General features: G+C 46.1%; 1 protein-coding gene across 2 annotated transcripts; it reads right to left on the bottom strand.

Moving 5' to 3' along the window:
* Window positions 1–206,789: 206,789 nt before the first annotated feature.
* MRPS5 (mitochondrial ribosomal protein S5) lies at window positions 206,790–472,496 on the bottom strand. Of its 2 annotated transcripts, none has more exons than XM_063918077.1 (11): window positions 472,394–472,496; window positions 417,001–417,138; window positions 374,291–374,416; window positions 373,939–374,172; window positions 346,991–347,025; window positions 240,212–240,302; window positions 235,838–235,884; window positions 225,389–225,446; window positions 223,587–223,649; window positions 209,358–209,494; window positions 206,790–207,200 (listed from the first exon to the last, which is right to left on the bottom strand). In XM_063918077.1, the coding sequence occupies exons 1-11, from the start codon at window positions 472,440–472,442 to the stop codon at window positions 206,976–206,978; spliced, it is 1,203 nt and encodes a 400-aa protein (XP_063774147.1). In that variant the 5' UTR covers window positions 472,443–472,496; the 3' UTR covers window positions 206,790–206,975. The 2 variants fall into 2 exon arrangements, with proteins under 2 accessions (XP_063774147.1, XP_063774146.1); XM_063918076.1 differs by lacking the exon at window positions 472,394–472,496 and adding an exon at window positions 421,576–421,678.
* Between the last annotated feature and the right edge of the window lie 104,220 nt (window positions 472,497–576,716).

Below are 576,716 nucleotides of genomic sequence, written 5' to 3'. Positions count from 1 at the left end.
TCGACTACAGAGGTCTGAACGACATTACAGTCAAGAACCGGTATCCTTTACCCTTGATTACAGAGCTCTTCGATAGAGTCAGCGGAGCAACCATCTTTACAAAGTTGGATTTGAGGGGTGCCTACAATCTCATCCGGATCCGTGAGGGTGACGAGTGGAAGACCGCCTTTAACACCCGTGATGGACATTATGAGTACCTCGTCATGCCCTTCGGATTGAGCAATGCTCCAGCTGTCTTCCAGCATTTCGTCAATGAGATCTTCAGAGACATCTTATACCGTCATGTCGTGGTATATCTAGATGATATCCTCATCTTTGCCAATAATCTAGAGCACAGGTTCTCAAACTCGGTCCTCAGGACCCCACACAGTGCATGTTTTGCAGGTCTCCTCACAGAATCACAAGTGAAATAATTAGCTCCACCTGTGGACCTTTTAAAATGTGTCAGTGAGTAATTAATACACATGTGCACTTGCAGGGTTACCTGCAAAACGTGCACTGTGTGGGGTCCTGAGGACCGAGTTTGAGAACCACTGATCTAGAGGAACATCGTTTTTGGGTAAAGGAGGTTCTGTCCCGTCTCCGTGTCAATCATCTCTATTGCAAATTGGAGAAATGTGTTTTTGAAGTTAAATCCATTCCGTTTCTAGGTTACATTGTGTCCGGTTCCGGACTAGAGATGGATCCTGAGAAACTACAAGCAATCCAGAATTGGCCGATACTCTTAACCCTCAAAGGGGTCCAGAGGTTCTTAGGGTTCGCCAATTATTACAGAAAGTTTATACGAGACTTTTCCACCATTGTGGCGCCTATCACTGCATTAACCAAGAAGGGTGCTAACCCGTCCAAGTGGTCTGAAGAAGCTACGCAAGCTTTTCATCTCCTAAAGCAACGTTTCATCTCTGCACCAGTTCTGAAACAGCCCGACATCGACTTTCCTTTCATCTTAGAGGTGGATGCCTCCTCCGTTGGAGTAGGAGCGGTGTTATCCCAGAGAGCTAAAGATGGCCATCTACATCCTTGCAGTTTCTTCTCCCGGAAGTTCTCCCCAGCTGAGCGCAACTATGCCATTGGCGACCAGGAGTTGCTAGCCATCAAGCTCGCTCTAGAGGAGTGGAGATATCTGTTGGAGGGAGCTTCTCATTCAATTACTATACTTACCGACCACAAGAATCTTTTATATCTGAAAAGCGCACAATGTCTTAACCCTCGTCAGGCCAGATGGGCACTTTTCTTTTCCAGGTTCGACTTTAAACTCCAGTTCTGTCCGGGTTCTCAGAATCGCAAGGCCGATGCCCTTTCCCGCTCATGGGAGCAAGAAAATGAGTCGGAGTCTGCGGACAAGCATCCTATTATTAATCCGTTGGCATTCTCCACGGTAGGGATGGACTCTACGCATCCACCAGGGAAAAGTTTTGTGAAGCCGGTGTTAAGGAAGAAGCTCATGCATTGGGCCCATGCTTCCCGTTTTGCCGGACATACAGGCATTCAGAAAACCCTTGAATTTATTTCTAGGTCCTACTGGTGGCCAACTCTGAAGAAGGGCGTCATGGAGTTTATTGCTTCTTGCCCGAAGTGTGCCCAACACAAAGTCTCCCGCCAGTCGCCTGCAGGGCAACTGGTTCCATTATCTGTTCCCCGTCGACCGTGGACCCATTTGTCGATGGACTTTGTTACAGACCTGCCTATGTGCAACAAGTTTAATACCATCTGGGTGGTAGTTGACCGGTTCACCAAGATGGTACATTTCATACCCCTCACCGGTCTTCCGTCAGCTTCCAAGTTGGCTCAAGTGTTTATCCAAGAGATCTTCCGACTTCACGGTCTTCCTGAAGAGATCATCTCTGATCGTGGAGTACAATTCATAGCCAAATTTTGGCGAAGTTTGTGTCAAGCCCTCCAACTCAAGTTAAAGTTTTCTACAGCTTACCATCCTCAGACCAATGGTCAGACCGAGAGGGTGAATCAGGACTTGGAGGCCTTCCTCCGCATTTATGTGTCTTCCTCCCAAGATGACTGGGTTCAACTCCTTCCTTGGGCCGAGTTTAGCCACAACAATCAATACCATTCCTCATCTTCTTCAACACCATTCTTCATCAACTATGGATTCCACCCTAAAGTTCCAGAATTCCAACCGCTTCCAGCAACTTCTGTTCCAGCAGTGGATGTCCCCTTGCGTCAGTTTTCAAATAACTGGAAGAATGTCCGCGCGGCCCTGCTTAAAGCCTCATTCAGGTACAAGAAGTTTGCCGATAGGAAGCGTAGAGCGGTTCCTGCTCTCAAGGTGGGTGATCGTGTATGGTTGTCCACGAAGAATTTGAGGTTGAGAGTTCCCAGCATGAAATTTGCACCTCGTTTCATCGGTCCTTTTAAAATTGAACAAGTCATCAATCCCGTTGCTTACAGACTCCAGTTACCTCCCTTCTTGAAAATACCCAGGACATTCCATGTTTCCCTGTTGAAACCGCTGATACTGAATCGGTTTCATTCTGCACTTCCTCCAGCTCCTAAAGTTCAGACTCAACGGGTAGTTGAGTATGAGGTGGCCAAGATTCTGGACTCACGTTTCCGTTACGGTCAGTTGCAGTATCTTATTGACTGGAAGGGCTATGGTCCTGAAGAACGCTCTTGGACCAATGCCTCAGATGTCCATGCTCCTGTCTTGGTCCGGAATTTCCACTCGAAGTTTCCTCTAAAGCCTAAGAAGTGTCCTGGGGCCACTCCTAAAGGGGGGGGGTGCTGTCACGATCCGGGTATCTGGACGCCACTACTTGCCTTTCAGATGTCTCCTGAGGCTGGCTCAGCGTTCCAAGGCCGGATCTCAACTGTGTCCACATTCTGCATATCCCTCCTGTCACGCTGAGACGCTGTCACAGTGGCGCCATGTTTGAATCCTGCATGGCGTCTCCTGTCCTCTGCGGCCGGCGCCACCATTACTGTTATGTTCCACATGGTTTCCAAACCAGCTTACCCTCCAAGTTCTAACATGGGCGCAGTCATGTTGGATCCAATCACATGTCTCAGTTCCACCAATCCACTGCCTCTGGAAATCTGCATAATTGCCCAGCCAATGCCTGCATTGCTGCAGGCATAAGTATCCTGTGCCTGGGCCAGGAAATCGTCAGTGCTTTGTTTGTCATACCTTGTTCCAGTCTCTCTCTCCTGTGGTTGTTTTTCCAGGTTCCAGCTTTTGTCTCCAGCATCCACTAAGAGACCCGCACCTGCCTACCATCCTGCGGTGCAGCCTGACTCTGCAGTCCTCCGTGGCTGATCCAGCTTCCAGCTATTAACCCATCTGCTTCCAGCAGCCTGCTTCCAGCAGATTCCAGTATCCTTAAAGTGCCGGTGTTGTTCCAGCGGATTCCTACTTATCAGCAGTATCCACTACCACCGGTAACCATCCTTCAACTCCTCTGTTTCCACGCTCCCTAGCATCTTACAGTTTCCACTCCGTGTATCATCACCTGGCTGGTTCCATCCAGCATTTACTCAGTGACTTTATCACCTGGCTGATCCCACTCAGCATCCACTCCGTGACTTACCACCTGGCTGGTTCTATCCAGCAAACACAACAGCTGATTCAAGTTACCAGCTTCATCTATTCCATCTACTGGCATGTTCCTTGGTTATCTGCACTACTACAGCCAGGCCTGGTAAGGTTTTTCCATCAAGGACTTTAACAGCTGTTCTTAACCTACCAGTGCTCTGTTACACCTTCCATGGTTAAAGTGTTCCAGGAATATTATTTATTGCCACTGTCATCATTTGCTGTCTGTTGTTACACGGAGTTTGTCAATAAACTTTTAATTTACTTTTACCTGGTTGTCATGGTCACACCTTCGGGTTTCCTTTTAACACTTACATGTCCAGGGGTCTGATTAAACCTCCCCGGTTTAAGTTCCTCTCAGCCCCTACAACTGAGGCTTCCTCCTGTCAGCTAAAACCCTCAGTTGTGACAGTAAGCACTGACCATATGAATCCAGCCAGAGACCAGGATCAAGCGGTTAGGCCGATGCAAGAACTGGCAGCCCGACTTGAACATCAGGAGGCTGCACAAGGCCATATCATCTGCTGTCTCCAGGATCTCTCTACGCGGCTGGATGGGATTCAAACGACCCTCCGTGAACCTGACACGTCCGGTGCGTCCACCACAGTGACACCAGCTGTAACCCCACCCACCTTGCCCATTTCCATTCCACGTCTTCATCTTCCAACGCCAGCAAAATTTGACGGATCTCCAAGGTTCTGCAGGGGATTTCTCAACCAATGTGAAATCCATTTTGAGCTTCAACCTGGCAATTTCCCCAGTGACCGTATTAAAATTGCCTATATTATCTCCCTTCTCAGTGGCTCAGCCCTTGACTGGGCATCACCTTTATGGGAGAAGTCTGATCCCCTGCTGTCCTCCTATACTGACTTTGTGGCAACATTCAGGCGCATCTTCGACGAGCCAGGCCGGGTAACCTCTGCTTCATCTGAGATTCTCCGTTTACGCCAGGGAACACGTACTGTGGGACAGTATCTAATACAGTTCCAAATCCTGGCATCCGAACTGGCATGGAACGACGATGCCCTGTATGCTGCATTCTGGCATGGCTTATCTGAGCGTATCAAGGATGAGTTAGCTACCAGAGACTTGCCCTCTAAGTTGGATGAGCTAATTTCATTATGCACGAAGGTTGATCTACGGTTCAGCGAAAGAGCAATTGAGCGGGGAAGGTCATCCACTCCAAAATCCTCTGCTCCTCCTCCTCGTCAACCGTCTCCGTCCGAAGATAAGCCTATGCAAATTGGTCGTTCCTGTCTATCCCCTGCTGAGCGCCGAAGACGTCTTTCCGAGTTCCTCTGTCTCTACTGTGCAGCTCCATCTCACGCAATCAATGCCTGTCCCAAACGTCCGGGACTTCAAGTCCTAGCTCGCCAAGGAGAGGGCCGGCTAGGAGTAATGCTCTCCTCTCCATCTCCTCGTGATTGTAATCTCCCAGTCTCGCTTCAAATTGCTCAACATTACAGGAACGTCATTGCCCTCCTTGATTCCGGAGCAGCTGGGAATTTCATAACCGAAGCTTATGTTAAACGGTGGTCCCTACCCACCGAGAGACTTTCCTCGTCCATCTCCTTGACTGCCGTGGATGGCAGCAAGATATTTGACGCAGTTATTTCTCTAAGGACTCTACCAGTTCGTCTGAGAGTGGGAGTTCTTCATGCAGAATTTATTTCCTTCCTAGTGATTCCAAGAGCCACACATCCAGTGGTTTTGGGCCTTCCATGGCTCCGCCTCCACAATCCATCGATTGACTGGACGACTACGCAGATACTAGCATGGGGTCCCTCCTGTGCTGAGACCTGTTTGTCCAAAGTGCTTCCTGTTTGTTCTTCTTTCCCCAGGTCGTCTGATCTTCCACCTCCTCCATATCAAGACTACACGGACGTGTTCAGTAAAGCTTCTGCTGATATCCTTCCTCCTCATAGAGAATGGGACTGCCCAATTGATCTCATTCCAGGGAAGGTTCCACCTCGAGGCCGAACTTATCCGTTGTCTCTGCCTGAGACGCACTCCATGGAGGAGTACATCAAAGAGAACCTGGCGAAGGGTTTTATCCGACCTTCTTCTTCTCCAGCTGGCGCAGGCTTCTTCTTCGTTAAGAAGAAAGACGGTGGTCTGCGGCCGTGCATCGACTACAGAGGTCTGAACGACATTACAGTCAAGAACCGGTATCCTTTACCCTTGATTACAGAGCTCTTCGATAGAGTCAGCGGAGCAACCATCTTTACAAAGTTGGATTTGAGGGGTGCCTACAATCTCATCCGGATCCGTGAGGGTGACGAGTGGAAGACCGCCTTTAACACCCGTGATGGACATTATGAGTACCTCGTCATGCCCTTCGGATTGAGCAATGCTCCAGCTGTCTTCCAGCATTTCGTCAATGAGATCTTCAGAGACATCTTATACCGCCATGTCGTGGTATATCTAGATGATATCCTCATCTTTGCCAATAATCTAGAGCACAGGTTCTCAAACTCGGTCCTCAGGACCCCACACAGTGCATGTTTTGCAGGTCTCCTCACAGAATCACAAGTGAAATAATTAGCTCCACCTGTGGACCTTTTAAAATGTGTCAGTGAGTAATTAATACACATGTGCACTTGCAGGGTTACCTGCAAAACGTGCACTGTGTGGGGTCCTGAGGACCGAGTTTGAGAACCACTGATCTAGAGGAACATCGTTTTTGGGTAAAGGAGGTTCTGTCCCGTCTCCGTGTCAATCATCTCTATTGCAAATTGGAGAAATGTGTTTTTGAAGTTAAATCCATTCCGTTTCTAGGTTACATTGTGTCCGGTTCCGGACTAGAGATGGATCCTGAGAAACTACAAGCAATCCAGAATTGGCCGATACTCTTAACCCTCAAAGGGGTCCAGAGGTTCTTAGGGTTCGCCAATTATTACAGAAAGTTTATACGAGACTTTTCCACCATTGTGGCGCCTATCACTGCATTAACCAAGAAGGGTGCTAACCCGTCCAAGTGGTCTGAAGAAGCTACGCAAGCTTTTCATCTCCTAAAGCAACGTTTCATCTCTGCACCAGTTCTGAAACAGCCCGACATCGACTTTCCTTTCATCTTAGAGGTGGATGCCTCCTCCGTTGGAGTAGGAGCGGTGTTATCCCAGAGAGCTAAAGATGGCCATCTACATCCTTGCAGTTTCTTCTCCCGGAAGTTCTCCCCAGCTGAGCGCAACTATGCCATTGGCGACCAGGAGTTGCTAGCCATCAAGCTCGCTCTAGAGGAGTGGAGATATCTGTTGGAGGGAGCTTCTCATTCAATTACTATACTTACCGACCACAAGAATCTTTTATATCTGAAAAGCGCACAATGTCTTAACCCTCGTCAGGCCAGATGGGCACTTTTCTTTTCCAGGTTCGACTTTAAACTCCAGTTCTGTCCGGGTTCTCAGAATCGCAAGGCCGATGCCCTTTCCCGCTCATGGGAGCAAGAAAATGAGTCGGAGTCTGCGGACAAGCATCCTATTATTAATCCGTTGGCATTCTCCACGGTAGGGATGGACTCTACGCATCCACCAGGGAAAAGTTTTGTGAAGCCGGTGTTAAGGAAGAAGCTCATGCATTGGGCCCATGCTTCCCGTTTTGCCGGACATACAGGCATTCAGAAAACCCTTGAATTTATTTCTAGGTCCTACTGGTGGCCAACTCTGAAGAAGGACGTCATGGAGTTTATTGCTTCTTGCCCGAAGTGTGCCCAACACAAAGTCTCCCGCCAGTCGCCTGCAGGGCAACTGGTTCCATTATCTGTTCCCCGTCGACCGTGGACCCATTTGTCGATGGACTTTGTTACAGACCTGCCTATGTGCAACAAGTTTAATACCATCTGGGTGGTAGTTGACCGGTTCACCAAGATGGTACATTTCATACCCCTCACCGGTCTTCCGTCAGCTTCCAAGTTGGCTCAAGTGTTTATCCAAGAGATCTTCCGACTTCACGGTCTTCCTGAAGAGATCATCTCTGATCGTGGAGTACAATTCGTAGCCAAATTTTGGCGAAGTTTGTGTCAAGCCCTCCAACTCAAGTTAAAGTTTTCTACAGCTTACCATCCTCAGACCAATGGTCAGACCGAGAGGGTGAATCAGGACTTGGAGGCCTTCCTCCGCATTTATGTGTCTTCCTCCCAAGATGACTGGGTTCAACTCCTTCCTTGGGCCGAGTTTAGCCACAACAATCAATACCATTCCTCATCTTCTTCAACACCATTCTTCATCAACTATGGATTCCACCCTAAAGTTCCAGAATTCCAACCGCTTCCAGCAACTTCTGTTCCAGCAGTGGATGTCACCTTGCGTCAGTTTTCAAATAACTGGAAGAATGTCCGTGCGGCCCTGCTTAAAGCCTCATTCAGGTACAAGAAGTTTGCCGATAGGAAGCGTAGAGCGGTTCCTGCTCTCAAGGTGGGTGATCGTGTATGGTTGTCCACGAAGAATTTGAGGTTGAGAGTTCCCAGCATGAAATTTGCACCTCGTTTCATCGGTCCTTTTAAAATTGAACAAGTCATCAATCCCGTTGCTTACAGACTCCAGTTACCTCCCTTCTTGAAAATACCCAGGACATTTCATGTTTCCCTGTTGAAACCGCTGATACTGAATCGGTTTCATTCTGCACTTCCTCCAGCTCCTAAAGTTCAGACTCAACGGGTAGTTGAGTATGAGGTGGCCAAGATTCTGGACTCACGTTTCCGTTACGGTCAGTTGCAGTATCTTATTGACTGGAAGGGCTATGGTCCTGAAGAACGCTCTTGGACCAATGCCTCAGATGTCCATGCTCCTGTCTTGGTCCGGAATTTCCACTCGAAGTTTCCCCTAAAGCCTAAGAAGTGTCCTGGGGCCACTCCTAAAGGGGGGGGGTGCTGTCACGATCCGGGTATCTGGACGCCACTACTTGCCTTTCAGATGTCTCCTGAGGCTGGCTCAGCGTTCCAAGGCCGGATCTCATCTGTGTCCACATTCTGCATATCCCTCCTGTCACGCTGAGACGCTGTCACAGCGGCGCCATGTTTGAATCCTGCATGGCGTCTCCTGTCCTCTGCGGCCGGCGCCGCCATTACTGTTATGTTCCACATGGTTTCCAAACCAGCTTACCCTCCAAGTTATAACATGGGCGCAGCCATGTTGGATCCAATCACATGTCTCAGTTCCACCAATCCACTGCCTCTGGAAATCTGCATAATTGCCCAGCCAATGCCTGCATTGCTGCAGGCATAAGTATCCTGTGCCTGGGCCAGGAAATCGTCAGTGCTTTGTTTGTCATACCTTGTTCCAGTCTCTCTCTCCTGTGGTTGTTTTTCCAGGTTCCAGCTTTTGTCTCCAGCATCCACTAAGAGACCCGCACCTGCCTACCATCCTGCGGTGCAGCCTGACTCTGCAGTCCTCCGTGGCTGATCCAGCTTCCAGCTATTAACCCATCTGCTTCCAGCAGCCTGCTTCCAGCAGATTCCAGTATCCTTAAAGTGCCGGTGTTGTTCCAGCGGATTCCTACTTATCAGCAGTATCCACTACCACCGGTAACCATCCTTCAACTCCTCTGTTTCCACGCTCCCTAGCATCTTACAGTTTCCACTCCGTGTATCATCACCTGGCTGGTTCCATCCAGCATTTACTCAGTGACTTTATCACCTGGCTGATCTCACTCAGCATCCACTCCGTGACTTACCACCTGGCTGGTTCTATCCAGCAAACACAACAGCTGATTCAAGTTACCAGCTTCATCTATTCCATCTACTGGCATGTTCCTTGGTTATCTGCACTACTACAGCCAGGCCTGGTAAGGTTTTTCCATCAAGGACTTTAACAGCTGTTCTTAACCTACCAGTGCTCTGTTACACCTTCCATGGTTAAAGTGTTCCAGGAATATTATTTATTGCCACTGTCATCATTTGCTGTCTGTTGTTACACGGAGTTTGTCAATAAACTTTTAATTTACTTTTACCTGGTTGTCATGGTCACACCTTCGGGTTTCCTTTTAACACTTACATGTCCAGGGGTCTGATTAAACCTCCCCGGTTTAAGTTCCTCTCAGCCCCTACAACTGAGGCTTCCTCCTGTCAGCTAAAACCCTCAGTTGTGACAGTAAGCACTGACCATATGAATCCAGCCGGAGACCAGGATCAAGCGGTTAGGCCGATGCAAGAACTGGCAGCCCGACTTGAACATCAGGAGGCTGCACAAGGCCATATCATCTGCTGTCTCCAGGATCTCTCTACGCGGCTGGATGGGATTCAAACGACCCTCCGTGAACCTGACACGTCCGGTGCGTCCACCACAGTGACACCAGCTGTAACCCCACCCACCTTGCCCATTTCCATTCCACGTCTTCATCTTCCAACGCCAGCAAAATTTGACGGATCTCCAAGGTTCTGCAGGGGATTTCTCAACCAATGTGAAATCCATTTTGAGCTTCAACCTGGCAATTTCCCCAGTGACCGTATTAAAATTGCCTATATTATCTCCCTTCTCAGCGGCTCAGCCCTTGACTGGGCATCACCTTTATGGGAGAAGTCTGATCCCCTGCTGTCCTCCTATACTGACTTTGTGGCAACATTCAGGCGCATCTTCGACGAGCCAGGCCGGGTAACCTCTGCTTCATCTGAGATTCTCCGTTTACGCCAGGGAACACGTACTGTGGGACAGTATCTAATACAGTTCCAAATCCTGGCATCCGAACTGGCATGGAACGACGATGCCCTGTATGCTGCATTCTGGCATGGCTTATCTGAGCGTATCAAGGATGAGTTAGCTACCAGAGACTTGCCCTTTAAGTTGGATGAGCTAATTTCATTATGCACGAAGGTTGATCTACGGTTCAGCGAAAGAGCAATTGAGCGGGGAAGGTCATCCACTCCAAAATCCTCTGCTCCTCCTCCTCGTCAACCGTCTCCGTCCGAAGATAAGCCTATGCAAATTGGTCGTTCCTGTCTATCCCCTGCTGAGCGCCGAAGACGTCTTTCCGAGTTCCTCTGTCTCTACTGTGCAGCTCCGTCTCACGCAATCAATGCCTGTCCCAAACGTCCGGGACTTCAAGTCCTAGCTCGCCAAGGAGAGGGCCGGCTAGGAGTAATGCTCTCCTCTCCATCTCCTCGTGATTGTAATCTCCCGGTCTCGCTTCAAATTGCTCAACATTACAGGAACGTCATTGCCCTCCTTGATTCCGGAGCAGCTGGGAATTTCATAACCGAAGCTTATGTTAAACGGTGGTCCCTACCCACCGAGAGACTTTCCTCGTCCATCTCCTTGACTGCCGTGGATGGCAGCAAGATATTTGACGCAGTTATTTCTCTAAGGACTCTACCAGTTTGTCTGAGAGTGGGAGTTCTTCATGCAGAATTTATTTCCTTCCTAGTGATTCCAAGAGCCACACATCCAGTGGTTTTGGGCCTTCCATGGCTCCGCCTCCACAATCCATCGATTGACTGGACGACTACGCAGATACTAGCATGGGGTCCCTCCTGTGCTGAGACCTGTTTGTCCAAAGTGCTTCCTGTTTGTTCTTCTTTCCCCAGGTCGTCTGATCTTCCACCTCCTCCATATCAAGACTACACGGACGTGTTCAGTAAAGCTTCTGCTGATATCCTTCCTCCTCATAGAGAATGGGACTGCCCAATTGATCTCATTCCAGGGAAGGTTCCACCTCGAGGCCGAACTTATCCGTTGTCTCTGCCTGAGACGCACTCCATGGAGGAGTACATCAAAGAGAACCTGGCGAAGGGTTTTATCCGACCTTCTTCTCCAGCTGGCGCAGGCTTCTTCTTCGTTAAGAAGAAAGACGGTGGTCTGCGGCCGTGCATCGACTACAGAGGTCTGAACGACATTACAGTCAAGAACCGGTATCCTTTACCCTTGATTACAGAGCTCTTCGATAGAGTCAGCGGAGCAACCATCTTTACAAAGTTGGATTTGAGGGGTGCCTACAATCTCATCCGGATCCGTGAGGGTGACGAGTGGAAGACCGCCTTTAACACCCGTGATGGACATTATGAGTACCTCGTCATGCCCTTCGGATTGAGCAATGCTCCAGCTGTCTTCCAGCATTTCGTCAATGAGATCTTCAGAGACATCTTATACCGTCATGTCATGGTATATCTAGATGATATCCTCATCTTTGCCAATAATCTAGAGCACAGGTTCTCAAACTCGGTCCTCAGGACCCCACACAGTGCATGTTTTGCAGGTCTCCTCACAGAATCACAAGTGAAATAATTAGCTCCACCTGTGGACCTTTTAAAATGTGTCAGTGAGTAATTAATACACATGTGCACTTGCAGGGTTACCTGCAAAACGTGCACTGTGTGGGGTCCTGAGGACCGAGTTTGAGAACCACTGATCTAGAGGAACATCGTTTTTGGGTAAAGGAGGTTCTGTCCCGTCTCCGTGTCAATCATCTCTATTGCAAATTGGAGAAATGTGTTTTTGAAGTTAAATCCATTCCGTTTCTAGGTTACATTGTGTCCGGTTCCGGACTAGAGATGGATCCTGAGAAACTACAAGCAATCCAGAATTGGCCGATACTCTTAACCCTCAAAGGGGTCCAGAGGTTCTTAGGGTTCGCCAATTATTACAGAAAGTTTATACGAGACTTTTCCACCATTGTGGCGCCTATCACTGCATTAACCAAGAAGGGTGCTAACCCGTCCAAGTGGTCTGAAGAAGCTACGCAAGCTTTTCATCTCCTAAAGCAACGTTTCATCTCTGCACCAGTTCTGAAACAGCCCGACATCGACTTTCCTTTCATCTTAGAGGTGGATGCCTCCTCCGTTGGAGTAGGAGCGGTGTTATCCCAGAGAGCTAAAGATGGCCATCTACATCCTTGCAGTTTCTTCTCCCGGAAGTTCTCCCCAGCTGAGCGCAACTATGCCATTGGCGACCAGGAGTTGCTAGCCATCAAGCTCGCTCTAGAGGAGTGGAGATATCTGTTGGAGGGAGCTTCTCATTCAATTACTATACTTACCGACCACAAGAATCTTTTATATCTGAAAAGCGCACAATGTCTTAACCCTCGTCAGGCCAGATGGGCACTTTTCTTTTCCAGGTTCGACTTTAAACTCCAGTTCTGTCCGGGTTCTCAGAATCGCAAGGCCGATGCCCTTTCCCGCTCATGGGAGCAAGAAAATGAGTCGGAGTCTGCGGACAAGCATCCTATTATTAATCCGTTGGCATTCTCCACGGTAGGGATGGACTCTACGCATCCACCAGGGAAAAGTTTTGTGAAGCCGGTGTTAAGGAAGAAGCTCATGCATTGGGCCCATGCTTCCCGTTTTGCCGGACATACAGGCATTCAGAAAACCCTTGAATTTATTTCTAGGTCCTACTGGTGGCCAACTCTGAAGAAGGACGTCATGGAGTTTATTGCTTCTTGCCCGAAGTGTGCCCAACACAAAGTCTCCCGCCAGTCGCCTGCAGGGCAACTGGTTCCATTATCTGTTCCCCGTCGACCGTGGACCCATTTGTCGATGGACTTTGTTACAGACCTGCCTATGTGCAACAAGTTTAATACCATCTGGGTGGTAGTTGACCGGTTCACCAAGATGGTACATTTCATACCCCTCACCGGTCTTCCGTCAGCTTCCAAGTTGGCTCAAGTGTTTATCCAAGAGATCTTCCGACTTCACGGTCTTCCTGAAGAGATCATCTCTGATCGTGGAGTACAATTCGTAGCCAAATTTTGGCGAAGTTTGTGTCAAGCCCTCCAACTCAAGTTAAAGTTTTCTACAGCTTACCATCCTCAGACCAATGGTCAGACCGAGAGGGTGAATCAGGACTTGGAGGCCTTCCTTCGCATTTATGTGTCTTCCTCCCAAGATGACTGGGTTCAACTCCTTCCTTGGGCCGAGTTTAGCCACAACAATCAATACCATTCCTCATCTTCTTCAACACCATTCTTCATCAACTATGGATTCCACCCTAAAGTTCCAGAATTCCAACCGCTTCCAGCAACTTCTGTTCCAGCAGTGGATGTCACCTTGCGTCAGTTTTCAAATAACTGGAAGAATGTCCGCGCGGCCCTGCTTAAAGCTTCATTCAGGTACAAGAAGTTTGCCGATAGGAAGCATAGAGCGGTTCCTGCTCTCAAGGTGGGTGATCGTGTATGGTTGTCCACGAAGAATTTGAGGTTGAGAGTTCCCAGCATGAAATTTGCACCTCGTTTCATCGGTCCTTTTAAAATAGAACAAGTCATCAATCCCGTTGCTTACAGACTCCAGTTACCTCCCTTCTTGAAAATACCCAGGACATTCCATGTTTCCCTGTTGAAACCGCTGATACTGAATCGGTTTCATTCTGCACTTCCTCCAGCTCCTAAAGTTCAGACTCAACGGGTAGTTGAGTATGAGGTGGCCAAGATTCTGGACTCACGTTTCCGTTACGGTCAGTTGCAGTATCTTATTGACTGGAAGGGCTATGGTCCTGAAGAACGCTCTTGGACCAATGCCTCAGATGTCCATGCTCCTGTCTTGGTCCGGAATTTCCACTCGAAGTTTACTCTAAAGCCTAAGAAGTGTCCTGGGGCCACTCCTAAAGGGGGGGGGGGTGCTGTCACGATCCGGGTATCTGGACGCCACTACTTGCCTTTCAGATGTCTCCTGAGGCTGGCTCAGCGTTCCAAGGCCGGATCTCATCTGTGTCCACATTCTGCATATCCCTCCTGTCACGCTGAGACGCTGTCACAGCGGCGCCATGTTTGAATCCTGCATGGCGTCTCCTGTCCTCTGCGGCCGGCGCCGCCATTACTGTTATGTTCCACATGGTTTCCAAACCAGCTTTCCCTCCAAGTTCTAACATGGGCGCAGCCATGTTGGATCCAATCACATGTCTCAGTTCCACCAATCCACTGCCTCTGGAAATCTGCATAATTGCCCAGCCAATGCCTGCATTGCTGCAGGCATAAGTATCCTGTGCCTGGGCCAGGAAATCGTCAGTGCTTTGTTTGTCATACCTTGTTCCAGTCTCTCTCTCCTGTGGTTGTTTTTCCAGGTTCCAGCTTTTGTCTCCAGCATCCACTAAGAGACCCGCACCTGCCTACCATCCTGCGGTGCAGCCTGACTCTGCAGTCCTCCGTGGCTGATCCAGCTTCCAGCTATTAACCCATCTGCTTCCAGCAGCCTGCTTCCAGCAGATTCCAGTATCCTTAAAGTGCCGGTGTTGTTCCAGCGGATTCCTACTTATCAGCAGTATCCACTACCACCGGTAACCATCCTTCAACTCCTCTGTTTCCACGCTCCCTAGCATCTTACAGTTTCCACTCCGTGTATCATCACCTGGCTGGTTCCATCCAGCATTTACTCAGTGACTTTATCACCTGGCTGATCCCACTCAGCATCCACTCCGTGACTTACCACCTGGCTGGTTCTATCCAGCAAACACAACAGCTGATTCAAGTTACCAGCTTCATCTATTCCATCTACTGGCATGTTCCTTGGTTATCTGCACTACTACAGCCAGGCCTGGTAAGGTTTTTCCATCAAGGACTTTAACAGTTGTTCTTAACCTACCAGTGCTCTGTTACACCTTCCATGGTTAAAGTGTTCCAGGAATATTATTTATTGCCACTGTCATCATTTGCTGTCTGTTGTTACACGGAGTTTGTCAATAAACTTTTAATTTACTTTTACCTGGTTGTAATGGTCACACCTTCGGGTTTCCTTTTAACACTTACATGTCCAGGGGTCTGATTAAACCTCCCCGGTTTAAGTTCCTCTCAGCCCCTACAACTGAGGCTTCCTCCTGTCAGCTAAAACCCTCAGTTGTGACAGTAAGCACTGACCATATGAATCCAGCCGGAGACCAGGATCAAGCGGTTAGGCCGATGCAAGAACTGGCAGCCCGACTTGAACATCAGGAGGCTGCACAAGGCCATATCATCTGCTGTCTCCAGGATCTCTCTACGCGGCTGGATGGGATTCAAACGACCCTCCGTGAACCTGACACGTCCGGTGCGTCCACCACAGTGACACCAGCTGTAACCCCACCCACCTTGCCCATTTCCATTCCACGTCTTCATCTTCCAACGCCAGCAAAATTTGACGGATCTCCAAGGTTCTGCAGGGGATTTCTCAACCAATGTGAAATCCATTTTGAGCTTCAACCTGGCAATTTCCCCAGTGACCGTATTAAAATTGCCTATATTATCTCCCTTCTCAGCGACTCAGCCCTTGACTGGGCATCACCTTTATGGGAGAAGTCTGATCCCCTGCTGTCCTCCTATACTGATTTTGTGGCAACATTCAGGCGCATCTTCGACGAGCCAGGCCGGGTAACCTCTGCTTCATCTGAGATTCTCCGTTTACGCCAGGGAACACGTACTGTGGGACAGTATCTAATACAGTTCCAAATCCTGGCATCCGAACTGGCATGGAACGACGATGCCCTGTATGCTGCATTCTGGCATGGCTTATCTGAGCGTATCAAGGATGAGTTAGCTACCAGAGACTTGCCCTCTAAGTTGGATGAGCTAATTTCATTATGCACGAAGGTTGATCTACGGTTCAGCGAAAGAGCAATTGAGCGGGGAAGGTCATCCACTCCAAAATCCTCTGCTCCTCCTCCTCGTCAACCGTCTCCGTCCGAAGATAAGCCTATGCAAATTGGTCGTTCCTGTCTATCCCCTGCTGAGCGCCGAAGACGTCTTTCCAAGTTCCTCTGTCTCTACTGTGCAGCTCCGTCTCACGCAATCAATGCCTGTCCCAAACGTCCGGGACTTCATGTCCTAGCTCGCCAAGGAGAGGGCCGGCTAGGAGTAATGCTCTCCTCTCCATCTCCTCGTGATTGTAATCTCCCAGTCTCGCTTCAAATTGCTCAACATTACAGGAACGTCATTGCCCTCCTTGATTCCGGAGCAGCTGGGAATTTCATAACCGAAGCTTATGTTAAACGGTGGTCCCTACCCACCGAGAGACTTTCCTCGTCCATCTCCTTGACTGCCGTGGATGGCAGCAAGATATTTGACGCAGTTATTTCTCTAAGGACTCTACCAGTTCGTCTGAGAGTGGGAGTTCTTCATGCAGAATTTATTTCCTTCCTAGTGATTCCAAGAGCCACACATCCAGTGGTTTTGGGCCTTCCATGGCTCCGCCTCCACAATCCATCGATTGACTGGACGACTACGCAGATACTAGCATGGGGTCCCTCCTGTGCTGAGACCTGTTTGTCCAAAGTGCTTCCTGTTTGTTCTTCTTTCCCCAGGTCGTCTGATCTTCCACCTCCTCCATATCAAGACTACACGGACGTGTTCAGTAAAGCTTCTGCTGATATCCTTCCTCCTCATAGAGAATGGGACTGCCCAATTGATCTCATTCCAGGGAAGGTTCCACCTCGAGGCCGAACTTATCCGTTGTCTCTGCCTGAGACGCACTCCATGGAGGAGTACATCAAAGAGAACCTGGCGAAGGGTTTTATCCGACCTTCTTCTCCAGCTGGCGCAGGCTTCTTCTTCGTTAAGAAGAAAGACGGTGGTCTGCGGCCGTGCATCGACTACAGAGGTCTGAACGACATTACAGTCAAGAACCGGTATCCTTTACCCTTGATTACAGAGCTCTTCGATAGAGTCAGCGGAGCAACCATCTTTACAAAGTTGGATTTGAGGGGTGCCTACAATCTCATCCGGATCCGTGAGGGTGACGAGTGGAAGACCGCCTTTAACACCCGTGATGGACATTATGAGTACCTCGTCATGCCCTTCGGATTGAGCAATGCTCCAGCTGTCTTCCAGCATTTCGTCAATGAGATCTTCAGAGACATCTTATACCGTCATGTCATGGTATATCTAGATGATATCCTCATCTTTGCCAATAATCTAGAGCACAGGTTCTCAAACTCGGTCCTCAGGACCCCACACAGTGCATGTTTTGCAGGTCTCCTCACAGAATCACAAGTGAAATAATTAGCTCCACCTGTGGACCTTTTAAAATGTGTCAGTGAGTAATTAATACACATGTGCACTTGCAGGGTTACCTGCAAAACGTGCACTGTGTGGGGTCCTGAGGACCGAGTTTGAGAACCACTGATCTAGAGGAACATCGTTTTTGGGTAAAGGAGGTTCTGTCCCGTCTCCGTGTCAATCATCTCTATTGCAAATTGGAGAAATGTGTTTTTGAAGTTAAATCCATTCCGTTTCTAGGTTACATTGTGTCCGGTTCCGGACTAGAGATGGATCCTGAGAAACTACAAGCAATCCAGAATTGGCCGATACTCTTAACCCTCAAAGGGGTCCAGAGGTTCTTAGGGTTCGCCAATTATTACAGAAAGTTTATACGAGACTTTTCCACCATTGTGGCGCCTATCACTGCATTAACCAAGAAGGGTGCTAACCCGTCCAAGTGGTCTGAAGAAGCTACGCAAGCTTTTCATCTCCTAAAGCAACGTTTCATCTCTGCACCAGTTCTGAAACAGCCCGACATCGACTTTCCTTTCATCTTAGAGGTGGATGCCTCCTCCGTTGGAGTAGGAGCGGTGTTATCCCAGAGAGCTAAAGATGGCCATCTACATCCTTGCAGTTTCTTCTCCCGGAAGTTCTCCCCAGCTGAGCGCAACTATGCCATTGGCGACCAGGAGTTGCTAGCTATCAAGCTCGCTCTAGAGGAGTGGAGATATCTGTTGGAGGGAGCTTCTCATTCAATTACTATACTTACCGACCACAAGAATCTTTTATATCTGAAAAGCGCACAATGTCTTAACCCTCGTCAGGCCAGATGGGCACTTTTCTTTTCCAGGTTCGACTTTAAACTCCAGTTCTGTCCGGGTTCTCAGAATCGCAAGGCCGATGCCCTTTCCCGCTCATGGGAGCAAGAAAATGAGTCGGAGTCTGCGGACAAGCATCCTATTATTAATCCGTTGGCATTCTCCACGGTAGGGATGGACTCTACGCATCCACCAGGGAAAAGTTTTGTGAAGCCGGTGTTAAGGAAGAAGCTCATGCATTGGGCCCATGCTTCCCGTTTTGCCGGACATACAGGCATTCAGAAAACCCTTGAATTTATTTCTAGGTCCTACTGGTGGCCAACTCTGAAGAAGGACGTCATGGAGTTTATTGCTTCTTGCCCGAAGTGTGCCCAACACAAAGTCTCCCGCCAGTCGCCTGCAGGGCAACTGGTTCCATTATCTGTTCCCCGTCGACCGTGGACCCATTTGTCGATGGACTTTGTTACAGACCTGCCTATGTGCAACAAGTTTAATACCATCTGGGTGGTAGTTGACCGGTTCACCAAGATGGTACATTTCATACCCCTCACCGGTCTTCCGTCAGCTTCCAAGTTGGCTCAAGTGTTTATCCAAGAGATCTTCCGACTTCACGGTCTTCCTGAAGAGATCATCTCTGATCGTGGAGTACAATTCGTAGCCAAATTTTGGCGAAGTTTGTGTCAAGCCCTCCAACTCAAGTTAAAGTTTTCTACAGCTTACCATCCTCAGACCAATGGTCAGACCGAGAGGGTGAATCAGGACTTGGAGGCCTTCCTCCGCATTTATGTGTCTTCCTCCCAAGATGACTGGGTTCAACTCCTTCCTTGGGCCGAGTTTAGCCACAACAATCAATACCATTCCTCATCTTCTTCAACACCATTCTTCATCAACTATGGATTCCACCCTAAAGTTCCAGAATTCCAACCGCTTCCAGCAACTTCTGTTCCAGCAGTGGATGTCACCTTGCGTCAGTTTTCAAATAACTGGAAGAATGTCCGCGCGGCCCTGCTTAAAGCTTCATTCAGGTACAAGAAGTTTGCCGATAGGAAGCGTAGAGCGGTTCCTGCTCTCAAGGTGGGTGATCGTGTATGGTTGTCCACAAAGAATTTGAGGTTGAGAGTTCCCAGCATGAAATTTGCACCTCGTTTCATCGGTCCTTTTAAAATAGAACAAGTCATCAATCCCGTTGCTTACAGACTCCAGTTACCTCCCTTCTTGAAAATACCCAGGACATTCCATGTTTCCCTGTTGAAACCGCTGATACTGAATCGGTTTCATTCTGCACTTCCTCCAGCTCCTAAAGTTCAGACTCAACAGGTAGTTGAGTATGAGGTGGCCAAGATTCTGGACTCACGTTTCCGTTACGGTCAGTTGCAGTATCTTATTGACTGGAAGGGCTATGGTCCTGAAGAACGCTCTTGGACCAATGCCTCAGATGTCCATGCTCCTGTCTTGGTCCGGAATTTCCACTCGAAGTTTCCTCTAAAGCCTAAGAAGTGTCCTGGGGCCACTCCTAAAGGGGGGGGGGTGCTGTCACGATCCGGGTATCTGGACGCCACTACTTGCCTTTCAGATGTCTCCTGAGGCTGGCTCAGCGTTCCAAGGCCGGATCTCATCTGTGTCCACATTCTGCATATCCCTCCTGTCACGCTGAGACGCTGTCACAGCGGCGCCATGTTTGAATCCTGCATGGCGTCTCCTGTCCTCTGCGGCCGGCGCCGCCATTACTGTTATGTTCCACATGGTTTCCAAACCAGCTTTCCCTCCAAGTTCTAACATGGGCGCAGCCATGTTGGATCCAATCACATGTCTCAGTTCCACCAATCCACTGCCTCTGGAAATCTGCATAATTGCCCAGCCAATGCCTGCATTGCTGCAGGCATAAGTATCCTGTGCCTGGGCCAGGAAATCGTCAGTGCTTTGTTTGTCATACCTTGTTCCAGTCTCTCTCTCCTGTGGTTGTTTTTCCAGGTTCCAGCTTTTGTCTCCAGCATCCACTAAGAGACCCGCACCTGCCTACCATCCTGCGGTGCAGCCTGACTCTGCAGTCCTCCGTGGCTGATCCAGCTTCCAGCTATTAACCCATCTGCTTCCAGCAGCCTGCTTCCAGCAGATTCCAGTATCCTTAAAGTGCCGGTGTTGTTCCAGCGGATTCCTACTTATCAGCAGTATCCACTACCACCGGTAACCATCCTTCAACTCCTCTGTTTCCACGCTCCCTTGCATCTTACAGTTTCCACTCCGTGTATCATCACCTGGCTGGTTCCATCCAGCATTTACTCAGTGACTTTATCACCTGGCTGATCCCACTCAGCATCCACTCCGTGACTTACCACCTGACTGGTTCTATCCAGCAAACACAACAGCTGATTCAAGTTACCAGCTTCATCTATTCCATCTACTGGCATGTTCCTTGGTTATCTGCACTACTACAGCCAGGCCTGGTAAGGTTTTTCCATCAAGGACTTTAACAGTTGTTCTTAACCTACCAGTGCTCTGTTACACCTTCCATGGTTAAAGTGTTCCAGGAATATTATTTATTGCCACTGTCATCATTTGCTGTCTGTTGTTACACGGAGTTTGTCAATAAACTTTTAATTTACTTTTACCTGGTTGTAATGGTCACACCTTCGGGTTTCCTTTTAACACTTACATGTCCAGGGGTCTGATTAAACCTCCCCGGTTTAAGTTCCTCTCAGCCCCTACAACTGAGGCTTCCTCCTGTCAGCTAAAACCCTCAGTTGTGACAGTAAGCACTGACCATATGAATCCAGCCGGAGACCAGGATCAAGCGGTTAGGCCGATGCAAGAACTGGCAGCCCGACTTGAACATCAGGAGGCTGCACAAGGCCATATCATCTGCTGTCTCCAGGATCTCTCTACGCGGCTGGATGGGATTCAAACGACCCTCCGTGAACCTGACACGTCCGGTGCGTCCACCACAGTGACACCAGCTGTAACCCCACCCACCTTGCCCATTTCCATTCCACGTCTTCATCTTCCAACGCCAGCAAAATTTGACGGATCTCCAAGGTTCTGCAGGGGATTTCTCAACCAATGTGAAATCCATTTTGAGCTTCAACCTGGCAATTTCCCCAGTGACCGTATTAAAATTGCCTATATTATCTCCCTTCTCAGTGACTCAGCCCTTGACTGGGCATCACCTTTATGGGAGAAGTCTGATCCCCTGCTGTCCTCCTATACTGACTTTGTGGCAACATTCAGGCGCATCTTCGACGAGCCAGGCCGGGTAACCTCTGCTTCATCTGAGATTCTCCGTTTACGCCAGGGAACACGTACTGTGGGACAGTATCTAATACAGTTCCAAATCCTGGCATCCGAACTGGCATGGAACGACGATGCCCTGTATGCTGCATTCTGGCATGGCTTATCTGAGCGTATCAAGGATGAGTTAGCTACCAGAGACTTGCCCTCTAAGTTGGATGAGCTAATTTCATTATGCACGAAGGTTGATCTACGGTTCAGCGAAAGAGCAATTGAGCGGGGAAGGTCATCCACTCCAAAATCCTCTGCTCCTCCTCCTCGTCAACCGTCTCCGTCCGAAGATAAGCCTATGCAAATTGGTCGTTCCTGTCTATCCCCTGCTGAGCGCCGAAGACGTCTTTCCAAGTTCCTCTGTCTCTACTGTGCAGCTCCGTCTCACGCAATCAATGCCTGTCCCAAACGTCCGGGACTTCAAGTCCTAGCTCGCCAAGGAGAGGGCCGGCTAGGAGTAATGCTCTCCTCTCCATCTCCTCGTGATTGTAATCTCCCAGTCTCGCTTCAAATTGCTCAACATTACAGGAACGTCATTGCCCTCCTTGATTCCGGAGCAGCTGGGAATTTCATAACCGAAGCTTATGTTAAACGGTGGTCCCTACCCACCGAGAGACTTTCCTCGTCCATCTCCTTGACTGCCGTGGATGACAGCAAGATATTTGACGCAGTTATTTCTCTAAGGACTCTACCAGTTCGTCTGAGAGTGGGAGTTCTTCATGCAGAATTTATTTCCTTCCTAGTGATTCCAAGAGCCACACATCCAGTGGTTTTGGGCCTTCCATGGCTCCGCCTCCACAATCCATCGATTGACTGGACGACTACACAGATACTAGCATGGGGTCCCTCCTGTGCTGAGACCTGTTTGTCCAAAGTGCTTCCTGTTTGTTCTTCTTTCCCCAGGTCGTCTGATGTTCCACCTCCTCCATATCAAGACTACACGGACGTGTTCAGTAAAGCTTCTGCTGATATCCTTCCTCCTCATAGAGAATGGGACTGCCCAATTGATCTCATTCCAGGGAAGGTTCCACCTCGAGGCCGAACTTATCCATTGTCTCTGCCTGAGACGCACTCCATGGAGGAGTACATCAAAGAGAACCTGGCGAAGGGTTTTATCCGACCTTCTTCTTCTCCAGCTGGCGCAGGCTTCTTCTTCGTTAAGAAGAAAGACGGTGGTCTGCGGCCGTGCATCGACTACAGAGGTCTGAACGACATTACAGTCAAGAACCGGTATCCTTTACCCTTGATTACAGAGCTCTTCGATAGAGTCAGCGGAGCAACCATCTTTACAAAGTTGGATTTGAGGGGTGCCTACAATCTCATCCGGATCCGTGAGGGTGACGAGTGGAAGACCGCCTTTAACACCCGTGATGGACATTATGAGTACCTCGTCATGCCCTTCGGATTGAGCAATGCTCCAGCTGTCTTCCAGCATTTCGTCAATGAGATCTTCAGAGACATCTTATACCGCCATGTCGTGGTATATCTAGATGATATCCTCATCTTTGCCAATAATCTAGAGGAACATCGTTTTTGGGTAAAGGAGGTTCTGTCCCGTCTCCGTGTCAATCATCTCTATTGCAAATTGGAGAAATGTGTTTTTGAAGTTAAATCCATTCCGTTTCTAGGTTACATTGTGTCCGGTTCCGGACTAGAGATGGATCCTGAGAAACTACAAGCAATCCAGAATTGGCCGATACTCTTAACCCTCAAAGGGGTCCAGAGGTTCTTAGGGTTCGCCAATTATTACAGAAAGTTTATACGAGACTTTTCCACCATTGTGGCACCTATCACTGCATTAACCAAGAAGGGTGCTAACCCGTCCAAGTGGTCTGAAGAAGCTACGCAAGCTTTTCATCTCCTAAAGCAACGTTTCATCTCTGCACCAGTTCTGAAACAGCCCGACATCGACTTTCCTTTCATCTTAGAGGTGGATGCCTCCTCCGTTGGAGTAGGAGCGGTGTTATCCCAGAGAGCTAAAGATGGCCATCTACATCCTTGCAGTTTCTTCTCCCGGAAGTTCTCCCCAGCTGAGCGCAACTATGCCATTGGCGACCAGGAGTTGCTAGCCATCAAGCTCGCTCTAGAGGAGTGGAGATATCTGTTGGAGGGAGCTTCTCATTCAATTACTATACTTACCGACCACAAGAATCTTTTATATCTGAAAAGCGCACAATGTCTTAACCCTCGTCAGGCCAGATGGGCACTTTTCTTTTCCAGGTTCGACTTTAAACTCCAGTTCTGTCCGGGTTCTCAGAATCGCAAGGCCGATGCCCTTTCCCGCTCATGGGAGCAAGAAAATGAGTCGGAGTCTGCGGACAAGCATCCTATTATTAATCCATTGGCATTCTCCACGGTAGGGATGGACTCTACGCATCCACCAGGGAAAAGTTTTGTGAAGCCGGTGTTAAGGAAGAAGCTCATGCATTGGGCCCATGCTTCCCGTTTTGCCGGACATACAGGCATTCATAAAACCCTTGAATTTATTTCTAGGTCCTACTGGTGGCCAACTCTGAAGAAGGACGTCATGGAGTTTATTGCTTCTTGCCCGAAGTGTGCCCAACACAAAGTCTCCCGCCAGTCGCCTGCAGGGCAACTGGTTCCATTATCTGTTCCCCGTCGACCGTGGACCCATTTGTCGATGGACTTTGTTACAGACCTGCCTATGTGCAACAAGTTTAATACCATCCGGTTCACCAAGATGGTACATTTCATACCCCTCACCGGTCTTCCGTCAGCTTCCAAGTTGGCTCAAGTGTTTATCCAAGAGATCTTCCGACTTCACGACTTCAGTTTTGTGGGGCACCTGATGCTGTGCAGGTTCCGTACTGCCTCTGTTATCTCCAGCCCCGGCAACCCCACCGCTAGCTGCTGCGCTGCCACCCGCAGTGAGGTGCACCCAACTTCTTCACACACTTTAGCTGGCGGTTAGCGCTGCAGAAGTCAGCGCTGCTTGCAGGCTCCGACCCCCTCCACCCTCCAGCCACAGCGTCTCCTGGGTGCTAACCAGTCACTCCCAGTCTCCCCTTACCACAGTGCCCGGCAGCCGCGCAAGGTCCGCGGTATGTGACTGAGGATTGGGGGGGGGATGCGGATGGGCAGAGGAAGCAGGACTCCAGCCTGAGAGAGTCAGCCATGCCAAGTCTCCACCAGCAGCAGATCCCAACAGGCTGGAGTGGAACAGCAGCAGCCAGCAGCAGTGACTCCAGTAAGACACATCTGCCTGTCACCACTGTTCTGTCCCTAATACCAATCTCTCCCGTGCCCTGTGTTCTGTCATGTCCCTGTCACCCCTGGCCTTGCCCTGTCACCCTTATCCTGGCCCTGTCACCCTTATCCTGGCCCTGTTACCCCTATACTGGCCCTGTCACCCCTGGCCTTGCCCTGTCACCCCTGGCCTTGCCCTGTCACCCTTATCCTGGCCCTGTCACCCCTATCCTGGCCCTGTCACCCCTGTGCTTGCCCTGTCAACCCTATCCTGGCCCTGTCACCTCTGTCCTGGTCCTGCCGCCCCTAACCTGGCCCTGTCACCCCTATCCTATCCCTGTCATATCTGTCCTGGCCCTGTCGCCCCTGTCCTGGCCCACCCCTCCACCCGCAGCATCTACAGACACCCTCCCCCATCCGCAGTCCCCCCTGTACCCGCTACATTTTGTACATCATGCCCTGCAGGTGCTGTTCACGCCGTCGCAAGGGGCTGCGCCTCCTTCACCATCGCACGCCCTTTCATTGTGCAATATTTAACCACTAACAAAGGAATGCAGGTAATACTCCATATAATACAAATATTGAACCCCAGATAGGCATTTAAGGGTTAAGGGGGCGTGATGAAGCACCTAGTTAGTAAATATTCATCTGTTAAGATTAATTAATATTTTTACCTTCATACTAGCAATTTTAAGATGCTTCTTAAGAATCTATTTACCACCATTGCAGTTGGTGCAATATCTGCTGCAAAAAAATAATAATCACATGATGAATATACATCTTTATCCCGAGGCATCAATGCATTGAATCAGAAAGAGTATACAGGATCACTTTGTAATGTGATTGTGCACATAGGAGGATAAAATACTTGCTGTTTAAATACTCAAAGCGTTTATATCTCTAAACGTTTCGAAAATGAACAGGTAAAAAAACAGTTGAACAAACATTGAACAACATCAACAAAAGCACAGGATCATTACACTTTATGGCCTCTGCCATGAGAACACTAGGACCAGGCCTACTACCCCTCCGGCTGAGAACATCAGGACTTCTCTGGGCCTAGTCCTCAAGCTGAGCAGGGAGCAGTCGGGGGAGAACACCAGGACCAGGCCCAGCAGGAACTTTTCCATCGGACATTAGTGTGCTTCCCACATTCTTGTACCCACCCATACTGCTTCCATGAGAACAGGACATTTATGTTTTAGCAAAATAATGTTATCCCAATTTATATCCTTCTTTTGCTTACCTGCAAATGTTTTCTTACCATGTGCTATTCCTGTAATGTGTACCTCCACTGAATGCATACTCCGCCAGCGATGACCTACGCAGTGCGCCCCAGATGGTTGCTTCGGATGATTTCTCACCTCTCACAGTTTATCCTTTGTAGTATGCCCAACATGGCTGCCTCATCTGGTACACTTGTGGATTGGAGGAAAAATACATGGACCTGACTGTTTCGTTGGGACCCTACTCTAAGCATTAGGAAGCTGCCATCACCCCATTTTGTGTCATTTCTCATTTCTACTAGGGATAGAATATTCCGCCCAGGGTAATCCAACACAGTGCGCCCAAGATAGCTGCCTCACCTGGTACCTTGTGAGGGTGGAATATAAAACCTGTGGAAGTTATTACACAAAATGTCTACGCTAATCCTACATTATGCTTACTGTGCACTTGAGGTTTTCGTTTTTATGTATGTGTGGCTTGTCTATCGCTGTATTACTTAATTCTTCTGTATTATGTGCATTGTTTTTGATGTCTGTAAATTCTTTATGTCCTGTTTGAGAAAGACCGCTATATAATAATAATTATTATATACTGCTGCTGTGAGATTTAGCTTCTCATTAGCACTGCTGTCCCTAGTGGCGGAGCTACAGGAGACAATGAAGGGAACACCATGGCCTTCTCCTTTGTCCCTGGTTCTGCTAGAAGGAAGCGTCTTGCTGCTACTGCTCATATAAAGTATAGATTTGCGCCGGCCTAAATCTTGGATTTTGGTTGTGGATCTGTATCTCCTTCATGTCTTGGATCTGTATTGGTTTTGCGTTTTGCCCCAACCGCCCTTGTGGGTTTTGGTTTTAGATCTGCATTTTTTTGAAAAAAAATCATAAAAAAACAGTTTAAATTACAGAATTTTGGCTTGTTTTTTTCTTTTCTACAGTATTCGTAACCTCAATGACATTCAATGCAACTGATTTCCAGTCAATTTTGACCACCTCACAGCTCACAATATTATTTTTATCTATTTTAGGTCAAAGGCTGCAGCGTGCTGGCTGGTTACTAACTGACAGAGCAGTAGCACAAACATATGGCAGTTTATAACACATCTATGAAACATTGCCACACAGCAGTGCAGAAATGAAGGCCCTCATTCCGAGTTGTTCGCTCGCAAGCTGCTTTTAGCAGCATTGCACACGCTAAGCCGCCGCCTACTGGGAGTGAATCTTAGCTTAGCAGAATTGCGAACGAAAGATTCTCAAAATTGCGAATAGACAGTTCTTAGCAGTTTCTGAGTAGCTCGAGACTTACTCTGCCACTGCGATCAGTTCAGTCAGTTTCGTTCCTGGTTTGACGTCACAAACACAAACACACCCAGCGTTCACCCAGACACTCCCCCGTTTCTTCAGACACTCCCGCGTTTTTCCCAGAAACGGCAGCGTTTTTTCGCACACACCCATAAAACGGCCAGTTTCCGCCCAGAAACACCCACTTCCTGTCAATCACAGTACGATCACCAGAACAAAGAAAAAACCTCGTAATGCCGTGAGTAAAATACCTAACTTAATAGCAAATTTACTTGGCGCAGTCGCACTGCGGACATTGCGCATGCGCATTAGCGACTAATCGCTCCATTGCGGAAAAAAAATAACGAGCGATCAACTCGGAATGACCCCCGAAAAGTGGTGCAAGATGAATTTGTCTTTGGCCCTCCCTCAAACCCTTATGTTGGATGTTAAAAAGTTCATGCACAGTGTAACAAACCAAGCACTTCAGTGACAGGGACTGACACTTTTGTGGCTGAAGTTCTTGCTTCATTTGGGCCCCCACAAAACAATTTTTTGGAAGGACTACCGCCAATCACAAATGAGGATGTTCATGATGAGAGTGTTAATTACATTCTAATCTTGTAAAATACATTTTATGAACTCACTGCAAATGGCGAAATATGAAGGAGGTGCCTAGATGTCTTACACCCCTACCTCTACTAACTTTTGCCTCACAAATTGAGCATATGCTTTCACAATCATTGTCAGGATTTGTGGGAAAAAAAAATTAAATTCCAATTGCATCACAAATTCACAATGGCTTTCTTTTTATCACGGGCAAGAACTGCAGCCACTGGTGGCTGACTTACACACAGACACACACACACACACACACACACACACACACACACACACACCATCTACATCCTCAGTTTCAGATAGTAGTAGTAATGTACACATATTCCCCTCATCCTGTTCCACTTACACACATGAATCCTCAATTTCTATTATGTCCTCATCACCATCTTTACATGTACTGCTCCCCACATGTGCAGATGGTGCAGAAATGGTGAAAGGAGGTGAAAGGGGCTTCTCTATGAGGACAGTGTGAGAAATATAAGACTCACATATAGCTAACGTGGACACCCCTAAACGTTCTTTAGGAATGTGTGATGGTTCTGAATGCACAGTTTGTTGCTTTAGTTGTTTACATTTTTATTTTACACCTCTTCTAGACTCTGAGTGAAAAGTTCTTGTATCGTCATGAGAAGCAGAAGAAGATGCCTCACTGAAAGTTGTAGAACCACCACTTATAAATAAAGGCCAATGCCTGAGTCTTTCCTTGCCACTTTGTGTGGTGAATGGCATATTGCCAATTTTATATTTCTCTGCAGGTAACTTTCCTTTTGATGTTTTTCTTTTCTTTTCCACTGTAAAATTATATTGCTTCATTGATTTTACATCGACTGACTTATGCCCTTGGGCATCAGCCTTAGTAGATGACATTGACGGACTTGTATTGTCATGACTGGTGACAGCAGCTTCAGCACAAGTATGTGCTTCCTGCTCTCGTCTCAATTGTTCGTCCTCCATATCTATCCACAAACACAAACGATGTGGGGTACAGCACACACCACAATTTGTACAAAAAATGCACCACAGTGTCGCAATATGTGTATGAGTCCGAAATAGTAATCAAACACTATGGTTTAATTTCACTAACAGTGTTGCACAATACGTGTATGAGTATGAAAATATATTAGTGTGGTACCACCTTCACCCACAGTGTCGCACAATATGTGTATGAGTCAGAAATAGTAACCAAACACTGCGGTTTAATTTCACCAAGAGTGTGGCACAATACGTGTATAAGTACGAAAATATATTACTGTGGTACCATCTTCACCCACAGTGTCGCACAATACGTGTATGAGTATGAAAATATATGACTGTGGTACTACCTTCACCCACAGTGTCGCACAATACGTGTATGAGTATGAAAATATATTACTGTGGTACCACCTTCACCCACAATGTCGCACAATACGTGTAGGAGTACAAAATAATATACTACGGTCTGACAGTGTCACAATATTTATGAAAATAAAATAAAATTGTATATCACAGCACAAACAAAAAAAATATATATTTTTTTAGAATTATATTTTATGCTTTTTAGATTTTATTATTTTAATTTTACACTGGGGCGGAGCCCCTGGATGGATGGAAAGATCACCCCTAGATGGACAGAGTACCCTTAGTCACATACACCAAGCGACAGACAGAGCACCCCTGGACTGATACTGACAGAAGTCGGACACACCAGCCCCTGGATGTACACACAGTATACTGGGTTTTAACTTTTAACACTGGGGCAAAGCCTCTGGATGTATATGGACAGATCACCCATTGTCAGATATACCACCATACGACTGACAAAGCACCCCTGGACTGATACTGATAGGACACACTAGGACACACTAGCCCCTTGATGTACACACAGTATACTGGGTTTTAACACTGGGTCAGAGCACCCTGGATGTATATAGATTATAGACAGATCACCCCTTGTTAGATAAACCACCAGATGACAGACAGAGCACCCCTGGACTGATACACCAGCCCTACAGCAGCCACCTGCCCCACACCACACAACACAGCACTGAGTGCACTCTCCACAGCCGGAGTGAAAATAGTGCAGATCACCTATATAGAATCCAAACCCCACGAGAATCCGACAGCGGGATGATGACGTTTTGCCTCATTTTTGGATCAAAGCCTGGAGTAAAACCTCGAGCCAGACTTGGATCCGGATTTGGATTGGGAAGTTCGGGTGGGTCCGGTTCTCGGAAAATCGGACCCGCTCATCTCTAATATAAAGAGCAGCTGCACAACTGTATTGCACCTCTGGCCCCGACCTCTTTTGCAAGACCCTCCTCATCACACGCACAGCAGGAGTCAGGTTATGGAACCTGCTCCGTTTTGATGTTACTGTATCTTCGTTGGCTAGTTTTGGTTGGTAACAACAGCAGGTCACCTGTTATTGGTGCAAATCTTGGTTTAGTTTAAATTGGTCGGTAATTTTTAGTTGCCTTGGTTGATTTTTTACTTGGTTAGAGTGGTTATAGAGTTTTGGCTTTGGGCTGATTCTAGACGTTTTTTCTTCACCACCATACTATCTCATAACTTCTTACAGCAATTAAATGTTTATAGTTCATTTAAATAAAATAGTTAACATCTTTCTGCCCAATCCATGTGTATGTACATAGCTATTATTACTAATGCATACGCAGGGCAATCTTCAGCTGTTAGAAGCTTTACAGAACGTGCTGGTCCCTAAATTCCTGCACCTGGGACTTGTCCTTACTGATCTCTGTTTTTGGGAAATGAGGCAAAGCCAGAAATAAAGCAGAGAGCTCATTATTTCATCGGGTTGCAGTTAAGATGCCGGCTGTCGAGATCCCGGGGTTCAGGATAAGGACACCAAAATCCTGACAGCCGACAATACCGACAGCCAGAATCCCAGTGCAACAGAGCCACCGAGCAAGGGGACTGCCAGCGCTCGCTATTGACAGCCGGCATCCCATCCGCTGGTAAAGTGTAAGTATTCCATTTCACCACATACTGTATCAAGAAGCTGATAACCATGTGCTTGTCATTGTCTGTTATCTCAATCCAAAGAAACCACTCTGAAATGAAGTACTATTTCTTTTATATTTCTGTAACTCTCTTAGGGGGACATTTACTAAGCAGTGATAATAGTGGAGAAGTGAGCCAGTGGAGAAGTTACCCCATCAACCAATCAGCAGCTCTGTATAATTTTATAGTATGCAAATTATAGATGTTACTTCAGTACTGATTGGTTGCCATGGGCACTTCTCCACTGGCTCACTTCTCCGCTCTTATCACTGCTTAGTAAATGTCCCCCTTAGTCCTGGTCAGTCTGTCTATAAAATTCAAATTGTAATAACTTTTAAGCTTATTGATTCCTCTTCAGAACAGCTCCACACCTGTACCACATTACATTTTACTAAGCCCTGTTCCTCAGCTGTATTACAGTATCATACCAATTATTTTTTCTGCCATAAACTTCACACGTCCAGATGCATCCGCACATCATTCAAGCCCACTTATCTAAATAAATAATGACACTGACAACCAAATGTGGCGTGAAAGGGGTCGGCTTTTATTGACTGAGAGGAAGGCCTATTAAAGCTAAACTTGGATGAAAACTCCCTCTCTAATCACACATAGTATAAAGCAGACAGCACATGAAAATAAAATATCTCAAAATTACAATTTGAAATAATATCCTAAATGTTGGAGGGCCTTCTGCCCAGATGTTCCAGGATCGGCCTTCTGCCACCATCCCTGAGGGCCTTCTGCCCAGATGTTCAGGGATCGGCCTTCTGCCACCATCCCTGACCATCCCCGAATCCAACCTAACCATGGGCCATCTGCCTTTTCCTCCATGGCCAGGGGTCGACCTGCTGCCACTACCCCTGACCACAACACAACTCGTAAGGACAGAGCTAAACTCCACCCCTACGGAATAAAAAATTGGGCCACCAGCCCCAAGATCCACGTATGCTGCTCATCACCTGGTACAGTGATGCCCATGGTAAAATTATAAAAGTACCCAAAACTCAATTCCAATAACTTAAGAAAATTAAACCTAATAAATCAAAATTAAATAACCGTTCGGAACCGGCCAACTGCCAGGTTCCTCCAAACCTGCCACCGCCACCAAAACCCTAAACTCAACAAACTAACAGATCTCGAGACCCCGATGATGTCTCATCAAAATCATCCTACCTGAGGCCCCAGCGCCCCCCAATCGGCACATGAGCTGCAGCTCCGGGAAACCCACATCATCACTGGCCACATATGAAATGGATAGCCAGGAAATATGAGAATGGCCAAGCAACCACACAATTAGCGGATACCACAGCCGCCCAGTAAAAGAATGGAGTAGAAAGGCAGGAATAAGTGTAAACTCCTACATAACATGAGGGGAAAATCCTAACCGTGACAGGATGATGGGGAGGGAGGGGAAGTTGTGGGTCGCCCCAATTTGACTGGAGGCAAAAAACAAAACATCTGTCAGCCGGCAAAAGCCGTAATTAAAACCGACGGTAAAACAAAAATTCCTCAAGGCCCCCACAATCGCAAAGGCGATTGCGACGAGCGGCTAATCCTCAAAGGGGCGCACTGCAGGGGAAGGCCTGATATAGCACATAACTGCACCAAACCTCCCCCTACCCAGTGCCCGGATCTCGACTTCGGACCCACCCGCCACAGCGGCAGCGGAAACCGCGCCGATGTGGAAAGAGCGAGTCCCATAATCGACCGGTGACAGACCCAGGGCCAAGAAACAGCGTTCCAACAAACCGACAGGAAATGGTACCAAGTCAGCGGGGTACCGTCACTATGAACGAGCCACCCACCAGGCGAAAGAGGCAGACAGCCCAAATAAGCCCCGGCCGAGACCACCGGGCAAAAGCGGCGTAAACTGGCCTGACCCATTCGGACCCACTGCCCCCCTGGCCACTACGCCGGCCTTGTAACACTGATTCTTGCACCACAAACCGACGGGTATACGACGCCCTGGCATCAGGATGGGTGAAGCTGCTACACGGGAGCGTGCCACCAGCCCGCCCACCCTGAACGCACCATGATAAGCCAAACAAAAGCCATCCTGAAAAGGCGAACTCCGCAGTCCAAGGAGCCGAGGCTCCTCAGTGACCCCAAAATTCGACTCAACAGGGAACCCGCGCCAGGAAAAGGATGTAGGAAAGTACCTCTCTCTGCAATGATGCAAAACCATGATATGCCCGCAAGAACCCATACGACCATACGCACGCGGCGTGAGTTGACATAAAATCGGCAAACAAGGGCAAAAAATGAATTCAGGAATGGTCTTACCCCTATGGCCCCCTTTCCGCAGGCAAACGGCTCCAGCACTCCTAAGAAGCCAAAGAAGGCGCACATGTTGTCAGAGAACCTGACACACCTAGTCAGGACCTTCATCACCCCAATAAAGTGCCAAGGGAGCCAACCGTCCAACCCAAAAACCGCTCAAACGGGATAGGGGGGAGGGCATAAGCAATGCCGCTATAGACATCCGGCACACGCTTGGCTTGCAACGTGATGTTGTACACCAAGCATATAGAAACTATTTGGGCAAGTACCCTAACTACCGGCAAGGAAGGAGACCTCAGTCTAATCATGGCAGAGCAACTCCCATGTTGTCACACTCAAATAGAAATCCCTCAGTACGCAGGCAGTGGTCCCATACTTCCAACGCCAACCTAACAGGAAAATGTAGAGCAACCACATGTAGAGCAACCACAAGTGTGTTAAGCTATTGACAAACCAGGCCAACTCACCAAAGGTCCCTGCTGAGTCTGTCAAAATTCCAAGACCATGCTGGGAACCGCCATCAGTAGCTACAAAATAAACGGAATAGAAAGGCGTCCCAAACGCACAAATCCCTCGGAATCTCACTCGACGAACCCTAAATTACGTATACTTCTAATTCGTGCTGTCTCATTCCCAATTCCCTTCAAAAAACACCCGGCCGGTGAAGACAAGCGAACCCACCATAAATGCAGCCTTCTGAAGTGCGAGTGTGTCTGCCACTAGTGCTCACAATATCCCGTCTATCATCCGTAAGCCTGCACAGGCCCGCCTGAGTATTCGTTTAGGATACCCAAATGCGCCAAAGGATCCGTAGGACCCTCTGACTTGCAGTCAGTAGTGTATCAGAGGCAGGTTAAAAGAAAAATCCTACAGGTAGTGCTGAATGTGGATACCCCAATACCCTAAAGAGTCCGGAGGACCCTCTGACTTGTTACCCGCAATTGGCACCCGAAAAACCTCAAACAAATAAAGCGAGTAGTTTAGCAGAACCATCTCTATCCGATTGCGGGGTGCAGGCTAAAAGAAATTCCTCCAGGTAGCGCATAAGACCCGGCTACCCCGAGGCCAACTGTAAACACCAGTGTAAGAATTAGCTAAACCATGCGAAATACGCGCAAGAAGGTGAATAACCCATAGGCAAGAATCTGGTAGCAGAAAAAACTCCATCCGTCAACCGAAACCCCCAAAGCGAAACGCCGACGGGTGTGAAGGAAGGAGGAGGAAATCCGACTCGACATACAATGAGCCCATGAGCGTACCACTGCCAAACAATCTGACCATCTCCAATGCCGAGTCAAGGACATGAAATCCCCTTGTAATGCACCCCCCGGGATTGCGGGAGTAACTGATGCCCCGTAAATGATAGGAAGGATCCCGTATAAGTCCAAAGGCCAACCCGACATGTAACGGGACTACCCCTCATGGTGACAGCACAAAATACCGAATGGAACCGTGAGATAGGCCGTCGCCCTCAACAAGTCCGGGAAATCCACGCGGAGAGAAGTCCCACACAAAAACAGCCCGGAATAGACTAAGAATTAGGTAAGGGGAAGCCAACAGGGAAACCTGATCGCAGAAGCCCTGAGGTTTAATAGGAGAGGGAGCCTTACCCAACGACCAAGCCCGCTGGACGGCGGTATTGCCGAGTCGCCGCGTGGCAGCCACCCTTGTCGCTGGATTGCTGCAGCCTGTATAGCGTGGCTACCACCGAACATAATGCCTGAGTGCCGGAAAGACACCCCCTTACCAACTCACACTGGCCAATGTGACCTGCAAAGCAGTGAACGTGTACCGCACGCGACAGGCCTGCCCTAACGTCATAGAACCCCGAGCCAGATAGCGACCCAGCACTATAAAGCCGTTACCGGCAGTCGCGACTTCTGCGACATGGATAACGTAAAAATGCGGCGCGCTTGCTGCTTCCCTATAAAAAAATTCTAATCGAATAGTCCCCACGCCTATGAATGATACGTAGTGAGGCTAATATGAATCAGAGATAGGTAGGGCAAAACTGTCCTGTACTCCTCGGGCTGAAACTCCAAGAACAAGCCGAAAATAGCTGCACACAGCTAGCCCCCTTCTGGCTGAATAGCTGCTAGCAAAGCTCCTATCATAACCTGGAAGCGCGAATATAGAAATCTAACGACCTCAACCCCAGCTTACCGCTGTGTGCGCACAGGGGACCGTATACGAGTCTACGACACCTGGAAAGAATTAGAACTGTAATGCCAGTGCAAAAAGTCGTAGTCTAGTACTAACCCTGCGAAAAAACCCTGCCGTAAGACGAGGACCTTTGACGACTGGTAAACCAGGAAGGGTAAGTAACCCTCTGTATGCGCCTCGTCCTACTGCGCTTAGTGGAGCCCATACCCGTATACCTGCATGCGCCCGAGGAGGAGGACCGGGTACAAGAGTCCGCTCCAATACCAGGGCTACCCACACTCACCCCGGACCAGGACAGATCCTCAGAAGACTCACCCGCCTGCGCAGCCACGCCCACTGACGCTGGTCCGCCGTGCCCCCATCCAGACGCTTCCTGTCCTTCCATGGCGATTGAGTACCATGGCACTGTGGAAACAAGAGAGACATAGTTGCCGGTCGCAGGCGCAGGCACCCTGATCAGGCCGGAAACCAGGCCCAGGGAACCAAGAAACTTATTGAAGCCAAAAGTGGGTTAACCCCGCCAGCATAAAGGACCTCCCTGAGCACTCACAGTCACCTGCCTAAGAGCCCTCTGCCAGGTTATACTGGCCTGTGTGCGCCTACACATGCGCCGAAGTAAAGAATTAACGCACGCGCCGAAGCCCTGCGCGCTCCCATCCCCATAAGCAGTCTGGGATAACTCCTAATAGCACCATCCGTGGGATACCCGCACTGATTGACGGTGCAGAGCTGCTTCCCCGCGGTGACCTCTTGTAAGCACTACGCTGTGAACACCCGAGAGGAGTGAGGCCTGACCCGACAGACAGCCAGGCCCTACGCACCCGTCCTAACACTGGTCTGTGTAAACCAGGCCGTGAACACAACCTGGGCTGCCCAGGCCCGTCGCGCCCGTCCACCTCGTGGCGTAGCGCCGGATTTGTATGTAACCTAGGGCCTGAACATTCTCAGTGGGCACGCTGCCCAGCTCGTCTAGGCCCCGTGCAGCCACCCGCAGCGCGGGCCGTTGTCACCCGGCCCCATTAATGCAGGCCGGAAAGTCCGGCACGGTCACTGCTAGGCAGGCGCACTGACCGGCCTGTCCGGGCCTAGCCCGCCTGCCCCACGCTGGATGTAGCGGCCGCACGGGCGCAGACACACCCACCCGAGCCCGGCGGCCGGCCGCTGCCGCAGAGTTCCATCGGCTAAACATCGTGGTCTAGCGCTGGATCTTTATTTAATCTGGGGCCTAAGCATTCTCAGTGGGCACACTGCCCGGAAGTCTAGGCCCCGAGCAGCTCACCCCAGGGCGGGCCGTTGTCGACCCGGCCCTCTTTAATTGATGCCGGAACGTTTGGCCCGGTAACGGCTGGGTAGTCGCACAGACTGGCCTCTCCAGGCCAAGCCCGCCTGCCCCCCCGCTGGATGTAGTGGCCGCTCAGGCGCGGACACACCCGCCCGAGCCCGCCGGCCGGATCGCTGCCGCAGAGCTCCCGCGGCTAAACACAGCAAGCACCGGATTTTTATGTAGTCTGGGGCCCAAACATTCTCAGTGGGCACACTGCCCGGCAAGTTTTGGCCCAGTGCAGCCCCCCCCCCAGCGCGGGCCGTTATAAACCCGGCCCCCCTTAATGCAGGCCGGAACGTCCGGCCCGGTAACGACTGGGCAGGCGCGCTTACCGGCCTGTCCAGGCCAAGGCCGCCTGCCCACCGCTGGATGTAGCGGCCGCTGTGCGCGGACATGCCAACCCGAGCCCGCCGGCCGGATCGCAGCCGCCGAGCTCCCACGGTTATAATCACCTGACGTCCCCCGCCTCCGCCGCGATTCACGGCGGAGACGGAGAAGGCACCCCCTGCACAGCTGTGCTGGTGGGAGAGGCCGCCCGCGAACGGCAGAGGGTCCCCTTTCAGCGGGTGCCTCAGGCCAGGCCAGACTCGCCCGGCCGACAGAGGAGTCAGCCAAGCAAGAAGGCAGGCCCGCGCTGTCCCCGGCGGACAGGAACACGAGGATGACTTAAACTGTACTGCACTGAAAATGAAGGTAGGATAGGAAGGATAAAGATATAGATAGAAAGGAAAGGTATGGGAGAAAGAAAAGAGAAGACAAAGTTATATACAGTGAGAGAGGAAGTGAAAAGAATGAACAGCTATAGAGCAGAATGAAACACAGGTACAATATAATTCACAATGTACTCATCAGTCCAACGATAAAACTGCAAAGAGGCAGAAACTTCTAGGCTAAGTTCCTATATCCCTAGCAACACCACCCCTGACTTTATCACAACCAATCAAATCACAACAGCACCTACACAATGTTCCACCCCCAAAAGCCTTAACCCCTGACAGGCCACAGTGATGCTTTGCATGACATGCTAAGGTGCCCAGTCCGGTGAGTTTATGCTGTTCTGGCACACAAGGTGCCCTACACAGTCTTTCTATCCCCTACTTCAGAATTTCAAATCTCCTCTTACCTCTAACCATCTTTCATTCTCAGTGAGATGCAGCCCATCCTTACTGTAGAGCATGAGGAGTGACCCAGGTGTTACTAAGAGGAGAAGTTAGTTACCGTTGGGTGTCTTCTACAGCCTTGATATTGCCAACTTTAGCTGCATACTGGAATAGTAGGAAGCGAGCCCTCTGTCACTTGGCCAGTTGTCAATGAAGTTTTAACACAAGAAAAGTCTTACTGCTGCAGATGGATGGGAGCGAGATAAGTAATTCCACAGTCTCTGCAATGCTCCATGGCACCACCAAGGGGGTTACTTATAACCCTTTCACACCTCCGCTTTGACCTATAGTAAGTTATTGCTGGCTCGACCCGGGTTGCGGCTCGGTGTGAAAGGGTCCTTGAAAAACAACCCGGGTCTAGTGCCCCGGCATTTCAACCTGGGTATTGACTAGGGTTGAACCTAGGAAGGACCTGGATTATGGAGTAGTGGGAAGGGGTCATCCAACCTGGCTCCTGTTCCCTACGGAGAACCGTCTCACCAGCGCTTGGAGATGGTGTCATCTTCAAGTGACGGCAGAGAAGAAACCCCAGGAATAACCCGATTACCCTGCAGTGTGAACAAGTTTCAAGCCGCTGTGACAAAGCATGTTCAGTGTCTCGGTGTGGACCTTGGAATTTGGTATGAAAGGGGTATTAGCGTTCAATCGGCGGGTCTATTAATACAAATTGTAGTAGCTGCCTCATGCTTCGCAGCAGTAGCTTTTTCCCCTTTATAAGTGGAGTCATATTACATAGATCTTACAAAGAAAAATGGAGTGACTCCTTGTGCTTCAAATAGTAGATGCAGCTAAGTTTCTTGTAGTGAACCTAAGTACTACAAGCATATGAATGAATAAAGTTTTTTTTAAACCAAAATTGGGGTTTCAACCATGTGAACTATAATAACTATCAGTCATTCAATTTGAAATAAACCTTCCACAGTCGTAGTCCAATATACTGAGAATCTGTTATCACCAAACTCTAGTTCTTCACTTCCAGATGCAAAGCGTTTCGACTTTATAAAGAAAACAAACCCTGAGGTAGACTTTATAAAGTTGAAACGCGTTGGTGGTGGATGAATACTGTCTACTGGAGTGGCCTGAAGTGGAGAAACGGTAGTGTAATAAGAAAGGTTAAAAACCCGGGACTAAGCAACTACTGACAACGTTTGTCTTAACCGAAAGGCCATATACGGTTGTATCTGGAACAGTCTGACTAAACAGTTGTGGAGTAAATCCATATTAACCTTCTACGCTATTATATTGGCCTATTTGGAGGCCTCAAAAGGGTACGCAATAGGGGACATGGTATGACTGGCAACTGGTGAAGACGTGCCTTTCTAGATCTCCTGGCCGACGCCTATATTAATCTATTCTTTTGCACTGGATACAGGCTGCTGCGGACCCAGGTCCACTTGTATATTTCTGTCCGCATTAGGTGCTTCAGCTCTTGGAGGCAGGGGATGTCTCATGCATCTCTGCGGGTTGAGGCCTGCGCACCCTATTGAAGCCGGGGGCTGGATTTTTGTGTGTATCCGGCAAGTGGTTCCTGTGTCCCTTACCCCGAGAGTCTGGCCTTCCCCCTGCCCCGAGGACCTGCCGCTGCCTTTTTTTACCCATAACCTGCTGCCTCGGCTACTGAACGGCGGGACCGGCTGTCTGCTGCCTTGGAGGTGCGGTGTTGATCCCCGGAGCCGCGACCGGAAGTGCCGCGCCAGGAGATCACTGTCTCCTCTCTCCTACTGTGGGTTTCTGTCCGCAGCGGTTCCTGCCTCCCAGCCCTGGCCGGCTCCTGAGACGCAGCGTGCAGGTTGGTCCCCGTGCTGTGCCCTCTGACCGGGCACACTCTGCATGTCTGCTGGGCGGTGGTGAGTCTCCCCTGAGAGCTCCGCTGTGATCACCCTCTCCCTGCTTATTTCTACCCACACTATATAGCTGACAGGGTGCCCCCCTGTTAGAGTTCTCTGGCACTGTAAGTAACGTGGGATTTGCTTGCTATTTACAGTATTTATACCAGCAGTCCATCCCCCTTGTTTTAGAGAGTGGAGCTCCTCCTTGTGGCCAGCTCCTGTATCTTCGCCACTACTTCACAATTGTTATAAGCAGCATATTCTGAGCTGCCACATTTGGGGTGTCCGCAATTTTGGATTGTCCTGCAACACAGGGCCAAAGTTTAACTCAGCTATCTTAGCTCTGGCAGCTTCCTCCCTAGTGTGTTCTGTGTGGCAGCTGGAGACACATCTGTGAAGAGGACCCTTTCCATTGAGCACGCAATGTAATATCATGCTTCTAGATACCCCACCCATGTAACATATAACTGCATGCGCCTTTTTCATAGTTGCCTGTTCTTCCATTCTACACACTACAGCGGTGGAGTTTGTTTGGAACTTCTCTGTTGCTACCAAGCCTCCTAAGAAAGCCACACGGGTGCTTCCCCCCCAACCAACACCTCCCCCCCCCCCTTTGTGTCTTTTCCTACTCAGAAGATGAAACGTTCGTCCTCTTCTCCATCTGGTGCGTCCACCTCCTCCTCACCTGCAGGAGCATCGTTGAGTGGTTCTAAAAGTCCTCTTTCTGTTGGGAGTTGATTGTGACTCAGACACTCCTCTCACAGTTAAATCGCTCTCCCAAATTCTCTCGTTAAAGAGGACCTACTGTATCTAAAGGTCTGCTATTCGGCAAGTTAAGACTGAATTGGTGGCTCTTGGGGACCGTACAGATCATTTGGAAAGGAAAATGGAGGAGTTAGTGTCCTCACATAATGACCTCATATGTTCTCATGATCTCAACAAACTGAGCTTGATACACTTAAAAACAAGGTTGTGAATTTGGAGGACAGGTCCAGGTGGAACAATATTAAAATTCAAGGTATACCGGATTCAGTCTCCAGTTCTGAATTAGAGAACTATGTCTTGATTCTGTTCCATAAGCTTCTGCTGAGGAGTGGGACCTGTTGATAGATCGGATTCACCATCTTCCTCGTCCTCGTACTGTTTCATCTTCCTTGCCGAAAGGCACACTTCTTCGAGTGCACTTCTTCACCACGAAAGAACGTATTCTCAGAGCGGCGAGGTCGGCTAGTGATTCAGATGCCCTGGGTGGTCTACAGATTTTTCTGGACTTCTCCGCACTAACCCTTGCCAAGAGACATTCATTTGCTCCGATTGCTACTGCTCTTCGTGCCCACAACATTACCTATTGTTTGGGGTTTCTGGTGAAGCTCATCGTCTCCTACGATGACTCCTCATACACAATTTCATCGCTGGATGCCGGAGTCAAATTACCGATGGACTGGGACATTTCCGTTAACTTACCGGCGGGAGTTAAGAAGGCTTCTGCTCCCAACAGAGAATGGCTACCACCTGAGACTCTTTACGTCTTTTGTGCTAATTCATTGTGTTCCTTCCCCTCCGCGACATTATGTTCCAGCTCCCGTGTGCTGGACCGACAGGCTAAGTATACTGGGTTATTTTTTACATGGTGTTACTTTCTTTTTTGTATCCTGTATACTGATATTGCTCTACTTTAATGTCCTTGGAATGTGGGTATGGCCTGTTCTCTATGTTTATGTTAGAATGGTTACATTTGTACTTTTCCCTAGTTTGTGTTAGGGCTATGCGATTTGGTAGACTATGTTTATTGTTGTATCGTGCTTGGTTTACATGAGTGGTGGCATTAGGCCACGATACCTCCTTTTTTCGATACTACTGCATATTAGTTCCTACTTCTGCAGTAGTTATGCAGGCCCGATATACTGGGCTGTTTTGTTTTTTTCTCCCTTTTTTTTCTCTTCTATTTCCCTCCCTTGTTTTCCTCTTTTTTTTTGTTTCCTTTTTTTCTTTTATGATTTCAAATTGTACTTATAATAGTCATTTATAATAAGTCATTTAATGTGGGCAATCCTTGTTATTGAATGTATCGCTGACAATGTGCATTCTTTTCTTTTGACACACTATGCCTAGGGTTCTTTCGTTAAATGTTAAGGGATTAAATTTCCCTAACAAGCACAGACTGGCTCTCTCTTTTTTTAATAAGCAAGGGGCGGATGTTGTGGCACTACAGGAAACTAACACTCTTCCATTAATCCCCCCTGCTCAAGGATCATGGCCATTATCTCATTTTAACTGGTCTGTTAGATGATAAATTAGTCACTTTAGTTTCTGTATATGCCCCAAACTCTAATCAAATATCCTTTCTTCGCAAACTTTTTCTCTTAATTAGGAAATCCTCTAAAGGCTCATTAGTTGTAATGGGGGGACTTTAACTTAGCTCTGAATCCTAAATTGGATAAATCCCTTAAATCAACAAAGGCTGCAGGGACATTTGGCCCCTCCACTGCATTTTGCAGTTTACTAACTGAATTCGATTTATATGATATGTGGCGAATCCAAAACCCGTCTGGGCGGGACTATACGTATTATTCTCCAGTTCAATTCTATTCTAGAATTGATTTGCTCCTTAGTGATAAGTGCACCCTGCAGCACACTAAATCGATAGACATCCTGCCTATTACTTGGTCGAATCATGCCCCCATACTTTGGTGTTGGAAGTTAGATCACCGTAATATACCTCCTAGACCATGGCGTTTATCTCCTCTTCTTTTTTTCGGATTCACTAAGAAAATTATTTCTGATAGCATCACTTCCTATATGGACACGAATATCCCTCGGGATACGTCCACCTTCAATTATTGGTGCGCATTTAAGGCAGTTACTCGTGGTTCTGCTATTCAAGCAGGCGTGGCCCTTAAGAAGTTACTAAACTTAAGGTCCTTGAGGATAAGAACAAAAACTCACCATCTAAAGTTCTCCACAAAGAATTATCAGAAATTCATAGTCAATTACAAAAAATGCTGATGGGTCAGACTCAATCGGCATTGAATAGACTTCGTCAGAAATTGTACTAATTTGGTAACAGGTCGGGTAAGCTTTTAGCTCAGAAATTACGACTGCAGCATGCTAGAAACAGAATAAAGCTTCTTTTCTCTTCCTCCAAAACTAAACTATTGAATCCGAGGGATATTTCTAATAGATTTGCTGAGTATTATGCCCAACTTTATAATCTTTCCCCCAACCTTCCTCAGCCTCTATATTCTCTTTTTTAGATGCGATTGAGTTACCGTCTCTTATGGCTTCACAATTAGAGATGTTAAATGCTCCTTGGTTTGTTCTTGAAGTTGATGAAGCCATACAATCCTTGGGTGGTATTCATGTGACCGCCGGTCAGCTGACCGACAGTCACATGACCTCCTCCGTGAGCCCGACGGCTCACTATCCCGATGGTCGGCATGCCGACCAACAGGGACTATTTCCACTCGTGGGTGTCCACGACACCCATAGAGTGGGAATAGAACCCATGGCGACCGCAGGTCGCCACCGAGCCCGCAGCGTGGCGAGTGCAGCGTGGCGAGCGCAGCGTGGCGAGCGCAGCGAGCCCGCAAGGGGCTTGCTGCACTCGCCCCTCCCCACTGGGATTCCGGCGTCGGTATGCTGCCGGGATCCCGGCGTCGGTAAGGTGACCGGCGGTCAGGAGACCGCCGGTCACCAGTACTACACCCCAATCCTTACCCAGAGACAAAGCCCGGGGACCTGATGGTTTTATTAATGATTTCTACATCTCTTTCCGGGAGCTTTTGACGCATCATTTGACTGGGCTTTTTAATGAAATTACTGTTCTTGGTGCACTCCCCAAAGAGTTGTTGGAAGCTCAGATAGTGACGATACGTAAACCGGGGAAAGACCCAGATTACTGCCAAAACTATCGACCTATAGCTCTACTAAATGGCGATATTAAGCTTTATGCAAAACTTATTGCCACTCGCATCAACTCTTTCCTACCATTGCTGATCAACCCGGACCAAGCTGGGTTCGCACCTGTCTGACAAGCATCTGAGAATACCCGTAGGATGTTTAATTTGATTGATACTGTTTCAGATGATCAAGGCCTTCTTTTGCTGTCTCTTGACACAGAGAAGGCATTTGATCGCCTAAATTGGAATTATATGCGGGAAGTTCTTCTTAAATTTGGATTCCATGATCAGATATTAGCATCCATTTTTGCATTGTACAGTGCTCCCTCAGCTCGGGTGTTCAGCAATGGTTTCCTCTCCGATGTATTTTCAATTTTCAATGGTACAAGACAGGGATGTCCTCTTTCTCCTCTTGCGATTAGGCTTCACTCTGATGATGATTTTCCGGGGGTAGTTGTGGGTTCTTCTCGACATAAATTATGTCTATTTGCGGATGACGTCCTGTTATTTGTTTTGGATCCTGTATCCACCCTTCCTCATCTCCATTCGATTTTAGATTATTATAGTAATGCTTCTTTTATAAATTAAATACAACAAAGACTGATGCCCTTCCTATACACCTTTCTGTCTTTCTCCCTTTTCTGCGTTCCCGGTATCAATATAATTGGCAAAACGAGTTCATTCGTTTCCTAGGCATTCATATTCCTGCTGACACCTCCAAAGTTTTCGAGGTGAATCTTCCCCCTCTTGTTCAATCCCTTTAGTTTCTTTCTAAATCTTGGCTTGCTTGTGATATTTCCTGGTTAGGTCGTATGGCAGCATTTAAGATGTCCCTCCTTCCTAAATTGATGTATCTGTTTCATACAATCCCTTATATTTTCCCTAAGAAGTACTTGGTCGACTGTAACCTTATTTTGTCTAAATCTATTTGGCCATCGGGTCCCCCTAAATTGGCAAAGTCTAGGATGATACTCTCTAGAGCTAACGGTGGGCTTAACCTCCCTGATCTAGTGTCATATCATGAAGCATGTCTTTTAGCGAAGCTCAAAGTCTATCCGGATATAAATTCAGAGGTGGGGTGGGTTGGCTTAGAGAGAACGGTATGTCCATCTTACCCATTAGACGCAGTGGTTTCCAAACTTTTTTGAATCATGGCGCCCTAGAATATCAGAATTTTTTTCACGGCACCCCTAGGCCAAAAATTTCTTATTGAGAAATTTAGAAAGAAATATTACATTAAGTAGATCGTGTTTATATGTCATCCTTAGGGTTAGTTGTGTGGTAAGGGACAAGATTTACTTCTGTTTGGCCACATATTTTATGATTGACAGCCACCAGCACTGGTTTTGCCTATTTAATTGACCATGAATAATTTGAATTGGTCCTGGACCACCAACCCAGAGCACCCCTGCAAGTGTCCCGAGGCACCCCAGGGAGCCACGGCACACAGTTTGGGAACCTCTGCTTTAGAGGATATTTTGAACATTCCTACATTTTTCCGGCCGACCCCAGCTATACTATTGCCCTCCACTCGTGCTTCCCTATTGGTATGGGATAATTTGGCTGCAAAACTGTCCTTCTCTCTGTCCTACCTTCCACATATCTCCCTGAGATCGCTAACTAAATTAATACCTAATTTGAATCTGTCAATGTGGGTTTCCTGTGGTGCTACACATTTTAGGGATTTATTGAATGGACCCATTTTAGTATCCTTTGCTGATTTACAGCGAAGATTCTCGCTCCCTGATTCGGAATTACTGTATTATTTTCAAATCCTTCATTGGTGGAAGAGTTTAACAAAACATTCTAGTCCTGCAAACTCCCTGGTATCCAAAGTTTTTGCACGTTTGGCACACATCAAATCGCGGGGAGACATTTCATTTTAGTATAATATTATCATTGACTTAATCCCTGTCTCCAAGTCTAATGCCCAAACGAAGTGGGAGGATGACGTAAGTATCTCATTGACTTAGGCTCAATGGAATAAAATCTTCCTTTCTTCCTATAAGATGTCTCCGTGTTTGAACCATACTAAAATGTATATAAAGTTGCTCAACAGACTGTACCTAACGCCAGATAAGCTGCACACATTTTGGCCTTCGTGCTCGAAATTTTGTTGGCGTCAGTGCGGTGCATCAGGTAATATTTTTCATGTATTTTGGTCATGTTCTATTCTTGGTCAATTCTGGTCGGAGGTTTTCGATTTAATTAACATTTAATTTATCACTTTCCCCATCTCCTTCTGTTGCTTTACTATATCTTTTCCCTGATAATATTTTGATGCATAAGCAGTATGTTCTTGGCCATATTCTTATTGCTGCTCGAGCCGCTTTGGCGCAAGTATGGAAGCAACCTACACCTCCTACTTTATTGAAGGTCATTCATAAGATTAATTTCCATTTTACCATGGAAACAGAATATATGCCATATGTATTCTCAGCCTCCTCCCCTCTGGTGCTTTGGTCATCCTGGCGCAAATTTGTTACGGAAGGAGATGGAGCTCGGTATTTCCCCAATTCATCCCAATCTGCCCCCCGTCAATTCAGTCTTTGTGAGAAAGAGCCAGACTGCGCCACTGAGGACTAACTGCTACTAGGTCCCTCATATTATTGTGTTAGTTGACTTGTATGCTTTGATGTATGTTTGTGAATTGTGATCCACAATGCTGATTCTCACCATCGCCTATTAGCTTGGTACTTTGTGCCCACTGTTTTACTGTGATTGCATTTTTTTAAATCTTGTCTTGTTTTCTTTTGGTCCCTTTTGATTCTCCCTTTTTCTTTTCTATATCCCCAAAAAATAAATATTCTTTACTAAAAAATTTTGAAGTTAAAAAAAAAAGGGTACGCAGTAAGAAATACTTGTACAGTTGTGCAATGTACGGTGCCTATTGATCTACATTATGAGAAGTGTTTTTGCTATTTTTTTGTGTCTTTGAGGCTCTGAGAAGAGGACTGGAAGTGAAGAACTAGAGTTCGGTGATAACGGATACTCAGTATAATTGACTACGACAGTGAAAGGATTATTTAAAATGAAGAACTAATAGTTATTATAGTTCGCATGGTTGAAACCCCAATTTAGAAGCGCCGATTTAAAAAAATCTTTATTCATATTACATAGACCGCTTAATCTCTGTAAACTCCCAATGTTTATTCTGTGTAACCCATGGTCTAATCTATTTCCATGAGAACACTTTATAAGACTAACCACCTTCTTTTTTTGTCACTGGTACTGATGTATCCCCATCCACTCTAATAATCAATTAACCCTATCCATAAGGTGCCAAAATTAAGAGCAAGGGACATGGCTGGTCCAGATCCCCTGGGCACAGTTCTGGGACAGCCGTCGAGGAGGAAAACCCTAATCCTTAGTGTATGCTGCAACTTCTCCTCCTTGGGGACCATAGTATATTTAGTCAAAGTTTAAATAAGTTGGTGTAGCAACCGGCCCACCATATGTCTCAGTCGCCTTGACCAGAGATAAAGATAACTGTTCAGTATCCATAATACTGTTGAAATATAAATACAATATTTTTCCTCCTAATAATTGAGTATGAGAGGTATCACACCTTCATAAGAGGACAGATGGAGAAATTGCCCAAAGCAACCAATAAGGTTCTAGCCAACATTTTATAGAATGTAATGGATAAATGATAGCTAAAAGATGATTGGTAGATATTGGCAACGCCTCCACTTCTCCTCTTAAGAAAATTTCATACATATCCTCCTGAGTACACTATTACCAAAACCTGCCAGGACATTACTATACTCACTTTACACTGTCACATATCGAGCTAGGTAAATTTGGCAACACAGCAGTGGCTATAGGTGTCTGTTATCTCCAATGTCTGCTGCAGTCCCCCATAGATACATTCAGGGGATACTTAATATTTGAGCGTACCCAGAGCCGGCCCTAGGCATAGGCAAACTAGGCAAATGCCTAGGGCATTTGGCATGCCTAGGGGCACAATCAGCTTCTGCTGATTAAAATGATATGCAGCATGCCTATATTCTGTGTGTGACTTGTGGTTGTATCTGCATATGAAATGCTACGTTACAGTGTATTCCTGGAAATCACTGTAATGTAACATTCCATATGCAGATACAGCCACAGTCACACACAGAATATAGGCATGCCACATATCATTTTAATCAGCAGAAGCTGCTTGTGCATCCTAGTCACAAAGTAATGCAATTAAGACACATTTTCTGCATAAAAAGGTGCCCGACGTTAGCATAGCTGGCCGGGAGCTGCCAGCTGACTAATGCAGGCATCTCCTGCATTATGGTGTATTGAGGCAAAATGTATGAAGACACATCTGTATCCATTCAGAGGCAGAGGTCACAGTGTTAGCAGCCGTGTGAGTGCATCGTGTGGGTGGGTTGGTTGTGAAATATTGTGTGGCACATGTATAAGGGGGATTTTATGTGTTGTGTATAAATGCATTATTAATGTGTGGCATATGTGTAAGGGACATTATGTGTGTAAGGGCATTAATAAAGGTTGGCATAATGTGTAAGGCGCATTATGTTTATAAGGACATTAATAATGTGTGTCATATGTGTAAGGGACATTACTATGTGGTATTATGTGTATAAAGTAGTGATGTGCACCGGAAATTTTTCGGGTTTTGTGTTTTGGTTTTGGATTCGGTTCCGCGGCCATGCTTTGGATTCGGACGCGTTTTGGCAAAACCTCCCTGAAAATTTTTTGTCGGATTCGGGTGTGTTTTGGATTCGGGTGTTTTTTTACAAAAAACCCTCAAAAACAGCTTAAATCATATAATTTTGGGGTCATTTTGATCCCATAGTATTATTAACCTCAATAACCATAATTTCCACTCATTTACAGTCTATTCTGAACACCTCACACATCACAATATTATTTTTAGTCCTAAAATTTGCACCGAGGTCGCTGGATGACTAAGCTAAGCGACCCAAGTGGCCGACACAAACACCTGGCCCATCTAGGAGTGGCACTGCAGTGTCAGACAGGATGGCTGATTTAAAAAATAGTCCCCAAACAGCACATGATGCAAAGAATAATAGAGGTGCACCAAGGTCGCTGGATGGCTAAGCTAAGCGACCCAAGTGGCCGACACAAACATCTGGCCCATCTAGGAGTGGCACTGCAGTGTCAGACAGGATGGCAGATTTAAAAAATAGTCCCCAAACAGCACATGATGCAAAGAAAAAAAGAGGTGCAATGAGGTAGCTGTGTGACTAAGCTAAGCGACCCAAGTGGCCGACACAAACACCTGGCCCATCTAGGAGTGGCACTGCAGTGTCAGACAGGATGGCACTTCAAAAAATAGTCCCCAAACAGCACATGATGCAAAGAAAAAAAGAGGTGCACCAAGGTTGCTGGATGGCTAAGCTAAGCGACCCAAGTGGCCGACACAAACATCTGGCTCATCTAGGAGTGGCACTGCAGTGTCAGACAGGATGGCAGATTTAAAAAATAGTCCCCAAACAGCACATGATGCAAAGAAAAAAAGAGGTGCACCAAGGTCGCTGGATGGCTAAGCTAAGCGACCCAAGTGGCCGACACAAACACCTGGCCCATCTAGGAGTGGCACTGCAGTTTTCTAGTGAGAGGATGAGTGCTTCCATCCTCATGTGAATCTGAACCACTAGCCATGAACATAGGCCAGGGCCTCAGCCGTTCCTTGCCACTCCGTGTCGTAAATGGCATATTGGCAAGTTTACGCTTCTCATCAGACGCTTTTAATTTTGATTTTTGGGTCATTTTACTCAACTTTTGTAGTATACTTGACGACACAGAGGTAGAGCAATGGACTACTGTACTGTACTGCTATATATATACTGGTGGTCAGCAAAATTCTGCACTGTCCTCCTACTATATACTGCGCACAACTAAAATGCAGCACAGGTATGGATGCATAGTATACTTGACAACACAGTGGTAGAGCAGTGACTACTGTACCGTACTGCTATATATATACTGGTGGTCACAGCAAAATTCTGCACTGTCCTCCTACTATATACTGCGCACAACTAAAATGCAGCACAGGTATGGATGCATAGTATACTTGACGACACAGAGGTAGAGCAGTGGACTACTGTACCGTACTGCTATATATATATACTGGTGGTCACAGCAAAATTCTGCACTGTCCTCCTACTATATACTGCGCACAACTAAAATGCAGCACAGGTATGGATGCATAGTATACTTGACGACACAGAGGTAGAGCAGTGGACTACTGTACCGTATTGCTATATATATACTGGTGGTCAGTAAAATTCTACACTGTCCTCCTAATATATACTGCGCACAACTAAAATGCAGCACAGGTATGGATGCATAGTATACTTGACGACACAGAGGTAGAGCAGTGGACTACTGTACCGTACTGCTATATATATACTGGTGGTCACAGCAAAATTCTGCACTGTCCTCCTACTATATACTGTGCACAACTAAAATGCAGCACAGGTATGGATGCATAGTATACTTGACGACACAGAGGTAGAGCAGTGGACTACTGTACCGTACTGCTATATATATACTGGTGGTCAGCAAACTTCTGCACTGTCCTCCTACTATATACTGCGCACAACTAAAATGCAGCACAGGTATGGATGCATAGTATACTTGACGGCTATATATATACTGGTGGTCAGCAAAATTCTGCACTGTCCTCCTACCAGTGGCGGAACTACCGCCAGTGCAGGCAGTGCCTTGCACTGGGGCCCGCCATTGCCAAGGGGCCCAAAGCCAGCGCGGCATGTAATGAGTCAAACTGATACATTACATGCCGCTGTCCGGCCAAAGGCACCCCCCCTCCTTGCTTACCCCGTCACTAGGTGTTGGTCTGAACTGGTCCCGTGCTGCCAGCGTTGCGGCGTCACTCACATGACCCCACGCCAAACCGTCCCTGCTGCTGCCGCTGACTCCGAGGAGCTGAGCTGCTGGGCGGAAGTCAAGTCCGGGAGGCAACGGAGTCTGTTGCCTCCAGGCTCCAGCCCTGAAGAGGGCAAATGGCTCCTCCACTGTCTCCCGACCATCAGCAGTGTCTGGGTAGGGGGCAGGGTGACATATTCCCCCCGGCTGGTACACTTTAGATGCAATCCGGCAGCCAGGCTGACTGGGCTCCGCAGCCCCTCTCAGAGATGCGGGCAAGCAGATGTGATCGCTGCCCCCAGCCCGCTGCATCAAGTCATATTGCTAAGCTGCCGACCACTGCCATGAAATGCTGCCATAGCAGCTCACCAGCCCGTGCTGTCCCTGGCTCCGTTGCACGTGCTTGACGCTGGCTAGTTCTTCCGATTCCTGCTCCAAAAAGACAGAATCTAAGCATGCACAGAGGAGAGCAGAGATGCTGCCTGCCGTGGAACCTCTCATCCTGGGAGGAACAGCCACAATCATTTAAACAGGTAAAAAGTGCATGTCATGGTGATCTTTAGGTATTCAGTATGTGGAGGGGGGGTTGATAGGCATAAAGTATAGGTGATATGTATTATGTAAATAAGGGGAGTAATAGGTACAGTATATAAGGGGTGTGGGGGGAGGGATGATAGGCATTATGTATACAAGGGGTGTGTGAATGCTTGGGATGATAGGCGTATATTTGGGGTGTGGGAGTCATAGGCATAAAGGCATAGAGGGAGTCTAGGGGTGATAGGTATAAAATGCATAAGGGGTGTTGGTTTGTGTGATGTGCACAAAAAACAGGACGCTATCTGCCGTAATGTGTAATAAGGGGGGCGCTGTCTGCCGTAATGTGTAATAAGGGGATGCTGTCTGCCGTAATGTGTAAAAAGGGGGATGCTGTCTGCCGTAATGTGTAAAAAGGGGGACGCTGTCTGCCGTAATGTGTAAAAAGGGGGACGCTCTCTGCCGTAATGTGTAAAAAGGGGACGCTGTCCGCCGTAATGTGTAAGAAGGGGGACACTCTCTACCGTAATGTGTACAAAGTGGACGCTATCCGCCGTAATGTGTAAAAAGGGGACGCTGTCCGCCGTAATGTGTAAAAAGGGGGACGCTGTCTGCCGTAATGTGTAAAAAGGGGGATGCTGTCTGCCGTTATGTTTAAAAAGGGGGACGCTGTCTGCCGTAATGTGTAAAAAGGGGACGCTATCCGCCGTAATGTGTAAAAGGGGCTCTACCTGGTGTAGTGGTGCTACTGTGCGGCGTAATTTGAATAATGGAGACTACTGTGCACTGTTATATGAATTTGTATTATTTTGTGGCCCACCCCTTCCCCATGAAGCCACGCCCCTATATTTTTTGTGCGCGCCTACGGCGCGCACTGACCCTATTTTGCATAGGGGGGGCTCCGATGCCGTTTCCTGCACACAGCGCTAAAATGTCTAGTTACGCCACTGTTGCTAGGTATCCATTTCCCTGGCCCTGAGCAGGTCCCCCTCACCAGATCCTCTCCAGGGGTAAGGGGGTGGACTTGGACGGGATGGGGAGGGGGGGGGCCCAAAGCATTTTGTCGCACCTGGGCCCACCGCTCACTAGTTCCGCCACTGCCTCCTACTATATACTGCGCACAACTAAAATGCAGCACAGGTATGGATGCATAGTATACTTGATGACACAGAGGTAGAGCAGTGGACTACTGTACCGTACTGCTATATATATACTGGTGGTCACAGCAAAATTCTGGACTGTCCTCCTACTATATACTCCGCACAACTAAAATGCAGCACAGGTATGGATGCATAGTATACTTGACGACACAGAGGTAGAGCAGTGGACTACTGTACCGTACTGCTATATATATACTGGTGGTCACAGCAAAATTCTGCACTGTCCTCCTACTATATACTACAATGCAGCACAGATATGGAGCGTTTTTCAGGCAGAGAACGTAGATATTTTCAGCACACTGAACACAGATATTTGCAAGCACACTGAGCACAGATATTTGCAGCACACTGAGCACAGATATTTGCAGCACACTGAACAGAAACTGAGAGAACGCAGCCACGTCCTCTCGCTATCATCTCCAAAGCACGAGTGAAAATGGCGGCGACGCACGGTTCCTAATATAGAATACGAATCTCGCGAGAATCCGACAGTGGGATGATGACGTTCGGGCGCGCTCGGGTTAACCGAGCAAGGCGGGAAGATTTGAGTCTGCCTCGGAACGTGTAAAATGGGTGAAGTTCGGGGGGGTTCGGATCCAGAGGATCCGAACCCGCTCATCACTAGTATAAAGCATTACTAATGTGTGGCATTATGTGTATAAGGTGCACTACTGTGTGGTGTAACATATAAATAGGGCACTTCTGTATGGGCTAATGTGAATAAAGAGCAATATGGTGTGATGTAATGTGAATAAGGGACACTATTGCATGATGTAATGTGAATAAAGTTGCACTACTGTGTGGCGTACTTTGAATTGGGGGTACTATATTGTGGTCATACCCCTTACTAGCAAAAACACGCCCCTTTTTAGGCTGCACAGCGAATGTTCGCACTGTTCCTATTTAAAATATACGGGGTAGGAGCACCAAAATGAGAACTGCTATGGATGAGGGGTGATGGTGCTGGGAAAGGGGTGCAGGGTCAGAGGCAGAACTAGTGGCGATGCTAGGAGGCACCAGCCAAAATCTTACCTAGGGCATCATATCGGTTAGGGCCGGCTCTGAGCGTACCCCCCAAATATATATTTTTTTAGGGAATATGCTGCAAATATTAATTGATAAATGGGCACAATAGTCTTTAATCTAAGAACACATTGCAATATAAGTTACCTGTTCACAAAGTTATTATATTGCAGCACAAATCACTTGCTCACGTGAGCACATTGCAGCATAAATAATATTAATCAAGTTTATCAGGAGAGAATACATTCACTTGGCTCAAGAGCTAACACTCATATATTGTGGAACTGTCACTCTCCACTTGGTATTTCTTCCACTGCATTGTACAGTAGCTTTAAAGTATTTGTTGTTTTCCCTAAACTGCACTTGCAGAATTACACGTGGTTGATCCTGTTGACTAAGGGAGATTGGATTCATTGCAATCCAAGAAAAACATCCTTTTATGGCACTTAATTAAATACATCAGCAGACTTACAGCAGCTGCCAAAGTGCATCACAGATTGAGCTGTTTAGGGTTCTTCGCTTTTTAAACATGGTGCTGGTTTTGATTATCTGATTATATACACCACACTGACAAAATAGTGCTGGCTTTTTTGTGTTAGAGTCACAGCTTGTTGACACATTAAAACCTTTGCAAAGTTAGTTGCAAAATGGGTATAAAAAAAAGCACACACAAAAATACATAGCAGATTTACATTCAAATAGTCAGAATGTGGTCTGGTCGGGTAGTTATGTCACCAGCGGTCACTATATTGGCACCTACATCCCGCACCCTCACTATCCAATACCTCCCAACATTACCCTCTCCAGGAGGGATAGAATGCTCCGCTTCTGGACTTTTCTCTTAATGTATGATTGCCGGCACCTGTTCTGAGCAGGTTAATGGATAAGAAAGGTGTTTCAGCACAGGTGACGGCAATCATAAATTAAGAGGGAAGTCCAAGAGCAGAGCATTCTGTCCCTCCGGGAGAGGGTCATGTTGGGAGGTATGCTATCTGTCCTGTTATCAGCAACATAAATGGATGTTTTTCTTGTATTGTGATGAATCCAATCTGCCTTAGTCAACATGAATGTCTCTTGCTGTAACAGGTTAACATATACCCCTTTTCCACTGTAGCACGGGTCGCAGCTGTGTCGCCTGACACGGCTGCGACCCGTGCTACAGGCCACTTTCACACAGTGCTCACCAACCCGGCATATTGCCGGGTTGGTGACGCTGCTAGTGACGCGGCAGGGGCGGTGCTGGGAGATCACATGATCTCCCAGCGCCGCCCTCCCATACACTGTGAACGGGAGCCGTGTCGCCTCGACACGGCTCCCGTTCACACTACACAGCTTACCAAGTTGAACACGTGTTCAACCCGGCAAGCTACCAGGGTAGGATTCCCAGATCGAAATTTTCAGGGGGACCCTTTTCCACTAGGGAGAAACACGGTTAATGCGCGCCCCTGCGCATTTACCCGTGTTTTAAAAGCTAGTGGAAAAAGGGGTATTAAGATGAATGCTGGGGCACTCAGTCTCTGCCCATGCTCTCAAAGTTAACATTACTGCCTCACAGCACTGAGATCATGGGCTTGATTCTCACCACGGCCATGTGTGGAGTTTATATATTCTCCCCATGCTTGCGTTTGGGGCGTTTGTGCTCTCTAAAACCCCTTTCAGATTGCACTGCCGGCTCCCACCCGGAAATTGGAAACGGGCCCTTCCCGGGTGGGACCCTGCATTGGACCCTACACATCGCCAACCTGACCCATCCGGGGGCGGGTGCAGAGGCGGCGCTGGGAGATGAGATCATCTCCGCGTTGCCTCTCCCTATGCAGTAAACGGGTACCAGGTCGCATCGACCCGGGTAACCCGTTCACACTGCGCCTGACCCGGGAATAACCTTTCTTATAACCCGGGTTGAATTACCGGGTCAGGCAACCCGGGATTTCTGTAGTGACCCTTTCGCACTACACAGTGACCTGTGACGACCTGGCAATATACCGGGTCGATATCGGGTTATTTGTGCGGTGTGATAGGGGTATAACCAGGACTTTGCTTGGGTTTAGCCACTTTACATAGCTAAACCCAGGTTATTTGGGAGCGACAAGCACGATAAGTAATGCAGTCGCGCACGATCTGGAAAACAATTAAATTGCTCCGTCGGATGACCCTGACTTATCACTGCCCAAAGACACAACAGAATTCCTCCCTCAGCTGCCAACAACCAGCTCTGTCATCTTACTCCAATCATCACACATTCTGACACCATCAGTGGACATTTCACAATGCTGCTAACTGCCAGGTCTGTTGCCTGCTAAATGTTACCATAATTTACATTTAATAGCCACAAAAAATAAAAATTATTTGGAGCTATTTATAATTGTTATCATGAAAACTTCTGCAAATATATCAGTGAACATATGTCAGTGGTAGCCGGAACATCTTTCCCTACCTGTCAATACTGTGAAAGAATGGGAAAGAGACATCGGGAAACATTTTATGGGATATTCTGTGAAGAAGAACTAATAGCATCTTGCTACATTTAGAAAATAATCATTCTACTTGCATTTCAGCAGGATGTTTTGCAGAAAGGAAAATGTGTGCCATCTGGCCACTGATTTACGTTACCGTGCCATAAATTAAATAATTATAAAATAAAAATAATTTATATGAACCAGATCAATTAGACGGTGATGATCACGCTTCTTATATAACACAATTTTGTTTTTCCTTAGGATGTTGTTTATCATTGTGCAGCTGCTATATTCTTCTTAAGTGCATCTGTTTTACCAGCAAATGGGAATAAAATTGCACTTCAATCACTTCAGTCGATAAACAATAAAATCTATGAAGAAAACACTTCAGCAGAATTAGATATATCCCTAAAAGTTCCAGAGTTCATTTAACTAAGAAAATACATGCATTAATTGTCTCATTCGTGTTATTGTCTGAAGTATAAATATAGTTGCACTTGCATCGCCTCCATTACAACTTTGAGACTTGTATTGCTGGTATGTATCACAGTCTTTTTTTCGTTATAGTTTAATAAATTCTACATGCCATTCATTTAAAGTACTTGTTAATATGCCACATGAATAGTATCAGTAAACATCTATGTACTGATTCTGAGTCGGATGTACTGTAGTGGTGATTTCAGGCTCAGCGGAGTGATGTTTTTTATTGTGCGCATCTGAGTCACACTGAGCATTTTTGTACATAGAGAGACGCAGAACAGATTTGGACACAGGGTAGCTGAAGTGTATTGGAAATGTATGGGAATTCCTAATCAGTAACAGGGATTGGCTCGGAGCACAAAAACAATAAGTCAGAAAATGTTAAGGCCACCTGCAAGTTGGAGGACTTGGGAAATTTCACCCTAACTTCCCCCTCCCCTTCTGGTAGGGCCTGGGTGTGTCGTGAACATGTCGATGATAGTGGTTGCATATCTAGACATGGAATTGTTCACAAAGGAGGCCCTATTTACATATATTATCTGCACCTGCCAAATGGCTTGTGCCAGTTTCAATGGGGCACCTAAAAACGCACCAAGCATGATGGCCATGTCTGAAGATGCTCAAAGTGGCGTCTCATTCCTCACAAATTCCGCACTTTTCCTGGATTATCCAAGACCCTAATCCTATGGTCCCCAAACTTTCTTGGTTCATGGATCCCTTAATTCATCAACAATATTTTCACGCCACCCCCAGGCCAAAACAAATACCTAATATTCCCATTTATTAACTACAGTAGTTATGTATAAACAACAAATACCTCAGTAACATGGGAAATAAAAAATGTACATGCATTCGGCAAACTGAGCATTAAAACAATAAGGGCCTACTTCAGAGCCAGACAAAGGCGCTGTTGCAATCGAGACAGTCACAGACAGAATCAGAAATGTCCTGGAAAAGTGATTAGCTTTCCTGGGTGGATCCTGGGTGGTGGCTTAGCGCATGCATGGAGATGGTTTGTGTTATGGGCATGTTATGGAAGTGCTCATCCGCTTACATAGGAGGCTATACTTGGAGGGAGAACTACAGACGCTGACAGTAGGGGTCTCCATTCTTGCACATTCATATGCACAGATGTACCCCAAAGGAAAGGCTATGTAACGGCATTTGCATAACGTTACAGATGGGTAACCACCAATAGAGGCAGCTGCAGCCGCATCTTCATCCACCTTTTAATCAGCCCCTAAAAGAGAAGAAATATAATTTGTTCCCCACCAGATCCTAATTCACAGCATTTTATCATTTGTGGACCAGTTCTGCAATTCCATTTCCTGTGTCATTGATCAATGGCTTTACACAGATGAAGCCTCTGGAGTGATAGCAGGGATGACAGGACTAGGGGGTTATTTTCAGTTGCCTGAACTATGTAGCTTTATAGCCAGCCTACAAGTGGAAAATATACATTATGTGAGAAAGAAAGAAATTGTATATGATTCCTTACTTTTTTTCAGATGCTTTAAGGGTCCATAAAGAAGTTTTGGGCTGTTTCCTGAAACCTTTGTAAAGATGGACAGAACTTTTCATTCATCTATTCAGGCAAGTTCGGGAATGCCATTGCCCATAGCTGCACGGAAATGCCTATCCAAGAACTCAATAACCAGAAACAGGCTGCAAACGGGACAATGAAATAAAAAGCCTTCGCTTTATCTAACCCAAGTAATGCATGTGATGAGGAAGTGGCCAACAAGGAGACTGCTACTTCTGCTACTGCAGTATGTATTCCCTTACCAATGCAGTATGTATTCCCTTACCTGGCGTGCCAACAAGGAGACTGCTACTTCTGCTACTGCAGTATGAATTCCCTTACCTGGCTGGCCAACAAGGAAACTGCTACATCTGCTACTGGAGTATGAATTCCCTTACTTGGCTGGCCAGCAAGGAGACTACTTCTTCTACTGCAGTATGTATTCCCTTACTTGGCTGGCCAACAAGGAGACTGCTTCTTCTGCTACTGCAGTATGTAGTCACTTACCTGGCTGGCCAACAGGGAAACTGCTGCTTCTGCTACTGCAGTATGAATTCCCTTACCTGGCTTGTCAACAAGGAGACTGCTACTTCTGGTACTGCAGTATGTAGTCACTTACCTAGCTGGCCAACAGGAAAACTACTACTTCTGCTACTGCAGTATGAATTCCCTTACCTGGCTTGTCAACAAGGAGACTGCTACTTCTGGTACTGCAGTATGTATTCCCTTACCTGGCTGGTAAACAGGAAAACTACTACTTCTGCTACTGCAGTATGTATTCCCTTACGTGGCTGGTCAACAGGGAGACTGCTACTTCTGCTACTGCAGTATGGATTCCCTTACCTGGTTGGCCAATGAGGAGACTGCTACTTCTACTACTGTAGAATGAATTCCCTTACCTGACTGGCCAACAAGTAAACTGCTACTACTGCTACTGCAGTATGAATTCCCTTACCTGGCTGGCCAATGAGGATACTGTTACTTTTGCTACTGCAGTATGCATTAACTTACCTGGATGGACAACGAGGAGACTGCTACTTCTGCTACTGCAGTATGTATTCCCTTACCTGACTGGCGAACAAGTAAACTGCTACTTATGCTACTGCAGTATGAATTCCCTTACCTGTGTTAGGCGCCGAGGGTCCGCCCGTCAGTGCGGCCCGGCGCCTAGCAACTAGGGACGCCGCAGGCAGACAGCCGCCGGCTCCCTAGCAACGCTAGACGCCGGGCGCACGGAGCCGCTCAGACCCTAGCAACGGGGACGCCACGGTCGTACCGCGTTCCCCGTTGCTGGGTCTTAATTAATCAGTTCAATTGTATCCTGGCCGTGCAGCATGCAGCTGCACGGCATGATTATGTGATTACCCTGTCTAGATCTTGATTGGAGGGCTCCCAAATTTAAGCACTCTCAGGACTTCTCACAGACGCCGGTGATAGCTTCCTGTTTGCTGTGTCAGTTACAGAGAGTTTCCAGTCCTGCTCAATCCGGTTGTTCCTGTCCTTAGTGGTCCTGTACTCGGAAGTTGTCATCTATTCCTGGAGTCCAACCGAGCACCTTTAACATCCTGTGGTGTTCGTGAGTCGCGGCGTAGCCGTGTGTTGCGGCTTGACCGCTTACTGTTTATTATTTAGTTTCATTGTGTTCCGGAGCTTTTGCGGAGGATTCCGCTCCCACAAATCCACTCTGGTATCCAGCGGTGCTGGATAGGAGTAACGGATCAGTGGATCTTTGGTTGTCCTTTTCCCTGGCGGTTTGTCCGCACATACTTTTGGTTTAAGTTAGTTAGCTTGTAGCCCCTGGCCTGGTTGCTTAGTCAGAGGGCCCCTTGTTATCACCCTGTCTCGGATTTCCCTTTGTCTCCCATTAAGACCTGAGGGGGCATCGAAGTTGGGCAGACATAATCCGCCCTTCAAACGCGGCTGCCATGGGCTCAAGCAACCATAGTCTCGCAGGGGATTTCTGATAACACGGGCGAGACAACGTAGTTAGGGCGCCAGGGGTTACTAGGCTTTCCTGCTCCCGTAACCAGCATATCTTTCCAGTACTCAGACCTCTGCCATAAGATCTCCTCTGGTCTGGAGTACGGGAATCATAACATTATCACCGGCCAGACTAAAATTTAAAATTAAACAGGATTTAATTTTTTCCCTTATTCAGTTGGAAGATTTGTCGGCCTCATGAATCCCACCGGTGTTGGGCCAAATCCTGGCCAGCTTCTAGTTAGCCAGATTCAAGAACTTACTCAGATGGTTCAGGATCTGTCCCTTCGGGTGAGGTCACAGGAAGATCTGTTACGGACTTCCCCGAGGGTCATTCCTGAACCAAAAATGCATTTGCCTGACCGTTTTTCTGGGGATAGAAAGCAGTTTTTTAATTTTAAAGAGTCTTGTAAACTTTATTTTCGTTTAAGACCTGTCTCCTCAGGTACGGAATCTCAGCGGGTTGGAATTATTATTTCTTTACTTCAGGGGGATCCTCAGACCTGGGCTTTTGGTTTAAGAACAGACGATCCGGCTTTATTGTCTGTAGACGCCTTTCTGGGGTCTTTAGGGCTATTGTATGACGACCCTGATAGAGAGGCATCCGCCGAGAGTCAGTTGCGTGCTCTCAGACAGGGTAGGAATCCCGCAGAGATTTATTGTACGGAGTTTCGCCGTTGGTCGAACGACTGTGGATGGAATGACCCAGCCCTGCGCAGTCAGTTTCGCCTCGGCTTATCCGAGTCTATAAAAGACAGTCTCCTTCAGTATCCCGCTCCTGAGACTCTCGATAAACTCATGGAGCTCTCTATTAAGATTGATCGTCGTCTCAGAGAGCGGAGGGCTGAAAAAGGAGCATCTGTCGGGTCTACTCCTTGTGTTTTTTCCATTCCTGTGGACATAGAGGAGCCCATGCAGATAGGCCTCTCCAAACTGTCTCCTGAAGAAAGAACCAGAAGGCAAAATTCTGGTCTTTGTTTATACTGTGGAGGTAAGGGACATTTTGCCCGTAGTTGTCCGAACAAGTCGGGAAACGCCTCGACCAAGTGATTTGTGAGGGGGTTCACTTTGGTCTGCAGCTTATCTCCTCAAATAATTCACTGTTAGTCCCAGCTAAAGTTTCCTTTGGCAGCCTCTGTTCCTCGGTCTCGGCTTTTGTGGACAGTGGAGCTGCAGGGAACTTTATGGATTTAACATGGGCCAAGGCCTTAGGTATTCCTCAGTTAGCCTTGGGTAGGTGTATCACCATGCATGGTTTAGATGGGAGTCCCTTGTCCAATGGGGTTATTTCTCTCTGTACACCTCCTGTTCTACTTTCGGTAGGAGCTCTGCATTCTGAAAAAATTGAGTTTTTCCTTACCCATTGCCCAGCAGTTCCAGTGGTTCTGGGTCACCCTTGGCTGGCCTTTCATAATCCCATCATTGATTGGCAGTCGGGGGAGATCTCACAATGGGGTACCATCTGTAATAAGGAATGTATTACGTTTCCCATCAGAATAGCTGCTGTCATTCCCGCACCCATTCCTGTGGAATACCAGGATTTTGTTGATGTATTTTCCAAGGGCAATGCGGACATTCTGCCTCCCCATAGGCCTTATGATTGTGCTATTGAGCTAATTCCTGGTGCCACTTTGCCTAAGGGAAGGTTATATGCATTGTCCGGACCTGAAACTGTGGCCATGAATGAGTATGTTAAAGAAAGCCTAGGGAAAGGATTTATCAGGCCATCTAAATCCCCTTTAAGTGCAGGCTTCTTCTTCGTGGAGAAGAAGGATGGATCACTCAGACCTTGCATTGACTTTAGAGCCTTGAATAAGATCTCAGTAAAAAATACTTACCCTTTGCCGCTGATTTCTGTCCTCTTTGATCAGCTACGTTCGGCTGTGATTTTTTCTAAGATTGACCTGAGAGGAGCATATAACCTCATCCGGATCAAGTCAGGGGATGAGTGGAAAACGGCATTCAGTACTCAGTCGGGTCACTATGAGTATCTGGTTATGCCATTCGGCCTGTCTAACGCTCCGGCAGTTTTCCAGGATCTCATTAACGATGTGCTCCGTGAATTTCTTGGAAGATTCGTTGTAGTCTACTTAGACGATATTTTGATATATTCTGACTCTATAGAACAACATGTTACCCAGGTGCGTCAGGTTCTAAAAAAATTACGTGAAAATCACCTATATGCCAAGCTGGAGAAGTGTGAATTTCATGTCACGGAGGTATCCTTTTTAGGGTACATCATTTCCCCTCGGGGATTCTGTATGGAACCAAAGAAGCTCCAAGCCATCCTTATTTGGGCGCAACCCACCAACTTAAAAGCAATTCAGCGCTTTTTAGGGTTTGCGAATTACTATAGAAGATTTATTCACTCTTTCTCCGACCTAGTTGCTCCCATTGTGGCACTGACTAAGAAGGGAGCAGATCCTACCAACTGGTCACGTGAAGCTGAGTTATCTTTTCAGGCCTTGAAACAAGCCTTTGTCTCAGCCCCAGTCCTCAGACATCCCAACCCAGAATTGCCTTTCATTGTTGAGGTTGATGCCTCGGAGGTTGGAGTAGGGGCTATCCTATCTCAGAAGGATCCGGATTCTCTAGAATTACATCCTTGTGCCTTTATGTCCAGGAAATTCTCATCTGCTGAATCCAACTACGATGTTGGTAACCGGGAATTACTGGCTATTAAATGGGCTTTCGAGGAGTGGAGGCATTGGCTTGAAGGAGCCACTCATACCATTTCAGTTTTGACTGATCACAAAAATCTTCAATACATTGAATCAGCTAAACGGCTGAATGCCCGGCAAGCTCGTTGGGCTTTATTTTTTACTCGTTTCAAGTTCATTATCACCTTCAGGCCAGGTTCCAAGAATACCAAGGCAGATGCCCTGTCACGCAGTTTTCTTCCAGTTCAAGACAACAGTCCTGTTACTCCCATACTTCCGTCTTCAGTCATTCGGGCAGGCCTCACACAAGATTTATTTACCCAGTTAAAGCAGCTTCAACATCAAGCTCCTGGAAATACTCCTGCTGGTCGTCTTTATGTCCCCGAGTTTTTGAGAGCAACTGTTTTGACGGAGTTTCATGATAGCAAAGTTGCCGGGCATCCGGGGATCGCCAAAACTTTTGAATTAGTTTCCCGCTCGGTATGGTGGCCTGGTCTTTCCAAAGACATTAAGGAGTTTGTTTTTTCTTGTCAGGTCTGTGCACAGCATAAGGTTCCCCGTTCCTTGCCTATCGGTCAACTTATGCCCTTGAATGTTCCTCTTAGGCCATGGTCTCATATTTCCATGGATTTTGTGGTGGACCTCCCTCTGTCAGCCGGATGCCGAGTCATATGGGTGGTAGTGGACCGTTTTAGCAAAATGGCCCATTTCATTGCTCTTCCCCGATTGCCATCTGCCCAGGGATTGGCAGTCTTGTTCCTCCGCCATGTTTTCAGACTCCATGGGTTACCCACTGATATTGTTTCTGATCGGGGTCCACAATTCATTGCACAATTTTGGAAGTCTTTTTGTGCCTCATTAAAGATGAAATTATTTTTAACGTCTGGCTACCATCCCCAATCCAACGGGCAGACTGAGCGAGTTAATCAATCATTAAAACAATATTTGCGTTTGTACTCGGCCAAACTCCAAAATGACTGGTCTGAGTTTCTTCCGTTGGCGGAGTTTGCTTACAACAATGCCTGTCATTCCTCCACCAATGTGTCTCCATTTTTTACAGTTTTTGGTTTTCACCCCAGAGCTAATTCCTTTTTTCAACATTCCTCTGTCTCCTCACTGACCTTGACCTCTCATCTCAAACTCATTTGGAGAAAAGTGCACCTGGCTCTCAGAAAAGCGGCATTTCGGGAGAAAAAATTTTCTGACAGGCTCCGGCGGCCGTGCACTTTTAAAGTAGGAGATAGGGTATGGTTGTCGACTCGCAACATTAAACTTCGACAAACCTCAGCCAGATTGGGTCCTAAATTTATTGGACCATTTCATATTATCAAAAAAGTCAATCCAGTTGCTTTCCGGTTACGTTTACCAAAAACTTTACGGATCGGAAATACCTTCCATTGCTCCTTGTTAAAACCATATGTTTCGTCCAGTAGATTTCCTCGCAAGATCTCTCAGGGGAAATCACCAATAGATATACAGGGTCAGCAGGAGTTCTTGGTGGAGAAGGTTCTCGATTCCAAGTTGTCCCGGGGTCGGCTTTATTTTTTGGTACATTGGAGAGGTTATGGTCCAGAAGAAAGGTCTTGGGTCCTGGATGAGGATCTCCATGCCCCGAGGCTCAAAAGGGCATTTTTTCGAGAATTTCCTCAGAAACCTGGCCTTAGGGGTTCCTTGACCCCTCCTCAAGGGGGGGTACTGTTAGGCGCCGAGGGTCCGCCCGTCAGTGCGGCCCGGCGCCTAGCAACTAGGGACGCCGCAGGCAGACAGCCGCCGGCTCCCTAGCAACGCTAGACGCCGGGCGCACGGAGCCGCTCAGACCCTAGCAACGGGGACGCCACGGTCGGACCGCGTTCCCCGTTGCTGGGTCTTAATTAATCAGTTCAATTGTATCCTGGCCGTGCAGCATGCAGCTGCACGGCATGATTATGTGATTACCCTGTCTGGATCTTGATTGGAGGGCTCCCAAATTTAAGCACTCTCAGGACTTCTCACAGACGCCGGTGATAGCTTCCTGTTTGCTGTGTCAGTTACAGAGAGTTTCCAGTCCTGCTCAATCCGGTTGTTCCTGTCCTCAGTGGTCCTGTACTCGGAAGTTGTCATCTATTCCTGGAGTCCGACCGAGCACCTTTAACATCCTGTGGTGTTCGTGAGTCGCGGCGTAGCCGTGTGTTGCGGCTTGACCGCTTACTGTTTATTATTTAGTTTCATTGTGTTCCGGAGCTTTTGCGGAGGATTCCGCTCCCACAAATCCACTCTGGTATCCAGCGGTGCTGGATAGGAGTAACGGATCAGTGGATCTTTGGTTGTCCTTTTCCCTGGCGGTTTGTCCGCACATACTTTTGGTTTAAGTTAGTTAGCTTGTAGCCCCTGGCCTGGTTGCTTAGTCAGAGGGCCCCTTGTTATCACCCTGTCTCGGATTTCCCTTTGTCTCCCATTAAGACCTGAGGGGGCATCGAAGTTGGGCAGACATAATCCGCCCTTCAAACGCGGCTGCCATGGGCTCAAGCAACCATAGTCTCGCAGGGGATTTCTGATAACACGGGCGAGACAACGGAGTTAGGGCGCCAGGGGTTACTAGGCTTTCCTGCTCCCGTAACCAGCATATCTTTCCAGTACTCAGACCTCTGCCATAAGATCTCCTCTGGTCTGGAGTACGGGAATCATAACAACCTGGCTGGCCAATGAGGAGACTGCTACTTCTGCTACTGCAATATGAATTCCCTTACCTGGTTGGCCAACACATATAAATCCTAATTGGTGGATAGAATCTGTTGAATCCTAGAAGTTATTTTTATTTTGACATAGACGATAATTGCTTGAATGCATTGGAATATATTAGCTACTTATGAGGTATTAGCTGATTGCATTATTTTAGAATAATTTGTCACTTTGTATACTGTATAAGCCAATGCTGCTTAAATTAATAGAAAAGATTGCATGGATATATCTAATTGGAAATCTTTGCATAAAATAGAATAAAATAACATGCCCCAATTTAAACTGAACTACAGTAGTATAACAATTAGTGAGCTGTGTGTGTGTGTGTGTATACACACACACACACACACACATTAATGGCCTTTAATAGGAATAAAATGTTGAGGTTTCTATCGGTTTTAATCCATAAATGCCAAAATATGACTGGATTTGTAACCCATCTACAAATCCACCTTTTTCCTGATATTCAACTTCCCAATAAATTAAGATTATGTTAGATGGCATTTGCAATACCTAAGAATAATACATTACTTCACAAAGGGCTTCGTATGAGGGGTGTGCAATAAGTTTATGTATGCACAAAAAGTATTGTATTTACTAACAAAGTGAACTGCTTCAAACCACATGGTGAAACAGCTGGACCAATCCAAAACAGGTTTGTCAGCTACATGCTGGATGAAGGTCTCCACTGCAGCTTCCGGTGACTCAAAACAAATCCTGAGTATCTTGCGCTTGATTTGTGGGAACATAAAGAAGTTGCAGAGGGCAGGTATGGACTGTATGGTGGATGATCAAGCTACTAGATGCGTTCAAGGGCCAGAAAATCCACTACTTTCAAGGATTCTTGGGCAGGCGCATTGCCATGATGGAGAAGGCCACCACAAGCGCAAGTTCTTGGACGGTTCTTGCACTTGCGGAAAGGCAGTGGTTGACATACCAGTCCTCAGTGATGGTGCACTGCTGCACAAGTGGTACGATAGCTATATGACCAGTCTTGGCCATAAAAACAGCCTCCATCTGCTTGGCCACTCTGCGCTCACGTTGGAACTTCTGTGGGTGTACATCCAGCTGGGGTCCACTGAACCGACTGTTGTTTGGTCTCGGGGTCGAAACTGTAGATCCAGGATTCATCACCACTGATCACTAAATCACCCCAGACAGAGATTTAGTGGTCGCCATCAAACCTAGCCAGCATACAGTAATGTGGCACAAAGTCACCGAGCCTGCTTCTATTCTTGAGTCAGCTGATGGGGCACCCAGCATGCAGAAACCTTGCTCAGGCCAAGTTTTTCAAGAGTATCAACTTGATTGAGATGCCTTTCTCTGTCTCTTACTGGGCCACGGTCATCCTGGTCTCCACCTCAACTATGGCCCGCACGGGCCGGCAGGAACGTTATCGTCGGTGATGGTGAACACAGGTCGGCCGCAGCACTCCTCATCTTCAAGTGACCGTCTCCTACGCCTAAATTCTGCAAACCACTCAAACACAGTGGTTCAGGACGGTACTTCCTCCCAAAGCAGCTCACAAACAGTCAAAACTCTCCTGTTGCAGACCACTCTTGTAGTTGAAACAGATCATGCCTCTGAGCTCCATAATGAGTTAGTGAAGGTAGTGAACATGCTGACTTCTGTAATGTGCTGCTTATATATGGTTCTGTGCACTGACATTTCACAAGAAATTTAGTGAGACTTTACAGATCACAGACAGACAGTCAGATTGTGTCTACTCTACCTATGCACTGCGCATCCGGAAACTTTTTGCACACCCCTCATATTTGTCTAAATATTCTATTTCTTTTAATAGCTTGGTAGAATAAGATGATACATTACCAAAATTATAAAAGAGAATAAAATAATGCAATCAATAATTAAAGTTATATGCAGTTAGAAATTAATTCAGTCACCTGTCTAATTGGGCATGATATTTATACACACACTGGGCCCAATCCATATTTGTATGCAATGGGCAATGTTCATGCAACGGCGTGATTATATACTGAAGCCCATGAAGGTGCCGCTGCAATCTCGCTCACAATGAGGAATTCACGGGAAAGTGTTTTACAGGAATGACCGTTTGGAGGTGTTAGCAGGGAGTGGTTGGAAAAACACAGATGTGTCATGGCTGTTTTTGGGGTGTATATTTGCTGTCGGCTGTGAGCTCGTACATGCAAAAACATGGCACCTGCATCGCTATTATTGTGTCCAGTCTGCGTTGCTATAGGGCTACCCTAGTAGTCAATGTTCTGCGTTACGGCGTATACTCTGCATATGTGTATGCAGCTTCATTGTTAACATTAGTTGTTCTGCAGCCTAGAAAATTGCAATTGCATACAAACTTGAATTAAGCCCACTATGTCTAAATCAGTTCATTATTCAGTCAAAATCAACAGGGAAAGGGAAAGAAAAGCCGTTACAATCAAAAACAAATACTGTGAGGGTCAGCACGTGCACTGATGCACAGATATTGTATTAATGGCTGTGGTTTGTCTGCAGCTACAGAAGGCTGTTAAAGGTTAGTACCAGCCTGGGGGCTACCTAACTAGTTACAAGCATAACAATTAACAAATCCCATTAACCTTCTTTTGGCCTCTTGACTACTTAGTTAATATGCAAACTCCCTATGAGATTTAGCAGTAGTGTTATACAGTAGTTTTGTATACAGTGTAAAATACTGTAGATTTTATACTCATGTTAGGTGATCGTCATATTGGTTAGGTATTATCCTTTTCTATGTAGCAGCAATATACAGTATTAGGCAGCATTTTACATAGAATGTTAATTCACCCATATCAGCCCCTTAACAATTAGAGTTTACAATCTAAAATCCCTACCCCATAAACACAGACAATAAATCATTTTTATCCAAAGCCAGTTAGCCTACCAGTATGTTTATGTAATGTGCCAAGTTATGCCTGCTGAAGATATGAAACCTATCACATCCCCCCCCCATGTCTCCAGTCATCTAGCTACTGTAAACATGCCACTTACAGTGTGTCACTAACTTGATGTGCAGACAAGTCAATCCTTGCTAGATCGGTGTACTATCTAGTTCATCTCACATGTCAATGACATCTCACATAAGCCAAAATCTCACACAAGCCAAAATCGTAAGCACACATAGGGGTATATGCAATTGCGGTCGAATTCCCGAAAATGTCGAAAAACGGGACATTTTCGCCCAAAAAAAATATTCGACAATGCAATTCAGGACTTTTCGTCAAAAAAACGGACTTTCCAAATTCGACTTTTTGAAATTCAACATTTGTCAAATTCGACATTTCTGCAATGGTACAAATGCGGCAATTCGACAAAAGTATATTCAATTGAAGATTGTAAATTCGACAACAGTGCTTTTAGACAGTAAATTCGTCATTTTCAATCCGCCACACTTTGCTGGCGGAATCTAATAATTTTTTTTTAAAACATGTTTTTTTGGTGTGTTTTTTTTATTATATTATATTGTATGAAATAAACTTTTACTTTCACGGTGTGTGTCTCCTGTTTTTATTTGGGTATTTTTTTCCAGTAGAACTACAGGTACCAGCGGGCCCGTTTTTCCACCCGCATGCTGGTACTTGTGGTTCTCCAAGTACCAGCTTGCGGGAGGCTTGCTGGGACTTGTAGTTCTTCTGGAAAAAACAATATTCTTTCATTTTACTCAAGGCTATCAGCCCCCCATCCGCAGCCCTTGGATGGGGGGCACAGCCTCGGGCTTCACCCCTGGCCCTTGGGTGGCTGGGGGGGGACCCCTTGATTGAAGGGGTCCCCACTCCTCCAGGGTACCCCGGCCAGGGGTGACTAGTTGGGTATTTAATGCCACGGCCGCAGGGCGCTGTATAAAAGTGACCCCCGGCTGTGGCATTATCTGTCCAGCTAGTGGAGCCCGGTGCTGGTCCAAAAAATACGGGGGACCCGTGCTCTTTTTGTCCCCCGTATTTTTGCACCAGCACCAGGCGCAGAGCCCGGTGCTGGTTGTTAAAATACGGGGGAACCCCTGTCATTTTTCCCCCCGTATTTTGGCAACCAGGACCGGCTCAAAGAGCCCGAGGCTGGTTATGCTTAGGAGGGGGGACCCCACGCAATTTTTTTTCGGGTTTTTCCCCGTTTTTCCCCGTTTTTTTTACATTTTTACAAATCTACTCAAAATCCGTCAAATCTGCCGTTTTTCGACAGCGGGACTGTCGAATCCGTTTTTTATTGAATATGTAGAATTCCGGCACCCACCTGCCGGAATTCGACGGTCGAATTGTGTCGAATTAAAAAACATTCGAAAAATTGCCGCGATTCACCAGCAATTGCATATACCCCATAGTCCATATCTCAAGAAAAGTTAGTCAAAATCGGTGGTGCTGGGCTCCGGGGAGTTCAAGGGAAATCGCAAGGGAAAATCGGGCATAGCAAGGATCTCACCGTGTGTACACACCATTAGCTCTTTACATAGATGTGATGACAAAATACATAGTAGCTGGCTTTAATGCAAGTTACTGTTAAAGCACATCTCTGTTTAGGAGAGGGATTTCCTCCAATGGGCATCCAGGACAGTGGAATGGGATGGCACCTAGGCCCTGGACACCTCTGGATGACCTCTTAGTAAGATATGCGCTACCAAGTTTTGTATGTGTAACAATTTCACAACATAAAAATTAGTCATATGCTGTGGGTGGATTTAAGTCTATTTATACTGGTATCTTATATAACGCCACTCACGTACTGTAACAGGGAACAAGTACAGTACACTACAAAATGGTGCCTGCACTAACAGGCTTGGATAGCACAAATAATAGTAGTAAATAGGTGGATAAAACGTGGAAACATGATGCTTATACATACTTTCCTACGGAAGTTATGGGAGACTCCCCATTTTTTGGGGTAGTCCCCTGCAACCCCTAGAAGAGTAGGTGGCTCTTCTACATCCCACCTGCTACATAGTGAAGTGGGCAGTATGGCGAGATAATCATGGAATTGCCTTGTGGAGGGGCTTAATGGTGCAAATTTCATCATTTTAGCCCCTCTCCAAGGTCCCATGGAACTGCGAACCCTGGCATGTTGCAAAGGTGGAGAGGGGCCTAACAGGCCTTACAGCCCTGACCTCCGAAGTCGCCAGCAGCGTCTCCTTTCCAGGTTTCTCCAGGAGAGGAAACATAAAATTAGGTATGTGCTCATATAAGCACACGCTGGTATGCTCTAAACACACGTGCCATAGTACACATTACTCAATATAGTATGCACAATTTGACGTGCTGATACGGCATATTGTGACAATATCGGCCTAATGTGTACCCACGCTTACAGTAGGACTGACTCTAGGGAATTATATTTTATTTGTCTGCATAACTGCAGCTGTATGCTGTATGTGGATGGTGGAAGCTGCATCATTGTAATCCACTTTGTCACACAAGAAGTGTCTTTGCAGCCATTATTCAGCATGAATGCACGCAGTGAAGACACACTTCTACAGCTCTCCAGAGACCTGTGGTGATTTGCACACAGACTACTTCTTAACTATTATAACAATTATCTTTTCTATTCAAGGGAAGTTGTAATGGCTGTTACATCCTTTCCTACAGTATATGCATGCACATTGTATTATCACATAGACATGTCTGAAACTGGAAAAGAAGAATTAATGGGTGGTATGCTGAGGAAATATCTTTTTTTTGTTTTGTTTCCACAATATGGTGTAGCCAAGACCATACAATCTACAGATGTGTCCACTTAAAACATTGCCGCAATGCGTATGTATGGGCACAAGCATTGCAAGAATGCTATGTGGTGAAATGCTGCATACGCTCGCATATATATATACATATATTGTGCAAAAAGATAGTATAGCGCCACTTGTGAGGTGAAAATCTCAGTAAAACTGTATAAACAGATTGTAAAATTTCAATAAAAAAGCAATAACAAAAGGTAAAAGCCCACATAACCTTGTAAAAATGGTGTCAGCCCAACCCTGAAAATACAACACTGATACTGTATTGTTAAAAGGTATAAGAAATGGGGGGATAGGGGTACCAGCGACAAGTGTGGCTAAAAACAATGTTTTTATATGCTTTAAGAAAGGCCAAAAAAATGTTGTAAAATTCATAAAAGTTTTTAATGTATACGAGAGTAAAAACAGTTTCAAAAAAATATAATATAATAATAATGAATTTTTAAAAATACAAGGAACAATTTTCTCATATAAAATGAACGTGAGAAAAAAGGATAAGAATTCAGACTTAACTTTAAGAACAGTGGGTGGTCAGTACAGGCCAACGCGTTTCGTCTCAACAGACTTCTTCAAGGGGTCAAAGAAGTCTGTTGAGACGAAACGCGTTGGGCCTGTACTATTCCTCTTCTATTGCTCCCCGAAACGCTCCGTCTTGTATTGTGTGAATGTTGTACTTTTCCGTTTCTATGAACCATTGAAGCGATGAGGTCGAGCCATTTTGACACGGCCCCGGTAGTACCGAATATCATAGGATAGATCATACACATGAGCCGTTTCTGGTCTCCTAAGTATCTGCCCACTGTTTAGCTCAGGTTCTCTATATGCGTAAGCTCTCTACATTTTCCCTGGAATATTGATGGCCAGCATCACCCTTATTTTATGTTTCTTTCTTCTTTTATCTTCTCTCTTCCTCCTTTCCTCTATTTTCCTTGTGTTCCTGTTTTTTATACTTTCTAGTATTGTTACCCTGTATCACAGTTTACAGACGTACTACTACCATGATATTGACTATGTTTGTCTTTAATCTGATGTGTATGCTCTGTATTGAAAAATGTCTCTAATAAAATTTCTTCAGATAAAAAAAAGAAATTTTACAATCTGTTTTTTATAAACTGTTTTTACTCTCGTATACATTAAAAACTTACTTTTATGAATTTTACAACATTTTTTTGGCCTTTCTTAAAGCATATAAAAACATTGTTTTTAGCCACACTTGTCGCCGGTACCCCTATCCCCCCATTTCTTATATATACATATATAAATATATATATATATATATATATATATATATATATAGTGCAGTGTTTACCACAACCGTGGAAATGATAGCAATTCTCCGGACTTGTATAACAATAATACACAAAAACAATTTATTTGAAAAGAAAAAAAAAATCTCACAGTTCCAAGTGGTTACAGAGTTCACCAACGTTTCGGTCCAAACAAGGACCTTTTTCAAGGTGCAGCAACGTAGTCATAAGTGTACATACTGGCAGTAGTCAGCAGTGGGGAACTGGGTTCCAGTGTGGGTTGGACTCTGATTTGGCACCTCAGTGATTGTCTAGGTTGGGTGAGAGTGTGGGATTCATTATTGTGTATATATATGTATATATATATATATAGTCAGGTCTGTAGGTCGGCACTCAAGGAGACTGTTATTGGTAAATAATGCAATACGCACTCGCAAAGCTTTTTGAAAAAGCTTTGCGAGTGCGTATTGCATTATTTACCAATAACAGTCTCCTTGAGTGCCGACCTACAGACCTGACTATATCCTCTATCTAAGAAAGGATGTGCACCGGAGCATGCTGCTTACACTACAGGTGAGTGCTTGGCATTTTTGGAACATATATATATATATTTATATATATATATATATATATATATATTGACACTCACTTCCCAAGCCGTTTCAACCACACTCTGATAGTTTTCCTCAGCCCCTGAGGAAAACTACCAGAGTGTGGTTGAAACGGCTGTGGAAAGGCATGATGTAAAGCTGCTTCGTATAAAATCGTCATGACAAGGAGATAAAAGAAATTGCACTATGTAAATGAGCATAGAGGAGAGTGAAACAAAACATGATAATAATGAAGAATATGCGTTCTCATTAACTAGGGAGCGCATTTTACATAGTAGATTATAATAGTTGCTTTATGAGAACATGAAGAAATCGAAAAAGAAAAGAGTCAGGCATAAACCTTCATATCGAACTTCATGAGTGCAGCATATCAGATCAACCAACAATAGGAAATTATATAGAGGAGACCTGTCCTTCAATATTACATTTTCTATTTTTGTAAAGGAGTTATAATAGACAAAATATGTAACAGTAAAATTGAAAAATAGAGAAAAAGAGGGGAAGAAATAGAGATAGAGAAGGAAGAGGAGGGAAGAGGAGGGGGGGGGGGGGGGGGGTATATACATAACCAAGACAAAGACAGTATGATTCACAAGTCCAGAGAGGAGTAGGGATCTCACACAAGTGGTGGGAAGCACTTACATTCTGTGAATGGGGTCACACATTCAAAACATGTAAGGTCACATTGTATATACACCATTGGGGTCAAAGGAGCAGGTAATCTGTCTAAGCAGGAACCAAGTAGTGGACTCAAAGATCTTTTGGATCCTGAGTTGAGTGGTGTTATAAGACAGTATCCCATTTCCTATAAAATCTAGGAGCCCCTGACTCTATGTCAAGCACTATAGCTTGTCTTTCATAAAAGATATTATTTAGTAGAGATGTTTTCAATTCAACAATAGATGGAGAGTCCCTATGCAACCAGTGAGTAAGAATTAACTTCTTGGCAATGGTAAGTATAACAGTTAGAGCAGGAACAATCTTCATTTTTTGAGGGCCTAAATCCCAGTCTGAGAAGCAATAAAGTAGACAGGCGGCCGGGAGTTTGCGAAGGTGGAGTGAGAAAACAACATTAACATAGTTTATTAACCTGTCCCAAAAAGTCCTTATTTTTCTATAGCCCCAAAAATTATAAAAGTATGTGGCGTCAGCCATCCCGCATTTAAAACAACGACCTGATGAGGCAAGGGTAAAATAGGAATGTTGTTTCGGGGAGATGCAGGCTCTATTCAGCAACTTAAGGTGTGTTTCCTGTAAGGCCGCTGATTTTAAATGCTTAAGTGTGGAAGGTAATGTGGACATAAGGTCCGATATAGGCCCTCATTCCGAGTTGATCGCTCGCTAGCTGCTTTTAGCAGCAGTGCAAACGCTAAGCCGCCGCCCTCTGGGAGTGTATCTTAGCTTAGCACAAGTGCAAACGAAAGGTTAGTAGATTAGTCCTGAAATTTTTCCAAGCATTTTCTGAGTAGCTTGAGACCTACTCCTACCTTGCCATCACTGCAGACAGTTTAGTTCCTGCTTTGACGTCACATACACGCCCTGTGTTCGGCCAGCCACTCCCTCGTTTCTCCAGGCACACCTGCGTTTTTACCTGACACGCCTGCGTTTTTTAGCACACTTCCGGAAAACGGCTAGTTACCACCCAGAAACACCCACTTCCTGTCAATCACTCTACGATCAGCAGAGCGACTGAAAAGCGTCGCTCGACCTTGTGTAAAACTCCAGTTTTGTGTGAAAGTACTTTGCGCGTGCGTACTGCGGCCCGTATGCATGCGCAGAAATGCAGATTTTTAGCCTGATCGCCGCACTGCGACCGAAAGCAGCTAGCGATCTACTCGGAATCAGGCATATCTTGTAACCAGCGAGTACAAAGTTTATGTTGTAAAGTTCGCCTCCCAGAGCCCACAAGAATAGAGTACAAGTTATGTATCCTATAGCCAAGGGTTAATTTTGAATGCAAAAGGGAGTAAGGGGGTCAATATCAGTATCAAGAGACATCACAGGTGGTAATGAGTCTGCAAAATGGCGAGATTGTAGGTACATAAAGAAATGACAATTTGGTACTTTATATTTATTAATCAGGGTACAAAACGGGTATATTACACTGCCAGGGTCAAAGATATTTCGAATAGATGAAATGCCCTTTTCCTTACATTTAAGGTAAGTATAGTTTTCGAGGCCAGGAGTAAATTGGGGGTTACCCCAAAAGGTAGTGTAGGTGGAGTTAGCAAAATTCCTGTGTAGGCACTTATTAATAGATTTCCATGCTCTGTAAGTGTCACAGAAGAGTACATTAGACTTTAAATGTGGAGGAATCAATGAGGTAGGTGTATGGAGTAAGGCAGCTGGAGAAAAGGGGTAAAAAAGGTGTTCTTCTATATGAGGGAGGGTATATACCGAGCCACAAGAAACCCAGTCTGCAATGTAGCGAAACATAGCAGCATTCGAAAAAGCAGAGATGTCTGGCATCCCAAAGCCACCCTCCACTCTTGGTAATCGCAACATGTGGCGGGAGACTCTAGATTTCTTCCCCGACCAAATAAATCTTGTAAAAAGAGAATCAAACTGTTGTATATCAGACATAGACAGCTGTAGTGGGAGCATTTGGAGAACGTAAGACAATTTGGGAAAAACAAAGTTCTTGATAACCACTACTCTACCTGATAATGATAAAGGTAAATCTATCCAACCCTTCAATATTTTCTCAGAAGAGGAGTAGATGTGATGTAAATTTGCAGAATAAAGGGTGTCTAAGGTAGGTGGGATCATAATGCCTAGATACTTAAGTGGGGAGCGACAAATTGTAAATTGTGTCATTGCAGAGGATAGGGGGGTTGAGGAATGGCCAGAGCCCAAGGGGAGGAGACGGGATTTATCATAGTTCACTCTAAAGCCTGAGAAGGAACCAAAGTGTTTTATAATACGTTTAATGGCAGGGATGGAGGATAGGGGTTTCGAGATAAACAGTAGCATGTCATCAGCAAACAAAACAAACTTGAGTTTTATTTCAGTTGTTCTAATGATAATACCAGTATACAAGGGAGTTGTACGCAAGGCAATGGCTAGCGGCTCAATGCCTATAGCAAATAAAAGAGGCGAGAGGATACATCCCTGCCTGGTTCCCCTATGAAGAGGAATCTGGGAAGAAAGATAATTATTAGAAAGAATTTAGGATGAGGAATTAGAATATAGAAGCTGGACTGCACGGATGAAGGCATCCGGGAATTCAAACCTGTGCATGGTATCAAACAGGTGGTCCCAGGTGACTAGGTCGAAAGCCTTTTCAGCATCCAGAGATAAAAGGGCATAAGGCTCTCGGTTCCCCGAAGCTTCCAACCACTGCATGACAGCCAATACCTTGCGCACATTTACCGTAGAATGGTGGCCCCATATAAAACCTGTTTGGTCCTCCTGGATAAGGGAAGGCAAAAAGGCATTAACCCGATCCGCCATAATTTTAGTGTAAAGTTTGTAATCCGTATTTAATAGGGAAATGGGTCTATACGAGGTGGGAAGCAGGGGGTCTCTAAATGGTCTGTGCAGAATTTTCAAAATCGCAGAATTAAAATAGAGCGGGGGAGGGGTCCCTGTTAAGAGCAAGTTGAAAAAGGTGCAGAGGGGTTTGACCAAATGGGGGGCTAAAATTTTGTAGTAATCACTAGTCATGCTATTGGGACCAGGGGCCTTGCCCGTTTTCAGGCATTTGATTGAGTGCAACACTTCCTCTTCGGTAATGGAGGCCAGTAAAGACTGGCAGGAGACAGAAGACAGGGAGGGGAGTATGAGGGAGGACCAGAAAGAGTGTTGTTGTTGTTGTTGATCAATGGTGGGTTCGGAATACAAAGAGGAATAAAAATAATGGAGTACCTCAGACACCTGCCTACAATTATGGACCTCCGTACCATCGGCTTTCTTCAGAGCACGGATAAGCGTCGGGGCGTGTTGGCCTTTCAAAAGATTAGAAAGCAATCTACTAGATCGATTGCCAAATTTATGGAATCTACTTTGAGACATAAATGTTAATCTAGATTCAATTTGGGCTAGAAGCTTGTCAAACAAAGACTTTTGCTCATAATATAGTTTTTTATTAGTCGGAGAAGGATTTTGCGTGAATGCCTGGTAAGCATTAGTAAGTTTCGATTGAGAATCAAGCCCTTGGGTGTCCCTCTTGTGTTTAGAAGTGAACGAGATAATAGAACCCCTGAGTACAGGTTTGGACGCCTGCCAGTATAAAAGAGGTAAATCCTCCTTCGACATAGCATTACTATGTTTAAAGTCTGCCCATGAAGCCTCTAGCATATTATGAAATTGAATGGAACTGGCAAGGTGAGATGAAAACGCCACTGCCTGACAGGGCCTCTGTCAGGGAAGGTGGTGAGTGTCATCCCGCAGACCGCATGATCAGATAAAGATATAGGTTCAATCCCGGAGTCCTGAACCTTATTAAACATAGAAGTAGATAAAAATATATAATCAATTCTCGACAATGTTCCATGAGATGCCGATAAACAGGTGTAATCACGGTCTACCGGATGACACGCCCTCCAAACATCAACTAGATGCAGTTGCGATATTAAATAGGGTAAACCATATTTAGGGATTGAGCGTCTAGATCTAGGATTAGTGTTCCTATCAAGCGTATTGGAGACAGATGAATTAAAATCACCTGCGAGTACCAGCTGTTTGTGAGAGTGCGGATGTAATTTTGTGGCAATGGGTAGAAAGAAGGATTGGGGATCAACATTGGGGGCATATACATTACATAGAAGGAAACGAGTGCCTTCAAGAGTGGCATCAACAATGAGAAACCTGCCGTTGGGGTCTGATTGAGAGGAATGAAGTTCAATTTGTACAGTGTGTCTAACTAAAATAAGTACCCCACGAGCTTTCGCAGTGAATGGGGCTGACACCAACACCCTCCAGCCTAAGGCATTGAGTTTTAATATCTCCGGTGGAAGAAGATGAGACTCTTGGAGGAAAGCCACCTCTACTTGTAATTTGGACAGATAAAGCAAAATTTTCTTCCGCTTCACAGGGGAATGAAATCCTCCAACATTATACGTGTAAAACTTTAAATTAGCCATTCAAAGACATAGGAAGGGCTTGACTCACGGTATCGTGCAGTAATCACAGAAGACCTCACAGTACATAGTCCCAGGACCAGAAATACATCATCTACAGAATATGGTGCTAAAATGGAGAGAAGAAACATACAAGACAAGACAAGACACAAAAGGGAAAAAACATTGGGGGAAAAAGAAGGGGAGAACAGCACAGCAGATCCAGAAAGAAGAGGATCTGTGAATAAACAGTAATAATACACTTCAGGTATAAAAAAAGACATTGATTGGCATATAGTTCACCAGAGTGGGAACTAGGTGAAAACTCCAGGCTTGCCCCAGCCCGATAACTTTTAAAACAATAAGCATAGCTTATACACAGAGAAATATTTTGAAAATAGCAAGGCCATTTTAAGGGAGCACCTTAAAAATATAGTGATTAAGAAATCACAGGTAATATGATACCCATAGGGCACATACGCTGACGTGGAATGGTGCATTGACCCAGATGCGACTCCAGAGACCCCTAACAATAAAGGCCTTATTGGCAAAAAATATAACAGAACATAAAATATAATCAGGGGAGTAAATAGAGACAAAACTATGATATGTCGCAGTAATGTCTAGCACCCAGGGGTAGAGTCAGGAGGGTGCAGATGCGGTAAAGAGCGGTCACACTCCTCCTCTTTCAAATAGGATTCGGCATTGACCACAGTGGAAAAGTCTGTAAATGAAGATCCTTTGAATAAGCGCAGATGAGCAGGATATATAAGAGCGAATTTCCTGTTTAATTCGGCAAGACCAGAGCAAAGTGGGGTGAACTCACGTCTCGCCCTAGCCACCTCCGCAGAATAATCTTGGAAAATATAGATTCGTATATCATTCCATTGTAGATCCCGTTTGCGTCTAGAGGCGGACCAAATAGTGTCTTTGTGGAAATAGTTAAGACAGCGGAAGATAACGTCTCTAGGTCTGTTATCCTGTGTAGGTCTCAGAGGACCTATGCGATGAGCCCTCTCAATGATCATTCCAGTGCAGGAATCTCGGATATCTAACAAATCAGGTGTCATGAATAAACGTAAAGAGTGCTGGTCCTTTAAGAGACACCGGCAGTCCAACAATGCTTAAGTTATTTTGACGGGATCTATTTTCAAGATCGTTGATTTTATTAATGAGTTGGTAATGAGATTTCTGTAAAAAGGTACACTGCGCCTTTAAATCTGCTACATCCTGAAACGTCTCCCCAAGGCGCTGTTCATTAGCCTGCACTCTCTTAGAAAGCTGCTTGAATTGTGACATAATGTCATGTACAGCTTCTGTAACTCTGGCAGCGTGTGTCTCCATGATAGGATTAATGGAATCCTGGATAGCTTTCACCATGTCAGAATATGTAATCGGACCCTCAGCCTGTGGTGCATGCTTATGAGCCTTCTGTGCAGGCGGAGCAGTATGCAGAGTGAGGGCTATGTCTGCAGGGGAGACAGTAGAGGAAGACAACTCACGGTCTGCAGGCATAAGGTGCTGCTGCAGCGGCGGCTGTGTCTGTGTCTGCTGCCCGGCGGCCATTTTGGAGTCCCCCTTCATTTTGGCAGGGCGCTGTTTCAGCGGCTTTGCCATGTCAGGTGTCGCCAGAAAGTGCTCCATCGGGAGCCAGGAGAGTCACCACAGGTATCTGGGCGGTCTGGGATGGTCTCTGTGTGCTATGCACGGCGTGCGGGCTGGCAGGGGCTGGAGCAGCCATGGAGCTCACACGGCTGCTGCAGCTCACATCAGCGCTGGAACCGTAAGAACGGGGGAGCAGTTTTTAATCAGTCTTTCCTCTCTGTGTATGTATGTGTCTAAGTATGAGAGCATGCATACGAGAGAGAGAGAGTGAGAGAGAGGTGTAATTTACGAAGGGTCTAGTTTAAAATCCACCAAAATCCCCACAAAATCTAGCATTGTATTTCTATTCAAAGTAGTTTGTTTTTCTAAAAGTCAATTTTTGGTTCCATTCTGATTTCGATGGTGCTTTGTTTTCTATATGAAGTTGTAAATGTGTTCTATTCACCCTCAAAAGAACATAAAAAAACAACCAAAAGGGGGCGTGGCCTAGCTGCTGAGGAGGACAGACATGCCTGAGGAGAGCTCCTGCAGCTTAGGCTTTTAAAGTGGCTTTTTACTGTATTCCGCATACTCTGGTTGCTGCTTGGAGTTTCCCTATCCCCCCCTGAGGTGGCCGGGTGTGTGCTGCGGAGTCGGGGTGCAGAATCGGAGCTCCTGCGGACTGCGGCCTACCTGAGCTCTCCAGTCCGGGGCCTCAATTTTTGTCCCGACCCGCCGCTGACTTCCGGGGACACGGACCCGTCCGGCGGATGCTCGTTCCCCCTGCTGAAACTCCTACCGCCGCTGAGCACTGCCTGAGGGCCCCTTCAATCTCCCCGGCCTGCTTCCCTTCCTAGAAGGTGACGGACTGCGGCCAGCCTGCCTGCTGAGTGAGACGCGTGGCGGCCATCTTAGCGGAACCTCCTGCGGGCTCTCTCCAGCCCTTCCGCCTCCCGTCTGCTGGACCAGGCACTGGACTCCTTCCTGCCTTGCTGGTGAGACCCGGAGCGGCCCACTGCCTACCGCAGGACCCGCGGACTGCATACCCTGCCCCGTGAGCTGCGGCCTAGTGGAGCCGGCGATCCGGGACCCCCGAGTTTGGTGTGATCCCACCTCCTGAGCTCCGTGACAGGGGGAACCTGCGCTCCCACGGCTCGGGGCCGCGGGCCTCCCTCTGACTTACCCTGCCAAGCTCTTGCTTCCACAGAAGCTCCACTACACTGCACACAGACGTGGGTTGACCCCAGCATTACTCTGAGCAGGACCAGCGGAGGGGGGCCATTTCTGTTGGGCCACGGTGACCATCTTTCCCCTCTCTTTCCCGGCCTGGTGTGGAGGTGTCTGCCTGTCGTCCACAAACAGCGTCCATCACTTTGGATCTCCTGCCTGGACTCCCGCGGGCTCCTGAGACGAGGTGAGCGCCCGACCTCCCTTACATGCCCCTGGCTGCCCTCTCAACCTGTTGTAGCACCCGCTTCTCAGGAATTTACACTCACTCCTTGGCTGGCCCAGGATTGGTGGACAATTGCCGGGATAACTGTGGGCTACGTTGCTGGCGTATGGGCCGCTACAGTCTCCTACTCCTCCTGCTGAGGTGATCCACACGCTGTTTCTAAACTTCTCTAAACGCTCGGTGAGCCACATGGGGCTCATGTCTCCCTAATCATATCGACCACTTAGTGACGGGGGCTCTGTCGCATATATTGCATCACTCTACTATATTGATCCGGGACTCTGTGTTCATTATGTCTCAAAAAAATCGCAAGAATTCCCAGACACCTAAACCTAGTATCCTGCGTGCCTGGGAGAAAGCCGGCTCTTCCGCCCCGGAGTTCGCCGTGAATTGAACAGTCCTCTGATTCTGCTGACACCGCCACCTCCATTGCCCCACTTACTGCTCAGGATGTTGTGGCTATTGTTACGAAAACGATTCAGTCTGAGATGAGGGCGGTCTTAACTGAGTTCAGATCTGAGCTGGCTGACCTGGGCTCCCGCACGGAAGCCTTGGAGCGCAAGGTTGATGACGTTTGCCACTTTCAAACGGTAGTTGAACAAGAACTCTCGGACATCCGGGCTGATATGGAAGCGTACAGGGACCACCTAGAGGATAGTTACAATCGCAATCGCCGGAACAATGGGGGTAATTCCAAGTTGATCGGAGCGGGAATTTGGTTAGCAGTTGGGCAAAACCATGTGCACTGCAGGGGAGGCAGATATAACATGTGCAGAGAGAGTTAGATTTGGGTGTGGTGTGTTCAATCTGCAATCTAAATTGCAGTGTAAATATAAAGCAGCCAGTATTTACCCTGCACAGAAACAAAATAACCCTCCCAAATATAACTCTCTCTGCACATGTTATATCTGCCTCTCCTGCAGTGCACATGGTTTTGCCCAATTGCTAACAAAGATCCTGCTGCGATCAACTCAGAGTTACCCCCAATATCTGAGTTCGCAACATCCCTGAAAGTGTGTCCTCTGACTCTCTCCCCGAGTACCCAGAGAACCTTTTTCTGCAACTAGTTCCAGATGTCCCTGAGGCCCTTCTCCATCTGGACCGTGCCCATAGGGCCCTCCGACCTAAACCACAGCCGAACCAGCCACCGCGTGATGTTATTATACGTTTCCTTTACTACGCTACCAAAGAGCGAGTCATGCTGGCGGCTAGGGGGACACCGCTGGTTTCTTATGCCGGCTCCCAGTTGCAGCTTTTCCAGGATCTTGCTCCCTCTACCCTCAAAAAGCGCAGAGACCTCGTCCATATAACCAAGGCACTTCGTGCCCATTCCATCAAATATAAGTGGGGCTTCCCTTTTCAACTACAGGTCACACAGAATGGGACTATGTTTGCAGTCAAGACCCCGACGCAGGGAGTTGATTTGCTTAAGACTCTTGGCATCTTTGAGGATCTACCCGAGTCGATCCGGGACCAGCTGTCGTCCTCTATCTCGGGCCCAAGGGCTCCAGCTCCGGAATGGTCCTCCACTTGAACATTCTCTGGTATTTCGTGACACAGTCTTCGTTAATGTGATTTCTACTGTTTTGATTTCTCTCATGTTTCAGTTTGTCTCGTATTAACATTGGTCTCCCATGTTCTCCATATGGCCTGGTGGTTGTGATGCATCGGGCGGACCTCCCCACTCGGCGACATGCTGTGGTCATTTATCTTTTTATCTATAAGTCTCGTTTTCACATTTGTCTCTCATGTTTTCTATATAGCCTGGTGGTTGGGTCGCACCGGGTGGGCCTCCTCATCCGGCAACACGCTGTGGTTATCTACTTGGCTGCTCTGTGTCGGCCGCTTGTGGACACCTGTTCGGAACATTAGTAATGTTTATTTTTCTTGCCTCCATTGCTTATTAACTGTTCCGCCACCCGCTCACTGATGACTACCACTCCACCAGGTCCAGTTTTTTATTTTTCTATTATTGTTATCTTTTTCTTAATACGAACTATGGGGTTCCCTGTTAATGGACTGTTAGTTTAGGTAATTCTCTCCTTTACTTAACCCCTGATACTGTTGTGATGTACGCACCCTACTTTACTACTAGGAGTTCCCCACTATGGGGCTGTTCCAGCCTTACTGTTTTGATAACTCATTGCATAGATACTGGTGGATTAGTTCTGTGTTTTTCTGTTCCTGTTCATATTATTCCAGTAATGTTTATATCTGATTAATCTCTGATATTATTGAATGCTTTATCCCGCCCTCTTCCTATGCTCATGCTGCTCGCAATGTCCACATTTGTTTTTATAATGCAATTCTGTTAGCCTCTTCTATCCTCCTGTCATATGGTCGCTTCCCCTATACCCTTTTTCTCTATGTTTCTCCTCACTTTATTTGCTCTTTTGCTATGAGCCCAAACCCCCCACCGAAGGATGCGCCTGGACGGCGCTTACCCTTTCTTTGTTAAACCCGGCCCTTCTATAGGAAAGGGTTTCTCCCTTCTGTATTCTTATACGGATTCTTCTCCCTTTTCTCTCTTTCCTTTCTCTTCTCCTCATTTTCATCCCCATAGCCGGACCGGTCCCTCCCTGCCCTCCACTCTGCATCACCCGCACCCTTTCCCACCATGACTTTGAACGTTATATCAGTTAATGCTAACGGCCTTAATTCTCCCACTAAACGAGCCATGGCCATCCAATTATTTAATAGACGGAAATCCGATATTGTTTTGATCCAGGAGACCCATTTTAAATCCCCTCATCCCGCCATGTCCTGTAAACAATTTCCACACGTCTATTACTCAAATATGCCTGCCAAACGTAGAGGCACTGCTATCATGATTTGTCGTGGCCTCCCCATAGTTGTTCACGATACTATATCGGATCCCCAGGGCCGCTACATTATCCTCTCATGTTCCTATAACCAGGTTCCTCTTGTTCTGGCTTCCATGTATGCTCCTAATGCACAGCAGGGTTCTCTTTTTACGGCCTTTTTTGACAGCCTCTCCCGGCTCCCAATGGGCATGACTATAATTGGTGGAGACTGTAATGTTACTATGGACCCCCTTCTGGATAGGTCCCATCCCGGTGCTACTGCTGTTTCTCCCACCAAACTGGCTAAACGTCTACAATCACATTTGTCACTTTATAATCTGTATGACGGTTGGGGAACTTTGTATCCCTCAGCGAAGGGATTTACTCATTACTCCCCACCTCATGATCTCTATACTCGTATTGACTATGTGTTTGTCGACCGAGACAAGACCCGTAAACTCCTCAGTGCTCAGACGTTCCCCATCTCCTGGTCAGACCACTCAGCTGTCCTGTTTGAGATTTCGATTCCCTCTTCACTCCCCCCTATCCGATCCTGGCGCTTAAATTAATCTCTTCTCCTCAAGAAATGCACTGCTGCTGATATTACCACCGCACTGACAAATTACACAGATAATGCGACCCCAGACATCACTCCCTCCTTGCTATGGGAGGCACACAAGGCCACCATTCGAGGCTACCTTATAAGCCTATCGGCTGCCCAAAGAGGCGCAACGAATCCGAGACCTAGAATCGGAACTTGTTGCCCTGACCCTTTTGCATCAACGCCGCCCCAGAAAGAAAACGTATTCCAAACTTCTAGCAGTCAAGGGCCAATTGTCTCAAATTCTGACTAAAAAAGCAGTCAAGGCACTCTTGTGGGCACGTCAGAGGTTCTATGAGAAGTCTGATAAGGCTGATAGCTTGCTAGCCCAGAAACTCAGAGCGAAACGCACCCAAAACCGCATTGTCTCTCTACGATGCGCTGATGGTTCCACTACGTTCGACCCGACGCATATGGCCTCTCAATTTTGGGACTATTACACATCTTTGTACAATCTTCCACCCACCATGGACTCTGACCCCCACCATGTCATTGAACTTCAAGACTACCTATCCTCTTGTAATCTCTCTAAGCTCTCCGAATCGGACGTGCCGAAGCTTAACTCCCCCATCTCTATAGAAGAAATCTCGGCAGCCATTAAACAGATACACCGTACCGCAGCCCCTGGCCCTGATGGCTTTACTGCCCTGCACTATAAAAAATTTACAACCCCTTTGCTCCCCATGATTCAATCTCTATTTAATTCAGTCCTAGATGGGGATCATTTGATGCGGCCACCACCAGGGCCAACCTTATCCTCATTCCTAAGCCTAATAGGGATCCTTTAGAGATGAAGAACTATCGACCTATCTCACTTCTGAATGTCGACCTGAAGCTTTTTGATAAAATCCTGGCTAACAGACTTGCCCCATTTACAGATACGCCACTTTTTTACCTCTACCCCCAGACCATCATCCATGGGAGGTAAATCGAAATCGAGCTTTGAATCTTTGTGCTATACTTGCTGATCAACCAAGGGTTTGCTTTTGGCTATATATCAAATTTTGCTAGCTCATAATTTACCCCAAAAGGAACCACATGAGATAGCTTGGGAACGGGAGGTGGGTGAGACTCTGACGCCTGAGGACTGGTCTGTTGTCAAACAGGAAATCTCCACGAGCTCCATATCAGTTCGAATTAAAGAAAACTCTTACAAATTATACTACCACTGGTACCTGGTACCTACGCGTCTCCATTCAATCTACCCCTCCTGCTCGGATAGTTGGCGACTATGTGGTCAACGCGGAACCCTGCTGCACATTTGGTGGAATTGCCTGCGGATTAAGGGATATTGGACTAAGATTCATAAACTAATTTTTAACATTCTTGGCCTATCGGTACCGATATCACCTTTCTACAATCTGCTTTCTCGTCCAGTTCCTCACACTCCCCGCCAACAACAAAAATTAGTTAAGCATATTCTGAATATGGCCAAATTGCAGCTAACTGGAAATTTATATCACTGTTCCTGCTACCATAACTGCTATATGGCAAACCTATAGACTAGAACGTATTACTGCGGTACTTCATGACACCCCAGACCACTTTTTTGCAATGTGGTCTCCCTGGACGACATATTTTGGTGCTGAACCTCCGTTAGCTACCATATAATATAATATTTTTCGACCTCTGCTTATGTTTAAGGGTTTTCATGCTCTATACTTATGTCCATTTTGTATTACCCTGATGCATAGCTCCGGCGCTTGGGACCGTCCGGCTATTCCCCCCCCCCCTCTATCTCTCCCCTCCTCTTTCTCTCTTTTTCCCATTGCTAACTTAACTATCGTTCCTATCTTGTAGTTTATATCGTTTCGATGAGAGGTACTCCTTTGGTTCTGTACGCTCAGGCATACCTACTTGCTTGATCTGTTTCATCTCCTCATCCATTTTCATGCAGATATACTGTTACTGTTACTTAGTTACTGAGCGCGATGTGTGCTATTATTTGATGTATGTATCTCCTGCTTCACGAACATATTGTTAAACGCTAAAAATCAATAAAAAAAATCTCTAAAAAAAAAACCCAACCAAAAATAGACACAAAACTGACCAAAATGTGCAAAATTATACAAAAGCATTCCTATTGGCCAAAACATGTCACATGTACTGTATTACCCACAAACACCTCCATTCCAGTGCTAATTTGCATGTCCACGATTTTTTTAAAATCATTGCTGTGCCTTTAAATGCCCCGATTTATGCAGCCAGAGTGCCCTACATGCTTCTCTTCCATGTTTTTTCCATCATATTGAGGTTCCAGACATTTTCACATGATTTAAAACTCATATAGAGCTATTTCTGATGGTTCTATCAGATGCAGATTTTTTTATAGATTTTAAAATCGCCTGTTAGTAAATGGGCGTTTTCTATTGATATATATGGGGAAGTATCAACGGTCTGTTTGAGTGTGATGTCTAATTTCTGGGGATTTTGAGTCAGTTTTGCCTTTAGTAAATATCTGACTTTCAAAATCACCACCAAATCACCTCAAAATCAACAGGAACAGAAAATTAACCTTTAGTAAATTTGCCTCAGAGAGAGACAGAGACAGAGGTAAATTTACTAAAGATCAATTTTAGATTGATTAAAAAAGAGATCTAAAATCGATCAACATCAACACGACATCGACCAGTGTTTGTATTCTAAATAGATAATTTAGTAACAGTTTATTTTTTAGTTCCATTATGAATTTGATGGTTCATTGATTTTTATTTGAAATTTTACATTTGTTCTATTCATACTCAATAGAAGCAAAAATCTACCAAAAACCAACCAAATATCAATCAAAATATACAATAGCATCCCCACTGGCAATAACATGTCACATGCATTGTATTACCCACAAACACGTGCATTCCAGAGCTAATTTGCATATTGACAATATTTTTAAAATCATGGCTGTGTCTTTAAATTCCTGATTTATGCAGCAATATTGACGTTTCAGACAATTCAACATGGTTTAAAATCAAATAGAACTGTTTCTGATTATTCCATTTAAATTTTAAAGTGGCGATTTTTGGCAGATTTTTTGTTTGATTTTCTACTCGAGTTTACAAAATTAACTGTTAGTAAATCTCTGATTTAACCACATAGGGTTCTTTAAATCTTTGATTTGCATAGTGAACACCCAATCGATCAAAATCTTGTTGATTTTGATCGATTTTGGGCTCATTTTGGTCAATTTTTCCTAATATTACTTAAGTAAATCTCCAAAATGCAAAATTGACCAAATATTTAACAAAATCAGTGAAAAACACAAAACTGACCTTTATTAAATATATCCCAGAGCGTATTGATGTTGGCATGAGAAGGAGTGCATGTGAGAGCCAACATGGCCGATGAAAGATGGCTGACAATGGAAAAAAGCACGGAGGAATGAAGACCAAACATGTAGGACAAATAAACATACAGTAAAACGCTGGTCAGAAATCTCAGAGGAAGGAAAATAAGAGCATGTGTGTATGGAGGATAAAGAGCGAGAGCTTGCAAGAGCAGAGCCTTCTCCCCTTATGTGCCTTTCCTTCTCTGACACTATCTTATACCCAGTACTCCCTTTGATGGCAACTAACCCCTGGTTTTCTGTGTATACCTTGTACATGTCCTTTATTGTCTCAAACCGTAAGTGATTTATTTCTTTATTTGCTGATTTGTTTATGTGCTCTGTAATTGGATACTGCGGATCCCTTGTGGCTCCGTATAAATAAAAGTTAACATTTATTAATAATAATAATAAAAAAGAGAAATATGTAGGGTGAAAGACTCTTGCAAGATTAGACTAGGTTAGGTAGTGTATTGCAGACTGCAGACTGCATAGATGTATCCATTATATGGACAGCATCCATTTCAAGTCAGGCTTACTGGTATGGACAGCATTACAAGCTATTGCACATAAAACCATATTTGTAGGTTTAAGAAACACAGTATTGCAGAGTTCGTTAACTGGAATCTTACAGCAAGTAACATATATATTTAACTAAAACAACAGGCTAGTTATTCCATTAAGTAATTGTTGGATTTAGCCTTATTAACAGTAGGGTTAATGCAGACCTTAGAAATAGTTTTATATATATATATATATATATATATACTACTCCAAAATCAGCCGGCACTCCGTGCTTATGAACAGCTGGTCCCGGTGCCCAGTGCAATAACATACACTCCTCCAAACATAGCACGGTACTCGCAGGGACTCCTCAAAAGGTGTTTTAATAAAGGTGTACAAGCGACATGTTTCGAGGCTACTGTCTCTTCATCAGGATACACCAGCAATCTAAACAGACAAACACAGAAATTACATTTAAATACCTGCTCCCAGGACCATCTTGCCGCCGCCTCCGTCTTCCCCTGACGTCGCTGCCGGATGTCCGCGGTACCTCACTTCTGGGTCAGCGCAGTCGGGTGTTGCTAGGCAACCTCTCAGCCTGCGTTCCAGTCCATAGAGACCCGCTACCATCTCTCACAGCGGCACTGCCAGCGGGCGGAGTTACAAGAACAGCAGCAAGACATTATTACATATACAAATACATATGCATACATGATCATAGATGATCATAGACCATCACCTACATACATGAACACCACAATTACAAACAACATAGATTAAGGTTCATTGCTCAACCTGAGTGTACCTACTACATCTCCCAATATCTATTTGCCATAATGGTCAGCATGACCACTCCCACATTCTCCCCAACCAGACACCATGTCCATACAATTATAGGATTAAACGGGGGCCTAACTTTAGTGATGAGCGGGTTCGGTTCCTCGGAATCCGAACCCCCCCAAACTTCAGCCTTTTTACACGGATCCGAGGCAGACTCGGATCTTCCCACCTTGCTCGGCTAACCCGAGCGCGCCCGAACGTCATCATCCCGCTGTCGGATTCTCGCGAGGCTCGGATTCTATCGCGAGACTCGGATTCTATATAAGGAGCCGCGCGTCGCCGCCATTTTCACACGTGCATTGAGATTGATAGGGAGAGGACGTGGCTGGCGTCCTCTCCATTTAGATTAGAAGAGAGAGAGTGAGAGTGAGACACTTGATTTACTGGAGCTTAGGAGTACTCAGAGAGTGCAGAGTTTACTAGTGACTGACCAGTGACCACCAGTGCAGTTTTTTTATTATATTATTATTTAATATAATCCGTTCTCTGCCTGAAAAAAAACGATACACAGTGACACAGTAACAGTATACCATATCTGTGCTCAGCCTCAGTGTGCTGCATCATCTATGTATATCTGACTGTGCTGAGTGCTCAGTGCTCACACAGCTTAATTGTGGGGGAGACTGGGGAGCAGTAGCAGGAGTACATATTATTTAACAGTGCACACTTTTGCTGCCAGAGTGCCACTGCCAGTGTGACTGACCAGTGACCACTGTCTGACCACCAGTATATTGTGATTGTCTTCCTGAAAAAGTTAAACACTCGTCGTGTGGTGTTTTTATTCTATAAACGCATTCTGCTGACAGTGTCCAGCAGGTCCGTCATTAATTATATAATATATACCTGTCCGGCTGCAGTAGTGATATATATATTTTTTTTATATCATTATCATCCAGTCTATATTAGCAGCAGACGCAGTACGGTAGTCCACGGCTGTAGCTACCTCTGTGTCGGCAGTCGCTCGTCCATCAATAATTGTATACCACCTACCTGTGGTGTTTTTTTTTTTTTCTATCTTCTTGATACTACTAGTAGCTTACTTTAGGAGTCTGCAGTGCTGCTGACAGTGTACAGCAGGTCCGTCATTATATAATATATACCTGTCCGGCTGCAGTAGTGATATATATATATTTTTTATATCATTATCATCCAGTCTATATTAGCAGCAGACGCAGTACGGTAGTCCACGGCTGTAGCTACCTCTGTGTCGGCAGTCGCTCGTCCATCCATAATTGTATACCACCTACCTGTGGTGTTTTTTTTTTTTCTATCTTCTTGATACTACTAGTAGCTTACTTTAGGAGTCTGCAGTGCTGCTGACAGTGTCCAGCAGGTCCGTCATTATATAATATATACCTGTCCGGCTGCAGTAGTGATATATATATATTTTTTATATCATTATCATCCAGTCTATATTAGCAGCAGATGCAGTACGGTAGTCCACGGCTGTAGCTACCTCTGTGTCGGCAGTCGCTCGTCCATCCATAATTGTATACCACCTACCTGTGGTGTTTTTTTTTCTCTATCTTCTTGATACTACTAGTAGCTTACTTTAGGAGTCTGCAGTGCTGCTGACAGTGTCCAGCAGGTCCGTCATTATATAATATATACCTGTCCGGCTGCAGTAGTGATATATATATATTTTTTATATCATTATCATCCAGTCTATATTAGCAGCAGACGCAGTACGGTAGTCCACGGCTGTAGCTACCTCTGTGTCGGCAGTCGCTCGTCCATCCATAATTGTATACCACCTACCTGTGGTGGTTTTTTTTTTCTATCTTCTTGATACTACTAGCAGCTTACTTTAGGAGTCTGCAGTGCTGCTGACAGTGTCCAGCAGGTCCGTCATTATATAATATATACCTGTCCGGCTGCAGTAGTGATATATATATATTTTTTATATCATTATCATCCAGTCTACATTAGCAGCAGACGCAGTACGGTAGTCCACGGCTGTAGCTACCTCTGTGTCGGCAGTCGCTCGTCCATCCATAATTGTATACCACCTACCTGTGGTGGTTTTTTTTTTTCTATCTTCTTGATACTACTAGTAGCTTACTTTAGGAGTCTGCAGTGCTGCTGACAGTGTCCAGCAGGTCCGTCATTATATAATATATACCTGTCCGGCTGCAGTAGTGATATATATATATTTTTTATATCATTATCATCCAGTCTATATTAGCAGCAGACGCAGTACGGTAGTCCACGGCTGTAGCTACCTCTGTGTCGGCAGTCGCTCGTCCATCCATAATTGTATACCACCTACCTGTGGTGTTTTTTTTTTTTTCTATCTTCTTGATACTACTAGTAGCTTACTTTAGGAGTCTGCAGTGCTGCTGACAGTGTCCAGCAGGTCCGTCATTATATAATATATACCTGTCCGGCTGCAGTAGTGATATATATATATATATTTTTTATATCATTATCATCCAGTCTATATTAGCAGCAGACGCAGTACGGTAGTCCACGGCTGTAGCTACCTCTGTGTCGGCAGTCGCTCGTCCATCCATAATTGTATACCACCTACCTGTGGTGTGTTTTTTTTTCTATCTTCTTGATACCACTAGTAGCTTACTTTAGGAGTCTGCAGTGCTGCTGACAGTGTCCAGCAGGTCCGTCATTATATAATATATACCTGTCCGGCTGCAGTAGTGATATATATATATATTTTTTATATCATTATCATCCAGTCTATATTAGCAGCAGACGCAGTACGGTAGTCCACGGCTGTAGCTACCTCTGTGTCGGCAGTCGCTCGTCCATCCATAATTGTATACCACCTACCTGTGGTGTTTTTTTTTTCTATCTTCTTGATACTACTAGTAGCTTACTTTAGGAGTCTGCAGTGCTGCTGACAGTGTCCAGCAGGTCCGTCATTATATAATATATACCTGTCCGGCTGCAGTAGTGATATATATATATATTTTTTATATCATTATCATCCAGTCTATATTAGCAGCAGACGCAGTACGGTAGTCCACGGCTGTAGCTACCTCTGTGTCGGCAGTCGCTCGTCCATCCATAATTGTATACCACCTACCTGTGGTGTTTTTTTTTTTCTATCTTCTTGATACTACTAGTAGCTTACTTTAGGAGTCTGCAGTGCTGCTGACAGTGTCCAGCAGGTCCGTCATTATATAATATATACCTGTCCGGCTGCAGTAGTGATATATATATATTTTTTATATCATTATCATCCAGTCTATATTAGCAGCAGACGCAGTACGGTAGTCCACGGCTGTAGCTACCTCTGTGTCGGCAGTCGCTCGTCCATCCATAATTGTATACCACCTACCTGTGGTGTTTTTTTTTTTCTATCTTCTTGATACTACTAGTAGCTTACTTTAGGAGTCTGCAGTGCTGCTGACAGTGTCCAGCAGGTCCGTCATTATATAATATATACCTGTCCGGCTGCAGTAGTGATATATATATATATATATTTTATATCATTATCATCCAGTCTATATTAGCAGCAGACGTAGTACGGTAGTCCACGGCTGTAGCTACCTCTGTGTCGGCAGTCGCTCGTCCATCCATAATTGTATACCACCTACCTGTGGTGTTTTTTTTTTCTATCTTCTTGATACTACTAGTAGCTTACTTTAGGAGTCTGCAGTGCTGCTGACAGTGTCCAGCAGGTCCGTCATTATATAATATATACCTGTCCGGCTGCAGTAGTGATATATATATATATATTTTTTATATCATTATCATCCAGTCTATATTAGCAGCAGACGCAGTACGGTAGTCCACGGCTGTAGCTACCTCTGTGTCGGCAGTCGCTCGTCCATCCATAATTGTATACCACCTACCTGTGGTGTTTTTTTTTTTTTCTATCTTCTTGATACTACTAGTAGCTTACTTTAGGAGTCTGCAGTGCTGCTGACAGTGTCCAGCAGGTCCGTCATTATATAATATATACTTGTCCGGCTGCAGTAGTGATATATATATTTTTTTTTTTATATAATTATCATCCAGTCTATATTAGCAGCAGACGCAGTACGGTAGTCCACGGCTGTAGCTACCTCTGTGTCGGCAGTCGCTCGTCCATCCATAAGTATACTAGTATCCATCCATCTCCATTGTTTACCTGAGGTGCCTTTTAGTTGTGCCTATTAAAATATGGAGAACAAAAATGTTGAGGTTCCAAAAATAGGGAAAGATCAAGATCGACTTCCACCTCGTGCTGAAGCTGCTGCCACTAGTCATGGCCGAGACGATGAAATGCCAGCAACATCGTCTGCCAAGGCCGATGCCCAATGTCATAGTACAGAGCATGTCAAATCCAAAACACCAAATATCAGTAAAAAAAGGACTCAAAAATCTAAAATAAAATTGTCAGAGGAGAAGCGTAAACTTGCCAATATGCCATTTACCACACGGAGTGGCAAGGAACGGCTGAGGCCCTGGCCTATGTTCATGGCTAGTGGTTCAGCTTCACATGAGGATGGAAGCACTCAGCCTCTCGCTAGAAAAATGAAAAGACTCAAGCTGGCAAAAGCACAGCAAAGAACTGTGCGTTCTTCGAATTCTCAAATCCACAAGGAGAGTCCAATTGTGTCGTTTGCGATGCCTGACCTTCCCAACACTGGACGTGAAGAGCATGCACCTTCCACCATTTGCACGCCCCCTGCAAGTGCTGGAAGGAGCACCAGCAGTCCAGTTCCTGATAGTCAGATTGAAGATGTCAGTGTTGAAGTACACCAGGATGAGGAGGATATGGATGTTGCTGGCGCTGGGGAGGAAATTGACCAGGAGGATTCTGATGGTGAGGTGGTTTGTTTAAGTCAGGCACCCGGGGAGACACCTGTTGTCAGTGGAAGGAATAGGGCCATTGACATGCCTGGTGAAAATACCAAAAAAATCAGCTCTTCGGTGTGGAAGTATTTCAACAGAAATGCGGACAACATTTGTCAAGCCGTGTGTTGCCTTTGTCAAGCTGTAATAAGTAGGGGTAAGGACGTTAACCACCTCGGAACATCCTCCCTTATACGTCACCTGCAGCGCATTCATCATAAGTCAGTGACAAGTTCAAAAACTTTGGGCGACAGCGGAAGCAGTCCACTGACCAGTAAATCCCTTCCTCTTGTAACCAAGCTCACGCAAACCACCCCACCAACTCCCTCAGTGTCAATTTCCTCCTTCCCCAGGAATGCCAATAGTCCTGCAGGCCATGTCACTGGCAATTCTGACGAGTCCTCTCCTGCCTGGGATTCCTCCGATGCATCCTTGCGTGTAACGCCTACTGCTGCTGGCGCTGCTGTTGTTGCTGCTGGGAGTCGATGGTCATCCCAGAGGGGAAGTCGTACTCGTAAGACCACTTTTACTACTTCCACCAAGCAATTGACTGTCCAACAGTCCTTTGCGAGGAAGATGAAATATCACAGCAGTCATCCTGCTGCAAAGCGGATAACTGAGGCCTTGGCATCCTGGGCGGTGAGAAACGTGGTTCCGGTATCCATCATTACTGCAGAGGCAACTAGAGACTTGTTGGAGGTACTGTGTCCCCGGTACCAAATACCATCTAGGTTCCATTTCTCTAGGCAGGCGATACCGAAAATGTACACAGACCTCAGAAAAAGACTCACCAGTGTCCTAAAAAATGCAGTTGTACCCAATGTCCACTTAACCACGGACATGTGGACAAGTGGAGCAGGGCAGGCTCAGGACTATATGACTGTGACAGCCCACTAGGTAGATGTATGGACTCCCGCAGCAAGAACAGCAGCGGCGGCACCAGTAGCAGCATCTCGCAAACGCCAACTATTTCCTAGGCAGGCTACGCTTTGTATCACCGCTTTCCAGAATACGCACACAGCTAAAAACCTCTTACGGCAACTGAGGAAGATCATCGCAGAATGGCTTACCCCAATTGGACTCTCCTGTGGATTTGTGGCATCGGACAACGCCAGCAATATTGTGTGTGCATTAAATATGGGCAAATTCCAGCACGTCCCATGTTTTGCACATACCTTGAATTTGGTGGTGCAGAATTATTTAAAAAACGAGAGGGGCGTGCAAGAGATGCTGTCGGTGGCCAGAAGAATTGCGGGACACTTTCGGCGTACAGGCACCACGTACAGAAGACTGGAGCACCACCAAAAACGCCTGAACCTGCCCTGCCATCATCTGAAGCAAGAAGTGGTAACGAGGTGGAATTCAACCCTCTATATGCTTCAGAGGTAGGAGGAGCAGCAAAAGGCCATTCAAGCCTATACAACTGAGCACGATATAGGAGGTGGAATGCACCTGTCTCAAGCGCAGTGGAGAATGATTTCAACGTTGTGCAAGGTTCTGCAACCTTTTGAACTTGCCACACGTGAAGTCAGTTCAGACACTGCCAGCCTGAGTCAGGTCATTCCCCTCATCAGGCTTTTGCAGAAGAAGCTGGAGACATTGAAGGAGGAGCTAACACAGAGCGATTCCGCTAGGCATGTGGGACTTGTGAATGGAGCCCTTAATTCGCTTAACAATGATTCACGGGTGGTCAATCTGTTGAAATCAGAGCACTACATTTTGGCCACCGTGCTCGATCCTAGATTTAAAACCTACCTTGGATCTCTCTTTCCGGCAGACACAAGTCTGCTGGGGTTCAAAGAACTGCTGGTGACAAAATTGTCAAGTCAAGCGGAACGCGACCTGTCAACATCTCCTCCTTCACATTCTCCCGCAACTGTGGGTGCGAGGAAAAGGCTCAGAATTCCGAGCCCACCCGCTGGCGGTGATGCAGGGCAGTCTGGAGCGACTGCTGATGCTGACATCTGGTCCGGACTGAAGGACCTGACAACGATTACGGACATGTCGTCTACTGTCACTGCATATGATTCTCTCCCCATTGAAAGAATGGTGGAGGATTATATGAGTGACCGCATCCAAGTAGGCACGTCAGACAGTACGTACTTATACTGGCAGGAAAAAGAGGCAATTTGGAGGCCCTTGCACAAACTGGCTTTATTCTACCTAAGTTGCCCTCCCACAAGTGTGTACTCCGAAAGAGTGTTTAGTGCCGCCGCTCACCTTGTCAGCAATCGGCGTACGAGGTTACATCCAGAAAATGTGGAGAAGATGATGTTCATTAAAATGAATTATAATCAATTCCTCCGTGGAGACATTGACCAGCAGCAATTGCCTCCACAAAGTACACAGGGAGCTGAGATGGTGGATTCCAGTGGGGACGAATTGATAATCTGTGAGGAGGGGGATGTACACGGTGATATATCGGAGGATGATGATGAGGTGGACATCTTGCCTCTGTAGAGCCAGTTTGTGCAAGGAGAGATTAATTGCTTCTTTTTTGGTGGGGGTCCAAACCAACCCGTCATTTCAGTCACAGTCGTGTGGCAGACCCTGTCACTGAAATGATGGGTTGGTTAAAGTGTGCATGTCCTGTTTATACAACATAAGGGTGGGTGGGAGGGCCCAAGGACAATTCCATCTTGCACCTCTTTTTTCTTTCATTTTTCTTTGCGTCATGTGCTGTTTGGGGGGTGTTTTTTGGAAGGGCCATCCTGCGTGACACTGCAGTGCCACTCCTAGATGGGCCAGGTGTTTGTGTCGGCCACTAGGGTCGCTTAGCTTACTCACACAGCTACCTCATTGCGCCTCTTTTTTTTCTTCTTTGCGTCATGTGCTGCTGTTTGGGGAGTGTTTTTTGGAAGGGCCATCCTGCGTGACACTGCAGTGCCACTCCTAGATGGGCCAGGTGTTTGTGTCGGCCACTAGGGTCGCTTAGCGTACTCACACAGCTACCTCATTGCGCCTCTTTTTTTCTTTGCGTCATGTGCTGTTTGGGGAGTGTTTTTTGGAAGGGCCATCCTGCGTGACACTGCAGTGCCACTCCTAGATGGGCCAGGTGTTTGTGTCGGCCACTAGGGTCGCTTAGCTTACTCACACAGCTACCTCATTGCGCCTCTTTTTTTTCTTCTTTGCGTCATGTGCTGCTGTTTGGGGAGTGTTTTTTGGAAGGGCCATCCTGCGTGACACTGCAGTGCCACTCCTAGATGGGCCAGGTGTTTGTGTCGGCCACTAGGGTCGCTTAGCTTACTCACACAGCTACCTCATTGCGCCTCTTTTTTTCTTTGCATCATGTGCTGTTTGGGGAGTGTTTTTTGGAAGGGCCATCCTGCGTGACACTGCAGTGCCACTCCTAGATGGGCCAGGTGTTTGTGTCGGCCACTAGGGTCGCTTAGCTTACTCACACAGCTACCTCATTGCGCCTCTTTTTTTCTTTGCGTCATGTGCTGTTTGGGGAGTGTTTTTTGGAAGGGCCATCCTGCGTGACACTGCAGTGCCACTCCTAGATGGGCCAGGTGTTTGTGTCGGCCACTAGGGTCGCTTAGCTTACTCACACAGCTACCTCATTGCGCCTCTTTTTTTCTTTGCGTCATGTGCTGTTTGGGGAGTGTTTTTTGGAAGGGCCATCTTGCGTGACACTGCAGTGCCACTCCTAGATGGGCCAGGTGTTTGTGTCGGCCACTTGGGTCGCTTAGCTTAGCCATCCAGCGACCTCGGTGCAAATTTTAGGACTAAAAATAATATTGTGAGGTGTTCAGAATAGACTGAAAATGAGTGGAAATTATGGTTATTGAGGTTAATAATACTTTGGGATCAAAATGAACCCCAAATTCTATGATTTAAGCTGTTTTTTTAGGGTTTTTTGAAAAAAACACCCGAATCCAAAACACACCCGAATCCGACAAAAAAAATTCGGTGAGGTTTTGCCAAAACGCGTTCGAACTTAAAACACGGCCGCGGAACCGAACACAAAACCAAAACACAAAACCCGAAAAATTTCCGGTGCTCATCACTACTAACTATATCAGGTCCATGAAAGCCTATTATCTATCTGTACCTACATCAGGCTATTCCAATTGATTTTATTATTTAACCCGTTAGGGCAAATGGTATTTAAACGGAATATCCACCTGGATTCCGTCAACAACAGAGCCTTCACTCTGTCACCACCACGAGGGGAATCAGGTACATGATCTATCATAAAGTGTTTTAGATCTGACAACGTGTGACCTGCCATCCTAAAGTGGCGGGCCACAGGTTGATCACAAGACCTACCCTCAGATGACAACTGAATTGCCGACCTATGGAGGGCCATCCTCTCGCGAAATTCCTGAGAGGTCTGGCCGATGTAATATAGGCCGCAAGGACATGTTATCACATACACCACAAAAGCTGTGGTACACGTGAACACATGTCGAATGTCATACATTTTTTGGCCATGGGGATGCTGAAAGGTTTTGCAGGTCACCATAAACCTGCAAGTGGTGCAGTTGTAACAACTATAGCAACCTGGTGGTTTGACATATACATTAGGTAATCTAGGAATACCTCTACCCGTAATATCCGTCACCATGAGTCTGTCTTTCAAATTACGCCCTCTCTTAAACGCTGCAATTGGGCGTACATTCCTGAGAGAAGACAAATCCTGATCTGAGGCTACAATTGGCCACAGTGCCTTAGTTGCACGTTTAATAACTGGGCTAACAGAAGTAAAACTGCTTGCCCATGGCAAAACTTTTTCTGGCCTTTGGTTACGAGTAGAGATGTGCACTTGAAATTTTTCGGGTTTTGTGTTTTGGTTTTGGGTTCGGTTCCGCGGCCGTGTTTTGGGTTCGACCGCGTTTTGGCAAAACCTCACCGAATTTTTTTTGTCGGATTCGGGTGTGTTTTGGATTCGGGTGTTTTTTCAAAAAACCCTAAAAAACAGCTTAAATCATAGAATTTGGGGGTCATTTTGATACCAAAGTATTATTAACCTAAAAAACCATAATTTCCACTCATTTTCAGTCTATTCTGAATACCTCACACCTCACAATATTATTTTTAGTCCTAAAATTTGCACCGAGGTAGCTGTGTGAGTAAGATAAGCGACCCTAGTGGCCGACACAAACACCGGGCCCATCTAGGAGTGGAACTGCAGTGTCACGCAGGATGGCCCTTCCAAAAAACACTCCCCAAACAGCACATGACGCAAAGAAAAAAAGAGGCGCAATGAGGTAGCTGTGTGAGTAAGATAAGCGACCCTAGTGGCCGACACAAACACCTGGCCCATCTAGGAGTGGCACTGCAGTGTCACGCAGGATGGCCCTTCCAAAAAACACTCCCCAAACAGCACATGACGCAAAGAAAAAAAGAGGCGCAATGAGGTAGCTGTGTGAGTAAGATAAGCGACCCTAGTGGCCGACACAAACACCGGGCCCATCTAGGAGTGGCACTGCAGTGTCACGCAGGATGGCCCTTCCAAAAAACACTCCCCAAACAGCACATGACGCAAAGAAAAAAAGAGGCGCAATGAGGTAGCTGTGTGAGTAAGCTAAGCGACCCTAGTGGCCGACACAAACACCTGGCCCATCTAGGAGTGGCACTGCAGTGTCACGCAGGATGGCCCTTCCAAAAAACACTCCCCAAACAGCACATGACGCAAAGAAAAAAAGAGGCGCAATGAGGTAGCTGTGTGAGTAAGATAAGCGACCCTAGTGGCCGACACAAACACCGGGCCCATCTAGGAGTGGCACTGCAGTGTCACGCAGGATGGCCCTTCCAAAAAACACTCCCCAAACAGCACATGACGCAAAGAAAAAAAGAGGCGCAATGAGGTAGCTGTGTGAGTAAGATAAGCGACCCTAGTGGCCGACACAAACACCGGGCCCATCTAGGAGTGGCACTGCAGTGTCACGCAGGATGGCCCTTCCAAAAAACACTCCCCAAACAGCACATGACGCAAAGAAAAATTAAAGAAAAAAGAGGTGCAAGATGGAATTGTCCTTGGGCCCTCCCACCCACCCTTATGTTGTATAAACAGGACATGCACACTTTAACCAACCCATCATTTCAGTGACAGGGTCTGCCACACGACTGTGACTGAAATGACGGGTTGGTTTGGACCCCCACCGAAAAAGAAGCAATTAATCTCTCCTTGCACAAACTGGCTCTACAGAGGCAAGATGTCCACCTCATCATCATCCTCCGATATATCACCGTGTACATCCCGCTCCTCACAGATTATCAATTCGTCCCCACTGGAATCCACCATCTCAGCTCCCTGTGTACTTTGTGGAGGCAATTGCTGCTGGTCAATGTCTCCACGGAGGAATTGATTATAATTCATTTTAATGAACATCATCTTCTCCACATTTTCTGGAAGTAACCTCGTACGCCGATTGCTGACAAGGTGAGCGGCGGCACTAAACACTCTTTCGGAGTACACACTTGTGGGAGGGCAACTTAGGTAGAATAAAGCCAGTTTGTGCAAGGGCCTCCAAATTGCCTCTTTTTCCTGCCAGTATAAGTACGGACTGTCTGACGTGCCTACTTGGATGCGGTCACTCATATAATCCTCCACCATTCTTTCAATGGTGAGAGAATCATATGCAGTGACAGTAGACGACATGTCCGTAATCGTTGTCAGGTCCTTCAGTCCGTACCAGATGTCAGCATCAGCAGTCGCTCCAGACTGCCCTGCATCACCGCCAGCGGGTGGGCTCGGAATTCTGAGCCTTTTCCTCGCACCCCCAGTTGCGGGAGAATGTGAAGGAGGAGATGTTGACAGGTCGCGTTCCGCTTGACTTGACAATTTTGTCACCAGCAGGTCTTTGAACCCCAGCAGACTTGTGTCTGCCGGAAAGAGAGATCCAAGGTAGGTTTTAAATCTAGGATCGAGCACGGTGGCCAAAATGTAGTGCTCTGATTTCAACAGATTGACCACCCGTGAATCCTTGTTAAGCGAATTAAGGGCTCCATCCACAAGTCCCACATGCCTAGCGGAATCGCTCCCTTTTAGCTCCTCCTTCAATGCCTCCAGCTTCTTCTGCAAAAGCCTGATGAGGGGAATGACCTGACTCAGGCTGGCAGTGTCTGAACTGACTTCACGTGTGGCAAGTTCAAAAGGTTGCAGAACCTTGCACAACGTTGAAATCATTCTCCACTGCGCTTGAGACAGGTACATTCCACCTCCTATATCGTGCTCAATTGTATAGGCTTGAATGGCCTTTTGCTGCTCCTCCAACCTCTGAAGAATATATAGGGTTGAATTCCACCTCGTTACCACTTCTTGCTTCAGATGATGGCAGGGCAGATTCAGGCGTTTTTGGTGGTGCTCCAGTCTTCTGTACGTGGTGCCTGTCCTCCGAAAGTGTCCCGCAATTCTTCTGGCCACCGACAGCATCTCTTGCACGCCCCTGTCGTTTTTTAAAAAATTCTGCACCACCAAATTCAAGGTATGTGCAAAACATGGGACGTGCTGGAATTTGCCCATATTTAATGCACACACAATATTGCTGGCGTTGTCCGATGCCACAAATCCACAGGAGAGTCCAATTGGGGTAAGCCATTCCGCGATGATCTTCCTCAGTTGCCGTAAGAGGTTTTCAGCTGTGTGCGTATTCTGGAAACCGGTGATACAAAGCGTAGCCTGCCTAGGAAAGAGTTGGCGTTTGCGAGATGCTGCTACTGGTGCCGCCGCTGCTGTTCTTGCGGCGGGCGTCCATACATCTACCCAGTGGGCTGTCACAGTCATATAGTCCTGACCCTGCCCTGCTCCACTTGTCCACATGTCCGTGGTTAAGTGGACATTGGGTACAACTGCATTTTTTAGGACACTGGTGAGTCTTTTTCTGACGTCCGTGTACATTCTCGGTATCGCCTGCCTAGAGAAGTGGAACCTAGATGGTATTTGGTAACGGGGGCACACTACCTCAACAAATTGTCTAGTTCCCTGTGAACTAACGGAGGATACCGGACGCACGTCTAACACCAACATAGTTGTCAAGGCCTCAGTTATCCGCTTTGCAACAGGATGACTGCTGTGATATTTCATCTTCCTCGCAAAGGACTGTTGGACAGTCAATTGCTTGGTGGAAGTAGTAAAAGTGGGCTTACGACTTCCCCTCTGGGATGACCATCGACTCCCAGCAGCAACAACAGCAGCGCCAGCAGCAGTAGGCGTTACACGCAAGGATGCATCGGAGGAATCCCAGGCAGGAGAGGACTCGTCAGAATTGCCAGTGACATGGCCTGCAGGACTATTGGCATTCCTGGGGAAGGAGGAAATTGACACTGAGGGAGTTGGTGGGGTGGTTTGCGTGAGCTTGGTTACAAGAGGAAGGGATTTACTGGTCAGTGGACTGCTTCCGCTGTCGCCCAAAGTTTTTGAACTTGTCACTGACTTATTATGAATGCGCTGCAGGTGACGTATAAGGGAGGATGTTCCGAGGTGGTTAACGTCCTTACCCCTACTTATTACAGCTTGACAAAGGCAACACATGGCTTGACAAATGTTGTCCGCATTTCTGGTGAAATACTTCCACACCGAAGAGCTGATTTTTTTGGTATTTTCACCAGGCATGTCAACGGCCCTATTCCTCCCACGGACAACAGGTGTCTCCCCGGGTGCCTGACTTAAACAAACCACCTCACCATCAGAATCCTCCTTGTCAATTTCCTCCCCAGCGCCAGCAACACCCATATCCTCCTCATCCTGGTGTACTTCAACACTGACATCTTCAATCTGACTATCAGGAACTGGAGGCTGAGTGCTTCCATCCTCATGTGAAGCTGAACCACTAGCCATGATCATAGGCCAGGGCCTCAGCCGTTCCTTGCCACTCCGTGTGGTAAATGGCATATTGGCAAGTTTACGCTTCTCCTCCGACAATTTTATTTTAGATTTTGGAGTCCTTTTTTTACTGATATTTGGTGTTTTGGATTTTACATGCCCTGTACTATGACATTGGGCATCGGCCTTGGCAGACGACGTTGCTGGCATTTCATCGTCTCGGCCATGACTAGTGGCAGCAGCTTCAGCACGAGGTGGAAGTGGATCTTGATCTTTCCCTAATTTTGGAACCTCAACATTTTTGTTCTCCATATTTTAATAGGCACAACTAAAAGGCACCTCAGGTAAACAATGGAGATGGATGGATACTAGTATACTTATGGATGGACGAGCGACTGCCGACACAGAGGTAGCTACAGCCGTGGACTACCGTACTGTGTCTGCTGCTAATATAGACTGGATGATAATGAGATGAAATCAATATATATATATATATAATATCACTAGTACTGCAGCCGGACAGGTATATATATTTATTATGTAATGACTGATGACGGACCTGCTGGACACTGTCAGCTCAGCAGCACCGCAGACTGCTACAGTAAGCTACTATAGTAGTATGTATAAAGAAGAAAGAAAAAAAAAACCACGGGTAGGTGGTATACAATTATGGATGGACCAGCGACTGCCGACACAGAGGTAGCTACAGCCGTGGACTACCGTACTGTGTCTGCTGCTAATATAGACTGGATGATAATGAGATGAAATCAATATATATATATATATAATATCACTAGTACTGCAGCCGGACAGGTATATATATTTATTATGTAATGACTGATGACGGACCTGCTGGACACTGTCAGCTCAGCAGCACCGCAGACTGCTACAGTAAGCTACTATAGTAGTATGTATAAAGAAGAAAGAAAGAAAAAAAAACCACGGGTAGGTGGTATACAATTATGGATGGACCAGCGACTGCCGACACAGAGGTAGCTACAGCCGTGGACTACCGTACTGTGTCTGCTGCTAATGTAGACTGGATGATAATGAGATGAAATCAATATATATATATATATATATATATATATAATATCACTAGTACTGCAGCCGGACAGGTATATATATTTATTATGTAATGACTGATGACGGACCTGCTGGACACTGTCAGCTCAGCAGCACCGCAGACTGCTACAGTAAGCTACTATAGTAGTATGTATAAAGAAGAAAGAAAAAGAAAAAAACCACGGGTAGGTGGTATACAATATTATATATATATTATATACAATTATATATATATATTAAACTGGTTGTGACTGGTGGTCAGGTCACTGGTCACACTATCAGCAACTTGCAAGTAGTACTCCTAAGGGGTGGTCTTCTGTTTGCCGGCAGTCGGGCTCCCGGCGCTCAGTATACCGGCGCTGGGAGCCCGACAGCCGGCATACCGACACTTATTTTCCCTCGTGGGGGTCCACGACCCCCATAGAGGGAGAATAAAATAGTGTGGCGCGCCACCGTGCCCGTAGCGTGGCGAGCGCAGCGAGCCCGCAAGGGGCTCATTTGCGCTCGCCAAGCTGTCGGTAAGCCGGCGGTCGGGCTCCCGGCGCCGGGATGCTGGTCGCCGGGAGCCCTGCCCGCCGGCCAGCCGTAGTGAACCCCTCCTAAGCAGACAATCACAATATATATTATACTGGTGGTCAGTGTGGTCACAATGGCAGTGTGGCACTCTGGCAGCAAAAGTGTGCACTGTACGTTATATGTACTCCTGAGTCCTGCTCTCAGACTCTAACTGCTCCCCACTGTCAGTGTCTCCCCCACAAGTCAGATAATATACAGTCACACTATCTATCACTTCAGCAAGTAACTAGTACTCCTCCTAATGCTCCCCAAAATTACTACTGTGTCTCTCTCTACTGTCTCACTCTCTTCTCTATAAACGGAGAGGATGCCAGCCACGTCCTCTCCCTATGAATCTCAATGCACGTGTGAAAATGGCGGCGACGCGCGGCTCCTTATATAGAATCCGAGTCTCGCGATAGAATCCGAGCCTCGCGAGAATCCGACAGCGGGATGATGACGTTCGGGCGCGCTCGGGTTAACCGAACAAGGCGGGAAGATCCGAGTCGCTCGGACCCGTGTAAAAAAACATGAAGTTCGGGCGGGTTCGGTTTCCGAGGAACCGAACCCGCTCATCTCTAGTTATGAGGCTGTAATAATTGAGAGCGCGGCATTTTTAATACTAGTTCTTTGTTCTCCTATAGCATCGGTAAATTATAACCTCTAGCTGAAAATTTAGCTATTAGACCAGCCATAGCCATAGCCACAGCCTCAGGGGAAGACGGAGGCGGCGGCAAGATGGTCCTGGGAGCAGGTAGTTAAATGTAATTTCTGTGTTTGTCTGTTTAGATTGCTGGTGTATCCTGATGAAGAGGCAGTAGCCTCGAAACGTCTCGCTTGTACACCTTTATTAAAACACCTTTTGAGGAGTCCCTGCGAGTGCCGTGCTATGTTTGGAGGAGTATATATTATATATATATATATATATATATATATATATATGCACACTGCAGGGGGGCAGATATAACATGTGCAGAAAGAGTTAGATTTGGGTTGGTTATATTGTTTCTGTGCAGGGTAAATACTGGCTGCTTTATTTTTCCACTGCAATTTAGATTTCAGTTTGAACACACCCCACCCAAATCTAACTCTCTCTCTCTGCACATGTTAAATCTGTCCCCCCTGCAGTGCACATGGTTTTGGCCAACTGCTAACAAAATTCCTGCTGCGATCAACTCAGAATTAGGCCCATAGAGAGATAATGTTCGAGAGGGCACTAATGGGAATGGAGTTAGCCAATTCCCTTTTTAATATATTATATACCAATTTTTTAGTATCCACCCAGTAGATCATCCAATTAGAATGTCAGAAACATACAGAATTTTCTCTCTCTCTCTCTCTCTCTCTCTCTATATATATATATATATATATATATATGTTATATCTGTAGTAAATAAGCATAGATGCAGAGTGCATAGTGACCCGTGCTGAAGAGTCCCAGGAAGCAGGTAGGTTCCTGAAGTGTAGTAACATTGTTAACCTGTGCAGGATCATGGCTTATAACGACTTTCACCTGCATTCCCAGCTCTCTTTGCAATCACGTGTGGACAGCGACATAGTTGCCCCCACCATTGGAACACCTGTAGCCCCTCACTGCTGGAGTACATCTCTGATTAGTGCGTCGCTATTAGTTATGGGTGGCAGGAAGCTGGTCCATACCTTTTCTCTGCACATGCTGATCTGGCACTGTATCATCCACCTGGAGCAAGCCAACGGCAATTAAAAATACACATCAAAGCCCCATCTTAACAAAGCCATTTTTAATTAGCCTAACTCCATAGGGATCCTAATGGTGCATACACATTGACCGATATATCGGCCGTTCTATTGAACGGACGATATATCGGGAGTCCATCGGCCAGTATGTACGAACAATACGTCTGTAAATGCCGTCGTTCACAGACATACCGCGTCGGCCCTACAGCACAGCCGATGACCAATATATCTACCAATATATTGGTGCATCGCTGTGTGTGTATGGGCGGTCAGCCAAATGCCTGTACACTTGCTGCAGAAGCTGGCGGTGATTAAGAGCTGAACTGGACGGGTGCATGTAAATGCCTGCCCAGTTTGTAACAGATCGGGCAGTGTATAGGGATGCGGTCAACATCCCGCTGGACGGTATCCCGGCGGTCAAAATACCAATACCGGAATCCCGACCGGCACAATTCCGACATACTCTCCCTCCGTGGATGTCCATGACACCCATAGAGGGAGAATAAATTAGTATGCCCGCAGCGTTCCGCTCGCCACCCCTGTCGGGATTGTGCTGCTCGGAATTCCGGTGTCAGTATTTCGACTGCTGGGATCCCGTCCAGTGGGATTTCGCACTGATCCCAGTGTATATGCTCAACGCGCTGCACGGTCCGTCCATAGATATATCTGCCGATCAATTGATCTGCAGATATATCTACTAATGTGTACCCAGCATAAATATTATGAATCCAAAGACAAGACTCTAAATAATCCCAAATATAATCAGACATTTATGCTTCATCACTTGGAATGAGGTTTATGTTTTATACAGTGTACAGAATGTGTGATTTAACAATTAATGCTTTTTTTTATTAAATTGTCACCTGCTATATATGGTCCACATATGTAATTATTTTATACTAACAGTCCATTTTGGATGTTATACTTACAGACAGGAACTAGAGGTATGGGGCAGTAGTGCCGCCCATAGCGTATATTAGAAATGTATAATTTACTGGCTGCAAATAGTACTGTACAGTATTAAGCATTATTATACTATGTTAGGTGTGCATTGTCATTGCTTAATAACAGGGGCGGATTGGAGTGGAAAACCAGCCCGGGAAATGTATGGAAGCAGCCCTCATGGGGGTGCGGTCTGATGAGGGTGTGGGGTCTGTTATGGTGGGCTGGATACCTTTTCATAGGTCCTGATTGTATGATTTTTTCCTACAGATAATGCATGCAAATAGCAATCAATGATTTATATTTTTGAAACAGGAGGGATACCATGATAAGCTATGTCAATAAGGAAAGAAGAGTACTATTTAATAGATTGAGAAATACTTTTATTACATTTTTACAGCTGAAAAGTTAGTTGCAGTTGAAAAGTTCTCAAAGATATCATTCTGTAAACGTGCTCATGAATCTATAAAAACATACATAATGAATTGAAAGTAATAGCCTGGAGTGACATCGTGTTAGGAGCCGCAGCAGCTTGCATTCTTCGCCAGGTCTCAGCCGTTGCTAGGCGACTGGGGTATTGTGTCATGTCTACCACGGCGGTTGATGGTCCTGGCGGTCACCATGGCAGCCGGGTCCGGAGCTGTGACCTGGCTGTTGGTCCCAGCTGTTGCCAAACAGCTGGAATGGCTCCCTACTGGGACATGCAGCCACGCAGCTGCAGGTTATTTTTAAGGGGGGCTTGTCTCTAATGAGATATTTGATTGGTTCTGCTTGTTGGTGTAGGGCAGGGAGGACTTAGCCTCCCTGCTGGTTATACCTTCAAGCTCTGTATAAAGTGTCCTGCTCTCCTACTATTGCATTAGTGAAACTCTGCCAGTTTCCGTCACTCAGTGTCTGCCTTTGGATTTTTCCTGCCTGCACTAGTCTTGGCCAGACCTGCACCTTGTGTTCCTCCTTGTTAGCACCTGATTAGTTTATTTCCTTGTCTCCTAATCTTGCTCCCAGTCTAGAATTATCTTATTTTTGTATCACTATTAGCGTCTGTTTCTTTCCCCCCCTTTTGCCACTACAGCTCATTCCTTGTGCACACCTAGACTCCCCACATTGACTCCTTGTTACCTTTAATAAGTCCTGGCGGCATCCTAGTATTGGGGAACTTATATCTCCTGGGAACAGCGGCTGATATAGGTGAAGCTCGTAATAGTGTGTTCAGGAGTCACCTGACTCCCCAGTTGTGCGTAACACATCTCACATATATATTGTTTACTGACTTTGTTTTCACCATGCATAACCGTCAAAACAATAATGAGTGGTTAATGAAGGTAAGCTTTATGGCAGCTATGGACAAAACCTTTTTCCAAGATCATAACAGATTAACTGGTGCAAAATATGAGAGGCTTCTGTCCATCTGGCTGCAGGTTATTTCAGTATAACAACGCCAAACACTCTACATCTGCTAAATTTAGTTAGGAGCAAGGTATCAATTGGCAATGCATGCTACCATAGTGCTACGATATTCATTTGATGTCGGAACCTTTCCGACGGAATGAGGTTTATGTTTTATACAATGTACAGAATGTGTGATTTAACAATGAATGTTTTTGTAATTAAATGATCACCTGCTATATACGGTCCACATGTGTAATTATTTTATACTAACAGTCCATTTTTGATGTTATACTTACAGACAGGAACTAGGGGTATGGGGCAGCAGTGCCGCCCATAGCGTATATTAGAATTGTATAATTTACTGGCTGCAAAAAGTACTGTATAGTACTGTACAGTATTAAGCATTATTATACTATGTTAGGTGTGCATTGTCATTGCTTAATAACAGGGGCGGATTGGAGTGGAAAACCAGCCAGGGAAATGTATGGAAGCAGCCCTCATGGGGGTGCGGTCTGATGAGGGTGTGGGGTCTGTTATGGTGGGCTGGATACCATTTCATAGGTCCTGATTGTATGATTTTTTCCTACAGATAATGCATGCAAATAGCAATCAATGATTTATATTTTTGAAACAGGAGGCATGCCATGATAAGCTATGTCAATAAGGAAAGAAGAGTACTATTTAATAGATTGAGAAATACTTTTATTATATTTGTACAGCTGAAAAGTTAGTTGCAGTTGAAAAGTTCTCAAAGATATCATTCTGTAAACGTGCTCATGAATCTATAAAAACATACATAATGAATTGAAAGTAAAAGCCTGGAGTGACATCGTGTTAGGAGCCGCAGCAGCTTGCATTCTTCGCCAGGTCTCAGCCGTTGCTAGGCGACTGGGGTGTTGTGTCATGTCTACCACGGCGGTTGATGGTCCAGGCGATCACCATGGCAGCTGGGTCCGGAGCTGTGCGCTGGCTGTTGGTCCCAGCTGTTGCCAAACATCTGGAATGGCTCCCTACTGGGACATTGGATTTTTCCTGCCTGCACTAGTCTTGGCCAGACCTGTACCTTGTGTTCCTCCTTGTTAGCACCTGATTAGTTTTTTCCTTGTCTCCTAATCTAACTCCCAGTCTAGAATTATTAGAGATGAGCGGGTTCGGTTCGCCGAGAACCGAACCCTACCGAACTCCACGTGTCAAACGCGGTTCCGAGCCCGGCTCGGTTATTCCCGCCTAACTCCGAAAACCCAAACGAGGCAAAACTTCATCATCCCGCTGTCGGATTCTCGCGGGATTTGGATTCCATATAAAGAGCCGCGCATCGCTGCCATTTTCACTCGGGTATTGTAGAGAGTACAGAGAGGATGTGGCTACGTTCTCTCAGTGTCAGTTCTCAGTATCAGTGCTCATTGTCTTGTGCTGCATCGTGCTGCTCAGTAATACTAGTACAGTGTCTTGTGCTGCATCTTGCTGCTGTAGGGTGGTGTGGTAGTAGTGTCCTGTGACTGTGCATCGGTCATCATCATTCCAGTCACAGTGGTATCTGGGGGGTGACAATTCCACAGTGCTTTTGTGCTGCTCACTAATACTAATACTAGTACAGTGTCTTGTGCTGCACCGTGCTGCTCAGTGTCAGTTCTCAGTAGTATCATCATTGCTCAGTACCACTGCTCAGTAGTATCATCAGTGCTCAGTGTCTTGTGCTGCATCGTGCTGCTCAGTGTCAGTTCTCAGTAGTATCATCAGTGCTCAGTATCACTGCTCAGTAGTATCATCAGTGCTCAGTGTCTTGTGCTGCATCGTGCTGCTCAGTGTCAGTTCTCAGTAGTATCATCAGTGCTCAGTATCACTGCTCAGTAGGATCATCAGTGCTCAGTATCACTGTCAGTGCTCAGTGTCTTGTGCTGCATCGTGCTGCTCAGTGTCAGTTCTTGATATCACTGCTCAGTAGTATCATCAGTGCTCAGTATCACTGCTCAGTAGTATCATCAGTGCTCAGTATCACTGGTCAGTGCTCAGTGTCTTGTGCTGCTCAGTGTCAGTTCTCAGTATCACTGCTCAGTAGTATCATCAGTGCTCAGTGTCTTGTGCTGCATCGTGCTGCTCAGTGTCAGTTCTCAGTATCACTGCTCAGTAGTATCATCAGTGCTCAGTATCACTGCTCAGTAGTATCATCAGTGCTCAGAATCACTCAGTGTCAGTGCACCTCTTTTTCTCTTTTCTTTGCATCATGTGCTGTTTGGGGACTATTTTTTTAAAAGTGCCATCCTGTCTGACACTTCCGTATATGTCCAGTGGTATTGCCATTAGATATAATTCCCGACATTACTGCCATTTAATTCCAGTGATTTTGTCATTTTCTTCCAGTGATTTAGACCAATAATATCATTGATTAGAACAAATAATTCCTGTGATACTGGATTTTAATTCAATTTTTTTTTTCATTTTCTTCCAGTGATTTGGACCAATAATACCATTGATTAGAACGAATAATTCCTGTGATACTGGCTTCTAATTCTAGTGATTTTGTCATTTTCTTCCAGTATTTTGTACCAATAATTCCATTGATTATAACGAATAATTCCAGTGATATTGCCTTATAATTCACATGATACTGGAGTCTAATTCTAGATGGGCCAGGTGTTTGTGTCGCTTAGCTTAGCTATCCAGTGACCGCCATCCAGCGACCTTGGTGCACCTCTTTTTTCTTTGCATCATGTGATGTTTGGAGACTATTTTTTGAAGTGCCATCCTGTCTGACACTGCAGTGCCACTCCTAGATGGGCCAGGTGTTTGTGCCGTCCACTTGGGTCGCTTAGCTTAGTCATCCAGCGACCTCGGTGCAAATTTTAGGACTAAAAATAATATTGTGAGGTGTGGGGTGTTCAGACTAGACTGGAAATGAGAGGAAATTATTGTTATTGAGGTTAATAATAATATAAGATCAAAATTACCCCCAAATTCTATGATTTTAGTTGTTTTTTAGTTTTTTTTAAAAATCACCCGAATCCAAAACACATCCGAATCCAAAACCCGAAAGGGTGGTTTTGCCAAAACGCGTCCGAATCCAAAACACGACCGCGGACCCGAATCCAAAACCAAAACACAAAACACGAAAAATGCCCGCTGCACATCTCTAATAATTATCTTATTTTTGTATCACTATTAGCGTCTGTTTCTTTCCCCCCCTTTTCCCACTACAGCTCATTCTTTGTGCACACCTGGGCCAGTATTTACTAAAAATCCGAGTTTTGACGATTTGTGTTTTTTTTTCTAAGTCCCAATCCGGGAATTCACTAAGCAGAAAACTCGGCAGTGACTGGTCTATTTGTAATGGTTTCATTGGCAAAGTTCAGAAATACGAATGAATAGACCATCGGTCAAATGCGGCTGTTATTTCATACAATACGGGCATTCACTATTCATTCGTATTTGGGTGTTAGTCTCTGAGTGCTCAAGTGCAGGTCTGTTTTTTTTCGATTCGTTAAAAAAGCAGCAAAAAAAATAGACCTGCTTTTTCCAGTCGAGTTTGGATAACCATGCACAGATCAGTGAGATCTGTGCATGGTTATCTATGGAAAAGGGTCTGTTTAGTGTAAAAACAGGAAAAAAAATTGCGTGGGGTCCCCCCTCCTAAGCACAACCAGCCTCGGGCTCTTTGAGCCGGTCCTGGTTGACAAAATATGGGCAAAAAAATGACAGGGGTTCCCCCATATTTCATCAACCAGCACCGGGCTCTGCGCCTGGTCCTGGTTCCAAAACTACGGGGGACAAAAAGCGTAGGGGTCCCCCGTATTTTTGAAACCAGCACCGGGCTCCACTAGCCAGGTACATAATGCCACAGCCGGGGGACACTTTTATACTGGTCCCCGCGGCCCTGGCATTACATACCCAACTAGTCATCCCTGGCCGGGGTACCCTGGAGGAGTGGGAACCCCTTAAATCAAGGGGTCTCCCCCTCCAGCCACCCAAGGGCCAGGGGTGAAGCCCGAGGCTGTCCCCCCCATCCAAGGGCGGTGGATGGGGGGCTGATAGCCATGTGTAAAAAATGTGAATATTGTTTTTAGTAACAGTACTACAAGTCCCAGCAAGCCTCCCCCGCAAGCTGGTACTTGGAGAACCACAAGTACCAGCATGCAGTGGAAAACCTGCCCCGCTGGTACCTGTAGTACTACTACTAAAAAAATACCCCCAAAAAAACAGGACACACACACCGTGAAAGTATAAGTTTATTACATACATGCACACCTCCATACATACATACTTACCTATGTTCCCACGAGGCTCGGTCCTCTTCTCCATGTAGAATCCTTGGGGGACCTGTGAAAAAAATTATACTCACATAATCCAGTGTAGATTGTGTCCAAAGTATAGTCCACGTACTTGGCAAAACAAAAAAACGGAAACCCGACCACGCACTGAAAGGGGTCCCATGTTTACACATGGGACCCCTTTCCCCGACTGCCAGGACCCACCCTGGCTCCTGTCAAAGAGGGTCCCTTCAGCCAATCAGGGAGCGCCACGTCGTGGCACTCTCCTGATTGGCTGTGTGCTCCTGTAGTGTCTGTGAGGCAGCACACGGCAGAGATACAATGCAGCGCCTATGCGCTCCATTGTAGCCAATGGTGGGAACTTTGCAGTCACCGGTTGACCGAAAGTAACCTCACCGCTGACCGCACAGTTCCCACCATTGGCTACAATGGAGCGCATAGGCGCTACATTGTATCTCTGCCGCGTGCTGCCTCACAGACACTACAGGAGCACACAGCCAATCAGGAGAGTGCCACGACGTGGCGCTCCCTGATTGGCTGAAGGGACCCTCTTTGACAGGAGTCAGGGGGGGTCCTGGCAGTCGGGGAAAGGGGTCCCATGTGTAAACATGGGACCCCTTTCAGTGCGTGGTCGGGTTTCCGTTTTTTTGTTTTGCCAAGTACGTGGATTATACTTTGGACACAATCTACACTGGATTATGTGAGTATAATTTTTTTCACAGGTCCCCCAAGGATTCTACATGGAGAAGAGGACCGAGCCTCGTGGGAACATAGGTAAGTATGTATGTATGGAGGTGTGCATGTATGTAGTAAACTTATGCTTTCACGGTGTGTGTGTGTCCTGTTTTTTTGGGGGTATTTTTTTTGTAGTAGTACTACAGGTACCAGCGGGCCAGGTTTTCCACCGCATGCTGGTACTTGTGGTTCTCCAAGTACCAGCTTGCGGGGAGGCTTGCTGGGACTTGTAGTACTGCTACTAAAAACAATATTCACATTTTTTACACATGGCTATCAGCCCCCCATCCGCCGCCCTTGGATGGGGGGGACAGCCTCGGGCTTCACCCCTGGCCCTTGGGTGGCTGGAGGGGGGGGACCCCTTGATTTAAGGGGTTCCCACTCCTCCAGGGTACCCCGGCCAGGGGTGACTAGTTGGGTATGTAATGCCAGGGCCGCAGGGACCAGTATAAAAGTGTCCCCCGGCTGTGGCATTATGTACCTGGCTAGTGGAGCCCGGTGCTGGTTTCAAAAATACGGGGGACCCCTACGCTTTTTGTCCCCCGTATTTTTGGAACCAGGACCAGGCGCAGAGCCCGGTGCTGGTTGATGAAATATGGGGGAACCCCTGTCATTTTTTTGCCCATATTTTGTCAACCAGGACCGGCTCAAAGAGCCCGAGGCTGGTTGTGCTTAGGAGGGGGGACCCCACGCAATTTTTATCTGATTTTTAACGACTTTAAAAACCTTTTTAAGGTACACAATGAAGCCCTGCACGGATCTCACAGATCCGGCCGGGATTACTTGTGTTTTGTCAGGCAGTGTTTTACTCATCACTCCCGTAAAACACTGCCTAACATTACGAATCACATCGACATCGGAAAATACGAATTGGGAAAAGCCGGCAGCTTAGTGAATGATCGTATCAGGATTCAAAAAGTTGCAGTAAAATGCACCCGATACCATTCGAGTTCAAACACCCTTCAAAACGGCAAAAACACGAATCTTTGTAAATATACCCCCTAGTCCCCACATTGACTCCTTGTTACCTTTAATAAGTCCTGGCAGCATCTTAGTATCAGGGAACTTATTTCTCCTGGGAACAGCGGCTGATATAGGTGAAGCTCGTAATAGTGTGTTCAGAAATCACCTGACTCCCCAGTTGTGCGTAACACATCTCACATATATATTGTTTACTGACTTTGTTTTCACCATGCATAACTGTCAAAACTATAATGAGTGGTTAATGAAGGCAAGCTTTATGGCAGCTATGGACAAAACCTTTTTCCAAGATCATAACAGATTAACTGGTGCAAAATATGAGAGGCTTCTGTCCATCTGGCTGCAGGTTATTTCAGTATAACAACGCCAAACACTCTACATCTGCTAAATTTAGTTAGGACAAGGTATCAATTGGCAATGCATGCTACCATAGTGCTACGATATTCATTTGATGTCGGAACCTTTCCGACATTTGAGTATTCAATTAGTGGCCACTCCAGACAATGCCAAATACAACTTTTTTTAAAGTCGGATTGACATTGTCAGAAACGGGGCTAAAACCTGTCGGATTTGGCCGCGATTCTGACAAAATATTCCGCTGATTGTTTTCCGACAAGTCGGAATTGCTGACCTGTCGGAAAAACGGCAGCCCAATTGAATAATTCGGAACAGTTTCCGACCAAAAACGTTGGAAACTGCTGTCTTTCCGACAGGACGGCAGTTCTGACTACAATTGAATACTGCCCTATGCTTGTATTGCTTCATACAGTATGCAGTACTTGCTGTAGTGCTAGTCACATAAAACAATGAATGTTACCATACATGGCCTAATTTAGACCTGATTGCTCCTCTGCAAATTTGCAGTAGTTTGTGATCAGATAGTTGCCGCCCAGACAAAGTGAAAATCCGTCCCGTTCAAGTCTGCGTACGCCGTGCAAAAAGCTTTGCATACGCTGGTCAGCTGCAAATCCATTTGCAACTCACCATCAAATGTTTTTTTCCAGTCTGTGCGTAGCCCAGGACCTACTACTGTCACGATCCGGGTATCTGGACGCCATTTCTTACCCATCAGATGCCTCCTAAGGCTGGCTCAGCGCTCCAGGACCGGATCCCATCTGTTATCCTAATGTTCACATTCCTGCATCCTCTCCTGTCTCTCTGAGACGCTGTCACAGTAACGCCTTATTACATCTGGCATGGCGTCTCCCGCGGCCTCCGCCGCCGTCCCTGAACTTCTGCATGCAGAGTGTCTGAGTGGCGATTACGTCAGACGCGGCCTCCGCTGTGTCCGCGTGGTTGGATGTGCATCTGTCAGCCTGGCGCCTCCTGTCTCCGGTGGCCGGCGCCGCCATTACTGTTTTCATTACCACATGGATTACAAACCAAACTTCCCTCCAAGTGTCTGCATGGGCGCAGCCATCTTGGATTCTGTCAGCTGATCATTTCCACCAATCTGTTCTCAGTATTGATAATCTGCATAATTGCCTAGCCAATCCCTTCCTTGCTGCAGGTATAAATACACTGTGCCTGAGCAAGGAAGGCGTCAGTGCTTTGGTTGTCAAACCTAGTTCCTGTTTGTCTCTCTCCTGTGATTGTCTTCCAGGTTCCAGCTCCTGTCTCAAGACTTCCACCATAGAGACCCGCACCAGCATTCCACCTGCGGTGTAGCCTGACTCTCCAATCCATTGTGGATTCATCTGTTTCCAGCTACAACATTACCTGCTTCCAGCTCAGCTTCCAGCAGAGTACAGCTTCCCTTAAAGGGCCGGTGTCCTTTCTACACTTTACCACTCTCCACCGGTATTATTATTTCTCCGCTCTCAAGTTCTACATTTCAGTTCATATTTCATCGCTCCCAAGTTCATTTATTATTTAACTGGTTCCAGCCAGTATCCACTCCGTGCTAACAACAGTCTGGTTCCAGCCATATCCACAGCAGCTGTTTTACCTTCAGCAACCCAGCTTTTCCTGGAACACCAGCTGGCACAATCCTGGGTTATCTCCATTGCTACAGTCGGGCCTGGTAAGGACTTTCCATCTAGAAGATCATAAGAACTATCTCACACTACCAGTGCCCTGTGGCTCCTGCCATCCTGTAGTACCCAGGAACTGTATTTATTATTTGCTGACTTTTACGTTTTCTTTTACTGCTGCTGTGTTGCGGAGTTGTCATAATAAACATCATTGACTTTTATCTAAGTTGTCGTGGTCACGCCTTCGGGCAGTTATTATTCATGTTACTTACATGTCCAGGGGTCTGATACAACCTCCCAGGTTCCGGTACATCTCAGCCCCTACAACTGAGGCTGCCTCCCGTCAGCTCAGGCCCTCAGTTGTGACAGTAAGCACTGACCTAATGAATCCAGCCGGAGACCAGGATCAAGCGGCCAGGCCGATGCAAGAACTGGCAGCCCGACTAGAACATCAGGAGGCTGCACAGGGCCACATCATCCGCTGTCTCCAGGATCTCTCTACTCGGCTGGGTGGGATTCAGACAACTCTCCGTGGATCAGGCGCATCTGGTGCGTCAACCACAGTGACTCCAGCTATAACCCCACCCACCTTACCCATTTCTGCTCCACGTCTTCATCTTCCAACGCCAGCAAAATTTGACGGATCTCCAAGATTCTGCAGGGGATTTCTCAACCAGTGTGAGATTCAGTTTGAGCTACAACCTGGCAATTTTCCCAGTGACCGTACAAAAATTGCCTACATCATCTCTCTTCTCAGTGGCTCCGCCCTTGACTGGGCATCACCGTTATGGGAGAGGTCCGACACCCTGCTATCTTCTTACACTGCATTCGTGTCAACATTCAGGCGCATCTTCGACGAGCCAGGCCGGGTAACCTCAGCTTCATCCGAGATTCTCCGTTTACGCCAGGGGTCACGTACTGTAGGACAATATCTGATACAGTTCCAGATCCTGGCATCCGAACTGGCATGGAACGACGAGGCCCTGTATGCTGCATTCTGGCATGGCTTATCTGAGCTTATTAAAGATGAGTTAGCTACCAGAGACTTACCTTCTAAGTTAGATGAGCTAATCTCACTCTGCACGAAAGTTGATTTACGTTTCAGAGAGAGAGCAACTGAGCGTGGAAGATCATCTGCTCCAAAATCTTCTGCTCCTCCTCCTCATCAACTGTCACCATCTAAAGATGAGCCCATGCAAATTGGCCGTTCCCGTTTAACTCCTGCTGAGCGCCGAAGACGTCTCTCTGAGTCTCTTTGTCTTTACTGTGCAGCTCCGTCTCACACCATCAATGCCTGTCCCGAACGTCCGGGAAAACTCCAAACCCTAGCTCGCCCAGGAGAGGGCCGGCTAGGAGTAATGATCTCCTCTCCACCTCCTCATGATTGTAATCTCCCAGTCTCGCTTCAAGTTGCTCAACGTTATCGGAACGTCATTGCTCTCCTTGATTCCGGAGCAGCTGGGAACTTTATTACTGAAGCCTATGTTAAACGGTGGTCCCTACCCACCGAGAGACTTCCTTCCTCCTTTTCCTTAACTGCCGTGGATGGCAGTAAAATTTTTTGATACTGTTATTGCTCTAAGGACTCTACCAGTTCGTCTGAGAGTGGGAGTTCTTCATTCCGAACTTATTTCACTTTTAGTGATTCCAAGAGCCACACATCCTGTGGTCCTGGGCCTTCCATGGCTCCGTCTTCACAATCCTACAATTGATTGGACGACTACGCAAATCCTGGCATGGGGTTCCTCCTGTGCAGAGACATGTTTGTTTAAAGTATTGCCTGTCTGTTCTTCCTCCCCCAGGTCGTCTGATGTTCCACCTCCTCCATATCAAGATTTCACGGATGTGTTCAGTAAAGCTTCTGCTGATATCCTTCCTCCTCATAGAGAATGGGACTGCCCGATTGATCTCGTTCCAGGGAAGGTTCCACCTCGAGGCCGAACTTATCCGTTGTCTCTGCCTGAGACGCATTCTATGGAGGAATACATTAAAGAGAACCTAGCAAAGGGGTTCATTCGACCTTCTTCTTCTCCAGCCGGCGCAGGCTTCTTTTTTGTAAAAAAAAAAGATGGTGGTCTGCGGCCGTGCATCGACTACAGAGGTTTGAACGACATTACCATCAAGAACCGTTATCCTTTACCCCTGATTACTGAGCTCTTTGACAGAGTTAGCGGAGCTACCATCTTTACAAAGCTGGACTTGCGAGGTGCATACAATCTCATCCGGATCCGTGAGGGTGACGAGTGGAAGACCGCCTTTAACACCCGTGACGGACATTATGAGTACCTCGTCATGCCTTTCGGATTGAGCAATGCTCCAGCTGTCTTCCAGCATTTTGTCAATGAGATTTTCAGAGACATTCTATACCGTCATGTCGTGGTCTATCTAGACGATATCCTCATTTTTGCCAACGATTTAGAGGAACATCGTTTTTGGGTTAAAGAGGTTCTGTCCCGTCTCCGTGTCAATCATCTCTATTGCAAATTAGAAAAATGCGTCTTTGAAGTCAAGTCCATTCCGTTTCTAGGGTACATTGTGTCCGGTTCCGGACTAGAGATGGATCCTGAGAAACTACAAGCAATTCAGAATTGGCCGGTACCCTTAACCCTCAAAGGGGTCCAGAGGTTCTTAGGGTTCGCCAATTATTACCGAAAGTTTATACGAGACTTTTCCACCATTGTGGCGCCTATTACTGCTTTCACCAAGAAGGGTGCTAACCCGTCCAAGTGGTCTGAAGAAGCCATGCAAGCTTTTCATCTTTTAAAACAGAGGTTCATCTCTGCGCCTGTCCTGAAACAGCCTGACATCGACTCTCCTTTCATCCTAGAGGTGGATGCCTCCTCCGTTGGAGTAGGAGCGGTGTTATCTCAGAGGGCTAAAGATGGCCATTTACATCCTTGCAGTTTCTTCTCCCGGAAGTTCTCCCCAGCTGAGCGCAACTATGCCATTGGCGACCAGGAGTTGCTAGCCATCAAGCTCGCTCTAGAAGAGTGGAGGTATCTGTTGGAGGGAGCTTCTCATTTAATCACCATACTTACAGACCACAAGAACCTTTTATACCTGAAGGGCGCACAATGTCTCAACCCTCGTCAGGCCAGATGGGCACTTTTCTTTTCCAGGTTCGACTTTAAAATCCAGTTCTGTCCGGGCTCTCAGAATCGCAAGGCTGATGCCCTTTCCCGCTCATGGGAGCAAGAAAATGAGTCAGAGTCTTCAGACAAGCATCCTATTATAAATCCGTTGGCATTCTCCACGGTAGGGATGGACTCTACGCCCCCATCAGGGAAAAGTTTTGTGAAGCCGATGCTAAGGAAGAAGCTCATGCATTGGGCCTATGCTTCCCGTTTTGCCAGACATACAGGTATCCAAAAAACCCTGGAGTTTATCTCTAGGTCCTATTGGTGGCCAACTCTGAAAAAGGACGTCTTGGAGTTTATTGCATCTTGCCCAAAGTGTGCCCAACATAAAGTATCCCGCCAGTCGCCTGCGGGGCAACTGGTTCCACTATCCGTTCCCCGTCGACCATGGACCCACTTGTCGATGGATTTCATTACAGACTTACCCATGTGCAACAAGTTCAATACCATCTGGGTGGTAGTTGACCGGTTCACCAAGATGGCACACTTCATTCCTCTCACCGGTCTTCCGTCAGCTTCCAAGTTGGCTCAAGTATTCATACAAGAGATCTTCCGACTCCACGGTCTTCCTGAAGAAATTATCTCAGATCGAGGAGTTCAATTCACAGCCAAATTCTGGCGAAGTTTATGTCAAGTCCTCCAAGTCAAGCTAAAGTTTTCCACGGCTTACCATCCTCAGACCAATGGTCAAACCGAGAGGGTGAATCAGGACTTGGAGGCCTTCCTCCGCATCTATGTGTCCTCCTCTCAAGATGACTGGGTTCAATTACTTCCCTGGGCCGAGTTCTGTCATAACAACCAGTATCATTCTTCATCTGCTTCAACACCATTCTTCACTAACTTTGGATTCCACCCTAAAGTTCCTGAGTTCCAACCGCTTCCTGCAACTTCTGTTCCCGCAGTGGATATCACCTTGCATCAGTTTGCCAATATCTGGAAGAGTGTACGATCAGCTCTGCTCAAGGCATCGTTCAGGTACAAGAAGTTTGCGGATAAGAAGCGTCGAGCAGTTCCTGCTCTCAAGGTGGGTGATCGGGTATGGTTATCCACGAAGAATTTGAGGTTAAGAGTTCCCAGTATGAAGTTTGCACCTCGCTATATCGGTCCTTTCAAGATTGAACAAGTCATCAATCCTGTTGCTTACAGACTCCAGTTGCCTCCCTTCTTAAAAATACCCAGGACATTCCATGTTTCCCTGTTGAAACCGCTGATCTTGAATCGGTTTCATTCCTCACTTCCTCCAACTCCGAAAGTCCAAACTCAACGAGGCGTTGAGTATGAAGTGGCCAAGATCCTGGACTCACGTCACCGTTACGGTCAACTACAATATCTTATTGACTGGAAGGGTTATGGTCCTGAGGAACGTTCATGGACCAATGCTTCTGATGTCCATGCTCCTGCCTTGGTCCGGAGATTCCATTCCAAGTTTCCTCAAAAGCCAAAGAAGTGTCCTGGGGCCACTCCTAAAGGGGGGGGTGCTGTCACGATCCGGGTATCTGGACGCCATTTCTTACCCATCAGATGCCTCCTAAGGCTGGCTCAGCGCTCCAGGACCGGATCCCATCTGTTATCCTAATGTTCACATTCCTGCATCCTCTCCTGTCTCTCTGAGACGCTGTCACAGTAACGCCTTATTACATCTGGCATGGCGTCTCCCGCGGCCTCCGCCGCCGTCCCTGAACTTCTGCATGCAGAGTGTCTGAGTGGCGATTACGTCAGACGCGGCCTCCGCTGTGTCCGCGTGGTTGGATGTGCATCTGTCAGCCTGGCGCCTCCTGTCTCCGGTGGCCGGCGCCGCCATTACTGTTTTCATTACCACATGGATTACAAACCAAACTTCCCTCCAAGTGTCTGCATGGGCGCAGCCATCTTGGATTCTGTCAGCTGATCATTTCCACCAATCTGTTCTCAGTATTGATAATCTGCATAATTGCCTAGCCAATCCCTTCCTTGCTGCAGGTATAAATACACTGTGCCTGAGCAAGGAAGGCGTCAGTGCTTTGGTTGTCAAACCTAGTTCCTGTTTGTCTCTCTCCTGTGATTGTCTTCCAGGTTCCAGCTCCTGTCTCAAGACTTCCACCATAGAGACCCGCACCAGCATTCCACCTGCGGTGTAGCCTGACTCTCCAATCCATTGTGGATTCATCTGTTTCCAGCTACAACATTACCTGCTTCCAGCTCAGCTTCCAGCAGAGTACAGCTTCCCTTAAAGGGCCGGTGTCCTTTCTACACTTTACCACTCTCCACCGGTATTATTATTTCTCCGCTCTCAAGTTCTACATTTCAGTTCATATTTCATCGCTCCCAAGTTCATTTATTATTTAACTGGTTCCAGCCAGTATCCACTCCGTGCTAACAACAGTCTGGTTCCAGCCATATCCACAGCAGCTGTTTTACCTTCAGCAACCCAGCTTTTCCTGGAACACCAGCTGGCACAATCCTGGGTTATCTCCATTGCTACAGTCGGGCCTGGTAAGGACTTTCCATCTAGAAGATCATAAGAACTATCTCACACTACCAGTGCCCTGTGGCTCCTGCCATCCTGTAGTACCCAGGAACTGTATTTATTATTTGCTGACTTTTACGTTTTCTTTTACTGCTGCTGTGTTGCGGAGTTGTCATAATAAACATCATTGACTTTTATCTAAGTTGTCGTGGTCACGCCTTCGGGCAGTTATTATTCATGTTACTTACATGTCCAGGGGTCTGATACAACCTCCCAGGTTCCGGTACATCTCAGCCCCTACAACTGAGGCTGCCTCCCGTCAGCTCAGGCCCTCAGTTGTGACAACTACTACAGTGCGATAGAAACAGGCTGATCGGGCCGGAGCTAACGTCACACACCCTCCCTGTAAAAAATGTGCCCGGAGGAGCCGGTCACGTTTCTGGAAGCTCCTGAAGAGTTTTCTGCGTTTATTTTTAATGTTTGTTATTTTCAGGCAGGACTGGATGGCACTAGCCTGCCTGCTTCGTGGGACTAAGGAGGGGGGGGGGGGCAACCTCCCAGAGGGTTAATGGTCCCGTTCCCCGCTGACACGACACAGCTCCTGAGGGAACTATTCACAAGCCCCACCGCGCGAACATACATTCCCACAGCACACCACCACCCCTAACAGAGCCTGAAGAATGAAGAGTGGTGAGTACTAAGCCGGCGTCCCGGTTAGCGGGTCGCCGGCCATTATGGCGGCATTAGGGTACGGAGATGCACAGCTTCTACTTGGGGTGGCTGGGTTTATCCAGACTCAGTACACAGTGCAGACACACAGCTTCTGAGGGGGCGAACTGAGTCTCAGTACACTATGGGGGTAATTCCAAGTTGATCGCAGCAGGATTTTTTTTAGCAGTTGGGCAAAACCATGTGCACTGCAGGGGAGGCAGATATAACATGTGCAGAAAGAGTTAGATTTGGGTGGGTTATTTTATTTCTATGCAGGGTAAATACTGGCTGCTTATTTTTACACTGCAAATTAGATTGCAGATTGAACACACCACACCAAAATCTAACTCTCTCTGCACATGTTATATCTGCCTCCCCTGCAGTACACATGGTTTTGCCCAACTGCTAACACAAATCCTGCTGTGATCAACTTGGAATTACCCCCTATATGGGTACACAGTACCCAGACTGGCATTACAGACTTAAAAGGAGGGCTGACTCCATTTTAGGCACAAAATTATCTCAGCCATTATAAATAAGAACGGGAAGACCGCGCGCCATTGCAGGGGGCGGTGCTTCACTATGAGCAGATCCAGCATCTCACAGGCGCCATCTTATACACTGCATCAACACATACACTGACTGCAGGGACACGCGGCTCCTCCAGACAGCCTCCAGTTTACCTCAGCGGTACCAGGGGGTAATAACAGGAGGGAGCGATATATAGTGTACTAAGGGGGATATTCCGACCCGATCGCTCGCTGCAGTTTATTGCAGCGCAGTGATCGGGTCGGAACTGCGCATGCACCGGCGCCGCAGTGCGCAGGCGCATGCCGAATGGCCGAAGGCCGTCATTCCCTAGCGATCGCCTCTGCCTGATTAACAGGAAGAGGTGGTCGCTGGGCGGGAGGGGGCTGGACGGCGGCGTTAAGCCGCCGTTTATGGGGCGCGGTCCGGCCAACGCAGGCATGGCCGGACCGTTGGAGGGGCAGGTCGCGGAGGCTGCGTGACATCACACGCAGCCGCTGCGACCCGGGTCAGCGAAGAGGTTCTCCCGGCCAGCCGCAGGAGCTGCGTTGGCTGGGAGTAACTCCTGAAATGCAAAAGCATTGCCGCTGTATTGGACAAATGGTCAGGATCGCATCTTCACATGCACCAGAGGATTTGTCTGTCCCCAAAAGCCAGGATCTCTCTCCTGTGGTGGCTACAGACTTCTCACCTTGTCGAGGGCCACAGGTTTGGGATTCAGAATTGGATTCTACTGGCCACAGATGCATACCTCAGATGTTGGGGCGCAGTCACCCAGGGGGTACAGTTTCAGGGAAGATGGTGAAGTCAGGAATTCATCCTTCCAATAAACATCCTGGATCTCAGGGCTGTATACTACGCCCTTCAGCAAGCTGCATTTCTTCTTCAGAATCTCCTCTGGGCGGTAAGAAACGCAGTGGCGTTTTGTCGGCAGTCTTCATCCCGAGAGTAGACAACTGGGAAGAAGAAGGGAATGGGGCCTTCACCCGGAGGTGTCCTAGTGGTTGACACATCGGTGGAGACATCCACAAATCGACATGATGGCCTCTCGACTCAAGCGGTATTGTTCTAGGTCGAGAGACCAACAAGCAGTGGTGGTAGACACTCTGACAACTCCATGGGTCTACCAGCTGGTGTACGTGTTTCCTCCACTTCCTCTGATCCCAAGAATTCTAAAAAGAATACAAAGGGAAAAGGTTCAACAATCCTCATTGCTCTGGACTGGCCATGAAGGGCCTGGTTTGTGGATTTTCTCGAGAGGCTCCTCGAAGATCACTGGCATTTACCTCTTCATGAGGATCTTCTTCACCAGGGCCCGTTCGTCTATCAAGACTTACCGCAGCTACGTTTAACGGCGTGGAAGTTGAACAGCTGATTCCAGCCAGGAGAGGGATTCTTGACAAGGTCATTCCGACTATGATCCAAGCTAGAAATGGGGTAACGTCCAGACATTACCATCGTATCGGGAGAAAATATGTCTCTTGGTGTGAAAGCAGACAATATTCTGCAGTGGAATTTCATCTGGAATGTTTCCTGCTTTTTCTGCAGTTGGGAGTGGATGCGGGCCTACGTCTAGGCTCCATAAATGTCCAGATTTCAGCCTTGTCTATTTTCTTTCAGAAATAATTGGCTTCTCTCCCTGAGGTCCAGACATTCTTGAAAGGTGTTCTGCATATCCAACCTCCCTTTGTGCCTCCCACGGCACTTTGGGATCTAAACTTGGTGCTGCAGTTTCACAAATCGGACTGGTTTGAACCGTTCCAGGAGGTTGATATAAAGTACCTTACATGGAAGACCGTCACACTGTTGGCATTGGCTTCAGCAAGAAGTGTTTCGGAGCTAGGGGCCGTGTATCACAACAGCCCCTACCTGATTTTCCATGAGGACAGAGCTGAACTCAGGACTTGTCAACAATTTCTTCCTAAGGTGGTGTCTGCGTTTCATATCAACCAACCTATTGTGGTTCTGGTTGTTACAGACACTTCTGCTACTTCAAAGTCTTTGGATGTTGTGAGGGCTTTGAAGGTGTATGTGAAGAGAACAGCTTGTCACAGGAAATTGGACCCGCTGTTAATTCTCTCTGATCCCAATAAAATTGGGTGTCCTGCTTCAAAGCAGTCAATTGCACTCTGGATCAGGCTCACTATCCAGCATACTTATTCCACGGCAGGCTTGCCGATTCCAAAATCTGTACAGGCCCACTCTACTAGGTCGGTGGGATCTTCTTGGGTGGCTGCCCGGAGTGTCTCGGCTTTACAGCTCTGCCGAGCAGCTACTTGGTCAGGTTTGAGCACGTTTGCAAAGTTTTATATGTTTGATACTTTGGCCTCTGAGGATCTTCAGTTTGGTCAATCAGTTTTGCAGGATCCTCAGCACTCTCCCACCCTGTTTGGGAGCTTTGGTACTTCCCCATGGTACTAAATGGATTCCCAGTATCCCCTAGGACGTAAGAGAAATAGGATTTTAATTACCTACCGGTAAATCCTTTTCTTTGTTCTTCCTGCTAAGTTACTTGTTAACTGTTGTTTGGTTCAGCTGTTGCTGTTCTTGTTTCCATGTTCTGGTTAGCTTGGCTATCCTCTTGTTATGGGAGTGCTGGTTCGAAATCTCACCACTGTTTCAAGCTAGTTAGCTTGTTTTGCCTTGTATGTGTGAGCTGGTGTGAATCTCGCCACTATCTGCATAAAATCCTTCTCTCGAAGTTGTCCGTCTCCTCAGGTACAGTTTCTAAACTGAGTCAGGTGGGAGGGGCATAGAGGGAGGAGCCAGCACACCCTATAAATTTCTTAAAGTGCCCATGGCTCCTAGTGGACCCATCTATACCCCATGGTACTAAATGGATTCCCAGTATCCCCTACGGACTACGAGAAAAGGATTTACCAGTAGGTAATTAAAATCCTATTTTCTTCCATGTGTTCCATCATAGAGTACAGTAGGTCACCAGACGTGAATCCAACTGTATTAGTCTGGATCCACTTGAAAAGGTTTATAAGATCTGAGGCCTAAACAGCAACTTATACATGGCATACTGACAGTTTTGGACAATGGGCTAAATACTCAGCAATGTAATAATTAAAATGTTGATTTACTCCGGATCATGGTGTATTTGTGAAATTTGAGTATTGCGCAAGCTACTGTATGACTTTAGATAAAATGTAAAATTATTCTTTGCCATGCAGGACAGTAACCTCCATCTGCAGTACATAGATAAGATTTTTATAGTAGTGTTTATTTCAGGTAATTAATTAAATAAAAATACTGTATGAATGTAATGTACTACAGTATACTGTGTGACAACGGTATTACAGAGAAAGGTCCATATTAACAATAAGAACCTAAGGGGTTTATTTACTAAGCCTTAGATGGAGATAAAGGTGGTGGAGATAAAGGGGGTCATTCCGAGTTGATCGCTCGCTAGCAGTTTTTAGCAGACATGCAAACGCTATGCTGCCGCCCACTGGGAGTGTATTTTAGCTTAGCAGAAGTGGGAACAAAAGGATCGCAGAGCGGCTATAAAAAATAATTGTGCAGTTTCAGAGTAGCTCCAGACCTACTCAGCGCTTGCGATCACTTCAGACTGTTCAGTTCCGGATTTGACGTCACAAACACGCCTGCGTTTTTCCGAACACTCCCTGAAAACGGTCAGTTGACACCCAGAAATGCCCACTTCATGTCAATCACTCTGCGGCGGACATTGCGAAGAAAAGCCTCGCTAGATCTTGTGTAAAACTACATTGGCTGTTGTGAAAGTACGTCGCGCATGCGCATTGTGCCGCATACGCAAGCGCAGAAGTGGTGCTTTTTCACTTAATCGCTGCACTGCGAACATTTTTATCTTGCGATCAAATCGGAATGACCCCCAAAGTACCAGCCAATCGGCTCCTAACTGTCATTTTTCAAACACAGCTTGTGGCATAGCAGTTTGTAGCCGATTGGTTGGTACTTTATCTCCAGTGACTTTATCTCCATACAAGGCTTAGTAAATAGACCCCTAAGTCACACTGAATGTTCGTCATTTGCCCTGCTACCTGACTCATGCCTTTCTCCTTAGCTACTGTATTTACTAAACTACTGACTGCTCAATGTACCCATCTAAATTCTAATATCTGTATCAGAGACTTAGGGGTATATTCTATACCTGTCGGATCTTTTCAGATGGAAAGGATCCAACAGTTTTGTCCCATTCCCGACACTACCAATCCGACTTTTTTTAAGTTGGATTGACATTGTCGGAAACGGGGCTAAAACCTGTCAGGTTTGGCCGCGCTTACGACAATACACGAGGCTCGGCGGCTGAAGCCGCCGAACCGCGTGTATTCCAACAAGTCGGATTACCCGACTTGCCGGAAAAAATGGGGCCCTAATGAATAGGTCGGAACCTCATCGACCTAAATCTGTCGGAAGCTGCCGTCTTTCAGACAAGACGGCAGCTTCTGACACTTATTGAATACAGCCCTTAGGGGTAAATTTACTAAGATGGGAGTTTTTTTTTAACTGGTGATGTTGCCCATAGCAACCAATCAGATTCTATCTATTATCTTCTAGAAGCAGCTAGATAAATGTTAAGTAGGATCTGATCACCAGTTTAAAAAAAACTCCCACCTTAGTAAATGTACCCTTTAGGTAGCTTTATCAGCTTATATCAATGTTGAATGCCAACCTTAAAATTAAGGTCCGACTGTCGGATTTGGCCGCTCCCGGTGTCCTGTCCTGCTGCTGTCAGCAGCGGGGGGAACTGTCAGCGGCGCCGGGGGAAGGGAGCTGTCAGTGGCTCCGGGAGGAGGTGATGTCTGCGGCGCCGGGATGGAATCAGCGGAGAAGACGGAGCGTCAACCAGGCTCCGGCAAGCGGGACCTCGCTGGAGACGTGCATTCCGACAGAATTCCATGCATTCCGACAGAATTCCGACAAGTCGGTATTCCCAACTTGTCGGAATAAATGGGGCCGTAATGAATAGGTCAGAACCCCTTCCGACCTAAAACTGTTGAAAACTGCCGTCTTTCCGACAAGACGGCAGATTCCGACAGTTATTGAATATACCCCTAAGTCTATACTGTAGTTGAACTTGTGCATTCTATTCATTAGTGACACTGCCCTTCTCTGGTAATGTAACTTGACACTGATAATTTTGACCACATCTTGTGGTTTTTTTTATATCTAAATGCTTTGATGAATGAGTTTCCATGGAAAATTCCTTATTGCTATACGAGCGCTGTATCATTCTCCCACTGCTATGGTCTCGGCTAAAGGCCTCACTTCCTTCCCATTACAAATTGAAAATGGCACTCATCAGGGTTGTCCTCTTTCACTGATATTCGCTCTCTTGATTGAGTCACTAGTGGCTAGAATCCTTTGCAATCTTAATATCTCTAGAATTTTATTCAGGAAGTCAGACCATAAAATCGCTCTCTACTTAGATGATGTCCTTTTTCTGATCATCCCTCTTTCTTTTCTGTCCTTCTTCAGGAAAGAGGGCGGAAGAGAAAGCTTAACTGATAAAATTGAAGTTCTTAATTTGTACAGTATCTCTCTGAATCTTACAAGTCAACGCTAGCCCAATATTTTCCTTTCTGTTGGCATCTCAAGAAAATTAAATACAGATGTAGACATGCTTATATTTGCTGCGATGCAGCACGCGGCAATATGGCTTGCTATTTGGCATGCCGGGATGTGACTATTCGCAGGCGATGATCGCTCCATTAATTCCTAATTCCTAATGGGTTTAATGGAGCGATAGGCCGGCTGCAATTAATCACAAACCTGTCCACCATGCAGCATGCCGCATCACAGCAAAATGAGCATGGTTACATCTGTTTCTGGGTGTTTAGATTATTCGTTAGTACCATCAATTATTTTCAGGCTAATGGATCTTGATAATTGGAATCACCTATTCATTTCATGGCTGGGACGGATCACAGCAGTCAAGATGAACATTTTGCTGCGATTATTATATTTATTTCAGATCCATCCTATTTCTGTCCCATAATATAAGTTCTCATTCTTACAGTTGGTCACTACATGTTACCTTTCATTAGCAAATGAAATGCCTTACGATCAGGCTTTGTATTTTACAAAATGGACTCAAGGAGGTAGCCTGCGTATCCCCATTATTAGTATTACTATCTGGCTAAGCAGCTGTGTACTCTAGAGCTGTCCTGTTTCTTCCATTAAATAAGGCCTTTTACCACTTTTCAGTTCCTTTGCTGCAACAGACAGTCCACTAAAGGACTTGTCCCTGCATTATATGCTAAACTGCAATCCACAGACCCTACCCTACTGGATCCTCATGAACGGGCTTAGGATGGGAAATTGGGAGAGCGTGGACATGAATAATGGGAAATAATTTGTCAATACACAATGGGGGTCATTCCGAGTTGAGCGCTCACTGCCATTTTTTGCAGCGCAGCGAACAGGTTACTACTGCGCATGCGTATGCACCGCAATGCACAGGCACGTCGTATGAGTACAAAGTAGATCGTTGCTGGGCGATGGATTTAACGAAGAATCCATTTGCACAGCCGATCGCAAGGAGATTGACAGGAAAAGGGTGTTTGTGGGTGGCAACTGACCGCTTTCAGGGAGTGTTTGGAAACACGCAGGCGTGTCCAGGCGTTTGCAGGGCGGGTATGTGCCGTCAATTCCGGGACCAAAAAGACTGAAGTGATCGCAAGGGCTGAATAAGTCCAGAGCTACTCAGAAACTGCAAAAAACGTTTTCGTCCCGCTCGGCTGCACACGCGTTCGCACACTTGCAAAGTGAATATACACTCCCCCGTGGGCGGCGACTATGCGTTTGCACGGCTGCTAAAAGTAGCTAGCGAGCGATCAACTCAGAATGACCCCCTATATACTGTAGCCTCTACCTCTGTGAAAAAACTAAAGCAAACTCTTATAGGGGCATATTCATCATGTTAATTATCGGGGGCCGCTCATTAACATTCTAACTCGCGGCGAACGCCGGACCAATTCATCATTGCTCCAGTGCGGAGACAGCTGATCCACAACTTATTTCACTGCTACATTCGTAGCGGTGAAAAAAATCATCAGGACCTGTACTAGTGCGCCCACGTGAAGCAGGGTTCACGCAGGCACACAAAGCCCCCAGGGACCGGTGGAAGAAGTCCGCCCCGCCCGTCACAAGCCCGGACTGCTTTCAATAGATAAGCGGTGGGTGTGAGGGAGATGGCGAATGTTCCAGCAGTCAAGCTCCAAAAATATAGTATTTTCGGAGCTTGATGAATGAGGTCCCCATATTGGTGTATGGGGACCTCGGGCCAACTCGAGAATGAAAGGTAAGCAGGAGGTATCTGTGATATTTCCTGTGTTACCCTCATGATGAATGGCCCCAAAACTTAATTTAATTCAAATGATGGCTGTTTTAATCATATGTGGTGGAATTACCCTAAACTTTCTATTGTGGACATACAGCGACGTAGCTGCCGTACGAGCTGCATCCGTCTCCGAATCAGGCACATTATACTGTATAAGTACAAGGCTTTGTTTATGCTCTAGTCAAAACAGAAACTGTTACAGATGTCTAAAACCAAAACCCAAGTTTGTCTGAGATAATCAATAAAATTAATAAATTATTTTAATCTTCCTTTAAAAATAGATATTTTACAGGAGTGTCAAAAAGCTTAAATACTATCATAGGGGTATTCCATGAGAAAGTGAACCTGACCATTGTTTTTTCAGAATCATTATCAAGGTTCCGTTTTTAAGTATTTTGTAAGTAAATACCTCAAATTTCACATTCCATGACAGAAAGATAATTTTGCAGCACCATTTATTGTCTTAAATCATGGTAGAAATTCATATGTTTGTCGTTGCTTACTGAAGACGTTTTGTTTCCACCATTACATATGCATCAGCTGTTCATGTTCTGCAAGTTCTTAGTCAGTCTGGATGCTATTTAAAGTGTTTATTTCAAGATTCATCTAAGAATTTGTTTGAATAGGTACATTTATGTATAGTACTTCAGCTTTAGTTGTCACGCCCGTGACAAAAAACATACAAAAGTTTTTGTAGTGAGATAATGGTTCTGAGGTTAGGGGTGCAGCTGGTTAGAAGTAAGCATTTGCTTAAGCTCATTACCACTAATAATCATTTACTGAATTATACAGTTGCATTATCAGGATTTTAACCTTTTTTTAAACTGTCCACCTGTGACAAATGGAACACCAAGATTGAAACCGACAGTTTTAGAACCTCCAAAGGCTAAATTTATTGTCATGAAAGGAGTTTGCCTTTTTATTTATTGTTTTCTGCAAGTTAAAACTAAAATAAAGCCATAGTTAATTAAACATCAGTATTAGCGAACTTAAAACTTAATTGTCGATTGCGCTACATAGTTAGACTGTCAAGATCGGTGTTTGAATGAATGTAATGTAATATGAATGTGTTGTGTGTACCGGGGGTAATATGGGGAGGAGGCTGTTTCTATTTGAATGTAATATGGGGGTACTGTGTGTACTGAGGGGTAGTGCGGGGGAGAGGAGTCTGTGTAGAGAGGGGTATTGTGCAGGGAGGGTACTGTGTATAATGAAAGTATTATGGGGGGTTCTGTGTACACTGAGTATTATTATGGGGGTTCTGTGTATACTGAGTGGTATTATGGGGGGGTTGTGTATGCTGAGTGGTATTATGGCGGGTGTTTTGTATACTGATTAGTATTATAAATGGTGCTGTGTGTACTTAGGGGTGATCAGGGATATAACTACTGTATAGTGGGGCCTGGGAGCTTCTGGACTTGCTACGGACCATTCCACTTGGTCACTAGGTGCCTCCTTAGTGGCTGAGCGAGATCTCTCTGCAGAACATGTCTGACAAATCACTATGAGGTCATTCATTCATTCCTTTCTCCTTCTCTGCTAATTGGACTTATTTGCCTCTAGCGATACTTGTTTCGACAAGGGGTGCAATACAGAGCCGGATTAAGCCTTGGGGGGCCTGGGGCACATAAGTCAGGGGGGGCTGCAGGAAGGGTGGAGTGTATATTAGGGTGTATATTAGATTGTGCATACCTCCCAAGTCCCAACATGACCCATTCCAGGAGGGACAAAATGTTCTCTACCTAGACTTCGCTCTTAATATATGATTGGAGTCACCTGTGTTGAACTATTTAATTGATAAGAAAGGTTTTTCAAAAGACGGGATTGCAGTCATAAATTACAGTAAAGTTGGGTACACACTGGCAGATATATCTGCTGTTTAATCGATCTGCAGCTATATATGCAGATGGGGGTTGTTCATACACACAGAAAGATGCACCAATATATCTGCAGATATATTGGCCATCTGCTGTGTTGCACAGCAGATGCAATATATCTGTGAAAGACGTCTTTCACAGACATATTGCTTGCACACACCTGCAGATCAGCAAAAGATTTATTGGCCGATCAATTGATTGGCCAATATATCTGCCAGTGTGTAACCAACATTAGAGGGAAGTCCAGGTAGAGAGCATTTTGTCCCTCCTGGAATAAGTTGGGAGGTATGTATTGTGTATAGTAAATTTAAACCAATGGTGTTTATTAGATATGAACGAATAGTTTAATATTGCCTAACTTAAACAATCTTAAAATACACATAGAAAAATAAAATCTATACTTTATCTTACAAAAATGCAATAGCAGCAGCCTCTGTACTACTTACACACTGGGACAGGACTCAGGAGGACTTCCTGTGTGTGTCTCTCTCTAGACCCAAATGCTTTCATTAGATATCACGTTACACAGGTCCCAGATGCCCAGGCAGAGAGAAGGAGAAGCTGGGATCCCTGTGTCACTTACAGCTCACTCCCCACTCCTACCTATCCTCTGGTCAGGAAGCTCTTTTGGCAGCTCATGATAGAAACATAGAATTTGACGGCAGATAAGAACCACTTGGCCCATCTAGTCTGCGACTTTTTTATCCTTTAGGAAATCACAACCCTTTTTGAACCTTAATTCTTTGTAAGGATATTCATATGCCTATCCCAAGCATGTTTAAATTGCTCTACAGTCTTAGCCTCTACCACCTCTGATGGGAGGCTATTCCACTTGTCCACTACACTTTCTGTGAAGTAAGTTTTCCTTAAATTTCCCCTGATCCTGCCTTCCTCCCGTTTTAGTGTATGTCCTCGAGTTCTAATACTCCTCTTCCTTTGAAGAATGTTTCCCTCCTGAACTTTGTTAAAACCCTTGGTATATTTGAAAGTTTTTATCATGTCCCCCCTTTCCCTTCTCTCCTCCAAACTATACATGTTAAGATCTTTTAGCCTTTCCGGGTAAGTTTTGTGATGTAGGCCATGCACCATTTTAGTTGCGCTTCTTTGTACACTCTCTAATGTATTTATATACTTCTGGAAATCTGGTCTCCAGAACTGGACACAGTATTCCAGATGGGGCCGTACCAATGACCTATACAGTGGCATTATTATTTCTCTTTTCCTGCTACTGATTCCTCTGGCTATGCAACCAAGCATCTGACTTGCCTTTCTCATTGCTTTGTTGCATTGCTTTCCTGCCTTTAAGTCACTTGAAATAGTGACTCCTAAATCCCTTTCCTCTTCAGTAGTTTCCATTATAGTACCCTTGATACTATATTTAGCCTTTGGGTTTTTGAGACCCAAGTGCATGATTTTGCATTTTTTAGCATTAAACTGTAGTTGAAAACACACAAAAGCAAGAATAGCAGCGCTAGTAGAAATGTTTGTAAACGATAAAAAATTAACAAGAAGGATTGAGTGATAATTAATATGACAATTTGATATATAATTAATGAATAAAAATGTCGGCCTTTTAGAATAAAAGTGGATAGGAATCCACACGCTTTTACAAACAGTTAAGATCAATACATATGGGTCAAAACATAATGACTGTCTATCACATTAGCATCCGTTCCTAATTTGTAACCTGGACATTTTTAGCAGATGGAGACAGACTGACGGCGCAGTCACACCAATGCACTTTACCCGAGTACCGTTAGAGGTGCAGTCCCTTTGAGAGTGTCTCTGATGTTTTTTGCTCAGAAATCAACCAGATTGGGGATCCTCATTTAGCACGGTGTCCTCTTTGTCAGGATAGGGTAGATGGTGCTCCTTAGTAGTGGAAAGATTGCCTCAATCGAACTGCAGGTGGCAAAGTCCAGTGTTTGGTCCGGATGTGATGCGGCAGTCAAACTGGCGTGATGAATGACCCAAGTAGCCTCCTCCTTACGCGTTTCACTGCTAGGCACTGCAGCTTTATCAAAGGTGACTTAGGTAGGCCACTGGCAGGATATTTATACCATGGGTAATTGGCAAACAATGAACAGCTGTTTCACTCAATCCTTCTAATAAATCAAATTATACAAAAAAACGTTTATACTAACCCTTCTATGGGTTTCTTGTGTAATCTAAGGACAGACTCAATTATAAAAACTTTGTTTTTTGGAAGGGATTTGATCAAAAAACGAATCTTAATAATGAACCCCTGTGGTAATACTTCCGGGTCACGGAGGTTTATCATCTGGGTACGGATAATTATTTCCCCCTTATATTTTATCAAATTGATATCAGTGGTTACTCTTGGTGCATAAGCAAAACACCTTTGTTCACAGCTAATACAGAAAGTCTCTTTTGACGTGTTTCTGCTCAATGGAGCGCATTTGCGTTCCATTAGACGGAGCTTATCTCCGTGTCATCCGGTCACGTGATCTCCGCCGCCGCCGCTGCCTCTGGGAATCGTAGTAAACTGTTGTGTGGCGGGGTCCACGTGACCGGGCAGCGTAATCGTTGGCATGGTAGCTCCCAAACACTGAGCTCTCCTTCTAAATACACCGTTTAGAAACACTTGAGACTTCAAAACATCTCTTCCTCACAATCCAGTGGTGAATATCGAAAGTTAAGACTATACAGGGAAACAAAATAAAACTTTTAATTAACCTACATAACGGGACCTTCTCATCCGTTACCCTGGTTATAGGTATATAATTCTAACATGAATTGGCTTGATTCAGGAGAGTAGATACTGTAAAAACATATAGGGAAGTTCTGACAGTGTCATTTAATCTTTACTCATTCAAAAGTGTAATCCTTCAGTTGTTGTTTAGAAGGATTTTGGATAAGGATTTTGGACAGATTCTCTGATCGTCTCCCGCACTAATATGTCCATTGGTATTGTATCTGTAACCAATTTGCACATTAAGCATAGACAATCAAGGAGACCAGAGGGTTTATACTTTTTTAGAGACTATTTTATTATTCTAAAAACTTTTATCAACTTTAACATATATTTTCAGGGAATTACATTATTCCTATTAGATACATATTCCTAATGTTTCCTAATATCTTATCAATGTTACTTAGCAGGGAATGTCAGATACCTCCCACCTCACCAATGAGAGGTAGTGGGGAGAAGGAAAAAGAAGAGGGGAGGGAGGGAGGGGAAAAGGGGAGACAAACTCATACATGTTGACTACATATAGCCCCCCAAAAAAATGATAATGGTAAAAAAAAAAATTTTTCATTTTTAAATTTTTAAGTTTTTTACAGGGGGGGGGGGGGTTTAGAAAGAACTTACTGTCTTTATTTTGTGTAATTAGCCCTCACACATCTAGGAGGAGTATATATAGCTTATAGTTTCTCAATATTGAGATATTATGTGTAACAATACACTCCTATAATGACTTATTGTTACGATATATATACAGCACCGGTCAAATCACAGTGTTTAATTCCACTGCCTCATTGAGGCCCTCTGGGAATATGCTATTCATCTGGTACATCCAGAAGACCTCCTGTACGCAAAGTCTTTTATACCTATCACCCCCCCGTGTGCTGTGGGGTATGTGTTCTAGACCCATAAGTCTTAAACATTTCGGATCTCCACCATGTACATCGCAATAATGTTTGGGAACACTGTGTGTCTGAATCTTGTTTACGATGTTCCTCCTATGTTCTAAAAACCGGGTTTTGAGTGACCTGGTTGTTCGTCCTATATATTTTTTACCGCATCCGCATGTCAGCAGATAAATGACATAAGGGGTGTCGCAGTTAATAAAACTGCCAATTTCAAATGGTTTCTCTGATGTTTCAACCTTAATTACTTTTGTACGGTTAGAAATATAATTACATGTTATGCATTTGTTTTTTCCACACTTGTAGCAGCCTTTTATTTTCTCCTGATGGTTCTTCAACCAATTACTACTTCCACTTGTACTCTCATTGCTTTCTTTGATAACTTTCAAATAGCTAGGAGCTAATAGGTTTTTGAGTGACCTGTTCTTCCTGAAAATGAACTTGGGTTTTGGATGCAGTATTGAGGACAGCTGTGGATCCTGTCTCAAAATCCCATAATTCTTTGAGATGATGTTCCTAATCTCTAAATGACAGTTATTGAATGTTGAGATGAATGCTAACTCATCCATGTTGATGGTTTTCTCTGTCCTTTTATTTTTATTTTTGGGTGTTAGTAAGTCTTCCCTTTTCCGTTGCCTGACTTCCTCTAGTGCTGATTCAATGAGTAATTTTGGGTAACCTCTGCTGAGGAACGCCTCCATCATTGATTTGGCTTGTGTATTAAAGGTGGTCAAATCAGAGCAATTCCTTCGAAGACGAAGGAATTGACTTTTGGGGATGCTCTTTTTCCAGGGCATGTAATGTCCACTTTTGAAGTGTAGATAAGCGTCTGTTCCCACCTCTTTCATATAGTTGGTGGTAAAGATTTTGTTTCCTCTGATCTCCAAGGAGATATCCAAAAAATTAATACTGTGAGGGTGATAAGTGTGAGTGAAAATTAGATTGAAAGAGTTGGAATTATTTGTAGAATTGAATCGGTTTGTCCGTACTTTATGTCGGAAGAAATATTTTGCTAAGCAGGCCCTGTTAAAAAATAGGGATACAGCATCACCTATAGTTCTGGATGGGGAAGATGAAGGGGCCCTAGAGATACTCACCGCTCTTTTGGGTGAGAACTCTGAGGATACTCCCCCGAAACCCCAAAAATTGTTTGACATCAACAAGCTGAAAAACAAGTCAGAGTTTTATCCCATCAAAACAAAGGGTTCAAGCATAGAGAGTTTTTATAAAACAACACTAGAAGAATTTAAAAACCTGTGCTCAAAAACACAAAAGACACAGAAGACCGAAAATCTCAACAAGTGGGAGAAACAAGCAATCTACAGGCTAACAAAAGATAGCACAATAGTAATTAAACAAGCTGATAAAGGGGGGGGGGCTCATCATACAGGACAGGTCTGATTATATCCGTGAAGCCAACAGGCAATTAAATAACCATGACTTTTATCAAATTTTATCAAGAGACCCGACTCCAGTTTTCTTGAGAGAACTTCATGACTTATTAGGTCAAGCTATGAGTAACAATCTGATCTCCAAGGAGGAATTCAATTTTTTGTTCTGTCCACACCCCACAGTTCCCATATACTATCACCTCCCCAAAATTCACAAGTCGTGCACTGCACCCCCAGGTCGTCCCATCATTTCCGGTGTAGGTTCCCTCACTTCCAATCTTTCACATTATGTTGATATTTTTTTACAGCCACGGGTCACTTTGTTGAAATCCCATATTAAAGACACAACTCATTTTTTGAATATGATCAAAGACATCGAGTGGAGGAATTCCTATGGATTTCTCACACTCGATGTCCAAAGTTTATACACCAATATTCCACATGACTTAGGCATAAAAGCAATAGCTAGAAGACTCACAGAGGATGGGGATCTCACTGACCTACACCAACAATTCATCCTGGACTCCATATCATTTATACTAAGACACAATTATTTCACTTTTTTGGACACTTTTTATTTACAGGTGATGGGGACGGCCATGGGAACCAGGTTCGCGCCGAGTTACGCCAACCTCTACATGGGCGAGGTCGAGGACCAGCTCGTGTGGGGTGGCGACCTCGGCGCGGACCTGGTTCTCTATGGCCGTTACATAGATGATCTTTTTATAATTTGGAACGGGGATGCTGAATCTGCCTCAGCCTTTGTTTCCCATCTCAATTCCAACTCTTTCAATCTAATTTTCACTCACACTTATCACCCTCACAGTATTAATTTTTTGGATATCTCCTTGGAGATCAGAGGAAACAAAATCTTTACCACCAACTATATGAAAGAGGTGGGAACAGACGCTTATCTACACTTCAAAAGTGGACATTACATGCCCTGGAAAAAGAGCATCCCCAAAAGTCAATTCCTTCGTCTTCTAAGGAATTGCTCTGATTTGACCACCTTTAATACACAAGCCAAATCAATGATGGAGGCGTTCCTCAGCAGAGGTTACCCAAAATTACTCATTGAATCAGCACTAGAGGAAGTCAGGCAACGGAAAAGGGAAGACTTACTAACACCCAAAAATAAAAATAAAAGGACAGAGAAAACCATCAACATGGATGAGTTAGCATTCATCTCAACATTCAATAACTGTCATTTAGAGATTAGGAACATCATCTCAAAGAATTATGGGATTTTGAGACAGGATCCACAGCTGTCCTCAATACTGCATCCAAAACCCAAGTTCATTTTCAGGAAGAACAGGTCACTCAAAAACCTATTAGCTCCTAGCTATTTGAAAGTTATCAAAGAAAGCAATGAGAGTACAAGTGGAAGTAGTAATTGGTTGAAGAACCATCAGGAGAAAATAAAAGGCTGCTACAAGTGTGGAAAAAACAAATGCATAACATGTAATTATATTTCTAACCGTACAAAAGTAATTAAGGTTGAAACATCAGAGAAACCATTTGAAATTGGCAGTTTTATTAACTGCGACACCCCTTATGTCATTTATCTGCTGACATGCGGATGCGGTAAAAAATATATAGGACGAACAAACAACCAGGTCACTCAAAACCCGGTTTTTAGAACATAGGAGGAACATCTTAAACAAGATTCAGACACACAGTGTTCCCAAACATTATTGCGATGTACATGGTGGAGATCCGAAATGTTTAAGACTTATGGGTCTAGAACACATACCCCACAGCACACGGGGGGGTGATAGGTATAAAAGACTTTGCAGACAGGAGGTCTTCTGGATGTACCAGATGAATAGCATATTCCCAGAGGGCCTCAATGAGGCAGTGGAATTAAACACTGTGATTTGACCGGTGCTGTATATATATCGTAATAATAAGTCATTATAGGAGTGTATTGTTACACATAATATCTCAATATTGAGAAACTATAAGCTATATATACTCCTCCTAGATGTGTGAGGGCTAATTACACAAAATAAAGACAGTAAGTTCTTTCTAAACCCCCCCCCCCCTGTAAAAAACTTACAAATTTAAAAATGAAAAAATTTTTTTTACCATTATCATTTTTTGGGGGGGCTATATGTAGTCAACATGTATGAGTTTGTCTCCCCTTTTCCCCTCCCTCCCTCCCCTCTTCTTTTTCCTTCTCCCCACTACCTCTCATTGGTGAGGTGGGAGGTATCTGACATTCCCTGCTAAGTAACATTGATAAGATATTAGGAAACATTAGGAATATGTATCTAATAGGAATAATGTAATTCCCTGAAAATATATGTTAAAGTTGATAAAAGTTTTTAGAATAATAAAATAGTCTCTAAAAAAGTATAAACCCTCTGGTCTCCTTGATTGTCTATGCTTAATGTGCAAATTGGTTACAGATACAATACCAATGGACATATTAGTGCGGGAGACGATCAGAGAATCTGTCCAAAATCGTTATCCAAAATCCTTCTAAACAACAACTGAAGGATTACACTTTTGAATGAGTAAAGATTAAATGACACTGTCAGAACTTCCCTATATGTTTTTACAGTATCTACTCTCCTGAATCAAGCCAATTCATGTTAGAATTATATACCTATAACCAGGGTAACGGATGAGAAGGTCCCGTTATGTAGGTTAATTAAAAGTTTTATTTTGTTTCCCTGTATAGTCTTAACTTTCGATATTCACCACTGGATTGTGAGGAAGAGATGTTTTGAAGTCTCAAGTGTTTCTAAACGGTGTATTTAGAAGGAGAGCTCAGTGTTTGGGAGCTACCATGCCAACGATTACGCTGCCCGGTCACGTGGACCCCGCCACACAACAGTTTACTACGATTCCCAGAGGCAGCGGCGGCGGCGGAGATCACGTGACCGGATGACACGGAGATAAGCTCCGTCTAATGGAACGCAAATGCGCTCCATTGAGCAGAAACACGTCAAAAGAGACTTTCTGTATTAGCTGTGAACAAAGGTGTTTTGCTTATGCACCAAGAGTAACCACTGATATCAATTTGATAAAATATAAGGGGGAAATAATTATCCGTACCCAGATGATAAACCTCCGTGACCCGGAAGTATTACCACAGGGGTTCATTATTAAGATTCGTTTTTTGATCAAATCCCTTCCAAAAAACAAAGTTTTTATAATTGAGTCTGTCCTTAGATTACACAAGAAACCCATAGAAGGGTTAGTATAAACGTTTTTTTGTATAATTTGATTTATTAGAAGGATTGAGTGAAACAGCTGTTCATTGTTTGCCAATTACCCATGGTATAAATATCCTGCCAGTGGCCTACCTAAGTCACCTTTGATAAAGCTGCAGTGCCTAGCAGTGAAACGCGTAAGGAGGAGGCTACTTGGGTCATTCATCACGCCAGTTTGACTGCCGCATCACATCCGGACCAAACACTGGACTTTGCCACCTGCAGTTCGATTGAGGCAATCTTTCCACTACTAAGGAGCACCATCTACCCTATCCTGACAAAGAGGACACCGTGCTAAATGAGGATCCCCAATCTGGTTGATTTCTGAGCAAAAAACATCAGAGACACTCTCAAAGGGACTGCACCTCTAACGGTACTCGGGTAAAGTGCATTGGTGTGACTGCGCCGTCAGTCTGTCTCCATCTGCTAAAAATGTCCAGGTTACAAATTAGGAACGGATGCTAATGTGATAGACAGTCATTATGTTTTGACCCATATGTATTGATCTTAACTGTTTGTAAAAGCGTGTGGATTCCTATCCACTTTTATTCTAAAAGGCCGACATTTTTATTCATTAATTATATATCAAATTGTCATATTAATTATCACTCAATCCTTCTTGTTAATTTTTTATCGTTTACAAACATTTCTACTAGCGCTGCTATTCTTGCTTTTGTGTGTTTTCAACTTTATGGTTGGGGTGTAACTTCCCCCATACGTTATAGCAGCAGCATTAGAAACACAGCACCTGGAAGCGCCCGATCCTCCATTTATTTGGTACACAATTTTTTTTGCATCTTAAACTGTAGTTGCCATGTTCTTGACCATTTCTCAAGCCTAGCTAGGTCATCAATCATTTGTTTTACCCCTCCCGATGTGTCTACCCTGTTGCAAATCTTTGTATCAACTGCAAAAAGGCATACTTTCTCTTTAATACCATTTGCAATGTCACCAACAAAGTTATTAAAGAGAACTGGTCCAAGTACAGATCCCTGTGGTACTCCACTGGAAACATTTCTTTCCAAAGATTGCACTCCATTTACTACAACTGTCTTTTTCCTATCCTGCAACCAGGTTTTTATCCATTTAACTGTTTTATAATTCACCCCAATACTTTCAAGTTTATTTAGCATTCTGCGATGTGGGACAGTGTCAAATGCCTTACTAAAGTCTAGATATACTACATCTACAGCTCCCCCTTGATCTATTATTTTCATCACAGAGTCAAAAAAGTCAATAAGATTTGTTTGGCATGATCTCCCACCAGTAAATCCATGCTGTTTTGGATCTTGTAAGTTGTTTAATTTAAGATATTCCACAACTCTTTCTTTTAATAGTTTTTCCATTACTTTCCCTACTACTGATGTAAGGCTTACTGGTCTGTAGTTACTTGCTTCTTCCTTGCTTCCACTTTTGTACAGTGGAACTACATTCACTCTTTTCCAGTCCTCTGGAATGGCACCTGTATTAAGTGACTGGTTAAATAATTCTCTTAATGGTGCCACCAGCACATCTTTTAGCTCTTTTAGTATCCTTGGGTGTATCCCATCTGGCCCCATTGATTTTTACACTTTTAGTTTTGAAAGTTCTGTTAGGACCTTCTCTTCTGTAAATGTAGTTTAATCTACCTTATTTTTATGAATGTCCTTGCAGCTGAACTGTGGCCCTTTCCCTTCTCCTTCTGTAGTAAATACTGAGCAAAAATAATTATTTAGGTGATCTGCTATTGCCTTGTCTCCCTCCACCAAATTCTCACTCTCTGTCTTAAATCTTATTATTCCTCCATTTGATTTTCTCCTTTCATTTATATACTTAAACAAAGTTTTGCCCCCTTTATCTACTGACTGTGACATTTTCTCCTCAGCTTCTGCCTTAGCACTATAAAACTCACACTAATTTTACTTAGAAAGAGGCAATCAGGCGCACTTATTACCAACTTTAAATAACCTGGATAAGGAAGATCTACAATGCTGCTCCCAATGAATAATCTGCAATTATTGAAACCGAACAAGAAATTACAATAATGTATACATACATGTGCACACAGGGAGCGCTAAATAATCATAATTATCTAATTTATTTAGACAATAAAAAATAAAATGACAATGCACAATTTAATAATAATAAGATATATCAATTAAAAAATTAAAAACCATATCAAATGGACATCTCTCGTGGAAATAAACAACTCAGTTGCTGGTGTTAAGGGGTCCAGATTAGGCTATTTAGCCAATAATTACTGAGCAAGTCCAGAATCCTAGTGTATCGTTAATGTCACCAGCAAGTAACTTTTAACTGTTAAAAGATGTACTGTAGCAGTCCAATGCCACTTAAATTTAAGCTCACCGCTGTTGGAAGTGTTTCCAAACTCCCATCTATTGCTGTTCAGCGGTGTCCCCGTCTCCCCTGCAGGCTTACCAGTGTGTGCTAATGAACCGTGGCTGCACAGCCGGACGTCTCCGGCAATTATTTTTTATTGTCTAAATAAATTAGATAATTATGATTATTTAGCGCTCCCTTTGTGCACATGTATGTATACATTATTGTCATTTCTGCCTTAACACATCTGATCACTTACTTAGCATCCTGCCATCTATCAAGATGTTTGTCGTTATTATTTTGAGTCTGTTTGTATTTCCTAAAAGCCATCTTTTTTGCTTTCACACTACAGTAGTTGATACTTCTTTTGTGAACCACACTGGCTTCCTTTTCCTGGTGCTTTTCCTAACCCTTTTGATACAAAGGTCTGTTGCCCTTAGTACGGCTCTTTTCAGGTTTTCCCACCTCTCCTGCACTCCTTCCAAGTACCTCCAGTCCGCCAATGAATCACTTAAACATCTCCCCATTTTTGCAAAGTCGGCATTCCTAAAATCCTACACCTTTGTTTTTGTGTGACAGGAGTTGGATCTTGTCTTTATACTAAACCATACTACTTGATGATCACTGGATCCCAGGTGCTCACCCACATATATGTCTGATATCCTGTCATCATTTGTGAGAATTAAATCTAATATTGAGTCTTTGCGAGTGGGCTCCCTCACCAATTGCTTGAGAGCTGCTCCCTGTAAGGAATTTAGAAATTTGACACTTGTAGCTAAACTTGCAAAAGACCCCTCCCACTTTACATCAGGTAAATTAAAGTCTCCCATGATTATGACTTCTCCCTTTAAAGCCATTTTAGTGATGTCCAACAATAGGTTCCTGTCCAAATCCTGCCCCTGGCCTGGTGGTCTATAGATCACCCCAATGCGAATAATATCCTTCTCCCCAGTTTCTATGGTGACCCAAAGGGCCTCAGTTTTCTCTTCAATATTTTGTATTAAAGTAGCATTTATGCTTTTTTCCACATACATTGCTACCCCTTCTCCGATTCTTCCCATTCTATCCTTCCTAAATAAATTGTATCCTGGTATAGCCACTGGATACTCCTGTGTCTCTGCCTGCACTGCATACTGTCCTCACATTCTGGCTGCTCAGTTCTGCTACTGCACAAGAAGGAGAACTAGTGATGTAGGTGTGCTCTTGCTGGGTGTCCCCTGACAGAGAGGGGCCCAGGGTACAGTAAACCCTGCGCCCCCCCCCCCCCCCCCCTTAATCTGGCTATGGTCCAATGCACAGCACAGAAGCATTCCCTCCCTTAAGGGACAGCTTTGGGACATCCTATGGTTTCCAGTGTCCTCCATGGAAGAAAGAAAAAATGGGATTTTGTTCTTACCTGTAAAATTCTTTTCTCTGGGCCCATGGGTGACACTGGATGACTTTCCTTACGACCCTGGCTGGATTGGGGGTTATATAGAAATCCAGGTCTGCCAACTACTCTTCAGTGGCTGGTTTCTTTGCACCTGGTCTTCTCCTCCTCTCCTCCTATTCCCTGTCCTTGGGCTTTGGTAGTATTAAATGGCAGTTCCAGAAACATCTTCCAGAAATACTGCTCACTGCAGATATAATGGCATTGCATACAACTCTGTGAAGAGGACGGTTCAGTGAATGTAATGCTTTTGAAGGTTGTTGGGGAAAATGGAAGCTGTTCAAAACATATGAAAATTTATATTAATTTTGTAAATGTGGATCAGATTCTTGCAGTGTCACCTACACCTGCTCTGGTAGACTATGGTACATGTGCTTGAACAGGGTTAAAAGAAGAATGTAAAAACAAAACAATCTGTACTCAAAACAATATATATAATAAGATTAACATGTTAAATTACACAAAATTATTATAAAGCAATAGAAGTGCACTGTTTTTGTTTTATATACATAAAATGGGTGTTACTGAGAATTATTTTGCACTGTGTCCCATCTGTGACAAAATAAAACATCATTATTTTGCATAAAACGAATACTTTTCTTCTTGTTTTTTGTAACATATTCTACACCAAGTTCTTACTTCACAATGGGTAAATTATACATTTTATCCCACCTGTACATTCATAGAGATTGTGTAAAATTGCTCGATATGTGAGAAGGGATTGGGTACGGGATCCCGGTGGTCAGAATACTGACGCCAGGATCCCAACCGCCAGAATGGCAGTATTCTAACTACCGGGATACCAACCACCGGGATCCTGACTACATCCCGTGAGAAGGTATGTCTCCTTTCTGTCCCACCCATGACACAAGTTTGAAAATCAATAACGCCATACAGTACCTAACAATGCAAATAAGGAGTTACAATACACATTTTATAATACTATGCTCACTGTATGTACGCTACCATAATAATGTAGGTATACTTCATAATATGAGAGAGAAAACCTCTTTTGATAAGAACCCCTCAGTGCAAATGTCCCACCTGCGACAACAGAATGCCCCATAACAATACAACCATCACAAACTATGAAACCAGGTGTGTGTGTGTGTGTGTGTGTATATATATATATATATATATATATATATCATGTGGATGGCGGCACTCAATAAAAAACAGTCTTAGACAGCAAAGAGATGATCATCTCTTTGCTGTCTAAGAGTGGTTTTTATTGAGTGCCGCCATACGCATGCTACAATGGGTTCCAGCAATTGAGACACCTAGGAGGGCACCAGACCTGAGGACATATGTATATGGTGTCCTGCCCAGACGCCGTATATATATATGTGTACATGTGTGTACATATATATATATATATAGTCCACACGGACCGGCACTCCCTCCTCCCCCTGGGTAATGGCTCCGGTGCCCTCCGGGAACAGTTCAAACAGCAGCAAAAAAAAGGTGGCACTCGGAGACTTAAAAAGTGCAAAAAGTTGTATTACACAGATAGACTGACGTTTCGGGGTCACTATACCCCTTTGTCAAAGTGAACAAAGTGTACAATGTGTGAGCGACATACCTTAAATAACACAGAATCCCGCTCTATGCTCAGACGCCGTCCCGGCCGCACTGCAAGCCGCTTCACTTCCGGTCTCCCACTGATGTCGTCATTGGAATCGCGTCTGGTTGCCACGGTAACCATAGACGCCTAGCGGCCGGGCTACGGCGCTGTGTGAGTGAAAACAAGAGGTGCATGACTGTTAGTACAGTACCCTACTACCATATTGAAGAAATAAATTGAAAAGAAAGGCAACCATTGAGACATCAGGCAAGAATTAAATAACACAAATCAGTTGGGAAGCCACATAGAATATTTACACATTAACTCAGGGTTTAGGCTTAAAGGGGTACGGAGGGCAATCACGAACCACAAACTGATCGTGAAAGAAAACTATAGAGATAGAACCAAAAACCAGTAAATAAATAAACCAACAGATGAACCATAAGGGCTGTATATGGGTCCTGACTAATGTCTCAGTAGTTTGTATAGAGATACATATCCCCAAGACATAAGAGGCTTTAGGTAGAAAAAGAGAAAGCTACTTGAAGATGTTCAGGCTCAATTTCTCATTAAGGCCTTTTGGACTAGTAGTTCCAAGTTCATAAATCCACCTGGCCTCCAGCTGTAACAGTCTGCCATCCCTGTCGCCTCCTCTGACATGCTTAGGGACATGGTAAATGATTAGATGGCGTAAGTCCTTCATAGTATGACCTACCGCTGCAAAGTGTCTCGCCACTGGTTGCTCAGAGTCCTTACCCTGCAGTGCTTGTTTAATAGCCGAGCGATGGAGGGCCATCCTTTCTCTGCAGATTCTAATGGACTTCCCCACATAGTGAAGGTCACACGGGCATTTGATAATATAGATGATGTGAGTGGTAGTGCATGTAAGGACATGCTTAATACTGTAGACTTTATCACGGTGAGAGTGCTTGAAGCTTGAGCCGGTGATCATATGTTCACATGTCGTGCATTTAATGCACTTGTAACAACCCGGTTTCTTTTCCAAAAACACAGAATGGGGCCGTCCTTGTCTATCCAGTTCGGCTTGAAAGCCTGTGACATCAGAATGGACTACTCTGTCCTTAATATTCCTACCTCTCTGGTAGCACATCATTGGTCTTTTACTATTGAGAGAGGGGAGTGACTGATCAGTGGCCACGATAGGCCACAGGGCTCTAGTGGCTCTTTGCACCACTGGACTGGAGGTGTTATATCTTGTAGAGAATGGGATGACAGATTTTTGTTGTTGAGGTTTTGAAGTTAAAAGCAACTCTCTAGGAATCCGCATCACTTCCTCCTTATGCTTAAGGAGGAGCCGACGGTTATAGCCTCTGTCCATGAATTTAGACACCATGCGATCCAATTCGTAGTCCAGGGTAAGGCGGTCACTAATAATTCGGGATACCCTGATCATTTGAGACCGAGGGAGGCCTTCCTTAAGGGCCTTAGGATGATGGCTACTGGCCTTGAGAAGAGTATTCCTGTCCTTGGGCTTGCAATAAAGACTGGTATGCAATGCCCCATCTTGGATAGTAACCTGGACATCCAGGTAATTTAAAGTGCTGGTGCTCGTTTGAAACGTATATTTGATGCTGGAAACCCTGGAATTGATGGAGAGCATAAGTAAATTAAACTGGTCCACACCTCCTTTCCACAAGATGAACAAATCATCTATAAACCGTGTGAACAGAAGGATGTGGGCCGCTGTGGATTCATCTCTGAAAAACGCTTCAAATTCCTCTTTAAACATAAAAATATTTGCGAACGCAGGAGGGTCATGAAGAGTGAAAGATCAAGCGACTCCATTTTTTCGCCTTTCAGAAATTCCTCCATAGCTGACAGACCTTCCTCATGGGGGATACTGGTGTATAGGCTGACCACGTCTATTACACAAATCAGGGTGCCAGTTGGAACTTGTTTAATCTCCCTTAAGCGGTTAATAAAGCAGGTGGTATCTTTAATGAAATTCTTATGCTTAAGAATCAATGGCTGCAGGATACTGTCCAAAAATATAGACACTGGCTGGAAAACTGAGTCACGTGCCGCTATTATAGGCCTACCTGGAGGTGCCTGGAGGTTTTTATGAACTTTAGGGACAGTAAAAAAGATAGGGACCAAAGGATGTTCTTGTTTTAATGCTTTATGTAACTTCTGTGTGATAGTGCCTTCCCGTATGGCGTTGTACAAAATAAGGTTTAATGCCTTCTGGTATTCAGTGGTAGGGTCTTGTTGTAGTTCCTCATATGTATCTGTGTTGGTCAGTTGACTATAGATTTCCGTAATATAGTAATTCAAATCGAATACCACCACTCCTCCCCCTTTGTCCACCGGACGGATCACAATGTCCCTATAGTCCCCCCAATTGCTTGAGCGCAACCCATTCTGCCCGTGACAGGTTGCAGTGCGCTTTTGGTGAGTCTGGGGCCGCATTGTATTTTTTAACAGAGTCTCCCAGCAGTCTTGAAAAAGATTTTATGGATGCGTTCATGGAGGAGGGGTCAAAGGAGGAGTGAGAACGTTGGTTCAGAAAATTCTGATGTTGCCTATCCAGCAAGGAGGGTACAGAGGTATCTCCAGCATTGGATTGGAAGAATTCCTGGCGTCTCAATTTACACACATACATATATATATATATATATATATATATATATATATATATCTATATCATACTTGCCTACCTGACCTTCTCCATGAGGGAGAAAATGCTCTGTTCCTGGACTTTCCTGGTAATGTATGATTGCCATCACCTGTGGTGAAACACCTTTCTTATCAATTAACTAGCTCACCACAGGTGATGGGAATCATACATTACCATATATATGTATATATAATACTTGCCTACCTGACCCTCTCCATGAGGGCATGAGGGAGAAAATGCTCTGTTCCTGGACATTCCTGGTAATGTATGATTGTCATCACCTGTGGTGAGCTAGCTAATTGATGAGAAAGGTGTTTCACCATAGGTGATGGCAATCATACATTACCAGGAAAGTCCAGGTACAGAGCATTTTCGCCCTCATGGAGAGGGTCAGGTAGGCAAGTATGATATATATATATATATATATATATATATATATTAGGTGATTCATCACACCCTAAGGGCGCTCTTCACACTGTCGTTAGGGGCTACGCCCCGTTAACCCATGCACGCCTTTGAACATACGCAGGCCGGTAGATAACAGAATCAGAAACGCAGGGCAGTATAGAGGGCATACAGAAATAGTGTCCAGTTGAGAAAAGATAGAGAGGCGTGGGGGGGGGGGGGGGGGGGGAATGTACAGAAATGCTGTGCGATTGGTAAAGGATAGGGAGAGTCAGGGTGGTAGGGAGAGGATAAAGAGAGGCAAGGTGTTAGACAGAAAATACCGTTGCAAGAGGCTATGACCCCGTTAACCCCTGCACGGGCTTCAGCTGTGCTATAATTGTTATAATATGGAGTATTACCTTCAAAAAAGTTTATGCTATTGGGTAAATATTGCAAGGGGGATGGGCGTGTAATTGTCAAGGGGGCGTAGCCCTTTGTGAGGGCGTGAAGAGTGGCCGCAGGGCACAATGAGTAACATAGTGTAGTATATACTGCTAGTGTATGCAGCACAGCTTATACACACAGTGGCCACAGGTATCAGAGCCGTGTATACACACAATGGACACAGGTAGCTGAGCCGCTTATACACACAATGGCCACAGGTAACGGAGCCGCGTATCCACACAGTGGCCAGAGGTAGCAGGGCAGCTTATACACACAATACCCACAGGTAGCAGAGCCGCTTATACACACAATACCCACAGGTAGCAGAGCCGCTTATACACACAATACCCACAGGTAGCAGAGCCGCTCATACACACAGCGCCCACAGGTAGCAGAGCCGCTTATACACACAGCACCCACAGGTAGCAGCGCAGCTTATACACACAGTGGCCACAAGTATCAGAGCCACGTATCCACACAGTGGCCATAGGTAGCAGGGCAGCTTATACACACAATACCCAACGGTAGCAGAGCTGCTTATACACACAGCGCCCACAGGTAGCAGAGCCGCTTATACACACAGTGCCCACAGGTAGCAGAGCCGCTTATACACACAGTGCCCACAGGTAGCAGAGCCGCTTATACACACAGTGCCCACAGGTAGCAGAGCCGCTTATACACACAGTGCCCACAGGTAGCAGAGACGTTTATACACAACGTGCCCACAGGTAGCAAAGCAGTTTATACACACAATGACCACAGGTAGCAGTGGTGCTTATACACACAATGGCCCCCGGTAGCAGTGCCACTTCTACACACAATTCCCATAGGTAACAGAGGCGCTTATACACACAGTGGCCACAGGTAGCTGAGCCGCTTATACACACAATGGCCACAGGTAGCAGCACCACTTATACACACAATGGGCACTTTTAGCAGCACCGCTTATACACACAATGGCCACTGGTAGCAGTGTCACTTATACACACAATGGCCACAGGTAGCAGCACCACTTAAACACACAATGGCCACAGGCAGAAGTGGCGCTTATACACACAATGGCCACAGGTAGCAGTGTCACTTATACACACAATGGCCACTGGTAGCAGAGCCGCGTATACACACAGTGCCCACAGGTAGCAGCGCCCCTTATACACAATGGCCACAGGTAGCAGTGTCGCTTAGACACATAATGGCCACAGTATTACTTTTTTTTATTAATCCAATGTCCACTGGTATCAACTATACTCACAGAAGTTCAGTGTGTGTGTGGGGGGTGTTTGGAAAGGGGGTGGGTTCAATGAGGTGGAGGTGCCTATCCATGCCGTTGATCACCCCGATTCAGGGAATCACTTGTAGCGGCTGCGGATGGTGTCTGAGGTGCTACGTGTGGTGGAGGGGTGGGTGCGGGAGGGGGTCCAGAGGTGTTGTGGGTGGTGGAGGGGTGGGTGCAGTGGCACAGATGGCGGAAAGGGTGCAGAGGTGCTGTGGGTGGGGGAGGGGTAGGTGTGGAGGGTGCGCGGATGGGGGAGGGGGTGAGGGTGGGGGAGGTGCGGGTGTGGAAGGGGAGTGTAGATGCTGTTGGTGGGGGAGGGGTGGGTGCAGGGGGCTGTGGATGAAGGAGGGGGTCTGGAGGTGGTTTGCGTGGGTGTAGCGGGGGGGAGAGTTGGGTATGGGGGTGGGGTGGGGGAGGTGCGGGGGTGGTGCCGGTGGGGGAAGAGGTGCTACGGGTGGGGGAGGGAGTGCAGCGGGCGGGGGAGGGGCGTGTGCAGCGAGTGGGGGGGGCAGATGTGATGGATGCTGTGGGTGTCGGAGGTGCGGGTGGGGTGGGGGAGGTGCAGGGGTGCCGTGGGCGGGGGAGGGGTGGGTGGGGTGGAGGGTGCAGGGGTGTAGTGGGGGGAGAGATGGGTATGGGGGTGGGGGAGGTGCGGGGGTGCTGCGGGTGGGGGAGGGGTTTTTGCGGGTTGTGGGTGATACGGGTGGGGGCGGGGGCGGCAGTCAGAGGTCGTCCACAGCATTCTTGTCTGGACTGTGCGGCAGCCGCAAGACTCACCAGCTGCAGTGTCACCAGGGTGCAGGGAGTGTACGGGGAGGAGGGAAAGAGGGGACTGGGCAGAGATGGGGAGGGCACTGGGTGGGGATGGGCGGACCGAGGGAGGGGACTGCATCCAGCCACCCAGATCTGTGACTGTGACTCCGCCCAGCGTTAGAAATGCAGGCACAGAGTCACAAGGCTATTATATAGGAGATATATATAAAATCTAGGTGTGTCCTTATTTACATCTCATGTGTGCACTGTTTTACTCTAGCAGCATATGCACCAGACCCCCTCCCTCCGTGATCACTACAAGTACACAAGATGCCTACACTAGCTTTCATAATATAATAAAAGTCAATAGGATTCACAGTAAACAAAACGGAGCATATTAATTCTAAAATACAATTCATTGTAAAACAGTGATCACGTATGCAATGGTCATATACATATACATATGCTGATAAGGTAAATAGCATTAGAGGTCAGTGCATCATTACTGATTAACCATAATGTGACTTCTGTATTTGTATTTTAGATTGCTGAAACAATCACAGCCTGGTCATTCTTATAGTAGAACTGTTTTATAACAGCCAATGCTGCCATCTAGAGGCCAATATATATATAACAGTGTCCAAGATATGTCTTTTCCATATTATGAAAACAGAAAACCTATAGGTTAAATTATGGTTTCTGTAACAGAAATTGTACTACGGCCACATTAAAAAGCAATAAATTAAATTGTCTTAGCAAAAACTACAGACAGATGCAAGCAAACGCGTAAGTAACATATGTGAAGGCCATTGTAGCAGCATACTGTGTAAGGCTGGGGCCACACATAGTGGTACAGCTGAACGCGACCTGCTTGGCCAGAAGGAGTCTGCACAAGGACTCCTATGCGGTCGTCTACACATATGCGGCGGTGCCGCAGTTTCCTGGATCCAGGTTGGATCCAGATAACAGGACGATGGGATTTCAAGTTGAACACATACAGTTGAATGCAGCATCTGTCAGAACAGGATCCGTGTGAACACAAAACCCTCCTTCTGGCCAAGCGGGTCCCGCTGAATGGGACCCGCTGTACCACTTAGTATGGCCCCAGTCTAATTGTCATATGTAGTACTGTATGTGACCTGCAAAGCTAATTATTGTTATCCTTTATTTATATGGTGCCACATGGGTTCCACAGCGCCTAACAAAGGGCCTAATACAGTATGAGTTGTAGATCTAAGAAAATCGCAGTCGGGTGTGTTTGCGCAGAGTCTGCAGCATGCAATTGCATCCAAGAAAGATGCGATTGCAATGTGAGTGACAGGCTTTATGGGGCAGCGAAGCGGCATTGTGGGGGGTGGCAGCAGGAAGTCATGCGTCATGCATTAGGCCGACATGATCAGTAGGTCAACATGGCAAAGGTCAACACATGAGTTTTAAAAAAATAATTTTTTTTTTTTCACTTTTTCTTACTTTACAATCCACGTGAAAAAAAAAGACACAGGAAACAAACCAATCCTGGGAATCCCGGGATTGACCATTTTTCTATCCCGATACCCGGTATTAAAAAAATGGCTCGGGATTGGCTTCCTTGATACAAATATCCAGTTTAAGAGAAAATAAGCATATACTTGTTAGGGTCTCCTGCTCTGTGCTGCCACGTCGTCATGGCAACCGGGAGACAAGTGCTAGCGGAGTAACCTGAGCGCAGCTGATACTCCGGTTCGGGTCTTTTGCTGTGCAGTGGTTACAGGCAGGGGATCCGGTGCTGGTTTTTGTGCTCACAGTCTGTGAGGTCTGAGGGGGGCGTGGACAGCACCTGCTTTATAAGGCCTCTTCTCAGGTTAGGCAGATGCTGCTGAATCTTTGTTGGTTAGTCAGTTCCTGAAAGTTAGCCAGTACTGTGTAGCTTTGTATTTGTTGTTGCTTTCTGCAAATAGGCCTGGGAATTTGGTACTACACTCTGCCAATCCAGACCTAGCAGTAAGACTGGAGTCAGTCGTTTAGCCTGCTGAGGTTCTTTTGCTATTCTGTGAACCCAGCAGGTTTGTGGCTGTACTTTCAGACCTGCCTGCTTAATCCTCTCTCACTGTGCAGGGCGTCCATGTGTCAGTTTAGTGGCAGTAAGCTGAACCTGGGCCCTGCAAGTGAGAATAAGGATTGTGGAGACTCTCCTTGTGTCTATTATTCCATCTCTGACCAAGGAGTTTACTGCCACACCCGTTGGTAACCCTTTAGGGTTTTGCGGTTGCCCTTAGCAACAGCATTTCGGGTTCTCTACGTATTAAAACACAACATCTTGCTTTTTCCATCTGAGCATTTCTAATACTAGGGAGACACCCAGTTTCTTAGCCTCTGGGCTTCTCTGTTCACTCTGTGTTGGTTTTGTTACCCTATCACCTTCTGTGTACGTTATGTCATATTTCCCAGTCTGTCTGTGATTTCATTTGTTTTACATCCCTCTCTGTTCAGACACCAGTACATTCCTGCAGGCACCGGTGTGCATAACAGTTGAAACACCAGTACATTCCTGCAGGCACTGGTGTGCATAACATATTCAGCAGCCCAATACTCCTGTTGAAATTTTGTGGGAATATGGAACATACCCCTCAAAATACGTTGCAACAGGTGGTCGATCAGGTGCAGGTCCTGACTCGTCAATTTAATGATTTGTCCATTAAAATGCACACCTCCCAGGCCGCTGGCGGAGCTCCCGCAGCAGCAGCACCTTCAGGGGTTAAGGAGCCGAAAGTAAATCTTCCGGATCGTTTTTCTGGAGATCGCTCGCAGTTCTTTTGTTTCAAGGAGAGCTGCAAGTTATATTTCCAGCTTAGGCCTCAGTCTTCTGGGTCAGAGATTCAGCGGGTGGGCATAGTGATTTCCTTGCTACAAGGAGACCCACAGGTCTGGGCATATGGGTTGCAGCCTGACTGTCCGTCGCTTAAAAGTGTTGATGTTTTTTTTACGGCACTGGGCATGTTGTATGATGACCCTGACAAGACGGCCTCAGCCGAGGCTCAGATTTCGATCCTTAAGCAAGGGCGAAGGCCAGTTGAGGTTTACTGTACGGAGTTTCGGAGGTTGGCCCATGATACCCAGTGGAATGACCCAGCCCTGAGACACCAGTACCGAAGAGGTCTTTCTAACCAGATAAAAGACCAACTGGTACAATATCCCTTGCCTGATAGCTTGGATCAGCTCATGCAGTTATCCATCCGGGTGGATAGACGGCTGAGAGAGCGTAGGCTTGAAAGGGAGACCGAGGTTTCCTTCTTTCCCAAGGGAACCTCAGACTCTGAGGAATTTTCCGAGGAGCCTATGCAGATTGGGGCTACCCGCCTCTCCTCGCGTGAGAAGACGCGGAGGAGACAGCAGGGGTTGTGTTTGTACTGTGGGAATAAGGGTCATGTGGTAGTATCATGCCCAGAAAAGCCGGAAAACTTCAGGGCCTGAGGGTGATGGGAAATATCCTGTCAGGCCAGAAGTCAGAATTTCCCAAGAAGACTTTTATCATTCCGGTGACCTTGAAGATCCTCGGTCAAACTGTCAAGACTGAGGCCTTTGTGGACAGTGGGGCCGACGGGGTTTTTATGGACCGCCAATTCGCCCTGAAACACTCTGTTTCCTTAGTACCCTTGGCGTCGGAAATTGAGATTTGTGGGTTAAACGGGGAACCATTATCCCAGGGTAAAATTACCTCTTGCACTAGCCAGATTTCTTTGTTTATTGGAGCCACACACTCTGAAAAATTGTCCTTTTATGTGACTGTCTGTAATTTTGCCCCATTGGTGTTGGGGTTACCCTGGTTAAGGGCCCACAATCCTCAATTTGACTGGGTCTCTGGGGAGATTCTTAGTTGGGGTACTGATTGTTTCAAGAGTTGCTTGAGCCTTCCAGTCAGGCTCTCGCAGCTAAGTTTGCCAGGATTGCCAGGGTGTTATGCAGATTTTGCGGACGTGTTCTCCAAAAAAGTTGCAGAGGTACTACCTCCCCATCGCCCCTATGACTGTGCCATTGATTTGTTGCCAAATGCTAAGCTTCCCAAGAGCAGGTTGTACTCCCTGTCACGTCCTGAGACTCAGGCTATGGCAGAGTACATTCAGGAGAACTTGGCTAAGGGATTTATCAGACCTTCACAGTCTCCAGTTGGGTCGGGGTTCTTCTTCGTGGGTAAAAAGGACGGTTCATTGCGACCCTGCATCGACTTCAGGGAATTGAACCGTATCACGATTAAAAACTCATACCCACTGCCTCTCATTTCGGTCTTGTTTAACCAGCTTCGTACTGCCACCATTTTTTCTAAGATTGACCTACGCGGTGCGTACAATCTAATCCGAATAAGAGAGGGGGATGAATGGAAGACTGCCTTTAATACCAACTCAGGTCATTATGAATACTTGGTGATGCCTTTTGGGCTCTGTAATGCCCCGGCAGTCTTCCAGGATTTCATGAACGATGTGCTCAGGGAATATTTGGATAGATTCTTAGTTGTATACTTAGATGACATCCTAATCTTCTCCCATTCCCTGGAGGAACATCGGAAGCATGTACGCTTAGTCCTCCAGAAACTCAGAGACCACCGGCTTGGGGCGAAGCTGGAGAAGTGCGAATTTGAAGTTCAGCAAATCGCATTTCTAGGATATATTATCTCCCCAGAAGGTTTCCAAATGGAGGGTTCCAAGGTACAGGCAGTCCTGGATTGGGTGCAGCCCACTAGTTTGAAGGCGCTTCAGCGTTTCCTGGGCTTTGCAAATTTTTATAGACGATTTATCGCTGGATTTTCGTCTATAGTGGCGCCCTTGGTGGCACTCACTAAGAAAGGGGCGGATGTTGCTCACTGGTCTCGTGAGGCCAAAGCGGCTTTTGCCCGTCTCAAAAGGGCATTTGTCTCGGCCAAGGTGCTGCGACACCCAGATCCAGAGCGTCCTTTTGTGGTGGAGGTGGATGCCTCTGAGATGGGTATTGGGGCAGTGCTCTCTCAGATGGGAGTGTCTGATAATCGCCTTCATCCCTGTGCTTACTTTTCCCGTAAATTTTCGCCTGCCGAGATGAATTATGACGTGGGTAACCGGGAATTGTTGGCTATTAAGGATGCACTCGAGGAGTGGAGACACTGGCTTGAGGGGGCGAAGTTTGTGGTCTCAATTCTCACCGACCATAAGAATTTGGCATATTTAGAGTCAGCGAAGCGTCTCAATGCCAGGCAGGCACGATGGGCTTTGTTTTTTGCTCGCTTTAATTTTTTGATAACATATCGCCCTGGGTCAAAAAACATCAAGGCTGATGCGCTCTCGCGGAGTTTTGCTCCAATCCAGGAGACCACCGAGGAGCCGTTGCCCATTGTGTCCCCATCATGTATTAAAGTGGGCATTACCCAGGACCTCTTGTCATTAGTTCTTAGAGCACAGGAGCAGGCTCCTCCAGACCTTCCGGTAGGTCTTTTGTTTGTGCCTCCTAGGTTAAGACAGCGAGTGTTCCTGGAATTCCATGCCAAGAAGTCGGCAGGTCACCCGGGTATTGCCAGAACTCGGGAGTTGCTATCTAGGGCGGTGTGGTGGCCCTCGGTGGCTAAGGATGTGGATCAGTGGGTTCGGGCATATGACATCTGTGCCCGAAATAAGACTCCTAGAGGGGTTCCTGTTGGCCCATTACATCCACTCTCTATTCCATCTAAGCCATGGACCCACATTTCAATGGATTTTGTTGTGGACTGGCCCAAATCCTCGGGGATGACAGCCATCTGGGTTGTCGTTGACAGGTTTTCGAAGAAGGCGCACTTCGTTCCACTGGTTGGGCTGCCATCGGCCAGACGCCTGTCTGAATTATTTATGCTGCATGTTGTGCGTCTCCACGGGTTGCCACTTGATGTGGTCTCTGACCGCGGATCCCAGTTTGTGGCCAAATTCTGGAGGGCATTTTGTTCCGATCTCCAGATTTCTGTCAGCTTGTCGTCAGGCTACCATCCGCAGTCTAATGGGCAGACTGAAAGGGTGAACCAGTCCTTGGAGCAGTTCCTCAGGTGTTATGTCTCCAAGTATCAGACTGACTGGGTGGCTCATCTGTCAATGGCGGAGTTTGCCTATAACAATGCGGCTCACTCTGCTACAGGGATCTCTCCCTTCCTTTGTGTGTATGGGCATCATCCTAAGGCAAATTCTTTTGACCCCCTGGACTCCACGCCTGGTGGTTCCTCTGTCGTTTCGGTCCTTAGAGGTATTTGGAGGAAAGTGAAGAAAGCCCTTGTGTCTGTGTCATTAGTGACCAAAAGGGTTTTTGATAAGCGGAAAAGACCCTGCAGCTTCAAATTAGGAGACTTCGTCTGGTTGTCTACCAAGAATTTGAAGTTGAGACAGCCATCTCATAAGTTAGGCCCCCGGTTCATCGGCCCTTATAAGATCACCAGGGTTATCAATCCGGTGGCATTTCAGTTAGATCTGCCCCGTTCTTTGGGTATCAATAAAACATTTCATTGTTCCCTTTTAAAACGGGCAATTAGTAATCCTTCTTCCAGAGGAAGACCTTCCCCTCTTCTGATACGTGGCCAGAGGGAGTTTGTTGTTGAAAGGATTCTTGACTCCAAGATGGTTCGGGGTCGGCTGTCATTTTTGGTGCACTGGAAGGGGTATGGCCCGGAGGAGCGGTCGTGGGTGCGCAGTTGTGATCTTCATGCCCCCAGACTGATACGCTCTTTCTTCTCGCAGTTCCCCGATAAACCCGGTGGTAGGGGTTCTTTGACCCCTCGTCAGAGGGGGGGTACTGTTAGGGTCTCCTGCCCTGTGCTGCCACGTCGTCATGGCAACCGGGAGACAAGTGCTAGCGGAGTAACCTGAGCGCAGCTGATACTCCGGTTCGGGTCTTTTGCTGTGCAGTGGTTACAGGCAGGGGATCCGGTGCTGGTTTTTGTGCTCACAGTCTGTGAGGTCTGAGGGGGGCGTGGACAGCACCTGCTTTATAAGGCCTCTTCTCAGGTTAGGCAGATGCTGCTGAATCTTTGTTGGTTAGTTAGTTCCTGAAAGTTAGCCAGTACTGTGTAGCTTTGTATTTGTTGTTGCTTTCTGCAAATAGGCCTGGGAATTTGGTACTACACTCTGCCAATCCAGACCTAGCAGTAAGACTGGAGTCAGTCGTTTAGCCTGCTGAGGTTCTTTTGCTATTCTGTGAACCCAGCAGGTTTGTGGCTGTACTTTCAGACCTGCCTGCTTAATCCTCTCTCACTGTGCAGGGCGTCCATGTGTCAGTTTAGTGGCAGTAAGCTGAACCTGGGCCCTGCAAGTGAGAATAAGGATTGTGGAGACTCTCCTTGTGTCTATTATTCCATCTCTGACCAAGGAGTTTACTGCCACACCCGTTGGTAACCCTTTAGGGTTTTGCGGTTGCCCTTAGCAACAGCATTTCGGGTTCTCTACGTATTAAAACACAACATCTTGCTTTTTCCATCTGAGCATTTCTAATACTAGGGAGACACCCAGTTTCTTAGCCTCTGGGCTTCTCTGTTCACTCTGTGTTGGTTTTGTTACCCTATCACCTTCTGTGTACGTTATGTCATATTTCCCAGTCTGTCTGTGATTTCATTTGTTTTGCATCCCTCTCTGTTCAGACACCAGTACATTCCTGCAGGCACCGGTGTGCATAACAGTTGAAACACCAGTACATTCCTGCAGGCACTGGTGTGCATAACAATACTGTAGAATCAATTGACACATTCAGGTACAGTGGTTTAAGAATGTATCATTTGCACAATATTATTTATAATTTCTTAAATATGAAATGAGAAACTGGTAAGTTCTTGACTTCTTTGATTTTTCAATTTTTCTTCAACGTAAATATATCTAAATAAACATTTTAAACTATTAATAGATTTATATGAAAGTGTCCTGGTGACAGACAGAGAAGAAAGGAAGTTAAACCCTCATTACCTGTCCTGCGTGTCATAAACGTATACAACTCACAGAAATCTCAATGAATACATATGTTCCATTTGTCTAACAATAAAGTGCTATCAAGACAAATTACGTATCATGTACCCAGTGGTGCAGAAGTAGGCTAGAAATATATAGTAATAACCCCAGTATAAAAGAAATATATTATAATGCCCCCAATGTAATCAAAATACATAGTAATGCCTCCATTATAACAGGATTATATACTGTAGTAGTGCCTCCGGCATAATAGAAATATATATTAGTGTCCCACATTTCAATAGAAATATATAGCAATACCCAGCGGCATTCTAGAGAGGAGGGGACCTGTGTGCGGACTCCGTATGTGAGCCCACTCCTTTACTGTAGCCGTCACCACCGCTGCTAGCGATCTCAGCGCTGAGACTCTGGCACAGTGCAGAGTCTACAGCGCATGCGCAGAACTCTGCAAAATGGCTGCCGCACCATTTTTTCATAGTCCTACGCATGCGCTGTAGACTCTGGCACTATGCCAAAGTCTCTAGCGCTCAGTGCGCTAGCAGCGGCGGTGACGGCTACGGGAGAGGTGGGGGCCCACACACAGTCGCCGATGGACACCAGAAAGGTAAGTATAGAAGAAATGGGTGCAGTGTGTGCGGTGTGGACCGCCTCTGGACCCAGGGGCCCGTGTGCACCGCACACACTGCACCCATTATAGATATGCCAGTGGCAATACTGCCATAATAATAGACATACAGTATATAGCATTGTCCACATTACAATAGAAATATATAGTAATGCCCCATAATAATAGACATATATAGTAGTGTCCCACATTACAATAGAAATATACAGGGGCAGATGGTCCGGCAGGATGCCGGGACAGATTGCTGGTGGGGAAGAGAGAGAGAGAGGGGAGGTGGTTGGCGGCGACTGTGGAGAGAACCGCTGCATGCGGTGAGCGGGGGGAGGTTGCTGGCCTATGCTGCAGACAGTGTGGGCTGCTGCGTGGAGGTGAGAGGGGGGTTGCTAGCCACTGCGGTGGGAGAGAGATGCTGCGGTGAAGGGGGGGGGAGGAGAGAGGGCTGCGGCCAGGTGCTGTGGGGAGGTAGCTTTGCTGGAGATTGCTGGGAGTAGAGAAGGAGGTTGGCAGGTGGTGAGAGGGGGGAGGGTTGCCAGCCACTGCTGGGAAAGAGAGCTGCTGCTGGGGGATAGGGGTGTTGCCAGGTGCTGCGGGGTGACAGAGATGGCAGGTTTGTCGGAGGCTGCTGAGGGAATTGACTCTGAGGGAGGTTGCCAGCGTTTGCCGCATACTGTACTGGGGGAGAGAGAGCGTGGGGTTGCCGACCACTGCGGGGGAGAGAGGGGGGCTGCTGGTGGCTGTATACTGCGGGGGTATTTGCCGGCTGTATGTCGGCTACTTATGTACATTGAATCTGACAGCATCTAATCCCACCCGGCGGCTTCATGCATGGAGGCAAGGGACACACGTCATGGGAAAGTGAAATGGCCAGGATAGCACTCGCCAGGGGCGTCAGGCAAGGAGGAGCTCCAATCAAGCACTTTGTTTTACCACAATAATTATAATGCGGTATCAATGTAAGTAGATCACCAGTGTGGAGTTAGGTTATATAGAGTATATCTACTAACTCAAAGTTCCACAGTGTGTAACATGTTCATGAAATTATGCATGGTCCAATATTATATATGGTTCCCATAAGAAGTCACAAAAATAATGCAAGTTGAGGAATAGTACATACAGTATAGGCACACCAATGTGAAACTAATTTGTTTAGGGAAAACCACAACAAGTTGGGTGTAAGTAGGTGGAAAAATAGCTAATTTGGCCAACTATAAATATATCAACCCAGTATGGAATAGGGTTTGATTGAAATACATTGCACCTCTAGATTAGAAGGTATGTAGGGTATTCACATATTTGTGTAATTATTCTGTATAGAGTACAATATTCAGGTTCCCATAAATAATCACAAGTATAATACATGATAAAAGTAGTACAGGCGATCACTGCGGTGTCAAACAAGTTTATTTAGGGAAACCATTTCTACTTGTATGTAAATAGATGAAAGAAATAGTAGAGAAAAACTACAATTCTCATTAATAATCACATTTATAATGCAGGATGCAAGAACAGACACCCCAATGTGAAACAAAACTGTAAAGTGAATTAGTCAAGATATACAATAAAAAGCAATTTAATGATGATGGAGAGTAAGCTAAGTATAAGAGCCTTCAAATTAGATTGTAGCTATTACATATTGCACAAAAATCGCGGGTGACGATATAGATAATGCACAGGGATCACCATAATGTGGAATCAGCTACTCATACAGAAAAATAGTGTTTTAACACAACCTATATTAGTATATTGCCAGGTGAATAGGCAATACCAACTAATACCTCAGAATAGCACTCAAAATTACCCCCAAAGAGTCCAGTTCCAAGTACTGTACAAATGAGATTTTGATGGTCCCTAAATTGACATAAATCAAATGTCCTTTCACAGGGTATCCTATACACGTTTCTGTTATGTGAATAGCCCTTCAATAAATGTCTCAAAAATCCTCAAACTGAGAATTCTGTATGTACTTCACTTCCTCCACTCCTCATTTGTGGGATAGAAGGAACTGAGTTTTCCATTCCGTATCCTCCACATCAGTATTCTTATATTGATTCTCTTTCACAGATTTCCACGTGCACATGATTCATTTCTGCATTTCTGGTTTTCTTTACTCTCCCAGTGAATGGAGTTCATCTGATAACATACTGTATAAGGGAGACAAAAAATAATTCCAAATAGTGAAACACCTTTTCTTTCTGGTGGTTTTTATTGTGTATATTGGTGATGATTGTTTTATCAACTTTTTAAGAAATAAACAGTATTTCAATATTTGGAATTCTTTTTTCTTCATTCTCTCTCCTAACCCTAATCGCCCACGCAGCTCAACCCCTGACCATTCCCCTAGTGCCTAACCCTTACCACAGGACTTACCTTCTGGTTCCATTAGGATTCTTACCGTCGGGATCTCAACTGCAGGGATATTAACTATATTCCCTTGGCATAACAGCTGTGTTGGGTTAAGGCTGCAAACATACTGTAAGCACCTGTTTCATATCTTCACTCTGCATGAGGCTGCCAGATTTACTTACAGTGCATTATGCCTTCTGGTTTTTCTTTTGTCTTTGTATATAAATCTTTAATTTAAATAGTATGTCTCTTTATAGGTTCTGCACTGACAGTACTGCTAAGAATCTTTATTAAATCTTACAGTATGTCCTCATTAAGACTGTAAGCTCCAATGAGGAAAGAAATAATGTTAACGATAGTGATGTGCACCGGAAATTTTTCGTGTTTTGTGTTTTGGATTCAGTTCCACGGCCATGTTTTGGATTCGGACGCGTTTTGGCAAAACCTCCCTGAAATTTTTTTGTCGGATTCGGGTGTGTTTTGGATTCGGGTGTTTTTTACAAACCCCCCTCAAAAACAGCTTAAATCATAGAATTTGGGGGTCATTTTGATCCCATAGTATTATTAACCTCAATAACCACAATTTCCACTCATTTCCAGTCTATTCTGAACACCTCACACCTCACAATATTATTTTAGTCCTAAAATTTGCACCGAGGTCGCTGGATGGCTAAGCTAAGCGACCCAAGTGGCCGACACAAACACCTGGCTCATCTAGGAGTGGCACTGCAGTGTCAGACAGGATGGCAGATTTAAAAAATAGTCCCCAAAAAGCACATGACGCAAAGAAAAAAAGAGGTGCAATGAGGTAGCTGTGTGACTAAGCTAAGCGACCCAAGCGGCCGACACAAACACCTGGCCCATCTAGGAGTGGCACTGCAGTGTCAGACAGGATGGCAGATTTAAAAAAAATAGTCCCCAAACAGCACATGATGCAAAGAAAAAAAGAGGTGCAATGAGGTAGCTGTGTGGCTAAGCTAAGCGACCCAAGTGGCCGACACAAACACCTGGCCCATATAGGAGTGGCACTGCAGTTTTCTAGCGAGAGGATGAGTGCTTCCATCCTCATGTGAATCTGAACCACTAGCCATGAACATAGGCGAGGGACTCAGCCGTTCCTTGCCACTCCGTGTCGTAAATGGCATATTGGCAAGTTTACGGTTCTCATCAGACGCTTTTAATTTTGATTTTTGGGTCATTTTACTGAACCTTTGTAGTATACTAGACGACACAGAGGTAGAGCAATGGACTACTGTACCGTACTGCTATATATATACTGGTGGTCACAGCAACATTCTGCACTGTCCCCTCCTACTATATACTGCGCACAACTAAAATGCAGCACAGGTATGGATGCATAGTATACTTGACGACACAGAGGTAGAGCAGTGGACTACTGTACCATACTGCTATATATATATATATATATATATACTGGTGGTCACAGCAACATTCTGCACTGTCCCCTCCTACTATATACTGCGTACAACTAAAATGCAGCACAGGTATGGATGCATAGTATACTTGACAACACAGAGGTAGAGCAGTGGACTACTGTACCGTACTGCTATATATATATACTGGTGGTCACAGCTACATTCTGCACTGTCCCCTCCTACTATATACTGCGCACAACTAAAATGCAGCACAGGTATGGATGCATAGTATACTTGACGACACAGAGGTAGAGCAGTGGACTACTGTACCGTACTGCTATATATATACTGGTGATCACAGCAACATTCTACACTGTCCTCCTACTATATACTACAATGCAGCACAGATATGGAGCGTTTTTCAGGCAGAGAACGTAGATATTTTCAGCACACTGAGCACAGATATGTGCAGCACACTGAGCAGATATTTGCAGCACACTGAACACAGAAACTGAGAGAACGCAGCCACGTCCTCTCGCTATCATCTCCAAAGCACGAGTGAAAATGGCGGCGACGAATCTCGCGAGAATCCGACAGCGGGATGATGACATTCTGGTGCGCTCGGGTAAACCGAGCAAGGCGGGAAGATTCGAGTCTGCCTCGGAACCGTGTAAAATGGGTGAAGTTCGGGGGTGTTCGGATCCTGAGGAACCGAACCCGCTCATCACTAGTTAACGATATACTATTTCTGTAGATTGATGCACAATATGGTCACACTATGGCCCTCATTCCGAGTTGATCGCTTGCTAGCTGCTTTTAGCAGCATTGCAAATGCTAGGCCGCCGCCCTCTGGGAGTGTATCTTAGCTTAGCAGAATAGCGAATGAAAGATTAGCAGAACTGCTACTAAATAATTCCTTGCAGTTTCTGAGTAGCTCCAAACCTACTCCTAGATTGCGATCACCTCAGTCGGTTTAGTTCCTGGTTTGACATCACAAACACGCCCTGCGTTCGGCCAGCCACTCCCCCCTTTTCTCCAGCCACTCCTGCGTTTTTCCCTGGCACGCCTGCATTTTTTAGCACACTCCCGGAAAACGCTCAGTTACCTCCCAGAAACGCCCCTTTCCTGTCAATCACTCACGATCTGCAGTGCGACTGAAGAGCGCCGCACGAACACCAGTAAATCTATTAAGTTTTGTGTTAAATAACTAAGCGCATGCGCGCTGCGTACCATGCGCATTTTCCACCTAATCGCTGCGTTGCGAAAAACGGCAACGAGCGAACAACTCGGAATGACCACCTATATACGTTAACAATAACATGAAAGCAAAATATGCTTTCTAATGTGGATATGTAAATCTGTAAAAGTAGGCAAATCCCCCTTTACAGGAATATCATAAAAGAGGGTGTGATTATTACTAGGGCTTACTGTATGTACTACCATAGTAAGGGGATGCTGAAAACCAGAAAGGGAAAACAGGAAATTATTGTTATCATTTGATGATTTTGTCATACACTCCAACATGATGAAGTTATACATCCAGCAGTCACTGTGTGGAGCACTGATATACAATATGCAGTAATGAAGAGGTGAATGTAGATGGAAGACTGGCGAAGAAGTTGTTATATTTAAAGTTAACCCTACTCTGGTACCATGAAAAAAGTTACATTGACCCCATGGTAAACTAAAATGTACTAAGGACTCTATTCAGTAAGGATTGTAAATTCTGCTAAACAGCAGAACTTACAATCCTTTTGCTCGCATGCTGGGGGCCGCCCATCGCAGGGCAAGGCCGCTCAGCATGCAGCCCACCGCCCACCCACTACGATCACAATTAAATTGTGATCGCACTGCAATTTCAGCGTGATCGCTGAAACTGTAGATGGCTCATTACGGCGCTGCCTGGTTGCAACGGCAGGAGTCCCGCCGTCATCTTTTTAACCGGAATGCCGCACAGATAATGCCACCGACATGCCTCCATTCTGAAGCTGCCACTCCCGTTTCCCTGCCACCGCCCCCGCAACGCTCCGTCTGGGAAACGGAGCGTTGCCGTCACCCTCCCCGGGAACGCCTCTACCTGTCAATCAGGCAGAGGCATTCGCATTTACTGCGGGTCAACAGCAGTAAATACGTGCGCATGTGCAGGATGGGCCCTATGCATGTGCTCGCATCCTCACTGTATTATTTGCGCTCCGACCTGAATGAGGACCTATATCACCAGAATATAAATACTGTTTATTACAATATTTTGTTTTTCTCCAAATAATATTATACAACAAATGTTTGTACTGAAATCTCAAGAGAGGTGCTTTTGTCTTTGGAACTTTCAAATAGCCTATATAAAAGCAGATATAGAAAATGTATTATGTAATCCAAATAATATTGCACAACAACTTCTGTGAGTTTCTGAATATTTGACATCACTGTAGGCCTAACTTTTACTGCTGGCATTGGTTGCAAAACCATTTGCTGTGCTCTTCCCACATAAACTTATTGCACTCATTACAGATTACTTTGGTTTGTCCTTTGATCTGGGACAAACGTAGCATCTCTTGCACTGTCCTGAATGGCGTTGGTGGTGCTTGGAGCTGATGCCGGTGCCACTGGTAAAATGTTGGACATATTTTCAGTCCAAAAAAATTTAAATATACATTTATATTACATGGAAAGTACTATGGGGTCCATTTGACCCCGAACGCAAATAAACATAAAAGAATCCCCCCCAAAAAAACGAAACAGAAAACTAGCAAATGTGTGCCACATGGTTAGGAAGACCTTACGAAAAAATACGAGAAAGGCGAGGTCACTAATTGTTACAGTTAATAAAAAAAAAACATGGGTCAAAGAGGAGTGGGGTTACATAGAACCTATGGTACCAGTTAAGGGCTACATGTAGTATATTTTAGGCAGTGTTTTAAATCATGGGAGGAAAAGCAAGTAAACCCTAAGTTCCAAACATATCAGAGTCCAGTAATCTCACGTTTTTCATGAAACACCTTATTACTGTATTTCCTTTTCTGTTAATGTTACTTTGTAATTTTTTGAGTAGCTGTTTAGCTTATGAACACATTCAACAGTCAATAGGTCAAACACTAATGGTAGACATGCATAAGGTCGACATGTAAAAGGTAGAGAGTTCATGACAATGGTCAACACAAGTTTTTTGTGATTTTTTTTTTAAACTTTATCATACTTTACCATCCACGTGGACTACAATTGGGAAGGGAAACATGGGACATGGTACATTAACGGGGACATGGAGCCTAATTCAGACCTGATCGTAGACCTGCAAAATTCTGCAGGGCTACGATCAGGCCCACTGAGATGCGGTGAGACGCCCAGCACAGGGCTAGTCCGCCCCACATGTCAGGCCTGCTCCCCCCCCCCCCCCCCCCCGCAGAAGTACAAAAGCATCACACAGCAGCAATGCTTTTGCACTTCAGGAGTAGCTCCCGACCAGAGCAGCTTTTGCGTGATAACCGGGAGCTACTCGTCGATGCCCGGGTCGCAGCGGCTGCATGTGACATCACGCAGCCGCTGCAGCCCGCCCCCCACACGGTCTGGCCACGCCTGCGTTGGCCGGACCGCACCCACAAAACGGCGGCCAAACCTTACTGTGCTGCACCCTCCCACCCAGCAACCGCCTCTGCCTGTCAATCAGGCAGAGGCAATCGCTAGGCAATGACAGCCGTCGGCTGTCAGCCATGCGCCGGTGCCACAGTGCCATGCGCACTTCTGACCTGATCACTGTGATGAACGGTAGCATGCGATCAGGTCAGAATGACCCCCATGGTACACTAATGGGGCTTGTTTGTGGCAGCAAAATGAAGAAGAAAAAAAGTGTCTACCTTTTCTGTGTTGACCATTTCCATGTTGACCTTCTGACCCTGTCGACTTTTTCTACCGTCTACCTATTCTATATCGACATTTTGACCCTGTCGACCTAATGCATGTCTACCATTAGTGGTAGACCTATTGACTGTAGACTTTTTTTAGTGTAAATCTAATAATTCTATCAAATTGCATCCACTCTGCACAGTCCACACATATCCTCACATGTCTTCTCATCCTTCCTCTCGACCCCGGTTCATCATTGTTGTATGACCATATCATACAGCCCACCAAGAACCTTTGCAATCTGGTGGACTACTATGCAATAGGTAGCACCTATCCTTGTGCATCCATGCCTATTTCCCTATAGATTGTAAGCTTGCGAGCAGGGCCTTCCTACCTCTATGACTGTTTGTTATTACCCAGTTTTGTTATATCATTGTTATTTCCAATTGTAAAGCGCAACGGAATTTGCTGCACTATATAGGAAACTGTTAATAAATAAATAAATAAATAAAGGGTGGCAAAGACCTCAACGATTTTAGGTTGGTCTTTAGCAATATGTTCTGGGGAAGAAGACATAACTTCATCACATAATAATAAATAATACAGTGCATACGGAAAGTATTCACAGCGCTTCACTTGTTCCACATTTTGTTATGTTACAGTCTTATTCCATAATAGAATAAATTAATTTTTTTCCTTAAAATTCTACGCACAATGGCCCTCATTCCGAGTTGATCGCTCGCTAGCTGCTTTTAGCAGTAGTGCAAACGCTAAGCCGCCGCCCTCTGGGAGTGTATCTAAGCTTAGCAGAAATGCGAACGAAAGGTTAGCAGAACAGTGCTGAAATTTTTTCCTGCAGTTTCAGAGTGACTGCAGACCTACTCCTTCCTTGTGATCACTTCAGTCTGCTTAGTTCCTGCTTTGACGTCACAAACACGCCCTGCGTTCGGCCAGCCACTCCCCCGTTTCCCCAGGCACTCCTGCGTTTTATCCTGACACACCTGCGTTTTTTAGCACACTCCCTGAAAACGGTCCGTTACCACCCAAAAACACCCACTTCCTGTCAATCACTCACTGATCAACAGAGCGACGGAAAAGAGTCGCTAGACCTTGTGTAAAACGACATACTTTTGTGTGAAAGTACGTTGCGCATGCGCATTGCGGCCCGTACGCATGCGCAGTTTTGCCGTTTTTTTACCTGATCGCTGCACTGCAAAAATCGGCAGCGAGCGATCAACTCGGAATGACCCCCAATACCCCATAATGACAACGTGACAAAAGTTTATTTTAGATTTTTGCAAATTTATAAAAAATAAAAACTAAGAAATCACATGTAAGCTATCGTGGCACATGGGCAGTGCAACTCCAATACATTAAAAAAATTGGCCAACTGCACAAATATCTTCATTGTAACCACAACTGTCTGAATCAGACCCTAAGTGTCAACTTGGCATGGTTTCCTACAGGTATGTGAGTTGGTATTTACTATGGTTAGTTTTCGCCAATAAAAATATTTATTTTGAAAAGATGCCACCATGCTTACATGTATCACTAGAGTCATTGTATAATAATCACATTGTTTTGTATAGAGCATATTTTTTAGTCACGAAATAACTTTTCAATTTACTATCCATATCTAGTTCAATGATGCAACATGCTCTGCGTTGCTGTATAAAAAAAGAGTTATTTTGTTTGAAAACATTATGCACAGTCAGAGGCGTATCTAAAGAGGAGGAGCCCTGTGTGCAGGCTCTGTCTGGGCCCACTCCTCTCTAGCCGGCAGCGCTGTAGAGCTCTGGGCACTAGGGTCGCAGAGCCTAGAGCACATGCGCAGATCGATGGGTAAATGGGGCAGTGTCCATTTTCTCAGTGATTTTCCTATTGCGCATGTGCAAAACACTGGGAAAATGGTGCTGCGCCATTTTTTTTGTGATTCCTGCAGTGCTGCTGCTGAGCCGTGGGACTCTGTAGCAGAGGCGGAACTACCGCCAGTGCAACTAGTGCGCTGCACTAGGGCCCGCCACTGTCCAGGGGCCCAAAGCATGTAATGAGTCAAACTGACTCATTACATGCCGCTGTGTGCTGCGGGCAACCGTCGCCCGCAGCTCACAGCCGCCCGGAGAGAGAGGAGAGGAGCACAGCGGTACGGGGGAAGGGGGAGCAGGCAGGTGGAGGAGGGAGCCGCAGCAGCGCTTTGTTACTGGTTGAGGCGCTGCTGCTGCTGTCCCTCTGCTTCACTATAGGCTGTCTTCCGCCGCTGTGAAGCGCATCCCAGCATTCACAGCGGCGGAGAACAGCCTATGGTGAAGCAGAGGGACAGCAGCAGCAGCACCTCCACCAATAACACAGCTCTGCTGCGGCTCCCTCCTCCACCTCCCTCCTCCTCCTTCTCTCCTGCCCGGGATCTCTGCCAGAAGCTGCACCGAGGAGCCTGAGCCAGCGGAGATGGTAAGTTTCTTTCTTTCTTTCTTTCTTTCTTTCTTTCTTGGGGGACTGTCTGCCGTAATGTGTAAAAAAAGGGGGAATCTGCCTGACGTAATGTGTTAAAAGGGGGAATCTGCCTGCCGTGATGTGTAAAAAGGGGACGCTGTCTGCCGCAATGTGTAAAAAGGGGGAATCTGCCTGCCGTAATGTGTAAAAAGGGGACGCTGTCTGCCGCAATGTGTAAAAAGGGGGAATCTGCCTGACGTATTGTGTAAAAAGGGGGAATCTGCCTGCCGTGATGTGTAAAAAGGGGACGCTGTCTGCCGCGATGTGTAAAAAGGGTGAATCTGCCTGCCGTACTGTGAAAAAAGGGGGAATCTGCCTGCCGTGATGTGTAAAAAGGGGACGCTGTCTGCCGTAATGTGTAACAAGGGCACGCTGTCTGCCATTATGTGTAAAAAGGGGGAATCTGCCTGCCGTGATGTGTAAAAAGGGGACGCTGTCTGCCGCAATGTGTAAAAAGGGGGAATCTGCCTGACGTAATGTGTAAAAAGGGGGTATCTGCCTGCCGTGATGTGTAAAAAGGGTATGCTGTCTGCCGCAATGTGTAAAAAGGGGGAATCTGCCTGCCGTAATGTGTAAAAAGCGGGGCGCTGTCTGCCGTAATGTGTAACAAGGGCACGGTGTCTGCCGTAATGTGTAAAAAGGGGACGCTGTCTGACGTAATGTATAAAAAGGGGGACGCTGTCTGCCGTAATATGTAACAAGGGCACGCTGTCTGCCGTAATGTGTAAAAAGGGGACGCTGTCTGCCGTAATGTGTAAAAAGGGGACGCTGTCTGCCGTTATGTGTAAAAAGGGCACGCTGTCTGCCGTTATGTGTAACAAGGGCACGCTGTCTGCCGTTATGTGTAACAAGGGCACGCTGTCTGCCGTTATGTGTAAAAAGGGGACGCTGTCTGCCGTTATGTGTAAAAAGGGCACGCTGTCTACCATTATGTGTAAAAAGTGTACGCTGTCTGCCGCTATGTGTAACAAGGGCACGCTGTCTGCCATTATGTGTAAAAAGTGTACGCTGTCTGCCGCTATGTGTAACAAGGGCACACTGTCTGCCGTTATGTGTAACAAGGGGATGCTGTCTGCCGTTATGTGTAAAAAAGGGACGCTGTCTGCCGCTATGTGTAAAAAGGGCACGCTGTCTGCCGCTATGTGTAAAAAGTGTACGCTGTCTGCCGCTATGTGTAACAAGGGCACGCTGTCTGCCATTATGTGTAAAAAGGGGATGCTGTCTGCCGTTATGTGTAAATAGGGGACGCTGTCTGCCGCTATATGTAACAAGGGCACACTGTCTGCCGTTAGGTGTAAAAAGGGGGACGATGTCTGCCGTAATGTGTAACAAGGGGACGCTGTCTGCCGCTATGTGTAAAAAGGGCACGCTGTCTGCCGTTATGTGTAAAAAGGGGGACGATGTCTGCCGTAATGTGTAACAAGGGGACGCTGTCTGCCGTAATGTGTAAAAAGGGGAATCTGTCCGCCGTAAGGTGTAAAAGGGTCTCTACCTGGTGTAGTGGTGCTACTGTGCGGCGTAATTTGAATAATGGAGACTACTGTGCACCGTTTTATGAATTGGTATTATTTTGTGGCCACACCCCTTCCCCACGAAGCCACGCCCCTATGTATTTTTGTGCACTGCCCCTGTTTTGCATGCAGGGGTGGGGCTCCGATTCTGTTTCTTGCACACAGTGCTAAAATGTCTAGTTACGGCACTGTTGCTAGGTATCCATTTCTCTGGCCCTGAGCAGGTCCCCCTCACCAGATCCTCTCCAGGGGTGAGGGGGTGGACTTGGATGGGATGGGGGGGGGGCGCAAAGCATTTTGCCGCACCTAGGCCCCCTGCTCGCTAGTTCCGCCACTGCTCTGTAGGGTGAGTATTAAAAGTAATGGGTGTAGGGTGTGCGGTGTGAGCCCACCTGGACCTTATGGGCCCATTATAAATATGCCAGTGTGCACAGTGATTTTAAAATGTTATAATATTACTTATTTTTTTACTTAAATAATAATTTAACAAAAACATTTAATGTTGTGCCTATATTGTAACTGAAAGCAGAAAACAGAGCACATTTGACTATTCTTCTACTCTCTGTGACTATGGCCCTCATTCCGAGTCGTTCGCTCGGTATTTTTCATCGCATCGCAGTGAAATTCCACTTAGTACGCATGCGCAATATTCGCACTGCGACTGCGCCAAGTAATTTTACAATGGAGATAGTATTTTTACTCACGGCTTTTTCATCGCTCCGGCGATCGTAGTGTGATTGACAGGAAATGGGTGTTACTGGGCGGAAAAAGGCCGTTTTATGGGCGTGCGGGAAAAAACGCTACCGTTTCCGGAAAAAACGCAGGAGTGGCCGGGGAAACGGGGGAGTGTCTGGGCGAACGCTGGGTGTGTTTGTGACGTCAAACCAGGAACGACAAGCACTGAACTGATCGCAGATGCCGAGTAAGTGTGGAGCTACTCTGAAACTGCTAAGTAGTTTGTAATCGCAATATTGCGAATACATCGTTCGCAATTTTAAGATGCTAAGATACACTCCCAGTAGGCGGCGGCTTAGCGTGAGCAACTCTGCTAAAATCGCCTTGCGAGCGATCAACTCGGAATGAGGGCCCATGTTTTATCTATTAGCTGCCAGAGTTCTGTAACAGAATTGCACTGCCGGAGGTCCATCATTTTCTTTTTTTTTCACATTTTGTTGGTTATGCTGTAATAACATTTTATGTCAACCTCTGCTCAAGCAAATTTTTGATTATTTTGTGTGGGACTTTTGTCCCATCGTTTTTTAAATATATTTTCAGTTTAAGGAATTATTATATGGGTAAAGGTTGAAGAATCTTTAAAAAGAAAAAAAAAAACCACCAACAATTACAAATATGCTATGGAGAAGACATGAAATATATTTTAATGAGAAACCAAAATCTGAAAGTTTTGCCTTAGTATGTTCAGTCACACTTATTTCAATATTTTAACACAGCCTTGCAACATCAGAAGAAATATAAAGTGTTTTAAATTGTAAAAGAGTTGGGAACCACTAAAATAAATACATGTTGAGTATCCCTTATCCAACATGCTTGGGTCCAGACGTATTTTGGATATCGGATTTTTCGGTATTTTGGAATAATTGCATACCATAATGAGATATCATGGTGATGGGACCTAAATCTAAGCACATAATGCATTTATGTTACATATACACCTTATACACACAGCCTGAAGGCAATTTTAGCCAATATTTTTTATAACTTTGTGTATTAAACAAAGTGTGTCTACATTCACACAATTCATTTATGTATCATATGCACCTTATACACACAGCCTGAAGGTCATGTAATACAATATTTTGAATAACTTTGTGTATTAAGCAAAGTTTGTGTACATTGAGTCATCAAAAAACAAAGGTTTCACTATATCACTCTCATTCAAAAATGTCCGTATTTCGGAATATTCCGTATTTCGGAATATTTGGATATTGGATACTCAACCTGTATAAGGAAACGTATTGCTTTGTGAAAAAGCATTGTGTACTACTAAAACATTCAAATTTTTGTCACGGAAACTCCATTCATTTATCTGATCATTATTAAACTGTATTACATTGTAGTCTTAGAAATCAATTTTCTAATCTGTCTTTCAAATCCCTTGCAAGTCTAGGACAGTGGAGCAGGTACTTCTGCATAAAAATATGCTGGAAAAAGACATTTTTATTTATTTCCTGTACTGTGTAGCTCAACAGCAAAGACAGAGAGAAATATAAATAATTCATTACTTATACGATCTGTCACTACTTCAACAGTAGTTTTTTCCACTTTACTTTTGCAGCCATCATTCTGCCAGAACACCCTACACCAGTGGTTCCCAAACTTTTATGAATCACGGCGCCCTAGAGTATCAGAATTCTTTTCACGGCATCCCTAGGCCAAAAGTTTCTTATTGAGAAATTTAGAAAGAAATATTAAATGAAGTAAATTGCGTTTATATGTCATCCTTAGGTTCAACTGTGTTGTGAGGGCCAAGATTTGCTTCTGTTTGTCCCATGTTTTATGATTGGCAGCCACCAGCACTGGTTTTGTCTATTACATTGACCATAAATAGTTTTAATGTATCCTGGACCCTTAATGTATCCTGGATCCTGGACCACCAACCCGAGGCACCCCAGGGTGCCACGGTACACAGTTTGAGAACCACTGCCCTACACAGTTTCTGCAATTCTAAATCTTAAAAATAAAGAAAATACAAAAAAATTATAAAAAAGAAGTACAAGGATTGAGAACATACTACATTGTCTGTGTAAAAACTACATCCCCCGATTTTAAATTACTCAGTGTATGGAAATCAGTAATGAAAGTAAAGTAGAACGGCGTACCATCGAGAAATTGCTAGCCAGTGTGTTGTACCTGTCACAGTACTCAGCTGTGAGACAGATTCTGGTGCTTGTGAGTGACTGGCAGTAACCCAACTGTACCAGAGCGCTGGCATGCCCCCAGAGTGCAGGGAAATTGGTGCTTGTTGCACAGACACACCTCGGTGATAGGTGACCAAACCTATTTTTGCACAGAAGGGGTTATTCAGGTTTGTTAGCAAACCAAAAATCAGGCAAATAGACAAAACCATGTTGCACTGCAGGTGGGGCAGATGTAACATGTGCAGAGAGATTTATATTTGGGTGGGTTATATTGTTTCTTTGCATGATAAATACTGATTGCTTTACTTTAAAGGGGGGTACTCACGGAGCGATCGCTGCTTAAAATCTAAGCAATCTGACTAGATTGCTTAGATTTTAAGCACGATCGCTCCGTGTGTAGCCCCCTCAGCGATAGCGATGCGCAGCCCCGCGCATCGCTATCGCTGCTGCTAGATTGGCCTGCATGCAGGCCATTACACTGCAATTTAGATTACAGTTTGAACACACCCCACCCAAATCTAACTCTCTCTGCACAAGTTACATCTACCCCACCTGCAGTGCAACATGGCTTTGTCTGGTTGCTTGCTTTTTTTTGGTTTGCTAACAAACCTGAATAAGGCCCAGAGTACCTAAAAGAAAAAAGATCCACTTGCACTGCTGAGAAAATGGAAATCTCAGTAGAGCATCAGGTGATCTGCATGTCTACAAGCTATCTTAAATTATCAAAAAACAAGGTATAATTTGTAGGTAAAACTGCAAATATTGATTAAATAAAAATGATTCTATATCAAAATGCAGCCAACAAACCATAAAATAAACAAGATGAACAAAAAGTACTTAAAAAAATATTAAATTACACATCACTCAGCTGGACTATTATTTAAGACGTCATTGGTGATGAGCAGCATACACAAACATTGTACAAATAAAAATAAAGACTGCGAATAGTGATACCTTGGATGATAGATATTTCCGCATACTGTAGAACTATGTTCCCAAAAACAAGAATAAGGTAGAAAGTAAACGTAGCAGTATTAAAGGAAGAACAATTATACACTTGCTGATTTAATGAAAATGCCTTCCAGCTAAAACGTGGAGGAACGCTATTAATCATAGTTACTAGCGGAGCTCAATGCCTCCCTCTGAGTTTTGCTGTTAGTACTGTAAAGCAGATGTCATAATAGCCAATAAGCAATAATTTTTCATCTGCACAATGCAGTCAGCACATCGCATCCAGAAAGTTTAATTTATGGCTGTGGAAACATTTTTTCCAGACTCATTAACTTTTATAATGCAACAATATTCATTCTGATATTGAAATAGCAGCAGAAGCAATTTAGAAGCCTCAATTGTTCATCAGTAGTTTATAATTTAAAAGATGGTTTTTTTTTTAATTTACAACTTTGGATTCGGTTCAGGGAGGAAGCGTGCCGTCTGCAGTCTTCTGTTACCAACTCACATGCTAACCTTGGGTTTCCTTTCGGAAACAAAATGATAGAAAGAGATATATAACAATACAATTTAGATTGCAGCTTGTTTATGGAGAAGATTGCACATTTATTTTGTTTGTTGTTTGAGATGAAAATACTAAGCAATGTAGGATGATGAAAAAAGGTCACAAATCTATTCCATTTTAGTGGCATCTAGAATGATTGGATTGGATATATGCATCTACCATGCCGATCCTATACGTGCACCTCACAATGGGTTTTACCATAATGTTTAAAGTGATAATACTGACACAGGGGGTAATTCCAAGTTGATCGCAGCAGGAATTTTGTTAGCAGTTGGGCAAAACCATGTGCACTGCAGGGGGGACAGATATAACATGTGCAAAGAGAGTTAGATTTGGGTGGGGTGTGTTCAATCTGCAATCTAAATTGCAGTGTAAAAATAAAGCAGCCAGTATTTACCCTGCACAGAAACAAAATAACCCACCCAAATCTATCTCTCTCTGCAAATGTTATATCTGCCCCCCCTGCAGTGCACATGGTTTTGCCCAATTGCTAAAAAACTTGCTGCAGCGATCAACTCAGAATTACCCCCACAGTTCACATCCTTTAAACTACATTGTACGGTCGACATTACATTGTCAACAGTTTAAACAAGACCTGGGAGGAACATGTGCAATCTCTCATTGCTACAATATAAGGACGGGAATGAAGGAACACTCTTCAAACATTAATCACAATAATTAAAATTTGTGTATTCATTTAATATGCTGATGTATTGTGACAAGGTGACCGTGTTCTGATGAATACACTAATAATTTCTATAGGAGTACACAGCTCTCTCTCTCTGTTGCCTGTGCCTGCCAGTTCTAGCTAATACTAGACGGACCCAGCTAAAAGCAATCCTTGTTCCTTATCTGCACCCTGTCTGTTCCTGTCCGCCCTCCGCCTCACCCCCTTTCTACTTGGACCATCTTGGTGGTCTTAGCAATGTTCATTGTAAATTGATGGGGGCAGCAGAAGCACTAGTCACAAGTTATTTTATTGTACTCTGTTATTTTGTTTCTTTAGGTTTTATTTTCATTTCTATTATCCTTTATTTGATCTCTGGAATCCCCAGAAATATCATCTCTTGTTTGGGCCTCCTCTCTTGATAGGAGCTAGTTTGTCCAAACACCAGTTGACAGATGCAAGGAAGATGATTGGATGTGCATTAGAAATCATAACTAATCACAAGTAATACAGTGCATAACATTACCCACTCCATTAAATCTTACACTTGTATAACTCAAACGTACAGTAATTGCATGAACACGCTAACAATACAACTAAATAAAAAGACAAGTGACCACAACAGAATGGTACATGTGGGTAAATAAGACTGCACCCTTAGGGGAGTAAAGGAGCTCCCAAAATAACTCCTTACGGAATATTCAAATAACAAATTATACCTAGCGCTGTCTAAAAACCCTTATAAATGGCAAATATCAAACCAACATCATTTTATTCACATATCAACATGAGTTATAGCAAAAATGAAATGTTCCCTATTGCGAATAATGGTCAAAATGTTCTTTATTGAATGATTTGTTATTCGGAATTTTGAAATTATTTGTAAATTAAGAGATACAAATTAACAGATGGTAAAAAAAGAAGGTATGAGATGTTACTCTGTACAGCTGGGCAGCCAGACTTTTGGACTTGGGGATCCACTCTTAAGGACAAACATCTTTTATGATCTACTGTAGTACATAATACAATGCAGGTTTAGGGTGGTATTCAATTCTTTTCACAACCTTCCACACCCATTCTGTTTCTGTTGACGGGCGTGGTATAATCATTTCAGCCAACCCTTGACGCAGCTAAACCTGATTACTATGGGCACGATATGCGCGATAACAGGGATCACTTTAGAAAGGAGATTGGGCGTGACATATCATTTGAATACCACCCTTTGTCTCTCATATATGAAAATTAAATATCCAAAATCTACATTGTTTTTAGCACAACTGAGATGACACATTTGCTTTCTGATGTTTCATTGTACACAAACTTTGGACCTTATTCAGTAAGGATTGCAGTTTCTGCTAAAAAGCAGTTGCTGCGATCAAATAGTTGCCGCCCCGAAATAGAGAAAAAACGCCCATTGCAGAAATTGCGAATGCATCACAATATGCAGGCTGATCACAAGACCATACGCAATTACCGGAACATCGAAGATTTTTCCTATCTGCGCCAGGCAAGGTCTTCCACAATTCTTGCGACACAAGAGGCTGAAAGTGGTTATCGCTGACGTCAGAGACCCTCCTTAAAAATGCCTGGTCATGCCTGCGTTTTTTCAGACACACCCAGAAAACAGCAGGTTTCCGCCAAGAAACGCCGGCTTCCTGTCAGTCAAACAGCGTCTGCATCGCGATCACGATGTGTACGCATTTTCTGTTGCTATTATTACTCGCGCATGCAAATTTTGCAATCCTTACTGAATAAGGTCCTTTGTTCAATGCACATAATTATTAAACATATTATATAAAATTGCCTTCAGGCTATGAGGTATATTCAATTAGTGTCTGATCCTCTCCGACTGCGCATAGGGGGGTGTATGTGCCGTGCAGTGACTGTGAGCATGGAGGGGTGTATGTGCCGAGCAGAGACTGTGGGCATGGGGGCGGGGTGAATGTGCTGGGCACGAGTCTGAATCATGTGCAATGCTGGGCAGTGACCGTGGGTATGGGGGGTGTATGTGCTGGACAGGGACTCACTGTGGGCATGGGGGATGTATGTGCTGAGCAGTGACTGTGGGAAGGAGGGATGTATGTGATGGGCATGAGTCTGTACCATGTATAATGCTGGGCAGTGATTGTGGGCATAGGAGGTGTATGTGATGGCATGAGGCCCTCATTTCCCCACAATCAAGACTGTCTAATCATTCCCCCCACTCCACGCACAGCACCACTGTGCTCAGCGGGGGGAGTTTCAGAAATGTGCGATGTGATGTCATGACACAGCCGCATATTCTATGAAATGCTAGCTCGCAAGGGAGCGCTGATGTGGTTTGTGATGAGGAGTTGGGACCCTGGACGGATGCCAGCTGCAGTGGTGGTGCGGAATCCCTGGATGAACGCCAGCTTCAGACTCCCTGGACATGGATAGGTTGGTGTTGTCTGAGAATTACTGTGTGGGGCATAATGTGGTACAATGGGCATTACTGTGTGGGGCATAAGGAGGATTACTGTGTGTGGCTTAATGGTGTGATCGGCCCTACAACTGCGTGTCATTACATGGTGTAAGGGGCCTCTAATGTGGCATAACATGAATAAGGGGCACTACTGTCACCGCAAAACCACCATCCCACTCCCTATCGCTTTTGAGGAACACAGGGGGGCCCTTTCAAAATCTTGCTATGGGGCCCACAAATTTCTAGCTACGCCCCTGGGGTGTATACAAGGTCGACCGTTATTAGGTCGACTCCAAAAGGTGGATATTGACAAAAGGTTGACACATGAAAAGGTCGACTTGAGTTTTTTTTAGTTAATTTTGGGGTTATTTTCTCCATTTTAGCACGTGGAACCACATTAAATGTACTGCTTCACTCCTCATGCTTCGGGCAAGGTGCCTCACTCAGCTCCACTCAGCACAGGTTACCAGTCGCAATTGAGTCCATGTGGACGGTAAAGTATAAAAAAGTTTAAACCTCCCCCCAAAAGTAAAAAACTCATGTTGACATTTTGTCAATGTCGACATATGAACCGGATATAAAATGCATTAACATGACTGATCATCAAAACGTGGAATGATGGTCGTCTTATATCATATAGGCAAATTATGAAAGCTCACTGCAGTAGCGGCAATGAGATGTGCACATATTACAAATGCAGGTGGTTTTATGAAGCAGCGCATGGAGTTGCAGGCCAAGACGGTGCCATCTGTGGAGGTGCAAAATATTGCAGCTTCTACCTGGGGAATGCTGGATGGCCGTGTTCCTTGCAGAGTGCAGTCTAGAGTAGCACACTTATGTACCCAAATGCAAAACTAGGTATCGGATTGCTAGATGAGATTATTTGAAAGATATCCAATATGCATTTAGGGGTGTTCCTTGCTGTGCTGGTAAGAAGGGGAAGCAATGGGGTTTATTCTGCACCTTGTAAGTGCATATGTACTAATGTCATTCAGAAGGTCCCTAGAGCTCCTTCTTGTTTATTGTAAGGGCTTGTGCACCGGTTCTTAAAAATAATGCTAGTGAGAGCAAGGATAAAACCTTATATACTCTGACCTTACTTTTACTGCAATTGAGCATTTGTATTGTGTTCATTACCCTACAATAACACTCACAGCCCTATACTCATACAGTAACTAGTGGGCGTTCCTATAGGCTCCATTGTATATTACAGAACAATTATTTTATGATTACCGATGTTCCTCGTTATTGCGACTGGGCTGTGTATGTGTACACAGTTGCTATGGCTCCGGTGGGCATCTAAAATCTTTTAGAAGATTAACAGCTACATAGCCTAAAAACACTGCAATTGAGAATGCAGTTCTGTACAAACATGAATTAGGCCCAATGTGCATATTCCGGATGGATCTGTATACCCCTATTAGTAGGAACTGCCTTTACATGGGGAGTTTCAAAGACAGGAAGTGATCAGCTTCAAATGTGCTTAGTGGACAAATAGGCACTTAGGGGCATATTCAATTGAAGACAGAATGGATCCGACCTGGGCTATTCAATGACATCTCAATTCGACTTTTTTTAAAAGTCAAATTGAGATGCGGGGGGGGGGGGGGGGGGGGCTGCGGGGGGGGGGGGGGGGGGGGAGCTCTCTGCCTCTCCTGTCCCTCCTCTCCCAGTCCCTGCATCACAGTCGCCGCTGACGGCAGTCTCGCTTGCTGGAGCCGGGTGGACGCTGCTGTGAGCGCCGGCTGTGATATCCTCCAGCGCTGCTCACCCCGTCCCCGCCTCAGCTCTCCAGTCCCCGGCGCTGCTCTCCTCATCTCAGTTCAACTTTTTTTAAAGTCGAATTGAGATGGTCGAAAAGGGGGCCAAAAATGCACGTGCTTTTCGACAAGTCAAATTCCTCGACTTTTCAAAAAATTTGGGGTTTGATTGAATAGGTCGGAACCCCTTCCAACCTAAAAAAGTCGACAGACGGCAGCTTTCAATTGAATATACCCCTTAGAGTGCTTAGTGGGAGATGCATCAAGCAGTCTAAAGAGTGGAGAGGTGGCCCATAGCAACCAATCAGCTGCTACTTACCTTTTATTAGGATCTACTTAATAAATGCTACCTCAGAGCTTTTGTTTCTACAGATAAATCAAACAGGCAAAGAGTAGAGAAGTTATCTGCCCCTCAGTCATTTATTATGATAAGCTGTGGCGTAGCATTTTCATTGTTCTCAAGCTGGCAAGGTGAAAGTGCTTATTCTGGGGGCAGCTTAAAGCATATGGATGTACAATACGAGGGCTTTAGGGCCAATGTGGGAGATGTATGAAGCTGTGATAAGAGTGAAGTTGCCCATGGCAACCAATCAGCAAATACCTATCAATTTATAGACTGCACTTGATTAATGCTACCTCAAAGCGGATTGGTTGTTATAGGCAACTTCTCCACTTTTACCCCTGCTTCATACATCTCCCCCAATAAGCTGTATTTGTAGAAATACTAAAACTCTCAGCTATTACACTATGCTCAATGACCTTTAGTTTGGCTACGTCTTCTCTATGATAGACTCGTGATAGGAAGACAGCACTTCCTCTAGAAAAGGAGATTCCTCTTCTCCCATATAAAATAATAAATCCCACAGATATGAGATTGTGGTTAGTGCCTAGTTTTCATATTGACAAATGTATTTAGGTTTAAACTTCTCCCTTTTCTATAGTAGTACAATACACTCTGCATTGCCTCATCTAGGGTACAGGGAACCCTACTACTGACAACCCGCACACATACTGTACAATAAAGCTCATGGTATAGCAGGCTGAAGGAGCTCTCCCTTTTCAGCAAGTATCAGATGTACAGTACGTGGACAGCATGTACAAGTACATGGATCATATGTACATGTACATACAGTATAAAAGGTTCTTACTCATGGCTGATTTATATTTGGGAAGCAGGTGTACATGCAGAGCAGTAAAAATATACCGTTATGGTAAGAACTTACCGTTGATAACGGGATTTCTCCTATGTCCACAGGTATTCACAGGATAACATTGGGATATGCCGGAGCGACAGCGGAAATGGCACCAAATGGTCACAAGCTTTCTGGCCTCCCAGGATGCATCGGGGCTTCTCCATATAATCCCGCACACTGACTCGGTCAAATCAGTTATTTCCACAGCAATTTAGGCAGGAGCATCAGGTAGAAACCTATGCAGGCGATAAGAACACACATGCACACCCTTCCATTTAAGAGGGAAGAGGTTTAGTGATTGTAAAGATCCTCAAATCAGGTGCGTCAGGGTGGGACCCCTGTGGATACCTGTGGACATAGGAGAAATCACGTTATCAACGTAAGTTCTTACCATAACGGTATATTTCTCCGGCTGGGTCCACAGGTTATCCACAGGATAACATTGGGATTCCCAAAGCCAGTTTTAGTGTTGGGGACGCTCCTGATTACACAGGAGGACCTTTCGCCCGAATTCTGCATCATGAGAGGCAAAAGTATACAAAGCATAATGTCTAATGAATGTGTTAATGGAAGACCATGTGGCTGCCTTACAAATCTGTTCTGCTGAAGCACCATGTTGTGCTGCCCATGAAGGACCTACCTTACGTTTAGAGTGAGCAGAGACATTAGCCGGAGTAGGGATATCAGCACGAGAATAAGCTTCTGAAATTGTAATTCGGAGCCATTTTGCCAGTGTCTGTTTACTAGCAGGCCATCCTCTTCTATGAAATCCATAGAGGATGAAGATAGAATCTGTTTTTCTGATGGCACTAGCACGATCTATGTAGATTCTTAATGCTAGGACCACGTCCAGCGACGCTTCTCCCGCAGAAAGTCCCGATACTTGAAAAGCTGGGACTACAATCTCTTCGTTAAGGTGAAACTTTGAAACCACCTTCGGAAGATAACCAGATCTAGTTCTGAGATCTGCCTTATCTGGAAAAAAAAACTTAGGAAAGGAGACTTACACGACAGTGCTCCTAAATCTGACACTCTTCTAGCTGACGCTATTGCCAGTAGAAAGAGTACTTTAGCCGTTAACCATTTAAGATCTGCTCTCTTAAGTGGTTCAAACGGAGGTCCCTGAAGGATTTTAAGAACCAGATTCAGATCCCAGGGAGCTGCAGGAGGAACAAATGGAGGCTGAATATGTAAAACTCCCTGAAAGAAAGTACGCACATCCTGTAAGTCAGCAATCTTTCTCTGAAACCATACAGTTAATGCTGATGCTTGAACTCTCAAGGAAGCTACTTTCAATCCCTTATCCAATCCTGCTTGAAGAAAATCCAAAATCCTGGATACTTTAAAATATCTTGGATTCAAACTTTTTTCACTACACCAATGAATATAGGCTTGCCATAATCGATGATAAATACGAGCTGAAGAAGGTATTCTTGCTCTAAGCATAGTTTGAATTACTTGTTTTGAAAATCCTCTAGCTTCTAGGATAGAGGTTTCAACAGCCACGCCATCAAAGACAGACGATCCAGATGGCTGTGATAACAAGGACCTTGCATTAGCAGATCTGGACATTGAGGGAGCAGTATTGGTGCTTCCATGGACATTCTTAGTAGATCTGTGTACGAATGCCTTCTGGGCCAAGCTGGAGCTATTAGAATTATGACTCCCTTTGCTTGCTTTATTTTCCTCACTACTCTGGGTAACAGAGATATTGGAGGGAATAGATATGCCAGATGAAATTTCCATTTTACTGACAGTGCGTCTACAAGGATCGCTCCGGGATCCTTTGTTCTTAATCTGTACCTCGGAACTTTGTTGTTTAGACGAGACGCCATGAGATCTATCTCTGGCAGATCCCATCTGTTCATTATAGTCTGAAACACTTCTGGGTGTAATGCCCATTCGGTTTCCTGAATGGTGTGTCGACTGAGAAAATCCGCTTCGCAGTTCAGTACACCTGGAACAAACACTGCTGACAATGCTGGAAGATGGAGCTCTGCCCACCTTAGTATGGGAGTTACTTCCTCCATCAATCTTTTGCTGTGAGTTCCTATCTGATGATTGAGGTAAGCTACCGCTCTTGCATTGTCTGAGCGGATCTGGACTGGTCTTCCTTGCAGACTGTCCTTTGCCTGAACTAGAGCCATATAAATGGCCCTTATTTCCAACAGATTTATTGGCAGGCGACTTTCCCTTATGGTCCATTTTCCCTGGAACCAAAGGCTTTCGAGCACCGCTCCCCAGCCCTGAAGACTGGCATCTGTTGTCAGGACTTGCCACTCCTTTAACCAAAAGGGTCTCCCCTTGTTTAAATGGTCCCTCTGTAGCCACCAAGGTAGAGACCTTCTTACATTTACCGGAAACTTTATCATCTTTTTATTGTCTGATGATTTCCGTTCCATTTGGTCAGAATAAGGTGCTGTAGTGGTCTGTAGTAGAATTGTGCATATTCCACCATGTCGAAGGTTGACACCATCAGACCCAACAGTCGCATTGGTGCATGGACTGACATTGTCTGAGTGTGCAATGCCTCCTGAGTCATGACCTGCACCTTGGCTATCTTTTTCTCTGGTAAGAAAATTCTCTGTAGACCTGAATCCAATATGGCCCCCAAATGAACCATCCGCTGTGACGGATCCAGAGACGACTTTTCCCAGTTTATGAGCCACCCATGTCTTTGTAGAAGACTGTCTGTTGAAGATGGCTCAAAAGTCATTCCTGCGAATGTGCTAGGATTAAAAGGCCGTCGAGGTATGGAAATATTCTTATCCCCCTGCTTGCGGAGATAAGCTGCCATAACCCCATCATTTTGGTAAACACCCTGGGTGCTGTTGCTAGCCTGAAGGGCAAGGCTTGGAATTGAAAATGTTGCTGGAGGATGGCAAACCGGAGGTAACATTGATGAGACCGTGCTATGGGCATGTGTAGGTAAGCATCCTGTATATCCAGAGATACCATGTAATCTCCCGGTTCCATAGCCAACACTATGGAGCGTAATGTCTCCATGTGGAACCTTGGAATCCAAATGTATTTGTTTAACATTTTGAGATTGAGAATTGGTCGGAATGACCCATTTGGCTTCTGAATCAAAAATAGATTGGAGTAAAATCCCTGTCCCTGTTGTGATGGGGGTACCGGGATAATCACACCAGACTTCAGCAATTTCTGAACTGCTTCTTGCAGGGCGTTGGCCTTCGACTCTATACGAGATGGGCTGGTGCAAAAAAACCTTTGAGGAGGCTGCCTCCTGAACGGGAAACCATAACCGAGAGATACCACCTTCTGCACCCAAGCATCTGTCGTCGACTGTTGCCATATGTGTGCAAAATGAAGGAGTCGGCCCCCAACCCTGGAATCCTCCAGGCGGAGGCCCGTCTCCTCAGGCTGATGGCTTCTGTTCAGGCTTGGAAGCTGGCTTTCTACTAGCCCATTGCTTCCTACCCCTGGCTGCTCTATTGAACTGGGGTTGCTTAGACTCCTCTTTAGCTTTCGCTTTGCCATCGAAATGGCCGAAATTTTGAACCCCTAGTCTTAGGGTTATAAGTAGCCGGAAATCTGACTTTTTTGGATTCAGCTTCCGATTCTAGAATATCTGACAATTGTTTCCCAAACAATATATTACCAATGAAAAGCAATGCTTCCAGAGCTTTCTTGGATTCTGCATCTGCTTTCCAAGTGCGTAGCCAAACTGCTCTACGAGCAGCTACTGTCAAGGCTGATGCTTTAGAAGCAATCGTACCCATATCAATTGTGCTTCTTCCAAATATTGGGCAGCTTGTCTTAAACGGCCTAGATGATACTCCTGCACCCTATTAGGAGGGGAGAGGCCATTCTCTAGTTCCTCTACCCATTCTCCCATTGCCTTTGCCATCCAGGCTGAAGCCATAGCAGGCCTTACTACTGCTCCTGAGAGAGAAAATATATTTTTCAAGAAGCTATCTACCCTTCTGTCTGTGACATCCTTTAGTGACGTAGATGACAATGGCAAAGCAGATTTATGCACAAGTCGCAGTACATTTGCAACTACTTTAGGAGGAACTTCTTTTTTTGAACAATCCGCAACTGGAAATGGATAATAAGAATCCCATTTTTTCGGAATCTTATATTTTTTACTGGGCGTCGCCCAGGGTTCTTCCATCATTTCCGTCAGATCCTCTGACGCTGGGAATTCAGTTTTAACTGTTTTTGTTAGTTTAAACACAGGTGCTTTAGATTTTGACACTGTTTTGGCTGATTCCTCCAAAGAGAGAATAGCCTTCATTGCATTAATAAGTTCAGCTACATCCTCTGAGCTGAAACTCTGCGACTGATCATCATACGGAGTATTTGAATATACTGTATCATTATCTGTTGTATCATCTTGTGTAGTCTGCAACATAGACGTATCTACTTTAGTCTTACCTGTACCCTGGTTAATAGCCTGGTTACTTGAAGAGGCTACTGGAACCAAACCATAGGGAGGGAGCTGCATGTATGGGTTAATAGTGTAACCTATTCCCTGGGGTGGAACTGCAGGAGTTAATCTGTCCGCTATTGAAGACAAAGTCTGTGCGAACATACTCCATGGTGGCTCTGCTGATTGTTGAACCAATTCCTGCTTTTTACTTTGCTGAAAAGCAAAACAGTTTGCACATAACCCCTCATAAGTGACCAACTGGCCTATTCCAATTAACCCTGTTTTACAAGATAAACATGTTAAGGATGTAGGATTGCCTGATAAATTCTCATCGTCACTTTTGCCGCTCACAGACATGGTAATAATCTGTTTTTAGGACTACACAATTTGTGACTGAAAATCACCTATATATAAATATATAGAAGTGAGATCAATCTGACCACAACCGTGCACCTGAATTGAGGTTCAGAAAAGAACTGACAACATATAAAAGTCAGCACACATACTAGCTGTCAGTCACATGTTAAAATATTAGACATTGTCATATGAGAATACAATCAACCATAAAAATTACTTACAAGTAAAATGGGACAATTGTATTTCTGTTTTTAACCATTTTTTTCAGACATATCATGCAGAAAACAACAGTAATATACAGGCCTCATATGCAATATGTACCAAAAATTAACAATTCATACTAACAAGTAGAATTTTTAATACTGTATAACCCATTTCTCCATAGAGTGGGATACAGGGAGACTCACCACACTTCCATTTCCATCAATACGCTCTCAAGACGCTGAGTGGATTCAGACGCTACTAGTGTACACTGCCGCTCTTGATGACTGATGAGAGACACAGACGCTCTTTATGGACACAGATGCTCATTGAACGATAAGTGTATGCAGACGCTCCTGTCTGCGACCGGGTATAGGCGGAAAGTCTAGTGTAGACCATCGCGTCTAAGCTGCGACCAAGTACCCTCATGGTAGCGTCTGAGCCGGAAGTGAAGTCATTAGTTCATGGACTGGAGATGCACGGAAACAGGTCAAGAACTTGGGGGAGGGGCGGCCAGGAGAGCGTCTAACTCCCCCTGTTGACTTAAACTCTAAGGATCACGGCCTCACCTAGTCCTGGCGCCTTTGATCCCTAAAGCATAGCGCTGTTGCACTTAAGAGTGGCGGCGCATCAACCACTGTTTGTAGTCTCTGATTGACTTACCTTCTCCCCATGCTCCGACCACAGCCTGGTTCCGTCTGCTGGACCTGCTAGAATCATCCGACACAGACGCCCGTCGAGACAGCACTATACTGCGAAGGTAAGCGTTGTTGCCACCCGGTGGAGAGTTGTTGGAGCGACTCTTTCTAGCATGCGTTTAAGACGCTGTTAAGAAAAGTCACACAGGAAAAAAAAAAACATAGTAAGACTATAAAAATAAAATAATAAAAGCTTCTGGCTGCTATTTAAACGCAGCCCTGTGACCATGGTCCGGCTCCTGCCGCACCAAACAAAAAACTGATTTGACTGAGTCAGTGGGCGGGATTATATGGAGAAGCACCAATGCATCCTGGGAGGCCAGAAAGCTCGTGACCGTTTGGTGCCATTTCCGCTGTCGCTCCGGCATATCCCAATGTTATCCTGTGGATAACCTGTGGACCCAGCCGAAGAATTTTTTTTTTTTATCCTTTAGGTAATCTCAACCCTTTTTGAATTAAGGTTCAAAAAGGGTTGAGATTACCTAAAGGATAAAAAAAGGGGCAGACTAGATGGGCCAAGTGGTTCTTATCTGTCGTCAAATTCTATGTTTCTATGACAGGGTGGATGATGTCACGAGAGATATATTACCAATGTTTTGTATAGAACCACCGCTGTATCACCCAGTAGCTCCCTGTATCATGGGGTTTATGACATGTGATGGCACAGAGACTAACTGGAGCCAAATCCTTCCAAAGCAGTTATGTGAACTGTAATTGACGGACACATTTAAAGTACCAAATCTAAATGAAAAAGATCTTTATTTCTTACAATTGATACAGCATATCACGTTCAAATAAAATGTATATTTAAATGACAAGTTTGAGGATACAACACGCATAGTATGTGGTGCAAATGATGGTAATGGGAGAGATGCTGAATTAAACTGGAGAGGGAAAGTGTGTTGGAAAAACAACATTTACAAGGAGATTTGCTGGCAATTAGCTCTTTCTCCAAGGCTTGATACATCTCTCCCTACTGTCAAAGTCAGAAAAATATCTCTATACACACTGCCATATTTGCACCTCATTCTGGTCCGCGCTGCGCATGCGTGCGCTCTCCCGTGCGTGCGCATACTCACAGTCGCGGGCACCCGCAGGCGCACGGTATGCGTATTTACGGTAGAGTTTATGTGATCGTAGCGTGCGACTCAATCGTTACATATTTTCAGTAATAATGTATTTTGTAGATCATGGTCCCTTTGATAGATTCTGAAAGTTTAGTTAACATAGCATGTTCCTGAACAGAGAGATCCCTCTTTGTATTGTACGAAGGGTCTAACAGGGGTCATACAGTGGTGTTTGGTACCCATCGGAAGAGTATTTAAATAGCAATATTCCGGTGTTGGTTTGGAGCGGATTAATCGCTCATGCGAATAGTTATGGACATAAGAAGTTTATGTCCATTTACTATTATTTGTTCTTATTTAGTCATGCGGCAGGAAACTCAGTATCCCACCCACCTGAACAGTTGGAAGCAGTCACAACCCACCTGTATGAATCAACCTATGACCTTTTGTTATAATGCGAAGCCGAATTCCTGTGTCCAATGAACAATGAGATTGTAGGGACCATTGAATTGTATTGTGTGTGGGGCATAAATAGGCAGGCCGACCATATCCAGTTCACTCTCTTCAACGGTTCTCATTGCTGATAATCGGGAGCTGGATATCGAGGCGCATGCGATCGTTTCCCCTTGTGCGTAAGTGTTTCTCCGCAATCATATTGATCTTCTTGTTATTCCGAGCCAATCTCTCTCTCTCCTTCTCTTTCTCTCTCATTTTCCCTTAAATTGTATTGTATTGTATTTTTTGTGTAGTTATCTGGTTAGGTAGTCTATGTTATATTGTAGTGTATGACTTATATTGTGTTTAACTCTTTTGCAAGTATAGCATTCATAATATATATTTTAGGCGTTGGACCCTGAGCACGGTATCTGTGTGTTTCTTATAGTATTAAGTATTCTCAGAGCGTCGGTGACGCTCAAACAGCTTTTAAGGTAATAAGGTTATACTGTGTTGCATTTACACTCTAACATTACACTAAGGTTTTACTGCACAATACACTGTTTATGGTTTAGATACAAAGGTTTAATATAGTGAGCGTCAGCGCCGCTGGTGATCTCCTCGTGGTCCCGAGCGTCCGCTACGCTATAGCGAATCATTACGTTAGTTAACAGCCAATAACGTGCCTGCCTGTGATCTCTTGGCCGTGAGTGAACGTGACGCTTGAGCGTCTCGATCACGGCAAAGCGATTGTTACGCAACTAGCGTACCCTTACGGTACTTCATACGTAGATAGCGTACAGTGGCCCTCATTCCGAGTTGTTCGCTCGGTATTTTTCATCGCATCGCAGTGAAAATCCGCTTAGTACGCATGCGCAATGTTCGCACTGCGACTGCGCCAAGTAACTTTACTATGAAGAAAGTATTTTTACTCACGGCTTTTTCTTCGCTCCGGCGATCGTAATGTGATTGACAGGAAATGGGTGTTACTGGGCGGAAACACGGCGTTTCAGGGGCGTGTGGCTGAAAACGCTACCGTTTCCGGAAAAAACGCAGGAGTGGCCGGGGAAACGGTGGGAGTGCCTGGGCGAACGCTGGGTGTGTTTGTGACGTCAACCAGGAACGACAAGCACTGAACTGATCGCACAGGCAGAGTAAGTTTGGAGCTACTCAGAAACTGCGAAGTAGTTAGTAATCGCAATATTGCGAATACATCGGTCGCAATTTTAAGAAGCTAAGATTCACTCCCAGTAGGCGGCGGCTTAGCGTGTGTAACTCTGCTAAATTCGCCTTGCGACCGATAAACTCGGAATGAGGGCCAGTGTTCTTAGACCTCATAAAGGGTATTATATACGATAAATATTTAGCTTTATCAATTGGCTGCTCGTCCTGTCCTTCACATATCTCTGCTAGGTAATTTCAGCAGACATTATCCATCAGCAAAGGGCGGGAGGTTGTATTCCTCGTGGTGCTGTCGGGATAAGCGTCTGCTTCTCTTAGTAAAGGGTGCTGAAGGAATCCGGGAACCGGAGGTAAGAACAAAACAATAGTGTCTTTTTAAAACTGTTTATTTTTCTGTCTTGCGTATACACGCACGCACACATATATATATATGCATTTCCTTTTCATTTGTGTATTTTCGTATGTCACTCTCTTGTTTGCCAGTTTTATAGTTGATAAACGTGCTTAGAGAGAGTTGTCACTATTTCATAGTTTAAGAGTAAAGATAATATAGTTAAAGTATAGACAAACACACAGCTGTGCCTGAGAGACAAGGCGAAGTCAGTGTGGTGCGTGGTAGATGATAAAGGATCATCTACATTGATAAACGTATAAATTGTGTTACGGTGGATCTTTGCTTTGCGTACACGTGTCTCTAACAAAAGACTGAGACTTGCGTACGCAATCCAAGGGCCGACGCACGCAGCGTATATTACGCAACGGAGCGTACGGGTACGCCCACGTAACTCAAATCACAAGTTTTTTTTCTCTCCTCTCAACGCGATAAGTAGCGCCACGCGGTAAATAACGCCAGGCGATAAATCACGCAAATTTTTTTTTATTCCATTCCAAATTTAAATTAACAGATCCTTCTCCTAATTTGTAACACATCTGGTCTAAAGAAAAATTTCTGCGCAGAAATAGAAATAGAAACAAAAGTGTACAGGTGGTGAGTGAGTGTGTTGTATACAATTTTACAGGTTGAACCACAAGAAAAGTCGAGTTCTCGTGAGGTACATGCGTGTAAGTGACGTACATGGTGGCTAGGGAGGCATCCCTGGTTAAAACATACAATTTGAGCATTAGAGTGTAGCAGACCAGGAGGTCATACTGTAACAGACCAGGAGGTCATAGCAGACCAACAGGTTCAGGTACAGCAGACAAGGAAGTCCGCTATACAGTCCACAGGCACAACACCAAGAAAGGGTTGGTGCAACACCCATATAGGCCATATAAGCTCTGGCTGAAGGAATTCGCAGCCGCAATTTTCGATTCCACTGGTCGCTCAGTACATAAGATTAGTTGCTTGTGTACTAAACGATTGTACCGCACGTAATTGTGTGCATTAGTAAACCTGACCGGTACTATTTGTGTACGAAGGTCATAAACGCTATTTGTACATTCTAACGTGATTTGTGTAATTTTTTTTATTTTAAGGGAAGTTCGCTGCTCACTCAGGAACTATCCAGCAACCAATAGTTACTGGAAAGAGTAAGTGTTCTTCGGAGCACCCTCACAGGTTCCAGTAAATAGAGGTTCAGGTCGCAGGGGCCCTAGGTCGAGTACGCCAGCACCATATCGGTGTGATCAGGTCGTATTGGTCGGCGTGGGCGAGTGAGTGGGGTACTCGGTAAACCGCCACCGTCAGCCTATTTTGGACATTTGGTTTGCGTAAGGGTTGGTTAAATAAAGCAACACCTTCGAACTATGGGGGCCACTTGTTCAGGTAGGGGGCGATCAACCTCGGTTCGGGTTGATTCAGTGAACCGACCAATTGGGTCGGCAAGGTATGTAATGTGTGAGAAATACGGAAGTCACACAGAAGCTTTATGTGATGAATGGGAGAGAATGACAGTACATGACGGGGAGAAATTCCCAAGAGTAGGTAGCTTCAGCACAGAAGTGTTAACGAATTTAAGGAGAAGGATATGTCTCATTAAATCAGCAAAGAGACGAATCAAGCATTATGATTATTTGCAGTTGTGGCAACAGGAGGGTGACATACAGAGAGGATTGGCTCAGGCGGCGGGATCTGGCTCAATCAGAAAACTGATAGCCACGGCCCCACCGCCACCATACATATCAGGAGAGAAATTGGTTGCGGAGAATGACGCACTAAGGTGTAACACACAAACACTTAGCAACTGTGTAAATGTTAAAGATAATGTTAACCAATTAACCAATACAAGTATTAACCCGTGCAAGTTGTACCCTGTTTTGAACTTTCCTCAGGAGTGTGATCAAGAAGACGAATCGGCAACAATTTCAGCGCTCTCTCTATCAGCCACCATAGCAGAGACCACAGTAGGCACAGCTCCACCCACAAGATTAGTAACAAAGGCCCCTAGCGGAGGGATAGGTGAGGTCGTATCTACAGGTAAGTACGGCACCATACACTATGCTGAAGCCATTTCACCACAGGCTGTAGAACCCACACAGAGTGATGTTGTTAGAGTTACTCCTGTTAGGGTAATAGCTGTTCCAAATGGGAAAACTGACACATCAGGAGTCACCCCTGTGAGGAACATTGCCATGTATAGCCCATTTTCCAGAATGGAATTAAGGACCATAGTGTCAGAATTCCCTGACCCTAGAAAAAACTTAGTTGCCAGTCAAAAATACATCAGAGACTTAGGTAACACTGTAGAGCCCAACAATAAAGACTGGCAGATATTGCTGAGAGCATGTTTACCCTCCAATGTTGACGCAACTCAATTTTTAGCTGATTGCGGATTAGATCAGGATGTACCTCTTACAGATGTGTACAACAAAGATAATGTAAAAAGAATAAACTTACAGTTAAAAGAGTATTTCCCAGCGGTAGTCAGATGGAACAAGATATTCTCCATTAAACAGAAGGAGTCAGAGACAGCTGCAGAGTATTTTCACAGAGCATTATCAGAAATGGCAAAATACACAGGCATAGAGGACATTAAAACAAACATAAACCATCGAGAAGTAGCAGTATCGGTACTGATGGATGGTTTAAAAGAATCATTAAAGACTAGGGTACAGACCACACAACCATGTTGGCGAGGTCTGTCTGTGGCTTCTTTGAGAGAGGCTGCTATTGATCACGATAGGAACATCACCAGACACAGGGAACAACAAAGTGATAAGTTAATGGCCGTAAGTATACAGGCCCTGACCACAAGGCAGCCTTTGTTTGTATCACCAAACCCTGTGGGTAAGTCAAGTGTGGTTACTTGTTATTCTTGTCATAAACAGGGACACATGGCACGAGATTGTAGAGTAAAGAATGTACGAAACTCATACCAACCCCCTAGACAACGACACGACACACGGCATTGGGATCAGGGTCCGCAGAAACGGAGTTATGAGCCACATGCAGGGGAAACAAAAAGATACCCCCCGAACAGAGACTGGCAAGCCTCTGGTAGCTCCCAATTAACTCCATCACAAGTAGTTGCTGCCAGCGGGATTCAGGGAGGTCACCATACCCAATAGGGGTGTGGCCATACCTGTAATCTGCAGCCAGTAAAATTGATTGCAAGCCTTGGAAGTGAACCAGAAATTGCAATCAATGTAGCTGGTAAATCATTAAACTTTCTTGTAGACACAGGGGCGGCCAAATCAGTGATAAATTCGACAGTGGGCATGAGAACCACTGGTAGGACAATTCCAGCCGTGGGAGTAACAGGAGTAGTCTAGCATTACCCTGTTAGCAAACCAGCAGAGATTACAATAGGGCCTTTACATACCAAGCATTCCTTTTTGCTGGCTGCATCGGCACCGACCAATCTCCTGGGAAGAGACTTACTGTGTAAAATGGGGTGCGTCATTTATTGTACTCCTGAAGGTGTATTCTTGGACATACCTGAGAATCACGCTCAGGAAGTACGAGACATGTTAGACTCCCCGTCAAAATTAATGTCGCATACCACTATGACAAATAGGACTCCCTCCCAAGTAGAAGAAATGACATCTCAGATACCAGAGTCACTTTGGACTAAAGATGGACAGGACACTGGATTAATGGCAAACGTAGCTCCGGTAGTTGTACAAGTAAAAGATGGTAGGATAGCTCCAAAAATCCCACAGTACCCTCTGAAGCCAGAGGTGGAGTTAGGAGTGTATCCCGTAATAGAGCGCTTGCTACAATAGGGCATTCTGGTAAGAACGTCCAGCACTGCTAATAGTCCCATCTTCCCTGTGAAAAAGAGTGGGGGGAGGGGTTACCGGCTAGTGCAGGATCTAAGGGGGATTAACAAAATAGTTGAGAGTCAGTTCCCCGTAGTGCCAAATCCAGCTGTCATCCTAATGCAAATCCCTCCCACTGCGAAATTTTTCACTGTTATTGACCTCTGCTCCGCTTTCTTTTCGGTACCTCTGCACCCTGACAGTCAATATTTGCTTGCATTTACATACAGAGGAGTCCAATACACATGGACTCGATTACCACAAGGATTCATAGATAGCCCAAGTATATTTTCTCAGGCTTTGCATGATTGTTTACAGTCTTTCCAACCAGTGAGTGGATCAGTATTAATACAGTACGTGGATGATCTACTACTGTGTTCTGATTCATTGGAAGCATCCCTGAAGGATACGAAACAGCTCCTGTTTCATCTTTCAGACACAGGACACAAGGTTTCCAAAGACAAGTTGCAATTATGCCAAACTAAGGTAAAATATTTGGGACACTGTTTAACACAAGGACTGAGACACTTGACCGCTGATAGAATTCAAGCAATTAGAGACATGACTCTGCCACAAACCCAGCAACAGATCAGAACATTTTTAGGAATGTGTGGGTATTGCCGTAACTGGATCCCAGGGTTTTCCATCCTAGCGTTACCCTTGCAGGAAATGGTCTCCTCAAACAAACCTGATCGGATTTCGCATACAGACGAGTCTGAGGCAGCATTTGAGAGACTTAAACAGTGCCTAACGCAGGCACCAGCATTAGGTATGCCGGACTATGGGAAACCCTTTGAACTATACGGAACAGAAAGTGCTGGTTGCGCGGCAGGCGTACTAACCCAAAAGCACGGTGATGCCAGCAGGCCAGTAGCATATTACAGCGCTCAGCTAGACACGGTAGCGCGATCCCTCCCCACATGCTTGCGAAGCGTTGCTGCGATAGCATTGCTAGTAACGAAAAGCGAAGACGTCGTGCTAGGTCACAACCTCACAATTCATACACCACATGCAGTGTCAGCCTTGTTAAATTCTGCCCAAACCAGGCACGTCTCATCAGCGCGGTTTACAAGATGGGAATTGGCACTAATGGCCCCCGTAAACATCACCATAAGGAGATGCAGTGCATTAAATCCTGCAACATATCTCCCAAGTGTGTCTGGACAGACCCAAAGGGTGGAGGATGAGAGTACTGGGGAAAGAGGAGTTAATACAAAGGAAGACACTCATGATTGTATGGAATATTTGACCCAAAATTTTACCGCAAGGCCTGACATCAGTGACAACCCACTGAAAGATGCAGAACTTACGTTCTACACGGACGGTAGTTGTCATAGACAGTCAGACTCGGGAGACTTGTGTACTGGATACGCAGTCGTAGATGACCAAGGCACCATAGAAGCGGAACCGCTAGGCCCACCTCACTCAGCCCAGGTTGCTGAACTGGTCGCCCTAACCAGAGCATGTGAATTGGCTAAGGGCAAATCAGCCAATATCTACACCGATTCTAGATACGCATTCGGGGTAGTCCATGATTTCGGAGCCCTATGGCGCCTCAGAAATTTCATGACGGCAGCTGGTACACCGGTAGCGCATGCAGCTCACATAAAAAGGCTTCTAACAGCGATACAGGAACCCGACAGAGTGGCTGTTATCAAATGTAAAGCACAGACATATAGCCAAGACCCAGTATCGCTTGGTAACAGCCGAGCAGACGAAGCGGCTAAATTAGCAGCTGGTACCCCCAGACAGACAGACACCACACAATTGATGGTATTTAATACCATCAACACACAGAAGTTGTGTGAAATGCAAAATTTGTGTTCCACACAGGAAAAGGCAGTCTGGAAGGCAAAGGGATATGGCCAGGAGTCCTCAGGACTCTGGACGGATGGACAAGGTAAACCGGTGGCCCCCAGAGCATACCTTCCATGTTTAGCTGAGGCAGCTCACGGGCTGACTCATCTGGGCAGGGAAGGGATGTGCAAGTTGGTAAGAGCATATTGGTGTGCCCCAGGATTCTCATCTCATGCGAGTAAAAGGGCAATGTCATGCCTTACCTGTTTGAGAAAGAATATTGGAAAGGCAATACCTACAGAACCATCCCATATCCCACCTGCCGGCGGCCCTTTCCAGGTAATACAGATTGACTTCATTCAATTACCCCCTTGTCGAAATTTGAAATATGTACTTGTTTGTATAGATGTTTTTTCAAATTGGGTCGAAGCATTTCCGGCGGCCACAAATACCGCTATGTTTACTGCTAAGAAAATTGTGCAGGAATTTGTATGTAGATATGGTATCCCTAGAATTATCGAAAGTGATAGGGGTACCCATTTTACAGGTGATGTCTTTCAAGGAATGTGTAAATTGATGGGAATTGATAGCAAGCTGCACACTCCATACCGTCCACAGGCGAGTGCGAAAGTGGAAAGAGTGAACAGCACTATTAAAAATAAACTGAGTAAAGTGATGGCAGAGACAGGATTGACATGGCCAGAAGCTTTACCCATTGTACTGTACAGCATCAGAACCACTCCCAGGTCCCCTCTTAATCTGTCTCCCTTTGAAATCTTGTTTGGTCGACAACCGCATGTTATGATTAACCCTCAGGATGATTTGAAGTGTAACAATGAAGTGACTGTAAAATACTTGATTAACATGAGTAAACAGTTAAGGAATCAAAATGATAATCTGAAGTTAGTGATTCCTGATTTACCAGATAGTAATTGTCATGACATTGAACCTGGGGATTATGTAATGATACGGAATTTTCTACGCTCAGGTTGCCTTATTGACAGATGGGAAGGACCATACCAGGTCTTATTGACTAGCACTACAGCATTGAAGGTTGCTGAGAGAGAGACTTGGGTTCATTCGTCCCACTGTAAGAAGGTCGTTGATCCAGAGAAGTCCTGTGATAAGGAACAGACGGTAGAGGTTGTATCACTAGAGTGTCTGTTCCAGGAGGACTAAAGCGGCACCTGAGCATCGAGAACCACGAGATCAAAAGCAGTTGTCGATCCCCTGTTCCCTTTTTTTGTTTTTCTCCACTTCCCATCCCCTCTCCCTCAATTATTTTTTTTCCCCTTCTCATTCTTCTTCGTCTCCTCCTATAAGATGGACTTGCCCCAAGAGACTGTGATCCGGATTTTCCTGTTGACCATGATGTTGACCAGAGCAGTCTGTTCCGGCGAGAGTACCATGGAGGTCGAGAGAGGTTCTGGAATGGGTTCTGATGATAAAGATGGAGGCGTAGTTTTCCAAGAACAACTTAACCAACAAGTAAAGGCGAGTATCAGAAAACGATCCGATAGCATTGACCATAGAAGGAATTGTGAAGGATTGTTAGCTGAAGAAAACTGTATCTGTAGGCTCTGTAACAATGTAATTGAGGATGGGTGCATTAAGAAATGCCAATCCAGTTTTAATATCCATATGGACCGGCATCCATTGAGTGACTATCACTCCTTAGTGGGTAATGTGTTAAACAAAACAGATTGTTGGGTATGCTCTCAAGTACCTCAGGGTCATAGCAAATCAGGGCTAGTACCATTTCCTTTAACGATAGAGGAGGTACTTGAGTTAAATGGTGGGAGACCGGTGGACCGGAGGTTTAATATCTCCAGTCCTCCTAGTTTGAAGCTCCACCAATACCATGTGGATAGGTCCCTATTATGTTTCAACATCTCCAATCCCCGAAAGCTGGGAAATTGGGAAGTGTCATGGAGTAACCAAACCATGACCTTTTCGCATAGAGCAGATAGAATGCCTACAGATACAGAGCTTGTACGCCACATAGCCAGTAGAGGAAAATCTTTCCGGTATAGGTATACCTTAGGAAATAGGATTACTAGAGTTGGAGAGGTATCACCAGGATACTGTGCACATATCGTACAACCTGATACGTGTACTAAGCAGATGGAAGAATTAGGGTTAGGAGATTTCACATGGAAGGTGTGTAATATGGTTATGTCCTACTCCGTCCCATATGTTCTCCCCGATGATGCATATTTCATATGCGGGAGAAAGGCGTACAAGTGGCTTGCCCCAAACTCTGAAGGATTGTGTTATATTGGAAAAGTACTGCCTGAAGTAATGACTGTATCACATGACAAAATGAAAGACATACACCGTGGTGCCCAAGCTCCTTATACTCACACCCATTACGAGCACGTTGTTAAAAGGCACCTGATAGAGAAGACAGAGCATCCGGCCTCTGATCTGATAAGTGAATCCACCGGGATTCAATTCTTAATCGCGTTAGATTTCACCCGCACCGCTAGAGGAGTGCTGAATTATAAGTACATTTCTGCGCTCGCCAATTTGTTAGATAATATCACTGAAATGTATGATGACACGTTTAGGTATACTGGAAGAGAACTTCAGGCTTACAAAACAGAACTGGTACAGCATAGAATGGTTCTCAATTACCTCACAGCAGTGACAGGCGGATATTGTGTCACACTGGCAACACAATACGGCGTGAAATGTTGCACATATATTACGAATAGCACCGAGGATTCGGTCGAGGTCATAGACCAAAAGATGGACGATATTCTCCAATTGAAGTGGGAATTTCGCAGGAGACACAATCTCACTCTTGCTGCTGTAGGTAATGAGCTGACTGGTTGGGTGTCATGGTTGAACCCGCGAAATTGGTTTTCTGGTTTAGGAGACTGGGCTCAAGGAGTCATAATGGATGTTGGGAAGTTTCTCCTATGTATCTTAGGTGTTGTCATATCGATTGGATTGATATTTAGATGCGGTCAGGCTTTAATGAAGTGCAAACATCGTAGAAGGGTAATGAGTTTGAGGAGTGAGGAAACTGTAATTCCAATGGACTTGATTTACGACCCAAATGTAGAAACAATGATGTGATGAAAATGCGATTTCTACGGTCCGTTTCTTTCACCTGTTTTTCCGTTTTCTCCAAGGTAACAAGACCCACTTGGACGAGGAATTTGATGAGCCGATATACAGACAACAGAGGGATTAAAGAAGAAGTTTGACAACCTGATACACAGATTTTTGATGAACTATGCCATGGATCCCCAGTTTCCCTAGAAATTTTAAAAATAAGATTTTACTTACCGATAAATCTATTTCTCGGAGTCCGTAGTGGATGCTGGGGTTCCTGAAAGGACCATGGGGAATAGCGGCTCCGCAGGAGACAGGGCACAAAAAGTAAAGCTTTTCCAGATCAGGTGGTGTGCACTGGCTCCTCCCCCTATGACCCTCCTCCAGACTCCAGTTAGGTACTGTGCCCGGACGAGCGTACACAATAAGGGAGGATTTTGAATCCCGGGTAAGACTCATACCAGCCACACCAATCACACCGTACAACTTGTGATCTAAACCCAGTTAACAGTATGATAACAGCGGAGCCTCTGAAAGATGGCTTCCTTCAACAATAACCCGAATTAGTTAACAATAATTATGTACAATTATTGCAGATAATCCGCACTTGGGATGGGCGCCCAGCATCCACTACGGACTCCGAGAAATAGATTTATCGGTAAGTAAAATCTTATTTTCTCTATCGTCCTAGTGGATGCTGGGGTTCCTGAAAGGACCATGGGGATTATACCAAAGCTCCCAAACGGGCGGGAGAGTGCGGATGACTCTGCAGCACCGAATGAGAGAACTCCAGGTCCTCCTTAGCCAGAGTATCAAATTTGTAAAATTTTACAAACGTGTTCTCCCCTGACCACGTAGCTGCTCGGCAGAGTTGTAATGCCGAGACCCCTCGGGCAGCCGCCCAAGATGAGCCCACCTTCCTTGTGGAGTGGGCCTTTACAGATTTAGGCTGTGGCAGGCCTGCCACAGAATGTGCAAGTTGGATTGTGCTACAGATCCAACGAGCAATCGTCTGCTTAGACGCAGGAGCACCCATCTTGTTGGGTGCATACAATATAAACAACGAGTCAGATTTTCTGACTCCAGCTGTCCTTGCAATATATATTTTTAATGCTCTGACAACGTCCAGTAACTTGGAGTCCTCCAAGTCACTTGTAGCCGCAGGCACTACAATAGGCTGGTTCAGATGAAATGCTGACACCACCTTAGGGAGAAAATGCGGACGAGTCCGCAGTTCTGCCCTGTCCGAATGGAAAATCAGATATGGGCTTTTGTAAGATAAAGCTGCCAGTTCTGACACTCTCCTGGCCGAAGCCAGGGCTAGAAGCATGGTCACTTTCCATGTGAGATATTTCAAATCCACCTTTTTTAGTGGTTCAAACCAATGAGATTTTAGAAAGTCCAAAACCACATTGAGATCCCACGGTGCCACTGGAGGCACCACAGGAGGCTGTATATGCAGCACTCCCTTAACAAAGGTCTGGACTTCAGGGACTGAAGCCAATTCTTTTTGAAAGAAAATCGACAGGGCCGAAATTTGAACCTTAATAGATCCCAATTTGAGACCCATAGACAATCCTGATTGCAGGAAATGTAGGAATCGACCCAGTTGAAATTCCTCCGTCGGAGCACTCCGATCTTCGCACCACGCAACATATTTTCGCCAAATTCGGTGATAATGTTGCATGGTTACTTCCTTCCTTGCTTTAATCAAAGTAGGAATGACTTCTTCCGGCATGCCTTTTTCCTTTAGGATCCGGCGTTCAACCGCCAAGCCGTCAAACGCAGCCGCGGTAAGTCTTGAAACAGACAGGGACCCTGCTGAAGCAAGTCCCTCCTTAGAGGTAGAGGCCACGGATCTTCCGTGATCATCTCTTGAAGTTCCGGGTACCAAGTCCTTCTTGGCCAATCCGGAACCACTAGTATCGTTCTTACGCCTCTTTGCCGTATAATTCTCAATACTTTTGGTATGAGAGGCAGAGGAGGAAACACATACACCGACTGGTACACCCAAGGCGTTACCAGCGCGTCCACAGCTATTGCCTGCGGATCTCTTGACCTGGCGCAATACCTGTCCAGTTTTTTGTTGAGGCGAGACGCCATCATGTCCACCATTGGTCTTTCCCAACGGGTTACCAGCATGTGGAAGACTTCTGGATGAAGTCCCCAATCTCCCGGGTGAAGATCGTGTCTGCTGAGGAAGTCTGCTTCCCAGTTGTCCACTCCCGGGATGAACACTGCTGACAGTGCTATCACATGATTCTCTGCCCAGCGAAGAATCCTTGCAGCTTCTGCCATTGCACTCCTGCTTCTTGTGCCGCCCTGTCTGTTCACATGGGCGACTGCCGTGATGTTGTCCGACTGGATCAACACCGGTTTTCCTTGAAGCAGAGGTTCTGCCTGGCTTAGAGCATTGTATATTGCTCTTAGTTCCAGAATGTTTATGTGAAGAGACGTTTCCAGGCTCGTCCATACTCCCTGGAAGTTTCTTCCTTGTGTGACTGCTCCCCAGCCTCTCAGGCTGGCGTCCCTGGTCACCAGGATCCAATCCTGTATGCCGAATCTGCGGCCCTCCAATAGATGAGGACTCTGCAACCACCACAGAAGAGACACCCTTGTCCTTGGAGACAGGGTTATCCGTAGGTGCATCTGAAGATGCGACCCTGACCATTTGTCCAACAGATCCCTTTGGAAAATTCTTGCGTGGAATCTGCCGAATGGAATTGCTTCGTAAGAAGCCACCATTTTTCCCAGGACTCTTGTGCATTGATGTACAGACACCTTTCCTGGTTTTAGGAGGTTCCTGACAAGCTCGGATAACTCCTTGGCTTTTTCCTCCGGGAGAAAAACCTTTTTCTGAACCGTGTCCAGAATCATCCCTAGGAACAGCAGACGAGATGTCGGCATTAACTGGGATTTTGGAATATTCAGAATCCACCCGTGCTGTTTTAGCACTTCTTGAGACAGTGCTAATCCCATCTCTAGCTGTTCTCTGGACCTTGCCCTTATTAGGAGATCGTCCAAGTATGGGATAATTAATATGCCTTTTCTTCGAAGAAGAATCATCATCTCGGCCATTACCTTTGTAAAGACCCGAGGTGCCGTGGACAATCCGAACGGCAGCGTCTGAAACTGATAGTGACAGTTTTGTACAACGAACCTGAGGTACCCCTGGTGTGAGGGGTAAATTGGAACGTGGAGATACGCATCCTTGATGTCCAAGGATACCATAAAGTCCCCCTCTTCCAGGTTCGCTATCACTGCTCTGAGTGACTCCATCTTGAACTTGAACTTCTTTATGTACAGGTTCAAGGACTTCAGATTTAGAATAGGCCTTACCGAGCCATCCGGCTTCGGTACCACAAAAAGAGTGGAATAATACCCCTTCCCTTGTTGTAGAAGAGGTACCTTGACTATCACCTGCTGAGAGTACAGCTTGTGAATGGCTTCCAAAACCGTCTCCCTTTCGGAGGGGGACGTTGGTAAAGCAGACTTCAGGAAACGGCGAGGTGGATCTGTCTCTAATTCCAACCTGTACCCCTGAGATATTATCTGCAGGATCCAGGGATCTACTTGCGAGTGAGCCCACTGCGCGCTGTAATTTTTGAGACGACCCCCCACCGTCCCCGAGTCCGCTTGAGAAGCCCCAGCGTCATGCTGAGGCTTTTGTAGAAGCCGGGGAGGGCTTCTGTTCCTGGGAAGGAGCTGCCTGTTGCTGTCTCTTCCCTCGACCTCTGCCTCGTGGCAGATATGAATAGCCCTTTGCTCTCTTATTTTTAAAGGAACGAAAGGGCTGCGGTTGAAAGGTCGGTGCCTTTTTCTGTTGGGGAGTGACTTGAGGTAGAAAGGTGGATTTCCCGGCTGTAGCCGTGGCCACCAAATCTGATAGACCGACTCCAAATAACTCCTCCCCTTTATACTGCAAAACTTCCATATGCCGTTTTGAATCCGCATCGCCTGTCCACTGTCGCGTCCATAAAGCTCTTCTGGCCGAAATGGACATAGCACTTACCCGTGATGCCAGTGTGCAGATATCCCTCTGTGCATCACGCATATAAAGAAATGCATCCTTTATTTGTTCTAACGACAGTAAAATATTGTCCCTGTCCAGGGTATCAATATTTTCAATCAGGGACTCTGACCAAACTACCCCAGCACTGCACATCCAGGCAGTCGCTATAGCTGGTCGTAGTATAACACCTGCATGTGTGTATATACTTTTTTGGATATTTTCCATCCTCCTATCTGATGGATCTTTAAGTGCGGCCGTCTCAGGAGAGGGTAACGCCACTTGTTTAGATAAGCGTGTTAGCGCCTTGTCCACCCTAGGAGGTGTTTCCCAGCGCTCCCTAACCTCTGGCGGGAAAGGGTATAATGCCAATAATTTCTTTGAAATTATCAGCTTTTTATCAGGGGCAACCCACGCTTCATTACACACGTCATTTAATTCTTCTGATTCAGGAAAAACTATAGGTAGTTTTTTCACACCCCACATAATACCCTGTTTAGTGGTACCTGTAGTATCAGCTAAATGTAACGCCTCCTTCATTGCCAAAATCATATAACGTGTGGCCCTACTGGAAAATACGGTTGATTCGTCACCGTCACCACTGGAGTCATCGCCTGTGTCTGGGTCTGTGTCGACCGACTGAGGCAAAGGGCGTTTCACAGCCCCTGACGGTGTTTGAGTCGCCTGGACAGGCACTAATTGATTGTCCGGCCGTCTCATGTCGTCAAACGACTGCTTTAGCGTGTTGACACTATCCCGTAGTTCCATAAATAAAGGCATCCATTCTGGTGTCGACTCCCTAGGGGGTGACATCCTCATATTTGGCAATTGCTCCGCCTCCACGCCAATATCGTCCTCATACATGTCGACACACACGTACCGACACACAGCAGACACACAGGGAATGCTCCTAACGAAGACAGGACCCACTAGCCCTTTGGGGAGACAGAGGGAGAGTTTGCCAGCACACACCAAAAGCGCTATATATATATCAGGGATAGCCTTATAAGTGCTCCCTTATAGCTGCTTTGTTATATCAAAATATCGCCATAAATTTGCCCCCCCTCTCTGTTTTACCCTGTTTCTGTAGTGCAGTGCAGGGGAGAGACTTGGGAGCCGTCCTGACCAGCGGAGCTGTGAGAGGAAATGGCGCCGTGTGCTGAGGAGATAGGCCCCGCCCCTTTTCTGGCGGGCTCGTCTCCCGCTATTTAGAGAAATCAGGCAGGGGTTAAATATCTCCATATAGCCTCTGGGGGCTATATGTGAGGTATTTTTAGCCTTTATATAGGTTACATTTGCCTCCCAGGGCGCCCCCCCCCAGCGCCCTGCACCCTCAGTGACCGTGTGTGAAGTGTGCTGAGAGGAAAATGGCGCACAGCTGCAGTGCTGTGCGCTACCTTTAGAAGACTGCAGGAGTCTTCAGCCGCCGATTCTGGACCTCTTCTGACTTCAGCATCTGCAAGGGGGCCGGCGGCGCGGCTCCGGTGACCATCCAGGCTGTACCTGTGATCGTCCCTCTGGAGCTTGATGTCCAGTAGCCAAGAAGCCAATCCATCCTGCACGCAGGTGAGTTGACTCCTTCTCCCCTCAGTCCCTCGCTGCAGTGATCCTGTTGCCAGCAGGAATCACTGTAAAATAAAAAACCTAGCTAAACTTTTTCTAAGCAGCTCTTTAGGAGAGCCACCTAGATTGCACCCTTCTCGGCCGGGCACAAAAATCTAACTGGAGTCTGGAGGAGGGTCATAGGGGGAGGAGCCAGTGCACACCACCTGATCTGGAAAAGCTTTACTTTTTGTGCCCTGTCTCCTGCGGAGCCGCTATTCCCCATGGTCCTTTCAGGAACCCCAGCATCCACTAGGACGATAGAGAAATTACGCTAGCCCAACACTTTTGTAAATCTATGGACATTGACAGCTTTGCTCGCACCTTATGAGCAAAAGCACAAAGACTGCATTCAACAGACACCAAACAAGACCTCAATCGACGACTGTACATTTACCTGACATAGAATACCACCGCATTTACCGTAATTATTTCTTTTCTTCATTACTACAACCCTCAGGTAATGACACACATAGTCGATAGGGAATACAGGCACAGATATCAGCAATCACATATCTCCCCCATTCATGTATCATCAACTAAAATGTGCTCCCCCATTTTGTTACAACCAAAGCCGAAAAGAGCTCGGTAAAGTTTGACAGCCCATCCACAGACCCGTACCACGGGATAAGAAGGAATTCAAATGTATACTTCGCAATACCTCGAAGCTTGATTTAAAACACGTACGGCACGATGATACATGACCCCCAAGCACGGATTCATACACACATGCTTCTGCTATCTCACTAGGTCATACCCTTTTCCTACCTTCTCCTCTCCTCCCCTACCCAACCATGTAAATGTATTAACCCCTGACATATATTTTTCTCTTTTGAAATGTTTTAGAAGGTGGCAGTTATTATTGACTGCCAAAGGGTGGACTGTCAAAGTCAGAAAAATATCTCTATACACACTGCCATATTTGCACCTCATTCTGGTCCGCGCTGTGCATGCGTGCGCTCTCCCGTGTGTGCGCATACTCACAGTCGCGGGCACCCGCAGGCGCACGGTATGCGTATTTACGGTAGAGTTTATGTGATCGTAGCGTGCGACTCAATCGTTACATATTTTCAGTAATAATGTATTTTGTAGATCATGGTCCCTTTGATAGATTCTGAAAGTTTAGTTAACATAGCATGTTCCGGAACAGAGAGATCCCTCTTTGTATTGTACGAAGGGTCTAACAGGGGTCATACAGTGGTGTTTGGTACCCATCGGAAGAGTATTTAAATAGCAATATTCCGGTGTTGGTTTGGAGCGGATTAATCGCTCATGCGAATAGTTATGGACATAAGAAGTTTATGTCCATTTACTATTATTTGTTCTTATTTAGTCATGCGGCGGGAAACTCAGTATCCCACCCACCTGAACAGTTGGAAGCAGTCACAACCCACCTGTATGAATCAACCTATGACCTTTTGTTATAATGCGAAGCCGAATTCCTGTGTCCAATGAACAATGAGATTGTAGGGACCATTGAATTGTATTGTGTGTGGGGCATAAATAGGCAGGCCGACCATATCCAGTTCACTCTCTTCAACGGTTCTCATTGCTGATAATCGGGAGCTGGATATCGAGGCGCATGCGATCGTTTCCCCTTGTGCGTAAGTGTTTCTCCGCAATCATATTGATCTTCTTGTTATTCCGAGCCAATCTCTCTCAATTTCTCTCTCTCTCTCTCCTTCTCTTTCTCTCTCATTTTCCCTTAAGTTGTATTGTATTGTATTTCCTGTGTAGTTATCTGGTTAGGTAGTCTATGTTATATTGTAGTGTATGACTTGTATTGTGTTTAACTCTTTTGCAAGTATAGCATTCATAATATATATTTTAGGCGTTGGACCCTGAGCACGGTATCTGTGTGTTTCTTATAGTATTAAGTATTCTCAGAGCGTCGGTGACGCTCAAACAGCTTTTAAGGTAATAAGGTTATACTGTGTTGCATTTACACTCTAACATTACACTAAGGTTTTACTGCACAATACACTGTTTATGGTTTAGATACAAAGGTTTAATATAGTGAGCGTCAGCGCCGCTGGTGATCTCCTCGTGGTCCCGAGCGTCCGCTACGCTATAGCGAATCATTACGTTAGTTAACAGCCAATAACGTGCCTGCCTGTGATCTCTTGGCCGTGAGTGAACGTGACGCTTGAGCGTCTCGATCACGGCAAAGCGATTGTTACGCAACTAGCGTACCCTTACGGTACTTCATACGTAGATAGCGTACAGTGTTCTTAGACCTCATAAAGGGTATTATATACGATAAATATTTAGCTTTATCACTATTTATCTTACTAATTACCAACAATTCCCAACTTCTAAAAAGAACTAAAGCAAATAAATGATGGCAAACAAAGTATTGTTCTTTATTATGTCGCATGGTTTAATTCTTGTTTCTGGTATCTCACATCAAGTGAGCTGAGAAATGAAATGAACACAAATATTTTGGCTTCATCATATTTGGTAAAGAAAAAAAAATGAAGATGGCTTGCATTAAATATTCAAGACTGACATTTTTATTCTTGCCTTCACCAAATTGTCCTTTTCACATTGGCCCAGATGGAACGTTTTAATCCCTGGGTTAGTTTCACTTCATCCCAGTCTAGCTTGGTATCCGGGATCTCTCCTTCGGGCTCTGGAACAGTGGAGAGTGCACCGTGAGGTGATGCTACAATTTGGGGGAAAGGACCACGATCCTCTCTGAACTCCACAACATGCAGGCGTTTCCTATTGGCTAGGTCTTGATGAGTTTCCTGTTTTAAAAGAATCAAGATAAATTAGAACTGAAATCAAATAGCATTCTTATGCAGGAATTCCGCTATTGCAATACAAATCATTGTTCAATGTTTCCGGCATTGTGGTTATCAATAGTTTACATGAAAACAACAGCATTCTCTATAGCAATACGTAACATGTAAGGGTGGAATAGGCAGCACATGACACCTAATGCTGTCTTTCAGATCTGACCTGGCTCTTACAAGAAACGGACAAAAAAAACATGGGGTAAGATTTGAAAGTGGGTCATCAGCCGCCACATTGCATGGAAACAATTGCTGACCACACTGAAAAATTGTAATGCTATTTAAGTGATTTGCATTGCAACATCACCATCTGGTGACAAAATTTTGTAAGCAATTCTTTCCCAATATATGAGCAGCACATACTCTGATGTACCTGTTGTAAAAATTTCCCTTCATTACAAGTCTTAGAACCTGCTCCAGAGAGTTCTAAGTAGGAGTACTTTAAGTTTAACAGCTCTGTCTGCATGTTTAAGTATGTATATACAGTATATATGTATGTATAAAAAGACCGATATTGTACACTAACAATATTAAAGCTTGTACTAGGTCATTATATTTCACAATACTATAAAAAGTCTAACACTAAATGGAAAATGCTAAGTGTCCTTCTTTATGCCTAGTGAGCACGATATGTGGAAGGGACAGCACATCACATTTTATTATGTTGAAGATTGGAGTGTATTCAGATGTAGCCACGCTCATCGTGGCTACATCTGGTCATTATCGCATCTTGATAGGCCCGACCGCATACATGTCTGGGGCGCTTACATATCTTAGACGCACACGTGCCCCATTCACATAAATGGGGGCTGCACGGCTAGGCGCAGGTGCGACTAGCCACGCCAAGTGTGCCCGTTTAGTGCAGATGTAGCTACATCTGTATCTCTAAGAAATTATAAACAAGAGCGTTAGAGACATTTTAGAGTATTAATAGATTCATTTCAATAGTTGTGTCAAATTTGTTACTAAAATGGTTGTAAAAGTGTCACATTTGCTATTTTGTATTATGACGGTCTAAAGGTGCATACACACGGTACGATAAAGCTTTACAATTCTGACTATATAGTCAAAATCATAAGGAAAGTTAAGGGCCCTACACACTGGTCCATTTCTCTGAAAGATGTGAACGATATCTTTTATAGATGAACGATAAATTGTTCATATCTTAGAGTGTGGATGCTTCAACGATGAATGATGCACGTCCTCATGTTCGTTCATCGTTGGTCTCCCGTCGTATGAACATGCAGGTCGATTTGGATGACCTGCATGTTTGAGAATGGGGCCGGGTGACATGGGAGTGAAAAAAACTTTCGCTCCCCTCGTCACCCACACCTGCGGCGTCTGTGCAGGCAAGTCAATCTTGACTATATTATTTACAATCTAATACATAGTATAGATAAAATTGGCACTCACATAGTCAAAATCTCAAGTAAAGATAGTCAATATCGGTGGTTCAGGGGAAACTGCAAAGTCAAAATCGGAGCTAGTCAATATCTCACCGTGTGTATGCACCTTAATGTAAAGAAACATAAAGCGCGATATTCAATTGTTTTGCGCCCTCGATCTCCCGCCTAAAGTGACGGGAGATCTCGGGGTACAATTCAATAGATTTTTTTCACTCTGATCGCACCCATAAAGGTCTGGTTTAGCCATGTACAGCAGCTAAACCCGACAAAAATGCTGGGTGTGATCGCGAAAAGTGCCGTTTGGGCGCCCAAACGGGTCACTTTTCGTGCATTTCAGCTACCCCTGGGGGGTGCGAACTTAAATGCAGATGCCAGCAGACATCGTGCCTGAACAGTACTACAATTGAATAGTTCCGTTTGAGCGCCATCTAGCTGCCGACGGAAAAACATCTGAATTCCGAATAAAAAGTGCAAAATGGTGGACAATAATGAAACCTCTTCCGCAAGTACCTGTACAGAAAAAGCGTTGTTACCAATATCAACTAATCACATTATCTAATGCAATTTACAAAAAATGAAAGGAAACATTTGATTAGTTGGCATGGGTCAGACAGCATTTCATGAGTGTCCCACATAATGCCAAGAGTCATCGTGATGTACTACAGTAATGTAGCAATGCTGGGTAACTGTAGGGATAACATACCTGCTGTGCCAGCCCCAGAAACAGCGCCGTTGTGAGGTTTAGCAGATTATTGGAACCACTTAACTTTGCGTACATATCTTTGATACCAATTAACTTGCAAATGGTAATTATTGCTCTATGACAGTGAAGGCCATAACCTAGGCAAGACAAAAACACACTGTAAACACAAAAGTCTTATTACTTATACAAAACATGACATCTGAATGTTGTATCTTTCAAGGATATTACATTAACAATATGTATTAAAGTCTCTACATGTGCTGGCAGAATTTACATTATATTATTTTCTTGAAAACTTTTGTCAGTGTTCTGGTTTATCTGTGATTAAATACCACCAGTTACATGTCAGATTACAATCAGCACAAACCATACTGTAAGAAAAGAAAAGAAAAGAAAAGTGTGAAGCACAGTTCAGTGGCATGCTGGTTAGCATTGCAGCACTGGGTAGCATTCAAATGAAATCCAGCACAGGAGACCCAAAATAAAGAAAGATATATGTAATTCACAAAAATTCACAATTATTGGGGGGAATTTGAATGTTTGAAAAGTTGGTTGGGTGTCTGTTTTTTACTCTCTATTAGATAGGAAAAAACAGACTCCCAACTGACTTTTTAAACATTTGAATCTCCCCCATTGTGTCAAAAGTGTACACTCGCCTATGTCAGGTATGTTAAGTTTGTGTGTTGACAATATGTGTACAATAAATTGCTGTGTGTTTTCCCCCTAGTACCCAATTCTCCTTCTCAGAGTTGCTACTGTTCCTGTGGCTCCATAAAGTCTGAATTCTAGCTGATCTACACAGCTCAAGTTTATAATCTGCTCACATTATGATATGATCTGCTTCTGTGGATCCCCTTTCCCTCCATTCTCCTGTATCCCACTTCCCCCTTTTAGGTTATAAAAAGTCTAATAAAATATATTTAAAAGAAAAACATTGCTGTATGCTTTCCTTTATAAGGGCGAGTCCTGCATGGAAATTTGGGCATATTTCATATTTGTATGCAAACTCGATAGCCAGATTACTGATGGGGCACAGGGGATACTGTTCCCCAGGACCCCCTCTGTCACGGCGCCCCATCCCAGCCGGAGCATAGTGACATCCCTAGCTCTACCTCTTGTGCAGCAGCAGAACCAGGAAGCAAGAATGCGAGCAGGACAGTATGCAGTACAGGCAGAGACGCAGGAATATCTGGTTTTATGACTACTGACGGAGCTTCCCTGCCAGAGGAGAGATAGGAGGAGGGAGAGAGCTGTAAGTGACCCATCCGAGCCCTGTGTAACCTGTTATCTGATAAGAACATTCGGGTCTAGAGAGACACACACACACACACACACCTGAGTTCTATACCAGTGTGTAAATAGTACAGATGCTGCTGCTTTTCCTGCATGTGACAAGATAAATTATAGATTTTATTTCTCTACAGTTTGTTCCAATAAAAGAAAACTGTATAAAATAGCTGTCTCTCAATTAGGTGGAGCTATAAACAGTACGCAGGCATTATTAAACTACAGGTTGAGTATCCCTTATCCAAAATGCTTGGGACCAGAGGTATTTTGGATATCGGATTTTTCCATATTTTGGAATAATTAGATACCATAATGAGATATCATGGTGATGGGACCTAAATCTAAGCACAGAATGCATTTATGTTACATATACACCTTATACACACAGCCTGAAGGTCATTTTAGCCAATATTTTTTATAACTTTGTGCATTAAACAAAGTGTGTCTACATTCACACAATTCATTTATGTTTCATATACACCTTATACACACAGCCTGAAGGTCATTTAATACAATATTATTAATAACTTTTTGTATTAAACAAAGTTTGAGTACATTTAGCCATCAAAAAACAAAGGTTTCACTATCTCACTCTCACTGAAAAAAGTCCGTATTTCGGAATATTCCGTATGTCGGAATATTTGGATATGGGATACTCAACCTGTATTAGTTTAAATATAATGTACACCACTGGTTTAAGTGTAATATATACAATCCATACCTCCCAACGTGACTCATTCCAGGAGGGACAAAATTCTCTCTACCTGGACTTTCCTCTTAATTTATGACCTATGTGCAATAACCTGTGTAGTTCAACACAGGTGACACCAATCATATATAAAGAGGGAAGTCCATGGACCATCTAATATACCCCCCTCCCCCAAGGCTTAATCCAGCTCCTGGAGCAGATGCCAGACCTGCTCAGTGCACGTACAGAACAGGTCTTGCGATGTCGCTCACAGCCCCGGACAGGGAAAGATTGTGAATTCCGTTTCCTTTAGGTGTTGTAACGAAAAGGAACAAATGTTATTTTTAGGCTTTCCAAATAACCTTTATGTAACACAGCTACAGACGGAAGCATGTTGTGATCCTCAAGTCTTGAAATGCAGTTGGCTTGCCAGATACTGCCGCAATAAGTTTGCCTATAGGTGCTGGCTTCTTCCATTTGCCCACAAAACTCCATAGGCAAGTTACGTTATTTCATGTGGCTTTTTCTGGATGACAATGAAACTATCCTCCAGGATTTTCACATTGAAGCTCTATAGTTGCAGCATTTACATCAATTAACAAGTGGAAAATTTGGATCAATAAATTGGACCTCCATATGTATTGTCTTTCTTCTTCTTTTTTTTTTCTTTTTCTAGGGGTGGGGGGGGGGGGGGTGATGAAGTAGGTCTGCTCATTGTTGGAGTGTGTTATCCTTAACTTTAAATACATATAGTGGCAACACTGGATGAATAAATGAAATAGTATTTGTACAGAGCAAATCACCAGCACAAGGGTGAAATAAATGTATTTGTTGAGATAACAACCACCTCCAGGAATGATTAATGCCAGAAACTGTAATTATAGTGTATATTAAAAAAAAAAAAACCCTCAAAACAAAACCAGCCATTATTGTAGCAGGTAATCGCTCCGATGGGGGACTTCGGAACTCACCTATAGAAACAGTTCCTGCAAATAAATGCTCAGCCGATTCAATCAGACCGTGCCCTCCAAATCCCTATTTCCCATCACTCTTACAGTGCCAGTAGCATCAAGTGTGAACGTGGCTAATAAACATGGTGTCAAACAAGAGACGAGCTTCCATGCGAGTACAACCTCCATTTTTTGGATCAACATCATTTAGTTCTCCAGAGCAATAACGTGCTATTACAAGGGGTAAAATAAACACCACACATAACATGAGCTGCTTGCTTTCCTTGAACAGCAGTTGATGCTCTGTCACCAGAACTGTAATAAGGGAGGCCGTTTGGCACAAAGTGAATGAAAGCAGCTGTCCCTTGTATTTTCAATGTGGCAGCCCAAATAGTCGTACTGATTTTATGTCTTGAAAAGCAATGTTGGCATTAAATTATAGTTCAATTTGCAAGAACTCTGAGTTCCCAACAGCACACCAAAAAACCTACAGGAACAATTTAAGGAGAAAGGAAACTAAAATCCAGCGAGTGAAATTAAAGATTTCAGCCATCTAGTAAATTAAACTGTGATGAATAGCCTATTTAGGATCATTCAGATGAAAATGTGTCTAGCGTGTGTTCCCTTCTTGCTGCGGAAAAGAAATCAATATATTCTTCGGGTAGTAACAAATGGCTTGTGGTACTTATAGTTTGTTTTTTCAATTATAGTTTAAAAGAAAAGAAGAATATTAGTTCACTAAAGCATGGCTTGCTGTAATAGAATTTCTCCAGCAGCTGCGGACAGAATTGTTTTACAGTCCAGTGCAATCCATCCAAGCTATTAATGTTTTAGTGTTTCTGGGCACTACGAGTCCAAAGAGTCGCATTGCATAAGGCAGTAGCGGCAAAGCAAGGCACTACATATCTGATCGAGCTGGAAATAACCTTTATATACCAACGCTCTAATGTACCTTCTATGTCTTTACCACTGTTATGTCTTTTTATGTTTTACTTGTACTTGTTTATGGGTACATTTACAATCTATATTTATGTTTTACTCCCGAGCAGTGCTTTGTGTTTATATGATTAATCCTATCCACATGATTTGTATATTGAGTATCCGGAGCTACGGAAACTGTGGAGCCTTACAAATAAACATTTATAATGGTGGCAGAGGCCTATTTGGCCGGATTCCAGTCAAAATGTTGACATTCAGAAAGTCTATACATGTTCTGACTGCCGACATTCATGACGTTTATACATGTTCTGATTGCCAACATTAAAAAAGTTGTCACGTTTAAAATGTCAACATTATGAATGTCCACAGTGACCATGTCCACCTACGAAATCAAGCCGGGTACAAAGTAAGCGGTTAATCGGATGATATATCGTTCTGACGTGGGGCATATATATCGGGGTATATCGGCCATATCGCTCAGTGTGTACACGCGATCGCTCGCTCTATCGGGTCGTCCTATCGGGCTGCATGCCCAATGGGACGACCACATCCATTTTAAATATGGTGGGCAACAATACATTGCTCAGTTGTCCACTGCATCATGCAGTGTGTATGGGCGGTGCAATGTATCGTGCCATCGCTGGGTACACACATCGTGTGTACCCAGCATAAGGGTTTGGCAACAATTAGGGTTAGGGCTTTGCTGTGGTTAAGGTCAAGCCAGTGGTTCCCAAACTGTGTGCAGGGTGCTGCAGTCTGGTGGTCCAGTCTGTTTCCAAATGAAATTATTTGGTCCGGCAATTTATAAGGCAGCAGTTGGCTGTATGCTGCTTTAGCCACAGCTACAGCGTGCAGCCATTTAGTCAGCACCAGCTCAGCCCCTTCCATGCTCCTCTTCCCTGCATGACATTGACCTGATTAGAAAGCTGTAGCTCATCCTCAACGCTTCATTATAGCTTTCCCTTTGGCTTTTGTTCCTTACTTCTCCCACAGTGGCTCTAAAGCGCTGCGGTGGTGGTTCATCCACCCAGCCGGGACATCTGGATCTGAGAGGGGGACTGCAGCTGGCCCCAGTGAGCAGGCACTGAAACAGCATGATGCAGCTGAGCACTGAGCTACTTATGCGCAAACCCTGCTCATTACTGTGCTCACAGGCTGCCCTGACAGTCCGCCAGCATCAGGAGAGAAGGGCTCCTTTACTTGCTTAGGGGGTGTGGCTGCTGGTAAACTATAATTGTTATCAAGTACTCTGTGCCCTTTCTGTGTAGCATCCACATAGTCTTCATATTTGCAGATGCAATTTTATTATGTGGGCATAGCTATGTTCCCGACAGTATGGAGCACATGTTGGGTATTTCTGTGGAGGCAATGGCATAATTGGGCATTGGGATAATGGCATATAGTAGCAATGTGGGGTATTTTTGTGGGGGCATGTAGACTGTGCCCGTAATGGGGCAATACAATTCTATTTTTTCTGTTAATAAATGTATTGAGTATCTTAATAGGAAACTTTTATGTTGAGATTCTATTATGCACTGAACACATAAGAGGTTATTATTGTAAAATAACTTTGCTTGTTGTTGCAAGTGTTACATTAGTGTGGGAAGTACCAACGGAACTCCAGCACTAAATTTATCTATCCAATGTCCTATTCTGAGACAATAAGGGTGCCATGAGACGAGAAAGTTTAGGAACCTATGGGTTAAACATAACCGGGTTAGACTGCAGTTAGGGTTATGTATATTAGGTTTAGTTTTAACCCAACTACTGTTGATATTCCCAATATCAAAATTCTGTCAATGTCAACATTAGGTAACTGTTGACATTGTGGATGTCAGTATGTCACCTGTCGACATTTTAAACATGTAGAATCTTGAAATTCTGAACATTTCAAATGACAGAAAGAATGGGCTGTTGCCGAGATGCTGGGGAGGCATATCTGAATAACAGCGGGGTTCTTGGATATGGGATCCCAAAGGTTATTTTTCTTTGAAGTACATTGCTGGGGCGTTCCTTGTGTTTAAAAAGGTAGATCAGAAATAAATCAGTATGGGAAAATAGGAATTTAATACCTACCGGTAATTCCTTTTCTCGTAGTCCATAGGGGATACTGGGATGGATTAGTACCATGGGGTATAGATCGGGTCCATTGGAGCCTGGCACTTTAAAAAATGTTCAGTGTGTGCTGGCTCCTACCCCCTATGCCCCTCCACCAGACTCAGTCTAGGAAGACTGTGCCCGAGGAGACGGACATACTTTGAGAGAAGGAAAACATATAACAGCAGCGGTGAGGTAACGAACCAACACACAACAACAAGAAAGGATAGCCATGCTAACCAGAACAAAGGATAGCCACGCTAACCAAACCAAAAGGATAGCAACGCTAACTCAAACAGCAATAGGGACAGCAACCGCAAATCCAAACAAGAACTTACAACCAGGTAAGCAGGAAACACAAAGCCCTGAGGAGGGCGCCGAGTATCCCCTACGGACTACAAGAAAAGCAATTAGTATCCGCTACGGACTACGAGAAAAAGAATTACTGGTAGGTATTAAATTCCTATTTTCTCTAATGTCCTAGGGGATACTGGGATGGGTTAGTACCATGGGAAAGTCCCAAAGCTCCCAGAACGGATGGGAGAGTGCCGAGACCCCTGCAAAACCGCCTGACTATACTGAAGGTCTTCACCGTCCAAGGTATCGAACTTATAGAACCCACCGACCTAGTGGAGTGGGCCTGAAAAGAACCCGGCAGTGGCAATGCCGTAGAAGAGTAGGCCTGTTGAATGGTCAACCTGAGAGATCGAGCAATGGACTGCTTAGAAGCAGGGACATCCAATTTTGCTAGCGTCATATAGGACAAAGGGGGTCATTACGAGTTGTTCGCTCGTTGCCGATTTTCGCAACGGAGCGATTAAGGCAAAAATGCGCATGGTACGCAGTGCGTATGCGCTAAGTATTTTTGCTCAAAACTTAGTAGATTTACTCACGTCCGAATGAAGAATTTTCATTGTTGAAGTGATCGGAGTGTGATTGACAGGAAGTGGGTGTTTCTGGGCGGAAACTGGCCGTTTTCTGGGAGTGTGCAGAAAAACGCAGGCGTGTCAGGGAAAAACCCGGGAGTGTCTGGAGAAACAGGGGAGTGTCTGGCCGAACGCAGGGCGTGTTTGTGACGTCAAACCAGGAACGAAACGGCCTGAGCTGATCGCAATCTGTGAGTAGGTCTGGAGCTACTCAGAAACTGCTAAGAATTTTCTATTCGCAATTCTGCTAATCTTTCGTTCGCTATTCTGCTAAGCAAAGATACACTCCCAGAGGGCGGCGGCTTAGCGTGTGCAATGCTGCTAAAATCTGCTAGCGAGCGAACAACTCGGAATCACCCCCAAAAAGCGAGTCAGACTTCTTGTGACAAGCTGTCCTCTTGACCTAAATCCTCAAAGCCCGAACAACGTCCAAGGACTTTGGAGCAACCAATGTGTCAGACAGTACCGGAAACACTATCAGTCGATTAATGTCAAAAGCCGATACCACTTTCGGCAAAAACTGTTGGCGAGTCCAGAGCTCCGCCCTATCCCCGTGATAAATCAAACAAGGGCTCTTACAGGAAAATACCCCAATTCTGACACGCGCCTCGCAGAGGCCAAAGCCAGCAACATGACAGTCATCCAAGTATGATATTTCAATTCCACCCTGTGTAAAAGATTCAAATCACTCCGATTAGAGAAAGGTCAAGACCACACCGAGATCCCACGGAGCCGTGGGAGGGACAAAGGGTGGTTGAATCCGAAGGACACCCTTCAGGAATGTCTGCACTTCTGGAATTACAGCCAATTACTTCTGGAGGAATATGGAGAGGGACGAAATCTGAACATTAAGGGAGCCCAGCCTTAGGCCCATATCCACACCTGCTTGCAGGAAGAGCAGAACACAGCCAAGTTGAAAATCCACATTAGAATATTTTCTACCCTCACACCACAAAACATATTTCTTCCAGATCCGGTGGTAATGCTTAGACGTGACCACCTTCCGGGCTTGGACCATAGTCGTGATAACCCTGGAGTGATGCCCTTTCCTGGCTAGAATATCCCTTTCAACCTCCAAGCCATCAAACGAATCCGCAGTAAGTCTGGATAGACGAATGGGCCTTGTTGAAAAAGATCCTTAAGAACCAGTAGAGGCCAGGGCTCCTCTAGAGACATGGTCAGGAGGTCCGCATACCAGGCCTGCCGACGCCAATCCGGGGCAATTAGAATGGCCTGAACGTTTTCCCTTTTGAGTCTTTTTAGAACTCTGGGAATGAGAGGGATTGGAGGAAACAGGAATACGAACTGGTAAGTCTACGGTTATGTCAGAGCGTTCACCGCTGCTGCCTGCGGATCCCTCGTCCTGGAACAGTAACGATGCAGCATCTTTTTGAGATGAGAAGCCATCACGTCTATCTGTGGACAGCCCCACCGGTGAACCAGTTGCTGAAACACCTGAGGGTGGAGGCCCCATTCCCCCAGATAGAGGTCGTGCCTGCTGAGGAAGTACGCTTCCCAGTTGTCCACACCTGGAATGAATATGGCTGAGATGGCTTCCGCACAGAAGAGTATCCGTGACACCTCTCGCACTGCGGCCCTACTTCTTGTTCCTCCCCGACGGTTTATGTACACCACTTCCGTGGCGTTGTCCGACTATACTTGAATGGCATGATTTTGGAGAAGATAGGAGGCCTGCAGAAGAGCATTGTAAATTGCCCTGAGCTCCAGAACATTTATCGTGAGCCAAGATTCCTTACTCAACCACTTTCCCTGGAACTGAGCCCCTTGGGTCACTGCCCCCAGCCCTGGAGGCTGGCATCCATTGTCAGCAGAGTCCAAGACTGGGTACTGAAACTCCGGCCCTCCACAAGGTGAGAGACTTGTAGCTACCATAACAAGGAGATCCGTGCTCTTGGCGAAAGAGCTATACTTTGGTGCATGTGCAGGTGAGACCCTGACCACTTGTCCAGCAGATCCAGCTGGAACGGACGGGCATGGAACCTGCTGTACTGAATTGCCTCGTAGGAGGCCACCATCTTTCCCAGTAGGCAGATGCAATGGTGAACAGAACCCTACGGGGTCTGAGCACCGAGCAGACCATAGACTGGATTGTCAATGCCTTGCCCATGGGGAGGAACACCTTCTGAGACACAGTGTCCAATATCATTCCCAGGAGCTGAATCCTTTGTGATGGTTCCGGGTGAAATTTCTGGAAATTTAGGATCCAACCATGATCCGTAAGAAGGCGAGTAGCCAAGCTGATGCTGTTCAGCAGACTCTCCCTGGACACTGCCTTTATCAGGAGATTGTCCAAGTAGGGAACTATGTTTACTCTCATCATGCGGAGGGAGTTGCATCATCATCTCCGCCATGACTTTTGTGAATACCCTTTGGGCTGTGGAAAGACCAAAGGGTAAGGCCTGAAACTGGAAGTGGTGGTCCAGAAGAGTGAATCTGAGATAAGCCTGATGAGGGGGCCATATCGGGATGTGTAGATAGGTATCCTTGATATCCAGTTATACCAGGAATTTCCCTTTTTCCAGACTAGAGACCACTGCCTTTAGAGATTCCATCTTGATCTTGAACACCCAAAGATACGGTTTCAGTCCTGTTTCGGCACCACAAACAGACTTGAATAAAATCCCCTGTTGTGTAACAGAGGAGGTACTGGAACAATAACCTTTGTCTGTAGTAGTTTTTGAATGGCGTCCTGCAAGGTAACTCTAGCTACAGGTGAAGCTGGCAAGCTTGACTTGAAGAATCTGAGAGGAGGGGGCGCTTGAAATCCCAACCAGATACCTGGGATATGAGGTCTCTCACCCACAGGTCCCAGCAGGTTTTTGGCCACACATGGGCGAAGTGTTGAAGTTGAGCATCCACCTGAAATTCCCCCTGCAGCTGGGGCCAACCGTCACGCGGAGGGCTTAGTGGAGGAGGATCCGAAGGCCTGGTCCAGAGAACTGGCAGCCGCTGGTTTACGGGACTTACCTCTATGTTCTCTAGCTACATTGGAGTCATCTCTGGCTCTGCCTCTAAATCTGGCAACACAAAAGGACTGCAGAGAGGGCCCAGGATAGGGACGTCTAGCCGGAGGCACAGCAGATGGCAAATAGGTAGACTTACCCGCAGTTGCTTGAGAGATCCACTTGTTCAGTTCTTCTCCAAAAAAGGCATCCCCTGTAAAAGGAAAATTTTCCACTCCTTTCTTGGAATCAGCATTCGCTGTCCATTGTTGCAGCACAGAGCCCTGCGAACTGAGACCGCCATTGCTGAGGGCTATTTCTTTGATCGCACTCATGAACTTCGTAGCATCCTAGATATGATGCAGCAGAGTCAGGATCTCGTCCTGAGGTAGCGTGTCAAACCCCTCTATTACACTGATCAAAAAAATAAAGGGAACACTAAAATAACACATCCTAGATCTGAATGAAATATTCTTATTAAATACTTTGTTCTTAACAAAAGTTGAATGTGCTGACAACAAAATCACACAAAAATTATCAATGGAAATCAAATTTATTAACCCATGGAGGTCTAGATTTGGAGTCACACTCAAAATTAAAGTGGAAAAACACACTACAGGCTGATCCAACTTTGATGTAATGTCCTTAAAACAAGTCAAAATGAGGCTCAGTAGTGTGTGTGGCCTCCACGTGCCTGTATGAACTCCCTACAACGCCTGGGCATGCTCCTGATGAGGTAGCGGATGGTCTCCTGAGGGATCTCCTCCCAGACCTGGACTAAAGCATCCGCCAACTCCTGGACAGTCTGTGGTGCAACGTGGCGTTGGTGGATGTCCCAGATGTGCTCAATTGGATTCAGGTCTGGGGAACGGGCGGGCCAGTCCATAGCATCAATGCCTTCGACTTGCAGGAACTGCTTACACACTCCAGCCACATGAAGTCTAGCATTGTCTTGCATTAGGAGGAACCCAGGGCCAACCGCACCAGCATATGGTCTCACAAGGGTCTGAGGATCTCATCTCGGTACCCAATGGCAGTTAGGCTACCTCTGGCAAGCACAGAGGGCTGTGCGGCCCCCCAAAGAAATGCCACCCACACCATTACTGACCCACTGCCAAACCGGTCATGCTGGAGGATGTTGCAGGCAGCAGAACGTTCTCCTTGGCGTCTCCAGACTCTGTCACATGTGCTCAGTGAGAACTTGCTTTCATCTCTGAAGAGCACAGGGCGCCAGTGGCGAATTTGCCAATCTTGGTGTTCTCTGGCAAATGCCAAACGTCCTGCACGGTGTTGGGCTGTAAGCACAACCCCCACCTGTGGACGTCGGGCCCTCATACCACCCTCATGGAGTCTGTTTCTGATAGTTTGAGTAGACACATGCACATTTGTGGCTTGCTGGAGGTCATTTTGCAGGGCTCTGGCAGTGCTCCTCCTGTTCCTCTTTGCACAAAGGCGGAGGTAGCGGTCCTGCTGCTGGGTTGTTGCCCTCCTACGGCCTCCTCCACGTCTCCTGATGTACTGGCCTGTCTCCTGGTAGCGCCTCCATGCTCTGGACACTATGCTGACAGACAAAGCAAACCTTCTTACCACAGCTCGCACTGATGTGCCATCCTGGATGAGCTGCACTACCTGAGCCACTTGTGTGGGTTGTAGACTCCGTCTCATGCTACCACTAGAGTGAAAGCACCGCCAGCTTTCAAAAGTGACCAAAACATCAGCCAGAACGCATAGGAGCTGAGAAGTGGTCACCACCTGCAGAACAACTCCTTTATTGGGGGTGTCTTGCTAATTGCCTATAATTTCCTCCTGTTGTCTATTCCATTTGCATAATAGCATGTGAAATTGATTGTCAATCAGTGTTGCTACCTAAGTGGACAGTTTGATTTCAAAGAAGTGTGATTGATGTGGAGTTACATTGTGTTAAGTGTTCCCTTTATTTTTTTGAGCAGTGTATATCAGACCATTTTACCATGGCTCTTGTAATCCAACTGCAAGCAATGCTGGGCCTCTATGCTACGCCCACTACGGTATAAATTGATTTGAGTGTAGTCTCAATTTTACGGTCAGCAGGGTCTTTAAGAGAGATAACACCAGGTACAGGCAACACAATTTTACGTGACAGCGTGGACACGGAGGTATCCACACACAGGGGGTTTTCCCATACCTTCCCATCCTCAGGTGGGAAAGGGAAAGAATTTAGCAACTGTTTAGGGGTTTGAATTTTTTTGGCAGGATTGACCCACACATATTTGAAGAGGATTTCTTAAGGGTCTGCCTTTCTTGTCTGGCAGTAGCCAACCCTGTATTAATATTAGTAATCATTCCTTTGAATGATTCTAACCACTCTGGCTCCTGAACACTACTACCCTGTGATGGTAGAGAACACTGTGTACAAAGGAGAGATCCTCTTGGTGAAGGGGAAAACTTTGTGTTGCATGAGGGAGACACAGCCTTTTTGCCAGACATTCTGATTCAGCAGAAATACACATAGTTCAGTGAAATAACACAGGGCCTAATTCAGAGTTGATCTCAGCAGCAAATTTGTTAGCAGTTAGGCACAACCATGTGCACTGCAAGAGGGGGGGGGGGGGTGCAGATATAACATGTGTAGAGACAGTTAGATTTAGGTGGGGTGTGTTCAAACTGAAATCTAAATTGCATTGTAAAAACAAAGCAGACAGTATTTACCCTGCACAGAAACAAAATGACCCACCCAAATCTAACTCTCCCTGCAAATGTTATATCTGCCCCACCTGCAGTGCACATGGTTTTGCCCAACTACTAACAAATTTGCTGCTACGATCAACTCTGAATTACCCCCACAGTACAGTGAATAACACAGGACAGTGAAATAACACAGTAAATCCCAGACACCTGAATGGAGTGACAGAGAGGAATGAGACCAGCACACAATACCTCAGTCAAAGCAGTGCTCTGCTGGGTATAATTTAGAGCTTAAGAAAGGCAGAATGTGGTATAGCCACCTATATGCCCCCCCCCCCTCCTCCCTCCTTCCTTCTATAAAACCCAATGGTACCAGTACAATTGGTGATTCAGCAGGGTCTGTGGAGGAGCAGCGCTTGCATGCAGCCTGGATCTCAGCAGCAGATGGAAATGGTGCCTTTGAGCCGCTGGTCCCGCTCTCTGGGAAGCCCCGCCCCCTCAATGGCACGCGGCCCCTATATGATCATACTGGCTTTATAGTAAACATATAGTGTGTAAAATGGAGTTTAAAAACCCCTTTACTTCAGTGCCAGTGTGGGTGTCCGCAGCGGGCACCGCAGCCTGGTGCCTGCCGCACCCATAATCCGCCACTGTCACCGGAGACCCGCTAACCGGGACCTCGGTGTTAGTACTCACTGCACCGCGTCTTTTTAAGCATCTGTTAGGGGTGGCGGCATGCTGCTGGTGTGTGCGCATACCCTGGGGGCATGTGAAACAGCGCCTCAGGAGCTAATGTCCTGTCAGCGGGGATACGAACCATTAATCCTATAGGAGGTTGGTTCGGTCGTCCCCCCTAAGTCCCACGACGCAGGCAGACTGGTGCCAGTGCTGCCTGAAAATAATAAACTAAATTAAATTTCTGAAGAAAACTCTTTGGAGCTCCAGAGAATGCACCCGGCTCCTTGGGCACATTTTCTAAACTGAGTCTGGTGGAGGGGCATAGAGGGGAGGAGCCAGCACACACTGAACATTTCTTAAAGTGCCAGGCTCCAATGGACCAGATCTATACCCCATGGTACTAATCAATCTCAGTATCTCCTAGGACAATAGAGAAATAATAAAAATGTATTCTACTGCAAATATGTATCACATGACAGTCACTCAGCACTGAGGCGATGAAGAGCTACTTAATAATGTAGTGCCAGCTTTAGGACTGCACAAGTATGCATAAAAAATGTTTGACATTGCATCACCATTAACAGGTTTTTTTTTTTTTTTTTTTAATTGTCATGCTAGTTGGTCACAGGTTTCTGCAAAAATGTTCCCATCACTTGAAGAACAAATGCTCAACCATACTTGGTGGCCACCATGCAGTGTGCTTACATATACCTTTGTACATTTGGCCGTGGCAAATTGGCATAACAGATGCATGCTGCCAGCGGCATGACCAGCGCTGGACCTCCCTGTCCCACTCCCTTTCAATGATGTGCACTCTTGTCATGCAAAGCAACAATGAAAGGAACAGCTTCCAGCCCTATCGGGACAAAGCTGTTCTGATAGGGCAAGTGGTCAGAGGCCCCAATTCAGATCTGTCCCACCTAAATCGGGACATTCAGGAGGTTCATCTACATTATCCTGCTCACCCATTACAAATCTAATACCTTATTCAGGTAGGGTTTCAACTGCAGTGTATGAAATGAAACCATTCCACTTACCAGCATTTTGTTTCCTCATTTTAATTGTTGTTCTCTTAAACGTTGTTGTGATGTCCTGGAATACTAAAGGAAGATATGAAATGACAAATTACTCTCAAACACTGTATTACAAATGAATGTCAATCAAAAGCTGATTAGTGAAGGGGGCAGGAGGAATACACCCTGGAGACTCAAGTTTTCCTGAAGCAAAGAGCCAGGAGATGGGTACGACTATCCATGCTGGGACACCCGCCCATACTACAGTATAACTCTACAGAAACTGTTCCATTGAGCTTTGCCAAAGGTTTCTGTACTTTAATAAGACCTGATAACAACAATCATGCCTACTCTTGGAAAGGATGGCATGAAATGAAGACAAAAACAACTAACAGCTTCAATTATGAAGGAAGAGACTATCCCTATTGCAGTGATCCTGTAACAGACGTTCCGCTATACAGAAAGTCAGCCAATATGTGGAGGGTTGTGTGACAAGCGCTGCCCTAGGCTGATTCAGCAACAACTTCTCTTCTTTCAGAATACATTGAGCAGATCCTGAATAATGTTCTGATTTAAAAGAGTTCTTATGATATTGAAGTAAAAACAATACAATATTGTACAGATCACCCTCTTCTACCATGTATCAAAATATTTTATTGGCTTTTACAGATGATTCCTTTTATATTGTCATGTCAAATAGCTCTTTTCTGCTCACCCAGCCCTATATAACTTGGCCATACCAAGTGCCTTTGTTGTTCAAAATGTGCATTTTATTCTCAGAACTGAAACTGGAAGCGACAAATCTGCACTGCTACTGTACACAGACCACTGGGACTTGCAGCATTTGTACATCTGTGTACGACATAATTCTATTAGCTGCTGTAAATTTTTCTGTGGAAAAAAAATGGCTGTTTCACAATTTTTTTGCCCTATTCTTTTTTGGGGGGCAATTTAGTTTATGACCTTTTTTTGTGTGAAAAAATGTACCCGTTTTCATTCGAAACACACAGGATATGGCATAAATTCCCGGATCTATGTTTTTTCATGATCGTTGCAGCGAAAAAACTGCACTTTCCAGGATTTTGATTCTCCGGTCTCCAGGCAGGCTGAATTAAATCCCCAATAATGCCGGCTATGGGCATCAAACTAATTACCCCCTGGGGATCAATTAGCTGCAGTAATTTATTGTAGCTAATTGAATTCCCCCCAAGTGTATATCAGTGTAAAAAGGGCTCCGATGCAAGCAGCTGCAGCTTCTCCTCACACCAAGTTCTGTTGTGTTCTATCTACGACTTTGTACATGTGTAATACCATTTAATGCACGGTAAAAGTCACTGCCTACCATCTCTAGTACATGGTGAGGGGCTTTTCGATGCACCAGCAATACGACTAATATGCAAAATAGAGCATAAAATAAGGTACAGTAAACGTCTCTGAGGTTCTCAGTCATGTCATATGGCATAAAGACGCAGATGAGGACACATCTATAATTTGACATTACCCCTCCTCCTGCTTGGTTGCTTTATTTATTACTAGGGTTTCTCCAACTCATTAATAGAATATGAATATAGCCTAAGAAGAAATTCTGAATAAAGCAAAATTAGAGTCAACAAAAACAAGAATTGAAAATGGAACATAAAATTGTGTTGAAAAATAAATCATGGTGAAAATGGTGGATTTTAGCCGTATATTACTATTCTTCTAATATGCTACTGAAAATACTACAATGTAATATACAATATTTTACAAATAAACAAACAAAAACATTTACATCGCTAAAGTGATACAAATCAAAATGATAAATACCGGTAACCCTACGGTCTTACTTGTGTGATCGTTGTATCGCTCTATGTAATGTAGATATTGTACAGCTCTGTTCTTTGCCTGTATGAGGGAAGTACATGATTACCGAGAAACAAAAACGAGCCATTACATTTTCTAAGAGTAAAAGAGGGTATTTTATTGTCTGACGGCTACCCCTAAAAGCGATTATTTTAGTGCAATGCGTCTTTATCAGACAATTCTGTAGAAATAGTATCATAATTTGTGTTATTTAGAGGGTTGGGAAACCGGATAGTGCTTCCCAAGGCTGTACCGAGCTGCCCGAGGCTTACTCTGGGTTCCACCCTAAAACCAATTATACTGGCAGTAATAATGATAAATAATTTTGGGCCAATCTATGGGGTATATGCAATTCACGGCGAATCGCGGCAATTTTTCGCCGTTTTTTTCCCCGACTCAATTCGCCAGGTGAATTCCGGAAGGTGGCTTCCGGAATTCACCATATTCAATGAAAAACGGATTCGCCAGAGTCGCGGGCGAAAATCGGCCGATTTGGCGGATTTTGCCGCGATTTTAAAAAACGGTAAAAAACGTGAAAAACCCGAAAAAAATATGGCGTGGGGTCCCCCCTCCAAAGCATAACCAGCCTCGGGCTCATCGAGCTGGTCCTGGTTCTAAAAATCCGGGGAAAAATTGGCCAGGGATCCCCCGTATTTTTAAAACCAGCACCGGGCTCTGCGCCTGGTGCTGGTGCCAAAAATACGGGGGACAAAAAGAGTAGGGGTCCCCCGTATTTTTAACACCAGCATCGGGCTCCACTAGCTGGACAGATAATGCCACAGCCGGGGGTCACTTTTATGCCGTGCCCTGCGGCCGTGGCATTAAATATCCAACTAGTCACCCCTGGCCGGGGTACCCTGGGGGAGTGGGGACCCCTTCAATCAAGGGGTCCCCCCCCCCCCAGCCACCCAAGGGCCAGGGGTGAAGCCCGAGGCTGTCCCCCCCCATCCAATGGGCTGCGGATGGGGGGGGCTGATAGCCTTTTGTGATAATAAAAAGATATTGTTTTTTCCAGTAGTACTACAAGTCCCAGCAAGCCTCCCCCGCAAGCTGGTACTTGGAGAACCACAAGTACCAGCATGCGGGAGAAAAACGGGCCCGCTGGTACCTGTAGTACTACTGGGAAAAAAATACCCCAAAAAAAACAGGACACACACACCGTGACAGTAAAACTTTATTACACACTACCGACACACACATACTTACCTATGTTGACACGCCGACTGCCACGGTCTCCGACGATCCGAGGGTACCTGTGAAAAAATGATACTCACCTTCCAGCGTCCAGAGATAAATCCACGTCCAGAGAGATAAATCCACGTACTTGTAAAAAAAAAAGAAAACGCAAATACCCGCTCCATACCGGACTAGAAAGGGGTCCAATGCTTTCACATCAGACCCCTTTCTCCCGAATGCCGGGACATCACGTGACTCCTGTCACTGAAGTCCCTTCAGCCAATCAGGAAGCGCTACTTCCGTGGCGCTCACCTGATTGGCTGTGCGCTGTCTGTACTGTGACAGCACATCGCAAAGCCGCTCCATTACTTTCAATGGTGGGAACTTTGCGGGTAGCGGTGGGGACACCCGCCGGTCAGCCGCTGACCGGCGGGTGACCTTACCGCTAGCCGCTAAGTTCCCACCATTGAAAGTAATGGAGCGGCTTTGCGATGTGCTGTCACAGTACAGACAGCGCACAGCCAATCAGGTGAGCGCAACGAAGTTGCGCTTCCTGATTGGCTTAGAGACCTTTCTGTGACAGCTGTCACTGACAGGTCTCATTCGTGGAAAGGTGTCCCATGTGTCAGCATGGGACCCCTTTCAGTCCGGCATGGAGCGGGTGTTCGGTTTGTTTTTTTGCCAAGTACGTGGATTTATCTCTGGACCATGGCTGAGGTGAGTATATTGATCTTTTCTTTTCAGGTATCCGTGGATTCTACATGGAGAAGAGGACCGATGTCGGCGTGTGAACATAGGTAAGTATGTGTGTGTCGACGTATGAAATAAAGTTTTACTGTCGACGGTGTGTGTGTCCTGTTTTTATTTGGGTATTTTTTTCCCAGTAGTACTACAGGTACCAGCGGGCCCGTTTTTCTCCCGCATGCTGGTACTTGTGGTTCTCCAAGTACCAGCTTGCGGGGGAGGCTTGCTGGGACTTGTAGTACTACTGGAAAAAACAATATCTTTTTATTATCACAAAAGGCTATCAGCCCCCCCATCCGCAGCCCATTGGATGGGGGGGGACAGCCTCGGGCTTCACCCCTGGCCCTTGGGTGGCTGGGGGGGGGGACCCCTTGATTGAAGGGGTCCCCACTCCCCCAGGGTACCCCGGCCAGGGGTGACTAGTTGGATATTTAATGCCACGGCCGCAGGGCACGGCATAAAAGTGACCCCCGGCTGTGGCATTATCTGTCCAGCTAGTGGAGCCCGATGCTGGTGTTAAAAATACGGGGGACCCCTACTCTTTTTGTCCCCCGTATTTTTGGCACCAGCACCAGGCGCAGAGCCCGGTGCTGGTTTTAAAAATACGGGGGATCCCCTGTCAATTTTTTCCCCGCATTTTTAGAACCAGGACCAGCTCGAAGAGCCCGAGGCTGGTTATGCTTTGGAGGGGGGACCCCACGCCATTTTTTTTTATGATTTCACCGTTCCAGCATAAAAAAAAAAAAAAAATATATATAATATTTTAAAAAATATATAAATAATATTTGTGCCTCCAAAAAAAAAAAAAAAAGTACCTAATCCCTTCTAATATAAATAGATCTGCTATTCCCCCAAAAAAAAACACAAAAAAAACATGTTTAAATTTTTTTTATTTGTTTTCACCCTCCAAAGTGTGGCGGATTGAAAATGACGAATTTGCTGTCTAAAAGCACTGCTGTCGAATTTCCAAACTTGAATTGAATATGCTTTGGTCGAATTGCAGCACTTGTATCATTGCAGAAAAGTCGAATTTGCAAAAATTCGAATTTCAAAAAGTCGAATTTTGAAAGTCCGTTTTTTGGTCGGAAAGCACTGAATTGCATAGGCGATTTTTTTTTTGGTCGAAAATGACCCGAAATTCGACAATTTCGGGAATTCGACCGCAATTGCATATACCCCTATAAATATTGAAGTTACCAGCGCCAATGACTTTTTCAGATTCATTATTACTACTAGCATGATTGCGTTCTCATACATCTAGCCTGAATACGTCGTTCAGTGCTAAATGCCTGGCAGGAGAGAGTCACCAGGTCCTGGTGCTAACATCGCGCATATTTTTTTGCCGAAAATGTGTTGAGACTGTGACCGAGTCTGTATACAGAGGAGAACAGAACTTGTATTGGAAAAAAGCTGTTGCTACTACATTGTAGCACTTTGTGTACAGATTCAGAGACTCAGGGGCGAATTCAACTAGCTGCGAAAGGCCATTTTCACAATAAAAACCGCAAATTTATCCCGAATTTGGAAAAGTGGCTGTTCAATTGTCCATGAAAAAAGATTTGCTGTAATTTTAACGCAAATTTCAATTGACCACCTTTGAGCAGGTGAAAAGTTGGGAAAATCCCTATTTTAAGTTAAAAAATATTGGGATTTGGTTCATAACCCCTGGGACACGCCACTGAATGACTAATTAGGCACTTAGAAGTTTTTAATGATTTGGGGACAAGGTATGGGACAGGTACAGTGCACCCAGAAAGTATTCACAGCGCTTCTCTTTTTCCACAATTTTTTTATGTTACAGCCATATTCCAAAATGTGATAAATTAATTTTTCCCCCTCAAAATTCTACACACAATACCCCATAATGACCACGTGAAAAAAGTTTTTTATTTTTAATAAATTTGCAAAAATTTAAAATAAAACTTTTTTCACATGGTCATTATGGGGTATTGTGTGTAGAATTAGGAGGGAAAAAATTAATTTATTCCATTTTGGAATAAGGCTGTATCATAACAAAATGTGAAAAAATAAGAATTTACTCACCGGTAATTCTATTTCTCATAGTCCGTAGTGGATGCTGGGACTCCGTAAGGACCATGGGGAATAGCGGCTCCGCAGGAGACTGGGCACAACTAAAAGAAAGCTTTAGACTAACTGGTGTGCACTGGCTCCTCCCACTATAACCCTCCTCCAGACTTCAGTTAGGATACTGTGCCCGGAAGAGCTGACACAAGAAGGAAGGATTTTGAATCCCGGGTAAGACTCATACCAGCCACACCAATCACACCGTATAACTCGTGATACAATACCCAGTTATCAGTATGATAACAACTGAGCCTCTCAACAGATGGCTCAACAATAACCCTTTAGTTAGGCAATAACTATATACAAGTATTGCAGACAATCCGCACTTGGGATGGGCGCCCAGCATCCACTACGGACTATGAGAAATAGAATTACCGGTGAGTAAATTCTTATTTTCTCTAACGTCCTAAGTGGATGCTGGGACTCCGTAAGGACCATGGGGATTATACCAAAGCTCCCAAACGGGCGGGAGAGTGCGGATGACTCTGCAGCACCGAATGGGCAAACTCTAGGTCCTCCTCAGCCAGGGTGTCAAACTTGTAGAATTTAGCAAACGTGTTTGACCCCGACCAAGTAGCTGCTCGGCAAAGTTGTAGAGCCCAGACCCCTCGGGCAGCCGCCCAAGAAGAGCCCACCTTCCTCGTGGAATGGGCTTTCACTGATTTAGGATGCGGCAGTCCAGCTGCAGAATGTGCAAGCTGAATCGTACTACAGATCCAGCGAGCAATAGTCTGCTTTGAAGCAGGTGCACCCAACTTGTTGGGCGTATATAGGATGAATAGCGAGTCAGTCTTTCTGACTCCCGCTGTCCTGGAAACATAAATTTTCAGGGCCCTGACTACGTCCAACAACTTGGAAGCCTCCAAGTCTTTAGTAGCCGCAGGCACCACGATAGGTTGGTTCAGATGAAAGGCTGATACCACCTTAGGGAGAAATTGGGGACGAGTCCTCAATTCTGCCCTATCCATATGGAAAATCAGATAAGTGCTTTTACATGACAAATCCGCCAATTCTGATACACGCCTGGCCGAAGCCAAGGCCAACAACATGACCACTTTCCACGTGAGATATTTCAATTCCACGGTTTTCAGTGGCTCAAACCAATGTGACTTTAGGAAATCCAACACCACGTTGAGATCCCAAGGTGCCACTGGAGGCACAAAAGGGGGCTGAATGTGCAGCACTCCCTTAACAAAAGTTGAACTTCAGGTAGAGAAGCCAGTTCTCTCTGGAAGAAAATCGATAGAGCCGAAATCTGGACCTTAATGGAACCCAATTTTAGGCCCATAGTCACCCCTGACTGTAGGAAGTGCAGGAAACGGCCCAGCTGAAATTCCTCCGTTGGGGCCTTCCTGGCCTCACACCACGCAACATATTTTCGCCATATGCGGTGATAATGGTTTGCGGTTACTTCTTTCCTAGCTTTAATCAGCGTAGGAATGACTTCCTCCGGAATGCCCTTTTCCTTCAGGATCCGGTGTTCAACCGCCATGCCGTCAAACGCAGCCGCGGTAAGTCTTGGAACAGACAGGGCCCCTGCTGCAGCAGGTCCTGTCTGAGCGGCAGAGGCCATGGGTCCTCTGAGATCATTTCTTGAAGTTCCGGGTACCAAGCTCTTCTTGGCCAATCCGGAACAATGAGTATAGTTCTTACTCCTCTTCTCCTTATTATCCTCAGTACATTTGGTATGAGAGGAAGAGGAGGGAACACATAAACCGACCGGTACACCCACGGTGTCACTAGAGCGTCCACAGCTATCGCCTGCGGGTCTCTTGACCTGGCGCAATACTTTTCAAGCTTTTTGTTTAGGCGGGACGCCATCATGTCCACCTGTGGCCTTTCCCAACGGTTTACAATCAGTTGGAAGACTTCTGGATGAAGTCCCCACTCTCCCGGGTGGAGGTCGTGCCTGCTGAGGAAGTCTGCTTCCCAGTTGTCCACTCCCGGAATGAACACTGCTGACAGTGCTAACACGTGATTTTCCGCCCATCGGAGAATCCTTGTGGCTTCTGCCATCGCCGTCCTGCTTCTCGTGCCGCCCTGTCGGTTTACATGGGCGACCGCCGTGATGTTGTCTGTCTGGATCAGTACCGGCTGGTTTTGAAGCAGGGGTTTTGCCTGACTTAGGGCATTGTAAATGGCCCTCAGTTCCAGAATATTTATGTGCAGGGAAGTCTCCTGACTTGACCACAGTCCTTGGAAGTTTCTTCCCTGTGTGACTGCCCCCCAGCCTCGAAGGCTGGCATCCGTGGTCACCAGGACCCAGTCCTGTATGCCGAATCTGCGGCCCTCTTGAAGATGAGCACTCTGCAGCCACCACAGCAGAGACACCCTGGTCCTTGGAGACAGGGTTATCAGCCGATGCATCTGAAGATGCGATCCGGACCACTTGTCCAACAGGTCCCACTGAAAAGTTCTTGCATGGAACCTGCCGAATGGAATTGCTTCGTAGGAAGCTACCATCTTTCCCAGGATCCGTGTGCAGTGATGCACCGACACCCGTTTTGGTTTTAGGAGGCCTCTGACTAGAGATGACAGCTCCTTGGCCTTCTCCTCCGGGAGAAACACTTTTTTCTGTTCTGTGTCCAGAACCATCCCCAGGAACAGTAGACGTGTCATAGGGATCAGCTGTGACTTTGGAATATTTAGAATCCAGCCGTGCTGTTGTAGCACCTCCCGAGATAGTGCTACCCCGACCAACAACTGCTCCCTGGACCTCGCCTTTATCAGGAGATCGTCCAAGTACGGGATAATTAAAACTCCCTTCTTTCGAAGGAGTATCATCATTTCGGCCATTACCTTGGTAAAGACCCTCGGCGCCGTGGATAGACCGAACGGCAACGTCTGGAATTGGTAATGAAAATCCTGTACCACAAATCTGAGGTACTCCTGGTGAGGATTGTAAATGGGGACATGCAGGTAAGCATCCTTGATGTCCAGTGATACCATGTAATCCCCCTCGTCCAGGCTTGCAATAACCGCCCTGAGCGATTCCATCTTGAACTTGAATTTTTTTATATACGTGTTCAAGGATTTCAAATTTAAAATGGGTCTCACCGAACCGTCCGGTTTCGGTACCACAAACATTGTGGAATAGTAACCCCGTCCTTGTTGAAGTAGGGGCACCTTTACTATCACCTGTTGTGAATACAGCTTGTGAATTGCCTGTAACACTGCCTCCCTGTCTGAGGGAGTTGTTGGTAAGGCAGATTTGAGGAAACGGCGGGGGGGAGACGTCTCGAATTCCAGCTACCCCTGAGATACTACTTGAAAGATCCAGGGATCCACCCGTGAGCGAGCCCACTGATTGCTGAAATTTTTGAGACGGGCCCCCACCGTACCTGGCTCCGCCTGTGGAGCCCCAGCGTCATGCTGTGGACTTAGAGGAAGCGGGGGAGGACTTTTGCTCCTGGGAACTGGCTGTATGCTGCAGCTTTTTCCCTCTACCTCTGCCTCTGGGCAGAAAGGACGCGCCCCTAACCCGCTTGCCCTTATTGGGCCGAAAGGACTGTACCTGATAATACGGTGCTTTCTTTGGCTGTGAGGGAACATGGGGTAAAAATGTAGATTTCCCAGCCGTTGCTGTGGAAACGAGGTCCGAAAGACCATCCCCGAACAACTCCTCACCCTTATAAGGCAAAACTTCCATGTGCCTTTTAGAATCTGCATCTCCTGTCCACTGCCGAGTCCATAACCCTCTCCTGGCAGAAATGGACATTGCACTTATTTTAGATGCCAGCCGGCAAATATCCCTCTGTGCATCCCTCATGTAGAAGAGTGCGTCTTTAATATGCTCTACGGTTAGCAATATAGTGTCCCTGTCTAGGGTATCAATATTTTCCGACAGGGAATCTGACCACGCAGCTGCAGCACTGCACATCCATGCTGAAGCAATAGCAGGTCTCAGTATAACACCTGTGTGTGTATATATAGACTTCAGGATAGCCTCCTGCTTTCTATCAGCAGATTCCTTCAGGGCGGCCGTATCCGGAGACGGTAGTGCCACCTTCTTTGACAAGCGTGTGAGCGCTTTATCCACCCTAGGGGATGTTTCCCAAGGTGACCTATCCTCTGGCGGGAAAGGGTACGCCATTAGTAACCTCTTAGAAATTACCAGTTTCTTATCAGGGGAAGCCCACGCTTCTTCACACACTTCATTTAATTCCTCAGATGGAGGAAAAACCACTGGTAGTTTTTTCTCTCCAAACATAATACCCTTTTTTGTGGTACCCGGGGTAACATCAGAAATGTGTAACACATTTTTCATTGCCTCAATCATGTAACGTGTGGCCCTATTGGAAGTTACATTAGTCACATCGTCGTCGACACTGGAGTCAGTATCCGTGTCGACATCGGTGTCTGCCATCTGAGGTAGCGGGCGTTTTAGAGCCCCTGATGGCTTTTGAGACACCTGGGCAGGCACAGGCTGAGAAGCCGGCTGTCCCACATTTGGTATGTCGTCAAACCTTTTATGCAAGGAGTCGACACTGTCGCGTAATTCCTTCCACAGCACCATCCACTCAGGTGTCGACCCCGCAGGGGGTGACATCACATTTATCGGCATCTGTTCCGCCTCCACATAAGCCTCCTCATCAAACATGTCGACACAGCCGTACCGACACACCGCATACACACAGGGAATGCTCTGACAGAGGACAGGACCCCACAAAGCCCTTTGGGGAGACAGAGAGAGAGTATGCCAGCACACACCAGAGCGCTATATAACACAGGGATCCCACTATAAATGAGTGTTTTTCCCTTATAGCTGCTTATATAATATATACTGCGCCTAAATTTAGTGCCCCCCCTCTCTTTTTTACCCTTCTGTAGCTTGTACACTGCAGGGGAGAGCCAGGGAGCGTCCTTCCAGTGGAGCTGTGAGGGAAAAATGGCGCCAGTGTGCTAAGGGAGATGGCCCCGCCCCTTTTCCGGCGGACTTCTCCCGCTTTTTCTGGAATTTTGGCAGGGGTATTTTTACACCTATATAGCCTTCCTGACTATATATGGTGTAAATTTGCCAGCCAAGGTGTCTTATATTGCCCTAAGGGCGCCCCCCCCCAGCGCCCTGCACCCATCAGTGACCGGAGTGTGAGGTGTGCATGAGGAGCAATGGCGCACAGCTGCAGTGCTGTGCGCTACCTTGTTGAAGACAGAAGTCTTCTGCCGCCGATTTTCAGGAACACTTCTTGCTTCTGGCTCTGTAAGGGGGCCGGCGGCGCGGCTCCGGGAACGAACACCAATGTCGGGTCCTGCGGTCGATCCCTCTGGAGCTAATGGTGTCCAGTAGCCTAAGAAGCCTAAACTACCACCAGTTAGGTAGGTTCGCTTCTTCTCCCCTTAGTCCCTCGCTGCAGTGAGTCTGTTGCCAGCAGATCTGACTGTAAAATAAAAAACCTAAAATATACTTTCTTTCTAGGAGCTCAGGAGAGCCCCTAGTGTGCATCCAGCTCAGCCGGGCACAAGATTCTAACTGAAGTCTGGAGGAGGGTCATAGTGGGAGGAGCCAGTGCACACCAGTTAGTCTAAAGCTTTCTTTTAGTTGTGCCCAGTCTCCTGCGGAGCCGCTATTCCCCATGGTCCTTACGGAGTCCCAGCATCCACTTAGGACGTTAGAGAAAAGTGAAGCGCTGTGAATACTTTCCGGATGCACTGTATATTAGGGTGCTTCATTAGTGGGACAAATCTTTTTAGGCACTTTTATAAAAATATGGCTATAAGTACCCAAAATACTGTTATTATAACAAATAATAAAACTTCTATACTGTTATCTGATGTTAGTTTAGCTTTTTTTGGGGGTACAGACAGAGTTGCCAATTTTTAACTTTTCACAGCCGTCAACAATTTGCGCAGTTATCCAGTTTTCTCGAATTTGCAATTGAATAGGTGAATCTTGGGAGCACACGTTTCCCATGCAAAAAAGCTGCAAAAACAGCAATCGCGTTAAATTACAGCAGTTTTGCAGCTAACTGAATTTGGCCCTCAGTTACACACGGATATACAAGTGTCATATATAAAATTAATCAGCACAGTCTCCTTGTGCTTCCTAGTCGCAATGAGTTGTGACTAAGAGGCATTTTAGGCAAAAAAGTTGCCCAATGCTAGGAAATTCTCGCGTCACCTGGCATGCCAAAAGGGGCTGTTTGGTGTGTCTGCAGCAAAGATGTATGAGGACAAATCTGTATATAGACTTTGCTTTCATCTTTACAAACCAAACAAGCCCACAATTAATGTTCCTCACCTTCTTTGTGCATAAAATATTTAGATTTTCAATTAGGTCATGCCACAATTATCAGCTATTTTTCACATCTTTATGTAGTATTCATTGGAAATTCAGCTTTTATAATGCAATCCCAAATTGCCCTTTGTTAATTTAGCCATAAATAAACATAAGATGAATGACAGGTGCCTTAATCTTTAAAAATACATACTTTTCGCAGTGCTACTAGTCGGTCGCTGGCTTTTCCAACAGCAAATCCTGTAAAACAGTTCAGCATAAATTCCATTATATACAGAATTTTTACATTTTCAACTTCAACTTTTAACTTCTGGGCAAATAAAATTTTTATTAGCCACTATCTGTCCCCAGCATTTTCATAATGGCAATGTTTAATGCACTTTGAATCCATTTGTTCCACGCTTCAAGACGGTCAGAGAGGAACAGGCTTGTACTGAAAACACATAAAACTTACTGCGCAGTTCCGGTAAACCTAACGCTTACCAGCCTTGGGTGTGCAGTTCTCAATGTTCCTTGGTTCCCTGAAACATTTTAGTACTGGCCTCCTGTACACTCAGGCCACTTACCTGCTACAATCATCACATTCACAACTCCTCTTAGAAAGTAGAGAAAAGAATTGGAATATTATGCTAATATTTATTGGGATATAAAGAGAGGTGCACACTGTACAGAAGGTTAATGCTGGGTCTTGCCAATATGGTTTCGATACCACTGGGATACTAAAAGAACAATGAGCACCATGTAGATATAAACTTTAGGCTGTATCAAATTGAATGGCAATAAATCCAACACATTCTTTAACATTTGTGTGGATACTGTAGATAAGTGATGGACTCAGGCATTTTATCAGAGGATGGGGCCTGTGTGCAGACTCCGTGTGGGCCCCTTCTCTTCACGGCGCAGTAGACTTTGTGCCACAGTCTACTGCGCATGCGCCAGCTATGTTTTGGAGACTAAATCTCTATTGCGCATGCGCGGTGGCCATTTGGCCTGTATTTTTTTTTACCACGTCTGCAGCTCTGACGTGCGACTCCGGAAAGATAAGTTATAAAACACGGGTGCGGCGGGTGCGGTGTGGGCCTGCAAATTCCTTGCATATACAAACATTATAAATGAAATATATGGTTCCAACATCCCGAAATTTTTTTAACTCGTACTACAGTACGTCACAGCCAGATCCTTAGATTTACCTTTATATTTCTGTAGTGTTCACACTAGGCTGTTTTAGCAGGGCGCCGAGCCCTGCCCGTTTTTTAGCAGGCAAAACCCGCCCTGCCCCTTTTGCGGCGCCCTTCTAGAACAGCCGCCCGCTTCCAGCCCTCCCGGCGTGTATAGATGCCGTGCGCATGTGCGCGGCATCCATTCACGCATTGGGAGAGAGCTGGGGGAAGCCCAGCACCGACGGAGGTGCCGGGCACGCCCCCAACAGTGACGTCGTCGGCCACAGACGCTCTCTATAGTAGCGTCTGTGGGCTGCACCACCCCTAAAATGACGTAGGCGTGGCTACGCCCCCTAATTTGCGTGGCCGCACCCCCGCACATATATGCCCCCGGAGTCCGGCGCCATGCCCCTTTTCACTCCTAGAGTGAACACTATTTCTGCACCATCTTGCCTCATACACAACACTCACTGTATGCTAATACTTGGACAGTAATGGATTTCGGAGGGAACTACTGTCACAGACTGGCTGCACTATTATCTGTTCTATAGATGTGTTTCATGTTGCGATGTGTGCACACGTAGGCATTCAAACTGGTGCAACTGAGTGGTGCAAATATGCAGTCACCCAGTCTATTCTCCCTACTGTCAGCGGGCCTTTTACCAATGTTAAGTATTGCAAAAGTTATACATTATAAGGGACAGCACAGAGTTTTCATTTATGGTTAAACTTTAAGCCAGTAAAACTTTTTAATAGTCCATTTCATTTTTTTATTTATAACCTTGAAATGGCGTTTCGATTGAAAAAAAGAAAAAGTCAAGAGGCACAGCTAACCATATCAATTTTTAATAAAAACCAGAGCTCAAAACTCCACTGTCAGCTGGAAAAGTTCCATCATAAAAAGTTTAATGCGATTTACACGCTAACTGCAATCAGAGTAGGTTTTCAGTGTGGAATGAATATTTAAATGTGTGCAATTACTCAGCATTTCTGCAAGGGACGTTCAGGAGCGCGCATTCACTCATCCCTCCTCCATTAAGTTGTCAGCATGGGTGACATTAAGAGATCAGATGTGCTACAGGCATATACGGTTATCAGGCAGAAAGATTTGTACCGACACGACGTAACGCAATACTGCCATCGTTGCTGCACTTCCTGAGCATTCTACACTCATCTGAACCTTCTAATTTGTACTTTTCAGTACAAATGCAACTGTGAGAATACAAATCATGAGCAATTGTCTACAGGTTTTCCATGGCAGATGAGGAAAGAAACTACAAACAAGCAAGTGATTACAGAGAGGTAATATGTGTGACTGCACTGATTTATATGATATGTGACACTTGTATATCTATGTGAGACTGAGTCTACTATGCAGTGTGCTTTTTTCCACGCCAAGTTCCGTTGTGTTTTATATGTACTTTAAGACTAATTCCTGTGCAGCCCGGTGTCTCAGGTGCAGACTGAGTGCTGTGTCGCTGTGTCTGCTGTGCGAATAAGATGCAAATGTAAAGGACAAGTTTCTACTCTACATCACTCGGTGCAGAATGGCGTACTAAGGCTAGTTGCATGGGGACATATTTGTAATAATTTCATGCACACAAGAAGTTCTACAGAAGTATTGCATATAAAACATGTGCAATAAAAAAAAATTACTGTAGTTTAAAATCATATACGTTCTACTTTTTGTTCTGTAAATGAATTCCAATAAAACAATGGACTACTAGTTCTAATGATTTTATCATTTTATTTTTATTATTGTTCAACAAATTGAACTAGTGTTGGTCAAGTCAAGAACTTATTAAGATCAGTCTATTTCGGTAGATACACGTCTAGGACTGGACCGTGCACCTGAAACACACTAGTGTACCACTAGGGGAGCTGTGGAACAACAATAACCAGCTCTGTAACATTATGTTTTACGATAATCACTATAAACATCTTGAGCTTCATTCTGCAAATCATTGTGTGATGCCAAAGTCTAAATGGGTTATGGGTCGACCCAACTTAGGTCAACGGTCATTAGGTCGACATGGGCATTAGGTTGACATGTACTAGGTCGACAGGTGAAAAGGTTGACTTTTTTTTACTTTTTTTGGCGTAGTTTTCTTCGTAAAGTGATGGGGAACCCCAATTAGTGCACTGTGTCCCCTCGCATGGCAAGCGCTTCAGGCAAGGTTACCGTTCCAATCGTAGTCCACGTGGTTCGTCAAGTATGGAAAAATCCAAAAAATTAAGAAAAAAAATTGTGAAAAACTCATGTCGACCTTTTGACCTAGTACATGTCGACCTAATGACCATGTCGGCTTAATGCATATCGACCTTCAGTGGTCGACCTAATGGCTGTCGACCTAACGACCGTATCTCGTCTGATGGGTTACAGAAATGAAGAGGCTAGTAATGAATTAAGAATCAAAGTAGTATTTGCAGGATTTTAAACTAGAATGAAAAAGCAGTAGCTTGATGGAGTCATATTCCCTGGCACCTGCACAATTCCGTGTATTTAGCAGGTTTTACTGTAGCTTACGTGCTTATTGCCTGTCTCCACAGCAGCGGGGATACTGTCATAAGAAGCAGCGTGGAAGTCATCAGTGTCTGGTTACCCGATACTCCAGTTTACAGTTGCAGCGGCTTTCCCACTGTTATAGCAATACCATATTAGTGTGAGGTTTATGAACAGGAATTTTGTGTGTACACATTCCCCTGCAGCTGATGTTCAACTCCTACATCCAACTAGCACAGGCAGCGAGATTAACAGGTGCACACTTGCAGGTTGGATACTGCTGGTTTTTAACTGTTCCCATACAGCAAAGATAACTATTTTTTTTTCTTAAACTGTAACAATATTTGCTATTTTAAATGATTAGGAAGGACTGAAAAAGAACAGAAATCGACACACTTAGGGGGTTATTCAGGTTGGATTGAAGATTCTTCTAAAAAGCAGAATCTGCAATCCTTTTTTTCGTGTGCTGGGGGCCGGCCATCGCAGGGCAAGGGTGCCCAGCATGCTGACTGTGCCGCCCAGCGACGGTGACCACATAATTGTGGTCACAACAACTGTGGACAACCCCATGCCTCCACAGCCCGGCTGTGATGGCCCACCGACATTTTTTTCCATCGGAGCAGCTGCGTGTGACGTCACGCAGCCACCCCGAAATTGACACCAACCCAAAACCCGGTTTCCCCATGCCACCTCCGCAAAGGTCTTTCGCTGCCTCCGCCCCCACCTATCAGGTAGAGGCTTTCGCAGCCAATGCATTGGCTAGGCAGCACACGTACAGGATGGGACCTGTGCATCGTATTAGCGCAGAGAATGGGGATATTGCAGTTGCATTGCAACCTGAATAACCCCCTTAGAACATAATTGGGGGGTGGTGGGGGGGGGGGGGGAGGGTGTGCTTACTCACCAGCAGCTCCCTTGCCATTTCCAACAATCACTAAAGCACTTGTAGTTCTCTTTCTTCCTTCCTTGGCAGTCATATTAAAAACACCTTTCAGCTGTAATAAAAAAAAAAAAAAGTGCTGTCATTAACATGATTCACAAAAATACAGAATTAAAACCCATGGCTTTGTACAAGGTAGTTACACTTGTATTTAAGATGATACGCTAACCAAGCATGGTTAGTGTACGATTTGTAATCTAACGTCTCATCACCTTTCACAAATTCTGCCACAAGCCAATCAGCAACACGGCAATTTACAGTTTGGGTATTGGGAGGAGTTAGGTCCATTTACAGCAGTGATAGTTCCGATTTTAATGAAACATTCGCAATTAACAAAATGCTATTCACAGCTGGTGCCTTACAACATAAATGGATGTACACATAATTATAGCTTAGCCAATGCCGGAAGCTACCATGCAAATTGCATAAAAACATCTATTTCCTCACAACCCGCAGTAGTACATACAGGGAAATTATGGACTAAAGCTACCATTGATTTTTTTTTTAGACTTCAACACCAAATTTTCAGTAGAGCAACAGCAAGCCTTTAGTCCTAAATGTAATTTATATACACCGAAAGTACTGAGATAATTAAACAATAAACACTCAGTACTGTACAATAATCACTGAAATATGCAAAAAGTTCCATGTAAAATGTCCCTGGCAAATAGCCTGAATTCAGAATATCGGCAGTATGTCGACCAGAGAATGCTGACATGATAGTTCTGTTATTTCAAAGCATTTTAACCTTGTCAGCATTATAGCTTTAAATGTGATGATACAATAAGCAACATGTTTAATGTTGATTCCAAAACAGTTAAAATGCTTACCGTGTTGGTATTATGCCGTCGACAGTATGTCACTGTCGACATTCTGTAACTGGCATTCTGAGTGTCAACTACCTCCCAATAGCCTGCACCTTACTGTGAAATGCCTTTTGTATAATCTACCTCAGGTTATGGGGTGAATGCTTTCAATCTACAACTTAGTTGGAAGGAAAAAATAATTATGCAGTAAAAGGTCACGGTTTACTTCCGGTGGGCGGGGCATCCAGCATGGCCACTTTTTAATCTTTGCCTGCACAGGGGCTCGAGTAATCTACATCAATCCTCCTTTCCTTACCTCCATGGGAATACTTGCTTTGTGGGAGTGTGTTCCCCAAGTGCTGAGGAACAGTTTGCTACCGTACTCGCCCCTGTGGACCTATTATTCACCGAAGTAGAGCCGTTTTATGTAAACGGTGTGGATGGCTGCCTGCTTTTGGCGCAAACCCCGGGGGGAACGCGCCTAAAGAACCGGAACGCCGATCACCCTGCCCCCTTCTTCCCCTCTACTCCCACGTACTGCTGCCCTCTCCATCTGGGTGGCTAAAGTAAGGAGCGCCCCTTTGTGTACCTTGGGAGGTGGCACCCCCGCTGTGGAAGCCCGACTCGTGGCCCGTGGACTCCCGGGGCTGATCTTTGGTGATTCAGACTGTCGGCCGGAAGACACCGCTGCTGGAGCACCGCCGCGGGTGAACTGACCCTTACGGAGCTGCAACCCGCCGGGCAGGAAGGTCCTCCTGCACCCTGACGCCTCTCTCCATCGGGAACTGGAGCGGGGTGTCAGCTCTCCCCCTGCCGCACACCAGTTCAGCCACACAGCGAAGACCCGGCTGGGTCGGCCGAATCAGCTAAGACTCCGTTTTTGTGCCGCCGGAGGTGCCTACGGGGACCGCGGCGGCTGTGTGCTTGAATCCGCCAAAGATACCCTCTTTACGGAAACTACAAAACCCACTGTAGCTGCTGCTCTGAGCCAATACCCACATACTCGCGAGCGGAGGCCGAAGCCGACAGGATTGTGGAGGTGCTGTGCAGCTGCAAATCCATCCCCACTTGGATGAACAGGGATCGTGATGTCGCCCCCCCCCTTTTGTACGTGCTGCTGAGGATTGCTGCTACCTATTCCTGCTGCCGACTTCTGAGAGAGCCTGGGGCTGCAGTATCTGGACCCACTCGCTGGCTGGTGATCCTGGAGGTGCCTCCATACCCACAGCCTCTACCCACGTGCATGGCCCTGCGGGCACAACAGGTACTAACACTGTTTGTCCCCCCCCCCTCACTTTTTACTAATAAATACCCCTCTCTTCTCTTACTTTACCCTATACTTGAAACCTTCCCCCCTCCTGTGTGAACCTTTTCCCCCCTTGTTGCTTATCTTTTCCCTCCCCAGTCGAAGTCACCCTCACTTCCTCCTTTATTTTTCTCTACCCTCCCTGCGCTTCGTTTGGGCACCAATAGTGTGTATGGGAGCTTCCCACGCATACACGGGATGATTTGGCCTCTCCATCGGAAGTTCACTGGGCCCTACTACCCTGTTAAATTATATTAGGGGTGTAACAACACTCTCCACTAACTGTGTCACGGCCTAGACCTGCTGCCCCCTACTTACTACTGTTGGGGGGCCTACCACATTAACGGACACTACGTACCACCGGCTGGTGCTGCACCGGGAAATCTTATTCTCAGAAGAGGACTTTCCATTTTGTCTGTATGGCTGCCGACCACAAGCCTTAATTGCTGTCTCTGACCCATTATTACAAATCTTAATTATATCCTACTTTCTGCTGGTTTCCTTTGAAACCTATCTGTGCTGTTTGTTATTTTTCTCACATTATCGAATATAGTATTTTATTTATTTATTTCTTCCTGCGGAGAACTTTGTGATGTTTGTTATTTTGCATACACCAAGGATTCTATGTGATATACCTATGTTCTTCTCATATGGGAACTTCTATGTGACGTTTGTTATTTTCCTCCTTCGACGAATTATGTGTGAAATAATTTTCTTCTTCTCTTCATCTGCTGAGACCTGTATGTGACGTTTGTTATTTTCATTCGATAATTCTATTCTGTATTGCTTGATATTTTAAATTGTTTTCAGATATAGGTTTACGCCCCAGTCGGGGTCTGCCATGGCTTGTTGCCAGGGTCGCCCCGTGGGCTCTTTCAAAGGGTTATAGACCATTGTAAATAACTGCAGCTTTCCTTTTCCCTTAGTGGGAATGTTGATGTAGCGAAGTATGTTCTAAATAATTTGGTCTGGTTTCGCACTTCCGCTCGAGCTCCATGTATAATTACCTCTGTTTTAATATCACTGCCTGTACCTGTTGGATCAGTGCCTATAAGAGACGCTGATTGTTCCACACATCATTCCCTGGGGTATGCACAAATACCTCGACAAAGCCATGTCTCCGAAACAATCCAACACCTCTTATAAAGCGGGGAAGGACGTCCCCCCTAAATCAGGACCGCCCTCCCCAGCTGGACATGGGTCGGAATCATCTAGCTTACCTAGTGATAGAACCTCCCCCCTGACAGCTAAAGAAATTTCAGATTTTATTATGCCCTTGCTTGATAAACGATTTGACGACCTACAGGCCCGCTTAGAAACGGGTTTAGCTCGCATAGACTCTCATGCGACGCGTATTTCCGCGTTGGAAACAAGACTGAGTGACACTGAGGACCTAGTCCAATCCTGTCAGGAGGGGGTATCAACCCAGGATAAATATATACAACAATTGCAGGATAAAGTTGAGGTCCTGGAAAATAGATCTCGTAGAAATAACCTTAGATTTATAGGTATTCCAGAGTCCTTGACGGGCCCAGCCCTTTCCTCATATCTTAGTGTAGACCTCCCAACCTCGTTGGGAATCATAGATGATATTGAAGTCCCACATATCGAAAGAGCCCATAGGCTGGGAGCGATGCGGGACGGGGCGCGGAAGCGTTCCCGACCAGTCATCGCCCGCTACTTAGATTACAGGGCCAAGGAACATATTCTCGCAGCTTACCGTAAAACTAGAGAATTGTTAGTCAAGGGCCACAAGATCTTGATATTTCAAGACTTCTCGGCAGCTGTGGCTCAGAAAAGAAAAGAATTTTCTGACGTTTGCTCCCACTTGCATAGTAAAAATATCCGATTCGCCTTGCTGTACCCAGCCAAACTGCGGGTCTCAGAGAATGGAAATCAGATGTTTTATACTGACCCGGAGGTGGCGAGGTCTCATTTTCTGACTCATAGATACCCATCGAGGTCGCCTATTAATTAGGATATCAGTCGGTGGGGCACAATAGGTTGAACGGTTCGGGTACTTCCGCCTCGGGCGGAAATGTGTTAACCTACCTTATATTTTCTATTCTAGTTGATTCTGTAATTAACTATAAGTATCCATTCTTACTAATTCTGTGACTATTTTTGTTAGTGTTCAGTGTGCGCACCACTAGGCCTAGCTGGTGCCCACCATAGATTTGGTTGTTAGGAAAATGTTAGAAAATAGAGTTATGAGACATTATGGTTCACTATTGATATCTCAGATACTAAGACTGTGCAATGCATTTCATGTTATACTGACGTTTATGCTGTTGGGTTAGGAGGGGAGCCGCCATTATACACTTGAATTTATTGCTTATCTGTCAGATAATTCACAGCCCTGAGGGGATTGGGTAGCTATGCAGTCAGCAGTTTCTTCCTCATCTGAGGTAATACCCCCGAAACCACTACAATTCATTTCTTGGAATGTAGGAGGACTTAATTCCCCAGTTAAGCGACGACGTGTGGTCATGCACCTTAAACGCTTTCACCCGGATGTGATTTTCTTACAGGAAACACACTGGCTGACGGGCGAGGAAAATGTATTAAAAGCTCCATGGCTTGGTTCTTGTATCGCTGCTCCTTTTCGTACGAAAGCCAGAGGGGTAGCCATACTTTTTCGAAAAAATCTCCCTGTTACTGTTTTGACAGAAATCATTGATCCCGAAGGCAGATATATCATAATGGACATAGAGCTTTTTCATTCTAAATTTACCCTTGTCAACTTATACCCCCCAAACGTTAATACACACACATTTATTCAAGACATCACCTACATTCTTCTAGGCAGAACTAACTATTCCCTAATAGTGGGTGGAGACTATAACATGGTGGACGACCCTGCAGTTGACAGGTCACCGACTATGTCGAGAACCACTGACTTCCAGAGCAGACACTTATTGACATTTCGAGATTCCTTAGACCTCTCTGATCCATGGAGATTGCTACACCCAACCGACAAGACGCATATCCATTTGTCGCTGGCACATGGAACGTTGTCTCGTATTGACAAGTTCTTAATTGTCGATGACTTAATGTCCCAGGTTGCTGGGGTGGATATACTTGACATATTGATCTCTGATCATGCCCCCGTCACGTTGGCACTAACCCATCCCCATATGCACTCGACAGATCGTATTTGGCGATTCCCACAACACCTGGCAGCCTCAAAAGACTTTAAACTATATCTTACATACCATTGGACCAATTACGTTGATGAAAAGAAAGATTTTAAACCTACCGGTAAATCTTTTTCTCCTAGTTCGTAGAGGATGCTGGGGACTCCGTAAGGACCATGGGGATAGACGGGATCCGCAGGAGACATGGGCACTAAGAAAGAACTTTAGGTATGGGTGTGCACTGGCTCCTCCCTCTATGCCACTCCTCCAGACCTCAGTTAGAGAAACTGTGCCCAGAGGAGACGGACAGTACGAGGAAAGGATTTTTGTTAATCCAAGGGCAAGATTCATACCAGCCCACACCGTATAACTTGGGATATACGAACCAGTTAACAGTATGAAACAACACAGCATCAGTCCGAGACTGAGGAAAACTGTAACATAACCCTTATGTAAGCAAAAACTATATACAAGTCTTGCAGAAGTAGTCCGCACTTGGGACGGGCGCCCAGCATCCTCTACGGACTAGGAGAAAAAGATTTACCGGCAGGTTTAAAATCTTATTTTCTCTTACGTCCTAGAGGATGCTGGGGACTCCGTAAGGACTATGGGGATTATACCAAAGCTCCCAAACGGGCGGGAGAGTGCGGATGACTCTGCAGCACCGATTGAGCAAACATGAGGTCCTCCTCAGCCAGGGTATCAAACTTGTAAAACTTTGCAAAGGTGTTTGAACCCGACCAAGTAGCAGCTCGGCACAGCTGTAATGCCGAGACCCCTCGGGCAGCCGCCCAAGAAAAGCCCACCTTCCTGGTGGAATGGGCCTTTATCGATTTTGGTAACGGCAATCCAGCCGTAAAATGAGCCTGCTGAATCGTGTTACAGATCCAGCGAGCAATAGTCTGCTTGGAAGCAAGAGCGCCAACCTTGTTGGCTGCATACAGGACAAACAGTGCTTCTGTTTTCCTGACCCTAGCCGTTCTGGCCACGTCAATTTTCAAAGCCCTGACCACATCAAGGGACTCGGAATCCTCCAAGTCTCGCGTAGCCACAGGCACCACAATAGGTTGGTTCATATGAAAAGATGAAACCACCTTAGGCAAGAATTGAGGACGGGTCCGCAATTCCGCTCTATCCATATGGAAAACTAGATAGGGGCTTTTATGAGACAAAGCCGCCAATTCCGACACTCGCCTAGCCGAAGCCAAGGCTAACAACATGATCACTTTCCAAGTGAGGTATTTTAATTCCACCGTTTTAAGTGGTTCAAACCAGTGCGACTTAAGGAAACTCAACACCACGTTAAGGTCCCAAGGCGCCAACGGAGGTACAAAAGGAGGCTGGATATGCAGCACTCCCTACACAAAAGTCTGTACTTCTGGGAGAGAAGCCAATTCCATCTGAAAGAAAATGGATAGGGCCGAAATCTGAACCTTAATGGAGCCTAATTTTAGGCCCAAATTCACTCCAGTTTGTAGGAAGTGAAGGAAACGGCCCAGATGGAATTCTTCCGTAGGAGCATTCCTGGCCTCACACCAAGAAACATACTTCCGCCATATACGGTGATAATGTTTAGCTGTCACGTCCTTCCTAGCCTTTATCAGAGTAGGAATGACCTCATCCGGAATGCCCTTTTCCGCTAGGATCCGGCGTTCAACCACCATGCCGTCAAACGCAGCCACGGTAAGTCTTGGAACAGACAGGGCCCCTGTTGTAACAGGTCCTGTCATAGAGGAAGAGGCCACGGATCTTCTGTGAGCATTTCCTGCAGATCCGGATACCAGGCCCTTCGCGGCCAATCTGGAACAATGACAATTGTCTGTACTCCTCTTTTTCTTATTATTCTCAACACCTTGGGGATGAGAGTAAGAGGAGGAAACACATAGACTGACTGGAACACCCACGGTGTCACGAGGGCATCCACTGCCACCGCCTGAGGGTCTCTTGACCTGGCGCAATACCTCCGTAGTTTTTTGTTGAGGCGGGACGCCATCATGTCTATCTGGGGCAGTCCCCACTGACTTGCAATCTGTGCGAAGATTTCCTGATGAAGTACCCACTCTCCTGGATGTAGATCGTGTCTGCTGAGGAAGTCTGCTTCCCAGTTGTCCACTCCCGGAATGAACACTGCGACTACATGATTTTCCACCCAGTGAAGAATCCTGGTGGCTTCCGCCATTGCCACTCTGCTCCTTGTGCCGCCTTGGCGGTTTACATGAGCCACTGCGGTGATGTTGTCTGACTGGATCAGAACCGGTAGGTCGCGAAGCAAAGTCTCCGCTTGACGAAGGGCGTTGTATATGGCCCTCAGCTCCAGGACGTTGATGTGAAGACAAGTCTCTTGACTTGACCAAAGACCTTGGAAGTTTCTTCCCTGTGTGACTGCTCCCCAACCTCGGAGGCTCGCGTCCGTTGTTACCAGAATCCAGTCCTGAATGGCGAACTTGCGACCCTCTAGAAGGTGAGCACTCTGCAGCCACCACAGGAGAGACACCCTGGCCCTGGGGGACAGGGTGATCAACTGATGAATCTGTAGATGTGACCCGGACCACTTGTCCAGTAGGTCCCATTGGAAGGTCCTCGCATGGAACCTGCCGAAGGGAATGGCCTCGTAAGATGCCACCATCTTTCCCAGGACTCGAGTGCAGTAATGCACCGACACCTGTTTTGGCTTCAATAGGTCCCTGACCAGAGTCATGCGTTCCTGGGCCTTTTCTATCGGAAGATAAACCCTTTTCTGGTCCGTATCAAGAATCATGCCTAAGAAGGTCAAACGAGTCGTAGGAACCAACTGTGACTTCGGGATATTGAGAATCCAGCCGTGTTGCTGTAACACCTTCAGTGAAAGTGACACGCTGCTCAACAACTGCTCTCGTGATCTCGCTTTTATGAGGAAATCGTCCAAGTACGGGATAATTGTGACACCCTGCTTGCGCAGGAGCACCATCATTTCCGCCATTACCTTGGTGAAAATCCTCGGGGCCATGGAAAGCCCAAACGGCAACGTCTGAAATTGGTAATGACAATCCTGTACCGCAAATCTCAGGCACGCCTGATGAGGTGGATATATAGGAACATGAAGGTATGCATCCTTTATGTACAGGGATACCATAAAATCCCCCCCTTCTAGGCTGGCGATGACCGCCCTTAGCGATTCCATCTTGTACTTGAACCTTTTCAAGTATAGGTTCAAGGATTTTAAATTTAAAATGGGTCTGACCGAACCGTCCGGTTACGGGACTACAAACAGGGTTGAGTAATACCCCCTCCCTTGTTGAAGCAGGGGAACTTTGACCACCACCTGTTGAAGACACAATTTGTGAATTGCATTTAAAACTCTCTCCCTTTCTGGAGGCACCTCTTCGAATTCCAGCTTGTAACCCTGGGAAACAATTTCTATTGCCCAGGGATCCACCTGTGAGTGAACCCAGATGTGGCTGAAAAGTCGAAGACGTGCCCCCACTGGGGCGGACTCCCTCAGCGGAGCCCCAGCGTCATGCGGTGGATTTTGTAGAGGCCGGGGAGGACTTCTGCTCCTGGGAACTAGTGGTGGTTGGCAGCTATTTTTTCCCCTCTGCCCTTACCTTTGGCAAGAAAGGACGATCCTCGTACTCTCTTGTTTTTATTTGACCGAAAGGACTGCATTTGATAATGTGGCGCTTTCTTAGGCTGTGAGGGAATAGAAGGCAAAAATTTTGATTTACCTGCCGTAGCAGTGGAGACCAGGTCCGAGTGACCTTCCCCAAACAATTCCTCACCCCTGTAAGGTAAAACCTCCATATGCCTCTGTGAGTCGGCATCACCTGTCCATTGCCGGGTCCATAGGATTCGTCTAGCAGAAATCGACGTAGCGTTGACTCTAGAACCCAGTAGGCCAATGTCTCTTTGAGCATCTTTAATATGACCTAGGGTCAATAAAATGGTATCCTTATCCAGGGTATCAATTTCCGCCGATAAGGTATCTGTCCACGCTGCTACAGCGCTACAAACCCAAGCCGACGCTATCGCCGGTCTGAGTAAGGTACCAGAATGTGTGTAAATGGACTTTAAGGTAGCCTCCTGCTTGCGATCAGCAGGATCCCTGAGGGTAGCCGTATCTTGGGATGGCAGCGCTACCTTTTTGGATAAGCGTGTCAACGCTTTGTCCACCCCTGGGGAGGATTCCCACCGTATCCTGTCCTTAGTCGGGAAAGGATGCGCCATAAGAATCATTTTGGGAATCTGCAGTTTCTTGTCTGGAGATTCCCAAGCCTTTTCAAATAACTCGTTCACCTCATGAGACGGAGGAAAGGTTACCTCAGGTTTCTTTTCCTTATACATGTGAACCCTCGTGTCAGGGACAGGGGGGTCCTCTGTGATATGCAAAACATCTTTTATTGCAATAATCATATATTGAATACTTTTAGCAAAATTTGGCTGTAACTTTGCATCATCGTAGTCGACACTGGAGTCAGAATCTGTGTCTACTATTTGGGATAGTGGGCGCTTTTGAGACCCCGAAGGTCCCTGTGACATAGGGGCAGGCAGGGCTTGACACCCTGTACATCCCTTGGACTCAGCTTTGTCCAACCTTTTGTGCAATAAATTCACATTAGCACTTAAAACATTCCACATATCCAACCAGTCAGGTGTCGGTGTTGCCGACAGAGACACCACAGTCATTTGCTCCACCTCCTCCCTAGGAGAGCCTTCTACCTCAGACATGCCGACACACGCGTACTGACACACCACACACTCAGGGAATCCTCTTATCTGAAGACAGTTCCCCCTTAAGGCCCTTTGGAGAGACAGAGAGAGAGTATGCCAGCACACACCTAGCGCTAATGACCCAGGGAAAAAACACAATATGTTTACCCAGATAGCGCTGTTATCATCTATTTTGCGCCAAATTATGTGCCCCCCTCCTTAAAAACCCTCTTTTCACCGTGGTAAGCAGGGGAGAGTCCGGGGAGCTTCCTCTCAGCGGTGTGCTGTGGAGAAAATGGCGCTGGTAAGTGCTGAGGAACAAGCTCCGCCCTCTCAGCGGCGGGCTTCGGTCCAGCTGAAAAATTTCAAAAAACTGGCGGGGGTCTCATATATACAGTGCCTAGCCTGTATATCACTATTTAAGCCAGATTTGGAGGTCCTTATTGCTGCCTAGGGCACCCCCCATGCGCCCTGCACCCTTACAGTGACTGCCGTGTGTGTGCTGTGTGGGAGCAATGGCGCACAGTGTTACCGCTGTGCGTTACTTCTATGAAGATCTGAAGTCTTCTGCCTCCTCTGAAGTCTTCTTTCTTCACATACTCACCCGGCTTCTATCTTCCGGCTCTGCGAGGAGGACGGCGGCGCGGCTCTGGGACGAACGGCGAGGGTGAGACCTGCGTTCCGTTCCCTCTGGAGCTAATGGTGTCCAGTAGCCTAAGAAACAGAGCCTAACATTAAAGTAGGTCTGTTTCTCTCCCCTCAGTCCCTCGATGCAGGGAGTCTGTTGCCAGCAGGCTCCCTGAAAATAAAAAACCTAACAAAATACTTTCTTTTTAGGAAACTCAGGAGAGCTCTCTGTAATGCACCCAGTCTCCTCTGGGCACAGTAATAAACTGAGGTCTGGAGGAGGGTCATAGAGGGAGGAGCCAGTGCACACCCATACCTAAAGTTCTTTCTTAGTGCCCATGTCTCCTGCGGAGCCCGGCTATCCCCATGGTCCTTTACGAAGTACCCAGCATCCTCTAGGACGTAAGAGAAATATAGATTACTGGGATAGACCTGACATCTTTTGGAAACCCTCTAAGGCAGTGATGAGGGGTCACATTATTAGTTATGTCACCCGAAAAAAAAGGGAATCCAAACTGGAATACACTGCGTTAAAAGCAACAATGTCCATGGCCTTCCAAACATATACTTCTACTCCAACGGAGACCACCCTCATTGAGTACAAACAGGCCAGGCGCCTGCTTGAAACTTATTTAGCTACCCAGGCGAAACACTCCTTAGACTTTACCAAAAATAAATTTTATAGATGGGGCAATAAGGCTGGTAGATTACTGGCGGTCATTTCCCGACCTCCCAAAAAACGACACATTATAACAGCTATACACCACCCCAGGTCCGGTCGTATTATCACCAAATCTCAAGAAATAGTGGAACAATTTCAATCCTATTTTCAATCCTTGTTTAGCTCGGCACAAATAGATACTGATATACAAACACAGATGCTCACAGAGGAGGTACTGCCCCCTCTGACTCGAGACCAGAGAGAAGCCCTTGTGGGAAACATAACGGCGGAGGAAATTAGGATTTAAATTCCTACCAGTAAATCCTTTTCTCTTAGTATGTAGAGGATGCTGGGGACTCCAAAAGGACCATGGGGTATAGACGGGATCCGCAGGAGACATGGGCACACTATAAGACTTTGAATGGGTGTGAACTGGCTCCTCCCTCTATGCCCCTCCTCCAGCCAGACCTCAGATATAGGAACTGTGCCCAGAGGAGACGGACATTTAGAGGAAAAGGATTTTGTTAAACTAAGGTGAGATACGTACCAGCTCACACCACAACACACCGTACAACATGGCATTTAACTAAACCCAGTTAACAGTGTGTCCCAAAACAGATCAGCAACAGGCTGACCCCTACCAAACACAATCTTTGTGTAACACAAGCAATAACTATATACAAGTCTTGCAGATAGAGTCCGCACTGGGACGGGCGCCCAGCATCCTCTACGGACTAAGAGAAAAGGATTTACCGGTAGGTATTAAAATCCTATTTTCTCCTTCATCCTAGAGGATGCTGGGGACTCCAAAAGGACCATGGGGATTATACCAAAGCTCCAGACCGGGCGGGAGAGTGCGGATGACTCTGCAGCACCGATTGAGCAAACATGAGGTCCTCATCAGTCAAGGTATCAAACTTGTAGAACTTTGCAAAGGTGATTGACCCCAACCAAGTAGCAGCTCGGCAAAGCTGTAATGCCGAGACGCCTCGGGCAGCCGCCCAAGATGAGCCCACCTTCCTAGTGGAATGGGCTTTCACAGATTTCGGTAATGGCAATCCAGCCGTAGAATGAGCCTGCTGAATCGAATTACAGATCAAGCGCGCAATAGTGTGCTTAGAAGCAGGAGCGCCAACCTTGTTGGCCGCGTACAGGATAAACAGCGCCTCTGTTTTCCTAACCCGAGCCGTTCTGGCTACATACATATTCAAAGCTCTCACCACATCAAGAGACTTGGAATCAGCCAAGGCTTCAGTAGCCACAGGCACCACAATAGGTTGGTTCATGTGAAATGAAGAAACCACCTTTGGTAAAAATTGTTGACGAGTTCTCAACTCCGCTCTATCCTCATGGAAAATCAGATAGGGACTTTTGTGAGACAAAGCCGCCAATTCGGACACCCGCCTTGCGGACGCCAAGGCCAAAAGCATGACCACTTTCCAAGTGAGAAATTTCAACTCAACCTTTTGTAATGGTTCAAACCAATGTGATGTAAGAAACTGTAACACCACGTTAAGGTCCCACGGTGCCACTGGGGGCACAAATGGAGGTTGGATGTGAAGTACGCCTTTTACGACAGTCTGTACTTCTGGAAGCGAGGCTAATTCCTTTTGAAAGAAAATTGATAAGGCCAACACCTGCACTTTAATGGAGCCTAACTTCAGGCCCGCATCCACACCTGCTTACAAAAAATGGAGAAAACGCCCCAGCTGAAATTCTTCCGTAGGAGCCTGCTTGGATTCACACCAAGACACATATTTTCTCCAAATACGGTGATAATGCTTCGCCGTTACCTCCTTTCTAGCTTTAAGTAGAGTGGGAATGACTTCCCCGGGAATACCCTTCCTAGCTAGGATTTGGCGTTCAACCACCATGCCGTCAAACGCAACCGCGGTAAGCCCTGGAACACGCACGGCCCTTGCTGTAACAGATCCTCTCTCAGAGGAAGAGGCCAGGGATCTCCTGTGAGTAATTCCTGAAGATCCGGATACCAGGCCCTCCGTGGCCAATCTGGAACAACGAGTATCGCCTGAACCCTTGTTCTTCTTATGATCCTTAACACCTTTGGAATGAGTGGAAGTGGAGGGAACACATAGACCGACTGAAATACCCACGGTGTCACTAGTGCGTCCACTGCTATTGCTTGAGGGTCCCTCGACCTGGAACAATATGTCTGAAGCTTCTTGTTGAGACGAGATGCCATCATGTCTATTTGAGGAAGTCCCCAACGACTTGTCACTTCTGCAAAGACCTCTTGATGAAGACCCCACTCTCCTGGATGGAGATCGTGTCTGCTGAGGAAGTCGGCTTCCCAGTTGTCCACTCCTGGAATGAAGACCGCTGACAGAGCACTTGCATGTTTTTCCGCCCAGCGAAGGATCTTGGTGGCCACCGCCATTGCCGCTCTGCTCTTTGTTCCGCCCTGGCGGTTTATGTGCGCCACGGCTGTGATGTTGTCCGACTGAATCAGGACGGGCAGGTCGCGAAGAAGATGTTCCGCCTGCCGCAGGCCGTTGTAGATGGCCCTTAACTCCAGCACGTTTATGTGCAGACAAGCTTCCTGGCCTGACCATTTTCCCTGGAAATTTTGTCCCTGTGTGACTGCTCCCCAACCTCGGAGACTCGCGTCCGTGGTCAGCAGAATCCAGTCTTGGATCCCGAACCTGCGACCCTCTAGAAGGTGAGAACTTTGAAGCCACCACAGGAGAGAAACCCTGGCCCTCGGGGACAGACTTATCTTCCGGTGCATCTGCAGATGGGACCCTGACCACTTGTCCAGCAGTTCCCACTGAAACATTCTTGCATGGAACCTGCCAAACGGAATGGCCTCGTAGGTCGCCACCATTTTTCCCAGCACTCGAGTGCAGTGATGAATTGACACTCTTGGCGGTTTCAGAAGTTCCTTGACCATTTTCTGGATTTCCTGAGCTTTTTCCAACGGGAGAAAAATTCTCTGCAGTTCAGTGTCCAGAATCATGCCCAAAAACGACAGCCGAGTTGTCGGAATCAGCTGCGACTTTGGTAAATTTAGGAGCCAGCCATGCTGTTGCAGCACTTGCAGGGAAAGTGCAACGTTTTTAATAACTGCTCCTGTGATCTCGCCTTTATCAGGAGATCGTCCAAGTACGGGATAATTGTGACCACTTGCTTGCGTAGGAGCACCATCATTTCCGCCATTACCTTGGTGAAAATCCTCGGGGCCGTGGAAAGACCAAACGGCAACGTCTGAAATTGGTAGTGACAATCCTGAACAGTGAACCTCAGGTACGCCTGATGAGGAGGATAAATGGGGACATGTAGGTAAGCATCCTTTATGTCGACTGACACCATAAAATCCCCCCCCTCCAGACTGGAGATCACCGCTCGGAGAGATTCCATCTTGAATTTGAAACTTTTCAAATACACATTGAGGGATTTTAAGTTCAGAATTGGCCTGACCGAGCCATCCGGCTTCGGGACCACAAACAGGCTTGAATAAAAACCTTCTCCCCGCTGTGACGGGGGTACCTCGACAATGACTCGCTGGTGACATAGCTTCTGTATTGCCGTACACACTACCTCTCTTTCCGGAAAAGAAGCTGGCAAGGCCGATTTGAAAAATTGGTGTGGGGGCACATCTTGAAACTCCAGCTTGTATCCTTGGGTCACAATTTCCAGCACCCAAGGATCCAGGCCAGAGAAAACCCAGACCTGACTGAAGGGCTGAAGACGCGCCCCCACCGGTGCGGACTCCCGCAGGGGAGCCCCAGCATCATGCGGTGGATTTAGTAGGGGGGGACTTCTGCTCCTGGGAGCTTACCACAGCCGGCAATCTTTTTCCTCTTCCCTTACCTCTCGCCGCAAGGAAGGATGACCCACGTTCTTTACGGAATTTCTGCGACCGAAAGGACTGCATCTGATATGGAGTCGTTTTCTTTTGCTGTGGATGAACAAAAGAGGACTTACCCGCGGTAGCTGTAGAAACCAGGTCCGCGAGGCCTTCACCAAACAAAACTCCACCCTTATAGGGCAGAGCCTCCATAGCCTTCTTAGAATCAGCATCACCATTCCATTGATGAGTCCACAACGCCCTCCTGGCTGAGACTGCCATGGCATTGGCTCTTGATCCCAAAAGGCCAATATCTCTCGCAGTCTCCTTTAGATAGACTGCAGCGTCCCTGATATGACCCAGTGTCAAAAGCACACTACCCCGATCCAGGGTGTCTATGTCCGATGACAAGTTATCTGCCCACTTTTCAATCGCGTTACTCACCCACGCCGAAGCCACAGCCGGCCTGAGCAGCGTACCTGTCGTGACATAAGGTAGCTTCCTGCCTACGATCAGCAGGATCCTTAAGGGTCGCCATTTCAGGAGACGGTAGTGCTACCTTCTTGGACAATCGCGCTAGAGCTTTGTCTACCGTGGGTGTCGCCTCCCACCAAACCCTATCCTGAGAAGGAAACGGGTATGCCCTAGCAATCCTCCTGGGAATGTGCTACCTCTTGTCTGGCGTTTCCCAGGCTTTTTCAAAAAGGGCATTCAGTTCATGAGATGGAGGAAACGTTACCTCCGGTTTCTTCCCCTTAAACATACAGACCCTCGTCTCAGGGACAGCGGGGTCTTCCGTAATATGTAACACCTCTTTTATCGCCACTATCATGTATTGAATACTCTTAGCCACTTTAGGATGCAACTTCGTATCATTATAGTCAACACTGGAGTCGGAATCCGTGTCGGTATCAGTGTCTGCTATCTGGGTAAATTAACGTTTTTGGGACCCTGAGGGGGGTCTGAGTGTGTGGCACCACGTCACCCATGGATTGTCTCCATGCTTGGTTCTGAGACTCAGATTTGTCTAACCTCTTATGCAATAAAGCCACACTGTTATTTAACACACTCCACATCTCAACCCAATCAGCAGTCGGCGGTGCCGACGGAGTCACTCCTTCATTCTGTTCAGCTCCCATGCGCACCTCCTCCTGGGAAGAGAATTCAGTTTCTGCCATGTCGACACACACGTACCGACACCCCCAAACACACTGGGCTAAAGTGGACAGACCCACAGTAAGGCCTTTCAGAGAGACAGAGAAGGAGTTTGCCAGCTCACACCCAACGCCCCACCGGTCTGAAGAAAACAACAATGCCCCAGACCTATAAGCGCTTGTTATATATAAATAACCAACACCAAATTTATGTGCCCCCCCCCCCCCCCCTTGTTTTTAGCACCCTGTTACTTGTGACAGCAGTGAAGGGCCAGGAGCAGCGTCTCTGCAGCAAGCTGTGGAGAGAAAATGGCGCTGGTCAGAGCTGAAGGACGAAGCCCCGCCCCCTACATGGTGCGCCTCGGTCCCGCTATTAATTATACTGGCGGGGGTCTCCTAACAGTTCCTATGCACTGTATATAGCTGCCAGTCCCTATAAATGAGGTTTTTATTGCTGCCCAGGGCGCCCCCCCTGCGCCCTGCACCCATGTAGTGCCTGTGTAAGCGGGAGCAATGGCGCGCAGTGCGACCGCTGCGCGGTACCTCAGGAAGACTGAAGTCTTCTGCCGACTTGAGACGTCTTCTTTGCTTCGGTTACTCACCTGTCTTCTATCTTCTGGCTCTGTGAGGGGGACGGCGGCACGGCTCCGGGAACGAGCAGCTAGGCGACCCAAGTGATCAGACCCTCTGGAGCTAATGGTGTCCAGTAGCCTAAGAAGCAGAGCCTATCAACTCACAGAAGTAGGTCTGCTTCTCTCCCCTCAGTCCCACGAAGCAGGGAGCCTGTTGCCAGAAGTGCTCCCTGAAAATAATAAACCTAACAAAAGTCTTTTTAGAGAAACTCTGTAGAGCTCCCCTAGTGTGTGACCAGTCTCCTCTGGGCACAGAATCTAACTGAGGTCTGGAGGAGGGGCATAGAGGTAGGAGCCAGTTCACACCCATTCAAAGTGTTATAGTGTGCCCATGTCTCCTGCGGATACCGTCTATACCCCATGGTCCTTTTGGAGTCCCCAGCATCCTCTAGGACGAAGGAGAAATTAACACTGCTATCTCCAATTTACCTCATGGTAAATCTCCAGGTCCAGATGGCCTGTCGGGAGATTACTACCGCATGTTACAGGCCCATATTGTTCCCACCTTACTGGAATTGTTTCATGCCATACATGAAAGGAGTTCTCCATCTCCTCTCTTTAATGAAGCGTTTATTACACTTATCCCTAAACCTGGTAGGGACACCAATTTTCTTTCCTCCTACAGACCAATTAGTCTATTAAATGTCGACTATAAACTATTGGCCAAAATAATGGCGACGCGGCTTCAATCCATTCTCCCTGATATCCTCACCACAACACAAATGGGTTTTGTAACTGGTCGACATGCAGTTAAAGCAATCCGCATGGCACTAGCGGCGGTGGCGGCATCCCAATCTCCATGTACAGACTCCAATATGCTTCTTAGCCTCGATGCCAATAAGGCCTTTGACATGGTCTTGTGGCCACATTTGTTTGCTGTGTTAAAGAGAAGAGGGTTTGACACAGGCTTTATTAACTATATACGATATATCTACAACAATCCATCTGCCTCTCTGTTAATAAATGGGATCAGGGGCCAACAGTTCTTTTTAGAAAGGGGCACCCGTCAAGGATGCCCTCTATCGCCGCTGCTATTTAATCTGGCCCTCGACCCGTTGCTTAGGACATTACAGGATTGGTCTGTTTTTAGGGGTATAAAAGTGGGTGGTCAGGAAATTAAACTATCCGCTTTCGCTGACGATATCCCCCTTTATATATCTGACCCCGAGCATTCCCTTACTTTGATCCTAGACAAGATCCAATTATTTGGTCACATTTCAGGTTTTAGTATTAATATGGACAAATCTAAAGATTTATTGCTATATGGCAATGTGACGTGTCCGAGTTGGACCTCACACTTTCCCTTACACTGGGTGTCCACATATATTATATATTTGGGTATTATGGTGCCACGCTATATGTCTGAACTATACAAACTCAATGTAAACAAGGCCATACACACTCTAACTGATGATATTAAGAGATGGGAACGTCTTCCACTGTCATATCTAGGCAGGGCTAACCTGCTAAAAATGGTGGCTATACCACGCATACTATAACCATTGCAAACGCTTCCCATACTGCTGACTAAGCAGGGCGCACAAATGATTAACAAACTTATCAGAACCTTTATATGGAAGGGGGGCCGGGCCGTATTGCTTGCGTAAACTTGCCCAACCTAAATCTAATGGAGGTATCAACTTTCCAGATGTAGTGGTCTATAATCATGCCGCACTTCTGAGACACTTGAGAAATTGGCTGCAAAACAGCTCTATCTATACGAATACATCCCTCGAACAGAACTTCCTAGCGAATGTAGGTTTGACGTGTTTTCTTCACCAACATGACTGGGAAATACCAAACCATGTTAGGTCTAACCCACTCCTGTGGTCTACTAGGAAAGTGTGGCACATACTGCGCCATGATGCGAAATTTAATCCATACCACTCCATACACTTACCCCTAATATAAAAAACAAAGAATTTTTAGACGGCATGGCTGCCCACCCCTTCACAATGTGGAGGGAGGATGGTATAACATCGATTCGTTCATTGGTATCTGTAGAAGACCACCGTCTGCTCACTTTTTCAGAGGTTTCAACGAGACATGCTGTGGTCGCTTTGTCTCCCCTTCCATTTCTGCAAACACAATTCTACGCCAGGCATGTTCTTACACATCTTGCGGAAGGGGACTGTACCAACCCTCTAGATAGCCTCTTAATACACCCTGTACCGAGTCACAAGGCCATATCCATACACTATACTTTTTTGAGGAAAATATTAGATCACGCTACTGTGACAGGTGGAATGTCCAAATGGTTGGCTCACTTTCCTGAACTGACCATACCAACAATGGAAAAAGCACTACTTTACTCCCGAAAAGTCCTCCCAGCAAGCATGTACACTGAATTATTTCTTAATGTGTATCACAACACTTATCTATCCCTGTTGTGACGCTTCCATATGGGAGCGTCGGAAATACATTCTTGCCCAAAATGCCACCAGAGTGAGGCTGATACTTATCATTGTTTGTGGGCATGTCCGATTGTGCAATATTTTTGGCATCTCATTAGGAGATATGCGGAAGCTAACTTAATAACCTATGTGCCCTTTACCCCCGGATGGGCAGTTTTGGGTATCATTGATCCCACTCTCCGCATGCCATCAGAATGTAAAAAACTACTGATAGTCCTAAGTGCGGCAGGAAAAAAGACGATACTACAGGGATGGATAAATAGTACGCCACCACAGATACCATTATTTTTAAATAAACTACACCATATATTCAGGGTGGACTGGGTGGAGGCTATTGTAGATAGAGGTAAACAAGTGGACCGTTTTTTTAATCTCTGGGAATCCTATATCTCCACTTTGCCCCTTAATACGCGACTACACATTCAGAACAGCCTCAAGAACACAACGTGGTACCTAACTAGATTGGCTACACAGGACCAACCTATATCTTTGGTCTGAGAACGGACGATTGTGGCGGCTTCCCTCATGGTTACCTATACTATGTATAATAACATCAGTGTACTGAATGATTGATTACACACCATGCTAAAGTCTTTATTATTAGAAATAAAAAAAAAAGTGAATTTGATGTACAACTTCCAGTTATAACCACTTTGTATTACAGGTTGAGTATCCCATATCCAAATATTCCGAAATACGGAATATTCCGAAATACGGACTTTTTTGAGTGAGAGTGAGATAGTGAAACCTTTGTTTTTTGATGGCTCAATGTACACAAACTTTGTTTAATACACAAAGTTATTAAAACTATTGTATTAAATGACCTTCAGGCTGTGTGTATAAGGTGTATATGAAACATAAATTAATTGTGTGAATGTACACACACTTTGTTCAATGCACAAAGTTACCAAAAATATTGGCTAAAATTACCTTCCGGCTATGTGTATAAGGTGTATATGTAACAAAAATGTATTATGTGCTTAGATTTAGGTTCTATCACCATGATATCTCATTATGGTATGCAATTATTCCAAAATACGGAAAAATCCGATATCCAAAATACCTCTGGTCCCAAGCATTTTGGATAAGGGATACTCAACCTGTACTATATATACAGTTTCTATACATTTTGTTCTGTACTGTGATATCCATGATGTCTCAATAAAAATTTTTGTAAAAAAAAAAAAAGTCACGGTTTATAAAAATAAAAATCATTCAAAACTCCAATACTACTACTATTGGTTTTATTGATTTATAAGGTGCCACAGTTCTTTGCAGTGCTGGACAATGGGGCAAACTGGGAATTAATGAAACCCAGACATTCAATAAATAAAAATAAAAGTAAAGTGGCCTCTGCTCATGTGAAACAGGCTAGTTGGGAGATGGGAACAGCTGAGACCAGAGAAGCGAGTCCAAATCAGAGTGAAGACTGGCACAGAGGCAATGGCATAACTGGGGAGTATAGGTGGAAGTGGTGTCTTCTCTATTGAAGGAGGACTTCAGAGAAGGTTCAAAGATGTAAAGGCTGGGGAAGGGTCAGATCAGTGCCCAGTCATATTGTCAACGTAGTGTTGAATAGTTCTAAATGCCAACGATTTTGCTTAGAATGTGGACATGTTGAGGATATACAGTATATATAATATATATATTTTTAGGGTGGCATTCTGTATGCCGGCGGTCGGGCTCCCAGCGCTCAGTATACCGGCGCCGGGAGCCCGACCGCCGGCATACCGACACTTATTTTCCCTCGTGGGGGTCCACGACCCCCATAGAGGGAGAATAAAATAGTGTGGCGCGCGTAGCGCGCCACCGTGCCCGTAGCGTGGCGAGCGCAGCGAGCCCGCAAGGGGCTCATTTGCGCTCGCCACACTGTCGGTCAGCCGGCGGTCGGGCTCCCGGCGCCGGTATGCTGGGCGCCGGGAGCCCGACCGCCGGCCAGCCGTAGTGAACCCCTATTTTTAATGTGCAGACATTGTGCATGCCTACATCATGTACATATTAGAATTAGGGTTTGATTTAATGTTAACCATTCCACCTGTGTCAACAGTGAACTTCAACATGTGAAATGTCGACTTGCAGACCCTGTTGATATTTATATTGTTGAGATTCAGACCATGTCAACATTCTAATGTTGACATGGTGAATGTTGAAATTATGAGAGTGGAACTGGTATACAGTACCATAGCAGTCAGATCAGACAGGATAGTAAATGCCATAAGTGGGCAGTGGTTTGAGGGAAGTCTTACAACAGGTGGGAGTCAGTGAGAGCTGGTTAGCAAAGAGTAGGAGTAGCTGGAAAGTAGTTGTATTGTTGACACTTAAAATATGGACAGCATAGTGCCGACGTGGTATTAATGCTAACTAAAGCATTATTACGGTGTCAGCAGTACAATCTTTAAACATTAGGCTTTTTAGTTTTTATTTTGTAATGAAACCACGACAAGTGACAGCCAACTAAAGAGGACAACATGAGATGTATAATAATGGCAAACGTTGCTGGAGGCATCAATAAAACTAGCTAATAGAATATTCATTTTAATTTAGTTTTCTTCCACTCCTATTTACAGCAAGTCACAAAAGACTAAAGAGTGTCCAGTTTTTGTTCTTAATGTTAGAATGTGCTGTCCATCCAATCAAGATAGAGCCATATCAATAATTAAGACTTTTTGTAAATATTCCACTCCATCTATGTAGCCACATTCATGTGTGACTTGCCCTTTAAAACACATAATTTTACCAAGGAAAAAATGTTTCCTGACCACAGAGAATAACGTAGTACTCTGATTATTCCACACACAATAACTGTTTACAGAAGTGTTTCCAAACCTCGGTCCTTGAGGCACACTTAAGATTATCTGTCCAATCTTTCTGGTTGGAACAAAAATCTGGTAATGTATGGGAGCAAATGACAATTTACCATTTGCTCCCGGACACTGGATTTACCAGTTTTGCCCATTTTCTGGCTTTTGGGATAAAATGGTTGATCGTCATTTGCTGACATACATTACCAGATTTTCACTCCAACGAATAAGATTGGACAGATAAACTGGATACACACTTTAAGGTTAACAGTCCAAATTACACAGGTGGCTTAAATAGCTATTTTGATTTAACCATCTGTTCTCAAGCATGGATAGCCATAAAACCTTGACTGATATAGCCCTATCAGACCGCATTGCCGGGTCGCACCCAGATTTTGTACACGGGTCCTTCACGTGCAATAAGCTGGGTTATTGCTGGCAGTCTGAAAGGGGTATTAGTGTGCCTTGAAGACCAGGGTTGGAAAACACTGGTTTATCGACATATTGGGGTTCATTCAGAGTAATGCTTTTCCCCTTTAGCATGGAATGTGATCAGAAGGTTGATAACATTACAGCTATGGATCCACTGATGAAGGTGACTGCGAGGAAATGATGGAGACACTGTAGAATATTGTTTACCAGAATGGCAATAAACTATTATTACAGAAATGTAATCTAAAGCACGTTCTATGCAGTACAGAATATCACTGTAGCTGCCTTTTGTAAAAGTGCAGTTTAGCTGCAGGAGGGCTCCAGTCTATCCATGTATAACTTTATAGGGAAGATAATGCTAGCTGCTGGAATCTATTCAACACACAAAGTGGTGCTTTTATGCCATTGTAAAGTCCCTGGTTCCTAGAAAATATAAAGACTGCAACATGGGAGATATTGATCCAGCACATACAATAGCTGCCTCCGCTTTATGCAGGAGAAGCAACATCATTTGGTTCTTAAACACCCATAGTGAATGACGGCAAATAATAATAAAAAAACTGTACTGTACGTATATTTGTTACCCATCTCATCTCTTGTTACACCATATTCTTATAGATTACATAGCATAATTCCTCACCTGTACAAATTGTTCTTAATGACAATTTCATATATGTGGGGGGAAATAAGCTGGATAAAGTTCTAATTCACCCAGTAGGTGGCAGTATCACCCCACACATATTTGTAATTGATAAAACATTAAGTAAACTTTTAAATGGCTTTTTCTAGCAATCTGGCCCATCCACCATCACAGACATGACTGCTGCAGGTCTCCTTGGTGCTGTAAACCAGTTACCATCCCCTCCCCCTTTGTTATTGCAGTGCATCTCTTCAGACACATGCTCTGAAAGATTTGCCAAGAACAGTATATATTTTATGTCTTTAATGTTAGCCTGTTGTAACTGAAGTGCGTGTTTGATTGTCTTTGCTGACAGCATTTGAAAAAGGTAAGAAGGTCAATACAGAGGAACTTGCACCCAGCTGATCTGCCCATGACCTTTCTTCACCACGCACTTTAAGAGCTTGAAAACATACAATACAGGTAAAAATAAATTGCTGTAGAACCCACAGCACTGCAAATAAATGGTCTGGAGAGCCAATATTAATCACTGTTATGGGTAGAGCAGCAAGGAAATAAAGCTAACTCTATGCTGCCCGCAGGGTAGCACAGACAACACTGCAGCCCCTCTCACATTTACACAATCCTATCTACGTAATAAATATATATATAAATTTTAAACTAATTAATGTTGAAGGCATTGACATAAAGAACAAGTAGAATACAAGATAATGAATGACTAGTTTTTCAGTGTTGAAACAAAGCTAAACACTTAAAAATAAAAAGGCACTTAAAAAGGTTCCTTAAAAGAAATGTTATACTGCAAACGTGGCAGAAGATGCTACAGTACAATGGGAGATCTTAGAGACAAAGCCCTCTGATAAGAACGACTGTATACAAATAAATTAAGGCCCATCTCCCAGACTGAACAGAGCGCACTGCAAGGTGTAGCGGCCGGGGTGTCACAGAGAGCCAATTTCTACTTAATAACTCAAATAAAGTAAATTAAACATTATAGCCAAGATTTATCATAATATGCTGGAGTTGAACAGCTGTTTATATTTCATGATGCCATTAATGAGGAAAAAGGGTTCTGTGGATAATCTAATCTTGGCTTGTTCAACATTTCCAGACAAGTTTTCTTCATACAGTCTAAACTAAAATCTCATTTAAACTTGCCAATTATGAAACGATCACTCAGTGGGGCAGCTTCTTTAAAACTATTTTGTGAGGGGTTGGCGGGTCACACATAAAGGGGGTACACACGGAGAGATCTGTGCTTAAATTCTAAGCAATCCGACTAGTATGCCCATATCGATGCTTCGCTAACGGTGACTCTAGATGCATGCATGTTAAATCTAGTAGATTGCTCACTTCACTGCTATGTGAAGTGAGCGCCCTTCCCCCGCCCGTTCCCCATCGCGCAGCACACATCGCGCTGTGTGCTTAGCGGGGGGGAGAGATGTGTGCTGAGCGGTCTGTGCTAGATTGCTCAGCACACATCTCTCCGTGCGTACGGGGGATTAACAGTGTATAGTAAAGAGTACTGCCTCTTTATAACAAATCCATTGGTTGGCAACACACACACACACACACACACACACACACACACAATTATCTTCAAAATGACCACTGTGCCAGAGAAAAATCCTTGTGTAAATAAAGGACTCCTGCTGGCTTCTGATATCTGCTGCTGCGTGAACAATAGTCACCTGACTCACCCTCAGCTAACTCAGGATGACTGGTGCTTTCATGCTGCCGGGACCAGTGAGGCTGCCTCGGAAGATGCAGACCCTGGCCTCGGCATGACTACAAAACGGGACACACACGCCCCCGTTTTATAAAATGGTCCCTGTCCCCAAACAGCTGCATACTGTCACACACCCGATGTCTGCAGTAGCACTGCATCTAATAACGCAGGAACAGATCCTGCGCATGCATAGGTCAACACACATCGGAGATGTACGGAAACCCTCGGGTTTGTTTAAGGCTCTGAATTAGGCCTCATAATGCAGGCACATTTTGCTTTCACTAAAAAGCCACAGATGTATAAACATGCAAGATATACAGTATGCAGACTGGCACCAGAAGCATTTACGCTAGGCATATGGCACATATATACAGATGCAATGTCTATAGCCATTTGTCTTGTTATCTAAATATGGATTCACTATTAGGCTTAAATAGAACGTCAAATTCTTCTCTAATACATCAGAAAGAAGTTACTGGCAGACAAAAAAAGAAAAAACACTTGCTAAAACGCACACACAAATAGCATAATATACAGTATGCCAGAGAAATTAAGAAAGCACCAATCAGTGTCAGCCAATCACAAGAGGTTCACTAAATGCCCATACACACTAAACGACGTCACTCTATGAGCGTCGTCATCTAGTGTTTCCCCAACCGGGCCGAGCGGTCGGAGGCCGCCCGTACACACTAAGCGATATGACCGCTCATATCGCTCAGTGGCGTCACGCAGCAGCCGGCCGTGCATACAGCTCCTGGACGACAGTCCATATACAGCATGTATACACTGACGACAGCGATTATTGCTGCCGACCTGCGGGATTGCGCATCAATCGTCGCTGGCGGCATACACACTTGCCGAGTAAATGAGCGACATCGCTCAGGAAGGGGGAAAATGAGCGACCTGCGGTCGTTATATTCCCCTTTGAGTGGTGGAGTGGGACAGTAGGCCACTGCTCTACCTACCTCTGTGTCGTCAAGTATACTATCCATCCATACCTGTGGTGCATTTTAGTTGTGCACACTATATATAGTAGGAGGACAGTGCATAATTTTGCTGACCACCAGTATATAATATATAGCAGTATGGTACAGTAGGCCATTGCTATTGACAAAGCTGAATATATTTGTCCTATTAAAAACACGTTAAAGGTTAAAGAACACAGTACGCAATTGGCGCAAAAGGTACCGCAAGGGTATGTGCAGACGCTGTGCACAGGGTGTGAACACAGGCATTGCAGATACTTACAGAATTAAACTAGAATAACTATACCTTAAGGAATGTACTTATACTGTAAACCTCTGTGTAGAGATAGGGTGTAGATGCAACACAGTGTAACCTTATTAACTTAAAAGCTGTTTGAGCGTCACCGACGCTCTGAGAATACTTAATACTATAAGAAATACACAGATACCGTGCTTAGGGTCCAACGCCTAATATATATATTATGAAGGTTATTACTTGCAAAAGAATTAATACAATACAAGTCATACACTACAATATAACATAGACTACCTAACCAGATAACTACACAGGAAATACAATACAATACTATTACGTTTAAGAGAATACGAGAGAAAGAGGAGAAGAGAGAGAGAGAGAGAGATGGCTCACAATAACAGTAAGATCAATATGATTGCGGAGAAAACTTACACATGTGAGGAACAATCGCTGCGCAGTTAGTCAATGCTGAGAATCTTTGTGGAGAAAATACTTGACCTTACCCATACTGGCTGTCCCTATATACACAACCCTACAATACCGCATGGGACAGAAGCTAGACTCCATTTTGGGAAAGCTCCCATGATTCCAAAGACTGCACCACATGGTTGAAAGGGGGAGGGGAAAATACCCAACAGCAGCCATTTTAGATTTGCAGGTCCAAACACATGGCACTCTCTGCTACACCACAATCACATAGCAGAAGACACAAGACTCCATTTTATTCCAAAATGTCCAAGCCTCAGAACAATGCATATGTTCTGATTTTTCAATTCCAAACCATCTAAATCACCTTTCACAATTTCAATCCAACTTCCTAGAACCATCTTATTCAATTTCACATTCCAAACAACTTCCTAGAACCATCTTATTCAATTTCACATTCCAAACAACTTCAGTATCTCAATAACCAGAGCATATTCATCACAAGACCAGATCACAATGTAACCACACATATCAGCCTGCCATTGCTACCAGCACATGTTCAAACGTAACTGCATGGTGGTATTTATGATTAACAAGATATATTATAACTAACCAGCACAATCTATTTTAAATCACCATAGGCAAACAAATACCACAAATACTATGCTACAGATTGTCTACTGTTCCAATTCATCACAGACTTCACAGAGTATCAACACAAACACCCAACAATCACACAACCAAGTTACAATATCCTATTTAAACCAGCACCATTGACCTTAAAGCAATCTGTCTATATTTCCTTATCTAGCCATGTGAATTCAATACTTAGCCTTTAGTTTGGAGGTCAGTCCTGGGGATGTAGCCGCCATGCTGCTGGGTGCCAGGTAGCTGTGTGAGTGAGTGAGCCCTGTGATTTCCAGTGGATAATATCATACCTGCATTCCAGCTGTGAGGGTGTGTCAACAACAAGATGTGTGTGTCCCTCACAGCATGTGAGCCAGCTGCATCAGTGGCCTTGGTTATGCAAAACAATGGGTGATGACCAACACATTCCTGTCTTGTGGGAAGCTATTGTTTGGCGAATACTATCTCACTGTCCACTCTCAGTTGAGACAATGACATCTCAGCAATCATTCTTCTGGAGACAAATCCAGCCCCATTTGTAAACACAGGTGTTGGCCCTCCTCATTGAGTCTCAAAGCTCAGTGTAATTAAAGGCTATTGTACTCCGTCTGCAGGAAAGATACTGATTTGGAATACAATTAATCTTCAATTACTATTCCTGTGCTTACCTATGCATATGAAGATGTGAAGCCCTCCCAACATGCAAACTATTGTTTGGGGAATCTCTAAGGTCAAAGAGCCATTTGAGACCCACTGATACCTGCTGGACTCAGGGGAATATTAACTTATAAAATCCATTATTTTGATTAAATATGTAGCGTGCACACGCATGAGGTGCATATATGGCAACGTGCAGCGTGATATTTTTCTGACTTTGACAGTCCACCCTTTGGCAGTCAACAATAACTGCCACCTTCTAAAACATTTCAAAAAGAGAAAAATATATGTCAGGGGTTAATACATTTCCATGGTTGGGTAAGGGAGGAGAGAGGAGAAGGTGTGAAGAGGGTATGACCTAGTGAGATAGCAGAAGCATGTGTGTATGAATCCATGTTTGGGGGGTCATGTATCATCGTGCCGTACGTGTTGTAAATCAAGCTTCGAGGTATTGCGAAGTATACATTTGAATTCCTTCTTATCCCGTATTAAGGGTCTGTGGATGGGCTGTCAAACTCTACCGAGCTCTTTTTCGGCTGTGGTTGTAACAAAATGGGGGAGCACATTTTAGTTGATGATACATGAATGGGGGAGGTATGTGATTGCTGATATCTGTGCCTGTATTCCCTATCGACTATGTGTGTCATTACCTGAGGGTTGTAGAAATGAAGATAAAGAACACTTATGGTAAATGCAGTGGTATTCTATGTCAGGTTAATGTACATTTGTCGGTTGAAGTCTTGTTCGGTGGCTGTTGGTTGCAGTCTTCTTTGTGCTTTTGCCCATAAGGTGCGAGCAAAAGCTTTGTCAATGTCCATAGGCTTACAAAAGTGTTGGGCTAGCGTAATTTTAAAATTTCTAGGGAAACTGGGGGTCTATGGCATTGTTCATCAAAAATCTGTGTATAAGGTTGTCAAAACTTCTTCTTTAATCCATCAGTTGTCTGTATACAGGATCATCAAATTCCTCGTCCAAGTGAGTCTTTTTACCTTGGAGGAAAACGGAAAAACAGGTGAAAGAAACGGACCGTATAATCGCATTTTCATTACATCATTGTTTCTACCGTTGGGTCATAAATCAAATCCATTGGAATTACAATTTCCTCACTCCTTAGACTCATTACCTCAGGTAGTACTTTTCCAATATAACACAATCCTTCAGAGTTTGGGGCAATCCACTTTATACGCCTTCCTCCCGCATATGAAATATGCATCATCGGGGAGGACATATGGGACGGAGTAGGACATTACCATATTACACATCTTCCATGTGAAATCTCCTAACCCTAATTCTCCCATCTGTTTAGTACACGTATCAGTTTGTACGATATGTGCACAGTATCCTGGTGATACCTCTCCAACTCTCGTAATCCTACTTCCTAGGGTATACATATACCGGAAAGATTTTCCTCTACTGGCTATGTGGCGTATAAGTTCTGTATCTGTGGGCATTCTATCTGCTCTATATGAAAAGGTCATGGTTTGGTTATTCCATGACACTTCCCAATTTCCCGGCCTTCGGGGATTGGAAATGTTAAATCAGATTAGGGACCTATCCACATGATATTGGTGGAGCTTCAAACTAGGAGGGCTGGAGATATTAAACCTCCTGTCCACCGGTCTCCCGCCCTTTAGCTCAAGTACCTCCCCTACCGTTAAAGGGAATGGTACTAATCCTGATTTGCTATGGCCTTGAGGTACTTGAGAGCATACCCAACAATCTGTCTGATTTAACACATTACCCACTAAGGAGTGATAGTCACTCAATGGATGCCGGTTCATGTTAATGTTAAAACTGGACTGACATTCCTTGATGCACCCATCCTCTACTACACTGTCACAGAGTCTACAGATACAGTTCTCTTTTCAGCTAACAATGTTTACAAATAACATGGCTGCTAGATCGTTTCCGGTACTCGCCTTTGCTTGGTGGTTGTGTTGCTATTGGAAATTTACACCTCCGTCTCAGTCATCAGAACCTTTCTGGATCCTTTCTCGACCTCACTGGTACTCTCACCGAAACAGACTGCTCTGGTCAACATCAGGGTCAACATGAAAAATCCATATCACAGTCTCTTGGGGCAAGTCCATCTTACAGGAGGAGAAAAGAAGAAATTTGTAATGGGGGTACGGGAAAACAGTCTGAGGGGGAGAGAAACTTGTTACGATAATTAAGTTCTCTAGTCTTGTTGTTCTTCTTGTTCTGCTGTCATCTCAAAGGTGCTGTCTCTCAGTCTTCCAAACGAACATTCCGGTGATGCAATATTCCTTCCAAACCAGCGAACTTTCTGTAAGGAGCAAAAAATCTTGCATTACCATTTGCCTAACTGAGGTGTGACATACCATCTTTAAAACATGAAAACATGAGAAAGAAGAGAGAAAACAAAAAAAAACAAAAGAGAGAGAGAGCAATTCATATATGTATATATCACATAAATCAACAGAGAACAACAACAGGGAAAAAAACATTTTTCAAACATTTTAAAACATTGTCAGATCATCAGGCTGTCATATCTACATGTCCAATGGTTTCCTTGCGCAGTCCCTCCCACCAGCACCTCCATACTCCACCCTCTGTATCTGGCCAGAATACATTGATGCGGATAGGTCATGCTGGGGTTTGGTAGACTTCTGCAAAGACCAAGTAGATATGCAATGTTTGAGTCCTATCAATAATCGTCAGAGATGGGGAGAGAAAAGAAACATTTCACAGATACATTTACAACGTTTCACCCGGTCATTCCTGTGTCTTCAGGGAATGACCTCCCAATTTATTAACTGTTACCTCAGGCTTACCATCCGTCCTAGTGATCACCTTTCTTGACAACATATTATGGGTGTGGCTCAAAATTCTTCCTATATGATCCCTGTTTATAATTGTGTGTGTTATAATTTTGCTCATTTCTTGGTCTAGGGGTCTGACTTTATGTGGGTTATTACAGTTGCTGGCATAATGCCCTTCTCTTCTACAATGATAACAAATCCTTGGCTTTCTCCATGTGTTAGGGGCCTGGGGTTCCGGTCGACTTGATGCCTCCTCTAGTGCTTGGATGCTCAGTACCATCAACCGCTCTCCCTGCGCTTCCCTGGTTCTTTGGATATTGCGGTCATGCTCGATAGCGGACTCTCTTAATGCAGCCACCGAGATGCCTCTCCAATGAGGTATGGAGGTTTGTACCCTGATTTTTAGTGTGTCTTTTAAGCTGTCCATTAATACAGACACAGCTACCTCTCTGTGGTGTACGTTAGTTTCAATGTCATCTATACCAGTGTAACTAGCCATATCCTGCAGAGCCCGGTGAAAATACTCTGATGCGGATTCACCTTCTTTTTGTTTTATTGTAAAGATTTTATTCCACTTTACTACTGTAGGAAAATATACTCCTAACTGTAGATTGATTCTTTTTACATTATCTTGGTTATACTTGTCTGTTAGTGGTACTTCCTCATCTAGCTTACAATCAGCGATAAATTTCAATGAATCAACATCGGGGGGTAAACATGCCCTCAAAACTGTCCTCCAATCTTTGTTATTTGGCTCTGCAGTGTTTCCTAGCACTCTTATGTATTTTTGACAAGCAACTAAGTCTTTCCTGGGATCAGGAAATTCAGACAGAATTGTTCTTAATTCTGTTCGGGAAAAGGGGCAGTACATGGCGATGTTCCTGACAGGAGTGACTCCTGAAGAGTCAGTTTTCCCATTTGGTACTGCAATTACCCTGACAGGATTAAGTCCAGTAACGTCATTCTGAATTGATTCCACGATATGAGGTACATTTGTTTGTGCGTGATGTATAATACCATACGTACCTGTGGACACGACCTCACCTGACCCTCCGTTAGGGGGTTTGATTACAGTCTTTACCGATTTGGTCGCGTCCACCTGGATGTCTTGTGTGATGGCTGCTGGAAAAAGCTCCGACATTGTGCTGGGCTCACTTTCTTGTTGGTGTTCCTGAGGAAAGTTTAACAAGGGGTGCGACTTGCATGGGTTAATAGTTGTACATTTAACACTTTCATTTTTATAAACCTTATTACGTTTTACACTTTCATTTTTAATACAGTTACTAAGTGCCTTTTTATCGTACAACATTGTGCCTTTCTCCGCAACCATAATCCTCTCCATTGCCATGTCTCTCCTCTCAAGATGAAAGTTAGGTATGTAAGTTAAATTTCTTTGCATTTCACTTTCCTGTAGCCATAACTGCAAACAATCATCATGTTTAACTCGTTGTTTCCAGGATTTTATGAGACAGATCCTTTGCCTTAAATTATGCAATACCTCTAAGTCAAAACTACCTATCCCGGGAAATGGTGCCTTTATCCCCCGCAGTCATTCGTGTCCATTCATCACAAAAGGTCTCAGTGTGGGGACCATATCTTCCCCACATTACTAACCGAGCAGACCCTCGGGGTCTGCAAGCCTCTGCAGCCTGAACTCTGACTGCTAAACGTCCCTGTGTTGTGCACTTGGCTTCCATTGTGGACCTCTTTTAACACAGAAAAAACTTCCTAAAAATGCACCAAACACAGTCTACGGTGGAAATCCTTAAAGCTCTTCCACTGAACTTCTTCTGCTCCGAGTATCTCCGGTCCGCCTTCTAGCAGACATGTGTAACCATTGCAGGCCCTATCTCTAAAGATTTTCCTGTGACCAGTGAAAATTCCCTTCCTTTTTCTTTACACAAATCACGCTTGCATGTGCTTCCCACAACACGTATGAGGGCAATTTACCTCGTATCACGTTGCGTTATTGGTCACACCTACAACCGTGCGGTCCAATCGTACCACTTATAAACACTTGTTGCCCATAAATGGTAGGATCATTGGAGTCTCCCTACTGTGCTCCAAAACAGCCAGAGCGTAATACAACGAAAACTTTATCAAACTCTGTTGCACGTTTTCACTCAGACCGTGCTCATCACGTCTTTACACAAAGATCACCCAGATCACTCAGTTCACAAAGCGGGATTCAATACACTCATACCGTTTTCAACCCACTATCATTCTTATAGTTTTCTGATCAGAAAAATAATTTCCCGTAATCTGATAGCTGTCCCCAGAGGCATTACAGTAAAGTAAGGTATTTAAACTAAGTTTTGGAAAAACTGAAATCAATTTGTGCTATTATCACGTGGCTATGCTATACCGCCCCCACTAAAACAATGCTATTGTGCGATTTGAGTTTCGGTGGGCGTACCCAGACGCTCCGTTGCGTAATATACGCTGCGTGCGTCGGCCTTTGGGTTGTGTTCGCGAGTCTCAGCTTTTTGTTAGAGACACGTGTACGCTGGCCACAAAATACAATTAGCACGTTTATTAATGTAGATGATTCTTTTAACTGTAATCATCTACCAAGCACCACACAGGTCTTTCCTTGTATCTCAGGCGAAGCTGTGTGTGTGCTTTTTACAATTATAACCTTAAATATTACTTTTTATCTTTTTTAACTACTAATAGCAACAAATCTTTCTTAGCACGTTATCAATGCAAATGGCAAACAGGAAGGTGAGATGTGAAACTTACACAAATGAACATGCAATTCTAAATTTAATTTAATAACATACATTGATGTAAGCACACGCATATAGATTTTACATATAAGTACCAATCACTATTACTTATGATTGACTATGATATGGACTAAACAAATGCATTAAAAAAAAAAAACTCATTAAATGATGATTTCTTTTTGACAATGGATGGCTGATTATTTCCTGAGTCAACTGAAAATCAGCCGTTCAAATTTTTTTTTTTTACCTTCCCAAAATGGCCGCTGCTCCTCCCCCATCCATGAGGTTTACACAAAATGGGGGACAGATTTTTGTCACAAAGAAAAATCATCATGCCAGCCCTTTAGTTATCACGCTATGCAGAGCGATTAAAAATAATTTTAAACCTATTTAAACAGACAAACCATCCAATTTGCATGTACAGTTGGCACCAAATCGAAATAAAAACCAGATTTACAAAGACAATAACGTACTGTTCTTACCTTCCAGTTCCCGAATTCCCTCAGCACTCCTTACCAAGTGAAGCAGGCGCTTATCTGGTCAGCACTGCAGTATCCCCGACCTCCAAACGGTTTAACGAGGGATACTACCTTCCACTCTTTGCTGACCGATAATGTCTGCTGAAGTTACCTAGTGCAGATATGTGAAGACCGGAGGAGCTCCCCAATTGACAAAGCTGAATATATTTGTCCTATTAAAAACACGTTAAAGGTTAAAGAACACAGTACGCAATTGGCGCAAAAGGTACCGCAAGGGTATGTGCAGACGCTGTGCACAGGGTGTGAACACAGGCATTGCAGATACTTACAGAATTAAACTAGAATAACTATACCTTAAGGAATGTACTTATACTGTAAACCTCTGTGTAGAGATAGGGTGTAGATGCAACACAGTGTAACCTTATTAACTTAAAAGCTGTTTGAGCGTCACCGACGCTCTGAGAATACTTAATACTATAAGAAATACACAGATACCGTGCTTAGGGTCCAACGCCTAATATATATATTATGAAGGTTATTACTTGCAAAAGAATTAATACAATACAAGTCATACACTACAATATAACATAGACTACCTAACCAGATAACTACACAGGAAATACAATACAATACTATTACGTTTAAGAGAATACGAGAGAAAGAGGAGAAGAGAGAGAGAGAGAGAGATGGCTCACAATAACAGTAAGATCAATATGATTGCGAAGAAAACTTACACATGTGAGGAACAATCGCTGCGCAGTTAGTCAATGCTGAGAATCTTTGTGGAGAAAATACTTGACCTTACCCATACTGGCTGTCCCTATATACACAACCCTACAATACCGCATGGGACAGAAGCTAGACTCCATTTTGGGAAAGCTCCCATGATTCCAAAGACTGCACCACATGGTTGAAAGGGGGAGGGGAAAATACCCAACAGCAGCCATTTTAGATTTGCAGGTCCAAACACATGGCACTCTCTGCTACACCACAATCACATAGCAGAAGACACAAGACTCCATTTTATTCCAAAATGTCCAAGCCTCAGAACAATGCATATGTTCTGATTTTTCAATTCCAAACCATTTAAATCACCTTTCACAATTTCAATCCAACTTCCTAGAACCATCTTATTCAATTTCACATTCCAAACAACTTCCTAGAACCATCTTATTCAATTTCACATTCCAAACAACTTCAGTATCTCAATAACCAGAGCATATTCATCACAAGACCAGATCACAATGTAACCACACATATCAGCCTGCCATTGCTACCAGCACATGTTCAAACGTAACTGCATGGTGGTATTTATGATTAACAAGATATATTATAACTAACCAGCACAATCTATTTTAAATCACCATAGGCAAACAAATACCACAAATACTATGCTACAGATTGTCTACTGTTCCAATTCATCACAGACTTCACAGAGTATCAACACAAACACCCAACAATCACACAACCAAGTTACAATATCCTATTTAAACCAGCACCATTGACCTTAAAGCAATCTGTCTATATTTCCTTATCTAGCCATGTGAATTCAATACTTAGCCTTTAGTTTGGAGGTCAGTCCTGGGGATGTAGCCGCCATGCTGCTGGGTGCCAGGTAGCTGTGTGAGTGAGTGAGCCCTGTGATTTCCAGTGGATAATATCATACCTGCATTCCAGCTGTGGGGGTGTGTCAACAACAAGATGTGTGTGTCCCTCACAGCATGTGAGCCAGCTGCATCAGTGGCCTTGGTTATGCAAAACAATGGGTGATGACCAACACATTCCTGTCTTGTGGGAAGCTATTGTTTGGCGAATACTATCTCACTGTCCACTCTCAGTTGAGACAATGACATCTCAGCAATCATTCTTCTGGAGACAAATCCAGTCCCATTTGTAAACACAGGTGTTGGCCCTCCTCATTGAGTCTCAAAGCTCAGTGTAATTAAAGGCTATTGTACTCCGTCTGCAGGAAAGATACTGATTTGGAATACAATTAATCTTCAATTACTATTCCTGTGCTTACCTATGCATATGAAGATGTGAAGCCCTCCCAACATGCAAACTATTGTTTGGGGAATCTCTAAGGTCAAAGAGCCATTTGAGACCCACTGATACCTGCTGGACTCAGGGGAATATTAACTTATAAAATCCATTATTTTGATTAAATATGTAGCGTGCACACGCATGAGGTGCATATATGGCAACGTGCAGCGTGATATTTTTCTGACTTTGACACTATTGATATATTACTGGCATATAATTCCACACATTAAAAAATGGAGAACAAAAATGTGGAGGGTAAAATAGGGAAAGATCAAGATCCACTTCCACCTCGTGCTGCTGCCACTAGTCATGGCCGAGACGATGAAATGCCATCAACGTCGTCTACCAAGGCCGATGCCCAATGTCATAGTAGAGAGCATGTAAAATCCAAAAAACAAAAGTTCAGTAAAATGACCCAAAAATCTAAATTAAATGCGTCTGATGAGAAGCGTAAACTTGCCAATATGCCATTTACGACACGGAGTGGCAAGGAACGGCTGAGGCCCTGGCCTATGTTCATGGCTAGTGGTTCAGATTCACATGAGGATGGAAGCACTCATCCTCTCGCTAGAAAACTGCAGTGCCACTCCTAGATGGGCCAGGTGTTTGTGTCGGCCACTTGGGTCGCTTAGCTTAGTCACACAGCGACCTTGGTGCACCTCTTTTTTTCTTTGCATCATGTGCTGTTTGGGGACTATTTTTTAAATCTGCCTTCCTGTCTGACACTGCAGTGCCACTCATAGATGGGCCAGGTGTTTGTGTCGGCCACTTGGGTTGCTTAGCTTAGCCATCCAGCGACTTCGGTGCAAATTTTAGGACTAAAAATAATATTGTGAGGTATGAGGTGTTCAGAATAGACTGGAAATGAGTGGAAATTATGGTTATTGAGGTTAATAATACTATGGGATCAAAATGACCCCCAAATTCTATGATTTAAGCTGTTTTTGAGGGGTTTTTGTAAAAAAACACCTGAATCCAAAACACACCCGAATCCGACAAAAAAATTTCGGGGAGGTTTTGCCAAAACGCATCCGAATCCAAAACACGGCCGCGGAACCGAATCCAAAACCAAAACACAAAATCCGAAAAATTTCCGGTGCACTTCTCTAATAAACATACATGTTGCACAGGGCGGCATTCCTCTGGATCATACCAACTGTGGCACACAGGTTATTCCAATGTTTCAGATGTAGATCTATTTCATATATATCTATACCTACATGTAATTTAAGTTAGGGCCTAGGCCCTCATTCCGAGTTGATCGCTCGCAAGGCGATTTTAGCAGAGTTACACACGCTAAGCCGCCGCCTACTGGGAGTGAATCTTAGCTTCTTAAAATTGCGAACGATGTAATCGCAATATTGCGATTACAAACTACTTAGCAGTTTCTGAGTAGCTTCAGACTTACTCGGCATCTGCGATCAGTTCAGTGCTTGTCGTTCCTGGTTGACGTCACAAACACACCCAGCGTTCGCCCAGACACTCCCCCGTTTCTCCGGCCACTCCTGCGTTTTTTCCGGAAACGGTAGCGTTTTTATCCACACGCCCATAAAACGCCGTGTTTCCGCCCAGTAACACCCATTTCCTGTCAATCACACTACGATCGCCGGAGCGAAGAAAAAGCCGTGAGTAAAAATACTATCTTCATTGTTAAATTACTTGGCGCAGTCGCAGTGCGAATATTGCGCATGCGTACTAAGCGGAATTTCACTGCGATGCGATGAAAATTACCGAGCGAACGACTCGGAATGAGGGCCCTAATTCAGAGATGTACGTAAACCTGATGTTTATCCCAATGGTGTTAGGTCTGCGCATGCACAGATGCCACAAATGTGCAGATCTCATTCTGCAATATCGCTTGCAGTGCCTTGGACACCCCGGCCCAACTGACAGGCTGTGGCGATTTAGGGGCGGGTAGTGTCAAAATAGGAGCATGGTTTTGTAGGTGTGCACAGGCCAGGGTCTGCGTCTCCTGGCACAGATTTACTGGCCTCTGCAGCGTTATTACACCGGCCATCCCGGGTAACCTGAGGGCTACACAGATGTTCAATGTTCTTGCGGATGAATCAATGCTGCGATTTCAGCTGCATCGGCAGATCAGGAAAGTCGTAAGGAGGACTCTATTTACACAAGATGCCTCCTGCGACATTAGCATATTATCGTGCAGCCGGTGAGTACAAAGACGCTGTGTGATCTGTGTCCATCTCTGAATCAGGCCCTTAGTACAACACAATGGGGCAGATGTATTAAGTCTGAAGAAGTGATAAAGCAGTGATAAGTGGAAGATGATAACGCATCAGCCAATCGGGTTTGAAAAATGACAGGAGCTGATTGGCTGCTGCGTTATCACCTTCCACTTATCACTGCTTTATCACTTCTCCAGGTTTAATACATCTGCCCCAATGTTTGCTATTACGGTAATATCTTTGGGGAATTTACTATATTTCTAGTAGCTTACTTAATAGTACAACCAGGCGTGGGCTGATTACTGAACAATGTCTAGTTAGCTTACAGATTTTGCGGACCGCTCTCCTACACTTTTAGATAAACAAAAAACATCATATATTGTGGTGGGGTTGGAGATGAATGTGTAGTATTTGCTGATCAGGAAGATAAAAAAGATGCAAATCATGTAATAAATCGCTTTTTCTGCTGCCACCAATTAATTTTGTAGTGCAATCTTTACAGCTGCTTATGAGAACCTGTCAGTGACATATGACTACCTCCTATCTTTCACAGAGGTGGCATGTGATACAGCATTCAGCAAACAAAGTCAAAGACAAGCCTGAGGATGACAATGAGACGGAACCACGACTGTTGGTAGAGACAGAGATCTTTTGGCGCTTTGTTCTATTTCGAGATGTGCTGGAAACTGCTGTTGATGGTCAGCACTTGTGTGATCCTTGTTACGTGTGTGAACAATCTTCAGTGTTTAAAGAGATTTAATTGGGCTGCAGTTTATTCTCATTCTTTTATTGTTTCCCTCATGACAGAGCAGAAAAAGCAGCAAACATAGAACATCACAACATCTCCACTTTCCTAATGACATGTAGTGTTGCTGATCAATCACACCCAAAAAACTACTACATAAAGTTTAAATGTGTGCACATGGGGGGTAATTCCAAGTTGAACGCAGCAGGAAATTTTTTAGCAGTTGGGCAAAACCATGTGCACTGCAGGGGAGGCAGATGTAACATGTGCAGAGAGAGTTAGATTTGGGTGGGTTATTTTATTTCTGTGCAGGGTAAATACTGTCTGCTTTATTTTTACACTGCAAATTAGATTGCAGATTGAACTCACCCCACCCAAATCTAACTCTCTCTGCACATGTTACATCTGCCTCACCTGCAGTGCACATGGTTTTGCCCAACTGCTAAAAAATTTCCTGCTGCGATCAACTTGGAATTACCCCCCTGATTAAATAGAGCTAGATATTTGTAAAGGTACTTTTTATGCATCTATTGGATTTCTTTTTTTTGCATCATGTCTTTTCAGAATTTAAGATAATTTATAATAACTGCAAAACCGATTGGTAAAAGACAAATTAAAGAGCTTTTTTTTTTTTCCTTTTGTTAAATATTTATTGCACATAGTACTATTTTTTAAGGCCTATGGCTCCAGATGGGGTGTAGTACTGCTGACCGCCGGTCAGCTTACCGACGCCGGGATCCCGGCAGCATACCGACGCCGGGATCCCGGCGGGGAGGGGCGAGTGCAGCAAGCCCCTTGCGGGCTCGCTGCGCTCGCCACGCTGCGGGCTCAGTGGCGACCTGCGGTCGCCACGGGTTCTATTCCCACTCTATGGGTGTCATGGACACCCACGAGTGGAAATAGTCCCTGTTGGTCGGCATGCCGACCATCGGGATAGTGAGCCGTCGGGCTGGTGGAGGAGGTCATGTGACTGTCAGTCAGCTGACCGGCGGTCACATGAATACCACCCCTCCAGATGGCCTGTTATTTGGGATACATGTTCATTCCAAATCACATGTATCCAAGAGGAGAATATGTACAGACTTCACGGAAAATGCTCTGGGGTGAAGGTTTGGGGAATGACAGACACAGACTATTGCAGACATTAGATTTTGGGATAGTCACAGATAATTGACATAAATTAAATGAAAATGCAGATTAAAATGATATGCGTCATGACTATATTCTATGTGTGACTGCAGCTGTACCTGCATACAAAATGCTATGTTACAGTGGTTTCGAGGATAAAACTGTAATGTACTATTTCTTATGCAGATACAGTCTCAGACGCACAGAGAATATACTCTAGGCATGTCGCATATCATTTTAATTAGCAGAGTCCTTGTGTGTCCTATTCGCATAGTGATGCGAATAAGACACAATTCCGGCGGGGGCGTGGCCTGGATCTGGCTCTGTGCAGACGTGCAGTTTTAGAGCTCCTGTTGCCCGAGGCCTGATTTCTGCTAAATAATTGGCCCCTACGGCTTATATCATCCTAAACTGCTCAACCCGTAGCCCTGCTTGGCGTGTTGGTCTCAGGGAGGCTTAAAAGTGGTTCCCCGTGACGATAGACGACTGAGGCCTACCACCCCTGTTGAGACCGGGGCCTTGAGTTTGGCGCCTCCCCAGCAGTGAGCTCCGGGAATGTGCTGGAGCCGGACCAGGATCGGTGGTGGCTCCCTCCCGCCCCTGACGAAGTTCCCCCACTGCCTCCCACCTGCTCTGGAGCTCCGGGACCGGCGGTGAGACCAGGGCTCCTCTGTCTGCCCTCCTGAGCCGCGGCTGCGGCGTGTCTGCATCTGCCCCTCTCCTCCCGGCGGCCATCTTCCTCCACCCGATCTCCTCTTCGGCTGCCCCGTCCCGCTCCAGCGGGCGCCGGCCGCGCTCCTACACACGCCGGATCGTCTAGACGCCCTCCCGTGGTGAGGTGAAGTGGCTTGCTGCCTTCCTCGGAGCTCCGGCCGTTCGCGGCCTATACGAGAACCAAGAGCCGCGGCCTAGATTTGAGCCTCCCCCCGCCGGAAGTGCCATATCAGCGTGGAAACCCGGAGCTGGCCTTCCCTCAGCCTGCCTGCACTCCTGGGTGGCAATTATCATTTACCTGCTCCTCTCCTACCTGCTGACCCCTACATTCTGCTACTGGGAAGTCCCTGGAGGGAAGTGTGCCCTATCAGTCCAGTTCTGTTTCCTATCACCTAAGGTGCAGTGCTGCTGGATTCTAGCTGTGTGCCTGACCTCTCACCCCTTTCTCCCGGCTGGGAACCTACCGTCTGGGTGCTGCAGGCTGGAGATGATCCTCTGCCTGGCCCTGTGTGACACCGATCTTCTGATGTAGTCCAGACCACTTGCCCGCCAAAACCCTTGTTCTTTATGCTTACCTAACTCTCCGTCATATATTCTACGAGATACTGAGCTTCTTTATCATCATCACCCCGCCTACGAAACCTCATTTCATTAGAATGCCTCCAAAAAAGGTTAAAGGGGTGCTGCCTCCCAGAGTATCTTTTCCATCTCAGAAAGCGGCCCCTGCCGCCTCTTCTCTACGGAAGTCCCCGGTTGCCGCTTCCCCACAGGATACCCCCTGCAGCCCTGCCTCTATGCCGGGGTTTGACCCTGACTCTGATGCTCCTCTCACGGTCAAAACTCTGTATCAGGCCCTCTCAGCGTTTAAATCTGAGTTGACTCAAGATCTCAGAGCCGCTGTTCGGGAGGTTAAGACGGAGCTGCACGCTATAGGAGACCGTACGGACCATTTAGAGAGGAAAGTAGAGGAACTGGTCTCGTCTCATAATGACCTTATAGCGGCCCACGATCAGCAGCAAAGTGACCTTGAGGCGTTTAAACTCAAGATTGAAGATATAGAGGACAGATCCCTGCGTAATAATATCAAGATCCGAGGCATTCCAGACTCCGTGCAGAATTCCGAGTTGGAGAATTACGCTACCGCGCTGTTCCAGAAACTTCTGCCTAGAGCCGACCCCAGAGAGCTGCTTATAGACAGGATTCATAGACTGCCTAAACCACGCTCAGTTGCTCCCTCACTCCCGAGAGATACGCTCATGAGAGTGCATTTCTTCACAACCAAAGAACGCATCCTGAACGCGGCCAGGGAAGCGGGTGACTCCGAATCGGATGTGCTTGGCGGATTACAACTGTTTCCGGATTTCTCTGCCCTGACTTTGGCCAAACGACGATCATTCCTTCCTATCACTTTGGCACTTCGCGACCAAGACATCACTTATAGATGGGGTTTTCCGGTGAAGCTCGTCATCTCGTATGAAAATAAGTTCTACACAGTGACTTCATTAAAGGCTGGAGTCAAATTACTGGCAGAGTGGGATATCTCTGTCACGCTGCCTACTGGATCCAAGAAACAGCCAACCCTTCAATCGGAATGGTTCACCGCCTGATGTCGACTCCTTCGGCTTTGGTTTTCACTTTGGACTTTATCCTGTACCGCTGTCATAGAAGGGACTCAGTCATTATCCCTGTTGAGGTCACGTGATTTGCCCTGCTCGTAGTTGTGTTAATGGTGTCCCATCTCCATGTTTATATCTTAGATTATATGATTCTGATTTTTTTTGTTCTAATTTGTACTGTTGGTAGGCATATTTGCTCCTGCTTTCTTTTTTTTTCTTCTCCCTGTTCAGTTTCATGGGTGGTGGCGCTAGGCCACATGTTCCCCCCTGGTAATACACTACTGCATTTTTTTTGCTTTCCTTGTAGTAGTTATGCCGACCCCATGTACTAGGTCGTTTTGGTTTGTTCCTTTCCTTTCCCCTCCCTTTACCCTTCCACCCCCTATATTATGATGTAGGTATTCGTTGTTCGAGACAAATTTATCTTTGTATGTGTCAAGGTCTTTCACCGCCCACAACATGCATTAGTTTGCTACGATGGTTCAGGTCTTATCCATGAATGTCAAGGGGCTAAATTCCCCTAATAAGCGAAGGCTGGCTTTCGGTTATTTTGCTAGGCATAATGCAGATATTGTCACGCTGCAGGAGACACACTTTCATCTGTAGCACCCCCTATTTTTAAAGATCGCAGATTCCCCTTGGGTTATTTTGCTAATGGCCCTTTTAAGAGGAACGGTGTGGCCATATTGTTTAGGGACTCCATCTCCTTTATTTTGCATTCTCAGATAGCCGATAAAAATGGCCGGTATCTTATATTGAGCGGCCTTTTAAACGATAGGCCGGTTACTCTGGTCTCAGCATATGCCCCGAACTCAAACCAAGTTGCTTTTATCCGTAAGTTATGTGTAGCTATTCAGAAGATTCGTACGGGCTCCCTTCTTCTCACGGGGGATTTTAATTTAGTCCTTGACCCTAAACTGGACAGGTCTCCCAGGCCCTCTCCGTCCTCTTCAGCCTCCCCCAACGCCCCCTCCTTAGCCTTTCGTAACCTCTTAGCTGAATTTGACCTCTATGATATTCAGTGATCGCGCTGATCCAAAAAAAAAGTGGGTCCCAGGGACCCCTCACTTTCAAAAATTGGGGTCCTACCGGTCTTTTTCTGGGTTCTATCGGAATGAAGTAATCTTAATCTTGTTTGGACACTACAAAAGTGTTGCAAGGTGGGGGGATGGGGTGACAGTGCTGCTGGGCTGTGTAGCATGCAGGACACCCTGCACCAGAGCTGTAACTAGACATTTTGGTGCCCTTAGGCAGAAAGTGAATTGGTGTTCCAACTTACTAGACCGTAAAGTAAAGGCAGTGCGCGCCGAAGGCGCGCCACAAAATTTGGCTTTATGGGGAAGGGGCGTGACCACATATTGGTGCCAACTGACATTACACCACACAGTAGTGCCGCTTATACAGATTGCACCAGGTAGAACCTCCTATACACACTACGCCAGGTAGAGCATGTTATACATATTGCACCAGGTAGAGCACATTATACATATTGCACCAGGTACAGCACGTTATACACTTTGCTCCAGGTACAGCTCGCTATACACTTTGCTCCAAGTAGAGCACATTATACACATTGCGCCAGGTAGAACACGTTATACACATTGCGCCAGGCAGAGCACTTTATACACATTGCGCCAGGCAGAGCACGTTATACACATTATGCCAGGTAGAGCACTTTATACACATTGCGCCAGTTAGAGCGCATTATTATACACATTGCGCCCAGTAGAGCTCGTTATACACAATGCGCCCGGTAGAGCACGTTATATACATTGCACCAGGTAGAGCACGTTATATACATTGCACCAGGTAGAACACTTAAGACACATTGCACCAGGTAAAGCAAATATAAACATTGCACAAGGTAGAGCACGTTATACACAGTGCGCCCGGTAGAGCACGTTATACACAATGCGCCCGGTAGAGCACTTTATACAGAATGCGCCCTGTAGAGCACGTTACACACAATGCGCCCGGTAGAGCACATTATACACAATGCGCCCGGTAGAGCACGTTATACACAATGCGCCCGGTAGAGCACGTTACACACAATGCGCCCGGTAGAGCACGTTACACACAATGCGCCAGGCAGAGCACGTTACACACGTTGCGCCAGGCAGAGCACGTTACACACGTTGCGCCAGGCAGAGCACGTTACACACGTTGCGCCAGGCAGAGCACGTTACACACGTTGCGCCAGGCAGAGCACGTTACACACGTTGCGCCAGGCAGAGCACGTTACACACGTTGCGCCAGGCAGAGCACGTTACACACGTTGCGCCAGGCAGAGCACGTTACACACTATAGCCACCATCTCGGACCCCCAGTTGTCGTCCCCAGACACAGTGATCACGGGAACACGTTGTGGGGAGTGCGTATGATTGGCACTGTGTGAGTGTGTAATGGGCAATGTGTGGGTATTGGGGGTGTGTGTAATGGGCACTGTGTGGTTGGTGGGGTGCATGTGATGGCACTGTGTGGCTTTGGAGGGTGTGGGTATATGGGGTGGGGGTAACTATGCTGGTCAATGTGTGAATTTGTGTTGGTGTATGCTGGGTACTGCTCTCACCCCCAGTGTTTTAATCGTTAGCTGTTGCCATCCCTCTCAAACCCCTCCAATAGCCGGGCTTCCGGGAGGACTAGTAGACGGGGAGGAGGAGCTGTTGGTGCCTTTCACTCCCGTATGCAGCTGCGGCACCCGGCGTACTCAGAAGGCGGACCGAACTGCAGCGTTAACAGGCTTTCTCTGCGGCCACCTGTCTCCTCCCCATCCCGGCGCTGCTATGCACTTCTCCCCCTCACCGCCGCGGCCACTCAGGATGCGGGGGCATGCGCCGGTAAATTCCAAGGCTCGGCGCGGCATCCGCAACGCCGATTCCTGAGTGGCCGCGGCGGTGAGGGGGAGAAGTGAATAGCAGCGCCGGGATGGGGAGGAGACAGGTGGCCGCCGAGAAAGCCTGTTAACGCTGCAGTTCGGTCCGCCTTCTGAGTACGCCGGGTGCCGCAGCTGCATACGGGAGTGAAAGGCAGCAACAGCTCCTCCTCCCCGTCTAACAAACAGTCCTCCCGGAAGCCCAGCTATTGGAGGGGTTTAAGAGGGAGACTATTGTGATTGGCCGCTGGACCTGGCACCACAGGATTGGCCGCTGGACCCAGAGACTTCAAAGAAGCCACAAGATTGGCCGCGGGACCCGGCGGAGAGATCAAAGGAGCTACAGGACTCCCTACAACGGAGCGCGTCCCCAGGGACGCACTCATTTTGTAAAAGCGAGTCCCCGATTCTCATTATGGGGTAAAATACGCGCTATAGCGCGTTTTTGCGATCACTGGATATTTGGCGAGTGCAAAACCCTACTGGTCGGGAGTACACTTATTATTCCCCCGTCCACAACTCTTACTCCCGTATTGATTTTATGTTTTCGGGCAAATGGACCCTCCAGTTTGCCAGATCCATGGACATTCTCCCTATAACTTGGTCAGACCCTGCCCCGCTGACTCTTATATGGGATGTTGCTAGTCAGCATTCTCCCCCCCCCCCCCTGCCTTTGGAGACTCTCTCCTCACTTGCTGCCTAATCCATTCTCAAAAAAAATCATAGTTGACGGTATTTCGTCCTATATGGAATTTAATTCCCCCTCGGACACGTCCACCCTGAACTTTTGGTGCGCACTTAAGGCCGTTACCAGGGGGGCAGCGATTCAGGCAGGAGCGCAGCTTAAGAAACGTAATCAACAACGCCAGGCCGATTTGGAGCTTAAGTTGAAGGACTTAGAGGACAAAAATCAATCTAGGCCTACGAAAACCCTACAGAAGGAGTTAGCCGACACTAGGTCCCTACTCCAGAAATTACTTATGGCGCGCACCCAGGCCTCACTAAATAGGATGCGTCAGAAATTTTATCTAGCAGGGAACAGGCCGGGGAAAATGCTTGCCCGTAAGCTCAGAGCTCAGCAGGCTCGGAATAGAATCAGGCTCATTGTGTCCCCCACAGGCGCCAAAATTTCTAACCCAAGGGAGATAGCGAATCAGTTTGCCAACTTCTAATCCCAACTTTAGAACCTCTCGACTGATCCTTCTACCCCTCAGCCCACTCCCTCCTCTATCAACTCCTTCTTAGCTGATATAAGCCTCCCAACTATTTCAGACGATCAATTAGCATTACTGAATGCCCCTTGGTCCCTATCGGAAACCCTTCAGGTAATCAAGTCGCTTCCTCGTGGTAAGGCGCCGGGCCCCGATGGCTTTATTAATTACTTTTATGTTTCGCTCCAAGACCTCCTAGCTCCCTCTCTGGTCGCAGTTTACAATGACATTACCTCTCGAAGTACCCTCCCTGAGGAGATGCTCGAGGCGCGTATTGTCACGATCCCCAAACCGGGCAAAGATTTGACCTCTTGTCAAAATGACCGTCCCATTGCGCTACTGAACGGGGACATTAAAATATATGCTAAATTAATAGCTTCTCGATTGAATGCCCTCCTTCCCTCCCTGATACATCCGGACCAGGTTGGCTTTATCCCGGGAAGACAAGCGTCTGATAATACACGCAGGGTTTTTAACCTTGTTGATTCCCTAGCCCCTAAGCACGGTCTCCTTCTGCTATCTTTGGACGCAGAAAAGGCCTTTGACCGCTTAAACTGGTCTTCTATGCGAGAAGTTCTACTAAAATTTTGCCTGCGCGATCGCATCCTTTCTTCGATATTAGCCTTGTATAGCTCCCCGTCGGCCCGGGTCTTCAGTAATGGTTTATCTTCCTCTTTTCCAATGGCACCCGCCAGGGCTGTCCTCTCTCCCCTCTCATTTTTGTCCTGGCCATTGGGCCTTTGGCAGCTAAGCTTCGAGCGGACCCGCAGTTCCCTGGACTGCGATTAGGCGAATCTCTACACAAACTGTGTTTGTTCGCGGACGATGTTCTTTTATTTGTAACTGACCCTTGCACTACACTCCCCGATTTGCACAATATTTTAGATATGTACTCTGCAGCATCCTATTATAAATTAAACGCCTCTAAGACCGATGCTTTGCCCATTAATCTCACACACTCCTTGACCCGCTTACGCGCTAAGTACCCATACAACTGGCAAACATCCTCGATACGACATCTAGGTATCTTCATCTTCCCCATCTACCTCTTCTGTTTTTGAGGTTAATCTTCCTTCTCTGTTGTCCTCCCTTCAGCTGTTCACCAAATCATGGCTCAATTATGAAGTTTCTTGGTTGGGGCGTCTGGCCGCTTTTAAAATGTCGTTGCTCCCCAAATTAATGTTCCTGTTCCGTACTATCCCTTTTATTTTCCCTAAGAAATATCTAGATATGGCCACTGCAATTCTTACCAATTATATACGGTCTTCGCGCCCGCCTAAACTTGCTCGTGTGAGGATGTCTCTGCCGAGGAGAGCCGGTGGCCTGGATATGCCTAATCTCTCACTGTACCAGGAAGCCTGCCTCTTGGCTCAGATTAAAGAATTCTGTAGAGATATGCGTCCGGGGTGGACGTGTCTGGAGGAGGCGGCCTGCCCCCGTTTTCCCCTGAAAGATCTCTTTTGGCTGCCCAAACCCCTTCGGCCACAGGGCTTAAACCTCCTTCCCTCTACCCGAGCCACGCTCCACGTTTGGGACAAACTGACTATGGCCATATCCCCCTCTTATCATAATATGTCTTTAGTATCACTACGAACGGTGGCCGCCCTAGTCCCTAATCTTAATCTGGCAGGCTGGTGGTCCAGGGGGATGGGGGTCCTGGGAGAATTGTTTAATGGGTCTGTGCTCGCCTCCTTTTCTGATATTCAGGGACGCTTCTCTTTGCCTAACTCTGAGAGGCTTCGATACTATCAAATCCAGCACTGGTGGACTAGCCTCCACCTTACTCTCACCCCACCACCCCCTGTTATTCTGCATGTCATAGGCCGACTTTTTAGTGTTACTTCTAAGGGGGAGATTTCCTTCTGGTATAGAACATCACTGTCACTGATCCCCGTTTCTAAATCTAGAGCCCAAATCAGGTGGGAGGTGGATATTGGCTGTATCCTCCATGATTCTCGAAGGCAGCACATTTTTATGTCATCTTTTACTATGTCTAAATGCCTGAATCACTCCGAAATGCATGTCAAGTTACTACATAAATTGTACCTCACACCTGATAGGTTGCATACGATTTGGCCTGCATGTTCGAAGTTTTGTTGGCGTCTCTGCGGAGAGGTAGGCCACCTCTTCCATATTTTTTGGACATGTTTCCATATTCAATTGTACTGGGTGGAGGTATTTGGGCTCATCAATAAAGTTCTGAATCTTGATTTGTCCCCTTCCCCCCTTATAGCTTGATTGAATGTATACCCACGATCCGTGGGTGCACATTTACATTATGTTTTAGGACATATCTGTCTCGCTGCACGTGCGGCTTTAGCCCAAAACTGGAAACAACCCACATCACCTCCCCTATTGAAGGTTATACACAAAATACAGCTGCACTTTTTGATGGAGACTGAGCACATCCCATACTCCTTCTCCGCTAAATCCCCCCTGGTGCGTTGAATGCCCTGGCATCTGTTTATCACGGAGGGTGAGGGTGCTACACTGATACTACGTTCCCCTCCCCCAGACATGCACCCTCCGGACCTCTCGGCTGATAAGCTACCCCCCCCCCCCAAGCCTGGGATGGCCTTCTCTTTAGTGCTGTATATATAATATGCCCATTGCCGCCTTTGTCCCTTTTTTTGTTTTTCTTCACCTTGTATTACTATCTTCCATTATTTTATGTTCACTGCAATTTTTTTGATGTATTTCTCTGATGTACCTATCTGATTGACTTTGAACTGTTTGTACATGTTTGCCATTACGAAGTCTCATGTATTCATGTACATTCCCCCCCTTCTTCCTTCTGTACCCCTGTTTTGCAACACGAAAATTCAATAAAAACTATTGATGAGAAAAAAAAGACACAATTCCGGCAAAAAAGATGCCCGATGCTAACGGAGTTGCAAGGGACCTGTCAGCTCACTTACACCAGGCATCTCCCGCATGGCGTATTGAGGCACGATGTAAGAGGACACATCTGTACCTTATGCAAGTAATGCCTTTGTGTACAAGAGAGTCAGGAAGATCTGCACTTGCACCTTCTGCTTGCTGAGGTTTAAAGGTAAGTTATGAGGTTGGAATAAGGCACAAGTGGGAGGGCTAGGCTGTGTGGGTGAAGAAGTTTAGGGTTAGGCTGCTGGAAGGGTGGGTTAGGGTTAGGATTAGGGGTAGGGTTAATATACTGCAATCCATCTGGATTCTAGAACTGTGCCTACCCAGACAATATGCCGACCAACATATCATATACGCGGCACACATCGATTTAATGAAGGACGAAACGATCACTTGTTCCACCATTCATTAAACTGCACAGTGTCGCATGCAATATCATCCAGTTGGCCACGCATCATGGCCGACCAGAAGATATCTCAACCACAGGAGCATGCAGTTTGGGCATCCACACCGAGCCAATATGTTATTCCGATTCAGCAAGAAACGTCGTATCGGCCCAAGATCGCTCTAGTGTGTGCCCGGCCTTAGACTTTTCAAGAAAAATGTACAGCGTAACCTTTATTACCAAATTTGACATAATGACCATTTAAACAAAACTACAGTACTATACTGATTCTAGGCTTTTTGCACAACTTCAAATTGTTCTATACGTACAGTGCAAAGAGGACCCAACCCTAACACCCAAATTATGTAGAAAACACAGGTTATCTTCTCTCACCTATACACAGCCTATCAATAACTCCAAACCAGTGACTTCATCAAGATAGGTGTGGTACTATATATTTTGTCAGCATTCATCATATCAACATTCAGAATGCCAGAATGGTAATGTCATATTCTGTGTGTCAACATGTTGACACTGATGAAATGTTGACAAGATTAGAATGTTGACAAAACGTCCATGGTGGTCTAGTGGTGGCTTATCTGGTAAAGCCGCTCCAGCAGTGTCTTCTGGGTCCGGTTTTCAGGTGATGATGACTTCTGGTGATTCTGGCAGTAAATATGACTTATCCTAACCTCTAACCCTATCCCCAGTGCCGAATCCAAACCTCTACTTCTGTACCTATTCCTCCCCCACCCCCTACTGCCTAACCCTAACTTCTTCCTTGTGTATAACACTAACCTTAAAACTCCGCTGCCGGTCTGTGCAGAATGTTGACATTTCACATTGTCATTTCAGATGTCAATATTCTGCATATGCGACATGTTCAGTATCAATATTTTAACAATGTCCACATCGTAATTGATGACACTGTAATGTTGATTTATAACTACAACTCCATTAAGGCATCTTATAGCCTCTACACACTGGCCGAATGCCGGCCGAGGTGCCCGACAGCCGATACGGCTGACAGGCGCACTGGCGGCGGGGGGTGATGGGTGGAATTAAGTTTCTTCACTCCCCCGTCACCCGGCCCAATAGCCCTGCATGCTAATATGGACGAGATTGTCCATATTGGCATGCATGCATGCATAAACAAGTCGGCACCAACGATGAACGAGCACGGGGCCGCGCATCATTCATCGTTGGTGCATACACACTGAAAGATATGGACGATACATCGTTCATTAATGAACGAGATCGTTCATATCTTTCAGTGTAATCGGCAAGTGTGTAGGGCCTATAACAGTGAATATACATGAATTACATGACTCTCCATCACACGTACTTATATGAGCTCATTTCTGGAGTATGCACACCATGAAACTATGCAAGACATGCTCTCCAAGCAGACATACATTTAACTCAGTAACAGGCCTTATACGTGGTGGCTGGTGCTGCATCTGGTTAACAGCTGCCATGATGTTCTCTCAAAATAGTTTTCAACACGCTGGATGTAAATACAATTCCCACATAAAGGGAAAACAGAACTGCAAAATAAATCTGGCTTCATAATGGAATTTATGAAAAATGATAAAAATTGATGCAATTTCTATTCCAAAATATGATAATCTGCTTATCAATTGGAGACACACAAAAAAGAAGACAGGTTGCAAAGAATACTCTGCAGAGAGTATTTAATCAAAAGTACAGTTCATTATGAGGTATATGAACTGGTAGGAAGGAATGCTGCTTATGAGTCAAAGACACCCCCCCCCCCCCCCCCCCCCCCCTTAACAGGTAACAAGTCCAATTTAAAATGTGCTGTATTTTGGGGGTAATTCTGAGTTGATCGCAGCAGCAAGGTTATTAGCAAATGGGCAAAACCATGTGCACTGCAGGTGTGGCAGATATAACATTTGCAGAGAGAGTTAGGTTGGGTGGGTTATTTCGTTTCTGTGCAGGGTAAATACTGGCTGCTTTATTTTTACACTGCAATTTAGATTTCAGTTTGAATATACATCACCCAAATCTAACTCTCTCTGCACTTGTTATATCTGCCTACCCCTGCAGTGCACGGGTGTGGTTCATCAAATCGACAGTGTCTAGGTCGACAATGTTTAGGTCGACCACTATAGGTCGACAGTCACTAGGTCGACATGGATGGAAGGTCGACAGGTTTTCTAGGTCGACATGTGCTAGGTCGACAGGTCTAAAGGTCGACATGAGGATTTATTCATTTTTGGTGTCGTTTTCTTCGTAGAGTGACCGATATCCCAAATTAGTGCACCGCGTCCCCTCGCATGGCTCGCTTCGCTCGCCATGCTTCGGGCATGGTGCCTTCGCTCCGCTACCGCTTCGCTCGGCACACTTTACCGTTCCAATCGTAGTCCACGTGGATCGTTAAGTATGAAAAAATTCAAAAAAAGAAAAAAAATGTGAAAAACTCATGTCGACCTTTAGACCTGTCGACCTAGCACATGTCGACCTAGAAACCCTGTCGACCATCCATCCATGTCGACCTAGTGACTGTCGACCTAAACATTATCGACCTAGACACTGTCGATCTTCAGACCGGATCCCGCAGTGCACATGGTTTTGCCCATTTGCTAACAAACTTGCTGCTGCGATCAACTCAGAATTAGGCCCTTTGTTCCCTTCCCTGTATATGCTTCAATCTAGATAAGAGTTACTCATTATCTTCTATACTGCACATCTCCATCCTAAGCAGGTCATTCACAGGGTGAAGCTATGTAGGACAAAAATTGAGCATTCATTTATATTAAACTCATGTGGTTCTAATAATAAAAACGCTGAAAAGTTGGCCTATTGAGAGTACTTGTGAGAAACGTGGTGAATCTCTTTAATCTTAAAATAGGTATTCATGCTATAACGAAGTTCCCTATTCCTTATCACTAACCAGTCATTATGTTGTAACTTGTTGGCTATCATAAGGGATGTCTACACAGATTCTTATAAGACATGAGCTAGCACAGGAAATGGGCAAATACTGTACATAAGTGTCTAGAAAACAAGAGTATTGTCATTTTCATTTCATCCACTAAGCTTGTATTTAATGGACCAATATTTGATAACTACCATACTACACTGACCAACCTATATTGTCTTCTGGGAACAAAAGGTTCTTTAGTCTGAAAGTCTGATGTCAAGCATGCTGTCAAAGCACATCATACTGTACAAGATTTAATGGGCAAAATACAGATACTATTATAGATATGTGCAGAGTTCTGCAAGGCATGTAAAATGATGTACATAAAGTCAGAAGGTAACATAGAATTCAAAATAATGATGGAAGCGCTACCTTTCCTTAAATGCTTTTACTCTTAAAGCACTGTACCCACTGGTGTTTGCTTCACATTAAATAATAATCAACATACAACATGATCAATGACTGACATGCAACTGCCATTATTGTTCTTACATGCATTCAGAATTTCGAACAGGCCAAATCGCTAATCTGTACATCACAACAGCTCTCTGCAGAGCCACAACACGGGAAAATCTGAACATACATAAAACAGGAACATACCAGGTACACAAAACAAATACAGACATGAAAACAAATGTTAGAGAGGGCTTGTGAGAGAGCTTACTGTACAATCTAACTGGAAGAGTTTCTTTACAATATGAAATATCTGGCTATACTGCAGGGCTCAGTCTCAGCCTGATTTTTCACTTTTTACTTACAGGTTATGGAACATTTCCTCACAAATAAAACAATAACTTTTCATAGCAATAAAAAAAAAAAAAAAGATGAAACCACAAAGCACATTTGGTATTCCACGACCAACATGGAATGCCAATATTTGAAATGTCTTAAGGTCCGATGTGGGAGAGATGTGTGCTGAGCGAACCGCTCGGCACACATCTCTCCCACCGCTCAGCACAGCGCGATGTGTGCTGAGTGTGCGGGGGGAGACGGGTGGGGGGCGCTCGTTTCTCCCAGCGGGTGAAATGAGCGACCTGCAAGATTGGCCTGCATGGCAGGCCAATCTAGCACCAGCGATAGCGATGCGCGGGGCTTTGCATCGCTATCGCTGTGGGGTGTACACACGGAGCGACCATGCTTAAAATCTAAGCAATCTACTCAGATTGCTTAGATTATCGCTCCATGAGTACCTACCTTTAGGGGGAGATGTACTAAGCAGTGATAAGAGCAGAGAAGTTTCCCATTGCAACAAACCAGCATTGAAGTAACATCTACAATTTGTATACTATGGGGTATATTCAATTAGTGTCGGATCCTCTCCGACGGATACGTCATTTCACTATTCAATTTGCGGGCATTTCTGACAGGTTTTAGCCCGTTTTCGACAATGCTGATCCGACTTTTTTTAAAGTTGAATCAGCATTGTCAAAAACGTGCCAAAAACCTGTTGGAAATGCCTGCAAATTCGACAAAACAGGTGGATCGGTGGGCGAATTCGCCAATCCACCTGTTTTTCGACATGTCGGAAATTCTGACAAGAAGGGCCTTTAATTGAATAGGGCGAATCGAAATTCGCCCTAAAAACGGCTAAAATGGCTATTTTTTTCGACCTGTCGGAAATTCCAACAGGAGCAGAATATATGCCTATAAAATTATACAGAGCAGCTGAAGTGATAAGTGGAAGGTGATAACACACCAGCCAATCAGCTCCTAATTGTAATTTTCAAACCCGTAATGGCTGGCTGATGTGTTATCACCTTCCACTTATCACTTCTTCAGGTTTAATACATCTGCCCCCTGTGCCTAGGTCCAGGACCAATTAAAATTATTTATGGTCAATGTAATCAGAAAAACTATCGATGGTGGCTGCCAATCATAACATATGTGGGCAAACAGAAGCAAATTTTGTCCTTCACCACACAATCGAACCTAAGGATGACATATAAACACAATTTACTTAATTTAATATTTATTTCTAAATTTCTCAATAAGAAACTTCTGGCCCAGGCGTGCCGTGAAAAAATAGGATTTTGGTACTTACCGGTAAATCCTTTTCTCTTAGTCCGTAGAGGATGCTGGGGACGCCAAAAGGACCATGGGGTATAGACGGATCCGCAGGAGCCTGGGCACACTATAAAGACTTAAACTGGGTGTGAACTGGCTCCTCTCTCTATGCCCCTCCCCCAGACCTCAGTTAGAAAACTGTGCCCAGGAGAGATGGACATTTCGAGGAAAGAAGTTGTTATTATAACACAGTAAGTGTCATACCAGCTCACACCTCAAACACACCGTAGGCCGTGGCATCCAGTAGAATACCAGCCCACAGCATGCACAACCCACAGCCACATGCTGTGAGAATATATAACACAAACCGTGCGTTCACATAAGCAACCATAAGATCCCGCATGCCATGGCATGAACGACAGTACCAATCGCCTGACAGAAAAACCACACCACCAGGGTGTAAATAAAACCAATCACTGCAGACACAGTACGCACTGGGACGGGCGCCCAGCATCCTCTACGGACTAAGAGAAAAGGATTTACCGGTAAGTACCAAAATCCTATTTTCTCCTACGTCCTAGAGGATGCTGGGGACTCCAAAAGGACCATGGGGATTATACCAAAACTCCAAAACGGGTGGGAGAGTGCGGACAACTCTGCAGCACCTAAAGAGCAACAAAAAAGTTCCCCAACAAAAAGGATATCAAACTTGTCTACAGCCAAACCGTTTGATACCGACCAAAACACTTCTCGGCAAAGTTGACCCGCCGAGAATCCCCGGGCATCCGCCCAAGATAAGCCCATCTTCCCAGAAGAATGGGCCTCCACTTAGATCTGTGACGGCAATCCAGCCGTAAAATGAACAAGCCTAACCGCATCACAGAGTCAGGATGTAACAGACTGCATAACTGAATTTCCCAAACTACCCTGGGCCCCTGCCAGACAAACAGAGCTTCTGTTACTCGACACTGAGCCAAATTGGCGACCAGCATACTCAAAATCCCCGGCTAGATAAGTGAATTTTGACACCGCCAATGCGTAATTAATTACCAGCAACAAAATGGTCCGATATCTGTTAAATCCAGAAACCATTCTAGGTAGGACTACCAACCTAGTACCCAATTCCTCTCTGTCCACAAACAAAGGTCTTGTGAAACAAAAACACCACTTCCGACACCCGCCTTGCAGATATTAAAGCTAATAGCAAGACCACCTTCCGAGAGAGAAATCTTGTAAAGAAATATTATTAAGCTTGCGTCCACCCCGGCCTGCAAAGTATGGATAAACCCGATCTAGCCGAAAGAGTTCCACAGAAGTCTTCGTGGATACACACCAAGACATAGAAGTACTCCAACTACAGTGGTAACCCTTTGTCGTTAGGTCCTTCCTATCCTGAAGAATTGAAAGAACGACCACGGCGGGAACACCCGTCCGGCTTAGGATATGGCATTCAACAGCCCCCCCGTCAGACGGAGCCGCGGTAAGACCATGCTATCCGCCCTGATCTTGTTGTAACATTACCCCCCGAAGAGGAGGAGGGCCGTAAACTTCTATGAGTAAATCATTAATAAAATTGGATAGGGAACCCTCGCCGGCTAGCCCGGATTTAAGAGGGCCACCGGAACCTACTAACATCTTCCGCTGACCACCGCGAAAAAAGTGAAAACGTAGAGGCCACATAGACCAAACTAAAGACACCCCCAGTGTCCCGAGGATGTCCACTACTATATCTTGAGTGTCCCTTGACCTGGACTAATCTCCTTGAGGCCTCTCTTTGAGGTGAGACGCCAACACGTCCAATTGTGACACTCCTCAAAGATTTGCAGCGTCTGGGAAAGCTTCTTAAAGATGACCTAAATTTCTCCGGCTGGATATCGCGTCAGCAAAGGAAAACTAATTTCCCGTCATTTACCTCCGAAACCGAAGACTGCTAAAATAGCGTTTTCCAGACCTCCCCTTCAACTGCAAACTGTGCAACTTCTGCCAATGCCGCTTGCACCATTTTCCGCCATAGCGGCCTACGGACGCCACTGGTAACAAGTCGTTCAGCAGAGCCAAGACGGCAGAACCCGACGACTACGTTCGACGAAAACTGCTCTTAAATCCAGAAAGCCAGCATCTGAGATCAGTATGTACGGACACCAGGCTCTAAACCTGGATCCCGAACCTTCCTTCCTCTAGAAGGAGAGAACCGAGTAGACACCACCTGAGCGATATTCTGTCCGTTTGTGTTATGTTCCGGTGCCTGCTCCGGTGAGACCCAGACCAACTTCCCTACAGGTCCCGTAAAAAAACCCACTCTGGTAATACACCTGCACACCGAACAGGCCTCTTAGGCCGCAGCCATCTGTTTTGTAAGCGGAAGATATTGAAGAGGTGTCACCTCAAACCAACTCTGGATCCTCAGACCTCTTTCCACAGGAAAAAACATCTAACCAAAACCGGTCAGCATCTAGTCCGAAAACCCCATTTCCAACATCCGCGTCGTTGGGAACAACAGCCAATTCCTGAGTTTAAAAGCGTTAGAGGGAAACAACGATTTGCACCTTAATACAGGGATAGCCAGAGACCTGTCTTGAACCTGACGCACCTCTGTATGGCATCGCGTACTACCTCCCTTTCCAGAAGGGAACGGCAGAACTATTAGAAAAACCAGCAAAGGGAAACAACCGGAACTCAGAGTGTCCCCCTTTAGATTCTATGAATAACTCACCGGTCCTAGTCTATACCTGGACTGACTGAAACTTATCAGACAAGTGGTCACCGGAGTGGAAACCCGCCAGATAGACTCAGCGACCATTGGTGGATGTAGTGAAACAGAAACGACATCCGCTTCTGCGAACCTACAAGGCTGCAGAACCCTTACCTTCTCACCTTTCCTTGTCTGCACAGAAAGTAAAAAACAAGACCGGTATCGAACCGGTTAAAAATGACTGCATCCCAAAAAAGAATGCATCACCAATCGTCGTGAAGGAGGGTAACTCACGAAATTAGACTTACCAGAGGAAACCGCCTAGAGTGACTGAATAGAGGCCACACTCTCAGTTGTACACATCCCTCCAGCTTTTCCCTGGTACCTCCACCGCATTTTTCCGGTCACACCCCCCGCTGTCACGAGGCGGCCCTGCTATAACATTAGAAGGTAGACAAACATAGGCATGGCTACCCACTCTGGGTAGGGTAATACAGTCTGATGCTTACCCGAATACAAAACTTTCTCAAGTACAACCAGTGCAAATAATGTAAAATTATAGAAATAAAATTTCACTTAGCTGCCTGTGCATGCTCTACTGCGACCGGGCTCTGCGTCGACCAGGAGTTGACTGTCATAATTTTCTCTCTGCGTTGCGAAGAGAATAACATTCGGACTCCTTGAGAGGATTGAACCCAACTCGCCCGACCAATCTAGAGCTTAATCAACAGAGCGATCAGCACATGATAAGAATACCATTATTTCAGCATTCATGGATAAACATCATGTAATACACCCCAAAAACACATACATCCTAAGCCTGCATATATAAACATATATCTACATATACACCCATATAGATATAACCTATACGCAAGTGGATTGTCCAGACCTGTCAGGTCCATAGTGACAGTAATGTGTTGTAAATGTGTATGAACATGTACCGATATCTACCAGGAAGGTGAAGGTCGACATAAAACATAGTAAATGTCGACCGGCAGGAATATTAAGCGACAAAATTAATAAAAATAATAATCTTGGGACCCCGAGGGGTCTGAGGGAAACATACCAAATAATTTGATAAAACTCCCCCTACATATCCCTATAAATATACATATACAGGTATAGGGCAATAACAGCCTCATAACGTTTTTGTTTTTTTACACGGGAAATACAGTTGATGCCGACAGGGCATCCACCAACGACTGTATCTTCGCTATCGTGTTTTATGTTCTAGGCATACGAACACCAATCTGCTAATACTTCATTTCCCGAATAAAGCTTCGCCATGTCCTGCGAAACCGACAGTTAACCCCACAGCAGCTCATGACCAAGCCCTCACATCTGCCGACTTATGTCGACCAACAGATAGTGGGTAACCAAACAGGGAAACAGAGAGATTATGCCTTACTACAAGGAATATGTATCCAATTTCAAACTTAATGCTATATGCCACCCTTATAGCATTAAAACACTATGCCCCCCCCCCCCCCATCTTCCTTTACAGCAAGTCCTGGCGGGGATCTTGAAGAAAATGGCGCTGACTCCTCAGAGAAAGCTAAACTCCGCCCCTTTCCGGCACCTTGCCGCCCCTTATCAGTATACTGGCTGGCCCCATATATCGTGTAAAACACGATATATCTTCTAAAAATGTCCCTCAGGGCGCCCCCCCCTCCTTGCGTCCTGCACCCAAGAAAATCGTTGGCGTGTGGGAGCACCGGGGCGGGAACGCCGCTATGTTGGAAACGGCGGTGGGGGAGAAAAAAGGCGCACAGTGGCCTAACCCGCGCTGTCGGGGGTCCGGGACACGGAACCCCCGGCCGCGCCAATCGCTTGTTCAGGGCGCTCCCCCCTCCGCGCGCTGCACCCGTGGGAAGCAGCGGCGGGGAGAAAGCAAGTCGCACACCAACATGCGTTGGCGGGGGTCCGGGACACGGAGCCCCCGGCCGCGGCATTACTGTAAGAATTTGGTCAGGGCGCTCCCCCCCCAGCGCCCCGCACCCGTGGGAGGCAGCGGCGGGGGAGAAAAGTCGCGCAGTGTGCGAACACACGCTGGCGGAGGTCCAGGACACGGAGCCCCCGGCCCCGCCATAAAACAGTAATAAGTTGCTCAGGGCGCTCCCTCCCCAGCGCCCTGCACCCGAGGGAGGCAGCGGCGGGGGAGAGGGTCGCGCAGTGCGTAAACACGCGGTGGCGGGGGTCCGGGACAGGGATCCCCCGGCAGCGTCAAAATAACGTCCTGCACGAGCACACTAGTAAATTGTTACACAGGGTGCTCCCCCCCCTTGTATGTCGTCGGCAGGGGGGTTAATGGCGCGTAGCGCGCTTTACAATGCTGGCGGGGGAATTAGACACGGTGCTCCCAGCACCTAACACATTTTAAAGCCAGACTAATTTAAACCTCAGTAACCTGACGCCCAGGGCGCTCCCCCCCCCAGCGCCCTGCACCCAGTGAGTGCTGTTGAGTGGGAGCATGGAGCGCAGCGCGACCGCTGTACCTCCGTTACTGAAGTCTTCTGCCGTCACTGAAGTCTTCTGTTCTTCTATATACTCACCCGGCTTCTTTCTTCTGGCTTCTGTGAGGGGGTGACGGTGTGGCGGCCGGGAACAAGCAGCTAGGCGCACCAAGTGATTGAACCCTCTGGAGCTAATGGTGTCCAGTAGCCGAGAAGCAGAGCCCTTAAACTAAGAAGAAGTAGGTCTGCTCCTCTCTCCTCACTCCCACGATGCAGGGAGCCTGTAGCCAGCAGGTCTGCCTGAAAATAACAAACCTAACATAAGTCTTTCAGGGAAACTCAGTAGAGCTCCCCTAGTGTGTGTCCCATCACTCCTGGGCACAAAGTCTAACTGAGGTCTGGGGGAGGGGCATAGAGGGAGGAGCCAGTTCACACCCAGTTTAAGTCTTTATAGTGTGCCCAGGCTCCTGCGGATCAGTCTATACCCCATGGTCCTTTTGGAGTCCCCAGCATCCTCTAGGACGTAGGAGAAAAACAGTGATAATATCCTGGTGCGCCGAGACTCAAAAAAGTTTTGGAACCATTGCTGTAGCAGATAACAGATAATGCACCATTGAGATTCTCCTCTGACCCCCAATTCCAAAGCTCTCCATTGCTTCCTTATCAGCATTAAACAGTTGCTTTCAGCCAAGAAGTGGGACAGATACTAATGTTACTTCCGGTATATTTAGCAGTGTATATAAAATATAATCTTAGTAGATGAACAGTGATGTCATGTGTGTTAAATTACTACTGTTGCCAATATATAACTGTCAGGAAGTACCACCTGAACACCACATACATGTAACATGCTTTTGTTACAAACTAGGGTTGTATCCTATTAGGTGCGGTGATTTACGGAACGGTAATAATGCGCTTTTTAGCCCAATAATGCTATTGGTCTATCCAATTTCATAATATCGCTGACCCTGTGTTTCCATCCGATAACTGGTCTCCTGGGGCTGGTTATCGGGGATAATGCTTTGCGTGCCTGACGCAGGTGAAGCATAATCCCCAATAAGTGCCAATTTACGGTGCTAGTAGGAGGATACAGCCTCTAATGTGCGTATGTTTAAAATGTATTATAAAGGAATAGCTCTTCCCCTATACCTTAATAAAAATTATATTAGGTGCTCCACTAGCGTTTAATGACCTCTATAAAGGCACTTTTTTTCTAATTTATTTTTTTAAACCTCCATATTTTCCCTTCAGGGGACATGATGAATGTATTTCTTGATGTATTTTACAAATAAATATACTGGATGCAAGAAAGTAATTTTTACACAGGAAAAACAGGAAATACATTAATGTAATAAAAACATTTACATTCACCTTGGAAATTTATATCTATAAGTACTGTACAATATCAGATAAAAATCGGTATTATTTCTGCTTCATTGAGCTGGGTATTTCCAAGCCAACGCAGAGGCAAGGAACATTTGCATTCCTTTTGAAGTCAATATTCCAATTAATTGAGATCTTAAATTCTTACAGTTCCCTAGCTTAATGTACAAAAGAATCACATCATTTTGTGAACAGATTGCAAAAGTGTGCCATCCAGAAGAGAAAACGAGAAAGAGAAAGAGGGAAAAAAAAAAGAAAAAAAAAAGACAGAAGGTAGGCTTTCAATTTTCAATATTCAACAGTATCCAAAACCCTCCCCCACACCCTGCATAGTGTATGCATACTAAAGTGGTTGAAGGTATTACAAACATTGGCCCTCATTCCGAGTTGTTCGCTCGGTATTTTTCATCGCATCGCAGTGAAAATCCGCTTAGTGCGCATGCGCAATGTTCGCACTGCGACTGCGCCACGTAACTTTACTATGAAGAAAGTATTTTTACTCACGGCTTTTTCTTCGCTCCGGCGATCGTAATGTGATTGACAGGAAATGGGTGTTACTGGGCGGAAACACGGCGTTTCAGGGGCGTGTGGCTGAAAACGCTACCGTTTCCTGAAAAAACGCAGGAGTGGCCGGAGAAACGGTGGGAGTGCCTGGGCGAACGCTGGGTGTGTTTGTGACGTCAACCAGGAACGACAAGCACTGAAATGATCGCACAGGCAGAGTAAGTCTGGAGCTACTCTGAAACTGCTAAGTAGTTAGTAATCGCAATATTGCGAATACATCGGTCGCAATTTTAAGAAGCTAAGATTCACTCCCAGTAGGCGGCGGCTTAGCGTGTGTAACTCTGCTAAATTCGCCTTGCGACCGATCAACTCGGAATGAGGGCCATTATCACTACTATTACAAAATGATTACATCTGTACTTTTTAAATTGGCATGCTTTTCTTATTTTAACAGAAGACACTGCTGATCAGCAGCATTTACAGTAAGCCATGACAGCTTCTGTTCTATGTCATTATACCATTATGATTCAGTCTTTAATTATGCAGGGGGAATCCAGGAGACTGGAGGCCAGTAAAGTATTCAAGGTTAAAGATACAGCGCCACAAAATTAATATGTTACGTTACATGCAGAGGTGTGCTCTGATCATCAATTCTGAAATATTAGCACATATATGAAAAACAAATACTGTATGTAAGCCGATCCGAGACTCCTTCCCAGGGAGGGTGGTCTTCAGTATGCCGCCTGTCGGGATCCCGGCGCACAGTATACCGGCGCCGGAATCCCGACAGCCGACATACCGACACTTATTCTCCCTCGTGGGGGTCCACAACCCCCCTGGAGGGAGAATAAAATAGCGTGGCGCGCGTAGCGTGCCACCGTACCCGCAGCGTGGCGAGCCCGCAAGGGGCTCATTTGCGCTCGCCACACTGTCGGAAAGCCGGCGGTCGGGCTCCCGGCGCCGGTATGCTGGTCGCCGGGAGCCCGACCGCCGGCAGACCGTACTACACCCCCAGGGAAACAGCATTAAAGGACTGATAGAGGTATAGAAGAAGGCTTTATGAATACAATGGTTTAGATGTTATATTTGTGTCTGCATGCTGTGCATGATATGCCCTGGAGGGGACGTACAAACCCTTTTAATATGTAGCAATGATTTTTTTATTTACCTTTAAAAATGGTATGGCACCACTTCTTTCTGATACTATTACATACTGTCACAGCACAGCGCAATTTCTATTACTCAGGAACTGCAAATCAAACGTGGGCAACATAAAATTGCTTAGTGAAAGGTTGGACAGTCGTACGTAATGTGACTAAACCACAAAACAGCAAACATCCACTGAAATCCATAATCCTACCATAATACTACCAGGCAAATATCCCGTGACAACCAATCACAGATACATAGCATTCAATTGTATATGAACGAACTGCATCATCTTGTCTTGCCTTGTCATGAGCGCTGCTTTGGAAACTCCTGCTGGTCTACACTGTAAATAAAATGTGATGCGGTTAATTTGCCATCTGTCGGGATCTGGGAGGTCAGGACACTGATGCCGGAATCCCAACAGCTGACAATGCTGACAGCCGGAATCCCGGCGAACAGGGGCTATTTCCACTCGTGGGTGTCCACGTCACCCATAGAGTGGGAATAGAACATGTGGCGAGCGCAGAGTGTCGAGCACAGAGAGCCCGCAAGGGGACTCTTTGCGTTTGTGGCTGGGATCATTGGCAACAGCAGAGCCAGAAAAGGATGATGGTACCTGGCCTGGGCACCCCCCTGTCTGGTAAATACCCTTTGCAGGTCGTGAATACCCCCCTTGACCAGCTGTCTTTTCTTTCAATCAGTCTCCACTGTTAAGGTTTTAAAAAGGAGATTTATGGTAAGAACTTACTGTTGTTAAATCTCTTTCTGCGAGGTACACTGGGCTCCACAAGGATTAACATCGGGATGTAGAGTAGGATCTTGATCCTAGGCACCAACAGGCTCAAAGCTTTTGACTGTTCCCAAGATGCACAGCGCCGCCTCCTCTATAACCCCGCCTCCGTACACAGGAGCTCAGTTTCGTTAACCAGCCCAATGCAGTAGCAGGTACCAGAGACGACAATCGTTCGTAGCCAATTACACCACACACTCACCACAGGAGAGGGTGTCAGCGGCTATGCCAATACCAACCCAAAGAAGCTAAGTGCGTCAGGGTGGGCACCTTGTGGAGCCCAGTGTACCAGCAGAAAGAGATTTAACAACGGCAAGTTCTTACCATAAATCTCGTTTTCTGCTGCGGGGTACACTGGGCTCCACAAGGATCAACATAGGGGATGTCCTAAAGCAGTTCCTTATGGGAGGGGACGCACTGTAGCGGACACAAGAACCCAGCGTCCAAAGGAAGCATCCTGGGAAGCGGCGGTATCGAAGGCATAGAACCTTATAAACATGTTCCCTGAGGACCACGTTGCCGCTTTGCACAATTGTTCAAGGGTCGCACCACGGTGGGCCGCCCAAGAAGGTCCAACCAACCGAGTAGAATGGGCTTTAATGGTAGCAGGAACCGGACGACCAGCCTGTACATAAGCATGTGCAATCACCATTCTAATCCATTTGGCCAACGTCTGCTTGGAAGCAGGCCAGCCACGTTTGTGAAAACCAAACACTACAAAAAGAGAATCAGATTTCCTAATGGAGGAAGTTCTCTTCACATAGATACGGAGAGCCCGTACCACATCCAAAGACCGCTCTTTGGAAGACAACTGAGGAGAATTAAAGGCCGGAACCACAATCTCCTGGTTAAGGTGGAAGGAAGACACCACCTTAGGTAAATAACCTGGCAGTGTTCTAAGAACCGCGAGGTCACGGTGAAAAATCAAATAGGGAGACTTACATGATAAGGCACCAAAGTCCGGTACCCTTCTAGCTGAAGCAATCGCCAGCAAGAAAAGGACCTTAAGGAAAAGCCACTTAAGGTCAGCAGAGGCAAGAAGCTCAAACGGAGACTCTTGCAAGGCCTCCAAAACCACCGACAAGTCCCAAGGGGCCACGGGCGGCACATAAGGAGGCTGAATCCTCTACACACCCTGAGTGAATGTATGGACATCAGGTAGGGTAGCAATTTTTCTCTGAAACCAAACCAACAAGACAGAGATGTGAACCTTGAGGGAGGCCAGACGCAGGCCTAAGTGCAGGCCCTGTTGTATAAAGGCCAATAGTTTGGCCGTACTAAACTTGAAAACGTCATGATTGTGAGACGCACACCAAGTAAAGTAAGCATTCCAGACCCTATGGTAGATCCGAGCAGAAGCCGGCTTACGGGCCTTCAACATAGTTTGAACGACCGCATCAGAAAAACCCTTGGCCCTCAGGATGGAAGCTTCAGGAGCCATGCCGTCAAAGCCATACGGGCCAAATCCTGGTAAACACAAGGGTCCTGAACGAGGAGGTCTGGTCATTGTGGAAGTAGAAGGGGACGATCCCACGAGAGACCCAGTAGATCGGAGAACCAGTGCCGTCTGGGCCAGGCTGGAGCGACCAGAAGCAGGTTTCCTCCTTCTTGCTTGAACTTCCGTATTACTCTGGGCAGGAGTGACACTGGAGGGAACACATACGGTAGCTGAAAGTTCCATGGAATTGCCAGAGCGCCCACGAACGCAGCTTGAGGATCCCTTGTCCTTGCTCCGAAGACCGGAACCTTGTGATTGTGTCGAGACGCCATCAGATCCACATCTGGAAGACCCCACGTGTCCACGAGAAGTTGAAACACCTCCGGATGGAGGCTCCACTCTCCAGCGTGCACAGCCTAATGACAGATGGCGCTCCGCCCACTGAAGAATCCGTGATACTTCCCTCATTGCCATGCGGCTTCGAGTGCCGCCTTGATGATTAATGTCCGACTGTACTTAAACAGGTCTGTTCTGTATTAGACGCTGAGCCATTGTCAACGCATTGAACACTGCCCGCAGTTCCAGAATATTGATCGGGAACAGAGACTCCTCCTTGGTCCACCGACCCTGAAGAGTGGGTTGTTCCAACACCGCGCCCTAACCTTTCAGACTGGCATCCATCGTCAGAAGGACCCAGCTATCCAGAAAGGCCGGCCCCTGCTCAATCATTGGTCCTGAAGCCACCAGCTCAGTGAGAGGCGGACCTCCGGAGACAATGAGATCATGTGAGATCTGATCCGGTGAGGCAGGCCGTCCCACTTGGTCAGAATTAACTTCTGCAGAGGGCGAGAGTAGAATTGAGCATACACCACCATGTCGAAAGCAGACACCATGAGACCCAGCACTTGCATTGCCAAATGTATCGACACTTGCGGATGAGATAGGAAGCATCGAAACCTGTCCTGAAACTTCAGGACCTTCTCCTTACACAGAAACAACCGTTGGTTGTGAGTGTCCAATAACGCTTCCAGATGTAACATGCTTCGAGCAGGAACCAGGGAGTATTTCTTCCAGTTGATCAGCCACCCGTGGGCTTTCATGCACTGGACCGTCAGATCGAGATGACACAGGAGAAGTTCTGGGGAATTTGCCAGGATCAACAAATCGTCCAAGTACGGTAGGATCCTGACCCCTTGACGGCGGAGTGTAGCCGTCATGACTGGCATAACTTTGGTGAAACCTTGGGGAGCCATTGTCAAACCAAAGGGTAACACTCGAAATTGGTAATGAAGGTTGCCCACCGCAAACCTCAGGTACTGCTGATGAGATACCACAATAGGAATATGTAGGTAGGCATCCTGTATGTCCAGGGAGACCATATAGTCCCCAGGCTCCAAGGCCAGAACAATAGAGTGCAGCGTTTCCATACGAAACTTGGAGACCCGCACATGCTTGTTCAAGGACTTCAGATTGAGAATGGGCCGCGAGGACCCGTTCGGTTTCGGGACTAGGAACAGCGGTGAATAGTACCCCTTGCCTTTCTGAGCCAGAGGCACCTGTACTACCACTCCTGTGGTCAGGGGGGAATGTACCACCGAGTGCAAAGTGTTTGCTTTTGCCGGATTCAGAGGAACATCTGGTTAGGCAAAATCGATGCGGGGGACGATTATTGAAGGGTATGGCGTAACCTCGAGCAACGACTTCCCTCACCCAGGTATCTGAAGTGGTCTTCAACCATTCCTGGGCAAAACTTAGATGTCGGCCCCCCACCCTGGGATCCCCCAGAGGGAGGCCCCCCCTGTCATGTGGCAGGCTTGTCAGTTTTGGAAGCTGGCTGACGGGCGGCCCAGGCACGCTTCGGTCTGGGCTTGGCAGATCTGGAAGCACGAGTTTGCTTTGGGTACGCCTGACCTTTTGCTTTTCCTGGAAGATGAAAGGGCCGAGGGAAAGTACTTTTAGCCTTCTGTGCGGAAGGAGCCGTACTAGGTAGGCAAGCTGTTTTAGCAGTAGCCAGATCAGCCACAATCTTATTGAGGTCTTCTCCAAAGAGAATGTCTCCCTTGAAAGGAAGCACCTCCAGGGTTTTCTTGGAATCCATATCCACCGACCAGGATCTCAACCAAAGAATACGTCTGGTCAAGACGGACGTAGTAGCAGCCTTGGCCGCCAGCACCCCGTCATCGGAGGCCACCTCCTTAAGGTACAGAGAAGCCGTGGTAATATACGAGAGACATTGTCGAGCATGCTCAGATGCGTTGGAAGGCAGTTCCGCCTCAAGTTCCTGAGTCCACGCCTCAACAGCTTCAGAAGCCCAAGTTGCTGCAATTGTTGGCCTATGCAAAGCCCCCATTAGGGTATAAATCGCTTTTAAACAACCCTCCACACGTCTATCCGTCAGTTCCTTCAGAGAGGTGACGGTAGTTACTGGCAGAGCAGAGGAAACAACCATACGTGCCACATGAGAATCTACGGGCGGAGGAGTTTCCCAATTCTTACATACTGTACCTCCGCAGAGAGAGGATAGCGAGCCAACGGTCTCTTATTCGGTGTGAATTTTGTCCCCGGATTTTCCCAGGATTGCTGACGTATGTCAACCAGGTGTTCAGAATGAGGTAAAACTTGTTTAACCACCTTCTTACGTTTAAACCTATCCGGTTTCTTAGAGACAGCCTCAGGCTCATCAGACACCTGAAGAATGAGCCAAATAGCTTCAATCAAATCCGGGACATCCACCAATGACTTCCCTTCCCCATCAGAAACATCTGTGTCAGTGTCTGTGGGATCAGTATATGCACCATCGTCGTCAGAGAACGTGTCTGGGATAGCAGTGGACTGGGAGGAGGTAATGGCCCGTTTAGAAGACGACTCAGTCTTAGGCGGGCGAGAAAGACACTTAGATTTTGTCAATGAATGGTTCAAATGCTGTAACTGAGTGGAGATTTGATCTGCCCATGGCGGATTAATAGCAGGGACCATAAACTGCTGCAGTGGCACAGGTGGTCCCACAGGGGGCGCCAATTTAGTTACAAGCGTGTTTAACAGCGTGGAAAATGTAGCCCAAGGTGGGTCCTGTGAAGCCCCAGGTGCTACCGACCCACTGGGGTGTAAGGAACCCCCTGAACCTGAACTCTAAGCTGCCATATTATTCTCCATCACGCCTGCGGCCTCACTACCACGCAATGTGGGAGAAGCCCCAGCGTCGTTGCCACGTGTAGCAGATATAACAATGTGCACAATATCGGGCAACCTGGTACAAGGTGTAGCAGCAATATACCTACCAAGAACACTCGGTAGTGTCATTATGACAGCACAGACCGGGAGTTCAAGAGATATAAATCTATATGGTGACTATAAATCATAAGTAAAAATACACAGCAAGTATAACTTGTGATACAAATCCTATATCATACAGAAAGACCTGATACACTTAGCCCCCTCAGGTATAACAATATAGGAATAGCCCACTGAATGAAATACCCTTTATTAAGGCAGCCAAGCAGCAGCTACATGCACACATACGTATATAGTCACAATCGTACCATGCAGTAATTATGCACCATAAAACTGCACTGGACTAGCAATACAAAGTAATACTCAGTATGGCTATATGTGTCAACAATAGATCTAACAAAGCACAGTAACTACTGGATGTATATCACAGGGTGTTTGTACCACACAACCCTGACTGTATGCACTCTTTCTTAACTAACACTGTCCCAGTGACAGGTAGAATACTTAAGTGTCCTGTATGAGGTACAGCACTGGCAATCAGGCAGCTCTACAGAGGAGGATTTGCTCCAGCATTCCCAGGAACAGTTCAGCTTTGTCTGTGATGGCTGCTGACCAGGATTGGAGGAGAGAAATGCAGCTCCAGGGCGGGAACATTTGCAGAAATGGTGCCCTGGGGCCAGGGGAGGGGCTACAGGTCAGGCCTACTCCCCCTGCTGGCATCCCCAACGGGCACTGCAGGCCTTACAAAATGGGGTAATTTTCACACAAAAAACCCCCCCAGACCTGTGCCCTATAATCGTTGCTGGTGGCTAGTGGAGCGGCTGCCCGATAACAGTGTCCACGCCAGCGCACGCGCGGTCAAAGAAACCCCTTACCTCCCCCTTCCTGCGGCCCCACGATCCGGGAGGACGGCGGCGTGTAACTGAAGTGTAGGAAGGAACCGGAGCCTCCGCTGCAGTGACCCGGCAACCAGGGCGCGGGAGTATACAGCACCGCTGGGGGTGATGGAGCTGCAGGCAGAAAAGTCTAATAGAGTTTGCCTGCTGCAGCCCTTGTAGTCTTTGTAGAAAAATCTTCTTTTCTGTCAATTTCAGCTATCAATAGGCTGCCTCAGGCAGCCCCCTGTTAAGTGCCTGCTTACTGCATGGCACCGACTTACAAACTGAGCTCCTGTGCATGGAGGCGGGGTTATAGAGGAGGCGGCGCTGTGCATCTTGGGAACAGTCAAAAGCTTTGAGCCTGTTGGTGCCTCGGATCAAGAGCCTACTCTACATCCCGATGTTGATCCTTGTGGAGCCCAGTGTACCCTGCAGCAGAAATAGATGGTTTTGAAAAACATTATTGTTCACTTATTTCGGAGTGAATCAAGGAGGTGGGGTCTTTGGCTTTTTCATTTATACTGGGCCCTACAATCTCTGATAGCAGCCCTGACACAGCAGCAAATTGCTGTAATACCGGGTGCAAGAGTCCTGCAGTGCTCAGCAGGAGTACAGAATGTCTGGTAATAGCATACCACCTGCTTTGTGGAGTGGGAAAAAGTGCATGGAATCGTCAACATGGCATGGCAAAAATACTAACTGCAACAGACACAGTGGGAAACAAACATATTGCATAACTCCATCAGCTTCCAACCTATTAAATATTAACTTATGTTTATAAAACTTACAGCAAAATATACTAACATGTGTTACACATTACCATTTAATTAATAGCCATATTGTCAATACAACACATGTTGGGTCTGATTTAGAACTGGAAGCAAAGCAAGAAAAGCAAGTAACCATGCACCATGGTAAAACCATGCTGCGCTGCAGGTGGGGCAGATTAACACTGTGCAGACAGATTAGATTTGGGAGGGGCATGTCCAAACACAATTCTAGAGTGCAGTGTAAACATAAAGCTGCCTAGCACTTTGGGCTCCATGCAACATGGTTTGTCCAGTTTCAGGATTACATTTATTGCTTTGCTTCCAACTCAAAATCAACAGCCTTATGTGCAACTAATCTTATTTCTTTGCATATCTGGGACATGATTGGGTCAGTAAGAAAAGTGTTGGATTGGAAGTTGACTTCTGTGTCCAATGGCCAAATAATTCCCAAAAATGAAACATTAACCTGGAGAAGTGATAAAGCAGTGCTAAGTGCAAGGTGATAAACGCACCAGCTAATCATTACGGATTTGAAAAATGACAGTTAGGAGCTGACTGGCTGGTGCGATAGAACCTTGCACTTATCACCGCTTTATAACTTTTTTTATTCCTTTTCCAGGTTTAATACATCTGCCCCAAAGAGTATTATACTGTATATGTGAAACAGAATAACTGTAGTAATGTAGTAATAAAATAAATTTACATAATGGGGGAAATTCAAATGTTTGAAAAGTTGGTTGGGTGTCTGTTTTTTCTCTGTCTATTAGATAGGAAAAAACGGACACCCAACTTGACTTTTCAAACATTTGAATTCCCCCTAATGTGTCTTCTAATGTAACAGAAGTCAGTTTATCAAGTGTAGATTTGAGAATTTGTTTTTTTGGGAGTAAGCACCTGAAATATATTGCAGTTTAGTGTGAGAAAGGCAGCAGAAAATTATGAGATGTCAATTATTTTTCCCAGCTTACTATGAACGCATATGTCTGGGGAGTGATGATTAGGAAACAGATCTAGTGCTGCAAACTTGAATAGACCAGAAATAGGGAATGGACAGATTGAAAAATGTGAGTTTGTGCAGAATGCAGAGATGAGAAAAGACATTGGCCCTCATTCCGAGTTGATCGGTCGCAAGGCGAATTTAGCAGAGTTACACACGCTAAGCCGCCGCCTACTGGGAGTGAATCTTAGCTTCTTAAAATTGCGACCGATGTATTCGCAATATTGCGATTACTAACTACTTAGCAGTTTCAGAGTAGCTCCAGACTTACTCTGCCTGTGCGATCAGTTCAGTGCTTGTCGTTCCTGGTTGACGTCACAAACACACCCAGCGTTCGCCCAGGCACTCCCACCGTTTCTCCGGCCACTCCTGCGTTTTTTCCGGAAACGGTAGCGTTTTCAGCCACACGCCCCTGAAACGCCGTGTTTCCGCCCAGTAACACCCATTTCCTGTCAATCACATTACGATCGCCGGAGCGAAGAAAAAGCCGTGAGTAAAAATACTTTCTTCATAGTAAAGTTACTTGGCGCAGTCGCAGTGCGAACATTGCGCATGCGCACTAAGCGGATTTTCACTGCGATGCGATGAAAAATACAGAGCGAACAACTCGGAATGAGGGCCATTGTCAGGCAAACTCCCATTACAGTGATCAGAGCACAGGAAAAGACTGAATGCACAGAGTTTGCGGCCAGCAGGGAATAGCAATGGAAGAAACTAGAAAGATATGTTGTACTATAACCATTTAGGATACTCGTACATTTCTTACACATTGAACTTTCTTTTAAAAATAAAATCTCCACCTGCAGCAATTTCTACCTATCCAAACCCTTCTAGCCGACCTTAATATTGTAGGGAGTGGTCATTAGAAATGATAAACAGTCTTATTTATTTTAACCAAATGGTTTAGTAGGCTAGTAACATTACACTAACCCTCAGGGTGTGTACTGGTTAGGCCAATATCGGCACGATTTGCTATATCGGAATGACAAAGCGTATATATTGCCTAATGTGAATGCATGATTGCGCGCTCCTGCGGTTAGTGTGCAATATCTTCCAGTCGCATGCAGAAGTGTATTTTCAGACACCTGGTATTTAAAACTTTGTTTGACACAAATCACTGAAAGTTTTGTCTCAAAGCAATGGATAAAATTGTGAGAAGTATTTTTTTTATCAATTAATCTATCATAATATCTAATCCAGATCAATTAGATGCTGATCTGGACCGATAAAAAAAAATGACTGCAATCCGACAGTGTGCTTGGACATCAACCAACTGCACTGCAAATGGGTTTGATATATAAATTTCATCCAAATGCAAGTTTGTGAGCAGGGTCCTCTTACCTATATGGGGGGTATTCAATTCTTGTCGGAAACTGCAGTTTTGTCGGAAAGACAGCAGTTTCCAAAAGGTTTAGGTTGGAAGGGGTTCCGACCTATTCAATGCCGACTGTTTATTTTTCCAAAAAGCCAGGAATTCCCGACTTGTCGGAAAACACGTGGATTGTCGGAATCCACGTGTTCTGTCGGAAGTGAGGCCAAACCAGACAGGTTTTAGCCCCGTTTCCGACAAAGTCAATCCGACTTTAAAAAAAGTCAGATTGGCATTGTCGGGAATGGGCCAAACTTGTCGGGTTTGGCTGCGGCATTGAATACTGACCTGCCGGATCCTTTCCATCGGAAAGGATCCGACAGAAACTGAATATACCCCTTTGTCTGTAAACCCTCACTAACATGACTCAAAGTGGCGCCTGTGGACTCCACCTCACCTTAGTCCTCAGGATGGTTGTACCTTTTATCCACACGTACCTTAGTACCTGCCACAAGGTCAAATTTACATACTCATTCCACAGTCACGTCATTATCTTGCACTTTGCTCTTAAACAGAAATAGCATTATCTAAATACCATTTGGACCAGTGATATTTGATATACATACTAGCTATCAGACTATGCTTTATTATTTAATATGTATCAGATTATTTTAAACTCTTTTTTTGTATATACTTTAGCTGTATGTTTAATTAAATGTCATACAAAAACACCAATTCCCGAACAATATATGAATAGCAAATGGAATAAAGTGTCACTGGCACTGGGTCCTTATGGATGTATTATAAACCATAAATAGGAAAGATTACAACCCAGAGTTTCCACTAAAACACCATGGGGTGATATCTTCAAATATAAAAACAATTTATTGACAAACACACAAATGGTGAATACACAACAATAAATAAGTAAAATTACTCAGTGCATGGTTAGGTGGTTCAAGCCATAAAAGTGACTTGTGCTTGAAATATCAAGTGGAGAAGATCTCTCACCGTATCCTGTATTTGCGGTGGGCTAGCTTAATTAAAGTTAGCAGATGTAGTCCTAGGCTGAATAGCCTGGCACCACCGCAATGGGTTAATCAGCATACAGTCACCAATTCCACCTAATGCACAGCTCTTCAGTCCAAGCTGAGTGATCCGCCGTGACGGAACCAAAGACGATTTTGCCCAATTTATGAGCCAACCGTGCTTCTGCAGACACTCTATTGTCTGTTGCAGATGACACAGAAGCAATTCCTAAGACTGTGCCAGGATTAAAAGATCGCAGAGGTATGGAAATATTCTTATTCCCTGCTGGCAGAGATAAGTTGCCATAATCACCATAATTTTGTTAAATACTCTGGGGGCTGTAGCCAACCCGAATGGCGGAGCCTGAAACTGAAAATGCTGTTGGAGGATAGTGAACCTGAGATAGCGCTGATGGGACAGGGCTATAGGAGAAACATGTACTGTAGGTAAGCATCCTGTATATCCAGGGACACCATAAAATCCCCTGATCCCATAGCCAAAATGATGGAACACAAAGTCTCCATATAAAACTGAGGTACCCAAATGTACTTGTTCAGCATTTTTAGATTGAGTATGGGCCGGAAACAACCCGATCGGCTTCTGGACCAAAAACAAGTTGGAGTAGAAACCCTGTCCTCGTGGTGCAGGAGGAACGGAATGATTACTCCTGACTGAAGCAATTTCTGAACTGCCTCTTGCAAAGCCCTGGCCTTCATCTCTACCAAAGACGGGCTGGTTCAAAAAAACCTTTGAGCAGGGTTTTTCCTGAAAGCAAACGCATAACCATGAGATACTGCTTCTTGCACCCAGGCATCCATGGTAGACTGCTGCCAGATTTGTGCAAAATTAAGACGTCGGCCTCCCACCTGGGGTCCCCCAGGTAGAGGCCCACCCCATCAGGCTGATGGCTTATCTTCTGTTTCTCTAACGTCCTAGTGGATGCTGGGGACTCCGAAAGGACCATGGGGAATAGCGGCTCCGCAGGAGACTGGGCACAAAAGTAAAAAGCTTTAGGACTACCTGGTGTGCACTGGCTCCTCCCCCTATGACCCTCCTCCAAGCCTCAGTTAGATTTTTGTGCCCGAACGAGACGGGTGCAGGCTAAGGGGCTCTCCTGAGCTGCTTAGTGTAAAAGTTTAAAGTAGGTTTTTTATTTTCAGTGAGACCTGCTGGCAACAGGCTCACTGCACCGAGGGACTTAGGGGAGAAGAAGCGAACTCACCTGCGTGCAGAGTGGATTGGGCTTCTTAGGCTACTGGACATTAGCTCCAGAGGGACGATCACAGGCCCAGCCATGGATGGGTCCCAGAGCCGCGCCGCCGGCCCCCTTACAGAGCCAGAAGACTGAAGAGGTCCGGAAAATCGGCGGCAGAAGACGTCCTGTCTTCAATAAGGTAGCGCACAGCACCGCAGCTGTGCGCCATTGCTCTCAGCACACTTCACACTCCGGTCACTGAGGGTGCAGGGCGCTGGGGGGGGCGCCCTGAGACGCAATAAAACACCTTTTTTGGCAAAAAATACATCATATATAGCTCCTGGGCTATATGGATGCATTTAACCCCTGCCAATTTTTCCATAAAAAAGCGGGAGAAAGGCCGCCGAGAAGGGGGCGGAGCCTATCTCCTCAGCACACTGGCGCCATTTTTTCCTCACAGCTCCGTTGGAGGAAGGCTCCCTGACTCTCCCCTGCAGTCCTGCACTACAGAAACAGGGTAAAACAAGAGAGGGGGGCACTAAATTGGCATATAAATATATACAGCAGCTATATTAGGGAAAAACACTTATATAAGGTTATCCCTGTATATATATAGCGCTCTGGTGTGTGCTGGCAAACTCTCCCTCTGTCTCCCCAAAGGGCTAGTGGGGTCCTGTCCTCTATCAGAGCATTCCCTGTGTGTGTGCTGTGTGTCGGTAAGTTGTGTCGACATGTATGAGGAGGAAAATGGTGTGGAGGCGAAGCAATTGCCTGTGTTAGTGATGTCACCCCCTAGGGAGTCGACACCTGACTGGATGGTCTTATGGAAAGAATTACGTGATAGTGTCAGCACTTTACAAAAGACTGTTGATGACATGAGACAGCCGGCAAATCAGTTAATACCTGTACAGGCGTCTCAAACACCGTCAGGGGCTCTAAAGCGCCCGTTACCTCAGGTCGATACAGACACAGACACGGACACTGACTCCAGTGTCGACGGTGAGGAAACAAACGTATTTTCCAGTAGGGCCACACGTTACATGATCACGGCAATGAAGGAGGTTTTGAACATTTCTGATACTACAAGTACCACAAAAAAGGGTATTATGTGGGGTGTGAAAAAACTACCCGTAGTTTATCCCGAATCAGATGAATTAAATGAGGTGTGTGATGAAGCGTGGGTTTCCCCCGATAAAAAACTGCTAATTTCTAAAAAATGATTGGCATTATACCCTTTCCCGCCAGAGGTTAGGGCGCGTTGGGAAACACCCCCTAGGGTAGATAAGGCGCTCACACGCTTATCAAAACAAGTGGCGTTACCGTCTCCTGATACGGCCGCCCTCAAGGAACCAGCTGATAGGAAGCTGGAAAATATCCTAAAAAGTATATACACACATACTGGTATTATACTGCGACCAGCAATCGCCTCAGCCTGGATGTGCAGTGCTGGGGTGGCTTGGTCGGATTCCCTGACTGAAAATATTGATACCCTGGACAGGGACAATATATTATTGACTATAGAGCATTTAAAGGATGCATTTCTATATATGCGAGATGCACAGAGAGATATTTGCACTCTGGCATCAAGAGTAAGTGCGATGTCCATTTCTGCCAGAAGAGGATTATGGACGCGACAGTGGTCAGGGGATGCGGATTCCAAACGGCATATGGAAGTATTGCCGTATAAAGGGGAGGAGTTATTTGGGGTCGGTCTATCGGACCTGGTGGCCACGGCAACGGCTGGGAAATCCACCTTTTTACCCCAAGTCACCTCGCAGCAGAAAAAGATACCGTCTTTTCAGGCTCAGTCCTTTCGTCCCCATAAGGGCAAGCGGGCAAAAGGCCACTCATATCTGCCCCGGGGCAGAGGAAGGGGAAAAAGACTGCAGCAGACAGCCTCTTCCCACGAACAGAAGCCCTCCCCCGCTTCTGCCAAGTCCTCAGCATGACGCTGGGGCCTTACAAGCGGAATCAGGCACGGTGGGGGCCCGTCTCAAGAATTTCAGCGCGCAGTGGGCTCACTCGCAAGTGGACCCCTGGATCCTGCAGGTAGTATCTCAGGGGTACAAATTGGAATTCGAGACGTCTCCCCCTCGCCGTTTCCTGAAGTCTGCTTTACCAACATCTCCCCCCGACAGGGAGGCGGTATTGGAAGCCATTCACAAGCTGTATTCCCAGCAAGTGATAATCAAGGTACCCCTCCTACAACAGGGAAAGGGGTATTATTCCACGCTGTTTGTGGTACCGAAGCCGGACGGCTCGGTGAGACCCATTTTAAATCTGAAATCCTTGAACACTTACATAAAAAGGTTCAAGTTCAAGATGGAGTCACTCAGAGCAGTGATAGCGAACCTGGAAGAAGGGGACTATATGGTGTCTCTGGACATCAAGGATGCTTACCTCCATGTCCCAATTTGCCCTTCTCACCAAGGGTACCTCAGGTTTGTGGTACAGAACTGTCACTATCAGTTTCAGACGCTGCCGTTTGGATTGTCCACGGCACCCCGGGTCTTTACCAAGGTAATGGCCGAAATGATGATTCTTCTTCGAAGAAAAGGCGTCTTAATTATCCCTTACTTGGACGATCTCCTGATAAGGGCAAGGTCCAGAGAACAGTTAGAGGTCGGAGTAGCACTATCTCAAGTAGTACAACGACAGCACGGATGGATTCTAAATATTCCAAAATCGCAGCTGATTCCGACGACACGTCTGCTGTTCCTAGGAATGATTCTGGACACAGTACAGAAAAAGGTGTTTCTCCCGGAAGAGAAAGCCAGGGAGTTATCCGACCTAGTCAGGAACCTCCTAAGACCAGGCCAAGTGTCAGTACATCAATGCACAAGGGTCCTGGGAAAGATGGTGGCTTCTTACGAAGCGATTCCATTCGGCAGATTCCACGCAAGAACTTTTCAGTGGGATCTGCTGGACAAATGGTCCGGATCGCATCTTCAAATGCATCAGCGGATAACCCTGTCTCCAAGGACAAGGGTGTCTCTCCTGTGGTGGTTACAGAGTGCTCATCTCCTAGAGGGCCGCAGATTCGGCATTCAGGATTGGGTCCGGGTGACCACGGATGCCAGCCTGAGAGGCTGGGGAGCAGTCACACAGGGAAAAAATTTCCAGGGCTTGTGGTCAAGCATGGAAACGTCACTTCACATAAATATCCTGGAACTAAGGGCCATTTACAATGCCCTAAGTCAAGCAAGACCTCTGCTTCAGGGTCAGCCGGTGTTGATCCAGTCGGACAACATCACGGCAGTCGCCCACGTAAACAGACAGGGCGGCACAAGAAGCAGGAGGGCAATGACGGAAGTGGCAAGGATTCTTCGCTGGGCGGAAAATCATGTGATAGCACTGTCAGCAGTGTTCATTCCGGGAGTGGACAACTGGGAAGCAGACTTCCTCAGCAGACACGATCTTCACCCGGGGGAGTGGGGACTTCACCCAGAAGTCTTCCACATGATTGTGAACCGTTGGGAAAAACCAAAGGTGGACATGATGGCGTCCCGCCTCAACAAAAAACTGGACAGATATTGCGCCAGGTCAAGGGACCCTCAGGCAATAGCTGTGGACGCTCTGGTAACACCGTGGGTGTACCAGTCAGTGTATGTGTTCCCTCCTCTGCCTCTCATACCCAAGGTACTGAGAATCATAAGAAGGAGAGGAGTAAAGACTATACTCGTGGCTCCGGATTGGCCAAGAAGGACTTGGTACCCGGAACTTCAAGAGATGCTCACGGAAGACCCGTGGCCTCTACCTCTAAGAAAGGACCTGCTCCAGCAGGGACCATGTCTGTTCCAAGACTTACCGCGGCTGCGTTTGACGGCATGGCGGTTGAACGCCGGATCCTGAAGGAAAAAGGCATTCCGGATGAAGTCATCCCTACCCTGATCAAAGCCAGGAAGGATGTAACTGTGCAACATTATCACCGTATTTGGCGTAAATATGTTGCGTGGTGTGAGGCCAGGAAGGCCCCTACAGAGGAATTTCAACTGGGTCGTTTCCTGCATTTCCTGCAAACAGGACTGTCTATGGGCCTAAAATTAGGGTCCATTAAGGTTCAAATTTCGGCCCTGTCAATATTCTTCCAAAAAGAACTAGCTTCAGTTCCTGAAGTTCAGACGTTTGTCAAGGGGGTACTGCATATACAGCCTCCTTTTGTGCCTCCAGTGGCACCTTGGGATCTCAATGTAGTTTTGGGATTCCTAAAATCACATTGGTTTGAACCACTCACCACTGTGGACTTAAAATATCTCACATGGAAAGTGGTAATGCTGTTAGCCCTGGCTTCAGCCAGGCGTGTATCAGAATTGGCGGCTTTATCCTATAAAAGCCCTTACCTAATTTTTCATACGGATAGGGCAGAATTGAGGACTCGTCCTCAATTTCTCCCTAAGGTGGTTTCAGCATTTCACTTAAACCAGCCTATTGTGGTGCCTGCGGCTACTAGGGACTTGGAGGATTCCAAGTTGCTGGACGTAGTCAGGGCCCTGAAAATATATGTTTCCAGGACGGCTGGAGTCAGAAAATCTGACTCGCTGTTTATCCTGTATGCACCCAACAAGCTGGGTGCTCCTGCTTCTAAGCAGACGATTGCTCGTTGGATTTGTAGTACAATTCAGCTTGCACATTCTGTGGCAGGCCTGCCACAGCCAAAATCTGTAAAAGCCCATTCCACACGGAAAGTGGGCTCATCTTGGGCGGCTGCCCGAGGGGTCTCGGCTTTACAACTTTGCCGAGCAGCTACTTGGTCAGGGGCAAACACGTTTGCTAAATTCTACAAATTTGATACCCTGGCTGAGGAGGACCTGGAGTTTTCTCATTCGGTGCTGCAGAGTCATCCGCACTCTCCCGCCCGTTTGGGAGCTTTGGTATAATCCCCATGGTCCTTTCGGAGTCCCCAGCATCCACTAGGTCGTTAGAGAAAATAAGAATTTACTTACCGATAATTCTATTTCTCATAGTCCGTAGTGGATGCTGGGCGCCCATCCCAAGTGCGGATTGTCTGCATTACTTGTACATAGTTATTGTTACAAAAATCGGGTTATTGTTGTTGTGAGCCATCTTTTCAGAGGCTCCTTCTGTTATCATGCTGTTAACTGGGTTCAGATCACAAGTTGTACGGTGTGATTGGTGTGGCTGGTATGAGTCTCACCCGGGATTCAAAATCCTTCCTTATTGTGTACGCTCGTCCGGGCACAGTATCCTAACTGAGGCTTGGAGGAGGGTCATAGGGGGAGGAGCCAGTGCACACCAGGTAGTCCTAAAGCTTTTTACTTTTGTGCCCAGTCTCCTGCGGAGCCGCTATTCCCCATGGTCCTTTCGGAGTCCCCAGCATCCACTACGGACTATGAGAAATAGAATTATCGGTAAGTAAATTCTTATTTTTAGAAGCCAGTCCTCGGGTTGCCCAATGCTTTTTAGTCTTACCAGACCTGATATACTGGGACTGTTTGCTATCACCCTTTCCTTTTGCTTTTCCCTGAGATCGAAAGGGCCAAAAAGATGGGATTTTAGGCTTAAATTTGTAAGTAGAAGGAAACTTAACTTTCTTGGAGTCTGCTTCTGACTCTAAAATACTGGTTAACTCTTTACCAAAGAGAATGTCTCCAGTAAAAGGTAACGACTCCAAAACTTTTTGGGATTTTGAATCAGCTTTCCAGGTGCGAAGCCAAACTGCTCGGCGAGCGGCTACTGTTAAGGCTGATGCTTGAGAGGCAATTGTACCTATATCCAAGGCTGCTACTTCCAAGAATATTGCAGCCTGTTTGATATGTGCCACATGGGATTTTTGCTCTCTAGATGTCATTGAAATTTCCCCTTCCAATGCATCCGCCCAGACAGCCACTGCTTTAGCCATCCAGGCTGAGGACATGGCTGGTCTAATGATTGCCCCAGACAGGGAAAAATGTTTTTTTAGCAAACCATCGACTCTCCTATCTGTGACATCATTTAAAGAAGTTGAAGGCAGAGGTAATGTAGATTTTAGCACTAAGCAAATCACAAGCGTATCTGCTTTAGGGGCTACTTCCCTCTTTAAACAGTCCCCAGTCGGAAAAGGATAATTGGAATTTCATTTCCTAAGAATTCTAAATTTCTTACTGGGCGTAACCCAAGCCTCTTCCACAATTTCCGTCAGCTGTTCTGATCCAGGAAACTCAGTCTTAACTGTTTTAGGACTTTTAAAAACAGGTGCCTTGGATTTTAACACAGGCTCTACTGATTCTTCTAAGGATAAAATGGATTTCATTGCAGTAATCAAGTCAGATATGTCCACTAAGCTGAGACCTTCTTCCTCATACTCATATGCAGAACCAGAGTGTAATGAGTCTTCGTCCTCTGATGAATCCTCATCTAAAACATGAGTAGACTGTGAAGATGTTGTTTCGTGTCTTAATGATTTACTTACCACTGGCTTTTCAGCCGGTTTCTGTTGAGAGGCTACTGCTTCCCCTGCTGGATATGATAAACCGCAGGTGGTATGCTGCACACAAGGGTTAATAGTGTAACCTATCGCTGGTACAGAAGTTGGAATTATCCGCTCAGCTATACTGGATAATGTCTGTGCAAACATAGCCCATGATGGATCAACTTGTATCTGCGTCTGCCTTGAATTTTTGAAGAGACATTGGTGAAAGCTAAAAGTTTGCACACAACCCATCCTGAACCAGATCCTGAGAGATATACTGCTGTGAGTGTATGTTTCCCACCTTTGCCGCTCTTAGACATGAAAAATAATCAGACACTTTCACAGTGTAATTACTTTAAGATGTGTTAAAGTGGCATACAATCTGACCCTACCCTGCTTAGCACCAGCATTGAGGATTGTAGTAAACAGAAAACGGACAGAATTTATAGCAAAGTCAGCAATCACACTAGCAGTCAGTCACAGGTTATACATTAGTATGATAAGCAATATGAGCACATATTCAACTATAGATACAGTTCAAGTACGTAGGAGAAACATATTACTGCATTATTTTATAAAAAAGTTTTAACCGTATTCAGACGCATAGCGAAAGAAACCACAGTAATATTATCAAACTCGTATGCATTTTGTACTTATCCAACTATCCGTACTCAAAGGTAGATAGGGACTTAGGGGGTAATTCAGAGTTGATTGCAGCAGCAAATATGTTAGCAGTTGGGCAAAACCATGTGCAGTGCAGGTGTGGCAGACATAACATGTGCAGAGAGAGTTAAATTTGGGTGGCTTATATTGTTTCGTGCAGGGTAAATACTTGCTGCGTTATTTTTACAATGCAATTTAGATTTCAGTTTGAACATACCCTGCCCAAATCTAACTCTCTCTGCACATGTTATATCTGCCCCCCCCCCTGCAGTGCACATGGTTTTGACCAACTGCCAACAAATTTGCTGTTGCGATCAACTCTGAATTAGGCCCTTAGTGCTGTATAGCCCGTACTCAGGAGAGTGGGATACAGGGAGACGTAACCCGCTTCCAGGATCGAACGATATGTTTGCGAACGCCCGCTCCGTGAACCTATAGTGAACACAGACGCCCAAGTGAACACTGATGCACCAGTCACACAGCCGCCTATTCTGAGACTGGGTCCCTTAGTACACAGCATCTTGGTTGGAAGCGGAAATTCAGTTCATGGCGGGAGACTCGGAGGAAACTTTTCATGAACCGGGGGGAGGGACGACCAGGGAAGCGTCTGACTCCCCACTGCTGACATCAACCCTAGGGATCGCTGCCTCATGCTACCCCTGGAGCCTATGATCCCTAAGGCCTAACGCTGGTGCACTCTCAGTGGCAGCGACTGTTTGGTAGTCTCCCCCCAAACAGAGCAGCTGTGTCCGTGTTCCCCCTCTAAGCACAACCAATGCATTACCTTCCTCCCGTGCTCCGGCCACAGCCTGGTAATGTCTGCTGGACCTGCTACTTTTAGCCGACACAGACGCCTGCTGAAACAGCACTGTACTCGTGGGTAAGCGTTGTCGTGACCCGGCGGGGAGTTGTTGGAGCGACTCTTTATAAGGTATGTATAAGAGGCTGTTTAGAAAGATAACTCAGAAAAAATAGTATGACTATAAAAATAAAAAAGCTTATGGCTTTTAAAAACTAGCAGCCCTTTAGACCATGGTCCGGCTCTTGCCGAACCAAACAAAAAACAGGATTTTAATACCTACCGGTAAATCCTTTTCTCCTAGTCTGTAGAGGATGCTGGGGTCCACTTATTGACCATGGGGTATAGACGGTTCAGCAGAAGCCATGGGCACTCCTAAGACTTTTCAATGGGTGTGAACTGTCTCCTCCCTCTATACCCCTCCTCCAGACCTCAGGAACTGTGCCCAGGGAGACGGACATTTCGAGGAAAGGATTTACTTTAATACTAGTGGTGAGATACATACCAGCTCACACCTCAACAAGCACACATGGCAATCAACATTACACACGCCAACAGGCATGAATCAATTGCAGCAACAAGCTGAAACTAACATAACATAACTTGTTTATAACTAAACTGCAGGTAAAGTACGCACTGGGACAGGCGCCCAGATCCTCTACGGACTAGGAGAAAATAAGATTTTACTTACCGATAAATCTATTTCTCGGAGTCCGTAGTGGATGCTGGGGTTCCTGAAAGGACCATGGGGAATAGCGGCTCCGCAGGAGACAGGGCACAAAAAGTAAAGCTTTTTCAGATCAGGTGGTGTGCACTGGCTCCTCCCCCTATGACCCTCCTCCAGACTCCAGTTAGGTACTGTGCCCGGACGAGCGTACACAATAAGGGAGGATTTTGAATCCCGGGTAAGACTCATACCAGCCACACCAATCACACCGTACAACCTGTGATCTAAACCCAGTTAACAGTATGATAACAGCGGAGCCTCTGAAAGATGGCTTCCTTCAACAATAACCCGAATTAGTTAACAATAACTATGTACAATTTATGCAGATAATCCGCACTTGGGATGGGCGCCCAGCATCCACTACGGACTCCGAGAAATAGATTTATCGGTAAGTAAAATCTTATTTTCTCTATCGTCCTAGTGGATGCTGGGGTTCCTGAAAGGACCATGGGGATTATACCAAAGCTCCCAAACGGGCGGGAGAGTGCGGATGACTCTGCAGCACCGAATGAGAGAACTCCAGGTCCTTCTTAGCCAGAGTATCAAATTTGTAAAATTTTACAAACGTGTTCTCCCCTGACCACGTAGCTGCTCGGCAAAGTTGTAATGCCGAGACCCCTCGGGCAGCCGCCCAAGATGAGCCCACCTTCCTTGTGGAGTGGGCCTTTACAGATTTAGGCTGTGGCAGGCCTGCCACAGAATGTGCAAGTTGGATTGTGCTACAGATCCAACGAGCAATCGTCTGTTTAGACGCAGGAGCACCCATCTTGTTGGGTGCATACAATATAAACAACGAGTCAGATTTTCTGACTCCAGCTGTCCTTGCAATATATATTTTTAATGCTCTGACAACGTCCAGTAACTTGGAGTCCTCCAAGTCACTTGTAGCCGCAGGCACTACAATAGGCTGGTTCAGATGAAATGCTGACACCACCTTAGGGAGAAAATGCGGACGAGTCCGCAGTTCTGCCCTGTCCGAATGGAAAATCAGATATGGGCTTTTGTAAGATAAAGCTGCCAATTCTGATACTCTCCTGGCAGAAGCCAGGGCTAGAAGCATGGTCACTTTCCAAGTGAGATATTTCAAATCCACCTTATTTAGTGGTTCAAACCAATGAGATTTTAGAAAGTCCAAAACCACATTGAGATCCCACGGTGCCACTGGAGGCACCACAGGAGGCTGTATATGCAGCACTCCCTTAACAAAGGTCTGGACTTCAGGGACTGAAGCCAATTCTTTTTGAAAGAAAATCGACAGGGACGAAATTTGAACCTTAATAGATCCCAATTTGAGACCCATAGACAATCCTGATTGCAGGAAATGTAGGAATCGACCCAGTTGAAATTCCTCCGTCGGAGCACTCCGATCTTCGCACCACGCAACATATTTTCGCCAAATTCGGTGATAATGTTGCACGGTTACTTCCTTCCTTGCTTTAATCAAAGTAGGAATGACTTCTTCCGGCATGCCTTTTTCCTTTAGGATCCGGCGTTCAACCGCCATGCCGTCAAACGCAGCCGCGGTAAGTCTTGAAACAGACAGGGACCCTGCTGAAGCAAGTCCCTCCTTAGAGGTAGAGGCCACGGATCTTCCGTGATCATCTCTTGAAGTTCCGGGTACCAAGTCCTTCTTGGCCAATCCGGAACCACTAGTATCGTTCTTACGCCTCTTTGCCGTATAATTCTCAATACTTTTGGTATGAGAGGCAGTGGAGGAAACACATACACCGACTGGTACACCCAAGGCGTTACCAGCGCGTCCACAGCTATTGCCTGCGGATCTCTTGACCTGGCGCAATACCTGTCCAGTTTTTTTGTTGAGGCGAGACGCCATCATGTCCACCATTGGTCTTTCCCAACGGGTTACCAGCATGTGGAAGACTTCTGGATGAAGTCCCCACTCTCCCGGGTGAAGATCGTGTCTGCTGAGGAAGTCTGCTTCCCAGTTGTCCACTCCCGGGATGAACACTGCTGACAGTGCTATCACATGATTCTCTGCCCAGCGAAGAATCCTTGCAGCTTCTGCCATTGCACTCCTGCTTCTTGTGCCGCCCTGTCTGTTCACATGGGCGACTGCCGTGATGTTGTCCGACTGGATCAACACCGGTTTTCCCTGAAGCAGAGGTTCTGCCTGGCTTAGAGCATTGTATATTGCTCTTAGTTCCAGAATGTTTATGTGAAGAGACGTTTCCAGGCTCGTCCATACTCCCTGGAAGTTTCTTCCTTGTGTGACTGCTCCCCAGCCTCTCAGGCTGGCGTCCGTGGTCACCAGGATCCAATCCTGTATGCCGAATCTGCGGCCCTCCAATAGATGAGGACTCTGCAACCACCACAGAAGAGACACCCTTGTCCTTGGAGACAGGGTTATCCGTAGGTGCATCTGAAGATGCGACCCTGACCATTTGTCCAACAGATCCCTTTGGAAAATTCTTGCGTGGAATCTGCCGAATGGAATTGCTTCGTAAGAAGCCACCATTTTTCCCAGGACTCTTGTGCATTGATGTACAGACACCTTTCCTGGTTTTAGGAGGTTCCTGACAAGCTCGGATAACTCCTTGGCTTTTTCCTCCGGGAGAAAAACCTTTTTCTGAACCGTGTCCAGAATCATCCCTAGGAACAGCAGACGAGTTGTCGGCATTAACTGGGATTTTGGAATATTCAGAATCCACCCGTGCTGTTTTAGCACTTCTTGAGACAGTGCTAATCCCATCTCTAGCTGTTCTCTGGACCTCGCCCTTATTAGGAGATCGTCCAAGTATGGGATAATTAATATGCCTTTTCTTCGAAGAAGAATCATCATCTCGGCCATTACCTTTGTAAAGATCCGAGGTGCCGTGGACAATCCGAACGGCAGCGTCTGAAACTGATAGTGACAGTTTTGTACAACGAACCTGAGGTACCCCTGGTGTGAGGGGTAAATTGGAACGTGGAGATACGCATCCTTGATGTCCAAGGATACCATAAAGTCCCCCTCTTCCAGGTTCGCTATCACTGCTCTGAGTGACTCCATCTTGAACTTGAACTTCTTTATGTACAGGTTCAAGGACTTCAGATTTAGAATAGGCCTTACCGAGCCATCCGGCTTCGGTACCACAAAAAGAGTGGAATAATACCCCTTCCCTTGTTGTAGAAGAGGTACCTTGACTATCACCTGCTGAGAGTACAGCTTGTGAATGGCTTCCAAAACCGTCTCCCTTTCGGAGAGGGACGTTGGTAAAGCAGACTTCAGGAAACGGCGAGGTGGATCTGTCTCTAATTCCAACCTGTACCCTTGAGATATTATCTGCAGGATCCAGGGATCTACCTGCGAGTGAGCCCACTGCGCGCTGTAATTTTTGAGACGACCGCCCACCGTCCCCGAGTCCGCTTGAGAAGCCCCAGCGTCATGCTGAGGCTTTTGTAGAAGCCGGGGAGGGCTTCTGTTCCTGGGAAGGAGCTGCGTGTTGCTGTCTCTTCCCTCGACCTCTGCCTCGTGGCAGATATGAATAGCCCTTTGCTCTCTTATTTTTAAAGGAACGAAAGGGCTGCGGTTGAAAAGTCGGTGCCTTTTTCTGTTGGGGAGTGACTTGAGGTAGAAAGGTGGATTTCCCGGCTGTAGCCGTGGCCACCAAATCTGATAGACCGACTCCAAATAACTCCTCCCCTTTATACGGCAAAACTTCCATATGCCGTTTTGAATCCGCATCGCCTGTCCACTGTCGCGTCCATAAAGCTCTTCTGGCCGAAATGGACATAGCACTTACCCGTGATGCCAGTGTGCAGATATCCCTCTGTGCATCACGCATATAAAGAAATGCATCCTTTATTTGTTCTAACGACAGTAAAATATTGTCCCTGTCCAGGGTATCAATATTTTCAATCAGGGACTCTGACCAAACTACCCCAGCACTGCCCATCCAGGCAGTCGCTACAGCTGGTCGTAGTATAACACCTGCATGTGTGTATATACTTTTTTGGATATTTTCCATCCTCCTATCTGATGGATCTTTAAGTGCGGCCGTCTCAGGAGAGGGTAACGCCACTTGTTTAGATAAGCGTGTTAGCGCCTTGTCCACCCTAGGAGGTGTTTCCCAGCGCTCCCTAACCTCTGGCGGGAAAGGGTATAATGCCAATAATTTCTTTGAAATTATCAGCTTTTTATCAGGGGCAACCCACGCTTCATTACACACGTCATTTAATTCTTCTGATTCAGGAAAAACTATAGGTAGTTTTTTCATACCCCACATAATACCCTGTTTAGTGGTACCTGTAGTATCAGCTAAATGTAACGCCTCCTTCATTGCCAAAATCATATAACGTGTGGCCCTACTGGAAAATACGGTTGAATCGTCACCGTCACCACTGGAGTCAGTGCCTGCGTCTGGGTCTGTGTCGACCGACTGAGGCAAAGGGCGTTTCACAGCCCCTGACGGTGTTTGAGTCGCCTGGACAGGCACTAATTGATTGTCCGGCCGCCTCATGTCGTCAAACGACTGCTTTAGCGTGTTGACACTATCCCGTAGTTCCATAAATAAAGGCATCCATTCTGGTGTCGACTCCCTAGGGGGTGACATCCTCATATTTGGCAATTGCTCCGCCTCCACACCAATATCGTCCTCATACATGTCGACACACACGTACCGACACCCAGCAGACACACAGGGAATGCTCCTAACGAAGACAGGACCCACTAGCCCTTTGGGGAGACAGAGGGAGAGTTTGCCAGCACACACCAAAAGCGCTATATATATATCAGGGATAGCCTTATAATAAGTGCTCCCTTATAGCTGCTTTGTTATATCAAAATATCGCCATAAATTTGCCCCCCCCTCTCTGTTTTACCCTGTTTCTGTAGTGCAGTGCAGGGGAGAGACTTGGGAGCCGTCCTGACCAGCGGAGCTGTGAGAGGAAATGGCGCCGTGTGCTGAGGAGATAGGCCCCGCCCCTTTTCTGGCGGGCTCGTCTCCCGCTATTTAGAAAAATCAGGCAGGGGTTAAATATCTCCATATAGCCTCTAGGGGCTATATGTGAGGTATTTTTAGCCTTTATAGGTATTCATTTGCCTCCCAGGGCGCCCCCCTCCCAGCGCCCTGCACCCTCAGTGACTGCCGTGTGAAGTGTGCTGAGAGGAAAATGGCGCACAGCTGCAGTGCTGTGCGCTACCTTTAGAAGACTGCAGGAGTCTTCAGCCGCCGATTCTGGACCTCTTCTGACTTCAGCATCTGCAAGGGGGCCGGCGGCGCGGCTCCGGTGACCATCCAGGCTGTACCTGTGATCGTCCCTCTGGAGCTTGATGTCCAGTAGCCAAGAAGCCAATCCATCCTGCACGCAGGTGAGTTGACTCCTTCTCCCCTCAGTCCCTCGCTGCAGTGATCCTGTTGCCAGCAGGAATCACTGTAAAATAAAAAACCTAGCTAAACTTTTTCTAAGCAGCTCTTTAGGAGAGCCACCTAGATTGCACCCTTCTCGGCCGGGCACAAAAATCTAACTGGAGTCTGGAGGAGGGTCATAGGGGGAGGAGCCAGTGCACACCACCTGATCTGAAAAAGCTTTACTTTTTGTGCCCTGTCTCCTGCGGAGCCGCTATTCCCCATGGTCCTTTCAGGAACCCCAGCATCCACTAGGACGATAGAGAAAAGGATTTACCGGTAGGTATTAAAATCCTGTTTTCTCATAAGTCCTAGAGGATGCTGGGGTCCACTTATTGATCATGGGGTTTATACCAAAGCTCCAGTACGGGCGGGAGAGTGCGGATGACCATGCAGCACCGATTGACCAAACTTGAGGTCTTCATCAGCCAAGGTATCAAACTTGTAGAATTTTGCAAACGTGTTTGACCCCGACCAAGTAGCTGCTCGGCAAAGTTGTAATGCCGAGACCCCTCAGGCAGCCGCCCAGGATGAGCCCACCTTCCTAGTGGAATGGGCCTTTACCGACTTCAGCAACGGCAATCAAGCCGTAGTATGAGCTTGCTGAATCGTACTTCTGAACCAACGTGCAATAGTTTGCTTGGAAGCAGGACACCCAATCTTGTTACAGCATACAGGACAAACAAAGACTCTGTTTTCCGAATTCGAGCTGTTCTAGCGACATAAATCTTCAAAGCTCTTACCACATCTAGAGACTTTGACTCAGTGAACGTGTCAGTAACCACTGGCACCACAATAGGTTGGTTTATGTGGAAAGAAGAAACCACCTTTGGAAGAAAATGTTGGCGAGTTCGCAACTCTGCCCTATCTTCATGGAAAATCAGGTAAGGGCTCTTGTGAGACAAGGCCCCCAATTCAGACACCCGCCGTGCGGATGCCAATGCCAAAAGCATCACCACTTTCCAAGTGAGAATCTTCAACTCTATCTCTCGTAGAGGCTCAAACCAATCCGATTGAAGGAACTGCAACACCACATTAAGGTCCCATGGTGCCACTGGAGGCACAAATGGAGGCTGGATGTGCAGAACGCCTTTCACGAAGGTCTGAACCTCTGGAAGAGAGGCCAATTGTTTTTGGAAGAACACTGACAAGGCCGAAATCTGGACCTTGATTGACCCCAATCGGAGGCCCGCCTCCACACCAGCCTGCAGAAAATGGAGAAAACGTCCCAAGTCAAACTCTTCCGTAGGAGCCTTCTTGGATTCTCACCAAGACACATACTTTCTCCAAATACGGTGGTAATGTTTCGACGTTACTCCTTTCCTGGCCTGAATAAGTGTGGGAATTACTTCTTTCGGAATACCCTTACGGGCTAGGATCCGGCGCTCAACAGCCATGCCGTCAAACATAGCCGCGGTAAGTCCTGATACATGCACGGCCCCTGCTGCAGCAGGTCCTCGCGAAGAGGAAGAGGCCGAGGATCTTCTATGAGCAACTCCTGAAGATCTGGGTACAAAGCCCTCCTTGGCCAGTCTGGGACAATGAAGATTGCTCGAACCCTTGTTCTTCTTTGGATCCTGAGAACTTTTGGGATCAGCGGAAGTGGAGTGAAGACATACACTGACCGGAATACCCACTGGGTCACTAGCGCATCCACTGCTATTGCTTGAGGGTCTCTCGACCTGGAACAATATTTCTGAAGCTTCTTGTTTAGACCAGATGCCATCATGTCTACTTGAGGAACTCCCCAAAGACTTGTCACCTCTGTGAAGACTTCTTGGTGGAGGCCCCACTCTCCTGGATGGAGATCGTGTCTGCTGAGGAAGTCTGCTTCCCAGTTGTCCACTCCCGGTATGAAAATTGCTGACCTAGCTTTTGCATGCCTTTCTGCCCACATGAGGATCTTTGTCACCTCTGCCATTGCTGCTCTGCTTTTCGTTCCGCCCTGCCTGTTTATGTACGCAACTGCTGTTACATTGTCCGACTGGATCTGTACGGGATGATCTTGAAGAAGATGTACCGCTTGTTGGAGGCCGTTGTAAATGGCTCTCAATTCCAGTACGTTTATGTGAAGGCAGGCTTCCTGACTTGACCATTTTCCTTGGAAGCTTTCCCCTTGCGTGACAGCTCCCCAGCCTCGGAGACTTGCATCCGTGTTTACCAGGACCCAGTCCTGAATCCCGAATCTGCGTCCCTCTAGTAGGTGCAGACTGTGTAGCCACCACAGGAGTGAAATTCTGGCTTTTGACGACAGGACTATTTTTCGGTGCATGTGAAGGTGGGATCCCGACCACTTGTCCAACAGGTCCCACTGGAATACTCTGGCATGGAACCTGCCAAACTGTATGGCCTCGTAGGCCGCCACCATCTTCCCCAACAACCGAATGCACTGATGGATCGACACACTGGATGGTTTCAATAATTGTTTTACCATTTTCTGGATTTCCAGACCCTTTTCCTCCGGAAGAAATACTCTCTGAACTTCCGTGTCCAGAATCATCCCGAGAAAAGACAATCTTGTTGTCGGTTCCAATTGTGACTTTGGATAATTTATGATCCAACCGTGTTGTTGGAGTATCGACAGGGAGAGCGTGATGTTTTGTAACAACTGCTCGCTGGATCTTGCCTTTATCAGGAGATCGTCCAGATAAGGAATTATATTGACTCCTTTTTGACGAAGGAGGACCATCATCTCCGCCATCACCTTGGTGAATACCCTCGGCGCCGTGGAGAGACCGAAAGGTAACGTCTGGAACTGGTAATGGCAATCCTGAACCGCAAATCTCAGATAGGCTTGGTGAGGAGGATAAATGGGAACATGCAGGTAAGCATCCTTGATGTCTACTGACACCATGTAATCCCCCTCCTTCAGACTGGAAATCACTGCCCGGAGTGATTCCATCTTGAACTTGAACCATATCAAGTAGAGATTCAAATTTTTTAGGTTCAGGATCGGTCTGACCGAGCCGTCCGGCTTCGGAACTACAAAGAGGTTTGAATAAAACCCTTCCCCTTGTTGCGGCAAAGGCACCAGGACTACGACCTGGTCCTGACATAATTTTTGGATTGCCGCTGTTACTGCTTCTCTTTCTGGAAGAGAAGCTGGCAAGGTTGATTTGAAAAATCGGCATGGGGGAACGTCTTGAAACTCCAGCTTGTATCCCTGGGATACTATTTGCAATACCCATGGATCCAGGCCAGACAGAATCCAACCTTGACTGAACAGTTTGAGACGTGCCCCCACCCGAGCGGCCTCCCGCGAGTTCCAGCGTCATGCTGAAGATTTGGCAGAAGTAGGGGTAGACTTCTGCTCCTGGGAACATGGAGCTGCTGTGGGCTTCTTTCCCCTTCCTCTTCCCCTTCCTGCAAAGAAGGGGGAACCTCTCGCTCTTTTGTATTTATTGGGCCGAAAGGACTGCATGTGTGTGTGATAGGTCTTTTTTGCCGGTGCAGGTGCAAAAACATTGACTTACCTGCGGTAGCCGCCGAGAATAACGCATCCAGACCATCGCCAAATAAGGTCTCACCTTTATATGGGAGAGCCTCCATGTTTCTTTTGGAATCCGCATCCGCGTTCCACTGGCGAATCCACAATGCCCGCCTAGCTGATACCGCCATGGTAGCGGCTTGTGAACTCAAGAGTCCAATATTTTTCATCGCTTCTAGCATGTAGGCGGCAGCGTCTTTGATATACCCTAACTTAAGGAGTATCTCATCTTTATCAACCGTGTCAATTTCTTATGACACGCTGTCTGACCATTTTTCAATAGCGCGACTGACCCACGCGCAGGCAATAGTGGGTCTGAGCAGTGTACCATTGGCAACATAAATGGATTTCAATGTAGTTTCCATCTTACGGTCAGCCGGCTCTTTTAGTGAAGCCGTGCCAGGTGCAGGGAGAATCACCTTCTTTGTCAACCTGGACAGTGCACTGTCTAACACAGGGGGCGATTCCCATTTTTTCCTGTCTGCTGGGAAAGGGTAAACTACCTGAATCCGCTTAGGAATATAATTTTTTCTCTCAGGATTCACCCACATCCCTGCAAAGAGAGCATTTAGCTTGTGGGAAGGAGGGAACGTGACTTTGGATTTCTTTTCCTTACATAAATAAGCCTTCTCCTGAGGTACAGGCGAGGCTTCTGTAACTTCCAACACGTCGCTTATAGCCACAATCATATATTGTATATTTTTTGACAATTTATGATCTATTTCTCTAGAGTCACTATCGTCGACACAAGAATCAGAGTTTGTGTATTCACAAATGGGGGTATATTTACAAAGATTTGTGTTTTGTCCGTTTTGAAGGGTGTTTGAACTGGAATGGTATCGGGTACATTTTACTGCAACTTTTTGAATCCTGATACAAACATTCACTAAGCTGCCGAATTTTGCACAATCGTTTTTTCCGATGTCGATGTGATTCATAATATCAGGCAGTGTTTTACGAGTGATGAGTAAAACACTGCCTGAAAAAACACAAGGAATCCCGGCCGGATCTGTGAGATCCGTGCAGGGCTTCATTGTGTACCTTAAAAAGTTGATTAAAGTCTTAAAAAATCTGGAAAAAATTGCGTGGGGTCCCCCCTCCTAAGCATAACCAGCCTCGGGCTCTTTGAGCCGATCCTGGTTGAAAAAATATGGGGAAATAAATGACAGGGGTTCCCCCATATTTAATCAACCAGCACCGGGCTCTGCGCCTGGTCCTGGTTCCAAAAATACGGGGGACAAAAAGCGTAGGGGTCCCCCGTATTTCTGAAACCAGCACCGGGCTCCACTAGCTGGGGAGATAATGCCACAGCCGGGGGACACTTTGATATCGGTCCCTGCGGCCGTGCCATTAAAACCCCGACTAGCCACCCCTGGCCGGGGTACCCTTGTGGAGTGGGGACCCCTTCAATCAAGGGGTCCCCCCCCTCCAGCCACCAAAGGGCCAGGGGTGAAGCCCGAGGCTGTCCCCCCCATCCAAGGGCGGCGGATGGGGGGCTGATAGCCTTGTGTGTAATTGTGAATATTGTTTTTAGTAGCAGTACTACAAGTCCCAGCAAGCCTCCCCCGCAAGCTGGTACTTGGAGAACCACAAGTACCAGCATGCGGTGGAAAACCGGGCCCGCTGGTACCTGTAGTACTACTACTAAAAAAATACCCCAATAAAAACAGGACACACACACCGTGACAGTACAAATTTATTACATACATGCACACCAACATACACACATACTTACCTATGTTCCCACGAGGCTCGGTCCTCTTCTCCATGTAGAATCCTAGGGGTACCTGTGAAAAAAATTATACTCACATAATCCAGTGAAGAATCCGACCTTTGAATAATCCACGTACTTGGCAGAAAAATAAAACGGAAACCCGACCACGCACTAAAAGGGGTCCCATGTTTACACATGGGACCCCTTTCCCCGACTGCCAGGACCCCCCCTGACTCCTGTCAAAGAGGGCCCCTTCAGCCAATCAGGGAGCGCCACGTCGTGGCACCCTCCTGATTGGCTGTGTGCTCCTGTAGTGTCTGTCAGGCAGCACACGGCAGTGATACAATGTGCGCCTATGCGCTCCATTGTAGCCAATGGTGGGAACTTTGCGGTCAGCGGTTGACTGAAAGTAACCTCACCGCTGACCGCAAAGTTCCCACCATTGGATACAATGGAGCGCATAGGTGCTACATTGTATCTGTGCCGTGTGCTGCCTGACAGACACTACAGGAGCACACAGCCAATCAGGAGGGTGCCACGACGTGGCGCTCCCTGATTGGCTGAAGGGACCCTCTTTGACAGGAGTCAGGGGGGGTCCTGGCAGTCGGGGAAAGGGGTCCCATGTGTAAACATGGGACCCCTTTCAGTGCGTGGTCGGGTTTCCGTTTTATTTTTTTGCCAAGTACGTGGATTATTCAAAGGTCGGATTCTTCACTGGATTATGTGAGTATATTTTTTTTCACAGGTACCCCTAGGATTCTACATGGAGAAGAGGACCGAGCCTCGTGGGAACATAGGTAAGTATGTGTGTATGTATGTTGGTGTTCATGTATGTAATAAAGTTGTACTGTCACGGTGTGTGTGTCCTGTTTTTATTGGGGTATTTTTTTAGTAGTAGTACTACAGGTACCAGCGGGCCCGGTTTTCCACCGCATGCTGGTACTTGTGGTTCTCCAAGTACCAGCTTGCGGGGGAGGCTTGCTGGGACTTGTAGTACTGCTACTAAAAACAATATTAAAAATTTCACACAAGGCTATCAGCCCCCCATCCGTGCCCTTGGATGGGGGGGACAGCCTTGGGCTTCACCCCTGGCCCTTGGGTGGCTGGAGGGGGGGGACCCCTTGATTGAAGGGGTCCCCACTCCTCCAGGGTACCCTGGCCAGGGGTGACTAGTTGGGGTTTTAATGGCACGGCCGCAGGGACCGATATCAAAGTGTCCCCTGGCTGTGGCATTATCTCCCCAGCTAGTGGAGCCCGGTGCTGGTTTCAGAAATACGGGGGACCCCTACGCTTTTTGTCCCCCGTAGTTTTGGAACCAGGACCAGGCGCAGAGCCCGGTGCTGGTTGATTAAATATGGGGGAACCCCTGTCATTTTTTTCTCCATATTTTTTCAACCAGGACCGGCTCAAAGAGCCCGAGGCTGGTTATGCTTAGGAGGGGGGACCCCACGCAATTTTTTATTCAAATTTTACACTAAACAGACCCTTTCCCATAGATAACCATGCACAGATCTCACTGATCCGTGCATGGTTATCCAAACTCGACTGGAAAAAGCAGGTCTATTTTATTGCTGCTTTTTTTAACGAATCGAAAAAAAACAGACCCGCACTTGAGCACTCAGAAACTAACACCCAAATACGAATGAATAGTGAATGCCTGTATTCTATGAAATAACAGCTACGTTTGACCGATGGTCTATTCATTCGTATTTGTGAACGTTGTCATTCAAACCATTACGAATAGTCCAAACACTGCCGAGATTGGTGCTTAGTGAATTCCCGGATTGGGACTTAGAAAAAAAAACACAAATCGGACAAACTCGATTTTTTAGTAAATATTGGCCATTGTCTCTTATGTGACCCAGAGGGGCCGCCTGCAGAAGGAAGAACTGAGTCCTGAAAAATCACATCTTCCACAGATTTTCTCCAGCATTCAGCCTGAGATTCAGACTTATCTAACCTCCTGTTAACAAGATGCATACTGTCACGTATTTCTTTCACCCATGCAGGCAGCGCCACCACATCACCACATTACAACTCTGTGTCCCTAAAATGCCTTCCTCCGGGGAGGAACTCCCTGCCTCAGACATGCCTTACACGTGTACAGCACACACTCACAGACACACTGGGACTTATAAGGGGACAGACCCACAGCAAAATCTGTCAGAGGGACACAGTATAGGAGCAGCCAGTTCACAACCCCACCGCCAGTATGTAATGTCTGTGAACACAGAATGCCCTAACAGCCAATCTTTCAGAATTCATTGATGCCCACCTACAACCACTGGTAACAAAGACGGATTTTCACCTTAAGGACACCACTGACATACTGCAAAAGATCAACACATTTGAATGGGCTGAGGAAATGTGGATGGCAACGGCCGATGTGGAAGCACTATACACTAACATACCACACGAAAAGGGATTAGAAGCCGTCAAATATTATCTGGATAAGACAGACTATTCGGTGGATAAAAAAGAATTCCTTCTGGAAGGAATAAGATTCATACTTAAAAATAATTACTTCTATTTTGATGGGACATACTATAACCAACTTGTCGGAACCGCAATGGGGACTAAATTTGCCCCAAGTTTTGCAAACCTATTTATGTCCCACTGGGAAGAAAAAAATATCAAAACAAATCAAACATTTGGAAAAGATCTCGTCTTATGGTATCGTTATATTGACGACATTATCTTTTTTTGGAAAGGCACGGAAGAAGCCCTCAGGACTTTCTCAGAAGATCTTAATTCTAATGATCTGAACATCAAACTGAGTATTACCACCAGCCGAACAGAACTAAGCTTCTTGGATTTATCGCTATACATCGAAGACGGCAAATTGGAGACCAAATGCTTTAAAAAACCAACAGACGCCAACAATTACATTGCAATGACTAGCGAGCATCATTCCAACTGGCTTACCAGCGTCCCGAAAAGTCAGTTCCTAAGATTGAGACGAAATTGCAGCAAGAAAACAGTGTGCGAAGAACAAATAGACACCATGAAAGCGGGTTTTATAAACAAAGGTTATGATGAAAATAAGTTAGAAAAATTCAAAAATGAAGCCCTCCAGCAAGATCGCACTAAACTCTTGGAAGGGACTAAGAAAATGAAAGAAAAGGAGGACAAAATCCAATTTGCTTTCATTACTCAGTATAACAGCCAACATAGGAAAATGGAAGCCATCGTGCGAAGACATTGGCATCTTTTGTTGAAAGATCCTGTGTTGAAAGGAGTGCTACCACAATTACCGCGCTTTATCTACAGAAAATTTGAAAGACAAACTCACTAGAAGTGCCTTACCATACCAGGTTCACCATCCTATAAGAAATAAAGGTTTCTTCAGATGTGGGACGTGCCAACCTTGTCGAGAGATCAAATCAAAAGAATCCAAATATGAGGAATTCACTGTGAAGGGAAATAAATACAAACTACAGCAATTCATGACATGTCACACTACTAATGTGGTGTACCTGATTGAATGTAGTTGCAATCTGGTATATATAGGCCGGACTAGTAGAGTCCTGAAGACTAGGTTAAGCAAACACCTCCGTAATATTAAGAAGGGCTTAACTACACACTCTTTATCCAATCATTTCAAAGAAGTCCACAACTGCTCCACTAAGAATATCGTCCGTTTTCTAGCAATCGAGAAAGTAAAGAATAACTGGAGATATAGGGGTATATGCAATTGCGGTCGAATTCCCGAAATTGTCGAATTTCGGGTCATTTTCGACCAAAAAAAAAAATCGCCTATGCAATTCAGTGCTTTCCGACCAAAAAACGGACTTTCAAAATTCGACTTTTTGAAATTCGAATTTTTGCAAATTCGACTTTTCTGCAATGATACAAGTGCTGCAATTCGACCAAAGCATATTCAATTCAAGTTTGGAAATTCGACAGCAGTGCTTTTAGACAGCAAATTCATCATTTTCAATCCGCCACACTTTGGAGGGTGAAAACAAATAAAAAAAAATTAAACATGTTTTTTTTTGTGTTTTTTTTGGGGGGAATAGCAGATCTATTTATATTAGAAGGGATTAGGTACTTTTTTTTTTTTTTTTGGAGGCACAAATATTATTTATATATTTTTTAAAATATTATTTTTTTTTTTTTTTTATGCTGGAACGGTGAAATCATAAAAAAAAATGGCGTGGGGTCCCCCCTCCAAAGCATAACCAGCCTCGGGCTCTTCGAGCTGGTCCTGGTTCTAAAAATGCGGGGGAAAAATTGACAGGGGATCCCCCGTATTTTTAAAACCAGCACCGGGCTCTGCGCCTGGTGCTGGTGCCAAAAATACGGGGGACAAAAAGAGTAGGGGTCCCCCGTATTTTTAACACCAGCATCGGGCTCCACTAGCTGGACAGATAATGCCACAGCCGGGGGTCACTTTTATGCCGTGCCCTGCGGCCGTGGCATTAAATATCCAACTAGTCACCCCTGGCCGGGGTACCCTGGGGGAGTGGGGACCCCTTCAATCAAGGGGTCCCCCCCCAGCCACCCAAGGGCCAGGGGTGAAGCCCGAGGCTGTCCCCCCCCATCCAATGGGCTGCGGATGGGGGGGCTGATAGCCTTTTGTGATAATAAAAAGATATTGTTTTTTCCAGTAGTACTACAAGTCCCAGCAAGCCTCCCCCGCAAGCTGGTACTTGGAGAACCACAAGTACCAGCATGCGGGAGAAAAACGGGCCCGCTGGTACCTGTAGTACTACTGGGAAAAAAATACCCAAATAAAAACAGGACACACACACCGTCGACAGTAAAACTTTATTTCATACGTCGACACACACATACTTACCTATGTTCACACGCCGACATCGGTCCTCTTCTCCATGTAGAATCCACGGATACCTGAAAAGAAAAGATCAATATACTCACCTCAGCCATGGTCCAGAGATAAATCCACGTACTTGGCAAAAAAACAAACCGAACACCCGCTCCATGCCGGACTGAAAGGGGTCCCATGCTGACACATGGGACACCTTTCCACGAATGAGACCTGTCAGTGACAGCTGTCACAGAAAGGTCTCTAAGCCAATCAGGGCTGACCGGCGGGTGACCCCACCGCTACCCGCAAAGTTCCCACCATTGAAAGTAATGGAGCGGCTTTGCGATGTGCTGTCACAGTACAGACAGCGCACAGCCAATCAGGTGAGCGCCACGGAAGTAGCGCTTCCTGATTGGCTGAAGGGACTTCAGTGACAGGAGTCACGTGATGTCCCGGCATTCGGGAGAAAGGGGTCTGATGTGAAAGCATGGGACCCCTTTCTAGTCCGGTATGGAGCGGGTATTTGCGTTTTCTTTTTTTTTTACAAGTACGTGGATTTATCTCTCTGGACGTGGATTTATCTCTGGACGCTGGAAGGTGAGTATCATTTTTTCACAGGTACCCTCGGATCGTCGGAGACCGTGGCAGTCGGCGTGTCAACATAGGTAAGTATGTGTGTGTCGGTAGTGTGTAATAAAGTTTTACTGTCACGGTGTGTGTGTCCTGTTTTTTTGGGGGTATTTTTTTCCCAGTAGTACTACAGGTACCAGCGGGCCCGTTTTTCTCCCGCATGCTGGTACTTGTGGTTCTCCAAGTACCAGCTTGCGGGGGAGGCTTGCTGGGACTTGTAGTACTACTGGAAAAAACAATATCTTTTTATTATCACAAAAGGCTATCAGCCCCCCCATCCGCAGCCCATTGGATGGGGGGGGACAGCCTCGGGCTTCACCCCTGGCCCTTGGGTGGCGACCCCTTGATTGAAGGGGTCCCCACTCCCCCAGGGTACCCCGGCCAGGGGTGACTAGTTGGATATTTAATGCCACGGCCGCAGGGCACGGCATAAAAGTGACCCCCGGCTGTGGCATTATCTGTCCAGCTAGTGGAGCCCGATGCTGGTGTTAAAAATACGGGGGACCCCTACTCTTTTTGTCCCCCGTATTTTTGGCACCAGCACCAGGCGCAGAGCCCGGTGCTGGTTTTAAAAATACGGGGGATCCCTGGCCAATTTTTCCCCGGATTTTTAGAACCAGGACCAGCTCGATGAGCCCGAGGCTGGTTATGCTTTGGAGGGGGGACCCCACGCCATTTTTTTTTTCGGGTTTTTCCCGTTTTTTACCGTTTTTTAAAATCGCGGCAAAATCCGCCAAATCGGCCGATTTTCGCCCGCGACTCTGGCGAATCCGTTTTTCATTGAATATGGTGAATTCCGGAAGCCACCTTCCGGAATTCACCTGGCGAATTTAGTCGAATTAAAAAACGGCGAAAAATTGCCGCGATTCGCCGTGAATTGCATATACCCCATAGAGACGAAGCCACGCGTCTGGCAAAAAGCGAAATGAAATGGATTCACAAAGTTAAAAGCCTCACCCCGCATGGACTCAATACAGATTTTGAGTTAAAATGGTTCCTCTAATCCCATTTTCACTTTCACTATTTCCTGTCACAACTTACGTTTCTCTTTCATCAACTACCAATTTCTCTTTTTTTCCACACTATATCAGTTTGGATATCTTTTACATTTAAATGTCCACTTCAATATGCATTTTTAATGATACATATTATTGTCTCTAATATTAAACCAGCAGTGTGGGCAATGTTGCCCATTATCAAAATGGAGCCATAATCCAGGAAGCATGTGATTCAAAGATCCTGACAACATGCTTCACGTAAGGGAATGTCTCCTGTTTAGATTTATTATATCCGAAGACTTTTTACATAAGTGACTGAGCGAAAAAGTTTTATGGACAATACAAGATTTTGCATAGGACAAGACTTTACAGTTTAATTTTATTCAATGCTGGTGACCGTAACCGGAAGTACGTTACCGGAAGCCACTGTGCGCTTCAAGCGCGTTCCACTTGAAGAATTACTGAAAGCTCCGCCAAAGGCTGACCGGAAGTACGTCACCGGAAGCGCCTATGCGTTCCACGGGCGTTCCACCTGGGAGACGCGCTAAAACGCCCTGCCATTCTACAATCACGATCCTCTCACAATAATGTTATACAGACTGAGGGGACTGTTATTTATTGCAAATGAGCAGTTTAAAAGACTGGTTGGTAGAATACACGTAAATATTTATCCCAGCCGGGACCGGAAGTCATCTGGATGTCACTTCCGGAAATCATGATGTGATTTTAAATTTATAAGATGTATATATAAGTTCTGTTTTTACGAAACCCACTGTTTATTGGTATTTTGTTAACATTCATTTATATGAAATTTAGGTATTATCCAAAGTAGATTTACTATTGTTGAGACATGACCTTTGAACCGGAAGTAATGGTGGTCTAAGGTATAAATAGGATATCCTGTTCACTTCACTCTCACTGCCTGATGAAGGGAGATTCCCGAAACGCGTAGCACAGGAGAGTGGTAGTATTCACTGAACCCTCAACAGGTGAAAGGCTAACCAGACGATTGGAACGTGGACGAGGGAACCCGGTTCCGGAGCCAGTTACCCTAAGGTTACATCTGATACGCCCACTTTACACTTTCATCTGGTAATCCTCCACCTTTTTTTACCCTCCAATTGGGAGAAAAGAACTTTTACTAATCCAGACCTGCATTTTATGTGTGTGTTTTTTTGTTTTATTTTGTATTTGATCATCCATTGTATTAAATCTTGCCCTATTCAAATATACTACACTATATGCTTTTTATCTATTTTTTTACATGTGAAACGAATTCAAGAACATATGCATATAGGAAGTATTAAGGGAAGTATTACCTTTTAATCTAGCGCACATGAGCTAACTACACTCTTCATGTGTATTTCACGCATTTAGCGCACCCTATTACACCTACTCTATATATTCACCATTTCACATCGGTACAAGGGAATACCATTGGTGCAAGGGGGTAGCTGCTTTTGCCATTGGCGCCATATTCGTTCTCTATACTTTTTCTATACCACAGAATGCCCACAGACAACAGTGCGTGGAGGAAAGGACCAGCGTTGTCTCTGCAGCTGAGGAGAGAGAGGAAATAGCGCTGAGCAGTGTGCTGGCTGCCTGAGGAAGAAGCTCCGCCCCCGCAAATGGCGCGTTTTTCACTCCGCAAGGTCTGTTAATATTTATACTGGCGGGGGTAGGGCTGTGCCAGCGGCATCTTATGCCCCCTTTGCGCCAGTTTAAGGTAATATTTTGCTGCCCAGGGTTCCCCCCCCCCCGTGCCCTGCACCCTGCAGTGCTCTGTGTTTGTGGACAGCAATGGCACACTGCGCTCCCGCCAGCCGCGCTGTACCTCAGCCGTCACTTTAGTTGCTAGAAGATCTATCTTCTCGTGCTCACCTGTCTTCAGACTTCTGGCTCTGCGAGGGGGGTGACGGCGTGCTGTGGGAGTGAGCATCTAGGCACAGCTAGCGTTCAGTTCCCTTCAGGAGCTAATGGTGTCCTGTCAGCCAGAAGCAGAGCCATGAAACTCTTCAAGAAGTTGGTTCTGCTTCTGCCCCCTCAGTCCCACGAAGCAGGGAGTCTGTTGCCAGCAGTTCTCCCTGAAAATAAAAAACCTAACATAAGTCTTTTTCAGAGAAACTCAGTAGAGCTCCTCAGAGTGCATCCAGTCTCCTGGGCACATTTCTAAAACTGAAGTCTGGAGGAGAGGCATAGAGGGAGGAGCCAGTTCACACCCATTGAAAAGTCTTGGAAGTGCCCATGGCTCCTGCGGAACCGTCTATACCCCATTGTCAATAAGTGGACCCCAGCATCCTCTAGGACATATGAGAAAAACTTATTTGCCTGAGCCGGGAGGCGGGGATATATGGACAGGCCCGCTGCATGCTGGGAGGCCAGAAAGCTTTGACCGATTGGTGCAAGATCCGCTGTCGCTCAACCATGGGGGTGATTCCGAGTTGTTCGCTCGCTAGCTGCTTTTAGCAGCATTGCACACGCTAAGCCGCCGCCGTCTGGGAGTGTATCTTAGCTTACCAGATGTGCTTACGAAAGATTAGCAGAATTGCGAACAGAAATTTCTTAGCAGTTTCTGAGTAGCTCCAGACTTACTCAGCCATTGCGACCAGCTCAGTCCTTTTCTTCCTGGTTTGACATCACAAACACACCCAGCGTTTGCCCAACCACTCCCCCGTTTCTCCAGCCACTACTGCGTTTTGCAACTCGAACGCCTGCATTTTTCCGCACACTCCCATAAAACGTCCAGTTTCCGCCCAGAAACACCCACTTCCTGTCAATCACACTATGATCAGCACAGCGATGAAAAAGCTTTGTTATGCCGTGAGTAAAATATCTAACTTTTGTGTAAAATAACAAAGCACATGCGCTCTGCGAACCTTGCGCATGCGCAGTAATCGTCTAATCGCAATATAGCGAAAATCGGCAACGAGCGAACAACTCGGAATGACCCCCCATATCCCAATGTATCCTGTGGACCCTGCAGGAGAAAGTGGGAATCCCAAAAAAGTGACAATTTCTTATAGAAGGATCATAAAGAAGTATGTCAGTGGTAAAGAAGAAAATACTAAACACTTTTAAAAGGTGTCAAATGGCTGGTTTGTGTTTAAAAAAAACATATACAGATGGAGCCGCTAAATCGCAGGCGCCTGCTCCCAGGCACGGCGGGGAGTGCTTAGTGACGCTCCCAATCAATTTAAATGGGGCGAGAGCGCGTCTACGATGCACGCGCGGCCCATTCGTGCCTGGCGGTCCGCCTCACCGGGCGCACTCAGTCACAGATGGAGCCACGATTAGCGTGGCTCCATTTGTAGGTTTTGTTGATGGGTACCTTTGCCTAGTTATTGGAGTACTGTATATAGAAAGAGTTGGTAGGAAAATAAGTTTTGTGACTTCTTCAGCTTACCCTTGTGAGTCTCTAGGATAGTGGATGATAGGGTCAATGGCACTCCTAAGAAATTTGAGGGAGTAGCAAAGTCTGCAAGGTAGCTTCTGCTTTCCACTGTTTTGTAATGGATAGTGAACAGTAAATGAGAGAGTCCCTAAAGTAGCTGTGCTACTCTATAGTATGGGAATAGGCAGAGAAGGGAGGGGGTTAGAATCCATATAGAGAAGAGCTGAGCTTCTGCTGTCCACCATTTGTTGAGGCGGTAAATGGTGGATGAAAAAGCTAGATTCTAGTATGACAAATCTGAATTAAGTGGGGTGAAGAAAGAGAGAAGTAGAAATAAAAATAAAACTGAAAATATATTTAGCAGAAAATGTAGCACTGTATATCAGATTAATTTGACAGTGGAATGAAACCTGTATAGCCAGTGATAGAAAACAATGTAGAAACCCACACTGGGTATTGAATATAAACATAAATTAGATACAGGGGTCAATCCAAATTGGTGTGATTTGCCTTGGGAGAGCTGTGAGTTGCAATGCAAATTCATTTTGCAACCCAATTACAAACTCGCATTGAAGCAGAGTAAACTCACAGTTTTTTGTGCGCTACCCCCTGAGGTTGTGAAAAGGTAGGGAAAATCTTTATTGTATGGGTAGCCTCTTAAGGGGCCGCCATGTTTTGGACTGCAGCGGCTGCAGCCCGCCCTGCAAATAGTCCGGACACGCCTCCGTTGTCTGGACCGCGCCCACCAATGCCATGTCACCACCCATAAAACGCAGCAATGCCACCCCCCTCCGCCGGGACTTAGATTGCGATTGCATGCATCCTCAGTGCGGAAATCACTGAATAGTGATTTCCGCACTTCTACGACTGAAGCTGAATTAGGCCCAGTGACCTGAATTGAATTACACTTTATATTTAGTAGAATTAAAAACAGCTTTTGCCACATAAGAGACAACATTAATAATTTCCCCTTTAAATCTATATTATATATTATTAGAATTTACAGAAAAAATTGTCCAATTTAGTAAAAGCATATACTGTATTACTAACAAACCTAACCTAAAAATTTTTTTGAGACATATGATACAACTTGCACACGAACAGCACTGTGGGGCAGGGAAGGGGATATTAGAAGAGAACAGGTGAGAAGGGAGGTTGGTGGATTGGGCTTAAAAGAATGACATTTACTGACTTTTAGATACATCAGTTTGCCCATATTGAAATGCACAAATAAATGTACTGTACATTCTCCACTTTAAAATACCAATCCATTTTCATCTGCAGTACTTGAAGACAAACTGATTAAGCACTTATGTATCTCCTGCAGTTTTCCACATACTGAATATAGCAACCATCAATTTGACAATACAATTCACATGAAAGCCAAAAAAAACCAAAATCATGATGTCAGTAGGAAAATATTTAGCCTTGCATTCATTATCTGTTTAGCTGTGAAAACAGCAGCACATCATAGGGGTAATTTCTAAACCAGAAGCGAGAAAAACTGCTGTGTAAATGTTCTTTTGTTATATCACAAGCCTAGATTTTTGTAAGCAAAGCTTTTATGGGGGAATGTATGAATATGAGGGACAGAATGGTGTGGTCAGTGAAGGGCAAAACTTAGCATTGACCAATAGCATTCCTTGCTAAGTGCAAGCCAATTTACAGTAGTTCCAGAGAAGGGAAATGTTAATGCTACAGGATACATTGTTCATCATCTTGCCCATGGCATCTAAGACCCTAGTTACGCGTCTGTCCAGAAACATCGAAAGTTTGCTTTTATAGCAGGAAAGGGGGGACCCATCCATAGCAATGCCCATTGATCATCATGAGATGCTCCACAAGCACATATGGGCAAAAGTGTCTACATACTTTCACACACACATATAGAAGTGTCCTCATACATCATTGCTGCATTTGCGCCAAACAGCACTTCTCCACCTGCCAGGTCCCATGTGACTCTGCTAGCTTCGGGCATCTTTTTTGCTAAAAGTACATCTTAGTTGTAATGCCCTATGCAATAGGGACGCTCCAGGAGACTGATATGAGACAAATACTTTCTGTGTGCGTCTGAGTTTCTGAATCTGTATACGAAGTGCTATGATGCAGCAGTCGTGGCTTTTTTCCATGCCAAGTTTCATTGTGCAAACTCAGTAGCACACAGATATAAACGTCGCAAATCAAATCAGCAGTCTCTACAAAAAATATGCCTGACGCTATCAGAATTACATGGGACCCGGCAGCTCACTCAAACCATGCATCTTGTGCTGCATGGCGTATTGAGGTTAGGTGTAAGAGGACACATCTGTACATACACACACATACCTATCTCTCTCCATGTATGCACATACACATACTGTATATATACACTGAGTATATTACACAAAAAGTATGAGATCCCGGCGTCTGGTATCCTGGCGTGTGAAATATCGACGCCGGAATCCTGGAGTTTAAAAGACCGACAGGGGTGAGTTAAGGGTGTTCTACCCTATCCCAACCCCCCTAACCCTCCCTACCCACAGCCTAACCCTAACCTCCCACCTTTGTGCCTAACCCTAACCACCCCCCCGGAGGTGCCTAAAGCTAACCCCCCATCCCATCTGCCTAAACCTAATCTTCCCGCCCCATAGCCTAACCCTAACCCTCGGAGGGGGGTGTCCAACCCTAACCCCCTCCAGACAGCCTAAACCTTTCCTCTCTCCCCAGTTTACCTGTGCAGCACCGCGGTGCCTCCTCGTTCAAGATCCCGGTTGTCGGGATGTTGCCCTCTTTCTCAATGCTGGTGACGGCATTCAGAGTAGTATCGGGATCCAGGCTTCCCCTATTTCTAGCTCCAGAAGACATATGGAAAGCGATACCAGGGTGTATTTCTACTACAGCTTCTAATTAAGAAAAGTGATGGTGTTTCCCATAGCCACAAATCAGATTCTGTCTATCATTTTCTGGGATGCAATATAGAAATGATACAGTAGCTACAGCAGAATCTCAATGTTGCTATGGGTAAAACTGCCACTTTACATTTTTAGAAGCTTTAGTAAATCTACCCCCTAGTGTTATCATTTTATCTGGAGACAATGATTATAGGTTATTTGGCAAGCTTGCTTTATGTGGAAGGCAGTAAAACAAAAGTACTGGAAAATTCTAATATAAAAGACCTGCCACGGACTGTTTAACACAAACGGCACTTTAAGTAACTTTTATGTTGCAGACTACTACAAATAACGCAAAACTTTATCCAGATTCTTTTTGCCCTTTGCAAAGTCACCAGCAGCTGTCTCGGTTGGGTATTATCTATGTAGCTCAGCTGATAAGCCATCCATTAACACAGAGAATGCTCTATCTTGCTGTGCATTGTTTCAGACTTTTCTCATACAGCACAGCTCCCACCACCATAAACTTGATGTATGTAATGAATGGAATGTCACCGCTACATTTAATTTGCTTTCACATTAGTTGCATACTTGCAAAGAAATAATAAGAAAATAAAAACACGTACCTCAATCACTCTTGAGTCAAAATCTTCATATGTCTCTGATGAGAGAAGAAAAAAAATACATAGTTTGCATATTTTTTTACGTAATGGCAAAGATATTAAATTGAGACTATTGGAGTAGAGATTGAATTGCTGCTGTGTAAAATCCCAAAGCTGGCAAACAGATGTGACCCAATGCTGTCACGCTGGTTTATATTGTACAAAGCTCTTCCTTTGATTATAGTTTAGATCAGTGGTTCCCAAATGCGGTCCTCAATGCCCCCCAATAGTCCAGGTTTTAGGGATATCCCTATTTATGCACAGATGGTATAATCAAACTGACTGAAGTACTAATTAAGTCACCCGTGCTTAAGCATGGATATCCTTAAAACCTGGACTGTTGGGGGGCCTTGAGGACTGTGTTTGGGAACTACTGGTTTAGATGCATGATTTAAACGTTAAATACCTAACATTACAATAAACAAAACATGGATGTAACTTTAATGGTATATATTTAGAGGGAAAAAAAGTACAGTATTATACACAATAACATTTTCAGTTTCTTAAAAGACAGAACAAATTCCCATACTTACATTATTCATTACGAATATTTTAAAATTTAGTAGTAAATATTGTAACAACATAAAACCCACGTATGATCTTTCCTCTGTATCCCATCTCTGAAAACCAGGGCAGATGTATTAAAGCCTGGAGAAGTGATAAAGAAGTGATAAGTGGAAGGTGATAATGCACCAGCCAATCAGCTCCTTAATGTTAATTTACATATTGGAGCTGATTGGCTGGTGCGTTATCACCTTGCACTTATCACTGCTTGATCATTGCTTTATCACTTCTCCAGGCTTAATACATATGACCCAATATTATTTGTAGAGGTCATAGGTGGATAAGAAATTGATTAACAAGAACTATGCACCTTGTATATTAAAGAAAAGCAGCCTGCACCCTCGGATGTAGAAGGTTCATCAGCTCACCGGGACTCTGTGCTCTTTGCCCCAACTCAAATCATAGAAAGACAAAACTTAAATATCACAGAACCACAGTAAATATTTTCTTATTTTGACCTTTTAGGAAGGAGGACAGTGCGCAACACAATAAAGGCAGGAAGATCCAAGGGAAAAGCACTTGATGGATTGTCTTCTTCTTATTTTAGACAGGTGGAAAGGAACTGCATTAGAAAGGGATTCAGGTGACTGGATGAAGGTCTTTGATTCCCATATGGTTAATCCTAAATGAGTATCTCTGCTACCTCTCTTTTCATTGATCAGTAATAAAATAAAATAAAAAACAATATTGTATTTCTATACACAGAAAATATTTAATTTATATACAATTATTTTTTCCCCTAAAACACTATTCATGTAGGGTGCTTTAAAAAAAAGTCAGCTCCTGTCCCCTTTACACACCAATACCTCTTTCACATCGCAATAGCGGGTTGCACAAAGAACTTATATATGGCTCCTTTCCGGGTGCGACCTGCTTCAAACCCCTTTCAGACTGGCGGTACCAACCTGGCAATATGCCGGGTTGGTGACATCAGCGGTGATGTGTGCGGAAGTGGCGTCTGGTGATCAGATCATCTCCAAGCGCTGCCTCTCCTATAGTGTGAACAAGTCCCGGTTGCATCGACCCGACAACCCGTTCACACTGCACTTCAACCCGGAATGACCCGGCTTTATTCCCGGGTTCAAAAACTGGGCCGGTCGACCTGGGAAATTGTAACATACCGATTTCACACCACACCGCGACCAGGGTCGTCCCGGCAATATGCCTGGTTATTTTGGCGATGTGAAAGGGGTATTAATCTCACAGCCTGGGACATAAAAAAATAAGAATTTACTTACCGATAATTCTATTTCTCGTAGTCCGTAGTGGATGCTGGGGACTCCGTAAGGACCATGGGGAATAGCGGCTCCGCAGGAGACTGGGCACATCTAAAGAAAGCTTTAGGACTATCTGGTGTGCACTGGCTCCTCCCCCTATGACCCTCCTCCAAGCCTCAGTTAGGATACTGTGCCCGGACGAGCGTACACAATAAGGAAGGATCTTGAATCCCGGGTAAGACTCATACCAGCCACACCAATCACACCGTACAACTTGTGATCTGAACCCAGTTAACAGCATGATAACAGAGGAGCCTCTAGAAAAGATGGCTCACTACAGCAATAACCCGATTTTTTTTTTGGTAACAATAACTATGTACCAGTATTGCAGACAATCCGCACTTGGGATGGGCGCCCAGCATCCACTACGGACTACGAGAAATAGAATTATCGGTAAGTAAATTCTTATTTTCTCTAACGTCCTAAGTGGATGCTGGGGACTCCGTAAGGACCATGGGGATTATACCAAAGCTCCCAAACGGGCGGGAGAGTACGGATGACTCTGCAGTACCGAATGAGAGAACTCCAGGTCCTCCTCAGCCAGGGTATCAATTTTGTAGAATTTTACAAACGTATTTGCTCCTGACCAAGTAGCTGCTCGGCAAAGTTGTAAAGCCGAGACCCCTCGGGCAGCCGCCCAAGATGAGCCCACCTTCCTTGTGGAGTGGGCATTTACAGATTTTTGGCTGTGGCAGGCCTGCCACCGAATGTGCAAGCTGAATTGTACTACAAATCCAACGAGCAATAGTCTGCTTAGAAGCAGGAGCACCCAGCTTGTTGGGTGCAAACAGGATAAACAGCGAGTCAGTTTTCCTGACTCCAGCCGTCCTGGAAACATATATTTTCAGGGCCCTGACAACGTCTAGCAACTTGGAGTCCTCCAAGTCCCTAGTAGCCGCAGGCACCACAATAGGTTGGCTCAGGTGAAATGCTGAAACCACCTTAGGGAAACTGAGGACGAGTCCTCAATTCCGCCCTGTCCGAATGGAAAATCAGATAAGGGCTTTTACAGGATAAAGCCGCCAATTCTGACACACGCCTGGCCCAGGCCAGGGCCAACAGCATGACCACTTTCCATGTGAGATATTTTAACTCCACAGATTTAAGTGGTTCAAACCAATGTGACTTTTGGAACCCAAAAACTACATTGAGATCCCAAAGTGCCACTGAAGGCACAAAAGGAGGCTGTATATGCAGTACCCCTTTTACAAACGTCTGAACTTCAGGGACTGAAGCTAGTTCTTTTTGGAAGAAAATTGACAGGGCCGAAATTTGAACCTTAATGGACCCCAATTTCAGGCCCATAGACACTCCTGTTTGCAGGAAATGTAGGAATCGACCCAGTTGAATTTCCTCCGTCGGGCCTTACTGGCCTCGCACCACGCAACATATTTTCGCCAAATGCGGTGATAATGTTTTGCGGTTACATCCTTCCTGGCTTTGATCAGGATAGGGATGACTTCATCCGGAATGCCTTTTCAGGATCCGGCGTTCAACCGCCATGCCGTCAAACGCAGCCGCGGTAAGTCTTGGAACAGACAGGGCCCCTGCTGGAGCAGGTCCCTTCTTAGAGGTAGAGGCCACGGATCCTCCGTGAGCATCTCTTGAAGTTCCGGTTACCAAGTCCTTCTTGGCCAATCCGGAGCCACGAATATAGTGCTTACTCCTCTCCATCTTATCAATCTCAGTACCTTGGGTATGAGAGACAGAGGAGGGAACACATACACTGACTGGTACACCCACGGTGTTACCAGAGCGTCCACAGCTATTGCCTGAGGGTCCCTTGACCTGGCGCAATACCTGTCGAGTTTTTCCCAACGGTTTATAATCATGTGGAAGACTTCTGGGTGAAGTCCCCCCTCTCCCGGGTGGAGGTCGTGCTGAGGAAGTCTGCTTCCCAGTTGTCCACTCCCGGAATGAATACTGCTGACAGTGCTATCATATGATTTTCCGCCCAGCGAAGAATCCTTGCAGCTTCTGCCATTGCCCTCCTGCTTCTTGTGCCACCCTGTCTGTTTACGTGGGTGACTGCCGTGATGTTGTCCGACTGGATCAACACCGGCTGACCTTGAAGCAGAGGTCTTGCTAAGCTTAGAGCATTGTAAATGGCCCTTAGCTTCAGGATATTTATGTGAAGTGATGTCTCCAGACTTGACCATAAGCCCTGGATATTCCTTCCCTGTGTGACTGCTCCCCAGCCTCGCAGGCTGGCATCCGTGGTCACCAGGACCCAGTCCTGAATGCCGAATCTGCGGCCCTCTAGAAAATGAGCACTCTGCAACCACCACAGGAGGGACACCCTTGTCCTTGGTGACAGGGTTATCCGCTGATGCATCTGAAGATGCGACCCGGACCATTTGTCAAGCAGGTCCCACTGGAAAGTTCTTGCGTGGAATCTGCCGAATGGGATTGCTTCGTAGGAAGCCACCATTTTACCCAGAACCCTTGTGCATTGATGCACTGAGACTTGGCTCGGTTTTAGGAGGTTCCTGACTAGCTCGGATAACTCCCTGGCTTTCTCCTCCGGGAGAAAAACCTTTTTCTGGACTGTGTCCAGGATCATCCCTAGGAACAGAAGACAAGTCGTCGGAACCAGCTGCGATTTTGGAATATTGCGAATCCAATCGTGCTGCCGCAACACTACCTGAGATAGTGGTACACCGACCTCCAACTGTTCCCTGGATCTTACCCTTATCAGGGAATCGTCCAAGTAAAGGATAACTAAAATTCCCTTCCTTCGAAGGAATATCATTATTTCGGCCATTACCTTGGTAAAGACCCGGGGTGCCGTGGACCATCCATACGGCAGCGTCTGAACTGATAGTGACAGTTCTGTACCATAAACCTGAGGTACCCTTGATGAGAAGGGTAAATTTTGACATGAAGGTAAGCATCCTTGATGTCCCGAGACATCATGTAGTCCCCTTCTTCCAGGTTCGCAATCACTGCTCTGAGTGACTCAATCTTGAATTTGAACCTCTGTATGTAAGTGTTCAAAGATTTTAGATTTAGAATCGGTCTCACCGAGCCGTCTGGCTTCGGTACCACAACAGTGTGGAATAATACCCCGTTCCCTGTTGCAGGAGGGGTACCTTGTTATCACCTGCTGGGAATACAGCTTGTGAATGGCTTCCAAAACAGTCTCCCTGTCAGAAGGAGGCATCGGTAAAGCCGACTTTAGGAAACGGCGAGGGGGAGACGTCTCGAATTCTAATTTGTACCCCTGAGATATCACCTGAAGGATCCAGGGGTCTACTTGCGAGTGAGCCACTGCGCGCTGAAATTCATTGAGACGGGCCCCCCACCGTGCCTGATTCTGCTTGTAAAGCCCCAGCGTCATACTGAGGGCTTGGCAGAGGCGGGAGAGGGTTTCTGTTCCTGGGAACTGGCTGATTTCTGCAGCCTTTTTCCTCTCCCTCTGTCACGGGGCAGAAATGAGGAATCTTTTGCCCGCTTGTCCACGAAAAGACTGCGCCTGATAATACGGCGTCTTCTCATGTTGAGAGGCGACCTGGGGTACAAACGTGGATTTCCCAGCTGTTGCCGTGGCCACAAGGTCTGAAAGACCGACCCCAAATAACTCCTCCCTTTAATAAGGCAATACTTCCAAATGCCGTTTGGAATACGCATCACCTGACCACTGACGTGTCCATAACCCTCTACTGGTAGAAATGGACAACGCACTTAGACTTGATGCCAGTCGGCAAATATTCCGCTGTGCATCACGCATATATAGAAATGCATCTTTTAAATGCTCTATAGGCAAAATATACTGTCCCTATCTAGGGTATCAATATTTTCAGTCAGGGAATCCGACCATGCCAACCCAGCACTGCACATCCAGGCTGAGGCGATTGCTGGTCGCAGTATAACACCAGTATGTGTGTAAATACATTTTAGGATACCCTCCTGCTTTCTATCAGCGGGATCCTTAAGGGCGGCCATCTCAGGAGAGGGTAGAGCCCTTACAAGCGTGTGAGCGCTTTATCCACCCTAGGGGGTGTTTCCCAACGCACCCTAACCTCTGGCGGGAAAGGATATAATGCCAATAACATTTTAGAAATTAGCAGTTGTTATCGGGGGAAAACCACGCATCATCACACACCTCATTTAATTTCTCAGATTCAGGAAAACTACAGGTAGTTTTTCCTCACCGAACATAATACCCCTTTTTTGGTGGTACTTGTATTATCAGAAATGTGTAAAAACATTTTTCATTGCCTCAATCATGTAACGTGTGGCCCTACTGGAAGTCACATTTGTCTCTTCACCGTCGACACTGGAGTCAGTATCCGTGTCGGCGTCTATATCTGCCATCTGAGGTAACGGGCGCTTTAGAGCCCCTGACGGCCTATGAGACGTCTGGACAGGCACAAGCTGAGTAGCCGGCTGTCTCATGTCAACCACTGTCTTTTATACAGAGCTGACACTGTCATGTAATTCCTTCCAACAGTTCATCCACTCAGGTGTCGACCCCCTAGGGGGTGACATCACTATTACAGGCAATCTGCTCCGTCTCCACATCATTTTTCTCCTCATACATGTCGACACAAATGTACCGACATACAGCACACAGACAGGGAATGCTCTGATAGAGGACAGGACCCCACTAGCCCTTTGGGGAGACAGAGGGAGAGTTTGCCAGCACACACCAGAGCGCTATATATATACAGGGATAACCTTATATAAAAGTGTTTTTCCCCTTATAGCTGCTGTTTTATTTAATACTGCGCGTAATTAGTGCCCCCCCTCTCTTTTTTAACCCTTTCTGTAGTGTAGTGACTGCAGGGGAGAGACAGGGAGCTTCCCTCCAACGGAGCTGTGAAGGAAAATGGCGCCAGTGTGCTGAGGAGATAAGGCCGCCGATAAGGGGGCGGAGCCTATCTCCCGTTTTTCTATGTATTCTGGCAGGGGTTAAATGCATCCATATAGCCCAGGAGCTATATGTGATGCATTTTTTTGCCATCCAAGGTGTTTTTATTGCGTCTCAGGGCGCCCCCCCCAGCGCCCTGCACCCTCAGTGACCGGAGTGTGAAGTGTGCTGAGAGCAATGGCGCACAGCTGCAGTGCTGTGCGCTACCTTGTTGAAGACAGGACGTCTTCTGCCGCCGATTTTCCGGACCTCTTCTGTCTTCTGGCTCTGTAAGGGGGGCCGGCGGCGCGGCTCTGGGACCCATCCAGGCTGGGCCTGTGATCGTCCCTCTGGAGCTAATGTCCAGTAGCCTAAGAAGCCCAATCCACTCTGCACGCAGGTGAGTTCGCTTCTTCTCCCCTTAGTCCCTCGATGCAGTGAGCCTGTTGCCAGCAGGTCTCACTGAAAATAAAAAACCTAAAACTAAACTTTTCACTAAGCAGCTCAGGAGAGCCACCTAGTGTGCACCCTTCTCGTTCGGGCACAGAAATCTAACTGAGGCTTGGAGGAGGGTCATAGGGGGAGGAGCCAGTGCACACCAGATAGTCCTAAAGCTTTCTTTAGATGTGCCCAGTCTCCTGCGGAGCCGCTATTCCCCATGGTCCTTACGGAGTCCCCAGCATCCACTTAGGACGTTAGAGAAATAAAAATACAATGCTGAACCATAAAATAATCCACATGAAACAAGACGTGAAATATTATAGTAAGCATTTGTGCGCCTTGCTCAATACTCAGGAGAGACCACCCTCAGCACCGATTACCGCCAGTAGTTTTTATATTATTTTTATTTATTTTTAGTCTATTTACTTTAAACATGATTGGAGCAATACTTGCCTATTCCACCAGCTCGGCCACTAATGGACATCCATAAAATGTAAGCCCCTCCAGTGTTCCTCTTGCTGTCTGCATTGGACAATTGTCCAGTAGGAAGAATAACCTCCTCCTGCATCTAAGCTATTAGGCAGAGGGAAGCAGTATTTTGTTCAGGATTTCATTGTAAAGTGCAAGATTTATCTTCCCACTAGCACTGACCAAACTGGAAGTCACTGCTATGGAAAACCATCCTCATAAGATGATGAAACCACCGCCATCCTTCACAACGGGAATGGGGTCACATGACTGGCGTGTATGTTTCATCTGCGCATACATAAGAAAAAAAGCACAATCGGCCTGCTATATTTGACTAACTACAAATGATAACTCGATGAAATCCAAGAATACACAGACACTGTCCTGTGAAGAGAGACTGCTAATCCTCTTTATTGATACATAAATAAGAAAAAACTAATTGTGAATACCTACAATGTGAGCATACTACTAGCATTCAGCCAAAAGGTTCCAGTTTGGTCTCATCCAACACCGCTGCAGTGTCTTTTAGATGGCTAGGATTTGGGGGTTTTCACAGCCAGGTCAGATCATCTACATTGTAGCTCTACTATAATGGTCTTTGTGTAATAACATTTAGATTGTAGACCTATAAAATTGCCTTACATCAAAGCCGCTGACTTCTGTAGCATATTCGTGTTGTTAATAATAATAATAATAATAATAATAATATCATCATCATCATCCTTTATTTATATTGCGCCACGAGGATGGAACTGGCAGAGAGGTATATATATATATATATTGTCAAAGTCAGAAAAATATCTCTATGCACACTACCATATTTGCACCTCACACAGGTCCGTGCTGCGCATGCGTACGCTCTCCCGTACGTGCGCATACTCACAGTCGCGGGCACCCGCAGGCGCATGGTATGCGTATTTACGGTAGAGTTTATGCGATCGTAGCGTGCGACTCAATCATTACATATTTTCACTATATAATGTATTTTATAGATCATGGTCCCTTTGATAGATTCTGAAAGTTTGGTTAATATAGAATGTTCATGAACAGAGAAATCCCTCTTTGTTTGATACGAAGGGTCAGACAGGAGTAATACAGTGGTGTTTAGTATCCATCGGAAGAATATTTAATTAGAAATATTCCGGTGTTGGTTTGAAGCAGATCAATCGCTCGTGCGAATAGTTATGGACATAAGAAGTTTATGAACATTTACTTTATTTGCACTTTATTACCCATGCGGCGGGAAACCCAGTTTCCCTCCCACCTGAGCTGTTGGAAATAGTCACAGCCCACCTGTATGAATCAACCTATGACCTTTTGTTATAATGCGAAGACGAATTCCTGTGTCCAATGAACAATAAGATTGTAGGGACCATTGAATTGTATTGTGTGTGGGGCATAAATAGGCAGGCCGACCATATCCAGATTCACTCTCTTTAACGGTTCTCATTGCTGATAATCGGGAGCTGGATATCGAGGCGCATGCGATCGTTCCCCTTGTGCGTAAGTTTTCTCCGTAATCATATTGTCTTACTGTGAGCCATCTCTCTCTCTCTCTCTATCTCTCTCGTATTTTCCCTTTATTGTATTGTATTGTATTTCCTGTGTAGTTATCTGGTTAGTTGGTTTATGTTATATTGTAGTGTATCATTTGTACTGTGATTCCTTTTGCAAGTATAATAGTTATAATACATATAATAGGTTTTGGACCCTAAGCCCAGGTATCTGTGTATTCTTTATAGGGTTAAGTATTCTCTGAGCGTCGGTGACGCTCAAGATGCTTTGTAGTTAATCAGGTTACACCAGGTTGCACTTACACTCTGTCTCTACACTAAGGTATACTGTGTATCTCATTGTTAAAGGTATAGATATAAAGGTTTTAACGTTGTAAGCGTCTGCACCGCTGGTGATCTCCTCGTGGTCCCGAGCGTACGCTACGCTATAGCGAATCATTACGTTAGTCGGCAGCCAATAGCGTGCCTGCCTGTGATCACTGGGCCGTAAGCGAACGTGACGCTTGAGCGTCTCGACTACGGTTGAGCGATCGCTAAACAACTTGCGTACCCTTACGGTACTTCTTACGTAGATAGCGTACAGTGTTCTTAGACCTCTTAAAGTGTTTTATATACGATAAATATTTAGATTTATCAATTGGCGGCTCGCCCGTCCTTCACATATCTGCACTAGGTAGATCAGCAGACATTATCCCTCAGCAAAGGGCGGGAGGTTGTATCCCTCGTAGTGCTGACAGGATAAGCGTCTGCTTCGCTTAGGTAAAGAGTGCTGAAGGAATCCGGGAACCGGAGGTAAGAACAAAACGCTAGTGTCTTTTAAAACTGTTTATTTTTCTGTCTTGCGTACACACGCACGCACACATATATATATCTGCATTTCTTTTTCTTTTTCATTTTCGTATATCACTCTCCTGTCTGCCAGTTTTATAGTTGATAGAAGTGCTAAAAGAGATTTGCCGTTATTTCATAGTTTAAGAGTAAAGGCAATATAGTTAAAAGATAGACAAACACACAGTTTTGCCTGGGAGATAAGGCGAAGTCAGTGTGTTGTGTGGTAGATGATCAAGGATCATCTACATTGATAAAAGTATAAATTGTGTTACGGTGGATCTTTGCTTTGCGTATACGTGTCTCTAACAAAGACTTGCGTACGCAATCCAAAGGCCGACGCACGCAGCGTATATTACGCAACGGAGCGTCCGGTTACGCCCACGTAGCTCAAGTCACGATAAGTTGATTTTTAACGCAAAGCGATAAATAACGCAAAGCGATAAATAACGCGAGGCGAGAAATAACGCAAGTCTATTTTTGGGTGTCCAAAATTTAATTAACAGATCCTGCTCCTAATTGGTAACACACCTGATCTAAAGAAAAATTTCTGCGCAGAAATAGAAATAGAAACAAAAGTGTACATGTGATGAGTGAGTGTTTTTACAATTTTTAAAGGTTGAACCACAAGAAAAGTCGAGTACTCGTGAGGTACATGCGTGTAAGTGACGTGCACGGTGGCTAGGGAGGCATCTCTGGTTAAATATACAATTTTGAGCATTAGAGTATAGCAGACCAGGAGGTCATACTGTAACAAGACCAGGAGGTCATACTGTAACAAGACCAGGAGGTCATAGCAGACCAGGAGGTCCAGGTACAGCCGACAAGGAAGTCCGCTATACAGTTCACAGGCACAACACCGAAAAGGGTTGGTGCAACACCCATATAGGCCATATAAGCTCTGGCTGAAGGAATTCGCAGTCGTAAGTTTCGATTCCATTGGTCTTTCCGTACATAAGCTTAGTTGTTTGTGTACTGAACGACTGGACCGCACGTAAGTGTGTGCAGTAGTTAGTAATCTGACCTAATACCATTAGAGTAAAGGGGTCACAAACGCTATTTGTACACTCTAACGTGATTTGTGTAATTTTTTTATTTTAAGGGAAGTTTGCTGCTCACTCAGGAACTATCCAGCAACCAATAGTTACTGGAAAGAGTAAGTGTTCTTCGGATAACCCTCGCAGGTTCCAGTAAATAGAGGTTCAGGTCGCAGGGGCCCTAGGTCGAGTACGCCAGCACCATATCGGTGTGATCAGGTCGTATTGGTCGGCGTGGGCGAGTGAGTGGGGTACTCGGTAAACCGCCACCGTCAGCCTATTGTGGACATTTGGTTTTGCGTAAGGGTTGGCTAAATAAAGCAACACTTTCGAACTATGGGGGCCACTTGTTCAGGTAGGGGGCGATCAACCTCGGTTCGGGTTGATTCAGTGGTCCGACCAATTGGGTCGGCCAGGTATATAATGTGTGAGAAATATGGAAGTCACACAGAAACTTTATGTGATGAATGGGAGAGAATGACAGTACATGACGGGGAGAAATTCCCAAGAGTAGGTAGCTTCAGCTCAGAAGTGTTACAAAATTTAAGGAGGAGGATATGTCTCATAAAATCAACAAAGAGACGAATCCAGCATTATGATTATTTACAGTTGTGGCAACAGGAAGGTGAGATACAGAGAGGTTTGGCTCAGGCGGCGGGATCTGGCTCTAACAGAAAACTGATTGCCACGGCCCCACCGCCACCATATATATCAGGAGAGAAGTTGATTGCGGAGAAAGACGCACTAAGGTGTAACACAAAATCACTTAGTAACTGTGTATATGTTAATGATAATGTTAACCCATTAACCCATGCAAGTATTAACCCGTGCAAGTTGTACCCTGTTCTGAACTTTCCTCAGGAGTGTGATCAAGAGGACGAATCGGCAACGATTTCAGCGCTCTCTCTAGCAGCCACCATAGCAGAGACCACAGTAGGCACAGCTCCACCCACGAGATTAGTAAAGGCCCCTAGCGGAGGGATAGGTGAGGTCGTATCAACTGGTAAGTACGGCACCATGCATTATGCTGAGACTATTTCACCACAGCCTGTAGAATCTACACAGAATGAGGTTGTTAGAATTACACCTGTTAGAGTAATAGCAGTGCCAAATGGGAAAACAGACACATCAGGAGCCACTCCCATTAGGAACATTGCCATGTACACCCCATTTTCCCGAATGGAATTAAGGACCATAGTGTCTGAATTTCCTGACCCCAGAAAAGACTTAGTTGCCAGTCAAAAATACATCAGAGACTTAGGTAACACTGCAGAACCCAACAATAAAGACTGGCAGATATTGCTGAGAGCATGTTTACCCTCAAATGTCGACGCAACTCAATTTTTAGCTGATTGCGGACTAGATCATGATGTACCTCTTACAGATGTGTACAACCAAGATAATGTGAAAAGAATAAACTTGCAGTTAAAAGAGTATTTCCCAGCAGTAGCTAAATGGAATAAGATATTCTCCATTAAACAGAAGGAGTCAGAGACAGCTGCAGAGTATTTTCACAGAGCATTATTAGAAATGGCAAAATACACAGGCATAGAGGACATTAAAACAGACACAAACCATCGGGAAGTAGCAGTATCGGTACTGATGGATGGTTTAAAAGAGTCATTGAAGACTAGGGTACAGACCACACAACCATGTTGGCGAGGTCTGTCTGTGGCTACTTTGAGAGAGGCTGCTATTGATCACGATAGAAACATCACCAGACACAGGGAACAACAAGGTGATAAATTAATGTCAGTAAGTATACAGGCTCTGACCACAAGGCAGCCTTTGTTTGTATCACCAAATCCTGTGGGTAAGTCAAGTATGGTTACTTGTTATTCTTGTCACAAACAGGGACACATGGCACGAGATTGTAGAGTAAAGAATCCACGAAACTCATACCAACCCCCTAGACAACGACACGACACACGACATTGGGATCGGGGTCCACAGAAACGGAGTTATGAGCCACATACAGGGGAAACAAAAAGATATCCCCCGAACAGAGACTGGCATGCCTCTGGTAGTTCCCAGCTATCTCCCTCACAAGTAGTTGCTGCCAGCGGGATTCAGGAAGGTCACCATACCCAATAGGGGTGTGGCCATACCTGTAATCTGCAGCCAGTAAAATTAATTGCCAACCTTGGAAGTGAACCCGAGATCGCAATTAATGTAGCTGGTAAAACTTTAAACTTTCTTGTAGACACAGGGGCGGCCAAGTCAGTGATAAATTCGACAGTGGGCATGAGAACCACTGGTAGGACAATTCCAGCCATGGGAGTAACAGGAGTAGTCCAGCACTACCCTGTTAGCAAACCAGCCGAGATTACAATAGGGCCTTTGCATACCAAGCATTCCTTTTTGCTGGCTGCATCAGCACCAACTAATCTCCTGGGAAGAGACTTACTGTGTAAAATGGGGTGCGTCATTTATTGTACTCCTGAAGGTGTATTCTTGGACATACCTGAGAAACACGCTCAGGAAGTGCGAGACATGTTAGACTCCCCATCAAAATTAATGTCACATACCATTATGACAAATAGGAATCCATCCCAAATAGAAGAGATGACATCTCAGATACCAGAGTCACTTTGGACAAAAGACGGACAAGACACTGGATTAATGGCAAACGTAGCTCCAGTAGTTGTACAAGTAAAAGATGGTAGGATAGCTCCAAAAATCCCACAGTACCCTCTGAAGCCAGAGGTGGAGTTAGGAGTTTACCCAGTAATAGAGCGCTTGCTACAACAGGGCATTCTGGTAAGAACGTCCAGCACTGCCAATAGTCCCATCTTCCCTGTTAAAAAGAGTGGGGGGAGGGGTTACAGACTAGTGCAGGATCTAAGGGGGATTAACAAAATAGTTGAGAGTCAGTTCCCCGTAGTGCCAAATCCAGCTGTCATCCTAATGCAAATCCCTCCCACTGCCAAATTTTTCACTGTTATTGATCTCTGCTCCGCTTTCTTTTCGGTACCTCTGCACCCTGACAGCCAATATTTGTTTGCATTTACATACAGAGGAGTCCAATACACGTGGACTCGATTACCCCAAGGTTTCATAGATAGTCCAAGTATATTTTCTCAGGCTTTGCATGATTGTTTACAGTCTTTCCAACCAGACAGTGGATCAGTATTGATACAGTATGTGGACGATTTACTACTGTGTTCAGATTCACTGGAAGCATCTCTGAAGGATACGAAACAGCTCCTGTTTCATCTTTCAGACACAGGACACAAGGTGTCCAAAGACAAGTTACAATTATGCCAAACTAAGGTAAAATATTTGGGACACTGTCTAACACAAGGACTGAGACACCTGACCGCTGATAGAATCCAAGCAATTAGAGACATGACTCTGCCACAAACCCAGCAACAGATCAGAACGTTTTTAGGAATGTGTGGGTATTGCCGTAATTGGATCCCAGGGTTTTCCATTTTGGCGTTACCTTTGCAGGAAATGGTCTCCTCAAACAAACCTGATAGGATTTCGCATACAGACGAGTCCGAAACAGCATTTGAGAGACTCAAACAGTGCCTAACGCAGGCACCAGCACTAGGTATGCCAGACTATGGGAAACCCTTTGAACTATACGGAACAGAAAGTGCTGGTTGCGCGGCAGGTGTACTAACCCAAAAACACGGTGATGCCAGTAGGCCAGTTGCATACTACAGCGCTCAGCTAGACACGGTAGCGCGATCCCTCCCCACATGCTTGCGAAGCGTTGCTGCGATAGCATTGCTAGTGACAAAAAGCGAAGACGTCGTGCTAGGCCACAACCTCACAATCCATACGCCACATGCAGTATCAGCCTTATTGAATTCTGCCCAAACCAGACACGTCTCATCAGCGAGGTTTACAAGATGGGAATTGGCACTAATGGCCCCCGTAAACATCACCATAAGGAGATGCAGTGCATTAAATCCTGCAACGTATCTCCCAGGTGTGCCTGGTCAGGCACAAAGGGTGGAAGGTGAGAGTGATGGGGAAGGAGGATTTAATATAAAGGAAGATACACATGATTGTATGGAATATTTGACCCAAAATTTTACCGCAAGGCCTGACATCAGTGACAACCCACTGGAAGATGCAGAACTCACGTTCTACACGGACGGTAGTTGCCATAGACAGTCAGACTCGGGAGACTTGTGTACTGGATACGCAGTCGTAGATGACCAAGACACCATAGAAGCGGAACCGCTAGGCCCACCTCACTCAGCCCAGGTTGCTGAACTGGTCGCCCTAACCAGAGCATGTGAATTGGCTAAGGGTAAGTCAGCCAATATCTACACCGATTCTAGATACGCATTCGGGGTAGTCCATGATTTCGGAGCCCTATGGCGTCTCAGAAATTTCATGACGGCAGCTGGTACACCGGTAGCGCATGCAGCTCACATAAAAAGGCTTCTAACAGCGATACAGGAACCCGACAGAGTGGCTGTTATCAAATGTAAAGCACACACATATAGCCAAGACCCGGTATCACTTGGTAACAGCCGAGCAGACGAAGCTGCTAAGTTAGCAGCTGCTACCCCCATACAGACAGACACCACACAATTGATGGTATTTAATACCATTAACACACAGAAGTTGTGTGAAATGCAAAATTTGTGTTCCACACAGGAAAAGGCAGTCTGGAGGGCAAAGGGATATGGCCAGGAGTCCTCAGGACTCTGGACGGATGGACATGGTAAACCAGTGGCCCCCAGAGCATATCTTACATGTCTGGCTGAAGCAGCTCACGGGCTGACTCATCTAGGCAAGGAAGGGATGTGCAAATTGGTGAGAGCATATTGGTGCGCCCCAGGATTCTCCTCTCATGCGAGTAAAAGAGCAATGTCATGCCTTACCTGTTTGAGAAAGAATATTGGAAAGGCAATACCTACAGAACCATCCCATATCCCACCTGCCGGCGGCCCTTTCCAGGTAATACAAATTGACTTTATACAATTACCCCCTTGTCGGAATTTGAAATATGCACTTGTTTGTATAGATGTTTTCTCAAATTGGGTCGAAGCATTTCCTGCGGCTACAAATACCGCTATGTTTACTGCTAAGAAAATTGTGCAGGAATTTGTATGTAGATATGGTATCCCTAGAATAATCGAAAGTGATAGGGGTACCCATTTTACAGGTGATGTCTTTCAAGGAATGTGTAAGTTGATGGGAATTGATAGCAAGCTGCACACTCCGTACCGTCCACAGGCGAGTGCGAAGGTCGAAAGAGTGAACAGCACTATTAAAAATAAATTGAGTAAAGTGATGGCAGAGACAGGATTGACATGGCCAGAAGCTTTACCCATTGTATTGTACAGTATCAGAACCACTCCCAGGTCCCCTCTTAATCTGTCTCCCTTTGAAATCTTGTTTGGTCGACAACCGCATGTCATGATTAACCCTCAGGATGATTTGAAATGTAACAATGAAGTAACTGTAAAGTACTTGATTAACATGAGTAAACAGTTAAGGAATCAAAATGATAATCTGAAGTTGGTGATTCCTGATCTACCTGATAGTAATTGTCATGACATTGAACCTGGGGATTATGTAATGATACGGAATTTTCTACGCTCAGGTTGCCTTATTGACAGATGGGAAGGACCATACCAGGTCTTATTGACTAGCACTACAGCATTGAAGGTTGCTGAGAGAGAGACCTGGGTCCATTCATCCCACTGCAAGAAGGTTGCTGATCCAGAGAAGTCCCGTGATAAGGAACAGACGGTAGAGGTTGTATCACTGGAGTGTCTGTTCCAGGAGGACTGAGGCGGCACCTGAGCCTTGAAGACCGAGAGCTGTTGTCGACTCCCCACTCCCTTTTATTATTTTCCTCCACTTCCCATCCCCTCTCCCTCAAATTTCTTTTTCCTCCTTCTCATTCTTCTCCGTTTCCTCCTATAAGATAGACTTGCCCCAAGAGACTGTGATCCGGATTTTCCTGTTGACCATGATGTTGACCAGAGCAGTCTGTTCCGGCGAGAGTACCATGGAGGTCGATAGAGGTTCTGGAATGGGTTCTGATGATAAAGATGGAGGCGTAGTTTTCCAAGATCAACCTAACCAACAAGCAAAGGCGAGTATCAGAAAACGATCCGATAGCATTGACCATAGAAGGAATTGTGACGGATTGTTAGCTGAGGAAAACTGTATCTGTAGGCTCTGTAACAATGTCATTGAAGATGGGTGCATTAAGAAATGCCAATCCAGTTTTAATATCCATATGGACCGACATCCATTGAGTGACTATCACTCCTTAGTGGGTAATGTGTTAAACAAAACAGATTGTTGGGTATGCTCTCAAGTACCTCAAGGTCATAGCAAATCAGGGCTAGTACCATTTCCTTTAACGATAGGGGAGGTACTTGAGTTAAATGGTGGGAGACCGGTGGACAGGAGGTTTAATATCTCCAGCCCTCCTAGTTTGAAGCTCCACCAATACCATGTGGATAGGTCCCTATTATGTTTCAACATCTCCAATCCCAGAAAGCCGGGAAATTGGGAAGTGTCATGGAGTAACCACACCATGACCTTTTCGCATAGAGCAGATAGAATGCCCACAGATACAGAGCTTGTACGCCACATAGCCAGTAGAGGAAAATCTTTCCGGTATAGGTACACCTTAGGAAATAGGATTACGAGAGTTGGAGAAGTATCACCAGGATACTGTGCACATATCGTACAACCTGATACGTGTATTAAGCAGATGGAAGAATTAGGGTTAGGAGATTTCACCTGGAAGGTGTGTAATATGGTTATGTCCTTCTCCGTCCCATATGTTCTCCCCGATGATGCATATTTCATATGCGGGAGAAAGGCGTACAAGTGGCTTGCCCCAAACTCTGAAGGATTGTGTTATATTGGAAAAGTATTGCCTGAAGTAATGACTGTAACACATGACAAAATGAAAGACATACATCGTGGTGCCCAAGCTCCTTATACTCACACCCATTACGAGCACGTTGTTAAAAGGCACCTGATAGAGAAGACAGAGCATCCGGCCTCTGATCTGATAAGTGAATCCACCGGGATTCAATTCTTAATCGCGTTAGATTTCACCCGCACCGCTAGAGGAGTGCTAAATTATAAATACATATCGGCGCTCGCAAATTTGTTAGATAATATCACTGAAATGTATGATGACACGTTTAGATATACTGGAAGGGAACTTCAAGCTTATAAAACAGAACTGGTGCAGCATAGAATGGTTCTCAATTACCTCACAGCAGTGACAGGCGGATATTGTGTTACATTGGCAACACAGTACAGCGTGAAGTGTTGCACGTATATCACGAATAGCACCGAGGATCCGGTCGAGGTCATAGACCAAAAGATGGACGATATTCTCCAATTGAAGTGGGAATTTCGCCGAAAACACAATCTCACTCTTGCTGCTGTAGGTAATGAGCTGACTGGTTGGGTGTCATGGTTGAACCCGCGAAATTGGTTCTCCGGTTTGGGAGACTGGGCTCAAGGAGTCATAATGGATGTTGGGAAGTTTCTCCTATGTATCTTAGGTGTTGTCATATCAATTGGCTTGATATTTAGATGCGGTCAGGCTTTAATGAAGTGCAAACATCGTACCAGGGTAATGAGTTTGAGGAGTGAGGAAACTGTAATTAACCTGGATTTGATTTATGACCCAATGATAGAAATAATGATGTAATGAAAATGCGATTATACGGTCCGTTTCTTTCACCTGTTTTTCTCCAAGATAAAAAGACCCCCTTGGACGAGGAAGTTGACAAGACACTATACAGACAACGGATTGACCAAAGAAGAAGTTTTGACCACTTTAGATACGGACATTTGATGAACTTTGCCATGGATCCCCAGTTTCCCTAGAATTCTTAAACTTACGCTAGCCCAACATTTTTTGTAAATCTAATGGCATTGACAAAGCTTTTTGCTCACACCTAATGGGCAACACAGCGCAAAGAAGACGACTTTCAACTGATACCGAACAAAACTTCAACCGACAGATGTACATTAACCTGACATAGAATACCACCGCATTTACCGTAATTATGTCTTTTCTTCATTTCTACAACCCTCAGGTAATGACACACATAGTATAGGGAATACAGGCACAGATATCAGCAATCACATATTCCCCCATTCATGTATCATCAACTAAAATGTGCTCCCCATTTTGTTCAAATCCGAAAAGAGCTCGGTAAAGTTTGACAGCCCATCCACAGACCCGTACCACGGGATAAGAAGGAATTCAAATGTATACTTCGCAATACCTCGAAGCTTGATTTACAACACGTACGGCACGATGATACATGACCCCCCAAACATGGACTCATACACACATGCTTCTGCTATCTCACTAGGTCATACCCTCTTCCCACCTACTCCTCTCTCCTCCCTTACCCAACCATGGAAATGAATTAACCCCTGACATATATTTTTCTCCTTTTGAAATGTTTTAGAAGGTGGCAGTTATTATTGACTGCCAAAGGGTGGACTGTCAAAGTCAGAAAAATATCTCTATGCACACTACCATATTTGCACCTCACACAGGTCCGTGCTGCGCATGCGTACGCTCTCCCGTACGTGCGCATACTCACAGTCGCGGGCACCCGCAGGCGCATGGTATGCGTATTTACGGTAGAGTTTATGCGATCGTAGCGTGCGACTCAATCATTACATATTTTCACTAATAATGTATTTTGTAGATCATGGTCCCTTTGATAGATTCTGAAAGTTTGGTTAATATAGAATGTTCATGAACAGAGAAATCCCTCTTTGTTTGATACGAAGGGTCAGACAGGAGTAATACAGTGGTGTTTAGTATCCATCGGAAGAATATTTAATTAGAAATATTCCGGTGTTGGTTTGAAGCAGATCAATCGCTCGTGCGAATAGTTATGGACATAAGAAGTTTATGAACATTTACTTTATTTGCACTTTATTACCCATGCGGCGGGAAACCCAGTTTCCCTCCCACCTGAGCTGTTGGAAATAGTCACAGCCCACCTGTATGAATCAACCTATGACCTTTTGTTATAATGCGAAGCCGAATTCCTGTGTCCAATGAACAATAAGATTGTAGGGACCATTGAATTGTATTGTGTGTGGGGCATAAATAGGCAGGCCGACCATATCCAGATTCACTCTCTTCAACGGTTCTCATTGCTGATAATCGGGAGCTGGATATCGAGGCGCATGCGATCGTTCCCCTTGTGCGTAAGTTTTCTCTGTAATCATATTGTCTTACTGTGAGCCATCTCTCTCTCTCTCTCTCTCGTATTTTCCCTTTATTGTATTGTATTGTATTTCCTGTGTAGTTATCTGGTTAGTTGGTTTATGTTATATTGTAGTGTATCATTTGTACTGTGATTCCTTTTGCAAGTATAATAGTTATAATACATATAATAGGTTTTGGACCCTAAGCCCAGGTATCTGTGTATTCTTTATAGGGTTAAGTATTCTCTGAGCGTCGGTGACGCTCAAGCAGCTTTGTAGTTAATCAGGTTACACCAGGTTGCACTTACACTCTGTCTCTACACTAAGGTATACTGTGTATCTCATTGTTAAAGGTATAGATATAAAGGTTTTAACGTTGTAAGCGTCTGCACCGCTGGTGATCTCCTCGTGGTCCCGAGCGTACGCTACGCTATAGCGAATCATTACGTTAGTCGGCAGCCAATAGCGTGCCTGCCTGTGATCACTGGGCCGTAAGCGAACGTGACGCTTGAGCGTCTCGACTACGGTTGAGCGATCGCTAAACAACTTGCGTACCCTTACGGTACTTCTTACGTAGATAGCGTACAGTGTTCTTAGACCTCTTAAAGTGTTTTATATACGATAAATATTTAGATTTATCAATATATATATATATATATATATATATATAAATATAAAAATCAACAAAAGGAGATTCATTTATTTCATACTCAAGTGGAGTCAAACAAATTGTGTTACTTTGAGCTTGTAATCAAGGCTATTCATGCACGGCAGTACGCACAGGCAGCTATTCATGCACGGCAGTACGCACAGGCAGCTATTCATGCACGGCAGTACGCACAGGCAGCTATTCATGCACGGCAGTACACACAGGCAGCTATTCATGCATGGCAGTATGCACAGGCAGCTATTTATGCATGGCAGTATGCACAGGCGGATATTCGTGCATGGCAGTATGCACAGGCGGCTATTCATGCATGGCAGTATGCACAGGTGGCTATTCATGCATGGCAGTATGCACAGGTGGCTATTCATGCATGGCAGTATGCATACAAGACAATACATATAGATGTTTCCTCATACATTGTCTTCATAATCTGTGGCTGCAGTCCTGCCAAACAGTCCCTCTTGGGGCACCATGTCCCAGGAAACTTGGCTGCGCCACGTAAACGAATTCCTGTGCGGTTGAAGTCGCGGCCCATTGTCTGTGGTACACTGCAAGCGGTTTTTCACGTTATCGGCAATTTGAATAAGCAGCTACATTTTATGAAAAAGAAGCTACACCTTTCGTAGCAGCTCAGTTGTATCAGGCATCTTGCGCAGTAGGGCGCATTAAGGCTAGATGTATGAGGACACATCCTACAATAAAAGCAAGGCAGTTTGTATACTTTTTTAATCAATCAGATCTGTATTATTTCTTTTTAACCACTTAACTTGTGATTTTTCTCTTCAAAACCATTTATAAGCTTTTTATTTATTTATTTAATATAGCTTAAAAAATATTACTAAAATATTATATTATGCACATCTGCAGAACATAGCTCACCCATCGAAAGCTGGGGAACGCAGTTGGGCGGCGCGGTCTCATGTGATCTGACCATGCCAGTTAAGTGGTTAATAATTTGTGGAAAGGTTCTGCAATATTTGTTTTGATTTATGATGACACTAACAGGGGTATCCTATTGGCTGCAGTACTTGCAATTTTTTATTTTTATGGCTTTTTTCGCAATTTTTCCCCAATGGTCATTATTGGCCTATCCAATTAAGGGGTATATTCAACTGAAGTTGAAAACTGCCGTCTGTCGAAAAGACGTCAGTTTTCGACTTTTTAAGGTCGAATCCTGATTCGACCTATTCAGAGCTTTTCGACAAGTCGAGGCATTCGACTTGTCGAAAAGCACGTGGATCGGCGGAATAGCTGCCGATCCACGTGTTGATGTCGAAAACGGGGCCAAATCCGACAGGTGTTGGCCCCCTTTTCGACTAACTCAATCCGACATCAAAATGCTGTCGGAATGAGATGGACCCGGAGGAGGCGAGGGGGGATGGAGCCGCAGGGAGACGGGGGGACAGCCGGCGGGCATACAGGAGATCAGCGCTACGATCAGCGCTGCAGCTGGATGTCACTCACCCGCCCGACCTCACGGCAGCTTCCACCCGGCTCCAGCACGCACCCAGCTCCAGCAGTGACATCCTGCTGCAGTGCTACGGTAGCGCTGATCGTAGCGCTGATGTCTCCTGCATGCCCGCCGGCTGTCCCCCCGCGGCTCGCCCCCCCTCTCCTCCTCTGCGTCCCATCTTAATTCGACTTGAAAAAGTCGAATTAAGATGGGTATTGAATAGGGGTTGTCGGATCCATTCCGACAAATACATGTCGGAATGGATCCGACTTTAATTGAATATAACCCCTAAAGGTAGTTTAACTAAATTTTTCACGAACAAACATAGGATCCGCAAACAGCCACAGACCTAGGTGTTTCTGCAGCCATGATCATGGTAAAAAACGGTAATTATCGTGGGGTTAATCAAAATCCCCAATAAGCGATGGCATCGGGACTAATTGGATAGCCCCAGGTGCGGTAATTTACCATAGATAATTGGCTACCGACCTATATACTTGTTGATTAGCTCCAACAATTCTAATTGAGTATATTTCAAATTCATAACTAGGAGCACCAAAAGAAACATATTGGAGGCTGCTACCAAGGCACTGCAATATCGGTCTTCCTTGCATGTACCCAGAGGAGAGATGACACAAAAGCAAAAATATTGACATGGTTTTACTGTCCTGGTGAGGCTATTCCTACTCTCTGGTAACGGCTTTGACTTGTACTACTGTATATTGGCCCTCATTCCGAGTTGCTTTTTGCTGCTCGTGTGATCAACTTGACGCCGCCTATGGGGGAGTGTATTTTAGCATAGCAGGGCTGCGATCGCTTGTGCAGACCTGCTGTGCTAAAAAAGTTTCCTGCAAAACAAGACCAGGGTCAGACTTACTTACCCTGTGCGACGGATCAAGCGACGAAGGTCCCGGGATTGTCATCAGACATCCACCATCCAAACGCCTGGACACGCCTGCGTTCGGATCTCTGCGGCCGGAAAACGGCGAGTATCCGCCCCGGAATGGCTCCCCGCTGTCAATCTACTTGCGATCGCGCTAGCGATCACTTTCTTCTCTCTTCTGGTCGTTGCCCGGCAACGACTGTCGCTGGGCAACGACGCACGTGCACATTGCGGGCGCTGCGCATGCGCAGTTCCGACCCGTTCGCACCGCAGCAAAGAACCGATGTGTGCGAACGGGTCAGAATGACCCCCATTGAGTGGGGATGATGAAATTGAAGTGTGTGGTTTTATACAAGTATTGATATTAGAGATTGTAACAAAGATATTTGTGAATTTCATACGAGAATCATGCAACAAGTAAGGTAACAAGACCTATTGCGTGTGTAGTGTTCTCTATTTCATGCGAACAGAATTGTATAGCGCCACTTGTAAGGTAAAAATCTCAATAATGCTGTATAGCTAGATGGTGCACTACAAGTGCAGTAAAAACACCATAAAAGCCCACACAACCTTAATCATTGGTGTCAGCCAACCCCTAAAAATACAACACTGATATAGTATTGTTAAAAAGATATGTAAAAGGGGGAGATAGGGGTACCGCCGACAGGTGTAGCTAAAACAAGATTTTAATATGCTAGAAAAATTTCTAAGAGCCAAAAAGATGTAAAATTATAAAAAAGTTTTAATATACATGAGAGTAAAAGAGGGTTTAAAATACAAGTAAAAAATACTTTTTTCATATAAAAGACCATACGCAATGGTGAACTTGTGAAGCCGGGACCCGCCATGGGCGCATGCGCAAGACATCACCGGAAGTGGGGCGGAAGCGCTAAGCCGAGCCCTCCGTTACAGGAAGTGTGGCGGAAACGCCCACTTTTTACATTCTAAACGTTTTAAACCTCTTTTTTAAGCTGTAATCTACTCGTTTCTGTAAACACTGAATATATAAGAATCTGTTTCCAATCTAGCTGTTTTGCAAATTAGTTTTTTTAGTACTTTTATAATGTGGATTGCATAATTGTACCACATGATCCAGTATGATGTCACAACCCCAGAATTAAGTACTAGGGGTATAAATAGACATGTAGTTTCATTCTGTCCCTACCCCTTGAAGAAGTCTGATGAGACGAAACGCGTTGGGTTTCCTGTACTGACCCCCTACTGATTTTAAGATAAGTTTGATCTCCTATCCTTATAATGTTTTTTGGTATGGTCTTTTATATGAAAAAAGTCTTTTTACTTGTATTTTAAACCCTCTTTTACTCTCATGTATATTAAAACTTTTTTATCATTTTTGGCTCTTTTTTTACATCTTTTTGGCTCTTAGAAATTTTTCTAGTATATTAAAATCTTGTTTTAGCTACACCTGTCGCCGGTACCCCTATCTCCCCCTTTTACTGTTCTCTATTTCATTCTAATTTCCCACCAGGCCAGAGCAGGTAGACCACTGCTTCCCCTCACGGCCATTAGACCGCGCAAAATCAGCTGTAAAATGGCTGGGCTGGTGGAAAAATGGTCAAACATTGAGTTACGTAGTGTGATCAGATTTCTACATATAAAGGGCACATCAGCAGCTGAAATTTAAATTTATTGCCAATTTGTAGAGGTGTACAGTTATAACGTCATGTCACAGAAACAGGTTTGTTGTATTGCCTTTGATAACGGCAGGACAGATGTTCAAGATGAGTAGTGATCAGGCCAGACAAGCACATTCACCCCAGGCAGTGACCCACACCTGGTTCCGTCACATGTTGTTATCACAGTTTGCACCCTGTGAAGGGAAGTAGTGGTCTGCCTGCTCCGGCCTGGCGGGAAATTACAATTAAATAGAGAACATTACACAATTGAGAGGACTTACTTTATTAAACCACCCTCGTAGAAAGCTAATAATTGTTGTAGGAATTTCAAAATTCTTAGCTTAAGTACGTTTTTCAAGCTGTAGCATTATTTGATAACCTGCTTCAATGGAAACAATTCTTAGACTGGAAGCATTATAATTTCAACCACTTACATATGCATAAGCTTGAAGACTGTAGTATTTTCTGGTACTGTATTTTTTTTATTTGGACTGACATTACATTTTTAAAGACAAGCTGTTCTCACTTCATCAGGTTGAGCAGCACTTAAACACAGATTATTTTTTTTTAAACGTGCCAAACTGTTTGACGCCAACAGGTTTTAAATGCTTTTCTCACGTTGGAAATGTTCCAAAAACAACTTCTATTTGGCTTAGTATACCAATTACAATATCCACCCGTTATTTTGCTTTTTTTGTTTTAAGTAAGGCTTTCATGATTCACTGTTAGATAACCAAAAATATATTTCACTTTCCAAATTTCCATAATAATAAACACATTTATTTAGCTACAGCCCTACTTAGTGTCACTCAACGGGAGGCAGTCAATTGACCGCCGGTCGGGATACCGACGCCAGAATCCCGACACCAGCTGAAATACCGACGGTCAGAGTCCTAACCGCCGGCTGGTTACCCATCTTGGGTGGTGGTCCATGCCGAAGGTTGCCACCGGGCCTGAAGCGTGGCAAGTGCAGCGAGCCCGCGAGGGGACATGCTGCGCCAGCCGCCAGGATCCCGGCGTTGGTCTCCTGACCGCCGGGATCTCATTCTGATCCTAACTCAGCCTTTATTACATTTTATGTCAAATGATACATCCATTGCACCAAATTTTTATGCACCTTCCTGTGAAAATTGTACAGATGTTTATTTTAAACATTGTTATCGTGAATATATTTTATACATACGAGAGTAAGACCTTTTTGCTAAATGTATCTGTCATGGCAACTACCAGATTGCGGATTGTTTAAATTAGGATCATCAACATTAGCACCATCAGATCAGTGTGGTAATATATATATATTTACATTTCCCCAATGCCTCCCTAACTGGGTTCAGTATGAATTACCAGCGGCCGGGATGCCGACCGTCAGTATACCAACAGCGCCATCCCGGCCACCAGTATCCTGGCAGTGGGATGAGTGCTAGAAAGCCCCTGCAGGCTCGCTGTGCTTGCCATGCTGTGGACACCCACAGAGAGACAATAGCCTGTGTCGCAGTTATTCAGGTGTAATTTCACCGCTAGTTGGGATTCCGGCGTTGGCATTGTGACTGCCGGAATCCCGACTAGAGGTATTTTAACCACTTCCCCCCCTAGCCCTCCTTGGCGGAGCCTAAACCTGACACCCCCTTCCCACAGCCTAAACTTAAACCTCCCTCCGCAGCTAAAACCTAACCTCCCCAATGGCCTGGCATACACTCATTTGGGATTCCGGCAGTCAGGATTCCAGCGCCGGGTCTGTGAACCTTGTCGGGATGCCGACACGGCAATCTGATCAGTGTCAGGATTCCGGCGTCGGCAATTCAGCTGCCAGGATCCCGACAGTCGGGATCCTGACTCGATCCCGCTAGACCAAAGGTTCGGTTTAGCCACATCTAGTAGTATGAGCCAATCATTGCCTCAAACTAAGGAATATTGTGCCATTGCTGTTACTAAATGCTGACTGCAAAGTAAAGTATTATAAATACACTTTTGACTTTTGCATATTCAGTTGGTGTGCAGGTTGCCCATCATCTCTTGTCTAGATTGGTTAGTATTTTTTATAATATTTGCAGCATGTGCATTTCTACCCAGATTCACAAATATACAGTGCATGGCTGTCTTACCTCCATTAGGACCTGGATCTGGATGTCCAATGCTAATGCCTCCCCAGCTTCTACCAGTCCAACCTCGCTCTCTTTTAACTCTGGTCTTTCTTTTCTTGTCCATATTGTCTCTATCCTCAATTATTTTAGCTTGTATGTCGTCCATCTGTTGTTTGTCCCTCTTCGCTATAGACAACGGTTTCCCACTTGCCATTAAAGGCGCATTCAAACCTGGCCACAGAAATCCAGATTTCCCTAAAGGAAGGAGGAACAAGTATTAAATTGCTGGTGAGGGAATGCCTCAACAAAGAGCAGGAAATACGGGAACAAACTATTGTAACCTCAAATAAAGACATTATGAAGAACAACTTGCCTTCTCCAATATACTGTCCAAAGTTGAGATTCTTTTTAAGCCTCTTCTTGGTTCTTTTACCTCTTCCCTTTCGAGAGCCAACACCAGTCTCAGCCAACATTCCTTTCCATAGCTCATCTGCCGTCACTGCAGGTATAGAACGTGCAAGATAATAGTGACAAAGCACAAAATACAATAGCCACAGAACAGAAGACATCTGTATATATTAATTACTGAAGTAGAAAAAAGAAACCCCACAATCTGTATTATAAATTACCCTTCTACAACTTGACACACACAGAGGGTCTGATCCAGGCTGGGTTGATGCTATTTTCAAATAGTGGAAAACTGTGCATGTGCAGGGCGCGTACTGTGCATGTGGTGTATGGGTCCTATGGGTCCTGCATTCTCACATGCAGTGATGGGCTCAGTTTCACAAAACAGTTTTGTGGGAGTGCCAAGGACAGGGCCTCCGTCTTCCAACAGAGATTTCCTTGCCTCAGCGACGGAGCTGCGCAGCTATTCTGCATAACCTGAGGTGTCACAGGGCGATCCGATGCTGCGTCCTTGCTTTGCTAAATACGTCTGAACCTGAATCAGGTCCAATATTTTTATTGTGAACCAGTAGGCTCTCAAAAGTCATTTTCAAACTCAAAATGTATTATTTGTCTGCAGATTTAAAAAAACAAGCAAACCTGAAAATGCTGCTTGCCTAAGTATTCAACCCCTGTGGACTAATACTTGGAAGAACTACCTTTTGCTGCAATAATAGCTGTAAGTCTGTTGGGGGTGTTTCTACCAGGTTTGCACACTCTTTGAGAAGGATTTTTGTCCATACTTCCTGGGATTTCCTCCAGGTTGTTCACGGAGGTTGGATGATTTTCAAATAGCAATCCAACTTAGAATCTATGGTGCTACTGTATCTGGATTTTGACTTGGCCATTGTAGAGAATGCACCTTTTTAATTGTTCAACCATGCCAATGTTGCTTTGGCCTTGTTCTTGGTATACTTTTCCTGCTGAAAGGTGAACATTCTCCCAAGATTCAGTTTTCCAGCAGACTGAAGAAGGCTGTCTTGTCTATGGACCTAATTCAGATCTGATTGCAGCAGCAAATTTGTTAGCTAATGGGCAAAACCATGTGCACTGCAGGGGGGGGCAGATATAACATGTGTAGAGAGAGTTAGATTTGGGTGGGGTGTGTTCAAGATGAAATCTTAATTGCAGTGTAAAAATAAAGCAGCCAGAATTTACCCTGCATGAGCCTGGTTAAGGTTAAGTTTAGGTGCCTCCCAAAGGGTTTAGGCTGAGTCAGAGGTGGACGCAAGTAAAACATTGGGCGCAAGTGCTTCAGAGATGCTTTGCACATGCATCGCGATGGTCACTACCGGCAGACACAACTTAGAACTACATGGAGATCCATAGTGCTGTTCGGAAGTCCAATGGAGCAGTCTATGTCCACTCAATGTTGTACCACTGCAGATTACAGCCAAAGCCGGAGGAAATTTCAAAAGACAGCACATTGGCTGCAGTATTGGCATCATTTCTCAGTAGCAGCTGCGACAAAAGTACTATACTATATAATACTGAGACTAAATTTAAGTCTGGAACATACAGTACATATTGATCTTAGCTGGCAAATCTTCCATACTTTCAGAGTGCCATTTAAAACAGATCCGATGTGTTGCGCTTGGCGAATGTGCCGTTGTTGCCAAACCCTGAAATAAACGTAAAAACTATAAAAATCCCACCCCCCCCCCCCATGTACTACAGGTTGAGTATCCCATATCCAAATATCCGAAATACGGACTTTTTTGAGCAAGAGTGAGAGAGTGAAACTTTTGTTTTCTGATGACTCAATGTACACAAACTTTGTTTAATACACACAGTTATTAAAAATATTGTATTAAATGACCTTCAGACTGTGTATATAAGGTGTATATGAAACATAAATGAATTGTGTGAATGTATACACACTTTGTTTAATGCACAAAGTTATAAAAAATATTGGCTAAAATGACCTTCAGGCTGTGTGTATAAGGTGCATATAAAACATAAATGCATTCTGTGCTTAGATTTAGGTCCCATTGCCATGATATCTCATTATAGTAAGCAATTATTCCAAAATACGGAAAAATCCGATATCCAAAATACCTCTGGTCCCAAGCATTTTGGATAAGGGATACTCAACCTGTATTATCATTTACAATGTATAACTCAGATTAAGGCTGGGGCCACACATAGCGGCCAAGCGGGTCCGGCTTGGTCGGGAGGGGGAATTTGTGTGCACACGGATCCTGTTCTGCGGGATTGCCGCAGAACAGGATACAGTCAGTAACACACAGGATTTCATTGAACACAGTGTGGCACGGTCACACTGTGTGAACACATATATTGAAATGTATGTGTTCTCATGTGCAGTCTCCTTGCGGCCAAGCTGGTACCACTTGGCCGCTATTTGTGGCCCCAGCCTTATAAGGCTATAAAGAAGACACGATCACTTCAAAGTGGTATTCTAGGAGATGAAACAGCATGAAAGATTGCAGCAATATTAAGATGCTGTATATTCATTCCATTACAATTAGCAGACATTTGACAAGTAATACATTTAGACAAACAAATGCAAACTATGAAACGGTATGTGGATAAGTGAAGCATGGTTAATGACTACCATTCAGGCTGCTCTTTATGCAAGATGCATTCATGTGAGATCCTGTCATAAAATGTTCATCGGGATGGCAAAAAGAAAACAATCTTCTCAAGGTTAAAGAAGACAAAGGGTGACATTTCAGCGATACATTAAAATTGGTTACATACTGTAGAAATCAAGACTGACAGGAAGCAATAATAAGAAAGATGCAGGGACCTGTGCCAGAACAAACACCTAAGGAATCCATTAGCTTTTCCTGTGTATACTAATATATGAGAATGAGACAGTGCTGCTATGACACAACGAGGAGTCAGGAAAATGTGGCAGAATGTATAATTTACAAAGAATTCTACTTGCAAATTAGTTTTGTTTTCTGCTCTATATTAAAAGATCCACTCTCTTCAGTACTTCTGTTCCAATTAGATTTACACTGTGCATAAAGCATTTATAATGTGAATTCATATTAACTGAGTTCTTATTGAGTACCAGCTACCAAGTCTTTATTTAAACCTTACAGGAACATTAAAATGTCAGCCTTATTTCTGCTGGCATTTTCAGATTTTTGTCATAGCAGACCTATTAAGGCAGCTTAATAATAACCAGTTACTTGAGAGTTGTCTCAACGGGTGGTCTTCAGTATGCCAACTGACGGGATCCCGGCGCACAGTATACCGGCGCCGGGATCCCGACAGCCAGCATACCGACACTTATTCTCCCTCGTGGGTGTCCACGACCCCCCTGGAGGGAGAATAAAATACAGCGAGCCCGCAAAGGGCTCATTTGCGCTCGCCACACTGTCGGTAAGCCGGCGGTCGGGCATACCATAGTGAACCCGTCTCAACAACTAAAGAAAGTGTAATACCAAACCACACCAGACGTTGTCATTAGGGTTTTTTTATCTGTTCTTGGAAGCAGATGGAGGAAACTGCATACTTGTACTCCCATACTAAAACATATATATATATATATATATACACACACACACACATACATACATACATACATTACATACGGGTGTGCCCGTCTAGGTTGACCATGGAAAGGTTGACAGTGTCTAGGTCGAGCTCAAAACTGAGGTCCGTCCATGCTCGGTCGGCTGTCTGCGGCACTGGGCTGCGGGTGAGTGCGGCGCGGTCAGCGGCGGGAGTGACGGCTTCCTGGAGGCAGGAGGGAGGACCTAGTGGCCGCAGTTTCCCTGTGTGTCTGCAGTATGGGGGCGGCCATGTTGGAGACCAAAGTGCAGCACCAATGAGCGTGATGGGTGAGTGACAGCCAATCCTGATTCCCTGCTGTCTATAAGTAGGCTGGGATTTTTGCATTCTGTGCCAGTGCTTTGTTGTAGTTACTCTGTGCCTTAGCTCTGTGCTCCTGCAGCTTGTTCTGTGCATTTCCGGTTAATTGGTCCCGTCTGGCTCTCCGAGTCCTTTGCCGACTCTCGCTGCACAACGCCCACCAGCGCGCCAGTGTGCAGTCACAGTCGCTCGCTCTCCCACTGTTGCCTTCGGATTCCGCAGGATCCCCGTGGTGGTTCGCCAGCCTCCAGTTTTTACAGTTCTTCATCCACGTCTTCAAATCATCCAGCATCTAGTTTTCAGTTCTTCATCCACGTCTTCAAACCATCCAGCATCCAGTTTTCACAGTCGTTCATCTACGTCTTCAAATCATCCAGCGTCCAGTCTTCACAGTTCTTCATCCACGTCTTCAAACCATCCAGCTTTCACAGTTCTTCATCCACGTCTACAAATCATCCAGCATCCAGTTTTCCCAGTTCTTCATCCACGTCTTCAAATGATCAAGCATCCAGTTTTCACAGTTCTTCATCCACGTCTTCATATCATCCAACATACAGTGTTCACCGTTCTTCATCCTCGTCTTCAAACCCTCCAGCAACCAGTCTTTACAGTTCTTCAGCCTAGCCACCGCATCATTCTACAAACTCGACTTCACAATTCTTCAGTCTCGTCCTTATATCAACCTACGAACATTCTTCACAGTTACACAACCTCGGCCTCACATCATTCAGTGACTTGGTTCCCAGCAGTATCCCAGTCCTGAACTAATTAGCCCCAGCTCCCTACAGTCTCATTCATATCTGTTGTCCTCAATAAATATATGAAAAGGAATTACCTTCGTCCTCCTTGTTTCGAGCACTCAGGGGCATCTGCTCCTTCAGTTGGACTGAGTCCAACGGATCCACAAACACCACCTGCCCTGACACTAGTCCTTTAGGAGGTTATCTACGGCTATTGGTGAGTGACCGCACAAGTATTCTATCACTCATGTTGAAGGCCAATAACACCCCTTCTTATTTACATGGTGCCATCTAGTATTAAATTATGCTCATTTAATGTAACATCCCTGAGAAACGGTCCACCTTATTACGTAAACTACAGATTGAACGTGCTGATGTTGCCTTCATTCATGAGACGCACTTTAAATTTCAGGCCTCCCCAAAATTGGGCAATTACTTTTATTCCTCGGTTTATTGCAGTGACGACTCCCAAGGTAAATCCCTCGGAGTAGCAATTCTCCTATCTCGTCGCCTCCCTCTCTCTAATGTTTCACATTCAGTCCTTGCGGAAGGCATATGTCAAGTCCTCAAGTGTCAAATTTTTGATCAAACCTACACCTTTGTCAATATATACTCTCCGAATCAGGGCCAGAGACAGTTCCTTTCTAAAATGTTGCAGTTAATATAACCCCTTCGGGAGGGCTGTCTGGTGTTAGGAGGTGACTTTAACTGGTCACTAGACCCTGCTATTGACTGTTTCTCAGCCTCCCCACGCCAACTGACTCGAGACCATAGGAAGATCCGCTGGCTCTTCCATGAGTTCCAACTAATGAACTTGGATTTACCACCCAACTGTAAAAGATTACACTTACTTTTCTTCCCCCCCATAATATGTAGATTAGACTACTAATTAGACTACTTTCTTGTGGACCATAAGTCTCTGCAATTTTTCTCCACTAGTAAGATCGGACAGAAAGCCTGGTCAGATCATGAACCTGTATATGCCTCAGTTAACTTATCCCCACTGTCACGTGCACCCTGGACTTGGTGGTTTAACTCTTCCATGCTCAATGACCCACGTCTTACATCAGAGATTAGTTCCGCTATTGCGGATTATATTGACCATAATGGCAAACCTGATGTTAGGGAATTGGCCGTCTGGGAGGCACATAAATGTGTCGTTAGGAGTAAATGTACACACAGTGAAGAGAGAAAAAACAGGCCGGAGACTAATTCTCCTCAACCGCATTGCGACATTAGAAATTCGACACCAATCCACGTTGGATCCTCAAGTTTTACTTGACCTGACAGAGGCTAGACAGATGCTAAACAAACTCAGTGATACTACCAAAAGGGATTTGGGCAAATGCAGACATAAATTCTTTTTTGGGGGCAATAAACCAGGCACCATGCTCGCACAAGCACTGCGGGCTCAGAGACTGCAGTCTTACATCCACTCGGTCCGAGATCCTCACGGTAACCTGGTTCATACGCTTCCACTGATAGCGGATTCTTTCCAACACTATTATGCTTCCCTTTTTCAATTTACGTATAGGCCGATCCCCCTCAGAGGTCTTTGACCTAAAGACTCTAATTCACAACTACCTACACGAGATTGACTTCTCAAAATTTCCTGAAATAGACCTAAATTCCCTGCAGTCGCCATTCACGATCGAGGAGCTCGAGGCGGCTTTATCGTCAACCCTGTTGGGCAAAAGCCCAGGTCCAGATGGTTTCCCAGTATGTTATTATAAGACGTTTAAATCTTCCCTGTTGCCCCTACTCCTAAAAGCTTACAACTCGGTATCCTAAGACAGAGGATTCCCCAAACAGACTTTGGAAGCTCATATCTCTGTGATACTTAAAGAGGGCAAAGATCCCACACAATGCTTGCGTTGCAGACCTATCTCTCTATTAAATTGTGACGTGAAACTATATGCCAAATTGCTTGCAAACCGATTGAGCCCTCTCCTTTCTGATGTGGTTCATGGGGACCAGGTGGTCTTCGTCCTGGGCCGAGAAGGACAACACGTCCAAAATCATAGATCTTATTCACTTTGCTCGGTCTGGGTTGGCTCCTTTGGTTCTCCTGTCCACTGATGCGGAGAAGGCCTTTGACAGAGTGGACTGGCAATTCATGGAAAGCCTCCTTAACCATCTGGGCCTGGGCCCTATCTGCCTCCAATGTATTTTGCCCTTACATAGATCCCTATCAGCAAGAGTCCGAGTGAATGGTGCCCTCTCCAATCCTTTTGAGATCAGAAATGGAACGAGACAGGGTTGCTCTCCCCACTCATATTTGTGCTCTGTATTAGCCAAAGCTAGTAGAGCCAATCGGAACATTCACGGTATACGGGTTGGGGATCATGAAAACAAACCTGCATTGTATGCTGATGATCTCTTAGCTAGTATCTCTGAACCAGTAGTTTGTCTACCAGCCCTTACGGCGGAATTTGCAAGATTTCACACTTTATCTAATTTTAAAATGAATTATACCAAATCGGTCGCCTTGAATATTACTACTCGAATGCCTCCGTGATTCATTTCCAATTCTATGGCACCCATTACATTTTACATATTTGGGGGTTATACTACTGTATCTCGAGACAATTCGGATTTGTATAGCCTTAACTTACTTCCGTTATTGCATTAACTTGTCACTGGCCTAGACTGAGGGTGTTGTGAACTCGGGGATTCTTCCGATGGTTGGGAAGAGGAACCACAACTGAGTTGGAAAAGGGAGGGTCTGATATAGGATCTCCTCATACAGGACGCTGACAGTGGAGTTTGATGAAATAAGGAAGAGCTTTATTGCGAAAGAAAACAACTTAAAGTCAAATGCCAAAAGGAATAAATGAAGGGAAAGTCCAGACCCACTGAAGGGTTAAGTGGGCAGTATTGGGGACGCTGGTAATTGAAGAAACTGTGGGTGATGTTTAAAAGTCACTGATAACCTGTGGAACTTATGAATGATGATTAGCACGGATGGTTGAAAAACTTGTGAGTGGTGACAGAGACGCTGATGATGTGAGAAACTGAAGTGCAGGGGTTTTAGACGCTTTGAATTTGTAGAACTTGTGAACGGAGACCGAGATGCTGTTGATGTGAGGGATTGAAGTGCAGGGGTTTTAGACGCTGTGGATCTGTAGAACTTGTGAACGGAGACTGAGACGCTGATGATGTGAGGATTTGAAGTGCAGGGGTTTTAGACGCTGTGGATCCGTAGAACTTGTGAACGGAGACTGAGACGCTGATGATGTGAGGATTTGAAGTGCAGGGGTTTTAGACGCTGTGGATGCGTAGAACTTGTGAACGGAGACCGAGACGCTGATGATGTGAGGATTTGAAGTGCAGGGGTTTCTGACGCTGTGGATTTGTAGAACTTGAGAACGGAGACTGAGACGCTGATGAAGTGAGGAATTGAAGTGCAGGGGTTTCTGACGCTGTGGATCTGTAGAACTTGTGAACGGAGACTTGTGACGCTGATTCCTAGGAGCACAGAAGACTGGAACGCAGGAAGGTTACCGGCCGCTGATTACACTGAAGCAGGAGCAGTGAATTGGCAGCTGGAAATGCCGGAGACACTGGGGTACGACTGCAGGGATCCTTGCCGGAAACAAGAGCACTGGCATCTACGTCAGGGAAAGACGATACTCAGGCACTGAAGCTCTGTCCGGTGTCTGACTTTGAATCTCCCGCCAGCGCTGGATTGGCGGAGCAGTCTGATGACGTCACCTGCCCCCCGTCCACGTGATGCCGGGTGTCATGGCGGCGCCCATGCCCCGGAGAACCGCCGGTAGCCGTGCCAACCAGACGCCGAAGCCCGTGGCCCATCGAAGGCAGAGGCCGCAACACCGACCAGCAGACACGCAGGGGTAAGCGCGGCGAACGCCGCCTCTGGTGTGTGACAAAACTTAAAACCGATTTCAATAAATGGTCGGCCCTTAACCTTTCCTGGTGGGGCCGGCTTAACACAGTAAAAATGAATGTTCTACCCAAAATACTCTACCTTCTACAGACTTTGCCCATTACTATTTCCAACTCCTTTTTTAGAGAACTCCAATCTATGATATGTTGCTTTTTCTGGGGTAAGATGGGTCATAGGGGGTAATTCATAGTCGATCGCAGCAGCAAATTTGTTAGCAGTTTGGCAAAACTATGTGCACTGCAGGTGTGGCAGATATAACATTTGCAGAGAGTGTTAGATTTGGGTGGTTAATTTGATTCTGTGCAGGGTAAATACTGGCTGCTTTATTTTTACACTGCAATTTAGATTTCAGTTTGAACACACCCCACCCAAATCTAACTCTCTCTGCACGTTATATCTGCCCCCCCTACAGTGCACATGGTTTCCCCAACTTCTAACAAATTTGCTACTGCGATCAACTCTGAATTAGGCCCATAGATTGGACCAATCAGTACTGATTCGGAGCCGTAAAGAAGGTGGATTGCAACTTTCCCATTTTATAAGTTATTACCAAACAGTACACCTTGCTAGAATAATTGAAATGTCTCAATGTCCTGCCACTAAACAATGGCCTCTGACTGCGGGATCCACCACTGGTGCCCCCTCTCATGTTCTCCCATGGCATTTTAAAATCCCATTATTCCATCATCCTACCTTAGATCTCACCTTACGCTGTTGGAAAAAATGTAAACATTTACCAGCCTTTATCTACGACTTCACCATTATGTGACTTCTTTACCAGCCCGTGCTGGAGGGTGGCGTTCGACCTCTTTTGAGACCTTGGGCTAGATGCATCATCGCTTGGAACGTGATAAAATGGAGAGTGAAAAAGCACTAGCCAATCAGCTCCTAGCTGACATTTTTCAAACACAGCCTGTGACATGACAGTTACGACCTGATTGGCTGGCACTTTTTAATTCTCCATTTTATCACTTTCCAAGCGATGATGCATCTAGCCCCCTATGTTTAAAGGGCCCCTCCTCATAGACATTTGATATCCCAGTTATATCAAAGTTGTTTAGCTGTCTCTCGCACCTGACCCCTTCTTTTGTGACAGGTTGGCACAGAGATCTCCAGAGGGAGCTCTCCGAACATCAGTGGTCTTGAATATTCCCCTACACGTTTACCAGCTCTCCTTCTATTCATGTTTCAGAAACCCAATACAAAATTATGTCTAGATGGTACCGCTGCCCTGAGCGCATTCATCAGATGTTTCCGACTGTATCTGCCCACTGTTGGCACTGTGAACAGTCGCTTGGTACCCCTATCCACATGTGGTGGCATTGTCAGATGCTGACTGGCTTCTAGCAACAGGTACAAACGATTATTCACCAAATCACTGAATATCCGGTCCCCGAGACCCCCAAATTTTGGCTTCTTAGCCTGATGGATATTCCTTTATCCCAATACAAAAGCTCTTTACTACGACATCTGGTAAATGCGGCTAGGGCCACTATACCATGCTACTGGAAGACCACCCTGCAACCTCCTATTTCTCGTTGGTTTCAAAGAGTTGATCTGTACATGGCTATGGAGGCACTCGCCATACCCCAACAAATGAACACCTCTAGATTTATCGCTACTTGGTCAGCCTGGCTCGCCTTTAAAGATTCACAGGTTTATAAAGCCTATGTGACAGTAGTCCCTCCTATGGCATTTTAAACCACAATGGCGATCTTCTCTTTTTCTCCCTTCCTCTTTCATCTCTCTTTCTCCTTTTTATTCCTTATTTCTCCCCTTTTTTTCTCTCTCTTACATTCATCTGTTTGACTACCTCTACAATAATATAGAGATTTTATAGATTTGTGCTATATATTATATTCTCTGTTTGCTTATATCCACGATGCGGTTAACGTTTTTTCTGAATCTCTGTGATTGTTACCTAATGTCTTTCTGTGTGTATTTCATTGAGGTTCAATAAAAAATTGAGATTGCAATAAAAGTATAAACTAGAGAAGCAAACGACCCTTTCCCCCATTTCATGTTATCTGGGTTTCCAAAAAGCATGCATTGCTAGACTACCCCTATTATTCCTCACACTGAAGTATTTCTTAGAAGACTTGCAATAAAATAAAAAAAACAAATCAATATATTTTTCAAGTACTGATTTTAGGATGAAAATAGATGTGCAGAATACTGTTATAACTGTTTTGGAATAGCAAATTCATACCAAATGTAGAAACAGAAACCCGGTTTACTGGTAGCCCATTCCCTAAGCAGTATGGTTTCACAAAATAGATGGATATGAAGTCTATATTACTCTCCAGAAGTGAACTGCTACATTGTCTGCCTGGTTGGAATTCTCAGATTCTGCCGGGTATTGGGCTTGTAATGGTGAATTATCATCCAGACAGTCGCAATGCTGAACGCATCCCCTGGTGAAGACCTGTTGCTATCTTTCTATACCCAATAGATGATCCCTAAATCGACACAGATAACCTTCCTCCACCTACTTTTCACTCACACTAACCTTGTACTCAGATTGTTTTTATTGATGTTACTGGTTTGGTACAGATAAAGATTGATTATACAAAAAAAAAAAGTGTCTCCTAATGATATTGGTAATTGAACAGCACCAAAGTCCCACAACAGAGCCAGAAGAGGGATGTGAACCTCAGTTTTGAATGGGTTAAACACACACAAAAAAAAGTGATACATCATTCTGCCTGAACGGCTTAGAAAATACAGTAAATGTGTGAACTATAATTTGGATGGAATTGCCAACTTCTAGAAAACAATGACAACTTAGATAAAGAAAATTCAACTTTTATTTCTTTACTCTCTTCCTTTGAAACTCCTATTTTGATGGTGCAAGATGTATTGGATGGCGATTTCAAAAGATTTCCTATCTTTAATGTCCTACCTTGAAATATGCTGCCTGGGGTTTGTACAGACACGGTTACAAGACACAGCTTTCTTTTCAGTATCCACAAATACCTATTCAGTGTTTTCTACTGAGAATTGAGGCTGTCTCCTTAGGGGACTGTACTATTTTTTTTTTATTGAAGGGAATGTTTAAAGGAATTGGAAAATTAAAATCTTTGCTATAACAGAGGACACAGACTGAGAGTGCCAACCTTTTCTATGGGTACGACATGAAAAAAAAAAAACACCTCTGCACTGTGGCAGAGCATTATTCCTGAGTAAAATTCAAAGGCAGGAGTGAGCAAAATATTAAACACATACTTGCGTATTTTCGAAAACAAGTTTCAGGGAGATTATAGTTGGTAGTACAGTAGCGGAGGGGGCTTGTCATGCTCCACCCGGAGGGTGTGTCTAGCTTTACATATAGGCGTGTCTATGCTTAATAATTTTACTTTTGTATTGATACTAACATTGCTGCCTGTGATAATGGATTTCTTGTTTGCATCTATTTATGTCATATTTTTCTTCTCACGCAGCACTATATACATGATAAATGCAATGCTTATGCAATCTGAACTTGTGTAAATTCATCCTTCAAGGTGTGTACACACGGTGAGATCCTTGCTGTGCCCGATTTTCATTTTGCGATTTCCCCTGAACTCCCCCAGAGCCCAGCACCACCGATTTTGACTAACTTTTCTTGAGATATGGACTATGTGTGCTTACGATTTTGGCTTATGTGAGATTTTGGCTTATGTGAGATGTAATTGACATGTGAGATGAACTAGATAGTACATCGATCTACCAAGGATTGACTTGCCTGCAGAGTCGGGATGCGGTCAACATCCCGCTGGACGGGATCCCAGCGGTCGAAATACCGACGCCGGAATCCCGACCATCACAATCCCGACATATTCTCCCTCCGTGGGTGTCCACGACACCCATAGAGGGAGAATATAATAGTGTGCCGAACGTAGCGAGGCACCGAGCCCGCAAGGGGCTGCTTTCCGCTCGCCACCCCTGTCGGGATCGTGTGGTCGGGATTCCGGCGTCGGTATTTCGACCGCCGGGATCCCGTCCAGCGGGATTACGTACTGATCCCGCACAGTCTATCTTTTCTTGCGATGCCGACCCCGTGGGAGTACGCATCAGGATCGAATCAGGATCGCAAGCAGCATAACACCTTACGATTTGCACTAACTTTTCTTACGATTTTGGAATACCGTATATACTCGAGTATAAGCAGACTTTTCAGCACTTTTTTTAATGCTGAAAAAGCCCCCTCGAGTCAGTGGGAAGGAGGGACATGGAAGGCACAGTGCGTGCCTCTCCTGTGTCCCTCCTGCGTCTCCGGCGGCAGCGGCGGGTCTATTAAATTAAGTACCCGTTCGTGAGCTCTAATTGGCTCACGAACCAGCACTTCATTTAACAGACCCGCCGCCGGAGACGCAGGAAGGACACAGGAGAGGCGCGCGCTGTGCCCTCCGTGTCCCTCCTTCACAAAACAGCGGGGGAGCGGGGAGGGTAAGTTGTACCTGGCACTGGGGGAGCATATTTGGCACTGAAGGAGGGGGGGCATATGTGGCACTGAGGGGGCATATCTGGCAGTATGAGGACATATCTGGCACTATGAGGGCATATCTGGCACTGTGGGGGCATATCTGGCAGCGTGGGGGCATATCTGGCAGCGTGGGGGCATATCTGGCACTATGAGGGCATATCTAGCACTGTGGGGGCATATCTGGCAGTGTGGGGGCATATCTGGCAGTGTGGGGGCATATCTGGCACTGTGGGGGCATATCTGGCAGTATGAGGTCTGTGTACGGCTAGAGCTGCATTTCCCACCCTATGCTTATACTCGAGTTAATAAGTTTTCCCAGGTTTTTGTGGTAAAATTAGGTGCCTCGGCTTACATTCGGGTCGACTTAAACTCGAGTATATACGGTATATAGTCAAAATCTAAAGAAAATATCTCACAGTGTGTACACACCTTAAGCATATATATGTCTTGCAAGGTCGACTGAGAAGTATGTTTTTTGATGTATTATATTGTAAACACTTGACGGTCTGCAACTTGTAAGCCCTATTTATATTTATTGGCTTTGCTGTTTTCCAAACTTTTATTGTATCATCCAAATCATTACGACACCAGATACTCTAATTAAATGGCTCACTAGCAGCAGAAGGAATACATATGTATACCCGGCGTATGGGATGCCGGCCGTCAGTATCCTGACAGCCTGCAAATTGATTGCATCCCCAGCGGAAGACGCTATGGGACACTGTACACACACACACACACACACACACACATAAGAAGACACTGTGAACATATAATGCTCCTTCCAGGATGCCAACAAGAGGCTAATGAGAGTTGTCAACAGAGACTCCTGTGCAACTAAACAGCAGTCACAGTGATTGCAGCAAATTACTGTGTCCTTACCTAGAAACTCCTCGGTTGCCCCCTGGCAGGCTGAGTTGAACTGTAGTGAAGAATATGACGAATCTGGGGTTTTTGATTTACAATCCAGGGCAGCAGGAGATTCAACACTGAAACAGTAATCTCCCACAGGATGCAGGAGGTAGGCAACTATGAGTAAACATCTATGGTGTATGTCACTCCAATCTCCCAACAACAGCAATTCACTAAAAAGATTACTGGTATGTATAGGTTTCTTAATAAGCAAGCTAATGTGCAATTAGCTGGTCACAAAAGTGAGGTGATTTAACTATCAAATGGTAGAGAACAATGTTACTTATGCTTAGGGATGGATTGAATCCTGGTAGGCTGATGTGTCTGTGGGGCCTGTTTTGGGTTTTGTCATGTGGCCCCAAACCACACATGACAGGCAGCCCACCGCACTCAGTACACTGCATTGTCCCCATTAATTCGGTTATTCCATCTCTGCAGTACAGCAACTCTGTCATCCAATGATGCTGCCATGGATACATGGTACGGGATCCGGTCTCTAGGTCGACAGTAACTAGGTCGACAGGGTCTCTAGGTCAACATGTTCTAGGTCGACAGGTCAAAAGGTCGACATGAGTTTTTCACAAATTGTTTCTTTTTTAACCTTTTCATACTTAACGATCCACGTGGACTACAATTGGGAATGGCAACCTGTGCTGAGCGAAGCCGTAGCGGAGCGAGGCACCTTGCCCGAAGCATGGCAAGCGAAGCACTAATTGGGGTCCCCAGTCACTCTACGAAGAAAACAACACCAAGAAAATAAGATTTTAAACCTGCAGGTAAATCTTTTTCTCCTAGTCCATAGAGGATGCTGGGGACTCCGTAAAGACCATGGGGTATAGACGGGCTCCGCAGGAGACATGGGCACTATAAAGAACTTTAGAATGGGTGTGCACTGGCTCCTCCCTCTATGCCCCTCCTCCAGACCTCAGTTAGAGAAACTGTGCCCAGAGGAGACAGACAGTACGAGGAAAGGATTTTGTAAATCCAAGGGCAAGATTCATACCAGCCCACACCATCCACACCGTATAACCTGGAATATACGAACCAGTCAACAGTATGAAACAAACAGCATCAGTCAAAGACCGATCAAAACTGTAACATAACCCTTATGCAAGCAATAACTATATACAAGTCTTGCAGAAAGCTGTCCGCACTGGGACGGGCGCCCAGCATCCTCTACGGACTAGGAGAAAAAGATTTACCGGCAGGTTTAAAATCTTATTTTCTCTTACGTCCTAGAGGATGCTGGGGACTCCGTAAGGACCATGGGGATTATACCAAAGCTCCAGATCGGGCGGAAGAGTGCGGATGACTCTGCAGCACCGACTGAGCAAACATGAGGTCCTCCTCAGCCAAGGTATCAAACTTGTAGAATTTAGCAAAAGTGGTTGACCCCGACCAAGTCGCCGCTCGGCAAAGCTGCAATGCCGTGATGCCTCGGGCAGCCGCCCAAGAAGAGCCCACCTTCCTAGTGGAATGGGCCTTTACCGAATTTGGTAACGGCAATCCAGCCGTAGAATGAGCCTGCTGAATCGTGTTACAGATCCAGCGAGCAATAGTCTGCTTAGAAGCAGGAGCGCCAACCTTGCTGGCTGCATACAGGACAAACAGTGCCTCTGTTTTCCTAACCCGAAACGTTCTGGCTACATAAATTTTCAATGCCCTGACCACATCAAGGGACTCTGAGTCCTCCAAGTGCCGCGCAGCCACAGGCACCACAATAGGTTGGTTCATATGAAAACAGGAAACCACCTTAGGCAAAAATTGAGGACGAGTCCGCAACTAAGCTCTATCCACATGGAAAATCAGATAGGGGCTTTTGTGAGGCAAAGCCGCCAACTCAGACACTCGCTTTGCCGATGCCAAGGCCAACAACATGACCACCTTCCAAGTGAGATACTTTAATTCCACGGATTGAAGAGGCTCAAACCAGGGAGATTTTAAGAACTGTAACACCACGTTAAGGTCCTATGGTGCCACTGGAGGCACAAAAGGAGGCTGGATATGCAGCACTCCCTTCACAAAAGTCTGGACTTCTGGGAGAGAAGCCAATTCCTTCTGAAAGAAAATGGATAGGGCCGAAATCTGAACCTTAATGGAGCCTAATTTTAGGCCCATATTAACTCCAGTCTGTAGGAAGTGGAGAAAACGGCCCAGATGGAAATCTTCCGGAGGAGCATTCTTGGTTTCACACCAAGACACATACTTCCTCCAGATACGGTGATAATGTTTCGCTGTCACCTCCTTCCTAGCCTTTATCAGAGTAGGGATGACCTCGTCCGGAATGCCCTTCCCAGCTAGGATCTGGCGTTCAACCGCCATGCCGTCAAACGCAGCCGCGGTAAGTCTTGGAACACGCAGGGCCCCTGTTGAAACAGGTCCTCTCTGAGAGGAATAGGCCACGGATCTCCTGTGAGCATTTCCTGCAGATCCGGATACCAGGCCCTTCGAGGCCAATCTGGAACAATGAGAATTGTCTGTACTCCTTTTCGTCTTATGATTCTCAATATTTTTGAGATGAGAGGAAGAGGAGGAAACACATAGACCGACTGAAGCACTCACGGTGTCACCAGGGCGTCCACTGCTGGCACAATACCTCAGACGCTTCTTGTTGAGGCGTGACGCCATCATGTCTATTTGAGGACGTCCCCAAAGACTTGTTATTACTGCAAAAACTTCTTGATGAAGACCCCACTCTCCTGGATGGAGATCGTGTCTGCTGAGGAAGTCTGCTTCCCAGTTGTCCACTTCCGGAATGAATACTGCTGACAGAGCGCTTATGTGATTTTACGCCCAGCGCAGAATCCTGGTGGATTCCGCCATTGCCACTCTGCTCCTTGTCCCGCCTTGGCGGTTTACATGAGCCACGGCTGTGACGTTGTCTGATTGAATCAGAACCGGTAGGTCGCAAAGAAGATTCTCCGCTTGTCGAAGGCCGTTGTATATGGCCCTTAATTTCAGTATGTTGATGTGTAGACAAGTCTCATGGCTTGACAACAGTCCCTGAAAATTCCTGCCTTGTGTGACTGCTCCCCATCCTCGGAAGCTCGCGTCTGTGGTCACCAGAACCCAGTCCTGAATGCCGAACCTGCGACCCTCTAGAAGGTGAGCACTCTGCAGCCACCACAGGAGAGACACCCTGGCCCTGGGGGACAGGGTTATTTTCTGATGTATTTGAAGGTGGGACCCGGACCACTTGTCCAGAAAGTCCCACTGAAAAGTCCTCGCATGAAACCTGCCGAAGGGGATGGCCTCGTAGGTCGCCACCATTTTCCCTAGTATTCGAGTGCATTGATGAACTGACACTCTTTTTGGTTTTAACAGGTCTCTGACCATGTCCTGGAGTTCCTGGGCTTTTGTTCTGTGTCCAGAATCATGCCTAAGAAAGACAACCGAGTTGTAGGAACCAACTGTGACTTTGGTAGATTTAGGATCCAGCCATGTTGCTGCAGAACTCTCAGGGAGAGCGACACGCTTTTCTGCAACTGTTCCTTTGATCTCGCTATTATCAGGAGATCGTCCAAGTACAGGATAATTGTGACTCCTTGCCTGCGCAGGAGTACCATCATTTCCGCCATTACCTTGGTGAAAACCCTCGGGGCCGTGGAAAGCCCAAACGGCAACTTCTGAAATTGGTAATGACAATCCAGTACAGCAAATCTCAGGTAACGCCTGATGAGGAGGATATATTGGGACATGAAGGTATGCATCCTTTATGTCCAGAGACACCATATAATCCCCCCCCCCCCTTCCAGGCTGGCGATGACCGCTCTGAGCGATTCCATCTTGAATTTGACCCTGTTCAAGTATAGGTTTAAGGATTTTAAGTTCAGAATGGGTCTGACCGAACCGTCCGGTTTCGGGACCACAAACAGGGTTGAGTAGTACCCCGTCCCCTGTTGAAGCAGGGGAACTTTGACCACCACTTGTTGAAGACACAGTTTTTGAATTGCACTTAAAACTACCGCCCTCTCTGGGGAAGAAGCTGGTAGGGCCGATTTGAAAAACCGGCGAGGAGGTACATCTTCGAATTCCAGCTTGTAACACTGGGAAACAACTTCTATTGCCCACCTGTGATTGAACCCAGACGTGGCTGAAAAGTCGAAGACGTGCCCCCACCGGCGCGGACTCCCTCAGTGGAGCCCCAGCGTCATGCAGTGGATTTAGTAGAAGCCGGGGAGGACTTCTGCTCCTGGGAACTAGCTGTAGCTGGCAGCTTTTTCCCTTTGCCCTTACCTCTGGCGAGAAAGGAAGATCCCCGTACTCTTTTGGATTTATGCGACCGAAAGGACTGCATCTGATAATGTGGCGTTTTCTTTGGCTGTGAGGAAACATAAGGTAAAAAAGCGGATTTACCTGCAGCAGCTGTGGAAACCAGGTCCGTGAGACCTTCCCCAAATAAGTCCTCACCCTTGTAAGGCAAAACCTCCATATGCCTCTTTGAGTCGGCATCACCCATCCATTGGCGGGTCCACAGTGCTCGCCTAGCAGAAATCGCCATGGCGTTGGCTCTGGAACCCAGTAGGCCAACGTCTCACTGAGCATCTCTCATATATAGGACAGCATCCTTTATATGACCCAAGGTCAGTAAAATGGTATCCTTATCCAGGGTATCAATGTCAGTAGACAAGGTATCTGTCCACGCTGCTATAGCGCTACAAACCCAAGCCGACGCTATCGCCGGTCTGAGCAAGGTACCAGTATGTGTATAAATTGACTTCAAGGTAGTTTCCTGCCTGCGATCAGCAGGATCCTTGAGGGCTGCGGTATCTTGCGACGGCAGCGCCATTGTCTGGAGTTTCCCAAGCCCTTTCAAACAACTCATTTAACTCATGGGAAGGGGGGAAAGTAACCTCAGGTTTCTTTTCTTTAAACATGTGGACCCTCGTGTGAGGTACAGAGGGGTCATCCGTGATATGCAACACATCTTTTATTGCAATAATCATATAATGAATACTTTTTGACAACTTTGGCTGCAACCTTGCATCATCGTAGTCGACGCTGGAGTCAGAATCCGTGTCGGTATCAGTGTCTGCTACATGGGATAGTGGGCGCTTCTGAGACCCAGAAGGGCCTTGTGACATAGTAAAAGGCAAGGATGGACTCCCTGCATTTTCCCTGGACTCCACTTTGTCCAACCTTTTATGTAATAAATTCACACTGCATTTAAAACATTCCACATATCCAACCAATTAGGTGTCGGTGTTGCCGACGGAGACACCACACTCATTTGCTCCACCTCCTCCCTAGAAGAACCTTCCGCTTCAGACATGCCGACACACACGTGCCGACACCCCCACACACTCTAATCTCTAATCTGGAGACAGTTCCCCAATAAGGCCCTTTGGAGAGACAGAGAGAGAGTATGCCAGCACACACCCAGCGCCAAATGACCCTGGAAACACAATTCCCAGATATACAGCGCTTTTTTATATATGTTAAATATACACTGACTGCGCCAAATATATGTGCCCCCCCCTCCCCCTCTTTGAAAGCCCTCTGTCACCGTGTTCAGCAGGGGAGAGTCCGGGGAGCCAGCTTCTCAGTAGCGTGCTGTGGAGAAAATGGCGCTGGTTAGTGCTGTGGAATCAAGCTCCGCCCCCTCAGCGGCGGGCTTCGGTCCCGCTCAAAAATACAACAAACTGGCGGGGGATCGTATATATTAATGCCTCAGCCTTATATACCGTTAATAATGCCAGCCAAGAGGTTTATTACTGCCCAGGGCGACCCCCCGGCGCCCTGCACCCATCCGTGCCTGTATTGTGTGTGAGTGTGGGAGCAAAGGCGTGCAGCGTTACCGCTGCACGTTACCTCAGTGAAGATCAGAAGTCTTCTGCCGCCTTTGAAGTCTTCTTTCTTCTTATACTCACCCGGCTTCTATCTTCCGGCTCTGCAAGTAGGACGGCGGCGCGGCTCTGGGACGAACGGCTAGGAACAAAATTCTTTTTACAGAGAAACTCAGGAGAGCTCCCCCGCAATGCACCCAGTCTCCTCTGGGCACAGGATCTAACTGAGGTCTGGAGGAGGGGCATAGAGGGAGGAGCCAGTGCACACCCACTCTAAAGTTCTTTATAGTGCCCATGTCTCCTGCGGAGCCCGTCTATACCCCATGGTCCTTACGGAGTCCCCAGCATCCTCTAGGACGTAAGAGAAAACATAAAAAACTCATGCCGACCTTTTGACCTGTCGACCTAGAACATGTCGACCAATAGTGGTTGACCTAGACACTGTCGACCTAGTTACTATCTACCTTCTATACCACACCCCATGGTACAGTATGTTATACTGTACCTCTTGTGCTGCCAATGTCGGACCACTTCTACACAATAGTACCGGGCCACTTTAAGTTCCCAGTCAGCCCCTGGTCTCAGACACAGCGGCAGCAAAGACACAAGGAAAGCTGCATTTGCATACAATCAGGCCCTATAAGGAGGGATCCCCCCCCCCCTCCTCTCATCAGACCACACCTCCATTAGGGCTGGTTTTTCATCCCAATCTGCCCCTGCTTATGCTGTAGGAAATAATAGTGAGGGTGTCTTCAGGGCTTTCACAGATCTGAATACAAGTTGAAACTATGTAAATCAGCATTAAATAATTAAGATTTTTAAAAGCTAAAAAGGTCCACAATAGTGAATTCCCCATTGTTGTTACATCTCTCCATAAAAATGTAGTTTTTACCTTTACGGTCTTCAACCTCAAAAATTACGCTATTCTAGTTTCACTGTAAAACATGATTTAAGCCATCACTGTGCTCAGGGACACTTACCGTAATTAGTGGGACAGAGATGAGAGTGATGGGGGGCTGAGATGAGAGAGAAATGTGGGGGAGGTATAAAGATGACAGAAAGATTGGAGTGGGGGGGGGGGGGGGGGGGGACACAAATGAAAGAAAGATGACAGAGATGGGGAACCGGAGTTGAGAGATGGGGAGGAGCACAGAGATGACAGAAAAGGGAGGGGTGAAGAGAGGGACAGAGAAGAGAGAGACCAATGGTAATATGGGGGATGACACTTTTTATCTCTTCAAGTACTGTTCAAAAAGTTTTAGGCAGCTGTGGAAAAAATGCTGCAAAGCAATAAAGCTTTCAAAAATAGAAGTGTTAATAAATTATTTTTATTCATTAACAAAATGCAAAGTTAATGAACAGAAGTGAAATCTAAATCAAAATTTGGTGTGACCACACTTTGCCTTCAAAACAGCATTACTTCTTCTAGGTAAACTTGCACAGTTTTTGAAGGAACTCAGCAGGGAGGTTGTTCCAAACATCTTGGAGAAATAACCACAGATCTTCTGAGGATGTAGGCTTGCTCAGATCCTTCTGTTTCTTCATGAAATCTTCATGCAATTCCAGACAGACTCAGCGATTTAAGATTAGGGCTCTGTGGGGGTCATATCATCACTTCCAAGACTCCCTGTTCTTCTTTACACGGTGGATAGTTCTTAATGACATTACTGTATATTTGGGGTCGTTGTCCTTCTGCAGAATAAATTTTGAGCCAATCAGACGCCTCCCTGATGATATGGCATGATACCTGCCGTTGTTTCTCAGCATTGAGGACACCAATATTCCTGACTAAGGGGGTCATTCCGAGTTGATCGCTCGCTAGCTGTTTTTAGCAGCAGTGCAAACGCATAGTCGCCGTCCACTGGGGAGTGTATTTTTTCGCTTTGCAAGTGTGGGAACACCTGTGCAGCCGAGCTCTGCAAAAACATTTGGTGCAGTTTCTGAGTAGGTCTGAACTTACTCAGCCACTGCGATCACTTCAGCCTGTCTGGTCCCGGAATTGACGTCAGACACCCGCCCTGCGAACGCTTGGACATGCCTGTGTTTTTCCAAACACTTCAAGAAAACGGTCAGTTGACACCCATAAACGCCTTCTTCCTGTCAATATCCTTGCGATCAGCTGTGCGAATGGATTCTTCATTAAATCCATCGCACAGCAACAATCCCCTTTGTACCCGTATGACGCGCCTGCGCATTGCGGAGCATGCGCAGTAGTGACCTGATCGCTGCGCTGCGAAAAATGGCAGCATGTGATCAGGTCGTTATGACCCCCTAAATCCCAAACTCCATTTGCTGAAATGCAGCCCCAAACTTGCAAGGAAACTCCACCATGCCTGCAGTCATTCTTGTACTGCTCTCAAGCTCTTCAGCGAACAAACTGCCTTCTGTTAGAGCCAAATATTTCAAATTCTGACTTGTCAGTCCAGAGCACCTGCTGCCATTTTTCTGCACCCCAGTTCTTATGTTTTCATAGATGGTTGAGTCGCTTGGCCTTGTTCCCACGTTGAAGGTATAGCTTTTGGCTACAATTCTTGCATGATGACCACTTCTGACCAGACTTCTCCAGACAGTAGATGGGTGTGCCTGGGTCCCACTGGTTTCTGCCAGCTGAGGGCACTGCTGGACATCTCCCGATTTCGAAGGGAAGTAAGCATGATGCGTCTTTTATCTGATGCACTAAATTTTCTTGGACGGTCACTGCGTCTACGGTCCTCAATGTTGCCAGTTTGTTTGTGCCTCAATGTTGAGAAATATAGGCAGGTATCATCATGCAATATCACCAGGGAGGCGTCTGATTGGCTCCAAATTTATTCTGCAGAAGGCCAATGCCCAAAATATACAGCCAATGTCATTAAGAACTATCTACAGCGTGTCCCTGCATACACCTGGCTATAATATCCACCCTCATACAGGATCTGAACTGTAATGTCCTAATTCCAATGCTATTTACAAAAGACAGAACTCCCTATTTTTAAATATATTGCTGGTGTGAGAATTGATGATGTGCTATACAGTGTATAAAAAGCACTATGATCACGTTGAATTGTGTTTTTTTAATAAATTGTATGAATTATTTTTACTCATTTACACCTGCCTGCAGTATTAGTTTTAAAGCGCTTTTTTTCTATATGGTGTGTATTTATTCATTGTGGCGTGACTATCCAGTCTAAACAGCTGTTTGGAGAACCAGCCCTGATAAAGCGCCTTATTAGGGTCTACCACTAGTGGTATACCCTATTCTTTCTTTCTAATAGGATATAAAATATAACTGCAATAGACGGAGGGGCACGTTCAATTATGCGCAAGGTCCTGTAGTAGCATCGCAAAATGCGATGGTTCATGTGTTTCTGGATATTAGCCTACTGTGAGCAATATTTTTACATAAGCAATGTTTAGTGCCATTATATCCCCCAGAGACACATAACACAAGGCTACTAAGGGACCTCGCAATTAACTGATTCTGCCTCCTAAGTTCCAGTAAGTCGACTCCCACACCAATCATCTCAATGTATGCTCCTGCATGGTTTTTATTGTTTTAACTTTTTTTTCTCCTTACTTTATAGTACTGTTTCATTTTTTTTTTTTTTTTAACAGGACTAATAGGTCAGATGCTCTTGCAAACACTAAAGGAAATTTACTAAACCAAGTGAGAACAGTCATTCTAATTGTTAGTTTTAACGTACCCATGTAGGGAACTAACGAATCAGAAAGTATGTTGTCACACTCTAACCAATCAGAGCGCAGTCATTCATTTCAATGTTTGTTTGTTTTTTCTTTTGTTGGGCTGATTCCACTAGTGCAGTGTTTTTCAACCACTGTGCCTTGGCACACTAGTGTGTCCTGAGCAGTCTCCAGGTGTGCCGCCATAGAAGCAGAGCCAGGCCCGTCAGTGTTTTGTCGCTACTGAGGCCCTGAAGGATCAATACAGGTGAGTTTAGCGGTTGCAGCGCCAGTTCTAGTTTTGGGCCCGGGCAGTGTTGGGCTCTTCTGGATTTCTCAGATGTGGCTCAGGCGTTACCTATGGAGAATCTGCGACGCGACATACTAGGATACGCAACTGCACCATGCATCACCATTATATTTGAATGTGCCTTGGCAATATTTATGTCTTCTTTAGTGTGCCACGAGTTGTAAAAGGTTGAAAATCTCTGCACTAGTGAATACAGTCCATGCTAACCTGCCTAAAGCTTGATGGCACAATGGCAGGGGGATCCCATTCTGGTAATAATTTAAAGGACCACAAGCTTTTTATAAATAAATAAATAAACAAAATATTACTAAAATATTGCTACTGCCAGCCTAGGCTATAAGTGCTATAAATAAACAAATACCCCCCCCCGTAACCACCCCACACACACACGCACAAACCACTGCAGGGATCCACCTGCACTATAAAATAAATACCTCCGTTTTCCGATATCATACAGAAACCAAGTGGTATTGAGGACGTGTTCAGTTTAAAAGCTCAAAACAACCCTTAATATATTTAGTGGTCTGGAGGAAACTAGCGGCCGACCCATTCATGTTGAAGGTGCCTGCAAACCAGACGCTCGGTGAATTTTGCCCCAGGTATCTTTAGGTAGTGACTTAGAATAAATGAAAAGTGATAAATAGACCGTGAACTGTCTCCATGTACCACTGATCAAACACTATATTAACATTTCAGCATAGGTTAACTAGCTTACAGCTTGCCTGCTTGTTCAGTTTGTCATGCCTCCTCTGACATTGCATCTGTTTGATCAGCTGGCTTCTGACTGGCAAATACTTGTAAAACATCCCTGTCTTGCACAAGGTTGCAATGGATAAAAGTGTTATCCTTCAAACTTTAATGTGGGTGCAGGGATTTCACAGCTTTGGTTTGCTAAATATAAAAAAATAAATTAAAAAAAAAAGAAAGAAAGAAATAATTCAAAGCTGCAACCTAAAAAATAAAATCTATGCTTCGTACTTGAAAAACTAATTTAGCCTAATATCTCCAGATGCTAAACTCTACAAGTAACAGATTGCAACAGCGGGGTTTCCAAGAGACTAATGCTGTTTACAAATAAAAAATGTATTTGCAAGACAGTCATTAACAGCTTTATTTTGTATATATTATAAAATCATACAGATTATGTACGTATACGTTAACATATATAGCTATACTCTACATACAGTACATATCTATTTATATATACCGGTATCTATATATCTATATATATCTATATATATATATATATATATATACACACACACACACACTAGCTGATTTATTTGTTCTCTCTTTTTAAACCCTTTTATACACAGGGAAATTGGAGGTCACATGAGCTTGATAAGAGGGCATCATTGGAAGGAGCTCCTCCATCTTTATCTGGACATTGTTTGCAAATGTGATATCCAGCATACAAACTGTGGGAGAAGAATATCATTTCTTCACGTAGGACACCTCTGCTGCCTTGGACCATAGCTAATTAGATCCTCACTCAAGCACAGCCACAGAGCCAGGAAAATCCTTCATAAGCTGGACTATCAATTGAACGGTCCATTAACTTCACCCGATACGGGACTTTACTATTCATGATCAGAGACTTGCTATAACTTAACTGACCTTAATTGCTTTTAACCATGAAGTCTTAACTGATTGTTTTATGATGATTTGCGATGTTTTGGGGAAGTACGGACGGCGTAATGGTCATGGGTTCAATTCCCACCATGGCCGTACTGTGTGGCATCTGATATACTGGTAGGTTAATTGGCTCCCAAGAAAATTGACCCTAGCGTAAATGTGTGTGCATGTGCTCGTGGCAGGGAATATAGATTGTAAGCTCCACTGGGGCAGGAACCGATGTGAATGGACAAATATTCTCTCTGTAAAGCGCTGCAGAATATGTGCGAGCCATATAAATAACTGGTAATAAATAAACGTGAGTATCATTCATAGCGCTGTTTATATTCCTTACATTTTTTGTTACCAATGAATGTGGATACTGATTATCTACAGATGCTTAGTTAGGCAACGCACAGCAACACCTGATCAGTATATATACTGTACTTGTTATATATACACGGTATATGTATCTCATTAGGCCTGGTGTACACTGGAAAAGGGGGGACCTCTTTACCCCTTTTTATTTGGGTGGGGGAAGTCCCAAATCCCAAGGAATCCCTGAACTGTGCTTATTAGTTAGGGGGAATTCATGCTTTGGCTGAGGTAACCCCATCAAGTGTGTCCCCTGGCTGTGGTAGAACCTCCATAATAGTGGAGCCGGGTACTTGTTCTAATACGGGGGACTTCTACACAATTTGTCCCCGTATTTTTAGAATCAAGGCTGGCCCAAGCCTGGTGCTAGCTCATTAAATACAGGGGGACCCCACACATTTTCTTCTGATTTTTAACTCTTTCTTGACTTTTACACACAGAGAAGCACTACACAGATAACACTGATCTGTGTAAGCTACTCATAAAAGCTGTCCAAAGGCAGGACTTTACAGTTCGGGCACAAACACGACTGAACACACACACTATTAAACATGACTAAACACCATTGCATTCATCATCGGAAAACACGATTCTGTCAAACACGATTTTTGGTAAATTTGATTTGATCTTGAATAACTGTCAACGTATGCCAACGTTGCTGATCATGTTTAAATTTGGACCAAACACGATTGTTAGTACGTTTACTCCTAAGGGCCGTATTCAATAGTTGTCGGAAGCTACCGTCTTGTCGGAAAGACTGCAGCTTCTGACAGATTTCTGTCGGAAGGAGTTCCGACCTATTTAATATGGGCAGTTATTTTCTGACAAGTCGGGAATTCCCGACTTGTCGAAAAACACGTGGATCGGCGGAAAATCCGACAGGTTTTGGCCCCCTTTCCGACAATCTCAATCCGACTTTAAAAAAAGTTGGCTTGAGCAGGGCGTCTCCCCAGACAGGCTCCTCACTCCCGACAGCGCCACCCCCCCCCCCCACTGCAGACATCACTTTCCCCCCACCAACGCTGACTGCGCACACACACACCCTCCCCCTCGCCTCCACAGACATCAAGATCCCGGCGCTGTGTTCTGTGGGGGGCTGGCAGTTTTTCAGCACGTCACCATTGCATTCCCCAAATAAAATGTAAGTAAAGAAAGCCCTGGAAAAAAAGGAAAAGAATGCAGATAAACAGACAACGAAGAATAAATGCAGTAATCTGAATAAATGTGAAAAACACTTAACATTATAATAAAGCCGGTGATAGGAACCATAACCCCCCCTCAAATTTTTTTTTACTAGAAACGAATCACTGAAATGAGAAGACTAGACTGCTGCATCACATTCTGTGTATTATATTGCTACAAGCATGCCTTCCGGTAAGAGGACAATAAACCTCTTAGGTTAGGGACAGAAGAGATGCAGTAATCCTGTTACAGAAAGTTCTATTTACAATGCTAGTTTCAGCATTTACACCTCAGAGATCTTCATAACTTACATCTGCAATCTCTGCAGCACAACACTATCAACCTGTTCTCTGTGCAAAAAGCTACTACATCACAGGCCACTAAGGGGCAGCAATGTACTGCAATATAACACTGCATAATAAGATTCACCAGGCACGCAATAAAAAGGCAAACTAATCTATCAAACAGGTTGAAATAGTAATCATACAAAAAGCTGAATAACTACAATAAAAATTATTATTGTGTCTCTGTTTTGCATTTACAAGAATGAAAATGCCAGTATATGTTTCACCAGGGAAATCACACCAAAGCAATGTTGTGATTTCTTGCAAAGAAGCCCATTTCACATGTAAACTGATGCTGCATGTTTTACTAGTCACTATGTCATTTTCCTTTAAGAGACCCAGAAATTGTTACTGTGTTATGTTAACAGGCTTCAAAGAAAGCTGAAGTGCAGCAAATACATGCTAAAGGTATATGCAAAATCCCCCTGTATGACTAATAATAGTAATAATAATAATAATAATAATAATAATATTTTTATAGCACTTTTCTCCTAACAGGACTCAAAGTGCTTTACAATTGTCTTTACAGCTCAAAATACAAAACAAGCTTAACAGTAGATATTAGTGAAACACTTGAGAAAATAGATAAGTCTTTAGTCTATTTTTGAAGGATTGTAGAGTGGAGTCTTCTCGCACTGTGCGGGGAAGAAAATTCCGTAGAGTCAGAGGCACAATTATTTTTTTAAAGTCCACTATTGCCAATGATAAGTCCTAAATCACATAGGGGTCTATTTATGAAGCAGTGAAAAGTGTGGAGAAGTGAGCCAGTGGAGAAGCTGTATCTTATAATACATCAAATTATAAATGTTACATCAATCCAGATTGGTCGCTATGGGCAACTTCTCCACTGGCTCACTTTTCACTGTTTCATGAATAGATCCTCTAACCCTGTACAGTAGTTGATTATAAATCACATTTCTCCACGATTAGGTAGTCTAATCATGGTGCCATAATTTTGAAGATCAAACCGTTCCACAAGATGGCATTACAATGGTTAGCTTACCATTAAGATCGCTTTATGGAAAAAAAGACCTTTCACCTAAACCCAGGGCATCTTTCAGTTGCAACAAATTTAACCTGATCATGTCTCTGGTTTTTGCTTTTCTGTTCGGGTATACATTTAATGTATTATAAACAAGCATCTAGAACAGATGCAGACAACTATAGGTTTGTGAGGGGATTTATTTTCACTTCGTCTACCTTAAGGTAGGAACGCCATCTATACACAAATCGGTGCTCAGTTGATAAAGTTGCACTACTCTCCCTCCAACAATATTGTGCAGTATTGTTAGTCAAATTCCAGATTATCAGATATAAACTCCACTTGAGCTACAAAAATCAGACTGTATTTCTATGAATGGAAAAGGTTTCCTTGACCAGTAAGCATGTACCAAATATTTTAATTCAAATATTTGATACACATTAGAAATTGTAATTTGGCCACAACTAAAAACATCAGTGTGCAACATGTATACTACTGTTGAAGACTACGGTTTGCAACAGGGAAACAGATCTTTTTGCGCAATACTGAAATCATGCACCATTAAAGCCCCTAATGGTTAGAACATGTGTGGCATGCTCTAACATAGGCTTGGATGGCAAAGACATCAATGCCTATGATATTGCATGCTTTCCCAAACTAAAATAAAAATAAAAATTGTAGACAAGACAAACATGCTTTATATATACATTGCACTGTGGCCTAAAGCAAAGGGTCAGCTTTAGTGAAGGCACATTTTTGGCATCTATAGGAACATTACAAAGTTGCACAACTAGACTCACTATCACAGTTAATGTACTTAAAATATAGGGGGTAATTCCAAGTTGATCGCAGCAGGATTTTTGATAGCAACTGGGCAAAACCATTTGCACTGCAGGGAAGGCAGATTTAACATGTGCAGAAAGAGTTAGATTTGGGTGGGTTATATTGTTTCTGTGCAGGGTAAATACTGGCTGCTTTATTTTAACACTGCAAATTAGATTGCAGATTGAACACATCCCACCCAAATCTAACTCTCTCTGCACATGTTATATCTGCCTCCCCTGCAGTGCACATGGTTTTGGCCAGTTGCTATCAAAAATCCTGCTGCGATCAACTTGGAATTACCCCCATAGTTTTTAGTTTTAGATGAAGTTCATGAACTAATGAAACAAACTGTGCCAATAGTGCAGCACTGACCTTTCCTCTGCTAAAAAGGCTAGCAGGCATGAACAAACAACCGCGATTTCTACGCCTTTCCCACATCCGCTTCCCACCTGCTTGAATGGGAAATTCAGAAGATGCACCACTGCTGTGAAACAAGTGGTGTAGCCGAGAAGATAGTACTGGTCTGTTGAGCTTTCAGCGGTGTAACCAAAACACTTCAAATATAGTTTACTAAACTTCACCACATTTTACATTTGGGCGTATTATTTCTTTAACAGTACAATCTAACAATTTGTCAAGATCTGTAAACCTATACAGTACACAATTTATAATACCTCATGAAAATAAAAGGCATGTAAGTACAAATGTGCCCTCGTGCATCTAGTCTCAATACGCCATGCAGCATGAGACGCCTGGCACGAGTGAGCCTGGCAAGTGTTTTGCACAACTGCAGCAAAGTAGTTAGAAGTCACATCTGTAGTGAGCAGATTTGAGCTATAGACACTCGTGTTTGGCACAGAATAGATAAGACTAAAACAATAACAATCTGGAAAAGTAATAGGAGAAAAAAAAAACCTCTAAAAAGACAAATTATTGGCAACCTTTTTGCGCAATTCAAATATAAAAAAAATAGAATTTTAATACCTACCGGTAAATCCTTTTCTCTTAGTCCGTAGAGGATGCTGGGGATTCCGTAAGGACCATGGGGTATAGACGGGATCCGCAGGAGACATGGGCACACTATAAGACTTTGAATGGGTGTGAACTGGCTCCTCCCTCTATGCCCCCTCTTTCAGACCTCAGTTAGAAAACTGTGCCCATGGAGACGGACATTTCAAGGAAAGAATTTATTGTTTAAACACGGTGAGTGTCATACCAGCTCACACCACGAACATACCGCAGAACGTGGCATTCAATAGAATACCAGCCAACGGCATGAAAAATACATAGCCACATGCTGAGAGAATATGTAACACAACCTGTCTGTCAACACAACCAATAATAAGATAACGCATGCCATGGTATGAACAACGTCAGCAACAGCCGAAAAGAATCACCACAAGAGTGTAACCATAACCAATAACTGCAGACACCGTACGCACTGGGACGGGCGCCCAGCATCCTCTACGGACTAAGAGAAAAGGATTTACCGGTAGGTATAAAAATCCTTTTTTCTCATACGTCCTAGAGGATGCTGGGGACTCCGTAAGGATCATGGGGGGTTTATACCAAAGCTCCAGACCGGGCGGGAGAGTGCGGACGACTCTGCAGCACCGATTGAGCAAACATGAGGTCCCCATCAGCCAGGGTATCAAACTTGTAGAGCTTAGCAAAAGTGTTTGAACCTGACCCAGTAGCCGCTCGGCAAAGTTGAACCGCCGAGACTCCTCGAGCATCCGCCCAAGAAGAGCCCATCTTCCTAGTAGAATGGGTCTCCACCAACTTCGGTAACGGCCATCCAGCCGTAGAACTAGCACACCGAATAGTATCACAGATCCAGCGTGTAACCGACTGCATAGACGCAGGCGCCCCAATCATGCTGGGAGCATACCGAACAAACAGAGCCTCTGTTTCCCCAATCTGAGCCAAACTGGCGACATAAAAATTCAAAGCCCCGACTACATCGAGAGACTTTGAATCAGCTAATGCTTAAGTAACCACAGGCATCAAAATAGGCTGGTTTCTGCGAAACACAGAAACCACTTTCGGCAGAACTATTATCCGAGTTCTCAATTCCGCTCTATCCACATGGAAGATCCAACAGGGGCTTTTGTGAGACAAAGCCGCAACTTCCGACATCCGCCTTGCGGACGCCAAAGCCAATAAAATGACCACTCTTCAAGAGAGAAAATTTAACACAACCTTTCATAAAGGTTCCAATCAGTGTGACACAAGAAAACGCAACACCACGTCAAGGTCCCACGGTGTCAATGGGGGCACAGATGGAGGTTGGATGTGCAGTACGCCTTTCAAGAAAGTCTGAACATCCGGAAAGGTGACCAATTCTGTTTTCTTTTTTTTTTTTTTTTGAAAGAAAACTTATAAGGCCAAAACCGCACTGAAATGGAGCCTAACTTTAGGCCTGCATCCACCTCTGCTTGCAAAGAATGGAGAAGAACGACCCAGCTGAAAGTCTTCCATAGGAGCCTTCTTGGAGTCACACCAAGCCCCCTATTTACGCCAACTACGGTGATAAGGCTTTGCCGTTACTTCTTTTCTAGCCTGAAGAAGTGTGGAAATGACTTCACTGGGAATACCCTTTCGGACTAGGATATGGCATTCAACCGCCACGCCGACCAACACAGCCACAATAAATCCTGATACACGCCCGGATCTTGGTGTAACAGTTCCTCACGTAGAGGAGGAGGCCAGGGATCTTCTATGAGTAAATCATGCAAAACTGGATACCAAGCCCTCCTTGGCTAGACCGGAGCAATGGGGATCGCCTGAACCTTTTTTCTTCTTACGTTTATCACCCTCAGAAAGAGTGAAAGCGGAGGGAACACATAGACCGACTGAAAACACCCACTGTGTCACGAGGGCGTCCCTTGACCTGGAACAATATCCCAGAGGCCTCTCGTTGAGGCGAGACGCCAATATGTCCAATTGAGATACTCCTCAAAAACTTGTCACTTCCGTGAAAACTTCTCGATGACGACTGTATTTCTCCCGGCTGGAGATCGCGTCTGCAGAGGAAATCTAGTTCTCCGTCGTTTACCTCCGGAACGAAGACTGCTAATATAGCGTTTACCAGCCTTTCCACCTAGCGGCAAACTTTTGCATCTTCTGCCATTGCCGCTTTGCGCCTTGTTCCGCCCTAGCGGCTTACTTACGCCACTGCTGTCAAGTCATCCGACAGAATTAACACGGGCAGATCACGAAGAATATGTTTGTCGAAAACAGCTCTTAATTCAAGAAAGCTTATTGCAGACCAGCTTCCCAGCTTGACCTTTTCCTCTGGAATTACGTCCCTTGCAAGAACTGCTCCCCAGCCTCGGAGATCTGCATGCATGGACACCAGGATCTAAACCTGGATCCCGAACCTTCGTCCCTCTAGAAGGTGAGAACCGAGCAGACACCACAGGAGCGATGTCCTGGCCATTAGGATTATATTCCTGTGCATGTGCAGGCGAGACCCAGACCATGTTTCCAACTGGTCCCCTGAGAACCACTCTGGCATATGACCAGCTCACTGAAAAGGCCTCTTAGGCCGCACCCATCTGCTTCATTAACGGAACATATTGATGGATTGTCACAGCAAATCTGATCTGACTCTGGATCCTCAGGCCTCTTTCCACAGGAAAAACACAGAACCTCAACCGGTCAGTATCTACTCTGATACCCACCTCCGACATCTGCGTCGTTGGGAACAACAGCCATTCCCTGTGTTGAAGAACAGTCAGAGAGAACAACGATTTGTACCACTTGTTTCTTGACCTCGTCTTAATCAGGAGAGCGTCTCAGTACAGAATAACAATGGCTCTTACTATTGAAAGAAAACCATCATACTGCCATCACTCCGGTGAAATGGCAAAGACAATCCTGGATAACCACCCAGGTAATCTGAATGCGGAGAACAACGCATTTAAACCACTTAGTTTTTTTTTTGTTTGTTTTTTAACAGGGACAGCAGGACAATGTCCTGAACCTGACGCACCTCTGTATGGCGTTGCGTACTACCTCCCCTTCCAGAGGGGAAACGGCAAGATCTATTAGAAAATCAGTGAAGGGAAACATCTGTAACTCAGAATGACCCCTTTGGATTCTATAATCAACTCACAGGTCCTAGTCTATTCTCAGACTAACTGAAAGTAGTAGACGAGTCCCCACCGGAGTGGGGTCCAGCCAGATAGACTCAGCCACATGTGGTGGATGTGGTAGAAATAGAAAACGACATCCGCTTCTGCGAACCTAACAAGACTGCAGAACTCTTACCTTTTCACGTTCCCCTGTCTGCACAGAAAAGGAAAAAAGAACGGTATCGAACCGGTTAAAACGACTGCATCCCACAAAAGAATGTGTCACCAACCGTTGTGAAGGAGTCTAACTCACGAAGTTAGATTTACCAGTGGTATCCGCCGAGATTGACTGAACTGAGTCATCCCCAAACAGCTGTATACCGTCCCTCCAGTATCTCTCGGAGACATCCTCAGCATTTCCCCGTCCACACCTCCTGCCATCACGCAGCAGCCTGCTGCAATGTTATAGAGCAGAATCAACATAAGAAACCTTACCCACTCTCTTTAGGGTAATTCTATCGGATGCCTATCCGAATATAACACTCCCCCATATGCATGCAATGCAAATAAGTCCAAAGTATAGAAATAAAATATCACTTAGCTTCCTGTGTATGATCCTTTGTGACAGGGCTCCGTGTCGACGAGGAGTTGACCTCCACAGTATTCTCTCCGCGTCGGGAAGAGAATAAACATTCGGACTCCTTGAGAGGATCGAAGACCAACTCGTCACGGCCAACCTAGAGCTTAAGCAACAGAGCGACCAGCACATGAGAAGAAATACTATTACTTCAGCATTCATGAATATACATAATGTAATACACAATATAACACACATATCCTAACTATGTATATATAAAAATAAGAATTTACTTACCGATAATTCTATTTCTCGGAGTCCGTAGTGGATGCTGGGGTTCCTGAAAGGACCATGGGGAATAGCGGCTCCGCAGGAGACAGGGCACAAAAGTAAAGCTTTCCGATCAGGTGGTGTGCACTGGCTCCTCCCCCTATGACCCCCCTCCAAGCCAGTTAGGTACTGTGCCCGGACGAGCGTACACAATAAGGGAGGAATTTTGAATCCCGGGTAAGACTCATACCAGCCACACCAATCACACCGTACAACTTGTGATCTAAACCCAGTTAACAGTATGATAACAGCGGAGCCTCTGAAAAGATGGCTCACAACATTAATAACCCGATTTTTGTAACTATGTACAAGTATTGCAGATAATCCGCACTTGGGATGGGCGCCCAGCATCCACTACGGACTCCGAGAAATAGAATTATCGGTAAGTAAATTCTTATTTTCTCTATCGTCCTAGTGGATGCTGGGGTTCCTGAAAGGACCATGGGGATTATACCAAAGCTCCCAAACGGGCGGGAGAGTGCGGATGACTCTGCAGCACCGAATGAGAGAACTCCAGGTCCTCCTTAGCCAGGGTATCAAATTTGTAGAATTTAGCAAACGTGTTTGCCCCTGACCAAGTAGCTGCTCGGCAAAGTTGTAAAGCCGAGACCCCTCGGGCAGCCGCCCAAGATGAGCCCACCTTCCTTGTGGAATGGGCATTTACATATTTTGGCTGTGGCAGGCCTGCCACAGAATGTGCAAGCTGAATTGTATTACACATCCAACTAGCAATAGTCTGCTTAGAAGCAAGAGCACCCAGTTTGATTGGGTGCATACAGGATAACAGCAAGTCAGTTTTCCTGACTCCAGCCGTCCTGGAACATATTTTCAGGGCCCTGACAACATCTAGCAACTTGGAGTCCTCCAAGTCCCTAGTAGGTGCAAGGCACCACAATAAGCTGGTTCAGGTGAAACACTGACACCACCTTAGGGAGAGAACTGGGGACGAGTCCGCAGCTCTGCCCTGTCCGAATGGACAAACAGATATGGGCTTTTTTTGAGAAAAAACCACCAATTTGACACTCGCCTGGTCCAGGCCAGGGCCAAGAGCATGGTCACTGTTCATGTGAGATGCTTCAAATCCACAGATTTGACTGGTTTTAAAACAATGTGATTTGAGGAATCCCAGAACTACGTTGAGATCCCACAGTGCCACTGGAGGCACAAAAGGGGGTTGTATATGCAATACTCCCTTGACAAACTTCTGGACTTCAGGAACTGAAGCCAATTCTTTCTGGAAGAAAATCGACAGGGCCGAAATTTGAACCTTAATGGACCCCAATTTGAGGCCCATAGACACTCCTGTTTGCAGGAAATGCAGGAAACGACCGAGTTGAAATTTCTTTGTGGGGCCTTCCTGGCCTCACACCACGCAACATATTTTCGCCACATGTGGTGATAATGTTGTGCGGTCACCTCCTTTCTGGCTTTGACCAGGGTAGGAATGATCTCATCCGGAATGCCTTTTTCCCTTAGGATCCGGCTTTCCACCGCCATGCCGACAAACGCAGCTGCGGTAAGTCTTGGAACAGACATGGTACTTGCTGAAGCAAGTCCCTTCTTAGCGGCAGAGGCCATAAGACCTCTGTAAGCATCACTTGAAGTTCCGGGTATCAAGTCCTTCTTGGCCAATCCGGAGCCATGAGTATAGTTCTTACTCCTCTACGTCTTATAATTCTCAGCACCTTAGGTATGAGAAGCAGAGGAGGGAACACATACACCGACTGGTACACCCACGGTGTTACCAGAACGTCCACAGCTATTGCCTGAGGGTCTCTTGACCTGGCGCAATACCTGTCCCGTTTTTTGTTCAGACGGGACGCCATCATGTCTACCTTTGGTATTTCCCAACGGTTTACAATCATGTGGAAAAAACTTCCCGATGAAGTTTCCACTCTCCCGGGTGGAGGTCGTGCCTGCTGAGGAAGTCTGCTTCCCAGTTTCCATTCCCGGGATGAAACACTGCTGACAGTGCTATCACATGATTTTCCGCCCAGCGAAAAGTCCTTGCAGTTTTTGCCATTGCCCTCCTGCTTCTTGTTTCGCCCTGTCTGTTTACGTGGGCGACTGCCGTGATGTTTTTCCCACTGGATCAATACCGGCTGACCTTGAAGCAGAGGTCTTGCTAAGCTTAGAGCATTATAAATTTACCCTTAGCTCCAGTATATTTATGTGGAGAAAAGTCTCCAGACTTGATCACACTCCCTGGAAATTTTTATTCCTTGTGTGACTGCTCCCCAGCCTCTCGGGCTGGGCTCCGTGGTCACCAGCATCCAATCCTGAATGCCGAATCTGCGGCCCTCTAGAAGATGAGCACTCTATAACCACCACAGGAGAGACACCCTTGTCCTTGGATATAGGGTTATCCGCTGATGCATCTGAAGATGCGATCCGGGCCATTTGTCCAGCAGATCCCACTGAAAAGTTCTTGCGTGAAATCTGCCGAATGGAATTGCTTCGTAGGAAGCCACCATTTTTACCAGGACCCTTGTGCAATGATGCACTGTTTTTAGGAGGTTCCTGACTAGCTCGGATAACTCCCTGGCTTTCTCTTCCGGGAGAAACACCTTTTTCTGGACTGTGTCCAGAATCATCCCTAGGCACAGCAGACGTGTCGTCGGATCAGCTGCGATTTTGGAATATTTAGAATCCACCCGTGCTGTTGTAGCAGTATCCGAGATAGTGCTACTCCGACCTCCAACTGTTCCCTGGACTATGCCCTTATCAGGAGATCGTCCAAGTAAGGGATACTTAAGACACCTTTTCTTCGAAGAAGAATCATCATTTCGGCCATTACCTTGGTAAAGACCCGGGGTGCCGTGGACAATCCAAACGGCAGCGTCTGAAACTGATAGTGACAGTTCTGCACCACGAACCTGAGGTACTCTTAGTGAGAAGGGCAAATTTGGGACATAGAGGTAAGCATCCCTGATGTCCCGGGACACTATATAGTCCTCTTCTTCCTGGTTCGTTATCACTGCTCTGAGTGACTCCATCTTGATTTGAACCTTTGTAAGTGTTCAAAAAAAAATTTTTAGAATAAGTCTCACCTAGCCTTCTGGCTTCAGTACCACAATATAGTGTGGAATAATACCCCTTTTCTTGTAGTGGGAGGGGTAATTTAGTTATCACCTGCTGGGAATACAGCTTGTGAATTTTTTCCCATACTGCCTCCTTGTCGGAGGGAGACCTTGGTAAAGCAGACTTCAGGAGCCTGCGAAGGGGAAACGTCTCGACCTTCCAATCTGTACCCCTGGGATACTACTTGTAGGATCCAGGGGTCCTGTACGGTCTCAGCGCCATGCTGAGAACTTGTCAGAAGCGGTGGAACGCTTCTGTTCCTGGGAATGGGCTGCCTGCTGCAGTCTTCTTCCCTTTCCTCTATCCCTGGGCAGATATGATCTTATAGGGACGAGAGGACTGAGGCTGAAAAGACGGTGTCTTTTTCTGCAGAGATGTGACTTAGGGTAAAAAACGGTGGATTTTCCAGCAGTTGCCGTGGCCACCAGGTCCGATGGACCGACCCCAAATAACTCCTCTTCCTTTATACGGCAATACACCTTTGTGCCGTTTGGAATCTGCATCACCTGACCACTGTCGTGTCCATAACATCTTTTGGCAGTTATGGACATCGCATTTACTCATGATGCCAGAGTGCAAATATCCCTCTGTGCATCTCGCATATATAGAAATGCATCCTTTAAATGCTCTATAGTCAATAAAATACTGTCCCTGTCAAGGGTATCAATATTTTTAGTCAGGGAATCCGACCAAGCCACCCCAGCTCTGCACATCCAGGCTGAGGCGATCGCTGGTCGCAGTATAACACCAGTATGTGTGTATATACTTTTTATGATATTTTTCCAGCCTACTGTCAGCTGGTCCTTGAGGACGGCCCTATCTATAGACGGTACCGCCACTTGTTTTGATAAGCGTGTGAGCGCCTTATCCACCTTAAGGGGTGTTTCCCAACGCGCCCTAACTTCTGGCGGGAAAGGGTATACCGCCCATAATTTTCTATCGGGGGGAACCCACGCATCATCACACACTTTATTTAATTTATCTGATTCAGGAAAAACTATGGTAGTTTTTTCACATCCCACATAATACCCTCTTTTGTGGTACTTGTAGTATCAGAAATATGTAACACCTCCTTCATTGCCTTTAACGTGTGGCCCTAATAAGGAATACGTTTGTTTATTCACCGTCGACACTGGATTCAGTGTCCCTGTCTGTGTCTGTGTCGACCGACTAAAGTAAACGGGCGTTTTAAAAACCCCTGACGGTGTTTTTGAGACGTCTGGACCGGTACTAATTGTTTGTCGGCCGTCTCATGTCGTCAACCGACCTTGCAGCGTGTTGACATTATCACGTAATTTCCTAAATAAGCCATCCATTCCGGTGTCGACTCCCTAGAGAGTGACATCACCATTACAGGCAATTGCTCCGCCTCCTCACCAACATCGTCCTCCTACATGTCGACACACACGTACCGACACACAGCACACACACAGGGAATGCTCTGATAGAGGACAGGACCCACTAGCCCTTTGGAGAGACAGAGGGAGAGTTTGCCAGCACACACCAAAAACGCTATAATTATATAGGGACAACCTTATATAAGTGTTTTCCCATATAGCATCTTAATATATATAAGCATATCGCCAAATTAGTGCCCCCCCTCTCTGTTTTAACCCTGTTTCTGTAGTGCAGTGCAGGGGAGAGCCTGGGAGCCTTCCCTCCAGCCTTTCTGTGAGGGAAAATGGCGCTGTGTGCTGAGGAGATAGGCCCCGCCCCTTTTTCGGCGGCCTCGTCTCCCGCTCTTAACGGATTCTGGCAGGGGTTAAATATCTCCATATAGCCTCCGGAGGCTATATGTGAGGTATTTTTAGCCAAAATAGGTATTCATTTGCCTCCCAGGGCGCCCCCCTCCCAGCGCCCTGCACCCTCAGTGACTGCCGTGTGAAGTGTGCTGAGAGGAAAATGGCGCACAGCTGCAGTGCTGTGCGCTACCTTTAGAAGACTGAGGAGTCTTCTGCCGCCGATTCTGGACCTCTTCTTACTTCAGCATCTGCAAGGGGGCCGGCGGCGCGGCTCCGGTGACCATCCAGGCTGTACCTGTGATCGTCCCTCTGGAGCTGATGTCCAGTAGCCAAGAAGCCAATCCATCCTGCACGCAGGTGAGTTCACTTCTTCTCCCCTCTGTCCCTCGTTGCAGTGATCCTGTTGCCAGCAGGACTCACTGTAAAGTAAAAAAACCTAAGCTAAACTTTCTCTAAGCAGCTCTTTAGGAGAGCCACCTAGAATTGCACCCTTCTCGGCCGGGCACAAAAATCTAACTGGCTTGGAGGGGGGTCATAGGGGGAGGAGCCAGTGCACACCACCTGATCGGAAAGCTTTACTTTTGTGCCCTGTCTCCTGCGGAGCCGCTATTCCCCATGGTCCTTTCAGGAACCCCAGCATCCACTAGGACGATAGAGAAAATATATATATAACATATACATAAGTGGATTGTCTGGATCCGTCAGGTCCCTAGTGACAGTAATGTGTTCTGAATGTGTATGACCATGTACTGGCATGCCCCAGTTGTGGATCTACCAGGAACGTTTTGGTCGACAGAAAACCTAGTATTCGTCGACAGCAGGGAATAGTAAGCAGGCAAAAAATAACATTCTTGGAACCCCGAGGGGTCTGAGGAAAGCATACATATATAAATTTCAATAACACTACCCCCATGTATACCTATAAATACATATACAGGTATAAGGCAGTTACAGCGTGTTAATTTTCACCCAATAATTACAGTTGATGCCAACAGGGCACCCACATACGACTGTGTCTCCCATACCGGGTTTACTTTACAAGCATACAACTACCGACCTGCTGCTACTGCATCTTCCGAATCAAGTACCAACAGGCGTCGGCGATGCAGACAGTGATCCCCACAGCTGCTTGTGACAGAGCCCTCACACATGTCAACATATGTCGACTAAAAACTATATTGGGTAATCTGATAGGAAAAACACAGGAGATACATGCACCACAACAATGATTATACGCCCATTATTGAAAATAGTGCTATATTTCTCTCCATATAGCACTAAACACTGTGCCCCCCCTCGTTTGTACTGTATACATAGCCTTGGCGGGGACATGGAGGAAAATGGCGCTGAATCTGTTTAGGGCTAAGCTCCGCCACTTGCTGGCGCGCTTAATATCCGCTAAAATATATATATATATATATATATATATATGTTGAGCTGGGGGGGTCCATATACAGCACTTACACGCTGTATATATACATATATCGCTGCCCAGGGTGCCCCCCCCTGCGCCCTGCACCCTCATAAGCCGTTGGTGTGTGGGAGCAATGGCGCGCGGCGGGACCGCTGCGTTACACTGGCGGGGGTATCGTACCCGGTGCCCGGGCACCTAGTATGTCCCTCTTGCCAGCGATTTAGACCCTCAGTAACCTGCTGCCCAGGGCGCTCCCCCCCAGCGCCCTGCACCCTGTGAGTGCCGTTGGTGTGTGGGAGCATGGAGCGCAGCGCTACCGCTGCGGTTACCTCCGTTACTGAAGTCTTCTGCCGTCACTGAAGTCTTCTTTTCTTCCAATACTCACCCGGCTTCTTTCTTCTGGCTTCTGTGAGGGGGTTGACGGCGCAGCTCCAGGAACAAGCAGCTAGGCGAACCAAGTGATAGAACCCTCTGGAGCTAATGGTGTCCAGTAGCCTAAGAAGCAGAGCCCTTAACTAAGAAGAAGTAGGTCTGACTTCTCTCCCCTCAGTCCCTCGATGCAGGGAGCCTGTAGCCAGCAGGTCTCCCTGAAAATAAAAAACCTAACAAAGTCTTTTAGAGAAACTCAGTAGAGCTCCCCTAGTGTGTGTCCAGTCACTCCTGGGCACAAAGTCTAACTGAGGTCTGGAGGAGGGGCATAGAGGGAGGAGCCAGTTCACACCCATTCAAAGTCTTATAGTGTGCCCATGTCTCCTGCGGATCCCGTCTATACCCCATGGTCCTTACGGAGTCCCCAGCATCCTCTAGGACGTATGAGAAAGAAGCTATGTTAGACTCAAGTGTAACACATTAGTAATTAGAGTCCCTGTGATAAATTATCAGTGCTCACATGACTGAAATAACCAATTAATTATACATTTAATGTGCCATTTTATTCCCATTTTCCGAAAAGGGAAGACAAGAAAGCCGCCCGAGAGTAGTGCTAAGTAGTGCTATTCTCATCCGCCACAAGACCTCTAAAGTGTATAAGGCCATCTCTAAAGACACTAGCATCCCTATTTCAACAGTGTGCAATGTTATAAATCAGTTTGCTACTCATGGAACTGGAAAGAACCTCCCTGGGAAAGGGGAAAATCTATGCGAGTAGTCTTTGAAGCTTGGAAAAAACACCAAGTAAAACATACAAGGCTGATCTGGAACCATCTGGACTGATGCCCATTCCATACGCAGCACACTAAACAAAGAAGAGCTTTATGGGCAAATGCCAAGAAGAACGCCACTGCTGAATAAAAAAATAAAAAAAGACAGAAAAAGTGACGACTGTTCTTTGTCGAAACATAGTTAGACAAACCACAATCCACTGCGCACACGCTCTGTGGACAGACAAATCCAAAAGAAAACTCTCTGGCAATGTAGACAAGCAATTTGTTTATAGGCTTTCAAAAAAAGCTTTATAGGTTAAGAATGGTGAACGATCCATGACGTTGTTGGTCATCTTTGCTGCCTCTGGTACAGGAGGCCTTCACCATACTGAAGCAATCATGAAATCAGACGATTACCAAAGTATTTTGGAGCGAAATGTGTAACCCAGTGTAAGAAAACTGGGTGTGGGTCTAAGACCAAGGGTCCGCCATCATAATACAGATCCAAAAGACACATTGAAATGCCCAAAAGAATGACTGATATGGATGTTTTAAAGTGGGCAGTAATAAGTCCTGATCTCTCAAACTGAAAATCTTTGGGGAGAGCGGTCATCTGCCATTCAGAAAAGAAATCCTGCAAACATTCATTAGCTTCAAGAAATTGCAATGAAAGAATAGGAGAGACAACCAGCAGACAGGTACAAGAAGTGTGTAGATGGCTACAAGATATTTTTTTTAGGGGCAGTCATTGTTGGCAAAGGGTGTGTAATCAAACATTAAATAAAGTCTGCCGTAAGTTGAAAATTAATATTTGTTTTTTTTATACTATAGCTTTGGACATCTTATTATAATATATTCTGATGATACAAAGTTGGTACATTTCCATTTATTTTATTTATTACCAGTTATTTATATACTGCACACATATTCTGCAGCACTTTACAGTGAATATTTGGCCATTTACATCAGTCCCTGCCCCAGATGAGCTTGCAATCTACATTCCCTACCATATCTACACGCACACACATTCACACTAGGGTTAATTTTGTGGGATCCAATTAACCTACCAGTATATTTTTGGATTGTGGGAGGAAACCAGAGTACCCGGAGGAAACCCACGCAAGTACGGGGAGAATATACAAACTCCGCACATAGGCCATGGTGGGAATGGAACCCATGACCTCAGTGCTGCATCTGGGATGTAGGAAACATTTTCACGTACTTTTTATGGTCAAAAAATATATCAACATTCAGGAACATGACATTCCTATTAGCAAATTATTACACTGTAAACAGTTTTCAATAATGAAAAGAAAAACTCACATTTGTTGAAGAAACTGCTTGTGAACCTTGCTTGCTGAATAGTGACACTGTGAATTACAGGCCGGTAACATTCCTTTTGGGCGAGTTTAAGTCTGTTGTATTGGCAGCTGCTCCTTACCTCTGGTATAGAGATCCCACCTGCATTGTTAGAAACACAGCCGTTATTTCCAGTAAATGGCCTTACATTCATACAGCTTTAGACACAAAAAAGGAATAAGAATAGGACTACAGGTATAGTATCCCTTATCCAAAATCCCACATTTTTGGGTCCCCTATGACATACTGTATAATATATAATGATGAATGATTCTACATTTGGATTCCCATGTATGCAGACATATAGGATTGCTGCTGGAGAATTGAAAGGAGCTGGATAACAACTAAAAGCCCTCTTTTTGGACACTAATACTGATACTAGTAATTAGATGGTCTTAATGGTTCCGGTATGAATGGGTCGACCATGTTATGTTCGACAGTCATTAGGTCGACCACTATTGGTCGACATTGACATGGTCGACATGGTCACATGGTCGACACATGAAAATGGTCGACACATGAAAGGTCGACATGAGTTTTTTAAACTTTTTTGGGTGTCGTTTTTAGCGTAAAGTGACTGGGAACCCCAATTAGTGCACCGCTTCGCTCGCCATGCTTCGGGCATGGTGCCTTCGCTCCGCTACCGCTTCGCTCGGCACAGATTACTGTTCCAATCGTAGTCCACGTGGATCGGAAAGTATGGAAAAGTTCCCCAAAAGAAAAAAAAGTTAAAAAACTCATGTCGACCTTTTCATGTGTCGACCATTTTCATGTGTCGACCATGTCAATGTTGACCAATAGTGGTCGACCTAATGACTGTCGACTATAACATGGTCGACCATGTGAACGGATACCGGTCTTAATTAGGGTGAATCCGATTAAATTTTGTCATACTGTGGAAATAGGATTGCTGCTGGAGAATTGAAAGGAGCTTGGTAACAGCTAAAAGCCCTCTTTTTGGATACGAATACTGATACTAGCAAATCAGATGGTCCTAATTAGGGAATCCGACTAAATTTTGTCATACTGTAGAAATTACCTTATCTAAATGCCAAATCTTCCAAATTTAATCCAGATTTATATCTAGTATAATAATTGGTTTGAGCAAAAGATCACTTTCTATAACCTCTTAAGAAGGAAACATCTCCTCAAATTTTGAGAGCATTTTCAATAAGAAAAAAAATTTTGTTTAGAAAAACCCCTGAAGAAGTCGCTATAAGACGAAACGCGTTGGAGGAATGGATCTTTATTATTAATTTTAAATGTATAAACTGAACAAACAATTGTATTCCTAATTATCAATATTACTTTGTAAGGAAACAATTATAATTTTTATTGCAAATGTGATTTTGAACTACATTGTCTTAACAATAAAAACGTGTTTTTTTTAAATATGGGTGTCTAAATTTGTAAAGTCATCCTCTCTTTATCTATAAATATATATATATATACATATATATATATATATATATATATATATATATTCAGAAAAAGTATTATCATTAGACAAATAATTACCTAATACGTTAAAGAAGTGCGCTCCACAGAGATATCATTTGTGTATATATATATATATATATATATATATATATATATTATCCACATTTCAACGCCATGTGGGGCGTTTTTTTCAAGGTACAAAATGCTGCAAGTTACTTGCAGCATTTTGTACCTTGAAAAAACGCCCTGCGCGGCGCTGAAATGTCGGTACCTGGTATGCACTTTTCAATGAATTTTGTAATACTCTATTTTTCTATTTGATATACAGAGAGTGCCGCATGGTTCCTATGTGTGCAGATTTAGGGGGGGTAAGCAGACCTGACCCAGGGAACCCATATACATATATATATATATATATATATATATATAAAATGATAGAATGATAGATAGATAGATAGATAGATAGATAGATAGATAGATAGATAGATAGATAGATAGATAGATAGATAGATAGATGTGGATTATACCTATCTATGTCAATATCTCAGTAGGGGACCCAAAAATGTGGGATTTGTAATTTTGGATAATGGATATTCAACCTGTAGTGATATTCTGCATTCGGTGGCAGTAGAGGGCAAGCAAACATAATGAAAATGATAAATAAAGGATAATAATAATAATAATAATAATAATAAAAAAGGAAAAATGTGACTGATTTGTCTAACACAAATGTTATGCACATTGGAAAGGATTTTATCTTTACAGCCCACATGCAGACAAATGGCTAACGTATTCTAACAGTAGATTATAAGGATTTAACAATTCCCCAAAGCAATTCTAGAATCACAAGCCAAGCATTTTTAGTGCCAGTTAACATCTCAGGTTTTCCTGTAGAGCGGGCAGGATACATGTAATTGAAATTAAGAATATCAGTAGACATGCAGTTGTATGCAAAGGTTTCTGCAACACTAGACAAATTGCATTTATAATTCAACCTCTGTAGTGTACAAAATGTATTTATGCACATTTCAAAGCACAATTATTGAAATAATAAAACTGTGAATGAGCCATATACTGGAGCGTCCTTTTGGGGAGTCATTTGCTTTACATTTTTATAACCACTTACCTGGCATGATCACATGCTTTCACTGACTCGGTTGCACCTGATGCAGATTGGGAGGTGCAATAATGAGGGTGGGGGTGTATGGAAACAGAGGGTGATCCTTTGGTACTGGGGGAGAGAGGGGTTATACCCCCCAAAAATGTTTTATCTATACTAGGGGAGACCATTAAATAGTTATACAAATATATAGTGACACATCGTGGAGGGGGGGGCTATGAACACTGGTGGGTGGGGGTGGTTTGTGGCACCGGAGATCTATCACCACTATTGGCTGGGAGCGGTTAATGCTACTGGGGATTTGTATCTGCTGTAGAGGGAACTGACACTGGGACGAGAATTAATTTTACAACGCGGTCCTATGGACACAGTGAGAGAAGGTGGGTGCGAGATACCCAATATACTGTATGTATATTTTTTTACATAAAATATTTAAATATTTTTTTTTAAATTGTTCAAATATATTTTTATTTGGGGGGGGGGGCTACCTTTAACAGAATTTAAGACCACTGGGTGGTCTATTGTCAATGGTGGTGGTAAGTTATTTTATAATGGGGGCCTATGTTTTTTTTTATTTTTAAATAAAATATTTTAATATTTTATTAAGTACGCCTTTTAAACCTTATTAAGTAATTTGAAAGAAAATAATGACAATTCATATTGGAATTAATTTTAACTGAAAGTGCATGTCACCTATAGTCACCAGTGCATTATGAATATTTGGCCCACAGAGTCTGAGAAATCCTGATCTAGAGGAGCTCACGCTACTGACTTTAGAGTTCTGTTACCTAATTGAGTAGATAGCAATCCAGCATAATGCACAATAATACATTCTGTTTATGAAAGGGAGTACAGGTTGAGTATCCCTTATCCGAAATGCTTGGGACCAGAGGTATTTTGGATATCGGATTTTTCTGTATTTTGGAATAATTACATACCATAATGAGATATCATGGTGATGGGACCTAAATCTAAGCACAGAATGCATTTATGTTTCATATAAACCTTGTACACACAGCCTGAAGGTCATTTTAGCCAATATTTTTTTATAACTTTGTGCATTAAACAAAGTGTGTGTACATTCACACAATTTATTTATGTTTCATATACACCTTATACACACAGCCTGAAGGTCATTTAATACAATATTTTTAATAACTTTGTGTATTAAACAAAGTATGTGTACATTAAGCCATCAAAAAACAAAGGTTTCACTATTTCACTCTCACTCAAAAAAGTCCGTATTTCGGAATATTCCGTATTTCGGAATATTTGGATATGGGATACTCAACCTGTATTTAGATTATAAACACTTGCTCACGCGCACTGTACGAGATTCTCAGTAAAATCTCATTGGCATGGATTCATCATAAGCCCAAATTTTTTAGAGGTTTCTTTTGCAATATATAATGTAAATTCATTAAAAAGTAGCCAATCAATATATTCAAATGGTGTTAATCTGGGTACACACAGGGCTGATATTGGCCTGATACGTAGTTTTGGGCCGATTCAGAGCAGCATATCACTCAGTGGGGGTAATTCAGAGATCATCGCAGCAGCAAATTTGTTAGCAGTTGGGCAAAACCATGTGCACTGCAGGGGGGGGGGGGGGGGGGGGCAGATGTAACAAGTGCAGAGAGAGTTAGATTTGGGTGGAGTGTGTTCAATCTGAAATCTAAATTGCAGTGTAAAAATAAAGCAACCAGTATTTACCCTGCACAGAAACAATATAACCCACCCAAATCTAACTCTCTCTGCACATGTTACATCTGCCCCCCCCTTCTGCAGTGAACATGGTTGTGCCCAACTGCTAACAAATTTGCTGCTACGATCAACTCTGAATTGCCCACAGTGTGTATGCCCAATATGCAGGTGCCCGCGGTCCCTAGATCATCGCCAGGTTTGGTGGCAATTTATGTTCTAAACTGTAATTTCTCTGGGGGGTTTTTAACAGTGATTTATAAGGTTAGAAAACCTACTGGATGCAATCCACGTGAAAATCCGACACAGACACCGGGATTTCAAAATGCCACACAGACATCGGGATATAAAACTAAACTGCAACATACTGTCAAATTCTCAGTCAACTGCTGAAACAAAGAGGAAAAAATTATCTCTATACAGTACAAGCCTTATAATAAATTATTGAAACACCTATGTGAGAAAACTATAGCGGCAGTTTTTCTACACACTGTACAAAGTCAAAGTGAAGACAGCTCAACTCAGATGTCAAGCTTAAATGTTGCAGCAGTTAACAAGAGACCAAATTAGCATACAAAGAACATGTCTCAGAGAGGAAAGAAAGTACGAAACTTGCTGCAGCACTACCTATTTCTACATACTGTATTTCACCAATTATATGCAGACTCTCCAGGTACTAATAGTCTACCCTGCAAAAAATACACTTTAAGCCAAGAAGATGAATTATTTAGGCATTGCCTGCAAAAAGGACAATTTTGTTGGAAAGGTGTTTTAAACAGTTGCACAATTTTCAGGACAAACCTTAAATAGAATATAGAACAATATTGTAATCAAAATTATCCAGTGTGTTGGGGTGTTCCCTACACCCAAGGGAATGACGCAAGGTGTGTGTTGGCAGTGACCCTTATGCGCTGTGTGTTTAAAGTAGTTTCGAGCTTAGTGAGCTCTTTTTGAGGATCCTTGAAAAAGAGCTCACAAAGCTTGAAACACGGTGGTTATACCTGTATGCAGTCACCAGCAGCCACCAGATATTTGGATCCCAAGCCTGTGAGTGTCTAGCAGGGATTTTCCGGAGATATCCTGCTGTTTACAAGACACTCGCCTCCTCCTACTGGTAGAATCTATTCAACTTTAAGCTGTGCATAAGGGACACTACCAACACTCACCATGTATCATTTCAACTGGAATTGGAGTATAGTAGTTATTGTTTTTTTCCACTTTTCGATTTCCAATTGGATTATTTATTTATTTTCTAAAAAAAAAAAAGTGTAGAATAGGGGCATATTAGGGAAATTTTATTATTTACATAAGCGTTTACACAACCTGCAGCTATTGTTAAACTGCATGTTCCACAGTGTACTCTGGTAAAGGATTCCCTGATTTAGAGGAACCATTATAACCGGTCCTAGCCTGCTGCTTGTTTACACTTTTGTGAGGGGGATCTAAGTAAAAATCAGACCAGGACTTCTATCACTGGGGCAGACTAAATATTTTAGGAGTCCAAATGGTTTTTACACAATAAGCTTATATTTATTTTGACTATGTAAAGACACATGCTGTAATTATCATTATCACTACGGGGCCTATTCAATTGTTTTTACCTGCGACTACCACTGGGTGGGGCGCAAAACCGAACAATTTAATTGTTGTTCCATTTAAAGCAGGGGTGGGGAACCTTCGGCCCTTCAGCTGTTAAACTACACATACCAGCATGCCTTGCTATAGTTTTACTGTTTGGCCATGCTAAAACTGTTGCAGGGCATGATGGGATGTGTAGTTCAACAATAGCTGGAGGGCCGAAGGGTCCCCATCCCGGATTTAAAGCTTACCAGTAGCCATGGGGATGACTTTTCTTTTCATAGCCTCCTGAGGTGCGAGAAGAAATGTGCGCTAAGTCGGCACGCACTTTGGGCATCCAAACGTAGGTTTCTATGACTAAAGCAGGACTTTAGAAAGGTTGAGCCGTTTTACGTGGCTAAACCCTGTCTGTTTGGGCACGACATGCACGATATGCACATGCGCACAAACAACAATTGAATAGTGACAATTGTTTGGGGCGTCTAAACAGTCCCGTTTAGATGAGAAAAGTAGACACCCAAAACAATTGAATTTCCCCCAGTATGTCCACAATGGGCTCAATTTAATTCAGCGCAAATTGAATAGCCCTGGGAAGGAGCTCCCAGAGCTATTCAATTTAGTGCGCTATTATGGGGTATATTAAATTCCTGTCGGATACTTTCCATCGGAACGGATCCGACAGGTCAGTATTCAATGACTCGGCCAAACTCGACAGGTTTTGGCCTTTCTGACAATGTCAATCCGACTTTTTTAAAGTCGGATTGACATTGTCGGAAAGGGGGCTAAACCTGATGAGTTTGGCCACGCTTCCGACAAAATACATGGATTCCGACAAGCGGGAATTCCCGACTTGGGGTGATTCCATGGTAACTCGGGTTACAAGTGACACTCTAAGTTGACATTTAAACCAATATTTTTACCACATAAAATATGCTTAGGAGTACTAAATAATGATTAGCCTACTAATAATACATTCTTCTTTATTTCCAAATGTTCAAACAATGAAAAATAATTGAACATAAATTAATACAAATTGTTTTTGTGTGGTAACTCAGGTTACACTAAAAAGACACAGCTTTTTTTTTTTAAGATCATATAATGTAATATTTCTGCTCTTATTGAGGTGTGAAGTTGCTACAATTCATTTATGAAAAAGCCACTAAATCAAAGATGATTATATAACACATTACACATGTTTATGATAAGAAATGAATTATTTATAAAACATTTTCTTGGTAACTCAGGTTACAGGGTATGGTAACTCAGGTTACACGAGGCAAAAATGTTGATAGAAGTGCATTCTCTGGGTCCTAGGTCTTTTGATACACATCAATTTCTGTATCACAATCATACACCATTCTATTTCCTTGCATTACAGGTTGAGTATCCCTTATCCAAAATGCTTGGGACCAGAGGTATTTTGGATATGGGATTTTTCCGTATTTTGGAATAAATGCATACCATAATGAGATATCATGGTGATGGAACCTAAATCTAATCACAGAATGCATTTATGTTTCATATACACATTATACACACAGCCTGAAGGTAGTTTTAGCCAATAATTTTTATAACTTTGCGCATTAAACAAAGTGTGTGTACATTCACACAATTCATTTATGTTTCACATACACCTTATACACACATTTAATACAATATTTTTAATAACTTTGTGTATAAAACAAAGTTTGTGTACATTGAGCCATCAAAAAACAAAGGTTTCACTATCTCACTCTCACTCAAAAAAGTCCGTATTTCGGAATATTTGGATATGGGATACTCAACCTGTACTAGCCTTGGAGTTGGTAAAAGATACAGGATATGATCATATGACACATATGATACATCAGAATCATCCACTTTAAAACGCATGCCATTTTTGCCAACCAGCTTCAGACACATGATCTTGACCTCACCATAATCTTCCAATTCACTCTGGCAGACATCAACATATCAATATGATGTTTTGCGCTCTCCATCAAACTTAACAAGAACATACGTTCCAGGTTTGATTTCTTCAACCCTGGGTCTATCTGGTTCTTGAACATGGGCTTCATCTTCTGATGGAAAAGACCCGTACACTTCCTTGTAAAAGTTATTCCTGGACCTCCTGTTCACAGACTTAGCATGTTTTGTTAACATGTAGCCTTTGGGTTCAAACTCTTCTAAACGCAGGCAATGGACTTTAGAAATTCCAGGAAAAGAAGGTGCATTATCAAATGTTGTCTTCAAATGCATTTCCTCATTTCTTTTAGACGGAGTTGCTCTGTTTTCAGTTTTTCGCTGCCTGTGTTTTGCCACCTTGATTCTGTTTTTTTCCCTAATTTTTATCAAAATAGCTTCTCTTTTCCTTGCTGGAAGCGTTTTTAATGCATCTTTTCTTTTCTGACTGCTTTTTTTTTCGGCAAGCCTATGAGCTGTTTTGTACTCATCAGATTTTCCTTCATCCTTCAATTTCTGTCTCCTCATTTTTTCCGTTGGTGTTAGTGCCGTCTTACAGTAATTCTTATACAAAACAGATAAAGATAGTGTAATTTTAAAAAAAAAAAGTTTATACTAATCCAGTTAATTCATATGTATTTTACACTAAAAAAATTACAAATATATTGCATTAAAAAACTGGTAATAAAATGAATAGCTTGTCTTGTAACTCAGGTTACACATGGCAACTCAGGTTACAAAATTTAATTGCATTTTTCATGACTTAAATGTGAATTACATTTTTTCTTTTTTATAGAGTTGAGTAATATGCATGACAAATGTATACAAAAACAAGTATAAACTAGCAGATTATTTACCCTTATAAAAAAAAAACAATTCCATGTTTTGGTAACTCAGGTTACATGCTAACAGTAGGCTTAAGAAACCTAATATTATGCAAAATCAAAATAAGATTTTAAACCTATCGGTAAATCTTTTTCTCCTAGTCCGTAGGGGATGCTGGGGACTCCGTAAGGACCATGGGGTATAGACGGGTTCCGCAGGAGACATGGGCACTCTAAAGACTTTAGATGGGTGTGCACTGGCTCCTCCCTCTATGCCCCTCCTCCAGACCTCAGTTAAAGAACTGTGCCCAGAGGAGACGGACAGTACGAGGAAAGGATTTTTGTTAATCTAAGGGCAAGATTCATACCAGCCCACACCATCCACACCGTATAACATGGAATATACGCAACCAGTTAACAGAATGACCAAAACAGCATCAGCCAAAGACTGATCTTAACTGTAACATAACCCTTTTGTAAGCAATAACTATATACAAGCCTTGCAGAAATATGTCCGCACTGGGACGGGCGCCCAGCATCCTCTACGGACTAGGAGAAAAAGATTTACCGGTAGGTTTAAAATCTTATTTTATCTTACGTCCTAGAGGATGCTGGGGACTCCGTAAGGACCATGGGGATTATACCAAAGCTCCAGACCGGGCGGGAGAGTGCGGATGACTCTGCAGCACCGATTGAGCAAACATGAGGTCCTCATCAGCCAGGGTATCAAACTTGTAGAATTTTGCAAAAGTGTTTGAACCCGACCAAGTCGCCGCTCGGCAAAGCTGTAATGCCGAGACGCCTCGGGCAGCCGCCCAAGAAGAGCCCACCTTCCTAGTGGAATGGGCCTTTACCGAATTTGGTAACGGCAATCCAGCCGTAGAATGAGCCTTCTGAATCGTTTTACAGATCCAGCGAGCAATAGTCTGCTTAGAAGCAGGAGCGCCAACCTTGTTGGTTGCATACAGGACAAACAGTGCCTCTGTTTTCCTAACCCGAGCCGTCCTGGCTACATAAATTTTTAAGGCCCTGACTACATCAAGGGACTTGGAATCCTCCAATTCACCCGTAGCCACAGGTACCACAATAGGTTGGTTCATATGAAACGATGAAATCACCTTAGGCAAAAATTGAGGACGAGTCCTCAACTCTGCTCTATCCACATGGAAAATCAGATAGGGGCTTTTGTGAGATAAAGCCGCCAATTCGGACACCCGCCTTGCAGATGCCAAGGCCAACAACATGACCACCTTCCAAGCGAGAAATTTTAATTCAACCGCTTGAAGAGGTTCAAACCAGTGAGATTTTAGGAACTGTAACACCACGTTAAGGTCCCATGGTGCCACTGGGGGCACAAAAGGAGGCTGGATGTGCAGCACTCCCTTTACAAAAGTCTGGACTTCTGGGAGAGAAGCCAATTCCTTCTGAAAGAAAATTGATAGAGCCGAAATCTGTACCTTAATATGCCTAACTTTAGGCCCATATCCACTCCTGTCTGTAGAAAGTGGAGAAAACGGCCCAGATAGAAATCTTCCGTAGGAGCATTCTTGGCTTCACACCAAGATACTGTGGGGCAGATGTATTAACCTGGAGAAGGCATAAGGAAGTGATAAACCAGTGATATGTGCAAGGTGATAAAGGCACCAGCCAATCAGCTCCAATATGTAAATTAACAGTTAGGATCTGATTGGCTGGTGCCTTTATCACCTTGCACATATCACTGGTTTATCACTTCCTTATGCCTTCTCCAGGTTAATACATCTGCCCCACACTTCTTCCAGATACGGTGATAATGTTTCGCCGTCACCTCCTTCCTAGCCTTTATCAGAGTAGGGATGACTTCCTCCGGAATACCATTCCCAGCTAGGATTTGGTGTTCAACCGCCATGCCGTCAAACGTAACCGCGGTAAGTCTTGGAACACGCAGGGCCCCTGCTGCAACAGGTCCTCCCTGAGAGGAAGAGGCCACGGATCTTCTGTGAGCATTTCCTGAAGATCTGAATACCAGGCCCTTCGAGGCCAATCTGGAACAATGAGTATTGTCTGCACTCTTTTTCGTCTTATGATTCCCAATATTTTTGAGATGAGCGGAAGAGGCGTCCACCGCTACTGCCTGAGGGTCCCTTGACCTGGCACAATACCTCCGAAGCTTCTTGTTGAGGCGTGACGCCATCATGTCTATTTGAGGAAGTCCCCAATGACTTGTTATCTCTGCAAAAACTTCTTGATGAAGTCCCCACTCTCCTGGATGGAGATGGTGTCTGCTGAGGAAGTCTGCTTCCCAGTTGTCCACTCCCGGAATGAAGACAGCTGACAGAGCGCTTATGTGATTTTCCGCCCAGCGAAGAATCCTGGTGGCTTCCGCCATTGCCACTCTGCTCCTTGTCCCGCCTTGGCGGTTCACATGAGCCACGGCTGTGACGTTGTCTGATTGAATCAGAACCGGTAGGTCGCGAAGAAGATTCTACGCTTGTCGTAGGCTGTTATATATGGCCCTCAATTCCAGTACGTTGATGTGTAGACAAGCCTCCTGGCTTGACCATAGTCCCTGAAAATTTCTTCCTTGTATGACTGCTCCCCATCCTCGGAGGCTCGCATCCGTGGTCACCAGAACCTAGTCTTGAATACCGAACCTGCGACCCTCGAGAAGGTGAGCACTCTGCAGCCACAGGAGAGACACCCTGGCCCTGGGGGACAGGCTTATTTTCTGATGTATTTGTAGATGGGTCCCCGACCACTTGTACAGAAGATCCCACTGAAATGTCCTCGCATGGAACCTGCCGAAGGGGATGGCCTCGTAGGCCGCCACCATTTTTCTCAGTACTCGAGTGCATTGATGGACTGACACTCTTTTTGGTTTTAGCAGGTCTCTGACCATGTTCTGGAGTTCCTGGGCGTTTTTTCCTCTGGGAGAAAAACCCTCTTCTGTTCCGTGTCCAGAATCATGCCTAAGAAAGATAGACGAGTCGTTGTAATCAACTGTGACTTTGGTAGATTTAGAATCCAGCCGTGCTGCTGCCGCACTCTCAAGGAGAGCGACACGCTTTTCAGCAATTGATCTCTCGATCTCGCTTTTATCAGGAGATCGTCCAAGTACGGGATAATTGTGACTCCCTGCCTGCGCAGGAGCACCCTCATTTCCGCCATTACCTTGGTGAAAATCCTCGGGGCCGTGGAAAGCCCAAACGGCAACGTCTGAAACTGGTAATGACAGTCCTGTACAGGGAATCTCAGGTACACCTGATGAGGAGGATATATGGGGACATGAAGGTATGCATCCTTTATGTCTAGTGACACCATAAAATCCCCCCCTTCCAGGCTGGAGATAACTGCCCGGAGCGATTCCATCTTGAATTTGAACCTTTTTAAGTACAGGTTTAGGGATTTTAGATTCAGTATGGGTCTGACCGAGCCATCCGGTTTCGGGACCACAAACAGGGTTGAATAGTACCCTTTCCCCTGTTGGACTAGGGGAACCTTGATAATCACTTGCTGTTGATACAGCTTTTGAATTGCAGCTAAAACTATTTCCCTCTCTGGGGGAGAAGCTGGCAAAGCCGACTTGAAAAATCGGCGAGGAGGCACCTCTTCGAATTCCAGTTTGTAGCCTTGAGATATAATTTCCATCGCCCAAGGATCCACTTCGGACAGAACCCAGACGTGGCTGAAGAGTCGAAGACGTGCCCCCACCAGCGCGGACTCCCTCAGTGTAGCCCCAGCATCATGCGGTGTATTTAGTAGAAGCCGGGGAGGACTCCTGGGAACTAGCCGTAGCAGGCATTCTTTTCCCTCTACCCTTACCTCTGGCGAGGAAGGAAGAGCCCCGACCTCTTCTGGACTTATGCGACCGAAAGAACTGCATCTGATACTGTGGTGTTTTCTTTTGCTGTGGGGGAACATAAGGCAAAAAAGAAGATTTACCCGCGGTAGCCGTGGAAACCAGGTCCGCGAGACCCTCCCCAATTAAGACCTCACCCTTGTAAGCTAAAACTTCCATATGTCTCTTTGAGTCGGCATCACCCGTCCATTGGAGGGTCCACAGGACTCGCCTAGCAGAAATAGCCATGGCGTTGGCTCTTGAAACTAACAGCCCAACGTCTCTCGCAGCGTCTCTCATATATAAGGCTGCGTCTTTAATGTGACCCAAGGTCAATAAAATGCTATCCCTATCTAGGGTGTCAATGTCAGATGACAAGTTATCTGCCCATGCTGCTACTGCGCTACATACCCATGCCGACGCTACTGCCGGTCTGAGCAAGGCACCCGTATGTGAATAAATTGATTTTAAGGTAGTTTCCTGTCTGCGATCAGCAGGATCCTTGAGGGCTGCCGTGTCCGGAGATGGTAGCGCCACCTTTTTGGACAAGCGCGTTAAAGCCTTTTCCACCCTGGGTGAGGATTTCGCACCGTAACCTGTCCTGCGCGGGGAAAGGGTACGCAATAAGAATTGTCTTGGGAATCTGCAGTTTCTTGTCTGGAGTTTCCCAAGCCTATTCAAATAAAGTGTTCAGCTCATGAGGCGGGGGAAAGGTTACCTCAGGTTTCTTTTCCTTAAACATGCATACCCTCGTGTCAGGGACAGAGGGGTCATCTGTGATATGCAAAAATAAGATTTTAAACCTACCGGTAAATATTTTTCTCCTAGTCCGTAGAGGATGCTGGGGACTCCGTAAGGACCATGGGGTATAGACGGGCTCCGCAGGAGATATGGGCACCTAAAAGAACTTTCTAGTATGGTGTGCACTGGCTCCTCCCTCTATGCCCCTCCTCCAGACCTCAGTTAGAGAACTGTGCCCAGAGGAGATGGACAATACGAGGAAAGGATTTTGTTAATCTAAGGGCAAGATTCATACCAGCCCACACCAATCATACCATATAACCTGGAATACACATAACCAGTTAACAGTATGAACAAAACAACAGTATCGGTCCACGACCGATTCTAACTGTAACATAACCCTTATGTAAGCAATAACTATATACAAGTATTGCAGAAATATGTCCGCACTGGGACGGGCGCCCAGCATCCTCTACGGACTAGGAGAAAAAGATTTACCGGTAGGTTTAAAATCTTATTTTCTCTTACGTCCTAGAGGATGCTTGGGACTCCGTAAGGACCATGGGGTTTATACCAAAGCTCCCAATCGGGCGGGAGAGTGCGGATGACTCTGCAGCACCGACTAAGCAAACGCTAGGTCCTCAACAGCCAGGGTATCAAACTTGTAGAATTTAGCAAAAGTGTTTGACCCCGACCAAGTTGCTGCTCGGCAAAGCTGTAATGCCGAGACGCCCCGGGCAGCCGCCCAAGAAGAGCCCACCTTCCTAGTGGAATGGGCCTTTACTGAATGCGGTAACGGCAATCCAGCCGTCACATAAGCCTGCTGAATCGTGTTACAGATCCAGTGAGCAATAGTCTGCTTCGAAGCAGGCGCGCCAATTTTGTTGGCAGCATACAGGACAAACAATGCATCTGTTTTCCTAATTCTAGCCGTCCTGGCTACATAAATTTTTAAAGGCCCTGACTACATCTAGGGACATGGAATCCTCCAAGTCACTCGTAGCCACAGGCACCACTATAGGTTGGTTCATATGAAACGAAGACACCACCTTAGGTAAAAATTGAGGACGAGTCCTCAATTCTGCTCTAGCCACATGAAAAAAATGAGAATTTACTCACCGGTAATTCTATTTCTCGTAGTCCGTAGCGGATGCTGGGGACTCCGTAAGGACCATGGGGAATAGACGGGCTCCGCAGGAGACTGGGCTCTGTATAAGAAAGATTTGGTACTATCTGGTGTGCACTGGCTCCTCCCTCTATGCCCCTCCTCCAGACCTCAGTTAGGATACTGTGCCCGGAAGAGCTGACACAATAAGGAAGGATTTTGAATCCCGGGTAAGACTCATACCAGCCACACCAATCACACCGTATAACTCGTGATACAATACCCAGTTAACAGTATGAAAATATAACTGAGCCTCTCAACAGATGGCTCAACAATAACCCTTTAGTTAGGCAATAACTATATACAAGTATTGCAGACAATCCGCACTTGGGATGGGCGCCCAGCATCCACTACGGACTACGAGAAATAGAATTACCGGTGAGTAAATTCTTATTTTCTCTGACGTCCTAGTGGATGCTGGGGACTCCGTAAGGACCATGGGGATTATACCAAAGCTCCCAAACGGGCGGGAGAGTGCGGATGACTCTGCAGCACCGAATGAGAGAACTCAAGGTCCTCCTCAGCCAGGGTATCAAATTTGTAGAATTTTGCAAACGTGTTTGCCCCTGACCAAGTAGCAGCTCGGCAAAGTTGTAAAGCCGAGACCCCTCGGGCAGCCGCCCAAGATGAGCCCACCTTCCTTGTGGAATGGGCTTTTACCGATTTAGGATGCGGCAATCCAGCCGCAGAATGCACCAGCTGAATTGTGCTACAAATCTAGCGAGCAATAGTCTGCTTAGAAGCAGGAGCACCTATTTTGTTGGGTGCATACAGGATAAAAAGCGAGTCAGTTTTCCTGACTCCCGCCGTCCTGGAAACATAAATTTTCAAGGCCCTGACTACGTCCAGTAACTTGGAATCTTCCAAGTCCCTAGTAGCCGCAGGCACTACAATAGGTTGGTTCAAGTGAAAAGCTGATACCACCTTAAGGAGAAACTGGGGACGAGTCCTCAATTCTGCCCTATCCATATGGAAAATCAGATAAGGGCTTTTACATGACAAAGCCGCCAATTCTGACACACGCCTGGCCGAAGCCAAGGCCAATAACATGACCACTTTCCACGTGAGATATTTCAAATCCACAGTTTTAAGTGGCTCAAACCAATGTGATTTTAGGAAACTCAACACCACATTGAGATCCCAAGGTGCCACAGGAGGCACAAAAGGGGGCTGAATATGAAGCACTCCCTTTACAAAAGTCTGAACTTCAGGCAGTGAAGCCAGTTCTTTCTGGAAGAAAAATCGACAGAGACGAAATCTGGACCTTAATGGAACCCAATTTTAGGCCCATAGTCACTCCCGACTGTAGTAAGTGCAGAAAACGACCCAGCTGAAATTCCTCTGTAGGGGCCTTCCTGGCCTCACACCACGCAACATATTTTCGCCAAATACGGTGATAATGGTTTGCGGTTACTTCTTTCCTGGCTTTTATCAGCGTAGGAATGACTTCCTCCGGAATGCCCTCTTCCTTTAGGATCCGGAATTCAACCGCCATGCCGTCAAACGCAGCCGCGGTAAGTCTTGGAACAGACAGGGCCCCTGCTGTAGCAGATCCTGTCTGAGCGGTAGAGGCCATGGGTTCTCTGATAACATTTCTTGAAGTTCTGGGTACCAAGCTCTTCTTGGCCAATCCGGAACCACGAGTATCGTTCTTACTCCTCGCCTTCTTATTATTCTCAGTACCTTTGGTATGAGAGGCAGAGGAGGGAACACATAAACCGACTGGTACACCCACGGTGTCACTAGAGCGTCCACAGCTATCGCCTGAGGGTCCCTTGACCTGGCGCAATATCTCTTTAGCTTTTTGTTGAGGCGGGACGCCATCATGTCCCCCTGTGGCCTTTCCCAACGGTTTACCAACAGTAGGAAGACTTCTGGATGAAGTCCCCACTCTCCCGGGTGTAGGTCGTGTCTGCCGAGGAAGTCTGCTTCCCAGTTGTCCACTCCCGGAATGAACACTGCTGACAGTGCTAGTACGTGATTTTCCGCCCATCGGAGAATCCTTGTGGCTTCTGCCATCGCCATCCTGCTTCTTGTGCCGCCCTGTCGGTTTACATGGGCGACTGCCGTGATGTTGTCCGATTGGATCAGTACCGGCTGGTTTTGAAGCAGGGGCCTTGCCTGACTTAGGGCATTGTAAATGGCCCTCAGTTCCAGAATATTTATGTGTAGGGACGACTCCTGACTTGACCAAAGTCCCTGGAAATTTCTTCCCTGTGTGACTGCCCCCCAGCCTCGAAGGCTGGCATCCGTGGTCACCAGGACCCAGTCCTGTATGCCGAATCTGCGGCCCTCTAGAAGATGAGCACTCTGCAGCCACCACAGTAGAGACACCCTGGTCCTTGGAGACAGGGTTATCAGTCGATGCATCTGAAGATGCGATCCCGACCACTTGTCCAAGAGGTCCCACTGGAAGGTCCTTGCATGGAACCTGCCGAATGGAATTGCTTCGTATGAAGCCACCATTTCTCCCAGGACTCGTGTGCAGTGATGCACCGATACCCGTTTTGGTTTCAGGAGGTCTCTGACTAGAGATGACAGCTCCTTGGCTTTCTCCTGCGGGAGAAACACTTTTTTCTGTTCTGTGTCCAGAATCATCCCCAGGAACAGTAAGCGTGTGGAAGGAACCAGCTGTGACTTTGGAATGTTTAGAATCCAGCCATGCTGTTGTAGCACTTCCCGAGATAGTGCTACTCCGACCAGCAACTGCTCCTTGGACCTCGCCTTTATTAGGAGATCGTCCAAGTACGGGATAATTAAAACTCACTTTTTTCGAAGGCGTATCATCATTTCTGCCATTACCTTGGTAAACACCCTCGGTGCCGTGGACAGTCCAAACGGTAGTGTCTGGAATTGGTAATGGCAATCCTGTACCACAAATCTGAGGTACTCCTGGTGAGGAAGGTAAATAGGGACATGCAGGTAAGCATCCTTGATGTCCAGGGATACCATGTAATCCCCCTCATCCAGGCTTGCAATAACCGCCCTGAGAGATTCCATCTTGAACTTGAATATTTTTATGTATGTGTTCAAGGATTTCAAATTTAAAATGGGTCTCACCGAACCGTCCGGTTTCGGTACCACAAACAGTGTGGAATAGTAACCCCGTCCTTGTTGAAGTAGGGGTACCTTGACTATCACCTGCTGGGAATACAGCTTGTGAATTGCCTCTAGCACAGCCTCCCTGCCCGAGGGAGTTGTCGGTAAGGCAGATTTGAGGAAACGGCGGGGGGGAGACGCCTCGAATTCCAGCTTGTACCCCTGAGATACTACTTGAAGGATCCAGGGATCCACCCGTGAGCGAACCCACTGATCGCTGAAATGTTTGAGGCGGCCCCCCACCGTACCTGGCTCCGCCTGAGGAGCCCCACCGTCATGCGGCGGATTTGGAAGTGTCACAACTGAGGGCCTGAGCTGACGGGAGGCAGCCTCAGTTGTAGGGGCTGAGATGTACCGGAACCTGGGAGGTTGTATCAGACCCCTGGACATGTAAGTAACATGAATAATAACTGCCCGAAGGCGTGACCACGACAACTTGGATAAAAGTCAATGATGTTTATTATGACAACTCCGCAACACAGCAGCAGTAAAAGAAAACGTAAAAGTCAGCAAAGAATAAATACAGTTCCTGGGTACTACAGGATGGCAGGAGCCACAGGGCACTGGTAGTGTGAGATAGTTCTTATGATCTTCTAGATGGAAAGTCCTTACCAGGCCCGACTGTAGCAATGGAGATAACCCAGGATTGTGCCAGCTGGTGTTCCAGGAAAAGCTGGGTTGCTGAAGATAAAACAGCTGCTGTGGATACTGGCTGGAACCAGACTGTTGTTAGCACGGAGTGGATACTGGCTGGAACCAGTTAAATAATAAATGAACTTGGGAGCGATGAAATATGAACTGAAATGTAGAACTTGAGAGCGGAGAAATAATAATACCGGTGGAGAGTGGTAAAGTGTAGAAAGGACACCGGCCCTTTAAGGGAAGCTGTACTCTGCTGGAAGCTGAGCTGGAAGCAGGTAATGTTGTAGCTGGAAACAGATGAATCCACAATGGATTGGAGAGTCAGGCTACACCGCAGGTGGAATGCTGGTGCGGGTCTCTATGGTGGAAGTCTTGAGACAGGAGCTGGAACCTGGAAGACAATCACAGGAGAGAGACAAACAGGAACTAGGTTTGACAACCAAAGCACTGACGCCTTCCTTGCTCAGGCACAGTGTATTTATACCTGCAGCAAGGAAGGGATTGGCTAGGCAATTATGCAGATTATCAATACTGAGAACAGATTGGTGGAAATGATCAGCTGACAGAATCCAAGATGGCTGCGCCCATGCAGACACTTGGAGGGAAGTTTGGTTTGTAATCCATGTGGTAATGAAAACAGTAATGGCGGCGCCGGCCACCGGAGACAGGAGGCGCCAGGCTGACAGATGCACATCCAACCACGCGGACACAGCGGAGGCCGCGGCTGACGTAATCGCCACTCAGACACTCTGCATGCAGAAGTTCAGGGACGGCGGCGGAGGCCGCGGGAGACGCCATGCCAGGTGTAATGTGGCGTTTACTGTGACAGCGTCCCAGAGTGACAGGAGAGGATACAGGAATGTACACATCAGGATAACAGATGGGATCCGGTCCTGGAGCGCTGAGCCAGCCTTAGGAGGCATCTGATGGGTAAGAAATGGCGTCCAGATACCCGGATCGTGACAGGAAGAAGCGGGGGAGGACTTTTGTTCCTGGGAACCTGCTGTGTGTTGCAGCTTTTTTCCCCTTCCTCTGCCTCTAGACAGAAAGGACCCGCCTTTTCCCCGCCTGTTTTTCTGGGGTCGAAAGGACTGTACCTGATAATACGGCGCTTTCTTAGGCTGTGAGGGGACATGGGGCAAAAATGCTGACTTCCCAGCTGTTGCTGTGGAAACAAGGTCTGAGAGACCATCCCCGAATAACTCCTCACCCTTATAAGGCAAAACTTCCATGTGCCTTTTCGAATCTGCATCCCCTGTCCACTGCCGAGTCCATAAGCCTCTCCTAGCAGAAATGGACAATGCACTTATTCTAGATGCCAGCCGGCAGATCTCCCTCTGTGCATCTCTCATGTATAAGACTGAGTCTTTTATATGCTCTACGGTTAGCAATATAGTGTCCCTGTCTAGGGTGTCAATATTGCACATCCACGCTGAAGCAATAGCTGGTCTCAGTATAACACCAGTGTGTGTATATATAGACTTTAGGATAGCCTCCTGCTTTCTATGAGCAGGTTCCTTTAGGGCGGCCGTATCCGGAGACGGTAGTGCCACCTTTTTTGACAAACGTGTGAGCGCTTTATCCACCCTAGGGGGAGTTTCCCAACGTGACCTATCCTCTGGCGAGAAAGGGAACGCCATTAGTAATTTTTTTGAAATCACCAATTTTTTATCGGGGAAAGCCCACGCTTCTTCACACACTTCATTTAATTCTTCAGATGGGGGAAAAACTATTGGTAGTTTTTTCTCCCCAAACATAATACCCTTTTTTGAGGTACCTGGGTTTATATCAGAAATGTGTAATACCTCTTTCATTGCCTCAATCATGCAACGAATGGCCCCAGTGGACATTAAATTTGACTCATCGTCGTCGACACTGGTATCAGTATCCGTGTCGACATCTGTGTCTGCCATCTGAGGTAGTGGGCGTTTCAGAGCCCCTGATGGCCTTTGAATAGTCTGGGCAGGCACGAGCTGAGAAGCCGGCTGTCCCGCGTTTGGCATGTCGTCAAATTTTTTATGTAAGGAGTCGACATTTGCACGTAATTCCTTCCATCCACTCCGGTGTCTGCCCCGCAGGGGGTGACATCACATTTATAGGCATCTGCTCCGCCTCCACATAAGCCTCATCAAACATGTCGACACAGCCGTACCGACACACCGCACACACACAGGGAATGCTCTTAAAGGAGACAGGACCCCACAAAAGCCCTTTGGGGAGACAGAGAGAGAGTATGCCAGCACACACCAGAGCGCTATATAATGCAGGGACTAACTGAATTATGTCCCCTTATAGCTGCTATAAGTTATACTGCGCCTAAATTTAGTGCCCCCCCTCTCTTTTTTACCCTTTCTGTAGTGTAGACTGCAGGGGAGAGTCAGGGAGCTTCCTTCCAGCGGAACTGTGAGGGAGAAATGGCTCCAGTGTGCTGAGGGAGATGGCTCCGCCCCTTTTTCGGCGGACTTTTCTCCCGCTTTTTTATGGATTCTGGCAGGGGTAATTACCACATATATAGCCTCTGGGGCTATATATTGTGGTTATTTTGCCAGCCAAGGTGTTTTTATTGCTGCTCAGGGCGCCCCCCCCCCCAGCGCCCTGCACCCTCAGTGACCGGAGTGTGAAGTGTGTATGAGGAGCAATGGCGCACAGCTGCAGTGCTGTGCGCTACCTTGGTGAAGACTGAAGTCTTCTGCCGCCGATTTTCCGGACCATCTTCATTGCTTCTGGCTCTGTAAGGGGGACGGCGGCGCGGCTCCGGGAACGAACACCAAGGACGGGTCCTGCGGTCGATCCCTCTGGAGCTAATGGTGTCCAGTAGCCTAAGAAGCCCAAGCTAGCTGCAAGCAGGTAGGTTCGCTTCTTCTCCCCTTAGTCCCTCGTTGCAGTGAGCCTGTTGCCAGCAGGTCTCACTGTAAAATAAAAAACCTAACATATACTTTCTTTCTAGGAGCTCAGGAGAGCCCCTAGTGTGCATCCAGCTCGGCCGGGCACAGAAATCTAACTGAGGTCTGGAGATGGGGCATAGAGGGAGGAGCCAGTGCACACCAGATAGTACCAAATCTTTCTTATAGAGTGCCCAGTCTCCTGCGGAGCCCGTCTATTCCCCATGGTCCTTACGGAGTCCCCAGCATCCACTAGGACGTCAGAGAAATCAAGTAAGGGCTCTTGTAAGACAAGGCCGCCAATTTTGACACACGCCTCGCAGATGCCAAGGCTAACAACATGACCACCTTCCAGGTGAGAAATTTCAACTCCACCGTTTTAAGGGGTTCGAACCAGTGTGAGTTAAGGAACTGCAACACCACGTTCAGGTCCCATGGTGCCACTGGGGGCACAAACGGAGGCTGGATGTGCAGTACTCCTTTTACAAATGTCTGGACTTCTGGGAGAGAAGCCAATTCCTTCTGAAAGAATATTGAGAAGGCCGAAATCTGTACTTTAACAGAGCCTAACTTTAGGCCCATATCCACACCTGTCTGTAGGAAGTGGAGAAAACGACCCAGATGGAAATCTTCCGTAGGAGCATTCTTGGTTTCACACCAAGAGACATATTTCCGCCAGATACGGTGATAATGTTTTGCCGTCACCTCCTTCCTAGCCTTTATTAGAGTAGGTATGACCTCCTCCGGAATACCCTTCTCCGCTAGGATCCGGCGTTCAACCGCCATGCCGTCAAACGTAACCGCGGTAAGTCTTGGAACATGCAGGGCCCCTGCTGTAACAGGTCTTCCCTTAGAGGAAGAGGCCAGGTATCTTCCGTGAGCATCTCCTGAAGATCTGAGTACCAGGCCTTTTGAGGCCAGTCAGGAACAATGAGTATTGTCTGTACTCTTTTTCGTCTTATGATCCTCAACACTTTTGTGATGAGAGGAAGAGGAGGAAACACATAGACCGACTGGAACACCCATGGCGTTACCAGAGCGTCTACTGCTATTGCCTGAGGGTCCCGGGACCTGGCACAATACCTCCAAAGCTTCTTGTTGAGGCGTGACGCCATCATGTCTATTTGAAGAACTCCCCAGAGACCCGTTATCTCTGCAAAGACTTCTTGATGAAGTCCCCACTCTCCTGGATGGAGATCGTGTCTGCTGAGGAAGTCTGCTTCCCAGTTGTCCACTCCCGGAATGAAGACTGCTGACAGAGCGCTTACGTGATTTTCCGCCCAGCGAAGAATCCTGGTGGCTTCCGCCATCGCGACTCTGCTTGTTGTCTTGCCTTGGCGGTTCACATGAGCTACTGCTGTGACATTGTCTGATTGAATCAGAACCGGTAGGTTGCGAAGAAGATTCTCCGCTTGTCGAAGGCCGTTGTATATGGCCCTTAGCTCCAACACGTTGATGTGTAGACAGGACTCCTGGTCTGACCACAGTACCTGAAAATTTCTTCCTTGGGTGACTGCTCCCCATCCTCGGAGGCTCGCGTCCGTTGTTACCAGGATCCAGTCCTGAATGCCGAACCTGCGACCCTCTAGAAGGTGAGCACTCTGCAGCCACCATAGAAGAGACACCCTGGCCCTGGGGGACAGTGTTATTTTTTGATGTAATTGTAGATGGGACCGAGACCATTTGTCCAGAAGATCCCATTGAAACGTCCTTGCATGGAACCTGCCGAAGGGAATGGCCTCGTAAGTTGCCACCATTTTCCCCAGAACCCGAGTGCATTGATGAGCTGACACTCTTTTTGGCTTTAGTAGTTCTTGGATCATGTTCTGGAGGTCCTGGACTTTTTCCAACGGGAGGAAAACGTTCTTTTGTTCCGTGACCAGTATCATGCCTAGGAACGCTAGTCGAGTTGTCGGAACCAACTGTGACTTTGGTAGATTGAGAATCCACCCATGTTGCTGAAGCACTCTCTGAGAGAGTGACACGTTCTCCAGTAATTGCTCTCTTGATCTTGCTTTTAACAGGAGATCGTCCAAGTATGGGATAATTGTGACTCCTTGCTTGTGCAGGATCACCATAATTTCCGCCATTAACTTGGTGAAAATCCTCGGGGCCGTGGACAGCCCAAACGGCAACGTCTGAAACTGATAATGACAATCCTATACCGCGAATCTCAGGAACTCCTGATGAGAGGGATATATGGGGACATGACGGTAAGCATCCTTTATGTCCAGTGACACCATAAAATCCCCCCCTTCCAGGCAGACTATCACCGCTCGGAGAGATTCCATCTTGAATTTGAATCTTTTCAGGTACAGGTTCAGGGATTTTAGGTTTAAAATGGACCTGACCGAACCATCCGGCTTCGGAACCACAAATAGGGTTGAATAATACCCTTTTCCCTGTTGGCTCAGGGGAACCCTGATAATTACTCGCTGTTGACACAGCGTTTGAATTGCAGCTAGCACTACTTCCCGCTCTGGGGTAGAAGCTGGTAAGGCCGACTTGAAAAATCGGCGAGGGGGCACCTCTTCGAATTCCAGCTTGTAGCCCTGGGAGACTATTTCTATCACCCAAGGGTCCACGTCTGACTGAACCCAGACTTGGCTGAATAGTCGAAGGCGTTCCCCCACCTGTGCGGACTCCCGCAGGGGAGCCCCAGCGTCATGTGGTAGACTTAGCGGAAGCCAGGGAGGACTTCTGCTCTTGGGAACCAGCCGCAGCAGGTGTCCTCTTGCCTCTACCCTTACCTCTGGCGAGGAAAGAGGAGCCCCGACCTCTTCTGGATCTATGCGACCGAAAGGACTGCATCTGATATTGTGGGGGTTTCTTTTGCTGTTGGGGAATAAAAGGTAAAAAGGTCGACTTCCCCGTGGTAGCTGTAGAAACCAGGTCCGCGAGGCCGTCCCCAAACAATACATCACCTTTGTAAGGTAAAACCTCCATATGCCTTTTTGAGTCTGCCCCCCCCCCCGTCCATTGTGCGGATCCATAAGGCTCTTCTTGCCGAAATAGCCATAGCATTGGCTCTTGAACCCTGTAATCCAATGTCTCTTTGAGCGTCCCTCATATATAAGACTGCGTCCTTAATATGAGCTAATGTTAACAAAATTGTATCCCTATCTAGGGTATCAAGGTCAGCTGACAGTGTATCTGTCCAAGCTGCTACTGCACTACATACCCATGCCGATGCAATTGTCGGTCTCAGCAAAGTACCAGTATGAGTGTATATAGACTTTAATGTAGTCTCTTGCCTGCGGTCCGCAGGATCCTTGAGGGCCGCTGTGTCAGGGGACGGTAGCGCCACCTTCTTGGAAAGGCGTGTCAAGGCTTTGTCCACTGTGGGAGAGGATTCCCAACGTACCCTGTCCCGTGTAGGGAAAGTGTACGCCATAAGAACCCTTTTGGGAATCTGCAGCTTCTTATCTGGAGTTTTTCATGCTTTTTCACATAACTCATTAATTTCATGTGAAGGAGGAAAGTTTATAACCTGTTTCTTTCCCTTAAACATGTGTATCCTCGTGTCGGGCACCGAGGACTCATCAGTGATATGTAAGACATCTTTTATTGCAATAATCATGCACTGAATACTTTACCTGGGGTGCAATTTTGCTTCATCATAGTCGACACTGGAATCAGAGTCCGTGTTGGTATCTGTGTCCCTTATTTGTGAGAAGGGATGTTTCTGAGACCCCGACGGGTCCTGTGAGTCGGTACAATCCGTAGATTGCTTTGTCCAGCCTTTTATGCAGTGAAGCTACACTAGCATTTAACATATGCCACATATCCATCCAATCCTGAGTCGGCACCGCCGATTGAGACACACCGCTCATCTGTTCCACCTCCTCTTTGGATAAGCCTTCCGTTTCAGACATGCCGACACACGTACCGACACCCCACACACACAGGGATATAGCTATGAGGGGACAATTCCCTAAAGCAGGCCCTTTGGAGAGACAGAGAGAGAGTATGCCAGCACACACCAGCGCCAAACTGACCCAGAGAAAAAACCCAGATAGCGCTTATATATATATATATATATATATATATATATTTCCCCCACTCACTGCGCCAAATATGTGCCCCCCTCTCTTTTTTTTTTTCAGCCCTCTGATGCTCAGCAGGGGAGAGTCCGGGGAGCCATCGTTCTCTGCAGCCTCTGTGGAGAAAATGGCGCTGGTTAGTGCTGAGGGATCAAGCTCCGCCCCCCTCGCGCGGCGGGCTTCGGTTCCACTCGTAAATTTGAAAAAATGGCAGGGATCTGTAGTTTACTGCCTCCGCAGCCTAACTACATGCTTTAATGCCCAAAACGAGGTTTATTGCTGCCCAGGGCGCCCGCCCTGCACCCATCAGTGCCCAGTGTGTGTGTAAGTGTGGGAGCAATCTGAAGATCTGAAGTCTTCTGCCCGCCTGACGTCTTCATATGTCTTTCATACTCACCCAGCTTCTTTTTTCCGGCATCTGTGAGGAGGATGGCGGTGCGGCTCCGGGACGAACCCCAGGGTGAGACCTGTGTTCCGACTCCCTCTGGAGCTAATGGTGTCCAGTAGCCTAAGAAACAGAGCCCTTAAACTCTTAAGAAGTGGGTCTGCTTCTCTCCCCTCAGTCCCACGATGCAGGAAGTCTGTTGCCAGCAGAGCTCCCTGAAAATAAAAAACCTAACAAAATTATTTTTACAGAAAACTCAGGAGAGCTCCCTGTAATGCACCCTATCTCCTCTGGGCACAAGATCTAACTGAGGTCTGGAGGAGGGGCATAGAGGGAGGAGCCAGTGCACACCATACTAGAAAGTGCGGAGCCCGTCTATACCCCATGGTTCTTACGGAGTCCCCAGCATCCTCTAGGACGTAAGAGAAACATATTTTATAGCAATAATCATATAATGAATACTTTTGGCCACCCTTGGGTGTAACTTCGCATCATCGTAGTCGACACTGGAGTCAGAATCCGTGTCGGTATCAGTGTCTGCTACGTGGGACAGGGGACGTTTCTGAGACCCTGAAGGGCCCTGTGACACAGCCAAAGCCATGGATTGACTCCCTGTTTCTTCCCTGGACTCTGCTTTGTCCAATCTCTTATGTAATAAAGACACATTTGCATTTAAAACATTCCACATATCCAACCAATCAGGTGTCGGCGTTGCCGACGGAGACACCACAATCATCTGCTCTACCTCCTCCTTAGATGAGCCTTCCGCTTCAGACATGCCGACACACATGTACCGACACCCCCACACACTCAGGGATATATATCTATATGGAGACAGTCCCCCAATAAGGCCCTTTGGAGAGACAGAGAGAGAGTATGCCAGCACACACCCAGCGCCACCGGAATACAATCCCAGTCAGTACAGCGCTATATATATATATATATATATATATATATATATATAATACACTCACTGCGCCAAATAAATGTGCCCCTCCCCCCCTCTTTTGTGCCCTCTATACTTGTGTTCAGCAGGGGAGAGTCCGGGGAGCCAGCTTCTCTGCAGCGTGCTGTGGAGAAAATGGCGCTGGTTAGTGCTGGAGGATCAAGCTCCGCCCCCTCAACGGCGGGCTTCGGTCCCGCTCAAATCTTTATACTGGCGGGGGTTTCTGTAATATACCGCCTCCACAGTATATAGATATATATATATATATATATATATATATATATATATATATATATACTATGCCAGTGTCCCTAGAAGTTTATAATTGCTGCCCAGGGCGCCCCCCCTTGCGCCCTGCACCCATACAGTGCCGTCAGTGTGTGTGAATGTGGGAGCAATGGCGCGCAGCGGTAACGCTGCGTGGTACCTCAGTGAAGATCAGAAGTCTTCTGCCGCCTTTGAAGTCTTCTTTCTTCTTATACTCACCCGGCTTCTATCTTCCGGCTCTGTGAGGAGGACAGCGGCGCGGCTCAGGGACGAACAGCGAGGGTGAGACCTGTGTTCCGACCCTCTGGAGCTAATGGTGTCCAGTAGGCTAAGAAGCAGAGCCTATCATTTAAGTAGGTCTGCTTCTCTCCCCTCAGTCCCACGATGCAGGGAGCCAGCAGTGCTCACTGAAAATAAAAAACCTAACAAAAGTCTTTTTCAGAGAAACTCAGTAGATCTCCGCTGCAGTGCATCCAGTCTCCTCTGGGCACAAGATCTAACTGAGGTCTGGAGGAGGGGCATAGAGGGAGGAGCCAGTGCACACCCATCTAAAGTCTTTAGAGTGCCCATGTCTCCTGCGGAGCCCATCTATACCCCATGGTCCTTACGGAGTCCCCAGTATCCTCTAGGACGTAAGAGAAAAAGGTATTGGGATGTAGTTTTCAATTATTCCTAAACATAAAATATAAATGAATACAACATAGCTTTTGCTTTACTGCTAACATGTTAAAATATAAAAATGTTTACTTCTAAATGAAAGTGAAAGAATCATATCCAACTAGCCTCAGAAACACATGGATACGTGGAAGCAGCTAATCTAGTGAAAAAAAGTGTTTTTGTTGAAAAAATTAGTGCTGCCACTAAATTTAACATCTCGTGCTTCAGAATAAACTGAAATAACAAATAATTTTTAATTTTTTACTTCTTTGTCCCTGTTTTCATGGAATCACCCCTTGTCTGGAAAAAATAAGAATTTACTTACCGATAATTCTATTTCTCGGAGTCCGTAGTGGATGCTGGGGTTCCTGAAAGGACCATGGGGAATAGCGGCTCCGCAGGAGACAGGGCACAAAAAGTAAAGCTTTAGGATCAGGTGGTGTGCACTGGCTCCTCCCCCTATGACCCTCCTCCAAGCCTCAGTTAGGATACTGTGCCCGGACGAGCGTACACAATAAGGAAGGATTTATGAATCCCGGGTAAGACTCATACCAGCCACACCAATCACACTGTACAACCTGTGATCTGAACCCAGTTAACAGTATGATAACAGCGGAGCCTCTGAAAAGATGGCTCACAACAAATAATAACCCGATTTTTGTAACTATGTACAAGTAATGCAGATAATCCGCACTTGGGATGGGCGCCCAGCATCCACTACGGACTCCGAGAAATAGAATTATCGGTAAGTAAATTCTTATTTTCTCTATCGTCCTAGTGGATGCTGGGGTTCCTGAAAGGACCATGGGGATTATACCAAAGCTCCCAAACGGGCGGGAGAGTGCGGATGACTCTGCAGCACCGAATGAGAGAACTCCAGGTCCTCCTTAGCCAGGGTATCAAATTTGTAGGATTTTACAAACGTGTTTGCCCCTGACTAAATAGCCGCTCGGCAAAGTTGTAAAGCCGAGACTCCTCGGGCAGCCGCCCAAGATGAGCCCACCTTCCTTGTGGAATGGGCATTTACATATTTTGGCTGTGGCAGGCCTGCCACAGAACGTGCAAGCTGAATTGTACTAAAAATCCAACTAGCAAAAGTCTGCTTAGAAGCAAGAGCACCCAGTTTGTTGGGTGCATACAGGATAACAGCAAGTCAGTTTTCCTGACTCCAGCCGTCCTGGAACCTATATTTTCAGGGCCCTGACCACATCTAGCAACTTGGAGTCCTCCAAGTCCCTAGTAGGCGCAAGACACCACAATAAGCTGGTTCAGGTGAAACACTGACACCACCTTAGGGAGAGAACTGGGGACGAGTCCGCAGCTCTGCCCTGTCCGAATGGACAAACAGATATGGGCTTTTTTTGAGAAAAAAACCACCAATTTGACACTCGCCTGGTCCAGGCCAGGTCCAAGAGCATGTTCACTTTTCATGTGAGATGCTTCAAATCCACAGATTTGACTGGTTTTAAACCAATGTGTTTTGAGGAATCCCAGAACTACGTTGAGATCCCACAGTGCCACTGGAGGCACAAAAGGGGGTTGTATATGCAATACTCCCTTGACAAACTTCTGGACTTCAGGAACTGAAGCCAATTCTTTCTGGAAGAAAAATCGACAGGGCCGAAATTTGAACCTTAATGGACCCCAATTTGAGGCCCATAGACACTCCTGTTTGCAGGAAATGCAGGAATCGACCGAGTTGAAATTTCTTCGTGGGGCCTTCCTGGCCTCACACCACGCAACATATTTTCGCCACATGTGGTGATAATGTTGTGCGGTCACCTCCTTTCTGGCTTTGACCAGGGTAGGAATGACCTCTTCCTGAATGCCTTTTCCCTTAGGATCCGGCGTTCCACCGCCATGCCGTCAAACGCAGCTGCGGTAAGTCTTGGAACAGACATGGTACTTGCTGAAACAAGTCCCTTCTTAGCGGCAGAGGCCATAAGTCCTCTGTGAGCATCTCTTGAAGTTCCGGGTACCAAGTCCTTCTTGGCCAATCCGGAGCCATGAGTATAGTTCTTACTCCTCTACGTCTTATAATTCTCAGTACCTTAGGTATGAAAAGCAGAGGATGGAACACATACACCGACTGGTACACCCACGGTGTTACCAGAACGTCCACAGCTATTGCCTGAGGGTCTCTTAACCTGGCGCAATACCTGTCCCGTTTTTTGTTCAGACGGGACGCCATCATGTCCACCTTTGGTAATTCCCAACGGTTTACAATCATGTGGAAAACTTCCCCATGAAGTTCCCACTCTGCCGGGCGGAGGTCATGCCTACTGAGGAAGTCTGCTTCCCAGTTTCCATTCCCGGAATGAAACACTGCTGACAGCGCTATCACATGATTTTCCGCCCAGCGAAAAGTCCTTGCAGTTTTTGCCACTGCCCTCCTGCTTCTTGTGCCGCCCTGTCTATTTACGTGGGCGACTGCCGTGATGTTTTATCCCACTGGATCAATACCGGCTGACCTTGAAGCAGAGGTCTTGCTAAGCTTAGAGCATTATAAATTTACCCTTAGCTATATTTATGTGGAGAAAAGTCTCCAGACTTGATCACACTCCCTGGAAATTTTTTCCTTGTGTGACTGCTCCCCAGCCTCTCGGGCTGGCCTCCGTGGTCACCAACATCCAAAACTGAATGCCGAATCTGCGGCCCTCTAGAAGATGAGCACTCTGTAACCACCACAGGAGAGACACCCTTGTCCTTGGATATAGGGTTATCCGCTGATGCATCTGAAGATGCGATCCGGACCATTTGTCCAGCAGATCCCACTGAAAAGTTCTTGCATGAAATCTGCCGACTGGAATTGCTTCGAAGGAAGTCACCATTTTTTTACCATGGCCCTTGTGCAATGATGCACTGATCTTAGGAGGTTCCTGACTAGCTCGGATAACTCCCTGGCTTTCTCTTCCGGGAGAAACACCTTTTTCTGGACTGTGTCCAGAATCATCCCTAAGCACAGGAGACTTGTTGTCGGGATCAGCTGCGATTTTGGAATATTTAGAATCCACCCCTGCTGTTGTAACAGTATCCGAGATAGTGCTACTCCGACCTCCAACTGTTCCCTGGACTTTGCCCTTATCAGGAGATCGTCCAAGTAAGGGATAATTAAGACGCCTTTTCTTCGAAGAAGAACCATCATTTCGGCCATTACCTTGGTAAAGACCCGGGGTGCCGTGGACAATCCAAACGGCAGCGTCTGAAACTGATAGTGACAGTTCTGTACCACGAACCTGAGGTACCCTTAGTGATAAGGGCAAATTTTGGACATGGAGGTAAGCATCCCTGATGTCTCGGGACACCATATAGTCCCCTTCTTCCCGGTTCGTTATCACTGCTCTGAGTGACTACATCTTGATTTGAACCTTTGTAAGTGTTCAAATTTTTTTAGATTTAGAATAGGTCTCGCCTAGCCTTCTGGCTTCAGTACCACAATATAGTGTGGAATAATACCCCTTTTCTTGTTGTAGGAGGGGTAATTTAATTATCACCTGCTGGGAATACAGCTCGTGAATTGTTTCCCATACTGCCTCCTTGTCGGAGGGAGACCTTGGTAAAGCAGACTTCAGGAGCCTGCGCAGGGGAAACGTCTCGACATTCCAATCTGTACCCCTGGGATACTACTTGTAGGATCCAGGGGTCCTGTACGGTCTCAGCGTCATGCTGAGAGCTTGTCAGAAGCGGTGGAACGCTTCTGTTCCTGGGAATGGGCTGCCTGCTGCAGTCTTCTTCCCTTTCCTCTATCCCTGGGCAGATATGACTCTTATAGGGACGAAAGGACTGAAGCTGAAAAGACGGTGTCTTTTTCTGCAGAGATGTGACTTAGGGTAAAAACGGTGGATTTTCCAGCAGTTGCCGTGGCCACCAGGTCCGATGGACCGACCCCAAATAACTCCTCTTCCTTTATACGGCAATACACCTTTGTGCCGTTTGGAATCTGCATCACCTGACCACTGTCGTGTCCATAAACATCTTCTGGCAGATATGGACATCGCACTTACTCTTGATGCCAGAGTGCAAATATCCCTCTGTGCATCTCGCATATATAGAAATGCATCCTTTAAATGCTCTATAGTCAATAAAATACTGTCCCTGTCAAGGGTATCAATATTTTTAGTCAGGGAATCCGACCAAGCCACCCCAGCTCTGCACATCCAGGCTGAGGCGATCGCTGGTCGCAGTATAACACCAGTATGTGTGTATATACTTTTTATGATATTTTCCAGCCTCCTGTCAGCTGGCTCCTTGAGGACGGCCCTATCTATAGACGGTACCGCCACTTGTTCTGATAAGCGTGTGAGCGCCTTATCCACCCTAAGGGGTGTTTCCCAACGCGCCCTAACTTCTGGCGGGAAAGGGTATACCGCCCATATTTTCTATCGGGGGGAACCCACGCATCATCACACACTTCATTTAATTTATCTGATTCAGGAAAAACTACGGTAGTTTTTTCCTCTTTTGTGGTACTTGTAGTATCAGAAATATGTAACACCTCCTTCATTGCCCTTAACGTGTGGCCCTAATAAGGAATACGTTTGTTTATTCACCGTCGACACTGGATTCAGTGTCCCTGTCTGTGTCTGTGTCGACCGACTAAAGTAAACGGGCGTTTTAAAACCCCTGACGGTGTTTTTGAGACGTCTGGACCGGTACTAATTGTTTGTCGGCCGTCTCATGTCGTCAACCGACCTTGGCGCGTGTTGACATTATCACGTAATTCCCTAAATAAGCCATCCATTCCGGTGTCGACTCCCTAGAGAGTGACATCACCATTACAGGCAATTGCTCCGCCTCCTCACCAACATCGTCCTCATACATGTCGACACACACGTACCGACACACAGCACACACACAGGGAATGCTCTGATAGAGGACAGGACCTACTAGCCCTTTGGAGAGACAGAGGGAGAGTTTGCCAGCACACACCAAAAACGCTATAATTATATAGGGACAACCTTATATAAGTGTTTTCCCTTATAGCATCTTTTTTATATATTTCTAACGCCAAATTAGTGCCCCCTCTCTGTTTTAACCCTGTTTCTGTAGTGCAGTGCAGGGGAGAGCCTGGGAGCCTTCCCTCCAGCCTTTCTGTGAGGGAAAATGGCGCTGTGTGCTGAGGAGATAGGCCCCGCCCCTTTTTCGGCGGCCTCGTCTCCCGCTCTTAACGGATTCTGGCAGGGGTTAAATATCTCCATATAGCCCCCGGAGGCTATATGTGAGGTATTTTTAGCCAAAAATAGGTTTTCATTGCCTCCCAGGGCGCCCCCCTCCCAGCGCCCTGCACCCTCAGTGACTGCCGTGTGAAGTGTGCTGAGAGGAAATGGCGCACAGCTGCAGTGCTGTGCGCTACCTTAAGAAGACTGAGGAGTCTTCATGCCGCCGATTCTGGACCTTCTTCTTGTTTCAGCATCTGCAAGGGGGCCGGCGGCGAGGCTCCGGTGACCATCCAGGCTGTACCTGTGATCGTCCCTCTGGAGCTAATGTCCAGTAGCCAAAGAAGCCAATCCATCCTGCACGCAGGTGAGTTCACTTCTTCTCCCCTAAGTCCCTCGTTGCAGTGATCCTGTTGCCAGCAGGACTCACTGTAAAATAAAAAACCTAAGCTAAACTTTTCTAAGCAGCTCTTTAGGAGAGCCACCTAGATTGCACCCTTCTCGGCCGGGCACAAAAATCTAACTGAGGCTTGGAGGAGGGTCATAGGGGGAGGAGCCAGTGCACACCACCTGATCCTAAAGCTTTACTTTTTGTGCCCTGTCTCCTGCGGAGCCGCTATTCCCCATGGTCCTTTCAGGAACCCCAGCATCCACTAGGACGATAGAGAAAAACAAAAACCTATTGAATAGGTCGGAACCCCTTCCGACATAAAACAGTCGGAAACTGACGTCTTTCCGACAATACGGCAGGTTCCGACAAATACTGAATACACCCCTATGTCAGAGAATGCCAGTTCTCACTCCTTAAACATGGTGTTTAATCGTGAGAACCAGCATCCTCAGACTTAAGCGCCAGACGCAATGCAGTTTCAGGCGCACTAAGGGCTGAAAACAGTATTGCGCCAGTAATTTTGCTGGACCTCTAGTCAAGCATAACATGAGCTGAAATGCTGCGGGAGCACCTTCCCGGTACTATTCAATTTGCACTGAATTGAATCGAGCCCAATAAGTACACTGCTCAAAAAAATAGGGAACACTTAAACAACACAATGTAACTCCAAGTCAATCACACTTCTGTGAAATCAAACTGTCCACTTAGGAAGCAACACTGATTGACAATCAATTTCACATGCTGTTGTGCAAATGGAATAGACAACAGGTGGAAATTATAGGCAATTAGCAAGACACCCCCAATAAAGGAGTTGTTCTGCAGGTGGTGACCACAGACCACTTCTCAGCTCCTATGCTTTCTGGCTGATGTTTTGGTCACTTTTGAAAGCTGGCGGTGTTTTCACTCTAGTAGTAGCATGAGACGGAGTCTACAACCCACACAAGTGGCTCAGGTAGTGCAGCTCATCCAGGATGGCACATCAATGCGAGCTGTGGCAAGAAGGTTTGCTGTGACTGTCAGCGTAGTGTCCAGAGCATGGAGGCGCTACCAGGAGACAGGCCAGTACATCAGAAGACGTGGAGGAGGCCGTAGGAGGGCAACAACCCAACAGCAGGACCGCTACATCTGCCTTTGTGCAAGGAGGAACAGGAGGAGCACTGCCAGAGCCCTGCAAAATGACCTCCAGCAAGCCACAAATGTGCATGAGTCTACTCAAACGATCAGAAACAGACTCCATGAGGGTGGTATGAGGGCCCGACGTCCATAGGTGGGGGTTGTGCTTACAGCCCAACACCGTGCAGGACGTTTGGCATTTGCCAGAGAACACCAAGATTGGCAAACTCGCCACTGGCACCCTGTGCTCTTCACAGCTGAAAGCAGGTTCTCACTGAGCACATGTGACAGATTCTGGAGACGCCAAGGAGAACGTTCTGCTGCCTGCAACATCCTCCAACATGACCGGTTTGGCAGTGGGTCAGTAATGGTGTGGGGTGGCATTTCTTTGGGGGGCCGCACAGCCCTCCATGTGCTCGCCAGAGGTAGCCTGACTGCCATTAGGTACCGAGATGAGATCCTCAGACACCTTGTGAGACCATATGCTGGTGCGGTTGGCCCTGGGTTCCTCCTAATGCAAGACAATGCTAGACTTCATGGGGCTGGAGTGTGTCAGCAGTTCCTGCAAGACGAAGGCATCGATGCTATGGAATGGCCCGCCCGTTCCCCAGACCTGAATCCAATTGAGCACATCTGGGACATCATGTCTCGCTCCATCCACCAACGCCACGTTGCACCACAGACTGTCCAGGAGTTGGCGGATGCTTTAGTCCAGGTCTGGGAGGAGATCCCTCAGGAGACCATCCGCCACCTCATCAGGAACATGCCCAGGCGTAGTAGGGAGGTCATACAGGCACGTGGAGGCCACACACACTACTGAGCCTCATTTTGACTTGTTTTAAGGACATTACATCAAAGTTGGATCAGCCTGTAGTGTGTTTTTCCACTTTAGTTTTGAGGGTGATTCCAAATCCAGACCTCCATGGGTTAATAAATTTGATTTCCATTGATAATTTTTGTGTGATTTTGTTGTCAGCACATTCAACTATGTGAAGAACAAAGTATTTAATAAGAATATTTCATTCATTCAGATCTAGGATGTGTTATTTTAGTGTTCCCTTTATTTTTATATCTATCAGTGTGTACCCACCTTTAGTGATTACAAACCTCCCATATCAATCATCCTATTTTACCACTCTCTTATGTTCCTCCTTGAATAACTTTATCAACAACTGTCACTAACATTTGCCCATACCCCCGGAATGTTCTACCTGCTCACTCTATACAACTCACTTCGCCTTTTCCTAGGTTAACTCCATCAGAACTTTTCCCCTACTAACACCTTCCTTACTCACACTCACTGACACCAGCAACATCACTACATATCTCCAAGACACCAAACAATGGGGGTCATTCCGACCCGATCGCACGCTGCAGTTGTTCGCAGCGGAGCGATCGGGTCGGAACTGTGCATGCGCCGGTGCCGCAGTGCACCGGCGCATGCCAGACGGCCGAAGGCCGTCGTTACCTAGCGATCGCCTCTGCCTGATGAACAGGCATAGGCAGTCGTTGGGCGGGAGGGGGTGGCACGGCAGCTAAACGCCGCCGTTTTTGGAGCGTCGTCTGGCCAACGCAGGTGTGGCCGGACCGTGCGGTGGGCGGGCCACAGCGGCTGCGTGACGTCACACGCAGCCGCTGCGACCCGCTGCATCGACGAGTAACTCCTGGCCAGCCGCAGGAGCTGCGCTGGCCGGGTGTTACTCTTCAAGTACAAAAGCATCGCCGCAGTGCGATGCTTTTGTACTTGTGCAGCGGAGGCCGGACTGACATGCGGGGCGGACTAGCCCTGTGCTGTGCGTCCCCCCGCATGTTTGGGAAGATGATCGTAGCTGTGCTAAATTTAGCACAGTTACGATGAACTCGGAATGACCCCTATTAACAGGACAAATAAGAACAGCCTATGGTGTTCAACGTCTATGAACTGATTGGAGTGTAAAGTGGTGGACACTTAGGCCCAGATTTATCAAGCCTTGGGGAGTGATAATGTACCTACCAATCAGCCCCCAACTGTCAAACCCAGTCTCTAACATGGCAGTTAGGCGCTGGATGGTTGGTACTTTATCACCGTGCAATTTATCACTCTCAAAGGCTTGATAAATCTGGGTACAATTACTATACCCCAGCACGGTCCGGCCACGCCTGCGCTGGCCGGACCGCGGACACAAAACAGCGGCCAAACGCCGCCGTGCCGCCCCCTCCAGCATCTGCCTGTCAATTAGGCAGAGGCGATCGCTAGGCAACGACAGCCGTCGGCTGTCAGCCATGCGCCGGCGCAGTTTTGACCTGATCGCTGCGATGAACTGAAGCAAGCGATCAGGTCAGAATGACCCTCACTATTCAAATGAAATCACATATTCCACACACCAAATCTACCATAAAGCTGTGTTCCAGTATTAAATAACGCTTTTAGTAATGTTTTATTTTATTTTGTTCTTTTGGAGTACCCAGAAGTCCATAAATGTATGTCTGACTTTTTGTCAGCACCCTTTCTATGAAAATAAAATGGGAAGTCAGCTAAGTTTGTCACTTTGTTTCTTGACTATTTGCCAATGTTTTCATTTTCTTTATTAATTATGCAACTTAAAAGAAAACAAAAAAAGCATTGAATACACAACTTGATAGATGTAAGCATTGCAATAAAAGCCCAAGGAAACCTAAAGGCTAATATGATTTGTGTGGACAGTAATTACTTAAGAATGAGCATGGGCAAAACACTGCAAACATTCACAGTCTAAACTTTTTACAATCAAACACTCCATAAATCAGGTGTTTATTTTATTTTTCTATTTTCATATAACCTGTAAGCTATGAGAGAGAGAGAGAGAGAGAGAGAGAGAGAGAGAGAGAGAGAGAGAGAGAGAGAGTGGTCGAAGTGGAAATTTTGAAGTGGGGGTATGGAAAAGTGAAGGATAATAAGATTTTACTCACCGGTAAATCTATTTCTCGTAGTCCGTAGTGGATGCTGGGAACTCCGTAAGGACCATGGGGAATAGACGGGCTCCGCAGGAGACTGGGCACAACTAAAAGAAAGCTTTTAGACTACCTGGTGTGCACTGGCTCCTCCCACCATGACCCTCCTCCAAGCCTCAGTTAGGATACTGTGCCCGGAAGAGCTGACACAATAAGGAAGGATTTTGAATCCCGGGTAAGACTCATACCAGCCACACCAATCACACCGTATAACTCGTGATACTATACCCAGTTAACAGTATGAAATATAACTGAGCCTCTCAACAGATGGCTCAACAATAACCCTTAGTTAGGCAATAACTACATACAAGTATTGCAGACAATCCGCACTTGGGATGGGCGCCCAGCATCCACTACGGACTACGAGAAATAGATTTACCGGTGAGTAAAATCTTATTTTCTCTGACGTCCTAGTGGATGCTGGGAACTCCGTAAGGACCATGGGGATTATACCAAAGCTCCCAAACGGGCGGGAGAGTGCGGATGACTCTGCAGCACCGAATGAGAGAACTCAAGGTCCTCCTCAGCCAGGGTATCAAATTTGTAGAATTTTGCAAACGTGTTTGCCCCTGACCAAGTTGCAGCTCGGTAAAGTTGTAAAGCCGAGACCCCTCGGGCAGCCGCCCAAGATGAGCCCACTTTCCTCGTGGAATGGGCTTTTACTGATTTAGGATGCGGCAATCCAGCCGCAGGATGCTCCAGCTGAATTGTGCTACAAATTCAGCAAGCAATAGTCTGCTTAGAAGCAGGAGCACCTATTTTGTTGGGTGCCTACAGGATAAAAAGTGAGTCAGTTTTCCTGACTCCAGCCGTCCTGGAAATATAAATTTTTAAGGCCCTGACTACGTCCAGTAACTTGGAATCTTCCAAGTCCCTAGTAGCCGCAGGCACTACAATAGGTTGGTTCAAGTGAAAAGCTGATACCACCTTAGGGAGAAACTGGGGACGAGTCCTCAATTCTGCCCTATCCATATGGAAAATCAGATAAGGGCTTTTACATGACAAAGCCGCCCATTCTGACACACGCCTGGCCGAAGCCAAGGCCAATAACATGACCACTTTCCACGTGAGATATTTCAAATCCACAGTTTTAAGTGGCTCAAACCAATGTGATTTTAGGAAACTCAACACCACGTTGAGATCCCAAGGTGCCACAGGAGGCACAAAAGGGGGCTGAATATGTAGCACTCCCTTTACAAATGTCTGAACTCCAGGCAGTGAAGCCAGTTATTTCTGGAAGAAAATCGACAGAGTCGAAATCTGGACCTTAATGGAACCCAAGTTTAGGCCCATAGTCACTCCTGACTGTAGGAAGTGCAGAAAACGACCCAGCTGAAATTCCTCTGTTGGGGCCTTCCTGGCCTCACACCACGCAACATATTTTCGCCAAATACGGTGATAATGGTTTGCGGTTACTTCTTTCCTGGCTTTTATCAGCGTAGGAATGACTTCCTCCGGAATGCCCTTTTACTTTAGGATCCGGAATTCAACCGCCATGCCGTCAAACGCAGCCGCGGTAAGTCTTGGAACAGACAGGGCCCCTGCTGTAGCAGATCCTGTCTGAGCGGTAGAGGCCATGGGTCCTCTGATATCATTTCTTGAAGTTCTGGGTACCAAGCTCTTCTTGCCCCATCCGGAACCACGAGTATCGTTCTTACTCCTCGTCTTCTTATTATTCTCAGTACCTTTGGTATGAGAGGCAGAGGAGGGAATACATAAACCGACTGGTACACCCACGGTGTCACTAGAGCGTCCACAGCTATCGCCTGAGGGTCCCTTGACCTGGCGCAATATCTAGTTTTTTGTTTAGGTGGGACGCCATCATGTCCACCTGTGGTCTTTCCCAACAGTTTACCAACAGTTGGAAGACTTCTGGATGAAGTCCCCACTCTCCCGGGTGTAGGTCGTGTCTGCTGAGGAAGTCTGCTTCCCAGTTGACCACTCCCGGAATAAACACTGCTGACAGTGCTAAGACGTGATTTTCCGCCCATCGGAGAATCCTTGTGGCTTCTGCCATCGCCATCCTGCTTCTTGTGCCGCCCTGTCAGTTTACATGGGCGACTGCCGTGATGTTGTCTGATTGGATCAGTACCGGCTGGTTTTGAAGCAGAGGCCTTGCCAGACTTAGGGCATTGTAAATGGCCCTCAGTTCCAGAATATTTATGTGTAGGGACGACTCCTGACTTGACCAAAGTCCTTGGAAATTTCTTCCCTGTGTGACTGCCCCCCAGCCTCGAAGGCTGGCATCCGTGGTTACCAGGACCCAGTCCTGTATGCCGAATCTGCGGCCCTCTTGAAGATGAGCCCTCTGCAGCCACCACAGTGGAGATACCCTGGTCCTTGGAGACAGGGTTATCTGTTGATGCATCTGAAGATGCGATCCCGACCACTTGTCCAAGAGGTCCCACTGAAAGGTTCTTGCATGGAACCTGCCGAATGGAATTCTGCTTCGTAAGAAGCTATCATTTTTCCCAGGACTCGTGTGCAGTGATGCACCGATACCTGTTTTGGTTTCAGGAGGTCTCGGACTAGAGATGACAGCTCCTTGGCTTTCTCCTGCGGTAGAAATACTTTTTTCTGTTCTGTGTCCAGAACCATCCCCAGGAACAGTAGGCGTGTGGTAGGAACCAGCTGTGACTTTGGAATGTATAGAATCCATCCGTGCTGTTGTAGCACTTCCCGAGATAGTGCTACTCCGACCAACAACTGCTCCTTGGACCTCGCCTTTATAAGGAGATCGTCCAAGTACGGGATAATTAAAACTCCCTTTTTTCGAAGGAGTATTATCATTTCTGCCATTACCTTGGTAAATACCCTTGGCGCCGTGGACAGTCCAAACGGCAGTGTTTGGAATTGGTAATGGCAATCCTGTACCACAAATCTGAGGTACTCCTGGTGAGGATGGTAAATGGGGACATGTAGGTAAGCATCCTTGATGTCCAGGGATACCATGTAATCCCCCTCCTCCAGGCTTGCAATAACCGCCCTGAGCGATTCCATCTTGAACTTGAATCTTTTTATGTATGTGTTCAAGGATTTCAAATTTAACATGGGTCTCACCGAACCGTCTGGTTTCGGTACCACAAACAGTGTGGAATAGTAACCCCGTCCTTGTTGAAGTAGGGGCACCTTGACTATCACCTGCTGGGAATACAGCTTGTGAATTGCCTCTAGCACAGCCTCCCTGCCTGAGGGAGTTGTCGGCAAGGCAGATTTGAGGAAACGGCGGGGGGGAGACGCCTCGAATTCCAGCTTGTACCCCTGAGATACTACTTGAAGGATCCAGGAATCCACCTGTGAGCGAGCCCACTGATCGCTGAAATTTTTGAGGCGGCCCCCCACCGTAACTGGCTACGCCTGTGGAGCCCCCGCGTCATGCGGTGGACTCAGAGGAAGCGGGGGAAGATTTTTGATTCTGGGAACTGGCTGACTGGTGCAGCTTTTTCCCTCTTCCCTCGTCTCTGTGCAGAAAGGAAGCGCCTTTGACCCGCTTGCTTTTCTGAAGCCGAAAGGACCGTACCTGATAATACAGTGCTTTCTTAGGCTGTGAGGAAACCTGAGGTAAAAAAAAAAATTTTTTTCTTCCCAGCTGTTGCTGTGGATACGAGGTCCCAGAGACCATCCCCAAACAATTCCTCACCCTTATAAGGCTCTATGTGCCTTTTAAAGTCAGCATCACCTGTCCAGTGTCGGGTCTCTAATACCCTCCTGACAGAATGGACATTGCATTAATTCTGGATGCCAGCCGGCAAAATATCCCTCTGTGCATCCCTCATATATAAGACGACGTCTTTAATATGCTCTTAGGTTCGCAAAATAGTATCCCTGTTTGACAGGGTCACAGACCACGCTGCAGCAGCACTATCTGCAGGTCTCAGTCTAGTACCTGAGTGTGTAAATACAGACTTCAGGATAGCTCCTGCTTTTTATCAGCAGGTACCTTCAAAGTGGCCGTATCCTAAGACGGCAGTGCCACCTTTTTTGACAAACGTGTGAGCGCCTTATCCACCCTAGGGGATATCTCCCAGCGTAACTTATCCTCTGGCGGGAAAGGGTACACCATCAGTAACTTTTTAGAAATTACCAGTTTCTTATCGGGGTAACCCACGCTTTTTCACACTTCATTCACTCATTTGATGGGGGAACAAAACACTGCCTGCTTTTTCTCCCCACACATAAAACCCTTTTTTAGTGGTACTTGGGTTAATGTCAGAAATGTGTAACACATTTTTTATTGCCGGGATCATGTAATGGATGTTCCTAGTGGATTGTGTATATGTCTCAACCTCGTCGACACTGGAGTCAGACTCCATGTCGACATCTGTGTCTGCCATCTGAGGGAGCGGGCGTTTTTGAGCCCCTGATGGCCTTTGAGACGCCTGGGCAGGCGCGGCTGAGAAGCCGGCTGTCCCACAGCTGTTACGTCATCCAGCCTTTTATGTAAGGAGTTGACACTGTCGGTTTATACCTTCCACCTATCCATCCACTCTGGTGTCGGCCCCACAGGGGGCGACATCACATTTATCGGCATCTGCTCTGCCACCACATAAGCCTCCTCATCAAACGTGTCGACACAGCCGTACCGACACACCGCACACACACAGGGAATGCTCTGACCGAGGACAGGACCCCACACAGCCCTTTGGGGAGACAGAGAGAGAGTATGCCAGCACACACCAGAGCGCTATATAATTTAGGGATTAACACTATATTGAGTGAATTTTTCCCAATAGCTGCTTGTATATACAATATTGCGCCTAAATTTAGTGGCCCCCCCCCTCTCTTTTTAACCCTTTGAGCCTGCAAACTACAGGGGAGAGCCTGGGGAGCTGTCTTCCAGCTGTACTGTGAAGAGAAAATGGCGCCAGTGTGCTGAGGGAGATAGCTCCGCCCCTTTTTCGCGGACTTTTCTCCCGCTTTTTTATGGATTCTGGCAGGGGTATTTATCACATATATAGCCTCTGGGGCTATCTATGGTGATATATTTGCCAGCCAAGGTGTTTTTATTGCTGCTCAGGGCGCCCCCCCCCCCCCAGCGCCCTGCACCCTCAGTGACCGGAGTGTGAAGTGTGTATGAGGAGCAATGGCGCACAGCTGCAGTGCTGTGCGCTACCTTGGTGAAGACTGATGTCTTCTGCCGCCGATTTTCCGGACCTCTTCTTGCTTCTGGCTCTGTAAGGGGGACGGCGGCGCGGCTCCGGGAACGAACACCAAGGCCAGTTCCATGCGGTCGATCCCTCTGGAGCTAATGGTGTCCAGTAGCCTAAGAAGCCCAAGCTAGCTGCAAGCAGGTAGGTTCGCTTCTTCTCCCCTTAGTCCCTCGATGCAGTGAGCCTGTTGCCAGCAGGTCTCACTGTAAAATAAAAAAACCTAAAATAAACTTTCTTTCTAGGAACTCAGGAGAGCCCCTAGTGTGCATCCAGCTCGGCCGGGCACAGAAATCTAACTGAGGCTTGGAGGAGGGTCATGGTGGGAGGAGCCAGTGCACACCAGGTATTCTAAAAGCTTTCTTTTAGTTGTGCCCAGTCTCCTGCGGAGCCGCTATTCCCCATGGTCCTTACGGAGTTCCCAGCATCCACTAGGACGTCAGAGAAATAATTGTGCGCACATGCTCCGGAAAAGGGGGTGGCCACTGAAAAGGGTAGTTTTCTGTGTAGTTTACCACACCATATAGCTCTTATACACATTATGCACCACAATAGTAGGACCCTTTATACTATCTAGAACTGGTGCCCCTTTCACAATATAGCACACACTATGAGCCAAAATTCACATTATAGCACACAGTATGAGCCAAAATTCACATTGTAGCACAGAACAAGAGACGATAATTCACATTATAGCACACAGAATGAGCCGAAATTCACATTATAACACACAGAATGAGCCGAAACTCACATTATAGCACACAGAATGAGCCGAAATTCACATTATAGCACACAGAATGAGCCGAAATTCACATTATTGCACACAGAATGAGCTAATTTACTTTACAGCAAACAGAATGAGCCAAAATTTACATTATGCCACATGTAATGAGACAAAATTCAGGGAGAGTGACAGCAGGGACATAGGGACACACGGTGCCCCCCTCCCCTGAATTACCTGCAGCCAGTTGTACACAGCGTCACCATAGTCCTGCTCCTACCACCGGCTCCTGCTCCCGCCACCGGGCTCCTGCTGTTGTGCGGGTACCGGGGCCTCACCCATCCCCTGCCATGCGGCTCTGGAATGTCTGCTGCTCAGGCACCGCAGCGGTAGCGATGCCCTACAAACTGCTCCATTTCTGTCCCTTCCCTGTTGCGCTATTGGCTTTTGGGCCTCCCGCTCCAACCACACATTTTATGCGCAGCAGCTCCCCTGCCGGAGCTCTGGTTCACGTGGGGGTGGACGCCAGTGGTGCGGCTGCTGTGATGGATCCATTGAAGGGGAAAAGATAGTGATGCGGATGCCGCGATGTATGGGGGGGCGGGGGTACAGTGATGTGGCTGTCGCGATGGATGGGTGGTGGAGGAGGACAATGCTGCTGCAATGTTGCAGCACTACAGTGAGGCTCCTATGACAGCAGCGCTACTATTTCAAATCTGCGGCGGACCGGTGGACGCTCCTGATTGGCTGCCGGTCCACCATAGATTTGAAAAAGTAGCACTGCGGTCAGCTCGGTGTGGCGGCGGCCCAGTGGGGGGGGCAGTGCTCGAAGAAGTGCCGGTATGCTATACCGTTGTATACATCCCACTTCGAGCACACTACGGCTTAAGGCGAGAAGATATGGCTAGTACGATGTGACATAATACATTTCTCTGTGACAACATGTGCAGCATTGCCTCGAATACATGTACTCCCATCTGTAAGAAATTTAAGGACGCACTGCATCCATATTTTTGTTTTTTACTCACAATATATGCAAAGTCTTTTTCTATGTTCTCTATAAAATAATGTAATTATTATTTTTGTGTGAACCACTCCTACTTAGATCTGCTTTTGGACGCATCCATCGGTCAGATCGCAGGTTCTGATCCTGCTCCCATCACCCTTTCCATGCATCTCTGCCACCCTTCACCCTGTCAATGGCACTAGTGGTTTAACGGGCAACCCCTGCAGGACTCAACCTGACGGGCACAACTTGCGGAGGCCATAGATGCGTAAATCTTCTTGAATGCTACCACAGATGTTTCTCCGTACATGGTTTGGGAGGCACACAAGTGTGCTGTCAGGGGAAGGTGTATTCAGCTGGGTTCTTTTCTTAAGAGAAAAAAGTAAGTGCAGAAATGCTTAGCTCTCCAAAATTAAAGTCCTTGAAATGGCTCACAAAAGTAGCCTTGCACTGTCACATCTGTGGAGCTTCAAAATACAAGGGCTTCCCTGAATAGCTTACTTAATGATGGGGTCCGGCGAGCGAAGCACTGTTGCAGCCACAAATATAACTGGTGGGGCAACAAACACGGTAAGATGTTAGCAAGAGCCCTTAGGGCTCAGGTCACTCACCTACATTTCCCAACTCAAAGATCCTACTGGTGCTCTTTGTGTTACAGACAGGGCGATCGCTGGGGTTTTCCATGCACATTATTCGGAATGATATAATCTGACCTTGGCTCACACAGCACCTGAACAAGCAGACCATGAATTGGCAACTGTGAAATTCCTGGTGGAGGTTGAATTCCCTACTCTCCCTGGGGCGGTGGGTGGCATAAGTCTTTGACGCCCCTTTCACGGATTGCAAGCTGTTAAATGCTCTCAAGTCATCACAGACGGGCAAGAGCTCAGGCCCTGATGGCTTCACTGTTTTGTATTATAAAGCCTTCCAGGACAAACTTATTCCCCTCCTACTACAGTCTTGTAACACAGTATCCCAGCAGACCCCTTTCTCTGACCAGTCCCTTGGTGCTCACTGCCAATATTACAGTCATTACGAAAGAGGGCAAAGACCTGTGTCTCCCGGCCAGCTATAGGCCTATTTCTCTTTTAAATGTTGATGTTAAGTTGTACGCTAAACTTATGGCAAAACGTCCGCTGCTTCCAAGTGTCATCCACAGAGGTAGAGAGACAAGGGATAACATTACCAAATGATTGACTTGAAAGCCCATGCCAAGAGTTCCCATCCTGATGATACTCATCTCTACGGATGCCGAAAAGGCCTTTGATCGGGTGGCTTTATGGCGGTGATTCTGAGGCGGTTGGTTATGGGTGAAATGTATTTTCAGAAGATTCTCTCTCTCTATACAGGGCACCATACTGTTGTAGGTACAGGTCAGAGTAAATGGGATAATACCCAAATAGTTTACAATCTATAATAGCACACACCAGGGATGCCCTTTCTTGTCACTGATTTTTGTATTATGTATGGAGGCCATGGCAAGAGCGATTAGAAGCACCCCAAACATAACTGGGTTGAGAGTTGGTACTAGGGATCACCGCTTGGCCCTTTCGCGGATGACTTTTTGGCAATTATTACCAACCCGGTGACAGCTCTGCCTAACCTCATGGAGAAGTTTGACCGATTCGGACGGTTGACCAATTTTAAAATCAACTATATGAAATCCACAGCATTAAATGTTACCACCTCAGTGGAGACTGTTTCTGCCCTGACTGCATCCTCGCCGTTTGCATGGCATTCCTCCCACATTAAACATTTACACTAAATACATTAAGTATTTAATGATTTCATACCACTGTGGCCAAAAACCCCAAACCTTTAAGTAAAATATGTCAGGAGCTGACGCAAAGGTTTTCTTGGTTAGGATGAATGAATATAGTTAAAATTAATGTTCTTCCCAGGCTCCCGCACTTATGCCTATCGATATCCCTGAAGCTTCCTCCCCATTTTTTATCGGAGGCGCAAAAGGTTAATTGGAAATGGTCTTTTATGAGGAGTGGATACATATTTATCTGACTTCTTGTATGTAGCATGTTGCTGCTCTGGGGCTTTGGGTTCAATTAAGACCTGGCTGCAGGTACTACTAGCTCTCATGTAGATCACTTCCTGGAACTCAGGGGCGGATGTACAAAACGTCGCCATGCGTGTTATGCACATAGCACACGCTTAGTGTAGCAGCATCCGCTTCATCCCTATGTATGAACATCCTGATAGCGGAGTTTAAGGAATGCGCATAGCGCATATATCTATTGCTTTTGTTGTTGTGTACATTAGGAGGCGATGCCTACCTGATGTATCAACACTCAGATGGCTCTTGACCTCACAATAATCCCCATCTGTCACTTCGGCAGGTCGGGGCTGGCGCTGCAGTACTGTAGCTACTTCGTTGTGGGGGTTTTTTGTTTGTTTTTCAAACAACTTTATTGACTGCCCATAGCATCCTTAGGGCTCCGCCATGCATCGGTCGCGCTGCATGACTCGCTGAGAGCTGGGGAGACAGTACATGCGCGTTGCCATGCTCGCCTCAGATCCGCAGAGTCCTTACACATGAACTGCGGGATGACATCATGCACAGTGGCTGCTGGGAAGGAAAATAGTGGCGCATAAACAGTGCAGCAACGGGTGACAAAGCGGACGCGAGAACTGCATCACCGAAGCTGTAACTTAAAGAATCGATCCAACACCCGGAGGGGGCATTCGTACATTCAGGTGAAGAGTGACAGCATCGATAATGTGGTGAAGTGCCACAGCACAAATGATCTTTAGGCACAGTTTAATACATCTTCCCCTCAGTTTTCTCAAACAATCAAAATTCTAATAAACTAAACCTAGTGTGTGTGTAAAACAAGATTGTAAGATCCACATAGCACAGGGGCTGATAATACATTTCCACAGTACCGATTTTAGGGCTTAACTCAGATCTGATCGCTGGGCTGCGTTTTTTTCAATGGTATGCCCGCTGGCAGTCACTAGATGGTTCCGGTATGAATGGTCGACCATGTTATGGTCGACAGTCATTAGGTCGACCACTATTGGTCGACATTGACATGGTCGACATGGACACATGGTCGACGCGTGAAAATGGTCGACACATGAAAAGGTCGACATGAGTTTTTTTACTTTTTTTGGTGTCGTTTTTTGCGTAATGTGACTGGGAACCCCAATTAGTGCACCGCGTCCCTTCGCATGGTGCCTTCGCTTCGCTCGGCACAGATTACCGTTCCAATCGTAGTCCACGTGGATCGTAAAGTATGGAAAAGTTCCCCCAAAAAAAAAAAGTTAAAAAAACCCATGTCGACCTTTTCATGTGTCGACCTTTCATGTGTCGACCATGTGTCCATGTCGACCATGTCAATGTCGACCATGTCAATCAATAGTGGTCGACCTAATGACTGTCGACCATAACATGGTCGACCATCTGAACGGATACCCCACTAGATGGCTATTCAATTGTAGCTCCGTTTTGTGCAATGGCTACCGGCGTCTGCATTTCAGCTAACCCCAACCAAACACACGCACAGACACCCCCACGAGGTGGCGGGTTGAATTGCTCGAAAAGCGACCCGTTTGGTCGTCCAAACTGCACTTTTTGTGATCACGTCCAGTACTTTGGTCGGGTTTAGTTGCTTTACGTGGCTAGACCCAACCTTTATTGGCGCAATCAGTGTGGAAAAAAATAAGAATTTACTCACCGGTAATTCTATTTCTCGTAGTCCGTAGTGGATGCTGGGAACTCCGTAAGGACCATGGGGAATAGCGGGCTCCGAAGGAGGCTGGGCACTCTAGAAAGATTTATGACTACCTGGTGTGCACTGGCTCCTCCCACTATGACCCTCCTCCAAGCCTCAGTTAGGACACCGTGCCCGGACGAGCAGACATAATAAGGAAGGATTTAGAATCCCGGGTAAGACTCTTACCAGCCACACCAATCACACCGTACAACTCGTGATACTATATCCAGTTTGACAGTATGAAAACCACTGAGCCTCTCAACAGATGGCTCAACAATAACCCTTTAGTTAACAATAACTATTTACAAGTATTGTAGACAATCCGCACTTGGGATGGGCGCCCAGCATCCACTACGGACTACGAGAAATAGAATTACCGGTGAGTAAATTCTTATTTTCTCTAACGTCCTAGTGGATGCTGGGAACTCCGTAAGGACCATGGGGATTATACCAAAGCTCCCAAACGGGCGGGAGAGTGCGGATGACTCTGTAGCACCGAATGAGAGAACTCCAGGTCCTCCTCAGCCAGGGTATCAAATTTGTAGAATTTTGCATACGTATTTGCCCCTGACCAAGTAGCTGCTCGGCAAAGTTGTAAAGCCGAGACCCCTCGGGCAGCCGCCCAAGATGAGCCCACCTTCCTTGTGGAATGGGCCTTTACTGATTTTGGCTGTGGTATGCCTGCCACAGAATGTGCAAGCTGAATTGTACTACAAATCCAGCGAGCAATAGACTGCTTAGAAGCAGGAGCACCCAGCTTGTTGGGTGCATACAGGATAAACAGCGAGTCAGATTTTCTGACTCCAGCTGTCCTGGAAACATATATTTTCAGGGCCCTGACAACGTCTAGCAACTTGGAGTCCTCCAATTCACTAGTAGCCGCCGGCACCACAATAGGCTGGTTCAGGTGAAACGCTGACACCACCTTAGGGAGAAATTGGGGACGAGTCCTCAACTCTGCCCTATCCATATGGAAAATCAGATAAGGGCTTTTACATGATAAAGCCGCCAATTCTGACACTCGCCTGGCTGAAGCCAAGGCTAACAACATGACCACTTTCCACGTGAGATATTTCAGATCCACGGTTTTAAGTGGCTCAAACCAATGCGATTTTAAGAAACTCAACATCACGTTGAGATCCCAAGGTGCCACTGGAGGCACAAACGGGGGCTGAATATGCAGCACTCCTTTTACAAAAGTCTGAACATCACGTTGAGATCCCAAGGTGCCACTGGAGGCACAAACGGGGGCTGAATATGCAGCACTCCTTTTACAAAAGTCTGAACTTCAGGTACTGAAGCTAGTTCTTTTTGAAAGAAAATCGACAGAGCCGAGATCTGTACTTTAATGGAGCCTAGTTTTAGGCCCATATCCACTCCTGCTTGCAGGAAATGCAGAAATCGACCTAGTTGAAATTCCTCTGTTGGGGCCTTATTGGCCTCGCACCATGCAACATATTTTCGCCATATACGGTGATAATGCGTTGCCGTAACATCTTTCCTGGCCTTAATAAGCGTAGGAATGACTTCTTCCGGAAAACCCTTTTCCTTCAGGATCCGGTGTTCAACCGCCATGCCGTCAAACGCAGCCGCGGTAAGTCTTGGAACAGACAGGGCCCCTGCTGTAGCAGGTCCTGTCTGAGCGGTAGAGGCCACGGGTCCTCTGAGAGCATCTCTTGAAGTTCCGGGTACCACGCTCGTCTTGGCCAATCCGGAACCACGAGAATTGTGTTTACTCCTCGCTTTCTTATTATTCTCAATACCTTTGGTATGAGAGGCAGAGGAGGGAACACATAAACCGACTGGTACACCCACGGTGTCACTAGAGCGTCCACAGCTATCGCCTGAGGGTCCCTTGACCTGGCGCAATATCTTTTTAACTTTTTGTTGAGGCGGGACGCCATCATGTCCACCTGTGGTTTTTCCCAACGGTTTACCAGCATCTGGAAGACTTCTGGATGAAGTCCCCACTCTCCCGGGTGGAGGTCGTGTCTGCTGAGGAAGTCTGCTTCCCAGTTGTCCACTCCCGGAATGAACACTGCTGACAGTGCTAGTACATGATTCTCCGCCCATCTGAGAATTCTTGTGGCTTCTGCCATCGCCATCCTGCTTCTTGTGCCGCCCTGTCGATTTACATGGGCGACTGCCGTGATGTTGTCTGACTGGATCAGCACCGGCTGGTGTAGGAGCAGGGATTTTGCTTGACTTAGGGCATTGTAGATGGCCCTTAGTTCCAGAATATTTATGTGAAGGGAAGTCTCCTGACTCGACCATAGGCCTTGGAAGTTTCTTCCCTGTGTGACTGCCCCCCAGCCTCGAAGGCTGGCATCCGTGGTCACCAGGACCCAGTCCTGTATGCCGAACCTGCGGCCCTCTAGAAGATGGGCACTCTGCAGCCACCACAGTAGAGACACCCTGGTTCTTGGAGACAGGGTTATTAAGCGATGCATCTGAAGATGCGATCCGGACCACTGGTCCAACAGGTCCCACAGAAAGATTCTGGCATGGAACCTGCCGAAGGGAATTGCTTCGTAAGAAGCCACCATCTTTCCCAGGACCCGCGTGCAGCGATGCACTGATACCTGTTTTGGTTTCAGGAGGTCTCTGACTAGAGATGACAACTCCCTGGCTTTCTCCTCCGGGAGAAACACTTTTTTCTGGACAGTATCCAGAATCATACCCAGGAACAGTAGCCGTGTCGTCGGAACCAGCTGTGACTTTGGGATATTCAGAATCCAGCCGTGCTGGTGCAGCACTTCCTGAGATAGTGCTACTCCCACCAACAACTGTTCCTTGGACCTCGCTTTTATTAGGAGATCGTCCAAGTACGGGATAATTAAAACTCCCTTTCTTCGAAGGAGTATCATCATTTCCGCCATAACCTTGGTAAATACCCTCGGTGCCGTGGACAGTCCAAACGGCAGCGTCTGGAATTGGTAATGGCAATCCTGTACCACAAATCTGAGGTACTCCTGGTGAGGATGGTAAATGGGGACATGCAAGTAAGCATCCTTGATGTCCAGGGATACCATGTAATCCCCCTCGTCCAGGCTTGCAATAACCGCCCTGAGCGATTCCATCTTGAACTTGAATTTCTTTATGTATGTGTTCAAGGATTTCAAATTTAGAATGGGTCTCACCGAACCGTCCGGTTTCGGTACCACAAACAGTGTGGAATAATAACCCCGGGCTTGTTGAAGTAGGGGTACCTTGATTATCACCTGCTGGGAATACAGCTTGTGAATTGCCGCTAGCACCGCCTCCCTGTCTGAGGGAGCAATCGGCAAGGCAGATTTTAGGAACCGGTGGGGTGGGGACGCCTCGAATTCCAGCTTGTACCCCTGAGATACTATTTGCAGGATCCAGGGATCCACCTGTGAGCGAACCCACTGATCGCTGAAATTTTTGAGGCGACCCCCCACCGTACCTGGCTCCGCCTGTGGAGCCCCACCGTCATGCGGCGGACTTGGAAGAAGAAGCGGGGGAGGACTTTTGCTCCTGGGAACCTGCTGTCTGTTGCAGCCTTTTTCCCCTACCTCTGCCTCTGGACAGAAAAGACCCGCCTTTTCCACGCCTGTTTTTCTGGGTCCGAAAGGACTGAACCTGATAAAACGGCGCCTTCTTAGGCTGTGAGGGGACATGGGGTAAAAATGCTGACTTCCCAGACGTTGCTGTGGAAACTAGGTCCGAGAGACCATCCCCAAATAATTCCTCACCCTTATATGGTAACACTTCCATGTGCTTTTTTGAATCTGCATCTCCTGTCCACTGGCGAGTCCATAAGCCTCTCCTAGCAGAAATGGACAATGCACTTACTTTAGATGCCAGTCGGCAGATTTCCCTCTGTGCATCTCTCATATATAAGACTGAGTCTTTTATATGGTCTATGGTTAACAGGATCGTGTCTCTGTCTAATGTGTCAATATTTTCTGACAGTTTATCTGACCATGCAGCGGCAGCACTGCACATCCAAGCTGACGCAATAGCTGGCCTAAGTATAATGCCTGTGTGTGTATATACAGACTTCAGGATCGCCTCCTGCTTTCTATCAGCAGGTTCCTTGAGGGCGGCCGTATCCGGAGACGGTAGTGCCACCTTTTTAGACAAACGTGTGAGCGCTTTATCCACTCTAGGGGGTGTTTCCCAACGTGACCTATCCTCTGGCGGGAAAGGGAACGCCATTAGTACCTTCTTAGGAATTACCAATTTTTTATCAGGGAAAGCCCACGCTTCTTCACACACTTCATTTAATTCATCTGATGGGGGAAAAACTACGGGTAGTTTTTTCTCTCCAAACATAATACCCTTTTTAGTGGTACCTGTAGTTATATCAGAAATGTTTAACACCTCTTTCATTGCCTCAATCATGCAGTGAATGGCCTTAGTGGGCATCAGGTTTGACTCATCGTCGTCGACACTGGTGTCAGTATCAGTGTCGACATCTGGGTCTGCTTGAGGTAGCGGGCATTTTAGAGCCCCTGACGACCCATGCGACGCCTGGGCAGGCACGAGCTGAGAAGTCGGCTGTCCCACATTTGGCATGTCGTCGATTTTCTTATATAAGGAGTCTATACGTGCACTCATTACTTTCCATAAGCCCATCCACTCAGGTGTCTGCCCCGCAGGGGGTGACATCCCTTCTAAAGGCATCTGCTCCGCCTCCACATCATTATCCTCATCAAACATGTCGACACAGCCGTACCGACACACCGCACACACACAAGGAATGCTCCGAATGAGGACAGGACCCACAAAAGCCCTTTGGGGGGACAGAGTGAGAGTATGCCAGCATACACCAGAGCGCTATATAATGGAGGGACTAACTGAGTTATGTCCCCTATAGCTGCTTTTTATATTATATATATATTGCGCCCAAATTTAGTGCCCCCCATCTCTGTTTTTACCCTGTTCTGTAGTGTAGACTGCAGGGGAGAGCCAGGGAGCTTCCTTCCAGCGGATCTGTGAAGGAGAAATGGCGCCAGTGTGTCTGAGGGAGATAGCTCCGCCCCTTTTCCGCAGCCTATTCTCCCGCTTTTTTCTGGATTCTGGCAGGGGTATTTACCACATATATAGCCTCTGGGGCTATATATTGTGGTATTTTTGCCAGCCAAGGTGTTTTTATTGCTGCTCAGGGCGCCCCCCCCCCCCCCCCAAGCGCCCTGCACCCTCAGTGACCGGAGTGTGAAGTGTGCATGAGGAGCAATGGCGCACAGCTGCAGTGCTGTGCGCTACCTTGGTGAAGACTGATGTCTTCTGCCGCCGTTTTTCCGGACCTCTTCTTGCTTCTGGCTCTGTAAGGGGGACGGCGGCGCGGCTCCGGGACCGAACACCAAGGACTGGGCCTGCGGTCGATCCCTCTGGAGCTAATGGTGTCCAGTAGCCTAAGAAGCCCAATCCGGCTGCAAGCAGGCGAGTTCGCTTCTTCTCCCCTTAGTCCCTCGCTGCAGTGAGCCTGTTGCCAGCAGGTCTCACTGAAAATAAAAAACCTAAAACTATACTTTCTTTCTAAGGGCTCAGGAGAGCCCCTAGTGTGCATCCAACCTCGGCCGGGCACGAAATCTAACTGAGGCTTGGAGGAGGGTCATAGTGGGAGGAGCCAGTGCACACCAGGTAGTCATAAATCTTTCTAGAGTGCCCAGCCTCCTTCGGAGCCCGCTATTCCCCATGGTCCTTACGGAGGAGTTCCCAGCATCCACTAGGACGTTAGAGAAAAACAATAATTGAATTGTGCCCTGTGATCTCCCATTACTTTAGACGGGAGATGAAGGCCACAAAACAATTGAATATCACCCAATATGTATGTCACGACATTTGGAAGGTTTGGAGGCAAGTCTGTAACTCAGTTACATATGCAGTGGAGGCAGGTGCCTCGGTTGTCTGCAGCAGTTTAAGGGTGCTTTAAAAAGGAGGGAAGGGAAGTTGGAATCAATGTAGCAGTACAGAAGTGATAACCAGTTACAATAAGACATGGCTAGGGATGGACATCGAATTTCGATGGTTTAACACCATGAATGCTTTATATTGTGATGTTAGTGTTTTTATCATTCGATGGCAGCAATAGCCATTCAATGTAAAATACAGCTAAATTCAGCTGTTTAGTATGGCCGCAGGTTGCTACTGTGCAAACTTTTTTGCGCATGTGCGAATCATCACATTTACATCAAATTCTTTTGATGCAATGGTTAGTTACTATTGCATTAAAAGCTTTGATGGAGGAAGCACAGCTATCAATTGATGGTGAACTTCCGATGTCCACACCTAGACATGGCTACACTCCTGTTTTGATAATGTTGGGGGGTATGATTGCATCATGACCCAACAGGAGTAATGACATAGTGACACAACTTGCAGTGAATTGCGCTGTCAATGACCCGCCCACTTCTCAAGAAATAGAAGTGGGATCAGGGAAGTTGCTGGTATTATCATATAATGAAACTAAACACAAAATGGTTTTTTAAACCAAGAACACTGCCATAACTACTGGTTGGCCAGAATGGCATTGGGCACCAACCAGCTCAGTCACCCACAAATGTTAAACCCTGGGAAAGCAGCAGCTGACCGATCAACACCGGGGAAGCTTCTCAGCCAATTACCTTAGCTTTGCGTTTGGCGCTAAAGCTGGTCACAGACCAAAAGGGCAGTGAATGCAACACGGTGAATGCAACGCAGCTTGGATACTTAGGGTCTAATTCAGACTGGATGGCTGTAGCGGCAGTGATCACAGTCTGAAGCCCCTTGTGGAGTGCCCACGCGCAGCCCGGGAGCACAGTGAAATAAGTCTCAGGGCTGCGATTCGCCTCTGCCTGACTGACAGGCAGAGGTGGTCACGGGGAGGGAGGTGGCGTGCCAACGCCTGCGTTGTCCGGACCGTCGGGGGGGGGGGGGGGCGCGGTGGCTGCATGCGACCAGGCGGGTAACGGCCTGCCAGTGTGCCGTAGCTGCGCTGGCAGGTAGCTACTCGCCAGGTGCAAAAGCATCGCCACGGTGCGATGCTTTTGCACCTGTGCGGGGGGGAAGGGGCTGACATGCGGGGCGGACTAGCCCCTTGCTGGGCGTCCCACCGCATGTCAGAGTAAATTTAGGACTCTACGATCAGATATGAATTACCTCACGGCCCATACACTCTAGGCGTTTTTGAGCTCTAATTAGCTCACTTTTGCCGGTTTGAGCTACTATGAGCTCAAACTCGGCCAGTGTGTATGGGCATGCGGTGAGCGTGTGATGCGCGCTCCCGAATCATCGCCAGCCGCCGCCGTCCGTCGGGCTGTTTGTACAGCCGAGTGAAGCACTTTCCACAATCTTCTACTGTGGAAAGTGCTTCACCCCCCTTGAACATCGCTGGGCACAGGGAAAATAGTTCAGAGTGTATGCACTGAGCTTTTTTCCTGCAGCGATGTTCACAATCATCGCTGTGCATACACGCTGGGCAAAAATGCGCACCTTTAGTCAAATCATTCCGCTTGCCAGGGATCACTTTGGTTTTTTTTATAAATCTCTGGGCTAATGGAGAAAATCGCAGAACCACTCAGCATACGGTTTCCCTTCCATCACTGATTCCTACACTATTGTCACTGCTGCCTTACAATCAGTATGGTGTATCAGTATACTGATAACCCAAACTTGTAAAATTATAGCTCAATACCACAACTATATCAGTTTGCACAAATATAAATTAATATCAACTCTCCCAGCACAATTGGCACAGGTATAATGTTCATTACTTCGACAGACACCACCTGTGCTATACCCTGTAAGCAGGGTGTTACTGCGCTGTATACACTATAGGAAAACTCATAGACACACTGAAGCACAGACAGCACAGCAGGCACGGCCACATGAGTAATACCATGATATGGGACAGGAGACTCTCTCACCTCTACACACAGAGCGGAGGGCACCGCTACACCATCTCAAAGCCGCCATCTTCCCATAGGTCTGCCACCTACTCTGCCTTTTCGAAGTTCCATTATAAGCAACCTTTTAACTGTTCTTACAGAAATATTTCAACCCATCAGCGACTAAACAACATTGTTCTTTATTTTAAAAATTCATATATAACGGGAAAAAAGCAGGACTGACATGTATATGGCGAAATTTTTACAAAGGCACAGGGAGGGCAGCCGGAAACGGGGTCCTCTCACTGTCAGGACCAACTGATTTTGACAGCGAGATTCAAGCATGGAGCTGCGGTGTTGTCGATATAACGTGATTCCACCCGGAAGCGTCATAGTGATGTATAAAAGCCGCCATATTTGATATGGGTATATGCCCATATAGTAAGTTAATCCACTACATTCAAATGTATTAAAGGACATTTTTTTGCACAGATCAAACATTGACCAGTTTAGAGTTGCTGAGTGAGTGCTGAAACACACTACCCGGCTTTTGCCGGCCGGGAAAAAGCCGGACGGCTTTTTCCCGTGCCGGCATTGTAGTTAACAGTGTGAGGGCTAGGGTCCCTTCACACTGCACGGCCCCGGCCCGGCTGCCGGGTTGCAGCCGGGTCTCACCACTGGAAGGTCCGGCGGCCGGGCGGCCGCCGGGCTGTCTTTGGAGCCAGTAAACCATGTGTGTGAAGGGGAGCTTTCACACACAACGTTTTTTTCTGAAGCCGTGTCTGATGCTGCGCATGCGCACAGCATCACACACGGCTCAAAGCCGTCCTGTGTGAGCGACTCTGCCGGTTTCTCCCGGATGGCAAAAAGCCGGACAAAGTTTGTCCGGCTTTTTGCCATCCGGGAGAAACCGGAGTGTGTGTTACAGCCCTAAAACAACGAAAACAAATGCCTGATTACTTACAGCCATGGTATACAATCATACTTGCCTACCTGACCCTCTCCATGAGGGAGAAAATGCTCTGTTCCTGGACTTTCCTGGTAATGTATGATTGCCAGCACCTGTGGTGAAACACATTTCTTATCAATTACCTAGCTCACCACAGGTGATGGCAATCATACATTACCAGGAAAGTCCAGGAACAGAGCATTTTCTCCCTCATGGAGAGGGTCAGGTAGGCAAGTATGTATACAATTTTATTTTGTGCACCAGGACAGGTACCTGGATTACACATGCTTTCTGATTTTAAAGCACAGAAACGCTTACAGACTCAATGGGGTATATTTACTAAAGTGTGGGTTTTTAGAAGCGGAGATGTTGCCCATAGCAACCAGATTCTACATATCATTTATCTAGCACCTTCTAGAAGATAATAGCTAGAATCTGGTTGCTATAAACAACATCTCCATTTCTACAAACCCAAGTTGTAGTAAATATACTCCAACATGTTACTAATGTATACCTGTATATTGAGAAGTATCCCTCCTTGATTTTTTTGTTGATTGTATTCCTATTTATAATACTATGATTATTAATTTTTTTTTAATCTTTAATTTTTGGGGGGTGTTGTGCTTGTTTTGCTTTCTTGCCATCATATTTGCTTAAATAGATAAAAGGTCAGGCGCTAGTGAGACTAAAAAAGCACAAACAAAAAGTGTACTGTGCACATGACATACCTCCCAACTTTCTTGCTTCGGGGGCATAGCCACGCGCGACCCGATAAAGGGGCGTGACCTTGGGTGGAGTGGGCATGACCTCCCTGCGTCGTGGCACTGACCAGTGGTGCGGCATTTGCGGGACGTATCTAGCGCATCCAGGGCAGCTGGGCAGCCCCCTACTCACCACCCAGCAGTGAATACATGCTGTGCACACAGCATGTATTCAGAGCAGCGGGTGATCAAAGCCTCCCCAACTGCCCACAGCCCCCCGCACGCACGCGGGACACTGCTGCCTGCTGGAAGGACAGCGGGACAGAGTCCGAATAGTGGATTCAGGACATTTGGGAGGTATGCTGTGCAACAGAAAAAAAAAGTTATTTAAGAAATATGTTAATGCTGGAGATGCTTGAAATTGTTGCAAAATTAAATCTGCCTAGATTTGGACGCAAGCATGTATGGCATACCTCCTAATTGTCCTGATTTTCGTCGGACAGTCCCTTTTTTTGAGACTGTCCAGCTGTCCCACCCACGGGCCACAGTGTCCCGCAGGATATGCTGGTTATGCTATTTATCCCTGGTTATGCTATTTATCGTGTGGACTTACCTCCATCACACATGGCTGACATATAAACATATGTCCAAAAACTTAGCTGTAACAACATGGAATAAAATGATCTACGTAAGAAAGAAAAGAAAATACCTTTATTTATACTGTAGGGGAAAATGTACAGTGAATATGCAAGTATGGGATTCACCTGAAGGCTGGACAGCAGTCTCTGGAGTGAGGTGGAGGCCAGACAGTGGTCTCTTGTGCGGTCTCCGGAGCGGGCTACAAGCCGGCCAATGGTCTCTGGTACTGGGTGGAAGCAATAAAGCCGTCTGAAGTGGGCTGAAGGCTAGTCAGCAGTCTTTGAAATGGGGTGGAGGCAGCCCATGGTGGAGGATGGTCAGCAGTTTCTGGAGTGGGCTAAAGGCTGGCCAGCAGTCTCTGGAATAGACTGGAGGTGAGCCTGCAGTTTCTGGAGGATGATGGTGGGGCTGAAGGCTGGCCAGTAGTCTATATAGGGGTCTGGGGGCTAGACAGCAGTCTTTGGAGTGGTCTGGAGGCTGGATAGAAGTCTCTGGAATGGAATGGCAGATAACTAGTGGTCTCTGGAGCGGTCCGATGAGCAGCATGGATGCAGGCCCATAGTCTCTGGGGTCTACTGGAGGATAGGCAGCTGTCTCTGGTGCAGCTGGAGGCTGGCCAGCTGCCCTGGAGCGAGCTGGAGGATAGCCAGTGGTCTCTGGAATGGGCTGGGGGCTGGCCAGCAAGTCTCTGGAGTGGGCTAGAGGCTTTACAGTGGTCTCTGGAGTGGGATAGAGGCCAGACAGTGGTCTCTGGAGCGGTCACTTGAGCAGTCTCTGGAGCGGGCTAGAGGCTGGCCAATGGTCACTGAAACTGGGTGGAGGCCAGAACGGAGTCTCTGGAGTGGGCTGAAGGCTGGCCAGCCGTCTTTGGAGTGGGATGGATGCAGACCCATGATCTCTCTAGAGTGCTGGAGACTGGTCAGCAGTCTGTGGAGTTGGATGGACGTGAGCCAGTGGTCTCTGTAGAGGTCACTTGAGCAACCTAGTGGCAGGGGTAACATGGAATATGGCCAGCTGTCTTTGGTGCAGCTGAAGGCTGGCCAGCAGTCTCTGGAGTGAGCTGGAGCAAAGCCAGCAGTCTCTGGAATGGGCTGGAGGCTGGCCAGCAAGTCTCTGGTGTGAGCTAGAAGCTGGCCAATGGACTCTGGAACTGAGTGGAGGCCACAAAGGCATCTCTGGAGTGGGCTGAAGGCTGGTCAGCAGTCTTTGGAGGGTGATGGAGGCATTCCCACAGTCTCTCTAGAGAGCTGGAGGCTAGCCAGCAGTATCTAGAGTGAGATGAAGGCCAGCCAGCGGTCTCCATAGTGGGCTGAGGTGTGAAATGTATCTGGAATGGACTGGAGGCAGCCTGTGGTCTCTGGAGGTTACTGGAAGCCAACCAGTGGCCCCTGGAGCATTCTCTATAGGGGGCTGGAGGCCAGCCAGCAGTCTTTGAAGTGGGCTGGAGGCTGGCCAGAAATCCCTGGAGTGGGATGGAAGCCGACCAGTGGTCTCTGGAGTGGTCACGTGAGCAGCCTGGAGGCAGGCCCATAGTCTCTGGGGTAACCTGGAGGATGGCCAGCTCTCTCTGGTCCAGCTGGAAGTTTAATGTGGCTGTGACTAAATTTGTTATGACCAATGGTTGTAGAGTGGTTGTTCATGTTGGTATTAAATTTAAATTTCAGTATTTGTGAAGTTCCTTGGGGTCTAGCTGACCGAGAAGGGGCTCTTCTTGTATATTTAGGATCTATTTGGGTTTGCTCTGTTTCCTCTAGTTTAGTATGGTGGTGTTGTGGCGGTTCTGTGGCAGAACCTTGCTGTGATGGGAAAAAACGTCAGCTCACCAGTCCAGGTACAATAATTTATTTTGTCAGTGCTACCTTTGTTGACCGGTAGTTGGCTGTACCACCCTAACAGGGGGCAGTATTGTCACCCAAACTTGTGGGTAGACAAGTTAGAAAGTTTAGTGGATACCTTTGGTGGTGATATAGTTGCAGGGCCGTTTCTAGCCAATTTGGCTCCCAGTGCGAGATTTAAAAATGCGCCCCCCCCCCATACACATAAAAAAATGCGCGCCCCCCCATAGCATGTGTGCGTGCTCCCGGCAAGGGGGCGTGGCCTCGTTAAATGGGCGTGGCCTCATCTGATCTCATCATCACGGCCACCACAGGATAAAAAAAAAAAAAGTCCTCATTTTATACATTACAGCAGGCACGCGACCCCATTTTACACAGCACGGCAGGCAAGTGTCCCCATTTTACACAACACGGTAGGCAAGTGTCCCCATTTTACACATTGCGGCAGGCATGTGCCCCCATTTTACACAGGACGGTAGGCAAGTGTCCCCATTTTACACATTGCGGCAGGCATGTGCCCCCATTTTACACAGCACGGTAGGCAAGTGTCCCCATTTTATACATTGCGGCAGGCACGTGCCCCCATTTTACACAGTACAACAGGCAAGTGTCCCCATTTTACACATTGCGGCAGGCACGTGCCCCCATTTTACACAGTACGGCAGGCAAGTGTCCTGATTTTACACATTGCGGCAGGCACGTGCCCCCATTTTACACAGTACAACAGGCAAGTGTCCCCATTTTACACATTGCGGCAGGCACGTGCCTCCATTTTACACAGTATGGCAGGCAAGTGTCCCGATTTTACACATTGCGGCAGGCACGTGCCCCCATTTTACACAGTACAACAGGCAAATGTCCCCATTTTACACATTGCGGCAGGCATGTGCCCCCATTTTACACAGCACGGTAGGCAAGTGTCCCCATTTTATACATTGCGGCAGGCACGTGCCCCCATTTTACACAGTACAACAGGCAAGTGTCCCCATTTTACACATTGCGGCAGGCACGTGCCTCCATTTTACACAGTATGGCAGGCAAGTGTCCCGATTTTACACATTGCGGCAGGCACGTGCCCCCATTTTACACAGTACAACAGGCAAATGTCCCCATTTTACACATTGCGGCAGGCACGTGCCCCCATTTTACACAGTACGGCAGGCAAGTGTCCCCATTTTACACATTGCGGCAGGCACATGCCCCCAATTTACACAGTACGGCAGGCAAGTGTCCCCATTTTACACATTGGGCCGGGTACGTGCCCCCATTTTACACAGTACAACAGGCAAGTGTCCCGATTTTACACATTGCGGCAGGCACGTTCCCCCATTTTACACAGTACGGCAGGCAAGTGTCCCCATTTTACACATTGCGGCAGGCATGTGCCCCCATTTTACACATTGTGGCAGGAAAGTGTCCCCATTTTACACATTGTGGCAGGAAAGTGTCCCCATTTTACACATTGCGGCAGGCACTTGCCCCCATTTTACACAGTACGGCAGGCAAGTGTCCCCATTTTACACATTGCAGCAGGCATGTGCCCCCATTTTACACATTGTGGCAGGAAAGTGTCCCCATTTTACACATTGCGGCAGGCACTTGCCCCCATTTTACACAGTACGGCAGGCAAGTGTCCCCATTTTACACATTGCAGCAGGCATGTGCCCCCATTTTACACATTGCGGCAGGAAAGTGTCCCCATTTTACACATTGCGGCAGGCATGTGTCCCCATTTTACACATTGCGGCAGGCACGTGTCCCCATTTTACACATTGCGGCAGGCAACAGTCCCCATTTTACACATTGCGGCAGGCAAGAGTCCCCATTTTACACATTGCTGCAGGCACGTGTCCCCATTTTACACATTGCGGCAGGTACGTGTCCCCAGTTTACACATTGCGGCAGGCACGTGTCCCCATTTTACACAGTACAGCAGGCAAGTGTCCCATTTTACACATTACGGCAGGCAAGTGTCCCTATTTTACACAGTACGGCAGGAAAGTGTCAAGTGGGGGGGGAAGGAAGGGAGAGGGAGGGGGGGAGAGAGATGAACAACTTACATGTCAAGAAGATCTTTCCGCTCCTCGCGCCGTCCGCCGGAGCCTCCTCTTAATAGCTTGGCTCCCCCTCCTCCCTTTTCCCGAGTACTCCTGTTCGGGGGGCGGAGTTTCGTGGATTGACGCGGTCATACCGTGAAACTCCGCCCCCCCCGAGCAGGAGTACTCGGGAAAAGGGAGGAGGGGGGAATCTGGGACCCATAAAGTGCCGCGGCGGGCGCCCCGTGCGGTAGCACGGCTCGCCCGCCGCAAGAAACGGCACTGTATAGTTGAGTTGTGCACCGTGGCCGGTATCCGCCTGCAATGCATGTTGTTGTTACTGTGCATTTTGGATTGTACTGATTCTGGCCGTCCTGTCTTTACCACCATACAGTCCCTTCAATATACATTTAAATAAATATCTAACAGTTTCTCAAACGTCCTAGAGGATGCTGGGGTCACTTCAAGAACCATGGGGTATAGACGGGATCCGCAGAAGACATGGGCACTTTAAGACTTTCAAAGGGTGTGACCTGGCTCCTCCCTCTATGCCCCTCCTCCAGACTCCAGTTTAGAATTGTGCCCAGTGAGACTGGATGCACTCTGAGGAGCTCTACTGAGTTTCTCTGAAAAAGACTTATGTTAGGTTTTTTATTTTCAGGGAGGCTGCTGGCAACAGTCTCCCTGCTTCGTGGGACTTAGGGGAGAGAAGTTAGACCTACTTCTAGTGAGTTTAAAGGCTCTGCTTCTTGGCTACAGGACACCATTAGCTCCTGAGGGTCTGATTGCTAGGTACGCCTAGATGCCTGTTCCCAGAGCCGGCCGTCACCCCCCTTGCAGAGCCAGAAGTCAGAAGACAGGTGAGTTGAAGAAGCAAAGAAGACTTCAGTGACGGCTTCTGAGGTAGCGCACAGCGATCGTATGCTGCGCGCCATGCTCCCACACACAGCGGCACTACAGGGTGCAGGGCGCGGGGGGGAGGCGCCCTGGGCAGCATATAAATACTGGCATGAGGGGACATTTGTGCCAAGGCACTGTCCTAACCCCCGTCAGTATAAATATTTGTGGAAAATTGCGGGAAGCAAGCGCGCCATTACGGGGGTGGAGCTTCTTCCTCACAGCTCACACAAACACTGCTGACAACTGCAGGGTGCAGGGCGCAGGGGGGGTGCCCTGGGCAGCATAAAACTTGGTTTATGGCAAAAGGCACATTGTCCTACCCCTGCCAGTATAATTAACTATTTAGTTAAGAGAGAGTGAAGAGTGCCAATACGGAGGCGGAGCTTCTTCCTCACTAAGCCAGCACACTGATCAGCGCCATTTTCTCCTCACAAACGCTGGTCCTCCCTTCACTACTGATATGTATCAGGGTGCAAAAACGGGGGGGGGGGGGGGGAGAGGTATATGGTGCTTGTGTTATAATAATAAAAGCGCTGCAGATCTGTTTTTCAAAGATATGTTTCACAGATGTGTGTGCTTGGCACTGGGGTGTGAGCTGTTTTTTTCCTCTCTGTGTCCATCTGACAGAGGTCTGTTCCCTATAAGTCCCAGTGTGTCTGTGAGTGAGTGTGGTACACGTGTGTGACATGTCTGAGGCAGGGAGTTCCTCCCTGGAGGAAGCCATTGTAGGGACACAGAGTTGTAAGGTGGTGGCGATACCGACACACCAAGAGCCTGCATGGGTGAAAGAAATACGTGGTAGTATGCATCATATCAATAGGTGATTTGATAAGGCTGTATCTAATACTACATGCTGGATATGTGGAATTCTGCTCTTCCATCTGCAGGCGACCCTCCCTGGGTCACATAAAGTCCATTTACAAATGTTATGACTATTGATACCGACACAGACTCTAAGTCCTGTGTCGAGGATAGGGACTCCAGGGAAATAGATCTAATAATAGTCCCTCCCATGAGCTTAATATATTCTTGCCCGGCAGTCACCCCCTGTGTTAAATTAGTGCACTGTCCATGTTGACAAAGAAAGTAATTCTCCCGGCACCGGGCACGGCGTTACTAAAAGAGCCGACAGACCGAAAGGTGAAAACTACATTAAAATCCATTTATGTTGCAAATGGTACGCTACTCAGACCCACTATTATTTGCGCGTGGGTGAGTCGCGCTATTGAAAAATGGTCAGAAAGCGTGTCATCAGAAATTGACACGATTGATTAAGATGAGATACTTCTTAAGTTAGGGAATATCAAAGACGCTAACGCATACATGCTAGAAGCGATGAAAGATATTGGACTCTTAAGTTCACAAGCCGCTGCCAGGGCAGTATCGGCTCGGCGGGCGTTGTGGATTCGCCAGTGGGACACGAATGCAGATTCCAAAAGAAATATGGAGGCTCTCCCATATAAAGGTGAGGCCTTATTTGGCGATGGACTAGATGCATTAGTCTCGGCGGCTACCGCAGGTAAGTCGACATTTTTGCCCTCTGCGCCTGCACCGGCAAAAAAGACATATCGCTCTCACATACAGTCTGGGATTCTGGTGTCGGGATGCTGACCGCTGGGATCCCGGCCGCCGGTAAACCGATACTAACCCATCTTAGGTGCCTGCTCTTGGTTATACCTATAGGAACCATATTTTATCTAAAATCTTATTATTTTTTTTGTTAACAATAATATGTTATGACTGTACATTTATAAAAACCCCAAATGATTACTTTAACTTGGTAAATGTATAGATCAGGGGTGTCAAATTAACGCCCCTCAGGCCGCATGCGGCCCCTACTGCAGGAGTCAGGCAAGGGTCCTTTTGCGGCCCCGACCGCCTTGCTTGCAGCGAGGGCTGGAGTGCAGCGCGCGCCTCTTTTGCTCCTCAGTCCAGTCTCTGGCAGCGGCATGGGTATATTAAATCAGTCGCCTGTTCGTGAGCCAATCAGTGCTTGCGGACTGGCAGCCAATCAGGAGCTGCCAGTCCGCAAGCTCTGATTGGCTCATGAACTGGCGCCTGATTTAAGATACCCGTGCTGCCGCCTGAGACTAGACTGAGATGGAGAGGATCACACTGCTCTCTCCTGCCCTCACACACAGCCAGGCAACAGGATCCCAGGCAGCAGCGTCGGTCAGCACATTGGGGGCATATGTTATCTGGCATTGTGTGGGCATATGTGTATCTCGCACTGTGGAGGCATATGTATATCTGGCACAGTGTGGTCATATGTGTATCTGGCACTGTGGGGTCATATGTGTATCTGTCACTTTTAGGGGCATATGTGTATCTGGCACTATTGGGTGCATATGTGTATCTGCCATTGCACTAGTGGTGGCATATGTGTATCTGGCACTATTGGTGGCATATGTGTATCTGGCACTGCACTACTGAGGGCATATTTGTATCTGGCCCCCATATGTGTATCGGCGCCCACACACAGTACCACTAAGAAATTTTGTCTACTTGCTTCACTGCATTAAAGTGAATGTTTTCTTCACGATAATTGACATCTCTTTGATTACACTTTATTGTTGGTTTTTCTAAAAAAAAAATTTGAAAATTGCATATAAGACTCTTTCTTTTTCTTGCGGCCCACACCAGACTTAGACCTTGATTATTCGCCCCAGTTGGGATTTTGAATTTGACATGCCTGGTATAGATGGTAACTGTTTTTACCAGTCCTTATTGTATTAATTGGAACATTGTATTTGAATGCAGCTACATGTCTAAGCTTAGGTTTGGTATGAATATTTGGAACATTTATGGTGTAGCTCCCTAAACATGTCATGGTCCTATAGTTTCCCCATGGAAGAATTGAATGTAACATGGCTGGTGAACAGTATATCAAATGTATGATATTGGTGTGAACTACATATAGTGAATAGTGTGATGATGGCAAACTAAGAATTCCCTGATAAGTGCCCCATACACTAGAACGATTTTGGTCAATTCCAGCTCAATTTGGTCACTCGGGACTATATATTGGGTGAAATCGTACATTTTTAGCTGTGTATCCGATCTGATCTGATGTGCGGCCCCGTGAGCGTCGGGTCGACTCCTCCAGGTTGTTGATGCTGCACTCGTTATTTGTCGTGATCAAGTGGAATTCTATGGAATCGAACGGTGGATTTGTGCTCGCGATATATCGCTTGTGATCTATAGTAGGAAGTTTGAAGCACCCTAATCCAGCCCATCAGATGTATCTGATGGTACCTGTGAATGCATGCTATACATCCCATGTGATATGTAGGCGCTTGACATATCCTATGTGATGTATAGCATGCTGCAAAAAGTCACATTGTACCAAATCATTTGGAATTGTATGTAAACACTCCCGGGAAGCTCTCGGGAGAGTTCAAGGGAAATCGGCCCGACTTCAGCCTCTAGACATATCGTTCTAGTGTATGGGGCCTTATAGACTCCCCACAATCTTTGTTATTAACAAATTGTCCAGAGTATTCCCAGATGAGTGGTATCCCTACAATACTTCTCACCCATAAACCCTGGACATAAATCATGTACTTACTGCCCCCCAGACAAAGAATACTCACCTTATCTCTGGGAGGGTTTTCCTGCCAGTTGGCGAGCACTCAGCAAGCTCCAGTCTCCTTTCTGTCTTCTGCTCTGCTCTTGCTGCAGCTGCTCTTTCTGGAGGTCAGCTGATGATCCGGAGGTCAGCAGTTCTGGCCGCACCCAGGTGTCATCCTCCGAGGGCGCACCAAAATGCCGGCTCCACCTCAGTGACAGGAGCCGTATGCTGCATTGTGACATTGCATGCAGCACTCGGCTCCTGTCACAGCGTAAGAGCCAGTAGTGCAGCCCGACTAGTGTCTGGGGGCATCCCCGGAGTGATGAAAATGGGGGAAGAGGGTCAAGCGGTGAGGCCATGCACCTACCTACGAGTCTATGCCCTCTTTTTGGTGGCACGAATGCAGCTGCCATTTTCATCACATCAGGTGTCATACACCAGAGTGACATCCCTGGCTCAACCTCCATTAGGACTACAGCCTCCCAACCATATACACTGCCAGGATTGTTGTCTGCTGATCTTGATGCTTAGCCCTTCAGTACCGGTTTGCGTTTCAAGTGTGTGATATCAGTGTGACAAGTGTACATTGGTGTATCTATAATGGGTGCAAAGGGTGCGATGCACACAGGCCTTTGAGTCCAAGGGGGAGGGCCACAATGCACACCCTGCACCCACAAAATGACACTTACCCCTCCGGTGACGGGCACAGGAGACAGAAATCAGTAGGAAAATTGTGCCCTGTCCATTTTCCTGGTGATTTGCATGATAAAGATGTCCTCAGGAACAAGGCACTTGCGCCTTGTTCCCAGAGACCTGCTCATGCAGGTTAACTCACAAAGCCAGAGTCTACAGCACTGCCAGAGAGCCCGTATGGAGCCTGCACACAGGCCCTCTCCTCTTTTAGAATGGCCCTGCCTCTGCACAGTGATCACTGTGTTTCAGGGGGTGGTATTCATGTGACCGGCGGTCGGGTAACCGACGGTCACATGACCTCCACCGACATCCCGCCCCCTCACTATCCAGATGGTCGGCATGCCGACCAACAGGGACTATTTCCACTTGTGGGTGTCCACGACACCCATAGAGTGGGAATAGAACCCGTGGCGACCGCAGGTCGCCTCCGAGCCCGCAGCATGGCGAACACAGCGAGCCCGCAAGGGGCTTGCTGCACTCGCCCCTCCCCGCCGGGATCCCGGCGTCGGTATGCTGACCGGTGGTCTCCTGACCGCCGGTCAGACATACTACACCCGTTTCAGGTGTGCAATATCAGTGTGAGCAGTGTGTTTCAGGCATGTGATATCAGAGTGTCAGAGTATTTTGTATGTCAGGATCTGTGTCTTGTTTTGGCTCTGGACTGGGACCACTAGGCATGACTGGTTGCATCTGGAGTGAACGAAAATCAGAAGTCTTCCTCAGTGATGTCACAGGAGGAAATCTAAAGTATCAGAACTGAACAGGAACGGAAGTCAGGAATGGAATTATGCACTTGCTGGAGGTGATTCCAATCTGGTGTACAGGAGAAGTCTCTACTAGTGAAGTGACTGCGGACACTAGTGAGAGTTGGCACCTTGCTGGTGATGGATGGTGTTCGCACATAAGTATAAGTAGTATACTTTGTAGGTCAAAAGTGGTAAAGCACACGGGTAATGGATCTGTGCTCGGCAGGCTGTGAATGAATGCACTCACGTGATGAATGTGAGTAACTGGAAGTAATTACTTGCTGGAGCTGGTGTGCAATGTGCGAACTGCACAGGATTGCAGACAGACACATGCTAGGAGAAGCTGAAACTGAGAACATGAACTGACGAACTCAGAACTTGAGTACGCACCATGGAATGTTCACCCGACAGAATACATACGATATACCAGTGTCGGGATGCCAGTGGTTACATGACCGACCGCGGCATACCAACACTGAATATGTCAACATCGGAGGAGGTAAGTATTTTTACCCGTACCCTAACCCTGGGGGGTGGCAGCTAGGGCTAAGGCTGCTGGCTATGGCTGACCCAGCTAGGGATAAACCCCCCCCTTCCCCCCAGTGCCTAACCCCCAACCCCCTCCCCCCCCCCAATTAGTGCCTAACCTCAACACCCAACCTGGGCCATAACCCTAAGACAGAACCCTGATACTCACCTGCGGCATCCCTTCTGTCGGTGATCCAGTGTTCACCTGAGTGCTAAACGCATCCCTACCAGAGGGCTGATGCAATCAGCAATCGTAGCTGCCACTGGAACCAGGAACTTGTAAAATTGTACTGGCAACAAACAGATGCAAGTAAGTTTACATAGGGCGCTCTGATTAGTCATTGGTGCCTTTGGCCATGTGGAAAATAGCCCCTCTGTGATTGGGAACAACTGGTGTCAGCTCCAATATGGAGGGGTGTCTATGTAATACAGAACCCAGGAATAGGCCCAAATCACCAGCATCTGACCAGACTCAATGGGGGGTATTCAATTGTTTGAAAAGTCAGTTGCGTGTCTGTTTTTTCCCTATCTAATAGACAGGAAAAAACAGACACCAAACCGACTTTTCAAACAATTAAATTCCCCCCAATATGTTTATGTAAGTGAGTCAGAGTCCGGTTCGTGGCATTAAGAACTACGTATATAAAGTGTGTGACATTAGAGTGAATTATGTATACTGTAGGTCACAACGGTGTACAGTGTGCATCAGGAAAGGGGTCAACACTGCTTAGTAAATTTACCCCTCAAGAACAAAAAATAAATACATATTAAAAAACAGTAAGTATAAAATGGGATGCTGTTAGCATCCCAGCAGTAGGAATGCTGGCAACACCGAACGCCAATATCCCGAAGGTAAGTATCGGGGTCACTGTCAGAGTTAGGGCCCAGGAGGGGGGGTTATGGTTAGGCACTGGGGAGGGGGGTAGTTGTAGCCACCTCCCAAGTCTTAACCCTAGCCACCATGCCCGGAGTCTAAGTCCTACCTGCCACCCCCCAAATCTTAGCTTTAGTCATCACCCCAGGCAAGTTTGGGTAGGGGACGGGGGAGGGGTAAAATATGTACCTACCGAAAATAATTATCATTCTCTTTGATGGGATGGTGGTGTCGGTCATGTGACTGCCGGCATCCTGACTGCCGGGAATTACATACCCAACCCTATAAAACACGATTGGGACTGATGTAATGGGTGATGGGAGGCAGAAACTTTAATTGCTTCAGAAAAATAAAGTGCTAAAATTTACTAAGGTAATACATGGGATATTGGGGGTCATTCCGAGTTGATCGCTTGCTGCTGATTTTCGCAGCGCAGCGATCAGGTGAAAAAAACGGCATTTCTGCTCATGCGTATGCCCCACAATGTGCACGCGTGATGTACGGGTACAAAGCCCTTTGTGGTTGTGCTCAGTTTCTAGCGAAGTTTTTCTTCGCACTGGCGGCCGCTAGAAGATTGACAGGAAGGGGGCGTTTCTCGGTGTCAACTGACCATTTTCAGGGAGTGTTTGCAAAAACGCAGGCATGGCTGGGCGTTCGCTGGGCGGAAGTATGACGTCAAATCCGGACACGAATAAGCTGAAGTGATCGCAAGCGCTGAGTAGGCTACTCAGAAACTGCACAAACTGTTTTTGCAGAGCTCGGCTGCACATGCGTTCGCACTTCTGCTAAGCTAGAATACACTCTCCAGTGGGCGACGGCATAGCGTTTGCACGGCTGCAAAAAGTAGCTAGCGAGTGATCAACTCGGAATGACCCCCATTACCAGAGGTGCATAAATGTTACATTAACTGGACAGAGAGAAATGTAAATAAGGAACAGATTGTCTGTGGAGGACATTTACTGAGCAAGACAGTCCTTACATTCTAAGTGACAGGACTTGCTGTACTGTACTATGGAATGTTCGGTGCATTACAAGTGTCTAGTTAAAGATGTATGCTCCTAGATCCTAATATGGGTTTGTATCTACAGACTCCAATAATGTTTTATAGGCAGAACAGCAGTTACGAGATAGAAGTTTACAAGGTGCTATGATGAGCTCAGGTAGCCTTTCACTTATACCCCATAACAGACATGGGGGAGATGTATTATCCTGACCCTTATCTCTGCGCTAAAAGGCACCCTGCATCACCGCATATCTGAGGAGGTCTTAGCGGTGAAATACTGTATAATACACAAAAAAAAGTCACCAGAGAGGTGTTATGTAACTCCCTTCTTCTGAAAGCTCTGTCCCATCTGTACTGCATCAGCACTATGCCAAATGGCTGCGGTGTGTTGCCCATGCATGAGATTTCAACCAGTGGCAGGACAGGTAAGTAACAATAGTGCCAATATCATCTTATATGTTAATGGACACGCTTAGTAAGTGCTCATCCCATTGTTGGCTATGGTGGCAGTGTTATTGATAGAAGTTGAAGGTACCACTAGATAAATATCTGATTTCTCCACAGCCTGTCTTTTAAAACATTTTGGAGAAGCAGTGAAAACCTCCTTTTTCATTGAAAAACATTTGTCCCATAGTCATGTAAATGGTAAATGGGGTGCTAGTTCTACACTTCAGCTTGCAGTTCACAAACAAAATAAAATCAAAATAACTTCCAATGCCTGTCTGGCTCTAATTATAATAAGTTACTGCCCAGCCACAAAATAAATGACAGCAAGTTTGTCAGATTTATATCTCAGCAGTCTCTCAAACGGGATTGTATTTCTAATTTAAGGCCCCCATACATCAGCAAACAATTGGGGCAACTTGGAGTTTTGCAGATGATTGTGTGATTGGGATTGGTAAATCAGGTTGTCCAACATGTTGGATTTCACAGATCAATTGGTAGTGTATGATAACAATCAGCAAATTAGCAGACCGTTTCTTGTAAACTGATGATCTGTATTTGCTGAAAATGTTCTGAAAATCATTGAAAAATATCTATGTATGGGCGCAGATTGGTGGGTTAAGGAATCTTTAAATTGGAGAGAAAAAAAAACAATCTGTGAATTGGATTTCTTTGCGATTGTTGATGTCTGGGGTCCATGTATGGGCAGCACGAGATCCCTATGTTAGTTTCAACCTTTTTTTTAACAGCAGAGTAGGGCACACACCTGCAACCTGGCAACTAAGCAGTTACCTGACTAGGCAGATACAAAACTTGGACCAGCCTAATCGTGTGGAGGCACCAATCACTTTCTTCCATTCTCTCCATCGACTCTGTAATGTAAACAATCTTCTACTGTAGCCTAATAAAGTCGAAAGACGCATTTCCATTGTTATACTAAGGGGCAAATTCAGCATGCTACGGAGAAGTGCTAAAATCGCTATTAGCACTTCTGTGGCAGTCCTCACGTTAGTGGAAAGAGTTGTAGTTGTGCGAATTTTCACACACAACTGATGCTGAATTAGGCCATAAATTCTCCAGAGTTTAAAATACACCAGACAAGTACCTGGGAAAACATAAAAACCTCTATTGTTTTAACAGAACTTTACTTACAGAGGTACCATATGAAAAGTCATAGAACCATCAGCGTGTATTAGGAAAACTCAGGTCAATCTTCTTCATTAATGTGAACAGAAATATATTAATATTCCAATTTTAATTAATTTAATAATCTTTAAGGAAAGATGCCTAGAAAGATTGTTTATGGTTGTTTGGTTGCTATTGCTGTTTTAAAGCATTCCTCTGAGACATTAAATATCTCTTACATTTTCCATTTAATTAAGTTTGTTATCAATTAAAATAAATGAAAACTTATCATGCTTGATGCCATTGTAGATGTTTTAAAAAAGAAATATGCCAGACAGTAGTAATTCATGCAGACATCGTCTTCAGTCCCTGGTGTGCTTGTTTATTCTATTTATTAGATGTAATGAGATGCAGTTCACTTTCAAGAACCGATAAAACATTGCTGCGTTGATGAAATATACCAAGGTCCCACAGCAAAGGCCAGAGTACCATGGGAGATCATTCTATCTTTGACATTGTGATATAGGCTAATAAAAATTCCTCTGCTCATAGATTTCATGTAAAAAAAATAATGACTGCGTTCATTTATAAACTCTAATAATAAGATCTTGTTTGTAGAGCCACACCCAAGATTTAGATCATGTTTTAAGGCTGGTTAACATTATAGGTTTGGAGCATATCTTACCCCGCTGGGTACACACCTGCTGATATATTGGCGGTTCCATCGAACGGCCGATATATTGCGAGCCAGTCGGTGGGTGTATGCCCTGAATACGTCTGTGAACGGCGTCATCATGGAGTATTTAAATGTTAGTGCAATTCCATACTCCAATCAAGGGTGCAGATGTTGGTTGAAACGATTTCATTCCAGAAATGTAATAGTTAATCTCGTCCTTCAGTCGGTATTTGCTTGGATGCCACCCATCTAGAATTCCTCGGGACAGTACGGAAATCATCAGAAATGTCCAGAGACCGGAGCAATGTTAATCCCGAATGGGCAACGTCTGAATATCTCACATAAGCAGCACTGCCGCAACAGCACTGATGCTATCAATACACCTGTCCCAAGTACTCCCTCAAAGGAGCAGGACTACTGCTTTCTTTTTTTCTACCCTTCTACCTCCATGTATTCTACTCTTGAGCTCTGTAGATTGCAGAGAGACAACGAGATCCTCCTACAAGTTAAGTGCAGGAGGGAAGGGGGATGCAAAGTGACCACAGTACTATTGATGTCCTAAAATAATTTTAAAGACATTTGTTTATTGGTAGACTGTTAAATTAGTTATATAGATACAAGTATGAGTTGCATAACAGAATAATAATCTGTCACTGTGAACTTTGACCAAGCCAGGTTCTCTGTGTTCGATTCAATAACACTGGCTTCTTACATTAAAGCTGGGTACACACTTGTTCAATCCTCAGGAGATCCGACTCTCGACTGACTGGTTTGTCCAACATTGGACAAGTGTGTGTTCTCCGCTGACCCGCACGTTTCCCCAATGCCGGTCACCTGTCGGGTTACTTTTTAAACATGCTTCAAAACCAGCAGACCCGACCACTGACCAGCACACTGTCAGTGAGGTTGTGGTGTGGGATCCGGAGGGATCCCAGCAATTTCCACTGATGCTGTGGGATATGGTGGAGGCTGTGGACATGGTGGTGGGATGTGGAGGATGCAGTCCCCGTCAGTCATTAATACAGAGTATGGCAGCAGGCATATTGTGGCGGTTTTTCCTGTTTAAAAAATGGTGTCATGGTGCCATTTTTCAAATTTAAGATGGCCAAGGCGAGCTTGTCACACCCCCTTGTGCTGGATAATATTAGCCAGTGTGAGGCAGGGACAGGAAGTCCGACTGCAGAGGAGTTGACAAGAGCGCCTGAATACTCAAGATGCCAGAAAAGTCCTGGTGGGTGGCAGCCATGCAAAAGAGCTTGCAAGCTGCCTCTCCCATGTTACATAGTTAGTGAGGTTGAAAAGAGGAAAAATGCCCATCGGGTTCAACCTGTATTCTGTGCAAAGCTGTTCATATTATAATGCACCTGCTGAAGTAATGGTTTAGTACCAATTGACAACTATGATTCTTACCACTCCCAGATATTAATATCACTATGTTAAATGCTATTACCCTGGATACTTTTTCCAGTAAAAAATTTGGCCAGTCCGTTCTTAAATGCATTTACAGAGTCTGACGTTTATTACCTTCTCTGTCAGGGAGTACCAAATCTTTATGGGTGTGGTATGTAAGGTCGACAGTAAGTAGGTCAACAATGTTTAGGTCGACCACTATTGGTCGCCAGTAAGTAGGTCGACAGGGTTTCTAGGTCGACAGGGCCTTTAGGTCGACATGTTCTAGGTCGACAGGTCAAAAGGTGGACGTGAGTTTTTAAATTTTTTGGGTGTTGTTTTCTCCGTACAGTGACCGGGAACCGCTGCTGGGAATTAGTGCACTGTGTCCCCTCGCATGGTGAGCAAACTTCAGGCAAGGTGCCTCGCTCCGCTACCGCTGCGCTCGGCACAGGTTACCGGTCCCAATCGTCCATTTGGATCGTTAAGAAAAAGTTTAAAAAATGGGGGGAAAAGTGAGAAACTCATGTCGACCGTTTGGCCTGTCGACATAGAACATGTCGACCTAGAAACCCCTGTCAACCTACTTACTGTTGACCAATAGTGGTTGACCTAAACATTGTCGACCTACTTACTGTCGACCTAAAGACCGGATCCCAATCTTTATTGCCCTTACTGTGAAGAACCCTTTCCTACGTTGTGTACGGAATTTTCTCTCCTCTAGCCTCAGCGAGTGGACACGTGTCCTATACAGAGTTCTTTTAATAAACAAATCCCCTGCTAACTCCTTGTAATGACACTTTACATATTTGAAGATATTAATAATGTCACGTCTTAGACCCCTCTTTTCTATTGTATACATATTTAACCTAGTAAGCCTTTCCTCGTACTCCAGTGTCTCTAATCCTTTAATCAATTTAGTAGCTCGCCTTTGAACTCTTTCTAGTTCCCCGATATCTTTTTTTATAATATGGTGCCCAAAACTGAACACAATATTCAAGATGTGGACGTACCAATGATTTGTAAAGTGGCAGGATTACATCCTCGTCCCTTGTCTCAATGCCCCATTTTATGCACGCCAGCACTTTACTTGCCTTTTTTGCTGCATTTCGACATTGTGTACTGTTATTAAGCCTATTATCTATGAGCACGCCCAAATCTTTTTCCACCACAGTTAGCCATATATTTTCCCCATTTAGAGTATAGGATGCATGTGTGTTTTTTGTCCCAAAATGCATAACTGTGCAGTTTTCTATAAAGAACCTCATTACCCATTTAGACGCCCAGGTTTCAAGTTTAAATAAATCATTCTGTAGAGACTCTACATCGCTTTCTGACTTAATTACCTTGCACAGTTTAGTATGATCTGCAAAGATTGACAATGTGCTTTCCAGGCCTATTCCTAGATAATTGATACATATATTGAACAGTAGCAGGCCATGTACAGACCCTTGTGGCATTCAGCTGACTACTGGTGACCAGCTGGAGAACATACCGTTGACCACTGCTCATTGTACTCTGTTATCCAGCCAATTACCTATCCATGTACAAATAGTATATCCTACGCCAAGTTCCCTTAATTTGATGATCAGTCTCCTGTGAGGCACTGTATCGAGGAGGGCTTTTGCAAAATGTAAATACACCACATCCACTGATTTTCCCTAGTCAAGATTCTCGCTCACTTCCTCGTAGAAGCTAATTAGGTTAGTTTGACATGATCTGCCCCTTACAAACCCATGCTGACTTTTGCTAATAATCTTATTAACCTGCAGATAATCCTCTATACTATCCCTCAAAATACCTTCCAATATTTTACCCACTATAGAGGTTAAACCTACTGGTCTATAGTTACCAGGATTATTTGTAGTTCCCTTTTTAAATAAAGGCACTATCTCAGCTATGCGCCAATCCTTTGGTACCATGCCTGATGTAATTTAACTATGGAAAATCAAGTATAGGGGTTTTGCTAGCTGCGACCTAAACTCCATAATAACCCTGGGATGAAAACCATCTGGGCCTGGTGATTTATTAATCTTTATGTTGCTTAGTCTCTCCAGGACTACTTCCTCACTTAAACAAGCATCAAGCCAAGTATCATTACCTTCACTATTGTTATGTATTACTCTCACCGTCTGATCCTCACTGGTGAATACTGAGGGGAAAAAAATGTTCAGTATTTCAGCTTTTATTTTATCATCGGTTATCAAAGCTCCCAATTCATCTTTTAATGGGCCTATGTTCTCCTTCTTTAACCTTTTACTGTTTATGTATTTATAAAACTTTTTAGGATTGGTTTCACTCTCTATAGCAATTTGCTTTTTGTTTACAATTTTAGCTGCTCTCATTACTTTTTTTGCATTTTTTATTGCATTCCTTATAATGCTGGAATGACTCCTCCCCTTCATTAGATTTAAATGTTTTGAAAGAACGCCTCTTTTTAGCCATTGCTTCTTTGACCTCCTTATTAAGCCACCTAGGCTTACAGGCATGAATCGTTACTCCAATTTATATCCGGATAGTTAAAATCCCCTAACACTAGTATGTCCCCTAATCCCGCAGCTTTTTCAAATTGCAGTAAGAGTTGTTCCTCGTCATGTACGCTAATATCTGGTTGCTTGTAGCACGTGCCAATGATTCGTTTTTTTTCTTCTGTGACCCCACTTGTGATCTCAACCGATAGTGATTCCACGTTATCTCCAGTCCCCTCGTGTGATGGTAGAAGATGCCACTGGAAGCCCTGGGGAGGCAGTGGCCATTCAAAAGAGCATTAAAATCCTCTTACCCATCCCCCATGATGTTAATAATTCTCAAAGTTTCCCCTTCACCATTGTTATTAATTAAATCCTCTTTTTCCCATTACATTATCATTATTAAAAAACCTTCCCCGACAGCCGAATTTATTTTTTCAGCAAATGCTGATTGGTGGTCTGCTGAAAAATTGGATTAGTGTGTATAGAGGATTAGCTGTAGAATCTGCGAATAGGTCTGCAGTAAGATTGTATAAACATTGCATTTCACTAATGAATGCATCATTGAAATGTGTTTGTAACTATCAAACCTGAAAAACACTTTAAAGTGTGCATGAAAGCTGTTTGCAGAACCAGATTTTCACAATTTATTTGTAAAAATAAAATCATGATTAATCTAAGAACCAAAAAATCTTGTAAATAATATTTTGATTTATAATATAGATGTACGTGTTTTACTTTGCATATTTAATTCTATTTCTCATGCTACATGTTTGACACGACTGTTTAGTAATGCTATGTTTGTTCTTCTCTGAAAGGGGCATAAATTTGAGGCTTATGGTAAATTACAATAATAAAGTGCAATAATATAGTATACTGAGGTAGTGCTGAGTATCGAAGGGTCAACGATTGTGTGCAGGCTATGGATGGTCAGTGATATAGTGCAGTGATGTAGTACAGCCAGGGTAGTTTAGGGTATAGAAGGGTCAGCGAACAAGTGCAAGACATAGAGGTTTCAGCTAGAGATGAGCGCCTGAAATTTTTCGGGTTTTGTGTTTTGGTTTTGGGTTCGGTTCCGCGGCCGTGTTTTGGGTTCGACCGCGTTTTGGCAAAACCTCACCGAATTTTTTTTGTCGGATTCGGGTGTGTTTTGGATTCGGGTGTTTTTTTTTAAAAACACTAAAAAACAGCTTAAATCATAGAATTTGGGGGTCATTTTGATCCCATATTATTATTAACCTCAAAAACCATAATTTCCACTCATTTTCAGTCTATTCTGAATACCTCACACCTCACAATATTATTTTTAGTCCTAAAATTTGCACCAAGGTCGCTGGATGACTAAGCTAAGCGACACTAGTGGCCGACACAAACACCTGGCCCATCTAGGAGTGGCACTGCAGTGTCACGCAGGATGTCCCTTCCAAAAAAACCTCCCCAATCAGCACATGACGCAAAGAAAAAAAGAGGCGCAATGAGGTAGCTGACTGTGTGAGTAAGATTAGCGACCCTAGTGGCCGACACAAACACCGGGCCCATCTAGGAGTGGCACTGCAGTGTCACGCAGGATGTCCCTTCCAAAAAACCCTCTCCAATCAGCACATGACGCAAAGAAAAAAAGAGGCGCAATGAGGTAGCTGACTGTGTGAGTAAGATAAGCGACCCTAGTGGCCGACACAAACACCGGGCCCATTTAGGAGTGGCACTGCAGTGTCACGCAGGATGTCCCTTCCAAAAAACCCTCCCCAATCAGCACATGACGCAAAGAAAAAAAGAGGCGCAATGAGGTAGCTGACTGTGTGAGTAAGATTAGCGACCCTAGTGGCCGACACAAACACCGGGCCCATTTAGGAGTGGCACTGCAGTGTCACGCAGGATGTCCCTTCCAAAAAACCCTCCCCAATCAGCACATGACGCAAAGAAAAAAAGAGGCGCAATGAGGTAGCTGACTGTGTGAGTAAGATTAGCGACCCTAGTGGCCGACACAAACACCGGGCCCATTTAGGAGTGGCACTGCAGTGTCACGCAGGATGTCCCTTCCAAAAAACCCTCCCCAATCAGCACATGACGCAAAGAAAAAAAGAGGCGCAATGAGGTAGCTGACTGTGTGAGTAAGATTAGCGACCCTAGTGGCCGACACAAACACCGGGCCCATCTAGGAGTGGCACTGCAGTGTCACGCAGGATGTCCCTTCCAAAAAACCCTCCCCAATCAGCACATGACGCAAAGAAAAAAAGAGGCGCAATGAGGTAGCTGACTGTGTGAGTAAGATTAGCGACCCTAGTGGCCGACACAAACACCGGGCCCATTTAGGAGTGGCACTGCAGTGTCACGCAGGATGTCCCTTCCAAAAAACCCTCCCCAATCAGCACATGACGCAAAGAAAAAAAGAGGCGCAATGAGGTAGCTGACTGTGTGAGTAAGATTAGCGACCCTAGTGGCCGACACAAACACCGGGCCCATCTAGGAGTGGCACTGCAGTATCACGCAGGATGTCCCTTCCAAAAAACCCTCCCCAATCAGCACATGACGCAAAGAAAAAAAGAGGCGCAATGAGGTAGCTGACTGTGTGAGTAAGATAAGCGACCCTAGTGGCCGACACAAACACCGGGCCCATTTAGGAGTGGCACTGCAGTGTCACGCAGGATGTCCCTTCCAAAAAACCCTCCCCAATCAGCACATGACGCAAAGAAAAAAAGAGGCGCAATGAGGTAGCTGACTGTGTGAGTAAGATTAGCGACCCTAGTGGCCGACACAAACACCGGGCCCATTTAGGAGTGGCACTGCAGTGTCACGCAGGATGTCCCTTCCAAAAAACCCTCCCCAATCAGCACATGACGCAAAGAAAAAAAGAGGCGCAATGAGGTAGCTGACTGTGTGAGTAAGATTAGCGACCCTAGTGGCCGACACAAACACCGGGCCCATTTAGGAGTGGCACTGCAGTGTCACGCAGGATGTCCCTTCCAAAAAACCCTCCCCAATCAGCACATGACGCAAAGAAAAAAAGAGGCGCCATGAGGTAGCTGACTGTGTGAGTAAGATTAGCGACCCTAGTGGCCGACACAAACACCGGGCCCATTTAGGAGTGGCACTGCAGTGTCACGCAGGATGTCCCTTCCAAAAAACCCTCCCCAATCAGCACATGACGCAAAGAAAAATAAAAGAAAAAAGAGGTGCAAGATGGAATTGTCCTTGGGCCCTCCCACCCACCCTTATGTTGTATAAACAAAACAGGACATGCACACTTTAACCAACCCATCATTTCAGTGACAGGGTCTGCCACACGACTGTGACTGATATGACGGGTTGGTTTGGACCCCCCCCAAAAAAGAAGCAATTAATCTCTCCTTGCACAAACTGGCTCTACAGAGGCAAGATGTCCACCTCATCATCACCCTCCGATATATCACCGTGTACATCCCCCTCCTCACAGATTATCAATTCGTCCCCACTGGAATCCACCATCTCAGCTCCCTGTGTACTTTGTGGAGGCAATTGCTGCTGGTCAATGTCTCCGCGGAGGAATTGATTATAATTCATTTTAATGAACATCATCTTCTCCACATTTTCTGGATGTAACCTCGTACGCCGATTGCTGACAAGGTGAGCGGCGGCACTAAACACTCTTTCGGAGTACACACTTGTGGGAGGGCAACTTAGGTAGAATAAAGCCAGTTTGTGCAATGGCCTCCAAATTGCCTCTTTTTCCTGCCAGTATAAGTATGGACTGTGTGACGTGCCTACTTGGATGCGGTCACTCATATAATCCTCCACCATTCTTTCAATGGTGAGAGAATCATATGCAGTGACAGTAGACGACATGTCCGTAATCGTTGTCAGGTCCTTCAGTCCGGACCAGATGTCAGCATCAGCAGTCGCTCCAGACTGCCCTGCATCACCGCCAGCGGGTGGGCTCGGAATTCTGAGCCTTTTCCTCGCACCCCCAGTTGCGGGAGAATGTGAAGGAGGAGATGTTGACAGGTCGCGTTCCGCTTGACTTGACAATTTTCTCACCAGCAGGTCTTTGAACCCCAGCAGACTTGTGTCTGCCGGAAAGAGAGATCCAAGGTAGGCTTTAAATCTAGGATCGAGCACGGTGGCCAAAATGTAGTGCTCTGATTTCAACAGATTGACCACCCGTGAATCCTTGTTAAGCGAATTAAGGGCTCCATCCACAAGTCCCACATGCCTAGCGGAATCGCTCCGTGTTAGCTCCTCCTTCAATGTCTCCAGCTTCTTCTGCAAAAGCCTGATGAGGGGAATGACCTGACTCAGGCTGGCAGTGTCTGAACTGACTTCACGTGTGGCAAGTTCAAAGGGCATCAGAACCTTGCACAACGTTGAAATCATTCTCCACTGCGCTTGAGACAGGTGCATTCCACCTCCTATATCGTGCTCAATTGTATAGGCTTGAATGGCCTTTTGCTGCTCCTCCAACCTCTGAAGCATATAGAGGGTTGAATTCCACCTCGTTACCACTTCTTGCTTCAGATGATGGCAGGGCAGGTTCAGTAGTTTTTGGTGGTGCTCCAGTCTTCTGTACGTGGTGCCTGTACGCCGAAAGTGTCCCGCAATTTTTCTGGCCACCGACAGCATCTCTTGCACGCCCCTGTCGTTTTTTAAATAATTCTGCACCACCAAATTCAAGGTATGTGCAAAACATGGGACGTGCTGGAATTTGCCCATATTTAATGCACACACAATATTGCTGGCATTGTCCGATGCCACAAATCCACAGGAGAGTCCAATTGGGGTAAGCCATTCCGCGATGATCTTCCTCAGTTGCCGTAAGAGGTTTTCAGCTGTGTGCATATTCTGGAAACCGGTGATACAAAGCGTAGCCTGCCTAGGAAAGAGTTGGCGTTTGCGAGATGCTGCTACTGGTGCCGCCGCTGCTGTTCTTGCGGCGGGAGTTCATACATCTACCCAGTGGGCTGTCACAGTCATATAGTCCTGACCCTGCCCTGCTCCACTTGTCCACATGTCCGTGGTTAAGTGGACATTGGGTACAGCTGCATTTTTTAGGACACTGGTGACTCTTTTTCTGAGGTCTGTGTAAATTTTCGGTATCGCCTGCCTAGAGAAATGGAACCTAGATGGTATTTGGTACCGGGGACACAGTACCTCCAACAAGTCTCTAGTTGGCTCTGCAGTAATGATGGATACCGGAACCACGTTTCTCACCACCCAGGATGCCAAGGCCTCAGTTATCCGCTTTGCAGTAGGATGACTGCTGTGATATTTCATCTTCCTCGCAAAGGACTGTTGGACAGTCAATTGCTTGGTGGAAGTAGTAAAAGTGGTCTTACGACTTCCCCTCTGGGATGACCATCGACTCCCAGCAGCAACAACAGCAGCGCCAGCAGCAGTAGGCGTTACACGCAAGGATGCATCGGAGGAATCCCAGGCAGGAGAGGAATCGTCAGAATTGCCAGTGACATGGCCTGCAGGACTATTGGCATTCCTGGGGTAGGAGGAAATTGACACTGAGGGAGTTGGTGGGGTGGTTTGCGTGAGCTTGGTTACAAGAGGAAGGGATTTACTGGTCAGTGGACTGCTTCCGCTGTCACCCAAAGTTTTTGAACTTGTCACTGTCTTATTATGAATGCGCTGCAGGTGACGTATAAGGGAGGATGTTCCGAGGTGGTTAACGTCCTTACCCCTACTTATTACAGCTTGACAAAGGGAACACACGGCTTGACACCTGTTGTCCGCATTTCTGTTGAAATACCTCCACACCTAAGAGCTGATTTTTTTGGTATTTTCACCTGGCATGTCAACGGCCATATTCCTCCCACCGACAACAGGTGTCTCCCCGGGTGCCTGACTTAAACAAACCACCTCACCATCAGAATCCTCCTGGTCAATTTCCTCCCCAGCGCCAGCAACACCCATATCCTCCTCATCCTGGTGTACTTCAACACTGACATCTTCAATCTGACTATCAGGAACTGGACTGCGGGTGCTCCTTCCAGCACTTGCAGGGGGCGTGCAAATGGTGGAAGGCGCATGCTCTTCACGTCCAGTGTTGGGAAGGTCAGGCATCGCAACCGACACAATTGGACTCTCCTTGTGGATTTGGGATTTCGAAGAATGCACAGTTCTTTGCTGTGCTTTTGCCAGCTTGAGTCTTTTCATTTTTCTAGCGAGAGGCTGAGTGCTTCCATCCTCATGTGAAGCTGAACCACTAGCCATGAACATAGGCCAGGGCCTCAGCCGTTCCTTGCCACTCCGTGTGGTAAATGGCATATTGGCAAGTTTACGCTTCTCCTCCGACAATTTTATTTTAGGTTTTGGAGTCCTTTTTTTACTGATATTTGGTGTTTTGGATTTGACATGCTCTGTACTATGACATTGGGCATCGGCCTTGGCAGACGACGTTGCTGGCATTTCATCGTCTCGGCCATGACTAGTGGCAGCAGCTTCAGCACGAGGTGGAAGTGGATCTTGATCTTTCCCTAATTTTGGAACCTCAACATTTTTGTTCTCCATATTTTAATAGGCACAACTAAAAGGCACCTCAGGTAAACAATGGAGATGGATGGATACTAGTATACAATTATGGACGGACTGCCGAGTGCCGACACAGAGGTAGCCACAGCCGTGAACTACCGTACTGTACTGTGTCTGCTGCTAATATAGACTGGTTGATAAAGAGATGTCGTAGTATGTATGTATGAAGAAGAAAGAAAAAAAACCCACGGTTAGGTGGTATACAATTATGGACGGACTGCCGAGTGCCGACACAGAGGTAGCCACAGCCGTGAACTACCGTACTGTACTGTGTCTGCTGCTAATATAGACTGGTTGATAAAGAGATGTCGTAGTATGTATGTATGAAGAAGAAAGAAAAAAAACCACGGGTAGGTGGTATACAATTATGGACGGACTGCCGAGTGCCGACACAGAGGTAGCCACAGCCGTGAACTACCGTACTGTACTGTGTCTGCTGCTAATATAGACTGGTTGATAAAGAGATGTCGTAGTATGTATGTATAAAGAAGAAAGAAAAAAAAAACCACGGTTAGGTGGTATACAATTATGGACGGACTGCCGAGTGCCGACACAGAGGTAGCCACAGCCGTGAACTACCGTACTGTACTGTGTCTGCTGCTAATATAGACTGGTTGATAAAGAGATGTAGTAGTATGTATGTATAAAGAAGAAAGAAAAAAAAACCACGGGTAGGTGGTATACAATTATGGACGGACTGCCGAGTGCCGACACAGAGGTAGCCACAGCCGTGAACTACCGTACTGTACTGTGTCTGCTGCTAATATAGACTGGTTGATAAAGAGATGTCGTAGTATGTATGTATAAAGAAGAAAGAAAAAAAAACCACGGTTAGGTGGTATACAATTATGGACGGACTGCCGAGTGCCGACACAGAGGTAGCCACAGCCGTGAACTACCGTACTGTACTGTGTCTGCTGCTAATATAGACTGGTTGATAAAGAGATGTCGTAGTATGTATGTATGAAGAAGAAAGAAAAAAAAACCACGGTTAGGTGGTATACAATTATGGACGGACTGCCGAGTGCCGACACAGAGGTAGCCACAGCCGTGAACTACCGTACTTTACTGTGTCTGCTGCTAATATAGACTGGTTGATAAAGAGATGTCGTAGTATGTATGTATAAAGAAGAAAGAAAAAAAAAACACGGTTAGGTGGTATACAATTATGGACGGACTGCCGAGTGCCGACACAGAGGTAGCCACAGCCGTGAACTACCGTACTGTACTGTGTCTGCTGCTAATATAGACTGGTTGATAAAGAGATGTAGTAGTATGTATGTATAAAGAAGAAAGAAAAAAAAACCACGGGTAGGTGGTATACAATTATGGATGGACTGCCGAGTGCCGACACAGAGGTAGCTACAGCCGTGAACTACCGTACTGTGTCTGCTGCGACTGGATGATAAATAATGATATAAAAAATATATATATATCACTACTGCAGCCGGACAGGTATATATATTATATAATGACGGACCTGCTGGACACTGTCTGTCAGCAGAATGAGTTTTTTATAGAATAAAAAAAAAAACACCACACAAGTGAAGTCACACGACGAGTGTTTAACTTTTTCAGGCAATCACAATATAGTATACTACTAACTATACTGGTGGTCAGTGTGGTCAGGTCACTGGTCAGTCACACTGGCAGTGGCACTCCTGCAGCAAAAGTGTGCACTGTTTAATTTTAATATAATATGTACTCCTGGCTCCTGCTATAACCTATAACTGGCACTGCAGTGCTCCCCAGTCTCCCCCACAATTATAAGCTGTGTGAGCTGAGCACAGTCAGATATATAATATATACATAGATGATGCAGCACACTGGGCTGAGCAGTGCACACAGATATGGTATGTGACTGTCTTGTACTCCTGGCTCCTGCTATAACCTATAACTGGCACTGCAGTGCTCCCCAGTCTCCCCCACAATTATAAGCTGTGTGAGCTGAGCACAGTCAGATATATAATATATACATAGATGATGCAGGCATGCAGCACACTGGGCAGAGCAGTGCACACAGATATGGTATGTGACTGAGTCACTGTGTGTACCGTTTTTTTCAGGCAGAGAACGGATATATTAAATAAAACAACTGCACTGCTGGTGGTCACTGTGGTCAGTCACTAAACTCTGCACTCTCTTCTACAGTATCAGCCTCAGGTCAATCTCTCTCTCTCTCTCCTAATCTAAATGGAGAGGACGCCAGCCACGTCCTCTCCCTATCAATCTCAATGCACGTGTGAAAATGGCGGCGACGCGCGGCTCCTTATATAGAATCCGAGTCTCGCGAGAATCCGACAGCGTCATGATGACGTTCGGGCGCGCTCTGGTTAACCGAGCAAGGCGGGAAGATCCGAGTCGCTCGGACCCGTGAAAAAAAACATGAAGTTCGTGCGGGTTCGGATTCAGAGAAACCGAACCCGCTCATCTCTAGTTTCAGCGCGGTACTGCATTAATGTACAGTAGTATGGAGTATGAAGGTGTGGCCGGAGAGACCCTCAGCCCACGTGGCCAATGGCCGCTGCAGCACTGAAGGGGTTAACCCCTAGTGCCCGGCGCCATGTTGCGGACAATAGGCACTTGGCGTCACTGTTAAATGTACTTACGGCGCTGGGCGCAGACTGTTTAAAAAAATGTTTAATGATGTGTCTTAACATGTCATATGTAGTGCTCTGTGCACAATTGCAGGAATGCATGTTTAAATGTATTTATATTTAAGATGTGGTCACCTGTATTTTAAAGGAAAAATGCACTTACTATAGATGTCTGAATAATCATCTCCTGTCAGTAGGAAGTGGCATGCTAATGGCCCTGTCCTAGTGAATGTTAATCTGATACCAAACGTTGTCTGGGTGACAGGAAGGAGGATATTGTTTTTTGCACTTACTGACATCCTTGTAAAATGTAATTTATTTATATTTTGTGCGATAACCTGATTGGTTGGAGAAGACAGGGAGGGCTTACCCCCCTGTGGTACTGTGTGGAAAATAGACATAAAATGGAGGCCTGCGTGCCTCCAGTATTGTAGTTGTACCATCTTCATTCTGCTGGAACATCTTGCTGTATGCTGTTGCCCCTAGCAATAGGGAAGAGTCTTTTTTAAGGCTATTATTGAGCAAATAAACATCTCATCTGCCTCAAGAAGATTGCTTCATCTTGTGACCTACAGGGTTATGCCAAACATAGCCCCGTCCTCCGGCTGTCCAGGGAAGCACCTAACGTCTCCAAGTTCCGCCTTCCGCCAGCTACCGGTAGAGGCCTAGCAAGTGGCTAGTTGGGATTCGTCAACACCACACAGGTGTGGTAAGGCAGTGCGTTGGCACATACAGAGCAGAACCATGGTACCAAACGCCACGGCAGGTTAGGAGTTTGGTGGTGGCAGCATAAACCCGCCCACAGCACAGTGGGTGGAGTCAGTAACAGGCGGTTACTGACGGTAAGCGGGAATACCCTATGTGGCCAGGTCCCATGTGACCTGACCCTCCATTCTGTGCACAGGAGACGGGACGCAAAAGTGGTGAGTGCTTTCGTACGGAACCGTCCTGTCACAGAAATTGGTGGCATAGCGGTGGGATAATCCCAGGCGGCTTTTCATCACCCGATTAGAGAAGCCGAGTTACCCAGGGGAGGAGTAACTGCAGCGCAGGAGAATGCACAAGATGGCGGAATTCAGCGGAATGTCCAAGGATGATCTGGAGATCGTATGCCAGGAGAAGGGTGTGGGTTTCAAAGCGTCCAGAAGCGTCATGAGCGTGGAGGAGTCCCATCGGGCGGAGGTGGAAAGCACTGACGGCGTCAGCATCGCAGAGGACGGCCCAACAGTGGACCTTCGTAAGGAACCGGTGAGACCCACAAGCCCCGCCCTCTCTCACAGCAGCAATGTTTCCCAGCAATCCCTAGCAGGGCCAGGATCCCAACGTCCCAGGGGGGGCGGCCCGGATACCCTAGCAGATCGGCTACCGGAATTGGGTGAAAGGGCAACGGAGCAAGAACGCATGCTTGGCATTCGGATGTGGCATGCGGAGCGGGCACCACAGGCCGTGGTACCCCGGGAGCCGTTGTCAGCTTTTGTACACAGATCAGGACGCATTCAGTTTGCCAAGTTTGCAGACAGTGATGGGGACATTGATGGACATTTACAAGTTATTGAAAGGACTTGTAAACTACACGATTTACCCAAGTCGGAGTGAGTGAGACACCTTGTGCCCACTCTGCATGGAGAGGCCTTGGAGGCCTATCGAGAAGTGGCCACGGAGGACTGTGGGGACTACGATGAAGTCTCACGGGCCCTCCTCCAGCGATTCTTCATCACTCCAGAGTCTTACAGATAGAAGTTCAGAGACTTACCCAAGAATCCTAGCAGCACCCATGAGCAGTTCGCCACCCAGCTGCGGCAGTATGTGGTGAAGTGGGTGAAGGATTCTGAAGCCACTACATGGGACACACTGATCAACCAGATCTGCAGGGAGCAGTTCTACCGCAGGTGCGCCCCAGAAGTGAAGGAGTGGGTGCTAGACCGGGAGCCACCCAGCTTAAAGATGGCTGCCCAGTTAGTAGACAAGTATGTGGCAATTCGGCCACAGGGGCAGAAGCGCCCAGCCAGCAGCCAGCTCCAAAAGACTGTACCACCAAGGGGACCCCCCCTTCAGCTCATCACCCCCAAAGACAAGCATCTTCCAACCCGGGTGCTCTTGGCCAGCAACCGCACCGCAGCGTCCCTGCAACTGATCAGAGATCATCGGTGCCACGACTGGAGAAGAAGTGCTATGGCTGTGGGAAAATCGGACATCTGAGGATGAACTGTCCTGCATCCCAAGCACCTCAGACTCGTGCCCCAAATCCGAGTGCTAGAGCCCGGCTCGCTTGTTTGACGAGAGGAGATGAGCCTACAGAGACTGTTCCCCCTCCAGTCAGTCCGATGGAGTGTGGCGAGAGACAGGTGCACTCTGCGGAGAGAGTCACCTGCATGGCCAAACAGCCCCTACACAATATGTGGAGGCACCTGCAGCCGGTCTAAGAGACTCTGGGGCCTCAATCACTGTGGTGAGCCCCCACTTTATAGATCCTGCTGCAGTATTGCAGGGTCGCACTGCCAAGGTCACCCTGGCAGATGGAATGGAGAAAGAGGTTCCCGTGGCAAGAGTCTTCCTGGACTGGGGAGCTGGACCAGAGTTGCGAGAAGTTGCCATCGTGGATGGTCTCCCAACTGATGTGGTCCTAGGAAATGATCTGGGTGGTGGGATCGTCACTACGTTTGTTGGCGCCATTCCCCGGAGTCAAGTTCCACAACCACCGTTGACATCAGCTGCTCCAGCACAGCCCAGCCCAGAGGAAAAGACTACAGCTGCTAGACAACTGCCAGCACAGCCAACCACAGCTTCAACCAGCCCAGAGGAAAAGATTACAGCGGCTAGATCAGCACATCGACCCCGCATGCCTTTTGCCTCTGGTATGCCTACATCCACTAGCAACGCAGAGGATGTTGGGTCCAGCTCGTTTGATCCTGTGGGGGTGCCCAATGATGCTCCTGACCCAAGTGGTTTGCCAACTCCGGCGGTGAGTATGAGAAACCACACTGACTTTTCCATGACTGACCCCTACCAGACTGACCCTAGTAGTCCCCACCTAGATCCCCCTGTAGTGTGTCCCAATTTAGGAGAGATTGAGGGCCGCAGGCAGGAGTTTAGGGAGGCTCAACTCTCTGACCCATCGCCGAAAGGCATGAGGCGCCACTCTGGCAGCGGCCTTGACAGGGTTGGGGCAGGAAGTTTGACCTGGCGGGAAGGGTTAAGGTACAGGGTAGACAGAAAAGTGGGAGGGGATAAACCAGATAGGGAATTTGTCCAACTGGTCCCCCCAGGGAACTTTCCTGCGCAACCGGTGTCGGTTGTCAGCGAAACCCCTTTGGGCAGTAACCCTGAGATAGACCGTACCCTGAAGTGCCTGACACAGTGCTTACCCTGGTCTGGAATGTCGGCTGACACCCAGACCAACTGTAAGGCTGGTGCCATGCGTTGGCAGCTGGGGCACTCCAGCGGTTGTGTTGTCTCTGGGCCTCTGCCCATAGGGGAACCCTTGCAGCAAGTTGCTGTGGACATAGCAGGTCCCCTGCCTGTGCGCAGTAGATCGGGGAAGACACGCAGCCTCCCTGTAGTGGATGCCACACGGGATCCAGAGGCTGGTGGTCTGGCCGCCATCACTGTGGCACAGGTAGCGGACGAGGAGGAAGGAGTAGGCCTAGGTGACAGGGTAGGTTTCCCGAGACATAGGTCGACAGAGGAGGATTGGAGGGCAGACAGTTGCCAGATAGAAATGCGGAGGTGCAGTGCCTGGGGCACCATGTGGGAGGCGACGGGTAGGCCCAAAGCAGAGGCCACCAGAGGCTGTCCCCGACCCACATCACCCAGACAGGTACTGACCTTAGAACCTGTAAGGCCCTACGGACACGTTGTCCTTGGCTTTAGTCCTGTAGTGAACCCCTGTACAGAGATGGCTAGGAAGGGCATTCCCAAGTCAGTGGACTTTGCACCCGCTTGCGAGTTGGCATTCCAGTCATTGAAGGAGGCTCTGGTACTCGCTCCAGTGCTGATGGCGCACATTCTTGACCAGGACTGTGTTTTACGAACTACTGCACCACTGCACGGACTGGGAGTAGTACTGAGCCAGGAGGAGCCATATGGGCAGGAGCACCCTGTGGCCTATTTGAGCAGAAAGCTGCTACCGCGGGAGGTGGGTTATGCCACTATTGAAAAGGAGTGTTTGGCTATTGTTTGGGCTGTGAAGAAGCTTCAGCCCTATTTGTATGGCCGCCATTTTACGGTGGTAACGGACCACAATCCATTACGGTGGATCCAGCACACCACGGGGGAAAACGGCAGACTGTTGCAGTGGAGCCTTGCTCTTCAGGTTTATGACTTTCATATTATCCACAAGCAAAGCAAGGCTCATAGCAATGCGGATGGACTGTCACGTCAGGAGGAGCCTGAACCCCCAAAGAACTCCCGGTAACCTCATTAAGGACTGTGGGACCAGGGACCAAATCATTGGGACATGGGTCCCTGGTTGACCCGCTTGAATGGGGGGGAGTGTGGCCGGAGAGACCCCCAGCCCACGTGGACAATGGCCGCTGCAGCACTGAAGGGGTTAACCCCTAGTGCCCGGCGCCATGTTGGGCGCAGACTGTTTAAAAATATGTTTAATGATGTGTCTTAACATGTCATATGTAGTGCTCTGTGCACAATTGCAGGAATGCATGTTTAAATGTATTTATATTTAAGATGTGGTCACCTGTATTTTAAAGGAAAAATGCACTTACTATAGATGTCTGAATAATCATCTCCTGTCAGTAGGAAGTGGCATGCTAATGGCCCTGTCCTAGCAGAGAGGTGTGAATGACAAAACCTTTTGATGTGTAAGTTCCTTAGAGAGGGATGTTACTGATGGGGAATCTCCTTATCCCATATGTAAAGTAGTTCTGGGCTTGGAACCTGTTTCATGTAATGATTTCATTGATATACGAACCCTGAATGGCAGATGCAGGAAGGAAGACTGTTTGATGTGTTGTATAGCCTTTCCTGTTGTAATCCCAAACACTGGGTTTGCCTGAAGATGTGAATGACCAGAAACATTTGTATTTTGAAGCTATGTGATAAATTTATCAATAGTGAATGTTAATCTGATACCAAACGTTGTCTGGGTGACAGGAAGGAGGATATTGTTTTTTGCACTTACTGACATCCTTGTAAAATGTAATTTATTTATATTTTGTGCGATAACCTGATTGGTTGGAGAAGACAGGGAGGGCTTACCCCCCTGTGGTACTGTGTGGAAAATTGACATAAAAAGGAGGCCTGCGTGCCTCCAGTATTGTAGTTGTACCATCTTCATTCTGCTGGAACATCTTGCTGTATGCTGTTGCCCCTAGCAATAGGGAAGAGTCTTTTTTAAGGCTATTATTGAGCAAATAAACATCTCATCTGCCTCAAGAAGATTGCTTCATCTTGTGACCTACAGGGTTATGCCAAACATAGCCCCGTCCTCCGGCTGTCCAGGGAAGCACCTAAAGTCTCCAAGTTCCGCCTTCCGCCAGCTACCGGTAGAGGCCTAGCAAGTGGCTAGTGGGGATTCGTCAACACCACACAGGTGTGGTAAGGCAGTGCGTCGGCACATACAGAGCAGAACCGTGGTTCCAAACGCCACGGCAGGTTAGGAGTTTGGTGGTGGCAGCATAAACCCGCCCACAGCACAGTGGGTGGAGTCAGTAACAGGCGGTTACTGACGGTAAGCGGGAATCCCCTATGTGGCCAGGTCCCGTGTGACCTGACCCTCCATTCTGTGCACAGGAGACGGGACGCAAAAGCGGTGAGTGCTTTCGTACGGAACCGTCCTGTCACAAAAGGATACAGGGATGTAGTGCAGAATACAGAGAGAACAGAAATGCAATGCAGAATATGGAGTTGTCAAGTATGTAGTCCAGTGATGTAGTCGAGGGTATAGATGAGCCATAGGTTTGCCACCCATCCAGAATATCCCAACATGAGGGGTCACTAAGTCATGAAAAGGGGCTTGTATAGCAGATGACATATAAATGTGCATAAGTGGACTTGAAATAAAATGATTGTTAGCACGAACCAGTCGTTTTCGGATCAGTTTTATTTCATCTGCAGTACGGATACTAAATGTATGATCGTATTATTTTTTATGTTCTGTATGTTATGACTGTGTCGCCTGCTACTTGATGCTATGTACTATTGTAATTTCGTCTGTCAATTTGTTTTGGCTGATGACAATAAACTGAAACTGATTAACACAACTGAGGTTTTGACCATTCCCCTTTGCATGCCCTCATGTTCTGTGTGGCCTAATGTGACTTGGTGGTACAACAGTATGTTTAACACATTTGTGGTGCTGGAAGTTTATACGTGAGTAGGCCGGCTCTACCATTAGGCAGCTTTAAGGGCGCCAATTCCTGGGGGGCACAGCTGGGTCATCTTAACACAAAAATAAAGGTTGTCTCTGAAAGAGATATCCTTCATCTATATGATGTTGGCGGCTCCACACTCCCAGCATCCAATGGTAGTGAGAAAGAGGACGGGGCTACGGGACAGAGGAGAGCGACAGCCGGACACCATCTGGAAGGAGGAGGGAGAGAGGGGAGATGCGCTGACATAGCTAGCCAGCACTTCAGTGCGAGCAGTCCACACTTCCAGTTCCCACTTGCAGTAAAACTGAAAATAGGGGTACGAGCAGGGCCATCTTTGCACTCTATGCCCCATGGCAAACCAATGCACCAATCCCCTACCCCTATTGCTACCGCTATCAGTGGATGTGTGTGTGTGTGTGTGTGTGTGTGTGTGTGTGTGTGTGTGTGTGTGTGTAAGTGTGAGTGTTGGAAGGGAGGGGCGATATCTGTGGCTACAGATGTTCTGTCTTGAAAGAAGGGGGGGGGGGGCAAATCGGCCATGGGCCCTTAGAATCCTGGGACCCTTGGGACCTGCCCACAGCCTTTGATCATGTCTCCATTCCCTCTCACAGTCTCTTCACGTGTCTCCCCTCCCACCCGCAGCCTCTGCCCCTGTGCCTACTGTGGATACTCTTCTGCAGCCTGGCACAGTCCTCTCCCCCACAGCGGCATCCTGACACAGTCCTCTCCTATGCAGCCTGGATCTGACAATCCCTGGTGTGGGGCTGCAGCAAAGTGCAGGCGCACTTAGGAGGTGCTATCAGCGGACACTGCAGTTATGACTGCTGGGGGAAGGGGGATCGGCTATGTGCCCTTAGTATCCTGGGGCCCTTGGGCAACTGCCAATTAAGCAAAATGTAGAGGCATCCCTGGGTACGAGTGAGAGGAGAGCTGCATTCCTACACAGCAGACAAGCACTGTTAGTCCTGGTCTCTCCGCTCCCTGCTCTGATTATACTGCAGCCCTGTGGGAGGATATGTGTACATCGCTCTGTTCCTTGCACCGTCAGTAGGGAAGGCTATGGACATATAAATGATACACATTTTATATTGAATTTTAATTCTATTTTTAATTAATTTTTTTTGTATTATATTTCAATTGTATTTTATTTCTATTTTTATATTATTTTTACTTTTATGTTATTGTTTTTGTGTGCAATTTATGGTGTGCATATATTTGTGTGTCTACATTAATTGCTGCTGCTCGTGCATACATTGGTTTTAATTGCTATCTTAATATATAGAACTTCATTGCCTAACTTATGATGCTGGTGGTGGCTGCTGGTCTTACCAGCCGCAGCTGCCACTATCCTCACACTTTGCCACTGCAGATCTGTTCTTTCAGGTCCAGGGCAGGCTGGTGTCATGTCAGGTTCTGTGATGCAACCAATGCTGCCTGTGCACATGGACCTTGCTATTTAATAGGGAGATGATATGTTTGGCGGTCACAAAAATGCTATCTGTATTGTCTGGCGGTAACGAAAATGCTCCCTGTATTGTCTGGTGGTCACAAAATGCTCTCTGTATTGCCAGGTGGTAAAAAAAAATGTTCTTAGTATTGTGGAGCACTCACTAAAGTATTGTCAATATTGTATGGTGGTCACAGTAATGCTCTCTGTATTGTCTGGTGCTCACTTAACTGCACTCCGTATTGTCTGGCGTTCAATTAAATGCTCTCTGAATAATTTGGTGTTTACTTAAATGCTCTTCATATTGTCTAGCAATCACTAAAATGCTCTCTGTATTATCTGGCTGTCACTAAAATGCTCTCCGTATTTTCTGGCGGTTACTCAAATGCTTCCAGTATTGTTTGATGGTCACTAAAATGCACTACGTATTATCTGTCAGTCATTAAAATGCTGTTAGTATTAAATGGTGGTCCTGCAGACAATGTTAATGTTATTGTTATTACTTTTTATAGTTTTATTATTTCTCCTTCGTCCTAGAGGATGCTGGGGACTCCAAAAGGCCCATGGGGTATAGACGGGATCCGCAGGAGACATGGGCACTTTAAGACTTTAATGGGCGTGAACTGGCTCCTCCCTCTATGCCCCTCCTCCAGACCTCAGTTAGATTCTGTGCCCAGAGGAGACTGGGTGCACACTAGGGGAGCTCTACTGAGTTTCTCTAAAAAAGACTTTTGTTAGGTGTATTCTTTTCAGGGAGAACTGCTGGCATCAGGCTCCCTGCTTCGTGGGACTGAGGGGAGAGAAGCAGACCTACTTCTGTGAGTTCAAAGGCTCTGCTTCTTAGGCTACTGGACACCATTAGCTCCAGAGGGTCTGATCACTTGGTGCGCCTAACTGCTCGTTCCCGGAGCCGCGCCGCCGTCCCCCTCACAGAGCCTGAAGAGAGAAGCCGGGTGAGTAGTAGAAGCAAGAAGACTTCAAAGGCGGCAGAAGACTTCAGATCTTCCTGAGGTACCGCGCAGCGGTCGCGCTGCGCGCCATTGCTCCCTCACACAAGCGGCTCTATATGGGTGCAGGGCGCAGGGGGGGCACCCTGGGCAGCAATATATCCTCATTTGAGACTGGCATGAAGTTATACATTGTATAGGCAATGTATACAGACCCCCACCAGTATAAATAAAAGCGACAACAAAGCGCGCCGGGTAGGGGGCGGGGCTTTCTCCTTCAGCTCTAACCAGCGCCATTTTCACCACAGCTTGCTGCAGAGACGCTGCTCCTGGCCCTTCACTGCTGTACACAAGTAACAGGGTGCACGAAAAGAAGGTGGGGCACAAAATTTTGGTGTTGATTATTTGGTATAAAAGTGCTTACAGGTCTGGGCGTTATTTAATTCCTTCAGACCGGTGAGACGCTGGGTGTGAGCTGGCAAACTCCTTTTCTGTCTCTCTGAAGGACCTTACAGTGGGTCTGTCCCCTATAGCCCAGTGTGTTTGGGGGTGTCGGTGCACGTGTGTCAACATGTCGGAGGTTGGAGGCTCTTCCCAAGAGGAGGCTGGTGTGGAGACTGAACAGAAGGTGGGAGTGACTGAGTCGGCACCGCCGACTGCTGATTGGGTAGATATGTGGAATGTTTTAAATGCAAGTGTGGCTTTATTGCATAAGAGGTTAGATAAATCTGAGTCTCAGAACCAAGCATGGAGACAATCCATGGGAGATGGTTTGTCACAATCTCTGGCCCCCTCAGGGTCGCAGAAACGTTCATTTACCCAGAAAGCAAACACTGATACCGACACGGATTCCGACTCCAGTGTCGATTATGATGAGGCCAAGTTACATCATAAGGTGGCCAAGAGTATTCAGTACATGATTGTGGCAATTAAAGAGGTGTTACATATCACAGAAGACCCCACTGTCCCTGACACAAGGGTCTGTATGTTTAAGGGAAAGAAACCTGAGGTAATGTTTCCTCCCTCTCATGAACTGAACGCTCTTTATGAAAAAGCTTGGGAATCCCCTGACAAGAGACTGCAGATTCCCAGGAGGATTGCTATGGCATATCCTTTTCCCTCGCAGGATAGGTTACGGTGGGAATCCTCACCCACGGTAGACAAAGCTCTGGCGCGTTGGTCCAAAAAGTTGGCGCTACCGTCCCCTGACACGGCGGCCCTAAAGGATCCTGCGGATCGTAAGCAGGAAACTACCTTAAAATCTATTTTTGTTACTACGGATACGCTGCTCAGGCCGGCTGTGGCGTCGGCATGGGTGAGTAGCGCTATTGAAAGGAGGGCAGATAACTTGTCATCTGACATAGACACCCTGGATAAGGATAACGTACTTTTGACGCTGGGTCATATCAGGGACGCAGCAATATATCTAAGGGAGGCGGCGAGAGATATTGGCCTCTTGGGATCAAGGGCCAATGCCATGGCAGTCTCGGCTATGAGGGCGTTGTGGACTCATCAGTGGAATGATGATGCTGACTCTAAAAAGGCTATGGAGGCCCTGCCCTTCAAAGGTGAAGTTTTATTTGGTGAGGGCCTCGCGGACCTAGTTTCTACAGCTACCGCGGGTAAGTCTTCTTTTTTGCCTTTTGTCCCTCCACAGCAAAAGAAAACACCTCAATACCAGATGCAGTCCTTTCGGTCTCATAAATTCAGAAAAGGATGTGGATCTTCCTTCCTCGCGGCCAGAGGTAAGGGAAGAGGAAAAAGATCGCCGGCTGTGGCCTCCCGGGCTTCTACCAAATCCACTGCATGACGCTAGGGCTCCTCTGCGGGAGTCCGCACCAGTGGAAGCACGTCTTCAGCTCTTCGGTCAAGTCTGGGGTCGCTCGAGCCTGGATCCTTGGGTGCTGGAAATTGTGACCCAAGGATACAAACTGGAGTTCCAAGACGTGCCTCCACACCGATTTTTCAAATCGGCCTTACCAGTTTCTCACCCAGAGAGAGAGGTAGTGTGTGCTGCGATACAAAAGCTGTGTCACCAGCAAGTCATTGTCACGGTTCCCCCGTTACAACAGGGGAGAGGGTTTATTCAACCCTGTTCGTGATCCCGAAGCCGGATGGCTCGGTCAGACCGATTCTGAACTTAAAATCCCTCAATCTGTATTTAAAAAGATTCAAATTCAAGATGGAATCTCCCCGAGCTGTGATCTCTAGTCTGGAGGGGGGGATTTCATGGTGTCAGTCGACATAAAGGATGCATACCTACATGTCTCCATATATCCTCCTCATCAGGCGTTCCTGAGGTTCGCTGTTCACTACCAATTTCAGACGTTGCCGTTTGGTCTTTCCACGGCCCCGAGGATTTTCACCAAAGTAATGGCGGAAATGATGGTGCTCCTGTGCAAGCAAGGGGTCACAATTATCCCATACTAGGACGATCTCCTGATAAAGGCGAGATCAAGGGAGCAGTTACTAAAAAGTGTTGCGCTCTCCCTGAAGGTGCTGCAACAACATGGCTGGCTCCTAAATTTACCAAAGTCGCAGTTGATTCCGACAACTCGGCTGTCGTTTTTGGGCATGATTCTGGACACAGAAAAGGCTCAGGAACTCCAGAACATGGTCAAGGAACTTCTGAAACCGCCAAGAGTGTCGATTCATCACTGCACTCGAGTACTGGGGAAAATGGTGGCGGCCTACGAGGCCATTCCGTTTGGCAGATTCCATGCAAGAACTTTTCAGTGGGACCTGCTGGACAAGTGGTCTGGGTCCCATCTGCACATGCACCAGAAGATAAGCCTGTCACCCAGGGCCAGGGTTTCTCTCCTGTGGTGGCTCCAAAGTTCTCACCTTCTAGAGGGTCGCAGGTTCGGGATCCAGGATTGGGTTCTGGTGACCACGGACGCGAGTCTCCGAGGTTGGGGAGCAGTCACACAGGGACAAAGTTTCCAGGGAAAATGGTCAAGCCAGGAAGCTTCTCTGCACATAAACGTACTGGAGTTAAGGGCCATCTACAACGGCCTTCGGCAAGTGGAACATCTTCTTCGCGACCTGCCCGTCCTGATTCAGTCGGACAACATTACAGCCTTGGCGCACGTAAACCGCCAGGGCGGAACAAAGAGCAGAGCGGCGATGGCGTAGGCCACCAAGATTCTTCGCTGGGCGGAAAAACATGCAAGCGCTCTGTCAGCGGTCTTCATTCCCGGAGTGGACAACTGGGAAGCAGACTTCCTCAGCAGACACGATCTCCATCCAGGAGAGTGGGGTCTTCATCAAGAGGTCTTTGCAGAAGTGACAAGTCGTTGGGGACTTCCTCAAATAGACATGATGGCGTCTCGCCTCAACAAGAAGCTTCAGACATATTGTTCCAGGTCGAGGGACCCTCAAGCAATAGAAGTGGACGCACTGGTGACACCGTGGGTGTTTCAGTCGGTCTATGTGTTCCCTCCACTTCCACTCATCCCAAAGGTGATAAGGATCATAAGAAGAACAAGGGTTCAGGCGATACTCGTTGTTCCAGATTGGCCACGGAGGGCCTGGTATTCGGATCTTCAGGAATTACTCACAGGAGATCCCTGGCCTCTTCCTCTAAGAGAGGACCTGTTACAGCAGGGGCCGTGCGTGTTCCAGGACTTACCGCGGTTGCGTTTGACGGCATGGCGGTTGAACGCCAAATCCTAGCTAGAAAGGGTGTTCCCGGGGAAGTCATCCCCACTCTACTTAAAGCTAGAAAGGAGGTAACGGCGAAGCATTATCACCGTATTTGGAGAAAATATGTGTCTTGGTGCGAATCCAAGAAGGCTCCTACGGAAGAATTTCAGCTGGGTCGTTTTCTCCACTTTTTGCAAGCAGGTGTGGATGCGGGCCTGAAGTTAGTGCAGGTTTCGGCCTTATCAATTTTCTTTCAAAGGGAATAGGCCTCACTTCCAGAAGTACAGACTTTTGTGAAGGGTGTGCTGCACATCCAACCTCCCTTCGTGCCCCCAGTGGCACCGTGGGACCTTAACGTGGTGTTACAGTTCCTTACGTCACATTGGTTTGAACCTTTACAAAAGGTTGAGTTGAAATTTCTCACTTGGAAAGTGGTCATGCTATTGGCCTTGGCGTCCGCAAGGCGGGTGTCTGAATTGGCGGCTTTGTCTCACAAAAGCCCCTATCTGATTTTCCATGTGGATAGAGCGGAATTGAGAACTTGTCAACAATTTCTGCCTAAGGTGGTTTCGTCGTTTCACATGAACCAACCTATTGTGGTGCCTGTGGCTACTGAAGCCTTGGCGGATTCCAAGTCTCTTGATGTGGTCAGAGCTTTGAAAATTTATGTAGCCAGAACGGCTCGTGTTAGGAAAACAGAGGCGCTGTTTGTCCTGTATGCGGCCAACAAGGTTGGCGCTCCTGCTTCTAAGCAGACTATTGCACGCTGGATCTGTAATACGATTCAGCAGGCTCATTCTACGGCTGGATTACCGTTACCAAAATCGGTGAAAGCCCATTCCACTAGGAAGGTGGGCTCATCTTGGGCGGCTGCCCGAGGCGTTTCGGCATTAGAGCTTTGCCGAGCAGCTACTTGGTCGGGTTCAAACACTTTTGCAAAATTCTACAAGTTTGATACCCTGGCTGATGAGGACCTCATGTTTGCTCAATCGGTGCTGCAGAGTCATCCGCACTCTCCCGCCCGGTCTGGAGCTTTGATATAAACCCCATGGTCCTTTTGGAGTCCCCAGCATCAGAGCCGTCTTAACAGCAGTGTAGGCCCCTGGGCACAGCAATACACTGGGGCCCCTACCCACCCATCAGCGGTAGGGGTGGGGGCTTCTATCAGTGTCAGCTTTGATGTCCCGCAGGGGGTAGGGGGGTTCTGTCATTCGCTCAGCATGTAGGACCTGGAAAAACAATTTATGCTAATTACTCCTTTACTGCACAAATGGGGCGTGAGGGAGAACACTAAGCTGTAGAAGGGGATATTGTGCTGATTGAAGGGGCCCTGGTACTTGACTTCAAGGGTGGTAGGGGGTGTTTAATACACAGGGGAGGGGTGGATAGTGGAGTGGGCTTAATATTCATCATTTTCCGGGGGTCAGGGCAGCTTGCTTTACTGTAAATATCTCCAGTTCCTGGAAATATATTTCTTAGCTTTAATGGGATAAAAAAAAAACTAGAGAGTCCCACCTTTCAGAAGGTACTAGGGACTTGGGGATCAGACTTCAGTAGCCAGAGCAATCCACCAACAAAAATATAAAACTGCATATTAGGCGTGTGGAGCTCGAGCAGGGTCCAGCTGTTTGAAGGCTGATATCTCTGGTTCTGGGCATAGTAGAGACAAGCTGCCAGTGTCCACTGAAAGGGGAGAGTCCCAGCTTTTGGAGTGTACCCTGAGAAAAACTCTAGGTCAGACAGAACTCGAGATATCTGGCTGGGAAGAGCAATTAACAGGCTTGGATGGGGACCACTGCTTGGAAGTCAGATATCTCCGGTTCCCAAGGTCCGATTTTCAAAAATCTGGTACCCCTGGAAAGAGGGGACCCTCAGCTATCAGCCTATGGCCCTTTTACTCCTGGGGCCCTTGGGCAAGAGCCCATTGAGCCCATACAAAAAGACGGCCCTGCCCAGCATCCTCTAGGACGAAGGAGAAAATAGGATTTTAATACCTACCGGTAAATCCTTTTCTCTTAGTCCGTAGAGGATGCTGGGCGCCCGTCCCAGTGCGGACTCTATCTGCAGTAATTGTAAATAGTTATTGCTTATGTTGCACAAAGGTTGTGTTTTGCTAAAGGTCAGCCTGTTGCTGATCTCTTTGGTTCACGCTGTTAACTGGTTTTAGTTGTATACCATGTTGTACGGTGTGTTGTGGTGTGAGCTGGTATGTATCTCACCCTTAGTTTTACAAAATCCTTTTCCTTGAAATGTCTGTCTCCTCTGGGCACAGTTCCTATAACTGAGGTCTGGAGGAGGGGCATAGAGGGAGGAGCCAGTTCACGTCCATTAAAGTCTTAAAGTGCCCATGTTTCCTGCGGATCCCGTCTATACCCCATGGTCCTTTTATAGTCCCCAGCATCCTCTACGGACTAAGAGAAAAGGATTTACCGGTAGGTATTAAAATCCTATTTTTTATATTTATGTTGTTCATAAATCTAAAAATTAATATAATATTTAAAGAAGTCAATTCACAGGTCTGCAAAATGTAAGGTATTGAAAGCTTTTTTAATAATACGTTTATATTCTTAATTATACTCCTGTGCAGAACCGGATTTAGGGTTCAGGCCGCCCCTAGGCACAATTATATTGTCCCCCCCCCCCTTCAGCACAGCTGGAAGGCGTGTGGCCACAGAATAGTACCAATTCACAATACACCGCACAGTAGTGTTCATAAGCCACATTACACCACGCAGTAGTGCCCCTTATACACCCCAGGAAGAGCCTCTTATACATATTGCGCCAGGTGGAGCCCCATCACACATTATGGCACGTACAGTCCCTATCACACATTGTGGCAGGCAGAGTCCCCTTTCACACATTACGGCAGGCAGAGTGCCCTTTCACACATTACGGCAGCAGAGTCCCCCTTTTTACACATTAGACAGGCAGTCCCCCTTTTTACACATTACGGCAGGTAGAGTCCCCTTTTTACACACTACAGCAGCAGTTTCCCCCTTTTTACACACTACAGCAGCAGAGTTCTCCTTTTTACATATTACGGCAGCAGAGTCCCCCTTTTTACATATAACGGCAGGAAATGTCCCCCTTTTTACACACTACGGCAGGTAGAGTCCCCTTTTTACACACTATGGCAGGCAGAGTCCCCCTTTTTACACACTACGGCAGTAGAGTCCCTATTTTTACACATTACGGCAGACGGAGCCCATTTTACAGAGAGAGAGAATGTGGAGTGTGTTATACTTACATTTGGCTCCATCCTCACCGGCTGTCTCTGTCCTCCTAATGCTGCGGTAGCACAGGCCACTGTGGGTGGTCTGGGAGCGGGCCGGCAGCTTTCCAAGAGAGGATGCTGCTTGCGGTGGTGAAGAGGGAGCCGGGAGATGGGGGGTGGAGCCGGAGCCAGAAGCTGCAGCGCTGCCCGGCTACCTGTTTGAGAAGAGGTAGCCGGGGGCACTAAAGCAGCCTAGTTCTACTTCGGTCGGGTAGGCAGGCGGATGGAGCAGCAGGACACTATCTGCAGCTGCACAATGGGAGGTGGGGGGGATTTCCATGCCGCCCCCAACACTGCTCGGTCTGCGGATGTGTGCAGATGAGCTGTGTGTGTGGGCGGCCAACAGCCGCTTCTCCTGCAAGGACGGGCTGGGACACCATGATGGAGATGGAGCTGCCGGCCTGAGTCATAATCACTGGATCCAGGGGAACAATTATGACTATGTTAAGGGTGGCGTCAGCCCCGCTTGCCCCCTCCTGAATTCAGCCCTGCCCCACTTAAATCTAACTCTCTCTGCACAGGTTATATCTAAACCCCCCCCCCCCCAGTGCACATGGGGAGTCATTCCGAATTGATCGCACGCTGTAACTTTTTGCAGCCGAAGTGATCAACTAGACCCCGCCTATGGGGGAGTGTATTTTTGTATAGCAAGGCTGCGATTGCTTGTGCAGCCGAGCTATACAAAAACATTTTGTGCAGTTTCTAAGTAGGTCTGGACTTACTTACCCACTGCAATGACTTCAGCGTCTCAAGTCCCGGAATTGAAGTCAGACATCCGCCCACCAAACGCCTCAACACGCCTGCGTTTTGATCTCCACTCCCCGAAAACGGTCAGTTGACGCTCCGAAACGCCTTCCTCCTGTCAATCATGGTGCTAACAAATTTGCTGCTACAATCAGATCTAAATTACCCCCCCCCCCCCCCACACGCACACTTAGATTTAGGTGGGGTGTGTTCCAACTGAAATCTAAATTGCAGTGTAAAAATAAAGCAGGCAGTATTTACCCTGCACAGAAACAATATAACCCACCCAAATCTAATCTCTGCAAATATTATATCTGCCACACCTGCAGTGCACATGGATTTGCCCAACTGCTAGCAAACTTGCTGCTACGATCACGTCTGAATTACCCCCAATGTTTTATAATAAATGTAGGCAGAATACATTTATTACTTTAATGAATATGAAAAAAAATGATTTATTCATAAATACAAGTTTTACAGGAAAACGTGATGTGATAAGCAAAATTGGGAGTCATTTTCATGCTCAGAAGCCAAAAATCTATAAGTATCACATACATTCGTTAAAAAGCTTATTCATCGCAGACCTGTGTTATGTATGTGAGTTGTGAGTGGCTGGATGGAAGGTACTGGGGGGGGGGGGGGGGGTGCATGGGCGGTGTTGTGAAGCTTTGCCTTAGATGTCTGGAAGGGAGGCATTAATTTTGCCGGCTGTCGGGATCCTGGCTGTCAGGATACCAGCGCTGGAATCCCGACACCCGGTGAAATACCGGTGGTTGGAATCCTGACCGCCGTCCGGAATCCACACTTGTGTGGTATAGTTTTGGATTGTGGGGTGAAACCAGATTACACGGAGGAAACTCACACAAGCATGGGGAGAATTTTACAGAGCCGGCCCTAGGCATAGGCAAATTAGACAAATGCCTAGGGCATTTGGAATGCCTGGGGGCACAAGCAGCTTCTGCTGATTAAAATAATATGCATCATGCCTATATTCTGTGTGTGACTGTGACTGTATCTGTATATGAAATGCTAGGTTAAAGTGTATTCCTGGAAATCACTGTAATAACGTAGCATTTCCTATGCAGATACAGCCAGAGTCACACACAGAATATAGGAATATAGGCATGCAGAAGCTGCTTTTGCATCCTAGTCCCATAGCAATGCAAATAATAATAAGAATTTACTTACCGATAATTCTATTTCTCGGAGTCCGTAGTGGATGCTGGGGTTCCTGAAAGGACCATGGGGAATAGCGGCTCCGCAGGAGACAGGGCACAAAAGTAAAGCTTTTACAGGTCAGGTGGTGTGTACTGGCTCCTCCCCCTATGACCCTCCTCCAGACTCCAGTTAGGTACTGTGCCCGGACGAGCGTACACAATAAGGGAGGATTTTGAATCCCGGGTAAGACTCATACCAGCCACACCAATCACACCGTACAACTTGTGATCTAAACCCAGTTAACAGTATGATAACAGAGGAGCCTCTGAAAGATGGCTTCCTAAACAATAACCCGAATTAGTTAACAATAACTATGTACAAGTATTGCAGATAATCCGCACTTGGGATGGGCGCCCAGCATCCACTACGGACTCCGAGAAATAGAATTATCGGTAAGTAAATTCTTATTTTCTCTATCGTCCTAAGTGGATGCTGGGGTTCCTGAAAGGACCATGGGGATTATACCAAAGCTCCCAAACGGGCGGGAGAGTGCGGATGACTCTGCAGCACCGAATGAGAGAACTCCAGGTCCTCCTTTGCCAGGGTATCAAATTTGTAAAAATTTACAAACGTGTTCTCCCCTGACCACGTAGCTGCTCGGCAGAGTTGTAATGCCGAGACCCCTCGGGCAGCCGCCCAAGATGAGCCCACCTTCCTTGCGGAATGGGCCTTAACAGATTTAGGCTGTGGCAGGCCTGCCACAGAATGTACAAGTTGAATTTTGTTACAAATCCAACGAGCAATCGACTGCTTAGAAGCAGGTGCACCCAACTTGTTGGGTGCATACAGTATAAACAGCGAGTCAGATTTTCTGACTCCAGCCGTCCTTTAAATGTATATTTTTAAGGCTCTGACAACGTCCAACAACTTGGAGTCCTTCAAGTCGTCTGTAGCCGCAGGCACTACAATAGGCTGGTTCAGGTGAAACGCTGATACCACCTTAGGGAGAAAATGCGGACGCGTCCGCAGCTCTGCCCTATGTCGAATGGAAAATTAAATAAGGGCTTTTATAAAACAAAGCCGCCAGTTCAGATACTCTCCCGGCCGAAGCCAGGGCCAGTAACATAGTCACTTTCCATGTGAGATATTTCAAATCCACATTCTTTAGTGGTTCAAACCAATTGGATTTGAGGAAATCTAAAACTACATTTAGATCCCACGGTGCCACCTTAGGCACCACAGGAGGCTGTATATGCAGTACTCCTTTGATAAAAATCTGGACCTCAGGGACTGAGGCCAATTCTTTTTGGAAGAATATTGATAGGGCCGAAATTTGAACCTTAATAGATCCCAATTTGAGACCCACAGACAATCCTGATTGCAGGAAATGTAGGAAAACGACCCAGTTGAAATTCCTCCATCGGAGCACTCCGCTGCTCGCACCACGCAACATATTTTCGCCAAATACGGCGATAATGCTTCGCGGTGACTTCCTTCCTTACCTTTATCAAGGTAGGAATGACTTCTTCTGGAATGCCTTTTCCTTTTAGGATCTGGCATTCAAACGCCATGCCGTCAAACGCAGCCGCGGTAAGTCTTGAAAAAGACAAGGACCCTGCTGAAGCAGGTCCCTTCTCAGAAGTAGAGGCCACGGATCGTCCGTGACCATCTCTTGAAGTTCCGGGTACCAAGTCCTTCTTGGCCAATCCGGAGCCACTAGTCTTACTCCTCTTTGCCGTATAATCCTCAATACCTTTGGTATGAGAGGCAGAGGAGGAAAAACATATACCGACTGGTACACCCAAGGTGTTACCAGCGCGTCCACAGCTATTGCCTGCGGATCTCTTGACCTGGCGCAATACCTGTCCAGTGTTTTGTTGAGGCGAGACGCCATCATGTCCACCATTGGTTTTACCCAACGGTTTAATAGCATGTGGAAAACTTCTGGATGAAGTCCCCACTCTCCCGGGTGAAGGTCGTGTCTGCTGAGGAATTCTGCTTCCCAGTTGTCCACGCCCGGGATGAATACTGCTGACAGTGCTATCACGTGATTCTCCGCCCAGCGAAGGATCCTGGCAGCTTCTGCCATTGCCCTCCTGCTTCTTGTGCCGCCCTGTCTGTTTACATGGGCGATTGCCGTGATGTTGTCCGACTGGATCAACACCGGTCTTCCTTGAAGCAGAGGTTCCGCCTGGCTTAGAGCATTGTAGATTGCTCTTAGTTCCAGAATGCTTATGTGAAGAGACTTTTTCAGGCTCGACCACACTCCCTGGAAATTTCTTCCCTGTGTGACTGCTCCCCAGCCTCTCAGGCTGGCATCCGTGGTCACCAGGATCCAATCCTGCATGCCGAATCTGCGGCCCTCCAATAGATGAGCCTCCTGCAACCACCACAGACGGGATACCCTTGTCCTCGGCGACAGGGTTATCCGCAGGTGCATCTGAAGATGCGACCCTGACCATTTGTCCAACAGATCCCTTTGCATGGAATCTGCCGAAAGGGATTGCTTCGTAAGAAGCTACCATTTATTCCCAGGACTCTTGTGCATTGATGTACAGACACCTTTCCTGGTTTTAGGAGGTTCCTGACCAGGTCAGATAACTCCTTGGCTTTTTCTTCGGGAAGAAAAACCTTTTTCTGAACTGTGTCCAGAATCATCCCCAGGAACAGCAGACGAGTTGTCGGCATTAATTGGGATTTTGGAATATTCAGAATCCATCCGTGCTGCTTTAGCACCTCTTGAGATAGTGCTAAACCCATCTCTAGCTGTTCTCTGGACCTTGCCCTTATTAGGAGATCGTCCAAGTATGGGATAATTAATACGCCTTTTCTTCGAAGAAGAAATATTATCTCGGCCATTACCTTTGTAAAGACCCGAGGTGCCGTGGACAAACCAAACGGCAGCGTCTGAAACTGATAGTGACAGTTTTGTACAACGAACCTGAGGTACCCCTGGTGTGAGGGGTAATTGGAACGTGGAGATACGCATCCTTGATGTCCAAGGATACCATAAAGTCCCCTTCTTCCAGGTTCGCTATCACTGCTCTGAGTGACTCCATCTTGAACTTGAACTTCTTTATGTACAGGTTCAAGGACTTCAGATTTAGAATAGGCCTTACCGAGCCATCCGGCTTCGGTACCACAAAAAGAGTGGAATAATACCCCTTCCCTTGTTGTAGAAGAGGTACCTTGACTATCACCTGCTGAGAATACAGCTTGTGAATGTCTTCCAAAACCGTCTCCCTTTCTGAGGGGGACGTTGGTAAAGCAGACTTCAGGAAACGGCGAGGTGGCTCTGTCTCTAATTTCAACCTGTACCCCTGAGATATTATCTGCAGGATCCAGGGATTTACCTGCGAGTGAGCCCACTGCGCGCTGTAATTCTTGAGACGACCGCCTATCGCCCCCGAGTCCGCTTGCGAAGCCCCAGCGTCATGCTGAGGCTTTTGTAGAAGCCGGGGAGGGCTTCTGTTCCTGGGAAGGAGCTGCCTGTTGCTGTCTCTTCCCTCGTCCTCTGCCTCGTGGCAGATATGAATAGCCCTTTGCTCTCTTATTTTTAAAGGAACGAAAGGGCTGCGGTTGAAAGGTCGGTGCCTTTTTCTGTTGGGGAGTGACTTGAGGTAGAAAGGTGGATTTCCCGGCCGTAGCCGTGGCCACCAAATCCGATAGACCGACCCCAAATAACTCCTCTACGCATCGCCTGTCCACTGTCGTGTCCATAAAGCTCTTCTGGCCGAAATGGACATAGCACTTACCCGTGATGCCAGTGTGCAGATATCTCTCTGTGCATCACGCATATAAAGAAATGCATCCTTTATTTGTTCTAACGACAGTAAAATATTGTCCCTGTCCAGGGTATCAATATTTTCGATCAGGGACTCTGACCAAACTACCCCAGCACTGCACATCCAGGCAGTCGCAATAGCTGGTCGTAGTATAACACCTGCATGTGTGTATATACCTTTTTGGATATTTTCCATCCTCCTATCTGATGGATCTTTAAGTGCGGCCGTCTCAGGAGAGGGTAACGCCACTTGTTTTGATAAGCGTGTTAGCGCTTTGTCCACCCTAGGAGGTGTTTCCCAGCGCTCCCTAACCTCTGGCGGGAAAGGGTATAAAGCCAATAACTTCTTTGAAATTAGCAGTTTTTTATCGGGGCACCCCACGCTTCATCACACACGTCATTTAATTCTTCTGATTCGGTAAAAACTACTGGTAGTTTTTTCACACCCCACATAATACCCTGTTTAGTGGTACCTGTAGTATCAGCTAAATGTAACATCTCCTTTATTGCCAAAATCATATAACGTGTGGCCCTACTGGAAAATACGGTTGATTCGTCACCTTCACCACCGGAATCAGTGCCTGTGTCTGGGTCTGTGTCGACCGACTGAGGCAAGGGGCGTTTTACAGCCCCTGACGGTGTTTGAGGCGCCTGGACAGGCACTAATTGAGTGTCCGGCCGCCTCATGTCGGCAAACGACTGCTTAAGCGAGTTGACGCTATCCCGTAATTCCACAAATAAAGGCATCCATTCTGGTGTCGACCCCCTAGGAGGTGACATCCTCATATTTGGCAATTGCTCCGCCTCCACACCAATAACGTCCTCATACATGTCGACACACACGTACCGACACACAGCAGACACACAGGGAATGCTCTATACGAAGACAGGACCCACTAGCCCTTTGGGGAGACAGAGGGAGAGTCTGCCAGCACACACCAAAAAGCGCTATATATGACAGGGATAGCCTTATGATTAAGTGCTCCCTTATAGCTGCTTTTATATTAATATATTGCCATTTATTTTGCCCCCCCTCTCTGTTATACCCTGTTTCTGTAGTGCAGTGCAGGGGAGAGACCTGGGAGCCTTCCTGACCAGCGGAGCTGTGACAGAAAATGGCGCCGTGTGCTGAGGAGATAGGCCCCGCCCCTTTTTCGGCGGGCTCGTCTCCCGCTATTTAGTACATTTAGGCAGGGGTAAATATCTCCATATAGCCTCTGGGGCTATATGTGAGGTATTTTTAGCCTTTTTAAAGGTTTTCATTTGCCTCCCAGGGCGCCCCCCCCCAGCGCCCTGCACCCTCAGTGACTGCCGTGTGAAGTGTGCTGAGAGGAAAATGGCGCACAGCTGCAGTGCTGTGCGCTACCTTAAGAAGACTGCAGGAGTCTTCAGCCGCCGATTCTGGACCTCTTCTTGCTTCAGCATCTGTGAGGGGGCCGGCGGCGTGGCTCCGGTGACCATCCAGGCTGTACCTGTGATCGTCCCTCTGGAGCTTCATGTCCAGTAGCCAAGAAGCCAATCCATCCTGCACGCAGGTGAGTTCACTTCTTCTCCCCTCTGTCCCTCGTTGCAGTGATCCTGTTGCCAGCAGGAATCACTGTAAAATAAAAAACCTAAGCTAAACTCTCTAAGCAGCTCTTTATGAGAGCCACCTAGAATTGCACCCTTCTCGGCCGGGCACAAAAATCTAACTGGAGTCTGGAGGAGGGTCATAGGGGGAGGAGCCAGTACACACCACCTGACCTGTAAAAGCTTTACTTTTGTGCCCTGTCTCCTGCGGAGCCGCTATTCCCCATGGTCCTTTCAGGAACCCCAGCATCCACTTAGGACGATAGAGAAACGCATTTCTGCTACGGGGTACACTGGGCTCCACAATGATAGACATTGGGGTGTAGAGTAGGATCTTGATCCGAGGCACCAACAGGCTCAAAAGCTTTAACTGATCCCAGATTGCATAGCGCCGCCTCCTCTATAACCCCGCCTCCCTGCACAGGAGCTCAGTTTTGTAGTTGGTGCTTGCAGTAGCAGGCATGTCAACAGGAGGCTGCTCCAGGCAGTCTAAGAAAAGAGCTTTTTTTTTAAGAAAAAAGTGAAGTCTACAAGGACTGCAGCGGAGGTTAGATGTCAGGGACATTCTCTGCTGCGGCTCCATCTCTCCCACAGCGGTGCTGTAGACTCCCGCGCCCTGGTTGCTGGGTACACACAGCAGGAGGCTCCGGTTTTCTTCTTGGTCAGACACACACGGCTGGGGCTCTCCGGGATCGCGTGGCTGCATTTCGGGAGGTGGTAAGTGGGTCCCCCTCGCGGGACCAACGTTTTATCGCGATCCGGCGCAGCCGGTGGGAGGCGGGCCGCGCGCGTTGGCGTGGACACTGTGTCAGTACAGGGACCCCAGTAGGCCACCAGGGCACGGGCACAGGCCGGTTTCTCTCAAACCGTTTCTTATGCAGCTCACAGTACCGGTGGTTAAGTCCAGCAGGGGGAAAGGCTTAGACCTGTAGCCCGTCCCCCAGCCCCAGGGTGCCATTTAGAGTAAATGTTCCCGCCCTGGAGATGCATATCTCTCTCTCTCCCTCACACCCAGCAGTGTTTGGGCGCCATTACACTCAGCTACACTGTTCCTGGGACTGTTTGGGCAAATCCTCCTCTGTAAAGCCGCCTGCATGTCAGCGCTGTGCATCTTACAGGACATTTAAGTATTCTACATGTCTGTTGACAGTGCTAGTTAAGAAAGAGTGCATTTAGTCCAGGGTTATTTAGTACAAGTACCCTGTGATATACATCCAGTCTTTACTGTGCATTGTTATATCTATCTTCTATATAGCTATATAGCTGGTCCAGTGCAGTATTATTGCATGTCATAACTTCTGCATTGTACAACTGTGGCTATATGTGTGTGCATTTGCCCATACTTCCCTACATTGTAAGTCTCCTCTCCGGGAGAAGACCGGAGAGGATACGCTGCAGTTGTCTTTGGGGGGCGGGGCTGGATGGTGACATCACCAAGCCCCGCCCCCACATTGGCAAATGCCGCGATTTGTGGGTCCACGTGAAGGGGGCGGAGCTAAAATGACGCAATTTGCGTAATTTTAACCCCTTCCCCACCCGACGGACCCACGAAAACGGGAGATTATCTCTCCATCCTGCTCGCATCACTAAAGTGCGAGCAGGATGCGGGAGACCTGCCCACTCTTCCGGGGGTGCGGGGGGCTACCCCAAAAAACGGTCAATTCTTGAGATTACAGATGAACTGGAACTGTCCGTTCCTCCTAAGAAACCGGATAGGTTTAAACGTCAGAAGGTGGTTTAACTAGTTTTACCTCACTCTGATCATCTGGTTGATATTTGTCAGGAATCCTGGGAAAACCCAGGAAAGAAGTTCACACCTCACAAGAAGCTACTTGCTCGCTATCCTATCGCGCCAGAGCTGACTAAAAATTGGGAGACATCTCCGCCGGTGGATTCACATGTGGCAAGGATGGTGGCCTCCTCAGCTCTACCTGTCACTACCGTTACGTCTCTGAAAGAGCCTACGGATAAGCGTGTGGAGGGTTGTCTAAAAGCGATTTATACCCTTGCGGGCGCCGTACGTAGGCCTACTATTGCAGCGACATGGGCTGCAGAAGCTATTGAAGCGTGGGCCCAGGAGTTGGAAGCTGAAATCTCTTCTGACCATGCTAGACAATGCTTGTCGTATATTGTCACGGCTTCTCACTATGTTAAAGAGGCGGCTTCTGATGCCGGTGTTCTAGCTCGACGGATCTTATAGCTGCGGTCCTGGTCTGTGGATCTGGACTCTAGAAAAACCCTGGAGGTACTCCGTCTTAAGGGAAATATCCTTTTTGGAGAGGACTTAAATAAGATAGTGGCTGATTTGGCATCTGCTAAAACAGCCTGTCTACCAAGTACTGCCCCTTCTGTACCAAAGGTTAAAAGTACTTCCTTTCGGCCTTCAGGAAAAGCAAAAGCTCAGGCGTACACCAAACAGGGTAGCACTTCCAAATCTGGCAAGCCAAAGCCCAAACGTGCCTGGGCTGCCCGTCAACCATCTTCCAAGACCGATAAGCCTGCTGCATGACGGGGCGGGCCTCCCCCTGGGGGACCCAAGGGTGGGGGGCCGGCTTCTAAGGTATACCCAGGAATGGTTGAAGACCACTTCAGATGCCTGGGTACGGGAAGTAGTCACTCGGGGTTACGCCGTCGCCTTCAAAACCCGTCCCCCTCATCGATTTTGCCTGACAGACGTTCCCTCGGATCAGGTAAAGGCAAAGACTCTTCATTCGGTGGTACAGACCCTCCTGGAAACAGGACTGGTAGTACAGGTGCCTCTTGCTCAGAGGGGCCAGGGGTACTATTCGCCGCTGTTCCTAGTCCCGAACCGAATGGGTCATCCCGGCCCATTCTCAACCTCAAGGCATTGAACAAATTTGTGAAGGTATCCAAGTTCCGTATGGAAACTCTTCGCTCTATTGTCCTGGCCTTGGAACCTGGAGATTATATGGTCTCCCTGGACATACAGGATGCCTACCTGCATGTCCCTATAGCAGTGTCACATCAGCAGTATCTGAGGTTTGCGGTTGGCAATCTAAATTAACAATTTCGGGCGTTACCTTTTGGTTAGACCACAGCTCCGCGAGTCTTCACCAAAGTCATGGCGGTGATGACGGCTGTACTCCGCCGTCAAGGGGTCAGGATCCTACCGTACCTGGATGACTTGTTGATCCTGGCAAATTCCCCAGAAATTCTCCTACGTCATCTGGATCTGACTGTCCGGTTTCTGCAAGCCCACGGGTGGCTCATCAACTGGAAGAAATCGTCCCTGCTCAGAGCATGGTGACCTGGGAGCGTTATTGGACACTCGCAACCAACGGTTGTTTTTGTCTCAGGATAAAGTCCTGAAGCTTCAGGATAGGATTCGATGCTTCCTATCTCGTCCGCAAGTGTCGATACATTCGGTGATGCAAGTGCTAGGCCTCATGGTGTCGGCATTCGACATGGTGGAGTATGCTCAATTTCATTCTCGCCCCCTCCAGAGGCTGATTCTGGCCAAGTGGGATGGCCTGCCTCACCGGATCAGGTCTCAATTGATCTCCTTGACACCGGAGGTCCGTCTGTCACTGAGCTGGTGGCTTCAGGACCAACAATTGAGCAGGGGTCGTCCCTTCTGGATACCCGACTGGGTCCTGCTGATGACGGATGCCAGGCTGAGAGGTTGGGGCGCAGTGTTGGAGCAACACTCCCTTCAGGGTCGGTGGACCGTGGAGGAGTCTCGCCTCCCAATCAACATTCTGGAATTACGGGCAGTATTCAACTCATTGAACCTGGCCCAGCATTTAATACAGAACCGACCTGTTCAGGTACAGTCGGACAACGCCACCACAGTGGCTTACATAAATCATCAAGGCGGCACTCTAAGCCGCTTGGCAATGAAGGAAGTATCACGGATTCTTCAATGGGCGGAACGCCATCTACCAGCCATATCGGCAATATTCATTCCGGGGGTCCTGAATTGGGAAGCGGACGTTCTCAGTTGTCAGGACGTACACGGCGGAGAGTGGGGCCTCCATCCAGAAGTGTTTCAACTCCTAGTGGAAAGGTGGGTCTTTCCAGACGTGGACCTGATGGCGTCTCAACACAAACATAAGGTTCCGGTCTTCGGAGCAAGAACAAGGGATCCTTAAGCAGCGTTCGTAGATGCGCTGGCAGTTCCGTGGAATTTTTGGCTGCCATACGTGTTCCCTCCTTTGTCACTCCTGCCCAGGGTAATACGGAAGTTCAAGCAGGAAGGAGGACTTCTGCTTCTCGTAGCTCCAGTGTGGCCCAGACGGCACTGATTCTCAGACCTCTCGCTAGAGTGTCCCCTTCTACTTCCACAACGACCAGACCTCCTCATTCAGGGCCCCTGTGTCCACCAGGACTTGGCCCGGCTGGCTTTGACGGCGTGGCTCTTGAAGCTTCCGTTTTGAGGGCCAGAGGTTTTTCTGAGTCGGTCATTCAAACTATGCTGCGGGCCCGGAAACCAGCTTCTGCTCGGATTTACCATAGGGTCTGGCATTCTTACTTTGTTTGGTGCGCATCTAACAATTATGACGCTTCCAAGTTTAGTACGGCCAAACTTTTGGCTTTTCTTCAGCAGGGCTTGGACCTTGGCCTGCATCTGGCTTCCATCAAGGTTCATATTTCTGCCTTGTCGGTTTGGTTTCAGAGAAAAATCGCAACCTTGCCTGATGTACATACCTTCACTCAGGGTGTGTTGCGAATCCAACCTCCCTATTTCCCGCCTGTGGCTCCTTGGGATTTGTCTGTGGTTTTGGAGGCGTTGCAAGATTCTCCGTTTGAACCTCTTGAATCGGCTGACCTTAAGTGGCTTTCCCTTAAGGTGGTGTTTCTGCTGGCTATTGCCTCTGCTAGAAGAGTGTCGGATTTGGGCGCCTTGTCTTGTAGTTCCCCATGTCTGATTTTTCACCGTGACTGGGCGGTTCTGCAGACTTCTCCCGGGTATCTACCTAAGGTGGTGTCTTCGTTCCACCTTAATCAGGAAATTGTGGTTCCGGCCCTTGTCTCTCCTGATTTGTCTCCCAAAGAGCGGACTCTGGATGTGGTACGGGCTCTCCGTATCTATGTGAAGAGGACTGCTTCCATCTGGAAGTCTGATTCTCTCTTTGTTCTGTTTGGTTTTCACAAACGTGGCTAGCCTGCTCACAAGCAGACCTTGGCCAGGTGGATTAGAATGGTGATTGCACATGCTTATGTGAGGGCTGGTCTGTCCGCTCCTGCTCACATTAAGGCCCATTCTACTCGGTCTGTTGGACCTTCTTGGGCGGCCCGCCGTGGTGCGACCCTTGAACAATTGTGCAAGGCGGCTATGTGGTCCTCAGTGAACACGTTCATAAGGTTCTATGCCTTCGATACTGCTGCTTCCCAGGATGCTTGCTTTGGACGCCGGGTTCTCATGCCCACTACGGTGCGTCCCCTCCCATGAGGAACTGCTTTAGGACATCCCCAATGTCTATCCTTGTGGAGACCAGTGTACCCCGCAGCAGAAAACGAGATTTATGGTAAGAACTTACCTTTGTTAAATCTCTTTCTGCGAGGTACACTGGGCTCCATAAGGCGCCCACCCTGACGCACTTAGCTTTTTTGGGTTGGTGTGGCATTAGCCGCTGACACTGTCTCCTGGGGTGAAATTGTGTTGTCGGTGGCTACTAACTGTTGTCTCTTTTACCTGCTACTGCATTGGGCTGGTTAATTAAAAACTGAGCTCCTGTGCAGGAAGGCGGGGTTATAGAGGAGGCGGCGCTATGCATTCTGAGAACAGTAAAAGCTTTTGAGCCTGTTGGTGCCTCGGATGAAGATCCTACTCTACACCCCAATGTCTATCCTTGTGGAGCCCAGTGTACCTCGCAGAAAGAGATTTCTCTGACGTCCTAGTGGATGCTGGGAACTCCGTAAGGACCATGGGGGGATAGCGGCTCCGCAGGAGACTGGGCACAACTAAAGAAAGCTTTAGGACTACCTGGTGTGCACTGGCTCCTCCCTCTATGACCCTGCTCCAGACCTCAGTTAGAATCTTGTGCCCGGCTGAGCTGGATGCACACTAGGGGCTCTCCTGAGCTCCTAGAAAAGAAAGTATATTTTAGTTTTTTTTATTTTCAGTGAGATCTGCTGGCAACAGACTCACTGCTACGAGGGACTAAGGGGAGAAGAAGCGAACCTACCTGCTTGCAGCTAGCTTGGGCTTCTTAGGCTACTGGACACCATTAGCTCCAGAGGGATCGAACACAGGGCCCGACCTCGATCGTCCGGTCCCGGAGCCGCGCCGCCATCCCCCTTACAGAGCCAGAAGCATGAAGATGGTCCTGAAAATCGGCGGCAGAAGACTTCGGTCTTCAACAAGGTAGCGCACAGCACTGCAGCTGTGCGCCATTGCTCCTCATGCACACCTCACACTCCGGTCACTGATGGGTGCAGGGCGCTAGGGGGGGGCGCCCTGAGCAGCAATATTAACACCTTGGCTGGCAAAATAATCACAATATATAGTCCCAGAGGCTATATATGTGAAAAATACCCCTGCCAGGATCCATAAAAAAGCGTGAGAAAGTCAGCCGAAAAAGGGGCGGGGCTATCTCCCTCAGCACACTGGCGCCATTTTCTCTTCACAGTGCAGCTGGAAGACAGCTCCCCAGGCTCTCCCCTGTAGTTTTCAAGCTCAAAGGGTTAAAAAGAGAGGGGGGGGCACTAAATTTAGGCGCAAATCTGTGTATTATAGCAGCTATAAGGGAAAAATCACTGTGGGTAGTGTGAATCCCTGCATTATACAGCGCTCTGGTGTGTGCTGGCATACTCTCTCTCTGTCTCCCCAAAGGACTTTGTGGGGTCCTGTCCTCAGTCAGAGCATTCCCTGTGTGTGTGCGGTGTGTCGGTACGGCTGTGTCGACATGGGTTGATGAGGAGGCTTATGTGGAGGCGGAGCAGATGCCGATAAATGTGATGTCGCCCCCTGTGGGGCCGACACCAGAGTGGATGGATAGGTGGAAGGTATTAACCGACAGTGTCAACTCCTTACATAAAAGGCTGGATGACGTAACAGCTGTGGGACAGCCGGCTTCTCAGCCCGCGCCTGCCCAGGCGTCTCAAAGGCCATCAGGGGCTCAAAAACGCCCGCTACCTCAGATGGCAGACACAGATGTCGACACGGAGTCTGACTCCAGTGTCGACGAGGTTGAGACATATACACAATCCACTAGGAACATCCATTGCATGATCTCGGCAATGAAAAATGTGTTACACATTTCTGACATTAACCCAGGTACCACAAAAAAGGGGTTTTATGTTTGGGGAGAAAAAGCAGACAGTGTTTTGTTCCCCCATCAGATGAGTGAATGAAGTGTGTGAAGAAGCGTGGGTTCCCCCGATAAGAAACTGGTAATTTCTATAAAGTTACTGATGGCGTACCCTTTCCCGCCAGAGGATAGGTCACGTTGGGAGATATCCCCTAGGGTGGATAAGGCGCTCACACGTTTGTCAAAAAAGGTGGCACTGCCGTCTTAGAATACGGCCACTTTGAAGGAGCCTGCTGATAAAAAGCAGGAGGCTATCCTGAAGTCTGTATATACACACTCAGGTACTATACTGAGACCTGCAATTGCCTCTGCATGGATAGTGCTGCTGCAGCGTGGTCTATTACCCTGTCAGGACAGGGATACTATTTGCTAACCATAGAGCATATTAAAGATGTCGTCTTATATATGAGGGATGCACAGAGGGATATTTGCCGGCTGGCATCCAGAATTAATGCAATGTCCATTCTGCCAGGAGGGTATTAGGGACCCGGCAGTGGACAGGCGATGCTGACTTTAGAAGGCACATGAAGATTCTGCCTTATAAGGGTGAGGAATTGTTTGGGGATGGTCTCTGGGACCTCGTATCCACAGCAACAGCTGGGAAGGAAAAAAGGAAAAAATTTACCTCAAGTTTCCTCACAGCCTAAGAAAGCACCATATTATAAGGTACAGTCCTTTCGGCTTCAGAAAAGCAAGCGGGTTAAAGGCGCTTCCTTTCTGCACAGAGACAAGGGAAGAGGGAAAAAGCTGCACCAGACAGCCAGTTCCAAGGATCAAAAATCTTCCCCCGCTTCCTCTGAGTCCACCGTATGATGCTGGGGCTCCACAGGTGGAGCCAGGTGCGGTGGGGGCGCGTCTCGGGAACTTCAGCGACCAGTGGGCTTGCTCACAGGTGGATCCCTGGGTTCTGCAAGTAGTATCACAGGGATACAAGCTGGAGTTTCGGGGCGACTCCCCCTCGCCGTTACCTCAAATCAGCCTTGCCTACTGCCCTCGAGGAGAGGTAGTACTGGCGGCAATTCACAAGCTGTACTTCCAGCAGGTGATAATCACGGTACCCCTCCTTCAACAAGGCCGGGGTTACTATTCCACAATGTTTGTGGTACCGAAACCAGACGGTTCGGTGAGACCCATTCTAAAATTGAAATCCTTGAACACTTATATACGAAGGTTCAAGTTCAAAATGGAATCGCTCAGGGCGGTTATTGCAAGCCTGGACGAAGGGGATTACATGGTATCACTGGACATCAAGGATGCTTACCTGCATGTCCCCATTTACCCTCCTCACCAGGAGTACCTCAAAATTGTGGTACAGGACTGTCATTACCAATTCCAGATGTTGCCGTTGGTCAGTCCCCGGCACCGAGGGTATTTACCAAGGTAATGGCCGAAATGATGATACTCCTTCGAAAAAAGGGAGTTATAATTATCCCGTACTTGGACGATCTCCTTATAAAGGCGAGGTCCAGGGAGCAGTTGTTCATCGGAGTAGCACTATCTCGGGAAGTGCTACAACAAACGGCTGGATTCTGAATAGTCCAAAGTCGCAGCTGGTTCCTACGACGCGTCTACTGTTCCTGGGTATGGTTCTGGACACAGAACAGGAAAAAGGGTTTCTCTCGGAGGAGAAGGCCAAGGAGTTGTCATCTGTAGTCAGAGACCTCCTAATACAAATACAGGTGTCGGTGCATCAATGCACGCGAGTCCTGGGAAAGATGGTAGCTTCTTACGAAGAAATTCCATTCGGTAGGTTCCATGCAAGGATCTTCCAGTGGGATCTGTTGGACAAGTGGTCCGGGTCGCATCTTCAGATGCATTGGCTGATAACCCTGTCTCCAATGGCCAGGGTGTCGCTGTTGTGGTGGCTGCAGAGTGCTCATCTTCTAGAGGGCCGCAGATTCGGCATACAGGACTGGGTCCTGGTGACCACAGATGCCAGCCTTCGAGGCTGTGGGGCACTCACACAGGGAAGAAACTTCCAAGGACTATGGTCAAGTCAGGAGACTTTCCTACACATAAATATTCTGGGACTAAGGGCCATTCACAATGCCCTAAGTCAGGCTAGACCCCTGCTTCAACACCAGCCGGTGCTGATCCAGTCAGACAACATCACGGCGGTCACCCATGTAAACCAGCAGGGCGGCACAAGAAGCAGGATGGTGATGGCAGAAGCCACAAGGATTTTCCGATGGGCGGAAAATCATGTGTTAGCACTGTCAGCAGTGTTCATCCCCGGAGTGGACAACTGGGAAGCAGACTTTCTCAGCAGGCACGACCTCCACCCGGGAGAGTGGGGACTTCATCCAGAAGTCTTCAAAATGATTGTACACCATTGGGAAAGGCCACAGGTGGACATGATGGCGTCCCGCCTCAACATAAAGCTAAAAAGATATTGCGCCAGGTCAAGGGACCCTCAGGCGATAGCTGTGGACGCTCTGGTAACACCGTGGGTGTACCAGTCGGTGTATGTGTTCCTTCCTTTGCCTCTCATACCCAAGGTATTTAGAATACTAAGAAGGAGAGGAGTAAGAACTATACTCGTGGTTCCGGATTGGCGAAGAAGAGCTTGGTACCCAGAACTTCAAGAAATGATCTCAGAGGACCCATGGCCTCTGCCGCTCAGACAGGACCTGCTGCAGCAGGGGCCCTGCCTGTTCCAAGACTTACCACGGCTGTGTTTGACGGCATGGCGATTGAACACCGGATCCTAAAGGAAAAAGGCATTCCGGAGGAAGTCATTCCTACGCTGATTAAGGCTAGGAAAGATGTGATCGCAAAATATTATCACCGCATATGGCAAAAATATGTTGCTTGGTGTGAGGCCAGGAAGGCCCCAACGGAGGAATTTCAACTGGGTCGATTTCTGCACTTCCTACAGTCAGGAGTGACTACGGGCCTAAAATTGGGTTACGTTAAGGTCCAGATTTCGGCTCTGTACATTTTCTTCCAAAAAGAACTGGCTTCACTGCCTGAAGTTCAGACTTTTGTTAAGGGAGTGCTGCATATTCAACCCCCGTTTGTGCCTCTAGTGGCACCGTGGGTCTCAACGTGGTGTTGGATTTCCTGAAGTCGCATTGGGTTGAGCCACTTAAATCCGTAGAGCTAAAATACCTCACGTGGAAAGTGGTCATGCGGTTGGCCTTGGCGTCGGCCAGGCGTGTATCAGAATTGGCGGTTTTGTCATGCAAAAGCCCTTATCTGATTTTCATATGGATAGGGCGGAATTGAGGACTCGTTCCCAATTCCTGGCTGTCGTTCCAATCGCCACCCCCCCCCCACCCCCCCGCGCGCCGTCGCTCCCTTCCCCGCCGGCATCCGCAAGTGTGCATGCACTTGCCGATGCCATCACCCCACCGGGTCTTCACTGACGCCAATAGTGTGTACTAGCCTTAAGTTATCTAGTAAAGTGTTTGCAATGACAGATGCTGATTTGTTGCTTTGGCCGATTGCTCCACTTTATCTCTCTCCAATGCTTGAATGCATCTTCCCTAGAGTCTTTCCAAGGCATCGACTCAAAGCACTACATCTCTGCAGCTTTGCTGCCTGAGAATGGCTTCAATTCAAATATCTCCTGAGTAAAACATTTCTTAGCATATCTTTATGGTGTCTGTCTCTGTCTTATGCCACTTCTCCCTATTAATAACCAACGCTCACTGCCATCTTAAAGAATTCTCCCACCCTGCTCCCCACTCAGCCTCTCTCCCAACATCTAATTTTTCAAATACTTCTTCATAACACACCTTTTTACTATAGCCTATCCTTCCCACCTGTGACTACTTCTTCTACATGTTCTACTGATCTCAAATACTCGTGTACTATGAGATCCTGTCATACCCCTTTCAGACATAAGCCTAAAAACCCAGGTTTTTGCACGTGAACGCGCATCAACCCGAGTCCAGCTTATCTCTGAAAAGGTCTGCACGGGTTGAGAGTCCCGGCTCCATGACCCTGCTTGCTAGAAGGATTTGGCCGAGGACTTGTAACCAGGCTTAGGTCTGAAAGGCGTGACCTGGGTCTTGATGATCCGGGTAACACCTAAATGAAATTGAATAACCGGGTACAGTGACGCTTGGAGATGAGATAAGCCCGGAAGAGCTGACACAATAAGGAAAGGATTTGGAATCCCGGGTAAGACTCATACCAGCCACACCAATCACACCGTATAACTCGTGATATTATACCCAGTTAACAGTATGAAATATATCTGAGCCTCACTAACAGATGGCTCATAACAATAACCCTTTAGTTAGGCAATAACTATATACAAGTATTGCAGACAATCCGCACTTGGGACGGGCGCCCAGCATCCACTACGGACTACGAGAAATAGAATTACCGGTGAGTAAATTCTTATTTTCTCTGACGTCCTAGTGGATGCTGGGAACTCCGTAAGGACCATGGGGATTATACCAAAGCTCCCAAACGGGCGGGAGAGTGCGGATGACTTTGCAGCACCGAATGAGCAAACTCAAGGTCCTCCTCAGCCAGGGTATCAAACTTGTAGACTTTTGCAAAAATGTTTGAACCCGACCAAGTAACAGCTCGGCAAAGTGGTAAAGCCGAGACCCCTCGAGCAGCCGCCCAAGAAGAGCCCACTTTCCTCGTGGAATGGGCTTTTACAGATTTAGGGTGCGGCAGTCCAGCCGCAGAATGTGCAAGTTGAATCGTGCTACAGATCCAGCGAGCAATAGTCTGCTTAGAAGCAGGAGCACCCAGCTTGTTGAGTGCATACAGGATAAATAGCGAGTCAGTTTTCCTGACTCCAGCCGTCCTGGAAACATATATTTTCAGGGCCCTGGCTACGTCCAGTAACTTGGAGTCCTCCAAGTCCCACGTAGCCGCAGGCACCACAATAGGTTGGTTCACATGAAAAGCTGATAGGAAGCATGCATCGTTAACGACATTCAGTGTACACACTGGAAGAGATTGTGAAATATCTCGCTCAGATCGGCCCTTCTGAGCAAGATCTTGTATGGGGCTTTACAGAATCTCATTGGTCGCTTTCAGCACTTTCTCGAAAGCTTGATACATCTCCCCCTCAAGATCCATGTTTTCATTCCTACAATACAGTACATGAACAATATACTTACTTTATAAATGTTCAATCTGTAATATTACTATACTTTCAATCTGTATATTACAGTCAACAGGCTACAGTAGGTGATTTATTACATTATTGAACATTTCTGTTGTCACTGGATTATCCCAAATTGTTTTAATCACAGATATCAGCTTTTGATTGGAATGTAATGACCCCTCCGACCCCCCCCACCTGTGTCAGAGACCATGGTAGAGAGAGAGACAGTGGGAGGGAGAAGGAGAGACGAGGAGAACGCCGTAGAACGTGTTGGGTGAGAAAGAGAGAAAATTTGCGGTAGTTGAAGAGAGAAGCTGGAGGAGTTGTCAGAGGGCCAGAGATGGAGAAGCAGAAGGGGGGGGGGGGGGGGTTGCGGTGGGTACAGAAAAAATGAATAAAAGCCGAGAAACACTGGGCATTACAACTAGTAAATAAATATAGGGGGGGGGGGTTTAGATTAGATTTTTTTCACAGTTTTTAAGCACCATTTTTTTTGGACCCGAAAAAAAATAATTTTCAGGTGAAAACACATACAATCCGTGATAAGTTCACGGACCCATGTGTTTCATGAAAATGGACTCTTATCCGAGATTTTTTTGTCAAAGCCTGCTGAGGTCCCGGAGAAATAATCCCCAATAAGTGTTTCAGGGCTAATTGAATAGCCCCGTGGGATCAATTAGCCCACGGTAAATAACGCAGGGTAATTGAATTACCCCCCATTATCTATGTATCTATGCAGTAGCAGCAAAAATCATTACTGACCCCGAAATAGGTGGGTAATTCAGAGTTGATCGCAACAGCAAATTTGTTAGCAGTTGGGCAAAACTATGGCCCTCATTCCGAGTTGTTCGCTCGCTAGCTGCTTTTAGCAGCATTGTACATGCTAGGCCGCCGCCCTCTGGGAGTGATCTTAGCTTAGCAAAATAGCGAACGAAAGATTAGCAGAACTGCTACTAAATAATTCCCTGCAGTTTCTGAGTAGCTCCTGACCTACTCCTAGATTGCGATCAGCTCGGTCCGTTTAGTTCCTGGTTTGACGTCACAAACACGCCCTGCGTTCGGCCAGCCACTCCCCCGTTTCTCCAGCCACTCCTGCGTTTTTACCTGGCACGCCTGCGTTTTTTAGCACACTTCCTGAAAACGCCATGTTGCCGCCCAGAAACACTCACTTCCTGTCAATCACACTACGATCACTCGAGCGTTGAAAAAACGTTGCTCGAGCTTGTGTAAATCTCCAAAGTTTTGTATTAAATAACTAAGCGCATGCACGCTGCGTACCATGCGCATGCGCATTTTCTACCTAATCGCTCCGTTGCGAAAAACGGCAACGAGCGAACAACTCGGAATGATCACCCATGTGCACTGCAGGTATGGCAGATATAACATTTGCAGGGAGAGTTAGATTAGGGAGGGTTACTTTGTTTCTGTGCAGGGTAAACACTGGCTGCTTTATTTTTACACTGCAATTTAGATTTCAGTTTGAACACACCCCACCCAAATCTCTCTCTCTCTAGACATGTTATATCTGCCCCCCCTGCAGTGCACATGGGGGGTCATTCCGAGTTGTTCGCTCGTTGCCGATTTTCGCAATGGAGCGATTAAGGCGAAAATGCGCATGCGCATGGTACGCAGTGCGCATGCGCTAAGTATTTTAGCACAAAACTTAGTAGATTTACTCACGTCCGAACGAAGAATTTTCATCGTTGAAGTGATCGGAGTGTGATTGACAGGAAGTGGGTGTTTCTGGGCGGAAACTGCCCGTTTTCTGGGAGTGTGCGGAAAAACGCAGGCGTGCCAGGATATACGCGGGAGTGTCTGGAGAAACGGGGGAGTGGCTGGCCGAACGCAGGGCGTGTTTGTGACGTCACACCAGGAACGAAACGGGCTAAGCTGATCGCAGTGTAGGAGTAAGTCTCGAGCTACTCAGAAACTGCTAAGAATTTTCTATTCACAATTCTGCTAAGATACACTCCCAGAGGGCGGTGGCCTAGCGTGTGCAATGCTGCTAAAATCTGCTAGCGAGCAAACAACTCGGAATGACCCCCATGGTTTTGCCCAACTGCTAACAAATTTGCTGCTGCGATCAACTCTAAATTAGGCCCTAGGTTTCTTGGGTTGATTGGTTTGAGACAGTTTCATCTGTGAATATGTGATAAGACATACATTACAGTATGTACAGTGATGACAGTTGGGAATGGTTAAGAAACATGAAAGTTATCTTGCAGGAATCTCACCATTGAAGATTACATTGTACATTGTACCTGGTGGGACCAAAATCCTCCATATGCTGCATTCGGTGATTCTCTCTATTTGGCTCACAGAACCTCATCATTCTGATAGCTGAGCTTTGCAATCATTTAGAATAACTGTGAGATTACCAAAGTGTAGACCATTATGGGGAATACTGTAAGAGGAATTATGGATATTATAAAAATATTTTTATTTATTAATACCTAATTTCAATTATTAGCATGCAGTACAATTTGATATTTTTGATACACTAGGTGCTTCATCGCGCCCTACGGGCGCTCTTCACACCGTCGCAAGGGGCTTCGCCCCCTTAACCCTTGCATGCCTTTCTGGGGTTTAATATTTGTGTTATATGGAGTATTACCTGCATTCCTTTGTTAGTGGTTAAATATTGCACAATGAAAGGGCGTGCGATGGTGAAGTAGGCGTAGCCCCTTGCGACGGCGTGAACAGCACCTGCAGGGCACGATGTACAGAATGTAGCGGGTGCGGGGGGGACTGCGGATGGTGTCTGTAGATGCTGCGGGTGGAGAGGGGGCAGAAGTGGGGGTGGGGCCCGGATGGGGAAGGTTCGGGAGGTGCTGCGGGTGGGGGAGGGGCAGAAGAGTGGGGGATGCAGATGGGGGAGGGGTCCGGAGGCACTGCGGGTGGGGGAGGGGCAGGGGTGCCACGGGTGGGAGAGGGGCAGGTGTGGGGATGTTGTGGATGGGTGAAGGGTTGCGGAGGTGCTGTGGGATGGGAAGGGACGGGAGTGCCGGGGGTGGGGTAGGGGACCGCAGGCACCATGGGTAGGGTAGGGGCAGGTACGGGTGGTGCGGCGGATGGGAAAGGAGGTCCGGAGGTGCTGCAGGTGGTGGAGGGGCAGGTGCGGGGGTGCCGTTGGTGGGGGAGGGGTGGGTGAGGGGGGAACCGCGGATGGAGGAGGGTGTCTGCAGATGCTGCGGGTGGAGGGGGGCAGGTGTGGGGGGAGACATATAAGGGGGGTGAATGGTGGAGGGGGCCTGGAGGTGCTGTGGGTGGTGAAGGGGCGGAGGAGTGGGAGCTGCGGGTGGTGTAGGGGGTCTGGAGGCACAGCATGTGGGGGAGGGGTGGAGTGCCGCCTGTGGTGGAGGGGAAGGTGCGGAGGTGTGGTGCATTGGGGAGAGGTCTGGAGGCGCTGCGGGTACTGTACATGCCATAAAGGGTAGTTGGAGGGTATGCAGTAACAGGGCCAGGACAGGGGTGACAGGGTCAGAACAGGGTTGACGGGGCCAGGACAGGGGTGACAGGGTCAGAACAGGGGTGACGGGGCCAGGACAGGGGCGACGGGGCCAGGACAGAAATGACAGGGACAGGATAGGGGTGACAGGGCCAGGGTAGGGGCGGCAGGACCAGGACAGGGGTGACGGGGCCAGTATAGGGTTGACAGGGCAAGCACAGGGGTGACAGGGCCAGGATAGGGGTAACAGGGCCAGCATAAGGGTGACAGGGCCAGGATAAGGGTGAAAGGGCCAGGATAAGGGTGAAAGGGCCAGGATAAGGGTGGCAGGGCAAGGCCAGGGGTGACAGGGACATGACAAAACACAGGGCATGGGAGAGATTGGTATTAGCGACAAAACAGTGGTGACAGACAGATGTGTCTTACCGGAGTCACTGCTGCTGGCTGCTGCTGTTCCACTCCAACCTGTTGGGATCTTCTGCTGCTGGAGACTTGGCATGGCTGACTCTCTCAGGCTGGAGTCCTGCTTCCTCTGCCCGTCCGCATCCCTCCCCCCCTCCTCAGTCACACACCGCAGACCTCGCGCAGCTGCCGGGCACTGTGGTAAGGTGAGACTGGAAATGACTGGTTAGCCCCCAGGAGATGCTGCGGCTGGAGGGAGGAGGGGGTCATAGCATGCACGTGGCGCGGACCTCGCGGCTGCCAAGCACTGTGGTAAGGGGAGACTGGGAGTGACTGGTTAGCTCCCAGGAAACGCTGCGGCTGGAGGGAGAAGTGGGTCGGAGCCTGCAAGCAGCTCGGATTTGTGCAGCGCTACCCGCCAGCTAAAGTGTGTGAATGAGCTGGGCGCACCTCACTGCGGGTGGCAGCGCTGCAGCTAGCGGTGGGGTTGCCGGGGCTGGAGATAACAGAGGCAGTACGGAACCTGCACAGCGGCAGGTGCCCCACAAAACTGCAGCTAAGAAGCGTGGAGTGTGCCAGAAAGTGACGCTCCTCCGCGCCAGAGAGACCCTGCTGAGTATGCCGATGTGGGGGGTCAAGCACACAGTGAGCCGGTGCCCGTCTGTCTGTATGACATACCCCTCACACACCCCCATACCTCCCAAATGTCCCGAATTTCGCGGGACAGTCCCATTTTTTGGGGACTGTCCCGCTGTCCCACCCGCGGGTCGCAGTGTCCCGCGGTGGGGGGGGGGGGCAGTTGGAAAGCTGCTGTACTCGCTGTTCTGCTTAGCAGAGCAGCGGTGAATAGTGGAGACAGAGGGAGAGGGGGCATTAGGGGGTACGGATTAATGGGGGGTACCAGCAGCAGAGCCGGATTAAGGTGGGGGGGGGGCAGGGGGTACGTTGGCCCCACAGTTTTAGGGGCCCCCCCGGCTGGAGTAGCTCTGTCCCAGCTCAGAAGCTCCCCCCCCCCCCCGTACTGCCAGCAACAACGGCAGCATTGTGCTACAGTCAGCACACGCTGCTGCGTGTTGGCAGGTCTGTGGTGTTACAGGGAGGCAGCAGTCTCCCTGCTTTCTTCTGCCTGTGCGGGTGTGTAGGGGGGAGCGACCACCTCCTCTGTATTTAGCCCTAGCTGAGGGGCCAAAATCCCATTTTAAAAATAAAAATCGGAATTTGCATAAGGGGGCGTGGCCGCGCGTGGCCGCGATTAGGCCACGCCCCCAATCCCACAGCAGGCACAGCAATGTGATAGGGCTCCCCTGTCTCAAGTGCCCTGGGCCCCCCGGACTCATAATCAGCCCCTGGGGGCATGCCAGCAGCTCACAGAGCGCTGGGCATGCCCTCTCACTGACGAAAACGGGGACCCTCCCGTGAAGCCACGCCCCCTTTTCGCCGAGTGTGTGTCCCTCCTTCTGTCTGGAGAAAGCTCCCGAAGAAAGTTGGGAGATATGCACCCCTGCCTGTGCCATGCCCATACCATCTGCTTCTGCTCCTAGTCTCCTGTAGATTTGGCCAGATCTGTGACTCATTTGACTAACTCCGCCCAGTGTTGTGACTCCGCCCAGCGTTAGCAAATGAATCACAAAGTCACAGATCTGGGCTATTATATAGGAGATTATGGCCCTCATTCCGAGTTGATCGGTCGCAAGGCGAATTTAGCAGAGTTACACACGCTAAGCCGCCGCCTACTGGGAGTGAATCTTAGCTTCTTAAAATTGCGACCGATGTATTCGCAATATTGCGATTACTAACTACTTAGCAGTTTCAGAGTAGCTCCAGACTTACTCTGCCTGTGCGATCATTTCAGTGCTTGTCGTTCCTGGTTGACGTCACAAACACACCCAGCGTTCGCCCAGGCACTCCCACCGTTTCTCCGGCCACTCCTGCGTTTTTTCCGGAAACGGTAGCGTTTTCAGCCACACGCCCCTGAAACGCCGTGTTTCCGCCCAGTAACACCCATTTCCTGTCAATCACATTACGATCGCCGGAGCGAAGAAAAAGCCGTGAGTAAAAATACTTTCTTCATAGTAAAGTTACTTGGCGCAGTCGCAGTGCGAACATTGCGCATGCGTACTAAGCGGATTTTCACTGCGATGCGATGAAAAAGAACGAGCGAACAACTCGGAATGAGGGCCAATATACTATGGCACCAATTACCTCTTTCTAAACACGCAAGAGCATGTGTGTGTTAATGGAGGGAGCGAGAGAAAAAAAAATCTATATATCACAGAGATGATTAATTGTATAGATTTCAGGGAAATGTGAAAAACAAATTACAGGGTTAAATTAGTGTTATTGAAATAGATTGTAGAATTCTGAGATAGTATTGCAGGCATGATAATATTGAATTTGCTATAATGAGCCAGATAAATAAGATTTCAGAGCTGCAGTAGGGATACATAGAAGATATTGCAGGTTTAGGGGTGAATTCAGTCCATCAGTATCAGCTCATTGTGCTGTTCCAGAATGGAACATTACATCCACCGGCATTACAAGTTTTCCCTGACACTGCATCCAAGTGCGATGTCAGCCCTATTGTAAATGACCTATATACAGTGGTGTAGCATTCACCCAAGTAGACCCTGTGGTGGCTTGGGAGGCACCGGGGCTGATGCTGGAATCTGCTGAAAATATTCCTTAAAAATGGCCACCGCCTGGGAGGAAACAGATGCTAGATGTCCTACTTGACCTCTAGCATATGTCAGGAAAGCACAACATGTATAGTGTTACTCGGAAGTGCCGGGAACACTGGTGACACTGGGAGAAGATGTAGAAAGCTGCATCTTCTGCCATGAAACCCCTGACAATGAGCTTGAAACCCCTGGCAACGAACATGGAACCCAGAACATAAAATCCCTGGCAATGAGCATGAAACCCATGGCAACATGTATGGAACCCAGAGCATGAAACCCCTGACAACAAGCATGAGACCCTTACAATGAGCAGGTAATTTAAAAGTAATTAGAAGCCTTACTGTGGGACATCATTTGTAAGGGGCATTATTGTGTGTGGGGCATAATATGGTGTCAGGGGCATAACTGTGTGTGGGATAATGTGTAATGGGCATTACAGTGTGTGGCGTAATGTGTAATGGGCATTACGGTGTGTGGCATATTGTATAATGGGCGTTATGGTGTGTGGCATAATGTGTAAAGAGCATTGGAGCAGTACGGATTGTGTAATGGTTAGCATTACTGCCTCACAGCACAGTGGTCATGGGTTCGATTCCTACCATGGCCCTAACTGTGCGGAGTTTGTATATTCTCCCTGTACTTGTGTGAGTTTCCTCCGGGTTCTCCGGTTTCCTCCCACAATCCAAAAATATACTGGTAGGTTAATTGGCTCCCAACAAAATTAACCCTAGTGAATGTGTTTGTGTGTACATGTGATAGGGAATCTAGATTGTAAGCTCCACTGGGGCAGGGACTGATGTGAATGGGCCTATAAGGACGTTGCAGTGACTAGTATATGAAGTGGCTAGTTATTAAGTGGCAGCTAATATCAATAGCAGTGTTATACCTGTGTTTCATTGGTTGCATCTTCAACTGATATTTGGAATTGACTCCTGTCTCTCCTTTTCACCAACAGGTAACTACAGCAGAGAGCTGATCACTGTGTGTTTATTGCTAAAAAGATATATTTGGTAACTACAGCAGAGAGCTGATCACTGTGTGTTTATTGCTAAAAAGATATATTTGGTAACTACAGCAGAGAGCTGATCACTGTGTGTTTATTGCTAAAAAGATATATTTGGTAACTACAGCAGAGAGCTGATCACTGTGTGTTTATTGCTAAAAATATATATTTGGTAACTACAGCAGAGAGCTGATCACTGTGTGTTTATTGCTAAAAAGATATATTTGGTAACTACAGCAGAGAGCTGATCACTGTGTGTTTATTGCTAAAAAGATATATTTGGTAAATTGTTAAGTGGATTAATATCTGTAGTCAGCAAAAACCTTGTGATTGACTGGGGCTTAGTGATCTCACAGTTGGTAGTTGATTATCACCTTTTGGTTGAGGGTTGCTGTGTGGGGGAGGGGGTGTAATCACAAAGAGCATGTGTTTGTAGACTTACTTAACCAGTATAGTATAGGACGTCAGGCCTATAAGGACGTTGCAGTGACTAGTATATGAAGTGGCTAGTTATTAAGTGGCAGCTAATATCAATAGCAGTGTTATACCTGTGTTTCATTGGTTGCATCTTCAACTGATATTTGGAATTGACTCCTGTCTCTCCTTTTCACCAACAGGTAACTACAGCAGAGAGCTGATCACTGTGTGTTTATTGCTAAAAAGATATATTTGGTAACTACAGCAGAGAGCTGATCACTGTGTGTTTATTGCTAAAAAGATATATTTGGTAAATTGTTAAGTGGATTAATATCTGTAGTCAGCAAAAACCTTGTGATTGACTGGGGCTTAGTGATCTCACAGTTGGTAGTTGATTATCACCTTTTGGTTGAGGGTTGCTGTGTGGGGGAGGGGGTGTAATCACAAAGAGCATGTGTTTGTAGACTTACTTAACCAGTATAGTATAGGACGTCAGGCCTATAAGGACGTTGCAGTGACTAGTATATGAAGTGGCTAGTTATTAAGTGGCAGCTAATATCAATAGCAGTGTTATACCTGTGTTTCATTGGTTGCATCTTCAACTGATATTTGGAATTGACTCCTGTCTCTCCTTTTCACCAACAGGTAACTACAGCAGAGAGCTGATCACTGTGTGTTTATTGCTAAAAAGATATATTTGGTAACTACAGCAGAGAGCTGATCACTGTGTGTTTATTGCTAAAAAGATATATTTGGTAAATTGTTAAGTGGATTAATATCTGTAGTCAGCAAAAACCTTGTGATTGACTGGGGCTTAGTGATCTCACAGTTGGTAGTTGATTATCACCTTTTGGTTGAGGGTTGCTGTGTGGGGGAGGGGGTGTAATCACAAAGAGCATGTGTTTGTAGACTTACTTAACCAGTATAGTATAGGACGTCAGGCCTATAAGGACGTTGCAGTGACTAGTATATGAAGTGGCTAGTTATTAAGTGGCAGCTAATATCAATAGCAGTGTTATACCTGTGTTTCATTGGTTGCATCTTCAACTGATATTTGGAATTGACTCCTGTCTCTCCTTTTCACCAACAGGTAACTACAGCAGAGAGCTGATCACTGTGTGTTTATTGCTAAAAAGATATATTTGGTAACTACAGCAGAGAGCTGATCACTGTGTGTTTATTGCTAAAAAGATATATTTGGTAAATTGTTAAGTGGATTAATATCTGTAGTCAGCAAAAACCTTGTGATTGACTGGGGCTTAGTGATCTCACAGTTGGTAGTTGATTATCACCTTTTGGTTGAGGGTTGCTGTGTGGGGGAGGGGGTGTAATCACAAAGAGCATGTGTTTGTAGACTTACTTAACCAGTATAGTATAGGACGTCAGGCCTATAAGGACGTTGCAGTGACTAGTATATGAAGTGGCTAGTTATTAAGTGGCAGCTAATATCAATAGCAGTGTTATACCTGTGTTTCATTGGTTGCATCTTCAACTGATATTTGGAATTGACTCCTGTCTCTCCTTTTCACCAACAGGTAACTACAGCAGAGAGCTGATCACTGTGTGTTTATTGCTAAAAAGATATATTTGGTAACTACAGCAGAGAGCTGATCACTGTGTGTTTATTGCTAAAAAGATATATTTGGTAAATTGTTAAGTGGATTAATATCTGTAGTCAGCAAAAACCTTGTGATTGACTGGGGCTTAGTGATCTCACAGTTGGTAGTTGATTATCACCTTTTGGTTGAGGGTTGCTGTGTGGGGGAGGGGGTGTAATCACAAAGAGCATGTGTTTGTAGACTTACTTAACCAGTATAGTATAGGACGTCAGGCCTATAAGGACGTTGCAGTGACTAGTATATGAAGTGGCTAGTTATTAAGTGGCAGCTAATATCAATAGCAGTGTTATACCTGTGTTTCATTGGTTGCATCTTCAACTGATATTTGGAATTGACTCCTGTCTCTCCTTTTCACCAACAGGTAACTACAGCAGAGAGCTGATCACTGTGTGTTTATTGCTAAAAAGATATATTTGGTAACTACAGCAGAGAGCTGATCACTGTGTGTTTATTGCTAAAAAGATATATTTGGTAAATTGTTAAGTGGATTAATATCTGTAGTCAGCAAAAACCTTGTGATTGACTGGGGCTTAGTGATCTCACAGTTGGTAGTTGATTATCACCTTTTGGTTGAGGGTTGCTGTGTGGGGGAGGGGGTGTAATCACAAAGAGCATGTGTTTGTAGACTTACTTAACCAGTATAGTATAGGACGTCAGGCCTATAAGGACGTTGCAGTGACTAGTATATGAAGTGGCTAGTTATTAAGTGGCAGCTAATATCAATAGCAGTGTTATACCTGTGTTTCATTGGTTGCATCTTCAACTGATATTTGGAATTGACTCCTGTCTCTCCTTTTCACCAACAGGTAACTACAGCAGAGAGCTGATCACTGTGTGTTTATTGCTAAAAAGATATATTTGGTAACTACAGCAGAGAGCTGATCACTGTGTGTTTATTGCTAAAAAGATATATTTGGTAAATTGTTAAGTGGATTAATATCTGTAGTCAGCAAAAACCTTGTGATTGACTGGGGCTTAGTGATCTCACAGTTGGTAGTTGATTATCACCTTTTGGTTGAGGGTTGCTGTGTGGGGGAGGGGGTGTAATCACAAAGAGCATGTGTTTGTAGACTTACTTAACCAGTACAGTATAGGACGTCAGGCCTATAAGGACGTTGCAGTGACTAGTATATGAAGTGGCTAGTTATTAAGTGGCAGCTAATATCAATAGCAGTGTTATACCTGTGTTTCATTGGTTGCATCTTCAACTGATATTTGGAATTGACTCCTGTCTCTCCTTTTCACCAACAGGTAACTACAGCAGAGAGCTGATCACTGTGTGTTTATTGCTAAAAAGATATATTTGGTAACTACAGCAGAGAGCTGATCACTGTGTGTTTATTGCTAAAAAGATATATTTGGTAAATTGTTAAGTGGATTAATATCTGTAGTCAGCAAAAACCTTGTGATTGACTGGGGCTTAGTGATCTCACAGTTGGTAGTTGATTATCACCTTTTGGTTGAGGGTTGCTGTGTGGGGGAGGGGGTGTAATCACAAAGAGCATGTGTTTGTAGACTTACTTAACCAGTATAGTATAGGACGTCAGGCCTATAAGGACGTTGCAGTGACTAGTATATGAAGTGGCTAGTTATTAAGTGGCAGCTAATATCAATAGCAGTGTTATACCTGTGTTTCATTGGTTGCATCTTCAACTGATATTTGGAATTGACTCCTGTCTCTCCTTTTCACCAACAGGTAACTACAGCAGAGAGCTGATCACTGTGTGTTTATTGCTAAAAAGATATATTTGGTAACTACAGCAGAGAGCTGATCACTGTGTGTTTATTGCTAAAAAGATATATTTGGTAAATTGTTAAGTGGATTAATATCTGTAGTCAGCAAAAACCTTGTGATTGACTGGGGCTTAGTGATCTCACAGTTGGTAGTTGATTATCACCTTTTGGTTGAGGGTTGCTGTGTGGGGGAGGGGGTGTAATCACAAAGAGCATGTGTTTGTAGACTTACTTAACCAGTATAGTATAGGACGTCAGGCCTATAAGGACGTTGCAGTGACTAGTATATGAAGTGGCTAGTTATTAAGTGGCAGCTAATATCAATAGCAGTGTTATACCTGTGTTTCATTGGTTGCATCTTCAACTGATATTTGGAATTGACTCCTGTCTCTCCTTTTCACCAACAGGTAACTACAGCAGAGAGCTGATCACTGTGTGTTTATTGCTAAAAAGATATATTTGGTAACTACAGCAGAGAGCTGATCACTGTGTGTTTATTGCTAAAAAGATATATTTGGTAAATTGTTAAGTGGATTAATATCTGTAGTCAGCAAAAACCTTGTGATTGACTGGGGCTTAGTGATCTCACAGTTGGTAGTTGATTATCACCTTTTGGTTGAGGGTTGCTGTGTGGGGGAGGGGGTGTAATCACAAAGAGCATGTGTTTGTAGACTTACTTAACCAGTATAGTATAGGACGTCAGGCCTATAAGGACGTTGCAGTGACTAGTATATGAAGTGGCTAGTTATTAAGTGGCAGCTAATATCAATAGCAGTGTTATACCTGTGTTTCATTGGTTGCATCTTCAACTGATATTTGGAATTGACTCCTGTCTCTCCTTTTCACCAACAGGTAACTACAGCAGAGAGCTGATCACTGTGTGTTTATTGCTAACAAGATATATTTGGTAACTACAGCAGAGAGCTGATCACTGTGTGTTTATTGCTAAAAAGATATATTTGGTAAATTGTTAAGTGGATTAATATCTGTAGTCAGCAAAAACCTTGTGATTGACTGGGGCTTAGTGATCTCACAGTTGGTAGTTGATTATCACCTTTTGGTTGAGGGTTGCTGTGTGGGGGAGGGGGTGTAATCACAAAGAGCATGTGTTTGTAGACTTACTTAACCAGTATAGTATAGGACGTCAGGCCTATAAGGACGTTGCAGTGACTAGTATATGAAGTGGCTAGTTATTAAGTGGCAGCTAATATCAATAGCAGTGTTATACCTGTGTTTCATTGGTTGCATCTTCAACTGATATTTGGAATTGACTCCTGTCTCTCCTTTTCACCAACAGGTAACTACAGCAGAGAGCTGATCACTGTGTGTTTATTGCTAAAAAGATATATTTGGTAACTACAGCAGAGAGCTGATCACTGTGTGTTTATTGCTAAAAAGATATATTTGGTAAATTGTTAAGTGGATTAATATCTGTAGTCAGCAAAAACCTTGTGATTGACTGGGGCTTAGTGATCTCACAGTTGGTAGTTGATTATCACCTTTTGGTTGAGGGTTGCTGTGTGGGGGAGGGGGTGTAATCACAAAGAGCATGTGTTTGTAGACTTACTTAACCAGTATAGTATAGGACGTCAGGCCTATAAGGACGTTGCAGTGACTAGTATATGAAGTGGCTAGTTATTAAGTGGCAGCTAATATCAATAGCAGTGTTATACCTGTGTTTCATTGGTTGCATCTTCAACTGATATTTGGAATTGACTCCTGTCTCTCCTTTTCACCAACAGGTAACTACAGCAGAGAGCTGATCACTGTGTGTTTATTGCTAAAAAGATATATTTGGTAACTACAGCAGAGAGCTGATCACTGTGTGTTTATTGCTAAAAAGATATATTTGGTAAATTGTTAAGTGGATTAATATCTGTAGTCAGCAAAAACCTTGTGATTGACTGGGGCTTAGTGATCTCACAGTTGGTAGTTGATTATCACCTTTTGGTTGAGGGTTGCTGTGTGGGGGAGGGGGTGTAATCACAAAGAGCATGTGTTTGTAGACTTACTTAACCAGTATAGTATAGGACGTCAGGCCTATAAGGACGTTGCAGTGACTAGTATATGAAGTGGCTAGTTATTAAGTGGCAGCTAATATCAATAGCAGTGTTATACCTGTGTTTCATTGGTTGCATCTTCAACTGATATTTGGAATTGACTCCTGTCTCTCCTTTTCACCAACAGGTAACTACAGCAGAGAGCTGATCACTGTGTGTTTATTGCTAAAAAGATATATTTGGTAACTACAGCAGAGAGCTGATCACTGTGTGTTTATTGCTAAAAAGATATATTTGGTAAATTGTTAAGTGGATTAATATCTGTAGTCAGCAAAAACCTTGTGATTGACTGGGGCTTAGTGATCTCACAGTTGGTAGTTGATTATCACCTTTTGGTTGAGGGTTGCTGTGTGGGGGAGGGGGTGTAATCACAAAGAGCATGTGTTTGTAGACTTACTTAACCAGTATAGTATAGGACGTCAGGCCTATAAGGACGTTGCAGTGACTAGTATATGAAGTGGCTAGTTATTAAGTGGCAGCTAATATCAATAGCAGTGTTATACCTGTGTTTCATTGGTTGCATCTTCAACTGATATTTGGAATTGACTCCTGTCTCTCCTTTTCACCAACAGGTAACTACAGCAGAGAGCTGATCACTGTGTGTTTATTGCTAAAAAGATATATTTGGTAACTACAGCAGAGAGCTGATCACTGTGTGTTTATTGCTAAAAAGATATATTTGGTAACTACAGCAGAGAGCTGATCACTGTGTGTTTATTGCTAAAAAGATATATTTGGTAAATTGTTAAGTGGATTAATATCTGTAGTCAGCAAAAACCTTGTGATTGACTGGGGCTTAGTGATCTCACAGTTGGTAGTTGATTATCACCTTTTGGTTGAGGGTTGCTGTGTGGGGGAGGGGGTGTAATCACAAAGAGCATGTGTTTGTAGACTTACTTAACCAGTATAGTATAGGACGTCAGGCCTATAAGGACGTTGCAGTGACTAGTATATGAAGTGGCTAGTTATTAAGTGGCAGCTAATATCAATAGCAGTGTTATACCTGTGTTTCATTGGTTGCATCTTCAACTGATATTTGGAATTGACTCCTGTCTCTCCTTTTCACCAACAGATAACTACAGCAGAGAGCTGATCACTGTGTGTTTATTGCTAAAAAGATATATTTGGTAACTACAGCAGAGAGCTGATCACTGTGTGTTTATTGCTAAAAAGATATATTTGGTAAATTGTTAAGTGGATTAATATCTGTAGTCAGCAAAAACCTTGTGATTGACTGGGGCTTAGTGATCTCACAGTTGGTAGTTGATTATCACCTTTTGGTTGAGGGTTGCTGTGTGGGGGAGGGGGTGTAATCACAAAGAGCATGTGTTTGTAGACTTACTTAACCAGTATAGTATAGGACGTCAGGCCTATAAGGACGTTGCAGTGACTAGTATATGAAGTGGCTAGTTATTAAGTGGCAGCTAATATCAATAGCAGTGTTATACCTGTGTTTCATTGGTTGCATCTTCAACTGATATTTGGAATTGACTCCTGTCTCTCCTTTTCACCAACAGGTAACTACAGCAGAGAGCTGATCACTGTGTGTTTATTGCTAACAAGATATATTTGGTAACTACAGCAGAGAGCTGATCACTGTGTGTTTATTGCTAAAAAGATATATTTGGTAAATTGTTAAGTGGATTAATATCTGTAGTCAGCAAAAACCTTGTGATTGACTGGGGCTTAGTGATCTCACAGTTGGTAGTTGATTATCACCTTTTGGTTGAGGGTTGCTGTGTGGGGGAGGGGGTGTAATCACAAAGAGCATGTGTTTGTAGACTTACTTAACCAGTATAGTATAGGACGTCAGGCCTATAAGGACGTTGCAGTGACTAGTATATGAAGTGGCTAGTTATTAAGTGGCAGCTAATATCAATAGCAGTGTTATACCTGTGTTTCATTGGTTGCATCTTCAACTGATATTTGGAATTGACTCCTGTCTCTCCTTTTCACCAACAGGTAACTACAGCAGAGAGCTGATCACTGTGTGTTTATTGCTAAAAAGATATATTTGGTAACTACAGCAGAGAGCTGATCACTGTGTGTTTATTGCTAAAAAGATATATTTGGTAAATTGTTAAGTGGATTAATATCTGTAGTCAGCAAAAACCTTGTGATTGACTGGGGCTTAGTGATCTCACAGTTGGTAGTTGATTATCACCTTTTGGTTGAGGGTTGCTGTGTGGGGGAGGGGGTGTAATCACAAAGAGCATGTGTTTGTAGACTTACTTAACCAGTATAGTATAGGACGTCAGGCCTATAAGGACGTTGCAGTGACTAGTATATGAAGTGGCTAGTTATTAAGTGGCAGCTAATATCAATAGCAGTGTTATACCTGTGTTTCATTGGTTGCATCTTCAACTGATATTTGGAATTGACTCCTGTCTCTCCTTTTCACCAACAGGTAACTACAGCAGAGAGCTGATCACTGTGTGTTTATTGCTAAAAAGATATATTTGGTAACTACAGCAGAGAGCTGATCACTGTGTGTTTATTGCTAAAAAGATATATTTGGTAAATTGTTAAGTGGATTAATATCTGTAGTCAGCAAAAACCTTGTGATTGACTGGGGCTTAGTGATCTCACAGTTGGTAGTTGATTATCACCTTTTGGTTGAGGGTTGCTGTGTGGGGGAGGGGGTGTAATCACAAAGAGCATGTGTTTGTAGACTTACTTAACCAGTATAGTATAGGACGTCAGGCCTATAAGGACGTTGCAGTGACTAGTATATGAAGTGGCTAGTTATTAAGTGGCAGCTAATATCAATAGCAGTGTTATACCTGTGTTTCATTGGTTGCATCTTCAACTGATATTTGGAATTGACTCCTGTCTCTCCTTTTCACCAACAGGTAACTACAGCAGAGAGCTGATCACTGTGTGTTTATTGCTAAAAAGATATATTTGGTAACTACAGCAGAGAGCTGATCACTGTGTGTTTATTGCTAAAAAGATATATTTGGTAAATTGTTAAGTGGATTAATATCTGTAGTCAGCAAAAACCTTGTGATTGACTGGGGCTTAGTGATCTCACAGTTGGTAGTTGATTATCACCTTTTGGTTGAGGGTTGCTGTGTGGGGGAGGGGGTGTAATCACAAAGAGCATGTGTTTGTAGACTTACTTAACCAGTATAGTATAGGACGTCAGGCCTATAAGGACGTTGCAGTGACTAGTATATGAAGTGGCTAGTTATTAAGTGGCAGCTAATATCAATAGCAGTGTTATACCTGTGTTTCATTGGTTGCATCTTCAACTGATATTTGGAATTGACTCCTGTCTCTCCTTTTCACCAACAGGTAACTACAGCAGAGAGCTGATCACTGTGTGTTTATTGCTAAAAAGATATATTTGGTAACTACAGCAGAGAGCTGATCACTGTGTGTTTATTGCTAAAAAGATATATTTGGTAACTACAGCAGAGAGCTGATCACTGTGTGTTTATTGCTAAAAAGATATATTTGGTAAATTGTTAAGTGGATTAATATCTGTAGTCAGCAAAAACCTTGTGATTGACTGGGGCTTAGTGATCTCACAGTTGGTAGTTGATTATCACCTTTTGGTTGAGGGTTGCTGTGTGGGGGAGGGGGTGTAATCACAAAGAGCATGTGTTTGTAGACTTACTTAACCAGTATAGTATAGGACGTCAGGCCTATAAGGACGTTGCAGTGACTAGTATATGAAGTGGCTAGTTATTAAGTGGCAGCTAATATCAATAGCAGTGTTATACCTGTGTTTCATTGGTTGCATCTTCAACTGATATTTGGAATTGACTCCTGTCTCTCCTTTTCACCAACAGGTAACTACAGCAGAGAGCTGATCACTGTGTGTTTATTGCTAAAAAGATATATTTGGTAACTACAGCAGAGAGCTGATCACTGTGTGTTTATTGCTAAAAAGATATATTTGGTAAATTGTTAAGTGGATTAATATCTGTAGTCAGCAAAAACCTTGTGATTGACTGGGGCTTAGTGATCTCACAGTTGGTAGTTGATTATCACCTTTTGGTTGAGGGTTGCTGTGTGGGGGAGGGGGTGTAATCACAAAGAGCATGTGTTTGTAGACTTACTTAACCAGTATAGTATAGGACGTCAGGCCTATAAGGACGTTGCAGTGACTAGTATATGAAGTGGCTAGTTATTAAGTGGCAGCTAATATCAATAGCAGTGTTATACCTGTGTTTCATTGGTTGCATCTTCAACTGATATTTGGAATTGACTCCTGTCTCTCCTTTTCACCAACAGGTAACTACAGCAGAGAGCTGATCACTGTGTGTTTATTGCTAAAAAGATATATTTGGTAACTACAGCAGAGAGCTGATCACTGTGTGTTTATTGCTAAAAAGATATATTTGGTAAATTGTTAAGTGGATTAATATCTGTAGTCAGCAAAAACCTTGTGATTGACTGGGGCTTAGTGATCTCACAGTTGGTAGTTGATTATCACCTTTTGGTTGAGGGTTGCTGTGTGGGGGAGGGGGTGTAATCACAAAGAGCATGTGTTTGTAGACTTACTTAACCAGTATAGTATAGGACGTCAGGCCTATAAGGACGTTGCAGTGACTAGTATATGAAGTGGCTAGTTATTAAGTGGCAGCTAATATCAATAGCAGTGTTATACCTGTGTTTCATTGGTTGCATCTTCAACTGATATTTGGAATTGACTCCTGTCTCTCCTTTTCACCAACAGGTAACTACAGCAGAGAGCTGATCACTGTGTGTTTATTGCTAAAAAGATATATTTGGTAACTACAGCAGAGAGCTGATCACTGTGTGTTTATTGCTAAAAAGATATATTTGGTAAATTGTTAAGTGGATTAATATCTGTAGTCAGCAAAAACCTTGTGATTGACTGGGGCTTAGTGATCTCACAGTTGGTAGTTGATTATCACCTTTTGGTTGAGGGTTGCTGTGTGGGGGAGGGGGTGTAATCACAAAGAGCATGTGTTTGTAGACTTACTTAACCAGTATAGTATAGGACGTCAGGCCTATAAGGACGTTGCAGTGACTAGTATATGAAGTGGCTAGTTATTAAGTGGCAGCTAATATCAATAGCAGTGTTATACCTGTGTTTCATTGGTTGCATCTTCAACTGATATTTGGAATTGACTCCTGTCTCTCCTTTTCACCAACAGGTAACTACAGCAGAGAGCTGATCACTGTGTGTTTATTGCTAAAAAGATATATTTGGTAACTACAGCAGAGAGCTGATCACTGTGTGTTTATTGCTAAAAAGATATATTTGGTAAATTGTTAAGTGGATTAATATCTGTAGTCAGCAAAAACCTTGTGATTGACTGGGGCTTAGTGATCTCACAGTTGGTAGTTGATTATCACCTTTTGGTTGAGGGTTGCTGTGTGGGGGAGGGGGTGTAATCACAAAGAGCATGTGTTTGTAGACTTACTTAACCAGTATAGTATAGGACGTCAGGCCTATAAGGACGTTGCAGTGACTAGTATATGAAGTGGCTAGTTATTAAGTGGCAGCTAATATCAATAGCAGTGTTATACCTGTGTTTCATTGGTTGCATCTTCAACTGATATTTGGAATTGACTCCTGTCTCTCCTTTTCACCAACAGGTAACTACAGCAGAGAGCTGATCACTGTGTGTTTATTGCTAAAAAGATATATTTGGTAACTACAGCAGAGAGCTGATCACTGTGTGTTTATTGCTAAAAAGATATATTTGGTAAATTGTTAAGTGGATTAATATCTGTAGTCAGCAAAAACCTTGTGATTGACTGGGGCTTAGTGATCTCACAGTTGGTAGTTGATTATCACCTTTTGGTTGAGGGTTGCTGTGTGGGGGAGGGGGTGTAATCACAAAGAGCATGTGTTTGTAGACTTACTTAACCAGTATAGTATAGGACGTCAGGCCTATAAGGACGTTGCAGTGACTAGTATATGAAGTGGCTAGTTATTAAGTGGCAGCTAATATCAATAGCAGTGTTATACCTGTGTTTCATTGGTTGCATCTTCAACTGATATTTGGAATTGACTCCTGTCTCTCCTTTTCACCAACAGGTAACTACAGCAGAGAGCTGATCACTGTGTGTTTATTGCTAAAAAGATATATTTGGTAACTACAGCAGAGAGCTGATCACTGTGTGTTTATTGCTAAAAAGATATATTTGGTAAATTGTTAAGTGGATTAATATCTGTAGTCAGCAAAAACCTTGTGATTGACTGGGGCTTAGTGATCTCACAGTTGGTAGTTGATTATCACCTTTTGGTTGAGGGTTGCTGTGTGGGGGAGGGGGTGTAATCACAAAGAGCATGTGTTTGTAGACTTACTTAACCAGTATAGTATAGGACGTCAGGCCTATAAGGACGTTGCAGTGACTAGTATATGAAGTGGCTAGTTATTAAGTGGCAGCTAATATCAATAGCAGTGTTATACCTGTGTTTCATTGGTTGCATCTTCAACTGATATTTGGAATTGACTCCTGTCTCTCCTTTTCACCAACAGGTAACTACAGCAGAGAGCTGATCACTGTGTGTTTATTGCTAAAAAGATATATTTGGTAACTACAGCAGAGAGCTGATCACTGTGTGTTTATTGCTAAAAAGATATATTTGGTAAATTGTTAAGTGGATTAATATCTGTAGTCAGCAAAAACCTTGTGATTGACTGGGGCTTAGTGATCTCACAGTTGGTAGTTGATTATCACCTTTTGGTTGAGGGTTGCTGTGTGGGGGAGGGGGTGTAATCACAAAGAGCATGTGTTTGTAGACTTACTTAACCAGTATAGTATAGGACGTCAGGCCTATAAGGACGTTGCAGTGACTAGTATATGAAGTGGCTAGTTATTAAGTGGCAGCTAATATCAATAGCAGTGTTATACCTGTGTTTCATTGGTTGCATCTTCAACTGATATTTGGAATTGACTCCTGTCTCTCCTTTTCACCAACAGGTAACTACAGCAGAGAGCTGATCACTGTGTGTTTATTGCTAAAAAGATATATTTGGTAACTACAGCAGAGAGCTGATCACTGTGTGTTTATTGCTAAAAAGATATATTTGGTAAATTGTTAAGTGGATTAATATCTGTAGTCAGCAAAAACCTTGTGATTGACTGGGGCTTAGTGATCTCACAGTTGGTAGTTGATTATCACCTTTTGGTTGAGGGTTGCTGTGTGGGGGAGGGGGTGTAATCACAAAGAGCATGTGTTTGTAGACTTACTTAACCAGTATAGTATAGGACGTCAGGCCTATAAGGACGTTGCAGTGACTAGTATATGAAGTGGCTAGTTATTAAGTGGCAGCTAATATCAATAGCAGTGTTATACCTGTGTTTCATTGGTTGCATCTTCAACTGATATTTGGAATTGACTCCTGTCTCTCCTTTTCACCAACAGGTAACTACAGCAGAGAGCTGATCACTGTGTGTTTATTGCTAAAAAGATATATTTGGTAACTACAGCAGAGAGCTGATCACTGTGTGTTTATTGCTAAAAAGATATATTTGGTAAATTGTTAAGTGGATTAATATCTGTAGTCAGCAAAAACCTTGTGATTGACTGGGGCTTAGTGATCTCACAGTTGGTAGTTGATTATCACCTTTTGGTTGAGGGTTGCTGTGTGGGGGAGGGGGTGTAATCACAAAGAGCATGTGTTTGTAGACTTACTTAACCAGTATAGTATAGGACGTCAGGCCTATAAGGACGTTGCAGTGACTAGTATATGAAGTGGCTAGTTATTAAGTGGCAGCTAATATCAATAGCAGTGTTATACCTGTGTTTCATTGGTTGCATCTTCAACTGATATTTGGAATTGACTCCTGTCTCTCCTTTTCACCAACAGGTAACTACAGCAGAGAGCTGATCACTGTGTGTTTATTGCTAAAAAGATATATTTGGTAACTACAGCAGAGAGCTGATCACTGTGTGTTTATTGCTAAAAAGATATATTTGGTAACTACAGCAGAGAGCTGATCACTGTGTGTTTATTGCTAAAAAGATATATTTGGTAAATTGTTAAGTGGATTAATATCTGTAGTCAGCAAAAACCTTGTGATTGACTGGGGCTTAGTGATCTCACAGTTGGTAGTTGATTATCACCTTTTGGTTGAGGGTTGCTGTGTGGGGGAGGGGGTGTAATCACAAAGAGCATGTGTTTGTAGACTTACTTAACCAGTATAGTATAGGACGTCAGGCCTATAAGGACGTTGCAGTGACTAGTATATGAAGTGGCTAGTTATTAAGTGGCAGCTAATATCAATAGCAGTGTTATACCTGTGTTTCATTGGTTGCATCTTCAACTGATATTTGGAATTGACTCCTGTCTCTCCTTTTCACCAACAGGTAACTACAGCAGAGAGCTGATCACTGTGTGTTTATTGCTAAAAAGATATATTTGGTAACTACAGCAGAGAGCTGATCACTGTGTGTTTATTGCTAAAAAGATATATTTGGTAAATTGTTAAGTGGATTAATATCTGTAGTCAGCAAAAACCTTGTGATTGACTGGGGCTTAGTGATCTCACAGTTGGTAGTTGATTATCACCTTTTGGTTGAGGGTTGCTGTGTGGGGGAGGGGGTGTAATCACAAAGAGCATGTGTTTGTAGACTTACTTAACCAGTATAGTATAGGACGTCAGGCCTATAAGGACGTTGCAGTGACTAGTATATGAAGTGGCTAGTTATTAAGTGGCAGCTAATATCAATAGCAGTGTTATACCTGTGTTTCATTGGTTGCATCTTCAACTGATATTTGGAATTGACTCCTGTCTCTCCTTTTCACCAACAGGTAACTACAGCAGAGAGCTGATCACTGTGTGTTTATTGCTAAAAAGATATATTTGGTAACTACAGCAGAGAGCTGATCACTGTGTGTTTATTGCTAAAAAGATATATTTGGTAAATTGTTAAGTGGATTAATATCTGTAGTCAGCAAAAACCTTGTGATTGACTGGGGCTTAGTGATCTCACAGTTGGTAGTTGATTATCACCTTTTGGTTGAGGGTTGCTGTGTGGGGGAGGGGGTGTAATCACAAAGAGCATGTGTTTGTAGACTTACTTAACCAGTATAGTATAGGACGTCAGGCCTATAAGGACGTTGCAGTGACTAGTATATGAAGTGGCTAGTTATTAAGTGGCAGCTAATATCAATAGCAGTGTTATACCTGTGTTTCATTGGTTGCATCTTCAACTGATATTTGGAATTGACTCCTGTCTCTCCTTTTCACCAACAGGTAACTACAGCAGAGAGCTGATCACTGTGTGTTTATTGCTAAAAAGATATATTTGGTAACTACAGCAGAGAGCTGATCACTGTGTGTTTATTGCTAAAAAGATATATTTGGTAAATTGTTAAGTGGATTAATATCTGTAGTCAGCAAAAACCTTGTGATTGACTGGGGCTTAGTGATCTCACAGTTGGTAGTTGATTATCACCTTTTGGTTGAGGGTTGCTGTGTGGGGGAGGGGGTGTAATCACAAAGAGCATGTGTTTGTAGACTTACTTAACCAGTATAGTATAGGACGTCAGGCCTATAAGGACGTTGCAGTGACTAGTATATGAAGTGGCTAGTTATTAAGTGGCAGCTAATATCAATAGCAGTGTTATACCTGTGTTTCATTGGTTGCATCTTCAACTGATATTTGGAATTGACTCCTGTCTCTCCTTTTCACCAACAGGTAACTACAGCAGAGAGCTGATCACTGTGTGTTTATTGCTAAAAAGATATATTTGGTAACTACAGCAGAGAGCTGATCACTGTGTGTTTATTGCTAAAAAGATATATTTGGTAAATTGTTAAGTGGATTAATATCTGTAGTCAGCAAAAACCTTGTGATTGACTGGGGCTTAGTGATCTCACAGTTGGTAGTTGATTATCACCTTTTGGTTGAGGGTTGCTGTGTGGGGGAGGGGGTGTAATCACAAAGAGCATGTGTTTGTAGACTTACTTAACCAGTATAGTATAGGACGTCAGGCCTATAAGGACGTTGCAGTGACTAGTATATGAAGTGGCTAGTTATTAAGTGGCAGCTAATATCAATAGCAGTGTTATACCTGTGTTAAACCGAAGGAAAACAGAAGGCAAACAAACTTACAAATTAACAAAAGGCCTGCATTACAACCTAAAAACTCTGGAACTTTATGTGGCCTCTCCTCGCCTCAAACATGAGAACACCAAGACCATGCTTACAACCTCTCTGTCTGAGAACATCAAGTCTGTCCCTGGGCCTAACCATCAAGATGAACAGGGAACTGTGGGGGTAGAGCACCAGGACCGGGATCAGCAGGGACATCCCCATTGCGTCTGAGTATGCCCCCCTCATTCTCATACCCAACCGAACTAAGATCTGATCAAAATGTTATCCCAATCCTACTTCTGCCACTAGTTACCTGCTATTGTGTCTTTTTTTTTTTTTTTTTTTCTCTCCATTGCTCGCTTCCAACCCACCATGTGTTTTCCTGTAATGTTTACCTCCACTGATTGCACACCTTTCCATTGTGCCCTACATGCAGGGTACATCATACTATTACTTAAGCATCAGTTTTCCCATATATGAACTTGGCCCTTGCATGGCTCACCTCCCACAGTGTAACCTTCAAAGTGCGCCCAACATGGCTGCCCCATATGGTACACTTGTGGATGGGATGAAAAAATACATGGACCTTGTGGTTTTGTTGGAACCCTACTCTAAACTGTAGGACTCTGAAATCACCCCCATTTTGTGTCATCTCTTCTAGGGGTAGACTATTCCACCTGGGTAATCCTACGCTTAGCGCCCAAGATGGCTGCTGCACTTGGTACCTATAAGGGTGGAATACACAACCCTTGGAAGTTATTACCCAAAATGCCTTCACCAATCCTGCATTATGCTTTCTGTGGACTTAAGATTTTTCTTTTATGTCTGTGTTGCTTGTCTATTGTTGTATTACTCAAATCCTCTGTATCATGTGCATTGTTTTTGATGTCTGTAAAGCGCCTTGAGTCCTGTTGGAGAAAGAGCGCTATATAAATAAAATTATTATTATTATTATTATTATTATTAAATATTCTCTGTAAAGCACTGCGGAATATGTGTGTGCTATATAAATAACTGTTAGTAATAATAATAACAATAATAATTATGGTGTGTGGCATAATGTGTAATGGGCATTATTGTTTCCAAAACTGTGGTATAGGGTAGTCTTTTCCTGCAAGGCCATACTCTTGTATTGAGGCCACACCCCATTTGGAACAAATTCTTTTTTTTTAAATGTCCCTGGGGGGTGGGGACACATTTTAACTGTTTGCTCTGCAAGCCAAATTGCCTTGAAACAGCCCTGTTTGTTTTGCCAAAATGCCATGAAGGTGCATTTTTCCAATATGGTTCCAACTAGGCATCGAGGAACATCAAATTGAACTGAATTTCCCCTTAATAAAACAGTATTACAGATATCACAAGGTGAAGTGTTTCAGGAGTTGGTGGTACATACAATAATTAGAGTTTGGTTTACATAAAGTAAGTTACTACAGTATTGCTGGAATAGTGTAACACGGTATTGCTGGGATAGTTAAGAGTAAAAAAAAAGGAATAGTGTTATGTAGGCTCTATATAATTAATTTTATTCATTGGTTGTAATAGCTATATATCAAATACAATGTGGTGTATTACCAGCTTATTTGAAATTCAGCATTGTGCATAGCGGTTGTGAAGACCCGGAGTATTAGAGCATGAACTCACAGAGTGTACTCCAGGACTTCTGGGTCAGGTCATGCAGACAGGAGACAGATAAAGATAAAAGAAACAATATATTTATTAAAGATTTACTTAGTACAAGCTCTCTAATTCAGCTATAAGATAAACACATTTGAAAGTAACCCCAGAACAACAGGTCCCAATAAACACCAGTTTACCCTCAGACTTCCCAGCACTTTCCCACATGGTCTTGTCTGGATGCAATATAATTGTGCAGGATCATAGGAGTTTGAAGGATTTTTCGCACAGCAGAGTCAACAAATCTGCAAATCCAGAGAGCAGTTTGTAATCCAGTAGCCACAGTGCTTCCAGGCAAAATCCTCAGCATACTAGCAGGAGCTGAGACTCCAAGACCAGTAGCTTTTAGAAGCAAAACCACACACATTGAATACAGTATAACCAAATAAAATACATATTCCAAATATAACATTAAATATAAGTGTACAATATAATAACAACACACTACAATACAATATTGCCTAGCATAGAACTAATAACATATCGGCTTCCATGGTAGGACCAGGGCTAGGAAAGTAACCGCGTGTCTTTTACCACTACGACACAACTTGCAGGCTGTTATTTTAGTAAAAGACTTTGTGGCAGGAACAGCATAGTTCATACTTACCTACTTTGCTGCCTCCTCCTCCGGGAGGAGGCAGCGTTGTAGGTGTATGGGGGCGTGGCCGGCAGCAGGACGAGCGGTACGGAGGCGTGGCCGGCAGCAGGATGGGCGGTCTGGGGGCATTTCATCAGGGTCGCGTCATCGTGACTCCACCCCCCGTTGTGCTGTGCCGAGAAACGAGGCGCTGCATAGCGGGGGGCGGAGCTACGATGACGCGATTCAGCGCGAATCGCGTCATCGGACCCCCTCGGGCCGCCTACTTGTTCTCTGCTGCGGGCGGCCGAGGGGGAAAGCGGGAGGCTTGCCCACCTTTCCGGGGGGCCGGGAGGGTCACCCGTTTTTCGGGAGCCTCCCAGCCATACCGGGAGGGTAGGCAAGTATGGCATAGTTCCATTTGAAGCTAGTTTGGAACATCAGGATTTCACAGGTTTAGCAGAACAGCAGGACTGAAGGGTCCAGTCCAGGTTTTGCCTCAATCAGTCAGAAGCTAGGCTAATTAATTAACATCACCTGTAATCTGTCTTTAAGTATGTGCTCAGTGCACATAAACATGACTTCTGATGGTGACTAGCATCCAGAAGGAGGTATGGGGTTGTCAGGGCCACTGAACTGTACTGATGTGTTCCTGTGCTGCTGTGAGCCAATACTGAAGTGATCTTGTACTTCTATGAATTTATGCTGATGTAAACCTGCACTGTCATGCTAGGAGATTCCTGTGCTGTCCTGCCTAAAGAAATAAAAGAAACTGGTCTATGTGATTCCTGTCACAACTTGTTTGCTGCATTACACATGCAAGTGTTAAATGGGGTTCACTACGATATGCCGGCGGTCGGGCTCCCGGCGACCAGCATACCGGCGCCGGGAGCCCGACCGCCGGCTTACCGACAGTGTGGCGAGCGCAAATGAGCACCTTGCGGGCTCGCTGCTCTCGCCACGCTACGGGCACGGTGGCGCGCTACGCGCGCCACACTATTTTATTCTCCCTCCAGGGGGGTCGTGGACCCCCACGAGGGAGAATAAGTGTCGGTATGCCGGCTGTCGGGATCCCGGCGCCGGTATACTGTGCGCCGGGATCCCGTCAGTCGGCATACAGAAGACCACTTGTTAAATGGGCTCGTCATCACTACAAACAAGCCATGTACTCCAACCCAAAACAGAAAAGACTTAACTTCCTTCATCAATGCCTTCATAAATGCTCAACATCTTTTACTTTTTGGTCACCTACTGGCGTAAAGTGGTAATACATGCAGTACATCAAATCAGTATTCAAATGTTTGTTGTTGTATGGGTGGTATTCAATTGTTTTATCGCTGACAGCCAGTGTATTGCGCTCAATGGAGCTATTCAATCATTGCTCCATTTGGGCATGATTGGCTGCCAACGCCGGCATTTCAGCTCACATCACCTGGGGGCGGCAAGCTGAAATAAACGAAAAGCGGCCTGTTTCATGTCCCGCCCATTAGTTTGGCCAGGTTTAGCAGCTATATGCAGCTAAAACCAACAGTTAAAGGCGCGATATGAGCAATAAAAAAGAACAATTGAATATCACTTTAAACGGGAGATCGGGAGCGATAAAACAATTGAATACCACCGTACTGTTTGTGTAAACATGTGGCACGCTGGGACTTATAACTAGTTACCTAATATGTTCTGTCCCCTTAAACAGTGATGTTTTGGAAGTCCTAGCAAGCAGATGTAAAAAAAAAAAAAAAAAAAAAAATCACCCTAAGTTGTTCATTTATTTCATTGTAATTTCCTGTGTGTTTACTACATGCATGCAAAAATAGCTTTAAATAAATGATTGGACCTTTCAAATTAAAGGAAGGCTTCACTACTAAATATATATCTGCAAAAATTGGTCAGTGTGGCAAGTCCCTGCATTTCTGAAGCAGGCTGAGCAGTAGGCAGCTGGGGCTTTTTCCCATTACAACATACGATCAATGGCGCTGCTGCTGAGTTTGAAAGCAATTTACCCCAAAATCTTTACGTGTAAAATGTGCTGACTAAGAGCCTAAATCAGACCTGATCGCAGCAGCCAAATTTTTCTCTAATGGGCAAAACCATGGGGGTAATTCATAGTTGATTACAGCAGCATATTTGTTAGCAGTTGGGCAAAACTATGGGGGTCATTCCGAGTTGATCACTCACTAGCTACTTTTAACAGTCTTGCAAACGCATAGTCACTGCCCACGGAGGAGTGTATTTACGCTTTGCAAGTGTGTGAACTAGAGATGAGCGCCTGAAATTTTTCGGGTTTTGTGTTTTGGTTTTGGGTTCGGTTCCGCGGCCGTGTTTTGGGTTCGAACGCGTTTTGGCAAAACCTCACCGAATTTTTTTTGTCGGATTCGGGTGTGTTTTGGATTCGGGTGTTTTTTTCAAAAAACACTAAAAAACAGCTTAAATCATAGAATTTGGGGGTCATTTTGATCCCAAAGTATTATTAACCTCAAAAACCATAATTTACACTCATTTTCAGTCTATTCTGAATACCTCACACCTCACAATATTATTTTTAGTCCTAAAATTTGCACCGAGGTCGCTGTGTGAGTAAGATAAGCGACCCTAGTGGCCGACACAAACACCGGGCCCATCTAGGAGTGGCACTGCAGTGTCACGCAGGATGTCCCTTCCAAAAAACCCTCCCCAAACAGCACATGACGCAAAGAAAAAAAGAGGCGCAATGAGGTAGCTGTGTGAGTAAGATTAGCGACCCTAGTGGCCGACACAAACACCGGGCCCATCTAGGAGTGGCACTGCAGTGTCACGCAGGATGTCCCTTCCAAAAAACCCTCCCCAAACAGCACATGACGCAAAGAAAAAAAGAGGCGCAATGAGGTAGCTGTGTGAGTAAGATTAGCGACCCTAGTGGCCGACACAAACACCGGGCCCATCTAGGAGTGGCACTGCAGTGTCACGCAGGATGTCCCTTCCAAAAAACCCTCCCCAAACAGCACATGACGCAAAGAAAAAAAGAGGCGCAATGAGGTAGCTGTGTGAGTAAGATTAGCGACCCTAGTGGCCGACACAAACACCGGGCCCATCTAGGAGTGGCACTGCAGTGTCACGCAGGATGTCCCTTCCAAAAAACCCTCCCCAAACAGCACATGACGCAAAGAAAAAAAGAGGCGCAATGAGGTAGCTGACTGTGTGAGTAAGATTAGCGACCCTAGTGGCCGACACAAACACCGGGCCCATCTAGGAGTGGCACTGCAGTGTCATGCAGGATGTCCCTTCCAAAAAACCCTCCCCAATCAGCACATGATGCAAAGAAAAAGAAAAGAAAAAAGAGGTGCAAGATGGAATTGTCCTTGGGCCCTCCCACCCACCCTTATGTTGTATAAACAAAACAGGACATGCACACTTTAACCAACCCATCATTTCAGAGACAGGGTCTGCCACACGACTGTGACTGATATGACGGGTTGGTTTGGACCCCCCCCAAAAAAGAAGCAATTAATCTCTCCTTGCACAAACTGGCTCTACAGAGGCAAGATGTCCACCTCATCTTCACCCTCCGATATATCACCGTGTACATCCCCCTCCTCACAGATTATCAATTCGTCCCCACTGGAATCCACCATCTCAGCTCCCTGTGTACTTTGTGGAGGCAATTGCTGCTGGTCAATGTCTCCGCGGAGGAATTGATTATAATTCATTTTAATGAACATCATCTTCTCCACATTTTCTGGATGTAACCTCGTACGCCGATTGCTGACAAGGTGAGCGGCGGCACTAAACACTCTTTCGGAGTACACACTTGTGGGAGGGCAACTTAGGTAGAATAAAGCCAGTTTGTGCAAGGGCCTCCAAATTGCCTCTTTTTCCTGCCAGTATAAGTACGGACTGTGTGACGTGCCTACTTGGATGCGGTCACTCATATAATCCTCCACCATTCTATCAATGTTGAGAGAATCATATGCAGTGACAGTAGACGACATGTCCGTAATCGTTGTCAGGTCCTTCAGTCCGGACCAGATGTCAGCATCAGCAGTCGCTCCAGACTGCCCTGCATCACCGCCAGCGGGTGGGCTCGGAATTCTGAGCCTTTTCCTCGCACCCCCAGTTGCGGGAGAATGTGAAGGAGGAGATGTTGACAGGTCGCGTTCCGCTTGACTTGACAATTTTGTCACCAGCAGGTCTTTCAACCCCAGCAGACTTGTGTCTGCCGGAAAGAGAGATCCAAGGTAGGCTTTAAATCTAGGATCGAGCACGGTGGCCAAAATATAGTGCTCTGATTTCAACAGATTGACCACCCGTGAATCCTTGTTAAGCGAATTAAGGGCTGCATCCACAAGTCCCACATGCCTAGCGGAATCGCTCCCTTTTAGCTCCTTCTTCAATGCCTCCAGCTTCTTCTGCAAAAGCCTGATGAGGGGAATGACCTGACTCAGGCTGGCAGTGTCTGAACTGACTTCACGTGTGGCAAGTTCAAAGGGCATCAGAACCTTGCACAACGTTGAAATCATTCTCCACTGCACTTGAGACAGGTGCATTCCACCTCCTATATCGTGCTCAATTGTATAGGCTTGAATGGCCTTTTGCTGCTCCTCCAACCTCTGAAGCATATAGAGGGTTGAATTCCACCTCGTTACCACTTCTTGCTTCAGATGATGGCAGGGCAGGTTCAGTAGTTTTTGGTGGTGCTCCAGTCTTCTGTACGTGGTGCCTGTACGCCGAAAGTGTCCCGCAATTCTTCTGGCCACCGACAGCATCTCTTGCACGCCCCTGTCGTTTTTTAAAAAATTCTGCACCACCAAATTCAAGGTATGTGCAAAACATGGGACGTGCTGGAATTTGCCCATATTTAATGCACACACAATATTGCTGGCGTTGTCCGATGCCACAAATCCACAGGAGAGTCCAATTGGGGTAAGCCATTCCGCGATGATCTTCCTCAGTTGCCGTAAGAGGTTTTCAGCTGTGTGCGTATTCTGGAAAGCGGTGATACAAAGCGTAGCCTGCCTAGGAAAGAGTTGGCGTTTGCGAGATGCTGCTACTGGTGCCGCCGCTGCTGTTCTTGCGGCGGGAGTCCATACATCTACCCAGTGGGCTGTCACAGTCATATAGTCCTGACCCTGCCCTGCTCCACTTGTCCACATGTCCGTGGTTAAGTGGACATTGGGTACAACTGCATTTTTTAGGACACTGGTGAGTCTTTTTCTGACGTCCGTGTACATTCTCGGTATCGCCTGCCTAGAGAAGTGGAACCTAGATGGTATTTGGTAACGGGGGCACACTGCCTCAATAAATTGTCTAGTTCCCTGTGAACTAACGGCGGATACCGGACGCACGTCTAACACCAACATAGTTGTCAAGGCCTCAGTTATCCGCTTTGCAGTAGGATGACTGCTGTGATATTTCATCTTCCTCGCAAAGGACTGTTGAACAGTCAATTGCTTACTGGAAGTAGTACAAGTGGGCTTACGACTTCCCCTCTGGGATGACCATCGACTCCCAGCGGCAACAACAGCAGCGCCAGCAGCAGTAGGCGTTACACGCAAGGATGCATCGGAGGAATCCCAGGCAGGAGAGGACTCGTCAGAATTGCCAGTGACATGGCCTGCAGGACTATTGGCATTCCTGGGGAAGGAGGAAATTGACACTGAGGGAGTTGGTGGGGTGGTTTGCGTGAGCTTGGTTACAAGAAGAAGGGATTTACTGGTCAGTGGACTGCTTCCGCTGTCACCCAAAGTTTTTGAACTTGTCACTGACTTATTATGAATGCGCTGCAGGTGACGTATAAGGGAGGATGTTCCGAGGTGGTTAACGTCCTTACCCCTACTTATTACAGCTTGACAAAGGGAACACACGGCTTGACACCTGTTGTCCGCATTTCTGGTGAAATACCTCCACACCGAAGAGCTGATTTTTTTGGTATTTTCACCTGGCATGTCAACGGCCATATTCCTCCCACGGACAACAGGTGTCTCCCCGGGTGCCTGACTTAAACAAACCACCTCACCATCAGAATCCTCCTGGTCAATTTCCTCCCCAGCGCCAGCAACACCCATATCCTCCTCATCCTGGTGTACTTCAACACTGACATCTTCAATCTGACTATCAGGAACTGGACTGCGGGTGCTCCTTCCAGCACTTGCAGGGGGCGTGCAAATGGTGGAAGGCGCATGCTCTTCACGTCCAGTGTTGGGAAGGTCAGGCATCGCAACCGACACAATTGGACTCTCCTTGTGGATTTGGGATTTCGAAGAATGCACAGTTCTTTGCTGTGCTGCTTTTGCCAGCTTGAGTCTTTTCATTTTTCTAGCGAGAGGCTGAGTGCTTCCATCCTCATGTGAAGCTGAACCACTAGCCATGAACATAGGCCAGGGCCTCAGCCGTTCCTTGCCACTCCGTGTGGTAAATGGCATATTGGCAAGTTTACGCTTCTCCTCCGACAATTTTATTTTAGGTTTTGGAGTCCTTTTTTTTCTGATATTTGGTGTTTTGGATTTGACATGCTCTGTACTATGACATTGGGCATCGGCCTTGGCAGACGACGTTGCTGGCATTTCATCGTCTCGGCCATGACTAGTGGCAGCAGCTTCAGCACGAGGTGGAAGTGGATCTTGATCTTTCCCTAATTTTGGAACCTCAACATTTTTGTTCTCCATATTTTAATAGGCACAACTAAAAGGCACCTCAGGTAAACAATGGAGATGGATACTAGTATACAATTATGGACTGCCTGCCGACTGCAGACACAGAGGTAGCCACAGCCGTGAACTACCGTACTGTACTGTGTCTGCAGCTAATATAGACTGGTTGATAAAGAGAAGATGTCTATGTAACTATGTATGTATAAAGAAGACTGAAAAAAATCCACGGTTAGGTGGTATACAATTATGGACGGACTGCCTGCCGAGTGCAGACACAGAGGTAGCCACAGCCGTGAACTACCGTACTGTACTGTGTCTGCAGCTAATATAGACTGGTTGATAAAGAGAAGATGTCTATGTAACTATGTATGTATAAAGAAGAATGAAAAAAATCCACGGTTAGGTGGTATTACAATTATGGACGGACTGCCTGCCGAGTGCAGAGACACAGAGGTAGCCACAGCCGTGAACTACCGTACTGTGTCTGCTGCGACTGGATGATAAATGATATAAAAAATATATATATATCACTACTGCAGCCGGACAGGTATATATTATATATTATATAATGACGGACCTGCTGGACACTGTCTGTCAGCAGAATGAGTTTTATTTTTATAGAATTAAAAAAAAAAAAAACACACAAGTGAAGTCACACGACGAGTGTTTAACTTTTTCAGGCAATCACAATATAAGTATACTACTAACTATACTGGTGGTCAGTGTGGTCAGGTCACTGGTCAGTCACACTGGCAGTGGCACTCCTGCAGCAAAAGTGTGCACTGTTTAATTTTAATATAATATGTACTCCTGGCTCCTGCTATAACCTATAACTGGCACTGCAGTAGTGCTCCCCAGTCTCCCCCACAATTATAAGCTGTGTGAGCTGAGCAGTCAGACAGATATATAATATATATAGATGATGCAGCACACTGGCCTGAGCCTGAGCAGTGCACACAGATATGGTATGTGACTGACTGAGTCACTGTGTGTATCGCTTTTTTCAGGCAGAGAACGGATATATTAAATAAACTGCACTGTGTGTCTGGTGGTCACTCACTATATAATATATTATGTACTCCTAGCTCCTGCTATAACCTATAACTGGCACTGCAGTAGTGCTCCCCAGTCTCCCCCACAATTATAAGCTGTGTGAGCTGAGCAGTCAGACAGATATATATAATATTATATATAGATAATAGATGATGCAGCACACTGGCCTGAGCCTGAGCAGTGCACACAGATATGGTATGTGACTGACTGAGTCACTGTGTGTATCGCTTTTTTCAGGCAGAGAACGGATATATTAAATAAACTGCACTGTGTGTCTGGTGGTCACTCACTATATAATATATTATGTACTCCTGGCTCCTGCTATAACCTATAACTGGCACTGCAGTAGTGCTCCCCAGTCTCCCCCACAATTATAAGCTGTGTGAGCTGAGCAGTCAGACAGATATATATAATATTATATATAGATAATAGATGATGCAGCACACTGGCCTGAGCCTGAGCAGTGCACACAGATATGGTATGTGACTGAGTCACTGTGTGCTGTGTATCGCTTTTTTCAGGCAGAGAACGGATTATAAAGTAAACTGCACTGTCCTCACTAGTAAACTCTCTCCACTCAGTCTCTACACTTCTACAGTAACAGTACTCCTCCTAGTCAGCTCCAGTAAATCTCTCTCAGTCTCTTATAATCTAAATGGAGAGGACGCCAGCCACGTCCTCTCCCTATCAATCTCAATGCACGTGTGAAAATGGCGGCGACGCGCGGCTCCTTATATAGAATCCGAGTCTCGCGATAGAATCCGAGCCTCGCGAGAATCCGACAGCGTCATGATGACGTTCGGGCGCGCTCGGGTTAACCGAGCAAGGCGGGAAGATCCGAGTCGCTCGGACCCGTGAAAAAAAACATGAAGTTCTGGCGGGTTCGGATTCAGAGAAACCAAACCCGCTCATCTCTAGTGTGAACGTGTGTGCAGCCGAGCTCAGCAAAAACATTTTGTGCAGTTTCTGAGTAGCTCTGGACTTACTCAGCCCTTGTGCATACCTCCCAACATAACCCTCTCCAGGAGGGACACAATGCTCTGCTTCTGGACTTTTCTCTTAATGTATGATTGCCATCATCTGTTTTGAACAGGTGAATGGATAAGAAAGGTGTTTCAGCACAGGTGATAGCAATCATAAATTAAGAGAAAAGTCTAGAAGCAGAGCATTGTGTCCCTCCTGGAGAGGGTCATGTTGGGAGGTATGCCTTGCGATCACTTCAGTCTTTTTGGTGCCGGAATTGACGTCAGACACCCGCCCTGCAAACGCCTGGACACGCCTGCATTTTCCCAAACACTTCCAGAAAACGGTCAGTTGACACCCATAAACGCCCTCTTTCTGTCAATCAATTTGCGTTCAGCTGTGCAAATGGAATCTTCGCTAAATCCATCGCCCAGGGGGCGTGGCTACGGCGGACATGGAGTAACACACTAACTGTGTGCTCTCCGGCTACAATATCCTCTCTCTTCATCCTGTGTCCCCCCCTGGGTCTTCAAGTTGCCCCAGTGCAGGTGCTAAGCTGTGGAGGGACCTGTGTGTGAAACTGGGAGCCGCGGGCTGCTCTCCTGCTCTGGCCGCACTGCTTCTGTGATCGGGGCGCCGGGCCTGCCGCATCACGTGGGACGCCGCTCTCCCGTCCTCCCGCGCTGCCGCTCTACTCACTCCCCGTCCCCGATCCTCCTGCCGCCGCTGTGTGGAGCCGAGGCGCCGGGGGGCCCTGGCAGGAGCTCTCTGTGCTCTATTTGTGCCCGGGGGAGACACTAATAAAACACTAATAAATCCGTGGCCAAGGTGCTGCTGCGGGTCCTGCCGCCACCCACTTGCTCTCTCATTGGAGCTCCTACTCCCTGCCTGTCTCCTGGGGAACTATTTATATTGCTGGGGGGGACGGAGTGTACTTTGGGGTGCCTGTGGGAGAGCTTCCCTGCCTCCAGACCTGGGATACAGTACATGCTGGCTGCTGGGTTGCCATAATACCCTAATACACTGTGCTTTGTGTATCCTCTCCTGGTAGCCCTCTGCTATTGCTGTATGTGGCATCTGGACGCTTTGCAGCTAGACGGACTCGATATACTGCCACCTCCATAGGCAGCTTCTGGACAGTATTGGTATACTACGTGTCCACAGGGCAGCTAGGACAGTTTGATATACTATACTATACTATACATATTCACTCTTAGCAGCTGGACGACTTTGATATACTATACTCCCCTACTCCCTGCCGTCTACTTGGCTAGAATGGTCAAACCGCATCAATCCGCCGCGGCTGCGGCGACGCTAGAGAAATTCGCTAGGAATCCTTCGACACGGTCCCAGCCGAGAGGGGAGGTACTGTCGACTCCATCTCCGCCTTCTCCGTCAGCTAGCTCCTCTTCGGTGGAGGCCACTGATACCGCTCTGCAGAAGGTGCTGGATGCGGTTACGGCCAGCGAAGCCCGCTTGGCCGACAGGATCGGTCAGGTCCAAGCGGACTTATCCATTATACACCAAGACCTTCAACGGGTGCGGGAGAGGGTCGGTGAGGTTGAGACACGTATATCCACACTGGAGGACACGGTCGCGCCACTTGGTAGACGTACTTCTGCTCTGGAGTCGCAGATGTCGGAGGTACATAGAAGGATGACAGATATGGAGGGAAGATTGCGACGGAACAATGTCCGCTTTGTTGGTCTCCCTGAGAAAGAGGAGGGTGCCTCCCCCGAAAAATTTCTTGAGAAGTGGCTACTGGATGTGTTTGGAGCGGAGGAGTTCACCTCACATTTTGCGGTGGAGCGCGCCCACAGAGTCCCGATGCGCCCATTGCCTCCGGGGGGCGCCTCCCCGTACATTTATTGCCAAGCTCCTTCACTACCGGGATAGAGACGTGATTCTGAAACTGGCCCGTACTAAGGGCCCCCTCAAGTGGAACGGCTCTCCGATATCAGTCTTTCCAGATTTTGCTATTGATGTCCAGAAGGATAGAGCTCTGTTTATCCCCGTGAAACGCAGGCTGCGTGAATTGAACCTCCCTTATGCTATGCTCTTCCCGTCCAGACTGCGGGTTGTTTCTGATGGAGAAACTAAATTCTTCACGTCTCCTCGTGAGGCATCGGTGTGGTTGGACAGACGCTTTCCGGCACGGCGAGCACTGGCCGCTGACTGAACTTATATATATTGTTTCTCTATTTGCAAGTATACTGTTTATTTACTGCCTGTGGTGTGTTTCGGGAGGGAGATACAGATACTATTGGCGGGAAGATTGCTGGGATATTCTTAGGAGACAACATTCAATCTTACATAAAATGGTGCAGTGCTCACCTATATCCGTATATCTGCCCCCTGTTGCCTTTGGTAATATCCTGGTTTAGTTCTTTATACTAGTTTCGGGACCGCCTGCATATATCAGTTTCGCTGTATGGTCCCAAATAGTTATATTAATGGGGTTGGTCTGACGGCCTAGGGGGGGAGGACTTGAATTCAGCTGGAAGCTTCTATTGTCTTACAGTCACTGAATTCTTGGCCCCTCTTTTTGTTTTCTTTTTGGCCTTATAAAATGTGTTAAGGTAGTTTTGCCCTAGTAGTTAGGGTTTGTTAATTTACAGGGTTGGTCGTTCGGGTATCAGATATGCTGCAAGTTCCTAGTAGTATACGGGGTGGGGGTAGGGGTTTTGTTAAGAAATTATTGTTTTGTTTTTATTTTCTGATGTGCAATGTGCTTGTCTCTAGTGTGCCTCTGTTGCAGCTGATCCGGGGTGTGGTTTGTTGGGAGTGTGCTGGGGGTGACTGGTCGCGGGTCGTCTGCTTTGTTAATGTGTTACTTTGTTATGGCTCTGGTTAAGTTTCTGTCCTGGAATGTAAGGGGGATTAATGACAAAATTAAGCGTTCCCTGGTACTCAGACAGATCAAGCAGTACACATCAGATGTGGTTTGTTTGATGGAGACCCACTTGGTGGGTGCAAGGATCATGTCACTTAAAAAGCCGTGGGCTTTCCATTCCATGCACACCACAGCGTCCCGGGGAGTGTCTATCTTGATTAAAAAGTCTGTACCTTTCGTGCTAGATAGTGTGCAGACAGATCGATGGGGGAGGTATGTTTTTTTAAAATGTAAAATTAAATCTGTTCCCTTACTATTGCTAGCTGTATATGTGCCCCCTCCATATTCCTCTGACGTACTCAAAAAGGCATCTATTTTTATGGCTGCATCCCCGGGGTTGGCTGCAATATGTATGGGTGATTTTAACAATGTTTTACATCATGAACTGGATAGGTTGTCTAGGGCATCCTCCAACCCTCAACCGAAGCGGTCTCCATTTGCAGATATTGTCTCTGAGCTGGGCTTGATCGATCCCTGGAGATTGAAATATCCTGACCTGAGGCAATACTCCTGTTTTTCACACTCCCACGCTTCCTTCTCTAGGATAGACCTGGCCCTCCTCTCTCGGGAACTCCTGCCTATGATTCGGAATGTTAGATATGAGACTAGGGGTATTTCGGATCACTCCCCTGTGTCGGTTCATATTGACCTGGGTTGTCAGAGAGGCCAGGCGGTATGGAAGCTTAACCCCTTCTGGCTCACACATATGGGTGAGGGATCCGAATTGGAGCTCAGCTGGTTGGAATTCTTTGATTCTCATGTTGATACTACCGATGTTTCTTTATTGTGGGATACCTTTTAAAGCCTTCCTGAGAGGGACCTTGATCAAAAGAGTGGGTAGTCTTAAATCCTCTTATAGGAAACGTGAAGCTGAATTAGAGGCTCAGGTTGTCGCTTCTGAGATGGTGCACATACAGGATGGTTTGGACAGCTCTAAATTAGACTGGCTCCATGCTCAGAATGAATGGAAGGAGTACTTGTGGGGGAAAACCCAACATAGGCTTCTATTCTCCTCCCATGTTCAATACGCTACTGGGGACAGACCGGGTTCATATTTGGCTACTCTTGCCAGAGGGGACCGCTCCTCTCGTACGGTGGTGGAGATTGTGAATTTGGCTGGGATAGTGCTGGATCGCACCCCCCAAATTGTTACGGAATTTGTGTCTTATTATCAGGCACTTTATGGCTCCAAACTCACATGTTCCCCGCTAGAGTTGTGTAATTATTTAGATCAAATCCAGTTGCCCTGTATTACTAGTGAGGCTAGAGCTCTTCTTGATGCTCCTATATTGGTGGAAGAGATAGAGGCAGCAATCACCGCATCTCCAGATGGTAAGGCCTGTGGCCTAGATGGTATTCCATCCGAACTGTATAAGAAACACGCTAAATTTTTCGCCCCTCAGCTGCTTAATTTATTTAATACTATACTTGCGCAAAATGCGCTTCCCTCGTCTATGGCGGAGGCATTAATTATAGTGATTCCCAAACCGGACAAGGACCCCCGGAGAGTTGAATCGTATCGTCCTATCTCTCTGCTGCCCACAGATGTTAAACTCCTAGCTAAGGTTCTGGCTTCCAGACTTAATCAGGTTATAACCCAAATTATTCATCCGGACCAAACAGGCTTTATGCCTGGTAAGTCCACCGCTGTTAATTTAAGACGCTTGTTTGCTCATTTTCAGGTTTCTCATGGGGAGGCCTGCTCTTCTGTTGTAGCTTCTCTGGATGCCGCAAAGGCCTTCGATTCGGTGGAGTGGGCCTTCCTGTGGGAGACCATGAGTAGATTTGGCATGGGCCCTAATTTTATTAATTATGTTAAACTACTTTACTGACTGCCCATGGCCAGGGTCTCCGTTAATGGATACGTGTCACATTCCTTCCCCTTGTCCAGGGGAACCAGGCAGGGCTGCCCTCTGTCCCCCACCCTGTTTGCCGTAGCTATTGAGCCATTAGCATGTCTGGTTAGAGCCAGTAAAGATATTTTGGGTCTTAAGGTGGGCGCAAAAGAAGATAGAATAGCATTGTATGCAGATGATCTCTTGCTATTTATTGATGATTATGTCTCCTCTATGCCTATAATCTTGGATATGATAAATACTTATGGACGCTTCTCCGGGCTTACTATAAACTGGGACAAATCGACTATTGCTCCACTTAGGGGTCCAATACCGGTTTCCCCACTGATTCATATCCCGCTTAAGTGGGTAGACTCCTTCAAGTATCTGGGGATATGGGTGTCGAATGATC

Source organism: Pseudophryne corroboree, chromosome 4 (genome assembly GCF_028390025.1).
Source record: "Pseudophryne corroboree isolate aPseCor3 chromosome 4, aPseCor3.hap2, whole genome shotgun sequence".
In the NCBI taxonomy this organism is placed as follows: Eukaryota; Metazoa; Chordata; class Amphibia; order Anura; family Myobatrachidae; genus Pseudophryne; species Pseudophryne corroboree.
The sequence above is the reverse complement of the archived record's forward strand: the minus strand, read 5'-3'. Positions and strand labels throughout refer to the sequence as shown.

Excerpts from the sequence above, each read along its gene's own strand:
- MRPS5 (XM_063918076.1), bottom strand. The coding sequence starts at position 421,663 with ATGTTGCAGTTTAGTTTTATATCCCGATGTCTGTGTGGCATTTTGAAA. Across the intron at positions 417,139-421,575 it reads TTTCACGTGGATTGCATCCA|GTGGGATCTCTATACCAGAG; the intron begins GTAGGTTTTCTA and ends CTAACAATGCAG. Across the intron at positions 240,303-346,990 it reads TTGACTCAAGAGTGATTGAG|CTGAAAGGTGTTTTTAATAT; the intron begins GTACGTGTTTTT and ends TTTTTATTACAG.